We start from the raw sequence: 576716 nt of genomic DNA on the forward strand, positions 1-576716 counted from the left end.
AATGAACGTAACAAATGAATGCCCTACACTCAGGACAGACAACTGATTAATAAAGTTTTTTGTTTGCTTCTATGAGGGAGTTACTAACAACTCTGATGGTAGGTGATCTTTCAAAAACAGCAATACAGCACTGATAGCCTTTAGCTACATGGAAAAAAACAGTGCCAATATATTAAAGCAGATGCAAAGACAAGAAAACTTCCTATGTGTGTATCACAAAAGATGAAATGATAATAACTAGGAAGTGGTTTAGGAAAAAAATACATGAATAAAACATGTATGTATGTGACTCTTTTTAAACGATACATCTGTGTGCCACAGAGAGAGACGGACATCTTAAAGTTCTGCCTTGTCTTTAACGTCTGAAAGGAAAAGGAAAAAGTATGACTTGTCACATAAAAAAAATTGGTACCGAACAAATCACAAACACAAAAATCACAAATAATTAAGTCAAACAATTCAGCAGATCCAGTACCTAACACAAAATACTGAAGCTAAAAAAATAAAGATTTTGAATGATGCTAAACCCAGAGGCATTGCATAGTTTGAAAAGTATAATAATTGCAGGTGTTGTATGACTAAAGCTTTATACTCACCCTGCCTGGCCTTTGAGTGAAGTGCTTTGAGGGAGAGTCAGTGATAGCAACACAATTGTGCTACATGTAAACTCTCAAAACATGATCATTAAAGAATGATCCTGAAGCCTTGCAAAATGCCTCATCATAGCAAATCTCCTTGTGCCTAAAACGAGTGGAGCGCGTTTGACCTTCTCTGCAGTACCAACACATGGGGCTTTTTTTCTAAAAATAAAGAAAAATGATTAAACCTTACTGTACAGCAACGATCACTGTAAATCATGACCAAATCATAACTATTCCCTGGAAAACAACATATTTGTTTATTTATTTTTTGGACATTTATAAACGTGTATATTTATTTATATTGAGTTGTGTATTATATTTAGTATTCATGTATAAAATGTCTACAAAAATATCAAGTTTTTCAAGAACAGAATTGTGAGACAACAGTAATTAAAAAGGACAAAAATGCATTTGTTTGTTTGTTATTAGACCTGTGTTTGTTAGTTATTAATGTTTCCAGCTGCCCTTTTTTGCCAAAGGCGCTCTGCCATCTGTAAAGGATTTTGCTAGCTTATAGGAAATGACATTTACATGACATGTTCCTGTCTGTTATTCATTTGATGTGTTTTCTGTAACAGCAGGAGATGAAATCACCCAATAACTGTCATTAAAAAGCTCATTGCATATCTATTTGGTTATCACACATTATAATATATTCTGTTTTCATTGTCACTGAGTAGATATAGGCTGTATTAGCAGAAATATTTGGGTTTTTTAAGAAGAACACAGTTGTACGTGTTGAGTACCATCATCAGAGACAGTCAGTAAATCAGGAAACCACATTTTACTCATAATTAGATTATAAATACTATATTATGATGAAAATTCAGATTAGTGTAGTTATGATGTTTTCAGAATCAGATACCAAGGAAATCCTGTAAAACCAGGAAAAAGTTTTACTTTTTTATTTATTCACACCGATATTTATTTTTGTTATTGATTTTATATTATTTTTAGCAGCCTTTTTTGTTGCTTTTAGTGCGAACAGTGCAGATAATAAATGCTTGCAATTTATTGTTTGGGTTTTATTTAGCTCTTGCTATTGTCCATGTTCACTCACTATCACACTACCATATTGTTATCAATAATGTCGGTCATTTCTGCTTTTCTTCAATGAAGAGCCAAAGGTTGTTAAAAGAACACCATCTTGAATGTGACTTTGGTTCAAATCAACCAAAAAATGTTTGATTTATAGACTCAAACTGTTTTTGGGCAGATTTTTTTTCAGTATTTATTTTTTTAAGTAACTTGACTGATTCTTTTATAGTGGTTTCTCTACTCCTTAAGCGCTTTCGCTCTGATTAACACATTGCAGAGCAACTTAAGATTTAGTATCTAAATCCTGCATAACTACTCCACCATATATTAGCATAATAGCTTGGCAAAACTGTTCAAACCCTGCCCCAGAGAGAAAAAAACAAAAAAGTGCAGACTCCTTGAATCTAAATAAAAAAGGCATATGTTTACCACTGTGAAAACTAATGATTTAAAATATTAGCAAGAAGTTCACTTTAATTAGATTTAATTTATATAGGGCCAAACACAAAAGCAGTTGGCTCAAGGCACTTTATATGCAAGGTAAAGACTAAACTATAATACAAGTAAGAGACAAAATTTTGAAATATTTCACTTCTCTACCTCTAGGAGGATGTGTGAATGGTATGCATTTCAACTTAATGGAACTAATATAAATACTACATGGATGCTGCCAGTACTGACATTTCATGCACAGTTTGACAATGATGGTTAAATAATGCTGAGATCTGGTTCAGATTATCAGGTGGTATTGATGAAGGTGGGTTTACACCTGATGACAAACATTTGGGAACCACTGCTTTAAACAAGTTAATTCAAACGTACTTATGTAGCACTTTTAATCTCAAGACATTTTGCCGTGCATTGCACTCAAATAAATGCATCTGAAAACATTTACCCAGAACCCACATCCACCTCACACATGTAAACCAGAAACAAACAGCGTGCCCACACACACACACACACACACACACACACACACACACACACACACACACACACACACACACACACACAGAGTAACAAGTAAGAACCCTGAGAAATGCTTTCAGTTTAGCATTAAATGTGGATGCAGATGTCGAAGATCTCAGGTCACATCGACAGTTTGTTCCACTGAAAAGGATTAAACTAATCCAAAGCATCATCAATCTGGGGCTCACCACTTGAGAGGAAGACTTTTCAGTCCTGCTCCTAGACCTAAGTGACTGTCAGGGTTCCTGGGTCATTGACCCAGTGTTTTTTAAAGTTTTGGACTTTGTCACTTTTTATTTTCCACGTGTTTTTTGTTTTATTATCTTAGTCATCTGTCTGTGTTCTGTTTCTACTTCCTATGTATCATTAGTTAGATTATTAGTTGATCCAAATCACAAATCTGTTTGGTGTTGTGTCAGGAAGGGTGTCTGTTAGAAACTGATTTGTTTCCACATTTTCACAGTTTCCCGGTTCTGACCCATTGTTATGGAATTACATAGAATAAAAGGCTTTATTGGGATTGTATTGTATTATGAGGTCTTTAATATAAGATTATTCAAGACATTGTATGTGACGAAAATCATTTTAAATTTGATTCTGGATCTAACATGGAGCCAATGAAGAGAAGCCAATATAAATATAAGTAAACTAATGAAGAAGATCTGTAATTATTTATTTGTCTGCTTTCCTGCATGTTCAGCATGCTAGTCTATTTTTTGCATCACTTCCTCTTTGCCACATTGACAAACTCAGTATTTACATCATTACTCTTTAGTCCAGCAATTTTTTTTGCCTGCCTTCTGTAAGCCAATCAGCCTCAGCCTCTTATATGCTACCTATTTAATGAAATACTTCTTCTTTATTTTTTATTTTTTGGCACAAGCAGAGCAAAGTGAACTGGAATCACATTCCTTGTATAGACTTAGCCAAAACAAGGTCCTGTCCTAATTCCTATCACTGGCCGGATTCTATGTTCTTATGGTGAATCATCGGAATTTAACTGTCAAATAGCCTATTAACTTCTCCATCTCAATTAATCATGCTGAATTGTTCTCAGTAAAGAATTCTGGGGGTTTTTTTGTTATTATTTAAGTAGAATTGAAGTCAGATATGTTTTGGACGGTTGTAGATCTCTGCTTTAGTCTGTTTGGTTTGAGGGATGTCATCAATATCATCTTAAATTTCCTGTGAACCTTCCACTTTGTCACCCCATGGGCTAAGTTGAAAAAAAAATGGCAGACTAAACTGTGACAAGTCCAATTCCTGATGCTTATATAAATTTACTACATAGTGGTATTTAATGGGAAAATCCTGTGATGAAACTGGTTCAAAACTTTTCAGTGCTTTCATTGTGGATGCCTAATATATTATACTCCTGATATGTTATTTTTTTGTATAGTTACAATACTTTCATGTTTCAGATCCAGCTTTCCATCCATTTTCTTCTGCTTATCCGGGGCCGGGTCACAGGGGCAGCAGCCTAAGCAGAGAAGCCCAGATGTCCCACTCCCTGGCCACCTCTTCCAGCTTGTCTGAAGGAACACCAAGGCACTCCCAGGCCAGCCAAGAGATATAATCTCTTCAGCGGGTCCTGGATCTGCCCTGGGGCCTCCTCATGGTGGGATATGCCTGGAGCACCTCACCCAGCAGGCATCCAGGAGGCATCCTTGTCAGATGCCCAAACCACCTCAACTGAGCGCCCACACAGATGGCTGGACACCTCACCCTAAAGGAAAAACCAGCCACCCTTCGGAGAAAGCTCATTTCTGCTACTTTTATCCGGGATCTCCTTCTTTTGGTCACTAACCACAGTTCGTGACCATAGTAGAAGGTGGGGAAGTAGATTTACTGGTAAATTGAGAGCTTCTCTTTTACGCTTAGCTTTCTTCAGCCACAGCATCAATACATCTATTGATCTCCAACTCCCTTCTCTCCTCACTTGTGAACAAAATTTCAAGATACTTAAACTCCCCCACTTGGGGCAGAAACTCATCCCTGACTGAGAGTTGGCACTGCACCCTTTTCTGGCTGAGGATCATGGCGTCAGATTTGGAGGTGCTGATTCTCATTCCCGCCGCTTCACACTCAGTTGTGAACCACTCCAGTGCGAGCTGAAAGCCATAACCTGATGAAGCCAGCAGAACCACATCATCCTCAAAAAGCAAACATGAGATTCTGAGACCACTCAAGTGGTCTGAGACCATTCTGTCCATAAAAATTACGAGCAGAATCAGTGACAAACGGCAGCCCTGGCGGAATCCAACACCCACATGAAACAAGTCTGACTTGACTATGCTCTTGCGATGGTTGTATAAGGATCACCCTTGGATATCCTTGAGAGGGTATAGACAAAAACTGCATTGTTCCTCCTGCATCCGAGGTTTTACTAACAGATGAACTCTCCTTTCTAACACCCTGGCATAGACTTTCCCGGTGAGGCTGAGTGTGATCCTTCTCCGCCCCCGATCTCCATGTAACATTGTAGAGGCGTGTCAACCAAGACAGCCCTACAAAATCCAGAGCCTTCAGAAACTCAAGGCGAACCTCATCCACCCAAGCAGCCTGCCACCGAGGCCTTGTTTAACTGCCTCAGTGCCCTCGTCCCCGGAGATAGACCAGTCGTCCCCCTCATCCCCATACTCTTTCAGCCTGATGGTTCGCTTCACCTCTGGTATCCACCATCTGGTTTGGGGGTTACCACCACAACAAACACTTTGAGGCCGCAGCTAAGTGAAGCAGCTTCAGCAATGAAGGTGTTGAACATGGTCCATTCGTACAAAATGTGCCCAGTCTCCTTCACAATGTTATCGAAGCTCTGCTGAGGTGGGAGCTGAAGAACCCGCGGGCCGGGATTCTGCCAGACTTTCCCAGTGCAGCCTCACTATACGTTTAGGCGTATAGTGAGCAGATCCCGGGAATAACATCGGAGATCTCTGTCCAGAAGAGCGCAGTCCTGGGAACAGCTAAGATACTGCACAGGACCCTCAAGCTCCCAGGCCTCTGGTAGAGGACCCGAGCTTGAAGGATAAACCGCCCGCAGGGGTGTGCTGGGTGTTTTTATATATATATATATATATATATATATATATATATATATATATATATATATATATATATATATATATATATAGATATATATATAGATAGATATATATAAATTTTATATGGACTGCAGGTAAAAGGTATGGCGAGTGACTGCTGTGTCTTAGCAGCTGAAAAACTACTGCAGTTCCATTGCAGCGTGGCATGAGAGGAAGCATAACAGATCAGACTGATTACACATTTCACGTCCCCTCCCAAACTTGTGACAGTATAGCAGAACATTGAGCTGAGCTGATGGGCTTCTTGTTTAGTCGTGCAGCAGTCATTGCATTATTTAAAATGACTCCATACTGAAGAGCCCAGAGAAGTCAGAATTCAGTCAGTATGCTGAAAGACTGCCCTCTTGTGGCAAAAAGCCTCAACAAACCCCTTTTCTTGACATTTAAACAATTAGGATGGACCTCTTGCTCACTTGTGATTTTCGTGGATATCTTGACAACACAGAATTGTTCAAATACAAAACTCAGTATCACTGCAAGAAGTTTCACATTGACAATAATAGGCAATAATAGTGGGCTCTCCCTCTCTACCCTCTCTCAGTCTTTGTGCTACCAGTCAAAAGTGCAACAGTGAAACAGAATTTAAAGCCCAATAACTTTTATAACAACATTCTAACTAAATGAGAGCTGCTGCCATGAGGTAACATTTGACATAAATTTATAAAAACATTTCTAATAGGTTTCTTTCTGTACTTTAATTCACTGTTTATAGATGTTGCAAACATACTATGATCCACAGTTTGACCGGAATAAGAAACTATAACAAACAAAGATTATAGGTTTGGTACATGGCTGACAACTAATGATGTACTAGACTAGTGACTTAGATTATTCAGGTATTCATGTTACTTGTATTCAGGTTTTAAAAAATGTTTTATTCTATTTATATCATGGTCAGCGAAGGCAGACCGTGGGGATTTGAGGAAGGAGGACCCAAATGCTGGATTCTTTAGTGAAGACAATGTGTTTATTTACAGTGAGGTAAATAACAGATGAACAATAAATCCCCGTTGCTCCCTAGACTCCCGTGTGTGTGTCCCACTCCAACATCCGTGCTCGTGCTCTCCGCTGTCGTGTTTCTGCACACCCTGTGCGTGCTGTCCTTCTTGTTCCACGTTCCTCCTGCAGGAAAACAGAAGCATCCGTCAAACACTGACCCCCGCGGGCATACACGATCAGCACGATCAGCACTACCGAACACTGACACACACTGACTTGGCATTTAACTCAATGATCCCGCATCGGTGGGAGCTCCATCACTCTCCTAAATAGCTCCCCCGACGAGCCCTGATCAGCAGCAGGTGTGTGGGAAGGACTTCAGGTGTGCCAGTCCTCCAGCAGGGCCACACCCACGAGGCCTGAAGGTGCCTGTAACTTGGTCAACAGAAAACAGCTGCACACACATACACACACACACACACACACACACACCTGCGTACATTAAATGTGGACACAGAACAGTAGCAGTGCAGAAGACACACACATCTAATAATAATAATAATAACAATAATAATAATAATAATCCACACTGCTCACGTAGTCCCCAGAGCCGGGTCCGTGACAGTTTACCCAATTTAGGTTAGCGTTTAGTTTCATATTGGTCCGACTTGCTCTTTGTTTTGTATATTTTCTATTAGCTATAATAAACAGCTCACATTTTGTTATTATCCAGTTCTGTTCCACATGTTTGCGTTTGGGTCCACTATCTAACTTCCCCTCAATCTGCATCCGCTGTGTTTCTTACACAGCATAATGATGGTTCTGGCTTATCGTAAGCTTCTGAGCTTTGTTTTGATGTTTTTGTTCCAGTGATTTGGGCGAACTTGATGGGTGTGGAAATGTTCTTACAAAACAAGTTACCACATTACGTAGTGTTATCTACACTAGTGGTCTCACCGTTTCCTGAATGTTTGGTTTCTGGGTCTCATCAGGGTGGAGTTTTAGGGCTGACGTTATTATGAAGATTACTGAAAATAAAAATTAAAGAACCTGAAGATAATAGTAAATATGACTGTGAAGACTCACCCTTTAAATCTTTTCTGAATGTCTTGATTTTGAGTGTGTTGGCATTGTCAGGGTTCTGGATCTTCGACCCAGCATTTTAAGTTTATATTGCATTCATGATTATTTCCCTTGTTGATTTAAGTTCAGGTTTTAGTTTTGAGTTTACTTATATTTCTGTTTCATGTTTTCTTGTCTTTGTCTCCTCCCTGTGTCTGTCATGTCCTCTGTGTATATGTTTCCCTAGTCATGTCTTTGTATATTCCCTCTCCGTCTCATGTTTGGTTTTCCTATTTGCGTCTCTCCCCACCTCTCTCCATATCGCTCCCATGCTAGTTGTGTCTTAGTCGTGTCTCTGTTTCATCTCCCTTACCAGTTCTCATGTTCCTGTAACAGGGAGAACTGGGCCCAGGACTGTATTTCCCTGTGTTGAGGGCTCAATGCCAAACTGGCGGGGCCTGTGTCTTTAAATACTGTTTTCAAGTTGGCCAGTGATGAGGCTGTGCCTTCTGTTTCCTTGCTTGATGGACCAAAGACTGACAATGTTGACCCTGAATTCGCCTTAGTCTCAAATGTTAATGTTAAACTCTCAAAAGAACTTTTTTTTTAACTGCATAACTGCCAAACTAATGATTGCAAACTGGCCAGAACCTTACATGATCATTTAGGTTGTGACAATGTAAACAAAGAGACAGAAATGTATTCTGAAGGTTGTAATGATGGTCTTGTTTTCAATCCAGAAAATAATCAAAGTAAGTCTAGTGGGATTGAGACAACCAGTCCAAATTTGTTTCTCTCTGTTCCTGGCCTTATGGAGTTGTCTGTTTGTTTTGCCTCTGAGCCTGCCATTGACTATTCTGGTTCTATGCCAAGCCTGCCCAGCCTCCTGTGGCCTCCACGCCTCAGGGACCAAGCCAGTTGGACCCTCTCTGCCTTAGCTCAAGGGTCACCCATCACCAGAGTCTGCAAGCCCTGTGCAGCCCTAGGCAGGGCCCCCAGAACTTGCTGCAAGCCTTGTACAATCCCAGGTTGCTCCTGCTTTGTCTTAGCCAGCAGTCTGCACTCTGCCGTCTGGTTCAAAGTGCAGTCCTGATTCAGCTTTGACCTTGGAAGATTATTGCCTGTGTGTGTAAGACTGGCTGCAGGAATGTGGACGATAAGAAATGTGTATCTGTCCCAACATCATGCAGAATTTCAACTGGATTTCATATGTTGTAATTGAAAAATACAGGATCATGATTTATATGTGATTTTGCTGATAGCTAATAATGGTGAATACTGATTAGAATATAATCAAGTGTAAATTGAACAAATATGATCTTTAGCACAAATGCTTGTTTGCTTCCTCCCTGTCTCATTGTGTCTGATTAGTTCCAGCTGTGTTTCCCTCCTGTTTCCCATTCCCTCGTTATTGTTTTTGTAGTTAGTCCTTTTTCTTTCTTTGCCTGTCGCTGGATTGTCTCCCTTTGTGGCCTCCCATGTTCCCAGTTTCTTGCTTCCCAGTTTAGGTTTTGTTAGTTTCTGCTTTTGTTTGTAGTTTTGTTCAGCCCCAAATAAAGGCTGGCTTTTTTTTAAATCTCCTCACTCCATCTCTGTCTGCATTTGGGTCCACACACCCTCTCCCAGCAGACGTAACATAAGGAGCGATCCTTGTGGATTGACAGACAGCTGACAGATGTTTCACCATGCCATAACCTCATCGGTCCTCTGAAACTACAGTTACATAAATATGAATATTAACATTAAACATTTTTATTTGTTATTGCTGTGAGTTAGTATTTTAGTCAAAATTAAATTTGAGGTCCATTGTTGTTTTGGCGTTGGAATTTCGGTTGATGAATATCATAAATACAACAAATCATGCTATTATTGTAGGGGAATACAAAGTGCTAACTACAGAGTTGTAGTTAATTGTGTTGGGGACTTTCATTTTTTTCACCTAATAGTAAAAGTGGATTGAGATCATTTAATACTTAATTATAGTTTATGAAATACACCAGAAATCAGTTTCAAGAATAAAAGTCTTGTTCTGCTTTCGGCTACATCTGCAGGAGAAAGTGGAAGAGCCTCAAGGACACATACTCCAAGGAGAAGAGGACGGAGGAGAAGAGGAGTGGGTCTGCACCAGGATCTGGGAGGAGATGGAAGTTCTTCGTGGTCATGGGGTTTCTGGACCCCTTCCTCACCCATGCATATGTATCGAACAATACAAAATTTTCAATTTATTTTATCAACTTTCCTTCTGACGATGCTGTCTGTGTTGAGCGCTCAGTGGATCTGCGCTCGAAAGTGCAGCCTAGGCGGAGTAGTCAAACGCAGATTCACTGACCGCAGGGCAAGCTAGTGAGACAGAAGTTAAGCTCTCCTTGCAACATGGCAAATTGAACCTCCCCCACCCTCATTCGAGATCTGGCGTTTGGAACTATTTTGGTTTCCATGTGAAGCATGACCCTGAAGGTAAGCGCGTCATGGACAAAAGTAAAACAGTATGTTGGATGTGCCACGCAATGCTCAATTACATTGGTGGGAACTACTGCGTTAGCGCAGTTTGCTCGTTAACGTGTTGACGCCGTCCAGCCCCACGCACGGGGCGATCCGCGGTAGCTCGTTAATGGAGATTTGCTGTGTTGTGGCGTTAAGGTCATTTCAACGAGATTAACACTGACAGCACTAGTTGGAACACAACGAATATGACTGCACATTTACTCTGACATCATCCTAGTGCAAAGACAAGTGGAAGCAGACAAAAACAGCAAGCACGCATGCTACAAACTTTACCCGAGTCATTTAGACAGCCGTTAGCACATGATTCTCCTTATGGGGACCTGATATGTTTAATATGTTGCTGAGAATATAGCCCAGAAGAAGCATATAGTATAGCTTTTATTTTGGAAAGAGCCATTTCTCTGTAATAAACTCTCTTTTCCAAAGATAAGTGATTTCTCGATCAGATAGATTTATTTTTTTTATTACTTTGTTGTTTCAGTACCATTAAATTTAAAAACTGTACTTTTCAGCTAAAATATATATTTATAACTTTAATAAATGAAATTAATCAAATTAAAAAGGCATGGCCATTTTTTTTTGTATCGAAAAAATATCGAACCGTGACACCAAAGTATCGAACCGAACCGTGAATTTTGTGTATCGTTGCACCCCTAATACATAACCTTAAGTTCTCTTTCATAGCATTCGTGTCTCACTATGGGAGAAATACTGTCTACCGGATTGCCAGACATACCTGTTAAGAACACAACTTCACAGGGGGGAAGCTCCCAACTGGGAAGAACCTGCACTGAGGACTGAATGCGCTAGGTTAGGTACTGTTACATCTAACCTGTAAAACCTAGCAAATGTGTGAGGTGAGGCCGAGCATGCAGCTGCACACACCTCCTGAATAGAAACTCCCCTAAAGAGAGCCTATGAGGTTGCCAGACCTCTAGTGTAATGTGCACGCAAGCCAGCAGGAGGCTGAAGGCACCTGCTAGTATAGGCCAGGGCAATTGCTCCTACTATCCAATGGGAGAGGCGCTGTTTAGACACAGACTTTCCCATGTGTGGTTTAGCCCAGGACACGAACAGCTGGTCACTTTGTCTGACACTTTGGGTTCTGTCCATATAAATGAGCAGAGCACGGACTGGACACAAGGTATGCAGCCGCTGTTGCTCCTCTGAGGAGAAAGGCGGTGGGTAAAAGGCCGGCAGTTCTATAGGGGAACGTGTGCTGACAATGTTTGGGATAAAGGCAGGGCTGAGCCGCATACTGACCCTCGTATTATCCGAGGAGGACTGAATGCATGACTGATGCACTGAGAGAGCGTGGATCTCTCCTACACGCTTAGCTGAAGCTAAAGCAATTAATAGAGCTGTCTTCAAGGACAGAAATTTTAACTCAACCTGTTCCAGGTGTTCAAATGGGCAACAGGAGAGCGCAGCTAATACTGTGGGAAGGTCCCACGATGGAGCCAGTGGCCTAGATGTAGGCCACTGGCAGTCTTAAAGGGTTAATATGCCGTTTCATGCACCCATCATGAAACGGCATATTAACCCTTTAAGACCTACCATAGAACCAAGTCCGCCAGAGCTTATATTATATTTTTACATGTTGTAGTGCCATTTTTGGGAGCATTTCAAGTTGCTATACATCAATACAACCATTACAGCCTACATTTTAATAATATGTATGCATTAAGTGCATAGTAATTACATAAATTGCAAAGAAGTGCAATAAACTACAAAAAAAATTGAAAATCGTTTTTGTTTTTTTAACATATATTTCTAGTTAGAGAAATTTAAGAGGCTTATCCCTCAAAACTGTACGTACAAAAAAGTTGCACAAAAGTTTCCCACCACAGGAAATTTATTTTGAGTGTCTTCATAGTTTTATTTTTGAAATACACCAATTTTAATACACTGCAGGAAAAACGAAATAATATAATATTATAGTGCAAATTTTCAAAAAAGCAGCATATGCATCAAAATAAACTATTTCCAGCAGTGCAATATTAGTCCTAAGCATCCCAGAAACGACACAGAGAGTCATAAAGTCAAACGTAACTTTTAAAAACACCAGTATAGGCCCATGAGGCCCTGATGGTAAAAAAACTAAAAAATGACGTCACTTCCGGTTTCGGGCAGGTCATGGCGGACATGCCATAGTTCGCGCTGACATCTATTCCAACGTAGGAAGTGTTATGAACAGCTGATCGGATCGGCAAAGCGTGTTTCTGGAATATTATGTTTTTGTTGCTGCAAGCGCTTTTTATGCAGTTTTTGCAAAGCTATATATGGAAGGAAACTGTGACCTAGGACAAGCTGATGGCATAAGATGTAAGTACAACTTCTCCGGTTTCATATGCAAAAAAAAATTATTGCGCTAGCTTACGTGGTTGCAGTGCTACCGGGATTTAAAAGTAGTTGTGCAAAATGGAGCGTGCCCGCTCTGACCGGTTTTAAAGGGTTAAGGGATGCTGGCAAACAGTCTTCCCCTCAAAACCAATATGGCAGACTGAAATTGCTGCCAAATACACCTTGATGGTGGAGAAGGCTTTACCTTTATCAATCAGTGCCTGAAGAAATGACAGAATCACAGCCACGGAGCACTGAAAAGGGATGGCCTGTGATTCTAAGCACCAGCATATTTCAAACATACGCCACACAGCAAATTCAAAAGTGTTAAATGTTTTGGTGTTAATAGTCTTCTTGCAAAAGTAGAGTTAATTTTACTGTAAGTAGAGTCACATTCTTTTAATGTAACTCTGAGGTGTAAAATGACAGTAGTTAAAATCGAGTGTTAAAAATGAGTGTTTCTATGTCAAATCTGGAGGTGTTACAATGGAAACGTTAACTCTTGACCTCTTAACTCTGAACTCCTACAGGGGCTATGACACCAATAGAGTAAATTCACAGACTCCGCCCCCAGCACGGCTCCAATCGAAGCTGAAGTGAAGCCGTTTCAGAACATTTTGCTCTAAATATTTGAGTTGTTTGCCATGCTTGGTAAGTCATTTTTTCAAAGATTGTTTCAATTATTATTATGAGCTTTTACTTCTGTGGCTCTTTGGAGTTGAGACAAAGCTGTGTGAAAGGCATTAGCCATGTTGCTCGGTGATAGCATAATATTCTGTTTTAGCTAGCTGAAAGGTATTGTTTGCGGGCAAATACCACAGCCTTGAAAAAAAGCTAGTGTTATGTTACTGCCTAGTTAGTTTCATGTTTTAAATGTCAGTAAATGCGCCGCCCTGTGGTCCCTTTAAGTCGATATTTTGTGACAGTAGAAGAAGAGTTAGACAGGAAGTTCATGTTTTCTTGCTATGTTGCTTCGAGATGGCTGCTCCACATTCATGTCCTTCTTTGGGTGTTTGTTAAAGCATTGTCTGTAAGTACTCAATGGAAAAGCAATGAGACACTCCAAGTGTTGTCTTTATGTGTGATGGACCACAGTTAACAAGTTTTCTATGTGCTATTCATATGTAAATGAGATCGCCAGTTCATATGCTAATTAGCGGTGCTAATCGTCATGCTAGCTTCTCAAATGCATTGTTATTGTCATTGGCACAAGTTGTTGTTTACAGTACAGATGAGTAATGTACATTTCCACATATGTTTATTGTTACAGTTTCACAAAATGAAAGAACCAGTAAACTTCTCAAGATCTCATCTATTGTCTGGAGTTCCTGGGTTCATGTTTAGCTGTGTGGATAGCTAGTCAGACTTCTAGCGAGGCCATTTACAGTGAAAAGACAGCACCACAGCAAACATCATAGCTACAGAAGCCACCGCGTGGAGCTACGACCATCCTATAAGCTAAGTAAAGTATACGGGCGGACACAATCAAAGTACAACAAATCCAAAATGTCTGAAAGTAAATCCTCCAAAGCCGAGACAGAGTCAGTCCGTTCCCGCAAACCACCATCAAGAGCAGGTTCGTCAGCTAGCATTGAACTGCTCAGAGCAAGAGCAAAGGCTGAAGCTGCTCAAACAAGAGCCTCATATACAAAGAAAGAAATAGAAATTAAAGTCGAGCAAGCTACTCTTGACGCGCTGAGAGCGGAACAAGAGAAGGAAGCTGCCATAGCAGAAGCTAATTCTTTAGAAGCTGGTCTACTTGAATTAGGCTTCGAAACACGCAGTGTAGCTTATGGGCCACCCCTATCTGAGAGCAAAGAAAAACGCACTGCGCAGTATGTTTTGGAACAAACAGCTATCAATGCAGCAGAATCAACAGCCCCAGTAAAAACTGAATACAAAGACCCTACACCCGCCTTTCAAGAAATTGCTATAAAAGAAGGAAACAAAACAAACTGTGCTGCTACTCATAACGAACTGTACAAGCCCCCATCCACCAACTACAAAGAGTTTACACCTCTTGTTCAGACACCATATAAATCCAGTTATACTCAGGGCAATGAACATGCCCCGAGCCAACACACTTACGACCTCGCCAAATATCTAGCCCGCAGCCAGCTCATTACTACAGGCCTTACCAGCTTTGATGACCAACCCATGAGTTACTGGGCATGGAAATCATCTTTCAAAACCGCAATAGCAGGGTTAGACCTTTCACCAGGAGAAGAGCTGGATTTGCTGGTGCGCTACCTTGGTAAAGATTCAGCTAAACAAGCCAAACAAATGAGAGCTGTCAATATCAGATGCCCTGAAGTTGGTTTAGCTATGGCTTGGGACAGACTTGAAGAAATATATGGCTCCCCAGAAGCTGTAGAGCAAGCTCTCTTTCAAAAGGTCGACAGCTTCCCTAAAATCACACTTAAAGAGCCTTATAGACTCCGTGATCTTGCCGACCTAATGATAGAGCTAGAGACAGCCAAGTTGGACGGTTACTTACCTGGCTTGACCTACTTAGACACATCAAGAGGGATCCAAGCGATAGTCGAAAAATTGCCGTACAATCTACAAGAAAGGTGGATGAATATTTGTTCAAGGTACAAGCACGATTATGGCGTCAGCTTTCCCCCCTTTACTGTGTTTGTCAACTTCATTCGCACTGAAGCCAGAACACGAACTGACCCTAGCTTCAGCGTCCACAGCCCTAACCAACCCATAACATCAGAACGAAGACACATGCACGAAAGGTTCTCCAAAGGACCCATATCTGTTCACAAAACTCAAGTACAGGACAAGGCAGATGCAGAAAAGTCTAAGTATGCTGTGAATCCAAATAAACAGTGCCCAATTCACAGCAAGCCTCATCCTCTGAAAAGGTGCAGAGGGTTCAGAGAGAAACCCTTGGAAGAGCGCAAACAGATCCTCAAAAAATTAAACGTCTGCTTTCGCTGCTGCTCATCTACTGACCATTTAGCCAAGAACTGTGAATCAGAAACCACGTGCACTGAGTGTGACAGCAAAAATCACATTTCTGCCCTCCACCCAGGTCCAGCACCATGGGAGTCCAAATCGCCCCCTTCCCCACAGCAAGGCGGGGAGAGAGACAAAGCAGACACCCAAGAAGTCACATCTCGGTGTACTGAGGTGTGTGGGGAAGGAGTGAGCGCCAGAGAATGTTCAAAAATCACACTAGTGAATGTATACCCTGCTGGACACAGAGATCAAACAAAGAAAATGTATGCAATCTTGGACGATCAGAGCAATCGATCGCTGGCACGTTCCCAGTTCTTTGATGTTTTTCAGATCCAAGGAGAGAGTCGCCCGTACATGTTAAAGACGTGTGCCGGACTCACAGGAGTATCAGGAAGAAGTGCTTCTGGCTTTATAGTAGAGTCAGTGAATGGAAAGGCAAGTCTTCCTCTGCCAACACTCCTCGAATGTAACGAAATTCCAGATAACCGCTCTGAGATACCAACTCCAGAAGCTGCCCAACACCACGCCCATCTACGACAGATTGCCAACTTGATCCCGCCATTAGACCCAAATGCTGACATACTACTACTGCTGGGACGAGACATGCTTCGAGTCCACAAAGTCCGGGAGCAAATAAATGGTCCAGACGACGCCCCATTTGCTCAGAGACTCGACATGGGTTGGGTCGTGGTAGGTGACATCTGTCTCGATGGAGTGCACAGACCCCAACACGTGAACAGCTATAAGACTTTCATACTGGAGAATGGCCGTGCAAGCCATTTTCAGCCATGCAACGGTCAAATAACTGTTAAAGAGACATTTACCAAAGCTCCTGAGCGCAGTCACAGCCTCCCAAGCCTTCCTGTGTCAGGATGTAATGTGGACAGCATTGGTCAGCAGGTCTTCACACGAACAGCGGATGATCACAAACTTGCACCATCAGTTGAGGATATGCAGTTTCTCCAAATAATGGACTCAGAGTTCTATCAGGGCAGCGACAATAGCTGGGTTGGTCCTCTGCCTTTTCGATCGCCTCGACAACGGCTCCCGAACAACAGACAACTGGCCTACGATCGCCTTATGTCACTCCGGCGCACTCTTGAAAAACGACCTGAAATGAAAACACACTTTCTGGAGTTTATGGAGAACATACTTACCAGAGGACATGCTGAAGTGGCACCAGCTCTCAGTCAGAACCAGGAATGCTGGTACCTCCCTTTGTTTTGGGTTTACCATCCAAAGAAACCCGCCAAAATTAGGGTCGTGTTCGACTCAAGCGCCCTACATGAAGGAGTCTCTCTCAACGACGTGTTGCTAACAGGCCCCGACCTCATCAACAGTCTTGTTGGGGTGCTCATAAGATTCAGAAAGGAGCAGGTGGCCATAACGGCGGACATTGAACATATGTTCCACTGTTTTGTTGTCAAAGAGAGCCACAGAGACTTTCTCCGCTTCTTGTGGTACAAAGATAACGACATGTCATCTGAAGTTATAGAGTATCGCATGCGAGTGCACATTTTTGGGAACAGTCCCTCCCCCTCTGTCGCCATATGGGTTGAAGAAAGCAGCAGCGACTGGTGAGCTAGATTTTGGGATTGAGGTGCGGACATTCATTGAGTGAGATTTCTATGTCGATGACGCTCTCAAGTCATTTCCTACTGAAGAAAAGGCCATACAAGTTCTCCAACAAGCTCAACGGGCTCTTGCTTCTTCAAACCTCAGACTACACAAAGTAATCTCCAACCGCCCTACAGTCCTAGAAGCTTTCCCACCAGAGGACAGGGCAAAAAACATTGGAAACTTAGACCTGTGTGCTCAAGACTCGCCAGTGCAACGCAGTTTGGGGCTGCTGTGGAATGTTGACACAGACACCTTCACATTCAAAGTTGACAATGAGCAAAAGGCCTTCACACGTAGAGGTGTCCTCTCTACTGTCAACAGTCTCTACGACCCTCTGGGGTTTCTCGCTCCAATCACAATTCAAGGCAGACTGATTCTTAGAGAACTTACCAGCTTGACGGACGACTGGGATGCAGCACTCCCAGACAACATGAAGGCAGAGTGGAGCAATTGGAAGGACTCACTTCAAGATTTAGAAGATCTCCAAATACCACGCCCCTACACTTCTCTCTCTACATCTGGCGCCCAAACCAAAACACTTTGTGTATTCGCTGATGCATCCGTGAAAGCCATTGCAGCTGTCGCTTACATCAAACTGTCTACTTCGAACAAAACAGAAATCGGCTTTGTGTTTGGAAAAACAAAGCTAGCTCCTCAAGCCGGCCTCACAATTCCAAGACTAGAGTTATGTGCTGCAGTGCTTGCAGTTGAAGTTGCGGAGCTGATAGTAGCAGAAATAGACATCATGTTTGACGACATTGAGTACTACACTGACAGTAAAGTCGTGCTAGGCTACATCCACAATCAGTCACGAAGATTTTATGTGTACGTGCATAACAGGGTCCAACGCATCCTCCAATCAACATGCTCCAACCAGTGGAGGCACGTTCCATCTGAACTCAACCCAGCAGATCATGGGTCCCGCTCCGTTGCAGCAGCGCAACTGAGCAGCACAACATGGTTTAAAGGGCCAGCCTTTCTCCTCAAACCGTCCGCACAGTCGCAATCTCCAGTCACGTTTGACCTTGTGGATCCCACTCTTGATACAGAAATACGTCCGCTGGTGACAACAAATCTGACACAAATCGCAAGGTCAACAGTAAGTTCATCCCATCTTGAGAGGTTTTCCGACTACAGTCCTCTCCTCAGAGCAGTTGCCCGCTTGACCCACATTGCTCGTTCCTTTGGTCAATCCAACCAAGCATCCAGCTGTCGTGGTTGGCATCTCTGTCAACCCACAGTGGAAGAATTGGAAAATGCGAAGGTCTGTATCATAAAGAGCGTTCAGAGTGAGTGCTACGAAAAGGAAATAAAGTGTATTCAGGAAGGGATCCCTATTCCCCCCTCAAGCAGTCTTTGGAAACTGCATCCTATTCTAGATAGCAATGGACTCTTAAGAGTTGGAGGCCGAATCATACAATCTGAACTGGGTATCGACACCACTCACCCTCTCATCATCCCTGCCCGACACCACTTGGGAACGCTCTTAATACGGCACTATCACGAGACTGTGAAACACCAAGGAAGACATTTCACGGAAGGTGCCATTAGAGCTGCAGGATTCTGGATGGTAGGAGCCAAAAGGGCTATCAGCACAGTGCTTTTTAAGTGTGTCACATGCAAGAAATTGAGAGGAAAAGCGGAATGTCAGCAAATGGGAAACTTACCATCTGAACGAATGCAAGTTGCACCCCCCTTCACATATGTGGGTGTAGACGTGTTCGGGCCATGGGACATTGTAACCCGGCGCACGAGAGGAGGACAAGCTAGCTCTAAAAGGTGGGCCGTGATGTTCTCATGTCTGTCAACAAGAGCAGTCCATATCGAGTTGATCAAATCAATGAACACAGACAGCTTCATAAATGCTTTAAGGCGGCTTTTTGCAATCAGAGGCCCAGCAAGACAACTAAGATCGGATTGCGGTACGAACTTTATCGGCGCCTCTCGGGAACTGAAAATGGACGGATCAAACATGTCAGTCGAGGATGTCGAAGGCTACTTAAGCAAACAAAACTGTTCATGGATCTTCAACCCACCTCATGCATCCCATATGGGCGGTGCCTGGGAGCGGATGATTGGGATTGCGAGGCGTATCCTCGACTCTATGTTACAGGACTGCAAAAGAACACTACTAACACATGAACTGTTGTCAACATTCATGGCAGAAGTCTGTGCCATCATGAATGCTCGCCCCCTGATTCCTGTGTCCACCGATCCTGAGTCACCCCTCATCCTCACGCCGTCGATGCTGCTCACGATGAAACCAGACTCAGCAGCGCCACCCCCTGGTGACTTTGGAAAGGGGATATTTCTGAAAGAACAATGGAAAAGAGTACAAGGTCTCGCTGACATGTTCTGGTCCAAATGGAGACGGGAATACCTTCATACTCTTCAGTTGCGACACAAATGGCAGGACAAGAAACAAAGTCTCAAGGAAGGAGACATCGTTCTGCTCAAAGACATTCAGGTGAAGAGGGGCGATTGGCCCATGTGTATCATAACCAAGACTTTCCCAGGGAACGATGGACTTGTCCGGAAAGTCGAAGTAACTACTTCACATTCAGGCAATAAGAAGACTTTCTCTCGTCCTGTAACGGAAGTGGTTTTGCTGCTGTCCCCCGAAAAGTTTAGTGACTGACAGTTTAATGTGGGATTGTCATAATCCCAGGCGGGGAGTGTTATGTTACTGCCTAGTTAGTTTCATGTTTTAAATGTCAGTAAATGCGCCGCCCTGTGGTCCCTTTAAGTCGATATTTTGTGACAGTAGAAGAAGAGTTAGACAGGAAGTTCATGTTTTCTTGCTATGTTGCTTCGAGATGGCTGCTCCACATTCATGTCCTTCTTTGGGTGTTTGTTAAAGCATTGTCTGTAAGTACTCAATGGAAAAGCAATGAGACACTCCAAGTGTTGTCTTTATGTGTGATGGACCACAGTTAACAAGTTTTCTATGTGCTATTCATATGTAAATGAGATCGCCAGTTCATATGCTAATTAGCGGTGCTAATCGTCATGCTAGCTTCTCAAATGCATTGTTATTGTCATTGGCACAAGTTGTTGTTTACAGTACAGATGAGTAATGTACATTTTTTTTTTTTTTTTTTTTTGGCCTGTCCCGTTTGGCTCTTTTGCCATCAGAATTGTTGTCTAAAGGCAAAGAAAGATGCCCAACGGATTTACTTTACCAAACTGACCATCCCAGCCTTGCCGTAATGGTCCATTTGATTCACCTTTTATTGTTTATTTTATTTTCACTTAATGAATACGGGACAGACTTGACTGGGGGAAAGAAGGGGAGAAAGAAAGAGGGAAAGAGAAACAGCTGAGAAGAGGGACGGGGGAGAAGGGCAAAAGACAAAAACCAACAGAACGGGCAGAGAAAAAAAAATGCATATATCAATCACCTGGATCACCTGCTGAGAAAGAAAAAAGAAAGCAAGCAGAAGAGAACAAGAGTAATAGAATAAACAACATCACAATGATATATGGGAATATGACAGTAAATACTAAATGTTAAACATTATTGTGCAGCACATAAGATCAACAGAACACAGTGTGCTTTGAGGTAGGAGCCAAAAAGGGTGTAGTTTGTGGGTGTGATCACCCGTGTGTACACCTGTGAGCATGGATGCGCTTGTTTTTTGTTTTTTAAAAAGGTTCCTTCATGTAATAATCTGCTAGAGGGTGTGGGGGGGCCACAGCCCCGTCCTCCAGGGCGTGAAGCAGGTGTGGAGGAGATCAAAACTCCAGACATCCAGAGGCCCCCAGAACACAAGAGACCAAGGAAGACCAACAGAGGGGCAGCTGCGCCACTGTCCCGGAAAGAGCTGAGGAGAGTCCCAGATGAGGGCTCACTCAGCAGCCGCGGAGCAGAAGCCAGGGGGAGTTGCAGTGACGCGCCCGTGAGCTCCGCCGGCAGCCAGCTGCGCCTGAGTGACCGAGCCCCAGGCCGAGAGGCCGGGGGCACCCCACCTCCGAAGTGGCCCGAGCGAGCCCCAGGCCCCAGGCCCCGATAAGCGGCCGCCAAGGAGTGAGCCGGTGTGTACCTGGACGCCCATCCTCGGACACAAAGAACCACCAACGCACCGATGTCTGAGGGGGTCCGCCACTGGCAGGGGAAAAAGAACCACCAACGCACCGATGTCTGAGGGGGTCCGCCACTGGCAGGGGAAGTGGTGGTAGGGGGAGATAGGCCTCCAAACCTTGGAGTGCCTGAGATGTCCCCAGAGAGGTGGCGCCTGACACCCAACCTGACATATAGACACAGACATACAGGCACACACAGATACAAACATCCATTCCCACCCTCATGCTCTCATATGCACTTACTCCACACTCAACCAACGTGGAGACAGACATAAAGAGACGTTGTACACACGATCACACTCCCCAAGCGTACTCTACACACCGGGTCTAGGTGCCCCCGCCCCTGGAGGGGGGAACTGCACCCAGACCCAGGTGGTGTTTCCCTTTTCCCTGCGGTGGGGGGGAGGCAGACCGCCCCGACTCCGCAGCAGCAGGAAGGCTCCACACTCCAGACCGCAGTCGGACGGCCAACTCCTCCTCCTAGTCCTAGCCCCCCAGCAGGTCGCAGAGAACGGGGGTGAGAGAAGACTCCGAACCTCCCTCCACCCGCTCATTGTAATGTTGATGCATGTGTGTTCTAAGTCAAGTCAAGTCAAGTCAAGTTTATTTATAGAGCACATTTAAAAACAACCAAGGCTGACCAAAGTGCTGTACAGTAAATACAGATAAAAATACAATAGAACACAATTTCGTAAAACACCTAAGGTGCATTTAAAACCCAGGAGGGCTTGGAGCTACCTGCCAGAGAGCAGCAGGTAAGCGCATGGTCCCTCCTGCTAACCCTCAATGTCTACGTGTATTTAAAATTGAGAGGTGGGCAACGATGCCAGGGGTGGGGTGTACACCCTGATGGTACTTTGGACTCCGTGTATCGTGCCCACCCCCAAGATCCTATATGTATGTGTAATGAGAGTGTGAGTAATGTGAATGTCTAAGTTGTGGGATAAAATTGAGGCAGAGGCAGCCAGAAGGGGACAGAGGGGGGTAGCCTCCTCTGCACCCTGGTGACATACCCCTATTCCAAGGCCCTGCATGTGTGGGTGGTTGTGGTGGAGCGGGAAGAGGGAGGCAGCTGGAGATGGGGAGGGAAGGAAGGGAGGGGCAAGTGAACCCTCCCTGGGGCCAGCTCCCCCGCTGACCCCAGTAGGCACCCCCATACTCCGCGACCCGCCAGGGAAAGGGGGCCCAGGCCCATCCAGACCAGGCCCAGTGCAGCAGCGCCGCCCGGCCCCACAGAGCCCGGGACAGTCCACCCAACCCCACCACAGAGAAAACTGCACCCACCCCACCATCCACTCATCTTCCAGACTACATAAGACAATAAACACCCAGGCTGAGATCTTCCTCCACCTCTCCTGTATCTCCCCCTCCTGCAGAGGGAGCTCCTGAGGAGAGGAAAGCTCCTGCAAGATGTGACAATCTCCCCCACCAGTTGAAGAGCCCCCCAGGTGGCTCGACGCACCGGCGGCACCCTGCTCCAGGGCTGGGCCCCCATGCACCCACCCGCCCACAACCCCGGCAACACACCAACCAGGACCCAAGCCCCCGAGGCCCGGTCCGGGTCCCAGCCCAGAGACGGAGCGCCCCCAGAACCTCACGCCCATCCCGGACCCACCCAGGGGCAGCCAGGCTACCAGGTCAGTAACCCACGTCCGTCAGCACAGACCCTCCCCTAGCCCCGCTGCACGCAGCCGCGAGGAAACAGTCACCGGAGAGCCAACCGGACATGACCGCTACCCCGGGTTGAGTAATGTACATTTCCACATATGTTTATTGTTACAGTTTCACAAAATGAAAGAACCAGTAAACTTCTCAAGATCTCATCTATTGTCTGGAGTTCCTGGGTTTATGTTTAGCTGTGTGGATAGCTAGTCAGACTTCTAGCGAGGCCATTTACAGCTAGCATGTGAATTTTCAGTCAAACTTTTGGTCAAATACACGTAAAACAATGTCTAGAATGTGAAATGTTGGTATAATGGTGCTACTTGAAGCCTGAAAACGATCGCCCATAAAAAAAAAACAAAAAACGAGCAAACAGCAGTAGCTGACGTCCTGACTGGATTCTACGTTAGCATTTAGATCCCTCCAGAGTTTTGTGCACACGGTTTAGGTAAAAATTAAAAAGGTTGAGGTTTTACATTTAGTTCAGTATTACCTGTTGCCTGTGTCCTTGTCTTTTGGGAAAATACTTTACACAAGTAATGGCTCAAAGAGGGATTCCTTTTTTCTTTTTTTTTTTACTGTGCTGCAATTGTTTACTGGATTATTTATGCCATTAATTAATGTCAACTAATTTTTATTCAATCTCCGCACAGGATATGCTTGTGAAGATGGAATATGGGGGAGAGCAGAAGTGCGTTGAAGTTCCACAAAGGGATGAATGAAGGACATGCATATTGTATTGAAGAAATAAGTGATGAGAATGCTGTTATTTGCATTTACCATGTCAGACCTTTTGATAAACAAAATTCTAATGAAAGTGAGAACATGTACACTGTTACATCTTTCAGAAAATGTTTTGAAATTGTGGTGCACAGTTCAGAATAAATGTTTTTCAAAAACCATTGCGCCTTTTTAGTAAATGTTTATTTCCAAAAGAAATTTCTAGAAGTTCAGAACAGTAAAATTCCCGCTTTTTAGAATGAATTAGAAGATAACTCTTACGTAGTTAAACTAAAATACTCTTTTGAGAGTTAATATATAAGCTCTTAACACCAAGTGTTAAATTATCAACTCCAGACAGATTTGGTGTTTAACACTAAATCAGAGTTAACGTACCAACTCTCCAAAAAGAGTTAAATTAACACTCTCTGGTGTGGACCCATATAGACACTTTAATAGTGTTGAAATCAAATCCGACAGTGTTCGTTTGGACATGCTGGATTTGCTGTGCACTTGTGCTCATATAGCGTCCTAGTAGACGATGCTCTAGAACACTGAATTGTGTCAATAACACTATGAGGGAGCCCCACTGTGTTCAGGTTAAACCACTCATGGGCCAAGCCCGTAGAGCTAGCCTCTCTTTGTGGGGGTGGAATATTTCCCCCTGTGCCTGAGACAGGAGGTCTCTGCGTAGTGGTTATGACCAAAGTGGGCCGCACAGCAGCTGAAAAATCTCCGCCAGCCAGTGCTTCCCTGGCCAGTGCGGGGCTATCAGGGTCATATAGTGACCTCTCTCTCTCCCTCTGGCCAGAGTTAGGGTTAGGGCCACTGGGGGAAAAGCATAGAGGAGGGTTCTTGACCACTCGTGAGCTAGAGCATCCACGCCGAGTAGAGCTCTCTGATCGTGCAGCGAATAAAACAAGGGACACTGAGCATTCTCCCTGGATGCATAAATGTCCAAGGTCGCCTGACTGAATCACAGCCAGATCTGCTTCACCACCTCTGGGTGAAGCTTCTGGTCTCTGTACAATGGGTTGCCCCTGGAGAGAAGATCTGCTGCAAAGTTCATGATTCCCGGCAGGTGAGTTGCTCTCAGTGACAGCAGGTGAACACTACTCCAGACTATCAGTCTGTGTGCCAGTGTGTGTAACTTGGGGGACCCCAGACCCCCTGTCTGTTGATGTAGGCCACAACAGTGGAATTGTCCGACTTCATTAAAACATGATAACCTCTCAGCCAAGGGAGAAAATGTTTTAGCGACAGGTGAACTGCCAGCAGTTCCAGACAGTTTATGTGGGTGGAGCGCATGTGAGGGCCCCATTCCCCATTCTGCCTTTGTGGGTGGCCCCCCCAGCCCGAAAGAGAGGCATCTGTGGAGACCACCTTCCTGGCTGAAACTGCCCCCATGGCAACGCCCTGAGACAAGAAACCTGGCTTCTACCACTCGCGGAGAGCGAGTGAACAGTCTGCAGTCACCGTTTCGGTGAGGGTCTAGTCCCCGCGAACCCACCCAGCGCTGAAAGCCTCTTATGTGCAGGTGAGAGCATTTGTGTGACAACCCGCCACCAGCCAGTTGTCGATGTATTTGGCCACCTGAATGCCCTTTTCTCTGAGCGGGGCCACTGCTGCCTCGGTGTGTTTTACACCCTTGGGCTTAGTGAGAGACCATAAGGCAGGACAACAAACTCGTATGCTATCCCCTGGAAAGCAAATCTTAAATACTTTCGGTGTGGGGGATATATGAGGATGTGGAAATAAGCATCCCTCAGGTCGATTGATGTGAACCAGTTGCCTGTTTGTACTAACCGTAGCAGCGAGGCATGTGTCAACATCCTGAACTTGTATGTCCTTAAATGCCGGTTCAGGACACGGAGATCCAGAATGGCTCTCATCCTGTCACGGCTGGCGGGGTGAGCCGTGTGGTGTAGGAGAAAAAAGGACCCAAAATGCAGGCAGTGGACTGGTGATGAGAGTGATGTTTTATTTACAGAAGTGGAGCGACCGAACAGGCAGTGAGAAAAGACGAATGACTGAAAAAACCTAGACTGGGAAAAACGGGGGCTGAGAATACAGAGAGACATAGTTACACCGAGAAACACAGACGATCCGACGATGAACAGAAGCCAACACACACTATAAATACACACTAGGTAATGAGGAGATGACATGCAGGGGTGGACACAGCTGACACTAATGGACATGATGAGAAGCAGACCTACAAAGTAAAACCGGAAACACACAGACTGTCTGTGAAGGTTCTCAGTCATCCAGGTCATCGTAGTCAAAGGAGCTTGCAAAGAAAAGCGTCTGGACTTCTTTAAGTTGCTTGAAGACGTTTCACCTCTCATCCGAGAAGCTTCTTCAGTTCTAAGGTCAAATGTTGGAGACTGTTTTAGAGACTGGAGACTGGTGGAGACACACAGACTGTTTTACAACAAAACGCAGGGACCTGAACGGAGCACAGAAGGGAGACACAGGTAGGGATAATAAACACGACAACCAACCCAAAGAATTAATACAGAATCAGAAGAAACACCAAACACAAGATGAAACTAAAAAGAAACACAAAACGCTGGGTCAACGACCCAGGATCATGACACATCCCCCTCCCCCCCTTTCTTTGGCACAAGGAAATAGAGAGAAGTGTTTGTGAAACAACACTGTGAACTTTGGCTCTCTTTCCCTCTGGCAGTGACAGGAACACTGGCCCGAGTTATGCACTCTGTGTGGAACATGTCCCGTTGAACTTACTCTGGAACGGAGCTGGGTGGTGGCAGAGCGGCCCATGAAACTGGGTTCGCTCTCGCCTAGAGGAGAGGCTATCAGGCCGGCCGCTTCTTCCTCCTCCTTAGCCTAGAGGAGACGTTGTGGGCCCTTACCGACGGAGCCGCTGCCTTGTAGCACTTATCTGTAAGGCTAGACTGGAAGCGGTCTGTTTTGGAGGGGAGAGATGGGGCCGATGAGGACAGAGACGTCTTCGGGTGAAGATGGCTCGCTACCAACGGCTCCACTTGTGGCATCTGGCAGAAGCCGATAGACTCCATCCCCTCAAAATCCAGCAGAGAGCTCCCCGCGATGGGGTGTTTCTCGCTGTAAGGTTTTCCTTTCCACGTCACCGCTATCTCATTGAGTAGCTCCGGAAAAACAGGCAACACATGCTTCCCCGTCTTTTTCGCCTTCGGCAATTTCTTACCGTCAAAACGAGATTTTACAACCTCTGTTTGTATGGCGGGCCACGGGATGTTGAGCCTAGCAGCTGCGCGCTTGCACATGTCCTGCATGTCGAGATCCAGGGGAGACGGCGGTGTCGATTTGTTAACCTCGCCGGTAGCTGAGGGCTTTGTAGCCCAGCTGATGCTAGCCAAGGAGGTGGAATCTTCCTCCTCCTCGTCACACAGCAGGAGCTCCGAATCAGCCGACTCATCCCCGTCCTCGTTAGCATCTCCCCCCTGGGTGACTCCAGCATGGGGGAAAAACTCACAATCTCTGTGTGCCTCCAGCGACGGGAAAGCGGTCGCGATGGGCTGAGGGTCTGCCTCTGCCCAGCTCGGCCCTGGCCTTGCGGCCAAATCATCGGGCATCTCAATTTCTCATTGCGCTGCAGCAGCCTCACACAGCAAAGGGTTGCCACCCGACAGGTTAGCCTGGCGAGCTAGCCTACGGCGGAGTAGTTTGCATGGGAAAGCCGCGCAGTGGATACAGTCGTGTGCAGGTGTCAAGGCAGCCTGAGCGTGAGATAAACCCAGGCATGCTGCACACACAGGGTGTGTATCCCAGGCAGAAATCTTCTTGCTGCAACGACAAAGTTTTGCAACTTCGTTGTCAGTCGTAGCCATGGTTAGCTAGAGGGTTGCGCACGTTAGCGAGACTGACACTGAGTGTGGAGAATATTGCTATTTCTCAGCTAGTGTGGGGTGAAAAGTAGTGCTACTTTTCTACAGGTATTGTTACCTAATGTGTAAAAACCACTAGCGCCGAAGGGTATTGCTACCTGATGGTGAAGCTAGTTGTACCTTTATTAGCAAAGTGTTGCTACTTTGCTTTGGAAAAATATTGCTACTTCCCAGGGTGAAAGTATTGCTACTTGAAACCAGCACTAGCTACAGAATAGTATTGCTACTGCTTGTATGCTAGTGGACAACTGAAATGCTGTGAACAAAGCGCCCGGCGACCGAGTTGTTCACTCAAATCTGTGGACAGTTTAGCTTAGCACCCAATAGCACAGTTGTCTACAGGCTTCTGTGAGAAGCGAGAAGAGGGTTTTGAATGACATCTGACGCTATGTCAGCCTATTATATAGAGAGGCACTAGCCCCTCCTGACATGGGCGTCACTTAGTCAGCCTGTAAGGGCTGGCGTAATGGCATTTGAGCTTCTGATGAGGTCACACAGGAGGTGTTCCCATAGTGAGACACGAAACGAATGCTATGAAAGAGAACTGTGAGTAATGTTCATGTGTGTGTGAAAAAAAGTGTATATGAGGGGCTAGTAATTCTGAGAACCCCTGCTGCAATAAATGAGGGACAACTGTATATACTTTCTCTATGACTATTGTTTTCAACCTGTTAACATTTAATATTGTCTCGTGGGCGATCGTGGCTCAAGAGTTGGGAGTTCGCCTTGTAATCGGAAGGTTGCCGGTTCGTGCCCCGGCTCGGACAATCTCAGTCGTTGTGTCCTTGGGCAAGACACTTCACCCATTGCCTACTGGTGGTGGTCAGAGGGCCCGGTGGTGCCAGTGTCCGGCAGCCTCGCCTCTGTCAGTGCGCCACAGGGCAGCAGTAGCTACAATGTAGCTTGCCATCACCAGTGTGTGAATGGGTGGATGACTGGATGTGTAAAGTACTTTGGGGTCCTTAGGGGCTATACAAATAAAGGCCATTTATCATTTGACAGAGCCAAATGATTCTGCAGCAGAGCCATCCCCTGTTGCTTCTCTTGGCTCCCCAGTCCCTGGTCCCTCCTGCTGCACCCACAGGCATGTAATTGTAGCAACAGATGTACAGCAAGCACTGATAGCTTTTTACTCACTTGAATTCCCTTGTGATTACCTTTACTAAATATCTACAACCCATTTTATATATTTATGTTTAATGTTTTTCTGTTTGAGAATTTTAATATTATTTGAAATAATTTATTGTAATGACTAATGTCTCAGTTCTATTACACAGCAAATATTGGCACACAACTTGACATATGTAGAATTTATTTCATATTATACTAATGACAAAATAGGCTAATATATAGGAACATAGTGAAGACCAATTATTTAAGAGAATAAAGAGAGGTTAGTTTATTTTAGAGGCAAGCTCCATTTATTAAGAAAAATTTTAAAAAGGCAGGAATGCTCTTTAGAGGTTTGTGGGTGGCTCAGAGCCGTTGTGGGGAAGTCGCTGGGACTTCAAATGGGCTATTCGTTTGGCTGCCAAGACACTGCTCCCTCCGTCGATGTCATGAACCGGAGTTCAGCACACAAGCTGGACCCAGAAGCAGAGACAACACGCCAAGGTGCACGCAAAATAAACTTTATTTTTAACTAAGGGTGTCCCAGAAGGGTCGAAGGAAAACACGCTGATTAACTGGAAAACCAAGGGACCGGGAGATGAACAACTCAGGAACGCCGTAGTCGGGACTGTGGGAGGCTGCAACAGAAAGAGGAAGAGAGTTACTGGGGAACAGGGAAATAATAGCATAAGCAGAGTAGAGTTGTTAATCTTACGATCAGGGCTGGGCTGTGGGAACCGGAGGGAGGGGTGAAGGTCCGCGGGAGAGCTCCAGGGAAAACAGAGGAGATGAAGAGCAGTGGTGATCCGAACTCCAGGCGGGCACGAGGACAGGCAGATGAGGGGTCAAAACATGCCAAACAGTTACCGGAGTGCACAAGGAAAGGATTAGCGTTGTTTAAAGCAAGTCAGAATTTTACAATCACCTTCACGTGGGGCCACGTTACCGCTGAAACGTGACTAACGGACTGGCATGGAGCAGCTGGCTGAGCCGGGTTAAATAGTCCACCTGATGATCGCCTGGGATGGGATGCACGTGTGGAGTCGACAGCCACACCCGTGGGCGTGGGCATCCCATCAGCTCCTTGGACACCCGGCTGCGGACCATGACAGCCGAGAAGTGGACCATGAACTTCTCCCTCACCAGGACAGCCTCTCTGGAGGAGTTGTTGGCTGCTACATGACCCAGGCCTTTTTTGCCTTTTTTGAAAAATTAACCTGTGATAAGACACAGCATATCAAGATAGAATTGTTATTATCATATAACTAAAGAGGAACCAAACTGTTCACAATTTTATCTAGCTCTCAGTTTTAAGAAAGGCTGGTGACCCCTGCTATAGAGTCTGACAGCTGCAGGGATTATATACAAATATTCAACTGGTTCTATACCAGAATTAAACCAGGTCTAAAAAAAAAGGACTTTATAACAGTGGTCCTCACACCACAGTTTGATATCAGCAAACATCGAGAGCATATATTGATATGACACCACAGCCATGCTATCATTGTAAACACTGATAACACAGCATAAATCGAATTAAATCAGGAATTGATGAGACCTTTCGAGTATCACTATAAATATTATAAACAGTCGTCTCCATACCACAGTTTGCTTTCAGTAAACATTGACGGCATTCACTGATAGCATACCACAGCCATGTTTTCAGTGTATAAACGAATAGTTTAGCATATATTAGCACAGGTATCAATACCTGCGGTGGTACCGCTGAAAGCGGGCGTCATCCAGATGCAGCTCGTGGAGCAAGTGGTGAAACTCACCAAACTGCTCACGCTTCTGGAGGACCCGATGGACCTAGGTACGGCGAGGACGTCCTTTACGCCGCTGCTCTGCACTCCACAGTAAATAGAGAAGGGAGACTCTCAGACGCTAGATCGACAGTTGTCATCGTGCAAACATGCTGTCTGGCACTACTTCCTCCCACATTTCCGCTTTGTGTTGGACATGCTTCGAGGTGCAAATGTGCACGCGTCAAGCTAGGGGCGTCTGGCGCGTTTTGGTTGCGTCTATCATGTGTGAACACACCGTACGAGCCGTTTCGTTCGCAACTGACACATCACTAGTGGACGGTGCACGGGCTATCCCTCGGTAGGGTGTCTGGACCCTGGATTGTCAACGACGTCTGCCATGATGCACCAGGGTCCAGTCTGAAGTCCATCGAACCATGGTGAGTTGGATGGAGGCAAGTTTATTAACTGGTTTTTCTACCAAAATTTAAATTTAATTTTTAACTTTAATTTTTAACTTACATTTTTGATAAGTTTTTAAAGAAATAAAAGAAATAAAATGACTTGGTTTTGCAAAAATCTTTTAGTTTTTAAAGAAAAATTAAATTACAAAAAGGCCAAATGAATTTTAATTTGTGTGCCGGTGCGGTGACGTTTCGACCTGTGAAGGTCTTCTTCAGGCCTAGGCACATAACAAAAAGAAAAGAGTGGCTTACTCTCAGCACTGATCTGCTCTGTTCGAAGGTTTGAGGTGGAATGAACAGAGAGTGCCTTCTGCTTCTATTTATACACTCCCACTTTTACATGTCTGTTTTTCAGTTCGAATTTAGTTTAAGAAAGCCAAATCAGTTTTTTGCCTTTTTGTTCTTAGTTTTTTGGGTAGGATTTTTCCAAATGTATTTGTTGATCACTCCTCACTATCAGTAACATGTTTTTTTTAGAAAGATTTTAATTTTTCAACCATGTAAATAATTTGGAATCATGTAAACAATTTTTTAATCATGTCATTCATTTTTAATCATGTCTATAGGAATTCTTTTAACCCTGTATGTAGTATTTTTTAACCCTAACTATATTTAAAAATTTTTAAGGTAATTAAAAAAGTATAAAGGAGTTTTTAACTGTAAATTTGTAATACTCTCCCAATTTGGATTATTGCCAAATGGAAATTGTAATTAATTGTTATCCAATGATTGGGTTTAGGGCCAAATAAAAAAACAAACAAATTAATAATCGAACTAATTAGGTTTAAGGCCGGAATGTTGAAAGCAGGTCATCGGCGATGCACGGGCCGGGGCATGTCATGCATAGCTCCCCATTCCCCTACCTCATCTCACCTATCCTTTCGTCCCTGGAGGATGACCGTGTAGCCCCCAGGAGACCCTGAGACAGCAACCTCGGTGTAGCTTGTTTAAGTTTTAAGTTTATTTATTACCTATTCTTTGTTATTATCATTCTTAATTATTATTATTTTTTATTTTTATTATTTTTTTATTTTATTATTGCTATTTTACTATTCTTTTATTGTTTCAGCCATTTAATTTTATTGTTTGCTTTTTAATTTGTAAGGACACATCATCAGTAGTTTCGCCATTATCACTAGACACACTCTTCCAAGGAAGGCCCTGTCAGGGTTGATCAGACCCTGCAGTGTGTCTCTGGTTTAGTGAAATTACTTTAATTAATTAATTTCATTTCGGCTTTCAATAATAAAACAATATAAAATTAAGATATTGTTGTTGTACAGTAAATTACCATTAATATTTAGTGGTCTACTTTATTACTCACCTGTAGTTAATTTTTTAAAGGGCAAGTGAGGCCCTATTGACTTTGTAAACTCCTGACATTATTCATTTTTAACTTGATTCTAATAATAAAACCCATCCAAAGAGGAAAGAGAAAGACAGATGTGATCAGGTGGAAAGTGCAGAAAGCTGACTGATGTCGACCTGTGGCTGCATTAGGGTTTCATAAGTACCTATCCTAAATCCTATACTTGTATAAACGTACTAAGACTATATTTAATATTGAAAACATCTTAAACTGTAGAACTCTTGGACACAAAGAGAGCATTAGACATTTAAAAAAACCCACTCAGGTGAAAAAAAAGTCAATGTTCATCACATCGTTGAGTCCTGCAGGTGTCTATACTCTCACTAAAGTGCAGAGATGGAAATAAGAAAAATGACTGCATTTGTTGGATCCTGCATCAGTAAGGCATTGAGGACAGCTATTGAGGATGTTAGAAATGTTGTTAAAATTTGGAAATTAGATCAGCATAAAAAAAATCTAATTTATTTTCACAATTGTAAAACAGTTAAACACTGAACAATTCCTTTCCACGTGCATTTTTTTTAAAACTTTGCTTAATTTAGTTTTCATTGACAGGGTTTATAGGTGGGCACCTCACACTCACACACACCTGTGAAAACATGCCAAGGATGAATTGGTTACAGTTTACTGTAAATTGCATGGCTCTGGGATTAATTTCAGTCTGTATAAATTTATAAAACAATATATTTTTGAGGCACTTGTACCTGACCTGGACTATGAATGTTTTTAATACAACACTACAGTTCAAGGAGTAAAGTTTGCAGTAGAAAAGACAATGTTAGCTTATATAAGATGATGCATGCTATCCCCTCTTCCCTAAAGAAACTATGACATTCGGACTGAAGGATCAAACCTCTGAGCTTCTACTTTGTGGATGATTTCTTGAGAGTCACAACAGGAAACCACAGGGCTTTCAGAAGAGCTTGGTAATTGCATAACTTCACCACTAGATGGCGGGTTTAGATAACAGCTTGGCATTGGATCGACTAAACAGATTTCATAAAAGGTTTTCTGATACAACAGTGATACATTTACTGTTAGAAGCATATTAAACACAAATACGTAGTTTACTTTTGTTTATACAGACATTAAAATCCTGGAAGCAAAATGACGTCTGCACTTGTAGAGCTTGGAAACTTAAACCATGGAAACAGTGGTGGTTCAATGCTCAGTCGAGCAGATCGAGGACAGAGGATTAAGCTGATGAACCTGTACCTGTCACACAATAATTTATACCAATATACCTTAGTAACTTGGAGCACATGTCCAAATTTCCTGTCATTTAAATTTTAAAACTTGGTATTCTCACCTTGACAGTCATGTCTGTCTGACACAATTTTTATCAGTGAACTCCAAAACAGTGTCATCCTAGATTCTCCAGACCAAGTTAACTGGTAACCAAGTTAACTGGTAATAAGTATAAATACTGTAACTACTTGCTTCTACATTCTTTCAGCCTGCTACTTATGTTAGTGTAGTGCACAGAGGACTTGGTAACACGATAGCCAGCAGAGATGGACACACCACTGCTGCTCTGCTAGCTTAGCGAATTAATAATAATAATAATAATGGATTGCATTTATATAGCACTTTTCAAGGCACCCAAAGCGCTTTACAATACCACTATTCATTCACTCTCACATTCACACACTGGTGGAGGCAAGCTACAGTTGTAGCCACAGCTGCCCTGGGGCAGACTGACAGAGGCGAGGCTGCCATATCGCGCCATCGGCCCCTCTGGCCAACACCAGTAGGTGGTAGGGTAAAGTGTCTTGCCCAAGGACACAACGACCAGGACAGAGAGCCTAGGGATCGAACCGGCAACCTTCCGGTTACAGATGCGCTTCCCAACCCCCTGAGCCACAGTCGCCCCCCATTAAATGTCAAAGAAATAAATGCAATGTTACTGCCCCCCATCAATTTGTTGATGGAAATTATTATAATTGTTAACTATCTGCCATTAAGTTTGTTTAAACAGATACTTAGCTTGTAGTGGGAGTGAATGGAGTCAAGCAAGGCTCCCTCACCAACTGTCACTGAAAACATGCACATTACCACTGCTGTGGTTTAGTTTGTCAGCGACTTCCTTTTGGCCTGATGCCCCAAGCAGTTGCTTTTCTTTCCTGGTGGTACACAGTTGCCTCTGAATGGAAGCCAAAGATAAAGGATGTTGGTGAAATTGAGAGCAAACTCTTAATCAACTTCTATCTGGAGTCTGTGGAGCAGCCAGAGGAGCAGAGGGCAGCCTGTGCTTCCTGATTCTATAACTGAACAGCCTTTCTCTGTCAGATGTCTCTAAAAACCTGAATATACACACATAATATTACTTCCCAGGTGTGTGTGTGTGTGTTCCTGTCTAGCTATCTTTGTGAGGACTGAAATCTGCATTCTACTATACTTGTGAGAACCAACAGTCACTTGTGAGGACACACTCATCGGTCCTCACAAGTTTGAAAGCCTTTTTGAGGCTCAAAATGTGGTTTTACAATTAGGTTATGGTTGGGTTTAGGGTAAGGGTTAGGGTTAGGCATTCATTTTTAATGGTTAGGGTTAGGGGATAGAAAAAAAGAAAAAGAAGAAAAAAAAGAAAAAGGAAGAAAAGAGGCTAGGGAAACCATTATGTCAATGAAGGTCCTCACTAAGATAGCTGAACGGGCTTGTGTGTGTGTGCGTGTGTGTGTGAGAGAGAGAGAGAGAGAGAGAGAGAGAGTGAGAGAGAGGAGAGGAGAGGATCGTGTTTTGTAAGGCTTTCTTTGTAACTGCACCTGCAGGGTTCAAGATAGTGCTGCTTGTGAAGTCCAGATATGGTGCTGCAGGTTGGGGAGGGTAGGAGCAGCTGCAGTGAGAGCTGCACTGCGCTCTACCTGAAAAACTGAATCCTGCATCAGATGTGCCCTGTGTTATTAAATACATAGACAGCGCTACACTGCAACTGTTTAAATATTGTGTGTTATTAACTATGCAGTCCCTCACAATGAAACGCAATGGAAAAGCTTTTTTTATTTAGTTTTGGTTGGTCCAAGTGAGAGGGTGTTGGCACTGAATTCATTGCCTGGGGTCAGATGTGGAGTTCCTGTGAAGAGCATTTGGAGCAAAAGAGCTAAACCAGGGATGTCAACCATAAGGCCCAGGGGCCAGAATCAGCCTGGAAAAGACTCCAATCCAGACAGCTGGACGCCTTTGGAAAATATGAAGGAGGGCATACATTTTTGGACTCTAAACTGTATGTTTATACATTTTACAGCTTTTCCTTCTGATAAAGACATCCCCCACAACAAGGCAGCTAATAGATGAACAATTATATAACAGAAAAGTTCCTGTTTTTCATAGAAATTTAGGTTAAAAAAAAAGAACATTTTCATCAATCAATGAAAACTTTGTTTTATAAATACAGGACAACCTGGCTAGTGAGCTACCAGAACTTATTTCTGTGATTTTACACATTTATTGTGTTGATGATCATAAAGTGATGAAAATCATGATAAAAAAACAGAAAAAAAATGTATTGTTGAAATTGAATCTTTATCTTATGTTCAGATTTCAGGGATTAAATGTGTAATTAAGCATCATTAAAGTAACAACAAGTTTCTGTAGTCCGGCCTATATACGTTCAATGTGGCCCTTGATTTAAAATGGGTATAACATCCCAGCTTAAAGGTGGCATATGATAGTTTCCCAGTGTGTCCCAGCCAGCCAACATATGCACTCACAACACTTTAAATAGGTAAATGTTTTTCAGTCTCACCAGTGATTGTTCATCACTGTCCCCAATCACCAAATCAGCCTCCTGCTGATTAGCAAACTTCTTCTTTTCCACAAAATGAAAATAAAGTCTGAAGAAGCCACAAATGTGTGGAAGAGCTGGATGGTGCAGTGACAGAGGACTTTAACTTAAATTATGCTCAAAAGCGCACACTCAAAGAGAAAGCGATTTAAGGTCCCCAGTCAAAGGTTTTCCTTGCTGCCTCGTGAAACTTTGTGGCAATGGCTACAAAGAAAATCTGACTACAAAGTTCTGGACTGCTAACAAATCATTAAAATTTTCTTTACATCAACCAAGGTCTCCAAGGTCAACACAATGATTTATTGGTCAAAAATGGACACAAAGCCTTATAACTTAGAAACTATGATATTATGTTGTATACAGTCAACATATGGAAAGTATGAAAGTATGATTTCAGTCACTTTAATTTTAAAACTGTGCAATTTTAAAGCTGTGTATATATTGTATATTCTGTGTATTTATTATCTCACTCTTATTGCCTGTTTATGCCCTGTCCCTATCTCCAACGTCATGCTGCTCTGTTGTATCTTAATTGCCCCTTGGGAATAAATAAAGTCTTTCTAATTCTGATTCTGACATAAATTTGACCTCTGAGCGCTCCTTCAAGGCCTATAGATTGATCTGAAGGTCAAAATGACAATAATGCTCTATTTCAAACTGTTTCTAACTGTTGGTGTTTGCACTGACAACATATAGACATATAGTGAATGATTTATGGGGATCACATTATAGTTTGCATCCAAATACTGTCAGATTTGAGCTCTGAGTTTCACTGTACTACATTTAAAAAGAACAAAGAAAACACAACAAACTTCTGCAAAATGCAAAACCATTCCCTTAAAAGTAAATACTGCCTATTTGGTGCCTATCGTGTTTTTAAGTTGATGTATGCAGAACCTGCAGCCGTATCTTTCCGGGTGCCTTGTGCAATCTGTCAGCTACGTGACCTGTATATGCTGCTTGTATGAGCAGAGCAGCCAGGCCTTGTACCACAAAGATGTTACAAATAGCTTCATGATGCCGTGGGTTGCTGTGAAAGAATATCAGCGTGTCTTGGATGAAAGAATTCCACACTCTGCCAGCATGTTCATCAGACCCAGAGTCATGATTTCCTGCTGTTTATCTGCTTTGTGTGTGTTTGTAGTTGTGTGTTTGTTTAGTTTTTTGGGTTGTTTTTTTTGCAGAGCTAAAAATAATAAGACCGCAGTAGCCAAACAGCTAACAAAGTCAGCATGTGATATGTCCCACGAGAACAAAACCTCATTATTTTTGTTCTTGCACCTAGATAACATTATCTACAGCGTAATTCATATCTGGCGTGAGTTCCCACTGTGTTTTTGTGCATTATTCATCCCCAGTTTCCCTGCAGAGATCTTAAGCATCTAGGACACCATTTTTAATCATTGCCATTACATGACATTACTGGAAAAAGTCCAATTACCTATGTGTGTCGAACCAGACTCCTGGGTGAAACAAGTGAGAGGATGATCATTAATCTTTGATTGCTAATTACCACGAATCATTTCTGCATCTCTCACTGTACAGCCTAGCACTGCGTTTGACTTGAGCTCACACAAGGCCATATAGAGCTGCACGGATATTTCCTCTAATTTTCCATGTCTCATACATGCCAGCTGAAAGTAACTGAGAGATGCGTTCATCAGTCTAATTGCCCCGCACTTCAAGTCAGTTTCTGCTAACAATGGTTCAGCAGTTTCTGCGGGGGTGTTTCTTTTTTCACTTTTTCCTCTCAGCTGTCACTGTTACCTAACCGTATATCCCCAGTAGTCATGATGGGAGAGGGAAAATGTCAATTTACTTTATCCATTGCTTCTGGGGGTGGTTGATGTTGTCTTGGAGTTCAAATATTTGGTAGATGATTGCATGATTGCTTGAGGACACATTTGTTTGCTTTGGTCTGTGACCACAGATGCACTAAAGCATAGGTGTCAAACTCTGGCCCGCGGGCCAGATTTGGCCCGCAGCCTAATTACATTTGGCCTGCGAAGCCATACCAAATTACTATTAGAGCTGGCCTACTGGTATTATACAGCTAATATATATATTGTTTAGTATTAAGCTTTGCTTGTTCCATATTCAGTTTTTCAGCAAAACGTGTTTGAGTCCATAAGAAAAGATTCATTCTTATATCTGGATGAATAAATATATTTCAATAAATATTAACGTTACCCCGCGACTTTTGAATTTTGGCCCACTGTGTATTTGAGTTTGACACCCCTGCACTAAAGTATCAGCTGAAATCTGAAGGAGGCGTATCTGACTGAGAAACAGAGGGATACCAATTATCGGTTCATAACTTTTCAAACATATAACTGCTTATGTGCTTTTTTTTTTTTTTAAAAATCTGCAATTGGGACCATAATTTAGAAAATAAACATCATATTCTGTCCAATAAGATCTGAACTAGTGATTGCGATCATAAACCTACCAACAGGGTATTTACTGAAGTCACAGAGCTGTTTTCCCACAAACTGGGGCTTCTTTTTGCAAACACAGGAGTTGCCCCCATGGCCAATGGGAAAGAATGCAGGTTTGAGGCACTTCAGCATTCAATTTACTTTTCAGCTACATCCATCTTTTATACACAGTCACTGGTATTTACCTATGGCAGTTATACATTATTGTGAAGTATTACATTTGTGGCAGCTAAATGTTTAAAGGTGGTATACACTTCTCTGTTTTCCTAGAACAAATAATAAATAATAACAAAAACAACAAAAATTTAAAATAAATAAATAAAAAAAACTCTCAAAACACACACACACACACAAAATTAAAAGTTGTTTTTTAATTGATGCATCTCTTTCTGTGACCAGGTGTTATCTGGCTTGATCACTTCCAAAAGACGGTGATTGCTTAGAAAAATCAATATCTAATCTTGGAAATGTACCTTTGTGCCTGGAGAGCATTCAGTTGATCGAAACACTGACTGTAGCTTTTTATAGCTGTGAAGAATTTTCTTTTTGGTCCACACCTTAAAAAAGCTGAATTCATAAATTGTTAATTTGTCTCTTTTTTATCAATGCTGACAAGTGGCAACTTGTTGCAGATGAGAGACGTCCACAAGGAGTGGAGCGAGGCTAACGCTACTACCAAGCTTTGTTTGCTTTGTAACAATAAGGTAAGTGTTAAATTTTATCCTGAACTACGAATTTTTATCTAATCATGTGTTAAGAAATAAATATATATTCTTAATGTTTCTTTTCCTGCCTAAATCCAACAGCACAGTGTTTTAAAAGATTCCCAAATCATGCAATCCTGACCTGGAATCAGTATATAAGATGGAAGTGAGAATGTAACACTGTCATCCTAGGCCCTAGGATGATGTGTTGCACATTAGGGTGCCAAATACTGCCTTTGTGTGCAGATGGTGCTTGTTGAAGCACCATCTGCACACGGTAATAAATGTACTTTCTCCTGCAATATCACACACGTGATGATTCACTTTGCAGGACTGTCTACATTAGCAGGATGTGACAGGGACAACCTGATATCATGACAAAGAGTGTGGTCCTTCATGCTTAGCCTCTCCAAAGGGTCAAATGAACCTGCATGCAGGAGTTGCACTACCAGCAGGGGGAGGAAGGTTGATATAAGGTATAAAGATAAGATAACATAAAGAAGAACTTTATTGTCATTGCAATTATACAACAAAATTTGTTTGGGTATGAAGGACATTCTATGTTTGAAAAAATTAAGCTAGGTCGCTTATATGTATTTACATGTAAATGTGTTAGTAATGTCTGTTTAAACACATTCCTGTGATTAGTTTAATCCTGGCTTGAAATAAAATGTCTCCCTCTGCTGGTACTGCAGCTTACTACAACTTCTGCATGTGTGTCCATTTCCCGCTTCGCCTCTTCAAAGAATGGTAAACCGGCATATCTATTACATGTTTTGACATGATCCTGGTTTGTAAGATAAGGGTCTCATGTCTCATTTGGGACTTTTGTTTTCTGCATTTTGTGTTTCATTAGAATTTTAGTTGTGGTTCATGCTGTTAGGATTAAGCACTGAAAACTATTCTGTAAGCTTTTGGCACTAGGTCTATAAAGAAATTATGGGTTCGGCTAAAATGCTTCAATATTTTACAACACTAAACCTGCAAAATGAAAAAAAAATGGTTTAAGTGTAATAGCAGTGAGTGCTTCTGTATATCATGAGTTAATATTGAGCGCTGTCTCACTGTCACCCTAACCCAGAGCAGCACAACACTGATTGCAAAGGACACACTGTGCTCATCCGTGGGAGAGCTCCGACAAAACAGCAGCATTTGACATTCCAAGAATGAGACGGAGCTGGAATGTGTCGAAGAGTCTGGAATTCACTGGTGTTTATCCTTTTCTTCTGGAGCCAGGAAAAGACCTGCTTTCTAGAATCACACAAAAGTATAAATATAACATTGTTGGAATGTAAAAAGATACCACATTATATACTTTCCCATAAAATAAACACTAATCACAGAATAAACAAGGAGTAAATGACTTTGTGACCCATGCTGCCTCACTGGTTTATTTTGCACTGAGTATGATGCTTCCCAATGCTGCATTAGCAAAGCATGGGACTGAGAGACTGGACTACAGCTTTAAAAAGACATATCACAGTGGGGGGTACTGAGCTACCCTTAACCACAGCTTGTCTAACATACACATACTAATTATACTTAAAACTTGTTACAGTGTAGCTCTGCCAATTCACTGTAGCTTTAACTTGTGAAAAAATACCCAGCTGGCTACAGAAGAAAGGTGATGTTTGATCCTCAGTGTGCAGATTATCTGAAATTTAATGTCTAACCTCCTCAGCATCAAAACCGAAGATCATGTCACTAAAAAAGAAACTCAAAAAAAATAAAGATTACCACTGAATGAATATGTTGAAAAATTTTAAAACAAACTTTGTTTCTTTCCTGAGTGATCATGAAGTAAAAAAAATTGGTACCTGACTTGTTGTTGTGTTTGATATACCATCTTTTGACTCACCTGAGCACTCAGAGCACTTTCTCCCAGAAATATCACTCACCAGTACAGCACCTTTATCTGTGCCTTTCTAACTGCCGCACTCTGTTGGAAGTATCGGGGGCAACTATCAGGTATCTTGCCCAAAGATACCTGGACAGGAGGACTCGGGGATCAATGCGACAACCTTCTAATTGTGGTCTACCCACTCTTCTATCTGAGTCACAGCTACCAACAAAGCAAATTAATGCCTGTGTTTTGTTTTCAAGTACAGGATTTCTTTTTAACTCTCTCAGGCTCAAATTCAGTTTTAGTTGCTAATGCACAACCAAGTCCTGCAGTGGTACTTCTAAGTAAAAAAAACACATAAAATATGTATGTGGGGTAATCAGGTTGTTAGTTTTTAACTGTTGCAAATCGGCAACGCCTGCCTCGAGAGGGTTAATAGCAAAAGCCAATTCAGTCATTTCAGCTGGTAAAAAAAAAGGAAAAGGAAAAAAAAGTCAGATATGAAAAGCAGCTTTCAAATCACATTGGTATAAATTCAAGGACCTGCAGTTTCAAAAGTTGTGAGTGGTAATTCTGAACTGTTATCACTGTAAACCGCACTATTTGCAGCAAACAGCCATTAATGCTTCTAAGCATGTTTTCACTCCAAAATGTTTCACTTCAAAACCCCCATATATGCACAAGGATTTATACAACCTCAAACTTCAATTAGTATGATAAAGTGACGGTGTCACGATGCAGCCAATTACTTGCTACGTAACATGCTGAAATGCTTCGTAGTCAACTAAAGATATAAAACATACGGTGAAAGTATCATCTCAATTATAACTTCATAGCTATTTCCTGAGGACTCCACCTTGTATTTACTGTGACGAGGACTCAATGTGACGATAGTTTGAAGGAATGAGGTTGATGTGGCGAAGCAGCTGACCTTGAAATCAGACATCTAGTATCACTGTGAGAAAAGTCATTTTTTTGTATTCCACACACTCTGAAGCGCTTCATGAACAAGCTGCATTTGAAGTGGGCTTTGAAGTCAGCTTCATCTATTATGAATAAGGTGACATTTTTTCTGACGACAGCTCCCAATGTGCCTCTTAAGAGACAGCCAGTGAAACAGGCACATGGAGATAGATGAACACCATTATCTTAGAGCTGGAGTCCGACAGGGAGGTGGAGGATGGGGAAAAAAGGTACACAGGATGTATGGAATCAGACAGCAAGTCAAAAATGTTTATTATAGAACAGGATTCATAGTCGAGGCACTACCTCACATTTAGTATAGGCACTGAACTACTGCACTGGATTCACAGCAACTACTCGGTCTGAAAACCAAAGCCTGCCAGTCACATTTACTTTGGCTACAGCTACATGTACAGCACGTCAAATCAAGACACCCAAATAATGCTAAATGTTAAAGATATAGCAGCAAAATGATCATTTAGATTGAACAAAGATACACCCATAGTGCATGCAGAACAGGCGTGTGGTGCAAACTGTTATCGGTTGGTGTAATTCAACATGTAAATACTGGTAAACTATATATAAAAGAAGGTCTGAAAACTGAAGCCAGTATAGAAATGCCTTAAACCTGCATTTTTCCCCAATGGCCAGCAGGAGGCAGCAGCTTTGGTCGCCAGTTTCAAGTCATCCTAAATTCATAATTAAGTGTTTTCTGTAAATTTGAGTGAGAAAAGAAGATAAACAGGGCTCAATGGCTTGGCTTGACTTGTGATTAACAAGTCATTGACCAATGAATGTGTAACAACATTTGTGATACAAGAGCCAAAACCATATCTGCTCATATCACTGAATGGCTCCAACTTTTTAATTATTCTTTTTAGGCTTCATCATCAAAGCATGAATTAGGAATTCGGAATGGAAGAATAAAAGTCAAAGTAACTCTGGTTGTATTATTGTTCCTCTCAGAAAGATAGGAAAGCTTATTGTATGTAATCTGTCATTATTGAGTTATTAGCCAAAGTCATGCAGCTGTTAATAGGATGGATGGATTGTGCTCTAACCCATTGTTAATCCTTGTTATCATTTTTAAAACCCACTGATTTTATCTGGTGGTGTAAGAATGTGTCTGGCAGGCTTTGGTGAGGGGAGGCAGCCTTTCCCTTTGTACATCCACGATCCTATCAGCTAATTTAGCCTCGTACTTCTCTCAGCTCTTTAATACAATCTCATTCACTGTGTTTTTTATCCCAACCATTACTTTAAAACACATTGCAATGTTACATTGACCTATTACAGTGACAACAACAACCACAACAATGAATACCACCAAGATTACTTCATCATTATAACCAGAATTATAACAAGAAAAGTAATGCCGGCGTATGCCCTCTATCTTTCTGTGTGAGTGGTGAATGAAAAGGAAACACTCCTCCTCCTGTAAACAGGCAGTAGCCTAATCTTGTTTGATGTTAGAGGGATTATCAAGTAGAAGAAATAATTTCTTAATAACTTTGTACATGTGTGGTGCAGAATAAGCACCTAGCATTAGCTTTATCACAATACAACATGCTGCCTCTTGTGTGACACTTAACCCTCAAGTGACTAGCTATGGTTGTTTCTAATGTATCTAATAGGCTAACCCAGTCAGAGGTATGAGTCCAGTCAGAGTGAGCAAATCAATAAAATGTATGTTTGATATGAGTATCAATACCACTTTGTGTACAGTGGCACTAAAGCCAGAGAGCTGAGATTAGCATAAAGAGTAGAAACAAAGAGTGTCTGTCTTTAGTTTAACATTCTGAGACTCTTTTGTTTGACTCGTACCAGAACAGTAAGGTTCAAATACAGTTAGAGGTGACCTTAAACTATTACTTGGCAAAGGGCAGAAATATTATGGATAGAAATTATTTACAGTAAATGAATTACTATTTGTTAAAAAGTCAAATTAAATAAGCTTTCCTTTGCAGCCACCAATAATCGGAAAGGCCCAAGCTAGTCATTATCCCTGACCTCCAGTCTTTATGTTGAGCTAAGTTAGCCAACTCGAGCTCTAGCGTCTCATTTAAATATTAACTAATTAATGAACAGTTCTCTGAACTGTTAAACTATTAGCAACAGCCAATTTTAAATAAAATGTTATTTAATTCATTATAATTTACAATTATAAAACCAGTTACAGATTGTCCCCACTAGGTAATGAAAATGAAGTGATCTGTTTTCTAGTAAATGTTAAATTTTGGTTGAAATTGAGCAAGACACCAGGGCATGATTTCAAGTTTGACATTAGGAATTGATCTAAAATTTAATTTCTGGCAGTTAGGTCACTTGGCTTGACTCAAATCTGCGGGTTAAGTTAAATCCTTTCTAAAATGTGCTAAATGTGTTTTCATTTTATGTATATGTATATATATATGTATATGTATATGTATATGTATATATATATCATGCTACAACAGGCTGCCACTAGGACAGCACTAAGCGAGGCCTTATTTTTATAAACAATTCTCAAAAAAATTAAGGGAACACTCTTAACACAACAATTTTAAAAATTTAAATTTTTGGGAGCTCTCAAGGGGTTGATTTTGGTTTCCTCAGACCATTATTGATAAATTATAACCTTATGTCTACAGCGTGTTTGTTATCAACGCCAAGTACATCTGTAAAGAGTATTAATTTTATGAATATGTCATTCTCAGACACACATGCACACACACACATACATAATTATAATTATTGACAAAATATTTACAAAATAGTTACTCAAATATGAGACAAAGCATTTTTCATCATCTCGTCATCATCTGATGTGAGATCCCAGTGTTCCCTTAATTTTTTTAATGGCAACCATTTAAATGACTTGCTGGTTTCCAATATATCATTTTGACTGTTAACTTCAAAGCGTTTTTCATGCACTTGCATAATGAGACAAAGAATTTAATGTGTAAAATAGGGTGTGGCGGGGCATGGTTCATGACGCGGCTGCGGGGGAGGCAGACACACCTGAGCTCGAGAAGCTCATCACGCATCCCCTATTAAACTTGCCGGGACCCAACAAGTTTTCTTGTTGTTGTCATGTATGTGTGGCTGAAGAGCTGCAGCCGAGGATGTAAGAAACAAGCAACCATATAAAGAAGTGTGTTTAAGGGTGAATATGTGGTGCCATAGGGTAAACACTACTTATCAGCAGTCCTAAATGATTGCGCTGAATGTTATGGCTGGATTTGGATCAAATAACATCAATATGTTATAACTCGGTCAGTGAACCTGAATTAATAAAACAGTACTGTATATTATGATGTAAAATCTCTCTATTATATTTGTATTTTTACAGTTGTGACATTGAATTTAATTGTTGCTGAATTGGACTCATATCTGACTCTTGCTAGTGTTAGTGTCACTTGAGGGTGAAGCCATGTAAGTGCATAGTTTTTATGTATGGTGTGATTCTATGACTACATGTTTACACTGTCATTGTAAGTGTAAAGCAGTACAGCATAAACAAGGTTCTATTTAACTGTTGCACATTCCCACTTATGCCTGGGAGAGTGTAGAAAGCTTCCATCCCCACGTCTCGTCTTCTGTCTTATCACATTCAGTACATTCGGTAACTTTTAGTAGGCCTCCCAAATCACATTTGCAAATACAGAGCACATGGCAATACTGAGACCACAAAGCAGTTTACCAGGTTTTGTCAATCACTGTAGGGAAACAGCACAGTACAGGGAAAGAGAGAGAGAGATCAGAACAGGAGAGTGGATTCTGGGTTTGTGTTTCCCAAAATGTCTGTACAAACTAGTTTATACTTTGATGCCGAGCAGTGAAAATGACAGACGCACAGAAAGGCCAGTGGTCTCCGAGATGGTGACAGTAGAAGCATCTTGTTTCAGTCACAGAATGTTTTCTACATTTCGCTGAAACCCACTCAAGAAATTGAAGTACTCATAAAATAGCACTCATAACCTTTGTAGGCTTTTATATTCCAACAAACATAGTATCCTTGTCAGAAATATACAAAGTGTGCTTCTACACATCTCATCTGACCCACATGGTAAAAAATAAAGATATATATTTTTTAGTCTGTGTATGTCTATTAAAATATATTTTCAGCCCAAGCAAAGCTTTGCAAGAACACCAAACCAGTGACAAACACTTTGGGGAACCCAGCTCAGATCTGGACAACACTACAACACATCTGTCACCTCACGACCTCAATCCACAAGACAAACAACTGGAAGCCAAAATAATGAACAAATAGGAACAAGTAACAACAAAAAAATACTCATATTTAATCTTGATCACTTAATCAAAGACATGTTTGTTTTTTCTTTCTTTCTTTCTTTTATTTTTGCTTTTTTGGGGTTTTATTTTGGGTTTTTTTGTTCAGCTCCAAAGACACAAAGAATAAAAATAACTCATGGCTATGCTATGCTAATGTAAAAGCGAACACATTTATGCTACCGGCGGGTGTTGACACTGTTCCCTGTTGCCCGGGCAACCGGGAATTCGTGCTGAAGCTGCCCGCACAACAAAAAAGAAAAGAGAAAAAAAGGAGAAGCTTTTCATTGCTGAAAAAACGACACAGTTCTGATTGGATTCAAACTGAAACACTCTAACTTAAGCATTTCCCACCCCTCGTCTTTGCACTGTGCTAAAAATGCACCCCTGTCGTTTTGTCCCAACCTGAGTCTGCTGGCCTTATTTTTGTGAAGCAAGGCACAAGGCTGCCTTTACCAAAACATGGCCCTGAATGTGTCGTGGAGAAGATGGTACATACTGTATCTGCAGTTTTAAGAGGTAAGGACACACAAGGCAACTTTTTATTTTTAATTTGTTGGGGGAGGGGCCCTGGGAGTCTCATTTGTTGCTTGAAAATGTTTTGCATTAGTTCCCTGTCAGCAGCGCTCTGTAGTGTAGGATGATTATTGTCATATGGTCGGGCACTTGGTTGCAAAATTGCTTCACGCCTCAGGTTCTGAAGATTTTTGAGCCATTTCGTGTAGACACTCTTATCAGTTAAAACCATATTAATGCTGCTGTCGTGAGAAGCAGGATCACAATACATTTTGACTTTCAACCTGTATTGCTAGAACACATTTACATAGACATTTACATATGCTTGTGCATCACTTGCTCATGGTCTTCTAAAACAAAACAGCACGTAATTAGCTGCTACCTGTACTGAAGCATCCTGATCTTTTGTTCTGTTTCTCAACCTGCTGTCAGACGCTGCAGATGGATCTTACTGCAGTGAGTACACAGCCTAGCACATACATCACATCAAGAGCCAGAGAGACAGACTTTCACGCCGAAGGACAAATTCTAGACTTACAAGACGTCTTCTCAGGAAATCCATCATACCATGTTAAGGTCAGAGAGATGAAGATTTTTTTTATTGTTATTATTAAAATGCCAGTAGAGACCGCAGGCCAAAAGAGAGAGCTAGCTCTAGAAAAGTCCCAGAATATCTCAGGAGACTGCAGTGTGGCAGGTAAACTGGATCCAATAGCTGCAGCGACAGAAAGCTTGCATTGTACAACCTCCAGAAAGCAATAATAGATGGTGAATGTGTCATGGTCTCAAAAAAAAGCTCACATGCACCTACACAGGCATAACAACAAGCATTCCCACAAGCAGATACACATGAACATGATTGTAGGACACCAAGCTGACTAAAAACCCTTAGCCCCTTTAATCTCTGCCTGACACTTGTTTTTATGAAACAAGTTTTAGCTTTGGATGTGTGGAGACCAAATCAGACACAAAAGGAGGGTGAAATTTGTAACTATTGAAAAAAAAACCATCAAATGCATGCTAATGTTGCTCAGTTGCCACTGGTAAAAAATGTACGTTTAAAAAATGAAAAAAGAACTACTGTAAGATATATATTTGTTATTAGCAACTAAATAGCTATGAAATGTGAGCTTTCACTTGTAGAGGCAAACCCATCCTGGGTTCTGATTGTCCTTACTTTAAGATTTTCAGGTTCACATCTGCCTGTGGTGGAACACAAGCCCCTCCTGTGGTCTTCTTCCTGAGGCTTTTTCCCTATCTGAATTAGGGGTTTAAGGACACATGGTGACAAATGCTGTACAGACTGTGAAGAGATATGATTTGTTAAACAAATGTTTGTTAAATTACGGTATGTAAGTACAATAAATTAGCTTTAGTTTTTTAAATAGGGGGTTCTTTCAGCAGATTGTCTTTCTGCTGTTTTCCACCTTCTTACCACATGCAGCAAACAGCTGTTTTCACATAAAAAGCACTGGTAGCTCCTCAAGAGCTCGTGCAGGTTGCCAGAAAAACGCCTCCAAATGTTGCTGTGTGTCAGCCGCCCCCAAGCTAAAGTACGAACCAAATTAACTCTGCTTATGTCCATTAACCATCACAGGGCCAGTCTCACTGTCAGTTCCTCTCAGTGGCATACTGTAGTATTACAATATGTACACATATGTTCCCTGAGCCTTGTTATGATTATTGTGTAAACTGTCAAGACAGCTAATTGTTACTTCTCCTACTGCAGCCATGAGCATGGGTGTGTAGTGAAAAAAGACAAAGAAGAAGTGTAAAAAGAAACTAACAGCTGGAGATATTTAAAAAAAAAAAACTAACAAACAAGCGAGCCGGCCAATTTGACAAATTATGACCTAAATTTAAGCCAACCATATACTATGTGGGCAGATTACATGCATGTAAATATACACATTTTACCAATTCTACAAATTCTTCTATTCTACAAAGTCATTGTTCCAAAGACATCCACGATATGGCCAGGCATCCATACGGACAGAGTCCTGAAACAACCGAGCTGTTGAGAAAGAATGTCCAAACGTCCAAACAAATGTATCCAGACGGACTATGCATGCATTCACGCTTGCTTGGCTCTGTGTACAAGCAGGTGTGTGTGTGGTGTGTTTTCAGTGTGTGTGCACACATGCATATATGAGCTTCTGACTTGTACCTAACGTACTCAATTAGGTGCACACAGTGCAGCGCCTAAAATAACTGACTGTCAGCTGGCATCTCATCTGAGCCCCTGTGCCTGCAGTGCTCTCTCACAGCAATACATGTGTGAGTCTGTTAGCACGGTGCACCAGGGTGTGGGCCAGAAAACATATGAAGCAGGTGGAAAGACAATGAAGGAGACGTATGTGTGTGTGTTTGCATGTGTCTTAGTATGAATAAAAGCTTATTGTGGGGGCCAGAGACAGCTCTTTCTTCCTCTACTCCTGTGTGTCTCCAAGTTTTTCTGCGGATTAAGTCAATATTTCACTCATTTCAAATGGTCTGGATGTAAGTGATCAATATCATCTTTAAATGTTAAACCATGTCATTATAGTTGGTGGGTTATATAAAGTATTTTTGTGTATTAGTGTCTCTACTAATGTTAGCTAGTGCCATTATTTCTAGTGTCTTCACTACTGTTCCTGCCTACTATGGCTATAATAGAAAAGTTTATAAATTAGACCCGAGGTTAAAAATTCTCAGTACCAAACCTGCTAGGCCTTAAAAGAGTGCTGTGTTACAGTAAATGAATACAGTAAAAGCTGCTGACTGGATCTGTGTTTGCATATTCAGAAATGCCACCATTATGAGAGAACATGGTTCAGCAGAATACATAAAGACCAGCAGAGACTACATGCTGCACAGTGATTTCCTTTGCTTTCTTGCTCAAACTCTCTCCTCTCCGCAGGTCAGCGCATCTGTCACAAAACATTGTGTACTGCAGCTTTCTCCATTAACTCTTTAACGCAAAGCCTCACCTTTGCCCAAACAATCTAAAATCTGTCTTTTTCAGTGTGACTTGATGAGGTTACTGCATTGGTGGTGGCTTGGAAACGTTTGTAGCAGCTACAGATGTTGAAATCACGGCACTTACAGTAGATTCCAGTGAGACCAAGAATAATTGGAAACTACCAGTCCTAGAGCATAGTGGTCAGCCATTAATGTCCTTTCTTTTAAAACAGAAAGCATATAAGAGACGGGTGTTACCATTTTGAAATTATCTATTTGTGAACTATGTGTTAAGCCTAATCTTAGCCATTTTGGTAAAAGCTAAAATAATGGAGGGTGTTTTTGTTTTTCTTGTGTGCTTTGTTTTTTGAGTGGAGTTGGAAAGTATCAGCTAACAAACCTCTGCTAACTTGGTTAGCTTGGTTAGCCTGCTGCATTAGTAAATAATTTGTAATTCAAAATGACGTTAAATACAGTGATGATTTTGGTTTGTGAAAAAACAATTTTAAAACCAAATACTTAATGAAAAAACAGAGTTACCTTTAGTACACCCTAATGCTCAACAAAAGGATGTCAATCAGAGAGCCTCTCCCTTAATAATGAAGCCTTAATCTAACTCAGACTGGTGAGTTTAAAATTGGCCAACAGTAAAGCTGTCATTAAGCTATGTGTTCAAAATATCTTTTTTTTTGTACAAGGCTGTAACTATGTTTATTTCTGCTGTCTGGCATTTTAACATAGGACTCTATAGGGATTAAAACACCTTTGGCCATCAGAGGAGCTGCAGCTTCAGGCACTTTTAGGCTTCTTTTTAATTTGCCTTTTTTTGCGCAAAATATCTAGCTTGCTAGCTTGCTAGCAGACCTATGCCAGAACACACTAAAGGAAAGCCTTCAGTGGAAGGCCAACCAAGATCAGCATATAAGCAAACATATCATCCTTGCTGGCTATAAAGCCAGATTGCAAGTTAGCTAACAGATTGTAGGCTAGCTAATATTAGCCAGTGGTAAAAACACATTCACACATTATATTTGTACAGCTTTCTAACTATTTTGCCCAACACTGATAACTAAATACACTAATTATATTTTATGTAATCGATAATGTGAGAAGTAACATATTTTATGTTTTTTAAGCAAACCCCCCCCCCAAAAAATATTGTTTGGATCCTACTGAAAATGCAGACTAAGGGCAGAAAAAAGACGGTACTGCAGAAACTTTCTGTGAACTTTTTCAGTTTTGTTTCCTCTGCAAGCCACAAACTTTTCAGTCTCCTTTCCTTTTAGCTACACAGACATGAATATTTTATATTCACAAGACAGATTTTTTTTTTTTTTGCCAGAAACACCTTTAAATAGACAACACTGACATCTATGTTCATGTGGCGAAGAAAAAACTATGATGATGTTAGCTCTGTCACGCCCAAACATATTTCAAATCACTTTTCTTTCCATAGAAAACCATGAAACTGTCCAACAATACTCATTCTTAAATACTGTATGGTTTTAACTAAATACATAAATGTCCTCACATGTTTATACCTAGAGAGTGATAAAACTGCTATAATCATGATTGTAAAATCCTCTTCCCAGTGTATCTGCAATCTGACTGATATGAAGTAAAAATAAAAAATTAGGGTTATCTGGATGCTTCTGTGCAGCACATTTGAAAAGCCCTACATTTATTCTGCCATCAACTACATCTGCGTGGTACAATGTAAAGTAGCTCTGGAAGTGATTGCTGTGATGCACTGGTGGACAGATGTGAAGCATATTGAGGTGATAAGCTCAATCGCAGCCAGTTTTTCAACTGAAATGAAGGAAACACAGTGTCTGACTCAACATCCATCAGTGGTTGACTGATTGTAGAAAATAGATGGGCTTGCAGCTGCATGAGTTGCTCTTGGTGTGTGACACCAGGTCGTGGTTGCTTTACACGCATATACACAGAACAAAACAAACCAAACCAAAAAAGTGAGAAGCCAAAACAGTCATTTGTATTCTCAGAACCTCAACTGTCTAAAACTCAATATAGTGTTGTTTCTAAGGTCATAGAAAAGTGTCTGAGCTTGCTGTTGCAGCAGTAGGGGAGAGCAACAAAGAGATTCAGATATGGCCCTATGTTCCTTTATTATCCAGAAAAGTACCCTGCTTTTATTCAGAAAAATGCTCAACAGTTCAAAGGCGTGTTATTTCTTCAGACACGGTGTCTGTTTTTTTGCTCATTTTCTTCTTCCTTTGATTTCCCCAGAGTAAAAAAAAAAAAGAATTGTCAGTTTTCTGTCCTTGCCAGTCACAGCAGTCCACTTGTATGTCTTTAATCTTGTATTCATCCAGAGATGTCACAACCTGTCTCCGCAGCTCCTGTCAGAAAATGTTTGTCGAATGTGAAAAAGAGTTTCCCACAGCCCGGTGCACTAGACGAATCCATCAGCCGGACATAAAGGTAGAAGAGTACAAGCAGGATCTGTGGATCCATTTCATGTGTTTGTGTCTCTGTTCACGCACATGAAGAAAAATATCAGTGCCAGTTTGCACATATTCTTGCTCGTGTGTTCATGTGTGTCTTTGTGTCACACTGCTTCCTGCATGCACAGGGCCTCCACAGCATTACTGGGTCCCTGTGAAACTCCACCAATTACAAACAGCATGTTGGTCGCCTGCAGAAGAGCAGAGGAGCAGCGCGCGGTGGGCATGGGCGCCACGTACTCCCAGCGCCGCTTCACTGGGTTATAGCTCTCCACCGAGCCCAGCGGCGAGGGTTCATTGCCTGCAAAATGAAAAACAGACATATTAGAATGATGACAGTGATGCTTCATGTGGGGAAGTAGGACCATTCAGAGGCTGTATATTAACATCCACTGCCTGAACAGTCCAGACAATATTTCTTCAAATAAAAGACATATATAGAACATAAGGAGGTATTTAAACCTGGATACTTAATGTCAAAAGCTGACATGTTAATTTCGATGCAAATGCAGGTTTTAGGAGCTCCAGGGTTTGACTCTGAGAGGGGTGCAACAAAACTATATATATAAAAAAAACCAAGCCAGAGGGTTTATTTAAGAATGAAACTTTTATGTCACCTAAGACATGCTAGGTCTCAACCTGGATGCTGATTCCTCTTTCTGAGGCGCACTGTGATCTACTGCTTTTTCTCTTTCCCCCACTCTCCTCCTCTTATACATCAGGATGCACTGTTTTTTTCTGTTTCTATGGTGACCAGCATCACAGCAAGTTCGGAAATAATACGTTCTGGTGTTGTGTATGTGTGTGTGAGTGTGTGTATCTAAGAAGAACTATCATCTTCATTTTGTTAAAAGAACCAAGTGATAATGCCGAGTCGGTCTTTTCAAAGCCCGTAGCCTCGCTCAGGCCGTGGTTCCTTCATCATCTGTAGAAGACACACTCATCACAGCTCACACACACACACACACACACACACACACACACACACATGCACAGAAACATATTCCTTGTTGCTTTGGAGCTCAAAGGCTTCCTGTCATTTGTTTGATTCTCAACCCGCAGACGTCATGTCAGCGCTCCTCCTCCTCCCTTTGACCTTCACTCCTCATCATGACTGCCATTATTCTTCCCTGTTATCTCCTTTAACACCTTTTCCATTTTACATTACTAGTTCCTTTTTTAATTCTTCCCGGCCTCATTTTTCTTATTCTCATGCCTCATTTCTAATTCTTATCAAACGCTTAGAAACAGTCTTTCTTCAACTTTACGGCTCTTAACCCTGCTTGCGAGTCCTCCTCCACCTGCTCTGTTCATTATACTCTATTCTTTCTCCATCGAGTCCATTAAACCTCCTGTTCTCAGCTCTCCTGTTCTCATTTTGGCTTTTCTTTTTTCCGCTGCGAAGCCTCTCGTCTCAGATTCTCTTCCTTTCTTCTGTACCTGTCACCCCTCCAACCGTCAGCTTCAGTGCATTGTTCACCTCTCCTGTTTTCTTGTTCTTTGCCACTTCTTAAAATTGCTCGTCTGTTTTTTTCCTGCTCTCCCTTCCCTTTTGTTTAGCTTTATGTAAACACAACACTTAAGCTGCTGCGTGTACAGTAGTAGAGTTTGAAATAAAATGATATCCCATATAGTGACATCAGAGTAAACTTTTTAATATAATTTTTACAGTCATGACGTTTCACTATTGTTTACCATATGCCTTTGAAGTATTCTTATTTTATTGCCTTTGGGGTTAGTTCCACTTAGCTGGAGCTATGCAATCAAAGATCTATTGAGTTTTCACTGATGGCGAAAACTCTGAGTATAACTGAAGAATGGTTACTGAAAACTAGAAGAGGAGACACCCCAAGGACAAGACAGCTGGGTTTTTCTTTATTTTTCATAACAATATAAATCAAATTAATGAACACAGAGAGCAACAAGAGAAGTCGTGATTGTAATTCAGTACTGAAAAATACATCCATCCTATGCTTATTATGCTGAGACTTGAAAAAAATCCCACGTTGAAGGGAGAGACCAAACCATGAGAGAGAGCCCAACAGATTGAATCTCATTACAACAGAAGTGAACTGTGGTTTTGCACTGAGCTCTGATAAACTACATTATAAATCATATCCGTTTATAATGATCCCATTACCCCTCAAAAAGGTCTGCAGTACAAAAAACAGTGAAGGGTTGAATAAAATTGCTTTGTGAATTCAAATTTTTGTGTACATACGAGTCACATCTGTTGAACATGACACCTGAAACAAACATAAACAGAGAACATTTGCAGGGACATGATGAAATTAACACTGTCTTCTTGTACGTGTTCTTGCAAAGTTTCATTGAGATTGACCCACCAGTTAAGGAGAAAAAAGGATACATACAGACATAAATGCGCTATGATTGTTATAGTAAGATATGTGATGTAGCCACCATGACACCACATTAGCAAAGTAATGCCATGAAGCATTACTGAAAGTTTGCACCATCCCCATCTTTGAATTAAAAGCAAATTTGCCACCATGATTAAATTGGTGTTCTAACCCACTGGGGCCTGGACTCTACAGGGCTTCTGTAACGACCTTGTGGTGTTTCCAGCTCATTCAAGTTCTTTTGGAGCTTTTTTACTCCACTCAGCTGACCATAATGAATTGCACCTTGACATTTATTTGACATGCAGAACATCAGCTACAGCGACCAAGTTTTTAGTCAACAAGATGGGAAAGGGAGAATACACTTTTCATTAAAGAAATAGTTATGTAACAATCTTACAAACAGGATTGGTCCATACATTTTTCATTTAATGCTCCATGCTATCATGATCATGGGTGATCTGTATGCGGTTAATCACAGTTTGGGTGTGCTTTGCAGTGAACAGACCATGCTATGTGAGTGTATTTGCTAATTTAAGTGTGGTTCAACAAAATCCTCTGAAAAAACAAGCCTAATGTTGCAAGGGTTAATGCTCAAGTCTCTTGTCTAATTTCTGGCTCAAGTAAAAAAAACAATAACTTTTTTAATGGCTGCAAAACTGAAGGCTTTAAATAATGGGTGAAGTATTGGCAAATATATCCAAGTCTGCCTTTACTTGTTTAGAAATGCCATGCCATAATATGTTCTGACTCTTTATAATCAACCATCACAACATGTACATCTTCTCTTTCAACTGACCAATTGAAAAGCACGCCTGTGTGCATATTTCTTTGCATAGCTGGTACTCTTTTAAAATCACTTTCACTACTCGAGCATGGAGCTACACCAGCTGCAGCACAGTTTCCATTTGATTTTCAGGGTTAGCCTTCCTAAGTTCTTTACTGTTCACCTGTTTCTGACCGCCTGTTGTTCCTGCTTTCACTCGGGACTGCAGGTCAAACAGAAGCCACAGCAAACCTGCTGAGGAGCTTGTATTACTGTCTGATCTGTGCTGTAAACAGTGCCATTACATGCACTCTTTTCAGCACTTACCATATTTTAGTAGCTAATGCATAGCTTACAACCTTGACCTTCTTGCCTCCTGTTCTTTATCACTACAATTTACATTGTCAGTGGGTAAAATGCTGCAATCATAATTTACCAGAGTACAGGAAGAATGCCACATGCCCTCCTGCCAGCTCTCTGGTTAACAGTAAAATGGTGGACAGTTTTACTGCAGACTTCCACAATGTGACTTGGCAGGGTTCAGAGCAGGTCAGAATTTACTCTCACAGCTGGCTGCTGGGGGATACAATTATAATATAATATACAATTAGATGCCGACATCTAATGCAGCAAGAGTAAGGACTTCATCAGCTCATTTTTCTGCTGTCAAAACAGAAGAGAAGCTCTGATTAGTGTTGGTTTGTTACTGACATAGCTGGGTACTAATTAAACACGCCAATTTGTAAGAAAAAACATCTTTCAGAAGAAGTACTCTGCTTAACAAATGTCCAGAAAAAAAGACCACTGAACAAATCTATTCATTAGAAGGGGGTGTTTTTCTTTTTGTCATCCGCACTATCAGTGTGGTATGAAAAGGTTAATTTGAAGTTTTGCCCATAGAAAAACTGCCCATGTGAGCCTTTTTCTGAACTACCTCCCACAGCAGTTCAGGAAGGGCCCAGTAACCTGGCTCCAGATCTTCTGACTTCTGAACAACTGCAAACCTCTGGCACCAGAAATGCTTTGGTGCAAAAAATCTCTGGAGGCTAATCTGACACCAAACGCAGCCTTAAAGTCTAAGCTGACACAGTTCTTATTTTTAGGTATATATTCAAACAGGGATAGTTAAAAGCTACTTTTAGCATCAGGACATGAAGAAATTACTGATTAAAAATCTAAATCAGCATATAATTATCTGTTCTGTGCTTCATTAACCTGTGATGATGAGGTTCAAGAAAACTTGCATCTGTGTTATAAACTAGCACAGGCGTGACAAATAGTAACAGTGTCACTTTGCATTAACACAGAGTGGCAGATTTATTCCGAGGGTACTCAGCTTGTTGAAATACAGAGATTTACCTGCTGACTGACAGTTTAAACCACATTAAGTTTATATATTTCTGTCTCTGTCACTGTGTTATTTGTGATTTGAGTTTGAGTTTCCTTTAATACGATTTACTTTAAGAGGCTTAAAATGACAGATGAGGTCAAAGTTGTGTCAGCAGTTTTCTGCATCTATGACTCTCACAGATGCAGAACATCTCATCTGAATACATAAAGATCAGGAAGTATGTGTATGCAAAGTGTGTGAGAGCCCATTCCTAATGGCTGTTTTTGAGGTTCATGTGCATGCAAACACAAATAATCTGATTATGAAATGATATCCATGAGCCCATAACTGCATCTCAAGTCAGTCCTCGTGTGACAAGTCGTATCTAATTATAATTTAGGTGCAGATATCAAGTTGTCAGGCGTTGTCATGAATTAAACAAAAGTACAAGGCGGTGCAAAAACACAAAATGCTGGGTGCGTGGGTGGAGGTGGTGAAGACAATGTTACTATAATGGATACAAATACAGAGAAATGCACAAAAAGAGAGAACATCGTGTTCTGTTGCAGACTGAAAAGTACAGAAGAACATCAAAGACAAACAAACATTATTTAAAACTGTCCTAACTGGTTGTAACATAATTTGGCCTCCTCCAGCACGCCTTTTAAAATAAGCCCTTTAATAAGATGGGTACTAAGAAAAAACAATCAGTGAAAAAATTCATCCAACCTCATCACTGATCACCATTAAACTGTAAACAAATTCTGTTTATCATCTGACCTTTTAATTATTAAGTGTGCCTATGCCAAAAGGCACACTTATTACTATTGCTCGGATTTATTATTATTATTATTATTATTATTTTCCTCCCACAGTTTTGACACAAGCTTCATATATGTTATATCATTTTGTGCGGCTGGATCAGGAATGAGTTGCTATGACTTTTGGTGTTTATTACTTCTATAGTTTTTTAAATATGAATATTTTAATGCTAGTTTTTGCCCATTGAAATGAATGGGAAGTAAAAGTGAAACTTATCTTGTTGAAACTTCATTTGTGGTGTGTTGGCTCACTCTAGTGGTATGTCGGGAGTAGTACGGCCTGTCTACCCTTATTTGGATTAACGCAATGACGACACTATCAACGGCGTGCGTCTCTCCGCCCCTCCTCCGGTTTGAAATTGACCTTAGAAGTGACTTCCACGCGTCTCTTCGCCTCCGGTTTGAAATTGACCTTTGAACGTGATTTTCTGAAGTGTTCGGTAAGACAGCGTAAGCTTTGACAAGGTAAGTCCATATCTCTCCCTCTGTTTGAAATTTAGCTTTGAAAGTGATTTTTTATGCCTGTCTGGGCGATTTCTTTGTCTGTCGTGGTCATGTTCGGCACGCTGCTAAAGCTAGCTAGCGGATATTGAGCATAGGTAAGCCTCTCCGGCTTGAAATTGACTTTGAAAGGGATTTTCTGTGTCTTGACGCTGATATCTACAAAATGATTGTGTGGTTAGCACTTGGATGTCACTTTATTCCAGAGGTATCGTTTGTAATTAAAACTTTGAAGAAGCGAAGTGAATTTTTTTTTGTATGTATATCTTGGCGATTGCATTTCACGCCCTTTGTCTCGGTGGTGGCTAGCTAGCGGAGGTTAGCACTTGGATGTCACTTTATTCCAGAGGTATCGTTTGTAATTAAAACTTTTAAGAAGCGAAGTGATTTTTTTTTTTTTTTTTTTTGTATGTGTATCCTGGCGATCACATTTCACGCCCTTTGTCTCGGTGGTGGCTAGCTAGCGGATATTGAGCATAGGTAAGCCTCTCCGGCTTGAAATTGACTTTGAAAGTGATTTTCTGTGTCTGGACGCTGATATCTACAAAATGATGGTGTGGTTAGCACTTGGATGTCACTTTATTCCAGAGGTATCGTTTGTAATTAAAACTTTTAAGAAGCGAAGTGATTTTTTTTGTATGTGTATCTTGGCGATCGCATTTCACGCCCTTTGTCTCGGTGGTGGCTAGCTAGCGGATATTGAGCATAGGTAAGCCTCTCCGGCTTGAAATTGACTTTGAAAGTGATTTTCTGTGTCTGGACGCTGATATCTACAAAATGATGGTGTGGTTAGCACTTGGATGTCACTTTATTCCAGAGGTATCGTTTGTAATTAAAACTTTTAAGAAGCGAAGTGATTTTTTTTGTATGTGTATCTTGGCGATCGCATTTCACGCCCTTTGTCTCGGTGGTGGCTAGCTAGCGGATATTGAGCATAGGTAAGCCTCTCCGGCTTGAAATTGACTTTGAAAGTGATTTTCTGTGTCTGGACGCTGATATCTACAAAATGATGGTGTGGTTAGCACTTGGATGTCACTTTATTCCAGAGGTATCGTTTGTAATTAAAACTTTTAAGAAGCGAAGTGATTTTTTTTGTATGTGTATCTTGGCGATCGCATTTCACGCCCTTTGTCTCGGTGGTGGCTAGCTAGCGGATATTGAGCATAGGTAAGCCTCTCCGGCTTGAAATTGACTTTGAAAGTGATTTTCTGTGTCTTGACGCTGATATCTACAAAATGATGGTGTGGTTAGCACTTGGATGTCACTTTATTCCAGAGGTATCGTTTGTAATTAAAACTTTTAAGAAGCGAAGTGATTTTTTTTTGTATGTGTATCTTGGCGATTGCATTTCACGCCCTTTATCTCGGTGGTGGCTAGCTAGCGGAGGTTAGCACTTGGATGTCACTTTATTCCAGAGGTATCGTTTGTAATTAAAACTTTTAAGAAGCGAAGTGATTTTTTTTTTTTTGTATGTGTATCTTGGCGATCGCATTTCACGCCCTTTGTCTCGGTGGTGGCTAGCTAGCGGATATTGAGCATAGGTAAGCCTCTCCGGCTTGAAATTGACTTTGAAAGGGATTTTCTGTGTCTGGACGCTGATATCTACAAAATGATGGTGTGGTTAGCACTTGGATGTCACTTTATTCCAGAGGTATCGTTTGTAATTAAAACTTTTAAGTGGCGACTGTCGCCGCATCCGAAACAATAGCTTCGTTGTAGCCGCGTTTCACACCTCTTTTTCTGTTTTTATAAGGCGTTAACTACAGCAGCCTTTAACACCTCAACTCTTGCTTCAGCCAAGGTAAGTGCCCCCCTTATATTTTCTATGTTTTTGTTCAGCTGATATCTAGAAAATAGGTGTGTTTAGCGCTGGATGCCATTTTATTCCAGAGCCGTTGTTTGTAATTAAAACTTAAGATTAGATGGTGCAGTGTTTTTACTCCCTTCCAAACAGTAAATTTCCTCTTTGTCTATCAGTGGGACATTTAAACCAGACAGTACAAGGCTACATTTCAGCTTTACAAGCCAATCAGTTTGCTAATTGTTCTTGTGAGATTTGTTTGCAAAGTTTAAGGTGTTAAGTAGGAGCTGTGACCATCTGGGTCTGCTTGCTGCTGGCATTCTGCCAGAGCCCCAGCAACAAGACCGCCTCCCAGCAACGAGACTGCCTGTCAGCCTTGCAAGGTACCCAATTTTCCAATTACTCTATAACAAAACTGTTGTGGGCAACAAGACTGTCTCCTAGGTTTGCAAGCCAATCACTTTGTCAAATGTTCTTGTAAGATTTGTTTGGAAAGTTTAAGGTGTTAAGTAGGAGCTGTGAACATCTGGGTTTGCTTGCTGCTGGCATTCTACCAGCGCCCCAGCAACAACACTGCCTCCCAGCTTTGCAAGGTAATTACTTTCCCAATTACTGTACACCAAAATGGAGTAATTGTCGTGGTCAACAAATCTGCCTCCCAACTTTCAAGGTAATCACTTTCCCAATTACAATATACAAACTGTTATGGAACTTTACTTAACAAAGCCTTAAGACCGGGTAGTGACACTATCAATATGTCTATTTAAAGAAAAGAGAGATTTTTTTTTTTTGGTTCTTGTAGTCATCTTGTGTATCAGAGGGTTAAAATAAAAAAATGCTGGTATACATCAGAATTTTTGATTCATTTACTGTTTGTCGATTTACTGCATTGTAAAGTCTTTTGGTTACCAATGCAGCTACCTGGTTATTATGCTTGACTTAAAATGAAAGCTGGGTCTGATCACATGCTTGAAATGCCAACAATTAATATTCTGTTTTTCTGCTGACATTCTACCAGATGCCGAGAAAAAATAAAAGATCCCAGGCACAAAAGAAGCGCTGGAAACCACTTGACCTGGTCGATCCTGCTGTCCCAATGCTCACTGGCCACAACCAAGATGAGGCAGTCAGTAGTTTTCCATCTGACCAGGTAATGAAGATATGGTAGTGATCACAGACAGTTGAACAGTTTTCGAAACACGTTTGAGACAGTTAAGAACACCTACCCATACAGTTTAGGATTGTTTGTTATAATGTCACATAATTGGCATAACAGTGCATGGTATGCAGAGCATTTAAATGAAATGAATGTGTCAGGTCACTTAATGTCTTCTATACCCTTTTCCCCGGGTTAGCAGATAGCACCAGCAAGGTTATCCTTGGAAACACAGGATAGACCCACCTCCTTATGTTCCCCAGGTATCAAGGTAAATATCAAAAAATATTCCTCTATTAAGAATTTACAACAGACAATTACACTACAATTACATGTTATAGACATATTCATGGTTACATCTCAGCATTATGCAAACAGCAGGGATTTTTTTTTATTGCTTTGTAAGTTTAGTAACCACTACTGTTCAGTATCAAATATTCCATTCTGTTTCAAATCTGTTAGTAGGTTTTATAATTTTGACTAACTGTACATAACCTCTCATCAGATTTCAGACACACATCCACTAGAAAAACGATCTGTTACCCAACTGGCATACCAGTTCATGCCATGCATTGCATTTTAGAGTGAAATTAATGTGTCAGGTCACTTAATGTCTTAACATTATATACTGTTTTTCCTGGGTTAGCAGACAGCACCAGCCAGGTTGTCCTTGGTAACGGAGAATAGACCCACCTCCTTATGTCCTCCAGGCAGCAAGGTAAATTTAAAAAAACGTCTTCCTCCATTAAGGATTTATAGTGGACAGTTACATTATCATTAAATGTTAGACATATGGTTACATGTTAGTATTATGCAAGCAAGAATTTTGTTGTATACCCTTTGTTAGTTACGTAACCACTACTGTTCCATATTTTCGTTAAAGTTTCTAAAGTTACACTCACTTTCAAATCTCTTAGTAGTTATGCAAACAGCTGGGATTTTTTTTATTGCTTTTTTTATTTTTTATTGTAAGTTTAGTAATCACTACTGTTTCATGTTTTCTTTAAAGTATCCAGTGTTACACTCTGTTTCAACTCTGTTAGTAGGTTTTTATAATTTTGATTAACTGTATGTAACCCATTATCAAATTTCAGACACTCGTCCACCAGCAAAACGAGTCTGGGCAACTGATGATTTCCACACGGCATCAAATTCTCAACCTAAAAAGGTATGTCCACAAATGTCTATAACAAATTAGTATACATGTGATCTTTGCTGTATAATCACCGGGGTTGATATTTAGTCTTTCACCTTAAGTATGCTTGCTAACTCGTACTAAATATACTAAAATGTTAGACTAAACATGTACATTTTTAAATGTCTTTCTTCAGATTCCTAAAATGCAGACATCTCAACAGCTATTTCTGTCTATTTAGCTATTTCTATATATATATATATATATATATATATATATATATATATATATAAAACACCCAGCACGCCCCTGCGGGCGGTTTATCCTTCAAGCTCGGGTCCTCTACCAGAGGCCTGGGAGCTTGAGGGTCCTGCGCAGTATCTTAGCTGTTCCCAGGACTGCGCTCTTCTGGACAGAGATCTCCGATGTTGTTCCCGGGATCTGCTGGAGCCACTCGCCTAGCTTGGGAGTCACCGCACCTAGTGCTCCGATTACCACGGGGACCACCGTTACCTTCACCCTCCACATCCTCTCGAGCTCTTCTCTGAGCCCTTGGTATTTCTCCAGCTTCTCGTGTTCCTTCTTCCTGATATTGCTGTCATTCGGAACCGCTACATCGATCACTACGGCCGCCTTCTTCTGTTTGTCTACCACCACTATGTCCGGTTGGTTAGCCACCACCATTTTGTCCGTCTGTATCTGGAAGTCCCACAGGATCTTAGCTCGGTCATTCTCCACCACCCTTGGGGGCATCTCCCATTTTGACCTCGGGACTTCCAGGTTGTACTCAGCACAGATGTTCCTGTACACTATGCCGGCCACTTGGTTATGGCGTTCCATGTATGCCTTGCCTGCTAGCATCTTGCACCCTGCTGTTATGTGCTGGATTGTCTCTGGGGCATCTTTACACAGCCTGCACCTGGGGTCTTGCCTGGTGTGATAGACCCCAGCCTCTATGGATCTTGTGCTCAGAGCTTGTTCTTGTGCTGCCATGATTAGTGCCTCTGTGCTGTCTTTCAGTCCAGCTTTGTCCAGCCACTGGTAGGATTTCTGGATATCAGCCACCTCCTCTATCTGCCGGTGGTACATACCGTGCAGGGGCCTGTCCTTCCATGATGGTTCCTCGTCTCCCTCCTCTTTCTTGGGTTTCTGCTGCCTGAGGTATTCACTGAGCACTCGGTCAGTTGGGGCCATCTTCCCAATGTATTCTTGGATGTTCCTTGTCTCATCCTGGACTGTGGTGCTGACACTCACCAGTCCCCGGCCCCCTTCCTTCCGCTTATCGTACAGCCTCAGGGTGCTGGACTTGGGGTGAAACCCTCCATGCATGGTAAGGAGCTTTCTTGTCTTTATGTCAGTGGTTTCTATCTCCTCCTTTGGCCAGCTTATTACCCCAGCAGGGTATCTGATCACGGGCAGGGCGTATGTGTTGATGGCCCGGATCTTGTTCTTACCATTCAGCTGACTCCTCAGGACTTGCCTGACCCTCTGCAGGTACTTGGTGGTTGCAGCCTTTCTAGCGGCCTCTTCATGGTTCCCATTTGCCTGCGGGATCCCCAGGTACTTGTAACTGTCCTCTATGTCTGCAATGTTGCCTTCTGGTAGTTCAATCCCCTCAGTTCTGACTACCTTCCCTCTCTTTGTTACCATCCGACTACACTTCTCCAGTCCGAACGACATTCCAATGTCATTGCTGTATAGCCTGGTAGTGTGGATCAGTGAATCGATGTCTCGTTCACTCTTGGCATACAGCTTGATGTCATCCATGTACAGGAGGTGGCTGACAACTGCTCCGTTCCGTAGTCGGTATCCGTAGCCAGTCTTGTTAATGATCTCACTGAGGGGGTTCAGGCCTATGCAGAACAGCAGTGGGGACAGAGCATCTCCTTGGTAGATCCCGCACTTGATGGTAACTTGTGCTATGGGCTTGGAGTTGGCCTCTAGTGTTGTACGCCACATCCCCATTGAGTTCCTGATGAAGGCTCTTAGGGTCCCATTGATCTTGTACAATTCTAGGCATTCCAGTATCCAGCTGTGGGGCATTGAGTCATAGGCCTTCTTGTAATCATCCAGGCAGTGCACAGGTTGGTCAGTCTGGTCTTGCAGTCTCGGCTGATTGTTCTGTCTACCAGTAGCTGGTGTTTTGCACCTCTGGTATTCTTGCCAATTCCTTTCTGTGTCCCGCTCATGTATTGACCCATGTGCCTGTTCATCTTAGCCGATATGATACCTGACAGGAGCTTCCATGTAGTACTGAGGCAGGTTATTGGTCGGTAGTTGGAGGGGACCGGTCCCTTCTTGGGGTCCTTGGGGATCAGGACCGTCCGGCCTTCAGTTAGCCATTCCGGGTGTCTTTCGTTAACTAGCAGCTGGTTCATTTGTGCTGCCAGACGCTCGTGGAGTGCAGTCAGCTTCTTCAGCCAGTAGGCGTGAACCATGTCGGGCCCTGGTGCTGTCCAACTCTTCATACTGGAGACCCTTTCTTGGATATCTGCCACTGTGATGGTTACTGGACCCTGTTCAGGGAGGTCGCTGTGGTCTGCCCTCAGATCCTCTAGCCACTGAGCATTGCCGTTATGGGTTGCATCCTTCTCCCATATGCTCTTCCAGTATTGTTCTGTCTCCAGCCTTGGTGGTGCTGTTCTCTTATTGTTCCCTTGCCACTGAGAGTACACCTTTGCTGGTTCTGTGGAGAACAGCTGGTTTATTCTCCTGCCTTCTATCTCTCTGGTGTACCTCCTCAAGCGGCTGGCCAAGGCTGTGAGTCTTTGCTTGGCAGTTTCCAAGGCCTCAGGTATGGACAGCTTGCTGTATTTCTTAGGCACCTTATTTGTCGCACCTTTCTGCAACTCCGTTAGTTGGCTAACCTCCCTCCGTGCTACTTTGATCTTGCCCTCTAGCCTCCTTCTCCATGGAGGGTACTGCCCCTTGTGGCTGTTCAACTTGTAGCCAAGCATCTCACTGATCACTGCTGCCGTATTGTAGATCAGCTTGTTAGTGCCGGAGATCCTGGTCCAGAAACTGTCTCACCTGGGACTCTCCACCCCCATCTGCCTCTGGATCAAGGACTTCCTGATAAATAGACCACAGTCTGTCAGACTCGGCCCCCACCGGTCCAGCACCATCACACTCAGCACCGGGTCTCCACAAGGATGTGTTTTGAGTCCCCTCCTGTTTACGCTCTACACATCCGACTGCTCCCCTACCCATCTCTCAAACACCATCATAAAGTTCGCGGATGACACCACAGTGGTTGGACTCATCTCAAGGGGGGATGAGTCGGACTACAGAGATGAGGTCAACAGACTGACTGAGTGGTGTTCAGTTAACAACCTCCAACTGAACACCACGAAAACTAAAGAACTTATCTTGGACTTCAGGAAGGGCAGAGCAGACCCGGCCCCACTTTACATTCACGGGAGCTGTGTGGAGAGGGTACACTCCATGAGGTTTCTGGGCGTGCAGATATCTGATGACCTCTCCTGGACTGCAAATACTACAGCGGTGGTTAAAAAGGCCCAGCAGCGTCTCCACTTTCTGAGAGTGCTCAGGAGGAACAACCTGGAGGAGAGGCTGCTGGTGACATTTTACAGAGCCACCATAGAGAGCATCCTAACGTACAGCATAACAACATGGTATGCAGGGTGCTCAGCTGCAGACAGGAAAGTACTGCAGCGGGTCATCAACACAGCCCAGAAGATCACTGGCTGCTCTCTGCCCAGCCTGGAGGTCACTGCACACTCTCGGTACCTCAGCAGAGCTGGCAATATCATCAAGGACCACTCTCACCCCAGCAACCAACTGTTTGAACTATTACCGTCAGGCCGACGGTACAGGTCACATAAAACCAGGACAAACAGATTCAGGGATAGCTTCTTTCCCAGAGCTATCACTGTAGTAAATAAGCACAAAAACAATTGAACCTATTCCATACCGTCACTGTCATTATATTATGCTGCTATTCATACTGTCATCATATTAATGCTGCTATCCTGTATATATTGTACATACTATTGTTTGAGTACTTACGATTGTTTTTTTTGTACTTTTTATATTTTACATTTATATTTATTATTGAAACTTGCACCAAGGGAGTGGCACTCCAATTTCGTTGTACTCTGTACAATGACAATAAAGGCTATTCTATTCTATTCTATTCTATTCTAAGATGGATGTCAGTGTATTCTGTTTCAATCACATTTAACCTGTAACTGAATTTTGTGTCATTTCTTTACAAAATGTAACACAACTATGAAACGTGTTTTTATGGCACATGTACAGAACCATCTGGTTTAATCTGAAATCAGTGAACGAATTACATCTAATTTAAGAGCATCTGAGATCCTCTTACGAATAATACGTAAACAGGATTTCCTTTCATATATTTGTATTTAGGCTGCAATTTAGTTGATGTTTGAAGGCCCGCAGCAACCTAAAATAATGTGTTATACTGAAAGAAATTAACTGCTTTGAAAATATGAGGAGCAGAAGGTACAGATATGACCTTCGTTAAAGGTCATTAAAAAAAACAGCACTCAAGCAAATTACAGATATCAGAAGTATTTGTCATTTTTACTTCCCACCTCTGCTCTCTCTCACTCACTCTCACTGTTCCTGTCACTGTCTTTCTGCCTTTCTCTTTCTGGCATATCTGATGCTGTACTATGATTGACGAGTGATATAATTTGGATTAATTTGCCTGAACATTGCTTAATTATTTTAACATAATTAAAAATGGTAAATGGCCTGTATTTGTATAGCGCTTTACTTAGTCTCCAAGGCTCCCAAAGCACTTTACACTACGTTCAGTCGTTGACACTTAAAAAAATAAAAACACAACATTTTTCTACATTATTGCAGCAACACTTAAATGTATTTTATTGCTCAACCTTGAAACACATATCATAAAATGTTTAACAATAATACGGTATGTGTCACCTTTGCATTTCTTGATCAGCCTTTCCATGACACAAATGAAGACCTACTGACGGAGGAGCTACAGAGCAACACAGTTCAGCCCTTTTGGAGTGTCAGTGCAACTCATTGTCAGAGTGATGAGAGGTACACAGAATTCTCTCGAAATCATCAGTGCACATGTAATGCCCTCACATTCCTGGCCTACCTTAATGAGGAATACCAGTTCAACACAGCCATACTTGATAAGGTCCTTGAACAGGGAGATGCACTCTACTGTTGCATTAAAACAAATCTTCTGCAGGAGATCATCTGACCATGGAGGACCTGCCCAAAGAACTTCATACTGACACAAATGTCTACAGTGTGAAAATCGATGACATAAGTTATGGATATCTGGAAGCAGCAGAGAACAGTCCTCAAAGAACAGAGTGGTGGTTGCCTCTTGCTAGTCGCCTTGTATGTCTGTCAACAGATGTGAACTTTGCTTTGCTCATGGTCTCACCTGAGTGCATTGCGGTTTTCCGTGACAAATCTGGGAGGTATGGATTATTTGATTCACATTCAAGAAGTGCAGCGGGTTTACGTCAGCCAAATGGAACAGCAGTCATGCTCACTTTCACTCATGTGAATGACCTGATCACCCACGTGCATAACCTTTTTCAAAATCAAGGCAAGTATGCACGATATGAGTTTGTGCCTGTTTCTTTCAAAACAGTCAGCACTCACACGGAACCCCCTGGACAGTCAACTCAGGCAACACCAGGAGCTACAGCTACATCATCAACACAAAATGATGAACCACAAATCACGAATCCCACTGCGCAAATGCCTGAACCAGAATCAGCCAAAACCCACATGACGATGTTAGACAATACTTTAAACTGACCAGATGACAAAATGGCTAAAACCCCCCGAACAGCAAGAAATGTGAGCAAATTAAATAAACGACAACGTAAGAAAGCTATTCGTCAAGCTCAAACAAGTCAGAGGGAGTATGTAAAAGCTAAAGACAAATCTTCAACTGAAGAAGTGGCAAAGAAGACAAACAAAAGAAGACACGAAAGAGAACGATATGCCTCCTGTCGTGAATTTCGAATGAAAAGATTACAGGCTATGAAAACTCAATATGCTGAAAACTATCATTACCGTAAACAAAGACTGTTATCAGCCAAAAAATATTACGCCAATCCTCATATTCAAGAAAAAGTAAAAGCCTGCAAGGTGAAGAGATACCAAAGTGATCGTCATTTTCAACAAAAAATGAGAGACTACATTATCAGAAGATATACTACGGATCCTGACTTTCAAATCAGACAGAAAAAATATGTGGTTCAGAAGTACAACACGGATACCAGCTTTAAAACCAGACAGAAGCAATATCTGGTCCAAAGGTACAACACGGATACTGACTTTCAAACCAGACAGAAGCAATATCTGGTCCAAAGGTACAACACGGATACTGACTTTCGAAGCAGAATGAAAAAATACATAAGAACAAAATATGCATCTGATCCAAACTACAGGCACAAACAGAGAAAATCAATTTATGACAGGTATCACAATGACTCACAATTCAGACTGCACCATATACAGCGCTGTGCCCAGTACCAGAGACACAAAATGGCTACCACTGCATCTTTTGCCATTTATAAAAAGTTGTGTGCACAGAGAATAAAGAAGAAATACAGACGACTAGTAACACAGTTCCAGCAGGGTCCACAGTCTGAAGCACAGCCCCAGCTTGTAGTGAACAGTGTGATATAAGCAGCCACATTAGCTTTCCGTGAAGTCATTCAGTTAGGACCCACCCATGTCTGTACAGTGTGCCACAGAACTCTGTTTCCTAATCAAGTTAAACACTGCAAAAGATCAAAGTATGTTACTAATAGTAACATTGTTGCCACTTGCTTGACAGGAAAATTTGTCCATGTTTGTGACAGGGAATGCTCAGCTAATTGTACTTTCCCAAAACAAAGAATGGAAGAGTGGATTTGCTACAACTGTGACAACCACCTACAAAGAGGCAAGATGCCATCCGTCGCAGTAGCAAACAATTTAGCACTAGCAACCATTCCAATTGAACTGAGTCGATTAAATGTACTAGAACGACAACTGACTGCTAAAATTCTCCCGTTTGCAAAAATCATTGCATTACCAAAAGGACAGCAAAGAGCCGTACATGGGGCTGTTGTTTGTGTACCATCGGATGTGGAAACCACAGTAAACTGTCTTCCCAGACCTAACAGTGAAGCCCAGCTCCTGCAGGTACAACTGAAGAGACACATCAGATTCAAAGGTTACCAACACTTCTACACTGTAAACATGAAGAATGTGTTAGCAGGATTATCAAAGCTAAAAGAGATGCATTCAGAATACAAAGATGTATCTATTGATGATGAAGCTACTTTTGCTGATCCCACAAGTAATCAGATAATCGAGACGGAACATGACACTGCTGATGCAGATATTCAAGATGCACTGCCCAGAAATTTCGACCAGCAAATTGTACCAGAAAGAAGAACCACTGAGGATACAACAGCTGGACTGCTTGAGCCATGTCATGATGTAAACCAACTAATGGAGCCTGAACAGTCAAATGAAGAGCCCTTACAAGATATGGAGAAAGAAAAGGAAGAACTTCGACCTGGTCTTGTTCTAGACACCTGTATGCAACCACCAGATATAGCACAGGACATTTTATCATATGGTGAAGGAATATTTAGCATTGCACCCGCGCAAGGAAATAGACCTGTTGGCTTCTTCTCTGTTCCTAAACTTGAAGCCATGGCCTTTCCTGTGCAGTTCCCAACTGGACAGAACACATTAGATGAAGCCAGACAAGTTAAACTTTCCCCAAGCATGTATTTTAATACACGGCTGTTCTCTGCAGACACACAGTTTGCAACTGACCAAAGCTACCTATTCTTTGCACAGTTTGTAACAGAAACACACATGGCTTCAAACAGCATGTCCATCCAATTGCGCAAAGGAAAGGCAATCACCAAGGATGGGCGTAAAATTTCTAACAGAATGCTTCAAAATAAAGACGAAGTGGAGAAACTGATAAATAACAAAGACACAACACGCTTCATGAAACCTCTGAGAGGTACTCCAGCCTATTGGGAGAAGGCACTGAAAGACCTACATACTATGGTCAGACAGTTAGGAAAGCCAACTTTTTTCCTGACATTTTCAGCTGCTGAAATGAGATGGCCTGAGGTTGTTGAGGTCATAAAAACTCAACAAGGTGAACAGGTGGATTTTTCACAACTTGACTGGAACACAAAGTGTGAAATTCTCCGAAGCAACCCTGTGACTGTGATGCGATTGTTTGAAAAAAGAGTCGATGCACTAATGACAACACTGATCCTGTCCCCAGCACAGCCCATCGGTGAAGTAGAAGATTACTTTTATCGAGTGGAGTTTCAGGCCAGAGGTAGCCCTCATATCCATTTACTGGTTTGGGTCAAAGATGCACCTGAATTTGGAAGCGACCTTGAAGACCACGTGTACAAATTTATTGACAAGTACATAACATGTAAGATGCCTGACCAAAATGCCGATCCTGAACTTCACAAAATTGTGTCCGAGGTTCAAGTCCACAGCAGAAATCACTCCAGATCCTGTAAAAAAGGTAATGTGTCATGTAGGTTTGGGTTCCCCAAACTACCCGTAGACCAAACAATGATCACTTTCCCAAGCCCAGATGATGATGATGATGATCACAATGATAAGCAGCATAGCACAAGTAAGGAGAAAGGCACAAATGAAAAGCAAAAGAACAGACGAATGGCTCTCGCAAAAAAAAATGAAAGAGGCCAAAGAAAAACTCCAGCCATTGAGAGATTTGCTCTGCGACCCAAATTCCTCGTTTGAAGACTTGTCTGAGCTGCTTCACAAATGCAAATTAACTTATGAACAATACTTGGATTGTGTCTTCAATTTAAGCAATGGTCATGTCATCCTCTTAAAGCGTGAACCTAATGACTGCTGGGTGAATGCATACAATGCAGATCTGCTGAGGGCCTGGAATGCCAACATGGACATCCAATATGTCATTGATGACTACAGCTGCCTGATGTACATGATGTCATATGTCTCTAAACCCGAATTTGAGATGACACAATTTCTTAATGGCGTCATCCAGGAAGTAAAAAAGTCCAATGTCAATGAAAGAGATGAAATGAAACAGATAATGCAGGCATATGCTAAACACAGAGAAGTCAGTGCCCAAGAATCCGTGGCAAGGACATGCAGCCTGCCACTAAAAAAGTGTTCACGCAGTGTGGTCTTCATATAGACTGATGATGATGCCCTGAAAATGAGTCTCCCGATGAGCAGGTTGCAGAGCATGGCACCAGATGATGAAAATGTGTGGATGTCCGGATTGCCAGAAAAATATGCAAACAGACCTAGAACACCTGACTTTGAAAGAATGTGTTTGGGTGAATTTGCTTCAGAGTACAGGATTCTCTACGGCCGTCAAACAGAGTCCAAAAATGCCATCCCCTTTTGAATAACATGGGTTATATTCAAAAAAGAACAAGAGGGAAACCTGCAATAATCAGATATCCTCGGTTCTCAGAAAAGAAACAACCAGAAAAGTTTTATAGCAGACTACTAAAACTTTATTATCCACATCGATCAAATGATGACCTTAAAAACACAGAATACCCCACATCCGAGCAGTTCTACAAAAGTGGACGAAAACATGGTTTTGCAGTACGGCCAATTGTTACCTTTAACAAAAAGCGTTATGAAGGCCATGGCAAAACAATGGAAAGGGCACTGGAACAGATTGAACAACAAGGCCCACTTATCAATGCATGGAACACCTTTGCACCTGAGGTTGAAGTAGATCGTTTAGAGTGTGTGGCCCAACGACAATCCAGACATGACACTGACGAAAATGAAATGGACATTGTTCCTGACTACCAAGTCAGTGGTAGCAGCAGTGGAACCATGCCAGCAATCGTAGCACCAAAGCTAAGCCCAGACTTTGTCAGAAAAATGTACCAAAGTCTGAATGAAACCCAAGCATCCATATTCTACGCAGTGCATGAGTGGTGTTTCAAACTTGTGTGGGGTCACTGTCCTGAGCAGTTCTTTTATTTTGTCTCTGGAGGAGCTGGCTGTGGAAAATCACATGTTATCAAGTGCATATATGAGGAGGCAACAAAGATTTTGCACCAACTCCCCAGATTCCGAGACCAAGCAGACATGTCCTACCCTGCAGTACTGCTGACTGCATTTACTGGCACTGCAGCTTTTAACATATCTGGGAAAACACTGCACTCTCTGCTAAAGCTGCCAAAATCTTTAAAACCGCCTTATCAGGGACTGGGGAATGCACTGGATGAAGTGAGAGCTTCACTTTCAAATGCAGAGATTCTGATCATTGATGAGATATCTATGGTTTCTAAAGACCTTTTTGCCTACATCCACTGGAGACTTCAGCAGATCAAAGGAAACAAGAAACCTTTTGGTGGGATGTCTATCCTTGCAGTAGGAGACTTTTACCAGCTTCTACCCCTTGGAAAAGCCAAACCACTCTGTGTGTACGAGGACAATGTCCTTGACCTCTGGAAAGACTATTTCCACATGGTCAACCTGACAGAAATCATGTGACAGAAAGATGATCATTCTTTTGCTGAAGTTCTGAACAGGATAAGAGTGAAGCAAAAAACAGACTCTCTTGAAGCCGATGACAAAGCCTTGCTCACACAGGCTATCCATGACATAAAAGACTGTCCATCTAATGTATTACACATTTATGCTACAAACAAAGAGGTCGACAAACACAATTCAGCAACTGTAACTGCTCTTCATTCTGATATCATAAATATTCAGGCAGAAGACTACAGAAAAGACCCACGAACGGGTGAGATGGTCCTCCTGGCAGAAATGATGAAAGGCAACAAAGGAGATTTACCTGATAACATACAAGCTGCACCTGGAGTGCGTGTTATGATTATCAGAAATTTGGATGTTGAAGATGGGCTTGTTAATGGGACATTTGGAACAATCACGAACATTGTGACAGCCACACAGGATGGACCAAAAACTGTGAATCTCATTGGACTCACGCTGGACAATGAAAATTCTGGGCAAAAACTTCGCAGAAAAATACAAGGATCCTCAGACAATCTTGTGTATATTGAGAAATGTGAAGAATGCACAAGTAAAAAAGGAGTGGTTCGCAGGCAATTTCCAGTGAAGTTGGCCTTTGCATGTACAGCTCCCAAAGTACAAGGCATGACAATGGAATCAGCAGTAGTATGCTTGAAGTGTGTTTTTGAACCTGGAATGGCCTATGTTGCACTCAGCCGCACAACCTCACTTAAAGGACTGTACATCACAGACTTTGATGAAAAGAAAATCTATGCTGATCCTGCCATCACAGATGCACTCAAAAATATGAGACATGCATCATTTGAGAATGCAAGACCACTGTTGCAATTCTTAAAATCAGTAGATCCCACAGTCCCCACGTTGACAATTATCCATCATAATGCACAAGGTCTCCCAACTCACATGGAGGGCATGAGATGCCACCATGAACTCAGCCTTGCTGATGTTTTATGTATAACAGAAACACACTTGTCTGGATCATCGGTTTCTCCCCGCTTCCAGCTGGAACAATACAACATGGCCACACGCAACAGACACGTCTCTTACACAAATCATACAGACATGGCAAAGGTAAATGGCGGTGGAGTTGCAATTTACTACAACACAATTCTTACAGCAGAGTCCCGAAAATACCTGCAAAATGTGACTGACCTTGAATTTGTTGTTGTCAAATTCAAAGCCAGTCACAGCTTTGATAGCAACTGTATACAGGCCACCAAATTACAGCCATGTGAGGTTTTTACCACAAATGCAATGTCTTTTGGACTCGTTGGAAATGATGAATCACCAACCAATTATTGTTTGTGGAGACTTCAATGAGGACCTTATGAGCAGAGGAAAAAAACCCATCCAAGAACTGTTGCAGTCAAGAGGATATGCACAACTGATTACTGCTGCAACTACCGAAAAACACATTGATTGATCACATTTACATATCACAGCCATACGCCTGCCTCCAATCAGGTGTTCTGAATACATATCACAGTTATCATAACCCCATTTATTGTGTTATTCACTAACACAAAATGACTGCAAGGGTATGAGGGATATGGACTTGCCAAGTGTCACTCCCTATTGGCCTACTCTCGCCTAGAAGTCATACAGATGGACCTAAATATGGATATCAGCATCTACAACAAGAAGTACAGGTGAGTCCTCTTGTAACATTCTTTAATGTACTACTATTTTATTAATTCCTATACACTCTGAACCGAATTTGTTGAAAAATAAAGTCAATCATGTTCTCTTATACGCAGACACAACAGAACACCAGCCTCTACGTGGTGCGAAGCCTACTGCAACAAAAACGTGATCTTCATGTCTTTGCGACTGAGCACACTCTACCAGCAACACTGACAGCTCACCAGTGGGAGCTCATAGATAAGACTGCTGGTGTGCTGTCATCCATTGAAGAGCTGACCAGAAACGTGAACAGAAAAACTGCAACTGCACCTGATGGGATCCCTGCCATAACAGATAATTGTATTTTTGTTTCTTTCTTTATATTGTACCATTTGATATTGATATTGTTTGAAATAAACTATAATCTCATTCATCCATTAAGTCATCCATTCATTCATAACTCCTCAGATGTGTTCTGTCCAGTGAAGGCAGTGGAGAAGCCCTACACTGATGTTGAAACTGTGCCACTCTTCTAGAAACCAGCTACAAGGATGGGCAGGTATAGTGAAATTAAAATGCACCTTTTGTTCAACAGGTTTACATACAGTCAAGTGATCAAAAGACACCAGTATTAAGCCAATTTGTTTTTTTACTTTTTAATTTAGTTTTGGGTAATTTAGTTCTAAAGTTACATTTGTTTTTGCAATTATTTATTAGAACTTCATGACTTGCCAGTTCACTAACTGAAGACCTGCGCTTTGTGATGTCTCGTTTTATTGTTTTAAATTGTGTTTTGCTTTTATCTGTTTCTAGCTGTTTTCGCAAAGTCAGCCAACCTCTTGCTTCCAAATGACCCTTATCCAGAAGTATCCGTGAGTGCCTCATCAGCAGAAACTAAAGTGGAGACCTACCTCTCAGAGAAAAACGCACACATAAGAAAAGCGACCCACTTCAGTACTGGAAAGAACATCCTAATCTGTCTCCCTCTATGGCTGCTGTTGCGATCCCAGTGTGCCCCCTGTAGCTCTGTGGACAGTTTTTGATTTGATTACATCTCACCCCAACCGGTCGCGGCAGATGACTGCCCCTCCCTGAGCCTGGTTCTGCCGGAGGTTTCTTCCTGTCAAAAGGGAGTTTTTCCTTCCCACTGTCGCCAAAGTGCTTGCTCATAGGGGGTCATATGATTGTTGGGTTTATCTATATATATTAATGCTTGTATGCTTTTCATTTATACTTTTGCCTTACTCTTCGGTTCATAATATAAAGTTACTTGAATGGTTTCCTTTTTCCTTATTTTATATTGCTTTGGTGTTTACCACAATCTAAATATCATGTTTAAATGGAATACATTATTGTAAATGGTATTTGTACAAAATATAGTTTGAATACGATAAGACACCTTTATTAGTCCCACAAGGGGAAATTTCATAATTTGCATAATTTTCCCTTTTCACATTAAAATACCTTTGAAATACAAATTGAATACCACTTAATGGACTTTTTTTCTACCAAGAAAACTTACTTTGGTTTACAATCTGTTAAACTGTTCACTTTAAACAACTCAAAACTGTAAAATCTAAATTGTAACTTCTCTTGAACACCTCAGACTTAAACATAATTTCTTTTATAGCTATTAACTTCTTTTGTAATGGTGTAACTGGAGCATCTTTCTCTCATCTCTGTATGCTGCACTGCATATAGCAGAGATCACAATACAGCTTACTTTTCTTTAACTTGAAAATCAGCTGTATTCAATTTCCCTCCCTCTTGTGGTATAAATAGCAAACTATGCTCATGTTGCATATTGCTCCCCCTAGTGTTATAAATGGCAACCTGCACTAATTGCACCACATTAAAGGCAAACTACACTCATTGGCAGTAGCATAGGCACACTTAAAATTTCTTCTGAAATTTTCGGTTTCTAGTTAATAGTTGTAGTATTACAAAAGTCTAGTTAAGTTCTTCCAGCTTTGTGACTTCATTTTTGTAAAGACAAATTGAGCTTGATTCATGTAAGAAGTATTTATTCGGTTGTTCAGGGATGACACGACAAATCCTACTTCCGGGCCTAAAGTAGTCTGCGTTTAATATGGCTTTTGTGTTGTTAACATGTTTAATGTTATGTATTTTCTTCTATTTGATCTCAAAAAGCTCCTAAAACAGTCAGTGATCACTGTTGACCTCTCTCGGCTTTTGTTACCACTAATCATTTATTTAAGCTCAGTTTTTAAAACCTTAGGATGTAACTACAGCCCAGCCCATGCAGCAGTATATGAATGACTAACCTCGTATTGTGGATGGATTATCTCAGTTGTTCTCCTGGCTGAAGTTTGGTCCTTTTACAGCATCCTGCCATGCGATTACATTTCTTCCTGACCACCGAGAACACTCACGTTAACTTTTATCGAGTGGAAAAAAAGTTAGCTTGTTTATATTATGCTAACATAGCTGTGTCGCTAGGTCACGTAGCACATCATTATATACCAGCTAGCCCAACTTCAGTAACCCTACAAACGTCACTGCTGTTTAGTTTTCTGTCTTCATTTATGTTGGAAGTGATAACGGAGCTGTACGTTTTAATTTGTTTCCAAAACCCCGCAGTCAGGACATGCTATATTGTATTTAGATAGAAGCTAGCGAGCTAACTCCCTGCTAACTTCTAACTCCGTTAAATGTCATAAATTCAGTTTTCATGGATGCCTGGATGTTAAACTCAATTGTTACACCTGGTAGAGCAGAACGCTGATCATTTTATTAAAGATGAAAGACTTTAGACAGTTTTTCAACTCTCAGTAATGCCATAGTGATCGTTTGATATATGGACCTGCAGCGGAGTTTAGGTCCAGACACGGCCAGTGACGTCAGACTGAACAACCGGATAAGATCCATGTATGTATTCCTTCCAAGAAAAACCTAAGAAAAACTCACCCCCAAAAACCAAACAAGTAGTCTTAAAATTACTTTAACTGTAACATCCTTTCTAAGGGAGGACTATAGGTAGGTGGAAAATACTGGAAACTAGTTCCGGCCATTTCAGAGGTGGTGTGACGTTGAGTGAAAACCTGTCCTGTGTCTATTATCATGGTTCACTTTGATCTTGACTACAGATATTAAATATCTGTAGCTTAGGTAACAAAACCTCATACATGAAGACAGATATGCTGATGTATTCCAGATGCCAATAGTGATAACTGACATTTTAATATGAGTGACAGAGAGGAGAGCAGTGCTGAACTGATTATTTGCTTCAGCGTTTACTTACATTTTTTTTTTTACCTATACAAATACTGTAAACTACATGCTAAAATTAAAATTTGAAAGCTACTTTTAGCTTCTCCCTTGTCACAAGGGTTTTATGCCCTTTCTGATGCAATCTCTTAGAGACTGGTGTTTCTCTACAAACATTTGTCAATGAAGAACAAGTTCTAAAGAGCTTGCAAAATTCAAGTAGGGTACTGTAAAAGGATGCCACGATAGCAACAAATCAGTTCATGAAATTTCTATTCCATAGTTAAGTGGTATTATTGCAAAGTGGAAGTGTTTAGGAAACACAGTAATCATGAAGTGACAGGCCATGTGAAGTTATGAAGCAGGGTCGACACAAAAACTGAGCAGCTGGAGCTTCATGACATGGACTTTTATGGTTGAGCAGCTCTTGTAATGTCTAGTTGGCCCACTGTGCTTGTCTTTAATGTTTAGTTTCTAAACATTTTTCTGTCAATTGAATTTACACATTAGTTAAAAAATCCAAGACAACAAGCTAAATATAGCTGTTGCAATATGGTACTGTATAGAAGATGGATGTAAAATAGATGTAAAATTGCCCAATGGTTTCTGACATTGCATTTTGAAAACTCATACTATATATTTGGCTGCCACCATATTCAGTTTTTGGATGCAAAATTGACTGTATTTAGACCTTGGTCAGCAAGCTATATCCAAAAACTCTATAAGTACATCACATATGTCTGCTGATGAATACACAGTGGCAGACTAACACTAGAATTTCACTCACCAGAATTAAACTGTGGTCTGTATCACACAACATTGCATTTTATTTGTCAGATAATTGCATAAAAAAATCATCTAATACAAACAACAATACAAACATGGTGTAGAGGCCCAGCTCAGTGATTTTAATCAGAGGACTTGAGCGTAATCAATTTTCTAATTTGTGTTGAATATGTTGAAATTCCAGCAGGCGTGGAAGCAAATGAGGAGTAAGCATAAAAGCAGAATAAGACATTTTCTGCATCGCTTACTAAAGTGATGCTAAAATGACACTAAAGTTTGCTCGTTACTGTACTGTGACATTACTGATATACAGCTCAACGTAATGTCTTTGCAAATATATACTTTTTATATATTGCTTTTCAAGTCTTATTGAGCAGCATTTTAGATTACAGATCACATTTTAGCAAAACATTCATACAGTGTTTAAGTCCTATACACTTCAAACAATTTATCTATCCGTCATCAATTAATCTAACATGCATTTCTTAGGACTGTGGGTGAAAAGCCTGAGGCAAAGGACAAAACTTACACAAGCACAGAGAGAACATCTAAACTCCAAACAGAAAGGCAAACCACAGTGGTGCAACCATATACTTTCTATATGGCTTATTTGTATGGATATTTGAAGTTTGTTTGAAGTTTAGAACTTTATAATATGGATAATGGATGCCAATAAGAGCAGACTTGAGCTTGGAGTTGCTCGCTTTTGTGTGTTTTCGAAGCTGAATTCTACATGATGGTGTTGCCCATCCATCCAACCATTTTTCTACTGATTATCCAGGTTCAGATCACAGATAGCAGGAGTCTAAGTGGAGACACAGAGACCTTTCTGGCCACGCTTACATTCGAACACGGGATTCATTGTAAACAATCGATGAAGTCCAATAACAGAACACTTTCTGAGTTCAGCTGATTAGCAGATCATTCCTCCCAATACTGACCTTCAGGGCACACTGTCATTACCCATGTCAGCATAGAAGTAACTAGAAGTGGGAATCACCATACATCCCACGATATGATATTATCACAATACTTAACGCACGATACGATATTATTGCAATTTTTAAAAATATTTTGCGATATTCAGATTCTGTACATAAAGGTAAACTTTATCAATATTCATTTTATCTAATATCAAAGTCTCGCACTCAGTCTTTCTCTCATTTCAGTCAGTTTTATTGTTGACAAACTGAATGGTTTGTATTACAGTCTAGTCCAACTTAACTGAATGCAACCATCTGGTACAATTATAGCTATTCTGAACTATGCAATTTGTGAAACCTTATGCAGCCCCTTCAGCAACTGAAGAATTTGAAAGTTCAAAAACAAAATATAATTTTACATTAAATAAAAAAGTTTTAAACTTAATTAAAATAAAACATGTCTTAAATTAAAATAAGTAAACTGTCATGTTTATTGCTGCCAAAAAAAAGTTAAACACATTTGGACAGTGAAGGAATGTCAGGATTCTTGCTCAGAAAAAGGATCAACATGCTCTGAAGTCAGAGCACAAAAACCTTTTTTGTAACAAAATATCGATTTCTGCTGTCCCTGTATCGATACATTATTAGCAAACAAAATATCACGATACTACACAGTATCGATTTTTTCCCCCACCCCTAGAAGTAACCCAGTAGAACCACCACCTATTGTCTGCACAGAGAATCTTCAAAATCTCTGCTTTCTTAACCCTTCGTCAATTTAGCTGCATTCAAGAATGCCTTCGTGGATGTGTTTGCCTTTTTTATTTCCCTAGTCAACAGGCAGAGGGAGGGAAATGTGCCATGAACCAGAAATGACTCACAAGCCCAAAATATCATCATGGATTAGATGGCGAGCCAAGCTCACAGCTGACATTACCACAGAAGAAAATACAACACGTCTACCTCTTTCCCCCCGCTCACATACATTTATTTCTTTCATCCAGCTCAATCCTCTTTTCCCTTTCTTTCTCCATTGGCTGTTGAATTTCATAACTGTCTCTCTCAGCAGGACAAGATTGACGTTTTCCTCTCTTTCTCACATGGTCTGACACACACACACAAACACGCACAGCTGTCAGGCCACATCATTGACTGCCACTCTGGATCTGGGGCAAAAAAAACAAACTGCATAAGTTTTTTAGGCCTAGAGAGTGTGTTAGAGCAGCGGTCCCCAACCCCCGGGCCTCAGACCGGTACCGGTCCGTGAGTCATTTGGTACCGGGCCGCGAGAGTTGAGGCTCAGGTGTGAAATGTATGGTTTTCAGGGTTTTTATCGGTTTTCAGTGTTATTTTGTTATCGTTTTTATCGTTAATTCGGTTTTCCTGGGTCTTTTCACGTGTGTTATGAATAAATCTTCTTTTTTTTGGTACCGGTACTAGTTTTATTTTGTTGTATTTATCCGCGACACCTTAAAGGCCGGTCCGTGAAAATATTGTCGGGCATAAACCGGTCCGTGGCGCAAAAAAGGTTGGAGACCGCTGTGTAAGAGTGTAACTTAGAGTGACAAATCTATTTGCAAAAGGGGAATTGCAACTGTTAGCATGCAGAGGAGGAAGCTGAGAAGGATTGTGTTATTCTCCCCAAGCTTTTCATTGCTCCTCACACTGTAGATGTGTCAGATGTTTTCTCTCGGACATTAATGATGAGGATAAACATGATGGAAATTTAACCTAATAGGCTTAAGCTGGAGCTAAGCTGTGTTGATTTCATAGTAATGAAAAAAATAACTCTTCTCTTCCTGTAACTTCCTGCTCTGTGTTGCTGCTGAGGTTGTCTTACAAGAACAAACAGCTTTTGAATGCATCAACAGATTTCATTCTATAACTCTGGGCTTTACATCGGATTGCGTGTGTTGATACAGCTTTGTGGATATATAACCGAGGCTGTTCTTGCGGATGCATGCAAGTGCAAAAGAAAAGAGGGTCAATATCTGTTTAACAAGCGTGTCACTGTGAAAAATGCTGACCTGTGATTAATTTGTAGCATTGCTCAATTTCACTTCACACTGTATTTACTTTAACAAATGCAGCTCAGTCAGGGAGAAAATGGAAAGTTAATGGAAAATTAATTTGCTGGTTTGTGAGCCTGTGTGTGGCCTTGATGAGAAATGAGAGTTGTGGTCTGCTCTGACAAGTTCAGTGTAAATGTTGAGGCCTTTTATCATCTGATGATCTCTTTAATAAACAAATAACAACAATTAGTCAAGCCAAGGCCTTGCTCTACATGGTGCAATTTAAGGGTTCCAGATACTGAGATAATTATGTGCTTATACCTGGATCACAGATGGTTTGACTCTATTTGTTTGTTTTAGAAGGAAAGTTGCAAAACAATGCACAGTTTTTTTCCTGAATGATCACATTCTTCAAACAATTCTATGTTGATGCCAGAGGTTTCTTAACAATGCCCCATCTACAGCATAGGTGACAAGTGGTTTGAATGGGAAAACTATCATATGCTAGGGCTTTCACATTCACAAGAATCCAGCTGAACATCCACAGGAGGTTTGTGTTAGGTAATCCACAGCTTGTCTAACACAGGGTTCCCCAAAGCTGCAAGCCACCTTCACCCCAACCTTTTCTTTAATGGTTTATCCAGCTTAATTAATGTCAATCAATGTCTTGTGTTATTAAAATGACCTCTGTTCTATGCTGGTATCTGTGCTTTTGCTGCTCTGTGAGCCTCTGGCTTTGCATATATGTACAAAGAAGGGTGTGAAGCTCCCAAAGTAACTGTACTGTGAAATGTCATGGAACAGCTGGATGAATGATCAATCTTCTTTTGACTATAGTGGTCCGTTTTGTTGTGAGAATGTTGTTAGTTTACTCCAGTCGAGTTTTACAAACACTAAAGATTCTCAAGTGACACACTAAGGCCTGATTTACACTTCTGTGGGGAGTCTTTGTAGAGTCTGACCTCATCTAAGCAAGTGACTGACAAGCCTTTTAGATCATCATGGTGCATGGTCCAGGTGTTTTATATGAGGAGCCACCTGGGCTCCCCCCCCTCCTGGCTCCCCACTTATTGCTGTTGTCAGGGGGAAATTGAACGTCAGGAAAAAATGTTTCCAATTCTTTCACATACATTATTATTCCTTATATTGGTATTGATAATTGTTATTCAAGAAATGCAGGGAAAAAGTAGGTGTAAATGTACAGGAGAAATCGAAAGTGGTGAACAAGCCAATCACAACACACGGCATGTATATGCAGTTGTTTTTTAAGGTTAGGGCGTTCAGAGGGGTTTGGAGTCATGATGTAGCTACGGTGTAGATTTCCCGCTGATCCCAAGTGGCTGATTGTGACCCACACCTGTTTTCACACCTTGGCTCTTGTGATTAGGTAGAGGATCATCAGGGGGTCCTTTTGTCCCTTTTTTGGGGTGAAACTCCCTCTGGGTTTAAATCTGGGACTCTCCACCATTTGACCCTTAGAACTGAAGAAGCTTCTCGGATGAGAGGTGAAATGTCTTCAAGCAACTTAAAGAAGTCCAGACGCTTTTCATTTTTGTGGAATATTAAAATTCTGCTCTTCAGCTAATACTTTTGTTAAATTTCTAGATCTTAGTTCTTGTTTAATTTAGCTTCCTTTCATATCCAGTCTCTTAGTCTTTCCTCTGTGTGTCCTCCTCAGCATCCTAAGTCAGTCATGTATGTTTACGTTTGTCGAAGTTTGCCTTTCTCGCTCTCGCTCTGACTCTTGGTCCTGTCATCTGTGTGGTTCTTATGTTCTAGTTTGGCTATTTCTTGCTTTCATGTCTGTTCCCCTTTCGTGTCCAGTCTGTTTTGTCTTCCTGGTCTGTCGTGTGTTTCTATTTCTGTTATCCCCTATCCTAGTGTCAAGCTCCTGAGTCTCAGTGTGCTTCTCACATTTTTTGGTTTACCTACAACATACCAAGAAATAAAAAAGGCTGAATGATTTAATCTTTCTAAATTATTAGCCTACAAGTACCAAACAATTTAATGCCAGCATTAAAAAGTTTGGCCAGCTTTAGTTAAAACCATCGAAGGATGGCTGTGTCCCCATTGTGCTCAATGTTCTGATGTTAAGATAAGATAAGATAAGATAACCTTTATTAGTCCCACACGTGGGAAATTTGTTTTGTCACAGCAGGAGTGGACAGTGCAAAAGTTATGAGGCAAAAATTATGTTGTTGTTTACCTCAAGTACAACATCTAAGTACAGCATCACTCAGATGTTGTACTTGAGGTACACACACAAAGGTATTTGTGCTTTGATGAATCACCTGCTTTCACCACAACCTTCTTGGAGCAAACAGTGCATAGGATCCACTTCCAGAGACCTGTATCCCCACCGGTGGTAGTCATCTATATCAACTGGGCTGCCTGCCTGTTCTGTTGGCTTCCTTCATCTGGATGTCTGTGATGCATGCATTGCACTACAATAGATCATTTTGGTGCTATGTCTGTATGGTATTAAATAATTAAAAAAAAAGGAAAATAATATTTTTATCCCTACCAGAAAAAAACATAACATAAGCAACGGCTCAATGGCAACAGGATCAAGGACACAGGCTGTATACAGTACATTCACACACCACTGAAAGACATTCAGTGATGTTTGTCTTTTTATTTCTTACATTTGTGATTTTTACGTAATTGTGTTATATAAATTAAATAAAGTTTCTTTGCCCATTGTTCTACTTCTCCTTCTTGAAATGAGGCACAGTGCTGTACTTGATTAACAGAAGGCAGGAAAAATGGATTAAATAGAAAAGAGCTGCTGACCTAGACCACCAGCTATGATGACTCTTCCACCCAGGCATCCTGCCACAAAGTCAGCCCTCTTCTCCCTCATCCTGGACATCCGAGTGGGTTTTATCCAAATACCTGCCAGAGGTAAAACACAAGAAACTGTCAGTTATCTTTCAGCACAGTCATCCACGACAGAAAGCAGTTTTCACTGCCATAGTATTTTAAAGAAAAACACGGTATATTGAGTATGTGGGGTCACAAGCAAAGATGCTCTCGGTGTGTTGGGTAACAGTCAAGTTCTTCAGAATTTAAATGACTACATTAATAAATGTGACTGCAGTGCTTTCAATTACCTCATTAAACTCAGAGTGAACAGTGGTCATACAAATGCAGATAAAAAATAGAAAACAAAAATTACTTTATCACAATCCCTGTTTCCAAAAAGTGCACAAAAGTACTCGTCATAATGAATAAAAAATGTTATCTTTAGCATATACCATTTAAACAGTGCATAAATATGCAGCTGACACAACAAACTGTAAGAAAGAAGAAAGCTATTTCGTTTTCCTACCAGCAGCCCTAGTTCCTAACTTATATAGACACTAAGTAGACAAATAAATACACTTCCTATAATATTTTCCACTAACTGTTCCTTTAGGTCAAGACAAATGTATTATGCATTAGGGTTCAGTTTCTTTGTAATTGTAACAATTGTAAAGGTCAGACTGTGCTTTGCTTGCATTTCTGCTGTTTGGGGGCAAAAAGAAAGAAAAAGCCAAAATGAATTAAAAATAATAGAAAAGAAGGAACAAGAAACATTATAGAAAGTTTCTGTTAGTACAACCCCTGCCTCAGGAGCTCCCTCCCACCATGGCCATCATTTTCCTTTTTAGGTCTAAAACTCAGAACCCGGCAGCACATTATAGCTCTATATATGGAGTATCACATGTAGTGACACACTCCTTTCCCATTCTCCATGTCCTCTTTGCCAAGGGTTCTGTGAGAGGGATGAGCTGTAAATTCAATAAAATACAGCAAAATACACAAAAGAACAACAATTAAAGTTGCTCTATATTTTAATATTGAAATGAATAAAGACTATTAATTCAATTCAAATCAATTGTATTTACCTATACACAGCAAGTTGTCTTATTGTGTTTTATGTGAGATAAGATAAGTATTACTGCATGTAAAGTAGAACTTTTTCATCTTAGAGATGCACAGTGGTTTCTGCAGCTGTTTGATGTGATGGGTATCTAACAAACTCACAACAAAGACTTCAACAAACCAACGTAACTCTTTAACAGCATTTTGACCAAAATCAGATCAAAGTCTCTACGTGTGAGTTGAGCTGACCTGTCTATAGACCTTTTCAATGAAAAAGGTTATGTTGAGTTCTTCAGCGTTGGTGTGGAAATGTGGAAAGAGTGGAGAAATGTCTAACGGCTGTTTAGACATTTAGACTTGTTTTTTAGGGGGAAAAAAGTGGCAGGTTTAACTTATTTGTCCATAAAGCAATGGTTAAGAGAATTACTTTTAAAGTGAGCCAGTGAACAAAGGACCACATTTTTACCATATCTTTTTTTCTTCTTTTTAGCTAATGAGCTAATCATTGGCATTAGCGGTAATATACTGCGATGGTAAATGGTAGATGGATACTATCTGGTAGATGTTATCCATCACCAAATTGTGCACCCCCTGGTGAAAATCTCAACAGCAGTTAAATGGGAATCAAGGTGCTGTTCTACTCAGTACCTTTAAGTAATATCATGATGTTTATCACGGCTAGCATAGCGATGCTGGCAGTATTGCGATGAGAAGAATGATAGTAGAAGGATAGTGATCATGATAGATCAACGGGTGGGCAGTTGAATTCTTGTGTGGGCCTTAAATAAGCTTTGTTGCATATTGTCTCACAGATGGCTGCCACTAAATGGTCACCACAGAGCAGTTATCTCACCTAACAGAAAGCTCGTAAGAGCACTTGTACTTATGGGCGCACAGCGCTGGGAAAAATAAAATCTTCCCAACAGTGAGACAGTCCAAGGCTGGAGAGAGAGCTTATATATAAATAGATGGAATTGTCTCTGGCAAACTGTTTTTCTCTAAACTCATTTCTGTTTACAGCAATCTTTGACTTGGTTTTTGAATTTTCAATGCACGACTACACAGGAGAAATAACAGAAAACATCTCTTTAGTTGGAAATTTCATTTACTCATTCTTTTAGGGAGCATGGGCAACAGAGACAAAAAACGCTATCAAGAAATAACAGAACTGTTGCATTTTAAAACATGTTCATCATGCTTAGAAACTAAAATGAATGAGTAAATCTGATTTACTGTAAACAGTGAAAGGCCTAAGGTGAGGCGACAGGAGGGGAGAATACTGTAATTTCGAGATAACAGAAATGTGTTGCAGAGCTGTTGTAGTGCTTCCTGTCAGGAAAGCAATAGCAGAGTTGCAGTGCAGCTAAATGGTAATCTCTGAATCAAGGGAGGGGGAGGCAGAGCCACCAGAAGACCATTAATAGATATGCTGGCTGCACCAGATCAGATATTCAGCCATGGAAAAACGAAAAGGCCAGATAATGTGCAAATATTGTCCTGACATATGGGAGGAGAGGAGCGAAGAGCCGAGCATTCAAATAAGCATGGAACTTTTGCTGCACTCTTCTTATCCAAGTTCTGTTTGTAGATATTTGACAGAAACAGCTAGGGCCATGCTTTTGTGTCTTTCTCAGCTATCTAAGATTCATTTTAGCTTCTTTGCATTTCTGATGCACTGATAAATAATTGTGTGTTTTGACCATCTTTGAGGAAAAACAGACGAGATGGGATCCAGAGATCCATGTAGCACCATGCAGTAACTAAAAACTGTCCTCAGTCAGGATTTCATGTTCTATAATCAAGAAAGGGTCCTTCAGTGCATTTTTTAAAGAACACAAAAATGTGAATATGGGGTTGTGCAAAATAAATTCTCTGAGCTCCTTTCAGAGTATGAAGGAGAAGAGGGAGAATGTTACAATAACTGGAAAAGTGTTGGGTGTAACACATTCCAAAGTAACATGTTACTGTAATCACATTACATTATACAGTAATGCAGTAATGTAAAAATGTTAGGGAACTAAACATTATAGTTAGGGTAATGTTGAACTAAAATGCGTTTTCCTTTCTGCGCAATTCGGCCGCAGTCAGCTGGTTTTAGTTCATGTGCAGGAGGAAAAAAGTGAAGCGGCCTCATGATACAATCCAAATTTAAATTCAAGTTCAAGGGTCTGTCATTTTGACAGAGAGCACACATTGCAAAAGAGGTAAGAACAGGGTTTCCTGGGAACAGAAGCACTGGGAAAGGTTAATCACTGCATGAGGTAATGAAATTGCTTTTTACAATCTTTGCTCTTTACAGTGCCTATAAATGTGAGGAAGAGGAAGGAGTAGTTTATTTGTCCTTATTAGGAAATGACTGCGTTACAGCAATGGGAAAAAAATAATAAATCCAAAACTTGATGTTATACAATAAGGAACTAAAAATCAGTGCTGTGACTGTGGTATGAGGTTAGAAAGATCTCCAGCAGGGGCTAAAATTGATATTAGAGGAAGTTCTCAGCCGCATATCCTGTTATCATTTGGATAACTTCTTCATCAGATGATGGCAGAATTCAAATAGTGAGTTCAATCCTCCTGGATTCAAAGAACAACAATAATTACCACAAACCTCATTGCCAAGTTATGGATCATTCATAATGACGTGGCTGACTTGTCGTTTTAAAGTTCTTGAATTGGGTCCATCCAAGTTTCATAAACTGAATACAGGAGATTTTAAAATGATACCTTACTGAGAGTATCAAACTCTCCAAAGCACCACCATCTCTGGCTCAAGAGTTAGAAGGAAGCACTTTTGATGTACTTGAATTTGTGTAAAAATCTCTGCTGAAGAACCAGGTATGTTGGTTCTAGTGTTTAAGCTCACATCATTTTTTTCCTTTTTCTAAATTTCTTAGCTTCTTTAACCCCAACACAGTTCATCAGAAACAGTGCAGCTGTCCCATGTTAGTCACTTTAGGAGGAAATAACATTCAGACCAATAACTTCATGCACTTTCTATTATGTTGTGCTTTATTCATTAGTGGCTCAACCATGGGAGATCTGCAAGCTTTTGTGGATTTCTTAAATCACCTTTAAGTAAGCCACAAGGGCTTCAGTGCAATAGGTAATCATTTATAAATCTTTGAGTATAAAATAAAAACAAAACAAAACATAAAAATACCAAATTTTCAGTGTTTTCCACTGCATCGCCTTTATCATATCAAACTGAACAATGCTTTGTGTGCAGACAGGAGATGGCACCTGTGTGTGTTCTCACATAATATATTCTCTCACACAGCCTCTCACAAAGTTTGTCATGCAGAGAGCTACCAAGAGACAGGGCGAACCATTCTCACATACCAAAAGGAAAACTCACATGGTGCATTTTTCACTGCTGCTTTATCCTTTAAGAGGACAAATGAGCCACTTTGGGGAGGGAATGCTGCAATTTGTCAGCACAAATTATTAATTCGAAGGGCTGCAGCCAGCTGCAAACATTAAAGAAAAGCAGGGAGAAAGCAATATTTTACTTTGACTAACATTTCTCCAAGTGGTTCGGGATCAACTGACTGCTGTAAACACACACTTTCTGTCTGTGGTGAGAGGAGGTGAGTTGAGTGGCATGTGGGGCAGATATATGTCTGGTGGACTCAGCTGGAGGACAGGAGAGTGTGTTTATTTAAAGCTCGAAATCAATCCTCTTCGTTCTCCTGTTTCACCCTCCCAGACACTTCACTCTGTACCCATCACCATGTTCAATAAGACAGGTGCACGCATACTTAGAAAAGGCATATAAGTGGAGAGCAGAAGCACATACACGCGCACACACCCAAATCATATAAGCCACAAGTCTGTAAATAGATGCACACATGCACACAAAGACATTGTTGTATTTACAATCTCACCAACAGCATATTTCCAGTAAATGGGTAAAATTACAGCCTTTCTCACCCTGTTTTCAACACGATCAAAAGGTAGAAATGGGAAAATATTGGCAAGAAAACAAGGTAGTGATGACAACATCCCCTCTCTGGGATCAAAACCTGGGAGCCAAGAATGTGTTTAATATTGCATGCACAAATGAAAGTGCTAGACTGCATATCATCAAAATCCTAAACTGTTCCAGACACCAGTCAGCAATCATTTCTTTTTTAAGAACAATAGACTTTACTGACATTTGCTGCATCTCATAATGGCCACAGTTCTCCCCTTTTCAGATGACAAGAAGGTACATCTACACAAAATCCTGCAGGAATTGTAAAACTAAACTCCCCACAGTAAACACCAGAGCTACAAACCAAGCCAGTTCATTGCTACAATACTGCAGCTTTGTATGAATAGCTGGGCTTCCATACAAGTACTTTGTATGGATTTTGGACAGTGATGACTGTTGTACTGCAATCTCAGCTTATCACTCCAGTTGAACTTGGTTGATACTTAGAAATGAAACCCAGCTGAAATGCAAATAAATTATAGACATATTTCATCATATTTTAGTGGGTCATAAAAGAAAAACAGATGCATCAAGGAAAAAGATTAGTTCATTTAAATGTATTTTAATAGGATATCCAACCAGTTCCACAGTCAAGGATTAAGCCTAGTCCCAGACTGAAAGGAAACCTTTAATTTATCTCCTCTGAAACAAGTTGAATCTAAAACTAGGCTTAATTTACGCCTGTGAAAATGAGCCATCTAGAGGATTTCTGTCTCACTGTGCAATGGTGAGTTTAGAAGACTTGCAGTTTATAAGTCTCTTAAATAGGGGATCAGTACAAGTGTAGTTGACATTATGGAAATAACTTCTTCAATTGGTATTTTTAATGTAGACTAGCAGACATATTTTGACCGCATGCAACCTCTGTGTTTGACAGAAAAGTTGCCTTGTACTTCCTGAGTAACGTCAGCCATGTTTTCTTGTTATAGTCTGTCTCATTCAGTCATTGTCAGTTAAGGTCTTTACAAACTTAAGACAGTTTTCCTCAAGGTTCAATATTTTCTGCCTCTCTTAGGAGTGTCTTGTCTACATTCTCTGTTTAAACATTTATTGTCCTGTTAAAGGATCATTTGCTGGTCCAGTATAATTAGAATCTGGGTGAAAACCACACCATTGTTCCAGAATGTCAGTTTTGACTAAAAGAGGCAGTCTCTCTCCAGTATCTTGACATAGACCTTCCCTGGCTGATGTATGATCACCCTAGTTGAACATAGCAAATTGTGGACAATCTCCATTCCAATTCTTAAAGAGGGGGTACTGCCTTCCACCTCGATACAGTGTTGCTGAGGCATGTCGGCCACAACAGTCCCACAGCATCCATAGAGCTCTCTACCCGGTGCTGCCTCCTCCAGCTTTTCTGAAGAAAGACCTAGGCATTTAAGACAGCCAAGAGATGTAATCTCTTGAGTGGGTCCTAGGACTGCTAGGAGTCTCTTCCTGGTAGGGTATGCTGGCTTCACAACTCATCTTGGAGGTACCCAGGACACATCCTAGTGAAATGTCTATACCACCACAACTGGCTCCTTTCCATTTGAAGGAGAAGCAGCTCTACTCCGACTACCTTCCCAATGACCAAGCTCCTCTGTCTATGTCTAAGGGAGAGTCCAGACATCATTTTCAGGAAGCTGATTTCCGCTGTTCATATCTACAAATTCGTATATCTAGCTACACCAGGGGTAGGCAACTACAGGTATCGAGTGCCGGTGTCCTGCAGGTTTTAGATGTGTCCTTGATCCATCACAGCTGAGTCAAATGGCTAAATTACCATCTCAACATTTTTGAAGTTCTCCAGAGGCCTGGTAATGAACTAATCATTTGATTCAGGTGTGTTGACCCAGGGTAAGATCTAAAACCTGCAGGACACCGGCACTCGAGGCCTGGAGTTGCCCACCCCTGACATCCATCCATCCATTCGCTTCCGCCTATCCTTTTCAGGGTCGCGGGGGGCGCTGGAGCCTACCCCAGCTGTCATAGGGCGAGAGGCGGGGTACACCCTGGACAGGTCGCCAGTCCGTCGCAGGGCCCCCCTGACAAACACTGACTGGTAAATTGATAGGTTTGTTTTCTCGTTCATCTCTCTCTTTACCAAAACAGACTGGCACAGCATCTGTATCACTGCAAACACCACACTAAGGCTACGTTCACACTGCAGGCAAAAGCGCATCAAATCTGATTTTTTTGACCCTATGCGACCCATATCCGATCATGCTATGACAGTGTGAACGGCACAAATCCGATATTTTCAAATCCGATCTGGGTCACTTTCGTATGTGGTACTGAATCCGATACATATCCGATGTTTTAGAAAGCAACTGCTGTTTGAACGGTCATGTTGCATTAAATCCGTCTTTTAAGTCACTGACACAAGGCACACGCCAATTATCAGCTCTGGAGAAGCGCCCGAGAAGACATCACGAACGCTTCTGGGCCATCCAGTGAAACTGTTGGGAAGACAACGTTGGAGAAACGTGAACATTTTATTTGTACTGTATAATCTGCAGATTCTGACAGAAATCTGCAACTATCCTTTGAAGCACCGCTCCTCTCTAAAACAGCAATAAGGATAATTATTAGGTTATCTACATTATTAAGTAAATAACAAAATAACTTAAAGCAAAAATTGGGAAACGTGAAGTCCAAAGTCTTTATATTAAGGGCCATCAGTCAAACAATATTGTTTGCTCTGGGTCTAAACAGAACGCGTTGTGTGTGACATCTTCTTTTGCGCATGCGGGCCGCTTTGAGAGCTAGAGCGCGTTTGCTGTCGCATTTTATTTGTAGTATGAACGAGCAGACAAAAAAATCGGATTTGATCAAAAAATCGGAATTGAGCATTAAGACCTGCAGTGTGGACGTAGCCTAATCCATGTGTCAATCTCCCATTTACCCTTTGGAGGGGCTGTAGAGATCTGGTAAAATGTGGATCGGGCAAAAGTGAAAGGCCTGTGTGGCCCAATCCCCTGTTACTGAAACAATATTATTTATAGAACGTGGCCATGGCTCACAATTTGGGGCAGCTTTCAGATGAAGCTGGTCGCTCTCTTGGAAATCAGTTCTTCTTTAAGCAACTTAAAGCAACTTTTTTCTTTTTTATGTATCTGTTGAAGTAAGACTAATGATGCTCACAACAAAACATATATGTTTTTAGAAGCAGTAGAATCCGATATATTTCTTAAAAGTTTCTTATGGATAGACTCTCCATCCTTGGAAATGCTGGCATGGTGATAATTATAATAGATGGAACTCTAATGGATGTAGTTTGTACTTATTTGATACAACAGTTCCTTCTCAAATTGGATAAATTCCTTCTTATGAAAAAAACAATTGATAAATGATTCACATTATGAGGATATACTTACACATTATCTCGACAATACCTATCTCAGAGTATAAATCATCACTGAAAGTGTTTGCGCAATGAAGAGAAATGGCCTTAATAAATCCAAGGTGTTGAAAATGTGGTGCATTGATGTCAGAGAGGTTTTGCTGTCATTATACACAGGATTTCATCAAGATCTACAGTGTGTACAGTTTTAGCCTCATATGCTCAAGTGCACCTGTATCTTCTGGCTGACACGAGTGGTCTTGAATTTGCATCGACTTGTACACACAGGTAGGATAAGCTTCTAGTTGTCATGGTCCTGGGCCATGTGGGCCCAGTATTCTTAGTTTCTTGTATTTTTGTATTTCGTTCCTTATTTAGGCCATGTTTCCTAAGTTGTCCTGTTGTGGTGTTCCTTATTTGACTTCCCCTTGTGACTTTTATCCCCTGTGTGCCCCTCTATGTATCTGTGAGCCCTCATCTCCCCTCCTTGTTTCATTCCATGTTTCCCCAGCCCACTATGCCCGTGCTCTCTCTCTCCTCCTGTTTGCACCTGTGTACTTCCTGTTTTACTTTGACAGTCTCCCGTCAGTGTTGTTTACTCCTGCCATGTCTTGTTATGTTTATCTGTGTCAGCTGTGTTCCCATGTGTGGCCACTTCCCCTGATCATCCCTCTTGTGTATTTAGTCTCTGTGTTTCATGTAGTCTGTGTCGCGTCGTCTGTGTTACCACCCCCTGTGTTCCGTATCTCCAGCCATAGCTTTTTCTTAGTTTATGTCCAGTTTAGGTTTTCTGTTTGAACTATTACCCTTATACTGCCCTCGCTCTGGTTTGTTCTGTTATCAGCCATAATAAAAGGCTCGCTTTTGTTTAATCCACTCCTGCATCTTCGCTTGTGTTCGCGTCTGGGTCCAACACACACATTCCCACACGGTCTATCTCCACGGACCGTGACACTAGTAGTGTGATGCAAAAAGACGTAGGCTGCTTCAGAGGTTCCAGCAGCCATTTGGCCAGCAACAAGAAGAATGAAACCAAACTGAACGCTGTTTAACACCCACATGAATGCAAGCTGTTGTTGAAGTAAAGTACTGTAACAAGCTGTGACCCAGGCAAACAAACAGTCACACAAGGTTAGGGGTTAGTTTGTTCAGTAAGTTTGTATAAGAAGGAGTGAAATCCTTTGGCAGCATCAGCAAGGCTGCATTACTTGAGCGGTGAATGATGCTGAAATTACACCTAATAGCCAACCAGTAAAAATCCTTGAATACGGTTCGAGGACCAGTAACCATTAAATGTCCGAAATGGTTTCTGATTCAAGTGGCTTCCCTTCAGGAAATTACCTACAGAAAAAGAAAAGAAAAAAATCCTTTCCATATGAACTGTTAATGGCAATCATAGCTCGACTGATGTTCTCAGCTGAAAGGAGTGCAAGGGTGCAACATGTAAAATGACATATTGACTTATAGGCCTAATAGGTGTGAAACTGCCAATGAGATTTATTTATTAACTTCTTAATCAAAGGTGACAGAACGCTATTCCTTAGAGTTCTGGACCACCTTAACCCTGTTAACGGGTTAATAAAAGTTAAATACTAGAACTTCAATTGCTTTACTTCACTAGAGACAAATTAGATAGATTAGCAAAGATTTACAATTTAAAAATATTGTGGTCTATTAAAAAAAAATATTTTGATGCTATCACTTTTCCAATTGCTCTTGAGTTGACTTGATCCACCAGCCGCTGTCTCTTCTGCCTCCTTCTATCATTTTGCAGGTCTTTTTAATGCCGCGTTGAACCACATGTTACAAGTTGCTATAAAAAGCCTTCAAATCTGTCTTTGTCTCGCTTGCTGTTTCCTCACTCAGCCAGGTTTTCTGCTCGCTCCCTCGGTACAACATAAAACCTTTAAAAGTCTCACTTTTTGTGCATTTCTTTATCTGTTTCTCTTATTCCCCTCTACTCTGCAACTGGATTTGCATCCTGGACGCACAGATTATTACATCCACTCAGTGAGCTAAACACGTGCACACACACACGCACACATACACACACACTTGTGTGTTGAAGCTGCAATGCAGGTTTGATTAAAAACACTTGGCTATTGATTACAAGGATCGATGCGTTAATCCTGGAGTCTTACGAGGATAGAGAGGATGCACAAAGCAATGGTCAGAACAGTATACAGCCTGCAGAATGTGGAAAACTTCCTGCATGCACAGAGATAAGAGTCTTTACTCATCCGTAACATGAAGCACATGCAGGCGAGTCTCTCGGCACCATGGACAGCTACACATAAAGAAGACTGGCAGAAACCTGAGCCGAATGTTGATCTGGTGAGTTAGAAAAGATATTGCCCGGCTCATTTTGAAGATGATCCTGGAAAAGGTGATTATTGTGCCTCAGTCTTATCTAGCAGGGCTTCAGGGGGCACTCAGGACCAAAGCAGTGAGGGGCAGATGAAAACACAGGCTGCAGGTTTCTACCAGGTCTGTTAATGAGTCTCCATGGCCTCTCAGTGATCCCATAAATATTCATAAATAGTGGGTGGAAGAAGAAGTTGATGTGGGCCTTAATCAGTTCCACAGGCATGGCTTTATGATACACCTAGACACTTTTATACTGCTAACAAATGACAACTCTTTACTCTAGAATCCAATTCTCTAATTCTCAAGTGGCATATGCTCAGGAAAAGTGTTCTGAGAATGACCTTGCAGAGTATGCAAATCAATTAAAGAATCGGCTGCTGGCCAGATTATGCAAAGCCACCCACTGAATGCAGAGCCTCAGTAGACAGACTTTCAAACTCCAACCAAATGAAGATAAATAAAGGATAAATAAAGTATTATCAATCAATCAATCAAATTATTTAGCAATAACTGACAATAACAAGTGGTCAAGCAAAAGTTCGACTACACGTAAAACTGTTTTGTTGGCAAATTTCACATAAAGTATAAAAAAATGTATTTCTTTTGCAGAAAAGATTTCCCCATCTTGTCATGGATTAATATTACTGCTGCAGGTGTTTAAAGGGAGTGGAACAGCTGCTTCAGGGTGTGGTGACAGGCGAGGCTGGTTTTTGCAGTCGGCGAGCATCATCTAATCATGCCTTCCCTATTTCAGTAGCGACCAGGCCGGAGAAAAGAGGAGAGAAGAGCTGCTGAAGCAGAGAGCCGTTGCAGAGAACAAGCTGCCAGAGAGAGAGTGAGGGAGTGTGGAGCGTTACAAAGTACAGAAGCGCGAAAGCAAAAGTGCAAAAGTTATCCTGAGGCGTCCTTTGTGTCCACAGATGTATTAATAGGAGAATATTTATCTCGTAAGATGACATGTTATATAAACTCATTTACTTGCTATTGCTACCTTTGTTTCACCTATATGTAGATTGCATGGAAGATCATGACTGATATCATTTCCCTGCTTGTCTCAGTGCAGTTTGCTCAGCTCCAGCCATTGTTACATAACACAGAAAAGCCCATGAATCAAGACATGCTACCCCGTGTCAAGCTTGTGTGTCAGTCTACATCTCACTGTTTCCTGTTTTATTGTGACAGTCTTGTGTTCCATGTTCAGTGTGTTTAGCTTTGCTTTCTCCTGTCTCGTCAGGCTTAATTTGTCCCAGGTGTGTTCCCCAGGTGATTTCATTTCCCTCGTCACCCTCGTGTATTTGTTGTGTATATGTTCCTTTGTTCATTGTCAGGTCCTCTGTTTTTCATGCATCATGTTCCATGTATCTCATGTTCAAGGTTTTCAGTGTTTCAGGTTTAGCTTTGCTTTCTCAATTTAGTTCAGATTATTGTTGTCTTAGTATCCGTTTATCTTTGTTCTTATTCTTTCATCAGTTTATAAATCGGCTTGCTTTTCGTTAAGATCCTTCCTCATCTGGTTTGTTTCTCTCTTATGACATCTGAAAACACATTTATCACTTCATCATTTGGATTTGAAGAGTTTTCAAAATATCAATAATCATGAAAAAATAACTATATATCAATATAGAAAATTTTTTTTCTTTTTTGGACAAGGAAAGACTTCATCATTTTTAAAAAAGTGTTCATGAGTAAAGCTGATAAAAAACAATCTTACAAATAACATCAGTCACACAGTTTTAAAAAGTGAACCAGAGATTCTAGAATAGGAAGGAATGATGGGAAGTTCATTAGGGAAAATAGGTGGAACTATCATATTGAAACCTGGGCCTGGTTTTCTTCTATTTGCTTTTGAAGTGTGACAGCATGTAAGGATTTAAAAAGGCTCCCAAGGCCTTCAGAAAAAAAACAAAGTTGTTAAATCTTATACACCTGTCAGGCACGAGATTTAAGGGGTTTTTCAGAATAATGTGAAATAAATCATCCCTCTGAAAGGAAAATCTACAAGCAGTGTAGAATTTATGACTATTTGATGTAAACTCTCCAAGAACCCACAGTCTGCAAAAAAATACCCATTAAAGGCATTGAGTAGAAAAAGGTCTCTGCTGTCTAAAAAGAAAATCAGAGCATCTACAATATTCAAACTACCACACAGGCAAAGACTACATCTATTGGTCTGATGTATTCTAGACAGACATATCAAAGACATGAGAGATGTTTGTCTACAGTAAAAGTAGGAATAATTGACAGGTTTTCAGGAGAAGAACCTCATAACAGACATTAAGCATTGTGGTGAAAGCTTTCAGGTTGCTTTGCTGCTTCAGAGGAAGGGTAAAGTAATTAAAGTTAAAGTAATACATTTTAACTATAAAGTTGTCATCCGAATAAGAGTGTCTGAAGAAAATGCAAGGACAAAAGAGAGTAAAGTGGATCTTTTAACAGTATAATGATTTTCAGCACAGTAACAAATTCACCAAGGAATGCTTCACAAAAGATGAAATATAGGGTTATGAAACGGTACAAAGTGGAAGTTTCCCAAACTCCTTAAAATCTTGTGAGATTTCTTTCAAAGCAGCTGAAAAAACTTTGTTTAAAAGAGTAGAAAATACTTTTAGTAAAGCAGTGTCACAAACTGGTACACAATTATGGAAGTTATTTATTCTAAAGGAGGTGATCCACTGAGACAAATGTTGTACTTACTGTGCTTTTTCATCGGCAGAATATTACATGTTTTGATTTTAATAAAACACCTTTTTTTCTCTGGGTTTTAATCAGATATGGTTTTTCTTGTCTTGAGCCATGAGATGACTCCCCACATAAAGCCAATGTCTCAAAAACATGTGTCCATTGACAAGAAAAACAACAGATGGTATAGCTGACAGAGCCCTGACCTCACCACCACTGAGTCAGTCTAGTTTTGATGATGCAAAAAACAATCTGGTTTACCCAGAAGAATCAGCCCTAAATTTTTTACCAACATATTTGCACTACATTTACAATACAATACAATACAATACAGTTTTATTTATATAGCACATTTAAAAACCCAAAGGCACACCAAAGTGCTTCACAGTAATATGGAGAGTCAGCATAAGGCAATAACAGGGTACAAATCGGGCACTAGCACAGACAGGATAGAGGCACTAACAGACCAGAGGAGTTAGATAAATACAAAATCCGCTAAGAAAACAAAAACAGAAGTAAAATTAATAATAAAATAATACATTTAATACAATTTAATAAAAGATTTAAAAGTTTAAAATTTAAAAGATTTAAAAGGATATTAACTGGTCAGGAAAGCAAAGTCAAATAGATATGCTTTCAATCTTGATTTAAAGGATTGGATACAGTCCAAGACTTGAATAGAAGCAGGGAGGCTATTCCTAAGGTTGGGTGCAGATGAAGCAAAGGCACGATCGCCTCTGGTCTTCAGTCTAAACTTAGGTTGGGCCAGGAGTAATTGACCTGATGATCTTAATGCACGACAAGGAGTGTACAGATTGAGGAGGTCAGTGAGGTAGCTGGGCACAATGTTATTCAGGATTTTAAAAGTGAGTAGCAAGATTTTAAACTCAATGCGATATTTGATTGGTAACCAGTGTAGATCAACAAGAGCCGGAGTAATAGGGTCAAATTTTCTAGTTCCAGTAAGAAGGCGAGCCGCAGCATTCTGAACGAGTTGCATCCTTCGAAGAGAGAAAGCTCGGAGACCACAGTAGAGAGAATTACAATAATCTAACCTGGAGGTCACAAAAGCGTGGATACGTTTTTCCAGGTCCCTGTGTGGTATATAATGCTTAGCTTTAGAAATCTGGCACAGTTGAAAAAAAAAACAGATTTAACTACAGATGATACTTGCTTATTGAGCTTAAAGGAGCTTGATAAGTGAAAATAAACACCTCCATAATATAAATGGATGCATTTTAAGGAAAGGCCCTGCCATATATTTAGAGTTTTCTGCAAAACTGGTTAGGATTACAGTTTTGCAGGAAATCATTAAAGCAAATTATCTTAACACTCCAACCACAGACCTGAAATCCAGGCCTTGATTCAATATTGCCCCTATAACAATATTTAATTTACCACTGCATTACAAGTCTCTTTCTTTGCTTTTGTATCCATGGAGGCTATAATCCCTTTTCCAAACCTATGTTGCTATATAGCAAGTATTAGTAGAGAACAACTGAGCTGATTTACTAATGCTGGTAAAACAAAGTGAAAAGTCCTCTCTATTCAGCATATTTTTAAGGAATATTTTTTATATTGAAAACATCCATCTGTCTGTTAAAGGTTACCCATATTGGTATGTTCTCACCCTTTGACTATCACCTATTTTTACATGAGTACCAATATGAAAAAAATGATATGATGCAAAGAAAAACATCTCCAAGAGTGCAGAGCATCTGAGACCACAGGGGAAAAAACATGAGGAAAAATCCAATATACAAACATGAAATCTTGAAATCTGTTCACAGAATAGCGAGGAGAGGACTTTCAGGGCACAGTATAAACATGACAGCAATGATTCAGAGAAAGAAAAACAGGTATTTGGTTCTAAAGGTCTGACAGCAGCTGGCGGGTTTTGAGTCATCACTCAACCTCGCTGCTGCCTCCTCTGTCCTCCCAGTGAGGAAAACTTTCACTGATTTGCATAGAGTAATTATACTGCTGCCGCTGCTTTAATAGAAAGAGATGTAATCAGCAAGAGGCCTAACAAATCTATCTGATAGTCTATGCAATCACAGCATAATTTCATAGTTAGGCCTGGCTGAATAACAGAAGAGAAGCTGTTGTTTTAAGGCCTCTGTTGACTGAAAAAATAATAATTAAAGATAAAGCTAATATTCTACTGCCAACACTTATCTCACTGTCTCTGTTTATGAAGGCTGGTCACCAGGGTAACGTGTTACTATAATCTGATTACTTTTTTCAAGTAACGAGTAAAGTAAGGGATTACTATTGCAAAAACGGTAATTAGATTACCGTTACTTTCCCGTAGGAACGCTGCGTTACTGCGTTACTAAAACCGTGATTTTTTTTTTGCGAGAATGTCTCATGACAGTGACGTAAGCGAGTGCGACATTCGTGACAACAATCAGATCAACAATGGATCACATATCGAGTGCGGGAGAGAGTATGAGCGTGCAGCGTTTAAAGCGTGGAAGTACTGACCTTACTTTGAGTTTAATTCCATAAAAAGTGACAAAAACATTAGTGTCCGTTGTGCGTGGGAAGAAAACTTCTTTTTACAGCGAAAAAAACCCCTAAACAAGCTCTGAGTGCGCTACGACGTAATGGGAAATTTACAGAGAAACTCGTGGATTCTTCCACTGACCGCTGCGCCACACCTGCACCAGAGCACACCTCCGCCTACCCCACTCCTGCTTTACAGGTGAAAATAGAGCAAAAGGACCGCTAGTCTTTGATTTTATTTACTTTCTGCTGTGTTTTACTTGCATCTATTTGAAAGACTGAGTGTAAACACAAAAAATATTTTATTTTATGTGCTGGAATGTGCAGAAAATAGGTTTAAATGTTAAACTAATTTCTTCAAGTCAGAGAATGGTGCATATAATTTAATTTTTGCTTGATGCATAAAGTTAAAAGATTAAAACGGATAAAACAAGTTTAAAAAAAGAGACTTTTCCATTTGATTACATTTTGTATGATGGATTATGCAGAAAAAGTAGAATTGGGTTGACAGATCTATCGCTTTATCACCTATTCAGGTTGTAAATCGTGTTTTTAAAAAGTAACTAAGTAATTAATTACTTTTGAAAATAAGTAATCAGTAAAGTAATGGGATTACTTTTTGGGGGAAGTAATCAGTAATTAGTTACTGATTACTTTTTTCAAGTAACTTGAACAACACTGCTGGTCACATAAAGGATTTATTTTCTTCCTCTCCTCTTCTCCACCTCTGTTTCTCCTGCTTTCTTTCATAAACTCCTAAACAGCATGACACACCAGAGAGACCATTAAGGTGCGGATAAAGCTGAATGTGGCCTGAATTATTTTGTGAAACAAGAGGCTAGTCCATTAGCCCCACCGCATGTGCTTGTTCATGTGTGAGCATACAGAAAACTCAGAAAACTCTGGCTATGACTGTAGTGCTGTAGCTCAAATATCTAATCATAGTCATCAGGTAAACTTTTTTTTTCTTGTGTTTATTTTATGTTTTGATAAAAGTGGAGAAAGAAACATAGTTCGCTTTTTAATGGGTTTATATTGTGGTAAAGTACAGGTACATGTACATGCTCATGCTACAGTATTGTTTGGTATTTTGGTGCTGTAGGTTCCATAAGGTTTGCATGTATTCAAATAAGGGTCATTGTAGACCACTGTCAGGCAGTTGCTAGGCAACATGACAATATTATAATATTTTATGTATAATTTGTCTTTTGTAGATATAAATGAGATGTTATTGTTGTAAAATTGTGAAATTGTCAAAATGACAGGACACTTTTACAAGGTCTTTTTGTACATTTGCTTAAATTATAACCAGTTGCATTTGGAAAGCTTTCCTAAATCAGGACCGGCACAAACATCGCCTATGAAATTACTCATCTGAGTAATGAGGCCTAAGTCTATTTGATTTTTTGTCTTAATCCATTTGGCTATTGGCCATGTTTATGGCTAAAATCTGAACTAAATAATTAATACCCATTTTCTAACAAGTGTGTTTCTCAGCACAGCTCAGTATGTAGTTTTTTTACAAAATCTCAGGGCAATCATTTAATAGCTGCTAAGGTATTTCAGAGTCAACCAAAGTGCTTCATGAAACAACGCTGCTCTGTCATTGCCTACCCACTCACATCAAAACACCGCTTTCTTAAGTTCGGCCTCCATACAGGTCAGGGTAATATGCAAAACTCCCCTTGATTAGCTTTCACAGGAATTTATTTTGAGTAAAGAAATATGTGGTTGCTGAGAATATTCTTTTTAACAAAGTATGTGGAATGCATTAAAAAATCTCTCTCAGACTATACAGTGACTAGGCAAATTAACAAAAAACAAAACTGTCGATCAGAAACTGTCTACACTTAAACCTCTTTTCACAATCTGTAAAATGACCATTGACGTGTTTCTCGCATAACTGATCCAATAGTCACTGACATTGGCGCTGTCTTGTTGGAGTTAGCTTTTTTGGCAATAGGACAAATCTTACTGCTATTGCACCAAACGGTTGCTCATAGGAGGTCATATGGGAAGGTCATTGAGGTTATCTCTGTATTATTGTAGATAACCCCCAAAAAATAATGCCTTGAGGTAATATTTTTATGATTTGGCCATTTTCTTTTATATGAACAAAATAGAACTGAAGTGAATGGAATTTAATATTAATTTGGTGGAAATGTTTGTAACAGTTCTAGATTAGGTATGTGTCAGTGGGAAATTATTAGATACAAATATATATAAATACATAAATTACAAAAAAGCCATCAGTGTTTATGTTTATGGTGTGCTCATTCATATCATGACATACAAAGAAAATCATGGAGAACAAAACCCCATGATGAGAGCCTATAAGGAACTGGAAGCTTTAAGTCAAAATAGTCCTTCACAGCCATATACTGTACACAATAAAGGCAGTCTGCATTATGATTAATGGTCAATACTTTTACTGAGGACAAGCTGCCAGTGCATATCACTTTAATCTGACAAGGTCATTTTCAAGAGATGGAGCCTTACCTATAGAGAAGTTAAGAGACTGTGTTTAAGCCCATTGTGTGCAGAATGTCTTTGAGTGCTTAAAGCAGTGGGTCAAGTGTTTCTCCAAACCTCTTGCTGAAACCCTGACTCTGACAGGTGATTGAATCATTCTCTAGTTCACATTCTTTGTCCTGAACGGCCCAGACTCTAGCAAAGAGCTCAAGGTGACAAATTCTACATTCAGCATGGGTGCGGCAGCTTCAGTAGTTTGTTTTCTCCACATAATAAAAGAAAGCACGTTATTATTGTATAATAATATGATTTATCTTAGTATAAGTGCTTAATTGAAAAGGCACATGTATTGAGTCTCTGACAGATAAATACCAGATAAGCCTTTGTTCTTGTAATGAGATGGAATCCATGTCAAAAAGGTACCAAGGGACCTTCCAGCACTTAGAAGATATTTTATTTCAAAATTTAAGTAATAAAAGTACATCACAAAAATTATATCAATTAGCTCTTCGTGCAACTTATGGAGATGTTACTGTTGATTCTTGCGCACTCATATGTTGCTAAGTTTGACTGCACTGAAAAAAGGGCTTGGCCATCTCTTGGATTTATGTAAGCATCTTGCATGTATTTGTATTTAACACAATTGCCTCGTGCTTTAAAGTGTAACCATATAGTGTAGAAACTACATGATATGCTAAGAGGGTATATTAAATTGTTCATATCATGTTCGAGTGAAGTAAATCAATAATATATCAATGTTAAATCTTGCGACACAGCACGGGATTTCAGTCTTGCGCGCTTTGGATCGTGGTTCTACCTTTTTCGGTATACCGAAAAATATAAATTGGGTGGTTGTTACATTAAAAAAGTCTACCTTGTGATTTGAACACAAAAATGTCATGTTTCTATCTTGAACGTTAATAAATCATGTAGGATCTGTATGAAATTCAACAACTTAATTTGTTCTTGTTGAGATGACATGATACAATTTAGTAAGAGTGGTTTGTTGCTGGAAATTCACAAGATTGCGCGCGATTTCAAACTGCAGGAAAATCACTGGAGTTATAAGAGGCAGATGACTGCACACACACCACGTGTATGCTATTGCTATTTATTGTGGTTTAACCTGTCAAGGACAAAAACGTACGGAAAATTCTGCATCAAGCCTTGAAATCATAGCTTTCCTACTTTTGTTAAGCCTGGATCGGTGGCGTGGTGGTTAGCGCTGTTGCTTCACAGCAAGAAGGTACTGGGTTCAAAGCCACAATCTCGCTAATGCTTTCTCTCTGGGTATTCTAGTTTCCTCTCACAGTTAAAAGTCATGCAGTCATTAGAGTTAGGTTAATTGGTGATTCTAAATTACCTCTGAATGTGAGTGCAAATGGTTGTTTGTCTCTATGTGATAGACTGGTCAGCTGTCCAGGGTGTACCCTGCCTCTTACCCTATCACTTCAGGGTTATGCCCCTGCAACCCAGATAAAGATAGGCGGATGGCAGTTGTTGTAGATCCGTTCAATTTTTATGTTAACCAAACTCTAGACTTTCTTGAACATTATGTAATATGAAGACAACATGTAGTATTTAAGTGTTCAAGTAGTATTGGGGTAAAAGTTATTGAATAGTGTTGGAATAAAATGACAAAATTGTGAAGGATTAACATATTCCAAGAGCGCAACTTACTTCATCTAAACATGTTTCAATCACGTTTTATCAACACAAAATGAACAGGTTTATTGAATATGAATAACTTGATTTAACTAAGTTGTTTAAGTTTCTGCCAAAGCAAAACAATTGTGTGCAACCAATGTCCACTATCGAATTAAGTAAATCTAACATGGCCTTTTTTTCAGTGATGGAATAATCTCTTTGCAATTGGGGACTCAACTGACTGGCAACTGGTTCTATTCTGGTTACATTCCTATATAAAAGTAAGATTGACAAGCACCTACGCTACCAGTAAAAAGTTTTAGAACATCTAATTTTTTCCATTTATTGCAATTCAAGTCGTTCAAGTCCAATGAATAGCTTGAAATGGTACATAAGTGGTGAACTGCCAGAGTTAACCTCTAAGATGTATGTAACAGCATGTAATTGCCAACTTCACCCCATGCAACTGCAAACTGACAAGGAGACCGACAGATGACTCCATCACCTTACTGCTATCTGAGTGGTCATCAAAGTAACCATTTAAAAGGCAAGACTGCAAGTTCATTGTAAATACTCATTCACTGGTTGTGTCACAGTCTCTAACTACAGTTTCCCCTAGTGTGACTGTAGCATGTGGATAAAACCACTTTAAATGCAAAACAGCAAATCTTAAGGTCAACACTCATATAATGTTCTGCAGATATCATCATATAAATAAATTACTAAAACAATGCCAGTAGTGGCAGTAAAGTGATGTATCACCAAACTAACCAGCAGTAACATCAGTAATTACAGCTTTTTGGGGTGTATGAACGTAAATAAAATAAATGTGTTTTTTTATTCAAATATCTCTACTCTTTGATTTAGTTAACATTAGCCTAATGACTAGCTAACCTATACAGGCTTACTTTAGTGTGTGTGTGTGTGTGCGTGCGTGCGTGCGTGCGTGCGTGCGTGTGTGCGTGTCTGTCTGTCTGTCTTCTTTCAAAACTTGTCAAACTGAACACTACTTTTGGTCATGTTTACAAAACAGCAGAATCCTGACTTGTTAGGCAGTATATTCATTTGCCTTGTTTTTGTCTACTTTGGGGTAACTGGGTTCAGCTTGTCCTCATAAGTTTATATAGTCGAGTGTCTCCATTTTCAATGTGTCAGTTTTTCCTCCTAGTGTCCTCATGTTGCTCCGTCTGCTTGTTTTTACTTTTTATTACCTATTTGGATCATCCTGCTTCTTCCTTGTTTGGACTTTTGTTGGACTCTAGCTTCTACATAGAAGTGAATTCAATTTAACTTTTTTTCTGAATTTGTAAAAACATTAAGGCCTCATTGGCATTTTAAAACCAGCCTGAGAGCCTAACTAGTGAATCTTTGACAAAAGAAACAGTTAAATATAATAGACTGCTTTGTTAACATAAGGAAGCCATTATGATGAGAAATGATAATAAATGGGTAAAATCTACAATGAATGTCCTGCTTTGAACTTTAACAGTCAGTTTGTAAGAGGAACCAGAAGATTGCAGATCTGCGAAATACTAGCATTCTTCCTCTCTGAAGTTAAAATTAGAGGTAAATTATTAAGTCTATCTTTGATTTTCAAGGTGAAATTATTCACTATATATGACAATAAAAGCAGATATATACATTTTGTAACAAAGTTTAGGAAAAACGTAAAGTGGCAAATATGCTTTAAATAAAATGTGTGAAACTCTTACTCTCACATTTTCTGAACTGTCACAGTTCTGAGTCAAGTTTTGAAATTTTTATAGCTAAGCGTGTCCGTTTTTTGCATGTAAACGAGTGTAATACCATGGATGCCTTGAAGGAAAGGTAAAAAAAAAGTGCAGCATTTTCCTTTCCACAAAGATTCTTGCAACCCATTGCTGCCAAAATCTGCTATAAGAGCCTTGAAGCACAGTTGGACAACACTTTGTACATACTAGTTAATGTCAAGCAGAACTTGCCCTTTAGGCTTGGGACATATTTTCAGCATCCCTGTGATTTACATTCATGTTGGATTACATCCACTGAACAAGGTAAAGCTCAAACTTGCCTGACAACAGAGTTTTTAGAAAAAGTCAAGGTATATAGATGTGCTGCAAGTATCAGACTGTAAGGAATGTGTTTGTTTGTTTTTCAGGGGGGTTTAAGTTGCAGAGATTATCGCAACACTAAGAACTGCCTTTGTGTGTGCAACACTACAGAAATGATAAGCTAAGGTCCACCTGTTTCTGAATCTGAACTCTGGTTAACACGACCAGTAGGGTTGTGTGTTTGTGTCTGCAGTCAATGTGGTAAATCTTTTTTTTTTAATTTAAATTCCACATCCACAATTCCACGACTCAGCTGCCCTCACCCCATCTTAGCCTCTGACACCAACGATGCAAGAGGCCAGAGAAAGAGAGGCGTCAAGGAAATGTGCTTTGAACAAATCCTTCTTGCTTCATAGCATAATTTTAACATAATGTGAAATTAATATTATATTTGACATAAATTGTTTTGTTATAGTCCAACTACAGCTGTATGCTGTGATCTTAGAACACAATGCCACTTTTAATTGAATGCACAATATGACATAATTTGACAGGATATATTTTTGTTTGACTTTCTTTACTGAAACCACTCTGTATTTAATTATTAGTTTTTATTAATCTTCTGCTCTTTCACAGTTTGCCTTTTGTCCTGTTTCTCTCCCCTCATCCCCAACTGGTCGCAACAAATGGCTGTGCTTCCCTGAGCTTGGTTTTGCTGGAGGTTACTTCCTGTTAAAGGAGAGTTTTTCCTTCCCGTTATCGCCAAGTGCTTGCTCATAGGGGGTCTGATTGTTGAAGATTTAACTTTATTATTTTAGGGTATTTACCTCATAACAACAGTCACCCTGAAGTGACTGTTGTTATGATTTAGTAGTATACACACAAAACCGAATGGCATTGAACTGAATTGAATTGATTGAATGAGAAGGTACAAGTATTGTAAAGAGTCCTGCTCTCACCATGGCTTGCATATTTCAGCTGTGTGCCACGCCTCTTTTTAAAATGAAGCTAAAAATACTTCAGCTGTAAACACTTGACGAAGGCTCCTCTGACAAGCATTCTAAGAATTGACACATCCTTCAACATTGCATACTGGGATTGATTTCCGGGTCACAGGCAGGAAGATGGAGGGCAGAGGAGATGAGGAGGTACAGATGAGATTTTCTATTTTCTGCTTGAGCATTCAAAACGCTTTCTTATACAAGCTTCCTTCGCCCATCTGCACACACATTCATAAAAGCGCCTTTTTATATGCCTAGGTGCTTTTGACCTAGCATCCACACACTCACACTTTGATGGATGCATCACAGTAATGTACAGTTCAGCATCTTGTCCATAGCAGTTCAACATGCAGACTAGTCAGGGATTGAACCACTAACATTAAATAAATGACCTGTTTTTCCTCATGAGCCACAGCCGCTCCAATGGAAAGAAATGCCTCCAGTTTAGACAAGAGAAGCTTGTTTTTGTCACTGCAGGGCTGCCGCCCCTGCTTCGCCAGCCTCATATTGAGTCTAAGATTACAATTTCCTCTTATGTGTGTCTTTCTTTTGTTTTTTTGGTGTGCTTTTTAATGTTTTCTAACTTCCCTCATTCTGTTGGTGCAATCACCCTGAATTAGATAACATGGAGAGAATTGATGGATGCAAGTCAAACTTTGTCAGAGGTAGAAACAACCAATAAAATGATGCTAACTTTACACTATAATTACTCATGACTGTCATGCTTTACAGATACGTGTTGTCATTTTAACTGACTGCAGTGGTAATGATAGAAGGCTATTTTAAAAGCACAGTTTAATCTTTGCTGTGATTCAGTTTCTGTTTTTTATGGACTGATTGTAATACCTGTAGTGTTTCAGGTGTTTTATGTGAAATATTTTTTTGTAAATAAATTAGATTTTATGTTAATAAAACAACATCTCTGAATTATTATTTTGTGGATTTGCTGCTCGTACTTCAGTGCAAGGCTTATATCAAGGAAAAATTTCTGTGAAACGTGAAAGTTTATTCCCTCAGCTTCGGTGGGGAATGGGATATGATATACTGCATGGGTTATGAAGAATGCATTTAGGTTTAAGCACTGCTTTCAAATTTTATTGTCCTTCAGATTAAATGTTATGATTAAAATGTCATTCCTTCTGAATTGAAGGTGTGCGTCCACCCTTCAATTTAAATTGAGGTTTCAGAGTGAAACTCACAGTTTCCTTAGTGCCTGAAAGCATCATTTAAAAAAAATCTAGACAACTTTTGGAGACATAAAGAACAACCAGCACGGTAAAACCTTTGAGAATTTTTTTTTCTTTCAACTTTTAAAGCAAAATACCTGCTGGTGTCAAACTACTGACAGATTACTACTTTGAGCTGATAGAAAGGCAGCAATAACTCAAATGACCACTTACAATTACAATCAATGTGTATGGAACACAAAGCGCACAAACCTTCAAGCAGATACACTACAGCAGTAGAAGACCACACCAGTTGGCACTCCTGTCTAAGTAAGAATGGGACACTGAAGCTACAATTCTAAATAGACTAAAAAAATGAGACGATAAAAAACTGGAAGATGTTGCCTGGTGTGATCAGTCTCAGTTTCTTCTGTGACGCTCAGATGGTATGGTCAGAATTTGGCAACAACAACATGAAAGCACAGAGCCATCCTTCTTTATATCGCAGCTTTAGGCTGCTGGTGGCAGTGTAATGGTGTAAGGGCTATCTTACTGTCACACTTTGGGCCCCTTAGTACCATTTAGCATAGTTTAAACACCACCACCGGCCTAAGTATTGTTTCTGACCATGTCCATTTTATGTCCACACTCTACCCATCTTCTGATAGCCTCCTCGTGTCACAAAGTTCCAATCATCCCAAACTAGTTTCTTGGACGGGGATGTGCATCGTGAATGTGCAGCAACTGTGTGATGCTATCATTCAATTTGGACCAAAATCTCCGAGGAGTGTTTCTAGGACCTTGTTTGACCTCTGTTAAGAAGAATTCAGGCAGTTCTGAAGCCAAAAGTGGTTCAGCTCAGTACTAAGTGTAAATTTACAGCCATGTTCTTGCTACAGGACATGTCACAATAAGACTATTTAACATAATTCATTACAAACAGAAAATGCTGGAACTGTATGCCATATTCACTGTTAATGAGAGATACAGCCATATGCACCACAGCAGCTGACATGTTCTGTGCTCACTTTGTGGTAACATGAGCTCATGGGTTAACATATGGCACTGCATTTCTATTACTCTCCTCCTTACTCCATTAAGCCTCACTCCTCGCCTCCTGAGACGCTAAAAACCCATCTGACCACAGCTGGGAATCCCCACTGCAATGACAACTCAATTTAGTGGTGAGCAGATTTTCCCTGAACTTTCTGCCATCTTTAAACATAATCCCACTGCTGCCATCATACTGTTAACAAGAGACACACACACACACACGCACGAGGAAAAGCACATCCACAAACGAACACCATCACCACCAGCACTCCCTGGGCTCTATTTATAGGTTCCCAGGGACAGAACGTCCTCGCCAAAGATAGTCTGAAGAGTAAGCTGGTCTTTTAATCACCATTTCATACAACAGATATCTAATACCTATACTGCAAAAGCAGCTTTGTACCTCATATAATTATAGTTGTTTGCAGCATCTGTCAGCTTGAAGATCAGTTATATATTCACAAATATAATTAATGTGAAGCCAGTGTGTTAATTAGTGCATGGATATCTCTGCAGCACATTTGCTGCCATGCTGCACGGTCAGAAAACCATGTGGGAGGAAAACAATTCACTGCAATGACCTGTTGCATATTCACCAACTTTAAACTCGCCTGAACAAACACTCAAACACCACAATAGTTAATGAAACTCATTATCAGCACCAACAGAAGGAGGGAAGTAAGAGAACCACCAGCGATGGAGTGGCTGTTTTTCTTTGACTTTTCATTAGATCGCTTTCCTAATCAACAAGCACTCCAAGTAAAAAAGCACCAACAACAGTTAAGCTGATTACTGTGAAATTGCCTGGTAATCAGTGCTGACACAGGGTGCAGACACAGTGAACAGTGGCTTAATTTCAAAAAAAGTCAAGGGAAGTAAAATGGCTTGTTAAAATATTGTTTCAGTACACTGTATGGATTTAACTTGTTTTTTTCTGTGGCACACGAAGAGATTTTACAATAGAAAAACCTTAATATTTCAGCTATTATCATGTTTCTGTTATACTAACTAAAATGCTTTAAGAGGCCGGTTTTATTGTTGTTTTTCTTTCTGGTCAGTCTCTCCGTTCTTGAAAGTGCCAAATATGTGTGACTATGGGAGCCGCCGCAAACAGCAGAAATAAAAGTTGAAGATTTAGATGAGTCATACAGTGAGCAAAGTGGGAGACTATTGGAAAGGTGAGGAGAGGAGGAGGAGGACCGGATGGGCTGAAAGTGCAAAAAGCTGAAAAGAAATAACTGGAGAGAGTGACACTGAATATACATCATCACCCAGCCACACACGGATGATCCAAATGCAAGATAACAAACTCTTCATGAATAACTAATGTTTGAGAGCAACTCGTTGCAGCATCTGTCAAAGATCCACCAAGCTTTGGCTTTCTTTTCATTACTGTTATGTAAATTTTGATAGAGCCAGGTTTCCTCAGGATACTTCACGAGACTCAGAAGTAAGTTGTAAAATCAGTTAATTTGCATCTACTATAGTGTATGCTGATGATACCGAGCGTATAATTCCACAACAAGCATTTTATACTTGAGCAAATATCCTTTTCATTCAAGGCTACCAACTAAAACTACTCCTGTTACAGAACAACTCACTGGATTCCAATAAAAATCCAATGATTTGTAGTTTTAAAAGCCACATCAGTTTCCTGTTGGACTTACACTAACAGAGTGAAAGTACATAAGAGGGGTTTGGAGAGTCAAACATGTAAGTAATTGGTTTTATCTCCTCTGACTAGCTATAGTTTACTAACCAGCTAACTAAGTGTTAATGCCAGGCCTATGCAGCCATTCAACCCCTGGCAGCCTTACTAAATTATTTTGTGGTATGACAGCTTGTATTTTGAAATAAAATTCAATCTGTGTCATTTTCTCTCCATCTCCTCCATTAAAGTCATACCTGAATATCTGAGTTTATGCATATCTGAGTTTAGGTGAGTGAGTTTGTGTTTTGCTCTTCACTGGGACATACTAACATGCACCCATGGATATCCAGAAACATAACTTTATCTTGATCCTGAAAGTACCTTAACTTAAAACTTTTTAATACTTACAATAAAATATAACTCTAGCTTTTGCCTTGCTTGTGTTTAAGCTGACAGTGCTGCTGACACTATTTTGTGTTTGGTTTGACATTGGGACCTACTCACACACCATGATGTCCAAAAGTTGATTCTGTTCATCTGGACGTAGCGTTTTGTGGGAGAAACGTTTCATCACTCATCCAAGTGACTTATTCAGTTTCTGCAAATTGACCATTGATCAACAACCACCGATGGTTGCTCATTGATCAAAACCCACTGATCAATGGCCATGAGTACCATTCACAGAGAGTTGGGGAATGGCTGCAATCACAGCACTGTAAGATGGTGAAAGATGTACCTTTAGGCCCCCTCCTCAATTCAGAGATGGTCTCATGGCCATTGATCAGTGGTCTTTGATCAGTGGGTTTTGGTCGGTGGTTGTTGATCAATGGTCATGAAAATTTCCATAATTAAGATTAAGGAACTGACCTCCCAGCCCATTGTTCCTTCAGTGCGCTGGTTTCAGTCATTATGCAAATGTACTGTTTATAAGATTGTGGAAACCTGCAGTCAGCTGAGACTGAAGAAGTCACTTGGATGAGTGACGAAATGTTTCTCTACGTCCAGATTAACAGAATCAACTTTTGGAGATTTACTTACCTGGATGATTGAGCATGCATCAAGACACCATGATGGGACACACCAGTCGTGTAAACCCAAGACAAGAACAAGCAAGACTAAATTACTACATGATAATAAAACTGAAGTTACCTTTTTATGCCATATGCTTATGCCTTATTTTGAATGCCACTGATTCACCATTGTAAAGACCTATAACCTCTAAGGTCCTTCAAGCCAAGTTATTATTATGCCATTCAATTGATGTACAACTATTAAAAAGTGTTATTCTTAACAATAAAATGTAACTAGAGGAAAAAGCATTTATGAAAAAGGTCTACAGTGATATTGTCCCTTTTATATTTTCCATTGAACACATCAAAATTGACTGATTTAATCTCATAAATGGATAGTAAAGTGAGACAGGAATAAAATGTTGTTCATGGACTGATAAGTTTTGGCAATATTTCACTTCCATACATGATGTTTTCTTTTCTTACTGTAAAGATATGTCCAGAGTACACATTTAGGGTTTACTGCTATAGACAAAGGATATTTAGACATGAGCTTGTAAAAGAAGAAATGTTCATGATGCAAGTAGGTTCATGGTCATAAATTTCCCAACTCACCTGTGGCGTCTCCCTTTAATACCCTCTAAATACCTTTACATTTTTGATTCAACAACAGTGAAACCAAGATTGGTTTCAACAAATCCAGGTTATCCCACACTGCCAGTTCTGCTTATAAAACAGTCACCCACTGGGCAGATGCATATTTAATTGAAATTTCTGCAAATGTTTTGCTTTAATGGATGATCTTTGCTATGAATCCTAATCAATGGGAACAGGGGAAGAGGAGAGGGAGGAAGAAATAAATCTGAAAGATGGCTTGACAGAACATTCCCACTACATACAATCTGCTGGCAGATCAAAGCTCTGACTCGTAACCCTCTAAAGAAGGGTGGGCTTGACTGACATGGCATCTCTGGGAAACAGTTCTGCAGAAAGGTGGGATTAAGGGTTTGCTGCCTATATGTACTCTGAATTCATATTAACTTTTATGTAAGTTTCAGCCAAACAACCCTGTATGACTTCTAAGATGAGAAAAGAGACAGACAGAAAACATAAAATCAACTCTGGGGCCTGGTTGACATGGTAGATACAACACACAGGGTTTTTGAGGATATTTCTCAATATTTTTTTGAAGCCAGAGATAGCAGTGGACTCTACTGGTGAAGAAATTCTAATGCAGAAAAAAGTGTAAACGTAGAAATATTGCCAACATGTTGCAATCAATCTGGGTCAGTCTCCACAAATAAGTGCAATTCATCTGCAAAAGACTTTTTTGTAATAACAAACTCAAATGTCGATATTTTGGTTGCTGAGCACCTACATCAGTTTGCACTTAGATTTCCATCCTTTAGCAATTCAGTCACTACTTGTGGAGCAATTTCTGGCTGAAATGTGTTCTGGATGAATGTAAATAGTTTATATGAACTTGTGTTTAATTGTTGTTTCTGTGCACTGTATCTAGAAATCAACCGATACACAGTTATTACTAATTTATCACATTTAACCACTGTAGCAACACAAACAAATTTGCATGGAATTGTCAATTTGAACCCATTCAATTGTAAATTGCCTGCACACTGACTTTGTCTTATGGCCATCTAAATGGGCCAAAGCCATTTTCAAGATGTCAACTGACAGTGGTCACCAACCTGGCCCCAGTCTTCAAAGCAACCATTTCAATGTACAAGCAATGAGCTTGTACGTTCTTTGCACACAATAACAATAATTCATGACGTGGTCTCCAACCACTGTTTTATCTGGCATTTCTCAGTAACACCACAATTACTGTTGCTCCTTAATAAGAGCTACAATAACAGCCACACTGTGCAGAGTGTCAAGAAAAAAATAAAGTAATTTTCCCTTATGTCTGAGGCCTCTCTTTCCCTTTTAATTATCAGCCCAGTTAAACAGCTGTTCACACAGCAGTGGGACTGGAGACTGCTGAGAAGAGGGTTAATTATCCTGACTACCTTTTTCAGCAGTCTTAAGTGTGGTTTTTCCTGTTTAAGTCTCACAACAATAAAGCAAAAATAATTAGCCTACTTAAGGTAAAAGCTATAGCTTTACTAGAACTCACAAAATATATTCAGGTTGTGAAAAAAGTAAGATAATAATGCAATGGATAAATATACCATTTTCTTTTTCTCTTCTCTTTTCAGTCGCCATCCCTTTGGTTCGGATATTGCATTATTGTACTATATATGATATTTTTGTTTTGTTTTTATAATGCTTGCCTCTCTATGATGTCAAAGATAAGATAAGATAAGATAACCTTTATTAGTCCCACACGTGGGAAATATTACTAATTTGTTTATTTTAGCTATACAGCTCTGGCTATACAGCTCTGGCTATACAGCTCTGGCTGAGAGCACAGAAGCTCCACCCACATATGTTTAAACCCGTTGAGTCAATCAGAGGAAGGTTTGCTTAAAAGGAGCTAAAATTGCTTGTTTTTCAACAGAGGATGAAATGAGGAGCTACACTAAGTCCGAACTATTGATTTTAACTATTAATCATGCAAAGCTATTTTTATCAAGTCCAACAATAAAAGTATTGAGCTAAAATGAGGTCCCATTTAACTCACACATAGCCTATTTCATATGTTTTGATGGAATCAAGGAGGAAGAGCCATTGCACTTGTCATCATAATTAACCTCCTAAGACCCGAACTCTTCCACAGCATGCACTTTTAATTTCTCTTTGATATTTGGGCATATTGGGACCAGATGAATGTAAAAACAAAGAATTACCAGATTTTTTTTTTCTAAATAACTCCAAATGTGATGTCCACATATATGGACACCAGGTCCTAGGAGGTTAAAGTTCAGCCAGTAGGTTAGCACATTTGTGACATTCACAAACTCCTTGACCAAAAACAAAGCAGCATGCACTTAAAAAGCAGTTGTGTTGTCATTTACTCTTCCATACCAGAGTGATCTGGCCTAACAGAGCTTTAGTACACGGTACCAAACACTAATGAGTCACTGGCAGAGAACATCCATTAACCCTGCGTGACGCTCTGCTTTTCAGCGGCGCTTAATGCTGACACAGAGATCATTTGAATGCAAATCACCTTGATTACACCATTTCAGTAACTGTAGAAAAATGAACAGGTAATGAACCTGCTTAGTATCAGCTCAGTATTATGACCTCTATTAAACACCTGAATCACAAACACCTCGCTTTACACTCACATGTATGATTTTTTTTCACAGAATTAATATGGCCAAATATTCCATTGAGACTCTAAATCAAACTAACTACATGGAGCTAAACTCACTTGCAGGTTTAGTCTTTGCTAATGTTTATGTTTGTGTCATTCATCATATCCACAGCTACGCTCTCAGAGGACACAAAACACAAACATGTCACTGTTATTGTTGTTGTTATTTAGATGGTTACCACAATCACGCCTGTTTCCAGTCCTGTGATGTATAATCTCAACATACTGGCAGCAAAGCCATCCCAATACACCGGCAAGACACACTCGAGGGTGCAGAAATGAAAAAGGGAATGACAGATATAAAATACTGAATGTAATACTAATACTCAGTCATGACAGCGATGCAGGAGAAAATTGGACGTGCCCACTGAAACACAAGAGGAATTGACAGAACACCTGAGCACACACAAAACACATACTGGAATTAAGATTTTCAAGTTATAAGTTGATATGAAATATTCTACATGTAACAATAATGCCCACGTTATCTTGGATGGTTGGGCGTTACATATAATGCATAGTAAAGCTTTCAGCATTAACATTATGGAGGAGGTGGCAGATCAAATAGGACGTGTTCCCCTAATAAGTTAATGATTTTAAACTTAAAATCAACATCAGCCGTACAAAACTAATGAATTAATTAAACTAGTTTAGAAATCTTTTACCAAAATCATTTTTTCTCAAGTTTTCTTTAGTATTTGAGTAATACACAGACTTTCTGTACACCCATGACTAGAAAAAAAATGTGATAATGAGTGATCTGTTTAAAATTTTATTAGCCCATACATCTGTAGTGAACAGTTCACTGCCCAACTTATAAGCTGTCACCCCCCCAAAGAGCTTTAATTTCTTGTTGGAGTATCAGTTCCTAAACATGGTTAAATATTATGTTGGTGTGAGTCAAGAATTTTGTTCTGGACTTTTACTTGACAAGTTTCACACTGAGCTGATGAAATGCAGAAGGAGGATTACGTTGCCCAGAACAGGATTTAAATTAAAGACATATAAGTGAGTTCACTGTTTTTGAGGGTGTGAAAAATTAGTCATATAGTTTATAATTGTACAATAAAACATTGCCATAAAAAAAAACTCCATCATTTCCATCAGGTTTGCATTGAGCACCGTTCTTTTTTATTTTTTTAGTAATAGTAAAAATTTTAGTAAACTGACTGAATTAGCTGAAAAAATATAATAATCAGAATCAGAATCAGAATACTTTATTGATCCCTGGGGGAAATTATTTTTTGTTACAGTGCTCCATTTTAAACCAACATTAAGACAAGACAGACAATACACTAACTAAGAATAGTACAATATATACATATATATACATACATACATACATACATAAGTCACTCATAAATAAATAGTTGGAAAAGAAACATGTGTAGTTGTAGCAGCAAACAGTGTGTTAAGTGGATGCGTTGTACAGGGAGATGGCCACAGGCAGGAATGATTTCCTGTGTCGTTCAGTGGTGCTTTTCGGTAATCTCAGTCTCTCACTGAACGTGCTCCTGTGACTGACCAGCATGTCATGGAGTGGGTGGGAGGTGTTATCCAACATTGTCTTTATCTTGGACAGCATCCGCCTCTCCGACACCACCTTGAGGGAGTCCAGCTCCATCCCCACAACATTGCTGGCCTTACGGATTAGTTTATTGAGTCTGTTGGCATCTGCGACCCTCAGCCTGCTCCCCCAGCATGCAACTGCATAGAGGATCGCACTGGCCACAACAGACTCATAGAAAATCCTCAGCATTTTCTGGCAGATGTTGAAGGACCTCAGTCACCTCAAAAAATAGAGACGACTCTGGCCCTTCCTGTAAAGTGCTGTGGCGTTTTTAGCCCAGTCCAGTTTATTGTCAATGTGTACTCCAAGGTATTTATAGTCCTCCACAATGTCAACACTGACCCCCTGAATTGAAACAGGGGTCAAGTGTTTCCTGGTCTTCCTGAAGTCCACGATCAGTTCCTTGGTCTTTGCCACGTTGAGCTGCAGATGATTCTGCTCACACCACGTGACAAAGGAGTCGACCACAGCCCGGTACTCTGTCTCATCATCCCTGCTGATGCATCCAACCACCGCAGAGTCATCAGAAAACTTCTGAAGATGGCATGTCTCTGTGCAGTGGCTGAAGTCTGTGGTGTAGAGGGTGAAGAGGAAGGGGGAGAGGACAGTTTCTAACTAGCTCCTGCATGAAGACTTGTTTTAGAAAACCTCAAACACACATAGCATAAAATAATTGTTGTATTTACTATAACGATCAATATGGTGCTTCTAACAAGTTGTTAGCCAACAATCATACCTCCAAAAAGCACCGGCTAATGACTTGTCCAACAAATGTCCTTAACCAATGAGCACACACCTGAATGACAGATATAAAGCCTCCTCTCTGAAATCACCAGAATCTCTGAAATGGGCCTAATGTTTTATTTAATATGAAGCAAAATGAGTGACTGAGAAACTTTTTATTGAGGTCAAGCCTGAGGCCTGTTTAGGACCACAAGTTCACAGCCCCCTGGTGGCCTTTAAAAAGAAGAAATGTTTAAGGCACTTTCACTTTGGCTTCACTCTCTAGAGCTGGAAGCTACATGCCTAGTTTTTATTTGTTTATGGCTGTTCCACAACTGCATCCCATTAGCATTACCTCTTTCACCTTTTTGTGGAAGTCAGGGCAAAGCTGATTCTATGTTGACTTTGTACACTGTTTTGTTATATGAACTGGTATTACACACACAAAAAGTTGGCAAATTTCAAAAATAGGGGCTGATTTGAGCGTGGCCTCAGAGCCAAGGCCTCAATTCTTCAAAGTCAAACCCATTAAACCTGAGCCGCTTCAGAGGGGCAAAAAGAGCCTTTGTTAACAGGAATCAGGGTTAGACTTGCTTGATTTGACACAAATGTACATACAGACAGTACTACACGCACACACACACACACACACACACACACACACTGATCTTTTCACAAGGGAGCAGCAACATAATCCCCCACACATCCACACAAAGTGAAACACTTCCCTCCAGTTTCTCCAACACACATGTTCCCTTACAAACAGAAGAGAAAAACATAACAAAAACAATACCATAAAATGGGAAGCTGTGTAAAATGTAAATGAAAACAATGCAATAATCTGCAAATCTCACATTTGAATCCCATATTTTATTCACTGTAGCACTACTGAGCAAAAATCCATCAATGTTTGAGAACTGAGGAGATCAGTTCAGTCCCAATGATATCCTGTTCTTGTCTGATATTCCATTCTAGCCACGCAACAGTCCCGAGTCTTCTTTATTATGTTTTTTGTTTTATTATGCTTTAACTTCTTGAGCTCCAAGGGTCTTTCTGGGGTGTTAAATATAAGGGCAGGGGGCCAGAAGTGACCCGGCAAAGATTAAATCCGACAGAAAGAGGGAATACATTTTCACTTTTCAAATGTATTTTAATAGGTTTTAAAGCCTTTTCTACTGATAAAGACCTCCCTGTGGCTATTCATACTACACCAAAGTAAGAGAGTAATAGCTAAATAAGTAAATAACAGAAAAGTTCCTTCTTTTTTTTTCATTGTCTAAAATCTATATGTGTCTTTTGTAGTATCAGAAGTTTTAAAAAAATATATAAAATTGATAATTACTTCACAAAATTTACAATTTATTTATTTATCATTTTTAAAGTTTATAATTTCTGCACAGTGAGCTACATTAATTAAAGCCCAAAGAGTTGTGCTAACTGATTAACCATTAACTAGCAGCATTCCTTTATCATACAGAAAAGCTGATAGGTACTGTTATAATTTGCAGTTATTTTTCTTATATTAAGACATCTCAGGAATTAAATGTTTAGTTAAACTTCTTTAAACCGACAAAAAAGGAAACTTCACTGGTTCAGCTCATTTAAGAGGTGATGTAAAATGAGTTTGACATCGCTGCTCTAAATGTTCTCAGCTGGTGAAAGGTCTGCACTGCAGACCTAAATCAGTTCAGCACACACACTCTTCTAGTAAGAAGCCATACAGTTTTTCCCTTTTCCTTGAAAAAAATAAAAATGTAAATGTTTAAGCATGAGCCCCACTAACAGCTGAACTGTAGCTAGTGGGCCTATTCCAGGGGTGCGGAACTTCCGGCCTCAATGAGGCAAATCACCCTGGGTCAAGATACCTGAATCAAATGATTAGTTCATTTCCAGGACTCTGGAAAACTTCAAGACATGTTGAGGAGATAATTTAGCCATTTAGATCAGCTGTGTTGGTTCAAGTACACATCTAAATCCTGCAGGACACCGGCCCTTGAGGCCTGGAGTTGCCCCATCCCTGGGCTATTCGATACTGTGTTATAATTCCTCTACCTGAGTACTTACTACAACTCACCTAATTCACCAAAGCACTTTTTTGTTCTCATGCTTAAATACTTTCACACTGTGATGAATGCATCAGAGAGCAACCTGGGCCTAGTATTTGCCTAAGGAAATTTGGTTGGAGCAGCCGGGGATTGAGCCACAGATAAATAGATGTCCAGTCTACCTCCTGAGCTACAGCAACCAGACTTTCAGACCAATTAGTTAATTTCTTTTCTTTCACTGAATAGAATTAAACAGGAAAAAAAGCTCAACAACAACTTAGAAACACAGCATTGGTCATGACTTCCACAACTACTTCTACACCCTTTATAATGTATTCTTTTTGAAACCCAGCACATATTAAGGTGAACCATCTGAGCATCAGTGCCTCTGCAGAGAAACTGCCACAGATTTCACTGTGAGTCTTGGTTTATCAAAGTAAAGACAAGAATGCTAAGTTAGTGATTAAATGCAAAGAATATTTGGCAGATTAGTCAAAGCTATAAAGACTCCAAAATTTAAAAATGTATTGCTTTCCACTTTGTGTCCAAAACACTGAAAATCTTGGCCTCAGTTAATAATATCTCTTTGTGTGTTCAATCTTTCTTTCAAAGTCCAAACTCAGCTTTCTTTTCATTCCGCAGCTCTTGAAAGCAGAATCAAATCACGACTCATTGCGGAGTAAGCGGCACTATGGTCATCTATTTATCTATCTACGACTATGAATCATCACAGCTTGACTGAGGATATTTTGAGACATTGCATTGCTGCATCTAACAGCATTTAAACTCTAGGGGACCCGTTTCAGTCTCTGAGGCTACTTGAGATTCAGTATGCACTTAGACATTTTTCAGTCATGCTGCTTGAAAAGGGCAGACTCTAGCCTTGAATTGAGCACTTACATATCCTACTTAATGCCCACACCATTGAGAATGCTTGCCATTTTGAGGGAACTGACCTCTTTATCTAGTTTGTTCCCAAAATTCCAAATAATCACACAAGAATCCTTGCTTACTATTTTTCTCATAGAAATCCAAAAAATTGTATTTGTACAGAATAAGATTTAACAGCATCATCTCTTGGCTTTCACAAGCACAGCCTGAACTCGCTATGACAACAACATTTCACTCTTCCAATAGTGATGATTATTATTATCAGATTAATTTACAATTAATAATCAATAATTAACAATAACAATAGTAATAACAATTTATTAATTTTACATTAGTTAAAATTCCCTAATTTCCAGTCCAATACTTTTTGAGCTCAGTGATTCTAGCTTTGCATGATTTGCAGTTCAAAACATGTTCAGGCATCTTTGTTGCATCCTTTCAGGTCATCAAGTGTGTGACACAAGCAAAGAGTAGAAAAAACTGTCAGAAACCAAATGTTCAGAGTCTAAAGCAAGAGCTTCTCACTCAGAGGCATTCACTGTGCATGATGACATCATTAAGTGATGCTTTGGCCATATGAGCATCCACAGCCGTAATAGCATTAACAGAAAAAAAGAAAAATCACAGTAGCCCCCATTTAGGGTTTTTGAAGCCTGACATTGGTATTTTGACAACAGAAACTCAGCTGTCTCAACATCATCTTTTGGTTCCGTCAAACAAGAGTAAACCCACGATGGGAGCTCTGTTACAGCTGGTGCTTGTCTGGTCATTGCATTTCATTTCAAATGCTGTATTATCACCAGTGTTGGGGAGTAACGGAATACATGTACCGCCGTTACGTATTTAAAATACAAAATATGACTAACTGTATTCCGTTACAGTTACCGTTTAAAAAGCTGGTATTCAGAATACAGTTACTTTGTTGAAATAAATGGATTACACTGCGGTACTTTCCTGTTTCATATTGTCACGGGTCAGGACTGTTTGGGTTTTGTTTGACAGCTACGTTCTGTTGTTCCAGGCGGCAGCGTTACGGTTGCCATGGTTACAGGGCGACACGCTCTCTCTCTCTCTGCGACTGTGTGTTTCCTGGGTGAGAGAGCGCCTTTTCGTTGTTATTGTTGTGCTAAGCTAACAGGCAGAAGGCTACAAGCATAGCTCTAAAGAATGTAGCATCATGGGCAGTGTAGTCCGTGCTGCAGGGAGAATGGACTGCCATACACGTTATGGGTCTGTGAGCGCGAGGAGGGAGAAAAAGGGGAGTGGAAAGGTACGAGTTGTCATCGAGGAAAAACGGGAGCTGGAAGCATGTAAATATAATAATAACCACTGCAGCCAAGAAGAGTGCCTGACGAACCCAGTTGTAAGTAAGCTATTAAGACTCGACTGTACACCGTGTTCGTGTTTTCCTCCGAAACAATAAGTTCCGTTGGAGCAGCCTTTCAACGCCTCTCTCTGTCTCTCGCAAGAAAAGTTGACCCACACAACAAAGTAAAGCTATTTTTCGGCTACGAGCCGACAGGGACCCCACCGTATTAGTCAGAGGTCCCTTTACTACAGTTCGGAGTCGCGGACCTTCAGTAATAGTAATAAATCACACAGCAATAGTACATTCACGTTGTTGTAAAAAGCATGATAATATATTAAGTAGTCCAAAGTATTCAGAATACGTTACTCTCATTGAGTAACGTAACGGAATACATTACAGAATACATTTTGGGGCATGTATTCTGTATTCTGTAATGGAATACATTTTAAAAGTAACCTTCCCAACACTGATTATCACAAACAGATTGCATGCACTTACATGCTAGCTTGCTTCCTTGCATCATAACTTGATAACAGTCTGATAGGGGATTACTGTTCTATTGCAATTGTGATGCGTCATTGTCCATTATCTTTTCATTTAGCTTAGACAAATGTGCTAAATCAAGGTTCAAGGTTCTTTATTTGTCACATGCATAGTTATACAAGTATAACACACAGTCCTCGACATGTGCAAAAATGGGGGGGGGGGGGGGGGGGGGGTAGAGGAAGAACATTATATATATATATATAGTATATACATTGGGTGAATGTGCAGTAGTAGCAGCAAGCAGGTGAATTCTGTACATTAATATGAATAGACATCTGACTATTTTACAGGATAGACAATATAAACATATTTAAAATTAAAGGAATTGAAATGTACATTGTGCCTTGGTTTAGAGTGTCTGGAAGAGAGTCCTGTCTCAGTCAATTATAGATGATGTGAGAGATGATGTGTTGTACTGTGTGCAACTATGATCTTAAATTACTTTTTTCCTCAATTTTTTGCACTTATTTTCAATCAATGGGGATGGCTACTCCAGTCTGCATGTCAAGCATCCTTGGGCAAGATACTAACCCAAGTTACTCTCCGATGCATTCATCGGAGTATGAATGTGCTTGAATGTAGTTAGAAAGCACTCAGTATAGAGAAAGTGCTTGAGAGAACGGGTGTGATTGGGTGAATGTGGCATGTTGTATAGAGCGGTTTGAGTACTCTGCGAGAGCAGAAAAGTGCTATATAGGAATCAGTCCATTTACCATCAATCACTACTTTTCTTTGTTCCTTTGAAGAAAAAGAAGAAGGAGTGGTGAAGACGAGGAAAATGTTTTTGTCACATCATGTTTTGGCCTTTTGGTCTCTTTTTACTTGACATGGTGTAGTTCTTTATCAAAAACTGGTCTGCCAAAGACGTAAAAAAAAACAACCTAATTTAAATTACATGACTCCAGTTCATCAGTTTTTATTGTAAATATATAAATATTTATAGTAATTTAACCCATGGCTACCATGGCTATCATGGCTCTCTGGGCCATGGGTAACAGTTTTAGAATCACTGATGTAGTGTATATTGTCATGCGCCGCGGCGCGCGTGCACAAAAGGATCCGGACGCAAACTAGGGAGCTAAACAAGGAACTAAAAACCGGGGGAAACAATGACACGAGGAAGCCGGGATCGGGACCGTGGGAGCTCGGGAGGGAAGTGTGGCAGTCCGTGAGCAGGAAGTCCGTGGGGATAGCGAATGGGCCAGATGATGCACCGAGTGATCCAGTTGAGCCGGAGGACAGGCAGGTGGCAGACGCCGAGTCAAAACCTGGACACAAGTTCCAACACAGTTCCAACCAGAAGTGAATGCACGCTTTCGTGGAAGTCTAGTTACCACTGTGGGGTGACTAACGGACTGGCGTGGAGCATCCGTCAGCGCCGGGTTAAGTAGATCTTCATGTAATCACCGCAATGGAGAGCAGGTGTGCCACACCCCCAGCCCGGGGGTGTAGCTACCCGAGCATCACGCATTCCACAGTCACAGGACCACGGACCATGACAGTATATACAACAATATGAAAGTATAAAAATGGTAAAAGATATATAATAAATTATGAAAGAAAGCAAAAAAGGCAAAGCAATCACACACACACACACACACACACATATATATATATATATATATATATATAGAAAGCGAGATGACAGCTAAAGACCATGTTTCTCACATGATTGAAATGTCACATTTGAAAGGGTTCTCATGAATTGCAAGGTGACAGTGTTTGAATCATCATCTGTCACCGAAGGCACACAAACAGATCTCGGCTTTATCTGCAGAAGAACAAATGACTGATGCAGCTGGCTTCACATCCTGCAATAAACGTCTACAAATCAGATTGACAGTCAGTATAACATTGCACTTAAACCACAAGCTCCCTGCTGAATGTAAGTGCCAGAGAAATATGCATATATGAAAGATTGTTTATGGCAATATTGCTGCTTAGTTTCAACATGACATCAAACCCCTTAACTTTACTTAAAATGTGTGGATTTTGAGGATACACGAACTGTTTGTGCTATATTAAAAACGTTTCACTCAGCTTTCACCCTTCTGTAACATCAAATATCTCATTTGCCTACAACAGACTTAATTACAGCTTAATAGTATATGTGAGGAGCCACACTCTGATTTCATGCTTCAAATGGGATTTGGAGCATATGTTATAATCCTTGCACAAAATCACTAAATAACAATATGGGTTAATTAAAGCTTATATCCCACATAATCCTAATGATTCACTCTGTTTTGACTCCTGAGGTATTAATAAAGCAAAAAATTAAAATCATTGACAGATTTGCAGCAGCTAAGGGCACCTTTAAGCGCCTGAAGTGTTTTCATTACTCAAATCAGATTTATTGCCAACATTGCACACATGCATTTGTTCAGTCATGTTTTATGCAGCAACATTTAAAGTGAGTCAATCGACAAACCGTGTGGTAGAAGCATTTGCCCATTTCTTTCACTGGTCAGGATTCAGCAGCATCATCATCAACAGTGCGGATTTGATTTGATATGATCTGACTCAACTAATGTATAATCTTCCCATATTTGGGCTGCTTTGTATTCCCCATTCCAAGTGCTCCAGGGTGGCATAGCACACACTGTGAGATACCCAACCACTGATTCCATTAGGCTGTTTACCAGGCAGCTTCTCCTTCTTATCTACTGAAATTATTCAAGCATACAGGAATTCATAAAGCAGAGTAACTGGACTGCTTTGTCTGAATTACTCCTGGGTGGGTATATCTCAAATGGCTCTGCAGTGGTCTAGGTCATGTCTGAACATTTTCTAGTGTTCATTGGTGGCCACAGCTCCTCTTGTTCTATTCCTCAGAAGGGTCCCTCATCATATATGCTCCCTGTTGAACACATAACATAACATTTCCTTCCATGGGTCCTATACCAGCGGTACCCAACTTTTTTTGCACCACAGACTGGCTTATATCTGACAATAGAAACCTTGAAAACTATAAATTTACACCTGAACCTCAACTCGTACTGGTCTGTGGCCTGGCTTGTGGACCGCTGTCCTATACAATTTAAGTTAGGGCGTGACTATTTGAGCAGCCATCCATTGTGCCACAGTTTCAAATAATGGAGTAGAAGAAAGAATGTGAATATTGTTTACCCTAACACTAGCACAACACAGCAGTATCCATAACACGAACTGCACATTAGGTGAGCTTATATGGAGGTGAGTATCCTGCTTACAGTCAAGTTCTGAAGCACTCCATTCCTGTGTTTATGTTAGTTTTAAACAAAATGACATTTAAGCCTGTAAGCTGCAGCATTTTGAAAGAAACCAGGATACCGCTGCATGTATACATTGTATTCAGACAAGATCCTATACACCTTAAGCCAGCTGAGGTATGATAACACAGACCACAGCAGCAAAAAGGAACTGAGAAAGAAACTGGTGTCTCGAATTATGATGTTTTGTACTTATGCTTGATGTCTATCAAGCATAAGTACATGAAGTGCTCTAAAAGTGGACTTGGAACTTTAGTTACCTCAACTGGAGAAAGTACTTTATTAAACCAGGCTTGCATTTGTAGTCCCTTCATTGTAGTAAAAAGCCTTGTTTCTCTCTGTTCCTGTTTGACACATTAAACTTATTGCATTTTGTGATAATACTAAACATCCTGTAGCCTTTTCATATTAAAGGAGAGATCCTTCTTTACTTAATCAGACACTATTAAAGGACGGTGAAGCAAAGCCATTTTCAAAACATTAAAACACTACACTAAAATAATGAAAGCATTATATTGTTAACGCACTAAAATAAATTCTCACTCCTGCTGCCGTCCCGCTGAAGTCACTGTTCGTCATTCCTTTGTGTGCGTGTGTGTGTTTTAATCACTGAAATGAAGAACATTTGCTCCATATGTTTGATCTTAACCAGCTGGAGAGAAATGCAAGTTGTTGATGGTTTAATGTGCTGCACATGAGCAGGTAATTAGCTGTGCAAACTGATCGTAGCTGTGCAAATTTGTTTGGCAGCTCATTTAACAAGCTAAGGTGCAGAAAGAAAAGCCCGATAAGAAGGCTTCAGCTGGAAGGATGTGAGTAGTTTTTTAAAGTTTTGTGTGTTATGTGAGGCTGACACGTGGTTCATTCTAACTATCTGCCTTTGCTGTGACACAAGACTGAAATGACAACAGTATATGTTAAAATAACGCAATATAAGGCTCCATAATTTAGAATATTCCTGACATTTTCAATAATTCACATACATAAATACATAATTTGTTATATTATCATTGCAAGTATGTGTGTGTGATTTTTCCTTATTTATTTATTCTTTGTTTGTTTTATTTTTTCTTTATGAAAGGAAGCATATGTTTGTGCTTATATCTGTTTAATCTATCTTTTAAACTTTTATGCAATTTCTCCTTTTTAAAGGCACAGTGTGTAAAATTTGTCCACCACAATATACAGGTACATTTAGTAAAGAAAATAAGAGAAAAAAATACTATACAAAAATCAATACATTTCAATATCGCTACCGTTCTGATTCATTTACATATTGAAAGGGAGTGGGAAGAGCACTCCACATGTCTGTTGATTGCCGTAAACTGAATTCTGTTTTTTCACATCCCAGTTCAAATGCATTTGCCACTGTATGACAAATGTCATTTACCTCAGCTGTCAATATGACTGCAGTGTCAATTTGTCCGGTGTCCTGGGAGTCCGCTATAAGTCAGCGTGTCATCGAAATTGATGACAAACTGATTACAGCGATACCGAGGTGAGTTGTTGAGGATATCCTGAACATTTCTGTCAGTAAGCACTGCTGTTAGCTGCTGTTAGCTGGGATTATTGAAACTTTCTTTGAAGTGGATCTACCAATGATAGACTCAGGCACTTAGCGAATAAACTCTCTTATGATGTGAGAATGTAATCAAATTGTTTTTCAGAGGAAAAATGTGATTTTTAGGATACTCAAACCTAATGTTAGCCGCCATAATGTTAACTTACAACCTTCTTGTTGTTCTTTAGCCAACTCATTGTCACCTGTCCGGAGATGGGAGAATTTTGTGTCTGATCTGCTGACAATAAGTAATTGCCACAATATGAGACATAAATAGGCATGTTTATGCACATTTTCATGTGTTAGAGCCATGAGCTCAGTTCATTATATAATGCTTGAAGTGAGAAAGATGAGGAGGTGGAAAATGAGGGAGGAAGAGAAAGAAATTATGTAAATATACATGTCCAGTCTGCATGCCAAGTGTCCTTGGGCAATATACTAACCCCATGTTGTTCTCCGGTGCATCAACTGGAGTATGAATGTATGTGGATAAAAATTAGGAAGCACTTAGAAACAGTAGAAAAGGGTGCATTGTGCAAACTGATATGAATGGGTGAATGTACAAGTTGTGTAAAGCGCTTTGAGTGCTCAAGACAGAGTAGAAAAGCTCTATATAAGAACCATTTACCTTATTTGCAGTGGTCAGGCAGGTATAGCACTATTGGACAGGTAGAAAATTTTACAAAATACTTGCCATCTAACTATAATGGGCTAATCTCCAATACTCAAACCCATTTAAAGAGAGTGAAAGAGAGAGTGAAAGCATCAAAACCGCTGCCTAACCAGTTTAATGGATCACCCAGAAAGCTCCTGCTCCTTCAGGCTGTATTTCATCCCTTGAGTTCGACCTTAAAAATGTCATCTTAAACTCATGACTTCCTTCAGGGTTAAATAACAGCTTACCTTGATCCAGATCATACTCTTCCGTGGTGCTGACAAAGTGAGGTCTGGAGTAAAAGTTATGCGGCCCCGGCTGCTGGAGGCCCCCAAGGCTGAAGAGGCTTCGCTCATTTGAAGCACAGCAGGAAAAGACCCTCCGGCTGGGGATGCAGGAATAACGTGTCCAGCTCTTCATCTCCAGGTCAAAAGCCTCCAGTGCTGTCACCGGCATCTTTCCCTGGCGACCACCTGGAGGAGAGGGGAGAGAGATTCAATGAATTTATGATTATGACAAAGCTTTACAATTACAAGAGATTCTATTAAAATCCAGAGAAGTGAAATGTGAGCAAACTGACAAAGTCACCTGTGTATTATCATGAAGACCTGGAAACTGCATGCCCCTTCTCATAAATGAAATATATTCCCAGAAATATTATCATGTGCACAAACAACAAGCCAAGGACAAATGCAAATTTTCTGTGTGACACTGTTTGTCCCTGTTTCCATTTCCTGTTTCATTGCTTTTTAATCCCCAGTGCCTGTCACATAGTTTCCTTGGCATTTATGTCAAAGTCTAGCGAGTGCACAGACCAGCGCTGGGACCACATTTCATTTTGGGCTGAAAGGAGAGCACAGCAGCAGGGAGCTCCCCTAGGACACTTAGGAGTTGTTTACTTCCACAAATCATAACTTAACCTTGTAAAATACGACTACAAGGGGAAGGCAAGCTTTGTGAGACAGAGAGAGAGAGAGAGAGAGCCTGCGTGGAGCGGGCAGTAAGAGTTTGAATGATGGGAACAGGGGGGTTGAAAGCAGCGCAGCACTGTGGGGGCCAGGGGTGAGAGGCAAATAGGGAGGGAGGCAGCGGAAAAAGAAGGGGGAAATGTAAAGAATATGAGAGAGTGACAGAGAAATTATAGAAAGCATTATAGAAAGAGAAAAACAGAATGTGGAGGAGTGAGAGAAGAAAGTGGAAGAGGGTCAGCTGGAGTGGGCAGAGAGGCAGAGAGATCGATAGCAGTAGCGAGACAAAGAGTCGAACTGTGTGGGAAGCATTACATGTGAGAAAAAGAGATTCCATGCAAAAGATTTGGTTGATTGGAGCAGAATCTACTGTGTATGGTTTTCCTTGAGAGTACATAGTTCACATATGGTTTTAGTGTTGCTGCAATACTCCACAGACTAACATTTTGGCAAAAGTGTAAAACAGAGAATCTGGACTGCTGCACTACTGAAGGAGACAGCTTTTGCACAAATCTACATATAATCACGGGTCTGAGCTGCATTCTAAACCAAATTCAGCTCAGCAAAAATAAGCCATCTGTATAATCTATATAACAGATGTATCTCTGTTATGTAGATTATACATACAGTGGGGCAAAAAAGTATTTAGTCAGCCACCAATTGTGCAAGTTCCCCCACTTAAAATTATGACAGAGGTCAGTAATTTGCACCAGAGGTACACTTCAACTGTGAGAGACAGAATGTGAAAAAAAAATCCATGAATTCACATGGTAGGATTTGTAAAGACTTTATTCGTAAATTAGGGTGGAAAATAAGTATTTGGTCACCTCAAACAAGGAAAATCTCTGGCTCTCACAGACCTGTAATGTCTTCTGTAAGAAGCTTTTCTGTCCCCCACTCGTTACCTGTATGAATGGCACCTGTTTGAACTCATCATCTGTATAAAAGACACCTGTCCACAGCCTCAAACAGTCAGACTCCAAACTCCGCCATGGCCAAGACCAAAGAGCTTTCGAAGGACACCAGGAAAAGTATTGTAGACCTGCACCAGACTGGGAAGAGTGAATCTACAATAGGCAAGCAGCTTGGTGTGAAAAAATCAACTGTGGGAGCAATCATCAGAAAATGGAAGACATACAAGACCACTGATAATCTCCCTCGATCTGGGGCTCCACGCAAGATCTCATCCCGTGGGGTCAAAATGATCATGAGAACGGTGAGCAAAGATCCCAGAACCACACGGGGGGACCTGGTGAATGACCTGCAGAGAGCTGGGACCAAAGTAACAAAGGTCACCATCAGTAACACACTACAACGGCAGGGAATCAAATCCCGCAGTGCCAGACGTGTTCCGCTGCTGAAGCCAGTGCATGTCCAGGCCCGTCTGAAGTTTGCCAGAGAGCACATGGATGATACAGCAGAGGATTGGGAGAATGTCATGTGGTCAGATGAAACCAAAGTAGAACTTTTTGGTATAAACTCAACTCGTCGTGTTTGGAGGAAGAAGAATACTGAGTTGCATCCCAAGAACACCATACCTACTGTGAAGCATGGGGGTGGAAACATCATGCTATGGGGCTGTTTTTCTGCCAAGGGGACAGGACGACTGATCCGTGTTAAGGACAGAATGAATGGGGCCATGTATCGTGAGATTTTGAGCCAAAACCTCCTTCCATCAGTGAGAACTTTGAAGATGAAACGAGGCTGGGTCTTCCAACATGACAATGATCCAAAACACACCGCCCGGGCAACAAAGGAGTGGCTCCGTAAGAAGCATTCGAAAGTCCTGGAGTGGCCTAGCCAGTCTCCAGACCTCAACCCCATAGAAAATCTGTGGCGGGAGTTGAAAGTCCGTGTTGCTCGGCAACAGCCCCAAAACATCACTGCTCTCGAGAAGATCTGCATGGAGGAATGGGCCAAAATACCAGCTACTGTGTGTGCAAACCTGGTAAAGACCTATAGTAAACGTTTGACCTCTGTTATTGCCAACAAAGGTTATGTTACAAAGTATTGAGTTGTATTTTTGTTATTGACCAAATACTTATTTTCCACCCTGATTTACGAATAAATTCTTTACAAATCCTACCATGTGGATTCATGGATTTTTTTTTCACATTCTGTCTCTCACAGTTGAAGTGTACCTCTGGTGCAAATTACTGACCTCTGTCATCATTTTAGGTGGGGGAACTTGCACAATCGGTGGCTGACTAAATACTATTTTGCCCCACTGTAACAGACAGAAATCTGGACAATAAAAAAAAACAAAAAACAAAAGAATCCATTAGTCTTTAGCCCGTTGCTTCATGAGCCTCCATAGCTAAAGGTAGAAGCCAGCGCTAAGGTACAATCATATAGCGGGAGACCCATGCATAATCAGCCTTACTGTATTATTAATATTTTAATTTGTTCCATTTTCTTACTAGGTTCTTTTAACGAAGATGAATTACGGTTAATTGATTTTCTGAATAGCTCTTTTTTTATTAGCAACTTGGTTAATTGTTATGACTGACAGATGCTGAGAATGAAGGAGCTTTGCAGACCACCATTTGGGATCGGTATGTAAGAGCATCAAAGGACTGTTTCATGAACTGTGTGGTTCACTGTTGTCTGTTTCAACAGCTGACAAGCTCCAAACACAATTTATCTATGTATTATTTGTAGCTAGTTAGTGAGAAAATACTAATCCTGCTAATCATTAATAATCATTTTGTGAGCATCCACAACAGTCCTAGGGAGTGAAAGACCAATATCAGTAATACAAATACCAATCAATACCACATCTCCAACCAGTCACTACTGTACAGGTTAAAATTACAGTCTGTCACCAGTGGAAGACAACAAGCATCCATACTTTGGCTCTACATTTGTACAGAGACAGGAAAAAGTGAAATTACATCCATTAAAATATGTTAATGTAGCAACAGTAAACTCCACCAACCTAATTAAACATTAGCTACCACTGAATCTGTGTCTGGGCTTTGTAACCATTTTAACATCAGAGCATTTTAAATTGGCATAATTAACATAGCAATTATTTAAAAAAAAGACTAAAGCATCCAAAACTAAAAAACTATTGCAAGCACCAAAACCTGCAGTGTATCAAATGGCCTCCTAAGGTGATATTAGTAGCGCATTCAGCATCACTGCTTACCAAGCTAGCCAGTATTGGCATAAGCTAAATTTCTCCAGGTATACTTTGTTGGTGAAATATGATCGCACGTGATTTCAAATCCTAACCTTCAGACTTCTATATGATATTACACAGAGAATAAATGAATAGGTTGGGTCTCAGGTGGGTATCTGAAAAACATTAGCATGTTAGCACTGTAGATGTGCAGTAAAGTCGCAGTAAACATTTGGGTAAGGGTAACATAAAAATAACATAGTGGCAGAGGTGTGCTCCCTGGCTCAACTGCAGGGGAGGAGTGGTGCAGTGAGCTCAAGGGGGCAGTGCCGGGGAGGCAGGTGAGAACACAGCTGGCGGTGTTTGGACTGATGAGTCTTTTTTCCCCTTTTTAGTGAGGCAGGAGACGAGAGACGGGGTTGTTGGAAAAGCTGAGACCAGCGCTGACCAGACTGTGGGTTGTTGCATAAAGAACCCTAAATAAACGAGACATCTCTGAGCATAAACAATGTGTGTGTGGAGTGCATTCTACAAATGTGAATTATAGAGCCTTCCTTATTTTTTTAATATAACCAATACTATCGGTGTAGCAATATTAGCTATTTGCTGATCAAAACTGTCATGTCAATTGTCAACAAATTTAAAATTTAAAAGAAGTAAGGAGGAGACAGGAGATCCACCTTTAGCGCATAAATGACTAAATAAATACCTACACATTGTAAATCTTAAGGAAAACTGTTTGTTTCATGTGTTAAAAATAATTTACATAGACATTCATTAGAGCAAATATACTAATATACATTTTTCAGTTGTAGCTATTATTAACTAAAACATCTTGTTTAACTTTATTTTATGAGTAAGTTAGCTACTGCTGTGCCAGATTGCTGTTGTCCTCTTTCATATTGTTTGCTCTTTATTCATGTCCATTCTGTGTTCCACATTGGCTGATAAGGAATATATATTACATTGTGGTTCAGTAACAAATGGTTGAAATGGTATATGTATGTTGCTGTAAGCATTTCTCACTTTTGCCTCCAGCAGAAGCCAACACTTGGATGTCTCCCAAGCTGCCAATAAAAAAAGAATAAGCAGGAAAACTGCCGTGTAATGGTGTGCATTCTGAGATTTGTGATGTTTGTTGTTACAGTAATTCATCAGCTATCCAAGATTCTTACTGGGGGTGAAAGTACAGACTGCTGGCTGGTTAAACACCATTTATGATTTACTTGTTGGCCTGATGCAGTAAATTCAGTGGTAAAAATGAAGATGTTTGTTTTTGTCATGATTTAGATTCTTTATCATTATTTGCTGCTGATGAAGTGTGGTGCAGTATTCATCCAGTGCGGTGTGTGTTTTTACACTAGTGTATTTGTTTCACTGAATAATCTTTTTCGTCATCCTTCACTTTGCTGACAACTGTTTTTCAGCTGCACGTGTGCTGATTGCTAACCACGACGCTGCTGCAAAATCCTTGATGTGTACTGTGAACACACGTAGGCAGGTAGGCACACGAATTTCAAAGCGCTGGGAAGCCTCGTGAGTTACGTCATTTGCCAGCAAGGCCACTGTTGACTGGGAACACAGGGAATTTAAATGAAAAGAGGTTCAAGCACCCGCTGAAGAGAACAACCCCCTCAAGTGCAGCAGCAGCTGTAGAAGCAGCATGAATGTGCAAGGTACGGTAAAGCTTTAACGCAATCCCAGCGAGAAGACATTACAGTCACAGAGAGAGAGAGAGAGACAGCTTAAAAAAACGGCATAAATTATTTTCTCTTCGTATATTACAAATTAGTCTGTGTCTAATGTGATATAATATGATTAAACTCCCATCTGTGCACAGACCACGTGGCTGCACTTTAGACTAGTCATCGCTCTCTGTCCCATGCACTTCCCGGCATCATTAGCTGCAGCCACACCAACATGAATGAGTTTACTCTTCTACTTAAAACTTAAAGATTTTCTTTGTTTGTTTTTGGATTTTTTTTGTTTATTTGTTTTTGTGGCTATTTTTACTATACCATGTGATTTTGTTGAAACTTAGGAGTTGGTTTTAAAGAAGAAGCCAATCTTTCCTCTTCTCCACTAAAGCAGCTGATATGCAAACATTTGTTGTCCAGGACACCAAGCAGAGGTGGAAAGTAGATGAAGTACACATATTTTGTTACTATAATTATTTAGAAGTGTCATATTTAATTGATATCTGTACTTCTGAATTTATTTTACATTATTTGCCATTTGTTTTTACTCACTACATTTTAACACAAAATCTCTACTTTCTGCTCCTCACAATTTTAAAACGGGAACGTTTCAATAAACTTTAAGACATGTGGTGGGAGTTATTATTTCCTGTCATAATATGCCTGCAAACATCAAACTGATTTTAAGTTAAATGAAGCAAACAATAACATACAAAAGACATCATTTATAGGACAATCTTCACAGGATAAAGTTAGCCTGATTCATTTGAGATAGTATTGAAGAGCATAAAGTGACTGCATTTTTTTTAACACGTTATTTCAAATGCTGTATTTCTTACTGCTCAACAAATATCTGCAAACACGCAAACACTGTGCAGTTTGACATACGATGCCTGCTGCATAAAAGTACAAAAGTATTGTTGTGTGTTGGACCGGTGGCCGTGGTGTTCAGTGTTAGGTTACATCATAGGTAGCAGACACTGAATTACATTTAAGGTGCTATGCCATTTCTTATAATAATAATAATGGATTGGATTTATATAGCGCTTTTCTAGGCACCCAAAGCGCTTTACAATACCACTATTCATTCACTCTCACATTCATACACTGGTGGAGGCAGCTACAGTTGTAGCCACAGCTGCCCTGGGGCAGACTGACAGAAGCGAGGCTGCCATATCGTGCCATCGGCCCCTCTGGCCAACACCAGTAGGCAAGTAGGGTAAAGTGTCTTGCCCAAGGACACAACGACCAGGACAGAGAGCCCAGGGATCGAACCGGCGACCTTCCGGTTACAGATGCGATCCCCAACCCCCTGAGCCATGATGCAGTGCTAAAAGAGTGCAGGATGCGCCTGCACATCTGTTGTTTTTACGTGAATATAGAATTCGGTTTGCAGCCACATTGCCCAAATGTCGGCTTGTTTACCTGATGATGAAAGGGAGGTCACTTTGTGGCAGACAGCAATCATTTGTCAGGGTGATGGATGTTGTTGTTTGACCTGTGATAAACTGATTTCTTCACCATATATATATCAGTGTTACACTGAGTCATCAGATAAATGAACACCATCTGAACTCCACCTGCTTTGACCTCGTCTCTCTCTGTTTTCTCACACTTTATAACTCATGTGTGGGAGAGCTCATTACGAGGCAAACGGATATTCCCCAATTAATCTTTTAAAACACAGGAAACACTGATACAAGAAACACAGTGTTTCTTGTATCAGAACACTTTTGCATTGTTGTATTAATTTCACTTTTATTTGTTTTTCCATCAAGTCAAGCAAGATTAAAACTTATTAACTGACAAACTTCTACCTACCAACAGAACGTCAGTCCAATATTTATGCTCCATATACCTGAGATATAAGGGAAGCATCAGCTCAGCTTAAGGTACAAAAAGACCTTTAGGTGACTATTTAGGTCATTTACCCCCCTGATATGACCAATACCAGCAGTAGACATCAACCACCAACAATAAAGATCACTCTTATCCAGATATGTGACAAAACTGTTAGATTTAGGCACAGTCATTTGGTTTGGATTAAGAAATTGCTTCTTTGTTGCCAATAATAACAACATTACAGTAATATGCAGTATACCATAGCATAGGCTTAGGTTAATTTGTGGAAAAGTAATTATTAAGTAATAATTAAAAAGACTGGTTTGAAACAAAGGTCTCCATGTTACAGTGACCCATTAATCAACCCTCTTACAGCACAAGAGGACATGTGAATCTTTTGGGGGCATTTGACAGATGACTGCTGTGTCTCAAAACTCACAGAGTTCATTTGGAAATGAAATGTAAACACATTTTAAACACTAAAATTTTAAGTGTTGAAATAACCTCCAATTACTTTAAACAAAAAAATATTGATGGGTTACAAAGTCATTTCTAAGGTTTAGGGCGCTCGAGTAAATGACAGAGAAAGCCTTTATCCTTTAACTGGAAAACTTGAAACACTGGTGAAACTTCCCAGGAGTGGTCGGTCTGCCAAAATTACTCCAAGGATGCATCAGTGACTCATCCAGGAGGTCAGATAAGAACCCAGAACAACATTTAGATATATGTTGGCCGCACTTGTGTCAGCTAAGCTCAAAGTTCATGATTCAACAATAATTAAGAAACTGCACAAAAATGACATCCCTGTGGGAGGTCCAAGGGAAAAACCAATGAAAAAGACTAATTTCACATTCACTAAAAATCCATTGTAATGATGGGAACATGCTTTGTATTCATATCAAGAACTCCCTGAGTAAAGGTGGTTATCCCACCTGGACATTTGTTGTCTGGGAAGCTGGGAAGGCACCTAAAGAGAGCTCCAGGCAATCCAGAAGAGACAACTGCTGCCTAAGCACAAACCCTTAGTGATCCCTTATGTGTCAGGAGCATGGGAAAAGAGCTGAGATGCATTTTCTCTAAACACTCTGTGGCTTTCAAAACCTAAAACATGCTGCGCCAAAAATTGTCCACCCCAAGTATTCGGTCTCACGGCACCAACAGAGTAATGTAGTGTATGCTGTTAGGTGCCAGGAGGTTGCCATGCAACAACCTCTGGCTTTGCAGATGGCACAACACAGAATAGCCACCTTGTCAGACCAGGTCTCTGCAGTCTATTTACACCTACAGGCCAGTGGACACTCTTTCATTGATGAGGATGTGCACATCCAGGACAGGGAGGAACGCTGGTTTGAGCACAGAGTCAAAGAGACCATTTATGTGAAAAGCGAAAGACCATCTCTGAATCGAGGAGGGGGCCTAAGGCTACATCTTTCACCATCTTAAAATACTGTGATTGCAACCATTCCTCAACTATCTGTGAACGGTACTCATGGCCATTGATGATTGGTCTTTGATCATTGGTTGTTGATCGATGGTCATGCCATTTTGCATATTAATGATCAAGAAACAAACCTCCCAGCCCATTGTTTGGCACTGGTGCCAGTTTCAGTCCTTATGCAAATGTTCTGTTTAAAAGATTGGGGAAACCTGCAGTGAGCGGAGACTGAAGAAGTCACTTGGATGAGTGACGAAATGAACATACAGGCCTAGTATATTAAAATATGAATTTAATAAGAGGTACGTGAAATGATTAACTGTCAATATCAACTAGTGGTATTAAAATATGGATTAAACCTGAAGGTAGAATTTTGGCAAAACAGCAGGTTCAGACATCAGTCTTTGCTGAACCTGCACCTGTTCGCCTGTTCACCTGTTTTATTAGACCTGACATGGTCAGAGCTGCGTTCCCTGCTTACTCATTGTCACAGCTTTCCTTATTAATGTGTTTTTCATACTTCTTCTTTTCTACATCATGCATGATAGGCAGGGTGGTTTGCAAGAGGAAATTCATCTGTTACAAAGTTAAAGTACAGAAGCTTATTTAGTTGATAATGCTAGCTGTGTTTCTGATCTGAGCGTGGTAAAAGCAGACCAGCAGCAGTTTGTCCACAATGTGCATGTGCAAAGCACCAGAAAAATAACTGCTGGCCTCTTGCCCAGCTTCTGTCATTGTAAACAGGAGATAGACACACTCTCACAGACAGACAACTATACTTTGAGACTGATGTAAGAACAGCTTTCAGTAGAAATACCAAATGGTAACACAAGATGGCAGTGATCTAAAGGTTGGGTGCACATATTAAATGACAGTTAAGGAGCTTTAAGACAACGCTGTCTGAGACTAAAAGGAGAGAGATCAGCCTAATGGAGCACCACTGGCAGGAAGTCATGTATTTCTCTACAGCTTTAAGGTAAATGTCAGTATATGCTAACACGCACATGCTAGCAGTATAACATCTGCATGATGTATTTCCTACCCATCACGTAGATTTTGGTTCCTCTTACGAAGGGCGTGGCTCCATACCGCGGTGTGGGCATAGATGTCATTGGGTGCCATTGGTCCTTCTCTGCATCATACACCCTAACCAGGGCCTGTGGTGTTGTGTCTGCACCCATGCCCCCCAGCGCATACACTTTTCCATCTGCAGAGAGAAAAGAGAAAAAAAAGAGCTTATTAAGAGCTTTTTAAAGGATCTCATTACACTCTACTCTTAGTTCAACAGTGTTCAACTGTGGTCAGTATATTTGTTCTCAGCCTTGTTAAGCTAATGTGCAGTGAACTGAGGAAAAAACGCTGCCAACACCTCTCCGAAGGGCCAAGAGCTGCACTCTTTCATCTCGCCATTTCTGCTCTACCTGTCATGATGGCTATCCGTCTCATCCGTCTACAGTTATCCAAACAATCTGCAATATCTATATCAAAAAACTGCCACACGAACAACTTTTTTCCACAAGGACACACACAAACACTCCTAAATGCTGCAGTGTCATTACAGAAAGGCAAGGGGGAAAGAGAGGGGAAGTGCTGAGCCAGCAAAGAAGGTGCTCCTGGTGATATACTGCAGGAGAAGGGGAAGAAAGGAAGAGGGAAGAGAAAAGAGAACAAAACGTAACAGAACAGAACTGATGAGAGATGGAGATTAACAGCCCATTAGTGCTCTAAGAAGTCGTGACAACTTAAATGTGGAGAAAGAGAGGGGGACAAGACTAGAGGGAACAGAGCAACTCAGTGAGCCAAGCAGATGGTGAACCAAGGAAGCTGTGACTTAAACTGTGAAGAATAGAGCAATAATAAATATGTCACTCAGAATGCTATCCTCACACAGTTCAACACTTAGGACTGACTAAATCCTATTTTACTATTGTACATGGAACAAGTGGGGCAGCAAGAACACTGTCATTGTGCATATCATGTGGCAAGACTGGAGCAAATATATACATATATATAAATATATATATGTATATATATATATATTTCACTCTGACGTTGCAGGGCGTCGTATTGAAAAAAATTAAATGAGTGTTTTACTGCTTTCTCCATACCATTTATTATTAAATATTACTTTGAGCTTGGGTCCTTACAATGAAGGTCAAGGACAAATGCTTCCCCAACCTGGGTACCAATGTCCCTGAAGGTGTAGTATATTGTTGTAAAGTTTGAAGACCATTCATAAAAATATGACATTTTTACTTCTTTTTTTTTTTACTTTTTTAAAATCACTGAAAAATAATAGTAAAGGCAAAAATACATTAAATAAAATAAATGCACACTCACTTGTTTAGGTAAACCTGCAAATATCTAATCAGCCAATTACATGTCACCAACCCCCAGGGCACACAGAACTCAACTTGAACTACAAGCATGTAAAAATGGTCAAGATGACCTTATGAAGTTGAAAAACAGAGCAGATAAATGGGAAAGAATAGTAATTTTTTTGACTTTGAGCATTAGAAGATCATACAGGGTGCAGTTCCTGTCAGCTAAGAACAGGAAACTTTATCTGCTATGCACACATGCTCACCAAAATTGGACAATAGAACATTGAGAAAACTTGTTTAATGAGTCTGTTTGCTGCAACATTTGTGTTAGTGTAAGAATGTGTTGCGAAAAACATGAAAGCATGGATACATCCTGCTTTTTATCAGCAGTTCAGGCTGGTGGTGGTGTAATGTTGTGGGGAATAGTACCTTAGTACCAATTAAGTCTCATAAAGTAAAGCCACAGGCTACCTGTGTATTGTTACTGACCATGTCTCTTTATGACCATAGTGTACCCATCTTTAGATTGTTGTTTCCAACAGGATTTTGAGTCATGTCACAAGGCACAGATCATCTCAAACTGGTTTCTTAAACATGAAAATGAGTTCCCTATGCTGACCAACAGATGATCAAACAGTCACCAGATCTCAATCCAACAAAGCACCTTTGTGATGTAGCAGAACAGGAGATTGGCATCGTGGATGTGCAACTGATGAATCTGCAACAATTGTTTGATGCTATCATGTCAATATGGACCAAAATCTCTGAAGTTTACTTCCAGCACCTTGTTGAATCTATCCCATGAAGATACAAGACCAAGACATTCCCCAGCAGATCTAATCTCTCCAGCAAGTCCTGGGTCTGCCTGAGGCCTGCCTAGGCATGCGTTTGGGCCGGTGCTTAGTGGGGTTGATGGCAGTCAGAGGTGAAGGTTCTACCAAATAGACTTTTTGTAGTCTCCATTGCATTCCATAAATATAACTTGATACATAATTAATATACTAATAATAATTATAATTTTGGCATGACTTGAATTTTTCTTGTTGAGTATAGCATAAGCAACACAAGACAGTGGCATGTTAGCATGGACCTGACCCATGATAATAATCTTTAGTTGTCTTAAGGAAACTGTTGACTTTTATACACAAATAAACAAAAAACAAGAAGGAAAAAGGGGGAAAAAAACAAAATGAGAGACATATGTGGAAAAAAATTAGCTTTTATGCTGGGCCCATTATTCAGATGGGGATAATGCTCTTCTACTGCCTGGTTGTTTGGTACGCATGGTCCACAACTGAGAACAAGAAGTCTGTGCAGAGGGTAAATTAACACAGCCAAAAAAATCCCTGGCTGCCCTCTGCCACCCCTGGAGACCATCGCCAGATCCTCCTGTCTCAGGAAAACGAGGGCCATCACAGGTGACCCCTTGCACCCCGCCCACCACCTGTTACCTGCTACCCTCTGGTCGGCACCTCAGGTCAATAGGGTCCCACACCTCCAGCCTCACAAACAGCTTCTTCCCCTGGGCCATTCGCACTGTCAACAAACACTATCCCCACACCCCACCCGTGCCTACCTCTCCAATCTGTGCCATGGTCTGAGTAACCCTCATCACTCAGGCCACTCTGAGCACTTTGCTCTCCATTGTGTGCCTTTCTATTGTTTTGTACACATTCCTCTAGACTTCCTCTAGTTATTTATTCCTGATGTGTTTACTTTTTATTTTTTTACTCCTGCACAGTTCGTGTGGAGTACTCTTAATTTTGTTGTACATGTACAATGACAAAAAAGAGCTATTCTATTCTGTTCTATTCTATGCTATCCTATATACCTACTTCAGCCCTATAAGCACTTAAAAACTTAGAAAGTATTGCTTTGTTGCAATCAATGAAGAAGACAGGTTAATGAAAATGGCACTAGAAGAACTTCAGACCTGTCACTCTGTCAGTATTCACAACATGAGATGCAATCTCCACACTGTCAAAACATAAAGGTTCACCAAGTGAAGGCTAGCAAAGACAAGGAAACGATGAAGTGAATAACAATCTCCAGGAAATGAAGGCTCCTGTGTTTAAGTTTGTGTGCATGTGAGTGCATGTGCTGGATCCTGAATCCCCTTTCTTTTTCTACTAAGTGCTGACACCTCACAGTCTACAATGACAGACAGATGCACACTTCAGAGTGAACAATGTGAAATCATAACCAGTCTTGAAACCATAACTAGTGTTGGTTTCCCTTTGTGAGGGTGCACCTGTGCCTGCGTGTGTGATCACGGCAAAATTCAGTGCTGTTATCAGAAAGACTGGAACATTAGCTAACTGCATGCAGAAAACAAATGTATATTAGATTTTAAGGTGAACTGTGGCCTGAATGACGACTTTCTAAATCCTAAATTGATATTCTATAAAACAGAAAAGAAAAACAAAGAAAAAGAATATTGACAGGATGCTGAATTTCTGATCATTTCTGTGTGCGAGTGCCAAAGGTAAAACAGAAAAGATAACACAGGGAGAAATAACAATCAGGCAGGTGTATGTGTTAGTGTCTGTAAGGGAGCAAAGAATTTTACATGCAGGATGTGTGTAAAGTAATTCAACAGTGCACAAAGAAAATACCTGTCAAACATTCTGTCTGGCTAAATTACTTTCACTTGAGCTTTAACACTTTGCCGCAGCAGCATGATAAGACTTTCCTAGTACAATGAAATCAGAACCTACTTTCCCTGAGATTAAATGTAGGGAAAATCATTAAACATGCACGGAGGAGAGCCTGGATTTGTAATAATTCCCTTTAAACATGCTCTCTGGGGATGGTTTGGTTTTATCAGACAATAAATCAAAGATGCTGTATGCTGCCAGGATTTCACAGCAAATACACCAAATGGGAAAAGACAAAAGATGAAGCCACACTTGAACTATTTTGTATAAATTAGTAGTACTCTGCATTACCTACATTTGAAGTCTTGATTTATCAGGGTAAAAACCCAATGGACTAATGCACTAGGCCCTAATCCAACAATACAAAGTTACGACCAACTGATTCAGTAATTTAACCTATATTGTATCCATTTTAAAGGTGGTATAACGGATAAATCACAGTTCAAAAGAAATCACTACTGTGGAAAATTCAAATTGGATGCATTAAGTGGCAAGACTAAAAGTCAACACTGAGACAAAAAGCTCAATGCTCTGCACTACACGGAAGCAATGTGTGTTTCCACAGGAACTTTCCCCCAAGGAACGAAAACCTTTTGAGGAACGTTCTCCCTGTGTTTTTAACTAGAAGATCCTGCACCCAAATTAAGAGAGAGGAGTTGTACTTTCAGAAAAAAAATGAATGTGGGGCTTACACGCTCACTTATGGTACAAGTCTACTAGCAGTTTTGATAGGACTGTTCAACGCATCCTTTTTTAAACCTGCAGTCAAACACATGTCACATATGGCAGACAATTTAAATGGAGAATCCCAAGATATTTTACAGATCTAGAACTAAAGTAAGAACTTTGATTCTGCTGTGGAAACCAAAATCACAGTGCACTGGTACAAAAGATGACTACGCACACGACTGTATATAACTCCAAACCAAATGCATTAAAATAAATCTGATCTCTTCACCTGATTTCTGAAGCCAGTGTTCAATAAACTGTACTTAGTTGTTCATAGAACTACATACTAGGGCTGGGCGATATGACCCAAAATTCATATCTCGATATTTTTTAGCTGGATGGCGATATAAGATATATATCTCGATATTTTTTTTTAAAGCCATAAGTTAAGAACAAAAAGAGAGTTCTTAGTCACACTGTGTCCCAGATGTCACACGGGCACTTTTATTTACATACAGCGTAGATGTACATGAAGAAATTACTCAAAAATTAATTATCAGCATTTATTAAATAATCATGGTCCATAAATAAAAGAAAACAACGTTGTTTTTGTGCATAACAAAAAGCTCACAATTGTGCAGTCAAAATGTAAACTAATAGACGCTGAGCTTAATAACAAAGAGACAGATTTCACAGCTGCACCACGTCTCTGAACAGGTGCCATTTGTGGTCCTTATACACACACAGTACGTATCACTCCGCAAGGCTCCTCCTCGGTAGCCGTAATCCTCCGACAATCCATCAAGCGGTGCAGCTCCGTAGCTTAGCAAAGTTATATTAAAACATTTGACAGATTGCTGAGCGCTGTGTACCACATAAAATCGGTTCGCGGTCAGTAAGCACAACCAGAATTCATACATAAGGTGGACTGTCGATTTTTGAGAAAATGAAAGGATTTTAGGCCGTGCAGCCCCTCCGGGCTGCATGTCGTTAGCGCGGTTAGCTCGTTAGCGCGGTTAGCGCGCTAACACGTTGACGCCGCCCAGCCCCACGCACGGTAACTCGCTAACGGAGATTTTCCGCTTTCATCTTGTCATTGCCTGCAGGTGAAGCTATGGGGGAGGCGGAGTTGTGTTCAGTGAAGGAGAGGCGAGGCCGAGTAACGTTGCGTAGAGACAAAAGTGGACGAAAGAGAGGCAAACCTGCGGCTCCACAAGTATAATTATAACGTAACATAGACTATATCGATATAAACGATATTGTCACATCTTATATCTCGTATGAAAATATATCGATATTTTTAAAAAACTCGATATATCGCCCAGCCCTACTACATACACTATACTCCTATATAAACTCTCATCCTCCCAACGACCCTGAGAAGGACATTTATGATCTTTTTTTTGTCACTACCCAAAGCCTGTAGGAAAACAGTGAGAATAGAAAGATAATAAGTGACAGTGAAAACTTGAAATACAGGCCATTGGACTTTTAGCTTTTAACACATTTCACTTCTTCAATTTTAGAACAACTGCTGGGATGTCCCAGTACTGCACCTTTAGTGGGGGCTCTTCCCTTGGAAGTGGCCCTAAGAGTTGTTAACCCACTATGGATCATGAGCCACGGTGTGGGAAAAAAGTTACACTCCTGTCACTGACAGGTCTAACCTCTGTGAGAAATTGCCCCACCCAACCATCATGTGAACTATTCAGATTACCTGAGATGATAGTGGCAGTTTAAATGCCTGAAAAGGGATCTCATGTGCATTCACTTTTACTTTTCTCTCAGACCATCTCTCTTCTCTGTCAAAATTGTAAACACTGGCAAAAAATCTTGACAGAGTGTCCTTTCTCCTTTAAATGCACGCCTACATCTAAGTCTTGTCCTGTTGGGGTGGGTCTCCTATGCTGCGTCATGTGTTTGTGGAGACGGCTTACTGAGTGGTATAGAACAGCGGTCCGCAACCCACCGGGCCTCGGTCCGTGAGTCGTTTGGTACCGGGCCGTGAGAGTTGAGGCTCAGGTGTGAAATGTATGGTTTTCATGGTTTTTAATCGGTTTTCAGCGTTATTTTGTTATCGTTTTTATCGTTTACTCGGTTTTCCTGGGTCTTTTCACATGTGTTATGAATAAATTTTCTTTTTTTCGGTACCAGTACTAGTTTTATTTTGTTGTATTTATCCGCGACACCTTAAAGGCCGGTCCATGAAAATATTGTCGGGCATAAACGGGTCCGTGGCTCAAAAAAGGTTGGGGGCCGCTGGTATAGAACATTCTTGTGATGTGTGTTTTCCACCAGGAATGGCATGTGTGCTCTTGTGTTCTGGCCCAGCTGTACTCAAATTGTGCCCTCTAATTAAGGAAACTGTGGTCTATTCTCTGACCATCACCCCTGGAGACTCCATGGCAACTGCAGCGTACCCTACACACAGTCTTTATGGGGTGGCTGTTTGGCAGGTTGATGCTTGGCGAGCAAAATCTGTCACCACTCAATGCCAGACCAATGAGTCATTACCTGAAGCATCATCAAACACAATGACGTACACAAGTGCAAATATGCCAGTGATGGCAGACATGACACACTGTGGATGTATGCGAGTTACTGCATTTATGTTTTTATCCTTCTCTTTTGTAATGTACTCAGTGTGCTGCTCTGATTCCTCTTCAGCACAACATCTTTCATCACTCTCTGTCTGTGTCCCTGTCTTGATGATCTCCCGCTGCCTGTCCCTCATCATTATTTTCCTTTGCATTTTTGCTCTTCTCACTGCAACTTTCACTTTACTTTCATCATTTTCCTTTCTTGTCCCCTCATTCGCTTTAATTGACTGTTTCATCCGTCCCCTCTTGGCCTCCCTTTTTCTCCTCTTGCCTATCCTTTTATCCTTTTATCATTCACCCTCATCTATTTTTTTCCCCATTACTCCTTATCCATTTGCATCCCCCACTAATGCAGCGTTCAGCCCTGGTATTGGATGCGCTGCCATCATGATAGCACAGAAGGAACAAAATTATAGAAAATATGCAACCGATTTTTTAAATGCTTTTTTTAAACCACCCACTATCATCAGCATGGAGAAAATGGGTTTTAGCTTTGAAGGTTTTTTTTCTTACATCAAAACATGTTTCTGGATTGAAAAAAAGAAGAAACTTTACTTCCTGAGCTTCCTATGTTTTCAGCATGGATGCCAAACTGTAAAACAGACACTGTAGTGTAGTGCTTTCATTTCATGCTTTTTGTTCTTGGTCGACTACACTGAAAACACAACCTTAAACAAAACCCTAATATGGATAGTCCTCCGCAGTGTCTACTATCAGACTGTTTTCTAATATCAAAACCCAGTAACAAGATATGGTGAAAACTGAGTTATGCAAACAGGTAAAACTCCATTAACCACCAAAGATAATTGTATCACTATTCCATGCACTCTGTAATTGAAAACTCAGTTCAGTTTGACTTGTGAATTTAATTTGCTCTGTGCCATAAACAGGACATCAACAGAGCCATTAATAATAAGTTGACAAAAAGTTCAACTTTTTCAGGGCTGTGAGTTGAAAACAGATAACAATGTTTTCCACATTGTTATCTGTTTTTACACTGACAGCAAACCATATACCACTCAATGTCTTAAATGCAGCAGAGCTAACAATATAGATATTTTCCATCACATTATCTCTGTTAGTGTTGCTGATCTGTCTTGCAAACAGAAGCTTCTTTCAGCTACTTCCTTATTCACAAGTGGTCGCCACAGCAGATTTTTACACCCTTCCTGATGCAAGCCTCCTGGGGATTTGTGTTTTCTCTCTGGTCTCAATCCAGGGATCTTTTATGTGATAGACAAATGTATTAGACACTACACTACAGAGCCACCATCTGGTATGTTCCTATCTTCTAGCATGATGTCACCCACCATAGTTATGCAAATCATGGCATCCTGCAAAGTTTCCAAAGTTACAGAAAGAAAAATAAAAGTGAAAATACTCAAGATCTCTTACTGAGTGTCACGGTCCGTGGAGATAGACCGTGTGGGAATGTGTGTGTTGGACCCAGACGCGAACACAAGCGAAGATGCAGGAGTGGATTAAACAAAAGCGAGCCTTTTATTATGGCTGATAACAGAACAAACCAGAGCGAGGGCAGTATAAGGGTAATAGTTCAAACAGAAAACCTAAACTGGACATAAACTAAGAAAAAGCTATGGCTGGAGATACGGAACACAGGGGGTGGTAACACAGACGACGCGACACAGACTACATGAAACACAGAGACTAAATACACAAGAGGGATGATCAGGGGAAGTGGCCACACATGGGAACACAGCTGACACAGATAAACATAACAAGACATGGCAGGAGTAAACAACACTGACGGGAGACTGTCAAAGTAAAACAGGAAGTACACAGGTGCAAACAGGAGGAGAGAGAGAGCACGGGCATAGTGGGCTGGGGAAACATGGAATGAAACAAGGAGGGGAGATGAGGGCTCACAGATACATAGAGGGGCACACAGGGGATAAAAGTCACAAGGGGAAGTCAAATAAGGAACACCACAACAGGACAACTTAGGAAACATGGCCTAAATAAGGAACGAAATACAAAAATACAAGAAACTAAGAATACTGGGCCCACATGGCCCAGTACCATGACAACCCCCCCCCCCCCCCCCTTAAGGGCTGGCTCCAGACAGCCCAAACACAGGAAAACAAAAACCAAACAGAAAACGACCCAGGGCGGGCGGCGGGGGCCCAGGACGGAGGGCTCGGAACAGAAAACAAAAAGGAAAGCACAAGGCAACGGCGACGACGTGGAAACAGTTCAGGGGGCCGGCCGTGCGCAAGGCAGCGGCGGCGGCGAAGGAGACGACGGAACAGTTCAGGAGGCCAGCCGCGCGGAAGGCAGCGGCGGCGGCGAAGGAGACGACGGAGCAGTTCAGGAGGCCAGCCGCGCGGAAGGCAGCGGAAGGCAGCGGAAGGCAGCGGCAGGCAGCGGCGGCGGCGAAGGAGACGACGGAGCAGTTCAGGAGGCCGGCCGCGCGGAAGGCAGCGGCGGCTCTCCAGTGTTAGGCGTGCTGGCCATGGCCCGGTGGGCACAGGACCAGACGAGGCAGGACCAGACGAAGCACAGGCTGAAGCTGGACCAGGAGGAGCAGAAGCCAAAGTCGAAGCTGGGCCAGACGAGGACGAGGACTCTGAGGCCGGGCCAGACGAGGACGAGGCTGAAGCCGGAGTCGAAGCTGGACCAGGCGACGGTGAAGCAGGAGCTGAGACTGAGGCCGGACCAGGCGAAGCACAGGCTGGAGCTGGACCAGGCGGCGACATGGACGGAGACACGGAGGCCGCAGCTAGCGTGGATGAAGACACGGCTGCAGCAAACGTGGACGAGGCTGCCGGTGGAGCAGCTGGTGGCTGAACGGGCCCCTCGGACCCTCCAGCGGAGACAGGAGGCTGAACGGGCCCCTCGGACCCTCCAGCGGAGACAGGTGGCTGAACGGGCCCCTCGGACCCTCCAGCGGAGACGGGTGGCTGAACGGGCCCCTCGGACCCTCCAGCGGAGACGGGTAGCTGAACGGGCCCCTCGGACCCTCCAGCTGGTGTGGCGTGAAGTGGTGTTGCTGCTGCAGGGTGCCGGAGTGGCACACCCAGGCATTCAGCTACGGATGCAGGATGAGCAGTTATGGAGACCCCTGGCAAAACAGAGAGCTGAACAGGGGGCTGAGCCGTTACTCTGGCAGAAGAAAGATGCCGCTGACTCTCTGGGGAATGTAATGTAACATCACATGGTTCATTTCCCACCAGATCGCCCCTGAAAACATTAGTCATTTGGTCACTGTCGGGTTCAGAACCCAGAACAGAAATGTCCATGGCAGTCTGAGAGAAAGTGGTGTCGCAGCCAAGTACTAGGTGTGTGTTCCTTTCAGAGGTCTGCCCGTCATTGTCCAAATTCATATTCTGGTTTTCCTTCACAAACATAAAGCCAGAGTCTTTATTCTCAGTCTTTGGTTCTTTTATCTCAGAAGCAGAAAAACACAAACTCAGATTGGCTGCCTCACTCTCACCAGAATTACATTGATTAATCTTGAACACACAGGCAGCGTCTACCCCATAATATTGCCCAGAGTCAGTAACAGTCTCTGCACCATCTCTAGCGGAAATCTCGCCATTCTTAGCAAGCAAGTTAACTGTTATGGACAAACCCTGTTCGAAAGGTGGACCCCCAAGGCTCTCAGCACTGTTTATTTCCTCTGTCACAGGAAGACAACGTGACGTTTCTTCAGTCTCCACCTGTGACAGGGTTTCAGTCACCAAAGGGGCTAGTTCGACCACATGAGCTGTATTTATAACTGAACCGTTCCTAGAAACATGATTAATCAGTTCACGGCTAGGTTCCTGGACATCCATTAAGTTGGCACAACTGGTCAAAGAAGACACATTCACATTCATTTTGCAGTCATGTGGTGGACTTGTAACCTCATTAGAGTCTGTGCTTACACGTACAGCAGTTACACTTCCTTCTGATGGGACGGCTGGCACTAGGTTAACGCCAAGAGTCTGAATACACTCTTCTGTGAGTGGTTTGACAGAGCCAGTAGCTTTAGCAGTGACCATATTACTCACAAACAAATCAAAAGAGATGCTGTCAGAGGGGATTGAAGCCTTATTATGCTCTGACTGACAGGAATCATGCAGCTCGGCCTGGTATTTGGCAGTCTCAGGCCTGCGTTCCCCAGCTAGCCCCCCACCAGAAGTTGATTTAGACAGAGACTCTGAGTCATCTATGAATGGAAGTGCAGCTAACGCAGTGTCTGATAGAGCTGTGGCTGCCAGTGGTGGTGCAGACTGTGAGCTTACTAAATCAGTAGTGCTCCCAACCAACACCCCATCCTGAAATGAGTTAGAAGAAACAAAAGAACATGATTCCAGATTTACACAAACTGAAGGTAAAACATGATCATTAGAGACAGTATCGGAGGCCCAGATCTCAGCCCCAGCATTCACTGCGCCCTGCGGGGTGCTGGAGCTACGTGGTTCAGACATGTGTCCCCCATCTTCTTTGGGGGGGCACAATTCACTCTTAGAGTTCAGAACATAACCCACATTGCCATTACTGTCCTCTTGACTTGGGACACAAAACTCAGGTGAATTGTGCTTATTGAGTACAGGAGTGAGAGCATCACTCAGAGGCTGCTTTGAATTGTTCTCCTCTGGTTTACCTAATAATTTGGTCTCACACAATTCATAACAAGTAGTAGAGTCACGAGATGAACGAGCTGAGGAACAGTCAGGTTGATCACTGGGTACAGACAGGGTGTCATTATTTAAGTCACACCGCTCATGACCAGAGGTTATATCACCACCCTTCACACCAAACATGAGTTCGTGATCAATACTTTCGTCGTTTAGCAAGAGAATGGGTGGTGTTGAGGAGCACTGGGTAGCTATCGCTCCTCCACCACATGTAGAAATTGTCTTTATCTCTGGAGCGTCTGCGAACCCTTCATGACAGTCACATTCCAGCAACTCAGGAAGACTTTGAGGCGAAAGATTGTCACTAACCTCTATTATTAACGGAGTCCGAGAGGAAACGAGGGTTCCACCAACCTCCAGCTGCTGCAAGGTGCTGCGGCGACGTGGATGTCGCCTCTTCCTTGAGGGAGCCACTGAGGCTGAAGCATTGGCTGTTGGGGAGGTGAGGGGTAGCAGACCCTGGCAGCTCCGAGGGCCCCCCAGAGCCAGGCGTGTTCCCCGGAAAGAGCGCTCATCACGATCAGGGGCGAGCCACGGCTCCCTCCCGAACTCTTCCTCTAGCTGCGCGTATGCGGCGTGCTGCTGCTCCTCGAGATCGACATCCAGGATCCCCACAGCATCCTCGTGATGCTCCGTGGGGGGCGAGGCGGTGTTCTGGGAATTTCTCCTACCCCGTAAACCATCCTACCCGTAGTTCCTGAGCATGTGCGCGCATGCGCACAACACAAAAAGGGAAGCTAAGCGCATCCGGCTGTGATTTCACGCTACTCCATTGTCATATTTGCAGGAGAATAGGTAAGTAGTAAGTATTAGTACTTTTTATTGACGTTGATACTTGATTTTTTAAGCCTTTGTGATTGTTTGTCAATATTAAAGTGAAGTCGCTATCTGCTTTCTGCACAAAACTGTCGAATTTGCAGATTCGGTGAAGTCTGCTGTCAAGTTACCGGACACGTGGTATTTGCACAACACTTTTGAGTCCGCAGCTTCGGTGTTTTAAGGCTGTTTCGGTAATTTCGTTATTTAATAAGTTAAATTATTTGCATTGTCAACTGCACATATTGAAGCTCATAAGAAAATATTTACTGACATTCGTAGATATGGAGAAGAAGTGGGAAGAGATTTACGCGTTCATTTCTGCGGGCTCCTACCCTTCAGGATATGACAAGGCTCAGAGGCAAAACCTCAGAAGATATGCCTCAAAATTCAAACAAAAGGGTCAGTAATTTACTGTTAATACTAACAACTCATATATGTGGTTAAATTAATTTCTAAATATATATTGTTTTACTGCAGATGGAGAACTCTTTGTTGGAACCAGAAGAGTAGTAAAAACCATGGATGATGCCAGGAAGATATTTCATGAGTTTCATTCATCTCCAATTGGAGGACACACTGGCACACACAAAACGCTAAATGCAGTGTGTTCCAGATTTTACTGGTTTGGTATGACAGTTGACATTAAAACATGGGTATGTATTAACTGTTTGTACTGTTGTTAAATAGTGTTTAAAATAAGCACATTTTTTGATATCAGTTAAAAATATAAATAAATATGGTTAATTAGTGATATTACAGTAATAACCCGTAGGCCTGGCAGAGATTTGAAGACACGCACACAAACTATTGTTGCTAAATAGTTTGTTCGTTAGAGAATATGTCATTAAGTGTTTTTGTTTTTTACAAATGAGAATGTTGAACATTTACGTGAACTCCATAAATATTTTTAACTTAAAGATTCAGGAATGTGACCAGTGTCAAAAAGTTGGGAAACCACTGACTGCTGTGCAACCGTTGCAGTGTATTCAGGTAAATATTATGCCCCGTTTACCCATCAAACTATGCTTGTAGCTCATATTCATAAAGGCAGGAGGGTTTGCCAACTAATTTTAACCATCAATGTTAATGTGTACATTATACAAATTGTTATTCAAATTATTAATTTGTCCTTGATAGGTGTCTGAAGTGTGGGAACTTATTGGTATAGATCTTACTGGACCTCTTCCTAAAACTTCAAGCGGCTTCCAGTATATACTTACTGCAACTGACTACTTTTCAAAATGGGTTGAAGCTTTCCCATTAAAAACGAAATCTGCATCTGAGGTAGCCCAGCACTTGTGCTCCATTATATATAGACATGGCTGCCCCAAAAGGATTTTGTCAGACCAAGGCAGAGAGTTTGTGAATGAAGTAAGTGTTAAATAATTTTCAGTTACATTTTTTAACTTTACTTCACTGGGGTCAAAGATTTTTTCTTGTGTGCTTGTATAAGCAGTATAACCTTGTCCTTATCTGTTGAAGCTCAACTCTGATCTTTGCAAGTTATTGCAAATTGAAAGAAGTGTCACAGCAGCATACCATCCACAGACGAATGGTCTAGATGAAAAGACCAATGACAACATAAAAAGGTATGCCTAATTTTTATCTATCAGTTTTTAATAACATTACTTATGTTATTCAAACTTAATTGTTACTTAATAATTTATTAATTTCTTTACTTCTAATTAAACTTTGTCTTACTTACTGTGTTTACATATTTCTATGCCTGCATTTAGAGCCCTCCGAAAACTGGTGAATGACCAGCAGAATAACTGGGATCTGTATCTAGAGCCCACCCTGTTTTCACTTCGGTCAAAAGTACACACCACAACAAAATACACACCTTTTTTTCTGATGTATGGAAGAGAGGCAGTATTTCCATCAGAAGTGCCTGTTCAAGTGCCGGTGAGTGTTTGTCAAATTCTTTCCATGTTAGAACTAAGAATTGAAACCATTTAAGAAAAAAACCCAGTAATGTCTTTATGAATATGATATCATCTTGTTTTAATTGCTAATATCTACAAAATTTTAGATTTCCAACATCATTCTGCCAGACGACAAAAGGTACAGTGACTATGTACAGTCTGAAAGTGAAGCACAACATGCAGTTAAAGAAACTGCACAAGAAAACATTGCGAAGTCACAAGACAAGCAAAAGGTTGCATATGCCAAGCGGGCCCTGAAAAAGTACAAAAATGTTGTGTACAATGTAGGGGATCAAATTCTGCTTCTAAATATGAGGAAACGTGGGCGAAAAGGAGGAAGACTTGAACCGGATTTTTCAGGTCCCTACACAATTGATGACTTCAGTGGAAAATGTGTTAGACTGAAAAACGCTGAGGGAAATACTTTAAAAAGTCTATACAGTATTGACCACATTAAACCCTATAGAACAAGCCACCCTGTCCAAGTCTCAACTCCAGCTGAACCTGTTGAGAGTAGCCCATCTTCTGAGATGTGGCCTTGCAGTCCTCAGCATCAACATGAAGCGCTGCAAAATAACAGATCCTCTGTCATTCAGTTTGCACCAAAAATAGCTCAGGTAAAATCAGTCCAAGCACCAGAAGAGCTTGTACCAGTGACCCCCCAGAAACCCAGCACGCAAGAAAAAGGTGGCATAGCTAAAAATCTCATTCTGACCGGTTGGTCAATTGTTGCCTGTTTGGCTAGTCAGATGGATAGAATGTTTTATTTTTTTTCTCCCCTCTTGCTAATTTTGACCTGTTGGTCCAATTTTGGCTAATTTCTGATTTACATAAAGCTACTCCCCTCTGGCATGTTTATGTTGTTGGCCCGTTGGCCCTTGTCTGCTTGTGGCCCGTTGGCCATTGACCGTGATTTTCAAATGGCAATTGTTATTACTAAAGAAACTTATCATATTTTGTTTTTTAGTGAAGTGGCTTTGGGCTGCAAAAGACACCGGGCGTGTGGAGGCAGTCGTTGGGCCATACAAATTGTATGACTCTTCTTTTCGCACACTGGAGGATAGTGGGTGGCTTTCTGATGAGGTAAGTGAAATAATCATTTTTGGTCCTAGTGGTGGTCTGTAAAAATAATCTTCTTTTAATCCAAACAGGTCATTGATGCATACCTGCACTGCCTCATTAAGAAACAAAAGGCAAGTAAGAACGTATGCCAGTTATTTCACAAAGGTATTTTATAAAATTTTGTAATCATTTAAAAAAAAAATAATAATAATAATAATCTTGCATTTTTTCAGAAACCCGTGTATCAGTTGTCTTGCGTTGTTGCAACCTCTCTGTTTTCTGGGAAGTTTAAATGTGTCAGCAAGGTAATGTAGATGTTATATTGGTTATATAGTGTATGTTATGTAAATAAATCTAAACCTTTATAAACTTAAAAATATTCCACAGATGTTGTTTCCGGCTGAGGACATTTGGTTGTGCCCACTGAACTCTGGTGCACACTGGATCCTTCTGGTACATGTTCACACCTCATGTGTTTTTTCTCTATTTTGTTTTACTGTTCTTTTTAGCAGCATATTCTTATTTTGAAAATGTTTACAATTGATTATGTTTACTTAAGTGAGTGTAATACACATATTCTACTAAATACAATTTTTATTTTAGGTTGTCAAAATCTCCTCACAATCTGTACTGCTGTTAGACCCTCTTGGAAATGAAGGTTGTTATGAAAGGAAAGTTATGCGTAACTGGAGGTATTCATCATTCATTAATTATCTGTTTTAGGTTGTTTGGTTTGTGGGGGGGGTTTTCTTTTTATTTAGAGCAAAATGCTGGCTACATTTTAAAAACTTGTTTTGTTTTTATTAGGAATTTTCTGAAGATGAAAGGAAAGGAAGAGTCCCGAGTGGATTGGAAAATGGAGACTCTGCCACACAACAAGCAGATGGACTCCAGCAGTTGTGGAGTTTTAGTGTTGAAGGTATTTAATAAGCAATTGTATTTAATGTATTAAACTAGAATTAAGTTAATCAATTGCAATTACTGTAACATATTTTACAGTTTGCCGAACACTACCTTCTGAGTGGAGAGGTTACTAGGGTGCTGTCCACTCCAGAAGCCATTGGGCTGCACCGCACTGAAATTGCTTGTGAACTGCTAGAACATCAAAGTAAGTTGAGTCATGTGCTTTTGTATTGCAATAGCACTTTCAGTTTTGTTTAAAACTGTTAGGTTTAATGTCAGTGTGTTTCTAGGTAATGCTGATGACTACTGTGTGGTTTGTTCCATGCTGGAAGCCGATCCAGACTCCAGTATGATTGAAATGGTAAAACAAATAAACCACAAATGCAATATACAGTGGCTTGCAATAGTATTCGGCCCCCTTGAACTTTTCCACATTTTGTCACATTACAGCCACAAACACAAATCAATTTTAATTGGAATTCCACGTGAAAGACCAATACAAAGTGGTGTACACGTGAGAAGTGGAACAACAATCATACATGATTCCAAACAATTTTTACAAATGAATAACTGAAAAGTGGGGTGTGCGTAATTATTCAGCCCCCTGAGTCAATACTTTGTAGAACCACCTTTATCTGCAATTACAGCTGCCAGTCTTTTAGGGTCTGTCTCTAACAGCTAGAGACTGGTAGAGACATTGGTTTTTCATGTGGAATTCCAATAAAATTGATTCATGTTTGTGAATGCAATCTGACAAAATGTGGAAAAGTTAACGGGGGCCGAATACTTTTGCAAGCCACTGTAGTAATTATTTTCTCATCAAACTCATAATGTTGTTTAACACACTTACACCCCTCTCCCTCTTCAGGTGCAGTGCGAGTTTTGTTCCAGATGGGCACATTTTGGATGTGCTCAATATGAGAGCAGCCTGGTCAAGTACCTGTGCGACAAATGTGCATAATTTGTACACTGTTTCTTTTTCAGTTCTTTCTCCCTGTGTTCTGTTAGATCTATATAAATGTCAAATATATGTATCTGTAAATATATTCAGTAAATATATACTGTAACTATAATGGAGTGAGTTCATTGTCAAAGTTTATATAGTCAGGTGTTCCAATCACTTCAGTGGTGACAGCTGTATAACTTAAGCACCTTGGCATGCAGACTGCTTCTACAAACAAGTGCCAAAACATGCTACCGTTGTTATTATAAAGTAGAAGCATATTTCTGACGGGAAGAATTACGTGCCAAAACATGCCACCTTTGTTAATAAGAGCAAGAAGCATAATTCTGACGGGAAGAATTACGTGCCAAAACATGCTACCTTTGTTATTATAAAGTAGAAGCATAATTCTGACGGGAAGAATTACGTGCCAAAACATGCTACCTTTGTGAATGTGACCTACAAGCACACTTTAATGGGTAAAAAAAAGTGTCAAACCGAACTGGCTTTATGAATATCAGCTACAAACATACTCTGATGGGCAAAGTTAAGTGGCAAACCGTCATACCTACTTAAATTTGTGCTGGAATTATTGTTTGGCAGCAGAAATGTGCATAAATTACATACAGTAGGACATTTTGCCAAAGTAGGGCAGTTTGTCATATGGCAGCGTAAAATTATCCTACTGGTAGGACGGTTTGCCAAAGTAGGACTGTTTGTCAGGGGACACCGTAAAATTATCCTACGGGTAGGACGTTTTGCCAAAGTAGGATGGTTTGTCAGAACAGCGGGACGTAGCGGTGCGCGACGGCGGCGAGAATGCCGTTTTTTCCTTGAAGCGGCTTTGGACAAAACCTGACTTTCCATAGCGACCGGCTCCTCGTCCTCCAACCACATCCGTGCCAGAAAGACAGCAGGAGACGAGTAGTCCGATCGAGGCGGCGAGGGCGGGCGGCAGGTGCGAGGCGGGGCGGAAAAGGCCGAGCGAACAAAAATCCAAAAATCCAGAGCAGAAGACATCGAATGCATTTACGTGCTGCTAATCTGCTTTGACAAATAGATTTTGGGGAAAGTGTGGTTATTGCCTGGGCCTCTGATGCTCTTATATGTTCTCTTTTTAAACCACCCTCTTCACCCTGCATGGTAATGCAATACCAAACCACTTTTGTTTTCACTTACAGCGGCAGCAAGTCCAATCTTGTGGATGACGCCAGCACTGACTCTTTTCAGTCTTTCACCATAACTAAAATCTCTGCTACGCTCTTTTTTTCATTTGCACCCATCACTGCTGGTGTTTAGCTAACACTGGGCTTATTGTCACTGTTCTCTGTAGTTTAATTACACTGGTCTGCTTGATGGCTGCCAGCAAGAAGAATGGCACATGTACTGTGTGACATGCTGTGAACACCTGTCTGAATATCAACCAATTTAATGGTTGTTATTACTTGATTTCCCTGAAATAGATATAGCCATCACCTCGTTTTGTGTGATCATGCCATGTTATTGCAAGAGTTTTATTGAACGTAGCATTTCTACTTCGACACAGAAACACAAAATGTCCACATAAGGATGCTTGAGGTGCAGTGTTTACACAAAGAAGATGCCACACATCAGACTATGAGTGGGTAAAAGAGTGTACCCAAAAGTCTTCTATGAAAGATCTTAACAGCCATTTAATAGGATTCACATCATGTTCTCAGTGATGGTCAAAGGGTAGCAGGTGAGTGTTCCAAGAGGACATCCTGAGTATCTTTGCACCTGGGTAAAATAGAAATAGCTTTAGGGTTATTTTGCATTTTTACAAATATATTAAATTAATCCTCTCCATGCCCTCATTCCCTTTTCTTCCTGCCTGGCACCTCAGTGTTCAGCATCTTTTGCACACTATTCCTCCTCTGCCCATATACAAATAATCTCAGCCTTGCCTCTCTAACTTGGTTTCCAACTGCTCAACCTGAGCTGTCTCTCTGATGTACTCATCTCCTCCACTCTGGTCACTACCAATGAAAATCTTAGCATCTTCATTTCTGCCACCTTCAGCTCCAGCTCCTATCTTTTTGTCACTGCCATCATTATCAAACCAAACATCAAAGCAGGTTTCGCTAACATCTTGTAAACCTTCAGCTGTTGATGGCTGACTCGACGTATTTAACCGCATCTACTTTTACTATTTGTGTTCCTTGCATGTTCCCCTTTCCATTTGTCTGACATGAATTCTGTCTCGTTTCTTTCTTCCTTCTTCTCTCCAATGCATTCCTCCACCTCTTCAGGCTCTCTTCCATCTGCTCCCTGCTCTCACTACAGATCACTGCAATCATCAACAGCCACAGCGACTCTCTGACCTTATCTGTCTGCCTGTTCATCACCACTGAAAACAAAAAGGGGCTCAGAGCCCAACCACACACGTCACCACTAATCCTGCTGTCCTCATACATTTCCTGGACCAGTTCACATGCTTCTCTGCCCCTCCTGACTTTCTCATGCACGGTACCACAGTTCCTCTCTTGGCACCCAATCATACGCTTCTTCAAGATCCATAAAAACACCAATAGTGTCTCTATACTTCTCCATCAACACTTTCAAGCAATCATCTGCTGTGTTTTTCTCAGCATGAAGTCATACTGCTGCTCACTGATCATCACCTCTCTCCTTAACCTCACTTTAACAGCTCTGTCCCATACCTTCATGGTATAGCGCATCAACTGCATCCCTCTTGTCACTCGCCATGATTGTGTTAAACATCTGGTCAAAAAAGTCCACTGCCCTCTCCTCTAAACAGCTCCATATCTTCACAGAAATGTCATCCAGCAGTATGTAAATCTCATTCTTGATCTTCTTTAATCCACATATTTGACTTGCCCAAGACTTTACACTGTATGCCAACCTGGTGCAGCCACTTCCCTTTTATCCAGGCCTGGGACTGGCACTAGTAGTCCACTGGCTTGTGGCTCCCAGTGGCTGTTATAATTCACACAAATGCATTAAATTTAAAACTCCTTGAATGCATTTAAATCTAAACATAAATCTAAATCTAACCATGTAGTAACTACTCAGATTTTATCATCAAAAAATATTTTTTAAACTTTGTCTCCTTCACCCTGCTTTGAAAAGATGTTTACAGTTTGCATTGCACACTTCACTTCTCCATTTGGAAGGGATCCTATTTCAGAAGTCTCATGGTGTACAACAGAAACTTCAAGCAGACATTAACAGGGAGCTGACAGGCTAATAAAGGAGGATAATATCGTCATTAACTTCAGTAATGTTTACCATAACTGTTTATGGTCATTTCAAAAAGTATAGAAGGACTGCTAACTAAAAAAGTGCTTACAGGAGTACATATCGCCTGGAAGTCCTCAACGGCACTATAGTCCAAAGGTACTTAACTACCATCCTCAAAAGCTATGTGATAACAGCCTGGCAGCTTATTCTGCTGCTTTGATGCATTAATGAGGGCATCCCCCTTTTATAGGCATTTAAAGGACACTGGACTTTTCCTCTGAGTACTCATCAGTAGCAGATGAATCAGCCTTTCTTCTCTTCCTTCACTCTTCGTTTCTTTCCCTGTTTTGTTTTACACAATGTTACATGAATAATCCTTTTCTCTTTCTTACCTTCCACATTAGAAGGGATGGGATATCATCGAGATGGTGCCGGGGTGTGTATTAAGTCTTGTAATTGTGTTCACACATAAAGAGATCCATCACCCAATATTCAGATATTATGCACATATTTAATTGCTGTTATCAGTTCCTATCAGTCACATACAATCAGGAGGTACCATGCTCCATGTATTCTCCATATTCACCTCATTCAGTGGAGGTCCCTTTTGCCATACTAATGCTCATGATAATGAGCAGTGTGCTTCTAGGTTAAAGAGCAACAAAAATCCACATTTGGAGGATGGAGAGGTCACAGTCACTCAGTCCAAACAACTGTGGCACACAAATTCGGTTTGAGTTTTGAGTTTCAGCATTTCTCTTGTTTTCACCGGATGCTTTGTTTAGGCTTAAAAAAAATAAGTTAAAAGGAACTAACCCTTTGGTTTAGGCACCAAAAGTACACGATTAGGTTTCCATGTACAGAACAAAGCTTCATTTGCTGGCTAACTTCACATTAATTCTCACACATTTCACATACAATTTATCACACTACTAGTCAAATTCATCGCTGATTACAGTGGATAACATATTTTGTCATTCTGTAATTTGGATTTTAAACTAAATAACTGAGATGTGATCAAAGTGCAAGGGGTTTAATAAATGTATTACATTACCTTTTTAGGAATTACAGGAATTATTTTTATACACATACAACCCCCAATTTTCAGTTGGCTCAAAAGCAGCTGACAGTGATTAATACAATTTTTACTAAATTCGTTGGTACCTGGCACACATATTTTTGCAAATACCAAAATGGTGATTCAAGGGTTGGTATGAAACTGAGTGCCCCACAGCCACATGCTGCCAGACTTATCAGCTAATGCAGACTGACACACACTCACATGAAGTGGTCAATATTAAAGCTGTATATTGCAACAGTCACAGTGCCCTCTTTAGTGAAGCTAAGAGACGATCAATAGTCTGGTCAAAATGTCCACCTGAGGAAGAAAAGGATCAAAGTGCATTTACTGGATTCAAAGACTCAGCTGATTGTGGAGAAAAGCAGCATAAATAGCACTGGCACAAAAGAAACGGGTTCACATTCACACTGGAGGCAGAACAGAGTGGAAAGCTGCTTCCTTTGAGTTGGCCGTGTTAATGGAGAGAACACAGACCTGCGGGAACAGTTTAAGTGTTGAGTTTATTTTCCCTACACACAGCAGGTGGACTTCACAGGAACAGATTGCAGAGGTGCACAATGGACGACATATAGCACAACCATAAATATAACCTCCAAGCTTGTTTGGTTTTTAAGGGGATTTTTTTTTTGTTGAAATATGCACTTCAAAAACATGACTTGTTAGATTTGTCAGGATTGAACTGTAGCAGGAAACAAGAGAACAATGCATCACTCTGTCACTTATAATGACAGCTTGAATGATTGCAGATTGTTTCTCTTTGAATGTTTACCTTAAAATGAAAAAGGGCAGTTGGAGACCAACAAATCATCCAAGTAACACAAATTCTATCTTTCAAAATATGGAATCCATTTATCTGGTGTAGTTACAGGTTACAATGAAATTATCATTTACACCAAAAAATGAAGTGCTGTAATAACTTTTAAATAACCTTACATATTGCCAGCTGTGTAATGCGCACACCGCATATCCCCGCAAGCAGATGAGAATAAAATACACCCGTGTGACATTCGTGCATGATGATGTTTGCTGTGCAGTGTTAGCCTGACTGAGAGCCGCCTCTCTGTGCATGACCATCAAAGTCTACTTTGATGTCTGATGTTGAAATACAGAGCGCGGGGGCAGATGTTTGTCCATCAGCTATGAACTGTAATGTGCTGCAGGTCACCTCAGAAATAGTTCACTAACATAAAGGAAGTTGGAATTGAGGTAAACAGCTGCAGAGTCATTGCAGAGATTCATTAACATAAGGCTGACTTGTATTGATTTTCTTTTTTTTTTTTGGGGGGGGGGGGGGGGGGGGGGTTGCATTCGGGAGGACTGAGAGGGTGAGAGGGTCAAACCCACCTCAACTTCTGTGTCTCTGTGGTTCTGTAACTATGACACTCACTTCCTCCATTGCTCCTGGTAGAATAATTTTGACATGCAATTCACATGCAGAATTGTGCATGTCTCATAGGAGGCCAGTCTGTTTGAGACTCAGAGACAACACTGCTGATGGCTGTCATTCTTTCTAAATGGAAATAAATATTTTCATCATTAACAGTTGTTTTGTATTTAAATTCTTCAGGTTCTGTAACAGAAAATGAATAATGAAATAGAAATTCTGTACATGAGCAAAATATTAATGTTGATTTATTCAGCTCATAAACCAAAGCATATTTCTCTTGTGATTGTGCAGTGGCAACTTTTGACAGTAATAGTCAGAACAATCTGGACTTTGTCTGTGATTCTCACAGTGGAATTACTTTTATAATTACACAGCAGCTGGTTCAGTATTATTATTTGCTTCATAGACCCTGCAGTTCCAAAGACACAAAGCCAAAACTAGATGTGTTTTCGGGGCGATCGTGGCTCAAGAGTTGGGAGTTCGCCTTGTAATCGGAAGGTTGCCGGTTCGAGCCCTGGCTCGGACAGTCTCGGTCGTTGTGTCCTTGGGCAAGACACTTCACCCGTTGCCTACTGGTGGTGGTCAGAGGGCCCGGTGGCGCCAGTGTCCGGCAGCCTCGCCTCTGTCAGTGCGCCCCAGGGTGGCTGTGGCTACAATGTAGCTTGCCATCACCAGTGTGTGAATGTGTGTGTGACTGGGTGGATGACTGGATATGTAAAGCGCTTTGGGGTCCTTAGGGACTAGTAAAAAGCGCTATATAAATACAGGCCATATAAATACAGGCCATGTGTTGCCTTGTAAGGAAGTGACCACAGGTCAGAGTGTGGGAGAACACCGAAGGTTTGGTGTGAACAACTTCCAAAAATAGACCAGCCTGCTGATACAGATAGTTTCATCTTAGTTTCCACTAACAGAACGTGGGAGACAACATCAGTCACCTTCCACTACTAGGAGGCAGAATCAATACAAATACAGTTTTAATCAGAACTTATTGAACAGAGAAGTTCCCCAATGAATAAAAAAACCAGCATCAACATTTCAGCAAATCCCCAACATCTGAGTATGAATTAGGAGTATTTTAACTGTGAAGTTATTTGAGTTTAAAAAATGGTTTATCAACTATGAGAGTAAATACAATACTTTTTTGTATGTACTAGGATGTATTAGGAATATTCCACTAACTATGACAACTGTATACAGCAAATAAATAAATTCTTGAAATTTCTATTTCTATTTTCTATAGTTCAGGCATGCCAATTCTTATTTAGTCTTATGCTCTCACACTGCCCGAACAAACATCTCAAAGCCTTTCCTTTATTTTTTTTTAAAAAAGGAGGTTTTACTACATTAAGGATTCACCGTGCATTTCCACATCCCAGCATCAATCCTGGCCTATAACAGGGTGCAAAAGACAGCCAGTATGGTTAGATTAAAAATGAACACATAATTCATGACTGAACTTATCTCCAGGTGAGTCCTTTGCACAGCAGAGGAACTCCATCACAATTCCAGCTAATTTGGTCTAACACACACACATGAAATTTTTTTTCTCCTTAATTACACTGCAGCACCTCTCTCTCTAGGCTTTAAAAATTCTGCTGACCCAAATTATTAATGCTGCTCAAAAAACTGTATTTAGTCTATTTACACAGCTGCACCTGCACCCTAAAATTCAAGCTGGCTCTGGAAACAAGAGGTCAAGAGCCTTTCCCTCTTAGTGCCATTTCTCTCAGCTGACATTTAAAAACCTTGTTGAAATAAATGAATCAGACTACAGTACTGCACCTGCTAGCACTCCAAAAATAGTCACTGTGCCACTAAGGAAGGGATTGGAAATCATAATTGCAGTATCTGCCTGTGGCACGAGGCTCATTAAGTCAGGTTCCCATATAACCACTCTGGTTATATGGGAACCTGGCAGCAGCAAGCCTGTGTGGTTTTTGCACTTCAGACTGTGATTTAGGAAATCAGACACTCAGGAAATTAGCTTTTGATCTGAAGGCCAGTCCAAAAAACGTCAATTTTAGTTCAGTGTGAGACAGAGTAGAGATCATATTAGATGTGACAGGAGTCAAAGAGTCCGAGCAGGCTATGTAAATCATTGCCACTGTGACAAAGAAACTGCAGCAGCTACCAAAAGAGCCATACCTGAGGTTTTGTAATTACTTGGTTTAGAGGTACTCTTTTTGCCTGATTGAAGTTCATTTTTATGTTGGTACTTTTTACAGATTAGCAGGCAAAGCAATCACACACACGATGCTGCAATCACATTCACTTTGGCTCTCAAGGCTCTAGCATCACTAGAGGGACTTAATTGACTTTAGGCGCGCCTCAACACTACCGTTGCAGTTCTTTCTTTTTAAATGGACTGTAAAATTATAGCAATCAATTGAAAATGTCATCAGTAAATGGCAGGAACCTTTAGCATTGGATAGAAGAGTGTAATCATTCTGTCACCTATTTTCAAGTGGACATGATGTAAAACTCTTTGGATGTTCAATATCCAATAATCACGTCAGCTGCAGAAAGTAGCCTAATGATCGGATGCTGCACTCCTCTAATAATGACATTTAGCTCCTACTGAATAATTTCCATTTCCTCTTTCAAAGGCTTCTTTGCATCTGCTTAAAGGCAGAGTTAATGTTAGGGTCATTCACAGACTGTATATAAAGGATAGACACAACCACTGTGATGTCCGTTGTTAGTTTCTGCATCCAAAGTAATGAAAAAGTAAAGTGTTATCAGCTAACACTAGCAAGTTTGGTTAGTAAGATACAGACATAAACTTTGTACAGGTGTAATACAAGTAATACGCTAATAATACTCTAATAAAACTCAGTACGGGGTACATACTGTAACTGTACCACAAAGTAGGCTGATAATTCCCCAAAGGACATCAAAAGCACGAGGCTAAACTGAGGCTAAACAGAAACAGGCTACCTGTAAGTACACTTGCTAGTCAAAGCAGCCACACCCCAAACTCTACACACAAAACCAAATTCAAATCGATGAGTCATAAAATGTTCCCCTGGCATACAGTTACAAACTATCAGTAAAGATCAAAGCCGATTATTTGACATGTCACGTTGCCTTCATTTTTCAATCGCTGAGATTGGGAAAGACCCAACAATATTACAGAGATAATCGCAATGATTCAACAATGTGTGACCAAGCACTTACCAATATTAGTGAGAAAAATCCATTTGACAAGAAGGGATCTCTAGGCTCACTTGTAATTCAGACTTCTGTTTGGACTCTATTTAGATCAGCGGTCCCCAACCCCTGGGCCTCGGACCGGTACCGGTCCGTGAGTCGTTTGGTACCGGGCCGCGAGAGTTGAGGCTCAGGTGTGAAATGTATGGTTTTCAGGGTTTTCAGCGTTATTTTGTTATCGTTATTATCGTTAACTTGGTTTTCCTGGGTCTTTTCACGTGTGTTATGAATAAATCTTCTTTTTTTCGGTACCGGTACTAGTTTTATTTTGTTGTATTTATCCGCGACACCTTAAAGGCCGGTCTGTGAAAATATTGTCGGGCATAAACGGGTCCGTGGCGCAAAAAAGGTTGGGGATCGCTGATTTAGATCATACAAGTGGCAAGTGGCTGTTACCAGCATTTATGTTAACAAGAATTTGTAGTTACATTTCCAGGGAGCTGCCTTTCAGTTTGCAGCGTATAGTTTGACAGAAGGGTCAGAATTACAAAGCCACTGTGGATGAGGGCCAGCCAAGATGGTAGAAAAGAACATTGTAGATGTTTATGTTTAAAACTGCTCTTTAATCTTCTGAAGAAGAGTAAGGGTCCACAGCCAAACCAACAACTCTGAGAGACTCGTTGGCACAGTAAGACCCAGCATGAGTCAGAGTGTGACGGTGCATGAATTAAGCTGAATAAACTGAAACAAGTCAAGCTCAGTACATGATTGAGTACAAGAAAAGTAGACTGGACAGGGTTGAAAGTGGCACAAAACAATGCTTCTTGATGTTTTCTGCAGATACAAGCAGAATGCCACCCTCTGTTGGAGAAAGGAACAGTTTTATATGCAATGCAGTGCAGTACACCAGCCTCTAATAAGTCGTTTTGTTTGTCATTTTGTGTCAATTTTGTTTAAAAAAAAAAAGTAAAAGTGGCCCGTCACACTGCGGGACTCTGACTTGAACCATGGCCATGGAATAAAAAGAAGCTTTTTATTCTTATTGATTTTAAACCCATTTTGAATTCACAATGAAGCCTCAGCAGCAGACATCGATCTCAGCTGACAAGTGATAAAGTGCTTGTCATCAAGGAAAAAATGGGTTATATTGATATTTGATAGTGTCTTCTTTCCATAGATACACCCACCCACCCACATATGAGGATTAAGTTCCTCTGTGTCCCAGTTCTTGCCCGTGTGCTGTGATATTACTTCAGCCCTCATGCTGTATGTACTGTAAAGGCTGCGTACTTGGAAGTAACTGGAAAATGCTCAACAAGGACATTAAATTCATCTTAATCTCCACAAAAGCAAGGCACTGGGATCTTTGCTTGGTGTGGGTAAAAGCAATTTGAATTACATTTAAAAGCAGTCAAAACAGAATTTTAGAGTTAACTGATTGTTTTTAGGAACCAGCAGAAAATGTATTGGTTGAGACTAGGAGAAATCTGTGCATATTTTATTTCTAAAGCTATAGTGTATTAAATCTCACCACTAGATTGCAGCCATTGAGCAATTTTAGCCTTCAAATGCATAATATGGCCGTCTTTCATTTGTAGTGAGTGTATGTTATCCGTCGAATTTCTAACGAGCTTGAAAAGAAAAGCGTCTGAACTTCTTTAAGTCAACATGACAGCAATGTCAATATGCCTGATGTCCATGTCTGTTTCTAAACTTTTCTTTTGGTAAGCGGACTCGAAAACTTAGCCAACAAACTCTCCAAAGATATGGGAATGTAATCAAATTGTTGATCAGAGTGAAAGTGTGATTTGTATGAGACTCTAGCCAAACATTAGCTGGCATAATGATAGCTTATAAATAGCCATTGTTATTTATTCAACTCAATGTTAGCTGTATGAAGAAGGGAGGGTCACATGTCTAATCTAGCAAGTGTTAGAAGTGTTAGAGTCCTAAACTTCAGTTCAGGACATGGGGACTGAGGTGGAAATGAAGGAGGAGAGAAAGAGCAGTGGCAAGAGGATGAGTGGTGAAAGCCAAAATATGCATGTACAAAAGTTAAATGGTAATATATAGTTTGAAAGAGTTATTTATGTTCTTGAAAGTAAAAGTACAACATATGTGTCCAGTCTTTAGCCACATACATCACGCATTTAGGTGACCATGAATCCTCCTTTAGTTATGCTGCAGTAGGTGTAGGCAGCCGGGGGATTCCCATGATGCACTGAGTATTTCTTCTTCAATCACCTTTGTAACTCACTATGTGTTAATAGACCTCTCTCCATTGAATCGTATTTGTTATTAATCCACCAACCAGCACCTAGTCCTGTGTGTTTTTAATGCATTCATTCAAGTTTGTGAGACTATATTTGTGTCCAGAAAGAGACTGTATAATGACTCAATTTCAGTTTAATTCTACCAAATCACAACAACAGGCACTGATGACTCGACACACCAGCCAGGGCAGTGTAAGAGTCATGTTTTGGAGACCTACAAAGTCTGCATAAGGAGGATTGGGAGAGAGTGGTAGTAGGTTTATCAGTCAGGAGCCGATGGTAAAAGTCCTATTTGGACTTTTTGCACTTGGTTTCACATTTTTCCTCTTGCTGCTGAGGTTCACACATGAAAAATTAATCGTGTGGGCGTATGCATTAAACACAGTTTAATTAGAGTTAGGAAAAGATATGAAAATATGCCAGTTCCCACACTTAGAATACACACTGCAAAATGATAAGTTGTAAGTGACATCCCCGTCTAAATGTTGCCAGAACCTGATGCATCAAAGAAAACTTTTTGTTTTTTTCATTTCATTTCATATTGCTTGTAAGAGCTGCCGTCGGCTCTTACAAGCAATATTTAGAGAACAGCCTGAACAAACCAAAACCCTACACCGAGGTCACTGCCAAACCCTGTAATTACATTCTGACATTGCCTTTCCGTGCTTTCATTAAAGCACTTTTCCATTTGGTTGGATATCTGCAGGTGCAGCTATTTTTTTGTATTTTTTTTCCCCAGTCCACTCTTGCTGCTTCCCTCTGCATGCTGTTCTAATCAGGTTTCCCATAAAGCCACTGTTGAAATGATTGGGAGCAACTGTAATGAGTGCCTCTGTTTGTTAACTGCTGTTTTAATTTGAGAGCCTTGTACAAAGCAGAGCGTAATATATTCTGTCTGTGTATCAAGGAGCAGAACAAGGACAGGTATTGTCAAGCAACACAAGACTGAATAAAGGTATGCTTTGCATTGAGCATATTGTTCCTTCCACACAAACAATTTAAGTGTTTTGTAAACCAATGTTTCCTGTTAAATGAGTTGGAATAAAAGCTAAAAGCCCAATTTTTACTTACTGGCAATTCATGCACTTAAGCATAATGAAAGATTTGACCTTAATGGTGTTTTAAATTCCACAAAATCAAAGCATCCAGCAGGTGAAGAAAAAACTGCTCTCCACATTAAATGGAATCCTCACGTGAAGAGGATATGAAAGAGCAGTTTGAGTGAGTGAGTCTCGCTGAGCTAATTTGTGTGCGCTGCGTGGACGCATACATGTCAATAAGACACAGAAAGTGTGTTTCTGTGCAGTGATGATGATGAGATACAAAGACAAGCCAGCTGCAATGCTGCGCAGGCATGTCATTGTTTGTCAAACCCAAGGTAGCGGACAGTAACCTAAAGTGACAGGTTGGTGAAGCGTGGCGCAGGCTACAGCAGAGATGGCACTCTTCATCTTCCTCTTTTTTCTTTCCTGTCTCGCTCTCATTGACACGGCCATAATCATGTGCACTCCTTCCCCCCTGCCTCCTTCTCTTTCTTCCTCTCATATGCAGAGACTCTCCAGTTTCTCTGATCTGCACCGTTCTGCATATGTGACAGCAGCGTTTGTGTTGTTGCCTGAGCAGAGCTGATGACAGGGCAGTGAGACAGCGAGCCACAGCAGCAGGCTTTGCTTGGCGCGGTGCAAGCGTGGTGACAAAGAAACATCATTACCCATCATCCTGCGGGTGTCAACACTGGCACAAACAGGATGCGACAGCACGTCACCTTTGACTACAAAACAAACAGCGGCTGTGTGTATAAATACCCCTCTGAGGGTTCCTGAAATTGTTTGCAGTGTTGTGCTGGGAATCACACAATGAGCTCGATGACAACAATATCAGATACATTAACACATCTACACAGTTACTGACACAAGTGTGTAGGCTACACAGTTATAGATAAAATAATAAAGTAAAAATGATTCATCCATGCAGATATATTTGGACCTATGAAAATAATTGTCTGTTAATTTTAGCATGATTATCTAGACTTTTAACTTTCATTGTGATAGTGTCACGGGCTGGGTCTGTGACCAGCATTTTGTGTTTCTGTATTGTTGACTTATGTTTTTACTGAAGATATGTTTAGTTCTTGTGGCTTCTATTATTTGGATAGGTTTGAGGTTCTATGTACATGATATTGTTTTGTTAGATTCATCTACTTCTCTTAAGCCCCTAAGTGGCTTGGTCTTTAGTTCTGTTTTATGAGGTCACTTTGTGTCATCACCTTCTGTGTTTAGCTTATCCTGTTGGTTCATGTTTCATGTCTGTGTGGTTCATGTTTGTCAAGCTCATGTCATGTATGCATCCTGTCATGTTTCCTCTTTATTTTGAAGGGTTTTGTTTCATGTGCTGTGTTTAGTGTACACTTCCCCCGTTGTGTCATTATGTACATTTGTGTCAGCTGTGTCAGTCTTAGTCTTTGTATTCATAGTTATAGTTTTCTTCGTCATCGTCTTCTGCGTTTTCATAGTTGTATCACAGTATTAGTTTCCCAGTGAAGTTCTAGTTCTGCTTCGCCACAGTGCTTTTTGCCTTGTTTGGACTCAATGACATCAGCAATAATAACGGCTCACTTTTTGTTTAAATTCAGTTTTTTCTCCTCGCCTGTGTCCGCACCTGGGTCCTCACTCAGTCACACACGGTCTGCCCCCGCAAGCTGTGACAGATAAGAGATAACAGGAAAGCTGGGGAGAGAGAACTGGGGAAGGCACACAAAATAGTCTGACGGCTGATTTAAACCTAGGCCCTCCGCCTTATGGCATTGAGGGCACCCCCCCTCAACTAAGTGAAATATATCAGCACCATAAGCCAGGCATTATGTCTGTGAAGGTTCTCAGTCATCCAGGTCATTGTAGTCTAAGGAGCTTGAAAAGAAAAGTGTCTGGATGGACAAGGACACTTAAAGAAGTGCAGAAGCCAGGCATTGTTTCTGAGAACAGCTCAGGTAAAACAGCTAAAAGGGCTAACAATAAGTTAAAAACAAAGTTATACTTCACAGATAATGATTTCTCCTCTGCAGTCATTGGTTTTAGTTCCACTGCTAAATTATTCAGTTTCAGTTTTGATAGAAAGCTCTCGTGTGGGCTAGTATGTCAGCGCTGTGCCCATATTGGCCAATTAGTTTTGGGGTTTTTTTTTTGACAGATCATGTAAATTTAAAAGGTACGAGAGCTTAAAGTATTACCTCCTGCTCCCCTTCTTGGAACTCAATAATATTACAGGCTTATAGGCCTGCATATGATACAGGCTCATCAAAAACTTATGTTGAGAAAAAGGGGTGATCCAATACAATAAGCAAAAAGCAGATTTGATCCAGATGCTAACAAAGCTAGCATTATGGGCTTATTCATATATCACTTTGCAAAAGTGAAGGAAACCAACCATCAAACAAAATTAGAGTAGAAAAGTCATTTGAGATGAAAATATTAGCACTTTTCACAACTTTATCCTAAAGCAGTAGACTAGATATAATTATCAGAGCATCTGGCTATAGAGCTAGACAAGTGGTTTCATCGTGCCACTTCTGATGTGACAGATAAAATAGCAAACCATCTCCAAGATATGACAGCGCACAGCACCATAATTCAAAAATATATCAGCTGCCAATAAGCACTCCGGCTCCCACAGTGTGGTTGTGTTAGCCACAGTATATTTTGTTAGTGAAGACGGTCAGAGAACCGTAGTTCACAGAAAACCCCTGATTCACTGCTTTCACCCACTACTCAGATGTGAGTCACACTCAAGTGATTCAGGAAAACAGTCATTTGGAATGCAGACGCTTTCTCGCACACATTTTTGTGACTGCCAGTCAAATTAATTTGATCAAAAAAAGGCTTCTGAGGAAAGGAAATTGAAGGATCTGCGATAATTACTCATGTTCTGGTTTCCTCTATAACTTTTAAACATGCTGAACTTGTCAGTAACACCAGGCTCTTAAAACTGCTACTCTTTGCAGTTTCACCTGTAACTTGCCAATACGTCCCATTTAGTGCGTTAATATTCTACTGTGCCTGACAGTGTTGCTGCTCCTGTGGTGTGCTATGGACTGTGTAATCCCTAACAAGATTGTTAGCTAATGTTCCGCTGAGGATTTCACTGAAGTAACTCTGCGCAACTGGTACAGCAGAGAATATCCAGACAGATACCTGTGGTTCTCTCAAACCACAGAAGCTGCTGAACAGCCTGCAAATACACCGAGAAACAAACAGTGAGCATATAAAAATGCTGTTCACAGTAACAGTGAGGTAGAATAGCAAGATTTAGCAGCTCTTTAATGTTTATCACACTGCACGTCTGTTGGAAAACAAGCAGTTCGAGGTCTTCTCGTTTAAAGGCCTCGCCACAGTATTTCTAACTTAAACAGCAAAAAATTAAATATGTGTTTGCAAACAAAATTCCATGTGGTACATATAACTAAGCAGTTAAAATGGCTCTCAGTGGTATTTATTTAAAGTCTTAATTAATTTCCTCTTTCCATGATCTGAATACTAAGGCTGGGCTTTTATGCAAATGTAGAGTAGTGAAGTTCTTCCTACTCAAAACTTACCACCATGCATATATGACTGGAATTTATTTATGCATTAAAATGAATGCAAATTGTATATGTAACATTGGAATAGTGTGAGGTGTAAGGTTTGAAATACTTTTTTTGTACAACCTTGTATGCCAACATGTAGCCATATGTTTTCCCTTTGCCTGCCTGCAGAGTACAAAGAATTGAAAATTCTGTTTGATTCCATGTCGTGTCTTACATGTTTTGCTTCAGTGTGTATTTTTCACCAAGTACTGTTTATGTCAAAGATAAATTCAGTTTTTATGATTTATCAACTTTTGGATTTTAAGCATTTGCAAAGTTTTCTGCTGAAGTCAAAACATTTTTGACTAATGATCTCATGACAATGAAGGCAAACTAGCATTTAATTCAATTCAGTTTTATTTATATAGCAAGAAATCACAAAAAAAAAACAGTTGCTAAAGGTGCTTTATATTTTAAGGTAAGGTAAGGTCCTTCATTGATTAGGCCTCATCCTCCAGCTAGGGATAAGGGGAGTGAGAGAGGACAAAAGACACACAGTATTAATAATACTGAGTGATTAAATACTGATTAAATGATTAAAGAGTGGCGTATCAACACATAGCAGCATTGACCTATTGTTGCCTGACTTATGCAGCATACTGTAAGCTGGTTCCACAGAAAAAGGGCTTGAAAAGCTGAAGACTTTACTTTTAAATACAAGTAAGCCTGCAGTCCAAGTGAAGTGCTCTCTTGGGGTTAGGGATGGTTATCGTTTAAGTTTTATCCGATACCAGTACCAAACCGGTAGTTTTGAAACGGTGCCAGTGCTTAAACGGTGCTCAAACTGGTGCTTAAATAATGAAGAACACAAACTTTGTCCAAAAACCTCTCATATTTAGCTGTTTTTTTTTGTAAAAAGATAACAATGTTAGCCTTTTCTGCAGATCATGCTGCCATCATCATTTCTGCTACACTGGCAGAGCTAGGGGCCAGGACTCTCCTCTTCGGGTTCTTGGGGGATGTTGCTAACTCCGGGTCCGATAACAGGCACCACACCCGCAGTAGATGTGCTCGATGTGAGATCTCGCAGCAAGCTATCAAATACGGTGCATTTCTCGGCTTTTAAAAAAACGCTACGCGTCGCCAGGTGTTTCATCAGATTCGAGGTGTTACCTCGTTTGCACAGTATCACCTTAAAGCACTTGTTGCAGGCTGCTGAGTTTGCATCTTTTGCTGTGAAGTACAGCCAGAATTTGACCGCTTCGCCTTGGGCGTTTTTAATCTGTAGCTCTGCTCTAAAAGAACGTACGTACCTGGGCCTGCCTACTACGCTTGCAAAGGTAAAATGATTGGCTAGAATCCAAAGTGTATATCATCTCAGGGAAATAAAGCACCGAAATGTGCACTGCTTTTCGGTCTGGTTACTACCGTTTATGTCAGAACCGGTGCCATACCGGTACCCATCCCTACTTGGGGTCATGTGGTACTATCAGGTCTTTAAGATAAGATAGGGGCGGATTATTCAAGACCTTGTATGTGAGGAGAAGGATTCTGTATTGAAATGTCTTATGCTCACAAACTCAATTTGGCCTCTGGAGGAGGAAGCATGCAAAAGAGAAAAGCAACTCAGGGCCTCAGAACAACCTGCCCCTTATTAAAATGATAAATGGTTTGACAGCCGCCTAGGTGCATATCTCATTTCTCCTGCACAGAGTAGAGCTAACCGCAAATTTAGTCCTCCCCTAAAGCAGAGCAGGTTCTAGACAAGGTAGCTGCTGTTTTCATGACATGATTATGTCCCATTGTTTTGCTACACACTATGCCTTTGGGTTTCTCAAAACACACATTCCATTATACGCCAAACACAATGTTCATCTCTGATAATTAAATTCCAGTTTACTCGCAAGTACACACAAGGATACAACATATAAAAAACAAAACTAGGATACATCATCTCCCTCTCACAAGTTTCACACACATTACGCTAAGGCCCTTTTCAGGTAGCGAGCTCCTTGATAAAAAAATTATTCTCCATTATGGTGATGTGTTTCTTGACAGAAGTCCATTAGTAGAGGACAGCATGCTGTTAAGAATTCATTGGTTGCTATCTTTGTTTGCCCAGGGGATGTCTGAGTCATTTCTCAGTAGCAGAAGATGTTGAAAACCTCAACAAGATGAAGAAATCTCAGCAGATACGACACGGCAAAAGTGTCCACACTAGCTAGAATAACTTGCCACTGGAGTCGTGCTGCAGCTCACTTGCAGGATTGCAGAATTCTCTGTACCAGCATAAAGAAAACTGAAATACTGTCCCACCAACTTTCACAAATTAAGACCCTCACCATTACTGAGGCAAGAGGCCCCAAAACAGCTTTTGAGCTGCCCATTTAATGACTGTTTTTCATGTTATACAGCCACTGCTCTAAGTATTGCATGAGCATTTTGGCAATGTCAGGCTTTTAATAATCGATTTGAGCTGTTCTTTGTCTGGTGCTGAATCTTTTTGTACATGCAAAGAGTAAAAACACCCAAGAAATTTGGTGCACAGGTTTCTATTTATTTAAATGAACTAAGGGGCTAAAACTACAGCTAGTTGCTACATTAATTCAAATTTTCTATCCTCTATTGAAGATAACTGGTAGGTTCTCACTTCTAGCATAAAAGAAACAAACCAGCACACAGTAAAATGTGGAAGTCTAAGGAGATCAATGCAAACTTCAGAAAGAGGGAGGGAGGTTTACACAATATTTTTGGACCTATTTCTAAAGAATTACATTTACAAGATTGTCAGTAAAGCAAATGTGTAAATAACTTTGCCAAAGCCTGAAGAAAATCTAAACTGTGAACCTCAGCTAACAGAAAGTTAGTTTGGATTGTCAGAGCACAGAAATTGTATGACTCAGGCCTGCCATGACCTGGAAACTGCTGGAACATCAGTGTCATTGACTACACATGCATGGGACGGGGCTGGTATCCAAAAAAGAAGAGCCTCCTCCAAAATCAACAAATAAAGTATGTGAATGACCAAACAGTCAAATAAAAAAACCTCTGAAAGGAAGATAAATTTGACCAAATTAGACAAATACTGAATTATTTCAGTACCACCTCTCTGGTGGGGAAGGAGCCTGAGTTGGTGCGTGAGGTTGAGAGGTACCGGCTAGATATAGTTGGGCTCACCTCTACGCATTGTCTGGGCTCTGGAACCAGTCTCCTGGAGAGGGGCTGGACTCTGTCTCAGTCTGGAGTTGCCCCTGGTGAGAGGCGGCGGGCTGGGGTGGGTATTCTTATATCCCCTCGGCTTGCTGCCGGTACGTTGGGGTTTTTCCCGGTGGACGAGAGGGTTTGTTCCCTGCGCCTTAGGGTCGGGGAACGGGTCCTGACTGTCATCTGCGCTTATGCGCCGAGTGGCAGTTCGGAGTACCCAGCCTTCTTAGAGTCCCTGGGGGGGGTGCTGGAAGGTGCTCCACCTGGAGACTCTGTTGTCCTGCTGGGAGACTTCAATGCTCACGTGGGTAACGACAGCGAGACCTGGAGGGGCGTGATTGGGAGGAACGGCCTCCCTGATCTGAACCCGAGCGGTGCTTTGTTATTGGACTTCTGTGCTAATCACAGTTTGGCCATAACGAACACCCTGTTCGAACATAAGAGTGTCCATAAGTGCACGTGGCACCAGGATGCTCTAGGCCGTAGGTCGATGATCGATTTTGTAATCGTATCACCAGACCTGCGACCATATGTTCTGGACACTCGGGTAAAGAGAGGGGCTGAGCTGTCAACTGATCACCACCTGGTGGTGAGTTGGATCAGGTGGCGGGGGAGGACGCTGGACAGACCTGGTGCACCTAAACGCGTAGTGAGGGTGTGCTGGGAACGTCTAGCAGAGGCCCCAGTCCGCGAGATCTTCAACGCACACCTCCGGCAGAGCTTCAACAGCATTCCGAGGGAGACTGGGGACATTGAGTCCGAATGGACCATGTTCAGCGTCTCCATTGCCGAAGCTGCTGCATTGAGCTGCGGCCGCAAGGTGGTTGGTGCCTGCCGTGGTGGTAATCCCCGAACCAAATGGTGGACACCAGAGGTGAAGGGAGCCACCAGGCTGAAGAAGGAGGCCTATCGGGCTTGGTTAGCCTGTGGGACTCCGGAGGCAGCCGACAGGTATCGACAGGCCAAGCGGAATGCGGCTCGGGCAGTGGCTGAAGCAAAAACTCGGGTGTGGGAGGAGTTCGGAGAGGCCATGGAAAAAGACTTTCGGACTGCCTCGAAGAGATTCTGGCAAACCGTCAGGCGTCTCAGGAGGGGAAAGCGGTGCTCTACCTGCACTGTGTATAGTGCTGGCGGAGCGCTGTTGACGTCGACTGAGAAAATTGTCGGGCGGTGGAAGGAATACTTCGAGGACCTCCTTAATCCCACTGACACGTCTTCCGGGGAGGAAGCAGAGTCTGGGGATGAGGGGTGTGACCCACCGATTTCCGGGGGCGAGGTCACTGAGGCAGTTAAACAACTCCTTGGTGGCAGAGCCCCTGGTGTCGATGAGGTCCGCCCCGAGTTCCTGAAGGCTCTGGACGTTGTAGGGCTGTCTTGGTTGACACGTCTCTGCAATGTTGCGTGGAGATCAGGGGCAGTACCTGTGGACTGGCAGACCGGGGTGGTGGTCCCCATCTTCAAGAAGGGGGACCGGAGGGTGTGTTCCAACTACAGGGGGATCACACTCCTCAGCCTCCCCGGGAAAGTCTATGCCAGGGTGCTGGAGAGGAGGGTTCGTCCGCTAGTCGAACCTCGGATACAGGAGGAACAATGCGGTTTTCGTCCTGGTCGCGGAACACTGGACCAGCTCTTTGTCCTCTCGAGGATACTTGAGGGTGCATGGGAGTTTGCCCAACCAGTCTACATGTGTTTTGTGGACCTGGAGAAGGCATTCGACCGTGTCCCTCGGGGCGTCCTGTGGGAGGTGTTGCGCGAGTATGGGGTGTCTGGCCCATTGCTACGGGCCATTCAATCCCTATACAACCGTTGCAAGAGCTTGGTTCGCATTGCCGGCAATAAGTCGGACTCGTTCCCGGTGGGTGATGGGCTCCGCCAAGGCTGCCCTTTGTCTCCGGTTCTGTTCATAATTTTTATGGACAGGATTTCTAGGCGCAGCCAAGTGGCGGAGGGCTTTCGCTTTGGTGGCCTCAGAATCTCATCTCTGATTTTTGCGGATGATGTGGTTCTGTTGGCTTCATCGGGTGAGGGCCTCCAGCTCGCACTGGAGCGGTTCGCAGCCGAGTGTAACGCAGCGGGAATGAGGATCAGCACCTCCAAATCTGAGGCCATGGTTCTCAGCCGGAAAAGGGTGGAGTGCCCACTCCGGGTCGGGGATGAGTTCCTGCCCCAAGTGGAGGAGTTCAAGTATCTCGGGGTCTTGTTCGCGAGTGATGGGAGAAGGGAGCTGGAGATCGACAGACGGATTGGGGCTGCGGCTGCAGTAATGCGGACGCTGCACCGGTCAGTCGTGGTGAAGAGGGAGCTGAGTGTAAAAGCGAAGCTCTCAATTTACCGGTCGATCTACGTCCCTACCCTCACCTATGGCCACGAGCTGTGGGTAGTGACCGAAAGAACGAGATCGCGGATACAAGCGGCGGAAATGAGCTTCCTCCGAAGGGTGGCTGGCCTCTCCCTTAGAGATAGGGTGAGAAGTTCGGCCATCCGGGAGGGGCTTAGAGTAGAGCAGCTGCTGCTCCACATCGAAAGGAGCCAGCTGAGGTGGTTCGGGCATCTGGCAAGGATGCCCCCTGGGCGCCTCCTGGGCGAGGTGTTCCAGGCATGTCCCACCGGGAGGAGGCCCCGGGGCAGACCCAGGACACGCTGGAGAGATTATATCTCTCGGCTGGCCTGGGAACGCCTTGGTATTCCCCCGGACAAGCTGGAGGAGGTGGCTGGGGAGAGGGAGGTCTGGACCTCTTTGCTTAGGCTGCTACCCCCGCGACCCGACCTCGGATAAGCGGATGAAGATGGATGGATGGATGGATGAATTATTTTGCTAGAGGAGTAAAGGTGAGGCAACGAACCCCAGGAAAACCCTTCGCAGCGTGGGCTGCATCATGCTCTGGGGCCATTTTGCTAAGGAGACACACTATCTCAGAAGTCTTCAGGATAACATGAAGGACAATGTGGACACAACTGGGTGCTTTCAACCGGGTGATGACACCAAACAAACATGAAATAAAGTTGTGGCTAACTCTAAGCACATGGAACGGCCTTTCTAAGGTTATTAATATGTGGGTGTTGTTAATAAAACTGAATTGAATTAAACAGTCCCTCAAATGGGATTGGTCATGTGTCACCAGTGCCAAGCACTCTGCTTCCTGTCTGCACTTGTTGCTGGTTGGTGAGGAGGCTAGTTCACTCCACCAATTAGTGGATCCACCCAATTAATGCCGTATCTAAGCCCAGCATGGCTGTTCTCAGTGTGGGACGTGATTTATGGTGTGTGATACGGTCATATTGGAATAATCTCCATAAAAATTTATTTTCTAAGTATTCAACAAATATGTGAAAGGGCGTTATGTCATCACTTCCCAAATTAAGCCACAAAATGCATCAAATTCTGAAGTTCACCGCCCTCTGCTAGAGTGGTTTACAAGAGAGTGTGTGTCTGTGAGAGAGGGGTTGAGATGCTAAGGTTGTTAAGGGCAGTGAGCGCATGCTAGTGGGAGAGTGGCTGATTGAGCACAATACAAAGTAACTGTGCCTTGTGTGAGTACGCCCTTAATGTACTCACATTAAGAGCGCACTTTTCTGTGCCTCTTGTTTTAAATGGTCATTTAGTTCATGCGTCCTACAAGCAGACACATGGCAGACTACTGACACAGTCTGTGAAGTTGTACACGTGTACTGAGGTGAGTTCATTTTGTGTTTGAGGTACTAGTTACTGCCTTGGACTGGGCTGGTTACAGACACACATCTACATGATACACGGTTCGCACATTAGTTGTTATTTTTAGTCTCATCAACTGGAAGGCAGGAAGATAGTTAACTCGTTAATATTCTTGTGAACTGTTAGCCTACCTTTGGTTTTGTTCCTTTCTTTGATTTGGCAGCTGTCACTGGCCCTGTTGTCCCTGCAGCGTATCTCTCTCTTGTTTCGAAGTCATATTGTGATTCTTATTTTTGTGTTTGACAATAAATATTCTGACCAAAAAGCATAGTCGGGATGTTGCAGACTCACTCCTTAATCCTTTGTCACACAACATGAGCTCATAAGTAAAGATGCACAACTGCACTGTCAATTTGGCTCCATTAAAAACTGTTTAGGTGGCTGAAAGTGGGCAGCGAGCAGGTATCTCAAACCAAGACTTAACACTTGTAAGCACACCAGCCAGCTTCTTCAGATTTATGATTTATGGATTTTATTTTATGTGTGTGTTTTCTTGTAAAATGTAATTACAATCAAGAGGATTGAATGTATTAGTGGCTGAATGCCATGTCTACATAATGCAATATTTTTTCACTCTCCCACAACAGCTCCTGCTCTCATGCCACATCTAAACAGCTGAAACTACAATCAATGTAAAATGCTGTCTGAGTTAAATCAAACATGATTACTGGGTTGATTGTTGTTTGAATGCTGAACTGGGCAGTGGAAATTTGAACTGTGCATGCTACCAGTGATCTAATGTTGAACCACCATTGGAATCAGAGCCTGTGTGGTATGTGGACCAGGACATTAGTAATATCTGCAGTTTGGTGGGTCTCACAAAACAGATGCAGAAGATAACCATCAGCTTTTCTAAAGCAGCACATAAAATCCATTCATTGTTCATTTTAAATGTGCGACTGTACCCTGATCAGTGTATGACTGCAGAGCATTATGTTTTATCACTTATAGGCTACTTTCATGTGGTGTTTTGCACCACATGAAAGTTTTGCACATTTCTATGCAATTACTGGGCGTGGATTCTCTGGTTTATACTACAGAATTGCAGACTCAATTCAAACTTCTTGACAGCTCTTTCCTCTCCCATTGGGTATGTTGTGCATTAAAGCAGAAAATGAGTAAAAACAAGATTTTAGAATAGATGAAAGCATGTCAAATATGCTTTAATACAACATATTTTGTGCTCGAGTACGTATATTTGTGAAAGATCACAAATAAGCCCCAAGATTTCATCCCGGAGCATTGTACAACGCTGTTTAGTTGGGTCCTGCTTCTTCTGTAGTGATGGTGTCCTGACAAAGTGTCTGAGCCAACATCAGCCACTCAGATGTAACAATCCTATTTCTCTTAGAAACCCTCAAAGACTGCTTAAGTGTGTTGTATCAGATCAGCAAGTCAAGAGATTCTGGTTCTAACCTGCCTGACCTGAACCCCTATTCACAAAGCTAGTGCTAAGATTAGCTTCTAGTGCCAGACAATTCTTTGACATATGACGTGTTCATAGGATTTCCCCTTGAAGGTAGAAAAGCCAAATGGCTGTGCTCTCTGGAGCTCTGAGTGTTGAAGGGCACCAGACTGAGGCTCTGCTGTGGACTGGTGGTGGCTCCTGGGCCTATAAATACACACACACACACACACACACACACACACACACACACACACACACACATATATATATATAGCATATATAGGACGATGAACTAACAGTTAATCTTAGTGTGTGAAGAGGACTCCTCATGTATATGAGACAGATATGATTTAACCGCTTTAACTTTAAGAACCATTCATGATGTCTCATATTTGATTTTGTGCTTATAGTTGACTAAACTATGTAAATTTACCACCATAAAACCAGTGTTTACTTAACTGTTCAAATGCAACTGTGCGAGTGCACGCAGCGTGTCATCGGTGCCCTCTGGTATTTAAACAAGCATACAAACAAAAACAACATCACATGGGTTACATGTTGCAGACGTGATGCTATTTGTGGAACTTATTAGAGTTGAGCTCAGATCTCCAACCCAGTGGAATAACACAAAAACAAGATTAAGTGGCCATCAGGACAAAAGGGAAAGTGCAGCAGTGATGTGTCTTACCGCAGCAGAGTGATCTCACAAACAATCACAGCTTTTGGTGACACAGTTCATTTTGTTTTTCAGATTGTACAGAATTACAGAACGCATTTGCTCACAGTGATCTCCCTGTTAGTGTAACTGAGAAAAAATGCAATCTGTTAGTATCAACACATTAAATACTTAAAAGGTTCAAGGTTCTTTATTTGTCACATGCATAGTTATACAAGTATAACACACAGTGAAATGTAGCCTGACACGCTCCTCGACATGTGCAAAAATGGGGGGGGGGGGGTGTAGAGGAAGAACATTATATTTATATATACATACATATAGTATATACACTGGGTGAATGTGCAGTAGTAGCACCAAGCAGGTGAATTCTGTACATTAATATGAATAGACATCTGACTATTTTACAGGATAGACAATATAAACAGCTCTGAATGCAGCTGTATTCATCAGTGGACCTGTACCGCCGGTCAGAGGAGGAGACGAGAGATTCAGCAGGTTGTTTACACTGAATAAATGGCTTATATCAGCATGTGCTGACCACTCAGTGCATTTTATCGACAACTTTAATATTTTTTGGGAACGCAGGCATCTGTTCAAAGCAAATGGATTTAATTTTAACAAGTCAGGGGTGAAACTGTTCACCTCCAACTTGTTTTATTCCATACGTCATCCATCTGTGCTTGGTGCCAAGGCTGAGATAAACGAGGAGTTATCTCATAAAGAGGAACAAACAGTACTCCAAGAACAGACAAAGCCCAGCAGAAACCTTGAGGAGGAGCTCCATTTGCCCCCACCCGGGAAGAGCCTCAGAAAGGAGAGACATCCATGGCATCTGAGGAAGAGCCTCAGAAAGGAGAGACATCTAAGGCAAGAAGAGGGGTCCCTATTTGCCTCCAACTCTCTCAACAACACCAACGACCAGGACAAGGGACCACGACCTTCCCCAGTCCCCCAAACCCCTGACAGGCCATCACCCTCCTCCCCCTCCCTTTCTCCCTCCTCCCCACACCTGAAATTCACTGAGGAGATGATGGAGCGGGTCAATGCTGGGCTCAGATCTACCCCCCGTCCCAATCCCTTTTTGTCCCCCATAAACCCCCCACCAGAGCAGCCAAAGGTTCGCCATCGAGCCCCACCCTCAACAGAGCAATCGAAGTCACATTGCCCAGCCTCGCCCCCCTTAGTTCCTCTTCATGCCCTGTCTCCGCAGTCTGATGTGTGATGTGTGAAGGGTCCGGGCTGTGAGGATTATGGCAGTGATGACTTTTCCCAGGAGAAGCTGGGACCCTGTTTACTAGAAGGTTTTAAAATTTCTGTACTTTTAGGTGACAGGAGACATGTGGCCTGGTCAAAACACAGAGAGCTGCACTCTAAAAGATCTTTAAACATAGTAAACATACCTTGTGTGCCACAGACTGCTCCCAAACACGAGGGGACAAGTAATACCTCTAAAACACTTAAGTTGGCTTTATTAAACATTAGATCTCTAGCTGGGAAAACATTTTTAATTAATGATTTAATCACTGAGCACAGCCTTGATTTTATGTTTTTAACTGAAACTTGGTTGGACCAAAGTAACAGTGGAGCTGTTCTCATCGAGACGACCCCTCCTAACTACAGTTTTATCAGTGAGGTCAGGGCGAGCAGGAGAGGAGGAGGGGTCGCTGTCTTATTTAATGAATCATTTCAATGTAAGCAGCTATCTCCTGGAAGTTTTCAGTCTTTTGAATATGTGGCTTTACAGCTGAAGGCCCCATCCAAAGTTGTGTTTCTTAATGTTTACAGGCCTCCCAAATACTGCACAGACTTTTTTAATGACCTCAGTGAACTGCTGTCTGTGATCTGTGTTGATTTTGACTGTGTAATTATTGCTGGGGATTTTAACATTCATGTGGACAACCCTCAGGACAAAGGGACTAAAGACCTGAGTAACACTCTGGGCAACTTTGGGCTGACTCAGCATGTAACAGAGGCCACACATAATAGAGGACACACTCTTGACCTACTGATCTCCAAAGGCCTGAGCATTTCAAAGGTTACTGTGTCTGATGTGGGCCTGTCTGATCATTACTGTGTTTTCTTTGAAAGTAAAATCTCAGCCCACACAAATATATCAACAACAGTGATCACAAAACGGTGTATAACTGAACACAGTAGTGCAATTTTTAACCAGGTCTTCCCATTAACACCTGACCTGTCCAGAGGGTCAGTCAATGAGCTCGTCAATAGCTTCAATGCTAACATGTTAAATGTAATGGACACTATTGCTCCCATTAAGGTGAAGGTTATCTCTGGAAGGAAAAAGTCTCCATGGAGAAACTCCACACTGGTGAAAAATGAAAAAAGAGAGTGTAGGAAAGCTGAGCGCAGATGGAGAAAAACAAACCTCCAGGTTCATTATGACATTTATAAAGAGAAACTTCACAATTATAATTTACAACTGAGGAATGCAAGGAGGTCCTACTTCTCTGACATCATCACTAAAAACAGCCATAATGCTCGGGTCTTATTTTCTACAGTTGACAGGCTAACAAACCCCCCTGTGTCAGTGGCAGCTGAACTTCATTCGACCATGGCCTGCAATGACTTTGCCAAATTCTTCACTGAAAAAATCCAAAAAATTAGACAAGCAATTGGTACATCAACAGCAGATCCAGGATATGTACTGTGTCCACCAAAAAACTGTTTAAACACCATGAAACAGTTTCAACCTATTAACAGCAAAGACCTGGAGGACATCTTAGGTCAACTGAACTCCTCCTCCTGCTGTTTAGATGTCCTGCCAACAAGTTTTTTCAAAAAGGTCTCAAAGACTTTAGAGTCAGACCTGTTACAGATCGTCAACTTTTCTTTATTATCAGGTGTGTTTCCAGAATCACTAAAAACTGCGGTAATCAAACCTATACTGAAAAAGGACAATCTTGACAAGACACAAATGAACAACTACAGGCCGATCTCAAATCTCCCGTTTTTAAGTAAGATCATTGAAAAAGCAGTTTCTCAACAGCTCAGTTACTTCTTAAAACAGAATAATTGCTACGATGCCTTCCAGTCAGGTTTTAGACAGAATCACAGCACTGAAACCGCTCTGACCAAAGTGTTCAATGACATATGTCTGAATACAGACAGTGGAAAAATGTCAGTCTTAGTTTTACTGGATCTCAGTGCAGCATTTGATACAGTTGACCACAACATATTACTCAAACGACTGGAGAACTGGACAGGTCTTTCAGGAACTGTACTAAACTGGTTCAAAACATATGTAGAAAACAGGAAATACTTTGTATCAATAGGTAACTTCACATCTGAGCAGACAAGTATCACATGTGGAGTTCCCCAAGGTTCCATCTTGGGACCCCTTCTGTTTAACATCTACATGCTCCCACTGGCACAGATTATAAACAACAACAAAATAAACTATCACAGCTATGCAGATGACACACAAATATATATCACAATGTCACCAGGAGACCGAGGCCCTGTACAGGCTCTTGGTAAATGCATTGAGGAAATCAATGACTGGTTGTGCCACAATTTTCTCCAGCTAAACAAAAACAAAACTGAGGTAATAGTCTTTGGCGCCAAAGAAAAACGATTACAGGTCACCAGAGAACTTCAATCTATACATCTAAAAACCACAAACCAGGCGAGAAATTTGGGTGTAGTGATGGATGCAGACCTAAACTTAGAAAAACACATTAAGACAATAACAAAGTCAGCTTACTATCACCTCAAGAATATTTCAAGGATAAAAGATCTGATGTCTCAACAGGACCTGGAAAAACTAGTCCATGCATTCATCTTTAGTAGGCTTGATTACTGTAACAGCATCTTTACAGGTCTACCTAAAAAATCAGTCAGACAACTACAGCTCATTCAGAACTCTGCTGCTCGAGTCCTCACTAAGACCAAAAAAGTGGACCACATCAGTCCAGCTCTGAGGTCTTTACACTGGCTGCCTGTCCGTCAGAGGATAGACTTTAAAGTTCTGATGCTGGCCTATAAAGCTCTGAATGGTTTAGGACCAAAATACATCAATGACCTCCTGACCCAGTATGAACCATCCAGATCCCTCAGGTCATCTGGATCCGGTCTTTTATCAGTTCCCAGAGTCAGAACCAGACACGGAGAAGCTGCATTCAGCTTTTATGCTCCTTATATCTGGAACAAACTCCCAGAAAGCCTCAGATCAGCTGAAACACTCAGTTTATTTAAATCCAGGTTGAAGACTCACCTGTTCTCAGCTGCATTTGAATAAAGCACCAAATCCACACTTTAAGCTTAAATTTCAAAACTTACATTTAACTACTGATTTTATCTACTGTTCTGATTTTATCTGTTTTGATTTTATATACTGTTGTTTGTTTGTTTGTTTGTTTGTTAATTAGTTAGTTAGTTTATTTGCTTGTTTTAATCAATTTTAAATCATGCTTTTTATTTGTTCTTGTTTCTAATGTCTCTGTAAAGCACTTTGAATCACCTTGTTGTTGAATTGTGCTATACAAATAAACTTGCCTTGCCTTGCCTTGCCTTAAAATTAAAGGAATTGAAATGTACATTGTGCCTTGGTTTAGAGTGTCTGGAAGAGAGTCCTGTCTCAGTCAATTATAGATGATGTGAGAGGGCGGGTGTGTGTGTTTAGGGCACGGATGGCTTGGGGATAGAAGCTCCTCTTGAGTCTCTCTGTCCTTGCCCGGAAGATGTGGAACCTTCTACCAGATTGCAGAAGTTGGAACAGTTTGTTGCCTGGATGGGACGGGTCCTTCAGTATCTGCGCTGCTCTAGTCCGGCATCTCCTGGTGTAGGTGTCCTGAAGCGGGGGGAGAGCAATCCTGCAGCAGCGTTCTGCTGTACGGATCACTCTCTGGAGAGCTTTTTGGTCCTTCACACAGCTGTTCCCATACCACGATGTCATGTTCTGTGTGAGGATGCTCTCCACAGCGCCAGTATAGAAAATCCTGAGGATCTTTGGAGAGACCCTGAACTTCCTCAGTTGTCGTAGGTGATACAGGCGCTGCCTAGCCTTTTTGGTCTGGACCTGAATGTGGGCAGCCCATGTCAGGTCTGAGGAGATGTGGACACCAAGATACTTGAAGGACTGCACCCTCTCCACTGGAGCTCCATTGATGATTTTCAGTGCGCATACGCCAACCAGCGTGCAGCCTGTTACAGTCGCTCCTGCTTTTCTCTTAGTTTAGCTCTTTTTTCTTACGTATTCTTTTTTTTTCTGACTTGTATTTTCCTCCGTTTTCTATCTCTTACTCAATCATGTGGATTGAGAGAGTTTTTGTTCTTCTGGTGGCCGTGGAACTGTTACTTTTATCAAGGAACGGGACCGCGGCACATCTCCTACACGCACGGACTGTTTACTCCAGAGATCAGCTGATCGCCCTGATGCCGGCCGGCTCGCTGGCCAGGCCCACAGAAGTACCAGCTGAAATTTGGAGGAAAACACATCGGGGATGCAGAGGTCAAGGACAGAAGAGAAGAAAAAAGGTGACGGTGAGACAGCGGAGGCTCGAAGCGAGGAGGAGGTTTAAACCGTGTCTGCCGTCTATCGTGATGGGAAATGTGCGATCGTTGGCAAGTAAAATCGACGAGCTCTCAGCACTGGTACGGAGTCAGAGGGAATACCGAGAGTGTAGCCTGATGTGTTTCACCGAATCATGGCTGCACCAGGACATTCCCGATGAGAATGCTTCCGTGGAAGGCTTCCACACTGTTCGGGCGGACAGGGACAGCATCGCTAGCTGTAAGCGTAAAGGAGGTGGGCTTGCTGTTCTAGTTAACAACCGGTGGTGTAACCCTGCCAACATAACAATCAAAGAAAGGATTTGTTGCCCGGACACTGAACTGTGTGCTGTTGGACTCAGGCCGTATTATTTACCCAGGGAATTCTCTCACGTCATCTTGGTGGCTGTCTATGTTCCCCCCTCTGCTAACCCCACAGCTGCATGTGACACTATCCACTCTGCCATAGCTCGGCTACAGACTCAGCACCCGAGTGCCTTTATTGTGATCTCGGGTGACTTCAACCATGTATCACTGGACAATACACTACCAACATTCAAACAATATGTGGACTGTCCCACCAGGGGAGAGAAAACTTTAGACTTACTGTATGCTAACGTCAAGGATGCATACAGCTCCTCCTCCCTCCCCCCACTTGGTAGGTCAGATCATAACCTGATTCACCTCACCCCCCGCTATGTGCCAATTGTGAGGAGGGAACCTGTGACCACCAGGACTGTTAGGAGGTGGTCAGAGGAGGCAATAGCGGAACTACAGGGCTGTTTCGAGGTGACCGACTGGGAAACACTCTGTGAGCCTCACGCCGAGGACATCAATGGGCTTACTGAGTGTATCACAGGCTACATAACTTTCTGCACCGACTCCATTGTTCCAGCTCAGACTGTTCATTGTTACCCAAATAACAAGCCGTGGGTGACTAAGGACATCAAAGCCCTCCTCAACAACAAGAAGAGGGCTTTCAGAGGGGGCAACAAAGAGGAGGTGAGGAAGATCCAGGTGTTACTAAAGGACAAGATCAGAGAGGCTAAGGACAATTACAGGAGGAAGCTGGAGTGGAAACTCCAGCAGAACAGCATGAGAGAGGTGTGGAGGGGCATGAAGACCATCACTGGATTCAGGCCAACCAACAGCAGGGGAGCTGAGGGAGGTGAGAATAGAGCCGACGAGTTGAATCTGTTTTTCAATAGATTCGACACCACAGTGTCTGCTCCCACCCCCACAACCTCACCTGCAGTCAGCCTGGAATCCAGAGCCACACCACTGTGCCAGCCTCTCTCTTCACATGTTGCCTCCTGTGAGATTCCTGACACCCCTCCCCCACCCATCACCTTCACTCAATACCAGGTTGAGATGCAAATGAGGAGACTTCACTCAGGCAAGTCTGCTGGACCAGACGGAGTGAGTCCCCTTGTCCTCAAGACCTGTGCCCCCCAGCTGTGTGGAGTCTTTCATAAACTGTTTATGCTGAGTCTGAGTCTGCAGAGGGTCCCGGTGATGTGGAAGACATCATGCCTCGTCCCTGTACCAAAGACGCCTCGTCCCAGTGGCCCCCAGGATTACAGGCCCGTGGCACTGACCTCCCACATCATGAAGACCCTGGAAAGGCTCATCCTGGACCAGCTGCGACCCATAGTAAGACCACATCTGGATCCCCTTCAGTTCGCTTATCAGCCTCGTCTCGGAACAGAGGATGCCATCATCTACCTGCTCAATCGTGTCTACACCCATCTGGACCAGCCGGCGAGCACTGTGAGGGTCATGTTTTTTGACTTTTCCAGTGCTTTCAACACCATCAGTCCTTCAACATCTGCCAGAAAATGCTGAGGATTTTCTATGAGTCTGTTGTGGCCAGTGCGATCCTCTATGCTGTTGCATGCTGGGGGAGCAGGCTGAGGGTCGCAGATGCCAACAGACTTAATAAACTGATCCGTAAGGCCAGCAATGTTGTGGGGATGGAGCTGGACTCCCTCAAGGTGGTGTCGGAGAGGCGGATGCTGTCCAAGATAAAGACAATGTTGGATAACACCTCCCACCCACTCCATGACATGTTGGTCAGTCACAGGAGCACGTTCAGTGAGAGACTGAGATTACCGAAAAGCACCACTGAACGACACAGGAAATCATTCCTGCCTGTGGCCATCTCCCTGTACAACGCATCCACTTAACACACTGTTTGCTGCTACAGCTACACATGTTTCTTTTCCAACTATTTATTTATAAGTGACTTATGTATGTATGTATGTATATATATGTATATTATTGTACTATTCTTAGTTAGCGTATTGTCTGTCTTGTCTTAATGTTGGTTTAAAATGGAGCACTGTAACAAAAAATAATTTCCCCCAGGGATCAATAAAGTATTCTGATTCTGATTCTGATTCTGATGATGGGCTTGTAGTCTCTGTGCTGACCCCTTCTGAAGTCCACCACCAGCTCCTTGGTCTTGCTAACGTTCAGCTGGAGGTGGTTGTCCTGGCACCACGATGCCAGATTCTTCACTTCATCCATGTAGGCCGCCTCATCGTTGTTGGAGATGGCACCCAACACCACTGTGTCGTCAGCAAACTTCACAATGGTGTTGGAGCCGTGGGTGGCCACACAGTCTGAAGTGTAGAGGGAGTAGAGCAGTGGCGAGAGGACACATCCCTGAGGTGCTCCTGTGTTGATGGTGATGCTGTTGGAGAAGCACCTGCCCACCCTCACCACCTGAGTTCTGCCAGTGAGGAAGTCCAACACCCATGCACACAGACGGCTGTTAAGTCCCAGATCCCTCAGCTTTGTGAACAGTCTGCAGGGCACTATTGTGTTAAACGCTGAACTGTAATCAACAAACAGCATTCGCACATAGTTACCCTGTTTCTTGTCCACGTGGCTGAGAGTGGTGTGTAGGACGTGGGCGATGGTATCCTCTGTGGATCTGTTGGATCTGTAGGTGAACTGCAGCGGATCTGTGGTGTCTGGGATGGAGGAGGAGATGATGTTCTTCAGCAGCCTCTCAAACACCTTCATTACTACCGAGGTCAGTGCAACTGGCCGGTAATGATTAAGTGGTATTTAAATTTGATAATAAATCCAGCACTGGCTGTCAAGAGAAAGAAGGGTAGGAAGGAGGTGTTACAGTTTGAGCGTGCCGAGTGGGCCACTCCTGTCCCCGGCGTTTCACTGCACTTAGCCAACAAAAGGGTGAGTGGTGAATTCTGGCATCCCTTAATAATCCCCTGTCCACCTATGAGGTAACCTTTGATTCTGACTTTTTCAAACACCTGTCAGGTGCCAGAAAAATGAAGATTTATCTTTCCAGCTAAAGTAATCAATCACATCAAAGTCAGGGAGAGACCAAAGCGCAAAGCAGATTTGGTGTTGAACGTGCATTGTGGTTTTTTAACGCATGGCGACACAGCAGTGTTGCAGCAGGCAGGGTAAATATTGTTAGAAACAAAGGTTTTAGACATGTTACCAGAGCTGACAGCATGAGGCAGGTGTCCGTTCTGTGCCTGTCAGCCTGCACTCAATTACAGCCTCCACTGTGCACTGACATTCAGGTTCATGCTTACACGTGTACATGTACACAGTAACGGAAGCACCATAAAGGAATCAGATTAAAAAAGTGAAAGAAACAAAAAGGACGCAGCAAACAAGAAGAAGAAGAAGAATGGAATCAGGATGGAAACCCTTCTTAGACAAGCTGTTCAACTCCAAAACGTTTGTGGAGTTGCCATAAAGGGCTGCTGTATCCAAACTCAGGCAGGGGTTTCAGCCAAGGAATCTTCTTTATGTGAGGCAACAGTGCTAACCGCTGCACCGCCATGCCACCTTTAGTTATAATTAAAGTGAAAAAAAAACCCTGAACTAAACATGATCCCACGTGATGGGGAGGGATTTTAGAAAGGAAAGATGGAACCCTAATAAAGGAAGACCTCATTTTAAAACCTCAGAGACTCCAAGCTGTTATTCTCAGCTGTTCAGCGTATAAAAAGCAAATATGCACATTTTCAAACCATTTCTGCAGAAGATGAAAAAACTATGAGACTAGGAGGGGGGAATAGAATCAGCTGATAGACCTTCAGCAAGTTTCTACAAGTATATTAATCATGTAATCAGTTCTGGTCCTTTGGAAAGGATCAAGTTGACAAATTCTGTGCAAGTTAAAACTATCTTTGGTGGGTTGTCAGGAGGTTAATCCATGGACAAGGAAAAGGTTGCTGGACAAGGACAGAAAGACAAAATGAACTCTTTGCTAACACCAGCCCTAAAGCACTCACAGCATCAATTGGAAACCTTCAACGGTCACTGACCAGCAATCAGCTAAGAGGTGGAGAAAGAGCAATGAAAGAGGGGCTCTGTGGGAATCTCACAATTCAATTTGGATTACTGGTGTATTGCACTGATTTAGAGTGTGTGCCCTTTGAAATCAAAGCATGGTTGAAGGATTTTACAGTATTTTCCACAGAAAGGCTCGGGTTGATGTAGGTTGCCCACCCAGTTATCTTTTATCGTTTCTTTTGTATTTTAATCTAGTCAATAATCTCATTGCTCTCATTTTGAAATTTCAACTGCTGCTAACAGGTCAGCTCCAAAACTTTCCATGTATGTGCGCAGGACGCTGCTGTGGCGTTCTCCGTGCCAATCAGCTGTCTCGAGCCTCTTGTCCTGTGGTCAGACAGACTCCAACTCTGCCATCTTGAACTGGCTACAATATTTCTTTCATCTTCTGCTCTGAAGATCTGCCATGAGCTGGAGGACAGAACCGGGACTGCGTCTGCCAGAGTAGTTTACAACCGTGAGAGCAGAAACTTGCTCTCAGTTTATTACCTGAACGTTTTTGTGGCAATTCCATTCATGTCATTCTGTCCATAAACATAATAATTCAAAAAGTTTCAAATTAATTCTGATCAATCTGTCAAACCTGACATCTGTCACTTTTACATTTCACATCTGCCTGTCTTTCAAGTTGACGCCAAAGATGTATTATATCTTTAATGTTATCAACAGAATGAGAACGAGCTGCCTAGTTATTCATGCCCAGTAATTCAATACCTTTGATTATTATCCATTACCCGCTCCCACATGATGTCTGTATAATCAAAGTAAAGTTTGAGTTTTGCACTGTTAACTTCTAAAGGTACTTTAAAAAGAACAAAGAAAACAGAATGAATATATCGAAAATACAACCTTAAAAGTAAATACTGCACAGAGAGTGAGCTGCCTTTGTGACAATTTGCAATCTTGGAGTGTTATAAATGGTAATAAATGATATTGTTTTTATTTTGGTTGGGGCTTCCTTTGCAGCATTCTTGCTTCCACAGATAAAATTAATTTTTGTGGACAGTTTTGAGACAAAAAACAAATCATACCAAGCATTAAATCGTTTCCATTGAAGGCGCATCTTGGCAGAAGAGTTTCCAGTGATTGTATAACGTAGGGCCATTGTTATGTTGTTGCAAAGGGGTTCTTCTTTTTATCATTAAAGTAACACTCATCTAAATCAATTCTGCCTACCAGCCATACTTTAAAAGGCTATTCATATCCACCACAAAACAACATCTCCCCTCATAATCAACCACTTGTTTACACATCGCTGTCTCTCCACACCTGAGCCAGCAGCACTCACTGATTAAAACTGAGATGTGGGTTAAAACCTCCTAAAGCGTTTGACTGTAGATTACTTTTTATTTAGCAGTTTTACACTGTAGAAGTCTTAAACCGTACGGGCACAACACGGCAGGGAGACACGGGATTATTGTTCTTTGGTGAAAAGAGAGCATGGCAAAGCTGTACTGAACATCAACCGGTTACATATTTGACTTGGTTTATAATTAAACTTTATCAGCCTAAAATGAAATATTATTAAAGCTTATTTTTTCCCAAACTACTTCAGCCGTGTTCACTCTAATACATCTTTACAGCTTTAATATCGCAGGGGAAAAGATGAATGGGAGGCCAAAAGTGAATGTGAAATCACTGAATTAAACACTTGAGTTCATCTCAGTAACAGAAAAGAATGACGGGGGGGGGGACCCTTCCCATTCTGTGTAGCTCGGCTGGTGCTCGATTGGCAAAAATGCTTTGTATGAATAGCGAGACAGGTCAGATGAAGGTCAAAGATGGGGGCCGCAGTGCAAAGGATAAAACTGCTCAGGCGTCACATCGACCCAAAAAATATTATTCCGATGAATAACTCAATACCAGAACTTGACAAAGAGCTGTAAAGACAGGCCTGCACACGCTTTCTTTTTCTCCCTGCACTGTGGACATGATCCACAATGACACAAACACAGAAATAGGGGTTTCATTGAGAAAACAGCAGCATTTTTACCCTTTGTGATGGGTCTTTCTATTGGACTAATTTTGCCCTTCCTCGCTGTGTCATACCTTTTGTGTATGTGTTTTGCACACTTTTCTAAAGTATTGATAGAACGACTGGAACAAACAGAAGAGACCTCAGTGTTTGATACACTCGGCAGCATCGAGCAGCAGAAGTTGTTTAAATCAGCTCATGGAAGAGGCCATATTGTGCATTTGTTAACCTTTTGTTTACCCAAAGGGAGGCACCTTGACAGACTCAGTTACCACAACGCACCACATTAAGAAGGCAAGAAGGCCTTTAGTGCCTTGCTAAAGGTGGAACCTGTAAAGAGAAGGAATAACCTTTATCATTTGTCTGCTGTTACCAAGTCCAAAATGTCAACCTTTATTTTAAGAACAACTCTTTGGTAACCTTTTCAGCAGAATAATCTGTGCTAAGTAACACTGGTAACAGATACAGAAACCTGCTAAATGAGCTCCACAGCCTGTTGAACGGTGCTTTGCTGTCATCTACACAACTGCCCAACAACTTCATGATCCACAGCCAGGCTGAATGACAGTAAGCACATCAACATATTGGATTAATCTCTCATGTATTCTGCAGCAGATCTCTCAAACAAAAGGAATTCATTAAAAAATGATTAATGACCTTACTAACAATAATATAAAGCCCTAGATGGAAAGGCTCCTGGATATACAGCAGCGCTACTGAGACTTCAAAACTGCAGCTACACATCTGATCCCAACTGCTTCATACCTTTATTTTAAAACCAGAGGTGATCAAGCTTTTGAGGTTGTAGCGCCTACATATGTCGGCTGAATCTCTGGTTTGTTTTGCAAGACTGTTGAAAACTCATTTCTACTGGTTAACTTTTCTTTAATCTTTTGTATATCATTTGTGGCTTTTTTCTTCTCCTGATGTGGTTGTGTTGGAGTGACTATGCAGGAATGAATGAAAGACCGTGTGTTATTTTATTTTATTATATATGTTATTTTTTATATGTTTTTATCCAAACTGCGAAATACTTTGTAAGTGTGTGTTTTAAAAAGATTGTGAAATGGGAGTACATCCAGCTGCAGGATGAGGTCGTCTTTGGAGAAGTTACAGGATGATACTGAACACTGCTACATATCCTACCAGCTGATAGGGAAAAAAACCCTTCTGGACTAACAATTACTTTTTTAATGGTGGGGCCTACCTGAACATTATGGACCAAGCAAGCCCATCCCATAGCAAAGGAACTCCAAGACAACAGCCTACCCGAGCACAACAAATGCTGGAACAGGCCCAGTCCAAAGAAGTCCACAAGACCCAAGGATATAGCACAGAGGTCAGATCTATAGTGGCTGGTTTTACTGCTGTAGTTTATTGTGTATCACAATTAGTCTTAGGTTTCTGGGAATTAATAAAAACCTGAAAGAAAAGACTGAAGAAGTCACTTGGATGAGTGACAAAACATTTCTCCCACTGAAAACATTACGTCCAGATGAACAGAATCAACTTTTGGGATTTACTTACCTGGATGATTGAGCATGTAATCAAGACAATAAAACCTGTCATGGTCATCGTGGTTATTGACAAAACTGTTAAGAAAATTGTTAGTGAGTGAAATTAACGCTGTCCTCAACTCTCACTTCATGCTTACTTCAGCATAAATAATAATATATTTTTTGTTTGTCTTCTACTGTAACTTCATTAAACAACCTTAAAATTGATTTCTATTCCTAATAGGCATGACACCACGAAACCTAATGGTGTAATGATCCACAAGTACAGCTGTTAATGGCGAAGGTTTGTGCCAGCCACCTGATCTCTCTCATCAGCATACAGCCCAGGAAGGAAGACACTCAGAGTCCTATAGGACATTTTACATCACAACCTTCGTCTTCCTCTCTACTGCTGACAGATGCCCACACTTACCCAGCTGGAGGTTCACCAGTAAGACATCACGCTGATTCTCATACTGCCCAAGAATGGCAAGAGTAGCCTGCAGTCAATAAGTAATGTAGCAGCCACGCGCAGCTTAGCTGCAAATAGGCACTTTTTTAAATTCACGAGCTACAGGTCCTCCTCAAACTGAATGTATCACCAAGTCAGAGCCAGTCGGACTGCCATGCTGTTCCATGTTGTTTGTTTTACACCTGGTTTTAAGTGTGGTGGGTGAACGAGCTTATGAATAAAGATTCTCTCACTGTTTCTTCCACTTTGAACCTGAGCTCAGCAGAATATCATGATTTGTTGGCATTTAAAAGCTGTTGGAAACACAGAGTTTTACTGTTCGTTTAAAGCATTCATCTCTCCACTTTCCCTCTCAGCCACAGTCTGCAGCTTGATCTGTCTCAGAGAGAAGGTGGTGAGAAAACAAGAAAAAACTGACACTTGGGTATGTTGTGGGCTGGCCTACATTTCAGGCCGGGCAGCTCTGTGTTCTTTTAGCCAGCCCTCCACACGAACCACTAATATTAATTTCAAGTCAGAGATAATATGTATAAGTACAATCTCAGATTCTCTGACAAACACGCTGCTTGTTTGTCAGAGAATCTGAAGTAACTCCAAACGATGGGTTTTAATCAGCTTTGAGGGACAAGCTCTTCACCTTCTGCAGTGCCAGACATTTTAATTTTGTGTGTATCTGTTTTTTAACATCAAGCTGCACATATAGGGTGCACAGATTTAGTGAGAGTGATTTGCTTTTCCTTTAAATGTAATTTGGCAGAGGATGCATTTAAAATGTGGCTGGACTGTACTTATTTAATTTTAGGAAACCAAAATTATCATCAAGATTAAAATTTTGTTAATTGTGCAGCCCTAAGTGAATTTAAATGCACTTTACTGCTGCACCTCTTAATAAATTCATTTTCATGAAGAGGTAAAGTGCATTTTTTCCTTATTTGAAAAGAGATGCAGTTTCTTGGATAAAACAGAAAATAAGTCAAAACAAATGTAGCTTGATCTACATTTAGTAATAATTTTCCCACAGAAGGCTCGACAGGAATTTTTTTTAATGTGAGAAGCTGACTGCCTTTGAAGTCAGCCTCTGTCTATGATTTTTGCCATATTTCAGTTCTGTTATAAGGATTTTACAAATGTTGAATAGAACACAATTTCCTATTTAATGATACTGTATATGCAGTATAAAACATGAATGCAGCTTCAGAGAAAAACAAAACAAATGCAGAAGTGCCTTAAATCTGAATAGTAGGTTTTTCTACATTGAAACCACCAGATGGCGATAATTTTTGCAAAAAGACGTCCTGTCCCATGGAAGTCTATAAGAAACAGTTTTCTGCTCAGTTTCTGTGCTCATTCATTCATTTAGCGAAAAAAACAAACCCTTAGGTTGGCTAACGACTTGTCAACCACAAGCTGTTAGCCAATGAGCATGCGGTTACACATTCCACCCTTTGTCTTCTAAATTTTTGCAACCAAGATGGCGATGGCAGAAATGCTTAATTAAAGTCTTCAAAACGGGACTTCAGCAACCATGTCACAATAGCTACGTCCACCTTTTATAGTGTCAGTGTTTAATTCTCACTATACATTTACATTATAACAAAAAGTAATAACACAGAACCAATCAAGACAACTTGGTCTCAATTTTTTTTCCAGATGTAAATAAGAAAGCCTGTTTCTGATTGGTGACATGTCCAGGGTGTAGAATAGGATAGCCACCCTGCGGCCATCTGGATGGATGATATGATATTATCATCCATCCATGATATTTTTGTGAGTAGCCATACAGATCTTCATTTATGTGAACATGGTCATATTTGGTTTATAAAACCCTGACCAAGTTGGTATCCACCTTCATGTGAACACTTAGCCTAATTCCCTATTTTAGATTAAATTAAGCCAGATGAGGCAGAGACACAGTATAATGGTTATACTGATCCTTCACAGACAAGAGGTTTCATAAGCCTCTGGTTAGGTTTGACAACAAATACCATCACCAACAAATACCATCTGACATAAGGTGAAGAAAAGATTCATGCTTATGGTTACATAAGTGTATAAAGTAGATTTTACTGCATATTCTCCTGTCTTAAACCAGTTTATCATTTAATTTTTATTGTTTTGTTTTGTTTTTCCATAATGGGCCAAATGTATACATGTACAGTAGTGTACAAATAGGAGACATGTGGAAGCAAAAGAGTGTAAGTACTCTTTTTCAGTTGTGGCTAATCAAACATATATAACACAGAGTAAATAACACCTTTTTAACAATGAGTGTTGCAAAAACTATTCCAGTTTTGATTCAACAGAAATGAAGCACAGCCACTCTACATCCCCTCATTCTTTCACTGTTGTGCCATGCCAGGCCACCTCTTAAGTTAATGTGCCAGGCTTGGCAACTTTCATAACAAATGGCTTTTTAAAATAGGTGCAGCCTAGTCCCAGCACAAAGCCTTCCAGAGTAGAAGAGGTGAATTAACAGTGTTGTCATCGTGCTAATCCTTTTTCACTTTGTGTTACATTTCTTGTGTTGTGAAGAAATGTAACTTCTAGAAGACAGGGTTGGATGAGGAGCTGGCTTATTACTGTAGCTGGTAGTAGTGACAGCTCTTTGTATACTGTAGCTGGATGGTGGTGATTGAAGCTCCACAAAAATAATTACAAGCCCTGTAACAATCGTTTTGTTAAGAGGTGTAAAATGTCTTCTCTCAGCTCACACATGGGTATGGAAACAAAAACTAGTGACATTTATGTGCGCATGAGACACATAAATGTCATAAATGAAAAATGATCTCAAAATGTACACATATTCGACTTTCTTTCTGTCTGTTTTAATTTGAAAACTTTTTAAGCCAATAATTAGGTTGTATAATAAAATGAAATGATCCCTTGGAGAGCCTTGTATTTACTACTGGCAGGTCTATTTTGAAAAGCAGGGAAATGTAAAACACATTTTTACTCCATTTTAGTTTTATTTTCTCTTAATGGGGCATAGCGTGTTCGTCTCACTATGAGAAAGAAATCCGTCACTCACTGTAACTGTTTGTATTGTATTTAACTTAGCTCTTTGATTTGTTTTTTCTTTAGGTATTAACATTTCCATAGGCACTGTACAAAATCGGCGTTTATTTGAATGCACTGCTGACTGCATCCCCGAGAAAGAGTGGCACTGAACACACTCCATTAAAATATGCAGGTAACATGAAACATGAAATTCTCCGGGGATCAAGGTTTGTTGCTTTCATGTTTCTCTATTTTCCCATTTCCCCCATCTCTGTTTCTGCAAACAAGCCGGCTCATTAATGCACATAAGACGGCAGCACGAGGAACGGGACTCCATTACATAACCCCGATCTCTCTGGTCTGGATGAATGAAGGGAGTAGGTGGAACAAAGGAGACACAGGGATTCAGACAAACAGAAGAAGCTTCAATGGGAGTCAGAAAGGAAGCCGATGGTATCGATGACAGAGGAGACAGTATTCAGGCCACATCCTTCCATCTCTTCATATCGACTGAATAGTCAATTTCATTTCTTTCTTCTCAGGTCACTTTCTCTCTTCATTGTACAACATGGCAGCATATAATGTGTTTAGACCTCGCATATGTGTTGCTGCATAAAGCTTATTGTTCCACTGTTTCCCACAAGGACCTGCAGCTGCTGTAAGCCAATTACAAGCTTCACTGACTCTCAGGTTTGTCTGTTTAAAAAAGTGCTCTAAAAATCAGCATGACAAATGAGGGCGACTGGCACAGCTCATTCTCTGAGCCTGCAGCGGTAGGCCAACACTTTGCTCCTTTCACTGTGATCGTACCTTTTAATATCTGGTTAATCAATCAGTCTTTTATATGTGACATGGGAAATGTTGTGATTTATTCTTGAAACTTTGTGTTCAGGAAAAATGAAGAACATAATGAGTGTTTATATATTTGTTGAGGATGACAATTCACTCTCTTTATTAATCACTTTGAGATAAACTCATTTCAAGCTATGACACATTTTTTAATTAGTGAATACGATATGAGACTTTTTCTAACTTCAAAGCCTTAAACAATCCCAAAACATTCTGAATATGTGAAATCTCAGTTAAAACCGTAGTACACTACCATCCTTCAAAGTTGATAAAGCTTCATAAAGATGGATTTAATATTAAGGACAATGGTGGGATAGATAGTTGTTATAAAAATAACAACTGTAAAATATTTTTATTATCATGCATCTTGTTTTTGAACAAGACAGATAATGAAACACTTTGACATCATTCAAAATCAGTGATATTCATATATTCAGAATACCGAGAATAACACCAAAAGAAGCAAAAAGCCAGGATTTAATTGAATTGAGTTCAATTGTATTTATTTATGAGAAAAGTCCAAGAATCAGATTATCAGCTATGAGCCAGTAATTTGTGATGGTGGGAAGGAAACTCCCTTCTGCTCAGCAAGTGCCAGTCATCTGTCACAACTAGGTGAGGGATAAAGAAAAGAAAAAGGGAAACACACAACAGAAGAGAGAAGGCACAATTTAATAGCATGCAGCAGTAATACACAAACACCTGGGGAGTGAAAAGAGCTCAGTGGAGAAGAAGTGCTCAGAGTATCACAAGAAGTCCTTCAGCAGTGTGAGCTTATTGCAGTGTAACTAAGGGAGGGTTCAGGATCCAGCCTTAACTATAAGCAAAGGAAAAGCAAAGTTTGAAGTCTAATGTTAAATGTAGAGAGGGGTCTGAAAGCTGAAGGCGTGGAAACTCTTTGGTCTCAGTACAAAGTGCTCTACAGGGATAATATGGTCAACAAGATCTTTAAGATATGACAGGGTTTGATTAATCAACATAACATGATATGAAGGAAAGTTCAAGTTGAAAAAAAGTTCATTATAAGGTCAATAAGATACAGTTATGACATGCCTCATGTTATCACATTAAAAGTTGTTACAGCTCAGTTTTATGGAAGCCTTTTAGGAAGTGACAGAACACTATTGGAACCAGACATGCTGCGTTCAATGTCTCTGCACCACAGAGCTCCACTGTTGTCCACATCACTCAGTCTCCATGTGTTGTCTCCATGGATAATACGCCCCACTGCTGCAACAGATTCCAAAACAACTCTGCCATATTCTCCTGCTACAGTGCTAATTGTGTGTTGTCTCAGACAGAAGAGTAACGTTGTGTATGTGTGCATGTGCATAGAGCTCCTCTCCACACCGGCAAAGACAGGAAAAGACAAGGTGGAGCTCATTTTCCACTTTCAGCAGAACCGCTGTCGATATTTAACCATCACTGCTGCACTTGTTGTAACCTGGCAGTTACTGAGTCCACCATGAACTCCCCTGTTTACCAAATATGAAGCCATCTGCCTACAAGCTAAAGCTTGGCACAAAGCAAACCTACAACAAAAAAAGCATAAAGATGCTGCAATGCTACCATCAAATCTACACCTGAACCTGTGCATCAGTGATCTGAAACTGTAAAAGAGTGAGACAAAGTCTTAGATGTAATGGGCTTTCAGGGCGGTAATGCACTGGCAGAAACGTAGCTTATTGTATAAACATATTTCTAAGTTGACAAGAAAGTGTTACTGAATTAATGTCATATGAAAACATCAAGAACAGCTTTTTAAATCTAATGCTGCACAGCAGACATTGCCAACATCATTATCACCTTTGATTTGTATTGACCCTCAAACTCAGTGCACTGACTGTTGCACAGGAATATAGCTCGACTGTACGGTACGTTGGTCCTGTAACTGTAATTTGTATTTGAAATAAACCTTGTTTAGTCTCAGGTTGATTTACAGATCTCAAATGAATGGAGGCTGATCCACCCCATGAACAGAGGTATGCTTGTCACACAAAAACAGTCTTCACACTTGGCAGCATGGTGATGCTGGAAGCACATCCGGATATCTCTTCAAAACACAGAACATTACATTTCTCCCTGTGAGCTGTTTGTATTGTTATGTGTGTTCAACCATGAACTTGTATGTGTGTTATATTTTTATATGTGTGTTCTGCTTTTTACGTACATGTGCACCAGGATGTGGATTTGCCTGTGAGTTAGTGCATTAGTGTGTGTGAGTGTGTGTGCGCTCAGTCTATTTAAGCAGATGAACATTAACATTGTTTATCTCCATAGTCTAAGCTCCCGGAGCCTTTAACAAACAGTGTAATGATTCTAAACACTCAAATCAAGCAGACTTGTATTACGTAAAGTTACATAAAGTGGAAGTGTATGGAAAGCTCAACGCTAAAGAAAAAAACTGGCATATGGACTATCCATCCATCCATCCATCTTCATCCGCTTTGTCCGGGGCCGGGTCGCGGGGGCAGCAGCCTAAGCAAAGAGGCCCAGACCTCCCTCTCCCCAGCCACCTCCTCCAGCTTATCCGGGGGAATACCAAGGCGTTCCCAGGCCAGCCGAGAGATATAATCTCTCCAGCGTGTCCTGGGTCTGCCCCGGGGCCTCCTCCCGGTGGGACATGCCTGGAACACCTCACCCAGGAGGCGCCCAGGGGGCATCCTTGTCAGATGCCCGAACCACCTCAGCTGGCTCCTTTCGATGTGGAGCAGCAGCTGCTCTACTCTGAGCCCCTCCCGGATGGCCGAACTTCTCACCCTATCTCTAAGGGAGAGGCCAGCCACCCTTCGGAGGAAGCTCATTTCTGCCGCTTGTATCCGCGATCTCGTTCTTTCGGTCACTACCCACAGCTCGTGGCCATAGGTGAGGGTAGGGACGTAGACCGACCGGTAAATTGAGAGCTTCGCTTTTACACTCAGCTCCCTCTTCACCACGACGGACCGGTGCAGCGTCCGCATTACTGCAGCTGCAGCCCCAATCCGTCTGTCGATCTCCGGCTCCCTTCTCCCATCACTCGCGAACAAGACCCCGAGATACTTGAACTCCTCCACTTGGGGCAGGAACTCATCCCCGACCTGGAGTGGGCACTCCACCCTTTTCCGGCTGAGAACCATGGCCTCAGATTTGGAGGTGCTGATCCTCATTCCCGCTGCTTCACACTCGGCTGCGAACCGTTCCAGTGCGAGCTGGAGGCCTTCACCCGATGAAGCCAACAGAACCACATCATCTGCAAAAATCAGAGATGAGATTCTGAGGCCACCAAAGCGAAAGCCCTCCGCCACTTGGCTGCGCCTAGAAATCCTGTCCATAAAAATTATGAACAGAACCGGTGACAAAGGGCAGCCCTGGCGAAGCCCATCACCCACCGGGAACGAGTCCGACTTATTGCCGGCAATGCGAACCAAGCTCTTGAAACGGTTGTATAGGGATCGAATGGCCCGTAGCAATGGGCCAGACACCCCATATTCCCGCAACACCTCCCACAGGACACCCCGAGGGACACGGTCGAATGCCTTCTCCAAGTCCACAAAACACATGTAGACTGGTTGGGCAAACTCCCATGCACCCTCAAGTATCCTGGAGAGGATAAAGAGCTGGTCCAGTGTTCCGCGACCAGGACGGAAACCGCATTGTTCCTCCTGTATCCGAGGTTCGACTAACGGACGAACTCTCCTTTCCAGCACCCTGGCATAGACTTTCCCAGGGAGGCTGAGGAGTGTGATCCCCCTGTAGTTGGAACACACCCTCCGGTCCCCTTTCTTAAAGATGGGGACCACTACCCCGGTCTGCCAGTCCACAGGTACTGCCCCTGATCTCCACGCAACATTGCAGAGGCGTGTCAACCAGGACAGCCCTACAACGTCCAGAGCCTTCAGGAACTCGGGGCGGACCTCATCAACACCAGGGGCTCTGCCACCAAGGAGTTGTTTAACTGCCTCAGTGACCTCGCCCCCGGAAATTGGCGGGTCATTCCCCTCATCCCCAGACTCTGCTTCCTCCTCGGAAGACGTGTCAGTGGGATTAAGGAGGTCCTCGAAGTATTCCTTCCACCGCCTGACAATTTTCTCAGTCGACGTCAGCAGCACTCCGCCAGCACTATACACAGTGCAGGTAGAGCACCGCTTTCCCCTCCTGAGACGTCTGACGGTTTGCCAGAATCTCTTCGAGGCAGTCCGAAAGTCTTTTTCCATGGCCTCTCCGAACTCCTCCCACACCCGAGTTTTTGCTTCAGCCACTGCCTGAGCCGCATTCTGCTTGGCCTGTCGATACCTGTCGGCTGCCTCCGGAGTCCCACAGGCTAACCAAGCCCGATAGGACTCCTTCTTCAGCCTAGTGGCTCCCTTCACCTCTGGTGTCCACCATTTGGTTCGGGGATTACCACCACGGCAGGCACCAACCACCTTGCGGCCGCAGCTCAATGCAGCAGCTTCGGCAATGGAGACGCTGAACATGGTCCATTCGGACTCAATGTCCCCAGTCTCCCTCGGAATGCTGTTGAAGCTCTGCCGGAGGTGTGCGTTGAAGATCTCGCGGACTGGGGCCTCTGCTAGACGTTCCCAGCACACCCTCACTACGCGTTTAGGTGCACCAGGTCTGTCCAGCGTCTTCCCCCGCCACCTGATCCAACTCACCACCAGGTGGTGATCAGTGGACAGCTCAGCCCCTCTCTTTACCCGAGTGTCCAGAACATATGGTCGCAGGTCTGCTGATACGATTACAAAATCGATCATCGACCTACGGCCTAGAGCGTCCTGGTGCCACGTGCACTTATGGACACTCTTATGTTCGAACAGGGTGTTCGTTATGGCCAAACTGTGATTAGCACAGAAGTCCAATAACAGAGCACCGCTCGGGTTCAGATCAGGGAGGCCGTTCCTCCCAATCACGCCCCTCCAGGTCTCGCTGTCGTTACCCACGTGAGCATTGAAGTCTCCCAGCAGGACAACATATGGACTATTTTTGTAATAATATTAAAACAAATGTATGAAATTGAAATAAAATAGTAACACAGAACACACTGTAAAATGCAGCTGCATGCAGCCATCTAAACACATATTTGTTTCCCTTTTTATCAATTAAATATTGTTTAAAAAAGGTTCCACAAAAAAACGTCCTTCTGAAGACTGAAGGTGTATTTCATTTGTTGTATCAGACAGATCTCAGAATTCTGACCTTTTTCTCAGACTTCTGAGAAAAAATAATTCTGAGGAAAAAGTCAGAATTGTGAAAAAAAAATCTGCAGAATTCTGATGTTTTTCTCAAACTTCCTAATCCTCTTCTGTAGTTTTTATGTGTGAAATGGGAAGTGTTGTGATTTATTCTTGAAACTTTGTGTCCAGGAAAAAGGAAGAACATAACGAGTGTTAATATATTTGTTGGGGAAAACAATTTACTATCTTTATTAATTAGTGAACAAATTGCAAGGATATAAGGTTTTTTCTAACTTCTAACTTGCCCTGTACCTGTGCATGTGCAATGACAATAAAGTTGAATTCTATTCTATTCTATTCTAAAGCCTTAAACAATCCCAAAAACATTTAGTTAAACATGAGAAACTCTGAGGTTGTAGTGCAAATGTAAAATATTTGATATTATTTGATGTATTTTTATTTATTTTCATGTATTTTCGTTTTCAACAAGAGAGATAATAAAATAGACACGCTGACATCGTCCAGAATGAGAATAACACTAAGCAAGTAGAAAGGAAATAGCCAGGATTTAATTTAAACAGTTCAACTCAATTCAGGTTTATTTAAATCCCTGCTGCAATTAACTAGAGCAATGCAACCTTTTTTGGTATTTTGGTCAATAATACCAAAAAAATACCAAAGATATTGTTCCAACGTGTTTTTATTTTTGATCAAAACTAAAGCATACACCAAACAGGTTGTCACAAAGATAGATGAACAAGTACACACTCATATACCTCCCCTTGTCTTTTGCAGTGCCCTGGGCATTTTCAAAGGTTCAATAGGAGGCCATGGTGTGTGTACACTAGCCCTATGAAAAGCTCAGCAGCCCGAAGCAATGCAGTGGGCCGTATGATCAATAATGACATGGCTTTGTGAGACCAAAAAATGAAACAGGGAGTGGGGAAAGGAGCAGACCTGCAGGTACATTTTCATCCACCTGTTCTCATATTTTCAGTTAAAATCCCAGAGCGGAAACACACAAGGCAGCAAGTGACAAAACTTGATGAAATCATTAACTGAAGAAAAAAATCTGTCCTGCTTGTGACAGTCAGTAACAGTAAAAATATACAGTGATATGCAGCGGCTCTCATGTCAACTTAATGCTTTTAATTTAATTTCTTTTAATTAATGCTTTAATTGCTTTTAATTCACTAGTGAAACCAGACTGAAAGGTGTAACGTCCAGCAGGCCAGCTGGGAGGAGGGGCCCCATCAAAACGACTATCGATGGTCCTCTTCCTCTTTAGACAGGATTCTCACAGTCACAGCGTTACAGTGAAGGGATCACATTATTAGAGTTCCACTGATTCAACCAGACATCGTTTCTGAAAAGTTTCGATAGCAGTGAGGCCTGCTGGGAAATATTAGTTGTACTTGCTGACGTTTCTCCCTTTCATTTGTGCAAACTGCCCACAAACCCACTAACACTAACTATGCAATGATTTGTTTTTCAGTGTCCTACAGAGTAGTTACCGGGTGCAGTGGGAATATAATTATGTTTAGCAAGCAAAGCAAAGAACTGGTTCTTAGAAGAGAAAGAAGAGATGGAGCAGGATGAGTGCACAACCAGGGCTTTGGATTTGAAAAGTGTTGTCAATGACCTTGCAGAGTGCAAGGCCCAAAAAATGAAGCTCTGATGGGCTAGTGGGTTTTCTTTTACCGCTTCTATGGTGAAATATGCACTCACGTTGTAACACGTGTGTGTGTGTGTGTGTGTGTGTGTGTGTGTGTGTGTGTGTGTGTGTGTGTGCGCGCGCGCGTGTGAGACAGAGAGAGAGAGAGAGAGAGAGAGAGAGAGAGAGAGAGAGAGAGAAGGAGAATGTGAGATGCTGTGTGTGCTCTGGTACAATGTGGTGATGAGGGTGTCAGTGCCTATCATGGAGTTTCTACACCTGTGACCAGCCCCTACTGTAACATTCTGGCAATCTAGTAACAGACTTAGTTGACAACACATTCTTCTTCCATACTTGTCCAGTGTGTTTTCATCTCATTGCTGTTATGTGTCACGCCAAGTCATTTTTAAGGGTTCGTGCCTTCATGCATCATACATAGCAAGGTTTATTAGCCTGTAGATTGTGGGTTGGCATCCCATTTCGACCCACATGTCATGCTGTTGTTGTTTTGTTGTTTTTGCCTTGATTTGATTTATTTTATTTGGCTGACTGCTAATGTGTAAATATGAAAACAATACCTTAGGTCAGGTTAAAAATACTTCATCACAATAGTAACCCCTCAAGCTGAAAAATGACAAGTTGGGAGTGACAGCCCCGTCTCACTAATGGTAGAACTCGGTGCACCTTGAATAATTCAGGCAACAGGTTTGACATTTCAGCTTTGTTTGATGCCTGTGGAGCACGAGAAACCGGATTGCACCCCTTCTCATCATATTTGAATGCGTTGAGAATCCCCGTTAGCATCATTTCCCAGAATGCAGGGTACAAGGTTTTCCCCAAATAAGGAAGAATAACAACCAAGAAAAGATTAAAGCAGGAGGAAGGTGAGTATCACAATTTTAAAGCACGCTTTTATTTAACTTCTCGTTGGTCTGGGACATTCATTAGCTAATTTACTAGTGCAAATAAGTGTTTTATATTATTTCTGCCTCGTAGTGATTTTATTTCATTGGTCTTTCTTCTCATTTTGATTCAAATGCCTTTGGTATTTTTATTGGTCAATTGCTTTTTTATGAATAATTTTTATTCTTAATGGGTTTTAAATGACAGGATCCGATATTTTAAACATAATCTCAGTTCAATTAAATTCACTGTTTGCCAGATTGCTTGTCAGAGTGTCCAACGAAGGTGCAGCAGGAAATAAAATTACTGGCTACATGATCATTGGGCAACAACATGATGTTTCCATGTGGATCAAGCAGTGGGTGTGGAGGTCTGCTGGCTGGGAGGTGGTAGTTATGATCAGTTAGAAATCCAGAATCAGCAGAGACAGGACGGTGACATGGAGGATGATAGACCAAGAGAGTAGAGCTTGAATTGATCGTGTCTCTATAACAAGAATGTCTGCATCAACTAACAAGAAGTGTCAGAGCATTAGAATTAAGATGACAACTCAACAACTATATTTCAGCCTTAAGAGGGATCAAATACGTCGCATTAATAACATGGATTTGATATAATTTAGACATCACTAAATGTTCTTAGTGCTTTTCTACTCTATTCGAGCTCTCAATGCACTTCATACAGCATCAATCACCTAAGCCTTAAGTCCTTTAAATCTAACATTCATACTCCGATGAACATATCAGAAAGCAACTTGGGGTTCAGTATCGTGCCCAAGGACATTCTGCCATGCACACTGTAGACTGAAGTAGCAAGGGAGACATTACTCCCTCAGCTATCAGCGATTTGTATCTTTACAGTCCACACTATTTTTGACAAAGAGCTAATACTAACCTTTAAATACAGTTTACATTTCATGCCACTCAGGTAAGTTTTTGTGCTATTCACAAATCCAGGTTAAAGCTCTATCATGCTCCATCAACACCTCTGTCTGCTCTGGGCCAAAAATCATGTAAAATGACAAATTTGAAATAAAAATGTAAAATCACTTTTTTGAGGACCATCTGATTCGTAAACAGCACTCAGTTCAAAGCCTGCCTCTGTGATGGAAGAGGGGTTAATTAGCATATTATTATTAACTATGGCATTGGCAGATTGCACATGTGGAAAGGAATGCTGAAAGATATGTATCGATTTTCTGTTTCTGTTAGTGGTTAGAGTTGTAATTTATAACTGATTCTTTATTTTAGATTATTCTGGTCTAAACTGTAACCTGTCAAGTCTTTGTCTCTATGTTGTTAAGTGACTCCCTGTTATGGTATGTGCTATTTTATTTTGGTAGACGTGTCTATCTTGTACCTGGATTTTAGTTTTATTTCTCTTTGTGTGTCATCTGATTGATATTAAGATGAGTAGTTTCTCGAGTGTTTCCACTTCCTCTGATTTCTCTCTGCGTCTGTGTTCATGTATAGATAGATTGTCCTCGCTTGTGTTCTCCTGGCCTGTTGCTCTTTTTTGGATTTTGTTAACATCTCTGAGTTTGGATTTTTGCTTTGGCTCTATTATTTAGGCTGGACTAAATGATTCTTTGATTTTCTAAAATCAGGCTAAAACATAAAAAGTCTAATGGGTTACTCCACTGTACATGTAAAACCAATAAAGGAGTGGAGGTTACAGTGTGGTTTGTTTAAAGATGTATGACTAATAATGAGAAACCTAAAAACAGCGAGTATCTCAAGAGGAATACAGATTCATAGAGGAACACAGGCAGGATGGTGCAACATGTGAGCAATATGCTTTTCTTTCAGGCACTACTTTCAGCTCATCTGATAGGAATAGTTCTGTCTCTAATATCGTGTACACACTCAACTACAAATCCAAACACTTATAGACTGTTTCCACCGGCTGGGGCACATTTCAGCCTTTGACTGACAGAGAGGCGCACAAACCTAACAAATGAGTCCGTCCACCATGCAGCACACACAAGCCTTGTTATGAAGGGTTACTGTAAATAAAGGCTTTCTAGATGATTTTTATTTTGAAATATATACAGGAAATGTTCAATATCTACACAAAACTAAGCTTAGGAGGGCTGCAGAACAGTTGCCCTAATAAATTGGAAGATTCATTTTAATATTTTTTTTAAATTGTTCTCAGCTGTCTGACATAAAAACACCAGCCATGACTGATTTATGAGAAATCCTTTGCTTGCATCTTAAAAATTAGGCACTACTAACCGTAGATGGGTAGTAGTTTCCCATCTTGTATTTCTAATCCTTTGTCCTGGAGATAAACCTATATCTTCAAGTGCAGAAGGACACTAGATCCACTGTCAGCTGGATGGCTACCAGAACCTGCAGCAGGTGGAGGACTGGCACATGTGCTGCACAGCTCACTAAGGCTACAAAGTCGATCCGATCCGTTATCTATTGTCAACGTGCAAAGTAAACAATGTGCTATTTTACAATTTTACACATTCACATATGCATGTGTGTGAGTGCATGAATCCCTGTTCCTGCTAAAAATAGAATCTAATTCTGTGGGAAACAGTGAAGAGTACAATGCAGTAAAGAGATAAGGGGGAAATGGGAGTACATAAAGTCGAGGATTTTTACAGACGTACAAACAGAAGGAATTAAAAATAAAGGCCAGCCTCCAATACAAGCCTGATTTAAATAAAGTCTTGCTCATTTCTGTAGATGAAGTTATAAAAGTGCCTCAGTAAGATACCACTTTTTAATTTTCAAAACCCAGCAATGATCAGTTTTCCTTGTCCAAACAATACATTCATTTTTTACATTACAATTATTTTCTGCTGTAATTCTTTGGAATTCTAATGCAGTAAATAATGACTGAATGACTGACAAGATATTTATTCATGAATATACTTGAAGAAGCTGACTCATACTAAAGAAATGCAGCATTTCCAGCCCATGCACAGATAATTCAGAACTGATTCAGTAAGAATTGTGGAGATGCAGTGTTAGCAGGCTGGCCTTAAGGGGTGAGAGACTGTGAGCACTGCTCAAGTACAGCAAACTCTCTCCTACCTTCAGCTTCCTCACTTCTGCCTGTCCTTGACTTTCCATCATCCTTCCACACACCACCCTCATCCTTCCTCCATTCTCTGTCAATCACTTCTCACTACTCCCACACACACCTCCTTTCTTACTCTTCTATCCCTTCTTCGTCCCTGAATCGCCCTAGTTATCACCACCTCTCTGTATTAGAGAGGCTAAGAAAGCCCTGACTTATCTCCCAAAGGACAGTGGCATAGCAATCACATGCCACTCCCACACATGCACACACCAAGACCAAGGGTTTGGAAGCATATTTGTGTAGGCTGTCTTCACAACACCAAAAAAGGGGAAAAGGACTGAGTTGTATTAATTGTACTGTCAATTAAAAAGACTGGCCTACAACAGTTTATGCCCTGCACCATCTTGTACTATAAATATACAATGTTTTTGCTTTGTAGACAGAGCTCAGTGGAGTTTTTTGGGGGGGGGGGGGGAAATCACTGTTTGGACAAGGCAGCCTGGGACGTTGCCAGCATCCTGACGAAGAAAATTAACTATCTTGATAGCACCATCTTACTCTTTGTTCCTTCGTAAATGCAGTGTATCTCTTGTGGAGTGTGTATGCATGCATGTACCGCACCTGCATGTTCCGTGTGCAGGTGTTTGTGCCTTCTCTGTTATAAATGTGAACTGCTCTGGTGGCTTGAGTACTAGATCATCCCACTGGGTGCGCGTACATCTCTGTCATATTTTCACCAACCAGCTGGCTGCTCTACCCCTCCCCTCATTTCCTTCCTAGCCTGGAGTCTGGGTTGGCGGGGCACTCTGCAGCTCCTGGCTGCTTTGCAGCTTCTTCCTTTCAGGAAATTTGCAATTCAGATGAGTACGGAGAAGAGAGGCATGGTAGCACCTGATACATCGCATGCTGCTGATGAATGTGTGGAAGCACTGAACCCAACATGGTGCACAGAAAGAAGCATATTCTGATGGATGGATTGTGGAGGTGGATTTGAGTTTGTGACGTACAGGTGACGAGGTCATCTAGTTCCATCTTCAAAGCAAACAGTCACTTCATTTGGATGTTGCCAGGATAATGAAAGGGTCACACACCTTCTTAAAAGAATTTCAGACCAGCTTCATGAGAAAGTTAAGGATGTAGTCAAAATCCTTCCTTAGACCTTGTCACCGGAAGTGAACACATCATTATGGTTCACTTCCTCAGAGTCAGCCCAAGTAATGACGAGCAGTTGAGGATGACATCAGGGCAAAGGAGAGTGAGGTTGTTCTAGGAGTTAGCCACCTGATATCTCTCTCAGTCTGTTCTGTGTGCAGGTCAATGCCAAGGACTATAAGAGAATACAGCAATTCTAATGAAGCTAAAAATACTGTCATAGAGTAAGAATCCAATATGTCTTTGGGAGTGTAAAGCTCGACAACTAGCTAATCTCCAACTGCTGAGTTGCATGATAAAATATAAAAGCTACTAATGGACCCAAAGTGACCTTTTTTGCAAAAAAATCAAACATGATCTTTACATGTAAACACACCCTAAAAGTGATATTTCATACACTCAGACTGGACTGGCACTACACTGTGCAGCTGAGGTTTGAGACATTATCAGAGTAGCTTTAGTTGACTAAAAAACACTAGATTTCCGAAAGCCAAAGAATAATTTCAGCACCTCATGTTTTAGTCAGCTGTTGAAAAATGCTTAAGTAGTGAAACTAACAAAAAAAAAACACATTACAGCTTTCAGAGTGATACATATCATCATCACAAAGACATTCACGTTGTGTTAATGTTTTACCTCACATTGAATTTACACTGCATGAATGCAATTCCCTTAAACTGACACCTGGTAGCTGGCAGCAGATCTGCAGGTCAGGTCAGCCAAAGACAAATCAAGGAAGCATCTACCCACATAGCAAGCAGGTCTGGCCTGGATCTGGTATCAAGCCGGCACTGCTGGTTGACTTCTGGCATGATAAGATGTATGTCATCCAGATATGGGCCAGGTCTCACAATGATGCCACTGTTCATGCAATGGCATGCCATATCTGGCTTGATTGTGGTTTGGGTTTTGTGGCCCAGGCTTATAGAAAACAGGTCTGGCATGGATCCGGCATCAAGCTAGCGCTTCTGACTGACTGGTGTCATGGCAGGGTGTATGTCAACTAGATGTGGGCCAGGTCTGGCAATGATGGCACTGTTTATGTTCCTATTTTCCCATTTTAGTTAGAAGACCCAAATGCCATGTTGCAATACTACACTGCTATGGTAGCCAACGTTTCAAATGCAGATTTGACAGGTTTGTGAGTGTACACTTTATCCAAAACCTAATGACGGTTTACTCATCTTTGCCAGTGGCTGTAGCTCAGGAGGTAGAGCAGGTCACCTACTGATCGGAAGGTTAGTTGCTTCTCCAGTCTGCAAGTCTGTGTATGAATGTAGTTAGGAAGCACTCGGTGTAGAGAAAGTGTATGATTGGGTGAATGTGGCATGTTGTATAGAGCACTTTGAGTAATCGGGGAGAGAAGAAAAGCGCTATATAAGAATCAGTCCATTCACAATCTGAACAGAGTTTCGTCATGTTACTTTGGCACTATTATGTTCCGGCACATGTTATTACATGACTTGATTAAGGTACACATTAGGCTGACATCTGGGGCCAGCATAGGGCCAGCCGTGTGTCTACAACTGGCCTGTGGCTGCACACAACTGGCCCACATACCACAAAGAATGACGGCCCTTTGGTGGCCCAGATCAGGTAGGCCAGAGGTAATCCACACATGGGCCAGCAAAGGACCACCAGTGTGTCTGCAACTGGCCTTGTGCTGGCCCATGTGTGGGCCACCTCTGGCAAACCAGATCTGGGCCACCAAAGGGCCGTCATTCTTTGCGGTATGTGGGCCATGTGTAAGCACATTGTGTGGGCCAGATCAGGGCCATACCAATTTTGCTATGTGGGTAGAAGAAAACATTTATGAATGTGTTAAATTCCACAGTCTCACTGCTTTTTCACCTCTGCTTCAGTGAAGAAATACTCATCACTTCCTCTGAGATTGGCCGTGTTATCATGTTTCACATGAGAGCAAAGTCTGACTTAATGCTTCAAAAAATGCAGGGGTCATAAGAAAATAATGAAAGCCTCTGAGGGCTCATCATAACCCACGATGCTGGAAAATCAACAAAGTCAAAAAAAAAATGTTACTCCTACAGTCTAAGAAAGTTTCTATCTTGTGCCCAGCATGGCTAAAAAATGACTTTAAGTCTTTAACAGTTTAACAAAATCTTTGAAATGCAGCTGGATCACAGCTGCAGACAAATCACATCTTTTCAGCTCTGCTGTCTGGAGACTGGTTACCCACTGGGTTTTCAGTTGTTCTCGATATTTGAATTATAAAGCGAGACTGGGTCTGACGCTATATTTAAATATCTTATCTTCTTAAGTGTTAAAATACTTAATGTTTACTTTTTTCTGTCGTCTTTGATGAATGTGTTACAGAGTTCAAATAAAGCAGGAAAACACTAAAAATGACAGAAGAGACTGTCCAGAAAGCCATGTCTGGTCAAAACGTTTGAAAGTTTTATCAAAAAAAGTGAAAGAGAGAGATCCAACACAATGCTATGCAATAATAAAACGTACAGGATAAATGCTGACAGAAATAAGACCTTTCGTGGAGAAAAGCAATTTGTCTGCTATGATTGTGGTACGGGAGCATGTGGAGCAGCTATCAGAGTACAATCATGGGAGTAAGTTCCACCAAAAAAACAAGAGACTCTGATCTAAATATGAACATGAGCAGATCGCTATCAGAGTGGCTTCTGTTAAACCACTGACTGTCGCATGAGCACAGAATAGTAAGTGCTGCATTATAGCATTCTCATCTGCCAATCTTGACATCACAGAGTCAACGCAGGAGATCTCACTCCCACATTTTACACATCGAAAATAACCGATTCATTGATAAATAAAGCTCAAGACGTTGCCTCTCAAATCCCAGCAAGTTTAGCATTTCAGTGAAGCTTGTTTGTGTCTGTAACAACCGCTCCTTTCTCCTCTTTTCCCTCTGCTCTATTTCAGCTGTTACTAAAGTGAGTATACAGCACCCCCGGGTGCCTTAAAGACAAGCCAAGGTGCTAAAAGATTTTGTTACAGTATTTAGTGAGATTCCACCGCAGAAAAAACTAGGTCACATCAACATCTACTAAATTAAAACTTCTAAAAAGGAATACATAAACAACAACATCTCCATTGTCACATTAAAAATTCTTGAAGCACAGTTAAATGTACTGTAGAATAAACAGCATGTACTGTCTGTAAGAGAATATAACTGTCAGAGATGTAATGGATCCAAGCAAGCTCAAAGACATCAAGCCAGAAACTTGTCATTCATAAGTGCATTAAATAATTTAGGTGACTAAGACGCATGGCAACGCTTGCATCTGTTTTGTGTTTTTACACTGCTGAATATGTTGCACGGTTAGAGCAGCAACAACTGATGACAGAGATGTGCCCATATGCATAAGGACATATGCTGAGCCAACAATTGTGAGCTCACAATGAGAAGTGCTGATCTGCTGGAATTGTTCACTAAACCTGACTCTGTTGCCTTCAACAACTGAATCTGCCTTTCAGTGTGTAACGTCCACATTTATCTGAAAAACCACGCAGTAAAGATGCTTGAAATGTCTCCATGTAATTCTGTTAAACATGAAGATGCTATTAGCAGCAATCAGGCTACATCACCTACACATCACATTTTTATGTCAATAACAACGGTGAAGTTACAACAAACAAAGAGCTAAAGTTGAATAGATTGTTTCAAACAGAGAAGAGTGTCCACTGTGGGCGCTGTGGGATCCTAGGGCCTAAGTAGAGACCCACAAGTTTATTTTGTGACCCAGAAAGAATAATTTCAACAGCCTTCATCGCGTTGCTGTGACGTAATCGGAGGATGCAGCCTATGAACATGGACACCCCCCAACATGTCTTGAAGTTCTCCAGAGACCTGGTAATGAACTCATCATTTGATTCAGTTGTGTTGACCCAGGGTGAAATCTAAAACCTGCAGGACACCGACCCTTGAGGCGTGGAGTTCCCCACCCCTGGAATAGAGAATCTGAGGCTCTACAGTGAATGACAACACTAACTTTAAGACAAATTTGTTTTTTTTACTACTCAAATAATGATATCATAGATTGTGCTATGCATTCTTAAACTTTGAGGAATGCTAGTAAATCTCCTAGTCTCACCTCACCAGTCTCAGACAATTCGTGCCATTTTACTTTAGTCCACATTCCATAATAAAGGCTGTAAAGAAATCACCAGTTATACTTATTTTATACATAGTTTAAAAATCTGGATCAAACTGGGCAACATTTATCAGTCTGGTTGTAAGAAGTAAGGAACAGACTATCTGACCACTATGATGCATTCGTTCTACATGCTCCTAAATTGGGCCACCTCGTCTGTGTTGGGTATACTAAGCTCTAACAACAATCAATTACGTGCCCACCAAACTGCACCTTATTTACATTCAGCATCACTCACACTGTCAGATTGTCCATGTTGCCCATTGCTAGATTCTGTTCTGCATGCAGAGTTTGAAGATTATTTCCTTGCTTTCACCCTCTACAGCTTTTTCTCTGGTCTGACAACCTTTTCTCTGGTCTGACACTGAAACCGCTCTGACCAAAGTGTTCAATGACATATGTCTGAATACAGACAGTGGAAAAATGTCAGTCTTAGTTTTACTGGATCTCAGTGCAGCATTTGATACAGTTGACCACAACATATTACTCAAGCGACTGGAGAACTGGGCAGGTCTTTCAGGAACTGTACTAAACTGGTTCAAAACATACTTAGAAAACAGGAAATACTTTGTATCAATAGGTAACTTCACATCTGAGCAGACAAGTATCACATGTGGAGTTCCCCAAGGTTCCATCTTGGGACCCCTTCTGTTTAACATTTACATGCTCCCACTGGCACAGATTATAAAGAACAACAAAATAAACTACCACAGCTATGCAGATGACACACAAATATATATCACAATGTCACCAGGAGACCAAGGCCCTGTACAGGCTCTTGGTAAATGCATTGAGGAAATTAATGACTGGCTGTGCCACAATTTTCTCCAGCTAAACAAAAACAAAACTGAAGTAATAGTCTTTGGCGCCAAAGAAAAACGATTACAGGTCACCAGAGAACTTCAATCTATACACCTAAAAACCACAAACCAGGCGAGAAATTTGGGTGTAGTGATGGATGCAGACCTAAACTTAGAAAAACACATTAAGACAATAACAAAGTCAGCTTACTATCACCTCAAGAATATTTCAAGGATAAAAGATCTGATGTCTCAACAGGACCTGGAAAAACTAGTCCATGCATTCATCTTTAGTAGGCTTGATTACTGTAACAGCATCTTTACAGGTCTACCTAAAAAAAATCAGTCAGACATCTACAGCTCATTCAGAACTCTGCTGCTCGAGTCCTCACTAAGACCAAAAAAGTGGACCACATCAGTCCAGCTCTGAGGTCTTTACACTGGCTGCCTGTCCGTCAGAGGATTGACTTTAAAGTACTGATGCTGGTCTATAAAGCTCTGAATGGTTTAGGACCAAAATACATCAGTGACCTCCTGACCCAGTATGAACCTTCCAGATCCCTCAGGTCATCTGGATCCGGTCTTTTATCAGTTCCCAGAGTCAGAACCAAACACGGAGAAGCTGCATTCAGCTTTTATGCTCCTTATATCTGGAACAAACTCCCAGAAAGCCTCAGATCAGCTGAAACACTCAGTTTATTTAAATCCAGGTTGAAGACTCACCTATTCTCAGCTGCATTTGGATAAAGCACCAAATCCACACTTTAAGCTTAAATTTCAAAACTTACATTTAACTACTGATTTTATCTATTGTTCTGATTTTATCTGTTTTGATTTTATATACTGTTTTGTTTGTTTGTTAATTAGTTTGTTTGTTTGCTTGTTTTAATCAATTTTAAATCATGCTTTTTATTTGTTTTTGTTTCTAATGTCTCTGTAAAGCACTTTGAATCACCTTGTTGTTGAATTGTGCTATACAAATAAACTTGCCTTGCCTTGCCTTGCCTTGCCTTGCCTTGCCTTGCCTTGCCTTGCCTTGCCTTGCCTTGCCTTGCCTTGCCTTGCCTTGCCTTGTGGCCCAGAACACACACAGAGGCCTCCAGTGTTACATCAATTATGCCTCACATCATCTTTTTGGCTTCCAAGTATTTTTTTTATTAATAATATAATAAAGTATACAAAATTTATTTTCATTTAAAGATTCTTCTGGCCTACAAAGAAAAGCCAAAAGCAGAGGAGAGGAGTGAAACAAGGTCAAACATAAATAACAACAAAACACAGCAGAGACTCACATTGTGCTGAAACAGACCAACTATCAATAAACTAAATACGATTTGCTAAAACTTGCTTCACCATCCATTAGTAAAGTGAGTCAGGCAACATCACAGACAAGGACTTTGAGCACTTTTTACAGTCTCACAGAGGAAAACTTAGCTGGCAGCAGTATCATAACACTTTAACTCAGGGACATATATACAATACTGGCAGCATCATATATACTGGCATTACTGTAAAGGAAAAAAAGACTAATACCCACCCAAGTGAGGGCATTTACAATCCCCTAACGTTCCCTTCATTCTCCTCCTTGTTGCATCATTCTCACTTTTTTGAAAGTTATCAACACATAGAAAATGTTGGGTAAGAATTCCTAATGATATTTATATATTTGCTAAACAACATTAGAGCTGAACCGGTTATCAGACTGGGCTGTCATAAATCTATTGGGACCTTTGACAGATGGCATGACTGTCTGACCATAAAGAACCTTAAACTGTTTCTAAATCACACATTCAGCCATCAGAGAGCACATTATTGTCTATACTGTATCTCCCTTGGCAGACCAACATGAGCTTACTTCCACTGGTGTCATGGCTGGGTCTGTGACCCAGCATTTTGAGTTCATTATATATTGTGTATTTCTGTTTTTAGTATGGGGATATGTTAAGTTCTTGTTTTTGCCTTAGTTAGAACTTGAGTCTTTGAGTTTTGTCATTTATTGTTTGGGTTAAGCTCATCCACCTCTCTTAAACCCCTAAGTTGTTCAGCCTTATTTCCTCTTCCCCTGGATCTTAGTCTCATTTGCCCTTTGTGTTCCACGTCTCATGTTGTCAAGCCCATGTTGTTTGGTCTGTCTCATGTTTCCTGTTTTATTTTGAAAGAGTCCTCTGTTCTTTGTTCATTGCATTTAGATTCACTTCCCCTGTCCTGTCATTAGCTTATTTGTGTCAGCTGTGTCCTCATGTGTCTCCACTTCCTCTGATCACCTCATGTGTGTATTTAGTCCTCAGTCTTGCTGTGCTCAGTGTCCTGTCGTCTGTGTTATTGCCCCTACGTTTTGTCACAGTTTCCCAGCCATAGTAAGTCATAGTTTGTATGTTGTTTAGTCATAGTCTAAATCTCAGTAGAGTCATAGTTTCCCAGTCAATGTTCAGGTTTTCCCTCAGTTACTTTGTTGTTGTTTTTTCCGTGAGCTTTCGGCCCTCAATAAAGGTTCGCTTTTTGTTAAGTCCAGTTTTGTGTCCTCGCCTCTGTCTGCTCATGGGTCTTCTACTCACTCCACACGGTCTGCCCCAGCAGTCCGTGACAACTGGCTTGATGTACTGCTCTCTCTGAAAGACTCAGGGTGTTCTTAACTGATTATCTGCCAATCTGTCTAAAATGCTCTTGTCTATTGTTTTTTTTTTTTCAAGTGTTGAGTTCTTAGACTTTACTTGTTTTTATTCATAGACTGTATAAAAGTAGATGTAGCTGACTTGACTTAGACTGGACCCTTTTAAAGCAGCAAGTTTTGTCAAGTGTTGCTGTCGTTGGGCAGGACTTAACACAAGAACACAGCTTTATTGCGGAAATGTCAAAGAAATACAAAACTACCTAAACTAAACTGGAAATTCTGGAACCTAAGCTAATACACAGAAACACACAGCCATGAATGAGGGAGATCGCGACACAGGACGGAGGGAGATGCAGAAATAAATACACACAAACAAACCACAGGACCGAACAAAGCTCAATGTGATCTAACTAACGAGACGGGGAAACAAAACGGAAACAGACTGAACATGGAACACAAGCTTGTCACAATAAAACAGTGAGACGTACACTGACACACAAGCTTGACACAAGAGTGGAGGAAAAGGTAGACGAGAGAGGGATGGAGGGAGCAAGGAAGAGAGGCGAGAGAGCATGAGCGAGCGTGGGGATAAAACTTGAAAGGCTGGGGAAATATGGATAAACATGACAGACAGGGGAGGCATGGAATGAACACGAGGAGGGGAACATGGCAACAGAAAAGGGAAACAAGAGTGACGCAGAGGAAAGAGAAACAAGGGGAACCTAACAGACAAGGGAACATAAGAAACTGAAAACATAGAATAATAATAATAATAATAATGGATACTTTATTGATCCCCATGGGGAAATTACTTGTTTTTCTCTGCATTTGACCCATTCACTCAGTGAAGCAGTGGGCAGCCCACTAAGCAGGCGCCCGGGGAGCAGTGTGTAGGGACGGTACCTTGCTCAGGGGTACCTCAGGGTAGCCGTTAAGTGGATTCGAACCGCCGACCTTCCGATCATGGGGCGACCACTTTACCTACTGAGCTATCCCTTTGCATATTGAGCCACTTTAGAAGTGCCTCAATATGCAACAGAAGAGGTCTTCTGCTCCATGACCCGAGTTTTAATGAGTTGGACCTGCAACATCATCTGTTTTCAAGATCTCAAGAGCTAGCTGTGTCCAACTCAGTCCACAGCATCACTAATGACTATCATTAGCAAACAACATGCTAGCTAACATAGACATATACAAAGGAATACTATATTTAAAAGCTTGTAATAAGAGGTGCCACCAGCATAGGGTCTGCATATGACTTACTTGAAATTAAGCAACATGAGTCTATTAAGATGAAAACATGTTATGCTAACTAGCACATTCACAGCAGCATTCTCTCTGAACCTCAATCCTCTTCAGCTATTGCGTCGTACCAGTTAAGGCATACACCTCTGTCAATTATACAAATAGTTACTACCATGATGAATTGCTGGAAGCATACAATTTGTGCATCTGTGATGTTTTAGGGAGTTTCATTCATTGTTAAAACTGTTCATGGCCAACTGCTGGCATCTGCCCTCTTTGACTGTATTTTGTGTTGCTTTGTGAATATAAAAATATGTACGCGGCGCTGCGATCAAGTGATCTGCTTTCTCTGTCTACTCAGTCAGCCAGAGAAAAATCCTAAAAACGGCAAACTGCTAACTTTGAATTGAAAAGACAGCTTTATGTTTGTGTGTGTGTGAGATGAGTCTCAATGTAAACTGTGAACCTAACAGTCACAGTCAGGAAAGACGGAAGAGTATACAAATGCCATATTGCGATAGCATAACTGCATAAGTTAGCAGAAGATAACAAGTCACATCAAGCTCTGAGTACCCCAGTATGCTGCTATAAATAGTGCATGTAGGCCTGTGTGTGTCTCACTTTCATTTGTGGAGGCTGTAAAGAGGGCTGCGCTGCCACATCACCTAAGGGCAGTGGATCACAAAATAATATAAAAGATACTGTAATATTTTTTAATTCTGTTGTTTTTTTCCTGATGTTCTTATATATACACACAGTGTCTCTAACATGCACATAAATAACCATAACATAACTGCCTTTAATCTTTCCAACACTATTCTGCCAGGGATCACTACATTATTCATCAGATTTGCTTCTCACACAGTGAAATCTCATCCTTGCTGGTTTATCGGTGCATGTAGCAGTGCACACATGCACTAACAGACTTAGTGGATGCAACTTTCCCTCTCATCCCATCTCCCTGGAACATGCTTGAAGCAGTGAGAGATGGAGGGGGAGGTGTGAGAGCTAGAATTATTACTCCAAACATATTGATCTCATCACCAGCTCCAACCCAGTTCAGCATGTTCATTTGTGTGGGAGATATGCTGGCACTGGTGCACATCCTTTTTAGAAGTTAAATGTAGGAAAGGATGTTGTGAATGGTCTCAAAATGATGCTCTGTACAGGTGAACAGCAGAGAACATGTAGGGAAATAAACTATTCTATGATCTCACACAGATTTAGCTCAATCAGACCGAATCAGACTTTTCTTTGACAGAAACGCCTGTAAAAGAAGAACAAAGAAGGAAACAGAGATGATAAAAAATAGGAAGGAGGAAGTGAGACGGTTCAAGATGGATATTTAAGCCAAAAGTTGTAAAAAATTAAAAAGAAGAATAAACTTGTTTTAAACCCAGAATTAGAGGCGGTCAAAGTCGGGGCAAGTTTATCATCCTTGAGAGTTTTATTCCAACTCTCTGCTGAACAAAATACTGTGAGTGAGCCGCACTATACCTGAAGAGTCTAAAAGAGTTATAGAGTCAGCAATATATGTTGGTGCAAGACCACTGAGATGCTGGAATACAAGCAACGGTACCTATAACTTTATTCTCTCACACTTAGAAAAGACAGTGCATACACCTGAGGTAACGGGAACAGGTTTCTTTTTGAGGACCCCGAGTCAGACCGCTGTGTGACTGAGCTGAAGTTGTTTAATTGTTCTATTTTCAGTAAGTAAAGATGGTAACAGATTAAAAAAAGTGGATTAGTCTTTGCATGATATGAATCCTCTGAGTATCAGTAAATTTACTTAATCACAGTTTTGGCTTCCCACTATTATAATAATATAATATAACATAAAACCTTCACCTATTTTAAAGGAAAGGAGTGTCTCATTTTCTTTACAGTACCTACTGCTTAAATTTACTTACTGTATAATTATTTCATTTTTTCCTGTAAAAAAAAAAAAAGATCAATTTAATAACAGGGGAATTACACCCTTAGACACCGTCTGTGTTATAATGTGTTGCCCAAAGGCTCATTTTATAAAGCTTCAAATCACAATGACTAAACTGGAGCTGTCTGTCAGCGTGATGCATCTAGTGGAAGTCAAACTTTCTGTGAAACAGATTTCTGTAGTGAGTCTGCGGAAAGATAATTAATGGTTCCAGCTGCCTTTTTCTCTGGGTTGCTCAGGGTCTCTCACCTAGTCCAGATTCAGTGGTGGTTTCCAGTTGGTTGTTACATCACGCTTACAGCCGCTCACCCTGTGGCTGTCTTGCAGGCTTCCTGCGGCACCCCAGTCAGCTGCCGCCTCAGTCTCCTCACCCACATCTGCATCTGGAGACTAACTGCAGTGGAGGCAGACCAGCAGCTGCCTTTACAAAATGCAGTTAATAGTCAAAAACACCCACTAGTCAGGCCTTAACCCCCCTCTAAAACCCCCTACAAGTTGGCCCTGTATCACTAACAACATGTCATTTAGGGCAGCGGTCCCCAACCCCCGGGCCTCGGACCGGTACCGGTCCGTGAGTCGTTTGGTACCGGGCCGCGAGAGTTGGGGCTCAGGTGTGAAATGTATGGTTTTCAGGGTTTTTATCGGTTTTCAGCGTTATTTTGTTATCGTTTTTATCGTTAACTCTGTTTTCCTGGGTTTTTTCACGTGTGTTATGAATAAATCTTCTTTTTTTCGGTACCGGTACTAGTTTTATTTTGTTGTATTTATCCGCGACACCTTAAAGGCCGGTCCGTGAAAATATTGTCGGGCATAAACCGGTCCGTGGCGCAAAAAAGGTTGCGGACCACTGATTTAGGGGACTGAACAATCATATGATAATAGACAAAAAAGGAGGAATCCACACAGGAAGCAGTGCTGTGGCAACCAGAGGACATAGAAAGTCTGTGACATTCAGCACCTTCAAGCAAACTTTCATAGCACTGAGGCAAGCAACTGAAGTGACCACCAGTGAGACCACAGGACATCATTGAGTCAAATATGATGGGGCAGTAAATACATTAGAGGGTTACCTAGCAACCAGTGCAACCTCAGCCTCTTTCCTCCTGAGAGCCAGCTGCAGGAGTTAGATTGTTTGATATCTAATAAAAGAACAAGAACTGAGTTTCAGTCAGAAGAACTTATTGTTATGATCACTGTTCCTGGGTTTTGAGGTTTTGGGGTTCATGTTTAGTTTTGGATGATTAATTTTTTAATTGTAAATTAAGATTTGTTTGTTTTAAACCCAATGCAATGGGATATAAACCTTCCAAGGAATTCAGGTTTTCCTTCAGTCCAGAGAATCTGCAGTTCTTTAGATGTTATTCTGGGTTCTTTTTTTTGACCACGTGGGTAAGTTGTTGTTGGTTCACCACTGTTCCAGGTTTCCTCCCTTTATAAATAATGGCTCTCACCATGGGCAGCTGGAGTCCCAAAGACTTAACAATGGTTTTATAACCCTTTCCACACTGACAGGTGACTTTGTCCTTCATCTGTTCTTGAGTTTCTTTAGATTCTGCGTGTTGGTCTTTGAGCTCTTTTTGTCATGGTCCCTGTGCCTGCCCAGCCGGCCTCACAAGGCTACACTTGTGTTTTTGCTTTTTCTCTCTCTCCCCTACCTCTCTGCCTGGGCGGAGCTCACAGCTGGCTCCCACCCTTGGCTCACACAGCTGTTGGCGATCAGCTGATTACCGATCTACTATTTGAGGCTGGGTCACAGATCCTCTCATCGCTGGATGATTGAGCTACTGACGTTACTCTTTCTTTTGGTCTTATACCTTTACGCCCTACCTTCGTGATTTGTGAGTGATTTCTCCCTTCCCTGTTCCAGTTTATCTTCCCGGACCTGTCACCTCCCCACGGTACGGACGTGTGTGAGTCGGATGTGAGGACGTGAGCGAGCGTGAGAGAGAGAGAGAGCCTTCCCCTAATCCCCTGGAACCCTGGACTTTCCCCGTCACTGTATATAGTATTGCACTGGTGTGTAAATAAATCGTGTTCTGAGACGTCAACCTGCTCTGCGCTTGAGTCCCTGCTTTCAGTTTGTGACACTTTTAGCCAATTTCACTGCCAAACTGGTCGTATTTAAAGTGACTTCTTGATCTTAGAGGTCTGACAGTAATCAAACCAATTTGTAGTGCGTTGCCAATGCTACCCAAGAGCCACAGACCTCTGCTCCCGAAACCTCAAAGCTTTCTGTAAGTTCTCACACCCACTGACTTTGCTGTTAGCTCTTCGACGGATAAATGGATTTTGGCACCATATGAATAATAAAGGGATTAGATGTAGAGGGAATGATTGCAGTAGATGGAAACACAAAGTGAGAAAGGGAAAGAGAGTTGAAAGATAAGAAAGTGACTGAATGTGGCAGAAAGAGTACAGACAGCAATAAGAGAGGTGCCGATAGCAGTGTGAGTGTGAGACAGGGATGAGGGTAGAATATATCTTCTTATCTTTAAGAATCCAGGTAATTCGAAAGACAGAGAGGAATGTGGTTGGGCAAGAAGGAGCTCACATTAGCTGAATCATTACCGGCACGTTTTCCTTAGAGGAGCCATCGTATGTAAGTGAGACGGTAAAAATTCATTTAGCATCGAAATGAAAACTTTCAGTACTTTTTGCATAAGGAAAATGTAACAACACTGCAATAACTATGTATTCATTTACATGAATGCAGATTAAACTGTTAGACATGGAACTTCAATTTGAAACTGATCTAAGTCTCATGTAGAGGATCGCTGCTGTTCATCAGTGCTGGAGCTTCAGCTATGAGTGAGCAGTTTTCAGTTAATGACTCCACACTTTCCAAACCTCAAGGCATCACATCAGGTAAGAAGCAACACCAGAGCATGTTAATCTCATTTTTCTTTTTTGACATTCAGCATGAACTTTATCCTCCCCAGGTGAAACTGGGTTTCAACTGTAATATTGTGAGGCACTGAAGTGAGAACATTCAGAGGAAACAACTTAAGCTTTGATCAGCATCTGTCCCACTCACTATTTTTGTCTCTATGTGAAACTTTTTCCACTTTCTTTAAACGGAAATGTACTTGATTGGATTGGCGTTTAAGTACTAATGCAACTGAATGAGTCTTCCAATCATTCCTGGAGGTTTATTTCAACGGCAGGTGAACAGTGAGAAGTTCAACAAAGACATGTTGGTACATTAAAATCTCAAATAAAATCATCCATTTTATCTTAATTGTATTACCGTTCACTTGTGTTCATGTTACTGTAACTCATTTCTGTCCTCATTTCATATAACCTGCTTTAAAAGTAGCTCGACAAACGCGGTCATTTAAGCGAAGCCTACGCAGCAAATAGTTGTTCAGGTATGTATGAGGAAGTTTTATTTAAGAATCTTTAGAGGCTTTTTAATACTCTATTAAATTAAATGTATGATTATAATAAATATGCAATGAAAACACAAAAGTAAAATACATCACTTCAAAATTAACTGAAAGGCAAAACTGATTGAGTTAAAGAAAAACATTTAAATTTATTTATTAAAGTGAAAAGAAAACCACGTAACACACAGCACAGTTTGCATTTAGTAAAGTCTTATTGTACTTTTAGATCCGTACTTTAACTCCTCACAGCACCACATTCAGCAGTGTTAGTGGATTTTATCTAGAGTTTTAATTACCGAGTTCCTTTATTTTACCTAGTAACTGAGCTCTTTTTACTGTGAGTAATTTTTAATATACTGAACATTTTGGTTTTGAAATATTCTACTATTGTGAGCAGTCTTACAGCAACATCCTGTAACAGGAATTCAACAAAATTTAATACAAATATCTTATTTTATTTTAAACTAGACAAATACAAGCACATCCGCACCAAACCTGACGGCACATAAAGCAGGCTGCCAACTGATAAAATTGATTTATTGTTCAAACATTTTTAGACAATTTGGAGGAAATAAAATACAAATTTTTCTGTACTACCAGCAGTGTTGGTCTTATTTGAAAAAAATAATTAGTTACTAATTACTTATTAAGAAAGTAATCCCGTTACTTTTCTCACAGCCCAATTCTATTTTTTCTGCATAACCCATCATATAAAATTGTATCAAATGAAAAAGTCTCCTTTTAAAACTTGTTTTATTTTATGCACAATACATCAAGCAAAAATGTAATTAGAACAACAGAGATCTGTTTAACATTTAAACCTATTTTCTGCATATTCCAGAATATAGAATGAAATAATTTCTGGTGCCCCTCCTTGAATCGCTACCTTATCGTGGTGGAGGGGTTTGTGTGTCCCAGGGATCCCAGGGGCTATGTTGTCTGGGGACTTTTGCCCCCTGGTAGGGTCTCCCATGGCAAATTGGCCCTGGGTGAGGGACCAGACAAAGAGCGATTCATAAGACCCTTATGAAAAGGACACCGAGGGAACAGTTTACCCTGCCCGGGATAGGGTTACCGGGGCCCCGCCCTGGAGCCAGGCCCGGGGAGGGTGCCCGAGGGCGAGCGTCTGGTGGCCGGGCCTTAGTCCATGGGGTCCGGCCGGGCACAGCCCGAAGAGGAGACATGGGCCCATCCTCCCGCAGGCCCACCACCCGCAGGAGGCGCCATAGGGGTCGGGTGCATTGTGTGTCGGGTGGCGGCCAGGAGCGGAGGCCCTGGCGGACTGACCCCCGGCTGCCAAGACTGGCAATAGGGACATGGAATGTCACCTCTCTGGTGGGGAAGGAGCCTGAGTTAGTGCGTGAGGTTGAGAGGTACCGGCTAGATATAGTCGGGCTCACCTCTACACATGGCTTGGGCTCTGGAACCAGTCTCCTGGAGAGGGGCTGGACTCTGTCTCAGTCTGGAGTTGCCCCTGGTGAGAGGCGGCGGGCTGGGGTGGGTATCCTAATATCCCCTCGGCTTGCTGCCGGTACGTTGGGGTTTTTCCCGGTGGACGAGAGGGTTTGTTCCCTGCGCCTTAGGGTCGGGGAACGGGTCCTGACTGTCATCTGCGCTTATGCGCCGAGTGGCAGTTCAGAGTACCCAGCCTTCTTAGAGTCCCTGGGGGGGTGCTGGAGGGTGCTCCACCTGTAGACTCTGTTGTCCTGCTGGGAGACTTCAATGCTCACGTGGGTAACGACAGCGAGACCTGGAGGGGCGTGATTGGGAGGAACGGCCTCCCTGATTTGAACCCGAGTGGTGCTCTGTTATTGGACTTCTGTGCTAACCACAGTTTGGCCATAACGAACACCCTGTTCGAACATAAGAGTGTCCATAAGTGCACTTGGCACCAGGACGCTCTAGGCCGTAGGTCGATGATCGATTTTGTAATCGTATCAGCAGACCTGTGTGACGCCCACAAGTGTATGGTCACAATTGTAATTTTGTTGTGAATTGTTTTTGATGTAAAAGACCTGATTTTATGGTGGTATTGCACTTTTCATTTAGCGTTATGGACAATGTAATTGCGTGGCATTGCCACAAGGGGGAGATAGTGGTGAGTGCGATAGGCTGTTGCAACGCGTCTCGGCCTCAGACGAGGAAGAGCCTGCAGACCAAACGCAACTGATGTCTCCTGTCTCTGCTTTTCTGTTAAAAAAACAGGTCAGTAGTTCAAGTTTGCTCACCACAATGTACATATAAAGGCAAGAAACCTTTTTCTGTCTTAGTTTAAAGACCGCAAATGTTGTGAGAGAGTGTGTTTTCACTGATTGAGAGAAAGCTAACTATACCGCCATTTGTAATGGCAGCCGCCATTTCACTCGTAGTCTAAATAGGCAGCTGGTCTTATTACCTGTTTTATTTTGTGACAAATGGAGCTCTTAGACACTTCTTTTATCCTGGCATTATTGGAAGTTACAGTTGATTAGGACCTACCCAGTTCTTATGTGTCAAATGTAAATAGTCTGATGTATACTGTTTGTGGATGATTGTGAACTGTTTGTGAGCAATGGAAGAATATTTTTGTTTATTGGTTACAAATGTAATATATTGTTTGAATCTGTTAAAGTATAAGAAAAGTATAAAGGTGACATAAGCGGGTTAATTGCAGTGTTAGTGGTGCTGCACAGAAATGTTTTGATGCTGAAATGCAGTAAAATTGGTTACAGATTTATTGTAAATAAGGACGTTCATATACAATGATTATTTTGTAAGTTTATTCTTGCGAGAGTGCAAGGTAACCAAAAGGGTTTGAGCTATGGACCTAATTGAATGTTTGTGTTGTTAAAAGAGAAATCTGTGTGTCTAAATGAAAAGAAAAGGACGTTGTTAAACTCTGTTAATAAATCAGACGAGGAAGAGCCTGCAGACCGAACGCAACTGATGTCTCCTGTCTCTGCTTTTCTGTTAAAAAAACAGTTTAAAAACAGACCCCATCGAAGGCCTGTAACATAATTTTGGTGGCCCGTACGGGGATCAGCATGCTACGTGGGTGACTGCTGATCCTTTAATCAACGAACCAGAGACAGCCATCACAGGGCAGGCGTGTTGGAACAGCAGACGTGCAACTGAGGCAGCAGCGGGACCTGTGTCGAGGAGGGGAACCCCTGCTGGAGAGGTGACGGGCTGCATGTTTGAGCTGACTGCACTGTGAGGAGTGCTAGCCAAAAGACACAGAATGGAGGACAGTGAAAGAAAAGAACTGGCTTGGCAGATCAGAAAGAGTCTTTATGCACTGACAGCAGAGGAACTCTTCCAGATTGCTACAAACATCACACCAGTACCTGATGTGGACCCCGCAAGTGTAAGACGTGGTGATGAGGAAAGTTGTTTTGATTATGTTTGTGCTTATCTACGCTGTAAGACATTGCTTGACTTAGAGGATCAGGGGTTTTCACACCTACTGCTGTTGAAAGATGCTATTATTCATCTCATTGATAGTCATGCCGCTGAAGTATCTCACCCTGTAGTCTCAGAGGAAAATGTTGTTACTCTCACAACACTTAAGCACCCGGAACAGAGTGATGTACTTACCTCAGCTATATTGCCTCTTGAGTCTGTTAATCCACAAATAACAGAGTATGAAATGCTAAAGGCTAACTACGAGGCTCTTGGTAAAAAGTTAGCAGATTTACAAGTGACATCTGCAACACAAGACACACCCACCCCCACTATTACACAGTCACTCCAGCCTCGAGCTGAGAGCGTGACAAACAGCCGCTCCACCACAGACATGCGACAATCTAAGCCTGATCACATGGTTTCCCTAAGAGACCTGCCATTTTTGCAACGCAGAGAGTTTAAAGTACATGGTGGTCAGGTTGGGGACATTGCATCTGACATTAGCTACCATGGACTGTGTAAGCAGATTGAGGAGGGGCTCAAGGTGAAGCACACAGAGGGAGAGATCATTCAAGGTGTGCTCCGTATTATCAAGCCTGGACAGTTTAAGGACATGTTGATCAGTAAAGATGACTTGACCCTCATTGAACTCAAAAGCTTACTACGTTCACACCTGAGTGAGAAGAGTGGGAGTGAGTTATTTCAGGAATTGTTGAGCACTAAGCAACATGACCATGAAACTCCACAACAGTTCCTCTACAGGATGATTGGACTGAAGCAGAAAGTCATGTTTGCATCCAGGCAGGATAACATGGACGTTGCGTATGAGACACGTACGATCCAAAATGTATTTCTACGCACCATTCATCAAGGTCTTCTACCAAAATATAGTGACATTCGTAATGAACTCAAGCCACTACTATCAGACTACAGTGTGTCAGATGAAGCCTTGATAAGGCAAGTGAACAAAGTGTCAAGCGAAGAGAGTGAGCGACAGCGAAGACTGGGATATTCCACTCGACAAAAGGTAACACATGCTCATACTGCTCAACTTGAACCTGCCAAAGACACTGAAATGACTGACTGTAAATCTAAGAGTAAGAATAAAGTCATAGAAGAGCTGGCTGCGAAGGTGGAAACCCTGACCAAAGTGGTTGAGTCTCTCACAGCCAGTCAGGCTCGTGAACCCACTTGTCAGTGTGCACACCCAAAGCAGAAGCCCAGACAAACTGCAAAACAGTATGGCTGTCCCAAGTGTATTGAAAGTGGGGCTACTTCATGCACTCATTGTTTTATCTGTGGGGAGACAGGTCACAGGGCAGTGGGATGTCTCAAACGAAGCCAACACAGAAGCTCTAGTTGGCCTCCTGCTGATACACACACGCCCAGAACCAGTGGACAGCCAGACCCAAAATCACGAGGTATGTGCTCAGAAGAGTTTGCTCATGTCAGAAGTAGTTGGGCGACCCTTCCAACGAAAAATGCAGACACAGGGGCAAGTGAGAGAGTGGCACAGCTTGTTGGGAAAAAATGTAAAATCAAGTGTTACATTCATAGCTTTGCAGTGGACTGTTTATTGGACACAGGTGCACAAGTGAGTCTCATTGATCGCCAGTGGGCAAAAACCTACCTCTCTGACCACAAACTCCGGCCACTGACAGAACTTATTGGAGATAAGGCTCTTAGTGTGCTTGGTGTTAATGGCCAGCCATTACCCTACGACGGCTGGGTGGGCGTGATGGTGAGTCTCCCAGAGAATAGTGACCCAAACTTGACTGTACAAGTCCCCTTTTTAGTAAGCAGTGTGCCCATGGACTGCCCCCTGATTGGTTTCAATGTAATTGAACAGCTGATACTGGGGCCAAATGCTAGTACAAACCTCATACCCACCATTGTGAGCCTCCTGCGCAGCGCGATGAACCTCCAGGATGACACAGCGACGGCACTGGTCAACTTCATCCAGACCAAGCTTACCAGTGATAACGTGGTCAGCCAGAGTGTCCTAAAAGTGGGCCTGTATGATGTAGTAATCCCGGCTGGTCAAGTTAAGTATGTTAAGTGTAAAGTCTCCTCTACAGTTGACATGTCCAACTCCCTCGTGCTCTTTGAACCAACTGAGAGCAACCCACAACTGCAACAGCTTGATATTGGCAACAGCCTCCTCACAGTTTGTGATGCCAGAGTCCCATATGTCAAAGTACCTATTGGCAATCACACTAAGCATGATGTGACCCTCACCGGCAGAGCAGCCCTTGGAACTATTGAACCAATAGCAGGAGTCGTACAAACTGACTTACCAAACCTCGGTGAGCCCAAAGTGACTCAAGATGTCGACCCTGATGTATCTCAAATACCCCAGCAGTGCGGTGAAGATCAAGCAACACAGGAATGGGATCCACCTGTTGATGTTAGTCACCTGACTGAAGACCAACAGACTGTTGCCAAGAAAATGTTAAGGGAAGAGTCAGGGGCTTTTGCACGTGATGAGAATGACATGGGGTGCATTCCCAGCTTGGAAATGACAATAACACTCAAAGACACAACCCCAATTCAGAAATCGTACACCTCAATTCCAAAACCCCTCTATAAGGAGGTTAAAGAGTATATTGAGGACCTCTTGGCAAGAGGATGGATTGTAAAGTCTAGATCCCCTTACTCTGCGCCAATAGTTTGCGTGCGGAAAAAGGATGGCTCCCTAAGGCTCTGTATCGACTACCGTCTCCTGAACCAGCGCACAGTACCTGATCGCCACCCATTACCAAGAATCCAGGACCTCATTGACACCTTGGGAGGGTACAACTGGTTCTCCATTTTGGACCAGGGAAAAGCCTATCACCAGGGCTTTATAGCAGAAGGATCCCGCCATCTGACTGCATTCATCACCCCCTGGGGCCTTTATGAATGGGTGCGAATTCCCTTCGGTCTTACCAACGCACCTGCTGCATTCCAACGCAGTATGGAAGAAATGCTGGCTCCCCTTCAGGATGAGTGCTGCATCCCATACTTGGATGACATCTTGTGCTACGCCAAGACTTTTGAGGAACATGTGGAAGGGCTGAGGAAAGTCTTGAGAGCCCTGCAGAACTACGGAGTCAAACTCCGGCCGACAAAATGTGACCTATTTAAAAGAGAAGTGAGGTATGTTGGGCGCTTAGTGTCAGCTGAAGGAGTACGCATTGACCCAAAAGATCTCGAGGCAGTGTACGCCCTGAAAAAGGAGACACCTGCCACAGTGGGAGATGTGAGGAGGATTGCTGGGTTCCTGAGTTACTATCGCTCATATATCCAGGATTTCTCGAGAATAGCAAAACCCATTTATGAGCTTTTGCAACCCAAGAAAACCAAAGAGGAGCATCTTCTGGGGAAGGTTACAGGACAGAAGGGGAAAGGCGCACAGTTACCATCCAAAACACCAGTTGAGTGGGCAGAGAAGCACCAGGGTGCCCTGTGTAAGTTGATTGATATGTTGGTAAACCCCCCTGTACTTGCCTACCCGGATTTTGAGCTTCCCTTCGTCCTTCATACAGACGCATCTGATAAAGGACTTGGGGCCGTTCTCTACCAACATCAGAGTGGGAAGCTAAGAGTGATTGGATACGGCTCCCGAACACTGACACTGGCTGAAAAGAATTACAGACTCCACTCGGGCAAGCTTGAGTTTCTCGCCCTCAAGTGGGCTGTCTGCGAGAAGTTCAGGGATTACTTGTTCTATGCCCCATATTTTACCATCTACACAGACAACAATCCCTTAACTTATGTCATGAGTACCGCCAAGTTGAATGCGGTTGGGTTCAGATGGGTGGGAGAGCTATCAGATTTCAGGTTTGATATAAGGTACAGACCTGGCAAAGTAAATGTTGACGCAGACACCCTGTCGAGGAGTCCCCTTGACATTGACAGATACGTCACTGAATGTACAAAAGAGCTCTCCAAAGAAGCTGTTGCCGCTACTTGGGAGGGATGTGGAGCAGGCAAGCATGGAGATGTCGCATGGATCGCTGCTCTGGCTTTAGCGCAAGGTGACCAGCTTGAACCAGTAATCCAAGAAATGGTCACGCCCATCAATTTGGATGAACTACAAAGGGCTCAAAGAGCAGATCCTGCGATAGGTGAGATCATGAAAATGAAAGACTCAGATCAAAAGCTGACAGATGACATGAGACGGAATGTGAGAGGTCCGGCAAGGAAAATGATGCATGAGTGGACAAAGCTGAGCTTAGAAGGAGGAGTTCTGTATCGCAAGACTGCAGAAAAGCGCCAACTAATCTTACCAGCTAGCTTCAAATCCCTGGTCCTGAAACATCTGCATGATGACATGGGGCATGTCGGGGTAGAAAGAGTTCTCAGCCTGGCGAGGCAACGGTTCTACTGGCCATACATGAGGCGAGACATCGAAGCCTATGTCACCCGGCAGTGTCCGTGCATCAAACAGAAGAAACCGGTGACACATGTCCGAGCTCCCATGTCCAGCATTACCACAAGCTCACCAATGGAATTGGTTTCAGTCGATTACCTCCACTTAGAGCCAAGCAGGGGCGGATATCAGTATATCCTAGTTGTGGTAGACCACTTTACTAGGTATGCCCAGGCCTATCCAACCCGCAACAAGAGTGGCAAAACTGCAGCTGAAAGGATTTTCAGTGATTATATCCCCAGATTTGGCTACCCTTTAAGGCTGCACCATGATCAGGGGCGGGAGTTCGAGAACGAGCTTTTCCGGACTCTACAACAGTTGAGCAATGTGGGGCACTCTCGAACAACTCCGTACCACCCTCAGGGCAACCCAGCTGAACGCTTTAATCGTACCATCTTGCAGATGCTGAGGACCCTGAGTGAAGAAAAAAAAGAAAGATGGAGAGAATATCTCCCACAGATGGTTCATGCGTACAATTGCACTCGCCATGAAGCAACGGGTTACTCGCCATTCTTTCTGCTTTTTGGTCGACATCCACGAATGCCAGTAGACCTCCTGTTCAAGTTGGTTACTGATGGAGAGCCACAAACTGCAAGAGGTTATGCTGAGAAATGGAAAGAACGAATGACTGAGGCTTACAGGATTGCATCTGGAAACAGCCAAAAGTCAAGTGATCGTGGAAAGAAACACTATGACCGGCATTTGAAAGGAGTGGTACTCCAACCTGGAGACAGAGTACTAGTGCGGAACCTGACTGAGAGGGGTGGTCCTGGCAAGTTAAGGTCCTACTGGGAGAACACCATCTATGTGGTGAAGGAACAGATCAATGACAGCCCAGTGTACAGAGTGACCTCAGAGGCAAAGGGGAAGAAAGTGCGTGTTCTGCATCGCAATCTATTGCATCTTGTCAATGAGCTTCCTGTGGACTTGCCTGCTGTAGATAAGGGGGACGGGCCATCCGCCGTCAAGAAAAAGAAACCAAAACCAGCTCAAGGAGAGACAGAGTTTCAACCCCACTCTGACGCAAGCTCCGATGAGGATGAGAGTTCCATGTATTATGAGTTGAGGTATGATTTGAGAAGTGGGAACAAAGAGGATGCACTACATACCTGTAACCATACTGTTGGACCCCCAAGAGGAACAGCTGAGTTCAGCAGAGTGGTCAACTGTGGAGCACCTCAGCCAACAGAAGCAACAGATGAATTGAGGGAACAAGGAATGGAACAAGATGGTGGACACCAAAGCACTGAACTTGACAACGACATGGGAGAGGAGGAACATGAGAGGGTACAGGAATCAGGAGTCACTGAAGTGCCTTTCACAGTCGACGAAGGAGAAGTTGGACTGCCGCTTTCAGAAAGGGCACAGTATACACCTAACGTGGCCCCGCCGACTAATGGATCAGTTCTAAGAAGGTCTACTAGAGAACGACGGCCTGTTACACATTTCACATATGACACCCTTGGCCAGCCCTCTCTCCGGGTGCATCCATCAGTCAGTTGTGCTGAAGTGCACGAGTCACCAAACACAACACACTACACCATGCCACCATATCCCCTGTTACCTTACTTCCCCCTAGTGCCATATCGCATTCCAACATCTCACTGTGCACACCCAGGCACCTTCCCTGTATATTATAACTGCCCAATCTATACATGTTAGTACACAAGGAATGTGGGTATGTGGGAAGGGGATGTGATTTGAGTTGTTTGAGTAATGAGTATAATGAGTTTTAAAGGGTAAGAGGTTAAATGTCAGGAGCCATTTTCTTTTTGTTGGGGAGTGTGTGACGCCCACAAGTGTATGGTCACAATTGTAATTTTGTTGTGAATTGTTTTTGATGTAAAAGACCTGATTTTATGGTGGTATTGCACTTTTCATTTAGCGTTATGGACAATGTAATTGCGTGGCATTGCCACAAGGGGGAGATAGTGGTGAGTGCGATAGGCTGTTGCAACGCGTCTCGGCCTCAGACGAGGAAGAGCCTGCAGACCAAACGCAACTGATGTCTCCTGTCTCTGCTTTTCTGTTAAAAAAACAGGTCAGTAGTTCAAGTTTGCTCACCACAATGTACATATAAAGGCAAGAAACCTTTTTCTGTCTTAGTTTAAAGACCGCAAATGTTGTGAGAGAGTGTGTTTTCACTGATTGAGAGAAAGCTAACTATACCGCCATTTGTAATGGCAGCCGCCATTTCACTCGTAGTCTAAATAGGCAGCTGGTCTTATTACCTGTTTTATTTTGTGACAAATGGAGCTCTTAGACACTTCTTTTATCCTGGCATTATTGGAAGTTACAGTTGATTAGGACCTACCCAGTTCTTATGTGTCAAATGTAAATAGTCTGATGTATACTGTTTGTGGATGATTGTGAACTGTTTGTGAGCAATGGAAGAATATTTTTGTTTATTGGTTACAAATGTAATATATTGTTTGAATCTGTTAAAGTATAAGAAAAGTATAAAGGTGACATAAGCGGGTTAATTGCAGTGTTAGTGGTGCTGCACAGAAATGTTTTGATGCTGAAATGCAGTAAAATTGGTTACAGATTTATTGTAAATAAGGACGTTCATATACAATGATTATTTTGTAAGTTTATTCTTGCGAGAGTGCAAGGTAACCAAAAGGGTTTGAGCTATGGACCTAATTGAATGTTTGTGTTGTTAAAAGAGAAATCTGTGTGTCTAAATGAAAAGAAAAGGACGTTGTTAAACTCTGTTAATAAATCAGACGAGGAAGAGCCTGCAGACCGAACGCAACTGATGTCTCCTGTCTCTGCTTTTCTGTTAAAAAAACAGTTTAAAAACAGACCCCATCGAAGGCCTGTAACACCTGCGACCATATGTTCTGGACACTCGGGTAAACAGAGGGGCTGAGCTGTCAACTGATCACCACCTGGTGGTGAGTTGGATCAGGTGGCGGGGGAGGACGCTGGACAGACCTGGTGCACCTAAACGCATAGTGAGGGTGTGCTGGGAACGTCTAGCAGAGGCCCCAGTCCGCGAGATCTTCAACGCACACCTCCGGCAGAGCTTCGACAGCATTCCGAGGGAGACTGGGGACATTGAGTCCGAATGGACCATGTTCAGCGTCTCCATTGCCGAAGCTGCTGCATTGAGCTGCGGCCGCAAGGTGGTGGGTGCCTGCCGTGGTGGTAATCCCCGAACCAAATGGTGGACACCAGAGGTGAAGGGAGCCACCAGGCTGAAGAAGGAGTCCTATCGGGCTTGGTTAGCCTGTGGGACTCCGGAGGCAGCCGACAGGTATCGACAGGCCAAGCGGAATGCGGCTCAGGCAGTGGCTGAAGCAAAAACTCGGGTGTGGGAGGAGTTCGGAGAGGCCATGGAAAAAGACTTTCGGACTGCCTCGAAGAGATTCTGGCAAACCGTCAGACGTCTCGGGAGGGGAAAGCGGTGCTCTACCTGCACTGTGTATAGTGCTGGCGGAGCGCTGCTGACGTCGACTGAGAAAATTGTCAGGCGGTGGAAGGAATACTTCGAGGACCTCCTTAATCCCACTGACACGTCTTCCGAGGAGGAAGCAGAGTCTGGGGATGAGGGGAATGACCCGCCAATTTCCGGGGGCGAGGTCACTGAGGCAGTTAAACAACTCCTTGGTGGCAGAGCCCCTGGTGTTGATGAGGTCCGCCCCGAGTTCCTGAAGGCTCTGGACGTTGTAGGGCTGTCCTGGTTGACACGCCTCTGCAATGTTGCGTGGAGATCAGGGGCAGTACCTGTGGACTGGCAGACCGGGGTGGTGGTCCCCATCTTTAAGAAAGGGGACCGGAGGGTGTGTTCCAACTACAGGGGGATCACACTCCTCAGCCTCCCTGGGAAAGTCTATGCCAGGGTGCTGGAAAGGAGAGTTCGTCCGTTAGTCGAACCTCGGATACAGGAGGAACAATGCGGTTTTCGTCCTGGTCGCGGAACACTGGACCAGCTCTTTATCCTCTCCAGGATACTTGAGGGTGCATGGGAGTTTGCCCAACCAGTCTACATGTGTTTTGTGGACTTGGAGAAGGCATTCGACCGTGTCCCTCGGGGTGTCCTGTGGGAGGTGTTGCGGGAATATGGGGTGTCTGGCCCATTGCTACGGGCCATTCGATCCCTATACAACCGTTGCAAGAGCTTGGTTCGCATTGCCGGCAATAAGTCGGACTCGTTCCCGGTGGGTGATGGGCTTCGCCAGGGCTGCCCTTTGTCTCCGATTCTGTTCATAATTTTTATGGACAGGATTTCTAGGCGCAGCCAAGTGGCGGAGGGCTTTCGCTTTGGTGGCCTCAGAATCTCATCTCTGATTTTTGCAGATGATGTGGTTCTGTTGGCTTCATCGGGTGAAGGCCTCCAGCTCGCACTGGAACGGTTCGCAGCCGAGTGTGAAGCAGCGGGAATGAGGATCAGCACCTCCAAATCTGAGGCCATGGTTCTCAGCCGGAAAAGGGTGGAGTGCCCACTCCAGGTCGGGGATGAGTTCCTGCCACAAGTGGAGGAGTTCAAGTATCTCGGGGTCTTGTTCGCGAGTGATGGGAGAAGGGAGCCGGAGATCGACAGACGGATTGGGGCTGCAGCTGCAGTAATGCGGACGCTGCACCGGTCCGTCGTGGTGAAGAGGGAGCTGAGTGTAAAAGCGAAGCTCTCAATTTACCGGTCGATCTACGTCCCTACCCTCACCTATGGCCACGAGCTGTGGGTAGTGACCGAAAGAACGAGATCGCGGATACAAGCGGCAGAAATGAGCTTCCTCCGAAGGGTGGCTGGCCTCTCCCTTAGAGATAGGGTGAGAAGTTCGGCAGCAGCTGCTGCTCCACATCGAAAGGAGCCAGCTGAGGTGGTTCGGGCATCTGACAAGGATGCCCCCTGGGCGCCTCCTGGGTGAGGTGTTCCAGGCATGTCCCACCGGGAGGAGGCCCCGGGGCAGACCCAGGACACGCTGGAGAGATTATATCTCTCGGCTGGCCTGGGAACGCCTTGGTATTCCCCCGGATAAGCTGGAGGAGGTGGCTGGGGAGAGGGAGGTCTGGGCCTCTTTGCTTAGGCTGCTGCCCCCGCGACCCGGCCCCGGACAAAGCGGATGAAGATGGATGGATGGATGGATAATTTCTGGTGTTTACACTCACTCTTTCAAATAGATGTACGTAAAACACAGAAACAAATAAATTAAATCAAAGATTTAGCAGCACTAAGTTCTGTTGCTCTATTTTCTATTTTCACCTGTTTAGCAGGAGTGGGGCCGGTGGATGTTTGCTCTGTGCCGCAGTGGTCATGTCAGTGGGGGGATCCGGGGGTTTGTGAATTTCACATTCCCGTGAAAACGTGCACGGTGCTTGAAGTTAAATTTTTCGCTCTAGAAAGAAATTTTCTTCCCACACAGAGTGTACAGTGGATGCTTTTGTCACTTTTTACAGAATCAAACTCAAAGTAATGTCAGTACTTCCAAACTTTAAACGCTGCATGGTCGTTCTCTCTCCATATTATCCGTTGCTGCCACAGACGTCGCACGCTTGTATGTCATTGTCATGAGACACTCTCACAAACAAAATCACGGTTTAGTAACGCAGCGTGTTTACAGGAAAGTAACACTAATCTAATTTTTCTTTTGCCATACTAATCCCTCACTTCACTCGTTACTTGAAAAAAGTAATTGGAGAGTATTTATTTTAAGAGAACAATAAGTTTCCACAAAGAACTCTGTCTACATTAACACCCTCACTACACCAAAAAAGTCACGACTCCAAGTTGTGAGCCCTACACAACGTATATAATGAAAAGTAGATTTCTTCTTTTTGTAACTATTCAGATGAAAACAAATAAAATAATATATTTCAGTGTGGATCAGTGAAAATGTTGCTTATTTTGTATTCTGTACTGTGAGTGCCGGGGTAAATCCCAGTTATATGATTAAATGTGGTTTGAACAAGGCTTTTAGATAAAGCCGATCTTACTTATCCAATATATGTCATCCTTTATAAATGAAACCAATGTGAAAACACTGCACTTACAATGCAAACTGGAAATAGTGAATATAAAACAGAAGAAAAGAAGCTACAGTACAACAGAAGGTCAAAACTTCCCAAAGCAAGAAATTTCAGACATTCCTGTTTTTGATATCTTTTGATATAGAAACTTGAATCAGTCCATTGGTGTCATGTCAAAGGCTGTAAGTGTATTTATAAAATTCATTGAGGTAATGTTGAAGTTTGGAGCCACCAGTGTGTGATTCTGCCAGGAGCAGCTACAGAGGAAAACACACTGCATGAGTGTGCACCAGCATAAAATAATCTCCAGTGAGGCAGTAGACGCAAACTAAATGTCAGTCTAACCCTAGAAAGAATGTCAAACATGTTTAAAGGTTAAAGTTTTTAGAGTACCTCGCAGTCAGTTCCCGGCCGTAGTGAGGCAACAGGAGAAGGAATCGCTAACTTATTGATCATCTATTGCCCATTGATACTTGAGCAAAAACACATATAATTGTAAATGCAGATGAGAAATGGTGATTGAAGAATTAAAAAGAGTTCAGGACAGAAGAGACATGTCTGGAAAGCAAGATAAAATTTTGAAACAAAGAAAGGCCCATAAGCCTGTGGATGTGGGGGACCCAACTCACATGGCCTCAAGTATTGAGAATTCCTACAATAATATTCATGATTTGAAAAATCCCATTACCTGAAATGTTAATAACTATTATTAATAAATTAATTGTTAATTCGGGTGAATTTAGCTATTTGCTTAACCGCCTGAGCCAAGGTGTGAAACTGGGTGTGGGTCCCAATCAGCCAGGGTTTCGAGTGAGCTCATTGTGAAACCTGGCCCCACCTTATCATGCGAATTCTTGAGGTCAGATGGCCCAGGATGTGAGTGGGCGTTAAAGTGTCTGAGGAGGGATCTCAAAACTGGATTATAGATGGCAGAGAGTTGGTGTCGTAAACCACCGCCTCTGTTCAAAGATGGTCGCTCACAGTGGACATAGATGGCTTCTTTCACTCCTCTTTCAAACCATCTGTCCTCTCTGTCCAAAATGTGAACATTGGCATCCTCGAAAGAGTGTCCTTTATCCTTAAGATGCAGATGGACTGCTGAGTCTTGTCCTGTGGAGGTGGTTCTTCTGTGTTGTGCCATGCGCTTGTGAAGTGGCTGTTTGGTCTCTCCAACGTAGAGGTCTGAGCATTCCTCGCTGCACTGTACAGCATACACCACATTGTTAAGTCTGTGTTTTGGAGTTTTGTCTTTCGGGTGAACCAGTTTTTGTCTGAGCGTGTTGCTGGGTCTGAAATGCACCGCGATGTCATGCTTGGAGAAAACTCTACTGAGTTTTTCTGATACACCGGCTACATAGGGGATGACAATGTTGTTGCATTTCAGACCCAGCAACACGCTCAGACAAAAACTGGTTCACCTGAAAGATTCGCATGATAAGGTGGGGCCAGGTTTCACAATGAGCTCACCCGAAACTCTGGCTGATTGGGACCCACACCCAGTTTCACACCTTGGCTCAGGCGATTAGAGGATCATCAGGGGGTCCTTTGTCCCTCTGTGGGGGGTTACTCCCACTAGGTTTATATCTGGGACTCTCCACCATTTGACCTTAGAACTGAAGAAGCTTCTCGGATGAGAGGTGAAACGTCTTCAAGCAACTTAAAGAAGTCCAGACGCTTTTCTTTGCAAGCTCCTTTGACTATTTATTTAACTGCTAATTAACTATAAAATTATAAGTGATTGGGTTTATTAATTTGATTACATTTGGGTAAATATCCAGATGGCTGAAATTGATGTTTAAAAAATGGCCATGCTGTAGTGCATCTGTAAATAGTGTCAAATGGTTATATTAAAACTTGAAATTTAGACTATTACTTTATACTAATTACTGTATAATCTACAGAACAATCTGTTTTAAATCAGTTTGGTTTGGTTCTCTGTTACCTGAGGAACGCACCAGGTGACCAACTACAATGTTGCTTTCTGATGTAATTTTGTTCCGTCCTTCACAAAAGTGCAAATCAGAAGCAGAATGTTTACTTAACAAGTGTTGTGTTTTACTTTGAAAACTGACCATATTCCGTATTCTGGCTCCTTGTTTGACCCCCTGCTTATCTGCTGTGTGCAGTGTGGCTGCACTAAAAGCTGAATGTGATGCAGGGTTATGTATTGATAACACTGGCCAATAGCAGGTATTTCCCAGCCAATCAGTATTGACTGACAAATACAAATTATGCAAGTAAGACACAATTTAGCTAACTAAGGAGCTTTGGCATTGCATAGTTTGTCTATTTCAGGGAACTCTGCAGCTTTCCTGTTGGCCATATATGTTTTTAATACCACAAACAAAACAACCAGTTGATCCAAGCAGAGTCAGGCAGAGCATGAACAAGTAAAAAAAATAATTACACATAGCAAATACTAGGGAAAGCTGAAATGATTTCACTGTATATCAGTGAGTTAAATATGAGTTAAATATAAATACAGGCAGTGATCTTAAAAGTCCTATATAGGGTGGGCTCTAATAATTGGGGTAAATATAAATTGTAGTATGTGCCTTATTATTATAATTTCTCATCAGTTTTAATTTTTTAAAAATATAATCATTTAATTGATAATAGTAAAATAACTACTTAAATTTACAAACTCTACTTTGTTCCATATAAAAGTGTTTCTACACTAGACAGGCAAAATGTGCCCATGCATGTCTTACTCCCACAGTTCATGACTGTGCCTAAAGACACCTTTATTCTCAATCAGCTCTAGTGACCACCCTACTACAGCTTGTATTTAATTCTATTTCCATGTTTATGTCATACTTGGTTTTCCTCTTGTGCTCCAAAATCTTTCCAATTTCCCAAACGCATCAGTAACGTCTGATTATAGCTTGTGGTGTGGTCTAATATGTCCATTAGAGAAATAAATGAATGCTTTATGAAGTAAACGACCTCCCAACAAACATTTTCTTCTTTTTTGACTTTTTGTCCATTGTAGCAAAGTACTGATGACTTTTTTTTTTTAATCACTTTGTGGTGACGGTGGTCAAAGAAACCTGATTTTGCTTCGTCCCTGACCTCAGTACATGTGCAGACCTTGAATCGGGTTAGGCAGATTAAATTAAGGTTTATTCTCAGACGAGCATTCATCATTCTCAATGTAATCACCATTATCTGTCTCCTAACCTGCCCAGAGCAATAATGAGGGGCTCTCATCCATATTCAGACAGTGTCATCAAGACAACACTTCTACTCCATTATCTTGCTCACTATCATTATGTATGGAGTGAAAGTGGAGATAGAGTGCTGGCTAGAGGCAGACGCGTGAGAAGTGATGGCGTGAACAATAATAAAAGTGAAAATGTGTAATTAATGAGAAAAATGAGAAAGAGAGATGGGAGGAAAGGGCAAAAAATATTCATGATGAAGAGATTTGCTGAATAAAATCAGTTTGAGGAAATCTCTGACAGCACACTCAGTTCAGTCACAAGAACAGTATTCAAAATGAGTTATATGGTTAGTTCTGATGCTTAAAACTAGAGCCAGTTTTTTTCTAATATGTCAATCTAATTTTAAAATACATTTTAAAATGTCTATTAAAAGACATTTTAATAGACAAGACACATTTGTAAATAACTGGACGTGGATAGGTTAAGCCTATTATTTACAATTATATTACAGTATATTTACAGCTAACTAAGGCAATCAGTCTCTTTCTTCTTCTCTTTCTTTAAAGAAATGCATTTTGGGGTCAACTTGAAAGAAATACAAAGGCAGATGTGAAATGTAAAGGTGAGGTCAGAGGTCAAATGTGACATTTGATCCAAACTAGACAGTGATATTTACAAACCTTATCGCCATATCATTTGCTAAATGTTGCAAATGCAAACAAAGGCAGCAGAATTTGCTTCATAACAATTTGTTTAAGTGTTTTAAAGATTAAAAAACATTTTCTGAACATTTGAGTTAATAAAAGTTTGACCTTATCTCAGCTTAAAGAGGTGGTCAGAGGTTCAAAGTAATGTGAACGTTTAGAATCCCCATATATCATTCCCTTTTTGACCATATGCTATCAACACTAACAGTAGCAGACAGAAACAGTTTCAAAATACCTCTATATAGTATTATTGTCACATTGACTTGAGGTCAATATATTGGCCTTGACGGAGAGGTCAGAGGTCAAGTGTGATGTGATATTTTAAATACTTATGCAGTACGTTCTATATGTTAACACTACCTTTTGACCAAGAAATCGTTAAGCTGACCTTGAAGACCCTGTTAAAATTTTAATGGATTGCTAACATGACCCAATTCTAGACTATTACAAAGTTTTATTACAATTTATTCAAAACTTTCAAAGCTGGTGGTTTACAGACAGAAAGACACACTCACTAATAATAGAATTTTATATCAATACAGTGTAATGTAAAGTTAAATGCATGATCAGATATCCCTCTGGTGTTGTTTCTACATCGTCCTAATAATGTAGTTCCAGGATCAACATCGTAACATCGTAACATTCAGTTACCATTAACCAAATAGTTAGCTAATCGCTACTGTACTAAACCTACATAAATTTAGTAAACCTAAAATTAATAAAGTAACCAATTGAGTCTTTATCATTTGACCATTTTACTATTAGATTGATTCTTCAGTAAAGCCATGCTAGTATTTGCAGCTCTCCTCTCACTACACTTGTCAGGGTTCCTCTTCATTGACCCGGTGTTTTCTAATATGTTTAAAGCCAAAACTGCAGGAGCTGACTGAGAAAACCAAATGATTTTAAATGTGACCTATAAAATCAAATTTTCTAGATTTTTATAATGATCAGTCTGTTATAATCATATGAGATGTCACAGCCACTTTGTTTTATACAAATGCATTGTTATACACTGTGTTTAGCCTTTCAGCCTATCGTCAAGCTGCTGAACATCAGTAATGAAAATACAATTTGTTGTAGTTCCCAAAGAAGCCTAAAAAAACAAAAGCATTCACAAAACTTTAAACCTGCCAGACATTATAAGAACAGACCAGTGATAAGCTGACAAATAAAGGATTGGCTTTTATTCATTTAGCAGCGACTTTTCACATAATGTCAGAATTTAAACTACACTAAAACATTTGTGTTACAGCATCAGTTAAGCAGCTGAGGCGCAGATGTAAAACATAAAAGTACTGTATCTTATATAAGCGGTGAGGAGACGTACGCTCCATATGTATTCAACTTGCACCTTCAGTGACCCTCATATTAATATGTGATGGTGCATGAACAAGCAAGTTAGCAAATCAATCTCAATTTACATCCACGCAGCGGAGAGGTCAGCTACTGAGTATGCGGGTCACTGACTAATCGCATGTTGCCACCACTGCTATCAAGTGCTGCTTGCCATATTTCAAATGCGCTCTCACATTACTTACTTAGCAACTGCAAGTCAAATGCACAGCCTGCATCAGTAAGTGGATGCAGTGACTGCAGTGTTTAGCATTGATGGGCATGTTCAGACAGTGTTCAGTTATTAATCCACATCCGAACTCTGACAGACGCCGATCCGTCTCCAACAGCTGCCTCTGATGGCATGGAGGGTAGTCCCGGGTACTGGTGTTAGTTGTTTTGCTTCATGTAACCACAAATGCAAGAGAACAAGCTTTAACCCTCACTTCATTCCAAAGGCAGAGACACTAACACACTAAAACACTAACAAACCATCCCACTCCACAGCAGGCAACCTATAGGAAACATGGAGCATTTTAAATCGCTAACTGCAGGTACAGTACAACCTGACACATTACTCTATATGCGATGCTTTTACAGGTAATAGCTCAGCAGCAGCCAGTGTGATATCATGCGATAGTTCTCACATTATGCTTCTGTGGCTTTGGCAGTCACATGGTCATAATTGTTTCAGTGTTAAAGACTCATTTGTACATGTGGAGAAAGGTGGAATACATTTTTCTTGACAACAACAAATAACAAACCATCCACCCATCTTTTTAATAGTGTTTCCAGGTTGGGTTGTGGAAGTGCTCATCCCTGTTCAGCTGAAAGTGGACAGGAGGCACACAGATTGCCACAGAGCTAGCACAGAGACCCCGATTAGAATCAACTTTACGCTTTACTTTGGACTGTGGAAGGAAACCTGGAAACTTGAAATGAAACTGATCGCACAGGGAGGACATGCAAAGTGCACACAGACAGGATCCAGACAGGTTCAAAGCCAGAACCTTCGTGCTGTGACTAGATTGCAATGAACACCGCAATCGAGGAATTGTTTGAATTATGAACATTAGCTCTTTATCTTTAAGCGTCCTAATCACAGTTAAGAAATCCAGTATTCTATTTTATATGCATTTTATTTTTTGATCTTTCATTTCAACTTTCAGTGCACAATTAGGTGATTAAAATGAGTATAACAAGTGAAATATTTTCACATGGCTACCACTATGTATATAACCTGCTGTGTACTGTACAATACAAAATGCTAGTTTTAGGAGAGATCGTCTTTTTTTTCTGCTTAAATCAACTGACAGACTTTAGGCAACACCAGCACATATCCACATTCCATTTTTGGGTATTAAACTGGTGATAATTGTTAAATTACAATACTTCCGCAGAGCATAATTATTCTTAATGAAGCGGTGTAAGCAAATGAACTCTGGGGTCACAAAGTAAGAAGGAGCCTGTAGTTCAAGTTAATTAAAGCCAACAAGTGTTAGAACTTCCTCTTAAAACAGGCTTTGCTCAATATTTGAAATCCTTTTTCCAGCTCCTAATTCAGCTTTCGAACTGTGCAGTCATGATAAGAAATTAAAAATTAAGCTTTGACTTTATGAAATGATGTCCTGTCATTTTTCAGTCTGCAGGGTGAAGCTGAACTTTCACGATTCTCAGCAGACAGTGATTGGGTTATTAATGGCCTGCTTTGCATTGTACTACAACAGTGTGAGCAATGACCGCAGAGAAAGAATTACAAATAAAAAGCAATGGCACATGAAAGAATACAAGGGAAACGTTCACGTTGAGCATTCCACGCACAGAAAAAGCCTCCTAGCGATGAACCTGTCAGTGTGTCTACTGGGACACACACAAAAAAAAGCCACTGAGCCAAAGCAAATCAAATGAAACAGGACATGCTAATGTCATCTTCTATTATGGGCTCTGTATCACTCTATTACTCTGATGATAGGCGTAAACACTGGATAGATAAGTGTCACTAAAGCTGCCTACCGGTATGCTAGTAAAAGAAAGGTGTGCGTAAGAGCTGTGACAGAAGGTAAATACACAACAATCAGCCTCAATTTAAACCCACTGGCAGGGCAAATGTGAAAAACATCGGTTATCGTGATACGATTGCATGTGTCAAGGGGTTAGGTGGCCAATGAACTTTTTCAGTTCTTGAAATCCAACATAAACAGCTCGATTTCACTCGTGACGCTATAGAGACAGACACACCAGCAGCACAGGAGCATGAATGCAAACAACACCCACGGCTCTGGGGATTCAGCTAGGTCAGCAAAGCAAATTGCTTTTGCTCTGATCCAAGCTCACTACCACAAGCACCTGCAATGAACATGTGAGCATTGGAAGAAAGTGGCTTGCTCTGGTGAATTACGCATTCTCTTTTGTCATGTAGACGGCTGGATGTGTGCGCATCTCTCACCTGGAGAATAGACTGCAACAGGTTGCAAAAAAATAGTTATCAGGAAAGCGCTGTGATGCTCTGAGCAACGCTCTGCTGGAAAACCTTTGATCCCGGCATTCATGTTTACGGTCCTTTGACATCTACCACCCACATAAGCGTAGCTGAAGACCCCATAAAGCCTTCATAGCAGCAGCATTTCCTGATAGTGCACTCTACCACACTGCAGAAACTGCCCAAGAGTTAAGAGTTCCAGAGTCCAAGGTGTTGAGTTGATCTCTCAATTCCCATCATGCCAGCCTGATGGAGAAATCATGCCATGTGCTAGAGAAACAGCACTAATCCATGGAAGCCTCACCTTGCTTCCAGGACTTTAAGGATCAGCTCCTAACACTTTTACACCTGATATGGGATACCACTCAGCGGTCAAGCAGTCATTGACTTGAAAAATCATAGTGCTCTGGCAGCACAGAGGTGGGGGGGGCTCCATGATGTTAGGCAGAGATGTTGCAGCCTATTGTACAACAATCACTCCACCAATCAAAGTGGCTGCTTAATTACTTTCCGATTCTTACGCACACATCCACATCACCAGCAGAATCAAGTGACACACAACTCCTGAGCATAAGCTGTACCCCAGCACACTATACACTATAAGGTCAAATGGTGAGGCTTTTTTGCCAAAGTTTACTACTTCTCTTCTGAATGAACAATAAGATGGTGAGAGAGTGTGGGTGCGAGTGAGAAGGTCCAACAGAGAGAGAGAGATGAGTTTGTGTCACAGTGATACCACGGGAGAAAATCTGTGCCTGAGGCAAAATAAACCTCTCAGGGCGAACTGTCTTCAAGAATATAGAAAGCTCTCCTTCAGCGCTCTCTCACATGCCAACTTTTAAACAGACAAGCCGTGGTGTGCCCATCTCTTCTTCTTCCTAATGCAGTGTCCTCGAGACAAAGTGCTCATTATTTGTTTTTTATTACTGCCAGGATAAAAATTAAGTTAGGAAATGAATTTTGGGGTAATTCCAAATTGTGCTGTACTCAAGCACAAAAAATAAACACTCTAATTAGCACAAGCTCTTATTTGGAGTGAAGTGGGAATTATTTAAAGCCAGGGAGATTTCACTTTAAGACTGGAAAATTATGTTACAGTTGTTTGTTCACAGCTTGTTCAAGCAGATGGGTGGTGTCTGAAAATGCAGTTTTGAGGTATTAGAATTAGCTTAAAGTAAAACTACGAGAATATGAGCAGTGTCTCAGAATTTATGTGGCCTTAATCATAGTTGCAATGTCAAGGTAGCCACAGCAGACATTTTTCTGCAAAATGCTGAATGTAAAAATAAAGTTTTGCTAAATGCTAACCTGTAGTAGCATTTAGCTAAAATGCTTGTTGCCATGACTCCTAAGCTGTGATTTTCTTTGCCACCATTAAAACTTTTCTTAACCCTGTAACACAGAGTTTTTTAAGACCTTCATATCATCATTGGGTTTTTCACATGCACTGCTGCTGTGAGCAATAAACTGCACAAAAAAGGGTGATAAATGATAAAAAATGATAAAAAAAAAAATGAAAAAACTCAAATGTAAATTGCTATTCAGTGTCTTTTTTTTTTTACAAATTTATCAGATGTTTCAATTAATACTCCAATTAAAGTTTTAGAAATCCTTGTTGAAACCATATGTGTTTCCTAGAAGGCCACAAGTTCTGCTCCACATGTCCTCAACATGTCCCTTATTGAACTGAAGACAAAAAACACTGACAGCACTCAGGTTTCTTATGTTGCAAGTCTTTTGCATCTCATTTCACTCCCTCACTCTGCTCCAGCTCTGTTCTTCCTGTGCTCGTCCTTTCCTCTTGAGCACAGAAAGCTCCCCATCCAGAACGAGAAACACAAATGAGCGTTGTCGTTTTATGTCGCCAGATTTCACACTGTCAGGCAGCCAGCTCTTGTTTGTGTAGGTTTTCCTCTGTAATCATCCTCTCTCTGAGCTTCTAATGAAAGTCTCAGCAGGGCTCCAGGCTTCCCCCAGTAAAGAGCTTTTGCTGAGAGGATGAGGCTATGCCACTAGAGTCTACAGTAAATTGAGAGAGAGTCATGAGACACCGGTCTCCCAGGATAAGTAATCCAGGCTCCAACTTTGAAGAGACTGTTTTTGGCCAAAGTGCCTCAAGTCCAGACTTATTGCTGCGATTGGTCAGAGCGGTGCAGGGAGTATAATCTGTGTGCTCACTGCGAAGGCTTATTTTCAGCAACCTCAGATACTTTCAAATATCATCGGTGTGTCATTTTGCACTTTTTCATGAGTTAATTCCTCCTGACTCTTTCTGCCAGATCGACTTGTGGTCCTCTGCTCTCATCTACCTCTACTTTAAGGCTGTTGCAAGTCTTTTGTCGGCAGATGAATCTTTGAGATGTTTTGTAGTGAGTAAGTGTAGGTGGAGACTGTACTGTAATAGCAGTACTCATACTGATAAGAGCGAGGGTGGCTTTTCAGTTGTGAAAAAGCTAGTTGTAGTAGCTTTTTTAACATTACAGACATTTGCAGTCAAACTGTCAGGCTGAGAGTAAAGATCTTCAAACCCTACCAGGTAAAGTGACAGAAATGCACCAACAGTTCCAGCCTGTCCTGAATATCATTCTTGCAGCTTCAGAGTTTCGACAGTAACCAGCAGCAAATGATCTAAGCAGATCCCAGTGACTTAAAGTCATCGCTGCTCTCTGTCACCCTGTGAAGTTTCACTCCTCACTCACCCAAACACAACAAAGCACCGTCCTGTGCCAGGAGAGCTAGAAGTTGCTGGGGAGCACTAGGGCATTGGGCATTTTATATTTATCTTATGCCTAACAAATCATTGGGCTAGGTTACCTCTAATTAATGATAACTTCTACACGTGACCAATCTATGCTTTCAATTTGTCAGAAAAAAACTGGTAACTCCAAACTGCATTTAAGAGGATCCACAAGGCCCAAAATCCCAATCCTTTAATCAAAAGCAACCAGGAGTCAAGCATGGAAAGGCAGGGAGAGCTCAACGATCCTGAAACTGTTCAAACAACCGTACATGAGACAATGAAAATGAAAACTAGGAAACAAAACACAAGGGACACGAAGATCTGTAAGAAAGTTTGAACAAACAAGGAGATGTGAAAGGGAACCAAAGGAAACTGGGGAGTACAGTTGTTCACAGGTGAGCGATTAGCTGATCGTGAACTGGTGAGGCAAATTAAACACAGAGTGATCCGGGCAAGGAGGGAAAACTAACAAAGTGAGAGAGTAAAACTGACAGGAATACACAAGAACCACACAAAAGAAAACTGCAAATTACCCTGTGCCTATAAGGATACGCACACAAGCCTCATTCCAATATATAGGAAAGATTTTTTCTTAATGAAGTTTGGTGCTGAGCTGCCATGATGGAATGGAAGCAAAAAACAGGTGAAGATAACAATCAGGGAGGGAATTTCTTTCAGCTGCTTGGTTCTCATAATAACAGATATAGTGCCGGCTGGCACATGAATATGCAGAAACTCCTGTTTGTGCCCTCCAGCAGAACATCTCCACTTCAGCTCAGCCGGGGCTACGTTATCAGAGGCTTCGATCATCAGAGACTGATACCTAGAATAGAAACCACAGTGCTCAGCACGATGAGTTGGGAGCGTTACTAAGGTACATGGGAAGAAAACTTTGTTCCAAGCATTATTTTTTTAAAGTGTAAAACTGAAAGGAAAGAACAAAACTGAGCATGCTTGCCATGTCTCCACAGACAAATGTCACTTTGATGTCATTATCTCAAGCTTCTCTGCTTCTATGAATATAAGCCTCTCAGGGGGGTAAATCCCTTCAAACGATATTTTTTTAAAGCTGCATAACGTATTTGCAAAGACATGCAAAAAGAACGGCTCATATCTAGGTCAATAATGTTAAAATATGTGATGTGGACGAGTTGCTAAGACTTGCATTCAACAAGCACCTAAAGCCTGAATAATGTTATTCTTTGTTCTTTACTGTGGGGCAGAGCGTAAAGGCACTGTTTCGGCATTTCCAGCTTAGAATCAGGTCTGAGTTCAGGTTCAACGCTTTAAAGTAACCATTAAAAATATAGAAAGGACTAAAGAAGTGAATTATATGAATAGAGGTCCTTACAAAGACAGTTGTATAATGTATGCATTCAATTAACAGAAATATCTAATTAGACAATCATATAGCAACAACTCAACTGCCTTTAAGCATAAATCTTTAGGCAGAGACAACCAGCTGAACTTCAAATGAAGCAAAACGGAGAAGAATGTGGGTTTTACTGACATTGAATATGGCGTGGTTCATGGTGCCAGTCTGAGTATTTCAGAAACTGCTGATCTGCTGGGATTTTCTCACTAAATCATCTCTAGAGATTACAGAGAAAACGAGAAAATATCCAGTGAGCGGCAGTGCTCTGGGTGAAAAAGCTTTGTTGATGCCAGAGGTCAGAGAAGAGCAGCCAAACTGCTTCAAACTGAGAGGAAGGCAACAGTAACTGAAATAACCACTTTTTCTACAACCAAGGTATGCAGAAGAGTATCTCTGAATGCACAACACATCAAACATTTAAGCTACACTGGAAGACCACAGAAGACAACACTCCTGTTAGCTGAGAACAGGAAACTGAGGCAAAAATTCACAAGCTCCCCATACCTGGCAATAGAAGGTTGGGAAGACATGGCTTGATTTGATGAGTCTCAGTTTCTGCCACACAATGTGGATGGTAGGGTCAGAATTTGATGTAAACAACATGAAAGCAGGTCTCATATCAATAGTTCAGGCTGCTGATGGGTTAATGGTGTGGGGAGTAGCAGACTTTAGGCCACTTAGTAGCAACTGAGCATCATTTAAACACCACAGCCTGCCTGAGTATTGTTGCTGACCATCTCCATCCCTTTATCACCCCAGTGCACCCTTCAACTCATTTCATTTCACTTCACTTCCCTTTACCTCACTTCACTTCACTTCTCTTCACTTGATGCGTATAAAGGATCCACGGTCCTGTTGTTTTGAGTTGGGCAAATTGCACTGAGATGGAGACACAAGCCACCCACGGATTCCAACATATAAGTTGCCCAGTATGCATCCAGAGTTAACAACGGCAGTTTCGTAAAAATTGTACCAATAGCACTAGAGACATTTTAGCATTAGCTTCAGGATGTCTATGTACCACAGTGAGTCTCTTGGAACTCTTGAGGGAGGAAAAAGGGATGCACATGGACATTGATTCTGTGTCCTCTGTTCATACTCTCTCAGTCAAACCCTGCCGACTGATGTATGTGCAGACTACTGCACCATGGCATTTCCCTGTCACATCGGTGTCTGTGTCGAGCCAAATACGAGGATTGAATGCTGATTTCAGGGGAGGATGCAAGAATTCCGAAAGCTTAGCAAATAAATTACATTTGGCCAAATAAAATCCATCTTATCAGAATCGGAATATTTTATTAATCCCCAAGGAAACTGTGTACTGAAATAGGCATGCCAGTTGATGCATGTGCACTAAATCATTATTTAGTTATTTCTAATCAACTGAACATTTGCCAAAATCACAGCAGGTAAAAGGATACGACTATGTATTTTACATCGCAGTCTCCATGTTTCTACACTTTAGCACCATGATCAGAGGGATCTTTAGTCCTAATCAGCTTATTAAAATATGTTCTAATAACATTATCTCTATAACTTTCTGTTTTACAATTCCATGAATCTTTCCATAGAAATAGAGACTCAGGTGAATACTGAATCTTGACCGATGCTGAAAATACATGAAGGCTGAAGGCAACAGAAGGAGGCCCCATTTAAAATCCATTTTAAGAAAAAGATCAGAATGCACTTCATCTTAGATAACACACTCCGACACAGAAACAAAAGAACTCGAGCACACAAATCCAAAAACAATCATCATTCTGCTGCTTCTTGTAGGACACTGTGCCACGTCACAAAGGTCAGATCATCTCAAACTGGTTTCTCGAGCAGTTCAGTGAACAACAAGTTCAATGTACTCCAATGAATCCAACAGAGCACCTTTGGGATGTGGCTGAATGAGACAATTGCATTGACAAATCTGCACCAGCTGTGCGATGCTTTCATGTCAGCGTGGACCAAAAGTGTCAGAGGACCATTTCCAGCAACTTCATGAATCTATGCGACAAAGAATCACAGCAGTTCTGAAAACAAAACGGAGGCCAACCTGGTTCTACCAAGATGTAAATGGTAAATGGCCTGTATTTGTATAGCGCTTTACTAGTCCCTAAGGACCCCAAAGCGCTTTACACATTCAGTCATCCACCCATTCACGCACACATTCACACACTGGTGATGGCAAGCTACATTGTAGCCACAGCCACCCTGGGGCGCACTGATGTACCTAATAGAATGTCTGGTTAGTGTATATACTCAAGTGTGTTTTTAACATGCTTGAAGATTTTGAAACCGTATCATGTTCTTAGTACATAAAACGTTGGAAAAAAAAAACTTTTCTCAAAAGTCCCAAAGTTAGATAAAGAGAACTCAATTAAAAAAACGAGACGAACATTAGACTTTATTAAGTTCATTTATTTATTCATTTGGTTTACATATCTGTGAGTGGCAAGATTATGTGATCCTTTGCTCTCAGTATCTGGTGTAGCCCCTTCAAACCTGGTGTTTGTTTAAAGTTGGAAGAATTGTCATTAGCTTGGGCTCTAGGATGTTGGTGGGTTTTCTCACATTAACTGTTCACTGTTCATTAAGGTCAAGACTTTGACCTTCCAAAATAGGAAGTTCTTTTTTAAAGCTATTCTTTGGTATGGTGTATTTGTGTCATTGTCTTGCTGCATGACCTGCTTTTGTTTGAGATTCTGTTCACAGACAAAAGTCCTGACACTTTTCTTTAGATGCTCACTGTGGGATATGTCCCTGAGCTGATACAGTATATACTCCATAAATAAAATATTAATAAAAATAAAGCAAACAATTGATGGGCCATCCATGTAGAAGAGCCCTACTAAAAGAGGAGCTTTTTAACAGTACTTGCTTGTTGAGTGATCTTTTTTTGATCGATGGCTCCTGTGGAGCGTTACAATGCTGTTTTAGATTTTCTCCATTGTGCACAGTCTGATTGTTGATTGGTAGTTTCTAGACCAGTGATAATTCTGTAACCCTTTTTAGCATAACAGGCATCAGCAATTTTTTGTTTTCTGAACTCTTCAGAGTCATGCCATTACACACCTGCTCATTTAAAGCTAAAATCTGAAAGGTTCCTGTGCATCTGTGTGTATATTTGTGTATGTTTTTGTGATCTGCAGGTCAGTCATGAGCAGCAGAGCTTTAGGGAATCAGATCAAAGAGCCGTAACATGCCTCAATGTATATTTCTAATTTGTTATGTTCTTTTTATGAAAACTCCCAAATTTATAGAGTCTGTGTATAATAAATCTGGCATATGAATAAAATTTCAACTTCTTGTGCAACATGAGCTTATCACCCCTTGTACATGCCAGCTTTTGTCTACATGTACAGCTTTGATCATCTGTTTAATTATCCTTGACTTTTCCTGCTGTGCCAATTAAAAGCCTTCATAGAGTAATTTGGGGCTTAAAGATGTAAGAAATAAAGATTACCATGGATTTGGCTCTGCGATAGTTTTCTAGGGGTTGATCAGTACCAAAGCTGTCCTTGTGAACCAGAACTGAAGTGGTAAGTCGGGACTGTGTGCTTGTTGTTTGATCAGGTATGAATGCAAATAGCTTGTTAACATAAGCAGACAACACAGAAACAGATCATGGAAGCAGTGTGACGAGCGCATTTTTCACAATAAGGAATAATTAAATAAAAACCAAAAAGAACCCGATGGTCCCTCATCTTAATGGCTCTCAGTGAGTTTCGTATTAATTTTGACTCATTAATATGGATGTTGCTTACCAGCTACCATCACAGGTGTCATGATCAAAGCAAATTAGATTCCAATTTTAATTAACTGCTTTAATTTATTTTCTTCGATCAGGCTCCATTTGGTCACTGCAGATAGATTTTAATCATTTTCTTGGTTGTCCCTTCTCAGAATGAGGGAACATCTGTGTTAGGTTTTTACTCCACTGACTGCCAGTCCATATTACGGTCTACTGGAATACAATTTTAAAGATAACAGGCATTTAATTCAATAGTCTTGGTAAAAATCCCAGAAGAATTAATGTAGCTCTTTGATTTTGATTCAAAACCCTGAATAAGAACCTGACTTTTTTTGATAAATGGATCTTATGCACAAATTCAATACGGTAATCTGCAATCTCTCATCTGCCTGCTTTCTGGGTGTTCAGCCACTGGTATATTCTTTACATCACGTCCATTTCCCCATGCTGTCAAGCTCATTACTGACATTATTACTCTGATCCAATCATTTTCTTGCTCGCCTTCTGCAAGTTAATTTGACTCCATTCTACATACATTAAGTCTCAATGCTCTTTTGTCATTCTGATTTTCAGACTCATTTACTCAGTCGCCCGCCTCCACATCTCTGCCACCCCCCTGGTCACTCAGAGCCCCATCCAATGAGGGTCCTGCCCAAACTCATATCACCTCCAGGTTTTCTGGTCTGCTGTGACGAGTCACTGGAGTCTATTCTGCATCGACAAATCAGAGATGAAAATCATGAACATTATGACATTTAAATATTGCAAATGCATCCATCCATTTTCTTCACTACCACACAGCTGCTGTTGAATTATTCCACACCTAAGTTACCTATTTTCTATATTAACCCCTTTTTTCACACTAGTTCAAAAACCTTTTAAAGAAAGATATGATTTAACAACACTGTAGATTTGATAAACATCAACTTGTTCCCTAATTACGACATGCAAAATCTCTCACTTCTCATTCTCTCAGTGCACACGAGCAGCGGTCTATCCGTAGCCTGCAGCTACACCACACAGCTGTTCCAGCTTCACCACACGGCATCCAATACTGCTGATGGGCAGTGTTCAGTTATTACAGACTGTTAAGAACTTGTTAGACAAATTTGCACAGCCACTACCTGAGTTTGCTAAACTTACACAGAACCTGCTGAGGAAATCTTTCTGTGTCCTCTAGCACTCCTTCAGTGTGTTAACAAAGAGACGTGGAGACAAACTGAGTGTGCATCAGTGATGAACTGGAAGCTCTCTCAGCCATGGGCAGACTTTTACCCTCCTCCTCCAGGGAAATTTGTTATTTTAATGGGTACATCTATATCTCAAGATATTTGCTTTGATCTTCTCTTTGATGTTGCTTAGAAACGTACGTACGAACAACTATTAGCATGTGAAACACTCATAATAAGAAGAATCAGATGTGGCACAACACAGAGGTCCACTAACCTACACCTTATCACCTTATCAATTCATCCATGTGACTGAAAAAGCATATGATTACAACTTATAATACACAATATCAAAGCACCCCAGCTTGTAGTAAAATGAAGCAGACTGGGAAGCTCTACAAGACCAAAATCCAGGACATCACAGGTTATTCATCAAAAGCAAGCTTTAGCTAAAAGCTGTGGAATTTGCAAAACTAAGTCTTGAGCACAAAGGAAGAAAAAGGCATACTTATTTAATTCAATTCTAAGAATTGGAGGCGACTTCTGTGGTGCATTAATCAGGCAAATTTGGATAAGAACCATATACATACATTGCAGTATTTTTTCTCTAGAGAGAGAGGAGACTTTCTTGCGATTTTGTTTTTAACTGACTTCACATCTCTTTTTTCCTTAAAGACCGCTCTCACGCAGCACTTTGAAGCCGTGACAGCGTGCCTTTATCTTCTTCCTTATAGAAACACACTTTATATCAATCAGGAGCTTGACAATCCTGCGGAAACAGTCATTTTTCAGTCAGGCGGATTCCAGGCCCGCTGACAGATAGGCAGTGGATGTTGAGTGAGAGGAGGGCAACGGTCATTAATCACAGACTGAGGAGAAGAGGGAAATTATACTCATCACTGGAGTATGCCACTTTTGAGTCATGCTCCTGCTGCGATTAAAAAAAAAAAAAAGAAGCTCTGCTGTACAGAGGACTGAAAGCGAGATATTTTAATAATAACAATAAAGGGCTGCAGGAAAGTAACGTAAGGAGGGGAGCTCAGAACCAACAAAAGTTGGGGTATGGGAAATCTCTTACATTCATTTTTGGGATTAGGGATGAAAAGAAGGAAAGATAAGACTGTAGGTTCAAGGAAGGAAAACACACACAGACATGCAGTGTTCACTTCATTGAAAGCAGCAAAGGGTGCTGAAATGAAGCACCCAGACAAACACGCCCTCTCTTTCTCTGAAATGCACGCACTATCTGTTGCTAACTTAGAAACACAGAAAATGCACATATGCCCTCTGTCTGTGGCACAAACAGGCATTTACAAATAATCTGCCTGCTCCCTTTGATTGGTCTAAAAACAAACACGGCAGTCACACACTTGTTGCTTAGCAACAGCAATGCTCGGCTGATCAGTCGACTCGGAAACGCAGAGTGAGTCAAGAGGTAGAAAACAGCTAGGGGGCGACACATGGGGGGGGGACAAGTGCTGAGAGGACATGAAAAGAGAGTGGAGGATACAAAAGGACATCAAAAGACAGAAAAGCACATGAAAGGATGTGTCCAGAAAGGAGGAGAGAGGATTAGATAAAAGGAGGAGAGGACCAAATTCAAGGAGAAGGGAGAGGAAAGGAGAAGAGAGGAGGCCAAAAAAAGAGAGGGCATGAAAAGGAGAAAGAAGCGGAAATGAAATTAGGAAAGGACACAAAAAGTTTTGTAAAGGGAGGAAAGGATGTGGGGCTGTGCAGCAGTCCAAGACATGTCAATCATCAGACCACCATCTGAAAGACACACACACACACACACACACAGCCCGAACATCAGAAGGCATCAGCTGAGAGTATCTGGAAGTTGCCTTGAACCACTTCCCAACACATGTTCAACACTCACTGAACTGCTTGTTGGTCTCTCTCACTCTCTTTCAGAGGCTGTCCAAGTCCAAGAAAAGATCACAGTTGTATTTATCAATCCAGCAATACTTCATGATCTACACTGAATTTGAACTCCAGTCCAGCCAAGAAAGGCCAGTTTAGTACCTCCTCATCATTACTGGTGTTTTCTGCCTTGCTACATGCAGTGATGGACGCACAGCCAATCTGTTGGAGCCAGAATTCTGGCTGGGTTGTAGGGGATCAGACACTTATTTCACTCTACGCCATGCCAATCAATTTATAGCTTCATGTAATGTGTATCTGACTAATACAAGTAAATAAGCTAAACCCTTCCTCACATGTAACCTCGGCTGTTTAACACCTGCTGTTGTGACCAGGCCACAGGCTTGACAAGCATTTAAATGTTTCAGGTAAATTGTTTCCAAAAGACAAATTAGTCTTAGCTGGGTCATCCAGGAATATTAGCAATCAACATTTCATTATCTCTTTACAAGGACAACACAACCCCTTTAAGCAGCCAGCCTTGGGGATGAAATGTTTTTTTGTGTTAGCCCCTCTATTTAGCCCCGCTAAATAAAAGACTAGTCTCAGTGGAGCATTTAGAAGTACAATGAGCTGACTCTCTGCTCATGGCACTTTGTATTTTGGTTCCACAATGGGCCTGAAGGACAGCCTAGCTGCTTGTTGTTATCTACCATTCCTGCTGTAATGTGTGTTCATCTGTTTCTCTTGATATTAAATCAACTTCTATAATAAATGTATATATACAACATTTTCAAACTCTTGACGTGCCTCTCTTAAACACTTATTTCTACAATAAATACATTTTTAAAAGATTCGTATTGTCACATGCAAAATGCCTTTAAGATCAAAGAGTGACATATCTAACCTTAAAACTCTTTAATGAGAACTTAAACTGGTCTTTCTGCTGAGTCAGAGAGCAGATAATCTCAGACAGTAGAATAATCCCAAAATCACGGCATAGTAAACAGTACGCCCTGAATATGTGTCTTCATGCACACATTCATGTAATCATATTAGCTCTGACAGCTTGACAGGACCAGTAGGAGGAGGTAAACACTGTAGGCACTTGGAGTGTGGGAGTTCTGCTGGATCAGTGCTGGAACGTTCATGCCATGTAGATGTGATGCGTTTTGGTTAGAGTTAATCTCCATCTTTCTAGTGCTCCTGTTTCATGTTTCATGATCTCTCCCACAATGATAAACATGCCAAAACACAAGTAAGAGCTGAAAAGTGTCAGCAGCAGCAGTGCTGCTCATATAAAAGAATGCTGTGTGCGGCTTTTTGCATGCCCTGTTAGTCTATCAATAAACAATCTGCTGCTGCTGCTTTTGTACTGAGCAGCATTGAACCAGAAATTATACTGAACTCTCTGGAATGTAATAAATAGCTGTGTTTTATGAGAAATTTCAGATGGATTTGTTCTTTCAGATGAAATTCACAATTTATACCATATTATCTATGCTTTATTTAAAATATATGAGAAAAATAAGTTCAACAGAATTTGTAAGATATAAATTTATAATTTCTGGTCTAATTTCACATCAGAATGTGTTGTACTTGTGTTGTACATGAGCACTCTATACTACACCCATATTCTACGCATAAATTTGATCTAACATTCACTCTCCAATGAACACACCAGGAGTAACTTAGGGTTCAGTATCTTACCCAAGAATACTTTGGCATGCAGACCGCAGGGATAGAACCAGCAACCTCTCGATTGACAGGCACCCTCCTTTACCTCCTGAGCCAGAACCACTCCGAGGATGTGGTCCATAACACTAACACAGAGAGACAGACAACCATTCATGCTCACATCAATTTAGAATCACCGATCAACCTAACATGCATGTCTTTGGACAGCAGGAGTACCCTGAGAAAACCCATAAGGTGAACATGAAAGCTCCACACCCTCTATCGCCCTGTCCTGCAAACAGTAAAAAGAAAAACAGAGCCTTGATATGAGTTAATGCTGTGAAAGGGTTTATTTAACCCAAACTCTGATGTGAAAAATTTCCTGAATATCACACAAATTTCTTACATTTTTCCAAATCTAACCAAAGAAGCATTTGCAACAAAAGTAACAGAAAACATATGAAAGCCTAACATAGCAAATGAACAGACTAAATCTAACACTGAACAAAGAGCAAAAATAATGGCAAAAATCTATTCATATGACGCCGTCAATAAAGGTCTACAGAAAAGAACAAAAAAGGCTTTTTAGAATTTTAGAGCCTTCAGTGAGGTTAATACATGTTTTTGACAAAGTAGCTTTTACACATTTCACTGTGAGACTAGATTCTTACTGCATTCATGGCTGTGTGAGGAGGTAAACGTGTGTCCCTTGGTGCTACTTCCCAGCTGTAGCCAGAACATTGTACCTTGGATACTAACCTTCATCGCCTTATGGTTATTATTTAAATGAAGTAAGAAAATTTAAAGACCACTGCCTCTCATCACTCTAGACTTCCATCAGGCTCACCTCATATCTCATTTAAATTCTGCATCCCTGAAAGAAAGATCCTACAACAGTTTCACAACAAAAGTTTGCCTCAAAATGTGAATTCTGCCTGTTATGGTATCAGTAGCACTTTAAGAATTCGTACAGGGAACTGCATAGTTTAGAGTATATCACAGTACCAACCAGAATACAGCAGTCAGGATGCTACACATGCAGGAGTATGCACATATACACAGCATTTGTATTCAGTGTTGGCCATTTGTAACACAAATGACAAACAGCTACAGCTGAGCAATGAATCAAAAATGAATCAAAACCAACATTAGACATTGCTTTTATTTTCATTTCACCAAAAGACGAGAGTGATGGTGAAATGCAACTGAGACAACTGCAATTTGCTGCTAACACAGCTCGGTACACATCTGCACAGACAGCATGCTAATGTGAAACTAGCCAAAAACCCAGAATGACATTATGGGTGAATGCATGTGGACTCCACCCCAGCAGCCAGAACCTCATATCCAACAGGTAACAAAAGCAATGACTCCGTCATGGTCCTGGGTCTGGGGATGCTTATGCGTTTCTGGTTTATGAATATTCTTTGATTTTTTTCATGGTGTAGTCATTTGTATTTCAAGTTTTCCTAGTTACTATCTGCTTATATTTTGTAGTTTCTAATCTTTAAGTTTTGTTACTGTGCCTCTTCTCTATTCCACATTTCATGTCTAGTCTCCCTTGTCTTCATGTTCGTTTTGTGTGTCTGTTTTCTCGTTCCTTTCTGTTTGTTCCCATGTCGGTTTCTTCCCCGGTCCCTGTGTCAAGTCCACGTCTTAGAGTTTGTCTCCTGTTTCATGTTTTATTTTGATAGTCCCTTGTCCTGTGTTCAAAGTGTTCAAATTGTGTCTTATTAGTTCCAGCTGTGTTTCCCTCCTGTTTCCCATCCCCTCGTTATCCTTGGCTTATTTAGTCCTCTGTCTTCCTCTGCCTGTTGTTGGATGGTCTGCTCATCTCCTTTCGTGTTTCCAAGTCCCAGGTGTTTCATGTTTCAGGTTATGTCTTGTCGTTCCACGTACTTAGTGTTTAGTAGTTTTCACTAACTAAGAGTAAAGAGAAAATAATGTAATGTATAATAGCTACTTTTTTGTGTAACTGTCCAACAAAGGTTTTAACAACCAAAGTAATAACACTAATCTGTGACATCACTTGGGGCAAATCATTATCCTAATACACACACCAACTTAGTCCTAAGCTTTTTCAGTGTCAAGATTTACCTGTGGTGCTATTTATTATCCCTTTTTCTACTAGTAAAAACCCACCCTATGGTTTTTGCCAGGCCTGCATCAGACTACAGTTAGAGTTGAGAAGACAACAACAAAAAGCAACTTCCAGGAAAAGATGAAATGTCAACAGCCCCATCCTACATGTTTACAGCCCATTTCATCGGCAGCTATATTCGTTGATTCCTTTACATATGCTTTCTGTTTTTGTAACTGTTGATCAGCCTCTAAATGATAAGCCTAAATAGCTTAATTACTACTGAACTAATAGTAAACGTGATTTGCACAGTGTTTAAAACTACACATTTACACAGTCAATTAAAGAGGAAAGAGCACTACTTTTGACATTTTGCTACAGGTCAGAGATAGTCTAAAGAGGTCGGAAAGAAAATCATCTGGACTTCTTTAAGTTCCTTGAAGATGTTTCATCTGAGAAGCTTCTTCAGTTCTAAGAGCAAATGGTGGAGAGTCCCAGATTTTTAAGCCCTATGGGAGTGTCCCCAAGAGGGTCATGGACCCCCTATTGATCCTCTACCTAATCACACAAGCCAAGGTGTCATTACGGGTGTAGGTCACAATCAGCCAAGGTTTCGAGTGAACCCACTGTGAAACCTAGCCCCACCCTATCATGTGATTTACTGAGGTCAAAAGGCCCAGGATGTGAGTGGGCGTTTAGGTGTCTGGGAAGGGATCTCAAAACTGGATTATAGATGGCAGGCAGTTGGTGTCGTAAGCCCCCGCCTCTGTTCAAAGATGGTTGTTCACAGTCTTCTTTCAAACCATCTGTCTTCTCTGTCCAAAATGTGAACACTGGCGTCCTCTTTGTCCTTTAGGTGCAGATGGACAGCCGAGTCTTGTCCAGTCGAGGTGGCTCTTCTATGTTGTGCCATGAGTTTATGAATAGGGGGTACACTCCCATAAGGCTTAAAGTCTGGGACTCTCCACCAGTTGCTCTTAGAACTGAAAAAGCTTCTCGGATGAGAGGTCAAACGTCTGCAAGGAACTTAAAGAAGTCCAGACGCTTTCCAATCTCTTTAGAATGCCTGAATGACTGAGAACCTTCACAGAGATACAGATCAGAGAGTTTGACCCTCACATGAATATCAGTAACTGTGAGCATAGAAATTGAGATGGAAAACACTGAAAAGGCATGGTAAGACTTTACCTCGTAAAAATAAACGACACCCGCTGTTTGCAGTGACTACTTGTGGACTTTTATTTTGGTTTTGGTTCTTTGGATATAAATTCAAATCTTTCAAAAGATTCCCCTCTCCCTGCCAGTCATGTTCATTTTTCTCCTTCAGTTAATGGCAAAGATAGCAATGAAAACTTGGCAGTTGTTAAACCTTCTGATGACCGTATGTGTCACATGCACATGAACATGCAAACATGAACATGCAAACATTCACTTTGCGTGTGTAAAAAGGCCGGACGCTTATAAACTGGCCTCAATCCCACAGTTTCTATATACAAATACAGAGAAAAAGAAACGTCACTTTATATTTGAAGAAAATAATTTAATTAATCACTATATAGATGTTACGAATCTTGGTACGCTTGGTAATTTTCAAGAAAATTAAAGAAGTCCAGACGCTTTTCTTTCCAAGCTCCTTAGACTATGATGACCTGGATGACTGAGAGCCTTCACAGACACGCTTGGTAAAGTTCATCAAGATTGAAGCTGTCGTCTTAGAGGAGTTTGGGAACAAACACAAAGACATGAATACACTACGCTGCTATCATGATGGTAAGGAAAACGATAATAATGATAGAAGACTGGAAATAGTGCATGAAAAAAATGATAGAAAACTATAAGTTGCACTCCTTTGTATTTTTTCCTTCCTACTTCCTTCCACACTGCACTGCAGTTTCTCTGGAAACTACAAGCCTGGAAACATGAGCATCCATGCTGTTAATGTTAAGCTTTTCTGTAATGGCACTTTTTCTCTAATGGTTAAACTGGTTTCCGCACTCAAAGCATGTTCCTGCTTGAGTTCGCTGCTGGCTGGGTAAACATAAATATTGAATTTTAACAGATCTGAAACATTGCACTAACGCAAAGAGGCTAAAGCTAAAGCTGTATCCAGAGCAGAGAGCCAGCCACAAGCCAGCAGCCTTGATAAGAGCTAAAGGATCAAAGCAGTTATGGGGAAAATTAATAAGATGGGTGAAAAAATGTATTGAATTTAAAAATGTATTGGAAAATGGTGTAATATCTCAAATACCTGACATTTGTTTTGTTATATATAAATATGTTCCACTTGCTTTTGTTTGGTAAGATCAAATCTATCACACAAAGGTGGATGTACAGCAACCTTTTCAATGAATTATTGGCACCTCTTTATTTTCAGTTGTTTTACTGAAATAAGTAACAATTTGGGGAAATTTATAAGGTTTGATTTCTTTTAATTATTATTATGAAAATAAAGATTGAGGGTTGAAGAAAAGTTGATTTTGCTTTTCATATGCTGTTAGTTGTACTTGGATAGAAAACTGGAGTTGACAAAAAATCCCTATCACTAGCTTACACTGTAATCGGTGCATCTGCAGTATATTTATATATTTTTATATATTTTTTTCTCATACACCATTTAAAACCACTGGGACTAAAACTGAAAGAACAACACTAACATTGTCTTATCACAAGAATAACTTCATTTAGGCGTCACATTAACTTCACAGTATACACTACTGTAATTTTAGTCAGATCTTCTGGTGTCTTGGTAATGGGGCTTTGACATGGCTACTGATAAATCTATTAACAGACACAGTCATTTTTCTATATTGCTTTTAATGAATGCAGCCCTTTTGATATATGATATATGATATATGGTACATTATACAGCACTTTTCCCATCAGACTCATTCACAGATCACCACTTTGGATGCATCTATTCTTGCTTGTGTGGAATTCAGCCTATATTATGTATTACAGTTGGTGCTTCATTTAAAAAGCAGCTTTTGTATTTCTAGCCAGTCGGGTTATTTGAAAAGTGCCCCTAGCTGACTTGACGCCCCGGAAAAAAGTCGTAAAATATGCTCTCGATTCTATACATTTTAAATGACTGCAGCTAAACTTAGCACAAAGCATAATGTCATTATCAATAGTTGATGATGCACATAGAAAACATGGATATAAAGTAGATATATTCATTGTTTTCATGCAAGACAGAACTGTTAGTGTTAGAGTATGTTTAGAAAAAAAGTAACATCAGGCAGTTATTCAAAGATGCTAAAACTTCAAAACATGAAATCTCCCACACACCAAATATGTGTAGATTAAAACTAGATTATTACCGGTGTTAAGTCCTACACCCAAGAGTTCTGCCATTCAGTTAATAGCAAGGAAATTTAGTAGAGTCCAATTCCCTCCAAACACTTTAGATAAAAAGAATCACTGATCCAAAAGCAGAATGTTTGACAGTGTTTCTAATACATCTCTCTGCATATTTCACAAAATTACTGCATCATAGCTGCACAATGTTTCATCATAATATACCCATAATACTAAACCATGTAAAGTTTTAATATTCATTTGATAACACATTCCAAAAACAAGCTACAAGGATCAAACCGATCTGCATTTCCCTCATCAGCAGCACCTGTGCTCTGTCTCTTGCATATTTAAAACAGTATAAGGCATATATACATGCACATCAGAGAAACATTCCCTTATTCTGTCTCTATTACCTTGAAAGGTCATATTGATTCCTCAGTTTACAAGGCCAGCGCTCAACAGAAAGCAGCCTGAGATGTAAACAAAAGAAACAGCAGGAAGAAGCACTTCAACAAGTGGATGTCTCTTTTATTCTCCTTCTGTTCTCAGTTTTTTTGCTCCGTATTGTAAAAATGTGAATCTCTCTGGACTTTTTGGCTAAAGATATGCACTCCATCTTTTCCCCTTTATTGGAAAGGAGATCAGTTCATTGTCTTGTCTTCTTTCTCCCTCAGCCTCGCTTTCTCACGACTCTCCCTTCCTCCTGCCAACATACACAAACTGATAGCCAGCACACGCCTGGGGAATGAGCATGAAGTCCAGTATGTTTATTCAGTGGAGGCAGACCGCGTGATGATTGCCCCTGCACGAGCTACGTTCGGTGACATTCTGCGTACACGAGGAAGCATGCACACAGTAGACATGAGCGCAGACACCCACAACTAATCTACTGACCATTTACATAATCAGAACTTTGGGCCTGGCCACGTGCAGTATTTACAGAACCTAAACCAAAGCTAAGCACCAACATCACGACTTGTGCGAGCAGCAATCGATCTGAGCACCACTCAGCTTTAATCACAAGAGAAAAACCTCCCACTCAGGAGACACTTTAGCATCTGAAAAGCTTCTACCAAAATGTGATGCTAATTAGTTAACTTCGACACCTCGGAGAATTGAGTTTGTTTCTGCTGTGACTGTTTTAAAGCCTTACAAATACATCAAAGCAGCTGCATACTCTTCTTCATCAGTTTTTAATGAGCCTATGTAAAGATTTTTTGGAGTCACTGAGGGAGGGCATGCAAAATCAAACACAAGCAGAGGAATGCTCTGCAATAAGGTAAACCTGTCAAACAAAGACTGGACACGCTATCCCTATGATCTAGCTTTTTTCAGCTCTGGTGAAATGCTGACTAACTTGGCTTTGTGTATCTGCTGATACAAAGCATTGTATCAGCAGATCAGCATTGTAAAAAACAATGAGAGTAAATGAAAAATAAAAATTAATGTCATCACTTGCCTTTTGTTGCATTTTTCTCATTTCAGCTAAGTGTGGGAGTCTTTACTGTGTGCTGTGCTGCTGTTATTTCTGCTCATGCTAGTTTCTCCTCTCCCTGCTCTCACTGTGAGTGCAGCTCCTCACACAAAGGCAATGTGCGTGGGAAACGGAATTGACCAGCAACAAGTGAAGTGAAAGAGTAGTTATTTTGTTGATGGCAATAAATCTAACTAAAAGCCAATAAATCAAGCGCCCCAGGAAGTATTACATCACACATAATAACACAAGAGAGAAGAGCCAAGGAGAAGTGGACTGGTTTTTATATGGTGCTTTACAAAACATGCCTCATCACACAAGCACTTGTTTCTAAACCTAAATGCTTTTCAAAATTCACCATCTGATAGATGCATCAGAGGGCAACTTGTGGTTCAGTACTTTGCCCAAAAGTACACCACCATGCAGACGAAAGTAACAAGGAATCAAACCACCAACCTTCTGATTAGTAGATGACCTAAAACCTGAGATACAGCCACCCAAACCCACATGCAATGTGTCATCTTTAAGCTTTTCATGTGTATCAGCTCACTAAACCCCATTTGGTGGATAAATCAAAAACACTGACCAACATACATAGAACACCTCTTTCCTGCTAGCAAACAGGAAAGCTAACATAGCTAACATGTGGCAAAAAAAGAGAAAAATACATTGAAATTAACAGACTGGCTGCCTGTCACCTTTATGCTTTCTGGGACATCCTTACTAGATGGCACATCAGTGATCATACACATGAAACAATCCAGTCATTGGATGAATGGAAGTAGTATATGGAAAGAGGTAAAACTTGAAAATGTAAAATTAAAAGGATTGCCCATCCTACAAATATTTACCTGTAACCTCATCAAAGCTGCAGTAAACCAATAACAAGTACATCTTTAACTAAACTGGTTACAAACACTAAGCCATGATTGGACACTGCTCTTTGAGATCAGCAGATTTAAGTTTCAAAGTGAGAAAACTGTGACAACAATATCACAAAGCAGAGCAGCGCAGGTGGATTACGCTTTCTTACCTTTCTCCACTGTGGTGACTCCCATGGATGGCTGACCCAGACTCGCCTTTGTCTCCCATTTGCCCTCATCGGGGTGGTACATTTCCACAGAGGCCAGAGGGGTCTGCTGCTGATTCATTCCCCCAAGCACCATAACCTGGCCCCCTAGCACCACAGCTGAGGCCCCCGCCCGCGCAGTAGGCAGTGGAGGCAGTTGGCTCCACGTCTGGCTCTCTACATCCAGGACTTCAACGCTGTCCAGAGGCATGCCGGTCTCACTGCAGCCCCCGAGCACATAGACCAGGCCTTCGTGGTAAACAGGCGTGCAGTAGACGCGGCACTGCGACATGGAAGGGAACTGCTCCCAGTACAGAGACTTGACAGGACTCACCGCCATCTCCTGCACAGGCATGTCTCCAGGGCCGAGCGGAGGGGACGCACCATCACACACACACACCACACCGTAGAGGAGGTAGAGAGAGAGACAAGGAGGGCAAGCAGGAGAGGGCACGCAAAGGTGGAACGCAAGAAGTAGAAACAAGCAGAGTCACAAGCTTGTTTCTGTCTGTCTGAGTGACCACCTGAACTCCTGTGTCCACAGAGAGAGCGAGGATGACATGAGAGAAAAGAAAGATGGATGGGAGGGGGTGAAGAAGACAAGGATGTAGGTCAGTGAAAAGAGTGAAGTGAACAAGGAGAAAGGAGGAAAGCAGCAACGCGAGTCACTCACTCCTCAGCCAGATGTCACGACTCGCTCTCTACTCAAATGTTTTATTCATCCAGCTGTTGGTGTTTTCGAGCAGTGAAGCCATCTGCCCTTCAGTCTCCTTTATTCCTTCCTCTTCCAGCCCTCTTTTCTCCTTCACTGCTTCCTCCTGGGTGTTATTTTGGTTAAAGTTTCAGTCTCAGTATACTCCTGGGTGGGAAATGACATTTGAACAGGGGTTTCTGAGGGCCAAATATTTAATCCCACAATAATCTGAAAGTCAAGGGCTGAGAAATTTAAAAAAGAGAGGGAAAAAATGAAGCAGCGAGACGGGGCTCAAGGGGGAAGAGGGGTGAAAGGATAGTGACCTTTAATAATATGCTGACAATCCAAGAAAAAGCCTTTTTGGCGCCTTCAGTCGAGGGGCAATTATTCAGGGCTACCAGTGCCCCTCAGCTGTAGCTCTGTAGTTCTGTTTGCACCTTTGTGACAGAGCTCACAGCGAAGAAAAAATCCTTGCTCATGAACCAGAGTCTTTAAACAAGACTTTGTCACATTTCAAGAAAGAATGTTTTCTTTTGGTTAAACAAAAATTCCAAATCCTGGTGTCGAGCGCTGAGACTTGTCATCAGACACAAAGTGTGTGCTGAGAAGCTTCCTGGTAGCTTTGGAGAGGCCCAACCTGGAAGAAAAGACAGTGCAGGATTAGACATGCACTTGGTGGTATAAATTAAAAGCTAATATGATGACAAGCTTATAATTACAATATAATTCAGTGAGACCAATGTGAGAGGGAAAATTATCAAAGTACTGCATGGCAGAATGTATTTAAAGCCCTGTTTGTGCTGGTGTAAACAGCATACAGTATGTACAAATAGACAAAATAGAGAATAACAACTATTAACAAACAGCTGGAGTAATGGTAGTATAGTAATTATATGCTACCCATGTAAAGTTGGTAAGACCTGGCTAAAGCGTGCCTCTGGTGAAAGGTTTTAATCTTTCTGTTATTATTAAAGTAAGAAGTAAAATGAAAGAGTTTATTTTTTATTCTCGATCCCATCATGGTCAAGTGATCATGGAAATTTTCCTACTCCAATCTGACTAAACTAAAAACAATCAATTTTTGTTTTGTTTTGCCTGTTTTTAATAGAAAATGCACAATAATTAACAACAGTACTTGGGTCAATCATATAAATGTGCCCAATTCAGCCACGCAGACATATTCCCTGCAATTCCTGACAGTTTGAAGGCATTCATGAATACTATAAGAAAACCAAAGGCACAAAAGCATCTATGCATAGAAAAGAGCGAGAAGTCTATGAATAATAAAACAAAGACATAACCATATATATTATTAAACAAACAGACCACTTATAATGCTTAGAAGCAAAAATAAAAGCACATGAAAGCACCAAAACAGAGAGAGTAAAAGAGTGACTTAAACACTATTTTGGGCTATGACAGCATGTCTGATCATCCAGCAACCACAGTTTGGTTTAGAGAAATGCTAAATCATTTGTATGAGTTCTGGGGGCTTATTAATCTAGCTCTCAAGGAGGACACTAAGGCGTTGGAGAGACATAATCCATTATCTCTTCCCAGGTGGAAGCAAAAAAACACCTTACACAGGAGGTGTCTGGGAAGCATCCTGGTCAAATGCCCAAACCACCCCAACTGGCTCCTTTTTGATGAGAAGTGGTAAAAGCTCTACTCTGAGTCCATCCCATATGAGCGAGCCCCTCACCCCCTCTAGAGCTCCAGCACCCTTCAGTGGAAGCTCATTTCCTTCGCTTTTTCCCACAGTACCTAAAATTGTAATCTTTTGAACACCAGTCACAGTCTTAGGTTCTTCCTTAATAAATGTGAAGTAAACGTGTACAATTTTTCTATAGAAAGTCTATTTAGTTTGTCACAAGTGTTCTTCAGTGTTAATTTATAAAATATAATCACAGTATTGGTGAAACAAATTGCAATTATTGTCCTTCAAATCCTTCAGCCCCATTTATTCTACTCTGTATTTATCCCAGTCAGCTCATCCTGCATTTATCTGCCTTCCAGCAGCTCACTTGCAATGCAACGCCACCAACAACCAGCAGCAGGACTGCAGTACATGCAAATAGGACAATTACTGCTGCTGATTGAGTTACAGGGTTCTGTTACCAAAAGTGGGAATTAGATGCAAATGGATCCAAAATCTGATAAACATTTAATCAATAAAGATTTAAATGTGCAAATGTAACATCTGCTGAATCGTAATTGCTTAGTGCTCCTGACACAAACGTGTGTCAGGGCTGAGTTCAAAGTATAGAGAGTTAGAACAACTAATCCAATCAGATCTCAACATAAGAGCACTGCATTCATATTTCAGTGTATCTTAGAATCACATTCATACTGTTGCCAGCAATGAGAAGCCTGTCTGTGCAATGAGTGTGTGTCTGTGTGTGTCTGTGTGTGTAGACGCAGCAGGAGGCGAGCACACCGTGACCTGAGGTATGACAAGGAAAGCAATGACATTTAGCAGGTGGGAAGAGAGAAAGAAGGCAACCCAACATATAGTGTCGCTCTACTCCACACTTTCTCCTCTGCTGTCCTCATCTTCTAGCTCTATATGTTGACACTGTATTCATAATTAATGATGCATTCTTCCTCGGCTCAATTAGTTGGCCTTTAGCTGACCTTTAGGTCAAGTGAGAAGGAAAGGGAAATGAGGTGAGTGCGTGTCCATACTTGTATGTATGTGTGCATGCATTTGCATAGAACAGCTATGTAAATATCTTTGTGTCTGCATCAAGCAAGACAAAGTTATCATGTAAAAGTTTAGTTTCACCACGCTACCTGAATACTGGGTATTCAGTTGTGAAACAGCTTTCTGCTATACACAGCGCTCATTTTTTATTTAGCTAATATATGTTACACTGCCACTGATGTCATGAGAAATGCTTTCCATCTTATTAATAAAAAGAAGCACAAAAGGACAGATACAGCACGTGTAGTTTTCACAAACCAGCCATCACAAATGGGAGATGCACACAAATGCCAATTAGAAAAATGCTTATTTTAAATTAAAGAGAACTTTAACCAATCATGGCATGCGTGGTCAGGACTGTCAGTGGTGTGAGTCAGTTATTATGGAGATGCTGCTCAGTACAACAAAATAGGTCAAGGAATAACCAAAATCCAGAATGATGTCTCAGGGAAACAAGTAAAATATTATTATAGGGTCTGCCTTACAATATAAAGCTCCTTGAGGCGACTGTTGTTGTGATTTACTGAATTGAACTGAATGAAGGTTTTTGTAAAGCACACTATACTCAGATATTACCAGTGTTGTTGATTGGAAAAAAGCCACAACTCATTTCCAATGCTGCAGAAGGGTTACACAGACTCGCTGAAAGAAAGGTGAGCTGTAGTGGGTCATCTCACCTCTGTGATGGTTTGTGTTGGCATTTCAGCCAATGGTGTCAACATTGATGGAATTATGTACAAAGAAAAGCACCGTCAGATTTTGATCCATCATTCAATTTTTCCAGATGACAGTTAACTCAAAAATACTGGCAACTGAATAAAGACTACCTGGAGAGAAAAAACACACAATAGAACACTATCGGCTCTACAGAGCCGGGTGTGAACATTATTGAAGCATTGTGGGATCATCCTGACAGAGAATGGATCAAAAAGTAGACAACATCCAAAGAAGAGCTTTGAATGTCCTTCAAAAAGCCTGGAGAAGTACTACTCAAAGAAATTACAAAAAAGCTTTTTTACCCTCTGTACTCTTGCCTTTTAGCAAAATGACTGATATGGTGATGATCAGATTTTATGAAGGTGTTTCTAAACATGAAGAGTTTAAATTGATGAAGTTATACAAGCAAACAGTTCAAGGAGCTGGCATAAAGAAGTTTCAGAAAAAAAGGGTTGTTAATTCTACTCTTGGTATAAACTGCAAGCTAATGGCTAAGTGTAAGGAAAAGACATGAGACTGAATGTGGCTCACCATCCAGCACTTAAAAATCCCCACTGTCTATGTATATATTATCTATAGTGATAAACACATACCTGTGATGCTGCCAAATATGAGACTGTCAGATGTGGGATTTGCAGTCATGTCTGGCACCATCATGGGTTGTGTACAGTTAGAAGTCATTGGAAATAAAGGCACATGCCTAGTGCCTAATAAAGATGGAGTCTGACATCGGTGTTAGGGATCCAGTGATAAAAGAAACCCCATCGAATTCTGCTGACCCTGAACTCAAAGAAACCGATGTGAACCCCTGGCCGTATTTAAGGGACCATTTCGGCTTCAAGTCCAAGAAAGGCAACAGCTTTATTATGCAGTGTAAGCTGTGTTTGCCCAGAGAGACCGAGTTAGCAGCTTTTAAAAATTCCACATTAAACCTGCGCAAGCATGTAGAGGTAAGTTAAATAAAACTTGTACCGTTATGGTAGGAAAAAGGCTATGCTCAAATTAATCACATTAAGTCGAGACATCTGTGAAGAACACAGCTAACGTTGGTTGGTACTAGCAACTTACTGTGATCGGGCACGTTGTTGTCCAACTTACTTTTTTTTTACTGGGTTGGTAAATTGCCAAAAGAAAACGTGTTTACTTACGTTTTTCCTGTTTGTTAATAATAATAACTTATTTTAAAAAACAGTTAAATTAAAGACAGAAGTGGCTACTTTCTTACTTAACCCACATATGTTCACTGTTCACACTGCAGGCAAAAGAATAACAGAGCGCTCACTTGCCTTAGATTAGTCAAAGACAGCTGACTTTTGTTACTTGTTAATTAACACTTGCAACCTCTGTTACTGTCAAATAAAATAAAAAAAACACGAGGTATAATGGTATAATTTACCAGCGGTAGCTATGTATTAGGGACTTATCGGGGAAAATATTTTATGTAAAATTTGGTGTGTTTAATGAAAACAAAATTGATTTATATGCTGATTGTTTAAAAATTTGTTAACAGAGAAAACATCCATCCAAGCTGAAGGCCTTCAGTGACTTTATAGCGACGCGGAAGCGAGCCCTGGAGCAACTAGAACCCCCAAGAAAGCACGCAAAAATCAGTGATGTGGTGGCATTGGGTGCAAACAGACGAGTATCACAGGCAAAGGTTGACAAGCTCATGATTAATTTCATTTGTGAAGGTCTTCATCCATTTACTGTGGTTGAACAACCTTCTTTTAAAGAACTTTTGTTGGCACTGAATCCTCAATGCAAAGTCATTTCCAGACCCACTCTCAGGACCACAATAGAGGGAGCTGCCAATCAGATGAAAAAAACTTTGATGTTGCACCTCAGTAAAGTAAGCCATGTTGCCACCACTACAGATTGTTGGACAGCACACCAGCAAAGTTTCATAGGAGTCACCGCTCATTGGATAGATGAGGAAACCTTGGAGAGGAGATCTGCTGCCTTCCTTGCCAGAGGTTGAAAGGGTCCCACACCTTTGATGTCCTAGCTGGTGCCCTTGATGGCATTCATTGTTAATACAGAATATGTGAAAAGTAGTAAGAACGAGAACAGACAGTGGCTCGAACTTTATTAAAGTATTCAGTGTGTTTGGTGAACAAAGTCAGCCTGAGGAAGCGGAGTCAGAGTCAGATCAAGACTCTTCTGAAGAGACCAAAGCAGACTACCTGGACACATTCACCATCCTGGAGCAAGATGGCGGTCTTGAGTACCAGCTTCCACCACATCAAAGGTATACATGCCACCTTTAAAATTTAGTAAGTAGGTAAGTAAAATTTTATTTATATAGCACATTTCTAGATAAAAGATCACAAAGTGCTTTACAAGGTATAAAACAAAAACAGTCAAAAGTTAACAAAATGCAATTTTAAAAAGATGTGTTTTTAGCTGTTTTTCAAAAGTAATCACTGAGTCTGCAGATCTCAAGTTCTGAGGAAGAGAATTCCACAGTCTGGCGGCCACAGTAGCAAAAGCTCTATCACCCTTGGTTTTCAGTCTTGTATACTGAATAACAAGTAGGCCCTGGTCACAAGACCTCAGGGACCTACTAGGGGCATAGGGCTGTAAAAGTTCAATGATGTACACTGGTGCTTGTTCTTGAAGAGCTTTAAATGTCAGAACCAGAATCATAAAATGGACTCTGAATTCAACGGGGAGCCAGTTCAGCTGTATAAGCAACGGTGTTACATGAGAGTATTTCGATGTTTTTGTCAGAAGCCTTGCTGCAGCATTTTGGACAATCTGCAGACGCTCCAGGGAGTTTTTGTTTAGACATGTAAACAGTGAATTACAGTAGTCCAATCGTGATGAAATGAATGCATGAATAACAATCTCCAGTTCAGTATGAGATACTATAGGGGTCAATTTAGAAATGTTTCTTAAATGATAGAAGCATGACCGAACCAGAGATTTGACGTGGACATCGAGGGTAAGAGCAGAATCAAAGGTTATCTCCAGGGTTCATGATAGAGGATTTCACAAATGTTGAAAGAGGACCAAGAGCATTCATTATGTTAGGTACATGTCTGTCTGGAGCACATACAAGGACTTCAGTCTTTTCTTCATTAAGTTGGAGGAAGTTGTCAGCCATCTAACTTTTGATGGTTTCTAAGCACACATTTAGAATCTGCAGCTTAGAAACATCTTCAGGTTTAAAAGATATATATATAGCTGGATGTCGTCTGCGTAGCAGTGGTAGCGAATGTCCTCAAAGGGGCTCAAAATATGCTGGAGAGGAAGTAGATATATTAAAAACAATAAGGGCCCCAGCACAGAACCTTGTGGCACACCATAGGACAGGGACGTGGAAGATGACCTGTACTTAGAGACTGCCGCAGAAAAGTATTGTTCATAGAGATACGAGGAGAAGCACTCTAAGGCAGACCCAGATACACCAACCCACTATTTCAGCCTTTCAAGCAAAATGTAATGGTCAACAGTGTCAAAGGCTGACGTGAGGTCCAACATTAGGAGTACAGAACACTTTCCTGCATCGTTTTGCATCAGAATGTCATTGGAAACTCTAAGAAGGGCTGTTTCAGTAGAATGAGCTCTACGAAAGCCAGACTGAAATTTGTCAAAGATATTATGTTTGTCTAAAACTGCTGTAAGCTGCTTAGCCACAACCTTCTCTAATATCTTAGCAATTAATGGTATTTTTGAGATTGGTCTGTAATTGCTAGTGAGAGATGGGTCCAGCATAGGCTTTTTTAACAGGGGGTGTATAACAGCAGTTTTAAAATAAGCAGGGACTTTACCAGATCCCAGTGAGGAGTTATCTATGGTGAGCACACAGGGACCAATAGAGTAAAAGACATTTTTGAATAACGATGCGGGTAAAATGTCGAGTGAACAGGAGGATGCTTTTGTTGCATTAACTATTTTTTCCAGCTCTGATAGTGAGACGGGTAAAAAGCTTTCTAAAACGACAGGCCGAGCTGGCGTAGGAACTGACAATGCAGATGCTGATGGGAACAATTTTTTCCTTACATTACTAATTTTTTCTAGAAAGAAAGAAAGAAATGTTTCGCAGTCTTCATTAGAAGAAATAATGGCAGCAGGTGGAGCAGGAGTAATAATATCAGTAATAGTGTCAAATAATACCTTAGGATTACCTCTGCTCTTTGCAACCAGATGAGAAAAATAAGCAGCCCTCGCATCTCTAATTGCATTGTTAAAAGAGGCTAAAAGATCCTTTAAATAAAGGAGATGAACATTTAAATGAGTTTTCCTCCATAAGCGCTCAGCTTTACGACAATCACGTTTTATGGAGCGGATGTTGTCATTTAGCCTGGGTAAGGACTTGGAAACAGAAACGGGTCTCATTTTAACCGGACAGATTTCATCTAAAATCGAAAAACAATGGTTATTAAATAGATCAGTTAAGAAATCAACGCCATTTTGCGGGAGATAGTGTTAAATTAAAAGCATCCGAGAAATTCTCCGCTGTGGAGGAATTTATGATGCGCGAGATAATTGTCCGGTGAACAGGAGACAAAGGCTCATGAAAAGACATGTTAAAAAGAATACAGTGATGATCAGAGATAAAAATGTCCTCAGAACAAATAGAATCAATATTCAAACCCAAAGTAAAAACAAGGTCCAGCATGTGTTCTTTGTTATGTGTGGGGCCTGACACATGCTGGGTAAAATGAAAAGAATCCATAATTTTGATAAAACCTCTGGCAAAGAGGTCGGAGTCATCAACATGTATGTTAAAATCCCCAACTAGAAGCAGTCTGGGCAACCTCATAGTAGAGGACAGGAAGTCGATAAACTCCGATAAAAACAAGCTATTTGGGCCGGGTGGACGATACACCACAGCACAATAAAAAGAATCCTTACTTCCGACTTTAATAAGCTGTAATTCAAAGGAAAGAAAGTGTCCAACTTTCACTGAGCGGCAGTTGAAACGGCCCTGAAACGCCACCGCGAGACCTCCTCCACGACCAGATCCCCGAGGCTGGCTGATGACGGAATAGCCGTTCAGGCACATTTCAATGAGAGACGAATAGTCCAAGTCCCGCTGCCAGGTCTCGGTCAGAAATAAGAAGTCCAGTTTTTTAGAAGATATAAAATTGTTAAGAACAAACGATTTATTAGTCAATGATCGGGCATTAAAAAGCACCATGTTCAGCGGGGTGGAAGCATCATTTTTCGCAGAGGCTCGAGTTAAAGGACGTAAATACTCGGGGTTTGAGCCTTCACGCTCATAGATTCCACTTTACCGAGGGGATGAAAAGCCAGTCAGCAGGAGAGTCTGGATGAACCCTTCTGAGGCAGCACGGTCTCGGAGAGCCGGGCATATCCAAGCAGGAACGTGGGAAACAAATTCCTCTCCATGGAGCTGTTCTGAGCATAGGTAACAAAGCACGCTCGACATCGCTTTCCAGTCAGACCCCGCCGCCAGAAAAGCCTAAGTTTCACCTGGATACCTGCTCTTCTTCCTCTCCTTCTCCGTGGTCTGCGGCGAACGCTGAGGATGCTGGCCGAGGATCCATCCACTGGCGGAGGATGGAAAGTGCCAAAGGAGGAGGAGGATGAGACATCTTGAGCCATCATTGAAGATCGGATGGATAACAGCGTCAAACGATCATAAACCAAGGCAGCCAGTACATCATTGATACAAATAGAAAACAGCAGAGCAGAGAAAAACAGCACGACGAAAGAGCGTGACAAACTGCACACGGCAGCGGCAAAGCCAAACACAGGCACCATCATACCGGAAGCTCTGAGACCTTGGACAATCAGTCGTCACAACAGATGCTGTCAAGGCAGAAGAGATGAATGATGCATACAAACAGCTATCACGAGCAGCCTTTGGGAAATGCCAAACAATCAAGAATAAGTCAGGTCGGTCCTACATGGCAGCAGAAATTGTAGAAAGTGAATGCAAGTTCCAGCTCATCCAGCCAAATCAAACTCGGTGGAACTCAACATACATAGCTCTGGAGAGAATCATACGGCTCATACAAGAGAAGGGGGAGGATGCTATCAGGAATGTCTGTGAAGAATTCAAAGTGAAAATGTGAGTATTATTTCTTATTTCTAAAGTATGACATAAATGACACAGGTGGAAAACAATGCTGGAGCTAGCTCACTTATTTGTTTTTCAAACCTTTTTTTGAATTTTTAAAATGCATGTCCATACTTGGCTCTACATTCCACATCTATGCCTGAAGGTAATTTACTAAAAATCGTGTTGCTTTATGTCATACAGGCTGAGTCCAGCTGAAATTGCTTTCCTGATTGAGTCAGACTCCTTCAGTCAGAGACGAATACGCACATGGGGTGGCTCCTTCCTGTGATCTTCCAGCTAAAAGTTAAACTCAGCAGACTGGAGACCTCCACTAAAATGTGTCTCCCACTCATCAGAGCCATTCAGGATGGGGTCAAAAAGCACTTTGGTGGGATGATGGAAGACCCTGAACTGATTGCTGCTGCAATCCTTTTTCTGAAGTTCAAGACCACCTGGACTGACAGGCCTGATATCATAGAAGCAGGTCTGATTTCATAATTTAATATCATGCCGTAATCAGTTCGTTTCTTATGAATTTCAATAATTAATTAACTAAACGAACTATTAATTAAATAAAGTACAATAACATGCACCTTTCTACACAAACTGTAGTTTTTGTAATTCATGCACTTTAATAAACTCTTGTTGCCTCATTTATCCAAAATTAAATGTCAGAAATATTTAATGTGTTGTGTATTTGTCATTCAATAGGTCTGATCTATGTGAGACAACACCTTGACCAGATGGCAGAGGCTGGGGTGGAGCAAGTCAAGCAACATTCATCAGATGAAGAAGACTTCTTCTTTTCAATGAAGTCCAAAAGGCCACAAGGTATAGGAGAGCTGGATGGGTACCTTGCCTGTGTCTCGGACAAGATGGATCTGCTGAATTCATTTCCACACATCAAAAAACTTTCTCTCAAACTTAACACTGGCTTGCCTGCCTCAGCTGCCTGTGAGCGTCTCTTTAGCTGTGCTGGACTACTGTTCACTGCAAAACGATCAAGGATGAGCTCTACTAACTGTGAAAATCAACTGCTCCTCAAAATTAACAGTAAGTTCAGAGAGTAAAACTCTAGGATGGACACAAAGGAACTTTAATCTAGAGGTACAGTAGGGCAGGGCCAAGTTTAAAAAAATTAAAAAAACATCTTTATAGCAGCTGCCGTACAGTTCAGCTCAGTACTTGTTCTCTTATTTGACAGTTTAAAATACACGCTCATGTAAAAGAATGATATGGTTTTGTATTGAAAATACTGTGATACCTGACAGTTTGGTTGATTGGTTTGGTGACCATTACCCATTTTCATGTATAGACTTGCAGTTTAACTGCCACTGCACTTTAATTTGTGAAGTTTTTCTTTTCATTAAAAAAGAACTAACACGGTGGGTCATTTATATGAATACACCATAATAACATGGGAATGGTTGGTGATATTAAAGTCCTGTTTGTGGCACATTAGTATATGTGAGGGGGCAAACTCCTTAAGATGGGTGGTGACCATGGTGGCCATTTAGAAGTCGGCCATCTTGGATACAACTTTTGTTTTTTCAATAGGAAGAGGGTCATGTGACACATCCCGGCTGAACGGAGTGACGAATCACGCTTCTCCATTTGGCAATCTGAAGGACGAGTCTGGGTTTGGTGTAGACTTGTAGTCAAGACCGCCTAATCCGAGACCAAGACAAGACCAAGACCAGAGGGTATCGAGACCAAGACAAGACCAAGACCAAGTTGAGACGAGACCAAGACCGAGACCGAGTCGAGACGAGACCAAGACCAACGGGTGTCAGGCATATTTATGTGTTTTTGCTTTCGCACAGCCCTCCTCACCGCTGTCTACTGTCTCACTCACTTACTGAGAGGACAGACGGATGCTCCACTTGACTGTCGCGTCTCTCACCCTCTCTGTTTTTCACATAATGATATTGTCCTATATCCTCGCATGTGATTGGCCACAATATGGAGTGATTGGAGCATAACTGAGCCACTTTGTGAGAGCTGAGCAGCGAAAGGAAATTAAGTGAGGGTAAAAATGACTGAAAGATTATTATGGTCTGTTTTGAGTTTTGTTCAAAAAAGAATGACTTATATATATATATATATATATATATATATATATATATATATATATATATATATATATATATATATATATATATATATATATATATATATTTCAAGACACAGGGACTAAACCCCAATTCAACCAGACCCAGAATTAAAACAGGACTACAACAGTAACCAAGACAGAACCAGAATCAGAACTAGATGATAGTAGCACTAAAAATCATCATAGACCTGCACTACACTTATTTTTTAATTCTACCAAAGTACAATATTTAGATTGAGAAAAGTTTATATAATTATTTAGCCTTGTTGTGCAAACAAGCCTGCATAACTTAATAAATATAGAATTTGAAAAGTAACAAATGCTATCTAAAAAGAAACACTAGGTACTAGATACATGTTCTGATGAGTTTTGGCAAACAACCATTTGACTAACATGTGTGTCTCACCTGCTCTTGTTCCATCTCTGTTCTGTCGTCATTCTCTCTCTCCCTCTCTGTTCCTCTCTCTCCCTCTTTGTGCTGACAATCAAGCCAAACACCAACATCATCAAATATACAGTTGAAACCAGATATTTACATACTCTTCAGATAAAAACACAAACAATTTTTTAATTGTAACATCAAATCAGACTAAATGTTTATTTTTTTAGATTGATAAATATAAAAAACATATTTGTTAACTTTAAGAGTAAAGAGAGAAACTATCTGTATTTCTTAATTGCAAATAGCACCAAATTGTATTCAAACTTGAGCCACACTTATGGAGCTCCACAATTCTTTTCCTGGTGTTTTGGTTGACATCTCTTGATTTTCCCATGTCAAAGAAACAGGCTCTGTGTTTTGCCTTATATGCATCCACAGCTGTGCCACCAATTTACTCACATGGACTCTACTAACCTATCAGAAGCTTCTTCAGCTCAGAATGGAATCCTCTGGAGTTTTCTTATTAATTAACAATAAACTTAGTGTATATGTACTCCTAAATTTGATGAAAGTGATTAAAATAGACAGCTCCCTCTTTTTATTCTGACATTTAACTAATTCAAAAGATATTTCAACATTTATTTATCTAAAACAAAAGTTTACTCTAAATTGATGTTTAACAGTAAAAAAAAGTTTTTATGTTTTCTCCCTAAAGTGTATGTAAATATCTGGTTTCAATTGTGAATATACTGCTGTGTATTGAAATTCCTCTTGTTTTGCATAGATATACTGAACAACATCCAAAGCATAATATATAAAATAACATCTACCTGAGTTTTTTCAGAAGCTCCTTATGTCATTTGTTGTGTTCATCAGTACACAATTGAAACCGATTTAGAGAGTTTGTTTAGCCGTGGAGGGTAACAACTGAAAATATGAAATGCAAGCTAAGACTCTCTAGAAAATCAGGACGAGGACTGAAGGCAATAACATTTGATTTGGGATAATGATAAATTCAGGCCTTTAACGGAGTAATAAATCTGATTACTTTTCTTTTTGCTGTCTGAGAGGAGTGTATGTTCATGTAGTATTTAGAATGTTGGACTGTTTGTAAGTCATTAAAATGTAAAAAAAAAATAATAAAGATATTGTTGGAAAAAAAAGACTCTAAAGAATCAGCATTGCTGTTCAGCTTTTTATTTATCCATTTGTTGATTCACTCGAAGAGCAAGTAACGCAACCAAGTGATCAGTTTGATATCAATCTTTTGTGATACACCGTCATATTTACATTATTAGTTCAGTACGAATGATTTGCTTTGGTACCTGGTCAAACTTAAGCTCTCCTCTGTCTGCAGCAAACTCGCAGGCAGCAGCTTCTCCCCCCTCGCTCACATGGGTGCTGTGCTCAGTCGCCTAGTGCCTGAGCTCGGATCATACCAAAATTAGGGGGAATTTACGACAGTGCGCTCTGTGCTTCGTGTGTTGTTTTTGTTTTATACAGTTGTCAGTCAGGCATCTAACTAACAAATTACACTCCAAAAGACCCCATGCTTCCGAAAAAATGACCCGGGCTTAAGCCCAGTAAGCCCCCCCCCCACCCCACCCCCCGGCTCTGCTGATGGTTGAAATCTCCCGAACACTATGTCGATTTGAGAACACAAGACTGAAACATCAAGACCGAGACCAAGACAAAAGTCCGTCGAAACCAAGACAAGACCAAGACCACGTAAAAGTGGTCTCGAGACCGGTCTCGAGACCAAGACCGGTCTCGGGACATCCAACTCTAGTTTGGTGGTTGGCAGGTGAACTGTAATTGTCTGACTGCACTGTGCCAAGTGTAAAGTTTGGTGGTATGGCGTTGTTTTTCAGGAGTTGGGCTCAGACCCTTAGTTCCAGTGACAGGAACTCTTGATGTTTCAGCATACCAAGACATTTTGGACAATTTCATGTTCCTGACTTCTCGTCTTTCCATCAGTGTCTGACCTCACAGCTGCACTTCTGGAAGAACCTTGTGGAAAGCCTTCCCGAAAGAGCTGACGTTGTTACAGCAGCAAAAGGTCAGGCAGCATTATATTAAATGCTGCATTAAGAGTCAGATGATTTTCATGCTTAAAGACTGAACAAGGTCGAACAGCGAGTGAGTCAAGTTAAAAATAAATAAACAAAACCACTAAAACTCAAGATTAAACATTCAGCATCTACTTTTTAATTCTTTTACATAAACTGAAATGCAAAAGAATGGCATACCAGCCTAAAGGGTTTGACCATATCAACTCTCATTTATCCAGTGACAGATTTCCTTTGCTTCATGCCTCACATTCAGGTGAAAATACTGAATGCATTCAGCAGGGCTAAACCGAACGAGTCACTGCAGAAACAGCAACTGAACTCTATCTCAAGCAGATGAAAGCATTTGTTGTCTTTGATGCCTGCCTGTGTGTGTGTGTGTGTGTGTGTGTGTGTGTGTGTGTGTGTGTGTGTGTGTGTGTGTGTGTGTGTGTGTGTGTGTGTGTGTGTGTGTGTGTGTGTGTATGTTTTCAGTTTCATAAGCTCTGTGTTGCCTTGGCATCCCACTGGTTATAAAGGCAACTACATAAACAACAAGAATTCTATTTTACTATTAGTCTCCCTTGATTTTGGGAGGCGAGCTGCGTTATTGTAACACTATAAAAGCATTTTCCTAAGCAATGAGGAAAGTAGTTTGGTGAGATATTATATGAAATGCCTCCGACTAAATTTAACATCTACAGCTTGCCATATCATAGAAACTTTCCCCCACTTCCTCCATTTCTAAAAAGAAAACCTTGCTGAGGCTCTGCATTACTTCTCGTGAGTCTACCAGGGAGAACAGCAGACATGGCAAACTCAAAGTTATGCAAATGTATTTGATTTGGCTCAAAGTTTATTACTAGAAAACATCATCTCTGTCTGCTTAGACTCTTTTCTTCTCTCTCCTTTGATGCTGTGGCTAATGATGACAAAAAGATGGCTCAAAAGCCCAGACATTATCAATTTGTAAACTGGCTCTCTTTGAACTACCATAGGTATGTCATTTACACATCTAATTGAGCTGTTTCATTATATAATACCAAAAATAGTACATACCATTCTCCCAATGCTCAGCTGTTGGAGATTATTAAATTCTGTGGTAATCAGCTGTGAATGGTGTCGTGTTAGAGCATGCATGGCAGATGTGACTATGACCAGGACTCCCTGGGGTGCTCTGTCCCTACTAGCAACACATGCTGACAGCCTAATACAGTGACTTGACAACACAATAACTGCATTGCAGCTACATGCAAAGAATCATGGAAAATTTTAGAACATTTACAGCACTGTATGTCTTCAGGGATTGTTGTTTTTGTTTTGTTTTTCTTTCTGAAAATGTGAAAATGTGCAAATCTTTCTCAATGAAATCATTTGTCAAAATACAAGTCTGACTCTGCCCTACAGTGTATAGCTTTTTTGGCAGCGTAGCATAGGCTTCACCACCACACGCCTGAGATGTGTCCCCTTTTCTACCTTGAATGTGTTATGAATATTTGTTTATGTCAAAATGTTGCCAGTGGCATATTTAAGAGAAAACTGTCAGTAATTAAAATAACATCTGAATAACGTGAGAATATAATCGCAGCCTGCAGATCTGCCCAAATCTCACAGGGCCCTAGCAACAAAAAAGGACAGCTATAAAACCAGAATACAAACATGTGTGAGTATTATTATCATATTATTTGTTCTCATAAACCATATTGAGCTGTTGGTGTTTAATTTCCAGTTATAGAGTGCTAGTTTTGCAAAAGTTGCAATGTTTGAAGAGTTTTTAGGTCAAAAGTGAACTGGAAATACATCAGAGATCCCAGAGGTTTAGACAAACAGCTACCAAAATAAAACAGGAAGTCAGTGACTAAACCAGAGACAAGACCCTAACACACCAGAATAGAAACTGGAAAATAAACAGAAAAAAAATCTGAAAGAACAGTAAAATCGAATCGAAATTATAAACAAACTCAGAACCAAACAGAACATCAAATAATAAACAAGAATTTAAAATCCAAGAAAACTCAAAACCTGCAGTCCAAAAGCCAGGGCCATTACAACAGGCCTGAGTTATCATGCTCTGAGTGACAGGTATGGCTTGTTTGGAAAAGTTGTACGGAAAAAAGCTTGAAATACTTGGCACGGGTCTGGTCACTTTCAAACCAGTGACGCCATAACCTCTTTGATTGACAGGTTCAGGTTACAGAATTAACACTGTGACCACAATGTAAGCACTGTTTTATACTGTACTTCTCTACAATTTGGAAAGCTTTTCCTAATCAACCATCAAAAGTTACTTCTTGCTGTGCAGTAGTAAAAATACAGAAAACTCTTTCATATGAAGAAATGCTAAAAAAAAATAAAAAAAACAGGCAGGTTTTGGGCACAGATTCAAAATAGACATTAAATACAGGAAAAGACTTTGTGGAAGTTGGCCCAAAGGTCTCTAGTAAGATATGTGTAATCATCAAGTGGGAAACTTCCTCTGAGACTACAGTGACTTCAGCGGCATACTGCCAAAAACCTCCAGGGGATACTTTCAGTACATCCCCAACAAAGTCATTAAACTGCTGCTACTCTGCTACTGCTGCTGTTGAGATAAGGACAACTGGAACCACAAGAAGGTACAAAGAAAAGTTGCATAGCAGCACTTATTCAGCTCTGACTCTTTTTCCCCCACTATTCACAGTGTTGTGGGTTTGAACCCCAGCATGTGTCCTTGGGCAAGACACTAAATGCAAGCTGCTTCAGATGGCAAGCAACCACCTTACATGGCAGATGTGCTCTTACTAGTATACAGGTGTATGCTTTACAGATATATGCAAGCTTGTGTTATAGATTTTTTAATCATTATAAAAATCTTAAACAACATCCACGGTTGTTCTGCAGCGGAGTTTTATGTTGGAACTCATGCAACAGAGCAACAACAGAATTGTAACCACTAAACACCAAATAAATTTCATTTGATTGCAGTTCAGCCTCCAGCCACAAATAATGTTAATTGCAGTGAGAACATCTCAGCTATGAAAAATTCTGATTGCTGCATGTTACACAGCTACATCACTATCTCATCAAGCTCACAGGGGTCTAAGAAAAAACTGAGACAATATGATTTCTGTGTTTCAGTTTTTCCAGACCTGAGTGGGGTGCTGTTTGCTACAGCTGTTATGGCTGATAAGCTAGCACCAAATCCCCTCGATTAAATATTTTTGGATCAGTGAAAGCAGAATATGACAGTTACAGAACTCAAACCTGAATCAGTTTGATTTGCCTTTGTGGATTTAGGGGTTAGTAATTTAACAGAAGAGTTAAAGCTGCACTTACAAAATTTTTCTGCCTTTACCCTCTCAAACTCTTTAAAAAAGCAGTTTTATGGTTTAATAAATGAGATGGAAGCTTTCCAGGGAAACTGGATCACTGGAAACCAAGAACTAAACTGCTACACTCAACTTCAAAGTTTATACAAAAGAACAAAAAAGGTCAGTTACATTTAGACCCCACAATTGTAAAATACTTAAATAATGAATGAAAGTACTTGCTTTGAACCTTGAATAAAATCAAACGGTGTGCTTCAAAGACTGCAGATGTGACATGTGTGCTGTGTTCCTTCTTCCAGTCCCTGCAGCTCTTTACCTTAAAATAACACTGTGTTTATAACACAGTGTAACATACAGCTGTGAATAAATAAGGACATGTAAGATTTCATCAAAGCTTAGGATTTCTTTTATATTATGCAAGATGAGAAAAGTCTAATAACTTAGCTAAAAATGTAATAAAATCAAGTCAAAGCCAAAACTCTGAAATAAACATAACAGTACAGTTTTTTATAGTAACCGAATATATATGTGAAGTGGTCGCAGCATTTCAGGCGCAACAACAGACTGTGTGAAATTTGTTCCCCCATCATGCCAAAAAAAAAAAGAGTTAAATCGAGAGATAGTCTGTGTTTGAGCTGAATAACCAGGAACAGTTGGTAAACCAACAGTGTCTTGCAACCAAACGCACAGTACAAATTTATTCTCAAAAGGGTGACAAATGTGTATCATATGATCCACAAGCATAACTGAAGATTTACAAATGTGTACAGAGATTTGTGTGTAATTTTTGAGGACTCCTAAAATGAGTATTCCAATCCACGCACAAATAAAACGCAATGTGAACGCAAGAAAAATAAAAACAAACATTTATAAATGTGTCTTAAATAAATACTGATCATTTAAGCAGAAATTTTCAATATTCAACCAAACAAATCTGATCATGTTTGCTTCCAAAAAGCTTCCTGTGAATGCAAATGTCTAATGTCATGTGTAACATTCTTGATGCTCACTTAAAAGAATGATAAACGCAGAGATACACACAGATCACGTTGCATGTGCACATGGAGTTTTGAGTCTTTTCACACTTTAAGCCATCATTAGGTTCCTAAATCTTGAACTAAATCCGGTTTAGATAACAATAGCAGAAATGGAGATTAGATCCTTGTGGTAAATTTTTTAACAGTAGCCCATATTAATCTAGCAAATACCTCATAATGGTTTATCATAGTTCATTACCATTTCCTCTAACAAAAAAACGTGAAATTAGGAAATGGCATTATGGAACTAATGAGACATAAAAATATTTTGCTGCTTTTGGATGATATCATCTAAAAACAATTCAAGCTAAGGTTTACATTTGTTAGCATTAGATTGACAACGCATTTTGTTAAAATGTTTCCAAGTGGTTTATCTAGTTTTTCATCTGTTTACCTTTTGAAAATAAACATACCTTACCATGAGCACTAGGCAATAAAATGATAAAATATGAGGACATGGTCAATATAAACTGGACAGAACTCATTCCACCCCCGTTTTAACAGACAGCACAAAAGGCTAATGACAATGAGAGTAGTGCCACACTGAACCAATCGCAAGGAGGGAATATAGTCAGAGTTAAATCAGGTTAAGTTAAGGAAATGTTAATGAAAATTCAAGCGACAGCGTTACTGAACATGACACCCCAACAGATCCTCGTCTTTTCAGCCCAGGGCTCAAAAGACGAAGACACTGTTGAAAAGAAAGAAAGTGTACTTTATTGGTCCCCGTGGGGAAAATCCCTCTCTGCATTTAACCCATTCACTCAGTGAGGCAGTGGGCAGCCACTGGGCGCCCGGGGAGCAGTGTGTAGGGACGGTACCTTGCTCAGGGGTACCTCAGGGTAGTTGTTCAGGGGAATCGAACCCCCGACCTTCCGATCATGGGGCCACCACTCTACCTACTGAGCTATCCCTGCCCTATAAATATAACGTTCCTGAGGAACAAACAGAAAGTCAGACAGAAATAGACTAGCATACATTGCTATGTGTGTCAAAAGCGTGTTTCCACAACAGCATGTAATACCAAAAAGCATTTTTTACCATCTGAAAAAGAGCCAATGCTGCACAGCTGAACAATGTAAGACTTTACAGCCCCCAGCACTTTCTCCCATACCATGCCTTATGACGGATAAGAGACACGGTGTTATCATGAATGTAAAAGCCTACTTAATGTAAAGGGCGAAACGCCAATGAGCACAGTCGCAAATGTTGGATTTAACTGCCTGAGTAAAGGAAATGATCCAACTCCTGTGTCTTAAACATTTCTCCTCCAGCTGAGTGTAGAGAGACAGCAGTGTCATACTTTGCTATCACATTGCATTTGTGGTCAAGTCACACATTTGATTCATATAAGCCTCAGCATAAACGAGGAGGGTGACAGAATTAGTGATTTATATCACAATGCAGATCAGTATTGGCTGATATGAAAAATGTATCATGATAAGATTTTGCCCAGCTCTACATACCATAGGCGTTTTGCAAATTGCAACAGCTGCGCCTGCCGTCTGACACAATGTCTCTCATTTACTTCTGCATGTGGAAATATTTTTGCCTCGCACAACAAAAAAGTGTGCACGCAAAATTGCAGTCAGATTCGTGGAATGGAAACCAGCCTATTTTGTTCTTCTTGTCATTTTATCTTATGTGATGTTAGTAAATGAGAATCATGTAAATGCTGTTTTGGTTAGGATTATATCACCAAATGTTACTGTGTCTCTTGACAGTTTTCATGTGGGCAGGGATGTTCTTTAAAACAAACTGAACACTCTTGTACGTTTGGACTTAACTTAAGCCAAAAAAGTATATGAAACTACAACTGGCTGCATTATGACACCTTTGCTCTCTTTATTCCATGTGTCCATAGAGTAAGCCAGGGAAGGCACAAACAACCAAAAAGACAAGGCTCCAAATAAGTAATGGAGGTTGTGAATATCACTTCCTCTGATACAATTACTGCCTTTGCAATTCTATTAAGTATACCTTGGGAATGTTTGTACCAAGTATTTATTTATTTATTTCATTTTTTTACCTGTTGCTATCATTTGGTTTTATAAATAGATGTTTGTTTGTTTTTTACCCCTATGCATTTTTTTACTCCAGCTGAAATAACAGAGGTTCTGAATAGGCTCTGGGACTAGCCAACAGACAGTAATACTAGTAGATTATTCCAAAAACTTCAATCAGACAGAGGATTGGAGCCACTGGAGGGACAAGATTAGTGGTTAAATAACCAAGACTAAGGTAATTTTTAGATTACCTTAGCAAAATAAATGTTACTCACCAAATTGAGAAGTATGTGACTGCTATGTAGATAAATGCTAATGACAGCTGCTACTGAAAAAACAGACAGAAGAATACGACCCTTAGTTCCACTCAGTACTTACACACCATAAACTCAAGCTGGATGGACTAGATACTGATGTTAACATCCTTAGCCTGCCATAGGAGAAGTTCCCTTATTCAGCAACCCTTGCAATTCAACCAAAAAGTAGATAAATTATTCTTTTTTCTGAAATGTCTTTAACATAATCACAACACGAGGATTTCCATCTCCAGCTGTCTTTGCATTCCCCTGCATCTGTTAAGAAAATCCATTTCTTTTTATTGCGTATTCTGATTGTTGGATTGTCCCACGACAAGAGAAATTTGTCTTGCTGATATGCAAATTTGTAAAAAGGGAACATTTCAGATAGAGCTGATCAGCTGATCAAACCACGTCACAAGAGAATTCCCTCACAGCAGTGAGGCTAAATATGTATGCACTAGTATTTTAAAATAGGAATAATGGAGGATAAACATTTGGAGGTTATCGTGATAACACGGAGAGGAGTAGGTTTTAAATAACGACATTGGTAAGATAAAGTTTAATTATAATTGCTTAAAATCAAAATGCTGAGGCGCATTGGTCCCAGTGGTTTGCTTGGTATCTGTGGCAGCTCTTAGTTTAACAGGAGTGAAGATGAATGTCAAATCTCTGCCTGATTTCTGACATGAATTTCAGTCACATTTGTTACTGACTCAGGATTAACACAGTGAATGCTTGAAGGCAGCTGAGTGCTTGAACATGATCATTTAAACCCTTCCTCCCCTACAGTGAAGGAATCCAATGGCCATTTGCCTGCTTGACCCTCTTGTCTGGGTCACTGCAAAGTTGTTTTGAGTAATCGGCTTTATTCTATGTTGCAAACACTTTGCATGAATGAACCTTAAGTAATCATTATGTAATTAGGCAGGCTTACTGAGATTATTATCATTATTATTTACTGAAACACAGCTAAAATCATCTTCATCATCATTACAGTAACAGGGAGCACTCGGAGCACAAACCTCCACCAAGAAAGCTCAATCTATGTACAGTATTGTATTTTGTATGCATTTGTTTTGTTTTCTTTATTCTTTTTAAAGGTAATTTAAGATTTTTCATTAAAAAAAATTGTGAAAGTTTGACCTTATTTGAGCTTGAAGAACAGGTCGGAGGTCCAAAGTAACGTGATATTTAGAATCCCCATTCATCTTTTCTATATGTATCTATTTGTGGTCAATACAAACAATGACAGTAAGAAAAATAGTTTTAATAGCTCTATATAGTGTGATGACCTACTGCACCCTGCCTTCCTTTTGGCCTACTTGTGTCTTGTTTGCAGGCATTGGTAGAGCTGGAGTTAACAATTAGTGACACTGGCAACACCTGGGCCCAGTGTGCTAGGGCTCCATAAAAAGCCTTTAGAGAATGGTTATGCGCTGCTCATTCCCTGAGACACCCTGTTGGATTCTGGTTGCTTTTGGTTTGGTTCTTGCATTTAACAACAATACATACACCATTTTTCCACCCATGCACTCCTTCACACCACTGATGGTACTAACTACACACACCATAGTTTGTGTTTTTGACAATAGGTTTCTTTTTTCTGTTTTATTTACTTAAAATAAAATCGTTTTGGAAGACATTCCTATGCATCTCTGGGTTTTTGCCATAGCCATGGTTTGTGACAAGTGGGGGCTTGTCCGGGATATGTTTTATTATTGAAACTATGCTTAAAATTCTTCTGCCTTTGTTTCTATTAGCAACATTTAGGAAATGATAGTGGTAAAATAGCTAAATATCACATATTTTGCATCTAAATATCATGTCACATTTGACCTCTGACCTCACCTGAACACACGATAAAGGTGACCCAATAATGTGTTGTAGCTTTAAAGAAAGTATTGTCAAGAGAAAGAGAATGAGCTGCCTAATTAGTTATACTCTAGTATAATATCAAATAAGCTCAACTTAGAGATGTCAACAAAAGAAAACTGCACCAGCCTTACCAGTTATGGATGATTTAGCCTTCTGCAGTGAATCTTTGTAGAGCCTACAATGTAACCTACTTAAGTGGCCAATGCTGTTTGCAGCATTCATGTATTTGCGTAGTGTTTAAGTCTTAATTAACATGCTGATGTGTCCCGCTGTTTTATTTGCAGTGCCAGACACAATAGAAACAAATATAATACTGGGACTTTTTTCCTGGGTCCCCTATCTTTGTTGTGGTTAAGTTTGGGTTTTATTCTTTGTTTTTCCAGATACAAGCACATCATGTTACGCCGTAGGGTTTCAGAGGGGTTTGAGGTTACACTGTACCTACAGCATTCATTTAACACAGAACGGTAAATTGCAACTGTTAGAAATCTGGCGTCTGCTGTGTGCAGCGCGCTTGGAGCAGATGGAGCTGAGGGTCTCAAGGGCCCTAGGGGCAGTTTGCCAGTACTGGGGTTTAAACCCCCAACCATCTGGCCAGAGCTTGGCTGTTGAGCCACCACTGCCCCAGGGTTAAAAGGGTTAATATGCAGTCACGCTTTAGCTAATTATATGACAGTAACACAACATGTTTTCCAGAGCACTGCAGCCAGGAAACGGGGTAGAACTTCAAATCAGTCAACAGGCCTCTCTGGTCTTCTTTGTTTATTGTTACATTTCAATAAATAGTAAAGACTTGCACCGCAATGGAGGTTAGAATATTAAACTGGGAACTGTGAGGATGAAATATGCCTGAAATCTAAGCTTCACTTATTGTCTGGCCAAAAATTCTTTTTTAAAAAAGCAGCAAAAAGTGAACAGCAGTAGTTTTTTACAAATGAAGCCTTCAGGCCTTTGTATTAATGGTCTTAAAGTCAACCACAGCGATAAAGTCACAGCAAGGTTAAAAGAGAAAATCTTCCACCATCTGTGTCTTGAGAATCTTTAATCCTCCCGTTCACACCGTTCAGTGTCCCACTTTTTTCAAACAGAGAGAATTTTTACATGAGAAAGAATTTGGCGAACAGAAAAGCAGGGTATTCTTCATGCATCTTTAGACAGAACAAGAAGCTTAGAGGTTTAGGGAAGAGGTTTAGCTATTTAAAGAAGTGCTCATGAACTTTGTTGCAACTAAATATAACAGCAAGGACAGGGTTTTGTCTCACGCTTGAACAACAAAAACTAAAAGGATAGGAAGAGGAAAAAGCCATTCTAATTCAACAGTTAACCTGTTACAGGATGTGGGTAAAATGAAACATGGTATGCCTTATATGCTTCACATATAAGGATATTCGTTTAAAACTTTGATAGAACAGTGGCAGTATAATGGCCTCGTGAGTGGATATCAGGCCCTTGTAGAGCAAAATTTAGTATTTTGGTCTAAATAACACAAAATGCAATGTCCACATATGTGGACGCCAGGTCCTAGGAGGTTAAGGGTCAAAACTCCTCTTCAGGTCCCAAAATCAAACAAACACTGTGGCATCACTGAGAATTAAAAACTGTCAAAATCCTTTTATCTGTAATAAAGTGATCAGTGTGGCTGCTCTACCAGGTGTAACAATTAACATCCAGGCAATCATGGGAAACAGGATGGAGTTAGCAGGAAGTTAGCTCGCTAGTTTCCATCTAAAGATGATATTTAATGTTCTGAGTGAGGGAATTTTGAAAAACTAAAACGTAAAGCTCTGCAAACACTTCCAACATAAATGAAGACAGAAAACTACACAGCAGTGACATTTGTAGGGTTACTGAAACTGGGCTAGCTGGTATATAATGATGTGCTACTTGGTGGCTAGCTACAGAGTTAACAACATTTTAAAAAGTGGTAATAAAAGCAGAGAGCAGCTGACAGTGATCACTGACTTTTTTAGGGGCTTGTTTAGATTAAATAGAACAAGATATAAAACACTGCAATATTTTAAAAACACAACAGCCTTAATAAATGCAGAGTAGTTTAGACCCAGAAGCAGGATTCATATTTCACCACTTCACAATCAGATATGCTTCAGCCTGAATTGAATAAGCGGAAGAAGATGGGTGGATGGTGGAGGATGGAGGGATGAGTCTTTCCGTATGTTTTTCTAGAAATTAGTGGATATAAGTGTGTCTGTGTATTACACATGATTTTGTTTATTTCATTCATGAATGCAGCCTGTTTTTCAAGCTTGTCAACATTCCAGTCTTTTATTGAAATACGGCCACCTTTGGCTCTGAGACACTAACTTGGCAGCAACCAAAACATCAACTTCAAGGATTCAAAGTCTGGACCGTGATGTGGTCCACATCAGAGAAACAATACACATAATACACATGCAGAAACTGATAATTGCTTAAAAATCAAGAGTAGTCATTTGATTCTTGCCAGCAGATCTCATCTCTACAAAGGATGTGTGCCAACCTCTTGAGACATCTTGTGCAACAAAAAGGTCAAATATGTTTATGTTTCACTTCCCACAATTCAGAGCTGGAGAGTCTCCATGCAGAAACTGTGAAGTGTGTTGAGACAGGCACGTAATCGCAGCAGCTGCTGTTTCCTTCGCACTCTACTATGAATACTTAAAAATCTTTTAATTTCCTCATGGCTATTTCATCAGTAGGGCTGTTTTCTCTTGTGCTGAACAATAGGTTGATAGTCAAGTCCACCCCAAACCCCAAAAATAATCACAGACAGCTTTTTGCTCTTCTCTCTCTCCCTGCCTGCTGCTCTTCTTCCACATTCAGTCTGAAAATTTGATGCTGCTTGTTATCCATAATTTAAATGTGACGTACATTGTGTTTTGGTTCCCCACTTCCACGTCCTCGTCCCATGTCTCATTTCTCTTCTGAGAATTTTTTCTCTCATTTTCATTGCACATTCACATTCTAGCTTATGTTACATAATCATGGCTGCAATGATTGTTGTAATGTTTATACAATGTCAGCAGAAGGGCTACTGATGTGATTCATAGGTAATTTAATAAAATAGTATGATTACAGTCCTAGGTATAGCCCAGCAACTAGGTCGCTCAGGTTGCTACATGTGCCCCTCTCCTCCCAAACACCCCAGCAACATTTTCTTTTATTATCACATGTATGACTGATAAGTGACTGAAGGCACTGCCAAAGATAGATAGCTGATCTTATCTTGTGACACAGCCCTGGACAGGATACATGTGAAAACACACATTCACCACATATCAGCGCAAGTGTAAGAGAACTAATGAGATGGTGTTTTTTTCACAGCGCTGCTTTGCCCAAACTATCTCGTCAGATCAGGGAACAGTGAGCATAACGCTTTTCTTCTTTAAAAATCAAACAGTCATTTGGTTTGTGTTTCCATCCTTCAGTGAACAAATTGGTGAGGAAGCTTAAACTCAAGCCAGACTGGAGGACATTTGATCAAATAAGATGATGAGAGGGGAAAAAACATCACTTTGCCTCACAGAGATCTTGTGTCAGTTACATAATGTGGCCATTATCACAGTGGCTGGCATTTTGAGTCTGCTGCAGAGGCTCAGTCTTTGTCTGTGAAAGTGTCCCTGTCTGCCTCGGAGAATAGAATAAGTATTGTTGAGCTGAGGTGTATCCAGACCCTCAGAGAAACACTTGTGGGATTAGGTAAACAAAGTATTATCTGTTAATTAAGTATTAAATCATGTACAATAGGTTCGGACAGTTTGGTACATTTTTCCAGCTGGCCTCAGTCCAACAAGCAGCAACCACACAGAATCCTCCCCCCACATCTCACACACACACACACACACACACACACACACACACACACACACACACACACACACACACACACACACACACACACTTCTACATGTACAAGCAGGTGAGGGTAACATAGTCTACTAAATAATTAAGGTGCACAACTGTGATGTGTGGCAGTGTCAGTAAAGCTCAACTTAGCTGTTAGCTTGGAAATTTCCGACTGGTGTGAACGTAACATGATGAATAAGTATCACCTACATTATATCTTACCTCCATACTCGCAGTGGGAAATTGGCACTAATTTGGTCCTTTGATCTCCATTAAGACATCTGCACCTGGAACTGTTTTCTGTAGAGTATTTGTGCATAGGCTGTTCAGAAGATTTGCGTCACAGTTTATTGGTCATGGTGGATAAGTTCAGTAAATTTGCCTCGACTGCAATTACAAAGAATCAAACTGCAGCAACAACAGTCAAGGCCGCACGGAGCAAGGTGATTCAGACCTTTGGTGACCGCTGTCAGACCAAAGTACAAACTTTGAATCTCAACTAGCGCATGAATTGCATGAGTTTTATTACATAAGGTAAGACCACCATCATTTTATCATCCAGCACAAAATGGTGCTTGTGAAAGACTTAACAGACTCTTCTAGGTTTGTTTGGTGAAGAGGGGAGAAACAGGCATTATCATCTGCATGAGATGAGTCAAGTATATAATCAGAGTTCTACAGGATATTCATCATATTGTGTGATGTTTGAAAGGCCTTACCACTGCAGCAATAGATACATAAAATCTTCAGATGCATGACCACAGACTTTAGTCATGCATTTCAATGAGTTTTCAGTCATTTGCATTTAACGAGACTCAAGAAAATGTGTTTTATTTGTATCATGTCAAATGATTGCATGGCAATAAGTCTGAGTCTGAGACTAACAGCATCTAAGTTCCCTTCAAAAGGCCATTTCACGAGCTGTGCATAAACAATGACCTCTGATCAGGTCATTTTATGGGCTTGACACATGCAATTAAGTTGCTGCAATTAAGCAACAACTTAATTGCATCTTTGGCCTTTTTTATTCTCCTGTCATGATTCAGGGGAATGTATATATTGGCATTTATTTCACCAAATGTGAAAAACAATTTTTTAAGCAACCACATAGCATGCAATGCCCAACAGGTTCAATCACTGCGAAAGCCTGATGCAATGGATTTTCTCTGTAGGCTGACATGCTCAAAATTCATTTGCAAAAAGTCTAGTCCTCATAATTCTGATATCTACATTCTCCCAGCTACATTCTGCTCTAATCACAGGCATTTACTTTCCACTGTTCAAAGATTAAAGGGTAATGTACTGTACTCCGTGAGCTCTTGCTACTGAAAAAGGTGGTGCATCTGGGTGTGTAGCGGTCATCCTGGGTCCATGCATTGAGTCCTCTGCAGAGCCAGCTGTCATGACTGCAGTCCCAGCCTGTACAGCTGAATTAAGCATTTTTAACTAGAATCTTACACGAAAATTATACAGACATGCAAACTCCATTAGATGCCAAGAAAACTTAGATATTATTTCCTTTGGGGCTGCATTGGAAACATTAGTGTTGAGCTGTTAGTACTCTCTGAGGTGTTAAATTGGATTCCTGCATTATACACTGAATCATTCCTATAATACCACCAGGGGGGTTTGATAGAGGGCTGAATTTTTGAGGATTTTCATTCCAGCTATTTTCGTTACTCTAAGCAAACACAAGCCAACCCTGTGACTTTCAGTAGCGTACTAATACATTAATACTGCTTTTTTTGATCTGGCTCAGACAAATTGGAAATAACTGCTTTGCTGAAGCAATACTGTGGATGCTGCATGGCAGAGAAGTAACATACCAAAGTACCCACTGAGGTACTCGTGAAGAGAGTGGGTACTAACACTGGAAAATAGAAGCCAAACAAAATATTAAGTGAGCATCTGAAACAAACTGCATCTGTATCAAGCAAAGTCCTCCAAAAGTATTTGCTCCAACACAAGCACATCAAGCTTTTAGAAAGCCATGTTTCGTGATGTGCTGGTTGCATTCTTCACTGTACCTGTTTGTAATAGAGCTTTTTTTGATAGTGTAATTATAATTTAGTTTCTTAGGTCGGCACATATATAATTACAAGGCTATAGGCCAGCTAATACCAAAAATAAATACATAAATACAGATTTAGAACACAGCAGTAAGTTGTTCCTCTCACTTTACGTGTTAAAATGGGCAAGAAGAAGAAGGAATGACTTTCTGGCCCCTTTAATTAATAAAAAAAAGAAATCTGTCATCTAATAATAAACTAGTTTATTTTTGGGATCCTGCAGTCTGATGTTTTCTCCAGCTGATGCCATGAGCATACTCACTACCAACCCTGAAGTAGTGCAATCCCATGGTCCCGTCTCCTAGCTCTACATTCATCTCTGCCATGTGTTAATGCAGATGTCAATAAAGTTGTAGTCACAGAAGACACAGTTAGTGTCACAGGAGGAGAGCAGAGGTAATTTCACCTCTTCATGCTGCACAGATCTTATGCTTTGCTCACCTGATTGTTTGTTTGTTTTGTTTTGTTTTTTTAATATATATATTTTATGTACTCAAAATGCCAGTCACCAGTGTTCAACAGACTAAATCTATAACACATGCTATGTGTAGTGACGTAGGGGATGACCCTGTCTTGAACAAGCTTATTTTTTTACAAAGAGATTGTACATAGTTACAGAGGCTCACACAAGTCTGAGACTAGACGGCTGATCCCTGGCAACCTCAAGTCACTAAGGAAAGATGTGTTTTTCCCCATCACATGGCAAGTGCTTGCTGGAGGTTGCTGGCACAGTCACAAAGGAGGTGATGCACCAAAAATGTAGGGCTGCAAAACCTTTACTGGGACTAAGTGAGGAGGAGTCCTTCATCAAAGCACCTGAACAGAAAAGTGAACTTTGTAGCTGCTCCATCCATCGCTGTTTGGGTTATACAGAGAAAATCTGCAGTTAGTCTCCAGAGGTTGTATTAAAATATGCAGATGAACTTTTAACTTATACCATGTTTAAATTATACAGCTTGCTGAAGGCTGATGGCAGCTGTCCTATTTCACATGGAAGTGAACAGGAATGAGTCTAAAGGGGGGCAAGGTTTGTACCAGACGATATTTATTTCAAGGATTTCATTTTTTTTTTTTTTAGATTGAAAGTGAAGTAATATAAAATACTGCTTCAGTTAAATTGTGCTAAAATTTAAAATAAAAAATAAAAATCAAGCTTTTTTCTCAAAACAATAAACATTTACTTGCCCCAGTAGAACTCAGCAGAACCAGAGGGATTTTAGGTTGGATACTGAATTATTAGCATTAATTAATGTCTATAACAGGGGAAGGCAACTCCAGGCCTGAAGGGCCAGTGTCCTGCAGGTTTTAGACGTGTGCTTGATCCAACACAGCTGATTTAAATGGCTAAACTGCCTCCTCAACATGTCTTGAAGTTCTCCAGAGACCTGGTAATGAACTAATCATTTGATTCAGGTGTGTTGACCCAGGGTGATATCTAAAACCTGCAGGACACCTGCAGTTGCCTACCCCTGGTCTTCACTATCGTAACATCTTGTTTTCAGCAGTACAAAAATGTTGCATCAAAGCACAGGGCAAACTTCAGAATGCTGATATTGCTGCCACTACATTCTCCTTTAAATGTGGTGGCAAATCCTCTTACCTCATGTTATGTATTTTCGTTGTTTTTTTCCTATCAGCCTACCTTTCTGACATGTCTCCCCAATGTGATGTTTGTGTAAAGTTGGTCAGAAGGTTCCTTTGTAAGTGCGCATGCTCCATTAGCGTGCTGCCTGCTGTAACCCTAATTTCCTTCGGGATTAATAAAGTATTCTGATTCTACTTCTGATTCTGATTCTGATTCTGAAAGGCTTACAGACACAAACTCACTCATTCACTTAAATACGCAGAAACACATAAATTGCTTATCCGATTACTGAATTGATCAATGGAATAACCAGTTACTAAAATAATTGATAGCTGCATCCCTGCAGTCCTTGTGATTGCTTGGCTGCTAGCAACATAACATAGATTGCAAGTGAGGCTCTTTGTCTGCAAACACTCACTAAAGTGATTGCACAGAGGTTTCCAGTGAACCACTGAAACCCATACATGCCAACCCTCCCAATTTTTCTGGTAGAATCACAAATTTCAGTGCCCTCCCAAAAATCTCCCAGAGCCACCATTCTCCCGAATTTCTCCTAATTTTCCACCCGGACAACAAAATTGAAAAACCATATCCCAGAATTCATAGCGTGGCCCAGCCAATTCCAGTTTCCAAAAATGGCGGCAGCTACTTAGTTTTAATATTACTCTTATTACTCTTTCTGGGTCGCAAAATAAACTTTTAACATATTTTCAGGCGAGAATGTAGCTGTGTAAACTTCAAATTTCTGAGCCGGCGAGAACAGCAAACTCCCGGCACATCGTTGTCAAACGGTCTTTCGCTACTCAGGTTAAACATGATATATAAGTCACTTAGATAACTTGAAAATGTTATTGTTTGGCTTTTTCAGTGTTTTATTTGTTTGTGAGCAATGGAAGAAGCAGACAGCTGAGTTTCACTCAGTTCTAATTCTGAAGGCTAGACCGTCCAATTTCACAGTTGCTCACTTCCGGTCTACCCGGCTTTCGGAGTACCTGGCCCACTTAGACCGCGAAGGCCGGATCCTCAGGAGAATGCAGCCTCTGAATTTGAACACCCCCGCTGTTTCCAGCCGGACAATAATAACGTGACATTTAACTTACTTTATCCGATATATAAACACTGTAAAATTCAAGTTTTATATATATATATATATATATGTGTGTGTATACGTATAAACCCCCACCCCAACAGCCCATTTGAATTACTCCCTAATTCTGAGGTCTCAAGGTTGGCAAGTATGCTGTAACCTGTGTGCGACCTATTTCACCTATTTCATCAAGCAACCACTTGTCAGCCAGTCTTTAGGCCTGCATGACTTGGGGCTAATGAAACATATGCTAGGTACCTAAGCAACCTTGGCAGTGACAGGTTTTTATTTATTTAAAAATAAAAGTTTTAATGTAAAAAGGTAAATTTTTCTTGGGTCTTCAGATTCTTTCTTCAGACTGCACATATGTCCCTGTTACTTTTTTAGCACAAAGATTAATGGGTTCTGCCACAGTCTTCACATTTTCCCTAAAGCCTGAGTTGTTAGACAGTGATTCAAAAGAAGAACGAATGACTAGATGCACAGGATGGTGAATTTCAAACTAGGTCAAGTAGTGTGACTGTACATATACACAAATTAACAAAAAGGTACAATGTTTAGCAACACACTCGTATACAATTATATTATAACTGGCTAGAACTACTTTGCTCTTGTATCTCTTCACCAGCAGGTCAAGTGGCAGCTAACACCCAGGGCACATATTCACAGGGCACTAAGAAAAGTCTTAAAATTATGATGTTTTTGAAGAATTTCTTCTGAAGGTTTGGACTAAATCTTGCAGAAGATAAAATTATTCACAAAGCAGTCCATAAAACAAAAAAGGAAAAAGGAAAACCTCTCTGTCTGATTTAGTGAAGGCACATATCAGCAGCACTATAAAAGTCAGGAAATCCTGAATAGTAAAATGTTTCGAGGTTCAGATAAACGTTAAAGTCTAGCTTAAGAGCAGTGTTGGGCAAGTTACTTTGAAAAAGTTATTAATTATAGTTACTAGTTACTTCTTCAAAAAAGTAACCTTTAAAAACTATTTACTTTGCCTTGTTTGATATCATTCTTTTCAGCACAATCTCACGTGTCTGAATTTACAGTTATGTTTTCATTTTGACATACTGTATTAACACAATTGCTCTAAAATCAGACAAAAAACATACAATCCAAGTAGAAAGTTATATTTTTACTGTAACAACCACAAACATGTTTAATGAATCATATTTCATAACTTTAAATGCAAATATAAATGATCGATTTTAAAATCATATGCACAAGTTTTGCAAACAGTTATTTGCAAAACTTGTGCATATGATTTGCAGCCATTTACCTTTTACCTTGATTTTTTTTTTTTAACATTTCAAACTATTTACAATCAGCTGTTCTGCATTCAATAAGATGCCACACAGATTATTTGTGCCACTCCAAAAAAAAAAATTCTGTCCACTATAAAGGAGAACATAACAGCCTGATACCTGCAGGTCTGACAGCAGCAGGTGTGTCACTCCTGTTCTCTGGAGACAGCAGTCACCTCACACACAACACAAAACTATCCACAACACTACACGCTAACTACACAAGACAACACATTAACTACACGCTCCAAACAATCTGAACATCACAAATCTCTCACATCTCAAAACTCGCTCAGTCAAACAGCAGCACTCATGCGATTGTTTTGCCCCCTTAGCTCCAGGTGTTGTGCCAAAAAGTGATCGTGATTGCCGCCTGCGGGAGCGCGCGCAGCTGCTTAAAGCTGTAGCGCCCAGATTACTTACAGCTACTTCCGTGCAACTGATATAAGATGCGGTAAGCTGAAGACAGCTTCAACCGTCTGTTTGTTGAAAAATAGTAACGCGACTGCACCGCATTTTCTTGTTAGTAACAGTAACGCCGTTGTAACGATAGAAATAGTAATTCATTAGATTACTTGTTACTGAAAAAAAGTTACTTGTAATGCCGTTATTCCCATCACTGCTTAAGAGTTATTCATAATTACATAATGTCCAGAATAGATTTTATGATTAGGCCTGCTTCCCTGTTTGACCCAATTCTAAGATTGCATTTCTTGCCAACGATCTTTTGATACTTATCCGGGTTTGGGTCGCAGGGGCAGCAGTCTAAGCAGAGAAGTCCAGTTCCAAAGTCATCCGACAGACATAATCTCTCCACTGTGTCCTGAGTCCGCTTTAGGGCCTCCTCCTGGTAAGACATGATACATCTTACATCTTACCTAGTTAGATACCCAAACCACCTCAAGTGGCTCCTCTCAGTTGTCTGGCGAGTAGTGGCTCTACTCTCCGTCCATTCTAAATAACTGAGCTCCTCACCCTACGCTAGTTTCAGTAGCTGGGGATCAGATTCCTGGGTTCCCAAATCTTTACATTTTAACAATGTGTTATAAGACTGATACACATATATATAATATAACATTCTGACAAGACAAATCTAACATATCTGTAATGGACACTAGTAACCCTGCTCTATGGTGTTTTCTTCATGCTGGTATTGCGATTGCCTTTCTTCTTCTTCTTCTTCTTTTTTTTAGATTAAACAATCACATGTTTAAAAAGGTGTCAGACCTGGCAATGCAGTCAGCCACCCTTCCTGACTGAGGTCAAGGGAGTCTCTCTTTTTCCTGAATCACTCTTAAACTGGGAGTCCTTGATAACTGGGCTAATTTAAGACCTGTCTGAGAGGATTCTGAGAATGAAATAGACTCCAGGTCAGGACTTGAACTTTAGCATATGAATTCTTAAGTTAAGACCTAAATTACGACCTTAACTGTTGTCCACCAAATAGTGGTTCATCACTCTCAAAGAAAAGGGAACATTTGTCTGTGTCGAGGCAGGCGTAAAAAAAAATTCAGAAAGGAGAAAATGTTGGCAGAGGAGAGCAAAGCTGGAAGCAAAATGCTAAGCAGCTGCTATTTGCATAAAAAGATAACGATAAAGGAAGATAAAGCAACAAAGTAAAAGAGAAGAAGATGTTACAGAGTAAAAACACATGAAGAAGTGCTGGTGAGAAAGAGATGGGAGAGGGAGAGGATGGTCACAGTCAATGAGGCAAGTAAGAGCAAAGAAAAATGTGTTTGCAGGAGAATTATACCAACGCACGCTGTCTGCCGGGCAGACTAAATGAAAGCGTTTCTCTCTGGCGCACATTTTCCATCAGCCCCACTAAGAGGAACAGCAAGCCCAGTCAGAGCACATACCCTTGAGGTTAACTGTCCAATCAGTCGCTTCACTAGCCGTCTCCACGGAGACAGCCTAATGACATCGTGGGGGGTGATAAAGGCTGGTAGAGTAACACAAACTGATAAGCAACTACGTCACCAGCGCCACGACCCCACAGGTACATACAGACTGTTTTTGTATTTAATTTAATTTAATCTTGTAGAAGGAGACTAATCTTCTTCTTCTGCCTCTGTTTTACTTCGTTTCCCTCCCTGCAACACCTGATGGGTAATTGTTTGGAAAAATAGAAAGAAAGACATAAAATACTGAAGCTGAATCAAAAATAGAGACTTGAACTATTTCAGCGTATCTATTATTACAATATTTAACTATAGCTTCAGCAACTTTTTCAATGATTTCACTTTTGTTATATTATATGTATATTATATATATATATATATATATATATATATATATATATATATATATATATATATATATATATATATATATATATATTCCCAACTAAATCACACTGAGCTCCAGTCATGCAGGCCTAGAGACCAGTCAGTGACCCCCATAGTAACCACAAGTTGCTAGAGAAAAATGGTAAATGGCCTGTATTTATATAGCGCTTTACTAGTCCCTAAGGACCCCAAAGCGCTTTACATATCCAGTCATCCACCCATTCACACACTGGTGATGGCAAGCTACATTGTAGCCACAGCCACCCTGGGGCACACTGACAGAGGCGAGGCTGCCGGACACTGGCGCCACCGGGCCCTCTGACCACCACCAGTAGGCAACGGGTGAAGTGTCTTGCCCAAGGACACAACGACCGAGACTGTCCAAGCCGGGGCTCAAACCGACAACCTTCCGATTACAAGACGAACTCCCAACTCTTAAGCCACGATCGCCACCGTGTGTGTTCCCAACCAGTTAACTAGTTGTTTTCTGTTGCTAGGTAAAATACTGTGATATATAGATATACAGTGCTACAAGGAAAAACTCCTTGTGATTGCTATGGTCACAAACTCATTACCACAGTCCTCCATTCTTTGCTTGGAACACACTGACTTGTTTGCAAACACTTGCTAACAAACCACCAAGCTCCGATGGAACTTGAAAGAGTGCAAAGTAAAACAAACAGACTTTCATTTTCACTACAGCTAGGTGGTTAGTTAGCAAGTGTTTCCAGGCAAACTACAAGCAACCACAGCAATCTGCTGTTGACCCAAACAATCATAGGGAGGTTTTTCATAGTCTTTGTCAGCAACCTGCAGCAACCACTTGCCAATTGGTTGAGGAATGCACATTTTTAGCTAGTGATCAGAAGTTAGCAAGGAAATCAACCAGTCTCTGGGCCTGTGTGACTGAGGTGTAAGAAGACAAAGAAGGAAAATGTGTGTCAAAGCTTGGGACAGAAATGTCATAAATGTCATAGTTGCTTCAGTTAATTTGAAAGAGTTTAAAGTTTACTGGGGAGAGAGAGAGAGAGAGAGAGAGAGAGAGAGAGAGAGAGAGAGAGAGAGACTGGCCAGTACTGATTGGTGGTTTTTCCGGAAAAACACCAATCAGTATTCAACTGTATAATGAAAATATGTATCATGAAATATCTACACTCTCCAGTTAAATTATTCAAAGGGTCTTTGTTATTTATATATACTGTTTATATACTTAGTTATCTATGCAACTCAGTATACAGTACTGTATACTGAGTTGTAATATGTAGTAAAACAACTGTGTACCTTTGTGACAGATTTGCACACAATTGTTAATCAGCTTCTCGAGGCTGATTCGTAGAATGATCTTATGTTAACAGGTGTGAGTCATTCAGAGGAAGGAAGGATTCTTGTCTCCATAATGCACTCGGGCCCATCAGCTGGCCCTCATCATAGCTGTGTTGATTCTGCAATAAGCCTTATTATGGGATTAGTCCATAACAAGAAATGCTCAACTAGGTTAGGAGAAGCTGCAATTCATCATGACTTTGCATGAGCAATAAAAAAAAAAAGCTGAGAATATACAATTTATATAAAACGTTACTTACAGTATAATAAATACCTGGCAATGCTATAGTAGTGTGTACACTGATACTTACTCTTTGCACTTTTTCATTCAAATCAAAGTTGTTTTGATTACGTGGGATTGACAGTCATTATACACACTCATTAACCCTCACATCCTGACTCTGTGGCCTCCACCTAACTCTGCTCTTATTAACCCAGTGTCCTATCATTGTAAGCTGTCAACACTGTCTCTCTCTGCCACCGGTACCATCTATCACCATCAACTCAGAAACCATTCCAGCACAGATGTCTCACACTAACCTACTCTAACAGCATGACCTTTTCCTCACTAGTGGAAGATCTGACACGTGTTGTAATTAATATAGAGAGGCTCTTCCCTGTGAGGACAACCAACACCAGGGCCCATTTCAGCCCATGCGTGCTACAGTACCACCGATGCTAACTTGTATTGTCTTTTACAGAAAGAAAACATTAGTTCAAAATGGCATTCACGAGTAAGAACATTTACTTTGAGAAACACGATCGTTGTAATTGACATGTTAACACTTTAATTTAATTAAATCCACCAATATCAGCTTTATATTTGGAGCTCTTGTGTAATGAAGCAAGATCAGAGACCATTCATGAGTCATTGTGATTCATGATGAATCACCGAAAAGTAAACTACTTATCTATTAACTAATGTAACACTAACATAACTCTGTGTGCAGTCAATGAAAGTGTAAGCTAACAAAGTAAATCTATAATGATTATCATTTATGGGTGTATGTTCCATAACTTCTCTTAGGCACGTTGATCAATATGAATAAAATTTACTGAATAAACTGTCTCTGGTGCCAGGATTATCAACATAAACAGTGATGCTTAAAGTGTCTGTAACTGACTGCTTTGTTTTATACTATGATTATAAAATAAGAATGAATATGTTATTATTCATTTGTTTGGTGTTTATCAACAGCCATTTTTGCCATCATCATATACAGTGGTGTAATGAACTTTTTTTTAAAAAAAGAGTCAGATGAATAATTAACATTCACTGTGTTTTCATACATGAGTGAAGCCAACAACCACTACAAGTATTATTACCAACACTTTTATTATTAATTGAATTGCACTGACATGAGCCCATTTACAGCCATATCATAGGTCTGATATGCACCATATCAGACCTAAAACCAATTATTAATAAATACAGTTCACTGACATGCAAAGAAATGTTCCTACTCTGCCCAACAATAAGTGCATACACAAAATAACTGACTGATTTATGAAAGTGACACTGGCCAACTTAGTTCTTATCATACTGCATATGTTAGACCGTCAGACTCATTCTAAACTAATGGGCTCATGCATACTGCCACACCCCCTTTTCCATATATAAACACATAAACCTTAACAACAGTGACTGTGTTTCTATGGGAGTGATCATGGTTAAAAAGAAAGTGAGTCACAGGCTAAAATAACAGAGGCATTGAATATTGTTTCCCACAATCACTAACTGTGGTCAAGTGAATTAAAAACTGAGGACTAAACAAAAGGGAATATAACTGGTTTGTGAACAACGAGCACTTGATCTTTAAGCCCAAGTTCAGACACCTGAAGCAATTATAAACACGAATACTTTCCAGCATCTTTGGGACAGTGCCAAGAAACTGGATGATCGTTTGTATGTGTGCATGGTTTCAGGGTTAGGGTTAGCAAGGCACGTTGGAACAAATCACAACAATAATGAGACCACATCATAAAGCAAGGGAGCATTTTAGAATCAACTTAATATGATTGAAAAGATGAGTGCTAGAGGAATGACGATGTGTGTGGCGTTAGCTTGTTGCTCAAAGGAGGGAATGCACAGTGTAGAGTGTGAATGTTAGATAAGAAGCACTTCAACATAAAAAACCAAAGAGTAGGTGAATAAGACAAGTTGTTTTAGTGCTCAAATAGAATAGAAAAGCTTTTGTAGGAACCAGTCCATTTAACCAGGTAACTAGTTATTCTACATTGACCATAGGTGTGAATGTGAGCCTGAATGTTAGCACTGCAACAGGGTGCTAACATAGACTGTATTCACCACTCCCACCATGACTTACATAAGTGGAAGAAAATGGATGGATCGATGCACTTAATTTACTACTATTTAGATTGTTTCAAACAAATGATTTTTATTTTGATCTGACTTGACCACTATGGTAGTGTATAGTTATTACACTCAAGGTATATTGTAATGTAATGTTTGATTCAGCACAATTCTAAATGACTAGCATGCTATATTAGCCCATTTATTTATTTTGGTAAGGCTCACACACACACACACACACACACACACACACACACACACACACACACACACACCGGACTGGAGATAACGTCAATGCTTGACTGGTTTAATTGCAACAGTCTTCGTCTCCTTTGTGCTGGAGGGTACAATGTTTTATCCTGCAGTTGTGCACTTTAGATTTCTTGCAGTAGAGCCATGCAACACTGCATTTCTGTGCCGAGCAAGGTTGTTCTTTCTTTGTATTTAAGACTTTACATTTCCCTTGCACATTTACATGTTTCCATTGCCTCTGTAAGTGAAATTAACTCGTACTGATAGAGGGGCTTTTATTATTCATTAAGTTTAACATCTCACCCTGCAGTGCATATTGAGTGACGCGCCATCCTGCAGAGAGGAGAGAGCGGGAAGCTCAGAGCTCCCATCACATCTGAAGTTTTCTGAGAACACAGCAGTGCACTGGTCTGTTCCACAGAGAGAGGTGTTTAACATGACTTCAGAGATGCAAGTACATAAGTCTGAAATATAAAATCAAGAGGAGGGGAAAGAAAAATAAAAGGACGGCTAAGTCACCAAAGGAATAGTGGGGCAGACTGCTAAAAAAGGAAGGAAAGGAAGGAAGTGATGTGTGTAAAATGATTATAGGAGAATGGCAAATTCTTATCTGAGACAACACCGGAGATGTCACTGGTGGCTGTTTCTGCTCCTCTGAGAAAGTCTGCCTGGAAACTACTTCACCAGCTTATTTCTGCTTTATTTGCTGTGACACCGCGATGATAGACGAGACAGAAATACGTGTGATCGGTGCCTTTACAAACTCACTAACTGGAGGATCCCTCCAGAATAATGGTCACACAATTCCATCGCATCACAGGCGACTCCGCTCTGCCGTCCTGATGTGCCACATGTTGTGCAGCAGCGAGAGCTGTGAAAAGTAATTAAATGGATGGAAAGGCTTTCTGCTGAGGATTAAAGAGTTAAAGAGGTGGCGTGAATGAAAACTGTGCATGAAAAAAGGCAACTTATACTAAATGTCAGTAAAGCTAAGGCAGAATATTAATACGTAAAAAAAAGCAAATGTCTGTTCACTAAATTAACTCAGGGGTGTTAGATACACGGCTGCATTCTTCTCTGAAAAGCTGTACTTCAATAAAACAGATTAGTTTTGTTTTTTATTAAAGTCAACATTCTGAGCAGCGCTGTCTTATAATATTTTCACGTTTCTGTCAAAAAAAATCATGTTGTGATAGAAATATTTTGGTATAAAATACACTGATGCGCTCAAGATCATTATTACATTTGTTTAGCTGAAGTTGGGTTTATTGGGAAATTACTTCTGCTTACTGCACATGTTTGTAACCAAGACTGCCATAAACATACAAATGGAAAAAAAATACACATTTTTCTGTTTTTTATTAATCACATATGGAACAATATTAAAATTAATTAACTTTTTAATTGTTACAGTTATCATGAATATGCAGTAACTGTGGGTCTACATATTTATTGTAAAGTTTTGCTGAAGTTGTTGTTGTTGTTATGGTAATGATTGGTATTGACATTGTCAATATCATTAATACCGTATGTTATATCCCCAAGTCTCTAAGTGCTCACTGTATTAAAACACAAGCAATGCATTCTCTCTGGGCCTAATTCATCAGAGAACAATCAGGTGTCTCAGATGCCTGGCTCTTTTGGCACAGACAGACACAGTGTTGGTGATTTTGAGGTCTAAAAAACGGGGGGAAACTCTCACTTACGGTTTTATAAGGATGGTAATTAGCTATCGAGAACAAAACAACTGATCGTAGCTGTAGATGTGTTCAGTTTGTTGACCACTTGAAAAATTGGGGGTTTGTACTGACCTGTTTCTGGATTTTTGACACTTATTACTAAGATTTTTTTTTTGCCCTGAAAGCTGCTGCATGGTGTCACTGAGCATACCTCACTCGAATAAGGCACCATCTTAATATCCCACACCCAGTTCTTCATGTCTTTTCTGTGACATAAGGAGATGCACCACACAAACTGTAAAGGATCACATCATGCTGCCAGATGGGGATTACACTCGGCTGTGGACTCAGACAGATGCAGGCACTAAGGGCAAGTAGTCACTCCTGTTCCTCAAAGTCAGCCAGAGGGCTACATGTGTGGTTGGTTCCTTTTAGTGTTTTTTCTACCAAAGCCTTGACCTGACCCTCTAATGTTGAAATGTCCATCAATCGAACCTCAGCATACTCCAGCATGTTCACAGATGCAGAAACTATGACACCTGCATATAACATCTGGTAATTGTAGTTATCTAGACTCTCTAATTATTACTTTTATTACTCTTTTCTTTTGATGTTTATTGACTCTTTGCAAAGGCAGCTTCAGTGACAGCACGTGAATCCAAAACCAATTTCCCTAAGAAGACGATAAAGTATATCTTATTGTATCATATTCCTAGTATTTGTTGCTTTGCTGTCCAGGTTATACTACAAGTGTTATTGAATCAAAACTTACAATGTTTTGATATCATACTAATAGCACCAAATTATATAGTTGACATTGTGCACATTAGCCACACAAGCTAGCATTATCTTTTCGGACTAGCTACAGTGTTTTTGTGTCCTGCAGGTCTCAATTAGTGACTTTTAAGAAAATAATGTGGCAATTGCACGTAATGGTTAGAAATTTTACATAATATTCAAGCTATTTTGTGCACTAGCTTTCTGTCATTAACACACTCACACACACAAACCTACCAGTTAACTATTTTGTGAGGTCTGTACACCTTTGAGTGACGCAGACTAGACTGAATTTTTCCCATAAATAATGACAAAGAAGAATCAGAAGAGTCAGAGACTGTATATATCTGGAGCAGAGCTGCAATTTCCCCTTTTTTATGGGTCTGCCAGTTCACAGTCTAAACAACAATTAGCTGCAGCTAATTTACAGAGTAAATATGATAGCAGCAGATGTCACAGACAGTTAAATCAGCAGTTGCTAGCATTAACTAAGACTTGCTACAGTTTGTTAAAACCATATGGTAAAAATTGCAGCTTACGTTTTGATTCAGTCATCTCAAACATACAAAACAGGTTTGCACATCTACCTCCTGATGAAAGGTCTGGGCTTTATTTCTGTGCTGCTCTATTCTGTACCCGTGACATTAGATTTGTCTGCCCATCCATGAAGAGGGATCCCTCATCTGTCCCACCTCCTGAGGATTCTTCCATTTAGGGGTTAGGCTTCTAATCCAAATCGGGGCCCTATTTTGTGCAGATTGCACAGCCCCTTGAGGCAATTTTGTGATTGCATTTGGGAGCACACCAGTTTATATAGTAATTGCCTCCCTCAGCTATCTGATTACAGTCTCCTTCCCTACGTCTCTAGCTTGTCTTTTTTCTTACAGTCACATTTGTAGCAACAATAGCACATGCTATGGGCTCTGAAACATTATTCTAGTTTTATTGCAACACAGATGCTGTTTTTGTAGTTCTTGCCATGATGGGTCTGATAGCACAGCAAAGTAATGGATGAGTTTTGGCAGCAGGGTCGAGATTCTACAGCACAGTGAGATGAGGCATGAGTGGTATTACAATGGCAGAACAGACAGACAACAGTTATTATCGTGTGTCTGCTGTTGTTTTAAGAATATTTAGGCAAAGTTGCCTTTTCAGGTACTGTAGGTGTCAGAACTCTTTTTAGCAATGACGCTAAAAAGGGCTCACCAGTTTAAAGTATCTGGTGAAGTTTTCTATACTTGTATGCTGCTTAGTATTTTTTTTAACTCATCAGGGAACCATTAACTCAAGACAGAAAAATAACCAAATTCCACTTATTTCAACAGCGGCTTCTTCTACGGTCCTCTGGGGTGATTTATTTTTTTAAAAAGCACTGTGCTGTGGAGAAAGCACACAGAGAAAGCTTGCACAGCTTTCATGTCCAACAGCAGCCACGAGTCAGAGCGGAGCAGAAACATTAAGAGGCCATCACAGCAGAGGTGGAGCTCAGCACAGTTTCCTCTGTGAATCTCCTCTTCCGTCCACTCTTCCTCATTGTAAACAGTTGCTTTCTTTCGTATTCACGTTCTTCCCCTGTCCGTATCTGTTTATCTGCCACAGTGCATCACCCTCTCCTTTTCCTCCTTGCCTTTGGAGCATGAGCCACAGCAGGGCATCTGGGGACTTGCTGTTCCATTCAGCTAAATCTCCCCACCCAGCTGAGCAGTTTTCCCAGCAGACACGGCTTTCTTCCTTAAATAGAAAGGATGTAAGGCTGAATTAAGAGAAGCTGCTGCAAGGGAAGAGGGGAAAGAGAGAATAAACACAAAGAAACCAGCAAAGGATGGGCGATAAGACTCAAAGTAGGTAGACCTACAGGAAAGTTTTTTTAAAAATGCATATGAGATGGGAAAAAGACAAAAATCTGTTTAGCTTGCACTGTTGAGCAAAACCGAAAGCCATGAGAGAGAGATGGTGGCAGGATGGAAGAAAAACAAGGGATTGATGTAGAACTGATCCAAAGAGGTTGGGAAGTTAATCCCAGCAGGATTAAATACAGAAGTACAATTCCATTAATGGCAAATCTCTGACGTAGCTCTCTTACATAACCAAGAAGAAAGTGTTGAATCACTGTCAGTGTTGTCAGCTCAAACACATGCAGTATTACTGCCTCTCAACAAGTGGCTGGTTAGATCATTGCAATGCAAACTGCCCAACTCAATCAATGTTTTCTGAAAGAGAGCTGCTGCGAAAGTTAGACTTTTTTTTCTAAGAGTGTCCTCCTAATCGTGTGTGGAGCACTTGTGCTTATCTCCCTTCGATCGACATTCAGAGGATCCAAGCCTCGCTCTAATTTGCAATCAGAGTGTTTGCATTCTGAGTGTTCAGGATGAGTAAGTTGATGATCCTCCAGGTCTTTCGGATTATATCAGTGGGTGACAGCAGGTGATGCTGTTTTAACCATGAATGACAAAAGAAGGATAATGATGAACCCCTGGTGGCTGTTTGGCTGTCATGAAACTTTCTATAAAGTGATAGATGTGCGTGATTTTTGGTAGCCGGTCCTATTGATCAAATCAATAGGACCTAATGCAGGTCCTATTGATCAAATCAAATTAAACAGTCTTTGGCTGCATGCAGTAAAATAGTCCGTGTGGGTGTTAAGAGCACCCGTGCATTTTTACAGCTCCAATCAGTGGAGCTAATATCATGAACACACTGTGGCTCTCTCCATCACTGTTGTGAAAATCTCAGCCCCAACCGGTTGGTTGCCCTTTTTGTCTGAAATTACTTCCTGTTGAATGGGAGCTTTTCCTCTCCACTGTTGCCAAGTGCTTCCGGTCAGGATTTTTTGGGTTTTCCCTATTGTCCGTATCCAATGTAAGAAAAGGGCTTATGCTACGACAGTTCTTCACACTGTTTCTTTCGCTGATGGCTGCAAAGTAAGCTGAAGGCAGTAAAAATAAGAACTTCCTAAATTATTAATAACTTTAGTATAAGAACTGAACATCTCTGGATCAAAAGGAAAAAGCCTGTTACAATCCTTTGAATACCACACACTGCAGGACTTTATTTCTGACTGTCAGATGAGAGGAGACAGAAAAGATGAGCAGCTGAAATTAAAATAATTAATCAGCCTAATGACCAATGTGTCTGTCCACCAGTAATGTCAGTCATGGCTTCCCAGCCTTAGTATCTCTGGTAAAGTGATCAAAAAAGGTAGGTTTTTTTTTCTCCTCGTACTGTTACAGTACATCATACTTCTGCTAGACAGACTATTTCACTGGATTTCAGAGGTCAGAGGAGGTCAAAAGCGAATAAATTTGAAATCCTTCCCTCTTACAAAGCAGGTGCGCATGTTGCTCTTTTAGCACTCAGACATGTCGCTGAACATGTGTACATGAGCCTGAACGTTAAAGTGGTTATGATGGTTATAAAACAGCAACACAATCAATGATTCACATCCTCTGTGGATATTTTTAGAAACTGCTGTGATGTGAGATAAATCCAAATGTGCTGCTTTTGGCTTTTTTCTCGTGAGTTGTGATGAGATGCCTCTTTAACACAGAACAACATTCACAGTTAATATATTCAACCAAACAGTGACACACTTCAACTTATACTGGCATAAATGTTTTAACTCTGTTCACATTTCCATGCTATAATGTAAAGGGGGGACGTGAAGCACATGTAAAACAACCCAGGATTTATTTTCCGTCATCCTTTTCTCACATGTAACACACAGCAGGAAAGACTTCTGATATCTGACCAAGGATTTTTCCAAAGGTGTACTTTGGTGGCTGTGAGAATGAGGGCATGACATCTGGGATAGCTGAGGATGCCGTGAAAAAGAATGGCGTCGGTTGATGCCACTGCAAAGAAGCAGAGGTTTTCCTTAAACTGATCCCTCATTTCAGTCCCAGTCGAAAGCTCAGCAGCAGCTTTTTGAACAAACTTCAAGAGATGCAAAGATGAATAAAAAAAACCCACACTGCAAACAATACAGGTAACCAGTACAGATATGTAAGTTTAAAAAAATCTGTTTAATCTGACATCATTAAGCTCGGGCATATTTACTCATTCATAAAGTTCCTGTTTTTTTTTTACTATTGACTGTTTACATGTGTGTTTTTTACAGTAGATCTGTAAAAAAATGTTTATTAATTTTATAATTAGTCTAGGCAAACTTTTTTTTTGTCTGTAATTTTACAGACTTATTTCTGACGTTTTAAGCCTGAATAATCATGTTAACAGATTTCTTTCATTATGTAGAGTAACATATTGTTTAAACTGCACTTCTTTTTCTTATATTAAAATATCTCAAGGATTAAATGTGTAGTTAAACTTCTTTACACTGACAGAAAGGGACAGAAGGGTCGAGTAGAGTGACCGTATGAGGTTGACATCCCTGTACTAAAGAAAAACTGACCTTCAGATTACTTTAGTCTCTAAAAATCAAGAACAGATTCATCAATCCAACAGAGGCAAGTGATTAGAGGAAACAATTCACAAAGGCAGAAGCACAATCAATAAGCAACTGCTGACAGCCCTTTTTCCCTGACCCTTAAGATTAGATATATGGGGTCCTATAGTAGCCCCTGGAGGCTGCTGAGAGGCAGAGAGGCCAAAATAAGGAAAGTGAGAGGTACAGACCCCATGTGGGGGTTAAAAACCCCCCAGATGAAACCAGCATTTTACTCGCTGCATACAGAATGGCTCTGGGGTTGAGTGTCAAAGAGATTTTCTCGTCACATGTCTCTTCAGAGATCGATTAATCTGAGGCGAGTTATGCCATCTACATTACAATCAGGCTGGAAAACAGTCCGCTTGCCACAGACAGATGTCTGGGATCAAGCAACTCAAAGACTCAGGATGCAGGACAGTGACTGTCCGTTCGCCGCCGTCACTCATTCTACACAATAAACACATTTGTCACTTTAAATGCTATAAACAAACGCAGCCACACTTTGTGTTTGCAGTGTGTAAGTCAACATTCCCAGTGTGAATGTAAGCTTCTCACTTGTAAAGCGGCTCAGCCCCCGTGCCAACTTTTCCCATGCCTCCTTGAGAAAAGCTTGTATCAAAGTCAGTGTGTCTGGTTGCAGCAATTGCGCAAAGGGATCAAACAGCAATCAGTTTCCATGAGCTTATGTATCCCCGCGCCTCTAGCAAACTTGAAATAATACCCTCACAAAGCAATCACACAGTGACCTGCTTCCCCCCAGTCTGACTCGGTGCTTCAGGCAAACGTGAAAGAGGAAGCAATCATAGCAAACAGTCACACAGCTAGGTCTCCGCTGAGCTGGGCTCTCTTAATGCTGAACTAATACTTTAGGCCATTAGTGGAACTATTTAATTAAACTTTCCACCACCTATTTAATTGCTCCCAGCGTCAATATGCCTGCAATAAACTGACAACAGCACGTTGTTTAATCATGCCAGTCTGACAGTTATCTAATTACCATGCCAATATTTCTGGTCCCCAATCCAGAAATGGTCAGGAACAAGAATGTAATGTTATTATGTCATGTTCAGTGTTGTTTCTTTAAATCTGGAGTAAAGTGTTAATATCTTTGTGCTTTTCCTGCAATGACATCAGGAAGCGCTAACATGGCTAAATGGCTGCGTTCAGCTATTTACTATATATACACTATGCTAAAGATCGTGGGCAAAAAGAATAACCAGAGCAGCCACTGTCTAAAGAATAAAAACTGTTTAGAGAGGTGGTCACGGGGAAGCAGAGCACCATGCAGCAAGGGTCAGCTGGAGTCATACCATGGAGGTAATGGTTATTTTGTACTGACATTATCAGATGTTTTCCTCACAAGCAGGCAAACACATGCTTTGCTGCATGCTGTGCAAATAGTTTTTTACCCATCATTGAGGAGTCGGGGGGCGGGGGGGTCTGGCTGCACAGAAGCCCATGAGCAAATAGATCCATTTCTAATTTGATTTATGAGTACAAAAAAAAATGTTTGTTGTCTCAGTTGCCATTTTCAAGCCTTATTTGATACAACAAGACAGTTGCTACCCACATAGCAAAATTGGTATGGCCTGGATCTGGCCCACACACAGTGTACATGGGTATGTACACATGGCCACACATACCACAAAGAAAGAATCCACACATGGGCCAGCACAGGACCACCAGTGTGTCTGCAACTGGCTTTGTGCGTCTGCAACTGGCTTTGTGCTGGCCCAATGTGTGGACTACCTCTGGCAAACCTGATCTGGACCACCAAAGGGCCGTCATTCTTTGTGGTGTGTGGGCCATGTGTAAGTGGTGTGGAGCCACGGGCCAGTTGCAGACACACTGCTGGCCCAGAACAGTTTCAGCTCTGGCCCCAGATGTCAGCCTAATCTGTACCTTAATCAAGTCATGTAATAACAACATGTGCCAGAACATGCAAAACAGTGCAAAAGTAACATGACGAAACTCGGTTCAGACAGTGAATAGACTGATTCTTTTATAGCACTTTTCTGTTCTCCCAGATTACTCAAAGTGCTCTATACAACATGCCACATTCTCCCAATCACACATTTTCTCTATACCAAGCGCGTCCTAACTACATTCACACTCTTGACATGCAGACTGGAGGAGCTAGGGATCGAACTACTACCCTTCTGATCAGCAGGTGACCTGCTCTACCCCCTGAGCTACAACCACCCGGTGGAAAAGATGAGTAAACCGTCACTAGGTTTTGGATAAAATGTACACGTACAAACCTGTCAAACCTGCATTTGAAACGTTGGCTACCATAGCAGTGTAATATTGCAACATGGCATTTGGGTCTTCTAACTAAAATAGGAACATAAATAGTGCCATCATCGCCAGACCTGGCCCACATCTGGTTGACATACACCCTGCCATGACACCGGTCAGTCAGAAGTGCCAGCTTGATGCCAGATCCAGGGAGGACCTGTTTTCTATGACCCTGGGCCACATAAACCAAACCACAATAGTGCCATCTATGCCAGGCCTGGCCCATATCTCGATGACATACGTCTTACCATGTCAGAAGTCAGCCAGCAGTGCCGGCTTGACACCAGATCCGGGCAGGACCTCCTTGCTATGTGGGTACATCCACATACATTTTCTAAAATTGCCTCTGTGTCAAGTGAGTTTCTTATTCCAAGTTAAACTGAAGCAGCACCTTGCTCTAATAGCAAACAGCATGCATTACTGAGTTTATTAATTGAATTCCTACTGTGACATTTCAGAATATTGCTTTTGTCACCATTTGCCATGTGTTTGATGTTTTTATTTATATATCTCCATTTGTTTTACCTTTTATTAGAGTTTATTTAAAACCTAATTGCATTTTTTAAATGTTTAAATTAAAGAATGTGAACTGCTCTTCACAAACCTCATTAAAAACAGACTAGTTTGAATATTTACTCACATTAGAAAAATCATTCTCAGAGACAATTTATAGATACCGTGTTGTAAACTGTATGTTGTCCAAAGATTAAAAATTAATCCAAGCAAACAATTTGCTGGGAATGAGTCATGATTCCTAAATTTGCATGTGCTTGTTTTTCTAAATCCATTGCTGTTACTGTTACTGTTTCCATTGCTGTGGTTGGAAACAAAGCATTGGTTTTATCCCCAGAGACCCTATAATGGATTTTCAATGCATCAATGGGACATAAAACAACTATGCGCTAAAATGTTTCCCAGAACTTCTCTGTTCCCATCCATTTGTATTATCATGATGGCACGAGCACCACCTCAGTTGCAACAGGTCAGTGAGCCTAATGAGCTGAATCATGTAAACAATAAAATGCAATTATACAACAAGGCAGCTGCTTTCACACAAAAACACAATCATGCACACAAACCTGTTTGTTTGAGCTACAATCTGTTTTTAAGGGATTCCATTTATTCCACTATGAGCTGCGCTAATGAACATCCAGACAGCTACTACACTGACCAGCTACAAAAAGTTTTTTCTCTCTTTGTCACTTATCTCGTCATGAATGTTTCAACTTACTCCCTGTTTTGCTTGGTTAAATTAGATAAAGACTGATCAACCTATAAGCTAAATATAACGTTTTAGCCACAGGCTAGCTAAATTAGCTTTGCCTCAACCTGTTCAGTTCTTTAAAAGCTTTAAAGAGCTGGTTTAGTAGTTTAGTTTGGTAAAAGTAATTTAAATCCCTAAATGTGCCCATAGTAATAGCATTTTTAAAAATTAAAACTACTAAAAACACATTGTCTAAATAGGTATAATAGTTCATCAAGCTAATAGTGGCCACGTAATAGCAGTGTTGCCAACTTAGCGACTTTGTCGCTATATTTAGCGAGTTTTCAGACCCCTTTAACGATTTTTTTTCTAGAAAGCGACTAGCGACAAATCTGGCGACTTTTTCTGGTGTTACTGGAGACTTATTTATGATGACTTTTTTACGTGAAAACACGTATCGCTCTTACTCTCCACAAGTAGCAGGTGCTGCCATGGGCACCTCACCCCTGCCAAAGCGCTCACAGTTGGAGGATAGTCCTCCCCCAGCTGCTATCAGGGCAGGAGATGTTCATACGCGTCCAAACTGCAAATGAATCGCGCATGAGCACTGACTGTAACGCAGTCAGTTCTTCTTTTACTGTTATGCTGTTTTGTGGATCTCAAGGTTTAAAACTATTAATAAACACACACACACACACACACACACACAAAGTAACTCCACCAGAGTGCCAATTTCAGGTCACTTTTGTCGGTCCAAGCCCGGATAAAGGAGCAGGATTGGAATTGTGACATTAAAAAACAATAATTGCAAAAAGAAATTTAATTTGTAGTTCTAAATAAATTCTAAATGCGTTTAGGACGTTTTTTACTCACTTTATGTCTCTTCCACGATGTTATTTCTCTCTCCAACAATGTAGGTTACAATTACATTAGCATGACCAGTTATGCAAATTAGACGATGACATCATTTAGCGACTTCTAGCGACTTTTAGGACAGCCAATAGCGATTTTCCTTACTGAGGAGTTGGTAACACTGCGTAATAGTGAAAACATTACATTATTATTATGTACATTATTGTACTTTATTGAGCCCCGTGGGGAAATTGCTCTCTGCATTTAACCCATTCACTCAGTGAAGCAGTGGGCAGCCATTGGGCGCCCGGGGAGCAGTGTGTAGGGACGGTACCTTGCTCAGGGGTACCTCAGGGTAGCTGTTAAGGGGAATCGAACCCCCGACCTTCCGATCATGGGGCAACCACTCTACCTACTGAACATGCTAGCAGAGTAGCTGGAAGCAGGGAAAAAGCAGGCCTTGCTTTGTTCAAAGGGTTCACAGCAAAACCTCCAAGCATGACCTTTAAAAGGGGATCATTATTCACCTTGCCAGCTCCAGTTTTTATACTAGGGCTCTACTACAGTTGCTTTATATGAATAACATTCCCAAATTATCCATATTTATCTTGAACAGCTCCTCAGCTAATCTCCTAGACAGCAAAACTTTATTCTGTGGGCTAAACAAAAAGGTTAAACAGCTTCTGTGCTCAAAAATAGATATGTGAGCCTGATGTGAGAGTCTTCGGGCAATTTCACATAGAAGGCACTGCACACTGAAACCCATGCTGAGGTGTGAAGTACAAATGCATGGCCAATAGAAATGAAAGAATGACAGGAAGTGGTTGCATATGTCGATCAGGCACAACATTATGGCTACTGCCCTGATATAAGGTAAGTAACACATACACACCCGGCCGTCCACATGATGTAAAAGAAAACATGATCGATCAGAGCAGGACAACTTCTTTCATTGCATCGTGGTCTAGTTCTGAAGCTCACGTTCCCGTTGTTTATTCTATTGGAACTGCTGACAGGGGTCAGCATGGGCAGCCTGACTGGCCTGCAGCTATCCAGCCGCATACACAACAAACTGTGATGCCCTGTGTATTCTGACTCATGTTTATCAGAACCACAATTCTTCAGCAATCTGAGCTCCAGTAGTTCATCTGTTGGATCGGACCACACGGGCCAACCAGCGCTGAGCCCTGGCCGTCTATGACCCTGTCGCTGGTTCACCACTGTTCCTTCCTACAGCCACTTTTGTTAGATACTGACCACTGCAGACTGGAAACATTTTTCCCACAAGAACTGCAGTTTTGGGGATGCTCTAATCCAGTTTTCTAGCCATCACAGTTTTGCTGCTCAGATCTTACACTTGCCCATTTTTCCTGCTTTTAACTCCTCAACTTGGAGGACAAAATGTTCACCTACTCCCTAATATATCCCACCCACTAACAGGTGCCATGATGAAGAGATAATCAGTTTTTTTCACTCCAATAGTGGTCATGATTTATGACTGATCAGTGTATATGGAAGGGCCCCTTGGTATCCTGTCTCTGTGACATCTTACAGATCCAAGAGTAGAAAAAAACTGTCTGAAAGCGATTGTTTAGATGAGTCTGAAGCCCACCCTTCTGACTCACAGGGATTACTTACAATACACTGACCTCATTATTTAGGTTGGATAAGTGTTCTCTTTAATATTCACTAGCCACATTTGTTACACTTTAATCTGTACAAAACCTAACATGTAAAAATTAAAGTTGTAATTTAACCAGGGCTAATTTACAAGTGCATTTCTTGGCTAACAGCAGTGGGGAAGTGCTGCTGTAACTGTAATGAGTCTGTCAGGTTGAGTATCTAACACAGTTTATCAGTTCATAAATAGGAGTTAATACATTTTCAAACACGTCCTACAAAGGAAACATACTCCCTGATTTAAATGTGGCCTCTGTCCCTTCAAAGTTGTCTTTTTTGTGCAGTGATGGAACCCCTCAGTGGTCTCTTCAACATTTTGATCTCTGCCTGGAACTCCTGTTCTGAACAATTTAAGGTTTGCATTTGTGATTCTACTAGATCCCTCCCACTGTGCCAACACACCAAAGAAAAGGCACACAGTTCAGCTCATTTTCACCAATTTTCCCTCTCAGATGCTTCAGGATGTTAGAAGTGTTTGACCCTCGGAGGAACCAATTTATGATGCAAACATGTTAATGTCACAATAAAATTACAAGCACGCTCTGGGTCACACTCTGAGCCTGGTGTGTCTACTTCATGTTTGGAGACTGCAGGCTGCTCTGCAGGAAACTGCTGTTTGGTTTGAAATCCAAAGCTCATCGCTGGTGATGATTCTGGACATTCAAGCATAGCAGGAATGCTGTGAGCACTGTATGACTGCAAGAGCTGACAACCTTGAAGGGAATAACATCTCAATTCATGGGAGCACTCACTCAAGTATTTGATCATGTCTCATAAAACTGAAATGATTTTTGATTTTTTTTTCATCAAATAACACACTATGTCAGAAAGTTTTTTAAAAACACTTGACTTGTTTTTCTGTTGCCTGTTTAATCCACTAAACGGTTCATTTCCTCTGCCAACATTTTGTTTTTATTGCTTTCTCTTTGTATCGCCCTCTGATACCATCCATGTCCAAGTCCTCATCATTAACAGGCCGGATCACCAAACTGTCCGCTGTAAGCAGCCCACTTAATCCTCTGATGGGAGTACTGGCTATCTTCCACAATCATCTCTCCGGGTTAATGTCTGTCGCAGGCTGGTGTGTGTGTGTGTATGTGTGTGTGCGTGTGTGCATGTGTGCGTGTGTGTGAGCCAGGATATTTGTCACACACAACCGACACTACTTAAATCTGAAGGCACTTTGTACTGTACACTCACACTCTGCCTGTGTCCTCCAGGGTAGGGGTGCCTCATTAGCCAAACAGGCATAAAACACTGCATGTCCAAATGGAGGTGTTTTATGCTGAATGCATACTAAACACGGTTACATAAGGAGCAACGATCAGTGTGACCCATAAAACATCCATTTTTTTAGGCATATAAATGTCATCTATACATCTGGTCAACGCATTCCACTGAAAGCCCGCATTCTCCTAAATCAGACTTAGTCATTTTAGGATAAAAGTACCTCATCAACAAATCCCAGCTCAGAAGAGTTTTACTTTCAAACGTACATAACACCACAGTACAGTACCTTACATTGTTTTTTGCAACTGTTTTTGAACACGTCTCTGTTTGTCTCGACCAAAAATATTGTGGTGTGCAGTTAAATTTGTGCTAAAATGCTGATTCCTGATGCTGTGTACTAAAATCCTGTACAGTGATGAGAATCCCAAACAAAACTATAAACTAACTGGTTTATTTTACACCTAAAGGCAGGAGGAGTTTTCTTTGAAAGAAGTAACCAATGCTTCCCATACCTAGACTTTATTGAGCCAGGTCACCTAAGAATAATAACACCCACCATAGAACATTTTTGTATATTTATGGCATTTTTGTCATTTAACGGGCAACAGTCCCCTTGCTTTTACTTTGAAAGGTCAGTCCCCACTAGCGAGCTAGCTGACAGGCTGACCTGGGTGCTTTTGTGGCAGTTATCATTCAGCTGTCTCACCAGAGGGTCTGTCCTTTCATGGTCAGACAGATTCCAGTCATAGTTCTTGTTCTGCTCTTGAACTCTAAGCAGTGGATTTATTATTATGTAGTATTCAGAACATTATCATATATTAATTAATATTATAACATAATATAGACTAGAGATCTGCTGCAGTGAGCTGGCAGACTATCAGAATTAAAGCAAAAATTCAATCACGTAAGTCACATGACTGCTTCCACCCTGATTGTTGATCTGCCAGAGATCTTTTCATGTTAAAAGGGAGTCCTTCCTCTCCATTATTGCCAGGTGCTCACACACAGGGGATTGTTTGATTGCTGTAATATTGTAGTCTTCACCTTTAAAGGTGCAGTGTGTTAAATCTCACCACTAGATGTCAGTAAATTGCAGATTGCATTTCCAGAATTCTGTCCTCTTACCCTTCCCAGTTCAGTTGTATAATCTTAGTTACAGAGGCCAACAGCTCTGGCCTTCACTCATCTGTAGTGAGGGTATACTGTCAGTCCCACGTTCACCTCAGCTGTCAGTAGTGGGTGTCCGTGTCTATTTACTCTGGAGGAGTCTGTAAAATTTTGTGAAGTGGATCTAACCTTGTTGGACTTGGACACTAAAAAAACATCATATGATGTGAGAATGTAATCAAATCGTTTATCAGAGAGAAAGTGTGATTTTTAGCAGACTCAAGCCTAACATTAGCTGGCATAATTTTAGCTTTAGCCAGCTCACTGTCAGCTGTCCTGAGACAGACGGCTATTCTGCTGACAATGGAATAAATAAGATGTTTAGGGACATTTTAGTGTGTTAGAGCCCTGATGTCGGTGCAGGAGATGAGGTGTGAAGTGAGGAGGAAGAGCATGAGGTGGAAATGAGGGAGAAGAGAGGACAATGGTGGATGAGAAAGAGAGGATGAAAATATACATGTTATTTATGATCTTTAAATTAAAAATAACTTATAAGTTGTGCTACATATATGGCCACTTTCTAGTCACATACGTAAAATGCTATTAGGGGTCACGGTGATGTTCGTCTTGGCCACTAAATTTAAGATGGCAGGACAACATGATGGCTTCCACAAAACAGCACCTGCTCCTGTGTATTTTTAATTAATTTATTCTACATTTATGAGAACATATCTATTTGTATATCTATGAGCACAATATGTTTTCTATTAAATAACCTTTAAATATAAAGCACCTAAGGCTGGCTGTTGTTGTGAAGAAGTGATTTATAAGTAAAATTGAATTAAACTTAATCTCGGTTATCCTACTTTGATTAACCATAAAAGTGTCTTGAATTTTGTTATTTCTTAACCCACTGTCGCATATCTCCATCACAATATGAATGTGAGTAGAACAAAGGATACGCATGGATTATCCACAAGTCTGTGCAATCACACAGCTGATTAACGATGCGCCAGGTTACCACTGACTGTTCTCAGATGATGCTCTCACAAATGACAGCTTCTGCTCCCAAAATCCAACCATCACAAGCAACAAATAAGCAGTAATTTACGACTAGGGGCCATGCTGCTTTCACTAAATAACCATGGAATGACTAGAAAATATTGGTATAAGAGAAAAATAGTAGAAAATTTACATAAAAAGCAGAGACAGCTAGGAAAACAGGCTGAACAGATGCAAAATGTTGTCGCTCGCCCTGTCAAAAATCAGCTTCCGTTTTCATCATGTGGAGACTCGCTGGCAGGACCTCTTGTGGGCTCTGACCCGCAGCTTGAACTTTAGAATAAAATTATATGGAAAGTGGGTGACTCGATTGTTTATGCAGCACGAGTGGAAGGAAAGACTTGTAAATAAACGAATGAGAAAAAGTAAAGAACTTTTCCTCCTGCAGACAAAACTGAATTACAATTATGAGGCAAAATCAATTTGCAGTTTTTATGTCTTTTAGAAGGAAACGGTGAGGCATTCAAATTCATCCATTTATATCTAACTAGCTCCTATGCCAGCTGATTTAATTCGTGAATAATTTCATCCTCAGAAAGTCCATTTGTCCTTGTCCCTCACTCTTTCTGTACAGCTGTACAACCTGCAGCCTCCCTGTGAGTCCTGATTGGAGGTGGCATTTTACTGGCACAATGAGAGCTGCCACTGCACTACGTGTCTCTGCTGGATCCAGCAAGACAGGCCCAGACGCTGCATGTCAGCTGTAATCCTCATTATGCTAATGAGCTTAGGAGCTATCATCACAGGTCAGATGGGAAAAGTAGCCCTAGCAGAGAGAGCGAGAGAGGAGATAATGGGAGTGGTGGAAGGTGCTGAACAAGTTGGAGTGTGTCAGAGAAACAACCTCTTTAACAGAGCAGACGGCAGCGGGAGGAGGGACAGCTTTAAACTCCTGGGATGCTACTCGGGAAAGGAAGCGAGAATGGAAGATACGGACGCAAAGGGACGTCTGCTTGTACCTGGAAGCATATAATCAGCTGTCTAGACACAAAGAATAAAGTTGAAATAAAAACGGCCAAACTCGGGAGCCCTCCTGCAACCGACGGACACATCCAGATGTTGGTCAGCGCAGCAGATGGGACCCGCTGGTCTAGAGCAGACGCATCTGGATGGCTTTCCCCTGCAACCTCTAGCCCAAATCCCTGAATATGTCCTAAAAATATCACGCAGCACATTAAAATCTTTGCACTCCATCTGACAAGTACGACACAACCACTTTCCACAATTCCCTGATATCATCTGCCGCCCAAACTTGCAAAAAAGCAGCTCGTGACGGCCACTTAACAACTGACCAGACATCAGAGTGCATGGATTCTTTTTGGACATGGCGTCCAAACAGATTTCTGATTGTCGCCTAAGCTTGATCCTCGCCCACCATCTTATCGCTCTAACAGCATCATCAGAATGTGGAGTGTTTGAGAGCGCCCGAGCCCACTCGCGTGCCCACTGATGGCTCCGCAACGCCCAGCGACGAGGTCTCGTACCAGCGGAGCCCATGTGCGCAGAGGTGAAGCGCTGCACTGCGCCAGCCTCCCACATCTGCACTTCCTTCGCGGTGCCAAAGGCAACAAAGTCCATACGTCCACCCGTGTGGCATTTGATCACATGGACTAAACGTCTAAAAGGGTGGAAAGTTTTGTTGGCAACAGTCCTTACCTCCTCCTTGTGTGAGTCACCGGTGCGTCGGAGCTCACCGGGGCAGCTCCGCGTAAACGTTTGGACACCCGCAGAGGACAGCGGCGGAAGCACCTGTTCAGTGAGAGAATCCAGCAAGACCAGCAGTTACCTCCGTCCTCCTCACACACACTGATTCAACATTTCTCCCGACTCCTGCCTGCTCCGCCTGTCCCTCGCCTCCGGTCTCCTCCCCTCACTCACTCACTCACTCACTCACTCACCAGCGCGCATTTACGCAGTCTCAAAAAGACCTCGTCCCCCCACCCCCACCCCCCGTTGGCAGCTGTGCCTCTTCATCATCCTGAAGTGAAAACACCCAACTCATCGCCACTTTATTTTATTTATTTATTTATTTATTTATTCATTTATTTATTTTTAAACTCGGTGCCTGCGTCGCTGTTTCTTGGCTGAGCCGCCGCGCAGAGCCAGCACCAGGTAACTCCAGACTCACCTGAAAGAAGGGATGGCGCGTCTGTAGCTGAAGCTGCTCCACAAGCTGCTCTGCTGCCCCCGCGTGGACTGAGGGAACTCTCGACATCCGCTTAGAATACGCAAAATACGTCAGAGTGGAAACGAGACTTTTATTTTAAAAAAAAACAAAAAAAAACTACACTTGTTACAAATGGGTCAGACCACACCCATCATCAAACTGTGATTTTTAACCTTTATATGATTTGAAAGTTTCATGAATGTTTTGCACAGAGGCGACTCTGTGTGTATAGGTCCAAAACAGTTCATTATGTATAGACTTCACATTGGGGAAGACGTTTACAAAACCTATGGATGGATTTTGTTGTTATTTCTGGTCTTATTCACTGATGTCCCTCTACAACAGAAGGAATAAATCAATCATCAGCAGCATATTTATCATGTATCAGAATCAGTCCTGACCTGGCTCGTCACAAGTCGAAGTGTCTGACCTCTGACAAAACAAAGCAGCTAATTACTGAATTGTTTGAGCAGAAGCATCTTACTAAATCCTCATTTCTAACACCTCAGTTAAAGCCAGCTTTACAATTTAATCTCATCCCAACCCACAGAGACAGGAAGCATTTTATCTCTCACACACAGACCTTATCATTCCGTATTCTGACTTCACCATTTTCCACATGAAATAAGCTCTGGTATCTGCAGGAGTGTTTGGGCTTATGAAGAAGATAAGAATATTTCGCTTTTACAGTAAAGTGTCTGCAATGGTCACAACTAACAGAGTCATATAGTACAGCTCCGTACTGACATCAACACTGTACCTTGTGTCATTGAGCCTCACTGGGTCTCCTTTCTCTCTCTCACACACAGACACACAGAGTTACTGATCATAATAATCATATACATGAGTTTTATCTGTTTACGTAAATACAGCACATGTCGGAGAGGTTACCTTTATGGATTTGGTTATACAATGTTGATGATATCAGTACATTGAAAGCTACAGTGCTATGTGAATGCATTTGTATGCATTACACCAAAGGTTGTCTTATTTTGCTGTGCAAAAAAAACAACCCACTTGCTAACACGTGAAAATTAAAAGCATTAGCATTTTATTGAACATCAATGGGAGCATCTCCTTTAACAGTAGTCAAACCTTGGGAATTTCACCTCAGTACTCAGTTGTTCACAGCTGTGTTGGCTTTGTTATTACTAGATTTAATGTTGAAGTTTTGGTGCCTCCATCAAAAAATACAAACCTATGAATCAATGCAATATTTGACTGCATTTGTCAGAGGTTTTCACACATCCAGTGACCTAATGGTTCAACTTACACAAGTTATTGAAAGGTTCAGTGTTGTGATTAAAGTACAAATCAGTTTGGTTTGTATGAATAAATAAATTACTGAGGTTTAAGCATGGTCTTTAAGCATGTGTTAACTGGCACTTTGAAATAAAATTTAAAAATGCCCCAGTGTTCAGTGGAAACATGAATTCAGTGTCCACAGAAACCAACATGGCAGCTGAAATGACCTGATGTGTGCTGAGCTATGAGATCATTTTAGATCCCTCAAAGTAAAAAAAAAAAAAAAAAAAAAAAAGGAAAATTCCTGTTCTTCTGAACTGGTTTAACACTAAATAATGCATTTATTTAGTTGATTTTCTCCAAATATTGCAAACATGTGCACTACATTTGGATGGAATCCCATCTTCAATAAATAAAATACCTTTAATTTACATCATTTTAAATAAAAACTTTTAAATATTGTTAAAACTTGATAACTGGAGAGGTTTTTTTTTTAGTAGTAGTTACTGTCCGAGTGATTTTCCAGTGAGTATACAGGCTGTGATTTAGACCCTGACTGATACAAGTCAGCTGATATTATTGGCTGATAGCAGCATATTAAATGCTCTATTCAATATGTGCCAACCAAAACCTGGTTTTTAACATTACAAAGCAGAACATGCATTTTCTTTTTTTTTTTCTTTTTTTTTTTAAAAAAAAAAACCTTCCTAAAAATCAGCATCAGCCCCAAAGAGTTCATCAGTCGGGTCTTCTGTGATGTTATCACAGCTACTAAAGCTTTCTCTCCAAACTTTTCTTATTAGTGTATTCATCAGCAAGGAAAACATCGGTGAAAATATGCTATAAAAAAAAAAAAAAAAGAAGAAAAACAAAACAAAGAAAAAAAAAAAAAAGAAAAAAAAACACCACTCTATCTACATCTGGGTCCTTTATATTACTGCTCATTTGGCTGTCTGTTAAAAACTGACCTGAGAAAAACAAAGTCATTAAAGCCTCCCTGGAAGCTTAGCAATAAACATATTCTAAAAACCCTCAAAGCAAAAATTACCATAACTTCCTCCCAAATTCAACGTATTAGACAATTCTCTCAAGCATGCCTTTAAATAAAATAAAAATAACTCAGTGCAAACAAATGAAATGCAAACGTCTCTGCAGCTCAGATGTTACTCTCTACCATCTAACTGCTTCATTGAGCGCTCCATAGACACCGGATCCGATCAGGAGCACGATATGTACTCTTCTACATCTATTATGGTGACTTTTGACAGCAATATTAAACCAGGTTACAGCTCAAAGTTTGAGCCAACTGTCACAAAGAGTTACTTTATGACTGCAGTGCATTCAGAAGTAACGCATACTCAGTAATCAGATGCTTCAGTCACCTGAAAATATTCAAGTATTACCGCTGGGTTCTGAGTGGATGTAAACAGCGCCCCGAGAAAGAAAAAGGAGCTGAAGCAAAACCAACAACTAACATAAGAGCTGAAGAGCTTTTCTCCATATCTGACACCAATTATTCTGTCTGCCTCCAAATTCTGAGTTTGGCCATTTATACCGTGGAGTGATTAGTCACAGAGCTGTCGGTGTAATTAAAGAGTCCAGCCCGGCCAATTCAGTGCTCAACTGGGTCAAAAACATGGGTCCCAGTTCACTTTAGGACAGCAGACAGTGCAATCTGACTGAAGTGCTCCTTGTTTACACAGTTATCCTTTTTTATCAAGGATATGTGGTATTTAAACCGTTTAATGAATTGCAGTCCTGTTTACATAGCTGCCGCTTTTTTCTATGTCCACCTGTCCATATGTAACAGAGTTAATAATACATATGAAAAACATGCACTTACCTGTTCTTAATTATCATTTTAAGTGTGAATTTTATCATTTTTTTTAATTGTATTTTATTTTGAAAACCCAGAAACCGGATCTCACCCTAACGTTTAGAAGCTGCTAAGGCTTCCGCTCCTCACAGCGCGCGCTTGCACTGTGAGGGTAAGTCCGGTAATGAAAGGCTCTGGCATTTTTATGGTTTCTGGTGTGAATGTTGTTACATAAGTTATATATGTCGATGTATATAGGTTCATATTGATATTAGAAAGTTTCTGTGTAACTGAAACAAAGGCGGGTTGCTGTTAAATAGTGTTTCTGCCGTATTTATGCTCTTTGGCAGTTAGTCTTTGTCAGCCCCCTAGTGGTTGCTGCGCATAGCAGGAAATGTGTTTGGATTTACCGTTTTTCTGTGCTTTTTGTGATGTTGCTTTACATTGTAGGAGCTACAATTGCCAGTACCACCAGAAGACACCTGTTGAATGTGTTTTATGTCTTCTGCAGGTATGTGAGCTTGTTAACAGCCATTTTGTCTGTAAAGCACAAGCAAGTGAAGATGTAATGCGCTATTGTTAATTTGTCCACTAGAGGGAAATGTTTAGTCGGTGGTATTTATGTTTATCCTGTTATTTTGTTTTATACGATTGTGGAATGTATTTTATTAGTCATAAGATTTCTTTTGTATACAAGCTCAGTATGACAGACTGTAAAATGGGAGAAATTATTATTTTCCACCTTTTCTTTATTAAAAAGTTAATTGTAAGTCTGTTAAGACAGCGCGCGCTTGCACTGTGAGGGAGCTACAATTGCCGGTACCACCAGAAGACACCTGTTGAATGTGTTTTATGTCTTCTGCAGAAGTAAACTGTGAAAAGCCAACCCTTCTGAGCGTCTGTGATTCTTGAAGAGCTGGAAGTGTTACACATATAACTTGTTTCTTCATGTAACCGCTTAATATTTGTGTTTGGATAAACTTTAGACTTTGAGCAAGTCTTCTGCTTTGGTGTGTAATAATCCCGCCTGCCTGTTAATCCTGTCTGCACTGCAGGTTGCCTCACAGACAAACTGATGTACTGTACAGGAAGTATGCAAAGTTTGAAGTGTGTTCTAGGTTGCCCCCTGCTGGACATTCTTCTCATAGTTTTCCAGACAGATGTGGACACGCTGAGTGAAGTAGCTGGGGTCAGAAATGGCCTGGAGGAGGTCGGTTTGGATCAAGGCGATATCATACAGCTCGGCGGTGCAGGCTATACGAGTGTCTGAGCCACCCGGGTCCAAAAACACCTGCAAAACACACACACACACACACACACACACACACACACACACACACACACACACACACACACACACAGCAAACCAGAGTAAGGTTAGAAGTCATGTTTAGTTTCTGGAGCTCTGAAGCAGCTACAGCCTACATCTCTGCATCTACCAGCCTGTACGCAGTTATGACACACAGTCTGGGGATTATATATATAATAGAGCCTCAAAATACATGACAAATACACACGTGTGAAACATACTGCAACAGGCTGGTGTACGGCAGTGAACACCTAGTGAGCCATGCCGAAAACAAAATGCCATCTCTAAATTACAGAAGCGTTGCATTCACAAAATCAACCCATTTCCAAGACCCTGTCTCCTCCTACAATATGAAATCTATTATCATGAACTAATTTGGTGTACTTTATTTTTCTAAACTCACCAGATATAGGCTGAACTGTGTGAGTAAAGCGGTGCTATTACCTTCGGGTTAACTATAGTATCCTCATCATTCTGTCGTATGTTGTCATCTATAAAGATGTGCTGTACGTGCTTGTCAAAGGGGTCGACCCACATAGGCTTCCCCCCACGGATGGAGAAGGAATTAGCAACCCACCTGGACAGAAAACAACGAATATAGGGAAAGGTTTGGAAAAGCTCAGAATAAAACCCCAAAATCCACAGCCAGGTTTTCTTAGAGAAGCTTTCTGCATACCAGTCATAGTGGTCCTGAAATCCTCCCAGACCCTGCACGGAGCTGAAGTACTCGTACAGACCTCTCTCTCCATCGCGAGAGGACACCCGCTCCTCAGCTCGATTCAGGACGATTCCCTTCTTGCTGCAGCGGATCTTGCCTGGAGTCACAGCCACGCTCAGCTGAGCCAAGAGCAAGAAGAAGAGTCAGAGATAAAGAAACGAGACGGAGAGCTCGTCTTTAAAAGAACTCTGTTGTAAGCAAAAACTAAAATAAAAATAAACCAATTATGTGATATTATTCTGTTATTAAAATAAGGCCTCTGGTAGACTTGACCTAAATTAATTGTGCAATCAGCTTAAATTCTTGCAGATGTGAAATTTTAAAAATGCTTTGGCAGCCACGTGCACAACAACTCTGCCATCCTGTACTGTGGATACTTAAAAATGTCCTCAGCTCTACCGTGATTCCTTTATTGTCTTGCTGACAAACCATTTTTCTTCACCTACTTCATATCTTAGCTAAAAGTTGTCCTCTGTTGCCAGCGTGAGCAGAGGGGTTGGGGACAACAGGCACACAAACAGGCGTATCTGTTTAAATATCTTTGTGAGGCCGTTAATCAACAATTTCATCCAAAGTTTAGAAATGAAATCTTTACTCTAACCTAAATATACGTCTAACCTCAACCATAAAACCAAATTCAAACAAGGCTAGAATTTCAGGATACATAGAAACACACACATATGTTTTTATATTTCATTTCATTTTTAATATTATCAATAATTTATTTTATATTTATCTTTCTTTAATATTTATTTTTTTTATTCCATTTTCCTTTTGTTTTACCAATATAAATGTAAAATGGACTTTTCTCCATTAACAACTTACTTTCCTGTAAAAACGTGACTTTTTACCCCTTTATTCTACTGTACCTACCTTTAAGTACTGGCAGGTCAATATAATTAAACAAATCTATTTTATCTGACATTACTATGTAACTACAGGGGAATTTTAACAACTAACGCTAACAAATACTAAAAGGTTATTTCCTCTATATTTGTATTTGATTTTAGTTCATTTCCACGGTTTTCCAAAGATCTAGGGTATTTTGTTATTACAGTTAATAACAAACATATCTATATTTAGTTTACTATAATAACCTCAGTTGGCCTTATATCTAAATACCTTTAAGCATCTCTGTGTGCTAAATGCTATTCGGCATATTCCAGCATGTTAACAGTGAAACATGGCAAAAAATAGATAAAACGTACACATCGCCACTGCCACTTTTTATATGTGCATGTAACTCAAAGCATCACTGAGCTGAGGTACAGCTGAACACAGCTGTTCGTGCCCCTGACAACCTGTTATGTCACTAAAGACACGACATCATCATTGTCTCTTTTGTGTTCAAGCACAGATGGATGGATGACCTACGAGTAGTCGGTTTAACATTAACACTGGTTCTGAGCACCATTCTGCACACAGCTACTGCAGTGTTTCTTTACCGTTTGTCCCCCATCACTCTGCATGCTTTGCCTCACAGGGTCTGCTTTTCCCTGCTGAATCAAACACTGGGGATTTTCAGTGTACTCTACTTAAAACTACTGGCTTAAAAAGCTTAAACCATCATGTGGTGCATTTGCAACATACAGTCAAATCCAATGTGAAATTAAAGAGATGTAATAATAACTGGCTGTGCTGGTCTGATTTTACAATCAGGTACACAGATGCTACCAAACACAGTGATGTGGACATTAGGATGGAGCTGGCTTTAACTGTAAACTAACCAAGGTTAATGAACTCATTTAATTAAACACCTTTCCCCCTGTACACACATCCCCGCAACTTGACAACAAATACAGCAGAGCAGCTGCCCCCAAGTAGCAGGAAGACAACTCAAGTTCACAAAGTGAGCAATCACATTAGTTCCTGTGATTGATCTCCCCCCTGCTCCGTCTGTCTTGACACACAGATTAATAGCATCTGACAGGAGGCTGCTTGAATAAGATTTCCACTGAGCTCTTCTTCACAGAGATAACTGTGGCTGACAGGCTAAGTTTGAGGGCATCTCGTCCATCCTCCTCCACACATATCTATCCAGCCATCCTTTCCAATCTCTGCTTTTCTCTCCGAATCAATCGGTTCCACTGTAGTGCACTAACAGGTACACAACAGGTACAAAACCCTCCAGGTGACGAGTCAAGTGCATGCATGTTTGAGTCTGGGGAAGGTTTCATGTGTAAGAGCACAGAAGATCGTGCTCTGCACAAGATCTAGTGCACAATATCAACACCAATTTATCAGGCATAGTCTAAAATACCCCACCCACCCAAAAAAAAAAAAAAAAAAAAAAAGCTGAACAAATTACGATACTTGCAGCACAGCTACAATGAATTCTATTGGTCAAAAAATAAATAAATAAAAAATAAATAAAAAGAGCAACAGAGCAAGACATTAATAATAAGGCTTCTAATTACCTATTTAGTGTTTTTAAACAAGTGTTTGAAGTTGCCTTCTTCTATTCTTTAATGATGTGAGGCTTAAAGTGTAACTAAAAGAAGTTCTTAAGTAAGATTAAGCATCAGCTCGATGTGCATGCAACATTAATAGCTTAAGGTTATAAGATTACATAAAAGACCTGGTTGGAGGTGACTTGGAGGTGTAGCTCCAGCTGGCTGTAGCTCAGAGGCAGAGCAGGTCATTTACTTACATTACATAAGTGGAAGGTTGGTGGCTCCAAATATCTTTGGGCAAGATGCTGACCCCACTACTTACTCTCTAATGCAATGTGTGAATGTTAGATAGAAAGCACAAAAACCTGCTTGTATGAATGCATGAGTGAGGCAAAAAGTGCTTTGAGTGCTCAGAGTAGGAAGGCACTATATAAGCACAACTTACAACTTACTTGTGTATCACTTCCAGGTAGTGATAACAGCAACAGTTATAAGTTGAGAAGGAAGTGACACCAGTGGTGTGTATGCATCATTGTTCCAGTGGAACCATTTTGAGTACGAGTTCTCATGGACTAACGCAGTGAAGGCAAGAACGTGAAATGCAGCTTTAAAAGATGTGGGCTATGACGTCAGAATATACACTGCTGGAGCTTCTATATACTCATTCTGCCTTGAATAAATCAACATTGTAGGAACATATCATTTGGGATGCCATTACTTCTCTGACTGACCTCTGGCTTTGTCTCTTTTCTTCACGGTTTTGTTTTTCTGGTGTTCTTTAATGATAAATCGTAGGTAAGAACCTTCATATTTTGAGTCTGAAGGTGCAGGCAGGAATTTAAATGTGTCTCCATGAACGCCTACAACCGTCTTTCTCCTCTTCTTTTGGCAAACTATGTCCGTGGCTGATCTCCAGCCACATATGTAAAACACCATTAGTCAGATGGGAGATCTCCTTCCCAGCCCTCTGGACTCGAATATGGTGGAGTAACATTGTGGCAACCAGAAACTGCAAACCCGCTCCAGTATATTTTTAATGGAGTTAAGTTTATGAGAATGCATGAATGAAACATGAAATTACATGTGTACATTTACGAGTACAGTAGTTTTTGTATTAAATAACCTCAAAAAATTACTGCCTGTACCTTTAATGCTGGTAGCATTCGTTTCTGCACCAATTAAAACCTCTACTGAAAGAGCAACTTTTACAGTTGCTGCTGTCCCTGATTTATCTGAACAGGTTTTCATTATACGTAAACCAAATCCTGGAAATATTACCTCATATGAAAGGCACCCTGATTCTAAATGACTTATTTCAGTCCATTTAGTGTCTTGCAACTATAAACCTCTACATGTTGCTCCAAAAAGTGTCTTCTAGAACAATGACGGACAGTTTGTTTTTTTAAAACCAGTTTCACCCCTGCTCTTCCATTCATGCCATTTCTAACTTATCACATACGTTGTCATTATATAGTGCAGTCTCATCAAGTATTACAGCTGAATGTATGCCTGTGTTAGTTACCTTTAGCTGTGGCAGATCAGGGAACAGTGGGTGTGCCCCGTCGAGTGCTCGGGATACGGCTTTTAGCACGCGAGGTAGGTCGGTTCCAAACGTACGGAAGAGGATGGCAAACTCACGACCTTCCTGTGATAGATCTCTGAGCAGCTGGAAGAAGGACGGGAGGATCCAGTGGTACAGGCGTCCGTCTTCTCCTTTTACAGACAGGTCTCTGTCTGCCTGCAACAGACACAGGGCCACAAAGCAGTTAACACTAATTGCATCAACCTGTCAAGCCGGTTTGCAACAAGCGCAACAGCTGATTTAATCGTGGAAAGCAGCACTTGGCCGCTAACCCAGATGTAGACAGGCATACAACATCCTGGCTCCCAATCACAGGTGTGGATTTTCTATTCACACCAGTTATATAAGTAAGGTAAGGTAAAAACCCACAATAATACAGAGAAAAAATACTGTGGTAACTGGCAACGGTGTTAAGGAAAAACTCCCTTTTAACAGGAAGAAACTTTCAGCAGAACCAGGGTCAGAAACATTGTGTGAAAATTAACTGAGAAAATGAATGAATCATGAGTAAATATTAAATTGGTTATAGCAGCATGATAAGGCACAGCTTAAATATAAAATGAAAAACTGAAGAGCGCTGCACTTGTTTCCTCCCAGATGGCGCTGCACTAACAAAACTGCATCGCATATACGCAGATTCCAGGTGAAAAGGGTCGCTGAAAAATCAGAATCTGACAAGAAGGAGTAATTAGAGGGTAACGGTTTTGTCCCAGTGCCCCCGCAGCGACTCTGTCTATCAAGACACCAACCTTTACCCCATCAGGCCAGCAGAGCAGGTCCAGGTGCTCATCCAGAACCTTACGGAAGCGACGGCCAGCACCAGAGGTGAAACCAGGAATGCGTCCAAACTGGGAGTAGTAGCTTACAGCCTCGCTGCAGGGTGGGAGCAGAGAGGGTGAGTCACTCAACCACTCCCAGGTTCCTGTATAGAAACAATGACAACACAATAAACAACTGGACAAAGGAGGGTCTATTTCCAAGATTTTAACATGCACATTAAAATAAACTTCCCCTTTACTTTTTTGAAAAATCACTGCTTTTGTTTTGAACTCTATGTAAGTTAAACTGAAATAATAATTTTCATTCATTAATAAAATGTAACATGTCAACCCCTCAGCCTTGGTGGAACTTACATTCTGCCAAACATTAAAGAAAATAAGAATTTAATTTGCGTTAAATAAAAGGTAACCTGTCCCTTTGGATGGTATTCAACGTTTCCAATGATGCGTTTAATTTCAATCAAGCCCAAGTATTTGTGCGTAAAAGTATTGTTCCGGGGGTCTGACAGAGAAAGTAAAAGGTAAACGGTTCCCCCGTATCACCTGACTGACACACGCGCGCGCGCCCGGGCACATACATTCCTAGCATTCCCGCGTGATGCTGGAAAGCACCATCCGTGTTTACCGTGTTTGTTCTTCTTCCCCCAAGTGACAGTGGTCAGAAAGTAGTCCAGAGCAGCCAAAGTCCCCTGACACGTCACGGCGTCCGACACCAGTATGGTGTTGTTTAGGTCAACATGTAGCACCAGCCTTTTCCTGGTCGGCTCGTGATGTGCGGTCCAGAGCCCCTGAGGGACTGTCAGCGCAGGGTCACGTGCCCCCCACACAGAAGCGTGGACTTCTTCGCTTTCTGTGCCGTCATGTTCTTCAGCTTGGCGCCAGCTGCTCTCACCGACATCCGACATGACAGCGTCGTTAGTGAACTGAGACTATCACAGACAGAAATTCCTACCTGACCGGCTTCAGGGTTGACTCATGGTTATTTACCGGTTCTCCCTTGCCTACTTTCTTCTTCTCCAGCCGCTCTGTGGCTGAATGCAACCAAACCACGCGAAACAGCGCCACCTTCCGTTTGTTGTGTCACGCACACGTGTTTATTCACGTGCATATGGAAGTTATAGCTAATGATATTATAAAGCAGGATGGGCATCTAAAGTTCTCACAGTCAAAATGTGTCATCAACACGCTGGTTGCTCTGTTCTGATTAGTTCCCAGTGACAGCAAGTAGGCACCAGCAGAAATAAGGCTCAATGTGATGATGCTAAATGAATGAATTTCAGCCTTAAGTGTATTATGTCCACCTGCACTTTCACTAGTCTGACTACAGATGTTTTATAGATGAGGAATGAAAACTGCATTTTTTAAAGTATTTTCCAAGTGCTGTTAAACAGAGCAAGAATTTTTTTTTTTTAAATTCAGCTTTTCCAAACATCTTAGATTTATTGTGGATGCTCACATTATTTTGTGTGCACAGAAACTGCACCAAAAACAAAAACTACTAGGGTCAAAACTATCAGCCCCCTGTTGCTAATAGTCGACTGTAATTCATTTTTGCTGAATAGCAGACTGCAGTTGTTTCCCTGAGCAATCTTAGCCCATTCTTCTTTGGAAACTCTCTCAGATGTAATGGTTTCCTGGTATAGACCTTGGTCTTCAGTTAACCTCACTTCATTTTCAATGGCAGACAAGTCAGTCACTTTGGTCTTCTGGAGTTAGTTCTTCACCACCTCCAGAAGAGCAAAAGAGCAACACGCGTTTTGAATCGTTACATTTGAAGACACAGTGACGACCAACACCCAGTTTTTCCACACACTAAAACTTTCCCACAGCACAACACCACCAGGTTTCACTGTGGGGACGCTGCTCTCCCTTCATTCACCAAACATATGTCGTCTCTGTGATTAAAAAAAAAACTGCAGAATCTTTCTCCAGGTTGTCCTCCACATACTGTATACTGACTTAAAGGTCTCTTCTGCAGTGGAGTTTGGGTTTTTTTTGGTCTGCAACCTCATAGTCCATTCCTGTGTAGAGATCTTCTGTGTATCTCCTGCTTCGTGAACATCAACAATTCTTTTTCTCAAGTCTAAACCGAGTTTCACTTTTGGCGCAATGCTCGCTCAAAGCCTGCCGTTTATGCACAGAGAGAAGACTGCAGGCACCGGTGTCTTTAACTCTCAAAACTGTTTTTATTTATATTAACCATTTATATGCATCCACAGCAACATTCTTAATGATCCCCACATTATATACGCAGTCCATTACAAAGGAGGGTGAGAACATGATGCTAGACAACTTACAGGAAACAGAAGTAATGAAACGCAGCAAGAGGGGGTGAGGGTACATCTGACGAGGGGCTCGGGTTACATGCAGCCATGCACATTTCAATTTATACTGAAGCCTTTAGACAAAGCATCCACAGGAATGAAAAAACTAAACAAGTACAAAAAAATGAACAAAGCTAGAGAAAGTGAAGCTAAATCAAGTTTAGAAAGCAACGGGACAGAAAAAGTGTGTGCTCACTGTATTAAAAACAAAACACTAAAAAAAAAAAAAAAAAAAAAAAAAAAAAAAGGTGGGTCAGCACCATCTCATGTTTTCCTTAATGTGATGCTACAATTCCAGTCCATCTTGAATACACCACCACAAACAAATCAAACCAGGCAACTCAAACTTTAAAAGGAAAAAAACAAAAACAAACAACACATTTATATTACGACAATCATCAAAGTGTCCAAATATCCCCTAATAATCGACCACAGGTCTGGTTAATGTTAGCAAGAGCCGGTTTTTAGCTTGAAACCAGACCACAAGGTGCTTTGGTGCGTGGACACCCTCTCTCTGGTAGGTGGTTGTTAGGTGGTGGAGGAGGAACTCCATTAGCAGCAGCTTTACTACTTACTGCTACTGTTAACAGGAGCTCTTAGATCATAAGTGTCCCCATATGAACTGAATGAATAAAACTACACATGTAACTTGTTAAGTCTTTTTCAATGGCTATTAATGTGAGTATATTAACAAAGGTCTGTCTCAAGTGAGTGCAGTCAAATCCTCAGACCACCTGCAGATTTTTTTGCATTGCACCCCCCGGACACCTGATTCAGATGCCGGTGTAACCAATGACGACAGATGCGTCATCAGCTGAGGAGCTGCTCCCACTTGGGGGACCTCCATGGATCTCCACTCTCCTGTCCTTTCTTTCATCAGCCCTCATACTTGTTAGTCCACTTCCTCCATGTTGCCGTAGGATGGTGCTGCACACTCGCCGGAGTGGGCAAAGAGGTCAGACGGTACCTCAGGGGTCAGCGTAGGCGGTCCTTCGGCATCCAGATCTGTCCCAAATAGCGACTGGCTAGAGGCCTGCAAAATAAACCAAGCGTTCACATTAAATCACATTGGTTCAGCATTCAGAGTGTTCATGTGTGGGCATGAAACACACAAAGACCATAAACAGATGGAAATTTTATTTTCACAAAGTTTATATATTAGAAAGCAGCATTCAGGTGGAGTTATTGAGATACATTATTGCATGGAAATTAAAATAGGTTATGATCTATTCAATACACTACTTGCAATAACTCGGTAATATTATACAGAGGCATCAAAATATAGGTTATGATTATTGTTCTTTTGCAATTAACATTTTTAAATTAGGCCCAACACACACTCACACACAAAGATAACTTTATCAGTCAAGTCCATTAAATCATTAGCCAATCAGCACTTGGAGGTCGTGCCCCCTAAAATACTTCTACAGAGTTGATTTGAGGAGACAAATTAGATCAAGAACACTGTAGACAAATAAAAAAAAAAAAAAAAAAAAAAAAAATAGAATAAAGACTTGAGAATTGCATATGTCTGAATCAAGTATACAGTCTGATGGTGATCTGAGTAAGGCAGAGGACATACAGGTGTACTCTGACCTGATACCAGAGGTTTCCCTGAGACCCAAATACACACTCACACACGATCATCACGGGATGACTGCAGAGCAAAGAACTGATCTGTGGACGGTGTGGAGTCTCAACAACACTTGCAAACAGTTAGTGGCTGTGGATGAAGTCGTCCAGCAACTTAAGCTGCTAAACGGAATTATTAATAAATAAATATATTTTAAAATTTTAAATTTAAAGAAGGCTCTACAAAAATACCTTTGCTTATAGCTTACAAGTAAGGAACAATTCATGTGTAACTGTCCTTTAGAGCTCCCAAATCATTCAGAATTTAACTCCATTTAAAGCAGTGCAATTTATAAACATTACATTCAGGGGTGGACAAACATGTATAGTTTTATTGTTCTGAATATACTTTAGTTAGCCGCAAACTGCTAAAAAATAAACAAATGAACAGAAAGAAGTCCCCACCACCCACAAAAAACACAACCCCTTAACTTTTCAAAGCAGTTATGGCTTAGAGGTATTCAATAAACACACAATTAAAAAAAAAAAAATAATAATAATAATAATAATTTTATATATATATAGATAATTAGAGTGTACTACAGTACATGTAAAAGAGGACATGTTGTCTTGACAAGATCAGAAATTTTAAAAAGGCCCCGAAATTCATTTTTCTTAATTTTCAGAATACAAACTAAAAGCAGCTACACACACGGACACACACATACATATACATACAATAAGGTTTAATATTTTCTTCTTCAAGAACACATTTTCCACCCATCATACATTTCTACTGTTAAAGGACCAATGTGTAGGATTTATGGGGCTCTATAAGAATATATTAATCATTGTTTTCATTAGTGTACAAACACCTGCAAATATAAACAGATGTCTCTCAAGTCACACAGACGGGAAGACCCAAACGGTTATAATGTAGATTTGCATAGGTGCTCCAAAGAAATGGGCATTCAGTTAATTGCCATTTGGAACCTCACCACTAGATGGCCCCGAATCCTGCACGTTGATCTTTTATGAGTGTAGTGCACTGGAAACAAAAGGCGCTTTTCAGTGGGTCCTTGCTATTCTATAATGCTCCTATAAGCATCTTAAAAAGGATCCTACACAATTATCTGACTCCTGAACGCATCTAAACAGGCTCCAAAAGAGCTTTCAGGGTTTGCGCTTCAACTCCACATATACAATGTATAATTAAGGCTGTCATGGCTGATCATCTGAGAATTATTACCCAAAGTGTGACAATAAAAACTGAAACTTTCTTTAGAAATGTACAGAGCTTGAAGCCACTTTAAAACAATGCAGAGGTAATGTAGTGAGAAATCTACACCCAGTACATCATTACAGTGTGGGGGTAGCTCTCCTGCAGCTTTAAATTAGCGTCTCTCACGATGAAAGAGTCAGCAGCTGTGACTTTAACATCAGCCTGTTTAAGTCTTAATATGTGAAGTAGTGCCGAGTATTTTAAAGGGTTTAGCCACTTCAGGTATTGTGGTGCTATGTAGAACACAAATATTTTACTGGAAAAACACTAAAAACATCTCTTCTCGTTTCTACAAACAGACTTTTTTGATTTCAGGGGCGGTCCAGCATGTAAACCCAGCACTCAGCTCCAGGTGGCTTTGTAAAGAAGAGGGTAGACCAAATTGACAAACAGAGCGAGCACTGCAGTGAGCGTGCCCAGAACAAAGTATCGTACGCAGTCGTCGTCAGGATAGTCCAACATCCTCTGCCTGCGGTGCCGCTGCACCGACTGTTCGGCTCCATCTTCCTCTTCCTCGTCTCTGTTTCTCTGTGTTCGGTGTCGCCGCAGCGCAGAGAGGAACAGTCCACGGGGCCCTTCGTCGAGCCCGTCGTCTTCCTCCTCCAGTTCCCGCCATATTAGAGAGGCCTGCGATTGGCGGGAAACCTGTGTCAGCTTCTGCGAAAAGGTGCGTGTTCTAACAAATACTACGATTACACGAGAAACCTCCAAATGTGTGTACTTGCTGAGCATAGTGATTTGTACGGAGAGGACACGTGTGCTCTACTGAAACTGGGACAGTGAGGAGATTGTTCTTTAAGTGGGAATCAAATTTACAGGGGCCAGAAAATAAAGGGACATCTTCAAGCTCTTCTTACTAAAAGCCCAGGTTAAGAAATGTATATTTTAACCATTTTGTTGGAAACACTGTAACATAGTATATTCTTACCAATTTAAGCAAATTTTGTGAGATTGATATGAAATTTAAGCCTGAGCCTTGAAATCTCATCTGACAGCTTCTGAAATGAAAGTAACTGAACAAAGACTGTGCAGCATTTATCCCAAAGGAACAAAGTGGAGTTTTTCACATCCGGCAGTGACATGAAGTCAGTTTTTAATAAATAATCTGTATATCATTTGCACTGTGCTCACATGGAAAGACAACTCAATGGTTCAAAGTCTCACTGATCAATACATGGCTAAAATGCTCCAGCAAAAAGGAGGACAGGAATGAAAAACAGCTTAAAAGTGAATATAAAGTCTTTAAAACACAATACTCTTCCACTAAAAACACTCACGTTATTTAGCTGTTCATTTACTTACAAGGGAATCCTTTAATATCAGAGTGCCCCCCAAGATGTATGAAAAAGGACAATAAAATGCAGATTATACATTCTCCACTTATGTCTGTGAAGGTTCTCAGTCATCCAGGTCATCGTCGTCTAAGGAGCTTGGAAAGAAAAGCGTCTGGACTTCTTTAAGTTGTGTCTTCAAGCAACCTAAAGAAGTCCAGACGCCATTCTCCACTTAATTTTATACCCATATGGATTTGGATGTCTAAGCAAGATCACTTACAATACACACTGAAATTGCTTATAATGTGTATTTCCCGCTTTTCAATTGTCCACCAGATCAACAGCAAGATTTATTAATGATAGGGAATGATATTTAAAACCCCACAAAAAACCTCAAAAGCAGTTACACTCAAGTAGTGGGAAAAAGGGAAAAGAAAAAACCCACAAAGCTAATGCCACTTGACATCTGAGCTTTGCAGAGATTAACAGTGTGTCTCATGATGGATCCATCCATTATAAACCCACTGGGCTGTTTGTCATTAACAATGTCAGAGCACAAGCTCCTCTTGTCAAGACTAATTGAACAGAAGCAGCAGTTCTCAGAGAGATTTAACACACAGGCCTGTCTCTTAACACCTGGCAAGTACTGCCAGTTCCTCATTAGTGTGACACTTATTAATATCCCAAACCCCAATGACAGATGGACTCGATACAATGTACAAAGGAATAAACATGTACAACTCCCTCATTAACCACACTGACCCAAGCTAAAATCTTCCTACAGCCCATCAACCACACTAACAGTGACAGTTCACTCACCCCCACCCAAAAAACCAGAAAAACAACAAAAACTACAGGAGCTCTAAGTTAGCTGTGGGAAAAATTTCCTGTCTTATTGTTATGGCTCTCTCACCTGGCTGGCAGTAGCTCCTGCAGCAGTGGGCGACTCTGCACCTACAGGCCTGAGGAAGCGTGGCGGCCTCTCCACTGGGGAGTTTCGGCGCCGGTAGAACAGAACATAAGCGTAACGCGTCACCACTTGACTCTCGTCCACCATTGTCACGGTGCTGTCATCAAATAGACGCCAGCCTGAGAGTCAAGGAGGGAAGAGAGGCCGATAAGTGGTAGCAAGATGTCAGAGTGGAACTTATTGTATAACTTCCATATACATAAAAACAGATGCCACTGATCAGACTTACCAACATCACTGCGCTGGCTGTTCTTGTCACTTGGCAGGCGAGCGTAGGCAGTATAGTGGCCTCCTATCATTCCTCCATAGTGGTTGATGACCGCATACAAGTCATAGATAGGAGGCTGCTGCATCTCATCCTTCTGGCCAATACAGAACTTACTTAGATCTAGATTCCTGAAAGACGAGAGAGGCTAATGTTATAGAAACAAATACAGTATAGTATGATACAGTATTACTACTAATAATAGTCACACTTAGCTAAATAATTGACCAAATCTTTTTTTCATTAACATTCAAATGATGTGAAAATTAGGATACAAAAACATTTAGCTTGTATTGACCTGACTGGAAAGTCGACCATGTCATTGATCTTATCCCTCCAAATGAAACTCCTGAAGGAGAAGCGTTTGAGCTGAATGATCAAAACGTTGGGCAAACGCCACAGCAACAGTTGCTTGGAGGCCTCACGGTGCTGCTGGCACTTTGGACAGTACCTTAACACAGAGAGCAGAGATAAAGACCAGCTGATGAGACGAATGCACAGAATAATCGAATAAGACTTTTCACGTCAGGCCTGCACCGAATTTCATTTAAGAAGTTTCAACTATGAAGTTCACTAATGTATCTCTTAGCACAGTGTAGAGTAATAAAGTACTGGGCAAATGTTATGTCCTAATCCAATTTTACGCAGCAGACACCTGTTTACTTATGTTCACTATGATTCAGCGTTGAACTTGAACTCAGAAACTGAGAATTTTTAAAGTCTACTGGATTATTATCGTCACCATCACTACTGCAATGACTGTGGTACCTAAAGAATAATGCTGTGAAATAAACAATAAAAATACTGGTTGCCACCAGTTCTTCCCCTAGCCCAGGTATAAATTCTAGATCTTTCCCATAAAAGTTGACCTCTGAACATTGTTTAAAAACCTGAGAGCATCATTATCCAAACTCAGTTTGTTTTGTTAGTGTATGTAACTGTAGTATACTGAGTTTTTCCCTTTCGATGTATCAACATCTTTTTCTTTCTCTCTCTCATGTAATAATACACAAATAAAAGCCTCTGTTTGAATGTCTATGCAGGATCTGGAGCCCTGACACTATCCAGCTACAGACCAGGTTGTTGGTTTAAGTGTTAAGTTTAGTTCCTCTTTTTGAAGTTTGTATACAAGATGTCTCCTAGTTTAGTCGCTGCTGTCTGGGAGTGGGAAAGAGAAAGTTAAACCTGAGTTTATTGTTACACAGGCTAGACACATTTACCACTTGGTATGTTCACCAAGTTTAGAATTACATCAGACAAAGTGGAATTTGTGAATAACCTGAAAAAGAGCTACACGTCTAGAATCACAATCGATGCTACATTATTTAGAGCTCATTTCTTAAAGACTCCTACCAAGCCTCTTCAGGTGCCAGCACTTCTGGCTTGGTGAAAAGATTGAGGCACTGCTCGAGGGTGAAGTGTCCCGCTCTGGCCGTCTCACTCAGAGAACCCGGGTCTTCCTCGTACTCCAGTTCCTTGGAGCTCACCAGCACATATTCCTTTAGACGCTCGTTGTTCTTCCACACCAGCTCCAGGGTTGCATCGTCAGGTATATCTGCCAGTGCATCTTCTGCAGACGGGTTGATAGAGGAAAACATATTGATGTGTGGAACTTTTTCTGTTTTATTTTTGTAACACTAAACCTCAGAAGCCTGAAAAAGTCAAAACGCATCTTATGACAGAAAAGTCTTGAAGAGGTTTTCAATTTAGCACCATATCTTGCTAAATCAACCCAATATGGCAATGAAAAGAATAAAACTAAAGAAAATCAGTTCTGTAGAAAGTGGGGTGGTACCTCTCTCATCCAGCCTTTGCTCCTTGTTGTTTGCATCCAGCAGAGCGATGTAGAACTGACTAGCATGACCTGAAGCAGATTCACACGGATGCTGATACCCTGCGACTGCAGCTGCAGAACGTTCAAGAAGTTTAAATAAGAAGGCAAGAAAAAAAAAAAAAAAAGGCAAATCACCAAAATAATGAAGAATCTGTACAATACATTTACCTTCTGGCCGCACAGCCTTCTCACAGGACGTCTCTTTTTCAGCATGAGGGTCCAGAAAGCAACAAGAAGCAGAAGAGAGTGACTCGGAGAACCCTGAATCTGTGGTCCGTGTGGTGGAGAGGGACGTCTGGGAAGAGGAGAGGGACTCCGAGTCCCCTGAGTGGATGGCTGAGGCCTGAGCATACTCTGCCTGGGATTCAGGCAGCGAAGCGTGGCTCTCCAGCTCCAAGTTACCTGCTCCTACAGTACTGCTACCACCCACAGCTTCATCCTCCAGTCCAGGACCGTCAGGGGAGCCTGCTGGCACTGGAGGGAGGTCTACTCGGGACTGTGATGTTTCAGGGGATGTTCTGCCTGACTGGAAAGGAGGCTGGAACACGTTGACTGAAAACCTGCACACAGAGAGACAGTAAAGGTTATACTAAAAGTTCACATTTTAGTATGTTCACATAATATTCATTATTAAATGCCATAAACATTAAACTCTGATTATTTTACATCAAAAAGCACAAGCGTTGACTGAAAAGACATTCAGAACTTTTTTTTTTTTTGTCATACTCTGAGCATCAAAAATGTTTCTGGGTGTTCACAGATCCATCTGTGTAGCTGGCACAGAGAAAATACAAAGTACAGCCAGGGGGATCTGATTATTGCTCAAGTTTCCAGCATTAAGACAGTGACAGGGGAAAAAAGGAAAACAGAGAAACTAAGTTGAATGAAAATCATTTTATAAAAGTAAACTAGAATCCTTTATTAATGACTTTTTGAGCTTTAGCAGTGGAGCATGACAGAAAAGGATTTGCTAACACCTACATAAAAATCATACTTCTTTATTCCATGAGAGAATATGGAATGGGCCAGAGAGCAGCCAAGTGTTAAAAGATGAAAAGCAAATAAATAAATATTTGTAGAAAAAGAGGAAAAGTAAAGGTCAAATAGATTGAAATGAATAGAAGACTGTCAGACATGCGTACTTTACGCCACAGACATGTAGACAGACGTGTAATACAAAGAAACAATGCTGGTAGCAAACTTTGCTGCATATTTCAGCAGCATTTAATATGAACAGTTTATTAAAAATGTGATTAACAGTTACAAATGGCCCTTACATACATGAAGAATTTGTTTAGACACCATCCACTACCTCCTTGTCTTTGTTTATACTTTTAGAATCGTCAAGTAGTTTGAGTTTTTTCTTCCATTAATCAAGTAAAACGAATTCCCAGGACCATCTCTAATTCAGACACGTCACAGCAAATTTAATATTAGTAAATCGAACACGATGACTTTGAAATAAAAGTGACTGTGTACCTGGAATAACCCTCTAGAAGCTGGACGAGCCGGGAATATGAGAGTCGAGACTCTGGGACACTGACCAGGAAAGGCAGGCCCACGTTCTCTGTGTTGGGTCGACACAGACTTTTGTGGTTGGGCCAGTGGGTTCTCTGACACACTCTGGAGAAACAAGAGCAGAAGAGTTAACATGTGAGGAAGTACAGAAATTTTATTGCTAACATATAATCTGCAGTTTTATCATTTATTTCTTATAGCATTTGATATTGTATTAAAGATGTTTATTAAAGTTAATTCCACCATGTTAACCTTTTATTACAGGTACAGCCAGAAGTATTTCATACACATTGCATGATTGTGCTCATTCAGAGTTGATGTTCAGTCTCAGTTTATTGAAGGTTTCAAGCTTTGTGAAGCGCTATGACTTCACAATCTATTGTGTAAAAGACTTAGAACATAGAAGGCCGCTACACGCTTATAATACATATAGTACATATAATCTAGGAACAGGCTTGAGCGAAGGCCTGAATGTATTCAGCTTCTTGTTGCAACCTGTGGCATTTGAGTTTACTTAGTAACAGGTGACAGAAGATGGGTCAACAGGAGGACAAGTCAACGGGTATCTCCAGGGCCTGAAATTATCACCTTATTTGGGATGTTAGAAAGAGGAACTTCTGTGTCTGACTTTAGCTCTAAAATTGTTTCATTGTCTGTACAAGATGCAAATGATGTTCTTAGAAATACAAAAATATGTTATAGAACGCAAGAGGGGGCGTCAAACCCTGATGATATATAAACCATTCTCTGTGTATTTTTGGCAGAAGACATATGCTGATGTTTTCTCTCCTGTGTGTTAATAAACTCATTGTTTGACTGCACTCTTCTGGGCCTCTGTGGTTTGTGTCACTGCTCTACATTGATTGATTTCACAACACATGTTCATAGAAAAGTTAACCGACTGAATTAATAACATGATATGGGAGTCACTTTCTTCCAGGCAATCCCTTGGAAAGTTCTTAATCAGCTATTTACAGTTGAAAAAAACATGTTTTGGAAAACTTACTGATTGCAGTAGCCAACGCGATAGCAGCGAGTGCAACGCTTCAGTTTGTCTTCTTCAGACACCGGAGGCTTCAGGCAGGCAGCACATTTGGAGATGGGGATATTGGGGACCTGAAGTTTCTGCAGAGCAAACACAAGGCTGTTAAAATATTTGTAGTCACATATTTCACAGGTTTTCAAAATGTAAAAGCGAGATTTATACCTGCTGCACTTTGAACAATACCACTCTCTCTTTGGCCAGGTCTTTGGAAAGCACCTCAAAACAGAATAACATGTCAGAGGAGGACACTGTGTCCAGGGAGTGGGTAGGCAGGAACATTCGCTGGAAGCGGTTCTTTCCCACCTGAGATGGGGGGGAAGAGAAAAAGTGTCCTTGAGAAAGTCCCCTCTAAATGTCTGCGGTATTATACGACTCTCCCTCCTTTCCACGACACTGTTAAAGGACATTTTAAAATGTCTAACCTCGGCCAGTCTGAGGTTCTCGGGTTTGACCCTCACACTTCTAGAGATAGATTCCAGGACTTCAGCAGTACTGGAGCTCTCCTTGCTTACACTCACTAAAAACTGACACATACAGATGAATATTCATTAACAGGTCACAAGAGACACCTTTGAATTTCAGCACTTAATAATTGATGCAGAACTGCAAAGCTGTTTCTTATCTTACCTTGATGGGTTTTTTATGAGGTTCCTTAGCGAAGTAGAAAACTGAGAGCACCTTTTGTTTCTGTGGCAACGGCACGGGCAGGTAGAGGAAGGGGTCAAAGGTGATAGATACCTGAAAAAGAGGACAGAGATGTCAATGTCAATAAACAGAAACCAAACGTGTGTTTGTGGGGTGGGGGTGGGGGGTGGGGGACTGAAAAATTGTGTTATTGTGTTACCTTAGAGCATGTGGGACACACCAGTTTGGACTTGAACTGACCCTGAAACAGATCTACTATAAAGGAGTCATTCCGCATCTTGTGCCTCTGCCATGCTTCCTCTGCCACCACCTGCACCAACAACAAAAAAACAAAACAAAACATCAGGTCAAGGTTTGACAAAATTCTAGCAGGAAACAGTTACCATTTAATCTCATCACATTAGCCAAAGAAAAACACTAACTTCGTCTAGCCGCCCATCAGAGTCGACCGTTTCTGTGTAAGGTTTGTTCTGGATGCGGTTCAAGTCCTCGTGGAGTCCGTCCAGCAGGAATGCCATGAACTCCTGGGCATCGTGCTGGGCGTAACCAGTAAACTGACTTGCTTTACTTGCCACAATTGCCTGTGTGTTTGCAAACAGATGGAGAAAATGAAGGCAGATTGAAAACTTCCAGAGAAAAATTGCTGTAGAAGAGGAGAAGATCTCAGGAAAATCTCAGGGTGCCGCTTTTGTACCTTGAGTTTTGAGGGCTGGAAGGCGTGGTGCGTTCCTTTCCAAAGAGCCCTGAGCAGCACAGCAAAGCTGATGGCTAGCCTGCCTCCTGTTCCCAGTGGATTAGTGCAGTTGATTTCTGCCTCAAAGGCTCGGTCTGTGGGGAAACAGAAAATACAGGAATGCAAAAAGATAATATTTTCTATCAACCTTTGGCGAATTACATTGTTTCCAAGGAACTAGGTGACCCAGATTTTCAGTGCTCTAAATGCTTCAAGTCCACAAACTTCTGCAGTTGTAGCTAATGGAGATAAATCCTGTGGAAGTTCCTGAGCACTCATTAAGCCTGCCCCTGTGGGCCATGACGTTGTACCAAAGCCATAATAAAACATAGCCTGTTTTACTTTTCAACACAAAAACCCAACAACACGGTGCTCTTCTTGGCAACAGCATTAAAGATGAAGTAAATTATCCCTTTGGGTGTGCATTAGAGCAGCATTTATTAAAACAGTGCTGAATTATAAATGTATTCCTGTATTATTTTTAAGAGGTAAAAAGAGTAAATCCATTATTTACCATGAAAGTAATCCCTGAGTTCTCTGGTGTTGGACAGGGACTGAATGACGCTGTTCATGAAGCAGGTGTTTCCGAGGTTGACCAACCCTGTAAAACCAGGCAAGCACACCTTCTTCTCTTCCTCTTCCTCATGGCGCTCGCTGCTGGCCGGAGGTGCGTGGGTCATGGGCTGCACCATGCAGGTAGGCTTAGGCTGGGAAACACACACTGTCATTTACTCTAGTTGTATATGTTTGTATTTGTACTTTTATTAGCCTCACTTAATAACTATTCACTCATCCAGACTCTATGGTGTCACCTCTGCTGCTGTCAGCTCTTATGACACACGTGGACCAAATGATAATAAAACCACTAGAAGTAAAAACAATATAACAATAGTAGTACGGTACACAGTTTCAAGTCTATATGGGTATTCATTAATCCATTCACCATGGTAACAGTAGGCTCTGGCTTGGTAATAGCAACGTGCTCAGAGACTGTGCGTGGAGCCACAGAGTCCAAACCCCCATCTTCCACTCTGGTTGGGGCCTTGGGTGTCTTGGGTTTTTCTTCCCCAACCCGCGGAGGCTCCTCCTTGGCTGGGAGGTTGTGCTGACTGCTGCCTGGCTGGCTCTTCTCCATGCAGGCAGGGCTGGAGGGCACAGCGACCTTAGCGCCACCCACTGCACCTTAAACAGAGGACAATAGAGGTTGTGGTTAGAAAATGAAGCTCATCAGCAAGAGATGTGACAGGAATAATAAATATAGTTTTGCAGCAATATTCATTTACATGCCACGTTACAGAGGTCAAATTCCTGTACCTGAAAAACCCACATGCATTTGTCTCAACCACAAACAGTAAAGAAAAAACACTAACAAAAGACAACAAACTGCCCTAAATTCAAGCAATAAGTGCTGGTCATCTTTATTGTGGAACTTCTCTGGATTATCATGTCCAAAAATCCTGCAGAACAAAACCAAAGACTTTATCTAATGTTGACAAGTAGAAGCCTGGCAGCAGACCTTGTGTGGCTTGGGCCTCCAGGCCCCCCCAGCGTTGGCTGTGCCTCTTCTTCAGAGTGATGTCCAGACGGGAGGGAGTGAAGGCGTAGCTGCACAACTCAGGCTGGATCAGATTCCTGAATCACAGGAAGGAGAGTACACAGGTCAGATTGTAAAGGCAAAAAGAAGTTCAGGGAGGTGAGTGATCTACGAGAATGTCATCAGTGCAACATTCCCACTTTGTTATTCATCACGTAATGTCTGGAAGACATTTATAACATTCCAGATATTAAACATATTTATGTTGTCCGCACCACTTCCATTTGTGCCGAGTGCTTAAACCCGTAAAAAGAAACCACAGATAAGGAAGTTTGATTCCACAAGTTTCCTTAAATGTGGTGACAGGTTCTACCTTATAAGTTTGATGTCTTTGCCCTGATTTAACCCTAGTGATTTAGCACTCTTGTTTCTTCATGGCTAATTAGGCTGTTCCAATTAGTTAGATACTGATGAAGCTAGCCGTGATTCCTGGAACAGCTCAGTATATCTGTACAGTTAGCCCACACATCTACACAGAAAAACATTCCGGTGTTGCGCTCTTCACCTGCTCATTTTAAGATTCTGGTTTCTAAGCAAGAACAAGCAAACTCCAACAGTACCTGAGTTTGACTTGCCACTTGAAGACTGTGTTCGGTCCACAATCTGAATGAAGCCGCAGAAAGCTGACATCACTGTAAAGGAAAGCCAAAGGAAGGTCAATCACTCGCTGCTCTTTCGAGACTGGCCAAAAGGAAGCCACATGCTTTATTAGTAGATATTCATGGTCATAACCTTGTCTGGAAGATGAGGGTGAAGTCCTGTTCCCTGAAGATGACTCTGGCTGTATCCCTGCAGATCCCCTTCAGGTAAACATTGACTACCATCAAGTCTGTGCCCTTCTCATATGAATCATTCTTCACATACTGCAGGTTTACCATGGGCTCTGGGGCTGTGGGAAGTTTGGACAAAGTATTAACAAAAAGAAGTTATTTGAGGTGGTTTGTGCATCTGAATAGCATGCCTAATATGATCCCAGGAAAGGTGTTTAAGGTGTGCGGGACAGGTCCTGGTTGAGAGCCAAGGTTATCTCACAGCTGGCTTGGAACCAAAGATTTTAAATGTTTTCAGCATTTATATGTTGCAGTTGTGATCTTTGGTCATAAACCAGTTTCAAGAAGAAGAAAAGTTAGTGAGACTAAAAGAGAATTTTGGAAGGTGCCAAATTTTGGAATTTACTATTTTCACCTTCAATTATACGCTAAATAAATAAATAAATAAATATTACACTTAATAATCACAGTATAACAAAGTCAGTCAAACTGGGGGGGGGGGGGGGGAGGAATCAACCTATGAAATGATCTCACCTGCTTTTGTGCAAAAACAACAAGTGCACCGTAGAGGCAACAACCGAACCTAAGAAAGTGAATGGTTTTACAGGTATACCACTGCTCTCTTACTCCAGCTGACTGATTTTTCCTCTACCTCTACTTTTTGCCACTGTCTTTGCACTGCACTGGTAGCATGACACAGTACATGTTGCATGGATAGTCCAGCTTCCCCAGATTAGCACATTGGTGCTGTTATGATAGTGTTCTCCAAGCCTCCCAGCACTGTCTTAAGAATGGATGAGACTCCAAGAGATGATCCATTACTCAAGGACAGCTGGACAGGGTTGTACACATTTCTAACCAAACTGTCAAAACAGACACTATGAGTGTGGCATGAGGGTCTTTAGTGGGACTTGTGCTAACGGAGAACCCTGGCTTGTCAACCAATATGAATGCACTACAGGTACTATGACCTGTCGCTGGTGACAAGGTTACTAGCAAAAAGCAAAGCTAGAGAAAAATCAGCAAATAGGGGACGAGGAAAGAGCAATGGTTTGGCTTCCACATGCAAAAACATTCCCCTTTTTGGAGTGGTCCTCTTGTTGCCTTTCCAGTGCATCTGCTCTCCTTTTGTTTGCACCAAAGCAGGTGAAATGGATTCCCAATGGTTTACACCTCCTCACTGAGCAAACCGATGTCCCCGAAATTGACTGATTGTGTGTTAAACTGTTCCCTTAACCTTTTTCAGAAGCGCATTTAAGCACCATATACAACTAACCATCCAGTTGCTTCATTTCCAGTAGCGGCTCCTCCTTCGACTGGTCCCGCTTCTCCTCATCGTCACAGCTGCTCTTCGTTTGGGCAACACCTGGGGGCTGGCTTTGCTTGGCTGGCATTCCCATCGCCTCTACTGGTACCACTTCCATATCTCCAAGCTGCTGACAAATCAGAGGATCCTGCTCTGATTCCTGCTCAACAGGTTTTCCAGCTGGCTCAGAGTCTGTTCTGTCTCCCAGCCTTTGGGGAGAAGTCGAATTCATTTCCTTGTTGAAGGCGACAGGTTTAACACAGTCACTGGTGCTAACAGGAGCTGCTGGCTGGCTCACACTGACATGTGTTGTTGCACCAGACTGGTCTGATGACTGGTTTTGCTTCTCAGCCAACTGAAAAAATACAAATAAATTAATACATTTAAAAAAAACAAAAACAAAACAGGAGACATTTTAAAAATGAAAGAGCAACGTTCACTCCCAAAGTCCCCATAGGAAAAGGAGACTAAATGAATATCTATGAGCTACAGATTTTTCACATTTGAGAGGGTATACACAGCACCCTCTAGTCCTCTTATTACAGCAGTGACCAAAAACAAAGGATGCCATATACAGCTGATTATCCAGTGAGATCTAAAGTATCTGCAAAGTTACTTTTGTGACCTTAGCTGTATGAAAACACGCCAATACACATGAGCAGACAGTCCTCTCATGTCTCACTTACTGCTCTTTATCTGGCAGGCTGTTGTCTGGTGACAGGTTTAGATGGCATCTGTTAGTATGTTGTGTAAAAATATTTCATAAAATTACAAATCTCTCCCAAGCTCCAGGGACACTTGGAAAAGGGGAGCCCACACATGGCAGATGGTGTTACTGGCTGTAATCGAATTAAATCCTAGTACTGGGTGATGTGTGGAAATAATCTGCAATTTTAGTCTTTAAATGAGTCAGAGTTGGGAAATTATTTAAATTAAAAAAAAAAAAAGTTTAATCATTTTAAATATTATTAAATATGGAAATATATTATTTCTATTTATTGGGTTCTGCATGATTTTGGGCTCATTCAGAATACGTCACATCCGCCTGACAGCTGTGTGTGACTATAAACACAATAAAAGAAAACAGCAATACTGTTGCTGGGGTAGCTAAGTGGCTGTGTAAAATAGAGATAGTACAATACAGACAGCTCTTTACCGTTGTGTGTTCACACTGTTTTGGTGTTTGTGAATTTTTTATTTCCCTGCCAGAGGAATCAAGTTTTTCTAACAGTTGGCAGGTTTCTTGCTTACAGGACAGTTAACAGCTCAGCTTACTGGAGTAAGTCAACTGTATCCAGTTATTTAAGGGCATGTAAAGAAACTGAATTATAAATCACAATATTATAGCTAATCTCACCTGAGTTCTGTTGGTAAGGGTGGAAGCAGCTGCTTCTGCTCCCTGTTTCTGTCCGCTGCCACGAGTCTCAGATCTGTTGTCTCCACTTTTCCGTTCCGTCTGTGGGCTCCGACCAGCGGGCAGGTGGGCACAGGTGGATTTCCCGTTAGCTGCTGTAGACATCACAGATGGCAGGTCGGCTGATGCAGCGTCCTTAGAGGTCTTAGGCAGCCGTACAACTGTGCGTTTGGCACTAGGTTCCTGATGCGGTTGCTCTGCTTTCGTGACGGTAACAGGCTTGCTGCTGGTGGTGGAGCCATCTCCAGCTGTGCTTTTAACACCTGCAGAGTCCGTAGTGGCCTTTTCACCCGTCAGTTTAGTTTTCAGGCTGCGTTTGACACATGATTTGCTAACACCGCGTCTTGACTCGCTGTGTGCAGGTGACGAGGGAGGCTGGGGCTGGAGATGTGGAGTTTTCTCTGATGACTCCAAGGCAACGGGCTTCATGTCTGGTTTGGTCTCTATGGATACTGCCTCCTTCTTTTTATTTGACTAAAGCAGAGGAGAGGAGCCAGAAGAAAAACACAGGGCTTACTTAAAGCTTCAATGTGCAAGACTCTCCTTCAAAGATTAAATAACAGTCACGTCTGGGCAAAATGTTTTTCTAAACGTGGTGCAGATCCCTTATAACAAGTACAGTGTGTTGCTTGCAGGCTAGCATACTTACCTCAGTTTAATTTAATATTCTTTTAAACTTGTTTTGAATGAGCGATGAACAATTTTATGCGACTCACCTTTAGAGAAGGCCAGATGTGGAAAGGAATCTTTTTGTGCATGATGAGATGGAGGAAGCCTCCCTTTTCCTTATACTGGACTTTGCTACATGAGGCCTCGATTTCCTCCTGCAGCTGGCAGCTCCATTGCCGTCCATCTGAAGAATGAGAATGCACCGATTTTAATAGACCACAGCTCTACCTACAGTATCATTTCAAATAGAATAACTGCAATAAATCCAAGATATAAACCAAAGGATTAAGTTTAAAGTCCAAATTCCAGAGTTTGAAGGCTAAACTGTACAGCTATGTACTTTTGTGGTTTTATATTTTATGACTGACCCAGCTTCTATTTTGATCTCCACTTTTATACTTTGCTGTGAATTACCTGGGAAATCCACATTGCAGTGTGTGTCTGTGAAGGTGGTGTTTATGTCCTCTATCCTCTGCACCCCCTCGCCACAGCGCAGCCTGACAGTCACTTCGTTGACATTCTGCTTCCAGTCCACAAACACATCTTGAAAAAACAAAGAAGCAGGCATATGAGTTTTAAAGAGGAGCAGGAACTTGAAAATTATTCCACCCTGATCACTCAGCCTCCAGCCTGAGCCACAGTGACCCTGTTAAAACGTAAAAACTAAAAAAAAAATCCTCTGGTTAAAAAGGAAATTTTAAAGTAAAAACCAATGAAGAGCACAGCATCAGTACAATGAACCCAAAGGAAAACACACTGAATGCACATGCTCACGCATTCACACAGACCACTGCGCTCATATGCTCAACTGGGTCAGTCTAGAGCACTCACGGACAGACCGAGGCAGACAGAAGGCAGTGAACTCAGCAATTACAAATGGGACATCTAAAATTATCCACCCCACACAGACTGTATTCCAAGTAAACAATTGCAAGAAGGAAAATCATCAAGTCATTTGCATGCTACCGAGCCACTTCTTCAAATGTAGACTCAACACACTAACGTGGACAAAAAGAAAGAAACAAGAAGACGTGTACCACAAGGCTCATAGCACCCAGCCTTCAAGCCTCAACTTTCCCACACTCATTTCCTCATCCAATCTCTCCCCAACTGAATCACTCCAAAAAGGTCACAACACTCAATCCCCTTCAGCTGGTGACAGTCAGATTACCAGTGTAGCTATGCCACTCAAATGACAGGAATAAACTTGTTGACATTTGTGACAAATTGTTTTGTTTTTTTTTTAAACACTTAACATGTGTGTTTAAGTGTATTTTTTTGTGAATTCTCAGTATAATTAAAATTACACTACTGCAACAGTGGACTGTTACAGCCAGAATGTATATACATATGAAAGGAGCAGACATGCAATCAAAGATTCTTGAACAGAAATCAATTGGAGAGCTCTCATTTGTTAAGAGCCCATAGTTGTCCTGCTCAAGCTAACAAGAGCCAATCACTATCTGAAAAAGTAAAGATATTAGCCAATCATGTTGTTGCAGTGTTGTTTGTGAAGTCCAATTGTGGGCTTAGTAAAATTGTAGATAACAGTACTTTTCTTGGCTTAAAGTAACCATATTGTCAAATAGTACGGAACTTATTAAGCACTCTGATTGGATGAGAGGAGACGCCGATTATGCTAGCACCGAGTATTGTGTGGAGGTTCTGAAACTTTGCTCGTGTGTAGAATTTTATTTTTTGCAGTATGTCATCATATTTGACTTGTACACATTAACACACATAATACTCTCAAAGTGAAGTTTAGATTTTCTTCCCAATTTATTTTTCCCCAAAACATTTCAAAGATGGCTGCCAAGCAGCAAGAGTTTCTTTTAGAAAGATCTACAAAACTAGCAACTGGAAAAAAAATAACTTCTCAAAATCTATTTTTAATAAAGTAGCTTTTGGTTTAAGGTAAACTCATTTTGACTGTCACTACGGTTAGATCAACTACCAGCATGAATGTTGTGAACATTAAATTACATTTAATTTAAAGTGAGTCAACCAATTCAACTTAAATAGCATTTCACACTGTAATACTATTAATGAATAAAAAATGAAATGATTTAATTTGCTGTTTCCAAATACATTTTGCTTTGCATCACTGAACAGAGTTGGTGATTGCGGGTTTTGAATAATATCAAAAAATTACTGGTGCCTTTTCATGAAAAGCCTACAGCTGGTTGAGTATCTGGCAGTATCTCAGCTAGAATAACATCCCTTCACTATGAAGAAGAGGACCAGCAAGACAAATGTTCTCACATTCAGTCTCATGAGAAACCAAACAGAGCCAGAGTAGAGCTCATCTATTAACACTACAAACAGCCGCACTGACCTGAACACAGTCTAGTCTGATGAGACCCACTAAGATAACTTGCAAACAATACTTCCAGCACGACCAAGTATATATAATCAAAGCACTGATTACAGGCATGAGCTGTGCTCTACATGATCAGGTAAATGCTGTATCACTACGTTCACATCAACATGAGATCCAATATCACCTTTAAAAGCTGTTATTAGTATCAAATTATGCAGGCTTAAAACAACAACAACAACATATCGAAATGTGTGACAATATGGTAGTCACACATGCTGAAGATCAGAACACGATGGACACCAAATCAGAGACGAACAGAGTAAATGCAATTGGCAATTGGAATAGGTGCTAAAAACGGGACAATCTTCTACTATGTTCCTTCCCCCTACTGGCCAAAAAGCTGTTACTGCTGGACTAAAGTGGTTATTGAATAGAAAATAAGCACTACAGTAATAGAGCTGTAATTGTTGCAGATTACAGCTCTATTACTGTGGTGCTTATTTTAGTTGCTAGGGAGGTATCTATGCTTTGAGTCCAAATCCACGAGTACAAATACAGAAAACAAGTAAAACAAAAGGCAGGCGAATCTCACGTGTATAGTTTACAGGTATTGCCAAAGACTATAGACTTTGGAAAGAAAAAGCACTGTGAATCAATAGCTTATTTGATCAAGGGCTTATGGAAAATGTGAGAAGCTTTGCATTAGCATTTCAACCTTCAGGGACAAAATCACTCACAACTGTAACAGAGTTAAGTGATTAATACTGCTCGATCAAGACAAATAAATGATGGAGGAAAAGGAAAAAAGAAAAGGAGAAACATCAAGAAGAAAGAAACCACAAACCTAATTTACAAATCTGTGCAAAGATTATGTGGACTCAAATAAATCCTTCAGTGGTCAGACAAGAAAACTACAGCTGCTTTTGTTTTAACCTTTAAACTGGAAAAGTATTCCATTATGTTATTCCAGAAAGCATAAAACGTTTTCTTCATCTTTTAACACATTATATTCAGTATCTACTAGAAGAAGATGGTGAGTCTCAGACTGTTACATTGTCATTGCTTCTGTGAGGCTCTTTATAATCAAAACTATCCATCCTCTGCACATGTCCAAACCACCTCAGCCTTGTCTCTAAAACACTGAACTTGAGCTCTCCCTCTGATGTACTCATTCCTAATCTTGCCCATCCTGTTCTCTCTCAAAGAAAATCCAAAGACTGTCAACTCTGCCACCTCCAATTCTGCCTTGTATCACTTTGTTAGTACTACCACCTCCAAACTATACATCATAGCAGGTCTAACTACTATTTTATTAATCTACTCTTTCACTTTCACATTCCTTCTGTCACAAATCAACCCTGACACTCATCTCCAACCACTCCATTTAACCCGTTCCGTCTTCTTCAACTCTCTTGTGCAAATTATTCCACTACACAGAAAAAAGTTTAGTACTGCAAAATAAATAAAATGATGACAAACTAAAAGCTGGGCATTTACATTTACACATACGTGTGCTACCAAATTCATATAATGTAGTTGTAGTTAATATTTTATTGCTGTTATTACTGTTTTATCCGATAAAGAAGTTGCAAAGGGATAAATGCCTCAACAATATCCTAAGGACTCTAACTCCACTGCCTTGGCCTGCACCTGGTGAGTGTAGGTGGCAGGTGATTTAAGGGGGTTCTTGGAACAGCCCTTTGAGTTTGATTTAAGGACACAAACTAGGGCCAAGCAACAAATTGTATATTTATTTCAGCTACAATTGTACTATTCATTAATTATAAAAAATAAAATAATGAGCATAAAACAATTTCTTTGTTATGTTTCTATTTGCTATGAAGATTTTGTCTTGCTCTCTGTTATAAAATCAGCACACCTCTTTCAACTACAGCCATGCACTTTGGTCTGTCTGCTTCATCTAAAGGTAAATCTAGATCACTAGTGTGTTTCTGCCTTTAGTGCATATGGTGAAGGAGGACATGCAGAGAACTGGTGTGGCAGAGGAGAATGTTAGGACAGGATGAGATGGAGGCAAAATAATCTGCTGTGGTGGATCAGCTAAAGGAACCAGAAGAAAGAAGATGACGATTACTGATTGGCTGCAGATGCTTTTGTCTCTAGATCACTGAGGGTCTCTCACCCAGAGGACTTTGTTGACATAATAAAAATGTGCTTTTTAATGTGCATCTAGAATGAAGTGAAATAATTACTGACAAAAATAACTGATCACAGCAAACAAATGAACCAGTTCTCCACAGGCTGTGGTTTGAGTAACCCTCCGGCTTACAGTGAATCTCTCACAAAGCAGAACAGGGACCACAATCACCGTCACTAGCTAAAGTTCAAGATGGTGGAATTTGAGTCACCAGGAGGATGACAAACTCCATGGAAAAGCAGCTGAATGACACCAAAGCAACACAAGTGGCCTAACCAGCTTTCATGTAGGGAAAAATAAAATACCAGGGACACGCTACAGGGGATGAGGCTACATGGTTACCTTTCAAAACAAAACATTTACCCACATTTTAAGAGTAGACATCCACAAAAAATAAAATAATGTAAAAATGCGTGTAGCTGGGACACTTTTTGTAATTCTTACCTTTCTTGACTTCTGCAATAACCCCATCCACGGCGGCAGCTCTCTTGGCCTCTCTGCTTTCCTGGTTGGCCCTGTCCTTCTGCTTCTTCTTACTCGTACTGGAGGGCAAGTCTGAGCCGTTTTCTCTGCTACTGCCTCCTCTCTGCTGAGCTCCACCACGGTGGCCCACCGCCTCACTCCCGGCCACACCACTACTGCCGCTGCTGGCCATCTTCAGGCACTTGGCACTGACAGGCCGCCCGTCGCCAGAGTCACTACCACTGCTGGGGTCTGGATCTGAGGTGTGCCTCTTCCTGCCTGGCCCGGCTATCTTGGCGATGATGCTGGTCTGAACTCTCCCAGAACAGAATCAGGAAGACTAGTGAGGGATGGGGACCTAAAGCATAGACAATTCACTGTCAGTTATCATGATGTGGAATTTACAAGATGTAACAGAATATCAAACAGCTATGGGACTTGAGTAGGACACACACACCAGCAAACGCATGCACACATCCAGAGACAGGGACCTGCTGTAGAGCAGGTGTCAGATAACAGCAATGCTGAAAAAGAACATGACTATTGTGCCTTACAACAAAAAGCATATGGCTGAGCATAACATCGACTGAACCAGTCGGACATTGAGCTTTGCTCCGTTTCCTTAGCATAGCAACCGCAAGTTGCTAGCCCACAGTAAAATGACAAACAAAGGACAACAGATAAATCAGCCATTTTAGTTAGCGTTCAGTACAAACCATTTACTAAATAGCCGACCGCTGTTTATTAATCCGTATTGCTGAGCTTCCCCTTATCAAGCTAGTTAGCTTACTTACTGTAAGTTAGCCAATAACCAGCAGACTATATAGGTTCGTTTATTTTAAGGCACACGTGTTCGTGGCTGTCATGTGCCTGTAAATAATGAAGCATGCACATAGGTCTCCACGAGGCTTCAAACTAACCTTATATTCTCAAAGTCATGCTTTGGCAACTCTCTTTAAAAAACCTGCTAACCTTCAGAAGAGTAACATAATACCGTAACCCTGATGTACCTGGTCTACACTGCGAAATGTAACAATTGTTTATGTACATACCGTATCTAATTTCGCTGCTTTGACTTCTCGGGGCAGTAGTAAACAGTGGCATTACTTTCGCATACCGCCAGTAATGTTTTAATGGCTGTAGTTTATCTCCATTACCGTGTGCCCCAGCGGAGCGCCGGGCAGGTCGTCTAATCAAGCGCTGCTACAGAGCTCCGAGCAGCTAAAGTCATTAGCCTCACGCTAGCGGTAGCTCAAACCAAACGGGTTGGTACGGCTATTCAATTTAAACAAATAAGACAAGACATCTCGTGACACCTGACGAACATTAGCAGTTAAAACACTACATTCATATTAACGTAACAACATGACACTTACGGGGATTTATTATGATGCTAATTCCGTTTTAACACACAATAGCGAGCGACTTCTTTTCGTTGCCCGGCTGCTAAAGCTCCCTTCTCGGCCGCAGGCCGCTATGCTCCTGCCCGAACTCGAAACCCCGTAGTCCACGGTGTTTCTAGAATCTTCTTTCCTTTAACCAGGGCCCATTTCTTCACATTTCAATTGCGAAGAAAATCAAACAAAATACAACAGCAGAAATCCTGCTCAATCCATTGGTTTCATCCGGCCTCTGCGGGGCGAGTCCTACTTTGTTTGGAGGAAATTACAGCGCTGACCGGCCAAACCTGAAACGATTGCACGGTCACTTCCTGGCTGACATGCTCACGTGATCTCTCTCTCTTTCTCTCTCGCTCTGTAACAATCTGCATTAGATTAAATTTCTCGATTTTTGATTATTATATACCACATTTATTATATTGTTCCGATGTCTAAAAAAATGTTCGAGACACTGAAAACCTTCCGAGTCATCTAAGGAGCATCCGAGAGCCTCTGTAATCAACATTTAATGGCGCTCACGACATCCTTTTGTGCACCAATATTCTCACAGAAGTTAAGGACAGAGGTCTAGATTTAGTAAGCCTTGTCCCAAATAGGTCTCCATTATCTTGTTAGACTACAGTACGTAGTAGTTTGTCTGTTTGTCTTTTCCTGAAAAATGTATGTAACTTTGGTTTTGCAGCAACTACATTTAAAGCGCACCAAGAAACAAACCCATAACTTCCAAACCTCATTACAATTTTGGCTCATTTACAAAAACTTCAAATCCAGGCAACTACAAATGGCATAAGGTAGGTATTTCAGATCAACCTCAAGTCTTTTGCTTTTGAGATCTGCCAACACTTAGTGGCAAACCTGGTAAACGGACAGCTGTAAAACTTGCAGTGCAGCAGATTCTGTCAAAAGGGCACATCAAGGACACAGACACAAAAATAGAAATGGGACATCTTGCACCACTGCAAACCCCATGCACATTGGAGCCACAAGACAGCACGGTTAGAAAACGTGGAAACTTCAAATCATTCTGCTTTGTGATAAATGTAATGAAAAAACAAACAAACAAACAAACATCTACACAGATTTTTTAAAAGTTATTCATTCATCAAACTGTACACTTTAAAACTTTACAAAGGTTACTTTTGGTATTTTCATTTTGTTAAGCAGTTATCAATCATTTGGCTTCAGCTTCTAGGTGTACCAAAATCATCTGTTACACCTAGAAAAAAACAAAAAAACAAATTGGCATGCAAATAGTAAAAGAATGTATGATACTGGCAATGTAAGGCACAATTAAACAGCGTACTACACATCGCTTATTACTATGTCACTTCAATAAACAATAACTCCAAGCTCCATCACAGTATGTGTGATAAACATTCACAATCTTGGCATTTGGTTGCAATTCTTAACATTCAGTATACAGCCACCCTCCTACTCCAGGCAGCAGAGACAAACAGTTCATTATTTTTCCACATATAAATGTTTATGATTTGTTTCCCTGCTATTTTGCTTGAAGACAAACATGGTAACTGGATTCCTGACTCACACTTCATCTGTGCTTCATTGGACAATTTTATATAGATATATATATAATAAAGGTTCTTATTACAACTACACGGCTCTGTTTGCTCCTTCCTCTGAGGATTTTATTCAAATTTAAAAAGCAAAATAACAAAATAATACTTAAGAGAAAAATGTGACAGCTGATTGCAACTTCATCCACATTCAATAACAGAAGACAATGGTTAATGGTTAAGGCCTGGACCATCTAACTACAGCTAGACCATCACATGGTAAATAAAGGGAAAACATTATAATTTAAAATGATTTAAAATATATAACTTACATTGTTTTTATAATTGAAATCACACATTTTAACATATACATGTGATCTTATTTGCAGCAATAAATGCAAATATATTGTGCTCGAATTTGAATCAGAAATAAAACATGACATCAGACAACCTTTATTTATGTCAATATGATAGCAACGATTGCAAACACTGACAAAACAGGAACATTTGGAGACAAAAATGCACATTCACTTCTGGAGTGACTTTATTTTTTGTTGCGTTTTGACGTGTAACTGTATCTGAAGGAAGTGGCAGACGGAGAAGATGGCGGACTTCTTTCTTTTTGACTTTGAGTGGTGAGTTATTGACATGTGTTGTAGATCTGGATCTGTTTGTTGATGTCATGGAGGATGCTTTTCATCTTGTCCTCCAAACCGTCTAGCTGACGAGCCTTCCCCTCCAGTTTCTTCTGGTTTTCCTCATAGTTTTTTTCCAACTCTGCAGAATCCAGACATTTCAGGAATGGTTACACAGCGAGACATTAGCTGATCGGGTCTTGGCTTTTAAACACACAAAATATCTAATCTGGAGTATCTGGAAAAATGTTCTCACTGTCAATTTTAGACTGTTTTTAAAACACTGTGAATTAACATTTGGAGTTCCTCAGGGACCAATTGTAGGACCCAAATGTTTTCAGTCATATACATGTTCTTCATTTAGTATTCACATGATAAGGAATGACAGCCAAATAAAGCTAAATATCTATTCTGTTGCCACGAAACCTACTGATGCTCTTAGATGTATTTTAGATTTGTATTTTAATGCTTTGCAACCAAAAAGGCCACAACTCAAGTATTTTACATAGATTTTTAAGCTGAAAGAAAGAGAAATGTTATGAATGAATGTGTCAATCATAAAGGGAATGTTATGATCGACACAGAATTTAGCCTGGAAGGAACAGTGTGACATTTAAAATGTTAATTTTATAAAAATTAATCACACCATATTTAATTTAATTAATAACAATTTTGATTTTTTTTTTTTTTGCTTCAATGGATGTTCTAAATTCAGTTAATAATTGTGGAGCAAAAGTTGTCAGCTTAATATACTGAAGTTCTCTGCTGATGTGATCTGAGTATGTGAGTATGTTGAGCAGGTATGTTAGTCTTTGAAAAGTCATGTTTATATCAAACATAGTGTATATATTTACACAAGTACTAATGTCTTCTGTTTGGTAAGGTTTATTTGCCTTTTGTCCACATTATTCTTTTCATAACTGATCATTTTGTTGTATTAATCTCGTTTAAAGACTTGTATTCTTAGAGTGTTGTCAGTCACCACACATTTTAAAAATGTACACATGTTGCCTACAAGTCAAGATTGACATAATTTAGACAAAATTTGATAAATGTATTGCATCAACTGTTTCTTTGCAACTATCTGCTTTTGTCCTCCAGACACTCACAGACATTAATAAGTACCTGCAAGCCTCTGTAGCTTTTTCTGGGCATCTTTCAGAAGTTCCTTGGCTTCATCTCTGAGTCTCTCTGCCCTTTTCTTGGCATCCTGCACAGCCTTGGCTTTAGTGTCAACCCGCTGCTGTACCTCATTGTATTTATCTGTCAACTGACCATCCAGAATCTGCGCAGAAAGACATCTTCTTTTATAACAGACATGTCTGGTTGTTATGAAGCACACACAAACACAAACACACACCTGCTTGGCTTCATTTGCCTTGTCCCGTGCCATGGTAGCTGTCTCTTCAGCTCGGGCAGCTGCCATGCTGTTGCTGGCACGTTTGGTCTTCAAGGCATTGATCTCACGTCTCAGTGTGTTGAGGCGGGCCACGGCATCATTAAGGTTCATCTCACCATCGGATGTTTCTGACTCAATCTGCGTAGAGTGGGTAAAAGAAGTAAAGTTCTTTCTGAATTGAAATTAACGTTATCTAACTGGGATAACTGTCATTATCCCTTATGTGCAAGTAATTTCTCTAAGCATGTTGATCAGCTTGCATATGTTTTGGTCCCTGAAATTTCACGAATAAAAAAAAAAGCCAAACAAAAAAACTCTTTTAATCTATGGTTATGTATTTTATAACCACTAGGGGGCAGCAGAAACATGCTATAAACAAAACACTGTGATATGTATATTTATCTTTTATAATTAGGGTCATTAAAATCTAGTTTAATTTTTTTATTTTGTTTTTGCCTGCTGAAAAAGGAAGCTGTCCAACAGACACAACTCTTAACTTCCTAAACTATATTTTTTTTATGTAAAATGCTTAAAGAAATAACCTGTTGTTCAGTTAAGCTCTACTGTGGCTCACAGCCACTGACCAGAGAGATTCTGCAACAACAAACAAAATAGCAGAAATATGACCTTTACGGAAGAAAACCTTTTAAACTTTTCTTTGGGACAAAGTCTGCAAAATTTTCAAACTTTCATTTTTGTTTTTATTTGGGCACTAAACATGAGGTTTTTGTGTTCTACTGACCACTAGAATGAAAGTGCTTTAAGATAACTGTACATATAAGTGCACAAAGGCATTTGAAGTTTTCATCATCACCATATTTGTGCTTTGAAATGTGACTAGTGAGGAGCAGAAATGACTGTGAAACCAAGGCCACGGCTCTGCTCTTACATTAGAGACTTGTCACACAGTGGGCTCATCCCAAAGCGACGCTGTTTTATCATCTTTTTTGTCAGTAATGTTGAGCATCATTAATCAAATTAACATCATGTTGGATTCAGTAAGAATAACATTTAGCAAATGAGACCAGTATACCAGCGTGTGCATTATATCCATACAGATTATGTATGCAGCTAGCTAAAGAAGCTTGCTAATTAGCTGATAATTTAGCACTCAACCCCTTTCATCCATATACAGCAATTTTGGGCTCTAAAAAACTAACATGATGTTGGTCAAAATACTAACACTGAAACTTTAAAACTAGGAATCCAAAACCAATGAGTGATGTCACAGCGACTACATCCATCTTTTGTATACAGGCAATGCCCACAATATACATAAGTGTTATGAATTTTTGCTAACCTCTGTCAGCCGTTTTTTAGTCTCCCCGATGTCAGCTCTGGCTTTTGTTATGGCTTTCTCTGCTGAAGTCTGGGCATTCTTAGCATCCACCAAGGCCTGTTCCACTGTCTCTGCTGTCGTCTTCACCCCCTCAGCATGATGCCTTCACAACAATGAAGCGTTAATGACTGCAAGTAGCACAAATAACTCTATACCGATACATTATAATACAGTTTTAAATCTAACTACCTCGCCCTTTTGGCATCCAGCAGCAGTTGTTCGGCCTTGCGGACATCATCCTGCGTCTGCTGCAGGATGGCATCCACATTTGAAAGGCTGTGGACCCGCTCCTTGATTTCATCAGCGAGATGCTTGATTTGAATGGGTGAAGCTGGAATGGAGAGCTCCAACACACGGTTTGCCACTGCCTCAATACTATCTGGGTCTGCGCCTTCCTCTGAGAGAGATATATCAGGATTATTAGGAGGCTAGATTATCAGGTAACATCAATATTCAACAAGGTTTCAGTGATAAATAAATAAATCTTTTGAAGATTACGTGTGAGAAAGTCCCTGATCTGTTTGATGAGGTCTCTCAGGTCATTATTGGAACGCTCCACTTTGTTCTTGGTAGTGGCGGCTTTATCCAGAGCTGCCTTGGCTTTACCCTTAGCCTCCTCTGCCTGTGTTTTAGCCTCTGCCACCTGGATAAAGACACAAATGTTTATATCTTTGATAGGGAGATTTACAACTGCACTTATTACTGTGGGTGCAATCAAAATGTTTGGTTACTAGAGTAACCTCAATTCTCTGAAAATCAAGCGAAGTGTCTCACTATAGAAATCACCTTCTGCAAGCTCCTCACACTTCTGTCTGTTTCTCAACCTACTGAGCAAACTGGTCAGACACAGAACTGACCCAAGCTCTTAATGTTAATATTTGGGATAGGGATGCAAGCCTTGTGGCAGAGAAGGATGGTTAAAAATTCCTCCACATTGATGTGTCAGAGTGATAAAGTCATTCAACTACAAATAAAGCCTATACTTCCAGATACTGCTAGAAGTAATTCGTTTTTTGCAGGAATCCAGAGTCCTGTGAAAACCCGTTTCTCTCTCTCTCTCACACACACACACACACACACACACACACACACACACACACACACACACACACACACACACACACACACACACACCCATCTCATCTATAGATCTGCATATACTCTCATACCTTAGTAAAGAGTCCCTCCACTTCCTTCATAGCTTTGTTCAGCTCCCTCTCTGCATGTCTGGCTTTCTCCAGGGAACTGTCAGCTACTGCCACAGCACCGTTACAGTTCAGGCCTCCACAATGACGCTTCCCCTCATCATCACGGCAACCGGCACCCCCACAGGGGCTTTCTGCACAGGGGGCATCACCTGGGGCACCACAAACCTGTTGGTATGAATGCAAATGTAATTTCACTGGTATGGATATTGCAAGTATATGTGCAGGACTCAAGTACTCCTCTAATCCACAGTGGATAGAGCCTATGTCACCTACAAAATAAATATGAGTAAATATGAAACTATATGAGTGCAGACAGCTAAACAAGAACAATAAAGAATAAAACAAACCTTCTCGTTGAGCTTCTTCATGTCCAAGCCCTGTGTTTTGGTGTTGAGCTCTCCCAGAGCACGCTTGTTTGCAGCATTTTTACGGTTGAAGTCGTCTTTCTTTGCAGCAATGAGGCGTTCAGTGCGGCGGCGTGTGTCTGCAGACTGGCTGACTGTACTGGGTTTGGTGGTGGTTGATTCATTAGCCCGCCTCTCTGCATCGCGAGACCTGTTGTAGGAGCTAAGGATGCTGTCATACGCCCCTTTAAGAAACATATTAGATGAGATGCTGATGTTATTTCTGATTGGAGTGAAAAATGGGAGGTAGATGAATTATGCAAAAAATAATATTCTTAGATTTTATTAGACAGAAATTTAAATCAACACAGTTTTCTCACCTAAGAAGTTGGAGTTTTTAAGGATATCCAGCTGGTGGTGTAGCTGCTCTGAAGTGAGGTTAAGCTCTTTGGCCTCTCTTTCCAGAGCACTCAGCTCCTTGCTTGCCTCTGAGTTGCTGTCCTGCACGATGGTTAATTCTCCCTCAAGACTGTTTAAGGTGTCAGTGGTCTCACCAATCTGTGCTCTGGTGAGAAAGACAAACATCTGTAACATCTGTATCCACAGACAAATCTCAGTTTCTGAAAGTTGTTTTTTCTTCCCTGGTTTGCTGCATCAGTAAAAAAAACAAACAAACATCTTTACCCCTTCTGTAAATGATGAAGCCTTTGATACCTGACTAAAATCACTGTAGGATTTGTATATATAAAATATGTTTGGCTTGAAAATGTAATACATGTTGATAAGATTTCAAATCAAATCAAAAAAATGTCACGGTCCTGGGTCTTCAACTCTTACTCATTCCTTTGGATTTATGAAATGTTTACATTCAAGTTTTATATTAGTTAATGTTGAGTTTAGTATTCTCTAGCGCACCTGAGTTTGTTATTTCTAGTTCAAGGTTCTTGTTTTGTTACGTTAGTTCCCTTTCGTGTCCAGTCTGTTCCTAGTCTCATCTCTGTTTCTTGTCATCAGCGTCTCCTGTTGTAGTCTGTTTAGTCTCCATGCTTTGTTATCCTTTCTGTCTCCCTGCTCATGACCCCGTGTCTGTCTGCTTTCACTGTCTAATCAATCTAACACATCTGTAGTCCTGTCCCTGTATTTAGCCCTTCCTGTTCCCATAATCTTCTGTGTTTCATCGTTTTGTCTCCCCAGTCAGTCATATATCCATGTTTGTTTATCCCCAGTCCCTGTGTCACATTTTGCCAGCAATAAAGTTGTGATTTTGAGTTTAACATTCGTCTGCTGAGTCCTGAATTCTGGGTCCATTTCCAGCCAACCACATGCCTGCTTCACATGAGACAAACAAATGAGTAGGATGTATACTTCTCTCAATACACTTCAACTGATCAGGGCAAGTTCAACAGTGTATCTTATCATTATCTTTACTCACTTACTCTAACACTGGGGAACAGGATAAACAGTCAGATGAAGCTGGTTATTAATTTTGCTAAATTAATCCCTTTACCCCGGATGTTCACATAAAGGGTTGGTGTTGCCAGCATCTAACCAAGCGGTGTTTCGCAGCACATCCTTTCTTTCACAGAAAATGATCCCTGCCACGTACTCTGGAGACGTCAAATGGTGATTAAAAAATCTATAAAGACCATAACTTACAAAAAAGCGCTGTTGTAAAAAGGGGAAGAGATGATCTTGAAATGGGAAACTGACTCTGGACCCAAATGGGAAAAAGTATAAGGAGGATTCAAACTTGTACGGTGTGCCTTAGACATTCTGCAGCACAGTTTAAAGGCGCACATCATCTTCATTGGTCTAAGGACAAGTTATCAAAAATTCATATAGAACTGGACCCTAAATATGACTGCAGAGGGCCCCCAGCCACACTAATGGACATGCTTTGGTTATCTCTATAGCAACATAGATTGTGTAATAAACTTTTTAGACTTGTTCTCAAATATACACTGTATCGCTGTTCAAGACGTCCCATGATTGCCATCTCTTCTCCTGAGTAAATATGTTAATGATGTTTGATTATGTTGTTTTGCTATTTGATCTGGCAAAAGATATGATAAAAAGTCCTTGATCAAAAGGTTTTTTTATTTCTACTGCTGGTCCTGCATTTGAGAGCAGATGTTCCTAATATGGTCATCTCAGGCACACAACTCTATTTTGTGAGAAGAGAGGCTCCGCCCACCACTTTGCCAAACCTTCTGTTTACAGGTTGCTACCAGTCAGAATAATAATAAGGTGAAAGGAGCCAGAAATATTTAACTCAGACACAGGGTGGACTAAGGCACTCTGGACTGTGTGTCATGCTAAGCTATGAAAGTCGAGTCAAAGAATAAAACTATGGAGCTGGAACTGAGCATGATAAGGAAAGAAGGGTTTATGCTGAAACTATTAGCTAAGTTAAGCAATAAAATAACTGCAGATGAATCTGCTTTACCTAAGATCTTCAATAAGCTCCATTAGGGTAGTGACAGCTGCAGCAGTGGCATTGCGTGCAGTGACAATGTCCTGAGCTTGTGCCAGCTTCTCCTCCAGGTCTTTAAAGGCTTTCTCATAAGGTCCAATAAGCCCAGTGGTCTGAATCTCATGGGCACGCTCTGCAAGAGCCTTTGTGCGCGCTCCCAAGTCCTGGTAATGACAAGAAAGAGAAACAAAAGATTGGGGTTGACACCTAATCAATCAATGATTCAAGGATTAGATCCATCCTCCCTGCATTAAAGCTGAACCTGCACAATGCGATCCCAGTCCCCAAAACACTGGTGACAGGGCTGGCAGTTGGGGAACTGGCCAGAAAAGCCTCTGGCACACTGGTCACAGCGGACACCCGACACTCCCTGCTGACAAACGCAGTGGCCTGTCACTCGGTTGCACTGAGAGGTCTCAATCCCACGCCAGTTACAGTCACATGCTATAGGGGAGAAAATGAGAGGATAGTTAGTAGAGAACAACCTCAGGTAGCCTAGCAGCACCATATTAGCTTCTGTGAGTCTTCACCTGATGCTGGCTGAACACGGCACAGGAGAAGCTCTTATTTTCTTTCTCTACTTTCTTTAAGACACAAGAAGCTTTCTCTTGGCAGCCCTTCCAAACAAGCCATACTTAATCAGTCTTTTTCCAGTTCTACTGTCATGAACTTTAACGTTTAAAACACAAAGTCAGACTTCTAGAGTCTAAGAAAAAGCTCTTAGGTTTTTTGTAGTCTGTCTGAGAATTGTACAGTCTGGCCTTGGGCTGAATTTGTTGGAATGTCCATGCTGGGAAGAATGATAGCTTTCTTCACTGTTTTCTACTTGTGAACAAGTTTCTCTCTGTAGGATGATGAACTTCAAATAGTTTGGAAATGGTGTTATAACCCTTCCCTGGTTGATGGGCATGAAAAAAATTACTTCTCACAGATTAGTGATGATGTCATTCCTCCTTGTGGTAGCACACAGCTGGATGCTGCCGACCACCAAACTCCCAAAACATACATAACTGATACATAAGAATCTTTCAGCTGAATTTGAATTCAGAGAAGGTGTACGTTATTTTATACATAACTGCATATTAGCTTAAAACAATGCAAATGTACTCGTGTACAATATTGCATATAGCCCCACAAAATTTCCACAATAACAAAGAGCTTACTGCCAAAATCCAACCACACACCAAAGACAAGCTTAGTCACAAATCTCTACTATCACATTTTCTTTATAATGTCAATGTTTGTAATATTACTTTATGGTACAAAATTGTTATAAAAAGTTCAAGATTGCTTTCTGTAGGCTACAAATCACACGGATGCAACTGAGTAACCCCTGTCAAGGGTACAGCAGTGCCTAGAGGATGCAACAATACTTAAGAGGGTCTCTAAATCATAACGTTTACATTCTCAGACAGTATTCTGTGCTTGGGTCCTGCTGCTATTTTCCAAGTGTGCATTTGGAAGCGCACAGAGGTCCCAAAACAAAAGCTAGTGTGCCAAATGAAAATAGTGCAGGTGGATAAATAGTCTCCTTTTGTTGAGACCTGACTGACTAACCTGAGTGACTGTTGTCCAGTTATGGAATACATTTATTTTGAAACTCATTGTAACTAACAGCACTGTGTGCATGTGTTTATCATTCTGTAAGAATACTTTCTTGAGTGCAAACAATCTCAAAGCATGAGCAGCAAGAGTTCATCTCTTTAAATCATTTGGTCTCTTTAACACTGTTTTCTCATGTTCTTGTGTCTCACACCTCTGCACTGTGTCCTGGGGTCTCCCCAGAAGTTCTCCTGACAGTCTGTGCATGCCTTCCCTCCAAAGCCATCACGGCACTGACACTGACCAGAGAACTGCACGACAAAAAGAAATATGTCACACAAGCTCTGTATAGTGAAAGCATTCCCACTAAAAAACACAAAGTATTCCCTACCTCATTACACGCAGAGGTAACAGAGTTGTTAGGATCACAGCTGCATGGTTCACAGCCCCTCCCACTGGCCAGGTTCCAGTGGTTGGGGGCGCAGTGGTCGCACGCCAGACCTACGACATTTTGCAGACACTGGCACTGGCCTGTGGCCCGCTGGCACACGCAGTCCTCGCGCTCAATACACTGGCTGCGTTCAGTACCCAGGAAGTTACATGTGCACTCTGAAGGGGAAAAAAAGGCTAATTAAGATTTCTTTCGATTTCTGAAGTATCGCTAACGTGCAACACAGAGCTTTTTCTTTTCACAGTGAAAGTGATTCTCACTCCTGCAGTTTCGTCGGGAAGCATCCCCGAAATAGCCGCTCTTGCAGATGCCACAGTTGGGACCTTCAGTGTTGTAAAGGCACTTGTTACACTCTCCGGTCTGACTGTCACAGGCGTTCACGTCTGACATGTCTATGTTGTTGTTACACTGGCACGGCTGGCAGCGCCCTCCTGGCTGAGAGGGGTTACCGTAATAACCCGGGGCACATTCCTCACATCGGGCACCTAGGTTGGGAAAAAGAAGAAGAAATTGTCATTATTTATGGCCAGAGCAGAGAGGAAGAAGATATGATGGCAAAAATAGTTTTACATTTTACATTTTGTGCCGTGATTTTAGGATGAATGATCCGAGAAGAAGCAGGAAAGTATGAAATTCCAGTGTTAGAATCAGTAGACAATCTTGGTTTAAACAGTTATACTGCCCCTCATCATGAACAGATTCTCAAGTCCTTTCTACTAAAAGAAACCTGTTAGTCTAACACTTGGCTCAACCCATTTTTTAAAGCAAGGAAATGATTACATAAATCCAGTATTTTACTAAAGCAGTCTGTTATGTAGCAGTTCTGTTACTTGCCATCACTCAAAAGTGTTTTGTTAACCAGTTTCATTAGTGAAGCATCTTTGTCCCCACATTCTTCTCTAGGACATCATACTACACCTGTGATCACATACATAATGGCTTATAATATTTACGTTCAGTGATTTTAGCATCATGCCTTCATCTGCTATGGTTTTCTGTTCTGTTTCTGTGCCTCTGCTGTGTTCCTGGTCTCATGTCCCTAGTGAAGGTTTGTTCTGTATTCTTGTTTTCCTTGTTTGTCTGTCGTGTGTTGTATGCTTGTCTTGGTTCTCTGTCACTACGTCGTCCCTATATTCCATGTCTAGTTACTTTTGTCTCTGTGCTCCATGTTTCCTCTGTTCCCGAGTCTGTCATGTTTCCACGTCTCAGTGTCTAGTCCATGTCTTTATGAATGTCTCATTTGTCCCAGCTGGGTTCCCACCTGTTCCCCCATCCTCTCGTTGTCCTGCTTGTGTATTTAAGCCCTGTGTTCGTCTCTGTCCGTTAGTTTCCCAGTTTCTGTGTGTTTTGGTTTGAGTTCATATTTCGAGTTCCTTGCTTTCGGTTTTGTTTTTTATATTTGTGAAGAATTATTTCAAGCAACAAAGCTGTTGTTTTCAGTTAAATTCCCATCTTTGAGTCCTGCGTTTTGGTCCTCATCCTGAATGAAGAACCTCAAGCTGTTTGCAGGTAAACTAGGTCTGGGTCGTCGATTTCTCTTCCAACACCACAAAGACCCAAAACATACATCACTCCTGGTGTAGACTTGTTGAAAACCACAACAACTGCAGGCTGTTCAGCAAGAAAGGATGCAAAATCCACTATTAACATCACGGGGTGCTGATAATTTTGGCCATGGTAGTTGTTTTCTTTCTTTTTTTTTATATAAGTTTGTCTGTGTGCAAACTAAGATAGCATAAGCATCTAAAATAAAACTAGGATATTTGGAAATTCCTTTCTCTGTTTTAACAGAACTTGGGGAAATAATGAAAAAATAAAATTTTGATAGGTGGCCTAATAATTCTGTCCTAATCTGTAATATACTGTATTATGTCATCAACTACTGCTACACACAGCTTTGACAGTGTCTTCATAGATTATTAGCTGTCCCTTAAAAGTTGGACATCAAAGCCGAAATACTCGGCATACCTGAGCCAAGCAGGAACTGGAGCACAGAAGAAACTTAGAGAAAGAAAGAATGAGAATGTGGGGAGAGGTAAAGTCAAGCTGCACTGGCAGCACAGACACTGAAGTACAGAGAGGATTAGACGACAGCAAAGTTGGATGGAAGACAAGAATTAAGGAGAGAGGACGTCAAAGGGAAGAAAAAACAGTGTGGAGCAGAAAGTGGGAGCTGTGGATATACAGAAATAATCTGCATTTTTAGGGCCTGCAGTGCTCCATTATGCTTTATCTATGGAGTAAATAAAATACAAATAAATGTGTTTATCTTGATTGTATGGCCATATTGCCACAATTACTAACACTTCTCAACATCATTAATTCACAGAAACAGATGAAACCTGCTCAAAACACAAAACTGACCCAGACTCACGCCCACATTACGCTTCCTTTGCACTTTAAAAGGTTTATTTTTGTAAGAACTGCTCAAAAACACTGAATCTGGGTCAGGCCCTTGTATTAGGAGCATTTTTACAGATGTGGTTCAAATGCTATTTCTACACTTCTAATGCAGTTTAAACTTCTAATTTCAGGCGCACAAAAATCACAGACAGTCACAGAAAAGGATTTGGCATTCTTTGAGCCAGGTCTCACTCAGGAGTGCACTGTGGCACAGCACCACTGATGGGAGGGGTGCTGAAGCCATGCATGGGTAGGAATGGTGGAGCGGAAAGTGAGGGTTGGTGGGAAGGGAGCAGGGTCAACCATCATTACTCACGCTTAAAAATGTTCGCCCCGGAGCGTTTAACAATCCCTGTGCCAGTAATACAGGGGAGGGAGGAAACGATAAAGGTTACCATTCACCAGAAGCCGCTGTCAAAGAATCATCCTTACCTCGTTTCAGTTACAGCCTCTGCCCTGTCTTAACTTGTGTTATCACTGTAGCTTGTAGATTGTAAGCACTGTTTCAGATTAATATCAATCATTGAGGTTATTCAAATCACAGGATATGCTACAAAATCCAAATCAGCTACAAAAACAATGCTGATGAAGCACAAGTGACATAAAATACTAATATTTCATGGTTATCTTTAAGTGACACAACTTACAGCTGAATATACATCAGATAAGTAGTATCACAAAGTATTTATACTGTGTGCAACTAAAGCTAGCACACACACATCTGGTCTCACCAGTCAGTGTCACGTGCTGAGGATGAGGAACAAACAGAAGTTAAGGTACAGAGACAGTAGGAGAGTGCACTGACTCAGGTTTACCTGTGTACCCTTGGTTGCAGTTGCAGATGATTTGTCTGTGACGGCTGTCCTGATAACAAGACACGGCAAAGTGGCGTCCGCTGTTGGGACCATCTGGGCAGGGGCACGGACGACACTGACCGCCGGATGCTGTGCCCAAAATTGGATTGCCATAGTAACCATTGGCGCACCTACAGAAATGACAAGCTGGGTGACTCGGGTGAACAGGTGTGCTTCTGTTACAGCAGTGTATATTGAATTTAAATGTGGCTAAAGTTTCAAATAGTGAATATGTAGCACATGTACAATAACCTCTGTGAGCTAAAAGCTCCAAATGTTCTCTTTCTTTAGGGGTTTTTCTCTGCAATGCTGATTCTGTTAGCTTAGCACATATTTCCTGGTACAGTCATCACTGCTTGTGTTGATGAGGAGGTGTTGCTAAAATGCACTGCAAATGTAAACAGTCAGTTTTGAACTGACTGGGATGCCCGGCGAGTATTTGAATGCCAGCTACAATAAGGAGTGTTCAAAGTGGTGGGATACATCCTGGACAGGCTGTCAATCTGTCACATGGCGAACGCAGAGACACAGACATCCACCCTCGCATTTACAACTACAGCCAAGGTAAAATCACCAGTTAATCTAGTGTGCTTCCTTAACATGCGTGAGGAGACTAGAGTACCCACACAACACAAGTCCACAAGAAAGGTGGATTGAACCCAGGATTATTGATTGATTGATAATACTTTATTCATCCCGAGGGAAATTGGGTTAAGGCTGCCAGCCTTGCCAGCGCCATCTTACCCATCTGACCAATTGCGGTGAGGCACCGGTGCTAACCACTGTGAAACAACGCAGTTTTACTCAAAGCCACTGTTCGCAGTAATGCCTTACAAAGTACGTCATCAAAGTGCTTTTTTGCTCTGATGTGTGAACCGTTAGCTTTCTTTTGTGTCTGAAGCTGTTTGTAGTGTTTCCTTTCATATTCTCTGGCTTCTTGCGTGGCCAGATGCCACTTTACATAATTTCCCCTAGGGATCAATAAAGTATTCTGATTCAGATTCAGACTTAAATTTAATCTGTATATCTTTGGATTATTCATTTAAGATGGAATCAAAGTAAAAGAAAATCAATATTTTGTAAACCTATCCCTAAACGTTTAAGGCATCATTGGTGACAACTCCAGCACTAGCGCAGAGTCATAACTCTAACCCTATATTTTGCAAACATTTTCTTTTTTTGTCTAAACTTTTGAATAAAATCATCGTTGATGATCTCATCCACAAGATTCCAAGCAAACTAGTACTGTATCATCACCTCTCACACTTGTCCCCTCCAGTATTATCTCTGCAGCTGATGCAGGCGCCGGTCCTCTGGTCGCACTGGTCTGCATGCCCGTTACACTGGCAGGGTCGGCAGCTCGGGAAGCCCCAGTAACCCGACTGGCATCTGTCACAGCGCTGACCGAATGCTCCCGGACGGCACTGACACTGACCGGTAAACTTGTCACAAAGTCGGGTCACTGAGCCGTCCAAACTGCAACCGCAGGCTTGACAGAGAACAGACAGAGATTACAAGAGGAAATGAAAAAGGATGAGAGGGTTTTAGAAGGACATGATGGGAAAAGAAGAGGAGGTGGGAGAAAGAGTTGAACGTAGAAATAAGAAAAAGAGGCTTTGGGCATAGCAAAGTTGCACTGACAGGCAGTAGAGGGCGCCAGATGCATTGTACACAACTCATTAAAAGAACTGTAAATGTACAAGTACACAATTCAAGCTCACTACTCAACACCTGTAATGTTGCTGGTGTGAGTTGACAACAGGTTCCACTAAAGAGTGCTTCAGTAGTTCTTGACTTGTATGACACTTTAGTTTGTAAAGAGTCAGGCTATCTCATAATACTTTGCTTTTCCATCCCTACTAATGTTTAACTTCTCATCGCCACTAATGTTTAAACTTACTGAGGAAATGTTTAAACATTAGCAGCTGGGAAAAAATATGGAATGGACCTGCAGGAAAAATGAGAAAGGCCTGAGCTGGATCTGCACTTCTCACCTGTGCAGCCTGAGGGCCCAAAGCCATACATTCCTGGAGCACACTGGTCACAACGTCGACCAATCACATTGGGTCTGCAGCGACACTGGCCTCCCCGGACATCACACAGAGAGCTGATGGACCCCTGAGGGTCACAATTACAAGCTGGAGGACAGAGAAGCCCCAGCATCAAACCACCGGATCCAAACATGTATTATAAACAACGATCACAATGAGAGAAAAAGAGCAAAGAAGTGGAGCTAAAGTCACCCGTCTGGAGCGCATCTCGAAAATGATAAGATAAATAATGAGTGATTTAAGGCGTTTCTGAGAGTTGCATTTAACTTTAAGGAGGACAATAATGGTGTCATAAACAGTGTTAATTTCACTGATGTTGTCTGAGATCATGCAGGCTCCAGGAATATAAACATATAATCATAAAGTCATACAAACAGATAAGCTTTATTTGTAACTCACGCAGAGCTCCATCATTTATGATAGCGGACATGCTGCTTATCAGCTTGGCACAGGTGTCACTCATCAGTGGGCGCGTCACACTCTTTGCCCCGTCGTGACAGTGATACCGCTCATAGGTCTGCCTCCTGATGTTGGAGGCTGGATCTCCTGCATTGAACATCTCCATGGCGGAGTGCCGTGGCATCAATGCGATCTGGAGAAGAAGGATTTGTTAAAAAGGCAAGAAAACACCTCTTATTTTAGACAGCTGAAATGCGTCTCACAGAGTCCACAAGAAGGACGGCGTTGGCTGCTCCATTGAGGATACTGTTGGCATCCTGATAGCGTCTGAAGTCCAAGCGGAGGGTGTAAGTCACGTCTCTCTCCAGACACAAAGGCTGAAGAGGCACCACAAACCTGAGGAGAACGCAGGCAGCGCACAGTTACCGTACACCAGTACTGACACGCATCTGTGTGCAAATGTGTGAGTCACAGACCTTGCTGCAGCAGGCAGAGAGACAATGAGCCTGTCATCGTCGGGGATGGTGTTTCCACAAGGGCTGCTGGTAGGAATCGGCCCTGGACGGATCACCGTTACCTGCACCTCCTCCCAGTCCTGGGGCATCTGCATAGAAACATTGTGCATGGTAAGCATGTATTTGCGGACTCCTTTCATTTTCTGATGACACATGACACATGACACGGTACACGAACAGTCACATATACCTGCGCCTCATAGCGGATGAGCAAATCATATTCCATGGAGTAGGGAATGTCGCCAATACGGAACTCCAGTGTTCCACCTTCAGGTACCCGGGAAAACCCAAGACCTGTCCACATAGCAGGTCGGCCAGGCTGATGCTCCCTGATGTCCACCACACAGCCCTGAGAACATAAACACGGACGACATGCTTGTAGAGATTTCTTCTCACTAAAGAGCCTGACTACCAATGTGTGACGGCCTCACTCACCCGTCCCATTGTGGCGCTCTCAGCCTCATAAAGAAGGTGATCCAGAGCCATAAAGAAATATCCAGACTCCACCTGTGTACACTGGCGCCCTGTTATGTGACTGCGGCAGCGGCACTGACCGCTCTCTATGGAGCAGCTATGAATAACACATACATCTTGTCAAATCACTGCCATAACATAACTGCACCCATACCAGAAGATCTGTGATGCACAGTAGTACTTTGCTATTGTTTGGGATGTGATGGGAAGGTTTAATTACTATTTATGATGCTATTCATTAACTTTGTCCTGATGAGTTGGATGAAAAGTTAAGAGATGACAAGATTTATTACAAGTCATTATGCTGAAACTGCAGATGTGGTTACGCTTTGGCTAAGATGATTGTGTGTACCAAACATATCAAACAGAGCTGCAAAATAAGTATTCAGTGGCCCTAGTTCAGAAAATAAAGCACTACTGATTTTTCCTGTAGTTAAAGTTGACTCACAGAACTTCTAAGCTGGATCAGCATGGATCAGCTTGGATAAAAAGATTACATTTTTCCTTTTGCTTTTATCCTGCTGAGTACACCAGCTAGTATTTTGAGCAGACATCCATCTAACAATGGTTTTAAAAGGTCCTCTAAGCTGTAACAGACTCTGTTGACTCGACTCAGAGCTGCACTCACTGGTTGTCCAGTGCTCCTCCAATGTCACACTCGCAGTCTCTGCAGCCGTTCAGGTCATGGCTCAGTGCCCAGTGTTCTGGCTAGAAACACACGAGGACAGACAGAGGGCAGGTTGACTGATACAGACGAGCAGAGTAACCATGCAAAACACTACCACCATACACACTACTGTGTCCAGCTCTGTAGTCCAATAAAACAAGCTATGGGGCACCACTACTGCCCCGATGGTTTAACTTTACTTTGTCACACTGTCTTCTCGCTCAGAAAAAGCTAAATTGACAGTGTGCTACATGTTTTCGCAGTCAGCAGTTTCACTTTTTACTTTTATGTTTTGCCTGCTAAATGAATACTTTGTGGTTTCTCCATTAGAGTTACATAAAAAGTTGGTTATTGCTTATTGTGTGCTCTGGTTCCAGCCTCACATCCATCCCTCTGCGGTGACACAGAAGGATATGGATGAATGTGCATTCACCCTGATAATTTATAATATATAATAATATATAATTAAAGTTTCAAAGCAGTGACAGGGTGCTTAAAAATAGTTTTCCACTGAACATTAATGCTCCTAAAAGCAGGCTTGTAAAACAACAGGATCCACTTGTGGACCAGGTCCAGACCTGACCATTTAGGGCCTGCTGTAACCCACACCAACCGGACAAGCCACAAATCCCTGGGCTAAATGTAGACACATGACCCAGGCAGGAGCACACATTCTTGCCTACACTATTCCTGGCTGAGTAGGGGGGTTTTGACAAGAGAACGAATTATAACAGGAAGCTGATCACCTTCTGGCCAGAGAGGGTGTGAGGAAATGTCAAACTTAATTTGATGCTGTTGTAATTAAACTGTATCAACTGTGATGTGAAATACAGCATGTAAAAAGGGGGAGGAGTGGTTTAAAAGAAAGAAGCAAACTAAGGAGGTCTGAGCTGTTGAGAGGGAACACAAGGCTGTGAACGCTCTCAGCTGCCAAGTTACCTTTCAGGACCTTTGCTGCAGGTAATTCCCCTGTTCTCTGTCTCACCTCTAATGACTCTAACTATCAAATGAAGGCAAAATGGCAGCAAGATGTTACTATGTTACAACTATATCAAAGCATCGCTTACCACTTCACCACTCTGGCACATCAGCATGACATGACCTCATCCGGCAGGTTTATGCCCCATTTCGATGGTATAAATGATTTTTTGTTACATATATATATATATATATTAAGTGCTTTGTTTTATTTTAAAAAATAAATTGTTTTTTAAAAATCGCTCTCTAGGAATATGAATCTGTACACCAACCAACTGTTGCTTGAACTTTAGTTTGTTTACACTTTTTAAACAGCTGGGTGTTCTTCAGATGTCTTCCAAACTTTTACTTCTGATCCAAAGTTAACCTAAATTGATTTATTTGGTTACCAGCTTGACCACTAGGACATTAAATCTGTAATCAATGGAAATTTGCTCAGTGGGTGAATATGAATTTCTGGCTATCACTTTTCAGCCAGATCTAGACATAAAGCCCAAGAATGACTGACCGGCTTTAGTCTGGAAAACACCTTTGTGGCGGGGCGTGGCCTGCGGTGTCGTGCAGGGAAGGCGGATCTTAAATATGGCACTGTGGTGGTTGTTGTTGGTGATGTGTGCGGCTGGTAGTAGGAGAGCTGCGACCGTGTGTTTAACAACAACTGTGAAATAAAGCATGCTGAAGAGCATTGACATGTCACCGGGTCTGCCGTGGTTAATCACAACCTTCTATGGGTTACTGCTGTTTGTGGGGAAAGAGACAAAGAGGGAGTACATAAAATGAAAAATGAAGACATTTAAGATAAGTCTAAAACATTAAGTGCGTTTGTGACATCATACCAGACACTGGTCACAGCTGCGTCCAGTGACAAGACGCTTGCAGAAGCAGTCTCCGCTGACTGGGTCACACTGGGAGCTACCTGACACTGTTCCTCTGGGGTCACACTGACAAGCTGGATGTAGGTGGGGGCATAGGGTGGAGATAGTAGTGAGTAGTAGACAGAGACTATTCAGAACTTGTGTGACTGCTAAGAGGGGATATACTCACGTTGGCAGCCATGAGGGTTGTCAGTGCTCAGACCAAAGAAGCCTGTCTTACAGCTGTCACAGCGCGGCCCCTCCACATTAGTCTTGCACCGGCACTGACCTGCCACCATGCCGAGAGACGGGTCCGTGTGGCTGTCGCACATCCCCCCATTCTGTGAACCGTCTGGGTCACAGTCACACGCTGCGGGAAAAACGTGCAGCATTAAATGATGAAAATCTACACTTAGTCTAGTTTGTGTGGTTTCTGCTGTGAATCCAGGGATTTTCATAAAATACTACATGGCCCAGTACAGGTCCATGCAGAGGTTTCTATAACACTGTAAATATATCCTCCAACAAGAAGCATCAGCTCTCACATTGACAGAATAATTACTAAACTATTTAACTTAATTTTAACTTCATCAAACTTGTCTTAACCAGAGGCGGAAACGGGAAGCCTGTAGTGCACATGCATTGATTATAGACTTTTAAAAGAACTTTTGTGTGGATAAATACAGCACTACACACAGAGCACTTTTAACCCCTCGAAACTGCAGCTGAAAGCTGATAGGCTGATCACAGTTATGGTATATCCATATCCAGGCTAGCCACTTGGCCCTGTTTCCATTGTTTGTGTTTAAATAACGCCACAGGTAAAGGTCCAGGCATGCTGCTATGTTAGCTTTATCCAAAAGCTACACAGAACCTTTCAGGCTTGTGTCCTTAGACCTGTTCCTGCCAACGAGGGAAGAGTCAATGTTATGCAAAGAATGCTTTTGTAAAAGAAAAAAACAACAACGAAGAACCATTTCTTCTTCTTCATGGTAAAATCAGCCTGTACCACAGTACCACTATGATCATGCTGGCTTTTGGAGGACTGCACACAAGTTTGTGCCTGAATTCCCACAATCTCTCTCCCCGCGTAGCCAAAGAGCTGTGCAAGCAGGCGGTAAATCCTGCACAACACAGCAAATGTGAATATTTCAAAGAAGCATTCCTTTTTTTATCAGACTCACGTATGCAAACTCTTGGGTCTCTTATATCCTTGACAGGGTCTTTGTAGTAGAAAGGTTTGCATATCTCACAGTGGTGTCCCATGGTGTTGTGCTGACAGTCATCACACACTCCTCCGCTGACATTTCCCGTAGCCAAATACACCGCCATGTCAAAGTGACAGGCTGTCGAGTGGCTGTTACAGTTACACTCTGAAGAAAAAACAGGTTTATTTCATGTTAATGAGTCCTTCCTTATACATTATTAGTCCTTTACTTTTATTCCTTCTTTTTAAACTTTTATTGAGGTGTGTGAGCTATTTCACTTTCTATTCTCATAAACCTACAACAGTTACAATGTTAAACATAACCAGCTCATTCATCCGTACTCACTCTTGCAGGCATTGGTGTTGCGTCCTTCAGCTGGCCTCCAGGGGTGGTCGTTGTAAAAGTCGTCGCACTGCTCACAGTTCAAACCCTTAGTGTTATGGTTACAGACACACCTGCCATGAACCTTAGCATGAGATAAGAAGTAAGGGAATGGGGGCTTAAAGAAGAACACTGAAATGATGAGAAAAATCAGGCTGTAATGTGCTAATTAAAGGCACTGCTCTGTATTCTGTACCGTAGTCTGTGCACACAGTCAAGCACGCTTACACCCTTTGCCATGGTACTGGGTTGAATGTTTCACCATTAGACCTTTACCAAGCAAATGTTTAATGGCACGTTTGGCAACTGGAATGGGAGTTGAGTAAGACCTAGTCATGTTTCATTTTTCCTACTTTAACTGGCCAAATAAATGCATCCCTTAACTTTGTGGGATATAAGCATTCATTTTATATTTATGTAGCTGTTTAATAAAATCTCTTTCTGGGCATATATTCATGATCGTCTCTACATAATAACAACTTTATCAATTAATTTATCTAATATGCTAATACTGTGAGTACTACAAAGTAGTAGTTGTGGGCATTGTCACTGGCTTCGAGACTGCAGGCAAATAATATATATAGCTTATATTCTATTCAGTTGGATTCAATATTATTTATATAAGATAAGATAAGATAACCCTTTATTAGTCCCACACGTGGGAAATTTGTTGGGTCACAGCAGAAAGTGGACAGTTACAGTAGCAAAACTAAAAATGTAGAGCCTAATCACAACTACAGTCAACTCAAGGCACTTTATATGTAAGTTAAAGACCCGACAATAATCAATCAGATGAACCACGATGAGCAAACACTCATCGGGGGTGACAGTGGGAAGGAAAAACTCCCTGTTAAGAGGAAGAAACCTCCGATGTTACCCAACCAAAGTACAAATACATATATTTTTTGCTTAGTTAAAAAACATGTGAGATTCTGTTTGTATTGGATTTTTCTGACGTCACTGTTCTTTCTTGAAAACTTCATCACTCACCATTCCTTCTACATCATCCTCGATGCCATCAATGGGGGCACACTCTGAGGCATGGCCATAACAAAAGCAGTTTCCACGAACGACAAGCTCGTATATTGCATAGTAGTATTTCTCTTTGATTTCATCTCTGGGGTCCAGCAGGTTGTCCCCCAGAGTGTGAAGCTTGGTGAAATTCACTCTCAAGTTGGTGATCTTTAGCTGGTCTGATGGAAAGAAGACACAGATGGAATAAGCAGAAGAGGAACAGGGTGCAGATATTTTAAGCTTACTAATAATTTAATTCAGTTAAATTCAACTTTATCACAAGCACCTCAAGGCACTTTGTACTGAAAGGTATAGCCCCGACAATAGAAAAAAATATATACCAATCAGACGATCCCCTATCAGTGAACACTGGTGACAGTGGGAAGAAAAAAACTAGATGACAGCTAAACTCTTTTAGTTAATGTATGACATTAGTGGGGTAGCGAAAGTAATTTAAAAAAAGGGGTTTATAAAAACTGTCCATCCCCATTAAACACAACTGTCCAAAGGATCACTGCTGCAGCATGAGGACGTCAGCCAGTGGAGCATGACAGAGCTGAATGTGAGGCAAAGCATTACGCACTAACTGAAGTTAATGATTTGGGATGGAGGAAGGATCGGTTAGCCATCATAGTTCTGAGGTACCTCGACGTTACATTTGTTGCTGCCGCCAGTCCAAACACCTTATATGTACTTCCTTACACTACGGTAAAAATATTTCAGTCATATATGAATTTATTTTTGGCAATATTTTTTTAGCGTCTTAGTTCAAACACCTTTGAGAACTACACCTGTTTGACTTGTTTAATTGTCTGCTATAAAGAGTAGAAACTACAGGTGCTGCTAAAGGAATATATCAAGCACAACTTCAGCTTTAAACTGACACCATGTCCAAAAATGACAGACAGTAATGGAATGTGGCGTTGAGAGAGTCCTTCCCTCATCCTGTACCTTAATCTTCTGAAACTATTTGGCACGAGCTAGGGAAGGAAGCTCACTGCTTTCCAGAGGGATTTGTCTGTCTTTTCAGCCTGTCGACATGCTGGAACATTCTCTGTGGTTATAGTCCAGCTGTTTACCAATAGCAGTCGCCGCACAAACTAATGTTTATGTAGCATAGTGCATGTTAGAACACAGGACCTTTCCCTTCACTGCGACAAAGCAGAAACCACCCGGGCAAAAAAACCAATCAAGAATAATATAAAGTTCCTAAATATCACAGACCTATAAATCACTGCAGTAATGCTAAAGACATTTTTGCAGAACGTCAGTACTGCATGAACGCTATGGCAAGTACCCGAAAACCAAGTAAAATTAAGGATTTTGTGTTCTCAACTGAGCTTCCTGTATAATATTCCAGTGAGTGTGTACTGAGTGTGGTCGAAGGATTTAGGTCACAAAAGGTGAATATTAAGTGAGTAATATTATTATTGTAAATGTCCATCAGTAACGTGCCCTGCTGGGTTCTTCCTCAAGAGACAAAGATACAATTAAACAGCAACCGAAGAAGAACTAATAATGGATATAACTGGATATAATCAATTGTCTTGCAAGCAGCAGACATTAAATATAAACAGTTCAGCTGTGAGGCAGTTAGAGTACTACATGTGGACCAGCTCCACTAATATATTTAACAACTGAGCCGGACAGCCTCTGCTGATGCACTGGAAATCATGTTAGGGTTTCTGGGAAAAGCTCTCATGTCCTGCCAGTCTAAATATGAGGGTTAGGACGGGGAGGCTGCGTGGGAGAGAAACAGCTGCTTTTCACATCTCACCATGTCTTCCACACAGCAGGGCCATGTTTCACACCCCAGAGAGACGTGTCACAGCTGAATAACAAGAGCTAATTGTGTCTGCTGGAGTTTGATTTATGATGATAAATGTGAGTATGACTAGAAGGGGAAAAGGGCAGGGGGTTTGGTTTGATTTTTTTTACACATTTGTCGTGGGTGTCTTCTAGTAATATTTCATTTACATGATCATGTACTTCATTATAAGACTGTAACAGAAGCTTGTTTTTACAGAAGCAACTGCTCATCAAGAACTCTTAGGGCAATAATTACTGAGCTGGGCAAATTAAGATATTCACCAATGTTTTTGAAGGGTGGCCTACCAACAATGTACCAACTTCTGAATATGGATACAGCTATGTCGTTTCGGTAATGACCTACTCAATCTACCAAAAGCAGCACAAAATAGCAGATGTGATGAGGGTGGGTGTAATCTAGGACACTGGTGTGGTTTGCTACTTTTTATCTGAAAAACAATACAGAGTAAGAGTAGCTTTACACACGTTTATCCCTGCAACAATGTCAATTTGATTAAACTTTATTTCTATAGGACCAAATCACAAAAACAGTCGCCTCAAAGTGCTTTATATTGTAAGGTAAAGTCCCTACAATAATACCTAAGCACTTACAGCTTGCTCATAAGAGGTGACAGCGGGAAAGAAAAACTCCCCTTTAACAGGAAGAAACCTCCAGTGGATCCAGTCACCAGTGCAGAGGCTATTCTAGTCTGGGGTGATTGGAGGAGGAAACCACATGGCCATTCAGACTAGAGAAGGAGCAGAAGGGGAATGGACATGTTCTGACAAACTTTAAGACAGTGAGGGAAAAGGTTTGAAGGTTTCTTTGGTTGAAACACAAGACTGGTTGAGAGACTGGCTGCTATTTCACCAAATCAGACATCCATGTGTAACATCTGACCTGAACACACAAAGAGAACACAGAGCATTGCTTCCTGTCAGACCTTGATCCTGTTGTTAATGAAGTTACTGCAAAGGAAAGTCCACAGCAAACTGTGGACGACCTCTCTGTTCTGAGATGTGCTAACTGTCCGAGATCTCTTAAAAATACATATAAATTACATAAAACAAATTACATAAAAACAAGTTCACAGGCACTTTTCCATTGCTAATTTTAGCTAGCTACTTTCAACTGCTCCCTTGTCACAAGGGGTAGCTCTGCATGCCTTTCCTGACATAACCGCATAAAAGGTTTTGGAGTTGAACAACAACCTTTCACTTGTTAGACGAACATGTAAATGATGCCTGATATGTTTTAATATTAAACCCCAAAAAAGAAAGATTCAGCCAATATAGACCAGGTGTTTTATCTGTTTAACATTTTTGATGACTGCTGCATGCTGCAGGCTGTTGTGTGGGACCTACTCTGTATAGTCGGGCTATATGGATCCTGAATCTGGATGGCTGGATCCAACACTCTGTAGATGACCTAAGCCGGGAAATAAATATTATGCACATGCGTTACATATGTGTATTATGCCACATCATGTTATATGCATGTATGACAAAATTAACAAATAGAAAATGTTAGTTGTCCTTTTTTAGGACAGTATGTGCTACTTGAAAGCTCAGAATCTGTTAAAAGAAGTGTTGTTATTTTGGAGACCAAACTGACAAAGGACTTGCTACTTAATTTCCAGCCTTCAAAGGATTAGCAGAACAAAATATAGATACTCTTGATATTGCTCTGTCAAAAAGGAAAAAACTGAAACAAACAAAACAGCCTACCTCCTTTTTAAAGTTTAATAATTACCCCAGAAAAGAACCACACTGACAGATTTTGAGCCAGGCTGTTTCCCCCTGGTTACAGTCCAAGACAAGGTAAGAGAGTGAGAGCAAAACGGCACGAAGACTCTCAGCGAGAAAGTAAATTTCTACACCTAAAGCTACTTTGAGCTGCTCCCTTATTCGCAAGGGCTCAGCAAAGCAGCATTTAATTTGTACACCAAATGCCCTGCATGTTGCAAACCTTAAAAAAGATTTGTGTTTCCTTCCAGGATTAAACTGGGAATTTTTCACTTGCTAGGAAATTTTATAAACTGATAAACTACCAGGCTGTAAGTGTGTCCTACGTGTGGACTACAAAAAGCACCTAAATGACAAAGATTTAAACAATGCTTTAAGATCAAGGTCATTTTCACATTTGTCTCAAATTGGATTAGTGCGTCAAAACAGTCGCTCACCTCTCCCTCTGTCGATGGCTCAATATCAGAGTAGCGTGACTCACATATGATGTCATTTATGTTACGCAGAGGACCCTGTGAGACTCCAGGAAAGACAGCGGCACAGTCATGGGCAAAGTAGCGGTAGGTCTGCCAGGTACGACCAAAATCTGCTGAACGCTCAATCAGCATGGCTGCTGGCCGGAAAGTCTGTAAAAGAACAACGCCTTTTTGTTTCATATATGATTTTGACTGCATGTGAAAATATGAAGGTCAAAATAATGATCTGTGATATTTTTCTAACCTTGAACGTCATAATCAAGTGAGTAAAATGAAACTCTGCTTCCAGATCCAGCTGGATAAAGACATCCGACTTTCCTGTGGGAACAAAGACAAGGAATAGCAGAGATGTTAATAAGGCTCACTCATTCTGTATCTGCTAATGTCCGTCAGTTGGTTTGCATGAAGAATTTATAAACTGCTTACATTCAAATGATCATTTCCCACAGATGGATGTCACAGAATAAAGGTTAATGGCATTATGTGAAGTGGTAACCACACACTTGGCTGGTGGAATGGATCCTTGACAGGAAAAACATTCACTGTTGGCAGGAGAAATGCGGAGTGCCTGCCGGAAATGCCCACATACTTCCTGAGCTGTAGAGCTCTCTCTCTGAAGGGCCACTCTACTTTCACTCTTGTTCTCCTTGTTTTGTGTTAATTCTGCAGTAACAAAGCCAAAAGGATCTTTCCATAGTACTAATAAAATATTTTGGGCACTAGACTCTACCCGTGTTGCTGTATCATCTGCGTGTAGATGCTGCTGTGTGGCAGTGGAAGTGGCAGAGTAAGAACATCCAGAGTTTCAGTGAAAGTGTTCTGAAACTCATGCACCTTCTTCCATGATGCTCTCTGCACAGCTCATTTTTGTAAGAGCCCAGTCCTCATATTCCCCTCCCTATGGTTCCTTTCAGGCCTCCTGTCGCTTGCACGTCTTTCTTGATTCTTTTTTTCCTACACCAATGTGTTATTAGACAATAAGGTCAGACTCTCTTAGACTAGAATGACAAGCACACTCTACTATGAAGCTGATGAGGCACAGAAAAGAGAGAAGAAAACGAGGAGAAAGTAGATTCTGACCTTTATTATAGATCAGTTTTTGCTTTATGTAACTGAATCGAAACACACATAATGAGTTTGCACACAACACACCTGCTCCACTGAGCACCTGACACTCATAATTCTGTTGAAGGCTTATTTTTTGCCTGATCCTTGTACACTGCTCAAAAAAAAATAAATGAACACTTTAAAAACACATGAAATTTCACTGCAGCTACTCAGATGCTACTCAGTTTGTATAGCCTCATGTGCTTGTATGCATGCCTGACAATGTTGGCCCATGCTCATATAATGAGACAGATGATGACAGATGGTGTCCTGGAGGATCTCCTCCCAGATCTAGACCAGAAGACCACTGAGCTCCTGAACAGACTGAGGTGAAACTGGGCAGCATCTAATGGATCAAAACATAATCTGTGAAAGTGGTGCCAGTGGTGGACCTGCCGATTCTGGTATTCTATAGCAAATGCTAGCTCTCCTAGAGTAACTCCCTCTTCTCGAGTCTCCTCCATGGCTTTGAGATGTGCTGGGAGAAACAGCAAACCTTCTGGCAAATGTACATACTGATGTGCTATCCTGGAGGAGTCGACCAATAGGGACCCTTACCTCTGAAACCATTCCTGTTTTGGAGGTTGTCCCATTGTTGCCCCTCTAGTTCACCTGTTATTAAATTCAGTAACACCAAAGCAGCAGAAAATGATTAACAATGCCCTCTGCTACTTGATCAGTATTCAAGAAATTTAACAGAGTTGTAGCTCCTTTAAATTTTAATAATCCTACACTTTTTTGTGTGTTTCCTATATTTCCCCATGTCTGCATCAAGCTTGTTTTTTGTTAATTTCCTGTTTTATTTTGAAGGTCAGTCCCTTGTGTGGCTTTCTGTGTTTTAAATTCCCTCCTTGTGTTTTATCCTCATCCTCATTGTTGTCCTGTCCTTTTATTGGACTCCTGTTTTCATCAGGATTCTTAATCACTGCCTTTGGTTATTTCCTGTTGCTTGGTTTGGTTGTTTGGTTTTTGCTTTTTCCTGCATGTCCTTGTAATTTTTGCATGCAATCCCAGGAAATGGGCTTTCTATTTAATATGTAAAGACAATCAACGCACTGTGTCCTTATCAAAGCGGCCTTCTGTGAGCGCTGCCACATTCACCAAACAAATGCCACAAAGATGCCATGGAAAAAGCTGCAGCTACCAGGAGTAAAAATAGTCACTGTACTTCCTGCCCCTCTTTTTCTTCTTCTGTTTCTCCCCGATCTATTCTGGGTCTAGAGCTTCACAGTGCTGTCATCAACACCACTCTGTTACTGTGGAATGACTCACAAACAACTAAAACGAGCACTGTGTCAAATTGGCCAGTCATGCACAGATCCTTACGACCACTTATAGTGATGAAGAATTTAACTCACCTGGAAAAAAACAGTTATAGTTTGTCCCTCTTCCTGTTTTTATTACTGTGCACCACCCTGTCTTAAATATTCCACTTATTCTCACTCTTATTTTGACATCAGAGTCTTAACTTTTCATCTTCTCCTTTTCCCTCACTCTGTTCAGATGCCACAGCATGCAGAGCTCACTCTGTTATTAAGGACATCTGTAGCTGTTCAGAGGATGCTGGCCACAGTGTGTGTGTGTGTGTGTGTGTGTGTGTGTGTGTGTGTGTGTGTGTGTGTGTGTGTGTGTGTGTGTGTGTGTGTGTGTGTGTGTATAAGTGTACAAAACTAATACTGTATTTCTCCGGTGGTGTCCGGCAGCCTCGCCTCTGTCAGTGCACTTGCCATAATCAGTGTGTGAATGTGTGTGTGAATGGGTGAATGACTGAATGTAGTGTAAAGCGCTTTGGGGTACTTAGGGACTAAGTAAAGTGCTATACAAATGCAGGCCATTTACCATCTAGCTTGATTGTGGTTTGGGTTATGTGGCCCAGGATCATAGAAAACAGGTCTGCCCCAGATCTGGTATTAAACTGGCACTTCTGACTGACCGGTGTCATGGCAGGGTGTATGTCAACCAGATGTGGGCCAGGTCTGGCAATGATGGCACTATTTATGTTCCTATTTTCCTATTTTAGTTAGAAGACCCAAATGCCATGTTGCAATACTATACTCCTTGTGCTGGCCCATCTCAGGCAAGCGAGATCTGGGCCACCAAAGGGCCGTCATTCTTTGCGGTATGTGGGACATGTGTAAGCACATTGTGTGGGCCAGATCAGGGCCATACCAATTTTGCTATGTGGGAATATGATGAGTCTACTGCTCTTATGTCCAGCAGTCTTTAAGCTACATGCTAACATGAATGCTAACATGATCTGGCACATGCTGATAATATTCGCAAAACACACTAAACACAGAGTACATCTGAGGTTGACAGGAAAGTGTGAAAACTATGCAAAATTTCACGCTAATCTAAGAGACATTTAACAATAACAAAAACCCACTGTAGGTCTCATCAATCATAAAATCACTCCTCATGTCTTCATATTTTGCTTCCAAAGAGCTAGACTCTCTTACAGTTTTAAAGTTGTTTTTAGCAATAGTTCTCCAGGCTTTCTGAAAGTTTTTGAACATTGTTTTTGGACAACAGCTGCTTTTTTTCAGTTATTTTCATTTACAGGTAAAATGGTTTTTTGCACCAACAAGATGATTCCCAAAGAGATTTTATTCAAAAACTTGGCTTGGAAATCAGTAGATGACCATAAAGTCTCCTCACCATTCTCAGACTGCCACCAGGACTTCTTGCGGTGAGGCTTAAAGGTAGTGATTACATTCTCTATCCGGTGACTGATGGTGTTGTACAGTGGATTATAAGGCCGTCGCGAGTCACAGTCAAAACACTTCTTTTCATCCTGCGGCAGGACAGCAAAATAGGAAGTGTGACAGAGTCACAGACAGAATGTAGTGAAGAAACACATTTAACTCCTTCAATTGTTACTTGAGATTAAAGCAGAGTTCAACAAAAACACTTACCTGCAAATGACTGACAATGCAGTAAGGCTCTTTCCATCTCATTCCACACGTGGATGAGGCTTTAAGGTTCTTCTCTCGTCCAACCAGTAAATCCCCAGTTGCTGGGTAACAGCTGCCATGGGCACAGCCGTGGCTTTGACTGGGGTCCTGACCAACAGCAACAGTCAGGACTGAAGGAAAGAACACAGGAAATTCATTAAAGCGAACAGGAAACAATGGTTGCATCACTGTCCAGCAGTGCACCCACTCACGAGCTTGAGTTGGCAAGTAAAGCAGACCTAATCAGTACCCTCCATTCTGACCTGATTATTTAGACAACATCACAAGCTCTTATCACTTCCCAAGGAAAAGACTCTAGGATGGGTAGTGAAACTAAACATGTGCAGCTTTGAGTCAATGGAATACTGCTGCATTAGTTTCATCAACATCCATTGTGAGTCCCTGCAAAATATCAAAGAGAAACTTTTGAAATGGTGGCAGATATAGTTAGCAATGGCCTTTAACATCAGGAAATTCTCACATCACTCCCTGTAAGGAAATAATATGAGCTAATGGTCAAAAATAACTATGTACAAATTAGTTTGCTTCTACAGATTATCAATGATATTATATATGAAACTGAAAACACAGATTTCAGTGACCTCTGTGTCCATATCTGTACAACAGCATGAGCAGTGTGACATCTGTGCTATTGTTCTTTGTGCATTTTGACAGTGTAGCACTTTTGTTAATAAAGATATGCTGTACTGGCCACATACAAAGAATAATGCTCAGCTATACAAAAAACAAAACAAAAATCTGATTTTATCAATAAGTCATAGCTGAATTCTCAATCAAACAGTAGCAAGAAATATTTCAGTGTTGGGACAACATTATGTCAAAGCAGCTCTGAAGGTTAACAGGCTCTGATGTGTTCCAAAGAAATGACCCGAGCACAGGCGCTGGCTAAAAGCCAATGGGAAGAAGCCAATGCAGGTTTCCTTTTTATTGATGGTGATTATAATAGGGATGTGATTATTTACTCTAAGCCAGACTTGCAAGCTACGTAAAAAAGCAGAAACACCTGTTTTTTATAGATTTGGTGAGCACCACAAAGTACCGAGACAGGGCGTCTAGGTGATACAAAACTAGAGCCTCGCTGTGACTGAACAGCAGTGCTATGTGTGGGAGTTAAAATAAACCTCATAAACTTTCATGACAACCAGCAGCAGCCATCACACATTCCACCGGACATCTTGACGTGAGTTCCTCCTCCTGGGACCTCTGATCGTTTGTGTATGTACTGCTATGAGGAAACTGGTATGAGACGAGATCTTCGGGTGCTTGTTGTCAGTCTATGGGCTGTCAAATAACAGGTGTTTCTAATCCTCCCTCCCTCTCTATGAATGCACTTTAAATGGCCCTAAAAGATAAAATGCTAACACTTAACAACTTACTATGAACTTTTTTTGTAGCAGAATAAACTACATGCATTTATTGAGATCTTGGTGAGCCAGTGGGATTCTGAAAGCCTTTGGGCAAGGCTCCAAAACTTAACTGACAGCACACTTATTTTGAACCTTTTATGTGCCTCAGTTTCAGCTCATTTTCTCAAGAGGGAGTAATGTTCGTCTAAATGACTACTGTGAGCCTGCCATGACATCAACCTTCTGCATAATTGGGCGTTTCTGTGAAACACTGATATTTTTAATGCTTACACACATAAGGAAAGACTAGGTGCTATACCTGCTATACCTTTATACTCTCAGATGAGGCAGTTGAAATATGGACAATGCAGGTGACTGTCTAATGTCCAAAGACAATTTATGCCATAACCTCAGGGCAACAATGGGGAACGCTCTGTCCCCTAAGAGCTTCTGCTTAGATTTTTGTATATGTCCTCGGGCCATGGACCGGTACCGGTCCGTGAGTCGTTTGGTACCGGGCCGCGAGAGTTGAGGCTTGGGTATGAAATGTATGGTTTTCAGGGTTTTTATCGGTTTTTAGCATTATTTTGTTATCGTTTTTATCGTTAACTCGGTTTTCCTGGGTCTTGTCACATGTGTTATGAATAAATCTTCTTTTTTTCGGTACCGGTACTAGTTTTATTTTGTTGTATTTATCCGCGACACCTTAAAGGCCGGTCCGTGAAAATATTGTCGGGCATAAACCGGTCCGTGGCGCAAAAAAAGTTGGGGACCGCTGGGTCAGATGACCTGAGAGCTCAGACAGGAGCCTGATGGCAACAGCGCAGAGGGTTTCACATGGACACTGACATATGACACACCCAATCCTGACATACACTACGGAGGAAACCTGTGTTTGACTGGCATTTGACAAAGTTTCACATTTGTTGAAGCTAAGTGCGCAACAAGCAGATGAGGTCACAGTCTCACACACACCTGTGCATCTACACCAACACTTCTATCTTCTTCTGCATGAAGATACACTCATTAATGTATTTAAACTCATGGCTCAAATGACAGTTTAAAGGCACTTTAACCTTTTGTAGCCCCCCTTTTAAGTGAACAACTGTGTGCTTGTTGATTACACAAAAGACACCTGTTAGAGGATTTGTTGAGCAGTTATTATTATCAAAGAAATATGACATTGAGAGGACACTGAGCGAGTCAGATGGATGGTTTGATGGGTGAAAGAAAAAAGAGAGACAGCCTTTGTGCAGACAATGAGAGGATATACACAGATGCTACTTGATACCTATTTGGGAAACTACTGACACACTCTCAAAGGTGTTCATGTGTACATGTATCAGAGGTGGAGAGGAGAGGGTGGAGGAGTAAAACAGACATCTAATGTGTCGTGTAATCACTAGGTTTCTGGATGTCTTTTATCTCTCTGTGAAAAATTCACCGGCTTTACGCTGTGCTCCCAGGATGACATCACCACTTGTAAAAACAAGACATGTAGGATAATGAACAGATTGGTCACAAAGACGGTGCTGCACCATAAACCTCCATGCAATTGGAAGACGCCAACTTGTCTCAAAACACTCACTAACTAAGCACTTAGCAGTAATGAAGCTTAAAAAAGAACAATGCAAAGCAGAAGCAGGGACTATTCACCCTCTAAGTTAAAGCTGTAACTTTCATTCTGAAACTAACACATTACAAAACTTTGAAGAGAGCGGGGATCCTTTTTTAACTTTAGCTTCACAGTTTCACAACTGCTTAGCACATGGTTGGCAACTGTTTGCAAACAAGTCAGCATCCTCCATAGAAACTACTGATGACTTCAGAAATCTGCCAACAACCAAAGCAAATGCAAAGGAGGTTGTCTGTGCAGCACCATGTGTTTTACTGCAAACAATTTTTCCTAGCAACAGCAAGCAGCTTTCCACAATCGCCAACTGGCCAGGGAATACATATTTTTTCCAATGAATGAACCTCTGTTGCAACCCCTAAAGGGGGCTGCCAAAAGAAGAAGAAGAGGACAACAGTAATCAGACAGATTTTAAAGGTCCAGTGTATAAAATCTTACCACTAGATGTCACTAAATTGCAGTCTGTATTCCGTTTTCTTACCCCTTACAATTCCAAATACATAATCCAAGGATAATGCAGAAAAAAACAGCAATGGCTGACTTTTCTAGACTGTTTATCCCCCATTTACCGCAGATACTCTTCTTCTGTCTAATGACAGCAGTACTGATCTGAATTGTTGAGGATATCCTGACATTTTCTGTGGGTAAGCACCAATGTCTGTGTCACTGTTAGCTGCTGTTAGCTGGCATTACTGAATGTCTCTTTAAAAGTGGACCTAACATTGTTGGACTTGGACCGTGACCCTATAACCCTCATAGTTTACCAACCAACAAAATGCCATTTGCTCATTCTGGCTTATCGGATGATCTACTTTTGTTTTAAATCAATTTACATTGCATATCTTTGCTTTTACCTTTGAACTTTTGATCACAAACATGCACTAAAAACAAGAGGGAGCAGTATTAGGTTCAAGGAAACTACCTTTAATCATTTAATCAGTTTTTCAAGAACATAATAAAAACTGCAGCACTGATAATTATGTTGATGACTGATGGAAGTGAGGGGATGTCAAGGCCCATGTCACAAGGACAATCCAGTGCATCAGCTGCTTCCTTCCTTCTTCTCCTCAATTTTTCTGATATACTGTCATTAAAGGAATGCAAAGTGAAACGTGGGGTGACAGCTGAAAGAAAAAAGGGGAGGCTCGGGCACTGCTACTGGTATGTGCAGTGTGTGTGTGTGTGTGTGTGTGTGTGTCACAAAGGCTGCAAAACAGTGCTGTTCAACCAGGCTTTTGTAACACCCTAGTAAAACCATACTGAATGTAGCTTGTACATCATCTTGCAGCCACATAGCACATTCTTATTTATTTATATTTGTTCTCTAATAATCTTGACATCAGACCGTAAAAACTGCTTTTGCTTTCCATGTCGTGTACTACTGCCAACAGCTGTTAACCTATTCTCAGCTTGAGTTAAAAACATGACATGAAATCATTACATTCATGCCCTTGGATGGTTAAATTTGGCTCTCAGGCGAAAGGTCTTCCACATAAGGAAAGTCTCTGACTGTCAGAGGCAGTGATACAGATTAAACTCTGCGGAGCTTTCAGAAATGAATTCACCACCCTCGATACACACACACACACACACCTCCTCCAAGTGAAGTCTGCTTTTATTAAGGGTTCATACACCTTTTTCAGGGTCAAATTCAAGCACTATCAAGGTGAATTTTGTAGCTTTTCCAGCACATTCCCAAAAAACAAGGATGCACGTTTCACTTCACATCACCTCAGTAACAACACGTGAAAATGAAAACAAATCATCCTAGGTTGATTTAAATGCCTTTGTTACCCTTTTGCTAAAACAAAGAAAAACGCACCACACAACAATACTAAAAGGATAAGGTTGCCAGCAAGGCAGCTCAGGTGGAGAAATTTAGCTTTTAGACTTTGCGGCTCATTTTAATTCTCTATCTGATAAGAAAAGTATTCAATCAGATAGTTATTTGTGAATAAAATACAGTTACAATTTCAAGCAGTTTTAAGCACCGCATCCAAAATACAAACACTTGAAAGGACAATATTAAAATTCAAGCATTTTCAAGCACCCGTACGAACCCTGTTTATTCCTTTCATATTTGCCACTGATTGCACTCAAATTCTGACCATTCTCTATAAGCAGACCATATACCACATTAAATCGGCACTATTTCACAAAACTCTTGAGAAATGTTTCTCAGTTGTCAGCATGAGATGACCTCCTTTGCTCTCAGCATTTACATACTTTACTGTAACTCTTCGCTGCCTAGAGACTGGTGACAGATTACAGAAGATTTCTACCAGTGAAACATTCTCATTGTAAAAACTGGCATGTGGGGAAAAAAGAACAATTAAAAATGTAAAAGTTTGTGGACAGAATCTGCAACCTTCAGTACTTTTTATGAAATTGTGTCTGGTTTTATACTACACACCTTCGCCTAACAAACACACAAAGCAAACTGAGAAAGTGAAGGAGAACAGTCTGTTAGAACGATACTTTTCACTCAGTACCAACTATATTAGCTAGCCTAAGATTAATATATTGTCAGTTTTTCAAAGTCAGCATGCATAATCTGTGCAGAGATGAAACTGCACTGCAACAGCTGTGATAAATCTGAATGGTAGTGGGCTAATATGTCAAGTACTGATATCACCTCCAACTAGAAGCCTGCAGCTCACTACAGGAATAAATCAGCTACACTTTGTTTGCATATGGTTTCACATCATCACCATCACAAAGCTGTAAAACGGTTTTCCTTCTTTCAGTTTGCCTCTTTAATTTCCTTAAATTTGTCACTCAGCTGTACCCATCTAATCCACAGACTAATGAAAACCTCTAGCTCTGTGTGTGTGAGTGGGATGTGACATCAGCGTGGTACATTCCAGAAGCACGGTCTGGCAAGACAGTTTGCTGTCACATGAACCAGTGTAAACTCTGCAGGAAACCAAGGCAAACAGTCAAAAATTGGACTGAAGAGAAAGCACGTAAGGACACACGTATTTGCTGGGAGAACACAGACAATACATGCATCCAACATTAATAAAATGATGGAAGGGTCAGATCCAATATTAGCTCACCCGGGGAAGTGAACAGACAGGATTAGCATCATTTAAGAGCTGCATGACATAAGACAGTGTGGGACTAGAAGGCACCACAGATATGTTTAGCAGTCACCATGGCATAGCTGCTTTAAGGGCCCGGCAAAGAGAAGTCAACTGCTTTTATTTTTAACTCCTCCTAGCTAATTAGTTTACATTCCCCTTCCATGCGTCTCCGTCCTCTCTTTGCTCGGCACTTAGCTGATGGACGGTTAACTCCCACAGCCAAACAACCAGCTGGTCTTCCTCCTCCTCACCTCACAGCTCACCTCCCATCTCTCTCCTCCCTTAATGTCTACTGCACCGGGAGGTCAGAGCGGTGGATTCACCACTCTGACCTCCCGCTCACCTTGTTCATTACTGAAAAAGGCCTCCTTCCTAAAAATAGTTGCTAACCTTGATGTAACCCATCATTTAAGTAAATGATGTCCATAGCAGAGACGATACTGTGTCTGTATTTCTTACTTCCTTGTTAGAGATTCAAGGCTAAGCGTAGGGCCCACGACAATCTTGACATCTGTCAAAATTCTTGTAAAATCTAATAAATCAGTGGCTGAGACAAAAGTTTTACTGAATAAGAGCAAAATTATTTCTTTATTATCTCAAAATTATTATTACAAAAGCAGACCCTAAGAGCAGGGCCATGGATCTTGGGGAAAATGTCATAATCAACAAGGCTAACATGGAGGGCTCTAGTACGCTTTCTCTGAGACATCTTACAGATGCACACCATAATTCAAAACTGCAGTAACTGGAGTTACCACAGACACACAAGCCATTATTTACACATTTCACTTCATTTACACGTGAAGTCTTAAACCAATTAAAGTTTGTATTTCAAATCATTTCTATAATAAAAACTCCGACGTCTCCTCTGAGTCTTTCCCAACTGTTTATTACTGACCGCCTGCATTGATATCTAAAACGCAAGAGTTTCAGTGAGCAAGGCCAGGCGCTGCCCATTACACAGACTGTTACATTAACAAGGCATGGCACTGAGAAGCAGCTGGTTGGAATAGAGGATATGCTCACATTCCTGTCCCGTCCTGGAGATGTCTGAGCTGCTCCGCACCGGAGAGAAAATATGGAACAAGACACTGTGAGTAACAGGTGGGCAGGGGAGTGAGGAGCTAGAACAATGTCTGTTTTTATCTTAGCGGTACGGGAAACATGCTAAGTGCATTTAGTGCCCACCCCGCAAGCCGTCATTCCCACATGTCTGTTGTTACTGAGTACTTACATCCAAAGAAGCATCAACGTGAAACAGAGTGCATGATTTTGATGCATTTTGTTTTTTCATCAGGGAATGAGCAAATGGGAAATTCACATACATTAGTCAGCTACATCAACACAATCAAATGTTAGATTGCATGAATAATTCATATATTCGTGAGTTTATCCAGCATAATCTCCATCTTATGGAGATTAAACTGGTCAAACAGGCTTACAAACTGGTGGCCTGTCCAGGGTGCACCCCATCTTTCACCCTGTTGCAGCTGGGATGGATAGAAGGAGTCAAGACCTAACTTTGAGTGGATATATATCTATGCTGTGCAATTACGGTATCTTTAAATGCTGCTGATGTTAAAGTCCCCACTGCAAAACTGGCAAAATAGTAGAGTCCCATCACATAACACCTACAAAGTGTAAGCTTTATGTGATCAGAGGGAGTTATGGAAACACTGCAGGTCAGATTTAGCAGGATTGTGTGAGATGTTTGCTGTAACCTAAAAATGATCTACCAGCCACACTCCCCCTGCCATGTTGTCTAAAGGTCAATAAATCCACCAAATACGAGGCACACGTGGCCACCAGATGCTGGGTGCAGCTTTTCCTTCGGTCATTTAACCAAAGAGACTGCACTCCTGTGGGTCTCTTTAGTGATTACGGTGCTGTGTATTTGCCTTGGTGCTCAGCAGGTGACCCAGAGCACCGAGCAGACTCCATACTCGTTTGCTGGACGTGCTAATCAGAGTGCCTGATGAAGAAAATCTGGCTCCACTTAGAGGGAAAACTGAAAGCATCACATGGGACTTGAAATTAGCATTTAGTGTGGTCTATTCTTGTGCTCACATTCCTGTATGTGACTCTAAGTGACTTTAATAACATAATTGCACTGTGTCGGCTTGATAAATGCTGAAATTGCCACATGTGTAAAAGAGAGGAGGGTAACCTTTGTGTGGCTTGAGGCTTAGGTCAGATCCTCTGAGCACAATTTAAAATACACTGGGGAATACTGCTTTCATGAAGTCATTTTGTAATACCAGGTCTGAACTGACAATGACCCCATTAGTCCCTTGAGAGAGGAGCAAAGGTAACCAAGAATTGTTAAGTTTTCTGTATCTCAAACTGGGTCTTTTTGCATTTATATTCACCCTTTTTTCACTGCAGGAGCTCAGGGCAGGTGTGGCACACTTACAGGAAATTCCCCTTATAAGCTCTTCCGGCCTTTCTCTTTCCACTGCAGTGTGGGACCTACTGGATTCACAAGGTGAAACAATGACGTTTACCTGAAGAAAAAAAAACACTCCCAAAAAGAGGACTAACGGGGTCTGACTCAGTACAGACAGCAGGCTCTTCTATGTACCACAATCTGCAGCAGCCACAAAAGAAGGTTTCTTTTTTTTCCTGCATTGAAGCAACAGCCATTGTAAGTTTTATGAGTAGAAAGAGAGGTGTGGGGAAATACGGAGATAGAAAATGGGTGCAGTATTTGTAACATGGCGGGGCAATCACAATGACCTAAGACCATAAGGCCACACTGTAGGAGCTTGTATGCTTGCCTGAAAGGAGCAAGATATAGATCCACTTGCAAAAATGCAATGTAGTCATTACATCCATGTTTTCATTAGTGTGTAATAGCCTGTAACTATGACTTATAAAAAACAAGCCTCCAAAATCCTTGGGGGCAGTATAATATTCAATGAAGTACATTTTTAATGCATCATTTTGTGGAGTATACATATCTGATTTCAGCAGTAAATCATGGACTGTTCATTCAGTGACTTGGAACATATGAAACAGCTAGCCCAAGGTTACAAGAAACATTATATATGTACATGGTTACATGTGGGGGTGTATGTGTATGCGCACGTGCATGTGTGTGTGTGTGTAATTACAGGCCTCCAAGATGAAAGCACCACACACTGTGACTTCTTCCACTGCAACTCAAGTAAAATTTCAAATATCTCAAGAAAATGCTAAGCACACCAAATCCATCCTTCCCTTCTTCCTTTCTTCTTCTCTTTGTCTCGACTTCATCCCCCTTTTCCTTCTGTCCTTCCTCCCTTCCGTCTCCTTCCTTCAACCCTCCCACACTGCAGCGTCACATTCTAATTGCTGCTTGTCTGCTATCAGGTGTGGTCGCGTCTGAGAGCATAGCTAGTTTTTAACAAGCTATGCTACAGAACTCCATTAATCCTGTTATTGGACTTAGCCTGTGGCCCGTAGCAATAAAAGCTCCTGGCATCTGACAAACATAAAGACAGTGCAGCCACAGTTTTTGGAAAGGAAAAGGACATTCATATTTCTGCTTCTTGTGGATATTAGAGCCACATCTTATTGAATAAAAAGTATCCATTCATAACATCATTCATAACATTTGCTGAAAATAATTTGTTAATCTAGCATAAAAACTGCTTTCCTTTCATACTTTTGATTGCACGCTCACATCACAAATCGTCCTTACTTCCTTTGGATGTATATTCTGTTCCAATGGATGATGCTCATACTAAGCATGAACAAAGATTGTGTGAACAATTAATCCATGTTAACCAAAGGCTCAGGCTTCATAACTCTTTAACATGTTTATTCCCTTCTTTGATCTTTATGGGATTAGTCTCATCTCAAGGAATCCTTGCTAGCTATGAGCACAGAAGCCCCACCCACCTGCTGCTCTTACAAAGGGAAACCAATCAGAAAACAGCTGGCCTAAAGTGAGAGTGTCCTTAACCTCTAAAACAGGGAGGAGCTAAAACATGATGAGCAGAATAGGCCCACTTTAAACTACACCGTGCTTTCCCTAGTCTCACATGTTTCTGTGAATAATAATAACATTGTGATTTTTTCAAAGTGTGTTATGTCATTAACATTTACAGTGGCTAACTAAAGCTATGTGTCTGCAATCGTGTGTCTTCATACGACAGGTCACAGGTCACGCTTCTTTACAGCTGCGCATTCGTTCTCCTTGAGACTCACAGCAGCTCCACTCAGGTTCATAACTTCACCAGCCACTTCATTGTTTTTAATGAGGCCAGCACCATTTCCTGTTCCTCTCCATCACCTCCCCCATCCTCAAGTCCTCCTTCCTTTAGTTTATCTGCACCTCCCCTTTTCATCCAGAAAAGCTCCTGCCCAGGAAACCCAACTCATGGTCCTTTTATACAAACAGGTTTACTCTCTCCCTCCACCCCTGTGTCTAAAGTCTTTCTCTCCCTCTTCTTTCTCATTGTCCTGATTCTATCCTGATTGTACCCCCCACCCCCCTTCTATTTAATCAGGCTCTGTCTCCCCCCCTCTCTCTCTGTTTCTAGTACTGGTGGTTAGCAGGCTTTAGTGCACCATTGTTCTGGCATCTGCACATTTCCGGAGGCTGTCGCTTACAAAGGCTTTGGGAACACACTCTCTCGTTCCCACTGCCTAACCAGCTCTCACCTGCCCACACACACACACACACACACACGAGGAGGGTATCAGCAGTTCAAAAAAGCCAAATTCCTACACACATAAACCTGCAAGAAAGGTGTATTACAGAGGATTTACTTTGTGCGATGAGGCAATCCAGATCCCTTTTTTATGTTCAGGTTTGCTTGCTTTCTTTTCTTTCTTATTCCCAGCTCTTTCCTTTCGTTCCTACAGAGTAATGATGAGTTGGTGCCTCCTTCAACTGCACTTTAAATGGTTTCGAATACTAAAGGTAGGCGTCTAAAGGTAACTAGCCTTTTTGCCAGAGCTTATTTGTGCTTCACCAACACATATGGCCGTCTCGCTGCAGCTCCTACTTCTAACTGGAGTCATGAAGAAAAGAAACTAGCATGTGAAAAGAAAAGAAGAGTGAAGGGATGGCTGACTCTTTTGTTCCTGTGATCAGCCTGAGTCCTTTCTCGCTTTTGTCGCGCACACATAATGACACACGCCAATTAACCCCTCCTTTGACCTGTGGGTTTGGAATTGACCCTTGACCTCACAGCTCATCCTCAGAGACATCTGAATGGACACCTCCCAATGTTAGTAATGACAGCGCGGGAGGTTTATCAGGTCAAACACTTCCCACCTCTCTCTACTTATTCCAGCTGCTAACACTGTGATTTTGACCATAAAGATTATTTTGAACTGTGAATGCAAAGCTACACTATTAGAGTCCAAGGATGATATAATGGCGCCATAAATGACACAGAATAGGTCCTATGCCTACTGATATACTTGGTCAGTCTATTTATCTTTAATTCTTATTTATGTTTGGCAGTGGGTTAGCTTCCTCTGTCTGAAAACGATCCTCAGGAGTCATTTGTCAAATCAGAGTTCACCACATTAATCGTTCCTTCTGTCCTTCTGTCCAATTTAGTAAACTTAAGCTGAAGCCTGTGAGCTCCTAAAAAAGTCACCTTTAATCAAACTCCTGAAAGTATATAGCGTTGAAGATTAGACCAGAAGCAAAGACGTATTTTACTTTTAATTGTTGGTAATTGACGTGTTGAAAGCTCTTGTTAATCTGATTCATGAGCTGTGCGCTGGCTGTGACTTGATCAGGTTTAATTGACAGAACGCCATCATTACATTTGGACTTGAGTGCTGTTAATTGCTTAAAGATAAAACACGAGTACATGGCTTCTATCCCCTGCAGGGTTAAGCCCACAGTCCATGGCTGGACTGAACTGAACCTTGCTCCATGTCATTTCCATCTCTCAGTCTTCTCATATCCTGACTCTCCTAAAAACTGTTTTTATTTTGCCAGGAATTTTTGAGGAATCATATTTATAGCCCACTTTATCCCTTTTTCCTTCTTGACTTACTAAATGGGAAAACTGAGAATCAACTCTGACCTACACTTTACCTGCGTGGTTACATTTTCTACTGATACCCTTAAACAACACACACAGGCCTGCTGTGTGCAGAGTAAAAGGTTTATTGCTTGCTGTAATTGTTTCTCCTGTCCATGAACCACAAGCGTGGTTGTTCCATGTTCTTGTGGTGCGGCTGCCAAAAGCAGAACTTGTTCTGCTCATCAGTGGATCTCTTGAATAGAACTACTACTGTGGCCAACTTCTGTCCGCCACAACAAGATTCTCTCCAGGGAAGCACATGAGTGATGATTCTGAGGACCGACACCACAGCAAGCTGGTAAGTGAGCCATCCGGCAGGAAAAACGCAAGACAAGAAGGACCGGGGCTGGCTGGTTAGTAGTATATGAACGTGATGGGATTATGCGGTGCTTTATTGTCCAGCTGTGTAAAAATGTGTACAAAAGCAGCTCTGGGTAAACCATTACAGGCACCAAAGGGCACGGGTATATTCAATTCAGACAGATTTAGAAAGAAAAAAACTGTCCTGCAAAGTTTATTCTGATGTGACTCTGAGACATTAAGGCCAGCAACACTGACAGAACTTCAGTCCTGAAACCTCCCACTAAGCTCTGTCAGCCATCACAAAGAGCTGCAGATTTGATCAGTGAGGCCTGACAGCAGGCGCTCATAGACTTTAACTGCAGCAATAAGCACACTCGCTTCTAGCTGCAAGGAGCAACGCATTCAAATGCATTTACTGACAGTTATCAGGCAGTGAAATAGAGGTGTAGCTCACAACCTCTCAGCTTGGAGTGGAGCCCACATGTACCGTGTAAGTTGTGTTAAACAAATGAAGGATGCAGTGAAAAGAGATTTAAATCAGATATGTCTTTGTATTCAATTCTTAGCTTCATCGCTGGACACACTCACACATTCACCTAGAAGATTACTTAGAAATGATACAGACCACATTATCTACCAATTGATCCCTGGCTGCCCCAGCCTGCATCTTGCCCGTGGATACTTTGGCGAGATACTTAACCCTGAGTAGCTCCCGATACACTCATTGGAGTGTGAATGTGTGCGCATGGGTGAGTGAGCCACATTCTATAAACCTGTGTGTTTACCATTAACATCCAGAAAGTATGTAGGCGCTAGATGTGTGCAGTGGGTGTCTCTATTTGCGGATTCAACTGGGCCATTTTAGGAGGACCGTAAAACATGGTAACACCACCCAGAGAAAGACAGAGACGCAGACAGACGACCCCTGAGGCCCTGAAGGCACCAGGGGCCCTTAAAAAAGAAACACCAGCTATCTTATCTCTGCACAGGGAAATGTAAAAGGCAATCCCTTGAGCCTCACATCCAGACTACTGTTTCTGATAGTGCCTTGGTATAGTTCCTGACTCCAACCATCGAGGCTTAGAGAAATCTTTTTAGAGTGTAAGCCACTTTGAAAGAAATGTTCTTGACTCTTGACTTTTTTTGCTTGCTGTAAATGAGTTTGCAAAGCAGTCTTCTTCCCTGTTTTCCATCATGACAAGTGAAAACTGTGCTGATCACAGCGCATTCTCACTGACAGGGACTCTATGAACCAAGTGCAGGCATCAAGGGAGTATGACCCCGACCATCTCACTTCACTGCTATTGTTATGTTGTATTCCCTTCAGGTCTTGCGTGTCTTTGAACTCAGCATTTACAGGATTAACAAAGCTACACATCTTCCACAGACTAATCAAAGCAGGACCAGTGACCTGAAGTCGCTCGATAGCCGCCATATCCGTTCAGTGAATCGCTTCTGAGGGTTTGTTATGGAGCAGAAAACACGGAGTGACTTCAAAGGGTGCGCAGGTTACTTACCGCAGAGGAGCACCGCAACCGAGGCTCGCATCTCTGAGCGCGCATCCACCCGCTGGGCCGCAGCAACCTGCCACACGCAACACACTCATCATTAGACATACACAGTAACAACTAAAGGCGGGTTTTGTGTTACTGGGTGCAAAATGAGCGTTGGGAAAAGTTAAAAATGTGGGAAAAATTGAAGCTTTGATTTTTTTTTTTTCAATTGACGACCAACAATTGAAGTGCAGAGGACAACCAGGACTCCTTCACAGACTTTTTTTCATCCACTCTCTGTTTCTACTATTTAAATAACCGTTTGCCACTCTGTTCTCTGTAAACCGGTTCACTAAAGGAGAAAAAAAGTATAAACTGCTTTCAACTATCCAGCGAGCTAAGTATAACTGATTGTCTCTTATTTCAGAAATGAACTGATCATAAGCATTATCTTAAACCTTCTCACCGTTTGTGTCGCGTTTCCAACGTTTCCTTCTCTGCTGCCCCTCTTCGTCCACTTGTTGCGGAGTTCTCGGACAGAAGCGGAGCTGAGCAGTTCTTCTGCTCCTGCTTCTCTGCCCGGGAAACCCTGGGCCGGACTTACTGGAGCGGAGTTTCTTAATGCGCACAAATGGGCCGAATCCTTGGGTCGCGTGTTCGATTCCTTCAGTGGGCAGATGAAGCACACCCAGTTGCCTTTCTTTAAATGAGTTTTCGATTAGTTTAGAAAGATAACAACTGGACTTCTTTATGTTTTGTGAAGACGTTTTACCAGTGAAAGAGGAGAGGTGAAACGTCTTCACAAAACATATTATTATTATTATTATTATTAACACGTCATCACCCAGAGCCGTCTATTCAGGTGTTTAGTCATGAGTCCATGCAAATCCGTTTACAGTATCTTCCACCAATCTGCTCCCCCCCCCCCCACTATATTACAATAGGTTAACTTCCAGCAGCAGATTATACGTAATGTATACAGTAACCTTTAAAATGATTCCTATGTGAAATATGACTAGGCCGCAGTGCTTAAGTAAATAAACATACAAGGAAAGCTATGGTGTTGTGCCAAAGAAGTTACCCCTGCCAGAAGTGTTACTGTCCTCAGAGTAGGAGGTTCTACAGGTGAGTCCAGGTGTTGGTACTGGATTCATAGCACAATACTCTCTTTTTGAGTTCACTGTCATGTCTGTTTTATTTTTATGTTATATTTATTTTTTTAGTTTATTTGGCTGTTTTACCTGCTTTTTTTTTTTTAAAACAGTTTGTTAACATACCAGGACGGCACAAAAGCTACTTGATTATGTACTTCACTTTATCAACATGGTCCTATGTAGGCAATAATGGAGTGTGAAAAAACCCCTGCTAAAGCAAAATGAATTCAAAGTAATTCCTGTGTCAAGTTTCCCTCCAGTAACCCGCTGCATGTTTTCCGACGAGCCCCCTTTCTGTCCCCGTGAGCAGGAATGCGCGCTCCCTGCAGGACGTATTGGATTCCCTTTGGTTTAATCCAATGAGGAGCCGTGATCGTTATCACAGATTCTATGCTTGAAAGCACCAGCCCAGCCACGCAGGTGGACCGCACGGCGTGACTAATAGTTATGTCCGGGGATAAGAAATATCATAGAAATTAAGTTTGGTGCAATGAATCAATCTTATATGAACTAAAGCTGTTGACTTCATGTAATCCACTGCATTGCACATGTGGATCATTTCACATGGGAGTAGTACGTAGTTCTAACTGTTTCTGATGTGCGCCAGTGTTTCACTGCTGGCAGATCGTCGTCCAGAACAAAGCCTGCTATAAACCTCTGTCATATTGCACATTCCCTGAGCTGCTGCAGGACAGCCCCTCTTTGTTAGAGACCAGGATCCAATGCCACAACCAAGAGAGAATAGGCTTTTCATACTGAGAACAGATCCCTGACACTTAAATGAAATAAGAGCCAGTATTTGGTGAAAGTTCACCATGTGTTAGCATTGTTTTTGGTTTTTGTTTGTTCGTCTTTTGCATGCTGCACTCTCACACAGAGGTTTTCATATCATTTAGCACACCCATCTAATGACTTGGAAGATACCACCCAGCAACATAGTTACAATTAGCCAATAAAATGGTGCTGTGTGTATGGATATATCAGAGGGTGTGTAGTTCAATTAGATCAGCTTCACCATTGACTTTGAGTTGCAGTTTCTGGCAACTTGACAAATACAACAGTTGTCAACATTCTCTTTGAGCTACATTTTTGCTCTCCTCCAACTCCCAAGAAAAAATCTCTGGCTCTTTTGCCACAAAATGTTCACCAGCTAGTCAAGAGCAAACTGGGATGCTTAATAGGGAAACAGCAGCGTACAGTTTGGTTTTTAGAGCTGGAAAAATGCCGAATCCTCAGCTGAAAACAACATGCGTATGAACAACGAGACAGAACAAAAACAGTCAAGTTGTAAAACAAAACCTTCAGCTAAAAGCTGCTAAAATGCTCCACAGGCCTGGCAAGATGCAGATTCAGGGGGCAGCTTGCTAGTGTCGGCCCATCACCAGCCACTTGTGTCACACTTTGAATTTTATTTTTTTTACTGTAAATTGAAAATGTTTAAAAATTGGAGCGGTAAATGACTTTCTGTAACTTGAGCCAGGGATTCAATAGGCTGGCAAAGTGACTATCATTATTAACTAACGGCATTAATGATGGGTGAGATCTATTAGGTGTAACTTTGAGTGAGTGTAGAAGCTGTGTTTTTGCAGAGGTGGTAAATTGAGAAGAGATGAAGGCTGTGGGCAAAGAGAGACAAATATGGGATTGAACTTATACACTTAACTGTGTATAAGGTTCCCCTGTGTAGCAAAACACTGAAGCAACATACCTTCTTAAGCAATGTAAATATTGCATACAGTCTCACACAAATATGATGCATTTATATAAAGTGTCAGATTGACTTTGTCTTCATCATATCACCTCACAGTGTATGTTTATATGAATATTTGTACGTTATAATTAAAGAAAAAGCACAAAAAGTACTTTCAAAATTTTTAATAGGAATGTCAGTGTGTACACCCCATACTAATGTGGTCAAACAACACAAACACTCAACATCTTGAAAGCACTTTTGGTATAGGTAACTGATAACATACTCTGATATAGTCTTTCCACATACAGTAAATCAATTCCATTATTATCCGTTATTATTGGCTATAGAGTGAAATAAATGCTCTTCACAGGTTATCCGCCTATTGTAATAGCTTAAATACATGAACACCACCAAGGGCAGGAGTGATATTGAGGACTCAAACAGTACATGGACAGTTGAAGGCATTTCTGTGACATAACACTTGCAGGTAATGTGTAAAACTTGAAATACCAGTGAAAGAATGGAGGAACCTCCAGAGCAGCGTTTTATTTTCATTGGTGACAAATTTTCTGTTTTCCAGTCACAACAGCAGTTCTAACTCTCCTCTACTACAGCAGCTGATGACACGCAGGAGGCATCATCGCACACAGGTGTTGTAGTTCTGCACTCGATGCCGGATCTCGTCCCGCACACTAGTTGCGTTGTCTTTCAGCTTGTCCAACTCCAAGCGCTGCTTCTCCATCCGCCTCTCATTGTTTTTGAACTTTTCCTCAAGTTCTGCAATCACAGGGAGCAAGAGAAAAGTTAAAGTAACAAGCATGCACAAAAGGCTGAAAGGTTGATCTACAGCCACGTCCTACTACGAAGTTCTTAGTTGTTTGTTTAGAGCCAAAAATCTATGCCAAATCTGCAGATGCGATTGTTAAACCATACAGTACACAATAAACATATCAGTAATAGCTCTATCCTAAATTAATATAGGACTTAAAACTAGTTCCAAGGCAGAAACGCTCACTTGATTTTCACTGATTTGAACTGTGAATTCTCTGCTTTGATGTTTTTAATGTTTCTCTGCATTTCTATCCTGCCCACATATAATGATATTGTTTCATTTCTATCACTTACTTTTAGTCATTTAGTGCCTGTTACAGCACATCCACGGATCCTGTGAAAGGAACTGATCTTTATCTTGGAATATTTTATGAATATTAACAGTGTAACTCTACTCATCTCATCCTCATCTGTGACATCATGTGTTATGTTATGAATCTTGCTGCAGTGACAGCTGCAAGTTATCCTGGTTTTAGCATAAGGCAGGAGCTGTATTACATGACTGTGCCATCTAGTCAGAGTCTTTTGTACACTATGAACAATGGCACATTATTTAAACGGTGGTAGTTTAACACGGGAGACTTCTTTACAGGCAATTTCTGGTCAAGTCGCGCACTACGGTCACAATGTGCTGTATGTAGCTCACCTGAAGAACAAAGTCAACACTGAGAGCAGCCATATGAACTTACCGTCCAGTTCTCTTATCCCACTGGTGGCATTCTTGAGCCATTTCTCTGCATCCTCTTTGAGATCTTTGACCCTCTGGTTGATGTCCTTCAGACCTCCAGACACCCCACCAAGAGACTCGATCTTCATCTGCAGCTCACGATACTGTTTCTCTGTGTTGTTGAGGCTCTGGCAGATGATGCAATCGTTTTATTCAAGAATTATATATATATATATATATATATATATATATATATATATATATATATATATATATATATATATATATTTATTTATTCAATAAGTTTGGTCCAAACTCCACCAACAGCCTCACCTGCTCCAGTGAAGATGTTAGGTCAGTGGCATTGTCGGCCAGTGCTTTAGCCTCGATTGCCATCTGTCTGTTCTGCTCCGTCTTGTTCTTCAGAGCTTCCACCTCCTTGGAGAGGTTCATTAAACGCATCATGACATCCATCTGCTTGGCGTCTAGGCTCACCAGCTTTCCCTCCACCTGGAAAAAATGAGACATGAAGAAGGAAAGAGTTATGGGAACCACATTGTGCCTTTTTTCCTGTATCCCACCGCTCACCCCAACCAGTCATTTGTTCTACTGGAGCTTTACCGTTAAAAGGGAGTTTTTCCTTCCCACTGTCACCACATGCTTCATCATAAGTCGTCTGATGAGGTTTTCCCTCTATTATTGTATTTTTACCTTACCATATAAAAGCACCTTAATGCAACTGTTTTTGTGATTTTGGGCTATATAAATAAAACTGAAGTGAAATGAACAAAAGTGCTCATTGGGGAGGTAGATTACAGAAAATATGTGAAACCTGTAAATTTACATGTTCCAAGATTCTGTACCTCAGCAGTAGCGTTTCTTGTGCTGTTCAGGTTGTTGTGGGCTTCTTTCAGGGCAGCCTGTGCTTTCTCTATGGCCTTTCCAGATGCTTTTAACGCCTCCTTGGTAATATTGGTCATGTCTTTCACTTCCTCTGCTCGCCTCCTGCACAATAGCACCAAAAATTAGTCAGAGAGAAAACCTTTTTCCTACAGCTCTGCTTAATAAATGCATGTTCAGTGCATTTAATAAGGCTTAATTATACACAGCCTATTAATGCCATGGTTTGCCTGGTGCCAGCTGAACCCAAGGAAAAAGGATAGATGTGTGGATATCCTATTTGAACTTTAATAACAACAAGAAAGACAATATCCGAAACCAAAATTCATGTTGTAGGGTATGGATGATAATAGTGTAGCCACAGAATGCAGGTGTAACAAACATAGCCTTGGAGCAGGGGTGGCAGGAGCAGGAGAGTTTTAGAGGGCTGTTGTAGAGGGGGGCACCAATAAGCATATAAAGAGATCAAATTAATCAATTTGAAATACTGAGCAGCCTTCAGCTTATTGGTGCAGCCCCCTACAACAGTCTGTTTCTCGTGGTCCAGCGGGAATCTTAACTGCCTTCTGCTGAAGGCAACATTCATCTTTTATATGCAGTCACAGTTTAACTTTCAGCAAGCTGGCTTATGGGAAATGTGGTCCTTAATTTCAAAACAAAACAAAAATGATAACTCACTTGGCCTCTTTAGCTGCATCAAGAAGCTCCTTGACTTTAGTGGTGTGCAGTGTGGTTTGATTTACAATCCCCTCAATATTGCTGATGTTGGAAAGACTTTCCTTTATCTGCGCGATCATTTTGTCCAGAACGGTCCTGTTCAGTGGCAGTGTGATCGACAAGACCTCCTGAGCCACTTTCTCTATGCTCTCTGGGTCGGCTCCCTCCTCTGGGCAGTACAAGAGAGGACAGGGACAAAAGGAGTGCAAATGCAGGAAGCATCAAGTTACATTTAGACATTGAAGCAATATCATCCACATACCAGTGAGAAAGTTTTTAATTTTCTCAATGAACTCTGTCAGGTTCTTATTGCTTTCTTTAAGCTCCTTGCTCAACTTGTTGGCTTTTTCCAGCGTGTTTATCGTCTGGTTCTTCAGTTTTTGTGTCATAGCAGCTATGTCCTGGAGCTGGACACAAGAAATCAAGAGTCAGATCAAAGAAATATTTCACTCATATGAGGCTAAACTACGGATACTGCGAGCACCTTTTTGGAGACTTTCTGCAGCTCCTTACTGGCAGTGTTCAGACTGTCTGTAACGTTCCTGGTGTCATTCAGCGCAGCTACAGATGTGCCCACAGTCCCGCTGCATCCCACTCCTCCACATACATGGTTTCCCTGATTGTCATGGCAGCCGGCACCACCACACTGACTGTCTGGGCAACTGCCATTGACGCTGTTATTGCTGTGACCGCCACACACCTTAAAGATGGCACCATGCACTGACTGAGTTAGTGGGATAAGACTTCAACGCTGGACAGCAAGACTTAAATGCAGTTTTGTTATCAATATAAAAATATAAAAACCAAATATTTTAATTTCCCTACTGCAAGATACTCTTAATAAACAAACAAAAATACAGTGCAAGTAGACAGCTTCACTCTATAGTTGTCAGTGGAGACAACAGACGTGTGTCAGCATTCTCAGACTCACTGGAAATATCTTAATTTTCTTAAAAGCCTGCAAATAAATACCTTAATTTGCAGACTACCATCAGCAAAGAAATGCAGTGACATCATAATGTGTGTGTGCGATCTAATTTGTAAAAATACGATACATGACAAAATGCCATGTATTTTAAATAATGTTTTTAAGGCTCTGAAAAAAAACCCCCAACTGCTGCTACGTTTGCACATCAGGGACTGTCACAATTAAAACATACTCACCAATCAGTGATGGAAAACCATTTTCAATTTCTACTTAATCCTTTAATCATGAGCTGATTTGGCTTTTCCACTAGATGTCACTGCCAGCATAAAATTCCAACACTGTTTTTTGCAGATGTTTCACAATGTTCATAAACAAACTTGGCATGTTGCATGTTTAAAAACACATCAGTGAGGTTTTTTCCTTTTTTTTTGAGTAAACTTCTCTTTTTTTAACAGGTAGAACATGTTGATATTATTAAGAAAACTCCACTTTTTATGAATTTACAATATTAGATGCCTAATGCCTAAGCTTTAATCTCATTTTCACTTTGTCAGTTTTTCTACCTCAGAATGACAGAACAAGTTTCTTTTTCTGGCATGGATTCTTTTAATTAGAGAAAACGTATCTGGAGTTCAGAATTGTCACCTTATACAGTCTCCTGAAAGTACTCCTCGCTGAGGCCTTCCCTACTCCAAATTCTGAGGCTTAGATCTACGCTTATTCCACTTGCCATTCTCTTTCAATGAATGTTGTCTAATCTAGTTGAGGTCATGGTTAGGGTACATACATAACCCTAACCCAACATACATTTTTTTATTATAGCACACTGCTTACCTGGTCGCTCAGCTGATTGACCTGTTTATGGAGGTCGTGAGCTTGTTTTTGTAGGTCGCTGAGTGACTTGTTGTGAGCAGCCACATTACGGTTAATGCTGTTTTCAATTTCATCCAGCAGGTCTTCTGTGCGCGCTCTGGTCTTATTTGACTCTTCCACAGGACTCATAGGACCAAACACTGAAGCGTTGCATTTCATCTCAGCCTGCAGCGATTCCTGATAGTACTGCTTCACTTTCTCAAACTGATCTGTGAGAGACACCAGCAGCTTTTTAAAAGCAACGTATAAAACCTACTCTGCTACTGGATATGGATTTAGTCTGCTTCCTGTATTTACAGCAGCGAGGCTTCATGTGACATGTTCAAGGTTTTCATTTGTGCCTCTGATGGCAACAAATTACCTGCAAACCCTGAGCCGAACAGTTCAAGCAGCTTCTGTTTGTCAGTCACAGTGGTGTTGAGGTCCCGCAGCTCTTTTTCCATGTTATCCAGCGTGTGTCGGAGTGCCCTGTCTGTTTCTGCTGTCGTATTCAGCTCTTGGCCCATGGCCATCAGACGCCCATCAGTGAGGGCAATCTCAGCCCTGAAACACATACAGGATGTTCTTAAAATATAATAAAGTAGCTGATGAGAAACACCAAACGACATGCTGCTATTTCCTCACCTGAGGTCATCGATGCTCTGGCCAATGAGCTGGTAGACCCTGTCCCTGTCCTGCGTAATGATCAGATCCTTCACCTGCTTCAGCTTCCCTTCCAGTTCTTTGATGCGTGCGTCCCCAGCTCCCGGTGTGATGCCACCCTTCAGGATCTCCTGCACTCTGGACTGGATGTGATCCAGGTCCCTTCTAATCTGGCACAGGGCGTCATCCCAGAGCTGGAAGCACGGGTGACACTGGATGCATTTTGGGAAGATGCCGGTGAAACCACGAGCGCACTGGTTGCACTGCAGTCCCGCGGCTCCTTCCCGGCATTCACACGCACCCGTTAATCTGTCACACTGGGCAATCTCTGTGCCCTCTGGGTTACAGTTGCATTCTAAGTAGAGGAGAGGGAGAAATAAACAGAACCTCTAAATAAAATACTTGTAACCACACCTCATATCACTAAATACTGCATTTAGGTTATATTAAAGCAAAACTGGGAATAATCATAAAGAAGAGCACTGGAGAAAAGAAAAGAAATAAAATAAAACCAGTCCTAAGATGACATCTTATTATAAAGCACTCTCTACAAAATACTTCGATAAAGAAGCAACTGTCAGGTTAAATTCATCGTGTTGAACAATAATATTTTAACCATTGAGGTTTTTTTTTTTTTTTAATACACAGTCCCCTATTTTCAGATGCGGAAAATCTCAAAAGTTGTTTCATGGATAAGTGGGAGTTGTTTCTTTCTTGCCACATGATTGTTCGGGTGCAAAAATGCAACGTAAATCCATCAAACAGCGAGAGTTTGAACACTACTTGAGAAAAGAAGAATACGCCGGTGAGCACATCAACATGAAAAGACCCAAATATCCAAGGAAGACAAAAGTCGCAAATGACTGCGGGGTGATGTGAGGAAGAAATGCTTTCCAGGTGGTTTAAGGTGTATCCTTTCAAAGGTTAGCACAATATTATTGATTATTGTCTTGAAATGAAATGACAGTCTGCAATGTAATGGCATCTTTTCTTTTGTTTTCAAACCTGCATTGAGGTGTACTGAGTCACAGCTGGAAACAAACACAACTGTCCAGAAACTTTCAGACATAACCGCAGATGCTGACCAAGCTGTAGATCTAACCAGCACAGGTGAAACAGATCCCTAAAATCCAGACGTTGCACAAAGCATCGGCTCTTGAGGATAATAAGTAAGTATGAATTTAGTGTAAAACAAGATTTTTAAAAAACACATTTAAGAACAAACAACCAAACACACCAAAATACTCAGCTCTGGTTACAGAAGCCGAAATGTTTGAAGGACTAATTTAACTGTTTGATTAATATATTTCTTGGTAAAGAGTGGATCACTGATGTTACTGGTGTAACATGTCCCTATGTACTGTGTCTCCTGGGTAAGCTATAGAGTTTATATTTCATGCTGCATTTCAAACTTGTAATCTGTCGTAATGTTTGGTATTTACTCTAACTGTTGTGGCAACCTAGTCTGAAATGTTGAAGTGGTTTCACGCGATCTTTGTGCAAATAAATTATAGCCCATCACGGGTGACTTTGTGAAACTGGCCGCCTATTTTTTGAAGAGGGTGATTTTAAATCTGACTGTCAATTTAGTAATTTAGCAGCAATTTGTTTTGATCCCATTTAATCTGAAAGCAATGTGTGGAACACAAATGTATTATATTCTTCATTGAATGATTATGAATTATTATTGTTCACACTCATCATGCTCAGAAAAAACCACCTGTGATGTAAGACGTTACATGGCGTTCATAAAAGTCACAGTGTGATTTACCGTGGCACTGCTCCCGTGGATCTCCCCAGTGGAACAGCTCACACTCGGTGCATTGTTTACCTCCAAAGCCTGAATGACAGTGACACTGGCCTGTGAACTGAAGAGCACACAAACTGGTCCAATACAGGTACACAACAAGCATATCAAAAAGCACATCTGAGGCCCTCTTTAGACAGAAGCTTGCAATCATCCTCACCATGTTGCAGTGAGTTCCCAGAGCGTGCTGCGAGTTGCAATTACACGGCTCACAGCCCTGATCCTGACCGAAGTTCCAGTAGTTAGGTGCACACTGGTCACAGTTATGGCCTACCACATGCTCCCTGCAGAGACAGGCTCCAGCCTGCCGATCACAGTCACAGTGTCCATCGCTGCAAGCAGACTGTAGGGTACCAGCAGTCACACAGGTACAGCCTAAGAACAGCAACAGGTGTGCAGAGAAAAAAAACATAAATCACACACCCACGTTTTTTTTTTTTTTAAAGATTATGTAATCCAGTGACTTTGTCATCACTCACGTCTGCAATCGTGGGCCAAAGCGTTGCCATAGTAACCGATTTGACACTGGGCGCAAGACGGGCCGTCAGTGTGGTACAGGCACTTGATGCACTCGCCAGTCCTGGGATCACATGACTCAGGATCCTGGGTGTCTATGTTGCCGTTGCACTCACATGGAAAGCACTGTCCGCCAGGTTGCTCAGGGTTACCATAGTAACCAGGGGCACACTGGTCACACCGAAGACCTACGAGAGAAAAGTTGGAATAAAGATACAAGTCGTTTTCATTTACTTGACAGCACAGTGCTGTCAGTCAAACATGGATGAATGAACCAGTATGAACCAGCGCTCACCCATGTAGCCCTGTTTGCAGTTACACATGATCTGATCAGAGGTGTGGTCAACCTGACAAGATAACGCATTGAAGTTATCGGAGTTGGGGTTATTTGGGCAGGGGCAGGGCCGGCAGTGCTGCCCTGATCCAAGTGCTGGGTTTCCAAAGAACGTGTCCATGCAACTGGAACAAAATGAGATAAAAGATTTGCTTTCAATTTGATCACTCGGACAAAGGAGCTGAAGTGTGAAGTGTGGCACTGAATTTTCCTTACCGCTCACAGAGATGTCCTGCTGTGAAGTCCCTGCAGCCTCGGCATTCTCCCGTGCGGGGATCGCAGAGGTCTGCATGGCCGTTACACTGACAGGGGGTGCAGCTGGGGAAGCCCCACTGGCCCGGCTGACAGTCAGAGCACTGCCGCCCTGTGGCTCCTTGTCTGCACTGACACTGGCCTGTAACTGGGTCACACTGGTGGCTCAATGAGCCGTCGGAGTGGCAGTCACAGGCTGGGTAGGGGAGTTTAGAGGGTTATATTTTGTTTTTCCCCCAAACATGAATATATATATTTATATATATTTAAAAATACAGCTGCCTTACCAATGAGTCACACTCATATTTACATGAACGTGTGTGTATAAACCAACTCTTTAAAGTTTCTTCTTTTTCCCATTAGAACGAGCAAATGTGTCACTTTATAAGCTTTTCTCTGATTTGCTTTATGTTGAACATTTAATCTTGCTTAGAAAACTTATGATCATTATTATTATTCTAAATGGCCCTGATTTGTATCTCCTAAAAGAAAGAAAACAGCAAGTTAAATAAGTAGCTTCGTTAATACAGAACAGAGTATGTGAGCCCATTTTTACAGTCGCACATGTGATTTACATATTTCATGTCTACATGTCTCATCATTTAACCTACAATTCATTCTAGGTGTGCGTTTGTGCACATGGCCTCGAACACAATGTCAGTAAAACCAACAAAACCATGTCAGGGTGATTGTATTTCTCCCTGACGGGGAAAACGAGCCTGAGTAATAAATGGATTTATGACAATGTTTATTTTGCAAAACAGCTCATGAGCAGGGAAAAAGAAAATAAAAGAAAATTACAGCTGAAACAGAAGTTAGGAAACAGCCACTGAATGCATCTGACCTTCAAAATGATTTTCTTAGACAGTGCTTTATAGTTACAGAGAAAAAACACCTTTCCTGGCTCTATTTCTACAAGTAAAAGTATATAAAGGGCATTCACACACGAAGCGATTTATAATGTCATCGAACTATAGGGAACATTCTGGGCTCTGGTTGCCTAGGTAACTCTGTAATGCACTTAACACTCTGCTATATGTTAATCCAGGGGTGGGCAATCTCAGTCCACGAGGGCCGAGGGCCGGTGTCCCTGCAGGTTTTAGATCTCACCTTGGGTCAACACACCTGAATCACATGATTAGTTCGTTACCAGGCCTCTGGAGAACTTCAGGACATGGTGAGGAGCTAATTTAGCCATTTAAATCAGCTGTGTTGGTTTGAGGACACATCTAAAACCTGCAGGGACACCGGCCCTCGTGGACTTTGCCCACCCCTGTGTTAATCAGTGGTATCCTTAGAAGTTGTGAAACTTTAAACTTTAGGACCTGCCCACTTCATACTGCCAGTGATTATTTAACAGTCGTCATTTTAGGTCTGCGAATGTCAGTGAGTTTTGTGTGGTGTCTCAGGTCCCCAAGGATCGCTTGTGTAAAATCACTTGAAGAGGATGACCTTGAACTCCCAAATCAAATGAACAAGCTTGTTGCGCAGTTCTTGCTGCTCTTACAAACCTCACCGTGCTGCAGAAATTTGTTGTGTATTTTTAGGTAGAAATGAATTAACAGTTATCATTTCAGCATCAGGCTACAAGTGCACAGACAGCTGCTCACAGTGAAAATCAGAAAAGACTGAAACCAAGAGAACGCTCATGAGCAAGTAGCTCAAGAATGTATATATATTTAGAGAGGGGACTGAAGACTTTTGTAAATAAGAGGATTCAGGTTTCAGCTTTCAAAGTAAAACACGTTTAGAGTTTGTAAAGTTTAAAATCTATGTAATTTCAAGTTAAACCTACAACACTATAAAGTGATTTATTGTGCTGTAGATTATTGTGTGAAATCACAGTTTTATCAACAGAACTATATGACAGACTGAGCTGATCAGTGGGCAGACTCACCAGTGCAGCCGCTCACACCGAAGCCGTAGGTCCCCGGGGCACACTGGTCACAGCGCCTGCCAATCACGTTGGGTTTACAACGGCACTGACCTCCCACTACGTCACACTCACCGCTGAGGGAGCCCTGAGGGTCACACTCACAGGCTGGATACAGCAGATATGAATAAATGGAATACACAAAAGGAAATGTTTATCATTTAAAACAGTGCTGAGTTTGAATGGATTTGTCATCCTCGTGTTTTTGTGTCTACTTACGCAGGGCACCGTCGTGAATAATGGAAGAAATACTGCAGATGAGTTTAGAGCACATCTCAGCCAGTGCAGGCATCGGAGTGATCATAAAGGAATCAAGACACATGTAGTGGATCATCTCCTCCTGACGCTGCTCTGACTCTGGTGTGTTACCTTGAAACCCAGGAAGCTCCATGTATTTAGGGATCAATACCAGCTATTGGGCCAAAAAAGAAAGCTTTGAGACAGCTACATCAATTAATGTAAACAGGAATGATAAGAAAATGATCTTAAGTTCTTAAATCAAAATGTATATTATTATTATTATTATTATATGTACAATCATTTCGCAACTTCTGTTACTGCAATTGGATTGTCCCACCACTAGGGGGAAATGTGATGGTGCAAAACACCAAGCAACACCCCCACAGGCCACCCACTGCTGCAGCTCAATTGGACCATGTTCAGACTTAACAGCCATACTAGTAAAAGCACAGCCAAAGCCCACTAAGCCATGGTGATGTCAACTTCCAGCACTTCTGAATGAGAAGGGCATAATGAAAGGGGAAGGCTTCCAGTCTTAGCTCACCGAGTCAATAAGAATGAAGGCAGTGAGATGTCTGTGTGTGGCGCCATGACGCTGGAACCTGATTGTAACCACGTAACGATTGCTGGGCTCAAAACAAAATGGTCTGGGCATCTGGATGTATCTGTAAGAACACATTGAACATGAAAGAACATGTAATGATAGATATATTTTATACTTTATCTTACTTTTACTTTCCACTCTCATTTCATGTGTGGAGAGGCAACATTAACAAAGCCTGTGAAGTGACAAATCGTGGTTGTCATTCACAGGCACATTCACAAAGGTCCAGCTATGTCGGCATATTTGTGCCTTGAAGTTATTATGACAGCATATGAAGTTTTAGAGTCAAATCTACTAAGTAGGACAAATTAGCATTGGGTCACAATCACAATAAATGCACTGATAGGAGTAGAAAGTTCTGGTGACTAACACTAACAATGTGTTAATTTCTAAGCAAAGACTTTTAAAAGCAGAAAATTAGAAAACAATGTAAGAAATTTGCAGATTTGATGAGAGAGCATGAGGGAGAGAGATAGATGCTAATCAAAATAACACAGTGTGAGCCTTGGTTTTATAAATGTGGTTCTCTCTGAAAACAGCATGGCAAATGAGATCAATAACAGGGCTTAGTGCTGTGCAGTTAAAACAGCTTTTAGTGACTAGAAAACACCCAATATGAAAGTAAACTACAGAACAGTACCATGCCAGTTTGCTTCCTGTTGTTTTTTAGAACAAGCATTTTATACCAGGGTTGACTTGAGCTACCCATATTTGCTGTAACTCCTGCGTCTGTGTTTTGGTCTCACTTTACTAATTGGTTTTAGCTGACAGATCCACTGCGGGAGAGAAAGGAAGCTGTGATATGCTCCGGTTGAAGTGCCAGATCCGGGCAGGGTCTTAGTTCCAGATGAGTTAAAACTCTGAAATGCTTTTCAGCAGAAAAGCTAAACCATTTCAGTTTTGAGCATTTTAACTTATACCCTGTTTATGTTTCCTCCGTTCCTCTATACAAATAAATGAAGAATTATGACTTTGACTCTGCAGTCATCAGTCTAAAGTGCTGACCTTCCTCCAAAGGAATATAAATTTTATCCCACAGAAAATGATCCCTGCGAGTGTCACCCACTACAGAGATGTTATCAAATGGTGATAAAGTCTATAAAGATTATAAAAATATACCAGTAAAATGCAACATAGCTGTAAAAATGACAGAAAATTGTTAATCTGGTGATTTAGCGCACAGTGTTGGAAAATAAACAATTTTAATTGCGGTTAATTATTTTATCAATGAGTGGGCGCTCTGTGCTGCTGTTTATTTCTAAAGTGATGGTTGCTTATTAGAGTCCTGAAACTTACTGTCCCAAAAACTGCAGGAGGGTAAAGTGCAGGGGTCAGCAACCTTTAACGTCCAAAGAGCCATTTGGACCTGGTTTCCACGCCAAAGAAAACACTGGGAGCCGCAAATACTTTTTGACATCTAAAATGAAGATAACATTGTGTATATATAGTGTTTTACTCTTATGCTCTGTGTGAACAACTAAGGTGTGTTGCTTATGAAATCCATGAAGTGCTACAGAGGAAATTACATTTTATTTATGTAATTAACATATTTTGAACTCTTAAATAAATATAACAAAAGGAAAGACACCCAGCTGAACTAAAATGATCCATGTAGCAAACAAAAACTGCTGTGAGCCGCCATCCTTATATCGCCTTTGGGCTTTTGGACCTGGCTTTTAAAAAATAATTGGAAAAAAAGCACTATGCTGCTCAAAAAAGAAAAATAAATGTTTGCAAAATTCTACCTAAATATGTATTTTACCAGTTTAAGGTGTGTGGCGGGGCGTGGTCTGCTGCGCCGCTGCAGGGGAGGCGGACGCACCTGAGCGGCACCCGCAATCACGCCTCGCCGCCTTAACGTCCGTGCTATCTGTGCTGTTGTGTTGGTATGTGTCGGGCTGTGAGCTGAAAAGCTACAGCCGGCTGTATGCGTACAGCAACCGTGTGTGAAAAGTGGTCAATAAAGAGATGCTGAAAAGCGTGTTCATGGAAGCATCGTCGGGTCTGCTGTGATATGTTTACAATGGCACTTCTGCTCCTGAACCTCTGCGCACAGTGAAGTGACTGTAAGCTGTCATCTGTGAGGCGTGAGCGGTGTTTGGTTTTAACATAGTTCACGGTGGAGAACAGCTGCTGACACAATGTGGATCTGAAGATCCATAATTGGCCTACCTGGGGTTGAAAGTCTGGATAAATGCACGGCGTTTCGGCGGGTATACCGGCTTCCGCGAGTGTGACGCTTATTTTGAGCGATGAAAAAATAATAGAATATTCTTTTATTTTTATATTTCAATATCACAATAATCTTCCAATTTAGAACTACAAGTTAAAAAAGAACTAACATAAATAAAATCCACTTCAGCTAAATACTTGTTTATTACTAATTTATTTTCCCAAACCACGCGGAGCCGCACTATAAGGACTAAAGAGCCGCAGGTTGCCGACCCCTGGTATAGTGGAATAAGCCTGACTGAGAGCAAGTTACAGTTACAACAATGTAATGATGCAATTTTTCCTGAACAAATCCTGCAAACATACTGGCTGTGATGGCTCCCTCTCTGGATTACATGCAAACCCCATGCACACTCGCATGCATTCATTCAGGTCCTGTTACCTGTTGTGGTGTGGCAAAGTGACAGTGTAGAGCTGTTCAGTAGGTAGGAGGTTTCCACACCGGAGACTGGAGGGCAATTCTACAGATGTAATACTAACAACAGCCTCCCAGTTCTCTGTAGACTACACACAAAAGGAAAAAGGCTTTTACTTCTATTTTTGCTTTTTTTTTTTAAACAAAAAACATCATATTCTCTCCATACTCACACACCTCAGGTTCATAGCGGATCATGATGTCATACTCCATGGGATAAGGTATGTTATCAATGGTGAAAACCAGACCAGCGCCATCTTTAACACGGGAAAAACCAGGTCCTGTCCATGTCACCATATGGCTGAGAGTGTGCTCTCTATGAACGGTCCTCACATCCGGCTGAATAACAAAGACACATCACCAAAGCATGGCTTTCTTTTTGACCTATTATCACTTCTACTTTATGCAATACTTGTGCTATTTTCTGTTTCCTCTTACTGACATAACTGACTTCCTGCCAGCAGCTCTGAATTAAAGGTCGGTGGAATGAAAAAGTCTCATAAAACAACTTTTAAAATTACCAAAGCTTACCAAATAAATGTAAATCATCTTGACCGGTGTCCCCATCAGTGTTATTACAACAGTATTATTATCACGTTGCTATTCCAACAGTAATTCTTTCTTTAACTCTGTTTTGACTTCCAGTCTACCATCTGTTAATACAAGACCTGATATATTAAAATTAAATAATAAAGAATACTTTTTCATTATGTTTTTGACTCTTTTGGGATTCCTGTTCTTTAATCTGTCCCAGTGTTGGTGGTCTTGTACCCACTACCCCCACACTCTTTTTTCAGGTTGACTAGTTTGTGCTGATATCATTGATTTGACAGTTAAGCTTTTAATTAGGCAAACTGACGTCCACTTGGAAAGTGGTCTACGTGCACATGACCACAAACGCCTAAAACTGTAGACATTAGTAATGCTCTGCTATTTAACTCTCCTGATACAACTGCAGAGTCTTATTGGAGGCTGTAGTCTAATAATGACTGTTTCTTTTATTTTTCCATGCAATTTATATCAGTAAGCATAGGCTAAATAACAGAAACACCTCAGTATAAAGAGGCATAGTACCAGAGGTGTGGACTCGAGTCACATGACTTGGACTCGAGTCAAACTCGAGTCATTAATTTTATGACTTTAGACTTGACTTGAAAAAATGTTCTAAGACTTGTGACTTGACTTGGACTTTTACACCAATGACTTGGGACTTGAATTGGACTTGAACCGGTTTACTTGAAAAGACTTGATATTTCACCCCAAATATAAAATTTAACATGCATATTATATGGAGATTGAAAATGTGACGTCATTCACGGGTAGAACTGCAAAGGATTCTGGGAACTCGTGGCAAGAGGTACTAGCGCACGCAGGCTTTCAATTAAAATCAGTCACACAGCGATAAAAAGAAACACAAAAATGTCAAGAAGCTGTTGTATTATTAACTGCAATAGCCGGTCGCATGACAGCCACGGGAAGCCGACGGGTAAAGAGATCGGTTGTTATCGGATTACGTCGTTGAAGAGAAATTGTTCGAGCCATGTTTCCGAAGTAACAAAGATGCGACGGATGGCCTGGATTGCAGCCATTCAAAGATCAAATATAACGTCCTAGAACACTCCAGCTCACAGGTTAGTCTGCTCCAAGCATTTACACGAAGGTCAGTCTTCTGTTGTAGTTAATGCGTCATTTTTCTTAACATAATTGGTGATATAGGTTACAAGCAAGTCTGGCGCTGAACAGAAATTGTCGCGCTATGCTCCTTTATTTATTGTGCATAAATAGTGAATTGTCCTGACACAATATTGCGTTTCGCTTCTGTTATTATGGTACATTGACAAAAACACATACTTTTATTCACAGGATAAAACAGGTTTTTTGTATCACTAATTGCCCAGTGCGATTACAGCATACAATATTATTGTCACTGCTACATTTCTGTGATGCTACCAGAAATTATTTCCACTGCTAATTAATTACGCTTGAGCTCAAAGATCCTATTAATAAACGGTTAACGAATGTGTATTTATGACGACGATTTGTGAGACTGGTAAACTTATGATACGTACGATGGTCTTTCGTTCTACACGGTGCATTTCAAGGTCCTGCACCCATCTGTCGGTAAACTGTACCTGGGCTTGTTGCAGTGACCTGAAGTTACTAAACTTCATGAGTGTATGCACTCACTCCAAGAACCGTATAATTATAAATATGCATATAAATATGCTAAGATGAGATAGCTGACTTCATCTAACTAGCAAATGTTGTCCAGGCTACGTTGGTGATACAGTTTTTTTTAATGTGTATGATATTTTTGTCATGCGATTTTAAAGCTGGTCCTACAACCGCATCCAAGAATAACATGCAGCTTATCTCAGAACTGTCGGTGAAAATTATTCTTGGAGCTAAGTTTAATTGAGCTGCATTTTAAAGAGGTGCAATTTCACAATTTGTGTATATTTTCTAAGTTCACTATTTTGTATGTGTTGAGAAAAACACAGATTTTAAAATTACATGGTCTAATATTTACATTTAGCATATAACTGCAACATTATTTTTTCGTTTGTTTTTTTTAAAGACTCGAAAGGACTTGAAATTCAAAGTTTCAGACTTGTGACTTTACTTGGACTTTTACACCAGTGACTTGAGACTCGACTCTGACTTGCCTGACATTACTTGAGACTTGACTTGAGACTTGAGGATAAAGACTTGAGACTTACTTGAGACTTGCAAAACAATGACTTGGTCCCACCTCTGCATAGTACAGTGGTGAGCTGTTCCTATTAGGGGTCTTCACAAATCAAAAATTAAATGAATAAGTCAATAAAAGAAACAAAAATCATACTGTTTGTTGAAGCTGCCGAATACGTCTCAGTGCTGCCTGATGTTGCTGCGACTTGGCAATGTTACGGTGCCGCCGGTGCCTCCTGAGCTGGTTGCTGAGGTGCTGAACACAGTCATTAGTTGCTTGTTGGCGAACTTGGCCCTGGAGGGGAGAGAAGAGGAGAGTTTTGACTTTTAACTGACTGTTTAAGGAAAATAACATTTTTATTTCTAGTTCTCCACACACAAAAACACAAAAAAACACCATCCCATCTTCAACAGTGTCAAATTTATATACGCCACACAAATACAAACAAATTTTCACAAGCAAGTAAATAACAAAAAATGTTTTTTATCAAAAGTTATCAAACTGAGATGAAATGATCTGAGTCTTTCGTGCATAGAACATTTAGCAAAACATGTCAAAACACCTTCACTTTGGTTTCGTCTCCTGTGCTCAAATTGCTGGGGTGTAACAGAGAGAAACAATGATAAGAAAAATGTGAGATGTTTTTGTGTGTGTGCTGTTTGTTGTACAGCAATAATAAATTGTGACATGTCGGTATCTGTGATCTGGTCTAGCGATGTCATGGATTACTTCAGCTGTGAAGGCCTACACAGAGATCCAGCACTTTGACTACATCTTGCTTATTCTACACCATCCTGCAACTTTAACAACTTAAAGACACCAACCCTTATTTGTTCAAGCAATATCTTCACTTGTTTAGTGTCTCACATTTCTTCTCATAACATTCCTGAGTCACTGAAGTTTTCCCTACATTCCTGCAGCTGTGATGTTGTAAGTGAGGACTGTTGCAGCTTGCCCTGAGGGCTAAAGGAGGAACTATTGTATGCTGTGTGTCTATTAACAATGAGGAGGGTGGCAGCAGGTGGTGAGTGCAGAAGACAGAAACAGTGGACAACAAATGTACAAATGTGGGTACAAACACGTGGTAAACAACAAAAACAGTGATGTGAAGAAGAATGGAGTCTGATAGGCATGTAAAATTAGTTGCCGATTACAGGAACAGACTTGTCGCAGTGACAAGATCTCCTTGTTGAAACAGGGTGGATGGGGGGACCCTTTTGTAGTCTGGTGATCAGTCTGGTCCTATCCGGTCCATCCGTCTGGGTTGCAGGGGCAGCAGTCTAAGCAGAGACTTTCCTTTCTTCGGCCACTTCTTTCAGCTATTTTACAGGAGGCCGAGGCGTTCCCAAAGCAGCCAAAGGACACCCTCGAGAGTGTTCTGGGTATATGCCAGGGCCTCCTCCTGTTAGGACATGACTGAAATACCTCACCTAGGAGATGCCCAGGAGGCATCCAAGTGAGATGGTCCAAGTATCTCAAATGGCCCTCTCGATGTAGAGTATACATAAACTCCTCCACTTACAGCAGCCACTTGCTCCGAGCCAGGAGTGGAAACTCCACCCTTTTCATCTGAGAACCATCAACTCAGACTTCACATCATAACCGTTTTACACTCAACTACAAACCCAAGCCTCTTCCAATGCAAGATGGAAGTCATGGCTCAATGAAGGCAACAGAACCACATCATCTGCAAAAAGCAAAGATGAACTCCTCAGAGCACCAAACTCACCACCCGCTACACCTCGGCTGTGCCTAGAAATTCTGTATCTTTTTCATTCTTCTCCATAAAAGCAATAAACAGAAGTGGTAGCAGAGAGCAGCTCTGGTGAAATCCCATTCCACTGAGAAAGAGGCTGACTTATCACCAGCCATGTTTATTTTGGGATAGCTCCCAAAAATTAGTTCAATGTTCTATGAAACCAAAACACTCCTCCACAGGACATACTGAGAAATGCAGCCTTCTTGAAGCCCACAAAACACATGCAGACTGGTTCGGCAAGCTCCCACGCACCCTTGGATGTGGTTGAAAGGATAAAGAGCTGAACCATTTACATGCGGAAATTGCAACCGGTTGCAAGTTCTGTCAAAACTCAGGAACAGGACACAGGTCTGGGTGGAAAGTACTCAGGGCTCCCAGTTTCACCAGCAGAAGCTGTTGTTGTAGCCAGTTACTCTGGTCATTGTTTCCAATTGTGGATAATTGAAAAACTTAATAAAAAGCTAAAAATGTGATGAAGGATAATTAACTGATGCTTGATGGTGAGTGAAATCTTTCTTTTGCTCACACAGTTTCCAAAAAATACAAAAGACAGGCAGAAGAAGAGACTCTGACCTTTTGCTGAGATGTGTGTGTCTTTTATGTAGAGATACTGTAAGTGATCGGTGACCTTTGAGGTTTCCTAAGTGAACATGTTGGATCATACAGCTCATTACTGAAAGCCACACTATGTGAACATACTTCCATGGATACAGTCGTCATGTATCACATTCTTGCTAAAACAAGAAAAAAGCCTGTTAATTAAAGTCGTGTCCATTTAATTAATGAATTTTTGTGACAGAGATCCCACTATATGACAGGAGTTCTCTACACAAACAAAAAGGTCCCAAAGGAAACTTTATTAGGGGTTACAAGATGGAACTATACCTCTTGGATTAGAGTGACTCCACACACACAATCCAATCCTCCTGAATGGGTAAGCAGATGCAGAAACTATAACGTAGCTGTAATCAGCAGCAGTCCTTTTTTATAAACCCAGGTTAAAATCTTCAAGCGCTTTTATGAATTTGTCAAATTTAGGGCTACTACTAAGATCTGTTTGTGTGTTTTAACACCTCATGTGTCTTCTTGCAGCAGCTAATCATGCTTTTTCTCACTTTGAGCTCACAACCATCTTCTTGAAAAGCGGTTACATAACCTCTCCACCATCAATCAGTATTTCAAACCTGCTGCATGCATGAGACACAAACACGTCTAAGTTCTAGGTTTATGCTTGCACAATGGCCTTCCTTAAACTTTACAAATGGCTTGCTCTCCCCAGCTTATGATTTTAAGTGAATTTTGCATCTACTCATTTGGGGTTTGGGGTAAGCTCAGCATTTTTCTACAATATGGCCTGCATTTGTATAGCGCTTTTCTAGTCCTTAAGGACCCCAAAGCGCTTTACATTACATTCAGTCATTCACCCATTCACACACTGGCGATGGCAAGCTACATTGTAGCCACAGCTGCCCTGGGGCGCACCGACAGAGGCGAGGCTGCCGGACACAGGCGCCACCAGGCCCTCTGACCACCACCAGTAGGCAAACATGGGGTTAGTATCTTGCCCAAGGATATTTGGCATGCAGCCAGGAGGCAGCCTGGGATCGAACCACCGACCTTCTGATTGGTGGCTGACCTGCTCTGCCACCTGAGCTATAGCCACCCCACCCCCATTCGCTTCTTCAAATAAAATGTACGTTTTTGAAGTTAGATTCTACAGTGTGTTGTTTTGACGTAGTCAGCCTAGTAGTATGAGCCAATGATCGTAAATGTGAATAAGTGGTTTACACGGCACCATGCTGCTGTGCTCACCGGCAGTACGGGGTCAGCAGGAGAGTGTCCGGTGGCATCTTCGGCCTCATACTTGTAGAAGTCCAGCGGAGCGCAGAAATACCCGGGCTGCACATCAGAGCATTGCCGGCCAATTAGGTGCCTCCTGCAGTCACACTGGCCGGTTTCCATCATGCACCTTTAAGTATCACATACAACAATGTGTAGACAGCCTTTTACTGGTGTTCTTGAAATCTCCTGTCTATTTGTTGTCTGCACAGACCATCAGACTGAACGAGTCACAGCCTCACTTCGTGTCCACTTGATGCTTTTTGCATCTAAACGAAATACTTGCAATTTACAGAATGCTTAGTTCTTAAAAGCAGAACACAGACGATACAAAATCTTTTTACCTGTTGTTGAAGGCTCCTCCAAAGTCACAGTCACAAGGTCTGCAGCCTGCCAGGTCATTACTAAGGCCCCAGTATTCAGGCTGTAGGAGGAACACAAACCTCACAATTAGCTTTTTTCACAGTTCATGTACACTTTTTTTGTACACTGCTGCTTTATCATGAACACTCAAAGCAGGAGTTCTATTTGTAATCGTGCTAGTGATCCATGGCTAATCTGCAGTCAGCAGAGACTGAAGGAGTCACTTGGATGAGTGACAAAAACATTTCTCCCACTGAAAACATTACATCCACATGAACAGAATCAACTTTTTGGGATTTCCTAACCTGGATGGTTGTGCATGCATCAAGATAAACTCCACTCAGTGTTTTATTAGCGCACACACTCTCTGGTCACCTCATCTAATAATATGGATGTTTAGGTTTCCAGGCTGTAAATGAAGGCAGTTTCAACTCTTGCAAAGAGCTCACTGCACTGTATTCTCTGTCATTACACAGGCCAAGTTTACCAAAATAACAGCAAGAAAATAGCGCTATTGAAAGTGTCTTTTTAAACAACAGCCCAGTGCATATAGCCGATTAATGCAATCATGTCGGCCAGTTCAGATTCAGTCCGATTGCTGAATACAAAATTGCTGTGATGACGCACGGTTTAGGTATAGATCCCACACAGAATTTTAAAATATGGCCCCATTAGTTTAACAAGTCAAAGACAAACATCTTCCAGTGCATTATTTAAAGATCCTCACTTTCACCTCCTTATTTTTATTCTTGGACTGCACTGGAATATCTACACAGAGTAGATTTTCATGCATTCAAGGCCTGCTATTGAGCAAACCTGGACATGAGCTTAGGATGAAACCTGAGAGACAGAACAACGACTGTTACTAACCAGACACTGGTTGCAGTAGCGGCCGGTGACATATCTTTTACAGGAGCAGTCCCCACTGATCTGATCACAAGGAGCTCCCATCACGATGATGCCACGAGGATCACAGTTGCAAGCTGATGAATAAAGACACAGAAACATGAATGCACATAAAGATTTGAGATATCTACTTTTGTTCAAACACATTTTGGCGGCAGATGAACACATACGTTGGCAACCCAAAGGGTCATTCTGGCTGAGTCCATAATAACCCTCCTTGCAGTCATCACAGCGCGTCCCCTTCACGTTGACTTTGCAGCGACACTGTCCCGCAATCATTCCCATTTCAAAGTTGGTGTGGGTGTCACACACGCCTCCCTCCAATGACCCCACTGGGTCACAGTCACAGGCTTAAGTGAAGGAATGATGGAGATTGTAGGTAAAAGATGACAGGAATGACAGGAAAATTTTATGTTTCAGAGCAAAATTCCTTTTTTATACTCAGTACTGAATTTCTGTACCAAAGGAGAGAATCAAGGTATGAGAGACTCACAGATACAAACCCGTGGATCTCTAACATCTCTGTTTGGATCTTGGTAGTAGAAAGGTTTACACGTCTCACAGTTGCGTCCCATAGTGTTGTGCAGACAGTCATCACAAACTCCTCCAGTAACATTACCCGTTGCCATATACACTGCCATGTCAAAGTGGCAGTGGTCCGAGTGGCCATTACAGTTACACTCTGCAGAAACAGGCAAAAACAAAATGAGAACAGTTAAAGAGCAATTAGAGCAAACTTATTTTATGTCTTGGGTCACAAAGCAAAACTCTCCCATCTGTCAGTGTAAAGATGTTTAACTAAATGTTTAACAGCTTAACGTAAAAAAGAAGTCCAGTTTTTTTACATGATAAAAAAATGCTGCTGTAGTAATGAAAGAAAGCTGTCAGCAAAAAAATCCATAAATGTTTAAAGTTACGGTAGCAATTATAATAAAAAAAACTTGTCATTGTATAAAATAAAAATTTACAGTACCAAGTGAAAAAACGGGAACTTTTCTGTGTTTTAACTGTTATTACTTTGGTGTAGTATCAAAGGGAACGGGGGAGGTCTTTACGAGTAGGAAAAACTATAAAAGCTATGACAACACAGTAAAAAGTCAGAAATCGATGCCTTCTATCACATGTCCGAAGCTGTCTAGCTGTCTGGAGGCTTTGGGCTTATCTTTGAAACCCCTGATTTAGAGGAACATGAATACCATTCTGACCACCCTTTTTTTGGGTGGCGTCCTAATAATAATAATGATACCCTAAAAACTATCACATCGCATTAGCTTCTCCCATCTCCTTTAGAGGTGACCTATAAAGTAAATTTCTAGCTTTATATCTTTATTCCTGGACACCAGAGTAGCCCAGCATAGCTACATACAGTGGGGCAAAAAAGTATTTAGTCAGCCACCGATTGTGCAAGTTCCCCCACTTAAAATGATGACAGAGGTCAGTAATTTGCACCAGAGGTACACTTCAACTGTGAGAGACAGAATGTGAAAAAAGAATTTATTCGTAAATCAGGGTGGAAAATAAGTATTTGGTCAATAACAAAAATACAACTCAATACTTTGTAACATAACCTTTGTTGGCAATAACAGAGGTCAAACGTTTACTATAGGTCTTTACCAGGTTTGCACACACAGTAGCTGGTATTTTGGCCCATTCCTCCATGCAGATCTTCTCGAGAGCAGTGATGTTTTGGGGCTGTCGCCGAGCAACACGGACTTTCAACTCCCGCCACAGATTTTCTATGGGGTTGAGGTCTGGAGACTGGCTAGGCCACTCCAGGACTTTCAAATGCTTCTTACGGAGCCACTCCTTTGTTGCCCGGGCGGTGTGTTTTGGATCATTGTCATGTTGGAAGACCCAGCCTCGTTTCATCTTCAAAGTTCTCACTGATGGAAGGAGGTTTTGGCTCAAAATCTCACGATACATGGCCCCATTCATTCTGTCCTTAACACGGATCAGTCGTCCTGTCCCCTTGGCAGAAAAACAGCCCCATAGCATGATGTTTCCACCGCCATGCTTCACAGTAGGTATGGTGTTCTTGGGATGCAACTCAGTATTCTTCTTCCTCCAAACACGACGAGTTGAGTTTATACCAAAAAGTTCTACTTTGGTTTCATCTGACCACATGACATTCTCCCAATCCTCTGCTGTATCATCCATGTGCTCTCTGGCAAACTTCAGACGGGCCTGGACATGCACTGGCTTCAGCAGCGGAACACGTCTGGCACTGCGGGATTTGATTCCCTGCCGTTGTAGTGTGTTACTGATGGTGACCTTTGTTACTTTGGTCCCAGCTCTCTGCAGGTCATTCACCAGGTCCCCCCGTGTGGTTCTGGGATCTTTGCTCACCGTTCTCATGATCATTTTGACCCCACGGGATGAGATCTTGCGTGGAGCCCCAGATCGAGGGAGATTTTCAGTGGTCTTGTATGTCTTCCATTTTCTGATGATTGCTCCCACAGTTGATTTTTTCACACCAAGCTGCTTGCCTATTGTAGATTCACTCTTCCCAGTCTGGTGCAGGTCTACAATACTTTTCCTGGTGTCCTTTGAAAGCTCTTTGGTCTTGGCCATGGCAGAGTTTGGAGTCTGACTGTTTGAGGCTGTGGACAGGTGTCTTTTATACAGATGATGAGTTCAAACAGGTGCCATTCATACAGGTAACGAGTGGGGGACAGAAAAGCTTCTTACAGAAGACGTTACAGGTCTATGAGAGCCAGAGATTTTCCTTGTTTGAGGTGACCAAATACTTATTTTCCACCCTAATTTACGAATAAATTCTTTACAAATCCTACCATGTGAATTCATGGATTTTTTTTTCACATTCTGTCTCTCACAGTTGAAGTGTACCTCTGGTGCAAATTACTGACCTCTGCCATCATTTTAAGTGGGGGAACTTGCACAATCGGTGGCTGACTAAATACTTTTTTGCCCCACTGTACATCTTAATTTATCTTTCTAGCATATATTTATTTTTAATTTAAACCCCCAAAAAGTGTCTCAGTTATCTTGTAAAACAAGAAACGTGAAAATATGTTTTCACTGGTTGACAAAAAGCCCCATTAATCATATTCAGATACTGTCACAGTCACAGAAAGCCGACTTCATCAGCTGACTGCGCTGCTGCTGGTAGTACCAACAAAGGGCTTGTTCTCTATTTCCTTAAATAGTCTAAAGGTTAGAAAAGCACATTTGACAACTATAAAGAAAGAATTTCAGCTACAAATGTTTCCATCTGAATTTTGAAGGAGTGCATATTTGCCCCACCTCTGCAGGTGTGAGGGTTCTCGGCCTCCGCTGGTCTCCACGGCAGGTCATGGTGGAAGTTCTGGCAGCGCTCGCAGTTCAGGCCTTCTGTGTTGTGTTTGCACACACAGCGACCGTGGATCTGAGCACAGCAAGATGAAAGGTGACAAGGATGAAAAGTGACATGGTTAGTATGGGCAGTGCAAATGAGAAGGCTGTGATTTACTGTGCTGCTGTTGATTATTTTAAACAAGAAGATAATTTTCCATTTTCCTTTAGTCTTACAAAGGATATGCTGATAATTACAGATTCAGTGAGTTTTTGGCAGTATCATCCACTAACTGACCATGCCGATCTCCCTGGCGTTGACCCCCGGCACAGGAGCGCACTCTGAAGCATGTCCGTAACAGAAGCAGCTCCCTCGCACTACCAGCTCATAGATAGCGTAGTAATATTTCTGCAGGACTTCAGGGCGTCGGTCCAGAAGGTCATCTCCCAGAGTGTTGAGCTTTGTGAAGTTAATGCGCAGGTTGGTGATGCGCAAAAGATCTGCAAAGGAAATGTTTTTTAAAAAGTCAGCCAGATTTGCAAGATAAACAACATTAAAAAACGAGGCTGACAGTTCATTAATATGCACATTTTTTCCTTGACATTTTCTACATTTTTTTTCTGCATTAACCTGGAGTGTGATGAGACAGTAAATGTTAGAATTGTACTGATTGATGATGAATTCTGATGAAAAATAAGACGAATTTGTAAAGTACTGTACAATATTTACACCTGGTATTAACATGTAATCTATATCTAAATGTATTATCTGAAAAGGGTACCCAAACGACAGGTCTTTGTGTTTACCTAAAGCTCTTCATTCATCCTTTAAACATGCAGGTAATTCTGCATGTTTGGTTTAACAGAATTTAATGCCAGATGCCATTCCTGACACAACTCCAAAGGGATTTGTCTCCTCCCTACAAACCCTTTATATTTACCAGTGGTGTTATTTTACTGTGCAGTAACAGTGCTGGTTACTAAACCACCAAAGACTGTGTGAAACATTTGGGTATGGTTCCTGGGTAGAATGACAAGTTCTTTGAAACAGTGGACAATGGTGGGAAAATGAGGGAGAGGTGTGGCCTAAACATCAGCAATGTCTGTCCAACCTCTACTATATCAAAAGGGCTTTGCACACAGTGGATACGTTGCCATAGGTGCGACTGCTAGGTAACAAAACAGAGTGTTCCCAACACCAGTTTGTACTGTTTGCTAGTTTTTGTTTGGGATGAATGCGTGTCAGTGAGGTCAGTGATGGTTCACACAATCCATTTATCTCTGGTTAAGATTTCATCAAAGTCAAAACATAATTATGTCCAAATGTGGCTCTTTTGATGCAACTCCATTCTAAGTGCAAAGTTTTCTGTGAACATCAGTATGACTTTTTCATTATCCAGACGACTCAGCTAAACAAATATCAGAGACAGGAAGCATTTGAAGCTTTTATTTGCAGCAGGAGCTTGGTAGAATACAGAATTTTAAAAATGCGGTGTCTTATTTCATAAGGAATAAGGTTCGGCATTTTCTGTATGAAATTCCTCATGCATACAATCTCTCTATGGGGAACATATATGAGAATACTATATGCATTTAATGAATGAAAAGTGTTCACAGACCTTGAATATCTAAGCTGTAGGGGTCTTTCACTGGAATGGCAGGATCCAGCACTTTATAAATAACCTTAAATAAAAGAAGAGATGTTTTCATTAGACTGCAGTATTAAGGAAATTCTATAAATATTCAACAAATGTTAAACAAAAATTTGCACAAAATGGAAAATATGCAATGACTGGTCACATATACCTTGATATCTTCCAACTGCGCTTATAAAGTTCGAGTCATATTTTTTAACCACTCAGTGTGCTTTAAAGAAACACGCTATGTTTATATGGTAAATGTTGTTATACAGTGCTTTTCTACCCTGAGCATTCAAAGCACTTTGTCTTTTTTCTTTTTTTTTTTTTTTTTTTTAAACTTTTATTTAACTTTTTTCCCCCAACAAATATAAGACTGGTTCACATCCAAAATAATAACACTACACAGCACTAGAATATTACAACATTATGTCCATAACTGTTGATCCAGTTTATAGGTTACTCCCAGTGCTTCCAGTGGTCTCTTCCATTTGTAAACAAAAATTCGGGAGCTCCCATCAATATAATGTCCCAGCCTGATCAGAGTCATAACTTCAATGATGAGCGACTTCCATAGAGAAATGGAGGGAGGCTCAGCCCCCACCCATCTCAACATAATGCTTTTCCTGGCCAACATTAACAGTGACTGAATTACATACTCATGTTGTACCAGTGAGACAGGAATATATCCCAATATACACATTAATGGGTTTTCTGTCACCTGATGACCAATGGCTGTACTAATATTGGCGCAGACCTCTTTCCAAAATGACTGAATAATAGCACATTCCCACAAGCAGTGGAATCTAGTGCCCACTCTGACCTTACACTTGAGACAGTTTGGAGATATTCCCATATTATACTTACTATAAATATATGGAGAAATATACACATTGTGCAAAATTTTGTACTGCAGTTCTTTAAATCGGTTACAAACAGAGATTTTGGATGGAAGGAGCAAGATTTTGTCCCATGCCTGTATATCTATTTCACATTTAAGCAGCGTCCCCCAAGATTTTCTCAACCATGCCAGTTTATCCTCGATTAGGGCATAAATCTCGGAATAAAACTTTGATACAAAATGTTTATGCTCCCTATTATCCAAAAAAAATTTCTCCAACCGAAAAGAGGCAGTTGAGATTCGTAATGTTTTAGCATTTTTTAACACATAATTTCTCAATTGCAAATACTTATAAAACTCAGTCTTTGACATAGAATACTGGGACTTCAAGGATTCAAATGATTTAAACTCACCATGTTTAAAGAGGTCATAAAACCTCTTTACACCTACTTTATGCCATCCCACAAAGCTTGACCCTATGTTTTGTGGCAGAAGGTCTGGATTATTTATAAACGTTGACAAGATATTAAACGGAAGACTACTGTTAAAAATTTTCTCAGTTTTCCCCACGTCCACATAGCATTATATATCAGTGGGTTATGCTTTATTACGTGAGGTAAGTCATTTAGACGTTTCCCTAAGAAGTTAACAGGTGAGGATGGTTTACATAATACTTCCTCAATATTTAGCCATGGCAGATCAGAATGTTCATGTATCCAGGAAGAAAGAATCCTCGCTTGTATTGAGAGGACATAATTTTCTATGTTTGGCACTCCCCACCCACCCAGATCTTTCGGTAACTGTAGTGTCTCCAATTTAATTTTGGGTTTTCTTCCTGCCCAAATGAAATCCACCATAGCCTTGTTAATTACTTTAATATCTTCTGATTTCAAGATTGCAAACAACATGCCTGTGGGATATAATATTTTCGGTAGGATTACCATTTTAATGAGATTTATTCTTCCCAAAAATGATATCGGAAGTGATCTCCATCTTGTCAGCATCTCCCGAAGATCTTGAACCATTCCATTAATATTTTCTCTATATAAGTGTCCAACATTTGGTGTAACTTTAACTCCCAAATATACAAAACCTGATGGTGCCCAATGAAAGGGTTTAACATATAAAGGTTCATTATCCCCTCCACTACACAAAGTCATTATAACAGATTTATCAAAATTTACTTTGTATCCAGATATAAGACCAAAGTCCTTGATGCACCTAATAAGAACGGGTAAAGAGTTAACCGGGTCAGTCAGTGTCAGAAGAATATCGTCTGCATAAAGCAGAATTTTATGTTGTCTATCCCCAATTTTAACTCCAAGAACACTTGGATTTTGTCTAATGGCCATGGCCAAGGGCTCGATGGCCAAAGCAAATAATAGTGGTGACAATGGGCTACCTTGTGCTGTACCTCTGCTCAGTGAAAATGGGGAAGATAACAAGCCGTTAATTAACACAGATGCTATTGGCGATTTGTATATAATTTTGATCCACCCCAGAAAGTTTTTTCCAAACCCAAATCTTCTCATTATTTCAAACATATATTCCCATTCAATTCTATCGAATGCCTTTTCGGCATCCATAGAAACAACAACCCCAGGGATCTGATGAAAATTTAAAAAATGAATAATATTAAATAGGCGTCGAGTATTATTATAAGAATTCCTCCCCTTAATAAAACCTGTCTGATTTGTCTTTTTTCTATGCTCTTTCTATCTAACATTCACACACATTCACACTCTGAAGGATGCATTGAAGAGCAACTTGGGGTTTGTATCTTGCCCAAAGACCTTTGCAGACTGGTGGGATCGAACCGCCAACCTTTTGATTAGCAGATGACCTGCTCCACCACGTGAGCGAGGTCTAACCAGTAGTGCATTTCCTCACTTATTTCCAGAAACACAAACCAAGCATTTAAGCAAATGCTGGGTTTTATTGTGAAATGACCACATGATTTCAAATAAAATAATGGCCTGATATTACATGAAGAGTGGGAGACACCCCTTTTTTTTTTTTGCAAGATTCTCATCTTCCTTAAATGTGCTATGGTGCTATATGCGGAAAATTACATGGGCCATGGTTCAGATGAAATCAGATGGCAGTTGCTTGCTGATCAAGTGTGATTCCTGACAAACTTTAGGAGTGAGTTGTTTTGGTTGCAATTTAAAGCATGTAAAAGGTGTATTTGTCCTCTCCAGGGACCCTTAGCATTTAAACATACTGCAAACTGTTAGCACCAAATGCATGTTATATTATTTTAGAAGAAATCATAAGACCTTCACTTGAGTTGTCAGATCGTGCCCTTCATCCAAAACATTGTATTTTTATGCATTAATGTTGAGCTACAAACATATTACAGATATAAATGACGTTTGGGTAGATGGTGTAAAGTGGTAAGGGCCAAACTGACATGCTCTTTCATTACCATGAACACATACGACAGTTTCCAGCAAATGTTGCCCTGTGAAGCAGGCTGAAAATATCCCACTATAAACGTGTCATTTAACCTACTTTGCTGAAAACTCCATAGTGCTAAGCTGCTCTAAAAGATTAGAGTTGCAGTACTTTGCAGAATTCTTGAGCCACCACTCATTCCTTTATACTTTACTTCCAAGCAGCCAGATCTTTTTTGTAATTTTTTAAAGAGACAATTGTTCTTCAGGCTTTCTGAAAGTTCCTTTCTTTTCTTTTTGTGCATTTCATTCATTTTCAGTGGAGTCATTGTACATGACCATTTTCACAGGAGCATTTTTTTGTTTTTTTAAACCACTAAACACTGACCTAAGAATCATTCAAACACAAAAGGGAACCGAAATCAAGGAATAAAACAGTGTTTTTTCTATACATAACAAAAAACTTAACAAACAACACATATTAAATCTTTCGATACTTTGTTACAAGCAGCAATTAACACACAAAGCTATGAAAAATTCCAAATAGGTCAAGTAAAGGACAAAATCAGTGGTAGGGCTAAAAAACATTATCTACAGCAGATGAACAGCATCTGAAAGTCTTATCCTTAAGAAATAGAGAGAAAAAAATCCAGCAAAGACCTGATACAAGACCTGAGAGATACAATCAGCCCTAGCTCATTCATTTAGTTGATGCTTAGTTGATACTGGTCACTGATTTCCTCAGAAATGGTCTCAGTGGAAGGGTGGCTGTCAAAAGGCCAATCATAAAGAAGGCAAACAGAGAAGAAAAGATGAGGTATGCCAAATTCCATAACATCTGGACTGAAAATCAGTGGGAACAAGTCTCATGTGGTGATTATCTACAACCAATAGAATCTCTGTCATGGAACAAAAGGTAGCCAAAACAGAGCTTTGGAATGCCCGTCAAGAAATAATACTCAGCTCTTTGCCTCGTACACCATATTTCTACTTGCACGTTTGAATAAATCGCTGTGCTGCCTACTGTGCATTTTCCTATATATAGGAATATAAAGAAAGTACTTCTGTATAAATTACATTGAGTCCTTAAGTGGGCTTAAATCTAAAAGATGCAGAAAGGTTAACAAAGAGCAAAAGTGCTGAACTTTGTTTCTTCTTCTTCTTCATGCCTCTTTACTACTACAGGTACTTTTTAAACTTTTTACCTCTCCATTAGTGGAGGGTTCGATGTCAGAGTAGCGTTCCTCACAGATGATGTCATTGATATGGTGCAAGCCATTGGCAGGAATGCTGGGGAAGGTTCTGGTACAGTTGGAGGCATAGTAGCGGTAGGGACGCCATGTTCGGCCAAAGTCAGCTGAACGCTCAATGACCAGAGCTGCAGGTCGGAAAGTCTGAGGAGACAGAGTACGAAAGATTTATCTGAACCTTTCATTTGCTGTACACACAGATAAAGGATTTCTGCCTGATGGAATGCAGCCACCACACTTCTCAGTGTACATAACAAACACACACCTGAAGAATTATGTCCTTTGACGTGCTTAAACACATACAGTATTGCACATCCAACAGAGGTATACAACACATGGAGCTACCCACACATGAAAGAAAAGTGCATGTACCTTAAACTTCATGATGAGATGTGTAAAGTGGAATTCAGCCTCCAGGTTCAGTCTGATGCTGACACTCTCCTGGCCTGTGGAGAAAATAACTGTTGATGAATGTCGATTGACTGTTGCAGACCTTTACCTTTTTTCTTTTCAGATTTCCCTCATTCGAGAAATACCAGAGTCCTGCTCTTACTCCCACAGGAACTCAAATGTAGCATCAGTACCTTTACCCAGTAACCTTTCTGTGAAGGACCATTTGCCTTCGTATTATTTTGCTGTCTAGATGTATTATTCTGGTGTAGGTGTAATACCTATTGACGTGGGGTTAGTTCAACCCGGAGAGTTTATCTGATTTAGAAATTTTTCCATGTCTGTTTCTCTGAAAACAGAAAAACATGGAGTAAGAAAAGTCTGTACTTTATATGGGCCTATTGACATCTGTGGCTACGCTTGTTATCATTCTCATCATCCTTCAAGATTTGACCTTGGCCTACCTGTAAGTGGGTCCATATGCTGAAACATAAGAAATGTGAAGTTGTCTTCAAAATGCTGTCCAAACTTTGATTTAGAGTTAGACTGATTTAGAAGTGTCCACAGTATGCTGATCGTAGCGGTAGAAATATTAACATGAATTGAAACTTACAGATACATCACAGATTCACACAGGGTTAACATCACAGACAACCTGGATAATTACTGCACATCACTAGAGGTCCCCAGGTTATTCATACAGTGCATCACAATCTAAGGAAACATATTCTTCACAGACACACATACATATAAATATATGAGGATGGAGGCAAACAATGAACACACTGATCATGTTTGGGTTTTTTTAACTGTTATTACACACACGCACACACACACACACACACCATGGACAGATTGCCACCAGGTGTTGACTCTGTTGCTGTCTGTGAGGTAGATCACATTTTCAATGCGGTGGCTGTTCGAGTGTACGTTCGGGTCGTAGGGATGCTGGGAGTTGCACTCAAAACACTTCTCTGGTTGCTGAGGAAACAGAAAAAAGTTTTCTTTTTAAAAGTAACAACAAATTTAAGTTCAAAAAAAGTTCAATTGTTAAAATAGAAAGCAAGGCTTTCATGGTTATGGTATTGAAGAAAGGGAGGAGAAGCATCAAACAAAGAAAGTAGGAGAGAAGGAGGCCATGAATGAGTGTCCTCATTCTATTTAAGTCTGCCAAAAATCCAACATACATCATCAGAAGGAGCATGCCAACTCTCTGTCATGGTACTAAATGTACAAACATGAAAAGTCCAAGGCGGTCTGATTGTCATCTGAGGAGATTACAGATTGTTACTTTTCAACCAAATTTAGGTAACAGAACATCCTTTCAACAAAACCTTAACACTGACTAAATACCATCAAATATTATTAGGACATTTCACTAAAAGTATATCAACAACAGGAGATCTAACAGGTTCTCAGGCTACTTCTACTACGGGATGAAATGCACACAAAAAAAAAGAAGCTCTTTTTGCTTAACACTGTAACAGAATTTTTGCATAAGCAACATAAAAGAGTTGCAAAAAAGTCCAAGTCTAGGAGTAGGAGGAGAAAGTACAGGAAGAAGAAAAAATAGACTGACACACATGAGGCAGGAGTGAAGGTGGACACTTGAAATCAGAGATTATGGGAGAAATAAAACCATGTGATCAAGGTCAAAGGCATGAGTTTGAATGAAGGGTGGTTTCAAAAAAGGCAGACAGTGAAAGATGCAGATAAGAGCAGAGAATCTGCAGCAGAGTGTCAAAGAGCAACAGGGATGAAGGACAAATGTGCTTGGAGGGGAGGTAGTAAGTTAAGAGATCCAGGGAGTGAGAGAGATGCTGAGAAAGAGCAAAAAAAGGGCTCAATTTGAGAGGGGGCCATAAAAAGGGGAGTACGTGGAGGGAAAGAGGGCACACCAGAGTGGGATGATGAGGGTATGTTGGCAAGAGAAACAGTAGATTCCAGAGCTGATAAATTAGGTTGTCAAGGGCGATTAAGCTGCTAACAACAGCATGGCTGTTAATGAGACTCGGCTGAGAATTGAAAAGAAGGCATGCTGGATATACCGTGCGTGTATCCATTCACACATACACACTATTTCAACTTGGATGTTTATGTGTGCACATGCACATGTATATCCATGTGCATGTGCACATATATATAAAGTAGCCTTTTCTAATTACTTTAGAAAAACTAAAAAACTGTTGTGCTGATTTTTTTAAAGCAATGATTTGATTGAATGAGCGCTCGTAGGTACGTCAACCCACTACCTCTGCAGCTATCATTATACCATGTGGAGGTCTTTAGAATATTGTTGGGTTTTTTTTCCTTTAGTCTTATAAGATAAAGACTAATACATGTAGGTAATAACCAAAACCTTCAAAATGACTATAACAAAAATAGAATGAGAAGGCCCTGAGCTAATAAGCAAGAGGAAAAATAACATAGAGCATACATTACAAGAATGGTTATCTTTCCAGCAAGCATAGAAATGTTATGGTTTGGGGGTGTTTTGGTGACAGTGGTGGGAGAATAACTGAAGTGAATTCTTTTTATTTTTATTTTTGTGGATTGCTATGTAAGGACAACACATTTCAAAAACACTTTAAAGCTGTAGCTGGCGAGCCTCACTCCCTGTGATCAGCTCATATTTATCACTAATTAGTCAGTCGTGGTCAGCGATGCACCCACCTAGGTTTGATGCTGTTTTGATAACATTGTTTTGCTATAATGCAGAGATTGTTTTACTTTTTTAAAATTAACTACCACTTTGATTCATCATTTGTGTTTCTTTTTACCTCAGCCCCACAAGTGAAATTCATATTATCCTTTCTCCTGCACACAATCTTCTCTCTATGACTTTCTTCCTTTTTCTTCTCAATTTCTGAAAGTCTTTAATACAACTGGTGTGCGTGCAGCTCCTAAATGCATTTGAATCTTCAATGACACAAAGTGGGAACAGTGTAATCCGAAGGTAGACCCAAATTAATAAGCATAATAAATAAACCTTTTTGAGGCAGTAATCCAACAAAAAAAGAAAAACAATGCCTACATATCCAAACAGAAGATAAAAAGGGAACTCAACAGTGGACAAACAGTGCAATGAATAACAAAGCGCAACTGAAGCAATTTAAACTAACACATACACTAGCCAGTGTTCATTTTTAGAGAAATAAAACACAGCTCGGCGGGAAATGATGAACAAGGCCCTGTACTACAACACAAGTTCAACACGACAAGGGTATTTTTCTGTTACCTGGATTCACTTAAACTAAACTCAGCAATCACAATAAGCAGTCACACAAAGTTGGCTATCCACCTGCTAAGGTAATCCAGGGATTCCCCCTATGCAATCCAATGAAAGAGGTGATGGAAATATTAATGTTATTATCAAAATTTATATTAATTTTGAAAAGATTACAATCTTAAAAATCCAGTGAAATTCATTTCAACGTGCAAAAAACTAAAATGTATTTTATTATTGTACTTCATTTAATTTCTTTGGCCCTCATGCTCCTTCATACCTTCCTCAAAGGGATCTGTGTCTCCACCTGGACATACAGTACATAACTCAAACTGTCATGGTCCTGGGTCATTTTGACCCAGTGTTCTTAGTTTTCCTGTAGTTTTGTATTTTGTTCCTTATGTCCATTGGATTGTTTGGTTTGGTATTTGGATTCCCCCTGTGTCCATGCTTTTATTGTGGTGTTTGTTCTGGTACTGTGTTCCCGTCCTTTGTGTTCTGTGTTCTCCTCATCCCCTCGTATTCATCCTTGTTCTCTGCCTCTCTCTCTGCCTCTCTGTGCTCATCTCTGTGTACTGTGTTGTGTTTAAGGTCCACATCTTGGTGTCAGTATTTTCAGTTTCGTGTCCTCCCTGCTCGGTCATGAGTAATTGTCTTCAGCTGTGTTCCCCGTGTGTTCCCACTTCCCTCGTTACCTTCTGTGTATTTATGTCAGAGTGTCCCTTTGTTCTGTGTTGCGTCGTCCCTCTAGGTTGTGTGCATTTACCGTGTCTTCCCAGCGCCTCAGCTTTAGTTGCTCCCAGTATAGTGTTTGTATGACTTCTTATGTTCCTGTTAAAAAAGACCTGCCTTTGAGTTCATCCCCGTGTGTCTAGAGCCGTGCATTTGGGTCCTCTCTTGCCTTTACACAGCCGCCGCTTGACACAAACAGAGAATTTGTCTATGTACAAATTTTATATAAGGTCATCAAACACGTGTCCTGTTTTGGATCATATTTTAACTCTTAGAGAAAAATACAATTTGTAAGATTTTTTACAGCCAACAGAAATAAAAATAAAGAAAAAGTGAAGTGAACAACCATTGTAGTACAGAAAACCTGGGTAAGAACCGCCAGTGCTACACCCAAGCCTCCTAGTAGTCGCTGAGATGCAGATTTCTCAGAGATTTTTAGTAGATGCCGCTATGATATCAATTTGAAGCTCCTACGTCACCTCATTCTCAAGTTATTGGATTTACAAACATAGGTATCCTAGCCACTGGCCCGAAAACAAAACTCCACCAGCCTTTTACAGCTGAGGGGTGATAAAAACAAAAGAAATGAAGAGCAAGCTAACAATCAACAGAGAACAATGAATAATAAACAGAACTTGAAAGTCAAAAGCACTGAGTCAAAAACACAAGCAGCATAAACACACATTAAATACTGTGACTGATTACAATCTGAACCCTATACCTTTCCTATCACTGCAGTAGAAGGCTGTCTTGCTGAGCTGGAAGTTGAATGTGGTGAATATTCCTACCCTGAGGCAAAGGAAGAGCAGGCACATACATGCAGACGAACGGAAATGCATGAATGGAGGCAGCGTAAACGACAACAGCATGGTGAACATGCTGGGAGACGTATTATTGTAAACAGAAAAAAAAAAGTTGCACGTTGCAGAAATGAACACTATAACATCATTTTGTCCTGAATAACTGCAGCTGCTTTATTTCACTAAAACATCCGCATCATATACATGTGTATTAGCATAGCTCCACAAAAAAAAAAAACACATACAAAAAAGAGAAAGAGAGAGGTGAAAGCATATAGGTAAAGAAGGTGTGGCTGACTTGTGTATCTACACCTGGGGCCTGTGCAGCGAGTGTTGCTCATTGAAACAAGGCTGCAAACAAACAGACAAATGAACAATTGAAGATGGAGTAGTGCAGAGGGAACGATGAAGATGGATGAATGTGTTATAGACAGGACATGCCAACTCATTTTTCTTTGCACTACTCAGTCTGCCATGTATTGTGAGGGAAATTGCAATGTGATGAGTGAGAGTCAAGCAGAGTGCATATAAAAAAAAAAACAGCTGTAGAAAAATCAATCGGTAAATTCAAATAAAGGAAGAAAACGATGTACTTGTGTGGTCTGTTATTACCTGGATCTTCAAATATAATGAGAAGCTATTACCACTTATTCCCAATTCATGCTCAGAATGAATGTGGGTATGCTCTTTGTATTCGCTCTTTACACTTTACATTCAGGAGTTTGTGTGTGACTGACCTGCAGATGACTGACAATACAATATCGCTCTGGTCCATTAAGGCCGCAAGTAGAGGTGGCCGTTAGATTGACAGCACGTCCAATCAGGAGGTTTCCTGTTGCAGGGTAACAGCTTCCCTCAGTGCAGCCATGAGGGCTTGATGGGAGCTCTTGTCCAAATACACAGACAGCTGGCCATGGATTAATGGATGGTAGAAACAGAAAACAGAATCATCAGAATCATTAATCACAGTCAGCTTCACACTAACAATGTTTCCACTAGATATTTTTCTTGTATTTAAAAGAATCACAAATCTCAAATCGCCCCCCAAAAAGCTGGAAAGAATTAAACAGTCATAAAGTTTACTTCTTTACTGCCAAGTAAACCTCTGCTTTGAATCACATATGAGCAAACTAGACCTTTTGACGGCTTGAATCTACAGAAAGCCATGTTGGAAACTTTGTCTAAATGGATGGGCACAGAAGCATCAGTGTGAGCGTTTTGGCTTGTGTCTGACGGCTTTAACCACAAGTGTCCGTATTTGGACATGAGGGTGGAGTGGTTATTAACTCTAATACTAATAAGCTCCATAATGTGCACATCCATAATGCAATGTTGATGTATATATTAGCCACTTCTGATAGGTGAAAGATTGATAAAATACCAGTATTTCATTGAACAAAGCTGAAGCACAAAATTCTTGGAGTTCTCTACCACCAAGAAGACCATATAAATTGTCAGAGAAGTCATTTACAACTGCTCAAAAAGGGACAAACATGTTGAAAAGGCCCAATTCAGTGTCCTGACTGACTCTGAGGAGAGTTTCATTAGAAAGTTATCAGCTAAACCAGCCATGCCCCTAATCTTAAAGCAATTTTTCATACAGGTAGGTTATTTGAAACCATTTTTATAAATGGGACAAACAATCAATTTCTTATAATGTGATCATAATTTTTAATTGTGTAAAGTTCGGCACCTTAACATGGCAGTCTACAGGGATTGACGCGCTTTTAGACTCAAGTGGTAAATGCAGAAATTGCAGTTTTTGCTATGTTTGCATGAATATTTTTAAACTCTGGAGGTTGCTACTCACAATCAAATGCACTGTCTATCCATGTTCAGTATATGTGTTGATAACAGTTCTTAAAAATGTAATCAGTTTATAGTCCAGTTTCTATCATTGCCATCTGTTTTTGTGTATTTGAATGTGTTCCATTATGCTCACTGTCAAACAGTTTTTCTCTTTTTGAGTTCTACTTTTCTTGTCACACTTTTGAATAAAAAAACATGCCTTTCTTGTCTGATTTAAAGAAAAAGCCAAAGCTTGATAATCTCGGAGCACAGAGACATAAAAGATGAGAGATAGCTGTTCATCCTGTTGATCTACAGAAAGCAAACAGGAAAGATATAGATGGTTCAAAATGGACTCAAAAGCATCCTCTCTAATGTGACTGACAGTAACTAGGCACTTTATTAGGAACCCCTGTACACCTGACTATTCAATGTATTTATACAGTCACAACAACAGTTGCCTCAAGGCCCTTTATATTGTAAGGTAAAGACCCTACAATAACACAAAGAAAACAGAGAAAACCCCAACAATCATATGACCCCCTATGAGCAAGCATTTTGGCAACAGTGGGAAGGAAAAACTCCCTTCTAACAAGAAGCAGAACCAGGCTGAGGGAGGAGCAGACATCTGCCCGGATGGGGTGAGGGAAGGGAGACAAGACAAAGACATCCCAACAGGTTTATTCAAGCAATACATGCAGTAAATCACAAGAATAGTAATTAGGAGTTTCATTCGGTGTTCACATCAATCATCAATAGCGTTGCGATAGTGTGAAAAATGGCATCAGAGTTCCCAGAGACTGTCAGACGTCAGGTTATTTTTCTTAACACAGAATATCTCTGCATCATCATTAACAGAAAGTTTCTGAGACAGACAACACATTCCACTCTAAAATGCTTTGGATTAGTTCTGTACAAAGCATGACAAGGCAAGTTAAGTGAGCCTGCATACAAGCCTCACTAAACATCATTAAAGCACTGGAAGACTGACAAAACCAAACATTCCTGGCATTAGAAGAAGACCTTAGAGATTTGTTAGATCATGCTGGGGAATAACAGCTTATCAAATAAATGTAAACGAAAGTTTCATCATGGCCTTTCGTATTTAGAAACTATAAAAAAAGACAAATCTGTTACTGACCTTACTGGCTACAAAGGACACTGCTCCCTTACCCAGATTGATTTTCCAACATACTAACAATTCACTGCACACACATATATCTATATATATATATATCTCTATCTCTCTCTCTCTCTCTCTATATATATATATATATATATATATATATATATATATATATATATATATATATATATATATATATATATATATATATATATATATATATTAGGGGTGCAACGATATTCGTATCGATATTGAACCGTTCGATACAGTGCTTTCGGTTCGGTACGCATATGTATCGAACAATACAACATTTGTAATTTATTTTATCAATTTTCCTTCTGACGATGCTGTCTGTGTTGAGCGCTCAGTGAATCTGTGTTCGACTACTCCGCCTAGGCTGCACTGTCGAGCGCAGATCCACTGAGCGCTCAACACAGACAGCATAGTCAGAAGGAAGAGCGCAGGGCAAGCTAGCGAGACAGAAGTTAAGCTCTCCTTGCAAGCTGGACCTCCCCCACTCTCATTCAGATCTGGCGTTTGGAATTATTTTGGTTTTCATGTGACGTATGACCCTGAAGGTAAGCGCGTCATGGACTAAAGTAAAACAGTATGTTGGATGTGCCATGCAATGCTCAATTACATTGGTGTGAACTAGTGTGTTAGGGCAGTTAGCTCGTTAATGTGTTGGCCGTCTAGCCCCATGCACGGAGCGATCGGCGGTAGCTCGTTAACGGAGATTTGCCGTGTTGTGGCGTTAAGGTAATTTCAATGAGATTAACCTGAAAGCACTAGTGGGAACACAAAGAATATGACTGCACATTTACGCCGACATCATCCTAGTGCAAAGACAAGTGGAAGCAGACAAAAAAAAGCAAGCATGCTACTAACTTTAGCCGAGTCATTTAGACAGCTGTTAGCACATGATTCTCCTTATGCTGCTGAGAATATAGCCCAGAAGAAACGGATAGTATAGCTTTTATTTTGGAAAGAGCCATTTCTCTGTAATAAACTCTCTTTTCCAAAGATGAGTGATTCCTCAATCAGATACAGGGCTTGCAATATCGCTAGCCCGACGTCCCGGAGCTAGCGATTTTTTCAGTCGGGCTACCAAAATCTATCTCTGCCCTGCCCGTCGGGCTATTGTAGGAAAAATATATGTCAATGCTTTTGCATTCTTTTGGAAATGTAGCTGGGTAATTATGTCATTGGCATCGGTGAGCCACTGTCGATATGTGACATATTGAAATCGCGTTTGAATTTGCGCTTGTTTTTTTGCTTTCACTTTGCAATCGTGCGAACTGTGTATAGAGAGCGACAGCACTGATCTGTGAGTGATGATAATTTGTGCACCAATTCCTCTGACATCGTCTTATTAATCGTTAGCTTACTATGCAAACATGACAAGTGAAATCTCCCGCAGCTTAAACATGTGAGAGGTTGATCGCGCAGAGAATCGCTGAGCTTATGTGAGTGCGTGTGTAAAAGCATTTCAGTTCTGCAGAGCCAAATAAGACAGGTCAGGGTGAAGAAGTGACAGCCAAAGAAAAGCTTACCACAAAACGGAGAAGTTATGACAAATCAGACTATAAGGCAAAAAGAAAGTGCAGCTTTATGGTTTCATGGACAAAATAATTTCTGTGGCTGCAATATGACGAGCTAAATAACCAGGGCTGCACATAAGTGGTCCGCAGGTGCGCATTCGCTGTCAAAATAAAAAACACGCACAAGGGTGGGGGTTAAATTTAAAAACTGTACTTTTGAGTTAAAATATATATTTATAATTTTAATAAATGACAAATTAAAAATGCATGAACATTTTTTGTATCGAAAAAATATCGAACCGTGACACCAAAGTATCGAACCGAACCGAACCGTGAATTTTGTGTATCGTTGCACCCCTAATATATATATATATATATATATATATATATATATATATATATATATATATATATATATATATATATATATATATATGAGGGGGGTTCAGGCCTATGCAGAACATCGATTAGCACTGATCCACACTACCAGGCTATACAGCAATGACATTGGAATGTCGTTCGGACTGGAGAAGTGTAGTCGGATGGTAACAAAGAGAGGGAAGGTAGTCAGAACTGAGGGGATTGAACTACCAGAAGGCAACATTGCAGACATAGAGGACAGTTACAAGTACTTGGGGATCCCACAGGCGAATGGGAACCATGAAGAGGCCGCTAGAAAAGCTGCAACCACCAAGTACCTGCAGAGGGTCAGGCAAGTCCTGAGGAGTCAGCTGAATGGTAAGAACAAGATCCGGGCCATCAACACGTACGCCCTGCCCGTGATCAGGTACCCTGCTGGGGTAATAGGCTGGCCAAAGGAGGAGATAGAAGCCACTGACATAAAGACAAGAAAGCTCCTTACCATGCATGGAGGGTTTCACCCCAAATCCAGCACCCTGAGGCTGTACGCTAAGCGGAAGGAAGGGGGCCGGGGACTGGTGAGTGTCAGCACCACAGTCCAGGATGAGACAACGAACATCCAAGAATACATTGGGAAGATGGCCCCAACTGACCGAGTGCTCAGTGAATACCTCAGGCAGCAGAAACCCAAGAAAGAGGAGGGAGACGAGGAACCATCATGGAAGGACAGGCCCCTGCACGGTATGTACCACCGGCAGATAGAGGAGGTGGCTGATATCCAGAAATCCTACCAGTGGCTGGACAAAGCTGGACTGAAAGACAGCACAGAGGCACTAATCATGGCAGCACGAGAACAAGCTCTGAGCACAAGATCCATAGAGGCTGGGGTCTATCACACCAGGCAAGACCCCAGGTGCAGGCTGTGTAAAGATGCCCCAGAGACAATCCAGCACATAACAGCAGGGTGCAAGATGCTAGCAGGCAAGGCATACATGGAACGCCATAACCAAGTGGCCGGCATAGTGTACAGGAACATCTGTGCCGAGTATAACCTGGAAGTCCCGAGGTCAAAATGGGAGATGCCCTCAAGGGTGGTGGAGAATGACCGAGCTAAGATCCTGTGGGACTTCCAGATACAGACGGACAAAATGGTGGTGGCTAACCAACCGGACATAGTGGTGGTAGACAAACAGAAGAAGACGGCCGTAGTGATCGATGTAGTGGTTCCGAATGACAGCAATATCAGGAAGAAGGAACACGAGAAGCTGGAGAAATACCAAGGGCTCAGAGAAGAGCTCGAGAGGATGTGGAGGGTGAAGGTAACGGTGGTCCCCGTGGTAATCGGAGCACTAGGTGCGGTGACTCCCAAGCTAGGCGAGTGGCCCCAGCAGATCCCGGGAATAACATCGGAGATCTCTGTCCAGAAGAGCGCAGTCCTGGGAACAGCTAAGATACTGCGCAGGACCCTCAAGCTCCCAGGCCTCTGGTAGAGGACCCGAGCTTGAAGGATAAACCACCCACAGGGGCGTGCTGGGTGTTTGTTTTTTTTAAATATATCTATATATATCTATATATCTATATATAGTCAGCTATATATATAGCTATATATAAGTGTATATATGTATATATATATCTATATATATCTATATATATCTATATATATATATATATATATATATATATATATATATATATATATACATACATATACACACACATATATATACATATATACACATATATGTATATACATATATGTATATACATGTATGTATATATGTATATATATATATAAAATATAGAAATATAGCAATTTTGATATAAAGGGTGCAGATGTTTTGTGTTAAAAAATACTGTATTCAGTGAAATAAGTGGTGCATTTCCACTTTAAAGACAGAGATATTGTTACAGTAGCGGATCTTCATATTAGATTCACAAGCCAAAACACTTGGGCATCAGACTGCTCTTCTGAAGTTTCAATGACAGAATCACAGTAGTGACAATGTTACTGGCTCTCAGCTGAAGGTCAGGTTTCCTCATTAGATCTTCAAAAAGTAAACTGCAGATCTAGCTCCCATGATTTGTTCCAGATTAAAACTGGGAAAATCCTTTTGTACGCTTAGTATGCATACTGTAGAGTAAAGCAATTGCATTTTGCAGCTGAAAAGACAACTGTGGAAATCATTTTACATTAAATATTTGCTTTCAAAACCTAAAGATTCTCTGGTTTACTCAGGCCAAAGTAACTACGACTACAGCTCTTCCAATCTCTCTGTACACACAGACACATACACAATGTCTTGGAATCAGTTCAAGTACAAGATTAACAGAGGAAGATTTTCTGAATTCCAGTGAAACATTAACAATGCCTGGTGGTACTACAGACTATTCTACTATAATATACCAGGAAATACACAATAAGCTTTTAGCATATTGCAGAACATGTTAAAGCAAAAGGAAAGAGGTTTACATTTAAAATGCCACAACATGTACAATGGTCACATACAGAAATGTACAAAAACGTGCTGCAAGGCAAACCTGTGGACTACTGATAAAGAGCAGACACACCCTGGACAAACATAAAACACACTTACATACATGCAGGAAGGTAAACCGTGTTTTAAGCTTAAATACATTCTTTCAGAAGCAGAAAAACCTTCAACTTTATATTTGTCGTTGGCGCAGCTAAAAATTAAGAGTTATGTTCCAGTTCACTACTCTGATAACTATTTAACAATACAGACACAGAGAGTATGACTAAGAGTTATAACTGAGTTTCACCTGACCTCACTTTAAAGGTATGATCAAATAACCTGTCCAAGGTGAGGCACCATAAAACACTGTACATGGAAACCCTCTTAACAGACATTGTAATAAATTTGGCTTTAGAGTAAAACAAAATAAGAGAATCCAAATTAAAATTGAGTCACGTCACGCCGCACAAAGAAATAAAAATGTGCATTTAATGTACTCTGATAATTACCTACATCAGGTTTTCAAAAAAGGGCAGTTTTTTTAAAAGGGAAAATTTGGCACGACAACGACAATTTTATTGGAAATATAAAGACTGATAGAGACTATGATAAAAGCAGCATTCAAATGTGCCAAGAGATCCTCTCCCAACACTCTGTCTAGGCATGTATACCTCAGTACTGATTTAGCCTGTGTTTTAATTAATGACTGAGTTTGTGTTTTGAAGGAGACCACACATGCAAAGAATGCTACTGAATATAAGCCACTCTCAAAAGTGCTCTGACTAATGTCTTTCCTCAATCTGTGTAAGATAGGGTAGAAAATTGTATTTGCTTTGGTAATTACAAGGCAAAGTCATCATCCTATGCAGACTAATTTTTGAGATGCTTCTAGCACCTCAGACATGACAATAGCGTGGATCTTTCTCTTTGTGTGGGCTACAGACACTTTGGTTTTACCTGTCCTGACTAGCATGTAAGACTTCAGTGTGTGTATTGTTGAGGACTTTTTTTTAATACTGTATATCTATTTGCAAATGCATTTATACTCACAGTACCCACAATTACTGTGTGACTGTGGCTGATTGCATTGAAGCATCTTATTATAATGATTGTAGTGTTTAGTACCAACTTCACCAGTTATTTTGGTCTCTTGTAGATAATTCCCATCTCCATAACTGCCTTCTATTAATATAATTAGGTGACAAATAATACACCTGTGTAGTGCCTACCTTTATACTTAAAACTTACACTATCAAAAATGACAGAGTAGTTGTAAAACAGCTAACTGAGCTAACTTAGTACAGAAGCAGAACTAGTGAAGAATATGAATGATCTTCTCATTGAATCTGACAGCAGACTCATCTCTGTGCTTGTCCCGTTAGACATTCAATACTGCTGACCACAATATTCTACTACAGAGATGGATTTAAAGGAATTCAGTAGTCTGAATCATATCCATGTAATAGACTCCAATTTGTGCATGCACATTCTTACACATGCACAGAAGTTAGTCACAAAGTTCCACAGGAGTCTGTGCTGGGACCACTTCCATTTACATTACACAATGCTTCCCTTAGGCAATATTATCAGAACCCATAGGATACATGTTCTTTGCTATGCAGATGATACCCAGCTTATATCCATGAAGCCAGATGATACAAACCAATCAGTTAAACTGCAGCAATGTGTCAAATACATAAAGATCTGTATGATCTCTAATTTCCTGCTTCTAAATGAACACAAAATCAAAAGAGGGGCGATTGCACAAAAATTCTAGAATCGCATTAGCAGACATGAGCATGGGTTGACCTGGGGTTGTGAAGTACTTTTATTGCACCATGTTCATTCACTCATAAGCTGCCGTAACATGAATCAAATGGCTGAATTGTCACCTCAGCTTGCAGTCAAGTTCTATAAAGTCTTGCTAATGACCTACTCATTTTATTCAGGTGTGTTTCAGGACACCAGCCCTCGAGGACTGGAGTTTGACACCCCTGCTCTACGGGATCAGTGCTGACAGCGTCACAGTTGGGATCAGTCAAGGATCCTGTTCTGCTATGAATAAGCTGGCCATTTTAAGTGGCTGTATTTGTACGAAATGTCAAACTGGCTGCAAGTTTTATCCAACCATTTTAAATTTTCCATACTTGATCAACAGTTTGTATGGACTATATTGCGATCAGTAAAAAACAGTCTCTTGGGAAATAACAATTGAATAAGGGGGACATGTTCATAGAGAAGAGTAGATATACTGCAGGAGAAGAATGGAGGACTCGTAGCGGCTTGGAAACAGGCTGGTGGCAGCAATTCTAAGCATCTGTACCATCTGTGTATGCATCACTTATGTCTATGCATCTAACACCAGGAATGTTTTCTGTCATGAATAACATTTTCCTCATGTTCCTGCATTCCTGCTATAAGGCTGTATTCAAGTGGATGGTGTGGGTTTCATTGCCATGTGCCAGTGCTACATATAATCACATGGAGGCAAACCAGCTGCTGTTTGTGCGAGGCACATTCTTTACCTGGCTGTTTTTTGACACTCAGTATTCTTGTAAAAAGAACTACAGTAGGTTTTTTTTTCCTTGATGCAAATTTGTTGGTCCTCTCAAAAGATTACAATCAACATTCTACATTTCACCAGAATATATTAGATTCTTGGAATGGGAGGGTATCACTTAATTAAGACCGACAGGATAGTAAATGGAAAGTCAGTGAGGTGGCTGCAGCTTTAGTTCCTTTTAAATATAAATGTTTAACCAGTTTTGCTTTTCAGAGCTTCTTTCCTGGCAAGAAATAAATTTTTTCGAGAACAGCCTTCTTGTCAAGGTTCTTGCTTTGAGTAAAGTGAGTAAAGTGTACCTCCTTTTATGTCCTTTTTATTATTATTATTATTATTATTATTATTATTATTATTATTATTATTATTATTATTATTATTATTATTATTATATAGCTGCACTTGAAGAACTGCTCATTTACTTCATCTCCTTTATCTTTTTTCCCACTGGGAAAAAAGTGCTTTGTGTGTGGAGGGCATGATGAAGAATGGAGTGAATGGAGTGAATACAAAGAAGACAGTTAATGGTAAAATATATGTATGTAATAAATATATGCAAAGATATATGAAAAAACAGAGCTTGAAAGTCAGCAACAACATCAAGTTCTAAACTTGCTTCATCTCCTGGAAGCACACTCACTAACTGTTGCAGGATATTTAATGCAGAGGTCAGACATATTTACATATACCTTTATATATTTACACAATATTTACAAATATTAAAATATGAAAGGTTTTAAGTAAATTATCATCCATCCTAGATATTCAATGACTGTTAAACTGATCCTTCCATGCTTTCATTTATTCACAAATATGTATCACCAGATGAAGCAAAGTTCATGCTCATTATTATTAAAGTTTAGTTTCTGACCCTGCACGTATGAATGGTTCCTTCCTCCAGTTAATAATCAACATAGAGACTGACCCAGATACCTGAGAATAGGCGAGTTAGGAATGGCAAGCATAAAATATGTAATCAGTCTTTATTGTCATGTGTGTGAGTGGCTAAAAATATATAACAATTTCCCTTTAACTTATAAAAGTACAGCATAACTAACCAGGGGGTAAATCTTACAAGTGAAATGGTGGCTATGCTCTTGTGTGGCCCTAAAAAGTATCGCACAACCGTACTATTAGGCCTGCAAGTCCTCTGATTTAGCTCTCCTGTCAGTGGCCTATCATTCCACAAATACCATCATGGCAGATTTCAGGAATCTTTTTAAATTTAATTCTAAACAAACATCTCAAAGAATTTTCCCTCAGAGAAGGAATTCATCCTAAGTGTACACTGAAGATTATGTTGTCTATTCTGAACCTGCGGTTCTGGTGTTAAATTTACTCAGAATATGACAATAGAGGAAATATTTTAATGCCTAAGGCATCGGCTGTTACAATAAGAAGTGAGTTTACTTTATAAAGGACCTATGAGGAAGTGGCATGCAGTGACTTTACAGAAAGACTGTCAGAGACAATTGCCCCAGCCCCATTCTCCCCGTACACACAAAAACACATTTCTCCACTATTTACCTATTTAACAAGATAAACTAGATGAGATTAAAACATACCATGAACAGACAGTCAATCTTACAACAACTTATGTCTGAAAGACCTTGAGGAGAGTGAACATAAGCAGTCCTAATATGCCAGGACAGGGGCTCAGGAACAGTAATGACCAGCTAATGTCAGTTCTCACAGTCATCTTCAATTTGTTGCTGGACCATTGTTGTACCTTCCTGCTTTAAGACTGCTGGCATCAAAAACCCACAGTCACTCATCTCAATGACTACTGCCCCACAGTGTTCCTTTTATGATGACGTGCTTTGAGAGACACATTGTCTCCAGCCTCCCTCCTGCATTTGACCCACTACAGTTTGCATACCGCTCAAATCACTTTACGGCAGATGCCATCTCCTCTGTAATACAACAGAGCCAAGCACATCTGGATGATAAAAACACAAACATGCAGATGCTGTATTACAATCAAAGGGCTCGTTGTCAACTTCAGGAGCGGCCAGGGCGGTAACACCACTCCTTATCAACAGCATGATAGTGGAGATGGTAACAAGTTCCTGGGAGTAGAGGTAATAAACACTCTGTCCTGGTCACTGCACACCGGAGCTCTTGCTAAGAGAGCTCAGTACTTATTACACAGGTCGAGGAATTTGTTCACCCCACAGAAAAAGACTAAACACATGTCTGACTTCTACTCACCCAGCATGAGGAGGCTCAGATGAACATTCATGATGGACAACAGGCTGTCTCTTTGCCTGTAACACACATAAATAATTTGTGAGAGAAAGAAATCAATAAAACATTTAGGCCACAGTAAAACACCACAATACACAGAGGCATTGTTTGTCCATAAACTAGAGTATTAACCACTGTCAGTCAAGGCAGGTGGTAGAGTCCCTTACAGATCTTAACAATGGTCTTGGCTGGTTGGAGTAATAATTACTCAGTGCTATGGTAACAGCTGATGTTACAACACAACCTCCAGGCTTTGCTGTGATGTAGTAGTATGGGAAAGATAGATGGTCTTGACTGAAAAGAACCAACCAGTGTCTACATTGCTCATGTTAGATAGTCTGAAATGTTACTCTGAGATAAGTAAAAGTGGTTATCAAAAAGGCAAGAGGACCAGAATAAATGAAAAGACTAAGTGTATTTAGAAAGCATGTCACATCCTTGATTTCTTTCGCCCTACATAAACCTACTTAGTTAAGAGGGAGACAGATTTTATTGCCCCACAAAGGTTTTCAATATGAAAGAATTGCCCAGAAAGCTCAACTTTGCTTGCTAATCCAGGAGATACTTTTTGTGCATGTGAAAAATATCAAAGGATACAAAAAGTTTATTGATCTCTAAAGAAAAAAAGTATCAAGTTTTCTGTATTGGTAGAGAAAATTTCTACTATGTGCGGTCTGTTTCTCATGATAAACAAAATGTAAAAAGAGACTGTCTGCAGGGTTTCTTTGTTATATGCATATCGTTTTAGAACAGTTTAGCTGCTGCCTAAATGCAAACTTTTTGCCTTTATTAAGACATCCATGCAGAGAGACATAAAGGGAGAAGACACACAATAAACAACCTGGGATAAATTTGAACCAGGGCCTCTGCAGTAGCCTTACTACTCAACTTGGTGAGCTAGATTGTAAAGAAAATAGTATACTTATTATTTATAACTGCAATAATAATTTGCTTCATGCACTACCAGAATTTTACATGTGACACTATTTACTGTCTAGACGATGGAACTGGTAGGATGCTCAAGTAAAAAATGGAAACACAAAATGCTGGATTTTTATCTATAATACAAAAAAATCTATTTGTTTTACACGTTTTGTTTAAAATCAAGAGCATATAAACTAGTTATTAATGCAGAAGGCATACAGTCATCTTTCCATCAATCACATAACTTCATGGGCTTACAACAAAGGTAAGATGGATGTGCTTCTTTTTTTTTCAAAAACAAAAAAGTCCCAAAAACACTAGATCCCTGTTAGTGAGGGGCCACTTACTGCACAGTCTAAGAGTGGGAAGATCTGCAAAGAATCATAATGCCTGTTTGCCACCGCAGAGTTGCAAAGAGGTATTTTGTCAATCAGTAATATTATATTTAACCCATCCAAGATCTACATGGAAGGATGAAGATGACAATAAACAGTTTTGATCAAAACTACATTCTAGCAAAAGCCATTTGGTAAGAGTTAAAACAAAGAAAAAAACAACAACCTGTAGCACTAATCTTAAATTTTAACAGCTACATGATTAAAAGTTTACAGTTTAGACACAAGTGGCCCACATGAGTGGCGACAGCACGAGGTTGCCTTTTAATCTGAACTCTTTGCCACAAGCTACAGAAATACCCAAAATATATTCAGAGTTTAGCTGATATTACACAAATGAAAAACCTATCTTAAAAAAATAACAACAAAAACACAACTGGGTAATATTCATGATGAATCCAACTAACTGAGAGCAGCCTTGTACTCACACAGCCATGGGTCACCTCACTCTGCTCTGCACAGCGTGGTCAGAATTGCTCACTGGAGGCCAACCTGCTTGACATTGCGTAGATTCCTGTATTCCAGTGCACGTGTTCAAGCCTTGGACCCCAATGTGTACATTTCCGCATGCATGCACATGTGCAGTGTGTATGTGCGGCAAAATGTGTAAAACAAACTTGAAAGTGCAACCGACGGCAGCGATGTAAAAACACAGGGAACGCCACCGGCCAATTGGAACGCAACGTGTCTGAGGGACCCCCTTCATTCCACTCGTCCCTCCCACTCCCTCTTTTTTGCTCTCCCTCCAGCCCGTCACTAGGGCACTGGGGTGAATGGGCAGCTATTCTTATTCTAATTTCACTGTCACTCTACAGGCCACTGCCTGAAAGAAGGGAATGGTCTCCAGGCTTTTGGAATGCACCACCCCTTTCTTCTGGACACTTGGAAGAGTGAATGGTGAGAGAGGAAGATGAGGGCAGAGAAAAAGAGCGAGAGGGACAGTTCAATGAGGAAGAGGAAGACGAGAGGATGATGGAAGAGGAGGGAAAATTTAATGTCAAAAATAAGGAAAATAATGACAAAAGAAACTGAGAAGAGTGGTACCGGCAGTCTGATCAGTTTAGCTTAATACAAACTAGGCGACTCTATAACAGCATTTTAATGGAAGTTAGAAAGAAGAACGACGCAGAAGATGAATTTTCCACATCTACTCTGATCAGCCCTGTCTCTGCATTAAATTATAACAAGTCCACCAAAATACTGAAGAGCAAATTTTAGAGGAAATTTTCTATGGTAGAAATCCCAAATATTCAGGTCAGGTGCTGTACAAACTAAATGACTAAATAACATAAAAGAGACCGACTAAATCTCTTCAAAGTATAAAGGAAACATCTTTGGGATTAATTTTGTTTTTTTCATTAATGTGACTACAAACCAAATGAAATTAACCCGTGTGTCATTTTGGACATGTGACAATAAAGGCTATACAAACTTCTTTTGGCGACCAGAGGGGTTGCCCCTGTTTGACATAAAAAAAAATGTTAGTTTATGATATGTATGCATTGGTTTCACTTTTCAAACCTGTAAGCAGCATTCACCCATCCATCCACAGATGCAGCTGTCAATCCAGCTGTCAGGGCGAAAGGACAGGTTGTCAATCTGTTGCACTGCTAATTAGCTCCTTGCTTTAGCTCGATATTTAGCAGGAAAGATAACACCGTGCCAATAATCTTCTTCTCATCAACAATTTACCAGAAAGAGGATTATTTTATTCTAAAAATAAAGTTTAATTTATATTTTAAAACAAGACTACTTGTATAATCACAAAATTGCATGTGCTGAGAATTTGTTGTTCCTTTTTTATCCTAACCACTGAAAAAATAAAGGATTTGAAAATAAAACTGAGCTGAAGCATAAGCATAAGGTCAAAGAGTTCAATTCCATTCAAATCACAGAAGTGACTCTGCTGCTGTGAATAGATTAGCAAAGAGAAAGGTGCATGAAGATGCATGATAGTACGCATGTGCATTTGAAATGAGTGTGTGTGGGTCATGTGCATGCATACATCAGCGTAACTTTGTGCTGAACATTGTGGGGGGGGGGGGGGGGGGGGGGGGTCACCATCTCTGTCTAAATAAATAAATAAATAAATAAATAAATCTGGGTAAATTCCCAGATGATTAAACATGCAACTATTTTGCTGGTAATACCTGAGATGAGTAAAGAAAATCAACAGCCTATTTATGCATATATGGGGTTATATTGGTTGGGTCTGATTATTGGGAGGGGGATCATAACCCCCCTAACCCATCTGAAAATTACGCCCCTGCATGCATGTGTGTGATTCAGGCGCGACAACTTAAAAGCTGCAGCACAGAACAAAGCAGCTTTCACAATCACAGCTCTCTGCTGATGTGACCTTTCACCTCTCCTAAAAGAGCGAGATACGTCTCAACACACAGTAAGCACGTACGTGGCAAGTGTAACTAGTAGTGACTTCAATGCGGTTTCTTAATCTGCTGTAAGAGTTCATAAATCAATTACTGAAAACTTCAACTACAATTCTACAAACATCTGAGAATTTGATCCCCTTGAAAATAAATGCAACATATTATTCAGGGTCAGAAACTAAGACACTACCTTCACAGAACTAAAGAAAAAAGAGCAGATCAAAAATTAAAAAGAATTGCAAGTATGCCTCTAACACTCTAGCCTGCAGCTCTTTTTAACGTATATCTTGCAATCCTCTTGTAATCCAACTATGCGGGTGTCTGGGTGTTAGACAAAACTACAGTAAAATAAATCAGATTGGCAACTTAGGGGTTGACAGTGGTTTCAGCTGCATGTACAGACATTTTCAGACTTTCATCATTTTATTCATTTTTTAAATTTTTATATAGGTCAAAGTGTCCCAGTTTTAGGCTGTAAGTAGCAAGCTCTTATGGATGTATTTAAATATAAGAAAAACATTGTTATGAATATGCAAGCAATAGGAACTGAACCTGGAACTCTTCTTAAAGTAGACAAATAAGACAATGATCATCACACTTAGAGGTCTTTGGTTAGGTTTCACTGCAGGCAGTCAAAGACCTTGAGCAAAGACTTTGGCACAGACGAGCACACAATCTCTACAATAGGACAGATAAGACGGACCCTGCAGAAAGTTCAGTGCCACCACTATAACTCCTGCATAGCGGTCGGACAAAGCCAAGGAATCTCTACACTCAAGTCCAAACAAACCCAGGTTCCCATATCCTTGAAAACCATAACATGATAAGCCTGACTCTGTGCGTGTGTGTGTCTGTGAGTTTGTGTACACATGAAATGAAGGCCGAACTACTGAAATCACTGCTGCCAACACACTGCAGCTTGAGGCACTGTTGTTAACATGCTGTAAAACAAGGTTGGGCTGAAAATGGGATCAGATCATTTCCTGGAGGAAGTTTACTTTCCAACAGGCAGGTGACTCGATATTTATGGTACCGTAGTATAGACAACCCATAGACAACCCATTTCTGCAATGTTATAGTCGTCTAAAGCAGGACAATAAAACAAAAAAAGCAGCAGAGGGCCTTGAACATAATTTATATAATTTATTGATAAGAAAATGTCACCTTTTTTTACCCAGCTGTCTTAGCAAGAGGCAGCGTACACCCTGGACAAGTCACCAGTCACAGGGCTAACACCCATTCGCACCTGTGGGCAATTTAACATTTCCAACTAACCTAACCTCACTAAGTGCATGTCTTTGGACCCAGAGAGAACCCACACAAACAGACGCCGGCCTGATGGTGGAATTGAACTGAGGACCTTCATGCTTTAAGGTAACAGTGCTAATAACCAGGGTTACTCATCAAATACTGAATTATGGTGGGTCTGTGGGATCAAATAAAGAAATTATGACCACTTATACCTAGAATTACTGACATAACTTTGACCCCGTATAAATGAATATAAAACCACCTCTGATGGAGCGTGATTCCATATCTTGGGAAGTACATGTGAGCCCAAGCAGAAGGTTACAGCGTGGGGTTTTATATATTGCCTTTATTTTAGAGCAACTAATGTCACACATTATGCCAGACTATTTTTAAACTTTTTCAGTGTTCTTCTTCTGTAATAATTACTTTATTTAGCTGTCTTAGTTACTGTTTTTGTTATTTGTTACACCCTGTTTATTAGTTTATTCAAATGTGTATTTTAACTTTTTTTTAATATCTGTAATCAAATTATCTAAATCATTTATAAAAACTAAAAACCATACATACTTTTGTTTGGTCAAATCTCAATTAAAATTTAAAATTAGATGAAAATTAACGATTTCTTCAAGAAATTACTTCTCTGCCATTACTTCGGTTGCTGTAGAGCGGGCTCAAATGACCTGGAATCCTGTTAAGTTCTACTTACATTAATGGTATCCATCCATCATCTTTATTATGGTGCTGGCATCTATCCCAGTTAGGGAAAACCCTAGACAGGTTCCCAGTCTGTAGCAGGGCTCAGAGAGACTGACAGGCATTCATGCTGGCATTCACACCGTCTGTCATTTTAGAATCACTGATTAATCTAACCCTCTGCATGCCTTCAGGCTGTGGGAGAAAGACAGAGTAACACCTACATAGTAATCTATTATATTGTAGGAAATGTTTTTCAGGAAGGAATTACAAGTAATCTATTTCACACCATGCCCCTCAGACTTTAAAACTTTAGGAAAGATCTCCTATTTGGGATGGGACACAACATATTTGATTATAAAAGAGTGTATGGAAGAAGCTGTTTCTGAATTCTGAAAATCTGCAATCAGAAAAGATCTACAAGAAAGAGACAGATATTTAACAATTTTTGGAACTACAACTGTAACATGCTTCATAACTATACAATATAGACAAATACACATTACATATATAGCAGCTTAACTTTTTTCCTTAAATTTGTACAAATTCACTTCCTCTAATGATACTGACTAAATGTTTAGAGCAAAGAACTGAGACAAGATTGAAACCACCCTTGAATTAGTCTAATGTACAGTGATGTTCCGTATGAAAATGAAGGATACAAGCTATAAAAAATACAAGGTTAAATAAGAGCATAACGCAACAAAACATACAGACATTTAATTAAAAATGTGAAAGTCCATTGCTGGAATACACACAATATATTAATAGAATCCTTGTCCAAAAATACACCAAATCACTTTGTGTATGTAGGAATCAAATAAGATCATGTCTTTCCATTTTGTTAATACTGGTTCAATCCCACTCATTATACATGAAAGCCTTTTTGCACTGAACTGCAAGACATGAGTCATATTGGTCATAAATTACTTTAACATCCCTTAAAGCCACAATAACTGTGTCTCCTCAGATCAAATTAAGCCTATGTTGAAGTCACTGTGAAGTTATTTGGAGCACATCTTTCAAAATGCAACACATTTTAAAAGCCTACAGGAAAAGTTTGTGATGGAAGTCGAGACTTGTTTATAATAAGGACACGATTAAATCTTACCCTTTAAGGAAATTAACTTAATATTTAGATTAATAGAATGAGCTGGGTTTTCTATTACTATATAGCTGGAGGTGAGTTAACAATTCCAGCTTTATAGATGAGCGGCCTTAAATGCCTCAGCCCTTCTCAGTCAATGTTCGCCCCTTTATTTCAGAGCATCTGGTGCTCACTGACCTCATTTAAGCCTCTATTGCTTCAGTCTCACGTTATAACATGTTATAACAATTGTATGCACCAATTGCTCACACAGAACACCTTCAAAGTAAACAGTTTAGTTAAAGAAAAACTGCCTTCAAACGACTTTCAAAACCACTGCATAAATCATCAGATCATCACCCCGGGAGCCAAAGGAAATCTCATAATGCTGTCTGGACAGTTGGCGCGTTTTATACAGTAAAGAAAAGATCACAATCAAAGACAGTTTTATCCAGATTTTCTCTGCTGCTTGACACAAGCATGAAATAAAGCACACCCAATACCGCCTACTGCTTGGCTTACATTTGCTCCACACCACCTGTGTACACACAGACACACAATGGGAAGTGTGAACGTGCAATCCCCTTCAAAACACAACCGATACATTTTGTTTTTTCTCTCTAAACAATCGAGCAACATTCTGCATCAGATCACCTGAAATGAGCGTTATCGTTCAAAGTCTTTGGTGTTTTACCATATAAAGCAAAATAAACTCAAAGGGACATGCCTGTCTGACAAGCCTGACAAAAACTCACGCAAGGGCATGACCAAACAGTAGCGAGTGAGGAGCTCCTGCAGCGCGTTGCAGACACATGCGAACGAACGTAGTCGTGTTTGGACTAGAAAAACCGAGGATTAGTTGGCGCAAGGTGGAGATGAACAGGGCAGCTGTGAGGTTGTGGCTCAGCATTAACACCTTTGTAGTAGTGCCTATAGAGATAACCGAGAGAGTGCTGCAGTTCACTAGACAACAGTGTTACCTGTGAACTATTAGAAGTGCAGTGTCACATATTAATGTACCTCCGACTTCTGTCAGCCTTGGCTAGCTAACACAATGCATGGAATTCCAACAACAAAGGCTAGCCATGCAGATAATGCAAAATTACCAGATCTGTATCACTTATTGTAATAATTTTTCTTCCACAGCTTCTTGTGTGGCTCATTGGCATCTACATTTTTTGCACATAAAAGTGCAAAAAAAGGTTTTTATTATATTACAATATTTGAAATTCCTATTGTTCTGTTGGACTGACTAAGAGCACAGAAGCCCTATTTATAGGTTTGTATTAAGGAACAAAAGCAAACAAAAGTAATCTAACGTGACACTTTATTAGATACTCCTTACTAGTATGAGTTGGACAACCTTTTGTTTTCGGAACTGCCCCTTTGTCTTCGTGGCGCAGGTGCTGGAAAATCCTTGATGTATTTGCAAATACTGAGATGACAGCGTCTGCAGATTTGTGGGCTGGCGGTCATGATTTGCCACATCCCAAAGGTTCTCTGTTAGATTGAGGCCTGGTGACTACAGTGAACCCATTGTAATGTTCAAGAACCCAGTTTAAGATGATTTGAAACAGCCATCAGAAGAACGGTACAAATTGGTCATAAAAACATTGCTGACTCACTTGGTGAAGTTTTGTTTCTTCACCTTGCAAATCTACTGGATTTATACCATTTTTACACCACTTTGTTTTTCAACTGAACAAACCAAAGGTCTTTGCTATTTCTTTGATGGATAGTCATTCATTTTTAGACTTTTAGTGATTTTTTTTCTTTGCATTATCCTCCCATTACATTTCATATTCATATACAAGTTCCTCTTTGAAATGATGACCCAGTTCTCTGTTAAATGAACCATGTGTGAGTTCTTTTATGAAAGAACTAGGGCTGTTGTCATGCTCCTCAGCCTTTGATCCAATGTTTTATGTTTTTGGTGTTTCAAGTTCTGTATAGATATTTAGTATTAAATATCTTCAGTTTGAGTCTTATTTACTTTCACCTCTTTATATTCCCTCAGTGTTTCACGCCTTTTCATTCTGTGTCATTTCCTGTGTTTAGTTCTATCTGCACTCTTCTGTCAGTTATTGCTCCTCAAGTCCTTTTTATTTTGATTCTTGTCATTAGACTGCAAATAACAAGTTCAGTTGCACAACAGCCATATTAGTATATAAGAAACAGCATAGACACCACATTGTCACCAGTGCTACAATGTAACAACTAAGTGAGGCTGACTGAGGCAGGGTTTTTGCCATGCTGGATTCTGTCATGGGTATCCCAGCTGTTCCTGCAACCTTGCATGTCCAGAACAGTAACACCTCTGATCTGATGATTCTTGGTGGCAATAAAACTAGACAGAAGTACTGAGATGAGTTTCTTCAGTCTGCACTTGTGCCTTTTCTGTGGCAACACCCCTACCTGCAAATGTTTCATTACCACACTCCCAAAGTAGCATCAGCCTTTCTGGAAGAAGCATATCCAGTGTCTTTGCCAATACTTAGTCTAAATATATCTCCTACTGAACACTACTTTAGACATGCTGGGTTGATGTGTCCATCAGAGGCAGCCATAACCAATGATGACTGCACAGCTGGAGGCTGCAATCATCCTGGAATCAACCAGGTCATCAACCAGTGAGTGTATGCCAAAGTGTTGGTCTACAAAATACCTTAAAAATACAAACTTCATATTCTATTTTTAACTAGTACACCATCAGCCAAAGCAGATAGCAAATATATGTTTCTCTTACATGTCTTGGTTTACCACTATAGCTCCGAGTAGCTCATGGATCCTTTTAACCCTTAGTTAGAGTTGTAAATAGAAGTAGGGTGACAGGCCAGGTACTAACCTGATTAAAACTACACTAAGCCTATAAGAGCCATGGGACCCTGTGCCTCCAAACACAGCCAATACCAGGATAAGCTGATGAAAAGAAATTAATGCTAAAAAGCATTTTTTGAATTACAAGGAACAATATGTCAAGGGCAGTAATTTAAATGCTTTTTTCTTGATATGAACAGATAAAAAAGAAGTCTTTATATAATTACTCTGTACGGCCTTACAATAAATAACAAACCCATCAAAATACAGAGACAAGAAGATTAACAATAAACATGGTAACAGAATCAGGTACTAACAGACAGATGAGACAGAGGAGGGACAGCCAAGGAAAAACTGGGGAGATTAAAATAACAACAAACCACAGCTCAATTAATCTCTTTGCTTCTTTATGATACAATATTACTATGAGACTACTGTAAACAATGGAATCACTCACTTTAAGAAACTGTGCCATGGCACAGTTTTCTTTTTAATTATTTTTCACTTCCTTGAGCACTATTATGAAGGGCCAGTACCAACAAATATATTTGTCAAGCTCCTGAAATGTAACTGTCAAACACCGTCTTTTCTTCTTTATATGACCTCTGTAGCTGTAACAAATGTTTGACCACATTATTTTAGATGCTGAATATGAGCTCTGCTCCGCATTAATCTTAGCTGCTGGTTAATCTGGCAGGAATGTGTGCAAGAGTGTCAGAAATCTGCCTCCCAGCCATAAGAAAACTTGTGGTGTCAGTGAGAAAGCATGTCCACACATCCATCACTTTACAGGACACACAAGCTCATATTCATCAAAGTCATAATAGAAATATATACATTCCCCTATGGCGATCAAATATTCTCAAAATATGCTTTCCAATTTAATGATAAAAAAAAATGATATGAACACATTTTTTTCTGTGCTATGACTAGTCAAGGTGTGCTTGTTCAGGTTTTTCCCAGGTATGCTGCCATATCCATATCTAGGACTTGGCACCGATTTTACACAGGATGTCTTTCATGGAGCAAACATTTATCTGGGCTTGGAAGCAGCACTAGAACAGCACTAGCTTGTGGCCTCCTAAGGTCACCTGACATGACAACTAATACCTTGCGGTGTGTGTGTGTGTGTGTGTGTGTGTGTGTGTGTGTGTGTGTGTGTGTGTGTGTGTGTGTGTGTGTGTGTGATTGAATGAATGACACTTGAAAGTACTTTAAGCACTTGACTGCGAAGAAAGACACTATAGAAGTACCAGTTATAAGTGAATCAAACTTTGGATGCACACTCTTCTATGCACGTTTAAATCAGATATAATAGAGCAGAGAGAAACTATTTTTCCTACGAAAAAATGTCAAACAACCTCCAGTGTCTAGATACATATTATCATATTATCTAAGTGAATGTTAACAGGGATTTTGCTGCACTTGCTTTAGCGTCACCAATAAAAACCCATATAAAAATCCAGCCTCAAACATGAAACACAAAACGCAGTTGGATCATTTTTAGGGGTTATACCTACAGTAGCAGTTGTAGTAGTCAACAGTTTCTGGCTACATGTATCTACAAGGTGCAGAAAAGTTCATTCATTTATAGATTCTTTTAATTCCTTTGATTTTATTCTCACTACGTAATCATTAACGCAAGCTAAGCGCTAACAAAGATTAATTAGCCTTAGCATAAAAGCAGTCTTCAATGTCACATTTTAGCCCCTACATGGGTTTTACTACTGCAGCACCTGGGCTACAGTAATAAGACAAGGTTTATATAAACTTGCTCTTCAGCAAACAGAGGAGCATAAGCTCACTGTAACAGTATGACATTGGTGGTTGTGAGTTATTGGATTTCACTGAGGAGTTTCCTTACAGAAAAGTTTTGAAAGACAAAAATTAACACAGCTCACCTGCCCCGAAGCTTTCTGCTGGCTCTGTTCGCTCCTTCACACACACACACACACACACATACAGAGCTAAACTAAATTTCTTTCGTTTTCTTTCACTCAGACTCACACAGACACACACACACACTCTCTCTCTCTCTAACAGAGCTCGTCCCGCAGCGGCTCGATGCACTGCCTGTGTGAGTTCGGTCCTCGGTCCTGACGAGGTACGGCGGCGCGCTCAGCCCCGCCAGGGGGAGGTGTCAGGCAGTCCCAGGTAAGAAGGAGCAGGTAGAGTTCGTTCACAGAGCCCGACCACGCCCGCAGAGACCAAGGCCACAGGCAAAGTTCTATACTTTAACTCTCAGTGTTGAAAAGTGTTGAACTTCCTGCAGTGAGAGGTCAAACTTGCTCAAGAGAAAGCAAGCAAAAAAAAAAGTTGGAGTGAAAATGTTTACTGTTTATTTACTTATGGATTCCACGTGGATTTCAGATTTAAACTCCAGTATTTTTTGGAGGGAAGTGGTTTGCTTTAACACATACTCTAGTGCACAACTCTTGGTGTCACTTATTTATGTGGAATATGGAGCTCTTTCCAGCTCTCACCCTTTCATACTGTAGACTATTTATGTTTGTCTTTTTTCACTTTCCTCAAAGAGCAAATCCATTTATGTTTCATATAAGTGGGACTTTTCATACAAGCTTGACTAAAATGTCAATGTTCATTTAAATAGCCTTGTTGGAAAAAATATGCTTTTGGTACAGCCTTTTTCAAGTGTGTGTTCCAATATGTTTCTGAGGCCTCACCAGACAGTGAGCATATATTTGATCAATATACAAAAATGCTCATGTGGCTTTTTTTTTGTTTTTGGTGCATGAGCGTCACATACTATATTCTTTTTTAATAAAGGAAACAAATCACAGAATATACAGGGAGTGCAGAATTATTAGGCAAATGAGTATTTTGTCCACATCATCCTCTTCATGCATGTTGTCTTACTCCAAGCTGTATAGGCTCGAAAGCCTACTACCAATTAAGCATATTAGGTGATGTGCATCTCTGTAATGAGAAGGGGTGTGGTCTAATGACATCAACACCCTATATCAGGTGTGCATAATTATTAGGCAACGTCCTTTCCTTTGGCAAAATGGGTCAAAAGAAGGACTTGACAGGCTCAGAAAAGTCAAAAATAGTGAGATATCTTGCAGAGGGATGCAGCAGTCTCAAAATTGCAAAGCTTCTGAAGCGTGATCATCGAACAATCAAGCGTTTCATTCAAAATAGTCAACAGGGTCGCAAGAAGCGTGTGGAAAAACCAAGGCGCAAAATAACTGCCCATGAACTGAGAAAAGTCAAGCATGCAGCTGCCAAGATGCCACTTGCCACCAGTTTGGCCATATTTCAGAGCTGGAAGAAGTCTGCATCCTTCAAGAAAAACATGATTTTCATGCAGGACAATGCTCCATCACACGCGTCCAAGTACTCCACAGCGTGGCTGGCAAGAAAGGGTATAAAAGAAGAAAAACTAATGACATGGCCGCCTTGTTCACCTGATCTGAACCCCATTGAGAACCTGTGGTCCATCATCAAATGTGAGATTTACAAGGAGGGAAAACAGTACACCTCTTTGAACAGTGTCTGGGAGGCTGTGGTTGCTGCTGCACGCAACGTTGATGGTGAACGGATCAAAACACTGACAGAATCCATGGATGGCAGGCTTTTGAGTGTCCTTGCAAAGAAAGGTGGCTATATTGGTCGCTGATTTGTTTTTGAATGTCAGAAATGTATATTTGTGAATGTGGAGATGTTATATTGGTGTCACTGGTAAAAATAAATAATTGAAATGGGTATATATTTGTTTTTTGTTAAGTTGCCTAATAATTCTGCACAGTAATAGTCACCTGCACACACAGATATCCCCCTAAAATAGCTAAAACTAAAAACAAACTAAAAACTGCTTCCAAAAACATTCAGCTTTGATATTAATGAGTTTTTTGGGTTCATTGAGAACATGGTTGTTGTTCAATAATAAAATTATTCCTCAGAAATACAACTTGCCTAATAATTCTGCACTCCCTGTAGTTCCAATTATCTGTGGGTTTCCCAGGTTTGCTGACCAGCAGTCATTTACACTACCTTTCACCCCAATAGAAGCGTACGCTGCAGATGGAGAGCCAACGGCTAAGGCCAGGAGAAGTATCTCGAGTCGCCTTCAGAGCTTCCTGTGTTTCATCACTCTTGACATGCTTCATAGCATTCAAGAATGGACTATTCAACATGCACAGCAAACGGAGCATGTTCATTGGTTCATGGACCTCCCTGAACTAATGGCATTTATTGCAATTGTCATCTTGCGGGGGGTTTACAGGGTTCCATTGGTAAATGACTGCTGGTCAGCAAACCTGGGAAACCCACAGATAATTGGAACTATGGCACGAAACCGCTTCCAAGACATCATGCAACACCTACGCTTTGATGACAAGTCCACCCGCAGTGATCGAGCAAAGACTGATAAGTTCGCTGCAATTTCCAGTGTGTGGGGATCATTTGTCACCAACTGCATCACGTGCTACAACCCTGGTCTACATATCACCGTTGATGAACAGCTTTTCCCATCAAAGACTCGGTGCTGTTTCCTGCAGTATATTGCAAGTAAACCGGACAAGTTTGGGATCAAGTTTTGGGTGGCCTGCGACCACCGAAGTACATTTGCAATGTCTTCCCACATCTTGGCAAGGACCCCAATCGTCCCACTGGGGAGAGACTTTCTGAAAATGTAGTAATGAGGCTGATGGAACCATTCCTAGACAAGGGCAGAAATGTTACCATGGACAATTTCTTCACATCGCTTTCACTTGCGCAAAAACTTCTTGGCCGGAAAACCACCATCCTCGGCACAGTCAACAAGATTCGCAGGGAAATTCCTCAATCCACTAGACAGACAGATCGCAATGAATTCACCACTCAGGTATGCCACTCCACACCGAGCCCTGGAAAAAGGGCCACGTGTCAGGTCAAACACAGATGCAAAAAAAATCAGGCCACTGTGCGATGTGTTCACTGCTACAGGTACACATGTGGTAAATGCAGACGACAGATACCGTGGCAGTGCCAGGATTGTGAGTGATTGCTGAAAATGTTGAAATGTACTCACTCACTTTTTATCATTATTTGTAAATATGTGTACAAATGGTTGGTTTTTTTGTACTGTTTTCATCAATAAATGTCAGCAACAAAGGACATACAAAGGACATGTGTTGATTTCTCCCTAAGATGGCAAACTGAAACACTCCACTCCCCTACCCCCTCAATCACTCACCCCCACTCCCCTCCCTCCAGAATTCCTAGGTAACGACCTAATATACATATGAATGACTCCAGCATTTGACTGACTGCTCTCCGGCTTTTAAAGGTAGAAACGCAAAATGATGACTCCGCGGGGGTCTAAGGTAGAAAACCAAAATGACTGCTCTCCGGGGGTGTTAAGTTGCCTAATAATTATGCACAGTAATAGTCACCCGCACACACAGATATCCCCCTAAAATAGCTAAAACTAAAAACTACTTCCAAAAACATTCAGCTTTGATATTAATGAGTTTTTTGGGTTCACTGAGAACATGGTTGTTGTTCAATAATAAAATTATTCCTCAAAAATACAACTTGCCTAATAATTCTGCACTCCCTGTATACATGCAAATTTAATGCTTTCCTTCTCATCACATGCTGCTCTAGCTTGCTTGAAAGGTGGAAGATAGTAAGATAGCTCATCACTGACAGGATTTGAACCACAGAAATTATCACGAGATGATGACAGTCTCAGTCACCAAAGTCATTATGTGGTGCCAGTGAAGTCAACTAATACATTTCATATCTCAAACCAGCAGCTGCCCAACACAGGAACTGTCTACTTCGCAAGAAGTGTGTCAGCATCTTTTGTGTATCAAGACCTGCTGATTTACTTTTTGTAGTTGTTGATGTTTTTTCTTCAGCCTATTTTGCTTTTTATTTGACCACTTTCATAAACATGTATGGATGGATGGTTGTTCAAAAACATGCATATAAACTAGAGTTTGAGAATGGCACATGTGATACATGTACCGCTTTGCGAGTCTAATTAAAAGCCACGAACGATAACAGGAGCAAAACTGATTAGAGGCTCATATTACTTATTACTGGAATAAGAAACATCAGACTGAAAATTCTAACATTTCAGGAATTTGCTATCTTACCAAGCAATGAAAAATGAATGTTTTATACATAAACTGGGTGGAAATAAAAGGATTGTAATGGAGAGAAGACTGCTGCTAATTCGTAGGAACAGCTCCAGCTGTGAGGGGTTATACATATGTAAATGCCCGCTTTTTCTCATGTAGTACACCAAATGTGCTATTTAAAGGCACTCATTTATATTACTGTTTTAAACCTTTCAAAGTAAATAAAGCATCATCTGCTACAACTTAATATCTAAAATGCATGGGGCTTGAACTGATGTTGAAATAAGGCCAGGTTGGGTTTGTTTAATATCACGTTGTACCACAAGATTGTTTAACCAGACATGTCATTAACAGTTCATTCCTACTTTCACTGTGGCTGTCTGCAAAAGGCAAACCCTCTTGAGGAAACAGGAGTAGCTTAAAAGTTAAACATAAGACACTTCAAGAAGTTGATCTATCTCAGATCGATAGGTACTGTTTGACTTTCCTAGCATGCGTGCCTTTGGACTGTGAGAGGAAGCCCAGACAGGTAGAGGGAGAGGTCACAGCCAAGAAGCAGCGAAGCAGTGCAGTGCTAACCAGTGCATTACCATAACACCCATGTCTTTTGCCACTAAATCAGTGCATTGCTTCCTGCTTATTTTCTCATCTACCATCCCATTCCCATCATTAATATATTTGTAAGAAGTGATGGATTCAGAGCCTATTTGCTAAACCTCATCTATATAATATGTGAGTTTTATGACTGAAATGTGTTTATACTGGATGAGATTAAACTGAGACTCAATGCAACGGAGAACAAAACAATGGGAAAGAGAACAGTACCTGTGGAGGTTGTACAAGCTAAAGTCCAGGAATGGCTGGAATGTATAATTATCAACAATACCAAATCTATTTCTTATACAAAGATGAAAGTAAGCTGAGGAGAAAAAGTTTTACTGTCTGTTATAAAGTACTGGTATACTCAAGCACTAAGAACAGTGGTCAACCAAAACTGAAACACAGTGAACTAAAGAAACAAAAAGTTAAAAACTTGAAAAGCTGAGGCAAGAAGCAAGGAGTGAGGTGAGAATCCTGAAAGTAGGGAAGACTGTAATTTTTTAGAGAAACAGCTGGATGTGGTTGACCCGATTGCTACACATAAAACGACTGGTTGAGCACCAGTATTACTGTCTTCCTCCCATTCTGCACATGCTTTGAGCTAATTTGTAGCTTGCAAGCATGAATGGTTGTACAGATGGTTTATAATGTGAAGATCCAGTCAGCTTTAGAGTGTTGGGAGTGAGAACGTTTTGTACACTGTTAGGTAATGAATATAGAGATGCACTATTACTCAACATCCTCCGTAGGGGAGGGAAACAAACACACTAAAAGTTTACTATACCACCGTGTACTGTTTTGTGGGAAGTTTTAAGGTTTGACAAAAACAATTAATTAAAAGCCTGCCTACATATGTCTCAGCTGAGTTAGATAAGCTGACAGCTGCCTTACAGCAGACAGCAGAAGGAAGAGGAGAGTAAGAAAAACAACACACCAATAAGGTATTTCAGCTTTTACTTTGTAAGTATGTAAATATGTACATAATGTGCTTGGTTAAAGATGACATTAGGTCATACAATCATAAACAAGAATGACTAAAGTCACACAATGACCTTTGATGCTAATTTAAGACAGTTACAGAATGGAATAGCGTTTTCTTCTCATTCAATATAACAATCACCATTTGTAGTGCAGGACAAAACTTAACATGACAGTCCCCTCTAGTGGTGATTCACAAGAGGTTGTTACATTCAAAATAAAAAGTTGAGGTGCATGTGAAGGTGAATGTGATAGAGAATAATATGATACACTTTAAATGTTTTATGATTTATATTAAAATCTGGTCTTTATCCATTTTTTTCCGTGTTGTAATAAATTAGTCACTGCACAGTGATTGCAGTGAAGTTCTGTCTGACTGTGAGAAGGTTGTAAAAAAATGTGTGTTACAAAATTAGGCGGATAAAGTACTATTTTCCAAAGAATGAATGGTAATTGACGGTCAGTGTCCCACCCCCTCTTTTTTTGGGCTTTCTTAAATAAAAACAACAACAACAACAACTCTTTTTCATCTATTTTGAACACATAACAATGAAAATAGTATGCAAAAGCATCCATTTGAAAAGCAAAACTTGACATTTAGCAAATCAGAGTAAACTAATTCTAGTGTAGCGTACACAAAATAAATGAAAAACAAATGATGCTGTGATGGACCGAGGTGAAAGAGCAGGAGTCGTCACAGGAATTATTAGAAAAATAGGGTTTTGTTTATTTAACCCAAAAATTATATCTACAAACGTAATAAATGTTCAGCTCATAAAAGAGGTCAAAGAAACAAAACTGAACTCAGGCAAAGCTCTGCAAACTTAACAAACCAAATGACTGCCCAAACAACCATAACTGACCTAAACATAAAATGACACACAAGGGTATATATAATTGCAGATCAGAACACTATGACACATGAGGGGTAACTAAACAAAACACAATCGTAAACAAACAATGCAGTACAGTCTGGTTTGTTAATAAACTAAAGATCAAACAAGAAAATCAAAACTACTGAACTCTAATTTCAAATATTTAATGAAGTACAAATACTTTGTTTTTAATTAAAGAAAATACACATTCTCCCCCTTCAGCAGGAAGTGGTGGTGTGGTCCAATTATCCCTCTTTGTATTGTAACGTTCACAAGAACCAGACGGTTGGGGTCTCAGTTTGTCCGTTTATTTGGCACATAAGCCAGCGGGTTGTTAACTCAGGGGGAAGCGCTCTCGAACTACACCTCTCTTCAGCCTGGCACACACACAGAACAACCAGGTCCCCCCCACCCCTTCCTGTACACCACAACCAAACATGAATCTTAAAGGAACAACAACAGTGTGCAGAGATCACCAACATGTCACTGTACAATAACACTTAACCATCGTTACAGTATTTAATGGTGGCACGGTGGTTAGCACTGTTGCCGCACAGCAAGAAGGTCCTGAGTTCAATTCCACCATCGTCTTTCTGTGTGGAGTTTGCATGTTCTCCCCGTGTTTGCGTGGGTTCTCTCCGGGTACTCCGGCTTCCTCCCACCGTCCAAAGACATGCAGCTTGTGGGGATAGGTTAATTGATTAATCCAAATAGTCACTAGGTGTGAATGTGCGAGTGAATGCGAGTGTGAATGATTGTCTGTCCCTATGTGTTAGCCCTGCGACAGACTGGCGACCTGTCCAGGGTGTACCCCGCCTTTCGCCCTATGACAGCTGGGATAGGCTCCAGCGCCCCCCGCGACCCTGAAAAGGATAAGCGGAAGCGAATGGATGGATGGATGTATTTAATGGTTTCAAACCCTGTGGCATCACCAGTGTGTGTGAATGCGTGGATGACTGGATGTGTAAAGTGCTTTGGGGTCCCTAGGCGGGACTAGTAAAAGTGCTATACAAATACTTACCATTTACCATAAAAGTCATTCCAGACAGAATAGCTGTGGACTGCATTATAAATAACACATCAGAATGTTAATGTTTGGTGTCCCAGTGTGCCAGGAAAATGAGCTGAGACGCTTTTATAAAGTATGTAAAACACACTTTGTGTGTTTATGCTGCTATTTTTTCATTCACTACATGTATGTATGTGTGTGAGAGAGACAGAATTATTGGGAGTTGAAGAATGTTACATTTTATTAGATTTTCTTTCCTCTGAATTCAATTCTATTTTATTTACATAGCGCCAAATCACAACAGTCGCCTCAAGGCGCTTTATATTGTACAGTAGATCATACAATAATAGATACAGAGAAAATCCCAACAATCATATGACCCCCTATGAGCAAGCACTTTGGCGACAGCGGGAAGGAAAAACTCCCTTTTAACAGGAAGAAACCTCCGGCAGAACCAGGCTCAGGGAGGGGAGGGGCCATCTGCTGCGACCGGTTGGGGTGAGAGAAGGAAGACAGGATAAAAGACATGCTGTGGAAGAAAGACAGAGGTTAATAACAGGTATGATTCAATGCAGAGAGGTCTATTAACACATAGTGCGTGAGCGAGGTGACTGGAAAGAAAAAACTCAATGCATCATGGGAATCCCCCGGCAGCCTACGTCTATTGCAGCATAACTAAGGGAGGATTCAGGGTCACCTGGTCCAGCCCTAACTATATGCTTTAGCAAAAAGGGAAGTTTTAAGCCTAATCTTAAAAGTAGAGATAGTGTCTGTCTCCTGAATCCAAACTGGCCGGCCTCCGGACCAGCTCTGCCGTCGTCGCCGCCGCTGGCTTCCGCGCCTTCGCCTGAGCCTCCGCCGTTGCCGTGTTTTGTTTTGGGACCTTTTGGGCCTCCTGTTTTGTTTCTTTGAACATGAGTTTTGTACTCTCCTTTTTCACGTTTCATGTTCCTATGTTCTGTGTCTCCCAGTCTGTGTTAAGTTTGTGTGTGTTGTGTCATTACGTGTATGTGCTTCCTGTTTTACTTTGAAGGTCTCTGTCTGATGTCAGTGCGTTGTGTTTATGTTTCCCTTGCCTCGTCAGCTGTGATGTCTCCCAGGTGTGTTTCCCTCCTGTTTCCCATCCCTTGATTGCTGGTGTGTGTATTTATAGGCTGTGTCCCAATTCAGGGTCTGCACGCTTAAAGTACGTGCACTATGTACGGTGTGTACGAGAAGTGCGAGAAGTGCGAGAAGTGCGAGAAGTGCGGAAGTGCGGGGCTTGTGAAATGGGACGGTCTAGCCTTCGCCGTGCTGCTCAGGTTGCCTAGCAACCATGATACTAATGGCGAGAAACGTCCCATACAGCATTGTTTGACAGAAATGAAGGAGAAAAAATGTTTTGGTGGTCATTCATTTTTGTCATTACATCACTGTGATTAGTTGAGTATCTGAGGCTGAGACCACAGCACTGTAAAACATGATTGTTGGGTACAATGGGTTGGGTTCTGTACTGAACAATCATTTCAAGATTAGTTAGTAAATACCAATTAGCTAATGTTGTTCACGAGACTAACATCATCTCACTGTGGTGATGTAAATATAATATGGCCAATATTTTACATATATATATATATACACATACACACACACACACACACACACACACATACATATATATATATATATATATATATATATATATATAAATAATCTCTTGTCAACTTCACACAAAGTTTGTGGTAACAAAATCAAACTGACGAGGATCTCGTTTGAAAAGCACGCACTCACGAGACAAAATAAAAACAGACTGCTCAAAGCAAAAGCAGAGCCCTCACAGCTGGTAGTACAAAACACAGTGACAACGTGCGTATTAGTTACCCTCAGTCCCAAAAGCATAAATATGAAAAAAATGGGATCATCAAGAATATCCTAAAAATGGCATTGAGGGGGTGTTACAGTGAAAAAAACAAAAAGCAGCCAAATTTTCATCTGAAAATGTTGAATTTTAGTAAAAACAATGCTCTGTATTTTGATACTGTCGTTACAGACAAAGCGGATGTTTAAAGCCTTTGGATGCACATTTGAAATGCACTCATTCTCCTTATCAGCTGGAAACATTAAAGCCGGATAATGACTTTTTCGAACGGATAAAAACTATTGAACAAACAGCAATGTTGAGCCTGTTCCAAAATTTGAATGTACATGTGCGGGTCTTGTTGAATTATTAAACATACTTTCTTTAATTTTTCGAGCCACAAAAACAACAACTTTTAATTTTCTTCTGCTTGAGTATTGACCTAGGCACAGGTGTTGAACTCCAGGCCTCGAGGGCCGGTGTCCTGCAGGTTTTAGATGTGTCCTTGATCCAACACAGGTGATTTAAATGGCTAAATTACCTCCTCAACATGTCTTGAAGTTCTCCAGAGGCCTGGTAATGAACTGATCACTTGATTCAGGTGTGTTGACCCAGGGTGAGATCTAAAACCTGCAAGACACCGGCCCTCGAGGCCTGGAGTTTGACACCCCTGACCTAGGGTATCTCTACTTATCATTGCTGAGTCAGTTGTCTGTGCTACTTTTTTCAAGGAGCAGTGGATTACTGGTAAGGGTGACTTTATGTGTTTAGTTACTTAAGTGGAAGTACTGTGGAAAGTTTTACCTTACATACATAGGTCTGACGGTACAGCTTCTGAGGTAACTGTTTACAAAATGTTATATTCTATCCACAAGTTCTTTGCAATTTTACATTGATAAACATTATCCTTAACATATTTGACCCTCATAAAGTACCATGGCCATCACACTGTCATTTAGAATTGTTTAAATAACTCGTGTCTTAAGTCCTTCCATCAAACAGAAAATAAAAAAAAGTTGCATGGTTCACTTTTATATCACAAAATGTTAGAAATATAAGTTGTTCACAACAACCTAAAAGTTTGGGAGTTTAAAATGCAAACCAATGGAAGCAGAAGTAGAAGACTATAATGTCACAGAGCCCACGGTGTCTATTATTGTGTAGACATTTATAAATAAGAGCTTAATAAAGATGCTTAATTTCTTAAGAAATATGCAGGTGAAGTGGTCTTTATCAAAAGTAGAAGTTACATCTGTGGCTAAACCACTGTACCCAAAAACTTTAAAAATCTACTGTGTGTGATGCTGTGTAAGTAAAGCTTGCCCTTCACACCCGCGTGTAACAAACCATCTGTTGGGGGTTGTGAATTTGACACCTCAGCATTGTGAAAGTGGGGAAACATGCTTCTGGCTGAGCATAAGTTTTCTGCTTACAACTTAGAATCTCAGTTCTAAATGAAATTCAGATGTTTTTTTAAGTATGGCTAATGTATTATTTGACTTCTAAGGCACACACACACACACACACACACACACACACACACACACACACACACACACACACACACACACACACACACACACACACAAGAACAACAACAGCACAGAGAAGAAGAGGGGGTAATTTTACTATGCATCATAGAAACGCAATCATTCATCTTCCGACTGTATCTTTCTGTTCTGGCTTTAGAATCATAGGTTGTTTACTGATCCGTACTTTGGGAGTCATACTGTTGTGATACTGGGGAGAAAAGGGTAAGGTTTGATAGACTAAACCCTTACACACAAAACTTCAAAAACCTAAAGAGTGTGTGAGACTGCTAGCTGTGTTGTTCAGCAATAAACCTGTCTACAAATTTTGTTAGTAAAGAGTGACTTGTACTTCTGTCCCATTAAGCAACGGTTTAACAAATTTCACTGCAAACTATAAAACGAATCTGGATTTAAATAGAACATAGTAGTGATGGAATAAGTGCAGGAAACACTAGTATAAGGTGTCTATGGAACAAATCTCCTTCAGCGTTCAAAATGACCAAAGTGAGGACTACAAGCGTTTCTCTCAGTTGGTTGTGTTTAGGGAAAACGCAGCTAAATACACTGAGACTGCTCCACATTGTTAGTGAGTTAACTCTGGATATCTGTCGGTTTTGTCAAACTTTGAGTGAACAAAAGCAGAAAAACAGTAAAAGATGCAGACGGTGAAAGTCTGGTTTATTTCATGAACACAATGAAACATTTTACAGTCCACAGAGCAAAGTAGCATACATGATAAATAGATACACATAACACAGACAGTGAGAAGTAAAACTCATCGTCTTACCACATGTTATATTCTGTAAACTTAAGAGAAATTAGAGTTTAGTGTTTTAAAGTCATCTATTAAAAAACATGAGTCAAGATTGCTGAACGATACTTTAACGATGCTTCATATCACAGTCTTTATGATGATAAAACATCTTCTCTCATTAGTAGATGTCTGCGCTGTCACTTGTCATGAAAATGTCCAGAGCCAGGGTTCAAGCTTCCTCTTCAATTACCATTGATCATTAATAGGGTCACAAAAGATTTGTCACATTATCCCCATAAACAACACGCTTTTATAGAAATCATTGTGACACAAATATTTAGATTCTTGTTTCACAATGTGCACGAACTCAAAATCTTTAGAGTTTCATATTTATAAAGTATCGCAAATAATACATTTATACCATTGTATGAGCTACACTTCTTGCAAAAAAAACTGATTGGAAATGCGTTTCAAAAAAGCCCCTGTCGTGACCTTCCTTCTGTGAGGGCGCACACACACACACACACACACACACACACACACACACACACACACACACACACACACACACACACACACACACACACAGAGAGAGAGAGAGAGAGAGAGAGAGAGCTGTATTGTTGCTTTTCTCTATTGTATAAGCAACGCCAGTAGGTCAGAAACGCTCTGTGCGGGTAGCAAAGTCGGCTCAACGCACATCCAGGCAACCGTGTGAAAGAAGGTGTCGCTGCAGCTAGGCTCTCAGGATAGTCAGGCTTTTGTTTATATTTGCATTCTGGTGCGTTAAAACTAGCAGCCTCTGTGTCCCGCTTGGATCATCATTCCGAAAATTCAGATATTTAAATAAAATGGTGAATTGGCTAGTGATGAGGAGCCACTTAGATCCGTAAAATGAGGTTTGATTAAATTAAACTCTTATGAACAGCGATGAATTCTACCTCTCTGCTGATGTGTTCCAAACAAACGATGTTTTCTTCATGTCCAAACTGAGTGCTAACTACCTCACACCACTGTGTCTGGGATCGGAAAAAATAAAAAGTTAAAACGCTATACCTTGCGGCAGTTGTGAAGTGCTGAGGAAAATACTGTGTGTCTGATGGGGTGTTTTTATATAGGTGGATTTGGTTTCAGTTGGCCTCTGAGATGCAGATATAAAGAGCAGGTTGTAATGAAAAAGGTGGAAAAACTATGGAGATTCGGTTAGTCAGTAGGAGGTGTAATTGCCAGATAAAGGAACTGTTTGTAATGAAAAAGATGGAAACTATGGAACTACCGTTGGGACGTGCGTGCTGGGATGCTCTTGTTAAGGAGGCTGCTTTTATTGTTTTATGACTTGTTTTGCTGACTGTTGGGCGGAGGCCCTACCTGTAAGCCCCTCTGTCTAATCATCAAGTCTTACTGTTGCAGTGTGTGGCTATGTGTGAATGTGTGGTTTTAGAAGTATCACAAGAAAAGTTTATTTCTAAATGAATACATGTTGTTTGTGGTGCTCTATTTAAAACCATTAGCCTTTGTGTCTTTCAGAGCGCTAAAGAATGTGAAATGCTCCTTAAGCAGTTAAATTAAATGCTGTGTGGGAATACTCGGTTTTTAGAAGTATCACACGCAAAGTTTATTTCTAAAAGAATACATGTTGTTTGTGGCACTCTGTTTAAAAACTATTAGCCTCTGTGACTTTTCGGAGCGCTAAAGAAAAGTAAAATGCTCCTAACTAGTTAAATTGAAAGTAAAATGCTCCTAAACTGGTTAAATTAAATCATCTATGTCTAAATAACAGAGCTCTGAGACCTATACAATCCTTAAAAAGAGTTTAATTTAAACACATAATGGTTTCATTAAATAAAATGCTATTAAACACATGTGAACTCATATGAGCCCTGAACTCACATGCACGTGCTAAGCCAGTACATGCGTACATGCACTCACATGGACGCGCTGGGGGAAAGGGGAGGGGTGAGGGGTGGGGGGCAAAAAAAGTGCCATTATATTACTACTCACAGAGATGAGTCCACTGTCAGAGGCCATAAGAAGATCATTTGTAACCTTCACTAAAGCTGTTTCTGTGCTGTGCTGAGCTCTGAAACCTGATGGAAACTCTTCAAATAAGTCATTCCTCTGCAGATGATCTGTTAGCTGTTTGACAACTACTCTTTCAAGGATTTCTGATATGAAAGGAAGGTTGGAGACTGGCCTATAATTAGCTAAGACTGCTGGGTCTAGAGATGGCTTTTTAAGTAAAGGTTTAACTACAGCCACCTTGAAGGCCTGTGGTACATAGCCGATTATTAGAGATAGGTTGATCATATTTAAGATTGAAGCATTAATTAATGGCAGAGGAAATAACATCACCCTGTTGAGCTCTAATTGTAGTCATTAAGGATTCAAGGATTGAATGAAGCTTTTAAGTTAAAGCAATTGCTAGAATCTGCCCATGGTTTTCTTTATCTGACCATGTAGATAAGTTCTGTTTTTCTTTCTTAACGAAGACCAAAAAAACCCACCAAAAACAGCCAATCTGTAAACTCCTTGACATCACACTTAGATTATCCTTCCATGTTCAAAGTGCCCAGCCTGAAGGCACCACAACTTTGTTTGTTCCAGAAGTATCAAGTATCGGGTGTCTGACTAAAGACTTCTTTTTTCCTTTCACTGAGGTCTTCATCTGTTTTACCTCCTTCACAATATAATATGTACTTTTTTTGTACAACATACAAATGCATATAAGTTCTTAGCCTCATCTTCCATTGAATTTTCTATCTTGATTACTTAGAGACGAATGTTTGAAGGAGAGAAAAAAATTTAAATCACAGCTCTGTAAGTGTGTTATTAACCCAAAACATGGTTAACCATTGTTAATGAGGAACAGAAATAGAGATGAAACTAAAAGACAAGTGTGAGATTTGATTCCTGAGTGACATTTTTTCATAATAATACTTTTTCCCAAAGTTTGACATTTTTTCAGCACTCACTGTGTATTAGACCAGGGGTGGGCAATCTCAGTCCACGAGGGCCGGTGTCCCTGCAGGTTTTAGGCTACGTTCACACTGCAGGCGAAAGTGCATCAAATCCGATTTTTTTGACCCTATGCGACCCATATCCGATCATGGTATGACAGTGTGAATGGCACAAATCCGATATTTTCAAATCCGATCTGGGTCACTTTCGTATGTGGTACTGAATCCGATACATATCCGATGTTTTAGAAAGCGACTGCTGTTTGAATGGTCAAGTCGCATTAAATCCGTCTTTTACATCACTGACACAAGACAGACGCCAATTATCAGCGCCGGAGAAGACATCGCGAACGCTTCCTGGCCATCCCGTGTAGATGTCAGTGAAACTGTTGGGAAGACAACGTTGGAGAAACGTGAACATTTTATTTGTACTGTATAATCTGCAGATTCTGACAGAAATCTGCAACTATCCTTTGAAGCACCGCTCCTCTAAAACAGCAATAAGGATCATCATTAGGTTATCTACATTATTATGTAAATAACTTAAAGCAAAAATTGGGAAACGTAAAGTTCGAAGTCTTTATATTAAGGGCCATCAGTCAAACAATATTGTTTGCTCTGTGTCTAAACAGAGCGCGTTGTGTGTGACGTCTTCTTTTGCGCATGCGGGCCGCTTTGAGCGTTCACACTAGAGCGCGTTTGCTGTCGCATTTTATTTGTAGTGTGAATGAGCAGACACAAAAAATCGGATTTGATCAAAAAATCGGAATTGAGCATCAAGACCTGCAGTGTGGACGTAGCCTTAGATCTCACCTTGGGTCAACACACCTGAATCACATGATTAGTTCGTTACCAGGCCTCTGGAGAACTTCAGGACATGTTGTGGAGCTAATTTAGCCATTTAAATCATCTGTGTTGGTTCGAGGACACATCTAAAACCTGCAGGGACACCGGCCCTCGTGGACTGAGATTGCCCACCCCTGTACACTGGATGGTCTCAGTCATGATGCTATTTTAGTGCTATTACAGATATATTATCAAGTGCATCATTGGATGCTACAGAGTTAGAACCATGTGTAGGTCACATCGAAGTGTGCATGTGGAGGGAGAACTGAAGAACAGCTTCATCAGAATCAAAATCAGAAATGGTTTTATTGCCAAATGTTAAGCAGATTTACAACATTAGGAAATTGCTGCGGTACTTTGCGTGAGACATACTATAAGACAAACACTTAAATAAAAATTAAAAGTACTAAACAGATTGAATGCAAGTGATGATCAGTGCAAAGAAAATTGAACAGGTGCAGAGAACACAATACATGTCATGGTCCTGGGCCGTGTTGGCCCAGTATTCTTAGTTCTCTTGTATTTTTGTATTCAGTTCCCTGTTTAGGTTCTGTTTCCTGAGTTGCCCTGTTATGTGGTTCCCTGTGTGCTTTCCCTTTGTGACTCTCACCCCCTGTGTGCCCCTCTATGTATTCATGAGCCCTTGTCCCCTTTCGTGTTTTATTCCATTTTTTCCCCAGCCTGTTATGTCTGTGTTCTCCCCGTGCTCTCTCCTCCTGTCTGAACCTCTGTACTTCCTGTTTTACTTTGACAGTCTCTCGTCAGTATGCGTCATGTTGTGTTCACTCCTGCCCTGTCTCGTTATGATTATCTGTGTCAGCTGTGTTCCCCGTGTGCTCCCACTTCCCTCGTTAACCCTCTGTGTATTTATGTCTGCGTCTCCCTCAGTTCTGTGTCGTAGTCTCCCTCATGCTGTGTGTGATTCTCCCCGTGGTTCCTGGTATACTTTATGTTTAGCTTTCCCAGTTTAGTTCAGTGTTGTTTTTGTGTTTCACCTTTTGCCAGCATTAAAGCTGTGTTTTTGAGTTTACGTTTTGTCTCCGTGAGTTTGCGTTTGGGTCCTTCTCCTGCCTGCCACACAGCCGAACCATGACAATACAGGAATAATGCAGGCGTATGAAAGTTTGTCAGAAAAAACTGACAAAGGAAAACTGAAATAACCTCAGTGTACTGAACAGTCAGCAGGGTACAAAATGTCTGATGTGAAGTGTGTATTAAATAATAAAAATTTCCGAGCCATGAGAGGAATAAGGCACGCATTTGCAGCAGTCTGTGACTGAAGTCAGTTACAAAGCAGATACAAACAGACGTTCTCCACACTTTCTGTACAAAACTCCAACTCCTTCTCCACTGCCACTCCTCTCGTAGTCCGTAATCAGGTTCCAGATGAAATTTACACACAAAAAGCTCCGGTTAACAGGATAGACACAACACTCACAGATACACAGGTTCAGATTTGCAGGTTTGACTGATGCTGGTCGCTCAACGATCCAGCAAAGACTAGTGCAGATCAGCGACCGGTGTGGAGATGAGAGCAGGTGTGTGGGCCAGCAGCGGGAGCCTGTAATGAGCATCGCTGCGGCGAAAGAGAGAGAGCGAGAGGGGGAGAGGAAGGAGGGAGAGAGCGAAAAACAAAAACAACTATGTTGCCTAATAGAGAGTCGACCAGCGAGGCACAGGGACCATGACAAGGCCCAAATAATGATCCGAGCTCTTACATCCAAAATGAGGTAGTGAAAGCATGTGGCAGAAGAGTTTTGAAAACAGTTGTCAAGGAGACTGAGGATGCTACTTATTGTGCAGCCATCTGGAGGAGTCCAGAAGTGAATCGAGCAGTAAAGAGCAGCCATGCAAGTGAGCCGTGGTATGTATAGTTTTCTTCGCTGGCAGGTGACCAGCTTAAGTTTAGAAGCGAGTCTTGTGAGGAAGAAATCAAAGACATTACTTCAGCCAACAATCACAGGAAATTCAACACTACACTATAATAATCTGGAAAGGCGTGGAAGCATTAGCCGATCTTAAATACTGCAAGACTGGTGAAGTGAATTGAAAGCACGAGGGTGAAGCCCAGCCCACTACTCCATGTGAGATGAAAAGAGAAAGAGAAAGAAACGAGTAAAAAAGATTTCAGGCCATCAGGGTCCATCAGGGCATATAGTTAATATCAAGGACTATCTTTGCAGCTATTACATTTATTTATGTCTTATCAGCTAAAAAAGTTTAAAAAAAACTTTACTAAAGGATCCACAGAATAGAGAACAAATCCAGTATAGATATAGGTAGAATATAGTTACATGCAAAGGCAGAATGCATAAATTATGATAAAAGGAACAAATACAAATACATGTTGCTGAGCTTTGGAACAATTACTGTCTTGCAGTCTTTCACACAGTGTTGTGAATCGTGGTCTGAAACCCGGCATAGAAATTGTCCTCCCTCAGATCAAATCCAGCAGAGAGAAGTACACCTTTTAAACTCCTTAATTATAGGTACACCTTTTAAATGACTCGATAATGCAAATATCTAATCAGCCAATCATATTGCAGCAGTGCATTTAGACATGTAGATGTCTAAATGCTCTTGAAAAAAACAAGAGTAAACAAGTAATCCGTGACTTGTTATGACATTAAAACAAGATTATTTTTTAACTGCATTATCATTACAGTAAAGGGTCATATATAAATCCACATAACAAAAAAAAATCTGCCGACATATTGGGTTTTTAAATCACAAAATAATGGTATTGATACTGGTTTTAAAAATCAGTTTGTCTCTAGTCTTAATAAACATGTGTACCAAACTGACATAGACTAAAACTAAACTGTATTTTTATTTTATTGGTGGTCATATTTCTAAGTACACCATATCCTTTCAGTTTTTCTTTCTTTTTTAGAGTCTAGTTTTTATTTGAGTATTATATGAGAATTATAACCCTTCTACAGATTTTACAATAAACAGCAGATTCTAAGTATTTACACTGTAATTATGACAGATATCCATTGTTTATACACAAGTTTCCCACCCCCTTACTTCCTGTAAAAACAGCCCAAGGCTCAGTGATATTACATAAATATAAAAAATACACCTGTAAAACTAAAACGTTCACTTATTTTTAAGGCAGAGCAAAATGCATTAGTCTACTTGATGCCTCCCATCATGTGGATCCAGAAGTTGGCCTGCACAGTCCAGCCCAGCTTCTCACACTCAGAGATTTGTTGGAGAAAGTGCTCCCTGGCATCTGCCTCATTCTGCTCCTCCTGGAGTGCCACCCGCAAGTAGCGCATATCCTCTGCAGCGCTCAGCTCTGGGATGCCCGTGAGCAGCATGAGGGAGAAAAGAGTCACCAACAGACGAGAGTGGGAGCGCAGGGAGAGGTATGCTTCTGTGCAGGTGTCCTAATGTGGGTGTTGGAGGCAAGAAAAGATAGAATAACAAAGAAAAGCAAAGATAAAACAATAAGGACAGCTGAAGTTTAGATTTTTTCTATAATTCTAAAAGTGGTATCCAAAATAAGAATCAGGCTTCTTTTAATTAGTGTGTGTGTGTACTTCTGGAATAAACTCAATTGGCATAAATCAAAAGTCTTAATAATGGCAGGTCAGCAAGGAGAAAAGCCTCTGCTTTTAAATCAGAACACTGCAGCCTGCCTGCAGTTTCATAAAGACTGCATGGACAAGCCAGAAGTCAGAATTATATTTTTGGACTGAGATGAGATCAAAACAGAGCTTCTTGGGTTCAATGAAAAGCATTTTGTTAAGAGAGAAGAACACACATATTTTGTTGGAGTTGGGCCACGACTGCATGCTTTCATCATTGAACAAAATTGAATGAAGTTTGAATTATACTAGGAAATTAGAATTTCTTGGTCTTGTCTTGGTATTAGGACACCTCCGGTTCTGGTTGCCGCCCAGCTCACTATGCACCTGACCCCTACGGCGCCTCCTGCGGTTGGTGGGCCTGCAGGAAGATGGGCCCATGGCCCTCTTTCGGAGTGAGCCCGGCCGGGCCCCATGGACTAAGGCCCGACCAGGCACTCCCCCTCGGGCAGCCTCCCTGGGCATGGCTCCAGGCCGGTCCCGGTAACCCTATCCCGGGCAGGGTGAATTGTTCCCTTGATGGTCTTCTCATAGAGGTCTTCTGAATCGCTCTTTGTCTGGTCCCTCACCCAGGACCAATTTGCCTAAATGCCCCCAGACAACATAGCCCTTGGGATCCCTGGGATACACAAACTCCTCCACCACGGTAAGGTAGCAATTCGGGGAGGGGGGCCCGCATGGCCGGCAATAAGACGGACTCGTTCCTAGGTGGTGATGGGCTCCGCCAGGGCTGCTCTTTGTCACAGATTCTGTTTGTAATTTTTATGCATAGGATTTCTAGGTGGTCACCTCACCTTTCACCTAGGTGGTGTCAGAATCTCATCTCTGCTTTTTGCGGATGATGTGGTTCTGTGGGATTCATCAGGTGATGGCCTCCAGCTCGCTTTGGAATGGTTCATAAACTAAGTGTGAAGATGTCATGGTCCTGGGCCATGTTGGCCCAGTATTCTTAGTTTTCTTGTATGTTTGGATTTTGTTCCCTATTTAGGCCATGTTTCCTGAGTTGCCCTGTTGTGTTGTTCCCTAAGTGTTTTCCCTTCGTGGCTTTTACCCCCTGTGTGCCCCTCTGTGTATCTGTGAGCCCTCGTCTCTCCTTATGTTTTATTCCATGTTTCCCCTGCCCGTTATGTCTAAGTTCTCCCCGTGCTCTCTCTCTCCCCCCTGTGTGCCCCTCTGTGTATCTGTGAGCCCTCGTCTCTCCTTATGTTTTATTCCATGTTTCCCCTGCCCGTTATGTCCAAGTTCTCCCCGTGCTCTCTCTCTCCCCCCTGTGTGCCCTCTGTGTATTTATGAGCCCTCGTCTCCCTTTGTGGTTGTTCCATGTTTCCCCTGCCCGTTATGTCTGTGTTTTCCCCGTGCTCTCTCTCCTCCTGTCTGAACCTCTGTACTTCCTGTTTGACTCTGCCCGTCTCCCGTCAGTGTTATGTTCACCCCGCCCTGTCTCGTTATGGTTATCTGTGTCAGCTGTGTTCCCCGTGTGGTCCCACTTTCCTCGTTAACCCTCTGTGTATTTCTGTCTGCATCTCCCTCTGTTCGGCGTCGCGTTCTCCCTCATGCTGCGTGGATTTCCCTGTGTCTCTCTCCGAGTATTAGTTTATTGTTCCCAGTTTAAGTTTTGTATTTTCCTGTCATCTTGTCAGCAATAAAGCTGCCTTTTGATTTCATCCCTTGAGTCCGTGAGTTTTGCGATTGGGTCCTCATCCTGCCTGCCACGCAGCGAGCCATGACAGAAGAACGCGACCACGACATGGACCCAGCAGCTCACAACCCCTCTGCCGAGCTCCGTGAGGACCTGATTTACACGGTGGAATACCACTGTCAGGAGTGGGGAGCGCTGCCAAGAGGAGGATACCGGGAGACCGTAGCCATCCGCCTACAGAGGATGGTGTCCGGACTCCCCTGGTTATTCGGCGTGCTACACCCCCACATCCGGGACTTCCTCATGTCCACCGTAGGCATCCGCCCGGAACTGCCTCTCCGGTGGGAAGAGTCGGAGGACGTTCAGCCCGGTCCGCTGGAGGATTCGCGGCCCGGCTCAGCTCCTCCCCCTTCCCGGAGAAAACGGCGTTCACGCCGCCAACACCCACCGCCACAGCCAGACCCCGAGACTTCTGAGTTGCCAGCTGTGGTGAGTGGAAGGGACAAACAGGAGTTTCCTGACTGTGGGACTGTTTATTCCGGGGCTGTGTTTTTTCACTTAGCTGCCCAGCCAGAAGCGCTAGCTCCGTCTCCTGTATCCTCGCTAGCACAGTCGTTAACTCCACCACAAGCTCCGAGTATTAGTTTATTGTTCCCAGTTTAAGTTTTGTATTTTCCTGTCATCTTGTCAGCAATAAAGCTGCCTTTTGAGTTCATCCCTTGAGTCCGTGAGTTTTGCGATTGGGTCATCATCCTGCGAGCCATGACAGAAGAGGTGGGAATGAGAATCAGCACCTCCAAATCTGAGGCCATGGTCCTAGCCGGAAAAGAGTGGAGTGCCCACTTCGGGTCGGGGATGAGTTCTTGCTCCAAGTAGAAGAGTGTAAGTATCTTCGGGTGTCGTTCACGAGTGACGGCAGAAGGGAGCGGGCGATCGACAGACAGATATATCACTGCTGCTGCAGTGATGCGGATGCTGCACTGGTCTGTTGTGTTGAAGATAGAGCTGAGTGTAAAAGCGAAGCTGTCAATTTACCGGTTGATCTACGTCCCTACCCTCACCTATGGCCACGAGCTGTGGGTAGTGACCGAAAGAACGAGATTGCGGATACAAGCGGCAGAAATGAGCTTCCTCCGAAGGGTGGCTGGCCTCTCTCTGAGAGACAGGGTGAGTACTTCAGCCATCCGGGAGGGGCTCAGAGTAGAGCCGCTGCTCCTCCACATCGAAAGGAGCCAGTTGAGGTGGTTTGGGCATCTGACAAGGATGCCTCCTGGGCGCCTCCTGGGTGAGGTGTTCAGGGCATGTCCCACCAGGAGGAGGGCAGACCCAGGACCCTGGGAACGCCTTGGTGATCCCTTGGACAAGCTGGAGAAGGTGGCTGGGGAGAGGGAGGTCTGGGCTTCTCTGCTTGGGCTGTTGCCCCGTGACTCGGCCCCGGAAGCAGAAGATGGATGGATGGATGGATGGATGGATGGATGGAGAATTTCTCTGAACTTTCCCTTCTACGCTTACCTTGGACAGCTGTTTATTGACAAAAGAATTAAGAGAACTAACGTCTTGATCCTGACTGCCACAGCGAATTACTAAGGTAAAAGGTTGAACTCCACCGAGAAGCTAACTATTTATGGGACCTGTTAAAACATTTTCATGCAAAGCTGGACAAATAATAAAGCCCTCTTACCCTAAAACGCTGAAAGTAGAGGCTGTTGCGACCATCGACCCTGCCCATGACATACAGGAAGTCAGGTGTGAGGACGAAAGGTGCTCGCTCCCTTTTCACGCCAAGAAAGTGCTTCCTGTTACCCAGGATGTGTCCGAAGTCAATGTGAAACAAGTTCCCTGAGAGGCAAGATTACTTCAGTTTTTTCTAATTATCAGTTAATTTGTTCATTTATGAATTCATTTTATCATGCAGCTTGTTTCAGAGGACAAAAAGCATCTGTCATTTCATAAGAGGATAATAACAAATCAGTAAATAACATGTGATAACAGTAGCCAATAAGGTGTTTTCAGTGATTTGTGCTGCTTACCGTCTTCTCTGATCATGATGTTGTCATTGTGTCGATCGCCTATACCCAGTACATATGTGGCCACACAGTAACCAGCACAGGAATTCACAAATCTCTCCACGTTCTTGAAGTGCTGCAGTCAAATAAAATCACAACAGTTTCACATTTTAGTTGTTTTTTTTTCCTATTACTGAGGGAAACAACAGAAAGGACCTGCGATTGCTTTTGATTTACTCACAATTTCCTGTAGTGGACATTTGGACTTGAGCCACTCAAACAGAGCATTATTTTTGAAGGCTCCAGTTGCTCCTCCTTGGCTCCTCTGGACCGCAGCGATCGTTGTTGCATTCCTCACAATCTCAATCATACCTGATGACAAGGACATTTTCATTTTGTGCTTCATCTTTAAACATGTGTTTTAAACTTCAAACACAGAAACCTAATTCCAGGGGGTAAAAAAACCCTCTCACAAAACACTGTTACAAAAACATGACACTGTGCAGGTGCAGTGGTTGCATGTTGATCCTCTGCCATGTGGGTGGGTGCTTTTTTCCCTCCCACAGTCCAATAAGCAGGCATGTTACATAATTTATTATAGTAAACTGGTCATAGGTTAAATTGGTAAATTGATAAAATACTATACAGAAAACCCCATAACAACATGTATAAATAAAAATTTGGGGCGATAGCTGTGGTTGTGAAAAGTCTTATAAAAATGTCCTAGGGCCTGCCTTTTGTAAACACTTTACTGATGAATTTATGGGCTCAGTCACTTATTTTAGGTCAAATATAATAAAAGAACGAGTCCAATTTGAACATTTTGGACATTCTAAGGTTTAGATTGTTCTCTGTTCGGTTTACAGATCAGAGATGGATCCACTCCCCTCTCATTTTAAATGGAGAAAAGGTGGAATCTGTCTCCACCTTCAGGTTTCTGGCACCCACATCTCTGCTGATCTCACCTAGACCAACAGCACCAACACCCTGGTAAAGAAGGCTCAGCGGTGACTGCACTTCCTCCGTGTCCTAAAGAAGAATAACCTGGTTGAGAAGCTGCTGCTCACCTTCTACCGCTCCACAGTGGAGAGCGTGCTCTCCTGCTGCCTGGGTGTTTGTTATGCAGGGGACGCTATTGAGAACAGGAAGGCTGTGCAGAGGGTAATTAACACCGCCCAAAAAATCATTACCTGCCTTCTGCCATCCAGGAGACCATCTCCAGATCCTCCCGTCTTAGGAAAACTAGGGGCATCACAGGTGACCCCTTGCACCCCGCCCACCACTAGTTTAACCCGCTGGCCTCAGGTCAATCAGGTCCCACACCTCCAGACTCACCTACAACTGTCCAATCTGTAATTTTCTCTTTTTTTGTAAATATTTCTCTATATGTCTCCCGTTTGCTATTTATTTCAACCTCCTACTGTCGCCAAAGTGCATTTCTCATAGGGGTTAATATGATTGTTGGGTTTTTCTCTGCATGTATTATTGTAGGGTCTACCTTACAATATAAAGCGCCTTGAGGCACCCATTGTTGTGATTTGGTGCTGTATAAATAAAATTGAATTGAATTTGACTATTTATATACACAGTGACAATAAAGGGGTATTCTGTTCTCTTCTGGTTATTTTTATGACCGTTTTTTTACTGCTTACATTTTTAAACAAATGTCTGTACTTTGTGTTATTGAAATGTTGCATGAAAATTCTGGGTAGTTTTGCTCAGGATAAACAGGTTACCTTGTATTAATGTCGTGAATTGATAGCAAAGTACTGTGTTGGACTGAAACACAGTGGCTGTGGTGGTCAGCTGCTGTGGAGCTTGGGTTAGATCAAGTGTAGTAGACATTCGTTTACAAATGAACTGACGGTGCTTAGATTCAGTCACTGAATTCAGTCTTTATACAGTGTAAAATCTAATTAGTTCTAAATAGTTCTCAGTTGCCTTAAGTAAAGCTTACGTAAGATGTCTAATTTGGGCAACGTATTCATTATGAGTAACCTCAGAGCTGTGATCTGCATGTCCGCTGATCACAGCTTGTCCACTAAGAAAATCTACTGGAGCTGACATTAGAAATCATTGTGGGCTGTCAGTATTTTCCCCACGCTGAGCCACTACAACAGATCAGCCCCCATTTATTTATTTTCTCTTTCACTGCTTGTGTCCTAAATAACAGATTGAGATGATGATGAAGAAGTAGAATTTAGATTTGAATAACATTTTTATCTTCATGTACTAATATTACTTTTGTATTACAATAATATAGCAGATACATTTCAGAGCCTGTACTCTTTCACTTTTACTTGAGTAAAGGCGTTAAATCAGTAATTCAGCTTTTACTGGAGTGTTTTTAACTCCAATATCTGTACTTCTACTTAAGTACAGAATGTGTGTACTTTTGCTGACTCTGTAAACAAGCTATTAATTGATTAGTAAATTATATTAAGTATAACTTCAACAACCACTACTAAAAAGAGCCATCCAGTACCAACTGTGGACACTATTAAAGCACACTAATGCTGATACCTATGTTGTGTCCAGTGGAGATGCAGCCATATGGAACAAGATTGAGGTCCAGGGATTTCTCCTTCCAGATGGAGTCCATCAGCACCAGTGCCTAAACAGAAATATGCAAACATTCATGTGTCTTTTCAACCTGATGTAAAACTACGATAGACTTGAGGTTTTTTTTTAGCAAAAAAGTAAAGTTGTGTATTTTGGGCATACCAAACCTGTTAAGTATATAACCTAGGAGCAACACAAAAAATGAAAAACTGAACTGGTCCAAGAATTGAGCCCTGAGGCACAAATAAAGGAGCAGCGCAGAAAAAGATACGTAGTTATTTATATGAATTTTAAATATAAGGGCTGGTCAGATAAGTATGAAGTACCGTATGATGGAAGTATGAAGTACTGTATATTCACCTTTTCCCAAGCATGTAGGAAATATTCACACACAAAAAAAAATCAGTATTCATATTTGAGGAAGAGAATTCAAGTAATCAAAGTAACAAAAGATCTGTCTGACCTGAATGACCAGCATGTCCTGTCTGAGGTCATCCCCCTCTTTGAAGATTATTCCAACAGGTGTGGCGGAGGTAGGTGATGGCATGGGAGAGAACTCCAGCCACAGAGGCTTCTTCTTTGAGGCCATTACTTTGCATTTATCGAGCTACATCACAAAGAAGTAAAGCAGACCGTTTTGTTTGTGTGGGATATTTTTCTTCACCACAGCCTTTTTGATTTAATCAACAACAACAACAAAAGATTACATATAGCTACTTTACTGTGGTGTACTTATTGTAATCAGGAAAAACAGAATAAGTAACAAATTTATGTTGAAGAAAAGTTCAAGTAAGTAATTATACTTGAATTATATGAAGCAGACAGAAAATGTGATGCAAAAAACAAAAACAGGCCAAGGAGGAATTCACAGTGGTCTACTATAATAATTGTACTGTAGAAATTGATAATATTTCCTCAACTATGTACAAAACTACAAGCCTGACCAAGTAATTGCACATCTATCTGTCTCCAGTTCTTAACCTGAAACATCATCACAAAGAGGTTGCCCTTTTGATGAAAAGGTCAACCTCTTGCATTGTTTATAAATCCTGCATATAGTAAACTTAGAATATAAGACTAAACCACACACAAAATGCTCAAATGCAATATATAAAAATATACCCAACATTTTTTTATTCACCACACTTTCACATAACCCTAAAGCTCAATGTACAAATAGAGACAGAAAGCCAGCAAAGCTTACCAGGATCCTTCCACATTTAATGCGAGGGTCAAAGGGCAGCAAGAATTCATTTGGCAGGTTACTGTCTCTAAGAAGTCCCTGAAGCCGGAAGGGAGCTACAGCAAGATCAACAGATATAATTTAGTGAAGTGGTTTAACAGTGAAACAACAGCTGCTTTTGGGGATTAGAGTCCTTGGTTTCTGAAAAGTTGCTATAAAAACATCTAATGCATTTCAAGGATGTCTTTCCTAGCCTAGGTAGGGATAGAGCTTCTGTTATTCATCAGCTGATGAACACCAGGTGTGCAGCACTACTTCATCTACATACAGGAACCCAGCCATACGTAGCCATACACAGATGGGATTTCTTCATGTATATTAAAATGGAACTCAACACGAGGCCAGCTGGAAGAAGCTTTTCCAAAGTACATTCAAAGTTACATGCAAAGCTTTGCTAACCTTCTACAGCTGGTAGATAAATAATAATGTAGTAACTTGGAAACAATAACATGCAAGAACATAAAAAAAATAACCATAATTAACAAGAAGCACTCAGAGAGTGCCTCGGCCAAGGTAGCTCACTCTCTGGGCTGTGTTTAGTGTGAAGGGATTTACTTTTAATGAATTTCATTTTATTTGTTTTTTGGGTTTTTTTGTTTTTTTAAATGTACCTACATGACATTGGCAGAGCCAGAGAGGAGTTGTATTGTGTTTACAGACAGAATGATGTGGGTGCACCTAAACGCTACCACAAACATAAATTCCTTAGCAGAGGTAAAAATCGAGGGAAGTTTAATAGGTCATCTTAAAAATGGCCTTTCCAAAACGAAATGCTTTTGTCACGCACCATGCAAGAACATAAGAACAAGGAAAGTATTTCAGCTTGCATTCAGATGCAGAGGCTCAAGGACTTTTACTGAGAAGCCAGTGGAGCTTACATTTAAAACCTGAATTATGAGAGTATTATATAACAGAACATAAAGGAAAGTATAATAGGTCCATTTTAAATTTCTAACATTCTGAAACAAAAACAAGCTGAAGTGCACTTGGCTCTGCAGCAGGAAAATAGGTCCACCCAGTAGGTCCACCTCTGAATGGCTTAAGAGAAACAAAATGAATACTTTGGAGTGGCCTAGTCAAAGTCCTGACCTGAATCTGATAGAGATGCTGCACCATGATAAAACATTCAGTAAAAAACAGTGAAATAAAATTAAATTATATACTTTTAGCTTTTTAAAAATAAAATTTTGATATATTAATTAAGAAAAAATGATGCTCCCTACTTGTAGAATCAAGGTTGGTCTTGTCAGGGTACAGGTTTTTAATGATGACAGCGACCTCCTGCAGGGCCTCCACCGCCTGGACCTGCTGGGTGAAGCTGTCGAGCATGGCCTGACCACAGCCCAGCAGGTAGGCCTCCAGAATCACAGCCATGCGCTGTCGGTAATACGGGCACCCTGCTACCTCACTGCGAACGTACCAGAAGAAGAAGTGTCCGATTCTTTTGCTCTGCAGTGAAAGATGTGAGTGAGTCAGACAGCGTGAAACAGATCTGGTCGCAGTCGACATCTTACTGGTGTAAAAACATTCATTAATGTTCCAGCAGACTGAAACCTTTATTAAACTCACCTGAAAAAAGAAAAACTTTTAAATGAAAGGTATTATTTTTATTCACACAAAAACCTGATCTTTTGATGACTATTGTGAATGAAAATACAAAAATAGATAAATAAAAAGAAAGAAAGAAAATCAGATCTATGATTAAGCTTGTCACAAACTTTTTATAAGCTGTGAGCCAATCATAATTGGGAGCTACTTTAGTGCTTTTGTATAGTATAAGTATAAAATCGGATTTGAGCACAAAACATCAGGATTCTTGTGCAGATTCTAGAGAGTCAAACACTGTTTGTTATTGTGGACCGGCACACAAACATAGAACCTAACGGGGCTATATATTATCTAAGTGGTACCATAATGCTTCAATTCTCAACAGGCTCAATTCTGCAGTTTGAATAAAGTTCCCCCAAGGAAACATTTCCTTGATTTTCACTGATACGCAGAGACAACCAAAAAGGTGAGATGATGGTGTTGGACAGCAGTGTGGAATTTCCAGAGTTAAAGTCTGCAAAGTCATTTTTGCAGATGCTGACTAAGAAAAAACTTCAGAGCACTGTTTCTGAAACATTGAAATTAACACAAATACATCCCCGTGACATCAGCATAGAATAAGAGGTCATCTGACAGGATCCAACACCATTGATTGATCTGGCCCAGAGAGGTCGATGACGCGAGTTTCTCTTTAAAAAAGGTGCGCCCGACACCTCTCTCTCTCCTTAAATGACTGTAGCACAATTTCTTCCTGTTGCCTGTTGCTCTTCTATAATGACCATTATTTTTGCTGTGAATACCGCCTCGTACTCTGGAGTGCATTCCCACAGAGCTTGAATTTATTTTTCTGGCATCACTTAGCATTGAAAAAATGACATGCTGATGTGTACAGAATAGAGCTGATTCCATTCTGATTCACAAGGTCCTGACTCAATTCAACTTTGACTCAGTCAGAAATATTTAAATTATGATCATTTATCTTGGATATTTACTGTTCAAAGAACCCTTTAAACTTTGTAAATTAAATATATTAATTTCCAAATTAACAACAGATCCTAAAGCAGTTACAATATTGCAACTTTTATTCAACTTTCACAGTATTTCACCTCCATTTTGCACGCCTTGCATATGGCTTTGCTTTTGTCCACTCTTCGCTGTCTTCACAGTTCTTGAATCCAAATACAGCTGCCGAACATCTGTCTTAAGGCTTGTGGCACCAGGTCACTTAACTCTTGCATGGCTTTCTCTTGTCAACCTCTTGCAAGTCTCATACACAGCAAAATACATTTCTATTTGAAAAATGTAATTTAAGGATTTAAGGAATCAATATCAGATTATTTAAAATTCATTTGAATTGGGAAGTTGATTTTGATCCCTAGTACAAAAATATCTAGTAAGAAGGTGTGTGTGTGTGTGTGTGTGTGTGTGTGTGTGTGTGTGTGTGTGTGTGTGTGTGTGTGTGTGTGTGCGTGTGTGTGTGTAAGAGAGTACATTTTTTAGCCTTAGCTCATTCTTGGTATTTTTTCTATAGTCTTTGTTACTGTTACTATGACAACATGTGGCTGTAACTTGGAACCAGGGATGTGATGCTGCGATTGCTACAGTGCCGTCTATGAATTGTATTTGTTAGCCCACCCACCCATTCTCACCACCAGCCACCACTGCAAGTGATTATTTAGTTTCTTTAAGTAGGTTTTGTTTTGTCTCTCTTCATTAGAAAAAGACAAAAAATAATAATTTTGTCTGGCAAAAATATTCTGCTGACAACCTTGTACATGCCAGTACTCTGCAGTCACAGTGGATGCTTCATGACTTACCCGCAGAGCTCTTTGGATGAGGTACCGAGCGAGGAAACTGTCATGGTAAGGTTCCACTTTTAGGATCTGTAAGAGTTAAAGGTGAAGGAAAAGGTCATTGTCACACTTTAATAGTCATTTTAAGTGATTTTACAAATATCCTTAAATAGTGGGATGGGGGGGATGGTTAAAATGCTTAAATGTGTTCACATTCTACTGGATATATTTACATGACTTAAACAAAAGGTGAATGTTAGGCCTTATGAAAAAGAACAGAACAGAAATGTGGAAAGCATCTTGGAGTAAGGATCAAAGGGAAAATAAAACATGAAGCAAAATGAAAGCTGTCAGAGAAGAGATAAGTGGGTGATGTCTAATGTAACCAGTAAAATCTGATAAATGTCATTGCATTGGTGATGCATTCCACACAGACTCTAAGAGAACATTTTGAAACAAGTCTGTGGCTTCAGGGAAAACATTTGCCAGTTTAGATTAGCAGTAATCATGATTTTTTTATGTATTGTAATTGTAATAAAAAAAGCAACACATACAGTCCTGATGTTCAATAGAATGGGGAGTGGAATAAAGACAGATTCACTTTGCAAACTAAACAGGTAGTTAATAGTAGTTTAATTATTTCAGATGACATTTTGCGCGTCACGCAATATGAATGAATCTGTTTATCAATTTTCATATAAACACATACCTGCACAAGCTGAAGCAAATACTTCAACACATCATCATTCGACAGACTCTCCAGTCTCTTCACTGCCAGTCTCCTGATAAACTCGTCTGCAAAATCCATGCTTAGTAGCTCCAATGCCACTGTTACATCCAGTTCCTCAGGTTGCCAGTATCCCAGTAGCCAGTGGACATCTTCAACCGAATTGCGGTTCATCCAGTCAACATTACGCAAGTACTGGGGTAGACTGGAGGCATAACGCACACTTTCCTCCCGAAACCTTCTGAGGCATGGCTTTTTGGTGTTGATGGCTGTAGTTGGGGATTTGAGAGTTACACTGTCAGCCAGTGAGTTTGCTGGCAAAGAATATCTTTTGATAGGCAAGGGTGGGGGGACATGAGATTCGTGATTCTCACGTTCTCTGGAGTTGGAACATTCAGAGTTGGTAACAGTATTTGGGACAACCACAGGAAAGCTGTAGCGGTCTAAAAGGAAGCTGATAGCCATGGAGTCAGCTATGTCTGGGTTAGTAGCAGTTGACAGCTTGTCTGCTTGGTAGGTGATGGCCTCATCATCCAGGCCAGGGTGTGACCACATGTGCAGTGTGTAGGGCCCCTGGCTCAGAACAGACCTGCAGGGATAGGTGGTGTCCCGTGTTGAAACACCGTGTAAATAATAGTTAGTTTTACAGTACTGCAAGAAATGTCTCGACGTTCTCTCAAATGAAGAATATAAGAGCACAAACTGAGATGTCAGATGGAGTAATAATAAATACACATATGTAATAAATAAAACATAAATTAATAAATGAATAATAAATAGAGACCTCAAAACCAATGTTGACACTAAGGTTGGCAACACATGCATACACACAAGTATATGCATCTGTTACCCAAATGTTATCAACATTTTGTAGTTGTAAATAAAACCACGCACATGGACACACATGGATTTGTAGCAGTTGCAAAAGACTGGGTCCCTACTTCCAAACAACCTACTTCATGAACTGATTAGACTTGTAACTCTTGTCCAGATACTGTGAAAGGATGAAATTCGGCTAACTCAGAAATTTCACACCTGTTAAAATTCCATACTAACATCCTATTCAGCGCATTCAAATATTAAAGTTTCTTGTGTGCCTGAAATGTATCACGGCAAAACCTGTAATAGACACGCCGGTGCACCATGTCATTTGATGCTCTGCCTCTCAAAAGCAGGAAATGTACACGAATGCAGAAGTTGCAGTAAGCTTCAGTTACAGCAGAGGGTTTTATTTTATTTTAAGCCAACAAAAAATTCATTAATAAAAGCATTTACACAGACATTACTAACACATTTACACGTAATACATATAAGCCACATAGCTTAATCGGTTAATCATAGGTCACTAGCGACTTTATGGCTTTAAATATATTATCTCCCCCTGCTGGTACTGAAAATGGACACGGTCGACCGGCGTGCCTATTACATGCTTTGCCGTGATATCGTGGTGTAGTACACCAAATGGAAAATAAGCATGTGCAAGAACTATGGGCACTGAAATGGCATAAACATCCAACAATGCAACTTTTGTGTGTATTATCTTTGTAAAATGTTTGTCATTGTTACTCAGATTTGTGGTGTTACCATGGTATCATATTTTGGATATTATTGATATACTTAATTAATAACTGGCTAACACTACAAACTAAGCATGACTTGACAGGAGAGCAGAGATTTTTAAATGACAGTTTTATAGCTAACTGCTTATGTATGTTTTTCCCTTATACTGTTAATAAAGATATTTTGGTTAAATAAAAACAAAAATCCGCACCTGTGATCTATGAGGAGTAGGTTGACAAAGTAGAGCACTTTTCCTCTCCCTTTCATCAAGTCTATTGTTTTGTTGCTTGAAGGCGATGGCACTTTTGTTGCAGCAGACATGTCACTAGGACTTTCGTTAATAGTGAGACCCAGCTTAGCTCCACGTGGCAGATCCCTAAGAAGAACATCAAAGTCCAGCCACTCATTCCACAGCACTTCATCTGAAAGGGGCTTGGGAATGGAGGATACTGAAGAGAGGACCTTGTTACCATGGAGTATGGATGCTTCAACATAAACAGACTGAGGGCATTTGCTTGGAAGTTGTGGGATATCAAATCCAAGCAATTTGACTCTGAAATTTCTGTTGCAGTCCCACAAGGATATCATGAAGATGTCATCCAAATCCTTCCCTTTAAGGCTGAGATCATTGTGGGAACTGAACTGGCCGCTAAAACCATCAACAAGTGGCCAGTCCACAAATTTGACAGCCTCCGAAGGAAGCTGCGACACAGGGACAACAAAGAGGTGAAGCTCTTGGTTGGTTTTCAGGCACTGTCGCACCCAGAGGAAATCATTCAGGGCATAGTCTCCAGATAAAAACTCCTCCCTGCCTGCAACTTTCAACACGAGATTGTCAGGCCCATCGTATTTAATCCCTCGGTCATTCATCACCCTTTCAAAAACTTTAAGAAGTAGTTGTGGTGTTGTGCTGAGGTCAGCCTTTATGCTGAAGCTGATCCTGCTCATGTAGTGGAAAGTGACAGGAAAGTCTCTGTTCTGCCATTCTTGTAGTTCTTCTGGTAAGGCGGTATGCGTTATCCAAGGCTCTGTGGCATACAACTTGTCATCCCGTTTCTTCAGCTCTTGTTTCCTAGCAGATGCCAGTTTCCGACGGGTGAAGGTGAGCTCACCAAGTCTATCAGATGCTTCTTTCTCCAGGTCATGTCCGATCAGATAAGTCAGGCACTGCTGTTGTTTCTCGTTCTCCTCTGGATCAACTGCCACAGGCGGTTTTACTATTATGTGTGCTGATAGGCAATGAGGGTCATTACGTGACCATGGAATGTCTAATGTCCTGATAACCTGACAGTCATCGTAGGCTTCATACCAGTCGCCACCCCTGGCATAGAGCAGGCTGTATTTCTCGGGGTCCAATATTGCAAAAGGGTCTGGGTGGCAGTTTTGCTCCTGTGCCTGGAGGCATAGAGTCATATACATGAAAAAATAAATACATACAATTTTTGATTACTGTAGTCTGAATATAGTGTTGTGCAAATGTCTTGATCATTTCATTATATTTTGCTCCAAAGAACAAGAAGATGAGATAACACTTTATTGATCCCACGGCGGGGAAATTTGTGCGTTACCTCAAGCTGGGAGCTGAGTAACAAGCTGCCTACTGTGGCGGCATCTTGGAAAAAAAATGCTTCCTTATAATTGTTTTTTCGCCAGGGTTTCTGAAATTCTTGTAAAACCTTTCTTCGTTTTTAACAGTACTGTAAATGCTTAAGCATGAGGCACACTGACAGCTATACTGTAAATAGCTGATAGTGGGACTATGCAATACCATGTCATATGAGCATGCAATCTTAGTTTAGCATATTAGCTAACATTTGCCTTTTAGCTAAAAATACATAATATTTTAGAAGCCAGCTAAATCAGTTGATAGTTCCCATGTACGGTTTGACGATAAAGCAACGTAGAAACTTCTTTTAGCTGCTTCCTTTTTCACAGAGGGTGACTATGAGCTACATGAGCTGCTCATTTGGCAGATTTTTATATTTAATGTATTTCCTGATTCAACCACAAAGGTAAATGGACTGTTTCTTATATAGCACTTGTCTACCTGCGTGCTTTAGACAACTTGCCTGATTCACTTATAAACTTTTTTAAATGTTTTTTTCCTCCATAAGAGCTTTCTATCTAACATTCACACAAATTCAGTGGGTGCACCAGAGTGCAACTTGGATCCAGTCTCCTTGCCCGAGGATATTTGGCATGGAGACTGAAGCAGCCGAGAATTCAGCCACCAACTTTAGTTGATGACCCACTCTGCAGCCACCCCAAACAAGGGATGGACTTAGTTATGGGCACATGTGTTATTGACTGTAATGAATTTGCTACATCCTTAATCATACTCTGCTTTATTGTTTATTGTACCCTCAGTGAGACCATAATGTTCTTCGTACTGTACTAGCAAACCAAAAGCTCAATGGGAAAATGTTTACTAAGGTGAACCTCACATTTATTGACTTCTCTAAGTTTGAATTTATTTTGCGAACAGACCAGTCTGCACCGCACCCACCCCAGAGCACCAACTTCCATTATAAAGAAACTAGTTTTTAGGAACTGCGCTATCAATTTCACTTTATAGACCCAGAACTACATCCAACACAGTCTATGAGAATAAAAGGAAAACATCCTTTGCACGAAAGACCACTCAGTGCAGGTTCACATACCTCCATACAGATGCGTAGCCTCAATTGGTAGACACTACACTGTGCAGGGAGGGTGACTGATATCGGCTCGCAGCCCAAGCTGATATCCTGATCCTCATCACCAGGCTTAAACTCACAAATAAACTTCAGGGTGTTCTCAAAGCAGCCTTGGGTAGACAGTCTTCTTACACTGTCTATAGAGTGTGGACGGGTTGGCCGATTCACAGCAGCATCCATTGGGACTTTAAAGAGAGCCAAGCTTTAACAAAACTCTGATTTAAAAAGAAAAACTCATACAAAGGCTGGTGCTGATTAGTTTGGGTCCTCTGGTGGAGCGCACGCAACTCTGCTTATCTGACAATGTAACAGTGTGTGTTCCCTTTTTGTGACTGCTCGGAGACTTCCTCATTCTTTTGTGCTTCAGTTCTCAAACACCAGTGATGTTATTATTAATAGCAGAACATTTACTGACAATGTAACATAGGTAACTTCCTTATTCTTTTTTGTACTCCAGTAACAAATTATAATAGCTATTCTGACATTTTCACAACTAATTATGGACAACATGCTACAGTAAACACTCCTGGACTAATACTGTTTAAGAGGGAAATGTCAACTTCTGCAATTTAATCACAAATTAAACAGGTCAAGCTGGGCAGAATTACTGTTTTTTACAGTAATACACCAAACCTGTTTGGGTTGTTTGGCTTTCTGTTCTGTGTAGAATGTGTTGGTCTACTGGTTAAAATAGCTGAAAGGTGTCAGTCAGTATTTTTAAATGTTGTTTACTTTACTCTACTCTTACTCATATCATTTACTGAACTACACTCCATCAAACCATGCTATTGTTTTGTATGCAGCACAGAGCAAATTCAAAGCCTTTGTAGATACAAATCAGTAAAAAAAAAAAAAAAATACAATTGGTAAGAGTTTCCTGAAAAGTGTTCGATAGTTGTTTGGTTATTATTGTTATTGTTGTGGAGGCTAATATTAAAAACTGAGAATAAGAATAGGATGAAGACATAGTACAGTATTTCTTTCAGGATAAATAATCACCGTAACAAAATGAAACTAAAAACAAGTTTCCAATAATTTATAGATACAGTTACCATTCAGCCACAAACATGACTCAAGAAGGGGGAGGGTGTAGAGGCTGGACTGGAACTGGGCCAAAGACTGCCAAGCAGCTGAAGTCATTTTCCCGCCAGGAGGAAGAAAAAGACCGGCTCAACAACTAGTGTGACGCGCATGGGTGTCATATGATTAACTTGAACCTTCAGTTCAGTACTTCCCTTTGGAGGGTTTGAACACTGCTTAATGAATCACTAAAAGTAGTTTCATGGGAGAAAGAACATCTCAGAGAGGGGTTGATTTGGAGCTGAATAATGAACATTTAGTTATCATGTGTTATTGGACACTCCAACAAGAAGGAAAATGACTTTATTTTATTCTCAGTGCTTTATTACAGAAATGCTGTGACAATCAAATTAGTTTGCCCTTTTGGGGAATTTAGCACATCTAAAAGTACTTTCAGCTACTCCGTTATTTTCCAAGGGCCTGCACCAACAAATGTATCCTTATTTTGATTTCCACTCCATTCCCACCCCGACGCAATCTTGTCATGTATCTGGGGGTACACTAACTAACTTGTGTCGCTTTCTGATCTCAAACTGTGGTTCGTTTACATGCAAGGTAAACATGTTAACCTGCACACCATGAGACCGCAGCAAGTTTGGCCGACCTATTAGTGTAAAATCTGCTTACATATCGAGCCAGAATTATGCCAGAAGCTTGTTGATGGCTACCAAAAGGTGAGGTGCAACTTACTAAGAATCATCACAACTGTAAGCATGTATACAATCTGTTCAACATTATACTTATGTAACAAAATTACATGAAACATTTGCATACAATCAAATAACTTAAACAGTCAGTCATCTTTAAAAGCTAAACTTGCATGAATTGAGGTAAATGTACTAATTTAAGTAATTCCTTCTTTTGTCAGTGATCTCTGTAAAAAACCTATAAAATGTCAGCGTACAGATACGTTAATTTCACATGCTTGTCGTGCAGACACAAGACGACCATTGATCAACTGTTTTCAACCATTTTAATAATTTCCTTTTAAAGATGACACACATCTGTAACAAATGAATTCACAGTATCTTCACAATAGTGCTTTAACACAATCCAAACAGAAATCTAATCATATAATTACCTGCTAATTTTACGAAGCAGATTTTCTTCGTATGGGTATAGCTTATTTTTTAAGGGTTTTAAGAATGCAGGTTTTACTGATCTTGTTGTCTGATGTGACGCTTTGTTTGCCATCAGGTCTTCGTGTCATCATAATGCGTTTTGTAATTCCTGATTGCAGTGTGAAAATACTTCTTTGCAGTTTTATATACTAGGGAGTAGGTATGAGAACACCTTGCAGTGCTTTGATTAATCTGACTGCCAAATAAGTTACAGTTTTGACCTGCAGGAGATCCTAAATAGTTCAATAGACACTGTCACAACGCCTCTGTATGGAGGCTAAAGCTGGAAAATCATAACAGGAACATGGTGATGATAGAATAACGTGTAAATCAATTACACTTGCTCATTTGAGGATTAATATTTCACTTTAAAATATCAACAATCAGCAGTTAACAATTATGACTGAAAAATCTTCAACAACAACTGAACTGGCTAAAGGATTGATTAAAAACACACATTTGGATGTGACTGATTTACAATGTAGCAACAATTCATGTACGTAACAGCACATTTTATAAGCAAGACCACATTTTTAAAGGTTATCACCAACATTTTTTAAAATTAAGAAACAGCAATGTTGATGACATCCCTTTTTTAAACTTTAGCTGTCTGTTGTTGAGTTCCTTTGCATTCGTATGGTCTCAGTGTATTTTTGCCATAAAGACCCAACACTTCCTGAAAATAAGCTGACACAGTTCCCTAACTTGTCAAGACACATTTGAAATGGTACAACACATAAAAACTAGCCATGCTACAACACATGTAACCGCAGTGTAATAAAAAACTAATCTGCTGTTGTTGGTTAAACAGGGAGGATAGGTGGCAAAACGACCCTTCAAACAAACACAGTCAACATTTATGTTTTTGTTCGCAAAAAATGAGTCTTCCACATACACTCAAAAGATATTTAGAGACAAAATGCTGACTTTAAGTCATTTGATTACATGTAAGGTTTTGGAATGCAATCTTGAAAACTTTTCCAAAGTTTTACATGTAAACCTTGGAAAAATTAAAGCTCATTCTGGACAAACAGGAATGTAAAATGAATAGTTTGCTGTTTTAAAGTAATTTACAGTCCTTAACTTGATGAACGACAACATTTTTGTTATGTAACCAGGCAACTCTCTCCAGACCTTGTTCAGACTAAAATAAAGCTAATTATCAGTGCAGAAAAAAAAGCCTGCATCTTGCAAATCTGGCAAGACACGATCAATGCTGAAAGATTTACACAGGTTCCAGAACAAAAAATCTGATCTTTTTAAAAGAAAGGCCTTGCATAGTTCAGCCAAACAGTCATGGCTTTGTAGTGAATGAGTGTGGGCGTTGAACTGGCGGGCCTGCAGGCCACACCTTTTACCAACTGAAAACATTTGTTGCATCATGAAACTATGACAGCGCAGCCTGCTTTGATATGTTTGATATCTTTTCTTTCTTCTATCAAGAATAAAATACAGGCTTGCAAGCTTTTCAAATCATAGGTACAGTCGCTTTCTTGCTGAACAGTGAAATGCTGTCCGATGACTTTGTGTGAATCTGCAGATGATTTCCTGTTCATACACAAGAGCTGTAGCTTAGCCTAAAATACATCTCTTAATTCTTTATCAACTTTGTACATTTGGGCATGACAAGAACACTTAATGAAGGGTCCATTCCCTTTCAGCTCTTTCTCTGCTGAAAGGGAATGGATAAAAGAGATAAAATAAAATAAAAGAGAAGGCTAGGTACTGTAATGAACAATTTCAACTCAAACAGAATGTGCTGTAATCAGGTTATTTCTGGCCTGCAAATCAAAACTCTATCTGAAGTTGCTTATATGCTTCAAAAAACGGAAAACACGGTACAAAAATGCTCCCACGTGACAGTTTGCGTGCAGACCTAAAGAAGAGTGTCTGCAACGGTGAGGCACTGATGCTTTGGTGTTGCCACCAGCCTGCTGACTGACCACACAAAGCGCAAAATATTTCTGAAAGCACTGCAGCTACTTTAAAAAGAGGATGTCCTTCAACTCCTGCAGCATTTGGCCACAGCTTTCATTTGTCATCTTTTGAACACAGTATAAACACACGTATAAGCGACACGACACAAAGCTACTTTAATATCAAAGGCTAACGCGATCACTGCAGGGACTTGTGCTCCACAACCTCACACACATCACAGGTGTTACGGGGAGTACGCTACCTGGTTCTCCGCTGCAGCCTCTCTTACCTTAGAGCAGGGGTGTGCAACATAAGGCCCGGGAGCCAGAGTTAGCCGGCAAATACTCCAATCCAACTCACTAAACAGCTTCGGAAAATGTCATAGAGGGCATCGACTTCAGACTTTTGTATTGTCATAGGTTTTACAAGTTTTCCTACACTGTTAAAAAAAACATCTTAAAAAAAACAGTAATATTCCAGCAGCTGGGGCGCCAAAATACTACCGTAAAATAACAGAAAATAACTTCCTCATAAAAATATGGTTATTTCCAGTAATGACAATACAGGTTGTTGCGCTAATTTTACATGGGATTCTGCCTTTTCCAAGTGCGTTTAGACATTAAATTAGGAACATTTTAACGTGATCAAACAATGAAATTACCTATAAACAAGGTCAATGAATGTGGCAATATGAATAATACGTAAATGTACAGAAATATAGAGTTAACAGTTGGTTTAAATAATAATGGATTGTATGCCCTGGGACAGAGGCAAGGCTGCCATATCGCACCATCGGCCCTCACCAGTAGGCAAAGAGTCTTGACCACGGACACAATACTGAGAGTGTCTGAGCCGGGGCTCGAACCGGCAACCTTCTGATCATAAGGCAAACTGCCAACTCTTGAGCCACGATTGCCCTAAATAGCAATGATAATAATACTTATGTGATGTAACACAAGCTTATAGGGATCATGTTATATACTTTTCCACAGCATTACATTTGAATTCAACAGTTCAATCTTTCAAATAACGGACAGATATTTGTGAAATCATGATACATTTGTGAATGTATTTTAACAATCTAAATATGCATATGTACAGACAGATACATTTAATAATCATGGCAATTATGTTTTATTACATTACAGTGATTTAATGTTAATTTACATTTGAAATGTGAAATCACAGTGTATTTACGTAACTTTAATGATATTCTAGAAGAACAGAACAAAACTGTAAAATGCAGTAAAATACTTTTATATTAGGATTTTTTCCTACAGTCCAGCCATACCCACGACCTTGTGGTTGTTAGTTCACATTCATTGGCCGATGCTTAGCATCATGTTATTATATGTCCCAACATCCAATGGCATGTCACATTGTTTTCATGGCCACAGCCTCACCCCAGGTGCAGAGGCCTATTTCTGTTCAGGAATGTTGTGAATACTTTGAGATTTATATTATTTTTATGCAATGTTTTATATGTTTTTTTCAGTTTTTATTCCTATTAATTATATTTTCACTTGTTACCTCTGAATTATTGAATCAGACCTAGATGACATGAAATTTTCAGCAAAATTATAATTCAAATACTCCTATAATTATTGATTATTTTCATTAATTTTCAATCATTTTATATATTTTTTCATAGTATTACATTTGAATTTAACAGATCATTCTCTCACATAACAGACAAATATTTGTGAAATTATGATACATTTCTGAATGTATTTTTACAATCTAAATATGCATATGTACAAAAATATATATTTAAAAAACAAGTAAATTGTGTTTTACTATATTTACAGTGATGTTATGTTATTTTACCTTTGACATGTAAAATCACAGTCTACTTATGTAAACTTAATATTGTAGAAAGACAGTACAAAACTGTAAAATATACAGTAAGATACTTTGACATTACTATTTTTTGGAACAGTGTACTTAAAAACCTTCCTTCCTACTAAAGACCTTCCCCATGCCATCCACACTATGCCCAAGTAACTAAGTAACAGATTAACAATAACAGATAAAACACAAAAGTTCCTTTTATTTTTTCATCATCTACTGTCACTTTCTTTTCTTTTTTTCTTTTTTTTTTTACAAAGATTCAATGGAGGAAAAAATAATCTTTTTTTAATTATTATGATTTAATTTTAAAAAAAAAAACTCCTGTTATTGCTATTACTACTAGAACTTTTCTGTAATTTTCTACACCCATTTTATCTTGCTGACAGATTTCTTTTATTTGCTGCAGCAGCATTTCTTATCATGTAGAAAAGACGCTTCTTTTTATATTAATTGGGATTAAAGGTGTATTTAAACATCTTTACATTGACAGAAAGGGGAGCTTCTCTTGTTAGGCCCAATTAAGAACAAACTGGGCTGTAAAATGAATTGGACATCTCTGCTTTAGAGTCTTAAAAGTAAGATAAATAGCAGAAAGAAAGTTTAGTTTGTTCCTGGTGCTGTCCAGTTTGTCATCAGTAGTTCAGTTTAGCTGTGTCTCTTAAATCGGTTTATCCCGCCTGAGCTCCATTTCGACGCGCCACGTGTTCCAGTCTTATTCTCTCTGCAGCGCGCTCGTTAGCCCTTCTCTCTGTCCACGACCGCAACCTGCTGGTCAGCGCCTGCCTCATCTCCACACTCCACAGTCCATACACCAGCGGGTTAATGCACGGTGGCACTATGAGCATAACCAGCAGGGATATATGAAGCGCAGTCGCCGTGGCCGTGGGGGTGGTCTTCACTTTGCAGAGGCCGGGAGACTGAGAGGACTGTACCATCATCGCCACCGGTGCCCTAAACTCCCACAGCGCGTCCGACGCGACTTTGAGGAGCAACGGCAGCAGCTGCAGGAACAGCATCCCGCAGTAAAACAACACAGTGTTGCGCGCTGTGACGTTAATCGCGTTGAAAGGTATCACTGCGTTGCGCGCGACCTGGTACATTCTAAAGAAGGAAAACGCGTGTATCAGCAGACACAGCAGCAGGGTGAGGGAGCCCACGGTTTTGCGAAAAACTGCAGAGGCACGGGGGAACCCCAGGTGCTGTTCCACAACATCTGGCTCGCACAGAAGCCCCGTGGTGACCGTTTCATCATCCTCTCCTCTCCCGGTGTGCAGCAGCACAATTTCAGAGACGCCGATGAAAACCGAGTACAGCCAGATTCCCCCCAGGACACCCCGCAGGCGGATCTTAGTGAAAATTGGCAAGTAATGGATGGCATGACAGACGTATATGTATCGCTCCAACGCCATGCAAGTTATAGTAACGAGACTACAGAAGACAGAGACTCCACCCAAAAAGTACTGAACGTAACACCATCCGCTGAACGCCATCGTGCGGCGCTGGATTAGTGAGTGGACGACCGCCGGGCCAAAGGTCGCAGTCTGCACCAGGTCGCTGAAAATCAGGTTCTTGAGCAGGATAAAGCGCGGCTGCCAGGAAAACTCCTCCGACTGTCCGAGGCCGAACAGAGTAAGCGCGTTCACAAAACACGACAAGGCGGTCAGCAAGACAAAAAAGCAAATCAGCACTGAAACCGTCTGTTCTTCAGGTACTATAGACAGAAACAGGCAGTTGGCATTGTTCAGCTGTCCAGCCGCGTGTGGGGTAGTTTGGTTCTCCTGGCTGAAGCTGTCGCGCTCCTCAGTGAGGTTGTGCGCCTCCGTCTCCAGCACAGCTGTCATTTTAATCTGTGGAAGCATCAACAGCCTGATGTCTCCGTCCTCCCCCACAGCCTAATGCCATTCACAGGTCTGCATCCTTCAGCATTTTTCCACACCTGTACGATCTGACCTGGCAACACGCGCGCATACACACGCCCACAGTTCTCTGTGACCAGTTGTTGGACGTCACACTGAAGTTGAACAGCAAACAATTCACAGACCACGTAAAATCCACGCATCAGGATTCTCAGCATAGACTCTGGACTCGGTCTGCAGTCTCCATGGAGCACAGGTGCGCACACCAAGGATTCACATGAATGCGTCTGCAGTGGCTTTCTCTCGTGCTCGCTCTCATATGCCGGCAGTATGAAGCAGGGAAAGTTGTAAAAGTGGATCAGATAAAAAGGAAAGCTGGAGGGGGGTGGAGAGTGTAAAAGAGAGAAAAAGTTGCTGAGAAATAAAAGAATTCACCCACTAAAACACTATCACAGTGTTTGACGTGGTTGTAGCGATTGATTGATTGATTAAACAATAAAAAGCCAATTATTAAAAAAAAAAAGTAGTTTGCTTTTCTTTTGTTTAGTTGCACCTTTTGTATTGTGGTTTTCAGCTGTCACTATTGTTACCAATACAACACCCCGGTTCGCCTGTGAGAAGATTTACGACACCCAGGCGCTTCGGAACATGAGTGCATTTTACGCGAACTTGTTAAACTTATCAAAGTACGTCAACTTTCGAAATTAACTTTTGACATATGGGTACACACTGCACCCTAGTGCTCGAGACTGGTAACTGCAGCCCAGAGGCTAGTTTGACAAGCTATTTTTAAATATGAAAGCTTATTGAAATTTGCAGAATATTGTAAATTCACATATAGCTTTGTGTGATTGTGTAATAAATATGATATATAATTGTATTACTAAAATTAGGAAAGAAAAATAACTACAACAGGAGGCAATACATTACTATTTCAGGACAACCTACTATCTTATAAGATTAAAAAAGCATGCACATTATCAGTGTCAAGTACACTCATGTGGATTACATAAATACACACATCCTTCCAAGGGCACAAATCCCTTCACTAGATTTATTACATTGTTGACGGCCTTGTGTTTTTGTGTGTTTTGAATACATGTTCAATAGCTACTCCAAATCACTACAGTATGTACTCTGGGTATCTAGTTCTTTTTTTAATCTATTTTTCCTCTTCCTTGTTTTCCAATAAGTATATTGGAATTATATATTTATTTATTTTATGCTTATTTATTCTATCCTGTTATTCTATTTATATTATTAATTTAGGTTTTACCTAATATTTATTGATTTTATTCTTATTCATTTTTTATCTTCTTACTCTATTCATATTTATATTGTATCCCATTATTTATTTTAATTTTTATTCTGTATATACTCTTATTAGGTCATATCTCCAGTGTTTCCTCGTAGGGGGCGCTCTACACTGGGGCTGTGATTGACCGTGGCTGCTGGGGCTCTGTGGGTCCTCTCAGCCTGGCTGGGGGGGCTGCTTTGCCTCCCTCCTGCTGTGTGCCCAGCCTGGAGGCTGCGGTCTGTGACCGGGTCCCGGTGCAGACGGCTCCCCGTGATAGTGTTTCCTCACCTGGCTCATGTGTGCCCAGCCCAATTTTACTCTTTAAGTGTGTGCGTGTGTGTGTGTGTGTGTGTGTGTGTGTGTGTGTGTGTGTGTGTGGAGGGGGGGGGGGGGGGTATGTATCCATGATCGTTTATGTTAATGAGAGTGTGGGGAGTGAGTTGGAGGGCGGGGTGGGGTGGGCTGCTTTTAACCATGTAAAGCACTTTGTGCTACATCTTTGTAAGAAAAGTGCTTTATAAATAAAGATTGATTGATTGATTGATTGATATGTACTGTATAGAGCAAGAATTAGTCTTATTTGTGTTTCTAAAACAATAAACAGGGTTCACTCCAGCTTTGCTTTGATTATTAAAAAACTTAGAGAGGTCAGAGGTTCACCAATCTGCAAAAAACTGTGCCCAGAGCTGTGACCTGTTTTAATACACTTCAAGCTGTTTCTGGATTGTGTTCACATATGGCTTTGTCTTTGCATGACACAGCTTCATTGACTTGCATTTGTAGATAGCGTACTGAACTGTGTTCACAGACATAGATTTCTGCAAGTGTTTCTGAGTCCATGCAAGGATTTGCATGACACAGTCATTCTTGTTTTTAATACAGTCCTACCTGAAGATCATGGGCTTGCAATATTGATTTAGACCTTGTCCCTGGTGCACAGAAACTGCTCCACATTCTGTGAATCATTTGATGATATTATGTACTGTAGGTGATGAGATGTTCAAAGTTTTCCCTTATGGGTGATCTTAAACTCTTGGTTTGGAGGATATGGTGGATGGTAGGGCGCCAAGTTTCAGTTTAAGGAGAGCTTCTGTTTGAGACCCATCAGGATTTCACAGAGCTGACTTGTACAAAAGGTGAACTCAAAAAAGCAGCAAAGAAGTGGCTCATCTGTGGATCAGGCTTGTTGTGGCACTACATGTGCATGCTCATTTGGAAAGAAGAGGTTGTCTGAGTAACAGGTGTGCTCTCTTTTACATATTCCTTGAGCAAAGCCTGAGCAGTTTTTGTGCTGTGGTTGTGCCAACTGCTGTGTTGTGCCATCAGGGAGTGCTTTAGGAGTAAATGTGCACCTTTGGTCTTTGTCACACCTGACAAAGTCTTTAATGTTGTGGCAGATCAGTATTCAGTATAAGGTGGTCTGGCTGCATTATTTAGCATCAGCTGGAGGCAGCTATGACATGATGTTGTTCTCTACAAGAAGGACAAAATCTCTTTTACCTTGTTGTCATTTTAAAAATTTCTCAAAGGTCTGGACAAAACCCCAGCAGCCACCGAGTGCTGTGATTGTAGCTTTATTGCTCTATCGTGAGCAAACCTTATGTGTAGCTGGAATCTGACACTCACACATCACAACTGTTTGCTGCATGTTTGCTTTGGAAGATTTTTACAGCAGAAAGGGATTTGTTTCTCCTCCTGGGATTGAAACAGCACGCAATTACACGATGGAGTCTCCCAGCAGATTTTTAGTTTAATAAGTCTGCATGAACTGTACAGCTAGTTTACTGAAACATTTAGTTGAGCTAAAGACTGGAGAGCAGTCTTTAGCTTGAGGAGGGAAAAGGAGCAGAAAGAAGGGTAGCAAAAGAAGGAGTGAAGGATCAAGATGGTGGAGGCTAAACGTGGACGAGTGATGGCATACCTCAAGCCTTATTTAGGGTGTGTTTGTCCAGAGGACTCAGCTGCTCCATGGAGAATGTCCAGGAATAGAAGGAGTTATAGAAGAAGAGATCATGGAAAGAGAAAGAAAAGAAGACAGAACGAGAAAAAGAGCTGAAAACAACACAGCTTTTTTGTTTCTCTTGGTCTGTTATCAAACCAAAGTCTTCAAACTGAGCCATGCTTTTTTTTTTTCTCACCCAAGCAAGGGAAGTTTGCTTCTGGGAAGTCAGCCTCAGCTGGTGCTGTCAGTCAGGCACCAAACAGGCACTCTAATAACACTGGTGACATAAGCTGGAGAGCATGGAAGCTGAACTTGCACGATGGCCCTCTGGGGGAGACAAGGGGTGATGACTGAGAGGAGTGAGAAGAGCTTAAGATGGAAACAGGAGGTGGTGAGGATCATAACATGGAGAACAGTAGGAGGGTGATAAAGTGTTATCTACAGGAGAAGGATTAAGAAGAAAAGGTGCACAGTGTGATCAGCGCAGCTGGATTTTTTTTCCCTGACTGTATTCAGGCAGGTTTTTATCCAAGGCTATGTATGCAGCAGCTTGCACCTTTGACATGCACGTGCACAGCATTGTTTGAAGTGAATGGCAATTTTAGCATGCTAATATACTCAAAATCCTTTTTCTATGATTTTTAAATGCCATAATCTGTCAGACTGGAGAAATCTCCAGATAAACGCTGACTAGATCTTCATTTAACCTTTTTTTCATTATAAGTGTGAATGTCAACTTCCAGCAATAAATCACCAGTAATTAAATCATCCACAGTCAAGATCAGTTTCTGAACAAGATAAAAGATTATGTGCCAAATCATAGTAAGGGAGGGTGGAAATTAATAGCACAGAAAGTGTCAGGAACATACAGCTCATGAAGGTTGTTTGCCACTAATTTTATCTTTAGGTTTGATACTGACACATCAAACCTGTGTGTTTGAAGAAGTAAAAAAATGAGTCTTTGTTTTTTTTTAATTTTTTTTATGTTGTGTAAACACATGATTGAGGCAGCCAGGATAATGCTGCCTCCACACCACAGTGGTGAAGCTGTGGAGACAGTGGCACACTTTTCATAAACCCGTCGCTGAATATCAGCCGCCCAGGTTCTCCTCGAGATTAGTGTCACTATCCCTACACTCAGCTGCATGTGGAATCATCTTTCTGCATGCAATGTAGCTGTAATTCAAATAAATCCATGGAACTGAACAAACTGTAGAGATGTAGAGCTTCATATTTGCTGTAAAAACTGTGAAATCGGAGATAAATGGACTCTTTTCTTTGTATTCCAATAGGTTTTCTATGCATTCAGCATATCTATTATAGCGTTACAGAGAACTGAGCTAGTCCGCGATTAAGGTTTCTAGAAGATATGACTCTTCTTCTTTAGACAAATGACTCTTCAGCTTTGGGACGGAGGCCACTGTGGAGGATGGATGCTTTTTGTTTTGTTTTTATATATAGAAAAGGGGAATATGCAAGTATACCTCCAAATAAAATAGGATACATTTTTAAATGACACAAGCAGCGGCTTCAACCTGTGTAACTTGTGTGTTGATGTGCTTATTTTTTTTTTTTTTTTTAGATATATAAGAATGTCTCAGCGTTAGTTGTGTGTCCCACATCATTTCATACAAACACTTCCTTTGCCCAGCATTTAGTTTGTTGGATGCGGTCACCCTACGAGCAGACTCAAACTAGCATTAATTTGCTATTATCAATAGTCTGAATGAATCTTTTGAGGTAAGATGTTTAACTTGAAACAGTGAAGTAGTAACTGCACATATATGCAAATAAAAAAAATCTTAACATAGGCTAATTCATTGCTGAAGTCTTAAATTGAGCATTTTCTTTGTTGCCTTTCAAGTGTTTTGAATCGTATTGATCATGACGAGTACCTGGAGTTTAAATTCATGAGAAAAGTGTTTAGTGATGGTAGATCAACAGCGCTGAAAGGCTAAAAGTAGACTTGAGTTTAATGAATTTACACATTGGTCATATTTTTAGACTCCTCATTTTTTCATTTTTTCATTTTTTTGGTGAACCTTTTAGAAATTATTATTACTTTGTATCAAATGAATAAATACTTTATCTCCAGATAAGAAATGTTGATCAGCAACTAGCGCTGCTCTTGTTTCCACACTAATCACATGGTTCTCTCCGTTCTTTCAGGCATAAATAGATTGCATGTGAAAAAAGTGACAGCGCCTTACTGCCCATTGGACTGACTCATCTGTTTCCAACAGCTGACTTAATTGTCTGAAGTGGAACGGAAACATGTGGATGTGCTTTTATATTGCACTGTATCTATCAGACAAGTAAGATGTTTGTCTGCCTGTGTGTTTGTGTGTAGACAGGTAGCCTAGTAAAGAACAAGGGAGCAGAGAAAAACTAAAAACACAAAAAGTAAGTACAAAACAAAAGCGATAAAAGTGTTCGTGTGATTATTCAGAAATAAAAGAAATGACCGTCATTCCCTCTTAGGCTGGAACTCCATGGAAGATCTTGCCTCACAGAGTTAGGATGATTAGGGGAAATGTGATCGATTAGCTCAAAAGTATACTGCAGAAACTTGTTTATGATCTGAAGACAGTACAAACCACAGTCACCAAAAACGCCATTTGTAACACACTATGCTGTAATGGACTGAAATCTTGCAGCATCTGTTCAAGAAACCAAAGCTAGAGGCCCGTTTGAAGTTTCCCATTGAATATCTAAAGGATTCAGAGCAAGCTGGGAGAAAGTGCTGTGGTCAAATTAAACCAAAACTGAGCTCTTTGGTATCCACTTCAGTCCACTGAGGAGTCCTGAAAGTGACCCAAAGAACACCGTCCCCAGAGTCAAGCACAGAGGTGGAAACATGCTTTGGGGCTGTTTGGCACAAGATGGCTTTGACTACACTGAGGCAGGCAAAATACTGCAGAGGCAACAAATGAGTGGCTAAAGAAGAAACACATGAGTGGCCTAGCTAGTCCATCCATCCATCATCTTCATCCGCTTTATCCGAGGCCGGGTCACGGGGGCAGCAGCCTAAGCAGAGAGGCCCAGACCTCCCTCTCCCCAGCCACCTCCTCCAGCTTAGCCGGGGGAACACCAAGGCGTTCCCAGGCCAGCTGAGAGATATAATCTCTCCAGCGTGTCCTGGGTCTGCCCCGGGGCCTCCTCCCGGTGGGACATGCCCGGAACACCTCACCCAGGAGGCGCCCAGGAGGCATCCTTGTCAGATGCCCAAACCACCTCAGCTGGCTCCTTTTGATGTGGAGCAGCAGCGGCTCTACGCTGAGCCCCTCCCAGATGCCCGAACTTCTCACCCTATCTCTAAGGGAGAGGCCAGCCACCCTTCGGAGGAATCTCATTTCTGCCGCTTGTATCCACGATCTCATTCTTTCGGTCACTACCCACAGCTCGTGACCATAGGTGAGGGTAGGGACGTAGATCGACCGGTAAATTGAGAGCTTCGCTTTTACACTCAGCTCCCTCTTCACCACGACGGACCAGTGCAGCGTCTGCATTACTGCAGCTGCAGCCCCAATCCGTCTGTCGAACTCCGGCTCCCTTCTCCCATCACTCGCGAACAAGACCCCAAGATACTTGAACTCCTCCGCTTGGGGCAGGAACTCATCCCCGACCCGGAGTGGGCACTCCACCCTTTTCCGGCTGAGAACCATGGTCTCAGATTTGGAGGTGCTGATCCTCATTCCCGCTGCTTCACACTCGGCTGCGAACCGTTCCAGTGCGAGCTGGAGGCGCTCACCCGATGAAGCCAACAGAACGACATCATCCGCAAAAAGCAGAGATGAGATTCTGAGACCACCAAAGTGAAAGCCCTCCGCCACTTGGCTGCGCCTAGAAATCCTGTCCATAAAAATTATGAACAGAACCAGTGACAAAGGGCAGCCCTGGCGGAGCCCATCACCCACCGGGAATGAGTCCAACTTATTGCCGGCAATGCGAACCAAGCTCTTGCAACGGTTGTATAGGGATTGAATGGCCCGTAGCAATGGGCCAGACACCCCATACTCCCGCAACACCTCCCACAGGACACCCCGAGGGACACGGTCGAATGCCTTCTCCAAGTCCATAAAACACATGTAGATTGGTTGGGCAAACTCCCATGCACCCTCAAGTATCCTGGAGAGGATAAGGAGCTTGTCCAGTGTTCCGCGACCAGGACGAAAACCGCATTGTTCCTCCTGTATGTTCCTCAACTAGCGGACGAACTCTCCTTTCCAGCACCCTGGCATAGACTTTCCCAGGGAGGCTGAGGAGTGTGATCCCCTTGTAGTTGGAACACACCCTCCGGTCTCCCTTCTTAAAAATGGGGACCACCACCCCGGTCTGCCAGTCCAAGGGTACTGCCCCTGATCTCCACGCAACATTGTAGAGGCGTGTCAACCAGGACAGCCCTACAAAATCCAGAGCCTTCAGGAACTCGGGACGGACCTCATCAACACCAGGGGCTCTGTCACCAAGGAGTTGTTTAACTGCCTCAGTGACCTCGCCCCCGGAAATTGGCGGGTCATTCCCATCATGCCCAGACTCTGCTTCCTCCTCGGAAGACGTGTCAGTGGGATTAAGGAGGTCCTCGAAGTATTCCTTCCACCGTCTGACAATTTTCTCAGTCAACGTCAGCCAGCACTATACACAATGCAGGTAAAGCACCGCTTTCCCCTCCTGAGACGCCTGACGGTTTGCCAGAATCTCTTTGAGGCAGTCCAAAAGTCTTTTTCCATGGCCTCTCCGAACTCCTCCCACACCGGGCTTCAGCCACTGCCTGAGCCACATTCCGCTTGGCCTGTCGATACCTGTCGGCTGCCTCCGGAGTCCCACAGGCTAACCAAGCCCGATAGGACTCCTTCTTCAGCCTGGTGGCTCCCTTCACCTCTGGTGTCCACCATTTGGTTCGGAGATTACCACCACGGCAGGCACCAACCACCTTGCGGCCGCAGCTCAAAGCAGCAGCTTCGGCAATGGAGACGCTGAACATGGTCCATTCGGACTCAATGTCCCCAGTCTCCCTCGGAATGCTGTTGAAGCTCTGCCGGAGGTGTGCGTTGAATCCAACTCACCACCAGGTGGTGATCAGTTGACAGCTCAGCCCCTCTGTTTACCCGAGTGTCCAGAACATATGGCCGCAGGTCTGGTGATACGATTACAAAATCGATCATCGACCTGCGGCCTAGAGCGTACTGGTGCCACGTGCACTTATGGACACTCTTATGTTCGAACAAGGTGCTTGTTATGGCCAAACTGTGATTTGCACAGAAGTCCAATAACAAAACACCGCTCGGGTTCAGATCAAGTATAACACACAGTGAAATGTAGCCTGACACGCTCCTCGACATGTGCAAAAATTGGGGGGGGGGGGGGGGGTGTAGAGGAAGAACATTATACATATATATATATATATATATATATATATATATATATATATATATATATATATATATATATATATATATATATACACTGGGTGAATGTGCAGTAGTAGCAGCAAGCAGGTGAATTCTGTACATTAATATGAATAGATATCTGACTATTTTACAGGATAGACAATATAAACATATTTAAAATTAAAGGAATTGAAATGTACATTGTGCCTTGGTTTAGTGTCTGGAAGAGAGTCCTGTCTCAGTCAATTATAGATGATGTGAGCGGGCGGGTGTGTGTGTTTAGGGCACGGATGGCTTGGGGATAGAAGCTCCTCTTGAGTCTCTCTGTCCTTGCCCGGAAGATGCGGAACCTTCTACCAGATTACAGAAGTTGGAACAGTTTGTTGCCAGGATGGGACGGGTCCTTCAGTATCTGCGCTGCTCTAGTCCGGCATCTCCTGGTGTAGGTGTCCTGAAGCGGGGGGAGAGCAATCCTGCAGCAGCGTTCTGCTGTACGGATCACTCTCTGGAGAGCTTTTTGGTCCTTCACACAGCTGTTCCCGAACCATGATGTCATGTTCTGTGTGAGGATGCTCTCCACAGCGCCTGTATAGAAAATCCTGAGGATCTTTGGAGAGACCCTGAACTTCCTCAGTTGTCGTAGGTGGTGCAGGCGCTGCCTAGCCTTTTTGGTCTGGACCTGAATGTGGGCAGCCCATGTCAGGTCTGAGGAGATGTGGACACCAAGATACTTGAAGGACTGCACCCTCTCCACTGGAGCTCCATTGATGATAATGGGCTTGTAGTCTCTGTGCTGACCCCTTCTGAAGTCCACCACCAGCTCCTTGGTCTTGCTGACGTTCAGCTGGAGGTGGTTGTCCTGGCACCACGATGCCAGATTCTTCACTTAATCCATGTAGGCCGCCTCATCGTTGTTGGAGATGGCACCCAACACCACTGTGTCGTCAGCAAACTTCACAATGGTGTTGGAGCCATGGGTGGCCACACAGTCTGAAGTGTAGAGGGAGTAGAGCAGTGGCGAGAGGACACATCCCTGAGGTGCTCCTGTGTTGATGGTGATGCTGTTGGAGAAGCACCTGCCCACCCTCACCACCTGAGTTCTGCCAGTGAGGAAGTCCAACACCCATGCACACAGACGGCTGTTAAGTCCCAGATCCCTCAGCTTTGTGAACAGTCTGCAGGGCACTATTGTGTTAAACGCTGAACTGTAATCAACAAACAGCATTCGCACATAGTTACCCTGTTTCTTGTCCACGTGGCTGAGAGTGGTGTGTAGGATGTGGGCGATGGCATCCTCTGTGGATCTGTTGGATCTGTAGGCGAACTGCAGCGGATCTGTGGTGTCTGGGATGGAGGAGGAGATGATGTTCTTCAGCAGCCTCTCAAACACCTTCATTACTACCGAGGTCAGTGCAACTGGCCGGTAATCGTTCAGGGATGAGGGTTTGCTGTTCTTGGGCACAGGGATGATGGTGGATCTTTTGAAGCATGTGGGGACCACAGACTTCGCCAGGGACTCGTTGAAGATGTAAGTGAACACACCTGCTAGCTGGTCAGCACAGCAGCGCAGCAGACGGCCGGTGATGCTGTCTGGCCCCGCCGCTTTCCTTGTGTTCACTCTCCTCAGTGCCGCTCGGACGTCATGCTCCGCGATGCTGGTCACCGGTCTCTCGCTGATGACGTCACTGTCCTCGGTAGTCAGGCGGTAGATAGCATTAGCCGCCTGGCTAACCTCGAAACGGGCGTAGAACCGATTCAGCTCGTTGGTGAATGCAGAGTCGGCGTTGATCGGCGCAGTGTCCCTGGCTTTGTAGTCCGTAATGGTGCGTAGTCCGTGCCACATACTCCGTGTGTCGCCCTGGTGGAAGCGGGACTCCACACGTTCCCGGTACCTGCGTTTGGCATCTCTCACCGCGCGCCGCACGCCGTATGAGGCCGCTTTGTAGGCGCTCATATCGCCAGTGGCGAGACCCGCGTTGTAGGAGGCGGTCCTGGCGTTTACTGCAGTGCGGATCGATCTGTCCATCCACGGTTTCTGGTTTGGGAATGTGGTGACTCTCGCAGTGGGGATAATCTCCTCCGCTAGCATATTGACGAAGCATACTGCTACTTCCGTAAACTCGTTGATTTCGACTGCGCATGCTCTGAACATGTCCCAGTCTACGACGTTGAGTGCGTCCTGTAGCGTAGCTTCTGATTGGGCAGTCCACCGTTTTACTTCCTTCGTGGTCACGTCTTCCCTCCGTATGCTTTGTTTATACTGGGGAATGAGGAAGATGGCGTTGTGGTCAGACTTCCCAAAAGCCGGGTGTGAGACAGCTTTGTAGCCCTGCTTGTATGGCGTGTAGCAGTGATCCAAAATCCGATCCCCTCTCGTTGGACACGAGACATGCTGGTAAAAGTTTGGCATGACTTGTCTGAGGTTCGCTTTGTTAAAGTCTCCTGCTACAATGAGGGCTGCGCTCGGGTCCTTGTTTTGAAGCAAGCTCAGCACATCATGTAATTCGGACAAAGCCATACCTGTGTCCGCTTGGGGTGGGATGTAGATCAGAGAGGCCGTTCCTCCCAATCATGCCCCTCCAGGTCTTGCTGTCGTTACCCACGTGAGCATTGAAGTCTCCCAGCAGGACAACAGAGTCTCCAGGTGGAGCACCTTCCAGCCCCCCCCCCCACCACTCTAAGAAGGCTGGGTACTCTGAACTGCCACTCGGCGCATAAGCGTAGATGACAGTCAGGACCCTAAGGCGCGGGGAACAAACCCTCTCATTCACCGGGAAAAACCCTAACGTACCGGCAGCAAGCCGAGGGGATATTAGGATACCCACCCCAGCCCGCCGCCTCTCACCAGGGGCAACTCCGGACTGAGACAGAGTCCAGCCCCTCTCCAGGAGACTGGTTCCAGAGCCCAAGCCATGCTTAGAGGTGAGCCCGACTATATCTAGCCGGTACCTCTCAACCTCACGCACTAACTCAGGCTCCTTCCCCACCAGAGAGGTGACACGGGCGCGTCACTGCAACTCCCCCTGGCTTCTGCTCCGCGGCTGCTGAGTGAGCCCTCATCTGGGACTCTCCTCAGCTCTTTCTGGGACAGTGGCGCGGCTGCCCCTCTGTTGGTCTTCCTTGGTCTCTTGTGTTCTGGGGGCCTCTGGATGTCTGGAGTTTTGATCTCCTCCATACCTGCTTCATGCCCTGGAGGACGGGGCTGTGGCCCCCCCACACCCTCTAGCAGATCATTACATGAAGGAACCTTTAAAAAAAAAAAAAAAAAAAAAACCAAGCGCGTCCATGCTCACAGGTGTACACACGGGTGATCACACCCACAAACTACACCCTTTTTGGCTCCTACCTCAAAGCACACTGTGTTCTGTTGATCTTATGTGCTGCACAATAATGTTTAATATTTAGTATTTACTGTCATATTCCCATATATCATTGTGATGTTGTTTATTCTATTACTCTTGTTCTCTTCTGCTTGTTTTCTTTTTTCTTTCTCAGCAGGTGATCCAGGTGATTGATATTAGAGATGGACCGATCCGATATTACGTATCGGTATCGGTCCGATACTGACCTAAATTACTGGATCGGATATCGGAGAAAAATAAAAAATGTAATCCGATCCATTAAATATCACGAAAGCACCTCACAAAACTTGCAACACGCCGTAACTCACCTCAGAACGTTAGCACGTCGGAGCAGTATGCATCACGTGATAGAGCGGCTGTGGCATGCGGGACCTGTCCGTGGTCTGGATAGCATTTGGAGCTTCGCTAGCAACCCGGCATTTCATCTCCGACAAAGTTATCCCGAGAGAAGTAAAGCAAGTGTGTAAGTCCATCTCTGAATGTTTGTAAAGCATTCCTGCGTTAAGCTTAACAAGCGACTGCCTCTCCTGCTGCTACTTCAATCATGAAACTGCTTAACGATCAGCTGATCGGCTTTTCTGTCGCGAGTCCGTGTCTCTAGTTTGCTTTTGGCCCACTTTGCACCAGAAAGAGGAAACCAGCGGCTGAACAACAGCAGCACGTTTAAGCTTGATCAGCTATTGTTAGAATGTATTTAATATTACTTTCTACTCCAGGATCTTTTTCTACGTAGCTGATGCTGGTAACTGTGCAGGGGCAGATCTAGCAAAGTTTAGCCAGGGGGGCCGATAGGACATTAACAGGGAAAAGGGGGCACAAAGACATACTTTTCTTTCTTATTCTCATTTAAAATGTCTAGCTTTTAATAAATAATTATCTGACACCCAAAGTTTTAATTTGATGTAAAATGAATAGAAGTCAATTACTGTATATAGTGACTATAAAGTCTAATATATATACCCTAGTAAGCTATAGTACTTTTTCCTTTGGGAAGGTACCATCTGTGCAGTCTGCAATTTTGTTGAAGAAAGATGTTGAATCTATTTAATATTTCTTGAAAAATAATTGATTTCTGTGCATTTTTTTTTCACACTGCATCAAATTAAGGTTGATTACGTCGATTAAGCATCATGAGGTGGAGCGTGAGGGGTGGTTCCCTATTTTTTATTTATTTATTTTTGTTGTTGCTGGGAGTTGGAACCCTATTAGTTAGGTTGCTTAATATTTATGCTAAGTACTCTTTAAAATACCAGAATAGGGAGGATGGTGTAGGTTTAAGTTTATTAGATTGATCAGTATTGCTGAACTATGAAATATTTTTTTTGCATACAGGTATAACAGAATAGCTTTAGTGTAGTTGTTGTTTTAAACTTGAGTATGAACTTATACAAAATGCAGCAAGATATTTAAAAAACAGTTTTGTTGATTAAAAAACACTATATCGGATTCATATCGGTATCGGCAGATATCCAAATTTATGATATTGGTATCGGTATCGGACATAAAAAAGTGGTATCGTGCCATCTCTAATTGATATATGCATTTTATTTATTTATTTATTTATTTATTTTTTCTGCTCATTCTGTTGGTTTTTGTTTTTTGCCCTTCTCCCCCGTCCCTTTTCTCAGCTGTTTCTCTTTCCCTCTTTCTTTCTCCCCTTCTTTCCCCAGTCAAGTCTGTCCCGTATTCAGTAAGTGAAAATAAAATAAACAATAAAAGGTGAATCAAATGGACCATTACGGCAAGGCTGGGATGGTCAATTTGGTAAAGTAAATCCGTTGGGCATCTTTCTTTGCCTTTAGACAACAATTCTGATGGCAAAAGAGCCAAACGGGACAGGCAAAAAAAAAAGGAAAAAAAGAAAAAAAAAAAGAAAAAAAAAAATATTTAACTATTAATCACAGTTTTGCTAAATAAAAGGATCTGGCTTGCATCAGTCACATGATCACATTTCACCAATGATCGCCCTTGACGGCAGAACGCGCTGGTTACGAGCTGGGAACGAGCTCACAAAGAGCACGCGCATTTTTAGCGGTCCGGAGCTGTAGGAGAAACACAAGTTAACTCAGAGACACAGACTGATGCGACACAACCAGTAAGTAGGTGTACTATGGGCAGAAATCCGTGCCATCAGAAATTGAATTTGAATAAGTTCAATTTGAATTTGAATGGCTCAGATTGAATCTGAAGAAAAGAGAAAAAAAGAAAAAAAAAAGAAAACAGAATACCCACCCCAGCCCGCCGCCTCTCACCAGGGGCAACTCCAGACTGAGACGGAGTCCAGCCCCTCTCCAGGAGACTGGTCCCAGAGCCCAAGCCATGCGTAGAGGTGAGCCCGACTATATCTAGCCGGTACCTCTCAACCTCACGCACTAACTCAGGCTCCTTCCCCACCAGAGAGGTGACATTTCATATCCCTATTGCCAGTCTTGGCAGCCGGGGATCAGTCCGCCAGGGCCTCCGCTCCTGGCCGCCACCCGGCACACAATGCACCCGACCCCTATGGCGCCTCCTGTGGGTGGTGGGCCTGCGGGAGGATGGGCCCATGTCTCCTCTTCGGGCTGTGCCCGGCCGGGCCCCATGGACTAAGGCCCAGCCACCAGACGCTCCCTCCCAGGTCCTGGCTCCAGGGCGGGGCCCCAGTCACCCTATCCCGGGCAGGGTAAACTGTTCCCTCGATGTTCTCTTCATAAGGGTCTTCTGAATCGCTCTTTGTCTGGTCCCTCACCCAGGGCCAATTTGCCATGGGAGACCCTACCAGGGGGCTAAAGCCCCCAGACAACATAGCCCCTGGGATCCCTGGAACACACAAACCGCTCCACCACGATAAGGTAGCGATTCACGGAGAGGGCCTAGTTAGTTAATAGAGCTGAAGCTTCAAGTTATCAAGTAGCAGCCAAGAAACCAAAAGGTGAGTTTAGAGAGTTTCTGTAAAAACAGAGTGAGTCATAAACCCTCCTGAGATGTGTGCAGACCTGGTGACCAAGTACAAGAAACATCTGACAGCTGTGCTTGCCAAAAAAGGCATTCTCCACTCATACTAAAATACAGGGTGGGCCATTTATATGGATACACCGTAATAACATGGGAATGGTTGGTGATATTAAAGTCCAGTTTGTGGCACATTAGTATATGTGAGGGGGCAAACTCCTCAAGATGCGTGGTGACCATGGTGGCGATTTAGAAGTCGGCCATCTTGGATACAACTTTTGTTTTTTCAATAGGAAGAGGGCCATGTGACACATCAAACTTATTGGTAATGTCACAAGAAAAACAAAGGTGTGCTTGGTTTCAACGTAACTTTATTCTTTCACAAGTTATTTACACGTTTCTCTGTGTTCACAGCCATTGACATGTCGAAGAGGTTAACACGTGAGGAGCGGATCGAAATCGTGTTGATATCTGGTGAATGCAGTAACCGGGTCATTGCAGCAGATTTCAATGACAATCCAACACAATGGGCAGCACATTGAACACATTTTATAAGTGGTCAGAAACTTGTAGATAACTCATGAAATAGGCCCTCTTCCTATTGAAAAAACAAAAGTTGTATCCAAGATGGCCGACTTCTAAATGGCCACCATGGTCACCGCCCATCTTGAGGAGTTTGCCCCCTCACATATACTAATGTGCCACAAACAGGACTTTAATATCACCAACCATTCCCATGTTATTACGGTGTATCCATATAAATGGCCCACCCTGTACTTATTTCACTCATTGACAAGCAAATCAATTTATGACTTATGTCAACGCTTCAGTGTGTTTTTTTGGCAGATATTCTGCCTCTCAACTACCATAAATACTTGAAACTATTCATTTCTTACAAGCGAGCAAACTTAAAAGAATTGTTTCCTTCACTGTGTGTAGATGTACTGTCAAGTAGCCTCTGTTGCTAATTTCTGGTTATTAGTGTCAGTGGGATTCTGAATGAGTTTCTGTGGAAATTTCACTTTGACTTTGGCTCGATCAAGCCTTTTACTGACATGGTAATTAGAGGTTTGCTTTTCTGTTGAGGTAATGAGAAACCACTAGCTAAAATTGTTAAGACGGGGAACAGTTGTGTGAGGTGACAGGTCTTTCTGCACAGCTCTTATGTTTCAGATGTCATAGGTGCAAGGGCAAGTCAGCAGCCCTGAGGACAGGGAGGAGGGCAGATAGATGGGTTAACGGACACTGCGGAAGGGACAGAGAATCTATGCATGCAGGGAGGTGTTAATCCGTGAGTGCATGTATGTGTGTGTGATGTGCGCGAGCGTGCACGCGCTCTGGTCCATGTGAAATCAAGTGTCGTTCTGCACTGAGATGCCCAGTTGATCCTCTGCCAAAATAACCTTCAGCTGCCTGATGCCTGCACAGTGTTTTCTTTTTTTTCAATAAATGTCAGTGAGCTTGTCTGTTATCTAAATATGGGGGATTGGACACTGTGCCACACAAGGGGATGTCCATCAGGAGATTGTAAGGGCGCACAAACTAAAACCAAATTTGATTGGCCGGCTCTTGTCCGAGGAGGGGGTCTCTGGCCCAATCCTGATCATTTTTAGTAAAATGCTGGTGGGATGAGAGGGTACTTATGGAGTAGAGTAAAGTCACAGAGTTACCTGAACTGCATAGAAAGGAGACCTTCTTTCCCAGCTGTCTGTTGTTTGTACTGGTGTGTGTTGTTCTCCACAGTCCGCCACCATGGTAAGAAACCAAAAACGGAGGAGGGGGTAAAGGACGAGAAGGAGGATTTAGGTTTATGATGCATCCTGAGGATTTGATTTGGTTTTCAAGGGATGAGAAGAAAAGGCAGATGACGCAGGATGGAGATAAATACCTGAAGCAAACTGGCTGTGCTCATCCAGCAAGTCCTCATCTGCATCATAACTGGATTTTATAAATCATCCTGGAATTCCTTAAATATTTGGAAATGTCATGCGGGGCACACACCTGATAGACAACACACACACAAATCTAGTTTGTCTGACTAGTAACTTGTTGCTGTGAACTGCTGTAACTCCTCGTTGCTGTTTGCTTACAGGCTCACACTGCTTTTGTGTTCCATCACTTTGTAACTAAACCCGCTACGATTGATATTTAGATTGGAGGGAGTGGTACTAAAGATAGATGTACACAGCTGAGTAAAGTGAGAAGACAAGCTGCCTTTTCTTAGTGTCCTAATTTAGGAAATTCACCTTGAGAAAATCCCTGTCAAATCCTCTCCCAAGTCTCACCTTAAAAATAGCTTTAAAGGAAAGGGGGTGGGTTTCCTTCCATATGTCGCAACATTATCAACATTTTGTCAAGGAAAACAGGAAAAATTAGTTTTAGTTTTATTTTCTTATCTTTGCTATGCTAAGCTCTGCAAGATTCTGTTTACTAAACTGCTTAGGATCACAATTATGTTAAAATATTAATTGAAATCTAAAAAAATCCACATTTACAAAACTTTAAAAAAGCCAAATCTGGCTCAAATTATTCCTCTTAGAAATGCTGTATAATCCACACCAGTGTTATGATCTCTTTAGAGTAAAATTCTGAATACAAATTGAGAAATTTAAAGGTGGATGGTTTAACAAAGTCTGAGTGTGCATAAAAACTAAACTATTTTCTTCCTCTTGGGAAATGTTGGTCAGATGCTTTTAAATTTGTTCAGCTTTGTTTTTATTCACTGTTTTGTTTCCACTTGGCATTTGGTTAGTTTTGATAATAGCTTGGTTCATGATTTTAAAATACATCCATTCACAGTATTAACACTGTAGAATAGTTACACTGTAGTGAGCATCACTGTGAGCTATAACTGTCTTGTTTTCACACGTCACATGGATTTGAAAGATGTTAAAATGTTTTTTTGCCCAACAAATGTACAAATAAACAAGCAAACAACAAAAAATTTAAAAAAAATAAAAATATTATTAATTGGACGATAATGGTAGTGCAGTGGTAAGACCAGAATTATTCAGTTGCCCACATATCTCCTAAAACAGCAGGCAACAGCTTGTTGTGTTAGTAAATGCCTACAATCATTGCCGGTCGCTAACTGATGCCTAAAATTTTCAAGTTTAACTTTGCATTCTCCAGAAATGGGGAAATAGGAAGTCATTTTTCTTGCTTTTAATAAGCCATTTGCAGTTACAACTACTGACTGCCCCGAAAACTGAAAAAAAGTTATTAATCTGCTCTGTGAATGCAGCTGAAGGCCAATTATCCAATTACCGCAAATTGTACTCCAGCTAATTGTTTAACTATATGCAGTTCTCTTTGATTTCCCAACTCTGGACATCATTCTGCTCTTTATTTTGTTATTATGTATTACTAAATGCCATTGAATTTCTTGGAAGGACTGATTTCCATTCATTTCAATGAGCAGCGCGATGAGCAGAGATACAGACTAACTGTGATTCAGTGTTCAGTCAAATAAAAATGAAAACTTAAAGTAGCAAAATGCTTAAAGACCAAAACTTGATGATGCCTTTAAAAGTCATCATACAGCTCTAGTCTTATGTTCTAAATAATATTACAGAACATTAATCTATAGAACATGAACTGTAGCAAATGACATGGGAGAGAGGGGGGAGGGTTAAATACACTTCAGAAGGGAGAAGTAGTTTATTTCTTAAGAAACCTTTTGTGATGCTAATGTGTTGGTCCTAGACATGTGAACAAAAGAGAACACTATATAGCTTTTCACCACTGTGATGTTATTACAGGACATAATGGCGGTCTCCCACTGTGACAAGTGAAGGGAAAAAGCTCATTTATCCCCTTCCCAATAGCCACTCCTTACAGCTTGTTCTAGTTATGATTTGATATCACTTATAGCATCCACTTGCCTGACTACAGATGCATTTCCACCTTTTTTTCATTTTTCTTTTTAAAGCCCACTGATGCCCAAAGTGACGCCCGGTCCTTCCTGACTGAGGAGATGATTGCAGGTCTGTATTTTTTTTTCTACATGAAGAAATGAGTGATAACCTTAAGTTGAGTTCCAGCAGTGATTTTCAAGTAGACTTTTTACAGTCTGTATTGTGGATGAAAATTAATGATTTCAGCTTTGCTTAGGCAGTAAAGCAACCAAAAAAAAAAGCCTAAATTTGAACTTTTCCTTCTCTAACCCAGAGTTCAAGGCTGCCTTCGACATGTTTGACACAGATGGAGGCGGTGACATCAGCACCAAAGAGTTGGGCACTGTAATGAGGATGTTGGGCCAGAACCCATCAAGGGAGGAGCTGGATGCCATCATAGAGGAGGTCGATGAGGATGGTGAGATCATGGTTGGATGAAAATGTCTAAAAGTCTATGTCCAGCTGTTGTCACGAGATTCCTTGTGATGAGTGAACTGAGCATTATGTGCATCCCTTCATCAAAAATTTAAGACCAGTTGGTGAACTGGAGATAATCACTTGATAAGTAAACAAGACATTTCAAACTGATTCCTACCCGGTAAATGTAAAACAGTAATCTTCCCATATTCATCTTTTCTGTCTTCAGGCAGCGGTACCATCGACTTCGAGGAGTTCTTGGTCATGATGGTCCAACAGTTAAAGGAGGACCAGGCAGGAAAGAGCGAAGAAGAGCTTTCAGAATGCTTCCGTATTTTTGACAAGTACGACACTAAACGTCATCACACAACTTAATAAAGTTTTCAAACATTTATGTGAAAAGCAATTTAGAATTGATAAAATAACTAGTGTGTCAAATAACTAGAGAGACAGATGAGAATTATGAGCACCTGTTGCTCACTTTTGTGTTCAAAGATTTATCAGAATCAGAATCAGAATCAGAATACTTTATTGATCCCTGGGGGAAATTATTTTTTGTTACAGTGCTCCATTTTAAACCATTTAGTCTTTCTCATGGGATTTGTATCAACTTACACATCTTTATATTTGAAAATAACAAGTTATTGCAGTAATGAAATACCTTATGTCATACTTTAGATATCAGAGCCTTTAATGTTGTGACTGACTATAGTCCCATAGCCTGTTTACCTGACTTTTTAGCCCTTAAACAACATTTACATTAAAATAAAAACTCAAAAGTATTGTCAGATGTAAAAAAGCTCAAAGACATAATTGTTTGAACACAGATACAAGAATAAGAGAAAAGGACAGACTTTAGCTTTTGCGTCGATGTAAATTGGCAGGAAGAAAGGAGATTGAGTTTGAACTTGATATAAATATATATATATATATATTTAAATCTACAGGAATGGAGATGGTTTTGTTGATCGTGAGGAATTTGGGGAAATTCTTCATATGACTGGAGAACCAGTGACAGAGGAAGATATCGATGAGATGTTTGGGGAATCTGACACAAACAAAGATGGAAAGATTGATTTTGATGGTAAGATTAAGCCTCTATTTACAGGTACAGTCAGTCAGTATTACAGTTATATAAAAGAAAAAAGAATATTGTTCTCATAAAAATACATTGATTAATGTGTAATTATATTTTCCAACAAACTGAGCTCATAAAAGAGTTTATTCGCTAAGAGTCCGAGTCCAACAATGACTCGGACCACTTCAAACAAAGTTTGACTAACGCCAACTAACAGCATCAAAAACAGCAGCGCAGCAACAGTTCAGGATATCGCCAACAAAAGTGAGCCAGGACAAAAGTGAGCTTCACTGACTCCCCGACTTGTATCAGACTCCCGTCAGATCAAATAGATGTGGACACATTTTGGCAGCTGAGGTAAACAGCAGGCTGACAGACTACTCACACTACAAATAACGGCAGCCAGAGTTGTTTGTCCTACAGTGGATACTGTAACTGAGTAGTTGGCTCTTGGCTCTTTCAAAGGAAGAGTACCCAGCCACTGGTACAGATATGTAGACGACACCTGGGTCAAAATCAAGACACAAGAAGTGGAATCCTTCACTGCGCACATTAACGCTGTGGATAAAAACATCAAGTTCACCAGGGAAGACACAAAGGACAACTGTTTGCCTTTCCTGGACTGCGCTGTGCACATCGAAGAGAATGGCAAACTCAACATCGAAGTTTACCGGAAGCCCACACACACGGACCAGTACCTCCTCTTTGACTCCCATCACCCTTTGGAACACAAACTTGGAGTAATTAGGACCCTACACCACCGGGCAGAACATGTTCCCTCTAAGCCTGAAGGAAAAAAGAAGGAACACACACATGTAAAGGAAGCACTCAAAACGTGCGGCTATCCTAAATGGGCGTTCTTAAAGTCAGCAAAGAGGCACAGAAAAGAAGACCAGACACCAGCGAGGGAGGATAAGAAGGACAGACGCAACAACATTGTCATCCCCTATGTAGCCGGTGTATCAGAAAAACTCAGGAGAGTTTTCTCCAAGCATGACATCGTGGTGCATTTCAGACCCAGCAACACGCTCAGACAAAAACTGGTTCACCCGAAAGACAAAACGCCAAAACACAGACTTAACAATGTGGTGTATGCTGTACAGTGCAGCGAGGAATGCCCAGACCTCTACATTGGAGAGACCAAACAGCCACTTCACAAGCGCATGGCACAACACAGAAGAGCCACCTCCACAGGACAAGACTCAGCAGTCCATCTGCATCTTAGGATAAAGGACACTCTTTCGAGGATGCCAATGTTCACATTTTGGACAGAGAGGACAGATGGTTTGAAAGAGGAGTGAAAGAAGCCATCTATGTCCACTGTGAGCGACCATCTTTGAACAGAGGCGGGGGTTTACGACACCAACTCTCTGCCATCTATAATCCAGTTTTGAGATCCCTTCCCAGACGCCTTAACGCCCACTCACATCCTGGGCCATCTGACCTCAGGAATTCGCATGATAAGGCGGGGCCAGGTTTCACAATGAGCTCACTCGAAACCCTGGCTGATTGGGACCCACACCCAGTTTCACACCTTGGCTCAGGCGATTAGAGGATCATCAGGGGGTCCTTTTGTCCCTCTGTGGGGGGTTACTCCCACTAGGTTTATATCTGGGACTCTCCACCATTTGACCTTAGAACTGAAGAAGCTTCTCGGATGAGAGGTGAAACGTCTTCAAGCAACTTAAAGAAGTCCAGACGCTTTTCTTTGCAAGCTCCTTTGACTAAAGAGAGGATACAATACAGTACAATACCTGTCGTCCCAGTATTACGTTGCAGTTTGAACACTCAAGAGAATCCTTGTAACATAATATTAGAAACATCAGGTTCCACATAGTTCAAGTATGGTTCCCACACCTTAAAGAATTGATCTGTTTTTGAGTGCAGTACACATGTAAGATATTCCAGTTGCACTAGATCCAACACTACTCTTTGCCAACCTTTAATAGTTGGTACTTTTTCATAAATCCATTGGAGTAGTATATTCTTCCGTGCCGCATAGGTGAGAACACAGTACAATCTCCTATTATTCTTGGATATTAATCGCCGGCTGGGGAGGCCCAGTATGAGAGACAGAGGGTCCATCTCCAATTCACAACTGAAAATCTTCTCCATTTCAGATAACATATTGACACTAACACTTTTAATAAAGCATGAGGACGTGTTCGGCACCTAGACTCAACGAGGGTGAGGGTGACACAGCTATCACTGTGTCAGCACTGCCATCAAAACAGCTATGCCTCTGAGTTCAAGCCTTAACAAAACCACTAAGTTTTAGCTAAATTCATCACCCACACAGTAGTCATGAACAAGGGCTTGCAACTTCTACAATCAAAATTGCTTAGAAAACAAAAAAAAATCTAAATCTGCACCAGTCTGCATTAGATTATGATTGCTGTTTGGCAATTTAACGGCATTTCCTTGTGCGTTTTTAATAATGCTGTCTTTTTAAAAAATATAATAAGAAGAAATGTATTTATTTCAGTTTGGGAGATTTTTTTTGTTACAGCAATTGATACAATTATAACAATAACAACAAGAAGAATTTAATATGCAATTCATTTATAAATATAAAATAATACATTATCTGGGAGACGGCCTTCTTATATCTGTGATGCAGACCTGAATCAGGTTAGCAAGTTAGAGAAGGTGCTCTGCTAGCTGTCCAATAACTGGTGCAGAGGGTGGACCTCATGATGGATGACAGTTTGCTCCGTGATCTCTCCACCACAGCTTCAAATGTGTCCAGCTTGCAGCAAATGTTATCATGTTTATTATTAATATTGTTAAGAATATTAAAAATATGAATGAACCAGTTTCAGTTGTAATTCTGGCTCAATTGCAGTTTGACATGAAGCACACGAGTAAACCAGCAGCACTGGAGGTGGAGCAAAAAAAAAAAATGTACATATTGTTACATTTAGATTTAGATCTATCACTGAGGGGGTCTCAAGACATGCTTGTTATGTGTATACATCCATGCTAACCATGGCTAGTTAATAAAATAAGATGATAAAGCAACAGAATCAGAATACTTCATTAATGCCAGAGGAAATGATGTAATGTAACAGGTGACAGATGAAGGCTACGACGCACATGTTAATGAATAAAATATGAAACTTTTTCTTAATTCAGTGTATTAGCTACATGCTTATATATATATATATATATATATATATATATATATATATATATATATATATATATATGAGAAAAATGAAATTGCATAAATAAATTAGCATACCTAGCATAGAAACACACTCTGACCCCCGATAGTAATAGTAATAGTAATCGGGGGTCAGAGTGCAGGGTCAACCAAACATTTAAAATTCTAATTCATTCTTGTCTTATACCTTGCTGTGTCATCGAGATCCTTATTTGTATCATTTTAATTTTAAACATTTCGTTTAAAATATATATTTTAAATATTGGGGTGGCTGTAGCTCAGGAGGTAGACCATCTACTAATCAGAAGATTGGTGGTTTGATCCCTGGCTGCTCCAGTCTGCATGCCAAATGTCCTTGGACAAGATACTAACCCCAGCTTGCTCTCCAACACATCTATTAGAGTGAGAATGTGTGTGAACGTTAGGTAGAACGTACATAAGCATAGAAAGAAATGTTCTTATACAAATGGGGGAATGAGGCATGCTGTATGTTGTGTAAAGGGCTTTGAGTGCTCTCAGAGAGTAGAAAAGCACCTTATAAGGATCAGTCCCTTTACGTATGGATAGGGTTTCTAGCTCCCCAGACAATAAATATAAAAATCTCATTTCTCATGTACAGGGTTTATCTACACTGTGTGATGGGTTTGACAGGCCGGCCGATTGACTCATTTGGCCTCTGATTCTGTCTCTAGAATTTCTGAAGATGATGGAGAACGTCCAGTAAAGACACCAGCTCTACATTCCTTGGTGATCCGTCCTCAGCGAGAAACTGAAGCACGTGTGTGATGGAAATCTGCTCAGAGCAAGCTCTAAATTCTAGGAGCCCGTCCACAAATATGTATAGGATAACTTTCTGAGATTTCAAAATGGATTCAAGACAAACACTGCAACCCACCACGTTTCCCCTTCTCACATGAAACCTGGGAACTTGTTGAGGATGTCTATAAATATCCATCCAAACCTTTTAAGACGAAGGCTCTCTTCCCCGGGTGCCTCCTTATGCCCACTACCCAGCTGTCCCCTTTGGCAGCTGCTGTTGCTCCAGAAATGCTACACCGCCACGCTGGCCCCGCCCTCCACTATCGCACGTCGCATATCTTCTCAACCCTAATCTTTACTTTCTAAATAAACCAACTTCTTCTCCCACTTTTTGGTCATCCTTGTAAATAATTCTGCTGTGCATGTCCAACATGTCTTATATTGTTCGATTTTTGTCTCTTGTGGCCTTTCTGGGACTTTCACATTACCTTTATCTGAATGGCCACATGATTCTCAGACACATGAACCTAGTTAGAGAGATCATTCAGATGACACACCATGCACTCTACAGCCTCCCTAGATTTGACTAAATCTTACTTCTCCAGTCCCAGATTCAAACTAGCCCCCATGCAAACTATAGTTGTATAGATGGTAACTAATATGCTCCTTGTCTTTTTAAACAAAAAAGAAGTCTCATATTTGACAAAATATCTGTTTCAAATAAACCTCTTCCGATTTAGTCTTCTCCTAAGCATGTAGCCTGTTCATGAAGTAGTCTTCCAGCACAGAAGTCAATAACCCTCAGATTATAGCCCCAAGCATGAGATGCAAACCCAAGAATCAAAGGCTTGAGCTGGACATTCACAGAGCGGATGAGTTAAATCTCCCCCTGCAACGTGCAGCTCTCCCTCTGGAGTATATAGTCTGCAAGCCCCCACCATCACCACCTCTCAAAAGCACCTCCCACCTCCTTCTCTTCAGGTCTGCTCCTCTTCTCAGTATCCTGTCCTCCCTTCTAGTCTCTTACCTTGGGTCCCTCCCTTGGGAACTGCACACCATATAAGGAGCAGCTGGTTGTGTTTAGAAAGTTAAGTAGCAGCATGGTCTGAAATCTGCCGGCTATTCAGGGCACCTCTAAGGAGAGGTTAGAGGTCTGGTCTCACAGCATTTTCCTCTTGGTTTAGAGTTTCCCATCCAGATTGAATCTCCATCACCACAAAACCCAAAGCTTACTCACTAATCTTTGGCTCCCCCTTGTTGTTTTCTGTTTTGTATTTACAAGGCAAAATAGAAATCAACAGTACACTGACATGCATGCACTGATGTGAGCCAAATTTGTGTTTGTATTTTATTATTTCGAAGGGAGGGTGGGCATCTTGTTTTAGGATCTCACTACTGAGAGTTGCAACGGGGCCTTTTCTAAGAAGTATGATGCTTTTTGATTTATTTTATAGAAAAATTCTGTATTTTCAGTTTTCTTTCTCTCTGGTTTTCCAGAGTGAATTCTCTTAAAGTAAGCTGGGTTCCTTCTCATATCCAACATCTGAGGACAATCTCAGTGTGATGCTTTCATGCATTTCCCCCACAAACTTTGAAAATGTATCCTTTACTTCTTTAGCATACTTATAACCACAACTTCAATAAAGTGGAGCGTTCACCTCGAAAGTGTGATTGGCTTGCCCTGGCCCCAGAACCCTAAAAGTTCAGGATACTAAATCTGGAGGCCTGTGAGAGGCAGGGGGCGGGACCTCCTTGTCCCGTTTAAAGTGTCTCTGAACCATCACTTGATGTCTAGTCTCTCTGTTGGGGTGCACACGGATTGACCACTCCTTTGGGCTTTTCTTTTATCCTTGGATATTTGGGGGGGAAAAGCTAATCCACAAACATGGTAAGACCAATCAGTTGTGCAAATGACCAGTTCAGCTATCGGCTGATTTCATTAGAGAGTGAGCAATAAAGGAATAAAGGCATGTGAATGTGTAAAAATCATTAGCTGAGTTTCTGAGAAGCATATTTCTTTCTGTTGGTGTTGTTCAGATATGTATATGCTGATTTCCCCTAAAATAGTTGTTTTTTCTTTTTAGTAATTCAGCATTTTTTTCCACTTAGTTTTTTTTTTTGTTCTCTGCTGGTTTTGAGTTAAATTGATATGAAATATGCTCAAACTCATATTTTAGCCAGTTATCTGTTGTAAATAGACTACTTTAAATCCTTGTGGGAAGTTAACAATGGGTGTTGATGGGCAGGATGGGTGTCAGCTGGGAAGGTGCTGATTCTGCTTAGGCAACAAATTCCTCGGGATTGGATGTCTGCAGGCCTTATACAGCGAAGCTAATGTGTTGAGCCTGAAATAGCCGGACTAATTTTCATCAAGCTCAAGAATCCTTTCGAGATGCACCCATCGTGTGACTTGTGATAGCATGTTTCAGTATCATTATTACAACCATTAATCACTCTGTAAATATTACAGTCACAAGTTTAAAATATCAATCCTGAATCTCTGAACTGTACCATCTCCACTGTGCGTAAAAATACTTTTACGCACAGTGGAGATGATCCGTGTAGTTTAGGGGTGGGGGGTGGGGGGGTAGGTTGTTTAAAACGAATAGAAAATATGATAAAGAATTATTTTGCCACCGTGCTTGGCTAAGACAAGCAAGTTTAACTGGAACAATCAACTAAGCCTAAATGAAACATGTAATGAGTGAAGTGATGCACTGGACACTGCTTTCTTCCAGACTGACGCACAACAAGAGGCCCGCTCCTACCTGAGCGAGGACATGTTGGCTGGTGAGTACAGTACTAGTTGCTTAGCCTAAATAACGCCATTACAGTAAGCTATGAAATGAAACACGCGTGATACATGTTTTGAATTATACCACCCTTAAATGCAATCACACAATAAGCCAATCAGTTCTACTTCAGATCATTTTTTTTCTACCAGCAAGAGCTCGTACAGCCTAAAGAGAATGCAGATCCACGGCGTGAAGCCAGATGGAGCAAACTGGTATGAAAGAAAAACCAAGAATAGCACAATGAGAATTATTCACAAAGAAGCGGACCTCGCAGTTTTTCAGTCGTTAAAAGCAAACTGGGGTGCTATTTTAAAGGATAATGGTGTCCTATCGCAACGATTAATGCTCGGTGAAAAAGAACAATAAAGCAGAAAAGTACCAAACTGAGAAATGAGACCAGCTTGGAACAAACACACGCCTTCATTCAATTCTCGTTTCTCCAGAGTTCAAGGCCGCCTTTGACTTGTTCGACACCGATGGTGGCGGTGATATCAGCACCAAGGAGTTGGGTACCGTGATGAGGATGCTGGGCCAGAACCCGACAAGAGAGGAGCTGGATGAGATCATCGAGGAGGTCGATGAGGACGGTGAGAAACGGGAAATGTAGTTTATGCCTGATGGCGACACAGCAGAACAGCTGTGTGTCTTAAGTGTTTTTACACACAGGGACACTTTATGGTAATTCAGTAATTAGAGGTGGTGGTATTTCTAAACACCCCGTCAACATGACATTTTTACTGCACTAACAAATTCTGGGTTGTTCCATTGAACTCCCGGTGTTTCCATGCGTAAAACGGTCAACAAAGTTATCACGACAATGGGTTGATCTGATGCGTATCAATCACGTGGCTCCACTAAACCCTCAGGTAGCGGCACCATCGACTTCGAGGAGTTCTTGGTCATGATGGTGAGACTGATGAAGGAGGACCAGGCCGGAAAGAGCGAGGAAGAGTTGGCAGACTGCTTCCGTGTGTTTGACAAGTAAGCTCGCGCTCACACTGTTTACACTAATCGTTTGTGTGCGCGCGCGCGCGTGTGTTTTGTTTTGGGGTTTTTTTTGTTTCTACATCACCTTTACTCGATCTTTACATTCACGTACATTTTGTTGTTGTCGCGTGCGCAGGAACGGCGACGGTTACATCGACAGAGAAGAGTTTGCCCTTATCATCCGCAGCACCGGCGAGGCCATCTCAGAGGAGGAGATCGATGAGCTGCTGAAGGAAGGAGACAAGAACAGCGACGGCATGCTGGACTTTGACGGTATGTGTCAAATGAAAATGATGAAGCTGTCAGCTCACTTATTATTGAACCTTGAGGAGTCTCTATGAAGGAGGTAGAGAGTGCATGAGGGGGGAAATCCTGTTTATTAAGAGGCTGCAGCTTTGCTAGAGTACCAATAAGCTGTAGCAGTCTTGTTCTATGGCATATCAGGTTTTACATTCAGACTTTAGGGACCATATTGTTGCCTGCTAGGCTGTGTTGTACAGTTCCTACACTCCTGTAATCATCTTAAAATCAAATCACACCCCGGCTTCCTGCTTGAGCTGAACTACTACCTGTTCCTTTACAGTTTATTCAAGTAAATAAAGAAATGGATGTAAAATGTAATGCTGTCCAATTTCTCTTTTCTTTATCAGAATTCCTCAAGATGATGGAGAATGTGCAGTAGAACAAGAAAGACTCATGGACATTCCTCCACCCTTCTGTGAACCCCCATTCTGACCCACTCCCTCCTTCTCCCTCTTGTCCACCTGGTTCACTGCCTTTCTTCTCCATCCTTATAGAAGTCCTCAACAGACAGCTAGAGCACCCAGTGGGGGGTCGCTGGCTGGGCAACATCTTTTTCCTGGCTCGCTTGTAAATGCAGACATCCCCTAGATGCCATGCTGACACCCAGCCCTGTAACAGGACAGCAAGGCTGCAACAGGGGTTTTTTTTCACTGCACACAGCTTTTGCAGTATGCATGGCATGTCGTGTCATCAGTGACCCCCTCCCCCTCTCTGCTGGTAAAGCTCTGATCTAGATGTATTCTAGATAGACGGGCAGCTTGTTACCTGCTGCTTAGACCAATTAATTCAATCACTTCACTGTATAAAGAAGTAATTTGCTTGAAATAAATGAACTAACACATGCTCACTTGTAGTTGGTCTGTCATATTTATGGTCTGTGTAATAATTTTGTTTTGAGGAATATTAATAAAATCTGTTTCTTTTCCTCTTTTTGTCCGTTTTGTTCCAACCACAGCCAGTTTTGCTTTTAAAATAACCAAAAGCCTCGACTGAGGTCAGAATGATTTGGACATTACGGACAGTCGGAAAACCTCAGTTCATCACGCATGTGGGCACAGATGAGGTCGGCATCATGTCTAGTATTCCTGGCTGTGCTGATAAAGTTTAATTGCGGGTTGCAAACTGTCTGCTTTGACATATTTACGACACTTTTCTATAAAAAAAAAAATCTGGAACACTCCTATTTTTGAATACCAGCAACTTGGGACTGGAACACATTTCCCTCTGTGTTTGGGAGACGATGATACCAGCTGGTGTAGTTTCCATCCATCTTCATCCGCTTTATCCGAGGCCGGGTCGCGGGGGCAGCAGCCTAAGTGTAGTTTTTACAAGGCAAATTGGCTTCTTTTTTTGGGTTTGTTTTTCACTCGTGCTTGACATAGGATTTCAGCTGCTCAGCAGTTTGTGGCTTAATTTACTGTATTGTGTTTTTTGTTTCATTACCACAGCGTGTCCAGAAGGGGGATATGAAGAGCAACCCTTCTCGTGTAATGTCATTTACACAACCTAAATCTATCTAAAACCTTTTCTTTAGATACTTCACATACATTTGAGGATTCAATCTGTGGGTTTAAGTCACATACTTATTTTTTCTTTACTTATTCAAAATAAAATCATGCTTAAATTCTTGTGCAGATCCACTCTTCACGTATCAGATTGGTAACACAGCACAATGCTGTGCTTTAAAACAAAGTGTTATGTTTTCTGGTTCTGGTGCTTAAAAAAAAAAGAAAGTTGTTTGTGCACAAGAGATGAGGACCTGGTTATTTTAAAACTATTGGCAAGTTGCTTTATTTTACATAACCAAAAAGTCTGAAATCAAGCATATACACTGAAATTCGTTGTTATTGTTATACGGTCTATAAACACACACACGACGCAAACATGCAGTCTGAAGACTGAATGAACTCACGAGCAAACGAACAGTAAATTAAAAGAAACAAAGGTCATGGGAGGAATAACAACCAGTCCCGTTGTGAGTTTAAGAGCCATAATTTGCTTCATCAAAAGCTTTCCGAGCTCTCTTCAGCTCCTCGTTCATGGTCAGCAGATCTTTGACTCTAGCAAACTTCCTGGGATCTTTGCGAATGAGGAAAACGATGTCCTCCACCTGGACGCGACCCTGGCGCCCGATAGACATGGCCTTGTGGGTCATTTCCGTGATAAACTCGATCACCAGATCCTCCAGAATATCCACAGACTCCGTGTAAGGGTTCTGGTCATCTCCAAATCCGTACATCATGCACCGGAGCTCCTTGGAGAAGAGTCTCTTTCTCTTGCCGTAGCCGACATCCACCCCGCCGGAGCCGTCCTCCAACTCTTCGTCGAAGCCTGGCTCGTCCTCCTCCTCCGCCATTTGCTGAAAAACACCCGCAAGCGTTATTCAAACCTCAACATTAGCTGCTCATTGTTAAATACGCGTTAGCATTAACCTTACCTTGTGCTTGTTCACGACTGTCTCACAACAACAGCTTGTTAAGTGCGCCGACTTCCGCTTTTGTTTCCTTGACTGAGGAAGTGGTGGTTTGGAGAGGAAACAGACAGGGCTAGAAATCACAGATACTCCCCCCTTGTGGCCAGTGTTTAAATTTACTCGTGTTATTCGTCAGTATAGCCAACACAGCTGACGGTGAGTTTCCTTTAAAGCACGATCTGTTTGATTGCATCGGAAGCCCAAACTTAATTTCATATCGCCGGGTGTATGCGGGAATCACCGACACGTAGCTTGCTTAGAATGTAAAAAGCTATATTCACGTGTGTTTAAGCTAAGCCAATTTCATTTGGTATTATTTTAGCTAAACCTTAGATCTAGACAAACTATGCACAATGGGCGATGGCAAGTTGGTGGTGTGAGTGGAAACAGGAGCATTGTTCAAGTGGCTGATCGAAGAACAACACCTCACAGCATTCGTGGAAAGAAATGGATCTCGGTGCTTGAACAGAGGGCTCAGATTCTAAGTAAACACTGAGAGCCTGACCGCGGGGGCTCAGCACGTGCTCATTGCCGTGAGTAAGTGACACGTCCCCGTGGATCTTGCTGTGGACTCCTGCCCTGCCAAGTGATGTTCAAAGCTTATCTCAGTCAACCGGATTGAGTATTATAGCTAATTACTGGCCTGATAATGTTAACAAGTCAATATAGATGCTAAATGACAGGCTAATGTTAGCTAATGAACTATAAGGCAAGTTAACGAAGAAGCCAGTTTGACTTATAAAACGTAGCAGCTATCCAGTGAGCCTTCCTCTCTCAGTCACTGTTGGAGCACTGTTGCTGGTGAGTTCGTTTGCTGGGGTTGTCTGATGTTCCTGTTGGTTAACGGACAGTTTTAAAGATTCGCATAACATTGTTACCAGCTGCTTATCCGCTAGCACAACCAGTTAAGAGAATGCTAGTAGCTGATAACGTTTAATTTGAGCTAAAATGAATGTTGCCGTTATGCTAACATTGTATCAAATAGGTTTCGCTTAAATTCTGTCTGAGCGCCTGTTCCACTAACTAGCATTAATATGCACAAACGCAGCCCTGCTCTTACCTTGCTTTTCTTCTCTGCGGTGTTTCTGCTGTAAAAAGGTCTGGTATGGCTGTTCGGGGAGGATGTGGGTTCAGGTCGGAGATGGCCCCTCTGCAGTAGCTGTGTGTTGTGGACAGCTGGTCCTGGCAGTCCCGTATGGCGTGCCCAGTCCAGTTCCTGTGCAGGGGGCTGCGCACTGTTGGATTAGTTCTTCTCTACTATGTCTTCTCTATAGGCATCACATTCTATAACAAATGGCTAATGAAGGTGAGTAAAGAAGCTCATACAGCCTTGTCAGTTTCTTATAACATGCTTGGTTGTGTTAAAGGTGATTAATGAAAATGAGCACCTGAGGACGCTCTGCTTTGCTTGTCTGGGGATCTCCTGGATCCTGAGAAAGAGACTTACACTGACTAGTCCATCCTAGATGACCCCAACTGTTTCTCTCCCTTTCTTAGGGCTTCCACTACCCCCTCTTCATGACTTTAGTTCACCTCACCATCATCTTCTGTCTGTCAGCTCTGACACGACAGGCTGTGCAGTGGTGGACAGGGAAACCTCGCGTTACTCTCAGGTGGAAAGAGTACCTCAGAAAAGTAGCACCCACGGGTGAGTTTTATCTTGAGTCTGGTGATTTAGACGGGGGACAGTCGCCTCTTATCGGGTTCACCGATTGACTAAGCTCTGTGGAATGCTTCGTCTAAAGTCCACGTGGAGAGAATAAATACGACAACCCCGACGAGAATGATGAAAATATCTAAAAGCAAGTGCATTAAATGAACCGTTCCAAACCAGTTTTGCCTCGTTTAAACTAAAATTCTGCACAAACTTAAGTTGTAATAAGATTAGTTTAAAAGAGTCAGAAGGAAAAAGTGAATCAAAGACTAAGAGAAGCAAAAATCCAGAGAAATTAAATCAAAAGTAATTAATATTTTGTTCTGTTTTACTGTATACACTAAAATGACATCAAGGTGATTTTAATATGTGAATAAAGGGCAGTGGGATTGATTATATACATACATGTTGTTGTTGTTTTTTTAGTGAGTATTTGTGCTCTAAATGCGTTTAGTCACTCTAAATGCACTGAAATGAGTGGTTTTAAAATGAACCTGTCATCCTGTACTCTTAAGTTCTGTCCTTCTTACCTGCAGCCATCGCAACAGCGCTGGATATTGGACTTTCCAATTGGAGCTTCCTCTTCATCACCATTAGCCTGTAAGTTTGTGGTTTGGACGTTTTTATTATAAGTTCATATGTGTCAGTATTTTATCTTAACCAGTCATTGTATTGTTCTTTACATATTCTACGACTTTTATTTTGTGTCATTCAAGGTATACCATGACCAAGTCCTCAGCAGTGCTTTTTATCCTGTTTTTCTCTCTGGTCTTTAAACTGGAGGAGCCGGTGAGTGTACCGATCACATGACACTGACAGCAGTGCTAACAGTGCAGTTTTGTCTTCACTTTAATGTCACCCAGACACAACTGGAGAATTAAGCATGCTTCTTATACAGGCAAAATGATGCAAGAGGCAATTCTTTTAGTCTGTTTCCTCGATTGTGGCGCAATGCACAAAGCAGACATCCAGCAATGTTCACAAAGTGCACTGTGGCTGTAGCAGAACATAAGAACTTTCTAATCTGAAAAAAGTCCTGCACCTGCACAAATTTATAACCGGTTCGGTTATAAATTTGCCAATTTTTCTTAATGGTGTCATAGCTTAAAGATTTAATTCTGTCCACCTTTAGCACCAAATCACAACAGTCAGTCACAGCGCTTTGAGGCGTTTGAGCTCTAACTGTGGTATTGTATCACTTCCTGTTACAGAGCACAGTGGTGTTTTTGTGCAGCTTGATGGGGGTTTCATCACATGAGCAGTAATGAGCAATCATTACCTCCCGTCTACTCTCTCCTCTAGCTTGTGCTTTGTTCTGTTCTTCTTTTACCTGTTATCCTCTACTTTCTTCTTCTGTTTCCTGTGCAATTTTAACTTGAAACTGCTGCGTGTCGTTGTCTTTTCTCCCTTTTAATCCAGAACCCGTTTCTGATCCTGGTGGTCCTGTTGATCTCCTGCGGTCTCTTTATGTTTACCTTTGAGTCGACCCAGTTTAATCTGGAAGGCTTTATTCTGGTGCTCCTAGCATCCTTCATAGGGGGGATTCGATGGACCCTCACTCAGGTCCTCACGCAGAAAGCAGAGCTGGGTAAGTGTTCAGCCACTGTGGAGTGACAGCTTCCAAAGAGGTTAAAAAGCCTATAACCTGGATCTACACCAATTAATTTTGGGCTGTGGCTTTCATCAGATATACAGTAAAACAGGATACACACGCCATTTCAAAGAGGATTGGTGTGAAATACAAAAAAAAAAAAGAAAACAACTATCATAGAGACCTAAAATATCTTGTTATGTGGTTTCAACCTAGCCGTTATCCTTGAATGGTCTACAACAAGTTAACAAGATCCACCAGTGATGACTCTAATGCAGGTTTTGACACAACATTAACAGCAGGTGAAGTGGGGTTGTTGCTTCCCACTGTCTTTTTTCTGAGTTTATACAGCAACATCTATCCATAAGTATTTACAAAGTAAACACATTGAAGCCCAACATCAGTAACTTTAACTATATGCCAGGCTTGTAAAGCACTGATTTAAAACTCTGCTATGATTTGAGGTTTCCCAGCTGGGACACAGTTCCCTGCATTTTTCATCTTTTTCATGTCGCACTGTTTTAGGCCTTCAAAACCCAATAGATGCCATGTACCACCTCCAACCTCTCATGTTCCTTGGGCTCTTTCCTCTCTTCCTGTTTAATGAAGGTGAGTATAGACATAAGTTCATTGTCTTTCATGTTTTGTCGCTGCATTAAATTAAGCTCTGTAGCCCCTAATTTTATTTTTTTTAAACTTTTTATTTTGTACTTTTTCCAAATTTATAGTACATGCAAACAAAAATATGAAAAAAGAAACAAACTAAAAGGAATAAAGGACACCTAATTTGTGGAAGAGGGGGGGGAAAAAAACCAAAAACAAGGAGGAGAGGTCCCTGCCTTATGGGGCTGAGTGAGTCTTATAGGCTATCCATTTTGTCCACTGTTTTCGGTGTTTGTCATATTTCATTCTCAAGGTGTAGATCATTTTCTCCATTTTATATATATATGTCCTCGATTACATCAGTCCATTCTTCCAATTTTAAAGGGTCACTTTTCAGCCAGTTTTTTGTTATTACCTTTTTGCTTGACGACAACATAATTTTAAACAAGTAACGGTCCTCCTTATTTTTTCCCATATTCCAAAATACTCGTGCCTTACACGGCACGTCATACCCCAGCACTTTCTTCATTGTTACTGCAATGCTTTCCCAGTAAGGTTTGATATCTTTACACTTCCAAAACACATGAGAATGATTGGCGTCCCAGTCTCCACATAATCTCCAGCATCGTTGGGGTGTTTTCAGCTGCTTGCTTTTGATATAAGGAGTAATAAAGAACCTAATCACATTTTTCCAGCCATATTCTCTCCATCGTCTAGAGCTGGTGGAATTATGCTGTGTGAGACATACGCCAGTCATCCTCTGACAACTCAAGATGTAATTCAGATTCCTACTTTTGTTTGATATATAATGTTTCATTCCTATTCAAATTTTGCAGACCATTATATAATTTCGATAAAATTCTTGATGGAGGATTTTTATATGCACCTGTTATTATTTCTATTATATGGCTTCTTTCTCTCAAGAGCTTCTTCCTAATTTGTAAAAATGTCTTCATTGAAAATACCTAAATAAATCTGATTTATCCAGTCCAAACTGTCTCTGTAGATTCTCAAAGGATTTTAATGTTTTCCCGTCTATTAATGTGCACATTGTTGTAATTCCTTTATTGACCCATCTTAAAAATGTACTATCCCATTGTCCACTTTGGAATTTTTGAGAATATGCAGGCCAAATCAGCAATTTACAGTCTTCTATAATTCTATATTTCTTCACTATAATCCACCAGAGTTTAATAGTGAATTCAGTAATGAGATTTGTGTTCGTAGACTGGATAGTTTCTCCTCCCAATCTTGCTTGTGGATGACATGATGAGCAATAATTTATCTCCATATGCTTCCATTTTGAGGTGTAATCCGGTGAACACCAGTAAACAATATTCCTTGAAATTCGGGAGGGCAAGTCCTCCTCTTTCTTTTCTTAATTGGAGTATTTTAAATCTTATTCTTGGCTTTGTCCCTTTCCAAATAAATCTACTAACTAATTTATCCCATCTACCAAATTGTGCATCAGGTATATGGACTGGCAATGAAGTGAATAGATACAGTAGTCGAGGAAGCTCATTCATTTTTATTACCTCTATTCTTGAGCTAAGGTCCATGACAAGTGGAGCCCATTTAATCAAATCTTTTTGGATTGTATTACTAATCTTTACATAATTTGCCTCGTATAGTGTACTTATTTTGCTAGTTAGATAGACACTTAAATATTTGATCTTATTTGAGTCCCATTTTAATTTATATTCGTTTTGAATTGAATCTTTGGGGAAATAATTCAGACAAAGTACTTGAGTCTTTCCCTGTGTCCGGCAGCCTCGCCTCTGTCAGTGCGCCCCAGGGCAGCTGTGGCTACAATGTAGCTTGCTATCGCCAGTGTGTGAATGGGTGAATGACTGAATGTAGTGTAAAGCGCTTTGGGGTCCTTAATGACTAGAAAAGCGCTATACAAATGCAGGCCATTTACGATATTTAGTTTATACCCTGAATTTTTGCCAAAATATTTTAATGCTTTAATCAATCGAGGAAAGGTCTTGTCAGGATCCTGTAGGTATATAATTATATCATCAGCAAAGAGACCTATTCGTTGTTCAATTTTAGAAACTAAAACCCCTTTTTAAGTCTGCACTTTGCCGTATATACTGAGCCTGTCAGGGACCAAGCAGTAAAGCATAAAGGACACAGGTGGTTTTAATTCAAAAAAGGGGTTTTATTGACCCAAAAATATGAAAATATATTTAACAAAGCCAAAACTTAAACAGGCAGACCAATAAAAGAGGTCAACTCAATAGACTAAACTCAAGATAATAATTACCAAAACCTCAAACAAACATATGATAAACTGACCTGCTGAAATGACACATGGGGGAACTTAAATACTGGTTTTGCTAAACCAAATGACACACACGGGGAAAACAAAATGGCTGCCATATAAGCAACTAATACAAAACAATTAAACAAACATGAAACACCCCCCAGGCAATCAAGCATGTGGTGCAATCCAATTAGGCTGTCAGTGGTACTTCAGGTCTCCCAGCCCTTTGTCACACCTTTTGCCAGACAGGAGGAGAAGCCAACCCCCAGGTAACTCGAACAAAGAAAGATGTATTAATATAACATAAAACAGAACTTTGACCTTAAGGTTAATGTGTGCACGCCATATAAACATGGGAAGGTGTGATGGAAAAATACATACATTTAATAAAGAAACAGTATTGAACAATAAGTAGAATATTTTAAAGTAGCGACTGTAAATTAAACTAAGGTGAATCAACTAGTGGTGAGGTGTGGAGCTTACCATGTGTGGCATGCCATCACAGAGCCAAAGGCTCGATATACAGAGCAAAAAGGGCTGGATTCAGCAACCCTGCCTGGTTCCTCTGAAGAGCTCAAAACTGTCTGTCAGGTCCCCTCTAGCCAATGGCCTGTGGTACAAGGATTGTATACACTTGATGAAGATACTGTTAAAGCCCATTCTTTTCAAAACAGCAAAAAGAAATATCCAAGAGACTCTATCAAAGGCCTTTTCAGCATCTAAGCTCACTAAGGCTGTTGGAATTTTCTCTTTATTAACTTCGTTAATTATATGCAAAGTGCGTCGTATATTATCTAGTGTCTGTCGCTCCTTAATCCTGTCTGGTCTTCATCCACCAGATCTGGGAGAAACGGCTCTAAGCGTCTTGTGATTATGGATGTAAATAATTTATAATCCACATTTAAGATAGAGATTGGGTGATAAGAGTCACAGTTTTTCCTGTTTTTACCTTCTTTTGGTAAGACTGATATAATGGCCTCTTTCCAAGAGGGTGGAATTTTAGCGTGTTTTAATGTCCAGTTAAAAGAATCTATCAAAATAGGAGCCAAGTCCTCTTTAAAAGTCTTATACCACTCATTGGGATACCCATCACTCCCTGGACTTTTATTAGATTTCAATCTCCTTATTGCCTTATCCAGTTCTTCCTTAGTGATTGGTTTAGTTAAAAATTCATTTTGAGTTGTCCCAATAGAAGGAAGGTCTAACTGAGCCAAGTACTCTTCAATTTCTTGTCCGTTTTTCTGGTCGGGTTGATTATACGATGTTTTATAGTATTTTTGAAAGGCTTTTTTTTTTTTTTTTTTTTTTAAATCTGTGTTGGTTCATATAGTAGTTCCTTGGTGTTTGGATCTCTAATCTTATTAACTGCATTACTTATTTGTATTGATTTTAACCGTTTAGCCAGTATTTTGGTTGCTTTGGAACCAGATTCATAAAATGTTTGTTTTGTGAATCTCAGTTTCTTTTCTATTTCCTCCATAGACAGATCGCTTAGTTGTTTTCTTACATCTTTAATGCTTTCAGCCAAGTCGGCACTCAAATCTGTGTGCTGTGTTTTTTCCTAAATCCCTTAATCGTTGTTCTAATTTGAATTGTGTGAGCTTTTGTAGCCCCTAATTATGGCATTTCAAGTCTTTTGAAAACCTTTACAGACCCCACTGTGCAGCGTGATGGTCATAAGAAACTGATTATGTGTCAACACGGTGCCTATTCTGACACCCACACCTCATTTACATGTAAATAGGCAATAGCTCACATGTGTAATAGATTAGCAGTAGTTTCTCAGGGGTTCAGCTCAGCTGCAGAAAGTGGAGGATTATCAAAGCCCTGTAGCAGGTGCTTGATTAATGGGCACCCACAGTGTTTCTTTTCCTTCTGCTACTGGACTCTGTGGCAGGCCCAAGAACCAAAGTGTGAAAAGTTGTGAAATTTAAAACACAGCCCTGATTGGTTTCAGCACAATACAACGGCCCGTGTGTTGAAATTGCAAATATGCTCTAGCACCCTACGAGCTCTTCTCATTTCTCTGCTTTGGGCTCCCTTGTAACGTCTCTCCTCTGTACTCCCATCTGTACATCAGTTGCAGTGCAGAGTCTTGAAGTCCGTCTCAATTCCTAAAACGTATGACATAATAAACAAAGGCAGAGATCCATGCGTCACATTGTGCCACACCGTGAATGTAATTAAAAGCAAAAAACTGGTCCAGTAATGTAGCCACAGTTCTTTTCACCGACACTGCTTTAAAGGCTGCAAGAATCTCGCATTTTGTTAAACTCCTGTTGCCTCGTCTTCTCTCTCCTCGCGGTTCATCCTGGCCTGGCAGATCAGAGATGACATGGGAGTGAGACGATGGAGCACAGGAACAAGAACAAACAAGTGTGTGGGACAAGTATGCATTTGTGGACGTTGGAGTGGAAGGGGATTGTTTGAGGTGTGGTCCAGCTGCCTTCACTTCAGATAAATGATATCCCAAATTCTTTATAATTTATGAAATGGAATTTACGAGAAGTGGTCTCACTGTTCTTAAGGGCAGCCTTACTGAGGGGACTCACATGAGCACATCAGTCCAGATGTAGCTCAGTGACAGAGGGCCTCTGCTTTTGTGCCACAGTCAAGCACGTAACATTTGTTGCGAGATCGATCAACTTTAGACCAGACAACAAAAACGACGGAGGCTCCGGAAAAGTGCAATCAAACGATGAGTTTTATTATCACAGGAGAACAACCAACCGTCAGCATACGGATTGTTTTGCTCTGACAAGAATACATTGGGTTCTGGTTTTATAGGATAAAATATCACATCTACGTCAATACAGTTCAAAAATACATGGTGACAGACGGGCAAAAGTTCAACCCGTGCAGACAAGGGTACATCACGTACACTTCTAATAACCATACACCGACATATCACTTCTCTTTTCTACATTACTTGCCTTTTAGGGTAATAACTTCAGGTCTTAGCATCTCTGAGAGCTAATAATGGACCCTCATCATTAATCACTAAGTAGAGTACTTTGCAGCCAGTCTCAAACTGAAGCAGAAGACGCTTAGGCCTTTGCTCAAACCTGCTACTAGATTAATATGTGTATTGTAAGCATGCATGCAATTAACCTGCTATGTTCTCATCTCCCCTCAGCATGTATCATCTGGACACTCTCACCAGTGAAGCTTAAAACCTTCTAGAATGGAACATCAACTCTAACCAAGCACATTTATGCATTGTGTATAAAATGAACTCAACCTATAAAAATAGAAAGGTCAATGTGATGACAGACATATTCAATGCAATATAAACCCTGTAGGAAATATTACTGATACATGATACTGTGAAACATGTTATTAATACATTCTTCATAAGGCAAATTATATGGTAGCAATAAAAGAATCTCTGAATCCCAACACATTGCACACCAGAGCTGTAATCTACAAATAAAACACTGCTGATTCAAGCAGAAGTGGCAGTGTGGTTCACCACACGCCTCTCATTAGAAGAACAAAAAGGAACTCCTTTATAAAATCTCTACAAGATATTGGACTTTCAAAAGACATGAGTGGGCAAGCCCTATAAGCAGTCCGTGGAAAACTATTGTAACTGCGTAATTGCCGATCTACCTGGAGTGCTGCCACTCCTAAAAAATCTGTCCTGATTCTTTCCTCTGTGCCTGCAGGGCTGAGCCTCAGCACCTCAGAGAAGTTATTCCGGGTGACGGAGCTCTCGCCTCTCCTGTATTCCCTCTTCACATTAAGCATTGGCGGCTTGCTGGCCTTTGGTTTGGGCTTCTCTGAGTTCCTGCTGGTCTCCCGAACCTCCAGCCTCACCTTATCCATATCAGGGATCTTTAAGGTAATTACTTACTTTCTGTGTTGTCAACATCTTTTTTTTCACCTCCAGCTGGTGGATGGCTGCCACTAGAAGTGCCTTGAGGTGACTGCTGTTGTGAATTGGTGCTATATCAATAGAATTGAATTAGATTGGTGAAGCCAAAGAAATCTGTCCGCAATACCAGAGCCATAGCTGAGTTTAATATGGGAGGTTGCGGTTCTTTTGGTGCTTACTCTGAGCTACTAAAGCAGTTATGTGTAATCTTTGTGGATGTTCTGACAGATCAGAGGGTTCACTAGGGCTTTGGATGTAAGCATATAACATCTTTATTATGAAAATCAACTTTATTGACTAAGTATGTCTACACATACATTGTTTTGTTTTTTGATCTCAGTGTACTTACTTGTAAATATGTTCTAAAAATGTTATGTAATAAATAAGGGATTGTTACTGTGTTACATGTGGACTTGGGTTTTTTCAGAGCTGTCTAATGAAGTCTTCTCTGTTCCTTGCGTTGATTTCCTGCAGGAAGTATGCACTCTGCTTTTAGCCGCTTTTCTGATGGGAGACAAAATGAGTATGCTCAACTGGCTGGGATTTGCTGTGTGTCTGTGTGGTATTTCATTACACGTGGGACTCAAGACATATTATACTAAAAGTAAGTTTTATTTATGTTTTCACCATATTTACTGCTCTACATCCTAAAAACATAAAAATACTCAAAGCATTTTTTTTTAATGGCATATAATATATTTTTATTTTCTACACAAAAACCATTGGTAAGCTCCCTTTTAGTAAAATCCAGGAATTTTGAATATGTAAATTTTTTTGTTTTAAGTTACGTTTGAGAATGTGCCCTTGTTCACCGAACAGTCTGTTCTCCGATTTCTAGTTTACATATCACATTTTCTACATGTAATGTCACAGTTTTCTTCAGAATCTTTAAAAAGGAAAGAAAGGAAAGGAGGAAGGAGACTTTGCAGGGTGGTGACCATGCTGATGGTGTAAATTTTCTATCTTCCATCAGATAAGGGTCCTTCTTTAAGGCAGCTCAAGAGTAAGAGCCCAGAACTTGAGCTGCCGTTACTGCAGCGAAATGGGAATGAAAGTAAGGACTCGGCTACTGATGAATGTGATGAAGAAGAAGAGATCACTCTACACTGACAGGACTTGGACACGGTCTCCATGCTGCACATTCCTTCCCTACTCTTTTGTTAGATGGTTTGAACAGTGATGTCAGAGAAGTGTTTCCAGGTGTGGGACTCTTGTTTTTTTTTTTTTTTGGTTTTTTTTGTCCCCACCACGAGTCACAGTCTGGCTCAGGGCCTCCTTATGGACTCTATATTTACATAGTACTTTAAACGTGGCACAGCTGATAACATTTTACCTTCAAAATGTAGCAGATGCATGCATGCATTAACAAAGAATATGTGGAGAGCAAAGGAGTAAACTCCAGCTTTAACAGGATACTTTGGCACCTCGACTCTGGTGGATCAGTTCTCTGTCAGCTCTGCAGTATTAACATATCGTTTCATATATTTGACAAATTATTATGGATAACTTATTTCATGGGCAAATGCTGACGAGGCAGAGTGCAAACTTTAATATTATAAGTTAGTGATGGTAAAAATGGATTACTGCGCTTCCTTTGATTCCTATTTCTTTGGTTGGCTTTGTAATTAGATTTAGATAATATAATAGATGACAGATGGATCATGAAAGACTGCAGAGCTTCAGTGAATTAAATCCTGAGGTTACTTTTTAGTTTAGTCAGTTAACTGCCATCAAAATTTCATTTTTAAAATTTTTTGTTTTGTGGTTTTTGGGGCTTGGGATTTTTTTCCCCCAATCCCAAACTCAGAGATAATCAGATTCATTTTGCATTGACTGAATCAGCTGTTTAATGGATGACGGCCTCTGTATGTCAGAAATTTCAATAATCATAAAGTACTAAACATTACAAAGACACAAGTCAGCTTTTACAGAGCTCAGATTGATGTCAGGACTTTTGCCTAAAATTCTAACTTTGCTAATGAAGTTAAAATATTCATTGATTGCATATTTTAATTTGTAGAGTTGAAGAGTGTTTATTGAATTGGACAATAATTGTCTACAGCCTTTTTGAGTCATAATTTGAGATGTCATGAATAGTGAAACTGATCTTTAATGTGCCTTATAAGCAGATGGAAGGAACAATTTTAATAACTGATGATGACTTTGTTAGAGTTTAAAGCCATTTCTAAATGTTTGTTTTTTTTGTCATGATTTTCTTTAAATGCAGTGTTGTTTGAGTGTTATTTCAGAAAATAAACAAAAAATTTGTTTTCGTTACTTTTGATATTCCAGAGGTTTCTGTTAACGATCATGGAGCTGTTTGCTCATCCCAGATTTACGTTGTTGTAGGATTAATCCAAACCAGAGGCATAAAGGCGTGCTGTGTGTGGTCACAGAAAAACTGAGTCATTCATTAGATGATGTGACCTGTGCACCACCTTAATCTCAACTTCATGGAGCCTGACCCCAGACTATGCAAGGTTACAGAGGCGAGACATGGAAATACCCTAAATCCAAGGAGATGGGACAAAATTAGTGAATTGGTGCTATTTCAGAGGCAGTTAGTGCACAATCACAAACTCTATGTCAGTACTTACTATGGACCTAATTGTACACTCACAAGTTACGAGTCCATGCTCATTGCAGTGCATCTGAATCTACACTTCACTGGTTCTGGAGTGTTGGTCGAATCTAAAAGTTAAAAAAAAAACACTAAAATCTAATATTTTTTCCTCTGTACTGTGTGTGTGTGTGTGTGTGTGTGTGTGTGTGTGTGTGTGTGTGTGTGTGTGTGTGTTGCACTGCGCTGTACTGAAACGACACAAGTAAACTCTTTGACTTCCAACCTGGGAGCTGGATACCGGACTAGACTCAAGAATAAAGTCGTGTTCCAACACATCTGTTGGAAATTATTAATGCACTAATTATTCATGCACTAAGGGATGGGAATATAAAGTGTACTCGCCGTTGATTAAGCACACTGTGTGTTTAACTTTGCAATATGGCAGTCAAAGTAGAGCACATGGTATTATATAGCAGAACTGTATGCGGCTCAAGCGGGGTAATATTTCACTGTACGTTACATAGGATAGCTCAAACCTATGGTTGTAGAAGTGTCTCCCACTGTGTGGAGGATTTTATAGCATTCTTCTGAGTGCCACGCCCATGCCGGAGCAGCAGGAGGGCCTTGCTTCTCAGATTTCACCCTGAAACGTTCAGATACGACCTGTTGAGAGGAAGCAGGCTTCAAAGTGGAGCAGAAACCTGCGCATGTTGACATCCCGCCTCTGGAATGCAGTGCGGAATAAACTGGACTCACCGAACCGCCAGGTAAGAGCTCACCTGGCCGCTCTGAGAGCGACCGTGTTAGAAAACGGCCAAGTGCGTTTGTGACGGTGTTCTTTTTATTCATTCCGAGGTGTTAGATAAATGACCTACTGTAGCCTGTACCTACGATGCAGTGCATTGTTTCAAGCTGCTGAGAAAAAAAAATCCCAAACACCTTGACCTGCGAGACACCTACCACACAAAAAGCAAACTTGTGCTACTTTTGTGGTGCTTGACACCAGTTAACGTGTTGCACTGTGCGAGTTATGTGTACTTTAAAAACAAGTATCGGTATTTAATTATCAGTCATTTAAACATGAATTACCTTTATTTTAGATATATCTACGCAGTTATTGGCGTGCTATATTGCGTCAAAACAGCTTCCTCCAGCAGCTAATTTCTTAACAACTTTAAAGAATTCACTTATTTAACATTATTGTAAAACGTGTGTACATTAAAATAGTTGTCAGTATTTAATTCGACGTAAATTAAATATATATTAAGCGTTTATTTTAATTATATTCAACAAGCTACAGTTTTATATCCGGTGGTTATTAGCGTGTTCTACTAAGTGCGTCAAAAGCATGTTTCATCATTTAAATTGCTGACTTGTTGTTTCCAGGTGTATTTACCTCATAGCTCTTACCAGCTGTCTTAAAACCTTCTACCTAAGGTGAACCATGACACTGAAATTTGATATCCAGGGTCAAGTGTTGCCACCTGGGTACCTAACAGTTAGCCGGAGTTCAAGCTATTTCGTGATGGTGTCATTTTTTTCCTGGTGAGGTCACTCCAAGGGCAGTAAAGGCATCCAGAAATGAGTGACTGTATACCCTGTATAAATCCAGTCTTTTAGATTGAATATTTCCTTTTATGTCTTTAACACCAGTGCAATGATTTCTTGTCTTATTATTAAGTAAAAATAATTTGTAGAATAAGCCTGTGGCTTTGGATTCATTCAAGAAAAATGAGTTCAAAGCAAAACTAAAGGACTTCCACAGGAACTGCATAACATTACTACTCCTTTGCTCTCTGTCTGACAGGCACATCAATAAGTGCACAATGTGCCACTCAAGCACTGACTTTGCAACATTCAGGCAAGCAGGCACATGTGAAACATGAGAAAACTATACAAAAACCCCCAATGTAGTTCCATCACATACTTCACACGATGACATCGGATAGGCATGTTGGAAATGTCTTTTAACACTCATCGTACTGTCAGGGGCCCGTGCAGACCCCAGAGGTAATTTTTTTGTCATATATCAAATGTATTTTCTTTCTTTGTCAGTCAATTAGTTCTTAGTAAAGTGGCATGGACATAGTCATGCCACACATTAAAAGCAGAGCTCATACCGCTGCATGACAATCCCCAATCTGAGTGGCAACTAAATTAACTTTAGTTATCTCTAGACATTTCTGCTTCCTGCACAATCATAGTAATTTGGTTCTTTGCACCGCCTGCAGAAAGTCAGGCCGCGCAGACAGGACTGCCCTTTATCACTGATTCATTTCATAATATTTATGCACAGATTTTCTAGGCACAGCCAAGGTAAGGGGGGGCGTGGAGGGTTCAGTGGTCTCAGGATATCATCTCGGTTTTCTACGGCTTGGTGCACTGCTACTGGTACACTGGTCTTTATAGTTCAATCTATGTCCCAACCATCACCTGTGGTTGCGAGCTCTGGATAGTGACGGAAAAATGAAATAAAAGCAGAAATGGGTTCCCTCTGAATCATGTCCATGCTCTCCCTCAGAGGCAGGATGGGAGCTGAGTCATTAGGGAGGCACTTAGAGTGCAGCCGCCATGCCTCCACATCCAAAGAAGGCCGTTGACGTGAGTTCAGGGATCCTCACCACCTCGGACTTTTCTAGAAGGCAGACCCAGGACATGGTAGAGATTGTTTCTCTGGGTTGGTTGGTTGTGTGTTTATCTGAAGCCTGATTGGTTTCATCATATAAATACAACAGAAATAATGTTTATTTAAAATGATTGAAAACTAAGTGATTCCACACTCAAAAGATCATAAATAAGCTTTTAAGTAACATGAATTACATTTTGGATAAAAGATGCAAGTTGTTTTAAAGAAAAGTACAGATTCTTGTTTTATATAAAATATGCATATTCATTTTTAATTAATTTGAATTAATAATTCTTTTAGATGACAATAACTATATAACTAATCCATGCATATTAAATATGTCGGTAGGATGAGGGTTAAACTCTCTTCTAATGGTTGCCTGTTGTGCTTGAGACAAGCAAGAAAGTTCAGGCAGGAATCCATTAAAATAAGTCCAAAATGCTAACAATGAGTGTTCAGCGCTGTGAAGAAGTATTTGCCACCAGCTTTCCATCCCATACATCAGATGTAAAACTAACATAACATTTCATAAAAGGTACATCACACCAGCAGTCAAACATGGTGGTGGTAGTTTGATGATCTGGGGTTTAAAGTATGAAAAATGCAACAACAACAAAAAGGAATCAGGGGGTGGGCAAATACTTTTTCACAGTACTGTATGTCAAATTATTGTTAATATAAATTATTACAGTGAAATCAGTATCTTTGGGTCTCTGTATGTGTGTTGATATTTCTCCTTATCTCTACTTGTGTTTCCATGTCACACTTCACCAGTTAGCTGTGGATAAGCCGAGCTGGTCTGTGAACTCCAGCTGTGTTAACTGTGTCTTTGTTCAGCCTGTGTTTGTTGAACAGTGTTCTTATTCACAAAGAACAAATGACATTCCTTTCGTCCTTGTTTTCTAAAGATCATCTTCCTACAGTTTTACAGGGTTTTTCAAAATTACAAATTCTAGTAAGATTTTTGGGGAACAAAAAAAGCAGACGCTGAAATTCCTAAACTCTTTGCAGTTTGATCCTGAGCAATATTCTTAAACCTTCCCTTTACATATAAAAGACTCCTTGAGAGGGCTTTTAGAGCAAATCATGCATGTGACATGCTGCTGGTTGCCTAGCTGGTTGTAAATGTTCTCTCAGTTTTAGTTTAGTTGTTTTGTTTTCTGTTGCCACCCCACCACATTTTTTAAATGTGCTGCTGGCACCAAATTGAAATGAGGACAGATTTCTTAAAAATCAAAAAAACTGAAAAGTACCAATTTAAAATTTTTAATCAAAACTAATTTGGCTATTTTTGATTAAAGGCTTTAAATTTTTTAAATTCTTTGTGATTTACATGGTGTCTGAACTTTTCTTTTTTTTTATGGAAGTGGGATTTTAAAAAATTAGTTTGGTCTTTTAGCTTTGAGCAATAAATTATTGTTCTTAGAAGATTCCAAGACTCCAAATAATGTTCCTTCTTTGGAGTGTAAAAAACACAACATTTGATATATATAAAATAAGTTCAGTCCTGGGATCTAGAATTAGTTGAAGGTGTTTAATGGATGTTGTGTAAAGTGTTAATGGGTCTCAGACAGAAGCATGGTAGGTTTACGGCCTCTTCAAGGGCTGTACATTTGTTAATATTATAGCCTGGTGTATCATTAGCTGTGTTGAGGTCTGTAATTGGACAAAATCAGGCACATCTGTAGTCTGAGTCAGACATAAAAATTTCCATGGGAAAACTACCTGTTTTTTAATAGCTTTTTTTCCCCCATTATGTTGATATGAAAGGTATTCCAAAGTAGAAATATATATTTCAAATGAGCTATACAAATGTAGAATACGATTTATGACTGGTTCATTTGTTTGATTTATAAATTCTAATCTGATCCACAAATCTTATATTGTGAAATAGAAAATTAAAAAACAAAATCTGAAAAGCTGAAATAATTGAACTCAAAAACACACCATCATGAAAAATTCATTGTTTGTTTGTTTGTTTTTTTACATGTTCAGAAGGTCGAGCAGGTCATCTAATAATCAGGAGTTTGGTGGTTTGGTCCCTGGCTGTTCCAGACTGCATACAGACTGTCCCTTGGGCAAGATACTGAGCAAGCTGCTGTCTGATGTGTTTATCGGTGTATGAATGTGTGTGACTGTGGGAATGAAGGAAGTTGCATAAAGTGCTTTGAGTGCTCAAAGAGCATAGAAGAGCTCTATATAAGAACAGTCCATTTATCATAGATTATCTAGTGCTGTGTGAATTCCTCTTACCTGTTCTTAGCTGAAGCAGAAACTGTGTGTGGTCTTCTGCTGCTGTAGAACATCTGCTTCAAGGTTCGATATGTACATTTAGGGATGCTCTTCTGCATGCCCTGGTTGTAAAAATCGACTTTATGAGTTACTGTTGCCTTTTTTACCCAAAGAACTGCTGCTCACTGGTTATTTTCTCTTTTCAAACCATTCTCTGTAAACCCAACAACTGTGCCATGGTTAAAGTCACTTAAATCACCTTTCTTTATCATTCTGATGCCTGGTTTGCTGCCAGCTTATTGGGCAGGTTAGATATTTCCGTCAAAAGTCAGTCGAACATGTGTACCTAATGACGTGTGTGTGTTTGTGTGTGTTTGTGTGTGTGTGTGTATGTAAAAATAAGAGCATACATAAATGAAATAATACTGACAGCGTTATTTTTTATATTTCTAGACTCCACTCATGTCTCCTCACCTCCTTGCTACATCATTGTCATCTTCCTGGCTAATGCCATTTTTCCTGCTCAGTGTCCTGCTGCTGTCTGCTGCTGTCCATGGCCAAGGTATACACATATATCTAATAATCATTTGACTCTTACCAAACAAGCTAATAGTGAAGTCGCATTGATGTCTTGATGGTCTGCTGTGTAGCTTTTGCACATAAATGTCTTGTACCCACAAACTTTGGCATAATGTATCTACTTTGTGTTCTGTAGCATTTACCCACATTTATACAAACAGTTATTCCGACGTTCTATGCATTTGATGTCTGTGCTTTTGAGGCTTTCTGTGTGTCACTGTCATTGTGTATCCACACAGTGACAAGAAAAATCAGGTTGGCACGGATGGCAGAACCTTTTTTAATTGGTACTGTCAGCATACAAGTTATCGGGTCAATGATTTTATTTGAATTCAAGCATCAAAACATATTTGCTATGAAGAGAATGATAGCGAGGTCTTTTTCTCTGGAAAAGCAGTCACTCCCAAAACCAAATGAACTGAACTAATGTAACCATATTAGTCATAATCATCCAAAGACTGTGTTTCTCTATAGCACAGTTTTTATTATGCTGAATGTATGTATTTAGTTTGATAATGAACAACTCACCATGTCACAATGAACATATAAGGACAAACCAATTACTTTGAGGTATTTTTGAGACTTTGCTAGTTTCCATATTTACTTCATCGTGAGCCGGGTGGCGGCCAGGAGCGGAGGCCCTGGCGGACCGACCCCCGGCTGCCAAGACTGGCAATAGGGACATGGAATGTCACCTCTCTGGTGGGGAAGGAGCCTGAGTTGGTGCGTGAGGTTGAGAGGTACCGGCTAGATATAGTTGGGCTCACCTCTACGCATTGTCTGGGCTCTGGAACCAGTCTCCTGGAGAGGGGCTGGACTCTGTCTCAGTCTGGAGTTGCCCCTGGTGAGAGGCGGCGGGCTGGGGTGGGTATTCTTATATCCCCTCGGCTTGCTGCCGGTACGTTGGGGTTTTTCCCGGTGGACGAGAGGGTTTGTTCCCTGCGCCTTAGGGTCGGGGAACGGGTCCTGACTGTCATCTGCGCTTATGCGCCGAGTGGCAGTTCGGAGTACCCAGCCTTCTTAGAGTCCCTGGGGGGGGTGCTGGAAGGTGCTCCACCTGGAGACTCTGTTGTCCTGCTGGGAGACTTCAATGCTCACGTGGGTAACGACAGCGAGACCTGGAGGGGCGTGATTGGGAGGAACGGCCTCCCTGATCTGAACCTGAGCGGTGCTTTGTTATTGGACTTCTGTGCTAATCACAGTTTGGCCATAACGAACACCCTGTTCGAACATAAGAGTGTCCATAAGTGCACGTGGCACCAGGATGCTCTAGGCCGTAGGTCGATGATCGATTTTGTAATCGTATCACCAGACCTGCGACCATATGTTCTGGACACTCGGGTAAAGAGAGGGGCTGAGCTGTCAACTGATCACCACCTGGTGGTGAGTTGGATCAGGTGGCGGGGGAGGACGCTGGACAGACCTGGTGCACCTAAACGCGTAGTGAGGGTGTGCTGGGAACGTCTAGCAGAGGCCCCAGTCCGCGAGATCTTCAACGCACACCTCCGGCAGAGCTTCAACAGCATTCCGAGGGAGACTGGGGACATTGAGTCCGAATGGACCATGTTCAGCGTCTCCATTGCCGAAGCTGCTGCATTGAGCTGCGGCCGCAAGGTGGTTGGTGCCTGCCGTGGTGGTAATCCCCGAACCAAATGGTGGACACCAGAGGTGAAGGGAGCCACCAGGCTGAAGAAGGAGGCCTATCGGGCTTGGTTAGCCTGTGGGACTCCGGAGGCAGCCGACAGGTATCGACAGGCCAAGCGGAATGCGGCTCGGGCAGTGGCTGAAGCAAAAACTCGGGTGTGGGAGGAGTTCGGAGAGGCCATGGAAAAAGACTTTCGGACTGCCTCGAAGAGATTCTGGCAAACCGTCAGGCGTCTCAGGAGGGGAAAGCGGTGCTCTACCTGCACTGTGTATAGTGCTGGCGGAGCGCTGTTGACGTCGACTGAGAAAATTGTCGGGCGGTGGAAGGAATACTTCGAGGACCTCCTTAATCCCACTGACACGTCTTCCGGGGAGGAAGCAGAGTCTGGGGATGAGGGGTGTGACCCACCGATTTCCGGGGGCGAGGTCACTGAGGCAGTTAAACAACTCCTTGGTGGCAGAGCCCCTGGTGTCGATGAGGTCCGCCCCGAGTTCCTGAAGGCTCTGGACGTTGTAGGGCTGTCTTGGTTGACACGTCTCTGCAATGTTGCGTGGAGATCAGGGGCAGTACCTGTGGACTGGCAGACCGGGGTGGTGGTCCCCATCTTCAAGAAGGGGGACCGGAGGGTGTGTTCCAACTACAGGGGGATCACACTCCTCAGCCTCCCCGGGAAAGTCTATGCCAGGGTGCTGGAGAGGAGGGTTCGTCCGCTAGTCGAACCTCGGATACAGGAGGAACAATGCGGTTTTCGTCCTGGTCGCGGAACACTGGACCAGCTCTTTGTCCTCTCGAGGATACTTGAGGGTGCATGGGAGTTTGCCCAACCAGTCTACATGTGTTTTGTGGACCTGGAGAAGGCATTCGACCGTGTCCCTCGGGGCGTCCTGTGGGAGGTGTTGCGCGAGTATGGGGTGTCTGGCCCATTGCTACGGGCCATTCAATCCCTATACAACCGTTGCAAGAGCTTGGTTCGCATTGCCGGCAATAAGTCGGACTCGTTCCCGGTGGGTGATGGGCTCCGCCAAGGCTGCCCTTTGTCTCCGGTTCTGTTCATAATTTTTATGGACAGGATTTCTAGGCGCAGCCAAGTGGCGGAGGGCTTTCGCTTTGGTGGCCTCAGAATCTCATCTCTGATTTTTGCGGATGATGTGGTTCTGTTGGCTTCATCGGGTGAGGGCCTCCAGCTCGCACTGGAGCGGTTCGCAGCCGAGTGTAACGCAGCGGGAATGAGGATCAGCACCTCCAAATCTGAGGCCATGGTTCTCAGCCGGAAAAGGGTGGAGTGCCCACTCCGGGTCGGGGATGAGTTCCTGCCCCAAGTGGAGGAGTTCAAGTATCTCGGGGTCTTGTTCGCGAGTGATGGGAGAAGGGAGCTGGAGATCGACAGACGGATTGGGGCTGCGGCTGCAGTAATGCGGACGCTGCACCGGTCAGTCGTGGTGAAGAGGGAGCTGAGTGTAAAAGCGAAGCTCTCAATTTACCGGTCGATCTACGTCCCTACCCTCACCTATGGCCACGAGCTGTGGGTAGTGACCGAAAGAACGAGATCGCGGATACAAGCGGCGGAAATGAGCTTCCTCCGAAGGGTGGCTGGCCTCTCCCTTAGAGATAGGGTGAGAAGTTCGGCCATCCGGGAGGGGCTTAGAGTAGAGCAGCTGCTGCTCCACATCGAAAGGAGCCAGCTGAGGTGGTTCGGGCATCTGGCAAGGATGCCCCCTGGGCGCCTCCTGGGCGAGGTGTTCCAGGCATGTCCCACCGGGAGGAGGCCCCGGGGCAGACCCAGGACACGCTGGAGAGATTATATCTCTCGGCTGGCCTGGGAACGCCTTGGTATTCCCCCGGACAAGCTGGAGGAGGTGGCTGGGGAGAGGGAGGTCTGGACCTCTTTGCTTAGGCTGCTACCCCCGCGACCCGACCTCGGATAAGCGGATGAAGATGGATGGATGGATGGACTTCATCGTTACTTAATACTACATCCCATAAAAGAAACAATCTGCAAGTCTCAAGGAACTTATTATATTTTGAGTGTTGAACTAGGGCTGCTCGATTATGGCAAAAATGATAATCACGATTATTTTCACTGAAATTGAGATCTCGATTATTTGACGATATTTATTTAACCCTTTAAGACCTACTATAGAACCAAGTCCGCCAGAGCTTATATTATTTTTTTACATGTTGTAGTGCCATTTGTGGAAGCATTTCAAGTTTCTATTTAACTGTTATAGCCCATATTTTAATAATATGTATGCATTAAGTCCATAGTAACTACATTAATTGCAAAAAAAGTGCAATAAACTACAAAAAAATTGAAAATCGTTTTTGGTTTTTTTACATATATTTCTACTTGGAGAAATTTAAGAGGTTTATCCCTCAAAACTTTAAATACAAAAAAGTTGCAAAAAATAGTTTACAACAACAGGAAATTTAGTTTGAGTGTCTTCATAGTTTTCTTTTGGAGATACACCAATTTTTATATACTGCAGGAAAAACCAAAAAAACAATCCTATGATGCAAAAACAGCAGGTGCATCAAAATAAACTATTTCCAGCAGTGCAATTTGAGTTCTAAGCATCCCAGAAACTATTCAGAAAAGTCAAACATGACCAGTATAGGCTTTTAAGGCCTACAAGTTAAAAAAAAACTACATTTTCCGTGAAAATGACGTCACTTCCAGTTTCGGCCAGGAAATGGCGAACATGCGATAGTTCGCGCTGACGTCTGTTTCACTGTGGGAAGTGTTACGAACAGCTGATCGGATCGGCAAAGCGTGTTTCTGGAATATTACGGTTTTGTTCCTGCAAGCGCTTTTTATGCAATTTTTGCAAAGCTATATGTGGAAGGAACCCGTGACCGAGGACAAGCTGATGGCATAAGATGTAAGTACAACAACTCCGGTTTCATATGCAAAACAAATTATTGCGCTAGCTTACACGGTTCAGGTTCTACAGGGATTTAAAAATAGTTACACAAAACGGAGCGTGCTGCTTTGACCGGCTTTAAAGGGTTAACAATGACTTTAAAAAATAATATAAAATAGTGTGCAACACCACTGAAGTTTTTTTTTTTACCTCTCTTTTCAACCAACGGCAGTCACTCTCCTCTCCAAATAACTTCTGCTTAGCTTTCCGAGCTTTCCGAGCTTCCCTCGGGTCCTCTTAATCAGCGGTCTCCAACCTTTTTTGCGCCAGGACCGGTTTATAAGGTGTCGCGGATAAATGAGGGAGGGGCTAATAATCGGCTCAGTCATTTTTAATGATCGTTGAAAGCCCAGATCATAATCGTGATTAAAATTCGATTAATTGAGCAGCCCTATGTTGAACTGGAAATAGTAGGCAAATCCAGCTGTTCTTAGCCCATAAATCGTAGAGCACAATACAGATACTGTATTTGGCTGCATAACTGCCTGTCTGTCTGGAAAAGTTGTTGTTCTTAGTGGATCTGTTAGACTGTTAGTCCCGTCAGTCCCTATGTGATTCCCTGCCAGACACACATGTAGATGAAGACCCCCCAGTGGCCCCTGGGCCCAGTACACAGTCGCAGACAGAGGCCTTTACATGGATGCTTGCTAGTCAGGAAAGGATCTGTTGAGTGCTGAGGGTCATGTGTTCACACAAGTTATAAAGTTCTGTAATTCATGCTGTTCATGTCTTCTTTACTTCCGTTTTGCATCCCCTCCCCTCCTTCCCCATCTTCCTCTCCATCTATAACCCCACTGCATAGTAAATACAAAACCCTGTCACAGTGTAACTTTGTGACGTTCCTCTGACACGACCTTTGAACCTGCAGTCTCCAACTGGCGTCCTGTTCCTGTTTCTATGCTAGATGGGAGGACAGAGCATGCTTTGATGGATGCATGATGGAAACATGAAAGACACTGCTTGTTGGGGAAAACTCTGCTGGAAATTATGTAGATAAAGTCAGAACAAGAGATGAATTTGATGTGTTGAGAAGGAAGTGAGAGAATGGGAAGAATGAAGAAAGTTTCACTGCTTGTGTCTTTGATCTTTGAAAAGTCTGCAAATGTCATGTCAACTTTTTCCCTTGACCCAAGTCTTTAACCAGAAAAATGCGCTAAACATTTTAAAGCCAGATATTTTTTATTCTTCTTTTTGTCTCTGTCAAGGTCGTCTTAAGCTGACAGTCCTGTCTGAAGACAGACTGCAGATGAAGTGGAAGGAGGCTGATGGGCCTGTTCAGGGTTACAAGGTCAGAGTGAGACCGATTTCAGGTGAGAGTTCTTCAGCTGTGAAGAAAGTCCTCTGACAGCAGAGTTAGGAGCTCCTCCAATTTGATATACCTACAAAGTCTATCTAAAAGCCTTGGAATGAAATTGAAAGTATGAATCAGGTCTTAGGCTGAAATCACATGTTGTCCTCAGAGTAGGAAAAATAAGAAAAACAACAACCTTGGTAGCGTTCACAGGTGGTACCCACTGGTCATCAAGGTTTGGGAGGATTAAGAATATCACTTGATAGGATTTTCTAAAAGAAGAGAACAAACACCAAAATAGCATTTTTAAGACCAATACCAATATTTGGTGATTTAACAATATATTATGAGAATTTTTTTTTTCATCCACACAAAGCGTAAACAGATTTCCCTAACTCATGTAAGTACTCACTAAGATAACAGTACAGTTACAAATACGGTTCTTTTACTCTTACAACTCGTGGACTGTTCATTTACATTTTGGTTGTGTTGGCAACGCGTGTTGCCAACAGGAAGTTGCAGAGTATCCTCTGGTAGACAAACGGTACAACATCAAAACTCGTAACATGGCTGAATGGTGTTTCTTCTGTACTTTCTTTGATTTTTATTTATCAGCCACTGCAAATGCTGATTCATCATATTGGCCGATATGTTGGTTGGGCTCTACGGTCAATGAACAGGCACTGCCACTTGATTGATTTAATAAGAGATTTGTCCTGTATTATTGTGCAGAGGTATTTTAGTATAATGATGCACATCTGGTGTGTGAAGTTTTTGCTTCTCTGTTAAATGTTCCAACACCGTTTTGCACATCAAGTAAGGTTGTGTTTGGGAAGCAACAGGAACACACTCAATCCTGAAAATGCTATGTAACATTTTCCTATGGTTTCCAGCAGTACACTCGCTCCCAAGTGTCTCAAATGTATAATAATTATACGTTTTTAATGACATAATAAACATCATGAAGTTTATTCATAAGCTTTTATTATACCACACATCCCGTCTAGTTTGAAACTGCTTAAAAATGGGTTGGTAAAGTATTCTTTTGCCATCCAGACTGCCAGCTCTCTTGCTTTGCAGGTCATAATTTGGATAAAAATACAGCCCATTCTCCTCCCCTCTATCTCCACATCTGTGATTTTTCCTAAGCATTGTTTTCTCTTTGTCGGCATTTTAGCTCCCATTCCACACAGCGCAGCTAAGTCTAGGCAGGTCTAAGAGAGAGACAGAGATGAACTTAAAAGAAGAAGTTAATGCAGCACTTTTGTAGTGTGTTTAAAGTTGTAGGATGCCAGTAAGAGAATGAAAAGGTTGTGCTGAAAGGATTAAAGCGGTAAGGCTGTCCAATTCTGCCAAAGTCATTACAAAGAAGTGCCCAGACTTTCAACAGGTATCTGGAATTTGAAGGATCAGATGAAAATGCACCGTAGAAAGTGTGTAAAAGTTATTTTTTAGATCAGATGAAGAAAAAGTAGGAACTGTTGGCTGTTCAAAAGACCCTTGTTAAGATTTAGTCCTGGTCTTTTTTGGTTTTTGTTCCAGAAAAATATGGCAGTGGTATGAAGTTTTGTTCACTGATTTATTGCTTACCTAATAACTTCAGCAATAAAAAATATACTGCCTAGTTTTGCATGATCCACTAAAATATATTATATAAAATATAATATAGAAGTAAAAATGTTGACCTCGTATGTCAGAATTATACATAAGAAGTCAAAGTTTTGACTTACGAAGGCAAACAAAGGAGTGATGTCAAAATTGCAGAGCTGGTAAGTTTTTGAGCTCACATGTTTCTAAAATTTGAAATCAGTAATTTGTATATGAACTTTCTAAGTTGATACATCACAATTTTAATTCATTAATGACTATTTATCTCCAGAAACATGCTTCACAAATAGTTGCCATTTCTATTATGTTTCCTGTTGAATTCAAGCATAATTCAAGTTATGCAAACTCTGTCTTCAATGTCACACAGTGATGTGTTTTTATATAATTCGCTTTACATATATAGAAAGATTAGTCACCCCAAATGCTTGTTTTTTCCAGAGGTGCCACAGCCAGAGCTCATGTTGACTACCACCCGGGGCCGGGCAACAGTGGCAGGTCTGGACTCCAGTCAGGAATATTACCTCCAGGTCCTTGTGCTCAATGGGACGACAGAGAAACTTCTTGCAAAGAGACGATTCACAAGTAAGAAAGACAGCAGGGTTGATCGGAGAAATGGAGACAATTTAAAATCGTCTGTCTGTTGTGAGACTATATATTTAGCATTTAGTAAGTTTATATATTAGTTTTATATATAAACTAAGTTTCCTACTTACAGTGTAAGTAAGAAGCTTTTTGTATGTTGAGCAGAGATAGTAGTAGGAGATAATAAATATATTTGAGTTGTTGAGAGTAATCAAGAGGTTCATGTAGATTGTAATGTTTAAATGAGTGACAGCTGTCATCTTATATAATATTCTGAAGATCATTTTTTTACACATGCAAGCCCATAACCTCACGCTCACAGTGGCTGAGTACTAATATTACCAGTTGGATTACATGCTTGGATTGAGTGTTTCTCCAGGATTGTAAATCTGCCTTCTGACACAAACTTACTGGTAACGTTACAGTCGATGATGGCTTTCTGGGCCAGAGAGCCTCTCACAGTCACCCACACTGCGTGACTGTGTTTAAGCAGGAGCAGCTTGCAGGGAGGAGAGCAGATTTAATTTAATTTAATTCCTAATGACAGAAATAGTAGGATTCATTTTAATGAAGGGTCACTTGTGTTTGGAGGCTTAGACTCGGTCATTGTAGCCCGTTGGGTTGTTTTCCTCCCCAGTTTGTGAGTCCCTTTCACAGTCGACATATTGTAAAGGTGTAAATGATTCTCTCATGTGATTGTGTTATATTTTCATGTAGCCTCTGGCTGCTTGCAAAGGATGAAAGAAGTATTAGATTACTGTGTCGAGGTAAGCGTGTCCAGGCAGGCCAGAAAATGCCTCAACTTGGAAATTCGGAACGCCGGCTGCCATGTTGGAATGATGGCAGTCTGGGAATTCTTTCCTGATGTGTCTTGATCTTATTTTTACTCCCTCAGGGTCCCTTACTTATTTAATACTGTTACTGTGTCAAGGCAATTCTTACTTTTCATCCTCATTTGCAGCTCTTAATAACCCATTTTGTATTCACAATATAACATAGAAAACATAATAAATGTTTAACTGAGAATTTTTGTCCCTTAATTCCAGACAAAGATATGCTAAAAAGACTTTTGGAGATCTTACAGTTTTTTCTCCTTTTGTGTTTGCATATGAATTAAAGCAACTTTTAGCACAGTGAATAACCGGAGACAGAAGTGACTACAGTGGGCTCATAAAGGTTCTTTGACCTTTAACCATGAGTCTAGTCTAGAGTAGTTTGAGTTGTAGTCACATGTGTAATCCATTGTACCACTAACTGCATATATATATATATATATATATATATATATATATATATATATATATATATATATATATATATATAAAACACCCAGCACGCCCCTGCGGGCGGTTTATCCTTCAAGCTCGGGTCCTCTACCAGAGGCCTGGGAGCTTGAGGGTCCTGCGCAGTATCTTAGCTGTTCCCAGGACTGCGCTCTTCTGGACAGAGATCTCCGATGTTGTTCCCGGGATCTGCTGGAGCCACTCGCCTATCTTGGGAGTCACCGCACCTAGTGCTCCGATTACCACGGGGACCACCGTTACCTTCACCCTCCACATCCTCTCGAGCTCTTCTCTGAGCCCTTGGTATTTCTCCAGCTTCTCGTGTTCCTTCTTCCTGATATTGCTGTCATTCGGAACCGCTACATCGATCACTACGGCCGTCTTCTTCTGTTTGTCTACCACCACTATGTCCGGTTGGTTAGCCACCACCATTTTGTCCGTCTGTATCTGGAAGTCCCACAGGATCTTAGCTCGGTCATTCTCCACCACCCTTGGGGGCATCTCCCATTTTGACCTCGGGACTTCCAGGTTATACTCGGCACAGATGTTCCTGTACACTATGCCGGCCACTTGGTTATGGCGTTCCATGTATGCCTTGCCTGCTAGCATCTTGCACCCTGCTGTTATGTGCTGGATTGTCTCTGGGGCATCTTTACACAGCCTGCACCTGGGGTCTTGCCTGGTGTGATAGACCCCAGCCTCTATGGATCTTGTGCTCAGAGCTTGTTCTTGTGCTGCCATGATTAGTGCCTCTGTGCTGTCTTTCAGTCCAGCTTTGTCCAGCCACTGGTAGGATTTCTGGATATCAGCCACCTCCTCTATCTGCCGGTGGTACATACCGTGCAGGGCTCTGTCCTTCCATGATGGTTCCTCGTCTCCCTCCTCTTTCTTGGGTTTCTGCTGCCTGAGGTATTCACTGAGCACTCGGTCAGTTGGGGCCATCTTCCCAATGTATTCTTGGATGTTCGTTGTCTCATCCTGGACTGTGGTGCTGACACTCACCAGTCCCCGGCCCCCTTCCTTCCGCTTAGCGTACAGCCTCAGGGTGCTGGACTTGGGGTGAAACCCTCCATGCATGGTAAGGAGCTTTCTTGTCTTTATGTCAGTGGCTTCTATCTCCTCCTTTGGCCAGCCTATTACCCCAGCAGGGTACCTGATCACGGGCAGGGCGTACGTGTTGATGGCCCGGATCTTGTTCTTACCATTCAGCTGACTCCTCAGGACTTGCCTGACCCTCTGCAGGTACTTGGTGGTTGCAGCTTTTCTAGCGGCCTCTTCATGGTTCCCATTCGCCTGCGGGATCCCCAAGTACTTGTAACTGTCCTCTATGTCTGCAATATTGCCTTCTGGTAGTTCAATCCCCTCAGTTCTGACTACCTTCCCTCTCTTTGTTACCATCCGACTACACTTCTCCAGTCCGAACGACATTCCAATGTCATTGCTGTATAGCCTGGTAGTGTGGATCAGTGAATCGATGTCTCGTTCACTCTTGGCATACAGCTTGATGTCATCCATGTACAGGAGGTGGCTGACAACTGCTCCGTTCCGTAGTCGGTATCCGTAGCCAGTCTTGTTAATGATCTCACTGAGGGGGTTCAGGCCTATGCAGAACAGCAGTGGGGACAGAGCATCTCCTTGGTAGATCCCGCACTTGATGGTGACTTGTGCTATGGGCTTGGAGTTGGCCTCTAGTGTTGTACGCCACATCCCCATTGAGTTCCTGATGAAGGTTCTTAGGGTCCCATTGATCTTGTACAATTCTAGGCATTCCAGTATCCAGCTGTGGGGCATTGAGTCATAGGCCTTCTTGTAATCAATCCAGGCAGTGCACAGGTTGGTCAGTCTGGTCTTGCAGTCTCGGCTGATTGTTCTGTCTACCAGTAGCTGGTGTTTTGCGCCTCTGGTATTCTTGCCAATTCCTTTCTGTGTCCCGCTCATGTATTGACCCATGTGCCTGTTCATCTTAGCCGATATGATGCCTGACAGGAGCTTCCATGTAGTACTGAGGCAGGTTATTGGTCGGTAGTTGGAGGGGACCGGTCCCTTCTTGGGGTCCTTGGGGATCAGGACCGTCCGGCCTTCAGTTAGCCATTCCGGGTGTCTCTCGTTAACTAGCAGCTGGTTCATTTGTGCTGCCAGACGCTCGTGGAGTGCAGTCAGCTTCTTCAGCCAGTAGGCGTGAACCATGTGTATATATATATATATATATATATATATATATATATATATATATATATATACACATATATATATATATATATATATACACATATATATATATATATATATATACACATATATATATATATATATATATATATATATATATATATATATATATATATATATATATATATATATACATATACATATATATATATATATACACATATATATATATATATATACACATATATATATATATATATATATATATACACATATATATATATATATATACACATATATATATATATACACATATACATGTATATATGTATATATATGTGTATATATGTATATATATATATACATATATACACACAGATGATCAACATTTCTCTCTTCTAGTGCAGACTCTGCGGGAGGAGGAGATGATCCGCAGTGGCACCAGAGAGCACAGGAAGAAGTTGTTGCCAGGTGGGTCAGGATCAGGAGAACTGGAAGATGCAACAGAGGCTCTGCTGGATGTACCAACAGTTCTGTATCCAGAACCTACGACTACCACTCCTGCCTCTGCCAGTACTACAGGTAGTTTATGGTGGTAGATAGCATTAAATATGAAAGACAATATTATTGTTGACAATTTTAGACTCTCATGTTTTCCCTTGATGCTAACCTTTTAAGCAGCAACATATTATAAAATGGGTTGCTATGGTCACAAGGGATAGTAGTGACCACTATATCACAGCCACTAGTTTATTGAATATTGTGCTTGCTCCAGTGTAATCCTTTATTAGTTTCCTAAATAATGGCGTGTGAAGCAACTTAGGTTCCATGGATATTTATCTAGCTCTGTGCACCATATACAGAGAGGGCGCCAACTATGAAAAGAGGCCCCTGCTCCAAAACTGACACCTTGAGCATTGACTGAGATTTGTAGCTTCCCATATGGACAACTCAAATGCCCTCTAGAAAAAGGTTTTACTGTCAAAAACTTTGAAAAAATCTCGAAAATCCCAAATAAATTCTACCTTGTGCACTCAGTAATTAAAGTAATGAATTCATTCATTAGTTAATTCATTTAATTGATTAATTATTATTTTAGTAATTGAGGATGGAAAGAAAAATTAACCCCAAATTGACATTCATGCCCATGATGAGTGTATATAAGCTTGTGACCATAACTCTATATTAAAAAAATAGTGAGTCCTGTACGTTTTTTGGGGGGTTAAGGTGTTTTCTGACAGCTCTTAGTGACAAAGCCACACAAAACAAAAACATAGAGCACACAACATGTTCTTGCCACGATTGGTTAGTTTGAGACATGTTATTATTCATCAGAATAATAGATCTCTGAATACTACGTGCTTTGCTGATGATATTAGTGTTTTGGGTAAAAGTTACCACAAAACAACACAAAGCAGAATAAGGACACAGCCAGTGGCGTGATCAGATAGGACACATATATTTTGTCTCTTTCATGGATAATGCTTACAAAGCTGACTTGAGCTAGCAACAAGCTCACATAATCTGAGCCATAGTCATACATGTTTTCTTTTGCACTACATTGGCTGCTGGCAACTATTCACTCCCACACAGTTTCATAAACAAGTCAAAATACTTACTGGGGAAAACTGTGGACTTTTTTCTGACTTTATCAAATGTTTATCATGAAATGAAAATGTTTATTTGTTAACAGCTAAAGAAGGTTTTCTCTCACTTTCCCTTTGATGCTTATGAGCTCAGACTAATCTAAAGTCATCAGATTTCTTGTCATGCACAGCCTCATCTGGTCCCCTAAACAATTTTGGCTTATCTTACTGTAACCCCACCCAAGTGGTTACTATTACCTCTCTTCTCCAGAGCCTCCAGTTACAGATACCCCCTCTGAACTCCCAGATAAGACCTCTGAGAAAAGTGGCAAAGAGAAGAGGAAGAAGAAGAAAGAGCGGGATCGTTCCAAGATGGAGAACAAGGAGGAGCAGGGAACAACACAGGGTGAACCAGCTCAGGAGAAACCCCGAAAGAGCCCATTTCCCACCCAGCCAGGTACCAATAAACAGTGCCCTCCAGTGTTACATAAACCTGACAGAATCTCCAATCACAATAGCAGTGATCACTCATTTTAAACTAAAGTAATGTCTGGCCTCCACCAGCTTCCTTCTCTTGTAACTTAACAGTAAGTGTTTGAAATGTGATGACAGTGTTTAAAGGGGGGAGGGACAGCTAAGCGATAATGACAGACCATTCTGTTTGGCTACAGGGCATTTGTTTCGCCTCTGTCCTTTATAATCGAAGGAAAGAAACAGACGTTCACATGCATGAAAGCTCACTCCTGCATCTGTGCACCATGTCGACACATGTACACAATAGTTAGACGCCTTCACGTTAAAAACAGTTTTGGTGCCATCTGTTTCCTCATTTAAAGTACGTGTGTTCTTTACATCCTTTGCTTCTTGTGTTATTTATTAAGGTATGTCTTCAAGAAAACCATTTGAATGTGCGAGTGATGCAGCTGCAGACATCGTGTTGTTGGTGGACGGCTCCTGGAGCATCGGACGCATTAACTTCAGACGCGTCCGAGACTTCTTGGAGGGCCTAGTGACACCTTTCCACATTGGACCGAATCACATTCAGATTGGTGAGAAACAGAGCGTGGAGTATGGTGGTGAAAACATTTCTCATCACTAGCATTGTGAAAGTCATAGTAGATTTCAAATAGAAGTATTGCCACACTGTAGATGTCCTGACATCATCATTCACACTGTTGCAGGAGTATTGACATCACTCTGTTTCTCTTTTTGCTTTGCTCATTACATTTCTGGCCTTCTGGTTGTTATTGTAGGTTATTTTTATTGTTGTACTCGCAGATTTACTACTGTCACTATTGCTCACATATAATTTACTACTACATAATTTTATAATTCATGTTTATACTTTGTAAAAAATATAAATTATACACAGTCAAATGTGTAATGTAATAAAAATTGTAATCTGTTGTCATCGGGACACATAACATTTTATATACTTTATGGTGTATTTTCCAGCTACTTTTGTTATTTGATTGGTTTTATTACTGATCCCTGATCCTGAACCTGTTCACAGTCTCAGGGAAACAAATACACACAAATGTTTGTATTCTTTAGCGTGGGCCTACAGCTTTCTCATTTAATCCAAAGCGCCTGTGTTCCTAAATGAATTAGATTTGGTATGTATACTTAACCAAACAGCTTGCAAAAGTTAACAAGTCAAAGAACGATTCATAGACTAGGTTCATAGTGTTTCCTTTAACATAGTTATTTTAAGCATATAAATAATGAATAGCTGTTACAGTGACTGCTATTGAGCCATCATGCAACGTTTATTGCTGCACTGCGCAGTCTTTATTAAAGTTTTATAGTTTTATGTTGAAATGTTACTGTAACCATCCAGGTATTGTTTACATTGTTTACAAATCAGCTATTAACCATTTTATAAAGGTTATTAGTCAGTATTTCATAGATTATTAATAGTAATAAACTATTAACTAACGGTGACTTGACTACGAATTAACTGTTTATTATTAATGGTCTATATAAAGTTTCCATCCTACATTTCTCAAAGTCCGTTTGCGATATTTTACATCTGACCGTCATGTGGGAAGAGGCTGACCAGGAGAACGGGGTTATATAATGTGCCCACATGGCAGCCAAGGCTCGCTGCTCCTCCCTGTTAGTGGTTAGTGTATGAGCTGCTATGTGTCATATTACTGGTTTATTTTCATCCTTTGTGAACATTTATGAATTCAATTTTTTGGTCCAGAAATCACCCAACTAATGTTACATGTGTTTATTTGTTTAGATAAAATAAGTTCTACCATGTTTCATACAAACGAAATATCCATCTTGTCATGCGCCGCGGCGCGCGTGCACAAAAGATCCAAATGCAGACTCAAGCGCTAGCAGAAAAGGACACTTTATTATAATAACAAAAGGCGACCCGGGAAAACCAAAGGAGCAAAACGAGGAACTAAAAAACCCGGGGAAACAATGATGCGAGGAAGCCGGAATCGGGTCCGTGGGAGGCTGCAACAGAAAGGGGAGAAGATTACTAGGGAGCTGGGAAGCGGAGGAAACACATCAAAACTGAGTTAGACCAGTTGGCTTACGATTAGAGCGGGACCGTGGGAGCTGGGGAGGGAAGTCCGTGAGAGGGAAATCCGTGGAGGTAGTGGATGGGCCAGATGATGCACCGGGTGATCCAATTGAGCAGGAGGACAGGCAGGTGGCAGACGCTGAATGCCGGATCGAAACCTAGACACAAGTAAGCAGATTTAACGCAGCTCCAACAAGATATTAATGCAACGCTTTCGCGGGAGTCTAGTTACCACAGAGAGGTGATTAACGGACTGGCGTGGAGCATCCGTCAGCGCCGGGTTAAGTAGCTCTTCAGGTAATCACCCCGATGGAGAGCAGGTGTGCCGGTGACGGCCCAGCCTGGGGGTGTGGCTACCCGCGCATCACACATTCCACACACAGGACCACGGACCATGACACATCTATCCATTCATCTTCTTCTTCACCTGTTAATAAAGTCAAGGTCACAGATATAATACAGATACTTTGTTTTAGTCATGTGAAGGGAACCCGCAAAGTAAGAATTCCATTGCTCTGCGTAACTATTTGTGTTTTGCGGTGTACATGACAGTAAACATCTTGAATAAGTCCTGCTGTGATAGGGTGAGAGACTGGGGACACTGTGAACAGGCTGCTAGGCTATCACAGGGCTCAAACAGAGACAAGTCAAATCAATATTTGGCTTGTTCCCATTTGTGCATGAAGTTATTAAAATATCGACTTTTACTTACCATGCCAAGGTTTCATGTCATCATCCCCTGATGTGTGCAACACTTTATCATATTGTGCTGCCTTCATATAAGGTGCAACAACACTATTTACACCCATTATTTCCATAAAAAATGCTGTAAAACCAGCATCATAAACAACCTTTTGTTGTTTATGAGGTGACAACAAAAGGTAAGGACAATTAAAGCACAGACATATTGAAATGGATCACTCAGAGAAGAACTTGGCGGTCTTTTTGATTCTGTCTGTTATGAACTAACATAGATGATAAAATCATGTATAATTTAGAATCTTTGTTTTAGGACTGACACAGTACAGTGGAGACCCACGCACAGAATGGCACCTTAACAACTTCACCTCTAAAGAGCAGCTGTTGGAGGCAGTGAGGAACTTCAGATATAAGGGAGGAAACACATTTACAGGTACACACTCAGCTGATGCTGTTTGATACTGCATGTGTACCGTGCATTTGTCAGTGTCTAACCATGTCTCCAGGTCAGGCACTACTCCATGTCATGGAGGAGAACATGAGGTCCAGTGCGGGTGCAAGATCTGACACTCCGTTTTTTCTGGTGTTGTTGACTGATGGGAAATCTCAGGATGATGCCATTGCTGCAGCCACCCGGCTGAAAAATGCAGGCATTGAAATCATCGCTGTCGGTAAGATGGGCAAGTAGAGCAGGTCAAGTGATTTCCTTTTTTCAATTTAGCCTTTAGACTAAAACTACTTAGCCATTAGACTAGATTCAGAAGGGGTTCCACTACTTATTTTAACATGTTATGTCCTTAGCTGGTTAAACTAACGCACAACTTGGTGTTATTCAGGTGTAAAGAACGCTGATGAAGCGGAGTTGAGACAAGTGGCCTCGGAGCCAGTGGATCTGAATGTCTACAATGTTAATGACTTCCCTCTGCTCAGCAAGCTGGTGGCACGCCTGGTCCACATATTGTGCGGGAGGATAGAGGAGCGTGGCATCACAAAGCGTATGCCACCCATCTTTGTAGCTATCTATGTTTTTCTGCCTTAAACTGAGTTGTTTTTAATGGCATCAGATGTTTCCTGGAGATTTAATGCTCTGTGTTTCTGTGTGTTCAGGAATGGAGCCTGGTTCCACAGCAGATCCGACCCTCTCCTACCCCAGTCCTACTGATCTCCGGTTTTCAGAACTTGGTTCCAGAGAGGTGAAGCTTCACTGGACCAATCCTGTGAAGCCGGTCCAACAGTACAGAGTTGTGTACCACAGTGCTGAGAGTCAGAGTCCACAGGAGGTTAGCATCTTGCCTCTTTTCACATGCTGTAAATAAAAATGGGGTTAGGCACCACTCTACATCAAGTTTAGCATTTTTGCTATTGGTATCTTTGTGATTGTTTTAATATGGTTGTGATCATATCTGGATGAGAAGGTTGAGCTGAGGCATAAATGTTAATGCTGGTAGGGGCTAGCTAAATGTTGAACATAACAAAAGAGCAACCACCTGACTTTAAAAGTATCCTATTAACTCCTTATTAAAAAGCATTGTTTACTGTCTGATACATAAAACATTTCAGCCTCTGACTTATTTCCTGTTATGAATGTGAATGTGGTTTAAAGTTCTACATTACTTGACTGAGAGATGAATGTGAAAAAAGGCGGTTTTAACCTGTAACTGTTTGCTAGGCCTCTCCTGAGCTGTGGATGATATCGTGGTCTGTTCATTTTTGATATACAAGGTTTTTTTCCCCTGTTTTGAAGCCTGTCTCATGTTGCTATTTGGACTTCAGTTCTGGGGTTGGAGCATTCACTTTCACTTTCTAGCCACAGAGGCTGCTGCTTGGTTCACAGGCACTGTTGCCATATGGGTTTAAAGCACAAGGATGGTTATGTAAACAAATCTCAACTGTCAATGTGAAGATTTTACAATTTCCAGGTCCAGAAATGAACTTCACTGCTATTACAAAAATTCCTAGATGTATATATGTATATTCCTAGATGATTCATAAGGTATAAAAACCCCCAGAATGTGTAGAACATGTAACATGTGCTATGTCTGTCCAGCAACAATAAGATCCTTGTTTAGAGGAACAGCAAATACTATCCAGTGCTGCTACATATTCTTTGGGTTTAGTTGTCGGATCGATCATATGTATGTCACGTCTTATGTATGATATGTTTTCAGACTATTAGTCTAAGCAGTGCTTTGTTTCCAGGTGGTGTTACCTGGCTCAGAATCTGTTGTGCTGCTGGAAGGCCTCTCCTCTCAAACTCTGTACCACGTCTCTATCTTTCCCGTGTATGAGGACAACGTAGGCTTAGCGCTCAGAGGGACTGTCACAACATGTAAGACTAGCATCAGTGTTAAAGGTGCTAAAGATTGATAGGTATAGAAAGTTAGCACAAATGTAGAGTAATTCCAGCTCCATCCTTTATGAAATGTGGTAATTTTGTCATAGGTGCTACAGTATCAGTAAGTATGAAGTTGCTGTAGTCAGCAGAATTCCCTTAAATTATATTCTGCTGATAACAAGGAACAGTCAAATGTTATTTTCATTATATCACTTATATAGTGAGTTGGCAAAAACAGCTTTTAGTGTTATAAAAAGAATTCCCTAAAGCTATATAGATATTAATAATACTGGTACCCTGGGCAGTTTATATAGTAAGTTTCATCCAGATTGAATAACACATCTAGGGGAAAAAACATACATTGAATAACACATCTAGGGAAAAAAACATACATATACTACAAGCATCATAGTGAGGTTATAATAGTACAGTTACACATGTGATTCATTATTTAAAGGAGTTAAAGTTAAAGCTACACCCATGGAAGTTTGGTTGCTGTCACTGTTACTTTACACACCATGTGTACTCAGCAAACAAAGTACTCAAA

The 576716-nt window shown here is 41.1% G+C and overlaps 11 protein-coding genes and 3 long non-coding RNA genes across 24 annotated transcripts in view; 7 read left to right on the forward strand and 7 right to left on the reverse strand.

The window, feature by feature from the left end:
* Nucleotides 1-13105: 13105 nt before the first annotated feature.
* Nucleotides 13106-23833, forward strand: LOC143414446 (uncharacterized). The gene is made up of 2 exons (XR_013095063.1): nucleotides 13106-13249; nucleotides 23587-23833. It is a non-coding gene; the product is annotated as an uncharacterized LOC143414446 (long non-coding RNA).
* Nucleotides 23834-42225: 18392 nt separating this feature from the next.
* klhdc8b (kelch domain containing 8B) lies at nucleotides 42226-323092 on the reverse strand. Of its 2 annotated transcripts, XM_004565463.3 has the most exons (7): nucleotides 322911-323092; nucleotides 266313-266970; nucleotides 265604-266171; nucleotides 137844-138008; nucleotides 127984-128208; nucleotides 83949-84050; nucleotides 42226-52466 (listed from the first exon to the last, which is right to left on the reverse strand). In XM_004565463.3, exons 3-7 carry the CDS (start codon nucleotides 265992-265994, stop codon nucleotides 52270-52272), a joined length of 1080 nt encoding a protein of 359 aa, XP_004565520.1. In that variant the 5' UTR covers nucleotides 265995-266171; nucleotides 266313-266970; nucleotides 322911-323092; the 3' UTR covers nucleotides 42226-52269. The 2 variants fall into 2 exon arrangements, with proteins under 2 accessions (XP_004565520.1, XP_014264757.1); XM_014409271.3 differs by having other exon boundaries at nucleotides 265604-266970.
* LOC112436650 (uncharacterized) lies at nucleotides 60484-61637 on the forward strand. Its single transcript, XR_013094867.1, has 3 exons — nucleotides 60484-60894; nucleotides 61100-61171; nucleotides 61550-61637. It is a non-coding gene; the product is annotated as an uncharacterized LOC112436650 (long non-coding RNA).
* On the forward strand, nucleotides 154590-155607 carry LOC143414422 (uncharacterized). Its single transcript, XR_013095046.1, has 3 exons — nucleotides 154590-154608; nucleotides 154694-154764; nucleotides 155272-155607. It is a non-coding gene; the product is annotated as an uncharacterized LOC143414422 (long non-coding RNA).
* A 1132-nt stretch (nucleotides 323093-324224) lies between the features above and the next one.
* si:dkey-32e6.3 (uncharacterized) lies at nucleotides 324225-334277 on the reverse strand. Its single transcript, XM_004565464.5, has 6 exons — nucleotides 333889-334277; nucleotides 333234-333406; nucleotides 332425-332640; nucleotides 328468-328628; nucleotides 328236-328368; nucleotides 324225-327773 (listed from the first exon to the last, which is right to left on the reverse strand). Exons 1-6 carry the CDS (start codon nucleotides 334166-334168, stop codon nucleotides 327597-327599), a joined length of 1140 nt encoding a protein of 379 aa, XP_004565521.2. The 5' UTR covers nucleotides 334169-334277; the 3' UTR covers nucleotides 324225-327596.
* Nucleotides 334278-335429: 1152 nt separating this feature from the next.
* usp19 (ubiquitin specific peptidase 19) lies at nucleotides 335430-359136 on the reverse strand. 5 transcript variants are annotated; one of them, XM_023153131.3, is made up of 26 exons: nucleotides 358795-359134; nucleotides 357401-357776; nucleotides 352893-353021; nucleotides 352526-352662; nucleotides 351753-352283; nucleotides 350366-350750; nucleotides 349052-349208; nucleotides 348880-348951; nucleotides 348242-348357; nucleotides 347669-347901; nucleotides 347240-347432; nucleotides 346687-346820; nucleotides 346415-346573; nucleotides 346192-346302; nucleotides 345975-346085; nucleotides 345770-345871; nucleotides 345510-345650; nucleotides 345309-345427; nucleotides 344264-344407; nucleotides 342953-343344; nucleotides 342746-342856; nucleotides 342304-342520; nucleotides 341249-341401; nucleotides 340915-341081; nucleotides 340629-340804; nucleotides 335430-336620 (listed from the first exon to the last, which is right to left on the reverse strand). In XM_023153131.3, the coding sequence occupies exons 2-26, from the start codon at nucleotides 357609-357611 to the stop codon at nucleotides 336480-336482; spliced, it is 4542 nt and encodes a 1513-aa protein (XP_023008899.2). In that variant the 5' UTR covers nucleotides 357612-357776; nucleotides 358795-359134; the 3' UTR covers nucleotides 335430-336479. The 5 variants fall into 5 exon arrangements, with proteins under 5 accessions (XP_023008899.2, XP_004565523.2, XP_012778510.2 ...); XM_004565466.3 differs by having other exon boundaries at nucleotides 347669-347907; nucleotides 358795-359133; XM_012923056.5 differs by lacking the exon at nucleotides 335430-336620 and adding an exon at nucleotides 336710-339068 and having other exon boundaries at nucleotides 358795-359136.
* Nucleotides 359137-359884: 748 nt separating this feature from the next.
* lamb2 (laminin, beta 2 (laminin S)) lies at nucleotides 359885-404086 on the reverse strand. Of its 2 annotated transcripts, XM_004565467.5 has the most exons (36): nucleotides 403997-404086; nucleotides 403555-403621; nucleotides 389575-389744; nucleotides 389318-389453; nucleotides 385797-385870; nucleotides 385514-385702; nucleotides 384696-384759; nucleotides 381498-381700; nucleotides 380472-380592; nucleotides 380103-380291; nucleotides 379109-379288; nucleotides 378901-379013; nucleotides 377048-377127; nucleotides 376381-376516; nucleotides 376136-376294; nucleotides 375907-376034; nucleotides 375694-375826; nucleotides 375431-375623; nucleotides 374975-375118; nucleotides 374238-374469; nucleotides 372942-373111; nucleotides 372443-372478; nucleotides 369984-370208; nucleotides 369664-369881; nucleotides 369487-369583; nucleotides 367993-368174; nucleotides 367704-367894; nucleotides 365638-365822; nucleotides 365261-365502; nucleotides 364875-365078; nucleotides 364204-364348; nucleotides 363895-364102; nucleotides 363667-363808; nucleotides 362328-362504; nucleotides 362093-362252; nucleotides 359885-361109 (listed from the first exon to the last, which is right to left on the reverse strand). In XM_004565467.5, the coding sequence occupies exons 2-36, from the start codon at nucleotides 403583-403585 to the stop codon at nucleotides 360973-360975; spliced, it is 5394 nt and encodes a 1797-aa protein (XP_004565524.2). In that variant the 5' UTR covers nucleotides 403586-403621; nucleotides 403997-404086; the 3' UTR covers nucleotides 359885-360972. The 2 variants fall into 2 exon arrangements, with proteins under 2 accessions (XP_004565524.2, XP_004565525.2); XM_004565468.5 differs by lacking the exon at nucleotides 372443-372478.
* Nucleotides 404087-406544: 2458 nt separating this feature from the next.
* On the reverse strand, nucleotides 406545-466151 carry lamb2l (laminin, beta 2-like). Of its 2 annotated transcripts, none has more exons than XM_014409268.3 (35): nucleotides 465945-466151; nucleotides 454451-454506; nucleotides 443128-443297; nucleotides 438478-438613; nucleotides 437615-437688; nucleotides 437198-437386; nucleotides 432738-432801; nucleotides 431417-431619; nucleotides 431092-431212; nucleotides 428321-428509; nucleotides 427998-428177; nucleotides 427792-427904; nucleotides 426903-426982; nucleotides 426532-426688; nucleotides 423114-423254; nucleotides 420446-420607; nucleotides 420236-420357; nucleotides 417562-417682; nucleotides 416997-417189; nucleotides 416742-416885; nucleotides 414809-415040; nucleotides 414554-414717; nucleotides 414222-414446; nucleotides 413903-414117; nucleotides 413707-413803; nucleotides 411918-412290; nucleotides 411655-411836; nucleotides 411255-411502; nucleotides 409977-410192; nucleotides 409755-409899; nucleotides 409454-409661; nucleotides 408739-408880; nucleotides 408209-408385; nucleotides 407898-408063; nucleotides 406545-407154 (listed from the first exon to the last, which is right to left on the reverse strand). In XM_014409268.3, exons 2-35 carry the CDS (start codon nucleotides 454479-454481, stop codon nucleotides 407015-407017), a joined length of 5520 nt encoding a protein of 1839 aa, XP_014264754.3. In that variant the 5' UTR covers nucleotides 454482-454506; nucleotides 465945-466151; the 3' UTR covers nucleotides 406545-407014. The 2 variants fall into 2 exon arrangements, with proteins under 2 accessions (XP_014264754.3, XP_014264755.2); XM_014409269.3 differs by lacking the exon at nucleotides 465945-466151 and adding an exon at nucleotides 456234-456442.
* A 17544-nt stretch (nucleotides 466152-483695) lies between these two features.
* Nucleotides 483696-501182, reverse strand: si:rp71-17i16.5 (phosphatidylinositol 4,5-bisphosphate 3-kinase catalytic subunit gamma isoform). Its single transcript, XM_004565472.4, has 12 exons — nucleotides 500858-501182; nucleotides 498409-499592; nucleotides 496620-497226; nucleotides 495935-496000; nucleotides 493793-494018; nucleotides 492531-492625; nucleotides 491790-491933; nucleotides 491288-491378; nucleotides 489006-489136; nucleotides 488789-488900; nucleotides 488440-488597; nucleotides 483696-484918 (listed from the first exon to the last, which is right to left on the reverse strand). The coding sequence occupies exons 1-12, from the start codon at nucleotides 501071-501073 to the stop codon at nucleotides 484661-484663; spliced, it is 3288 nt and encodes a 1095-aa protein (XP_004565529.2). The 5' UTR covers nucleotides 501074-501182; the 3' UTR covers nucleotides 483696-484660.
* A 24056-nt stretch (nucleotides 501183-525238) lies between these two features.
* On the forward strand, nucleotides 525239-533343 carry tnnc2.1 (troponin C2, fast skeletal type, tandem duplicate 1). The gene is made up of 6 exons (XM_004565474.4): nucleotides 525239-525395; nucleotides 527572-527626; nucleotides 527811-527954; nucleotides 528183-528297; nucleotides 528901-529037; nucleotides 532890-533343. Exons 1-6 carry the CDS (start codon nucleotides 525393-525395, stop codon nucleotides 532919-532921), a joined length of 486 nt encoding a protein of 161 aa, XP_004565531.1. The 5' UTR covers nucleotides 525239-525392; the 3' UTR covers nucleotides 532922-533343.
* Nucleotides 533344-534705: 1362 nt separating this feature from the next.
* tnnc2.2 (troponin C2, fast skeletal type, tandem duplicate 2) lies at nucleotides 534706-537888 on the forward strand. The gene is made up of 6 exons (XM_004565473.5): nucleotides 534706-534844; nucleotides 535695-535746; nucleotides 536195-536338; nucleotides 536618-536732; nucleotides 536875-537011; nucleotides 537389-537888. Exons 1-6 carry the CDS (start codon nucleotides 534842-534844, stop codon nucleotides 537418-537420), a joined length of 483 nt encoding a protein of 160 aa, XP_004565530.1. The 5' UTR covers nucleotides 534706-534841; the 3' UTR covers nucleotides 537421-537888.
* Nucleotides 537889-538804: 916 nt separating this feature from the next.
* Nucleotides 538805-539544, reverse strand: taf13 (TATA-box binding protein associated factor 13). Its single transcript, XM_004565477.5, has 2 exons — nucleotides 539479-539544; nucleotides 538805-539400 (listed from the first exon to the last, which is right to left on the reverse strand). The coding sequence occupies exon 2, from the start codon at nucleotides 539395-539397 to the stop codon at nucleotides 539023-539025; it is 375 nt and encodes a 124-aa protein (XP_004565534.1). The 5' UTR covers nucleotides 539398-539400; nucleotides 539479-539544; the 3' UTR covers nucleotides 538805-539022.
* A 1143-nt stretch (nucleotides 539545-540687) lies between these two features.
* slc35h1 (solute carrier family 35 member H1) lies at nucleotides 540688-551785 on the forward strand. Its single transcript, XM_012923053.3, has 9 exons — nucleotides 540688-540820; nucleotides 541012-541162; nucleotides 541705-541768; nucleotides 541885-541957; nucleotides 542588-542756; nucleotides 543285-543368; nucleotides 549300-549475; nucleotides 549983-550112; nucleotides 550482-551785. Exons 1-9 carry the CDS (start codon nucleotides 540710-540712, stop codon nucleotides 550616-550618), a joined length of 1095 nt encoding a protein of 364 aa, XP_012778507.1. The 5' UTR covers nucleotides 540688-540709; the 3' UTR covers nucleotides 550619-551785.
* A 942-nt stretch (nucleotides 551786-552727) lies between these two features.
* Nucleotides 552728-576716, forward strand: part of LOC101480832 (collagen alpha-1(XX) chain) — a 45057-nt gene continuing 21068 nt past the window's right edge. For 2 of the 4 annotated variants that reach the window (XM_076878402.1, XM_012923051.3), the window contains exons 1-12: nucleotides 552728-552838; nucleotides 557383-557491; nucleotides 563280-563384; nucleotides 565412-565555; nucleotides 569410-569589; nucleotides 570865-571050; nucleotides 571475-571642; nucleotides 574148-574267; nucleotides 574341-574505; nucleotides 574671-574829; nucleotides 574942-575114; nucleotides 576034-576163. In XM_076878402.1, the coding sequence (XP_076734517.1) occupies nucleotides 552779-552838; nucleotides 557383-557491; nucleotides 563280-563384; nucleotides 565412-565555; nucleotides 569410-569589; nucleotides 570865-571050; nucleotides 571475-571642; nucleotides 574148-574267; nucleotides 574341-574505; nucleotides 574671-574829; nucleotides 574942-575114; nucleotides 576034-576163 (1699 nt within the window). In that variant the 5' untranslated portion in view covers nucleotides 552728-552778. Of the gene's footprint in view, nucleotides 552839-557382; nucleotides 557492-563279; nucleotides 563385-565411; nucleotides 565556-569409; nucleotides 569590-570864; nucleotides 571051-571474; nucleotides 571643-574147; nucleotides 574268-574340; nucleotides 574506-574670; nucleotides 574830-574941; nucleotides 575115-576033; nucleotides 576164-576716 lie in introns of those variants that run through there. The other 2 variants (XM_076878403.1, XM_012923052.4) reach the window with 2 other exon arrangements.

Source organism: Maylandia zebra, linkage group LG20 (assembly GCF_041146795.1).
Source record: "Maylandia zebra isolate NMK-2024a linkage group LG20, Mzebra_GT3a, whole genome shotgun sequence".
NCBI classification, from domain to species: Eukaryota; Metazoa; Chordata; class Actinopteri; order Cichliformes; family Cichlidae; genus Maylandia; species Maylandia zebra.

What these genes read in the sequence shown, in the direction of transcription:
- klhdc8b (XM_004565463.3), bottom strand. Translation starts at nt 265,994, where the DNA reads ATGCCTGTGCAGGAGATGGCGGTGAGTCCTGTCAAGTCTCTGTACTGG. An exon ending in AACCAAAATCTACGTGATGG is followed by an intron (nt 128,209 to 137,843) that starts GTAGGAAATACA and finishes CCTCTCCTCCAG; the next exon opens with GTGGTCGCCAGGGAAAGATG. An exon ending in AGAGTATGATCTGGATCAAG is followed by an intron (nt 84,051 to 127,983) that starts GTAAGCTGTTAT and finishes TACCTCTGGCAG; the next exon opens with GTATTTGGATAAAACCCACT.
- si:dkey-32e6.3 (XM_004565464.5), bottom strand. Translation starts at nt 334,168, where the DNA reads ATGTCGGATGTCGGTGAGAGCAGCTGGCGCCAAGCTGAAGAACATGAC. An exon ending in GCTGGCCTGATGGGGTAAAG is followed by an intron (nt 332,641 to 333,233) that starts GTTGGTGTCTTG and finishes TGTCTGTTGCAG; the next exon opens with GCAGACAGAGACCTGTCTGT. An exon ending in ATACTATAGTTAACCCGAAG is followed by an intron (nt 327,774 to 328,235) that starts GTAATAGCACCG and finishes TGTGTTTTGCAG; the next exon opens with GTGTTTTTGGACCCGGGTGG.
- usp19 (XM_012923055.5), bottom strand. Translation starts at nt 357,611, where the DNA reads ATGGCCAGCAGCGGCAGTAGTGGTGTGGCCGGGAGTGAGGCGGTGGGC. An exon ending in TGTGTCCCACATGCTCTAAG is followed by an intron (nt 346,086 to 346,191) that starts GTAACACAATAA and finishes CCTCTTTTTCAG; the next exon opens with GTATCTATCACCTTTGACCC. An exon ending in CAGGAGCTACTGCCAGCCAG is followed by an intron (nt 339,069 to 340,628) that starts GTGAGAGAGCCA and finishes CGCCAATCGCAG; the next exon opens with GCCTCTCTAATATGGCGGGA.
- lamb2 (XM_004565467.5), bottom strand. Translation starts at nt 403,585, where the DNA reads ATGCGAGCCTCGGTTGCGGTGCTCCTCTGCG. An exon ending in TTCCCGACGAAACTGCAGGA is followed by an intron (nt 369,882 to 369,983) that starts GTGAGAATCACT and finishes TTTCCCCTTCAG; the next exon opens with AGTGCACATGTAACTTCCTG. An exon ending in TGAAGAAGCTCAACGAGAAG is followed by an intron (nt 365,079 to 365,260) that starts GTTTGTTTTATT and finishes TCATACCAACAG; the next exon opens with GTTTGTGGTGCCCCAGGTGA.
- lamb2l (XM_014409269.3), bottom strand. An exon ending in AGATCCACGGGTTTGTATCT is followed by an intron (nt 428,178 to 428,320) that starts GTGAGTCTCTCA and finishes CCTTCACTTAAG; the next exon opens with CCTGTGACTGTGACCCAGTG. An exon ending in GGAGGAGCCTTCAACAACAG is followed by an intron (nt 426,689 to 426,902) that starts GTAAAAAGATTT and finishes TGATACTTAAAG; the next exon opens with GTGCATGATGGAAACCGGCC.
- si:rp71-17i16.5 (XM_004565472.4), bottom strand. Translation starts at nt 501,073, where the DNA reads ATGGATGCTGCTGTGAATCGGCCAACCCGTCCACACTCTATAGACAGT. An exon ending in CTCCACTGGACACAACATAG is followed by an intron (nt 489,137 to 491,287) that starts GTATCAGCATTA and finishes CCTTGTCATCAG; the next exon opens with GTATGATTGAGATTGTGAGG. An exon ending in AATGTCCACTACAGGAAATT is followed by an intron (nt 488,901 to 489,005) that starts GTGAGTAAATCA and finishes ATTTGACTGCAG; the next exon opens with CACTTCAAGAACGTGGAGAG.
- tnnc2.1 (XM_004565474.4), top strand. An exon ending in GACTGAGGAGATGATTGCAG is followed by an intron (nt 527,627 to 527,810) that starts GTCTGTATTTTT and finishes TCTCTAACCCAG; the next exon opens with AGTTCAAGGCTGCCTTCGAC. An exon ending in AGAGGAGGTCGATGAGGATG is followed by an intron (nt 527,955 to 528,182) that starts GTGAGATCATGG and finishes TTCTGTCTTCAG; the next exon opens with GCAGCGGTACCATCGACTTC.
- tnnc2.2 (XM_004565473.5), top strand. An exon ending in CGAGGAGGTCGATGAGGACG is followed by an intron (nt 536,339 to 536,617) that starts GTGAGAAACGGG and finishes CTAAACCCTCAG; the next exon opens with GTAGCGGCACCATCGACTTC. An exon ending in TGCTTCCGTGTGTTTGACAA is followed by an intron (nt 536,733 to 536,874) that starts GTAAGCTCGCGC and finishes TCGCGTGCGCAG; the next exon opens with GAACGGCGACGGTTACATCG.
- taf13 (XM_004565477.5), bottom strand. Translation starts at nt 539,397, where the DNA reads ATGGCGGAGGAGGAGGACGAGCCAGGCTTCGACGAAGAGTTGGAGGAC.
- slc35h1 (XM_012923053.3), top strand. Translation starts at nt 540,710, where the DNA reads ATGGCGTGCCCAGTCCAGTTCCTGTGCAGGGGGCTGCGCACTGTTGGA. An exon ending in CCATATCAGGGATCTTTAAG is followed by an intron (nt 549,476 to 549,982) that starts GTAATTACTTAC and finishes GATTTCCTGCAG; the next exon opens with GAAGTATGCACTCTGCTTTT. An exon ending in CAAGACATATTATACTAAAA is followed by an intron (nt 550,113 to 550,481) that starts GTAAGTTTTATT and finishes ATCTTCCATCAG; the next exon opens with ATAAGGGTCCTTCTTTAAGG.